The sequence below is a fragment of the Fusarium phalaenopsidis genome (genome assembly GCF_050370095.1).
Source record: "Fusarium phalaenopsidis strain FUZ10S chromosome Unknown contig_32278, whole genome shotgun sequence".
NCBI classification, from domain to species: Eukaryota; Fungi; Ascomycota; class Sordariomycetes; order Hypocreales; family Nectriaceae; genus Fusarium; species Fusarium phalaenopsidis.
In genome coordinates, this window is record NW_028145417.1 from 1 (window position 1) to 418,724 (window position 418,724).

At 50.6% G+C, this 418,724-nt stretch overlaps 134 protein-coding genes and 2 non-coding genes across 136 annotated transcripts; 70 read left to right on the forward strand and 66 right to left on the reverse strand.

Moving 5' to 3' along the window:
- Positions 1-3,146: 3,146 nt before the first annotated feature.
- On the reverse strand, positions 3,147-5,033 carry LRP88_00604 (uncharacterized protein; the record flags this gene model as incomplete). The annotated part of the gene is made up of 3 exons (XM_083237311.1): positions 3,147-3,783; positions 4,137-4,305; positions 4,403-5,033. 3 exons carry the CDS (start codon positions 5,031-5,033, stop codon positions 3,147-3,149), a joined length of 1,437 nt encoding a protein of 478 aa, XP_083105816.1.
- A 4,749-nt stretch (positions 5,034-9,782) lies between these two features.
- On the reverse strand, positions 9,783-10,979 carry LRP88_00605 (uncharacterized protein; the record flags this gene model as incomplete). Its single annotated transcript, XM_083237312.1, has 1 exon — positions 9,783-10,979. The coding sequence occupies one exon, from the start codon at positions 10,977-10,979 to the stop codon at positions 9,783-9,785; it is 1,197 nt and encodes a 398-aa protein (XP_083105817.1).
- Positions 10,980-13,994: 3,015 nt separating this feature from the next.
- On the reverse strand, positions 13,995-19,488 carry LRP88_00606 (uncharacterized protein; the record flags this gene model as incomplete). Its single annotated transcript, XM_083237313.1, has 5 exons — positions 13,995-14,447; positions 14,920-16,789; positions 16,858-18,531; positions 18,583-19,351; positions 19,413-19,488. The coding sequence occupies 5 exons, from the start codon at positions 19,486-19,488 to the stop codon at positions 13,995-13,997; spliced, it is 4,842 nt and encodes a 1,613-aa protein (XP_083105818.1).
- Positions 19,489-20,135: 647 nt separating this feature from the next.
- LRP88_00607 (S8 family peptidase) lies at positions 20,136-22,882 on the forward strand (the record flags this gene model as incomplete). The annotated part of the gene is made up of 4 exons (XM_083237314.1): positions 20,136-20,638; positions 20,972-21,856; positions 21,914-22,250; positions 22,310-22,882. The coding sequence occupies 4 exons, from the start codon at positions 20,136-20,138 to the stop codon at positions 22,880-22,882; spliced, it is 2,298 nt and encodes a 765-aa protein (XP_083105819.1).
- A 204-nt stretch (positions 22,883-23,086) lies between these two features.
- LRP88_00608 (uncharacterized protein) lies at positions 23,087-23,941 on the reverse strand (the record flags this gene model as incomplete). Its single annotated transcript, XM_083237315.1, has 1 exon — positions 23,087-23,941. One exon carries the CDS (start codon positions 23,939-23,941, stop codon positions 23,087-23,089), a length of 855 nt encoding a protein of 284 aa, XP_083105820.1.
- A 14,697-nt stretch (positions 23,942-38,638) lies between these two features.
- On the reverse strand, positions 38,639-40,588 carry LRP88_00609 (choline dehydrogenase; the record flags this gene model as incomplete). Its single annotated transcript, XM_083237316.1, has 1 exon — positions 38,639-40,588. The coding sequence occupies one exon, from the start codon at positions 40,586-40,588 to the stop codon at positions 38,639-38,641; it is 1,950 nt and encodes a 649-aa protein (XP_083105821.1).
- A 2,134-nt stretch (positions 40,589-42,722) lies between these two features.
- LRP88_00610 (alpha/beta hydrolase family protein) lies at positions 42,723-44,075 on the forward strand (the record flags this gene model as incomplete). The annotated part of the gene is made up of 2 exons (XM_083237317.1): positions 42,723-43,813; positions 44,003-44,075. The coding sequence occupies 2 exons, from the start codon at positions 42,723-42,725 to the stop codon at positions 44,073-44,075; spliced, it is 1,164 nt and encodes a 387-aa protein (XP_083105822.1).
- A 7,647-nt stretch (positions 44,076-51,722) lies between these two features.
- LRP88_00611 (Alpha/Beta hydrolase protein) lies at positions 51,723-52,815 on the forward strand (the record flags this gene model as incomplete). Its single annotated transcript, XM_083237318.1, has 3 exons — positions 51,723-51,739; positions 51,796-52,186; positions 52,255-52,815. 3 exons carry the CDS (start codon positions 51,723-51,725, stop codon positions 52,813-52,815), a joined length of 969 nt encoding a protein of 322 aa, XP_083105823.1.
- A 293-nt stretch (positions 52,816-53,108) lies between these two features.
- LRP88_00612 (uncharacterized protein) lies at positions 53,109-55,283 on the reverse strand (the record flags this gene model as incomplete). Its single annotated transcript, XM_083237319.1, has 1 exon — positions 53,109-55,283. One exon carries the CDS (start codon positions 55,281-55,283, stop codon positions 53,109-53,111), a length of 2,175 nt encoding a protein of 724 aa, XP_083105824.1.
- A 1,521-nt stretch (positions 55,284-56,804) lies between these two features.
- Positions 56,805-58,337, forward strand: LRP88_00613 (uncharacterized protein; the record flags this gene model as incomplete). The annotated part of the gene is made up of 1 exon (XM_083237320.1): positions 56,805-58,337. One exon carries the CDS (start codon positions 56,805-56,807, stop codon positions 58,335-58,337), a length of 1,533 nt encoding a protein of 510 aa, XP_083105825.1.
- A 1,084-nt stretch (positions 58,338-59,421) lies between these two features.
- On the forward strand, positions 59,422-61,247 carry LRP88_00614 (flavin-containing monooxygenase; the record flags this gene model as incomplete). The annotated part of the gene is made up of 3 exons (XM_083237321.1): positions 59,422-59,709; positions 59,769-60,892; positions 60,953-61,247. 3 exons carry the CDS (start codon positions 59,422-59,424, stop codon positions 61,245-61,247), a joined length of 1,707 nt encoding a protein of 568 aa, XP_083105826.1.
- A 119-nt stretch (positions 61,248-61,366) lies between these two features.
- LRP88_00615 (Gfo/Idh/MocA family protein) lies at positions 61,367-62,665 on the reverse strand (the record flags this gene model as incomplete). Its single annotated transcript, XM_083237322.1, has 3 exons — positions 61,367-61,882; positions 61,934-62,555; positions 62,604-62,665. The coding sequence occupies 3 exons, from the start codon at positions 62,663-62,665 to the stop codon at positions 61,367-61,369; spliced, it is 1,200 nt and encodes a 399-aa protein (XP_083105827.1).
- A 543-nt stretch (positions 62,666-63,208) lies between these two features.
- On the reverse strand, positions 63,209-64,945 carry LRP88_00616 (Six-hairpin glycosidase-like protein; the record flags this gene model as incomplete). Its single annotated transcript, XM_083237323.1, has 1 exon — positions 63,209-64,945. One exon carries the CDS (start codon positions 64,943-64,945, stop codon positions 63,209-63,211), a length of 1,737 nt encoding a protein of 578 aa, XP_083105828.1.
- Positions 64,946-65,647: 702 nt separating this feature from the next.
- On the forward strand, positions 65,648-67,657 carry LRP88_00617 (major facilitator superfamily domain-containing protein; the record flags this gene model as incomplete). Its single annotated transcript, XM_083237324.1, has 7 exons — positions 65,648-65,928; positions 65,990-66,000; positions 66,050-66,509; positions 66,570-66,809; positions 66,865-67,011; positions 67,078-67,291; positions 67,370-67,657. The coding sequence occupies 7 exons, from the start codon at positions 65,648-65,650 to the stop codon at positions 67,655-67,657; spliced, it is 1,641 nt and encodes a 546-aa protein (XP_083105829.1).
- Positions 67,658-68,592: 935 nt separating this feature from the next.
- On the reverse strand, positions 68,593-70,098 carry LRP88_00618 (flavin monoamine oxidase family protein; the record flags this gene model as incomplete). The annotated part of the gene is made up of 3 exons (XM_083237325.1): positions 68,593-69,341; positions 69,524-69,713; positions 69,793-70,098. The coding sequence occupies 3 exons, from the start codon at positions 70,096-70,098 to the stop codon at positions 68,593-68,595; spliced, it is 1,245 nt and encodes a 414-aa protein (XP_083105830.1).
- A 531-nt stretch (positions 70,099-70,629) lies between these two features.
- Positions 70,630-72,193, forward strand: LRP88_00619 (Zn(II)2Cys6 transcription factor; the record flags this gene model as incomplete). Its single annotated transcript, XM_083237326.1, has 2 exons — positions 70,630-71,274; positions 71,327-72,193. The coding sequence occupies 2 exons, from the start codon at positions 70,630-70,632 to the stop codon at positions 72,191-72,193; spliced, it is 1,512 nt and encodes a 503-aa protein (XP_083105831.1).
- A 220-nt stretch (positions 72,194-72,413) lies between these two features.
- Positions 72,414-72,932, reverse strand: LRP88_00620 (uncharacterized protein; the record flags this gene model as incomplete). The annotated part of the gene is made up of 2 exons (XM_083237327.1): positions 72,414-72,575; positions 72,705-72,932. The coding sequence occupies 2 exons, from the start codon at positions 72,930-72,932 to the stop codon at positions 72,414-72,416; spliced, it is 390 nt and encodes a 129-aa protein (XP_083105832.1).
- A 4,019-nt stretch (positions 72,933-76,951) lies between these two features.
- Positions 76,952-78,025, reverse strand: LRP88_00621 (uncharacterized protein; the record flags this gene model as incomplete). The annotated part of the gene is made up of 5 exons (XM_083237328.1): positions 76,952-76,967; positions 77,036-77,226; positions 77,292-77,402; positions 77,661-77,701; positions 77,752-78,025. The coding sequence occupies 5 exons, from the start codon at positions 78,023-78,025 to the stop codon at positions 76,952-76,954; spliced, it is 633 nt and encodes a 210-aa protein (XP_083105833.1).
- Positions 78,026-78,544: 519 nt separating this feature from the next.
- On the forward strand, positions 78,545-79,819 carry LRP88_00622 (uncharacterized protein; the record flags this gene model as incomplete). The annotated part of the gene is made up of 6 exons (XM_083237329.1): positions 78,545-78,605; positions 78,680-78,764; positions 78,827-78,992; positions 79,058-79,087; positions 79,149-79,446; positions 79,530-79,819. 6 exons carry the CDS (start codon positions 78,545-78,547, stop codon positions 79,817-79,819), a joined length of 930 nt encoding a protein of 309 aa, XP_083105834.1.
- A 588-nt stretch (positions 79,820-80,407) lies between these two features.
- Positions 80,408-82,441, reverse strand: LRP88_00623 (flavin-containing monooxygenase; the record flags this gene model as incomplete). The annotated part of the gene is made up of 3 exons (XM_083237330.1): positions 80,408-81,629; positions 81,681-82,089; positions 82,141-82,441. The coding sequence occupies 3 exons, from the start codon at positions 82,439-82,441 to the stop codon at positions 80,408-80,410; spliced, it is 1,932 nt and encodes a 643-aa protein (XP_083105835.1).
- Positions 82,442-82,796: 355 nt separating this feature from the next.
- LRP88_00624 (fungal specific transcription factor domain-containing protein) lies at positions 82,797-86,108 on the forward strand (the record flags this gene model as incomplete). The annotated part of the gene is made up of 12 exons (XM_083237331.1): positions 82,797-82,828; positions 83,195-83,668; positions 84,041-84,244; positions 84,424-84,496; positions 84,550-84,671; positions 84,735-84,848; positions 84,905-84,973; positions 85,027-85,168; positions 85,220-85,357; positions 85,410-85,481; positions 85,534-85,942; positions 86,101-86,108. 12 exons carry the CDS (start codon positions 82,797-82,799, stop codon positions 86,106-86,108), a joined length of 1,857 nt encoding a protein of 618 aa, XP_083105836.1.
- A 308-nt stretch (positions 86,109-86,416) lies between these two features.
- On the reverse strand, positions 86,417-87,762 carry LRP88_00625 (uncharacterized protein; the record flags this gene model as incomplete). Its single annotated transcript, XM_083237332.1, has 5 exons — positions 86,417-86,959; positions 87,026-87,087; positions 87,150-87,251; positions 87,313-87,424; positions 87,478-87,762. 5 exons carry the CDS (start codon positions 87,760-87,762, stop codon positions 86,417-86,419), a joined length of 1,104 nt encoding a protein of 367 aa, XP_083105837.1.
- Positions 87,763-89,148: 1,386 nt separating this feature from the next.
- Positions 89,149-89,997, reverse strand: LRP88_00626 (SDR family NAD(P)-dependent oxidoreductase; the record flags this gene model as incomplete). Its single annotated transcript, XM_083237333.1, has 1 exon — positions 89,149-89,997. The coding sequence occupies one exon, from the start codon at positions 89,995-89,997 to the stop codon at positions 89,149-89,151; it is 849 nt and encodes a 282-aa protein (XP_083105838.1).
- A 1,737-nt stretch (positions 89,998-91,734) lies between these two features.
- LRP88_00627 (BCS1 N terminal-domain-containing protein) lies at positions 91,735-93,315 on the forward strand (the record flags this gene model as incomplete). Its single annotated transcript, XM_083237334.1, has 1 exon — positions 91,735-93,315. The coding sequence occupies one exon, from the start codon at positions 91,735-91,737 to the stop codon at positions 93,313-93,315; it is 1,581 nt and encodes a 526-aa protein (XP_083105839.1).
- A 1,173-nt stretch (positions 93,316-94,488) lies between these two features.
- On the reverse strand, positions 94,489-95,255 carry LRP88_00628 (acyl-CoA N-acyltransferase; the record flags this gene model as incomplete). Its single annotated transcript, XM_083237335.1, has 2 exons — positions 94,489-94,892; positions 94,949-95,255. 2 exons carry the CDS (start codon positions 95,253-95,255, stop codon positions 94,489-94,491), a joined length of 711 nt encoding a protein of 236 aa, XP_083105840.1.
- Positions 95,256-95,817: 562 nt separating this feature from the next.
- Positions 95,818-97,193, reverse strand: LRP88_00629 (uncharacterized protein; the record flags this gene model as incomplete). The annotated part of the gene is made up of 4 exons (XM_083237336.1): positions 95,818-96,477; positions 96,544-96,777; positions 96,833-96,937; positions 97,002-97,193. The coding sequence occupies 4 exons, from the start codon at positions 97,191-97,193 to the stop codon at positions 95,818-95,820; spliced, it is 1,191 nt and encodes a 396-aa protein (XP_083105841.1).
- Positions 97,194-98,237: 1,044 nt separating this feature from the next.
- Positions 98,238-100,006, forward strand: LRP88_00630 (uncharacterized protein; the record flags this gene model as incomplete). The annotated part of the gene is made up of 4 exons (XM_083237337.1): positions 98,238-98,375; positions 98,439-98,509; positions 98,573-98,686; positions 98,761-100,006. 4 exons carry the CDS (start codon positions 98,238-98,240, stop codon positions 100,004-100,006), a joined length of 1,569 nt encoding a protein of 522 aa, XP_083105842.1.
- Positions 100,007-101,116: 1,110 nt separating this feature from the next.
- On the reverse strand, positions 101,117-101,731 carry LRP88_00631 (Dabb family protein; the record flags this gene model as incomplete). Its single annotated transcript, XM_083237338.1, has 3 exons — positions 101,117-101,189; positions 101,245-101,548; positions 101,620-101,731. 3 exons carry the CDS (start codon positions 101,729-101,731, stop codon positions 101,117-101,119), a joined length of 489 nt encoding a protein of 162 aa, XP_083105843.1.
- A 343-nt stretch (positions 101,732-102,074) lies between these two features.
- LRP88_00632 (glycoside hydrolase family 31 protein) lies at positions 102,075-104,543 on the reverse strand (the record flags this gene model as incomplete). Its single annotated transcript, XM_083237339.1, has 1 exon — positions 102,075-104,543. The coding sequence occupies one exon, from the start codon at positions 104,541-104,543 to the stop codon at positions 102,075-102,077; it is 2,469 nt and encodes an 822-aa protein (XP_083105844.1).
- Positions 104,544-105,927: 1,384 nt separating this feature from the next.
- On the forward strand, positions 105,928-106,586 carry LRP88_00633 (uncharacterized protein; the record flags this gene model as incomplete). The annotated part of the gene is made up of 2 exons (XM_083237340.1): positions 105,928-106,357; positions 106,423-106,586. The coding sequence occupies 2 exons, from the start codon at positions 105,928-105,930 to the stop codon at positions 106,584-106,586; spliced, it is 594 nt and encodes a 197-aa protein (XP_083105845.1).
- Positions 106,587-107,447: 861 nt separating this feature from the next.
- LRP88_00634 (uncharacterized protein) lies at positions 107,448-108,170 on the reverse strand (the record flags this gene model as incomplete). The annotated part of the gene is made up of 1 exon (XM_083237341.1): positions 107,448-108,170. One exon carries the CDS (start codon positions 108,168-108,170, stop codon positions 107,448-107,450), a length of 723 nt encoding a protein of 240 aa, XP_083105846.1.
- A 6,115-nt stretch (positions 108,171-114,285) lies between these two features.
- LRP88_00635 (uncharacterized protein) lies at positions 114,286-114,648 on the forward strand (the record flags this gene model as incomplete). The annotated part of the gene is made up of 1 exon (XM_083237342.1): positions 114,286-114,648. The coding sequence occupies one exon, from the start codon at positions 114,286-114,288 to the stop codon at positions 114,646-114,648; it is 363 nt and encodes a 120-aa protein (XP_083105847.1).
- Positions 114,649-116,092: 1,444 nt separating this feature from the next.
- On the reverse strand, positions 116,093-116,986 carry LRP88_00636 (uncharacterized protein; the record flags this gene model as incomplete). Its single annotated transcript, XM_083237343.1, has 3 exons — positions 116,093-116,106; positions 116,177-116,562; positions 116,619-116,986. 3 exons carry the CDS (start codon positions 116,984-116,986, stop codon positions 116,093-116,095), a joined length of 768 nt encoding a protein of 255 aa, XP_083105848.1.
- A 754-nt stretch (positions 116,987-117,740) lies between these two features.
- Positions 117,741-119,543, forward strand: LRP88_00637 (major facilitator superfamily domain-containing protein; the record flags this gene model as incomplete). Its single annotated transcript, XM_083237344.1, has 5 exons — positions 117,741-118,107; positions 118,158-118,763; positions 118,820-118,882; positions 118,940-119,144; positions 119,195-119,543. 5 exons carry the CDS (start codon positions 117,741-117,743, stop codon positions 119,541-119,543), a joined length of 1,590 nt encoding a protein of 529 aa, XP_083105849.1.
- Positions 119,544-124,611: 5,068 nt separating this feature from the next.
- Positions 124,612-126,378, forward strand: LRP88_00638 (uncharacterized protein; the record flags this gene model as incomplete). The annotated part of the gene is made up of 1 exon (XM_083237345.1): positions 124,612-126,378. One exon carries the CDS (start codon positions 124,612-124,614, stop codon positions 126,376-126,378), a length of 1,767 nt encoding a protein of 588 aa, XP_083105850.1.
- A 9,646-nt stretch (positions 126,379-136,024) lies between these two features.
- LRP88_00639 (uncharacterized protein) lies at positions 136,025-136,821 on the forward strand (the record flags this gene model as incomplete). The annotated part of the gene is made up of 2 exons (XM_083237346.1): positions 136,025-136,279; positions 136,378-136,821. 2 exons carry the CDS (start codon positions 136,025-136,027, stop codon positions 136,819-136,821), a joined length of 699 nt encoding a protein of 232 aa, XP_083105851.1.
- A 469-nt stretch (positions 136,822-137,290) lies between these two features.
- On the reverse strand, positions 137,291-141,289 carry LRP88_00640 (uncharacterized protein; the record flags this gene model as incomplete). The annotated part of the gene is made up of 7 exons (XM_083237347.1): positions 137,291-137,523; positions 137,579-137,664; positions 137,728-138,478; positions 138,552-139,652; positions 139,711-139,884; positions 139,939-140,773; positions 140,843-141,289. 7 exons carry the CDS (start codon positions 141,287-141,289, stop codon positions 137,291-137,293), a joined length of 3,627 nt encoding a protein of 1,208 aa, XP_083105852.1.
- Positions 141,290-142,550: 1,261 nt separating this feature from the next.
- LRP88_00641 (uncharacterized protein) lies at positions 142,551-146,834 on the forward strand (the record flags this gene model as incomplete). The annotated part of the gene is made up of 6 exons (XM_083237348.1): positions 142,551-143,202; positions 143,280-143,592; positions 143,648-144,159; positions 144,222-144,273; positions 145,242-146,658; positions 146,721-146,834. 6 exons carry the CDS (start codon positions 142,551-142,553, stop codon positions 146,832-146,834), a joined length of 3,060 nt encoding a protein of 1,019 aa, XP_083105853.1.
- A 2,402-nt stretch (positions 146,835-149,236) lies between these two features.
- On the forward strand, positions 149,237-150,355 carry LRP88_00642 (uncharacterized protein; the record flags this gene model as incomplete). Its single annotated transcript, XM_083237349.1, has 1 exon — positions 149,237-150,355. One exon carries the CDS (start codon positions 149,237-149,239, stop codon positions 150,353-150,355), a length of 1,119 nt encoding a protein of 372 aa, XP_083105854.1.
- A 101-nt stretch (positions 150,356-150,456) lies between these two features.
- Positions 150,457-151,677, reverse strand: LRP88_00643 (beta-lactamase/transpeptidase-like protein; the record flags this gene model as incomplete). The annotated part of the gene is made up of 1 exon (XM_083237350.1): positions 150,457-151,677. One exon carries the CDS (start codon positions 151,675-151,677, stop codon positions 150,457-150,459), a length of 1,221 nt encoding a protein of 406 aa, XP_083105855.1.
- Positions 151,678-156,655: 4,978 nt separating this feature from the next.
- LRP88_00644 (uncharacterized protein) lies at positions 156,656-157,312 on the forward strand (the record flags this gene model as incomplete). The annotated part of the gene is made up of 1 exon (XM_083237351.1): positions 156,656-157,312. The coding sequence occupies one exon, from the start codon at positions 156,656-156,658 to the stop codon at positions 157,310-157,312; it is 657 nt and encodes a 218-aa protein (XP_083105856.1).
- Positions 157,313-158,270: 958 nt separating this feature from the next.
- Positions 158,271-160,496, forward strand: LRP88_00645 (uncharacterized protein; the record flags this gene model as incomplete). The annotated part of the gene is made up of 2 exons (XM_083237352.1): positions 158,271-159,870; positions 160,003-160,496. 2 exons carry the CDS (start codon positions 158,271-158,273, stop codon positions 160,494-160,496), a joined length of 2,094 nt encoding a protein of 697 aa, XP_083105857.1.
- Positions 160,497-161,151: 655 nt separating this feature from the next.
- On the reverse strand, positions 161,152-162,117 carry LRP88_00646 (arginase family protein; the record flags this gene model as incomplete). Its single annotated transcript, XM_083237353.1, has 1 exon — positions 161,152-162,117. One exon carries the CDS (start codon positions 162,115-162,117, stop codon positions 161,152-161,154), a length of 966 nt encoding a protein of 321 aa, XP_083105858.1.
- Positions 162,118-162,396: 279 nt separating this feature from the next.
- Positions 162,397-167,059, forward strand: LRP88_00647 (uncharacterized protein; the record flags this gene model as incomplete). The annotated part of the gene is made up of 5 exons (XM_083237354.1): positions 162,397-162,435; positions 162,843-165,107; positions 165,159-165,810; positions 165,861-166,376; positions 166,428-167,059. The coding sequence occupies 5 exons, from the start codon at positions 162,397-162,399 to the stop codon at positions 167,057-167,059; spliced, it is 4,104 nt and encodes a 1,367-aa protein (XP_083105859.1).
- Positions 167,060-167,954: 895 nt separating this feature from the next.
- LRP88_00648 (uncharacterized protein) lies at positions 167,955-169,341 on the forward strand (the record flags this gene model as incomplete). The annotated part of the gene is made up of 3 exons (XM_083237355.1): positions 167,955-168,254; positions 168,317-168,793; positions 168,847-169,341. 3 exons carry the CDS (start codon positions 167,955-167,957, stop codon positions 169,339-169,341), a joined length of 1,272 nt encoding a protein of 423 aa, XP_083105860.1.
- Positions 169,342-169,723: 382 nt separating this feature from the next.
- On the reverse strand, positions 169,724-171,931 carry LRP88_00649 (uncharacterized protein; the record flags this gene model as incomplete). The annotated part of the gene is made up of 1 exon (XM_083237356.1): positions 169,724-171,931. The coding sequence occupies one exon, from the start codon at positions 171,929-171,931 to the stop codon at positions 169,724-169,726; it is 2,208 nt and encodes a 735-aa protein (XP_083105861.1).
- Positions 171,932-172,565: 634 nt separating this feature from the next.
- LRP88_00650 (ergosterol biosynthesis ERG4/ERG24) lies at positions 172,566-174,115 on the reverse strand (the record flags this gene model as incomplete). Its single annotated transcript, XM_083237357.1, has 3 exons — positions 172,566-173,662; positions 173,725-174,032; positions 174,090-174,115. 3 exons carry the CDS (start codon positions 174,113-174,115, stop codon positions 172,566-172,568), a joined length of 1,431 nt encoding a protein of 476 aa, XP_083105862.1.
- Positions 174,116-174,600: 485 nt separating this feature from the next.
- LRP88_00651 (RmlC-like cupin domain-containing protein) lies at positions 174,601-176,240 on the reverse strand (the record flags this gene model as incomplete). Its single annotated transcript, XM_083237358.1, has 5 exons — positions 174,601-174,816; positions 174,869-175,031; positions 175,089-175,747; positions 175,796-175,882; positions 175,944-176,240. 5 exons carry the CDS (start codon positions 176,238-176,240, stop codon positions 174,601-174,603), a joined length of 1,422 nt encoding a protein of 473 aa, XP_083105863.1.
- A 2,779-nt stretch (positions 176,241-179,019) lies between these two features.
- LRP88_00652 (carotenoid oxygenase) lies at positions 179,020-180,746 on the forward strand (the record flags this gene model as incomplete). The annotated part of the gene is made up of 2 exons (XM_083237359.1): positions 179,020-179,944; positions 179,995-180,746. 2 exons carry the CDS (start codon positions 179,020-179,022, stop codon positions 180,744-180,746), a joined length of 1,677 nt encoding a protein of 558 aa, XP_083105864.1.
- Positions 180,747-181,115: 369 nt separating this feature from the next.
- LRP88_00653 (SnoaL-like domain-containing protein) lies at positions 181,116-182,000 on the forward strand (the record flags this gene model as incomplete). The annotated part of the gene is made up of 3 exons (XM_083237360.1): positions 181,116-181,185; positions 181,239-181,310; positions 181,360-182,000. The coding sequence occupies 3 exons, from the start codon at positions 181,116-181,118 to the stop codon at positions 181,998-182,000; spliced, it is 783 nt and encodes a 260-aa protein (XP_083105865.1).
- A 170-nt stretch (positions 182,001-182,170) lies between these two features.
- On the forward strand, positions 182,171-182,283 carry LRP88_00654. Its single transcript, XR_014475135.1, has one exon. It is a non-coding gene; the product is annotated as a 5S ribosomal RNA (ribosomal RNA).
- Positions 182,284-182,448: 165 nt separating this feature from the next.
- Positions 182,449-182,819, reverse strand: LRP88_00655 (uncharacterized protein; the record flags this gene model as incomplete). The annotated part of the gene is made up of 2 exons (XM_083237361.1): positions 182,449-182,636; positions 182,705-182,819. The coding sequence occupies 2 exons, from the start codon at positions 182,817-182,819 to the stop codon at positions 182,449-182,451; spliced, it is 303 nt and encodes a 100-aa protein (XP_083105866.1).
- Positions 182,820-183,371: 552 nt separating this feature from the next.
- Positions 183,372-185,091, reverse strand: LRP88_00656 (uncharacterized protein; the record flags this gene model as incomplete). The annotated part of the gene is made up of 2 exons (XM_083237362.1): positions 183,372-184,241; positions 184,294-185,091. The coding sequence occupies 2 exons, from the start codon at positions 185,089-185,091 to the stop codon at positions 183,372-183,374; spliced, it is 1,668 nt and encodes a 555-aa protein (XP_083105867.1).
- A 521-nt stretch (positions 185,092-185,612) lies between these two features.
- LRP88_00657 (uncharacterized protein) lies at positions 185,613-186,737 on the reverse strand (the record flags this gene model as incomplete). Its single annotated transcript, XM_083237363.1, has 2 exons — positions 185,613-185,740; positions 185,789-186,737. 2 exons carry the CDS (start codon positions 186,735-186,737, stop codon positions 185,613-185,615), a joined length of 1,077 nt encoding a protein of 358 aa, XP_083105868.1.
- Positions 186,738-187,179: 442 nt separating this feature from the next.
- LRP88_00658 (uncharacterized protein) lies at positions 187,180-189,147 on the reverse strand (the record flags this gene model as incomplete). The annotated part of the gene is made up of 5 exons (XM_083237364.1): positions 187,180-187,273; positions 187,327-188,036; positions 188,085-188,336; positions 188,387-188,883; positions 188,937-189,147. 5 exons carry the CDS (start codon positions 189,145-189,147, stop codon positions 187,180-187,182), a joined length of 1,764 nt encoding a protein of 587 aa, XP_083105869.1.
- Positions 189,148-189,899: 752 nt separating this feature from the next.
- Positions 189,900-191,491, forward strand: LRP88_00659 (aldehyde dehydrogenase domain-containing protein; the record flags this gene model as incomplete). The annotated part of the gene is made up of 3 exons (XM_083237365.1): positions 189,900-189,950; positions 190,009-190,078; positions 190,143-191,491. The coding sequence occupies 3 exons, from the start codon at positions 189,900-189,902 to the stop codon at positions 191,489-191,491; spliced, it is 1,470 nt and encodes a 489-aa protein (XP_083105870.1).
- Positions 191,492-191,820: 329 nt separating this feature from the next.
- LRP88_00660 (uncharacterized protein) lies at positions 191,821-193,313 on the reverse strand (the record flags this gene model as incomplete). Its single annotated transcript, XM_083237366.1, has 4 exons — positions 191,821-192,076; positions 192,137-192,619; positions 192,671-192,783; positions 192,843-193,313. 4 exons carry the CDS (start codon positions 193,311-193,313, stop codon positions 191,821-191,823), a joined length of 1,323 nt encoding a protein of 440 aa, XP_083105871.1.
- Positions 193,314-193,660: 347 nt separating this feature from the next.
- LRP88_00661 (uncharacterized protein) lies at positions 193,661-194,775 on the forward strand (the record flags this gene model as incomplete). The annotated part of the gene is made up of 2 exons (XM_083237367.1): positions 193,661-193,745; positions 193,805-194,775. The coding sequence occupies 2 exons, from the start codon at positions 193,661-193,663 to the stop codon at positions 194,773-194,775; spliced, it is 1,056 nt and encodes a 351-aa protein (XP_083105872.1).
- A 717-nt stretch (positions 194,776-195,492) lies between these two features.
- LRP88_00662 (general substrate transporter) lies at positions 195,493-197,318 on the forward strand (the record flags this gene model as incomplete). Its single annotated transcript, XM_083237368.1, has 6 exons — positions 195,493-195,633; positions 195,707-196,060; positions 196,112-196,493; positions 196,550-196,818; positions 196,869-197,138; positions 197,199-197,318. The coding sequence occupies 6 exons, from the start codon at positions 195,493-195,495 to the stop codon at positions 197,316-197,318; spliced, it is 1,536 nt and encodes a 511-aa protein (XP_083105873.1).
- A 149-nt stretch (positions 197,319-197,467) lies between these two features.
- Positions 197,468-198,774, reverse strand: LRP88_00663 (uncharacterized protein; the record flags this gene model as incomplete). The annotated part of the gene is made up of 4 exons (XM_083237369.1): positions 197,468-197,873; positions 197,923-197,963; positions 198,020-198,384; positions 198,564-198,774. The coding sequence occupies 4 exons, from the start codon at positions 198,772-198,774 to the stop codon at positions 197,468-197,470; spliced, it is 1,023 nt and encodes a 340-aa protein (XP_083105874.1).
- Positions 198,775-203,387: 4,613 nt separating this feature from the next.
- Positions 203,388-208,012, forward strand: LRP88_00664 (uncharacterized protein; the record flags this gene model as incomplete). The annotated part of the gene is made up of 11 exons (XM_083237370.1): positions 203,388-203,528; positions 203,577-203,693; positions 203,745-204,721; positions 204,773-205,242; positions 205,290-205,365; positions 205,421-205,691; positions 205,742-206,337; positions 206,388-206,829; positions 206,883-207,164; positions 207,220-207,631; positions 207,687-208,012. The coding sequence occupies 11 exons, from the start codon at positions 203,388-203,390 to the stop codon at positions 208,010-208,012; spliced, it is 4,110 nt and encodes a 1,369-aa protein (XP_083105875.1).
- A 358-nt stretch (positions 208,013-208,370) lies between these two features.
- LRP88_00665 (phytanoyl-CoA dioxygenase family protein) lies at positions 208,371-209,492 on the forward strand (the record flags this gene model as incomplete). Its single annotated transcript, XM_083237371.1, has 3 exons — positions 208,371-209,261; positions 209,312-209,404; positions 209,454-209,492. The coding sequence occupies 3 exons, from the start codon at positions 208,371-208,373 to the stop codon at positions 209,490-209,492; spliced, it is 1,023 nt and encodes a 340-aa protein (XP_083105876.1).
- A 296-nt stretch (positions 209,493-209,788) lies between these two features.
- LRP88_00666 (uncharacterized protein) lies at positions 209,789-210,932 on the reverse strand (the record flags this gene model as incomplete). Its single annotated transcript, XM_083237372.1, has 4 exons — positions 209,789-209,932; positions 209,984-210,096; positions 210,147-210,867; positions 210,921-210,932. 4 exons carry the CDS (start codon positions 210,930-210,932, stop codon positions 209,789-209,791), a joined length of 990 nt encoding a protein of 329 aa, XP_083105877.1.
- A 1,507-nt stretch (positions 210,933-212,439) lies between these two features.
- On the forward strand, positions 212,440-214,019 carry LRP88_00667 (MFS transporter; the record flags this gene model as incomplete). The annotated part of the gene is made up of 5 exons (XM_083237373.1): positions 212,440-212,688; positions 212,754-212,768; positions 212,822-213,223; positions 213,278-213,461; positions 213,520-214,019. The coding sequence occupies 5 exons, from the start codon at positions 212,440-212,442 to the stop codon at positions 214,017-214,019; spliced, it is 1,350 nt and encodes a 449-aa protein (XP_083105878.1).
- An 872-nt stretch (positions 214,020-214,891) lies between these two features.
- LRP88_00668 (D-isomer specific 2-hydroxyacid dehydrogenase) lies at positions 214,892-215,979 on the forward strand (the record flags this gene model as incomplete). Its single annotated transcript, XM_083237374.1, has 2 exons — positions 214,892-215,198; positions 215,249-215,979. The coding sequence occupies 2 exons, from the start codon at positions 214,892-214,894 to the stop codon at positions 215,977-215,979; spliced, it is 1,038 nt and encodes a 345-aa protein (XP_083105879.1).
- An 845-nt stretch (positions 215,980-216,824) lies between these two features.
- Positions 216,825-218,340, forward strand: LRP88_00669 (glycoside hydrolase family 64 protein; the record flags this gene model as incomplete). Its single annotated transcript, XM_083237375.1, has 2 exons — positions 216,825-216,860; positions 216,973-218,340. 2 exons carry the CDS (start codon positions 216,825-216,827, stop codon positions 218,338-218,340), a joined length of 1,404 nt encoding a protein of 467 aa, XP_083105880.1.
- Positions 218,341-219,104: 764 nt separating this feature from the next.
- Positions 219,105-219,857, forward strand: LRP88_00670 (uncharacterized protein; the record flags this gene model as incomplete). The annotated part of the gene is made up of 1 exon (XM_083237376.1): positions 219,105-219,857. The coding sequence occupies one exon, from the start codon at positions 219,105-219,107 to the stop codon at positions 219,855-219,857; it is 753 nt and encodes a 250-aa protein (XP_083105881.1).
- Positions 219,858-220,991: 1,134 nt separating this feature from the next.
- On the forward strand, positions 220,992-221,900 carry LRP88_00671 (uncharacterized protein; the record flags this gene model as incomplete). The annotated part of the gene is made up of 1 exon (XM_083237377.1): positions 220,992-221,900. The coding sequence occupies one exon, from the start codon at positions 220,992-220,994 to the stop codon at positions 221,898-221,900; it is 909 nt and encodes a 302-aa protein (XP_083105882.1).
- A 452-nt stretch (positions 221,901-222,352) lies between these two features.
- LRP88_00672 (Dak1 domain-containing protein) lies at positions 222,353-224,128 on the reverse strand (the record flags this gene model as incomplete). The annotated part of the gene is made up of 1 exon (XM_083237378.1): positions 222,353-224,128. One exon carries the CDS (start codon positions 224,126-224,128, stop codon positions 222,353-222,355), a length of 1,776 nt encoding a protein of 591 aa, XP_083105883.1.
- A 678-nt stretch (positions 224,129-224,806) lies between these two features.
- LRP88_00673 (RpiB/LacA/LacB family sugar-phosphate isomerase) lies at positions 224,807-225,328 on the forward strand (the record flags this gene model as incomplete). Its single annotated transcript, XM_083237379.1, has 2 exons — positions 224,807-224,842; positions 224,894-225,328. The coding sequence occupies 2 exons, from the start codon at positions 224,807-224,809 to the stop codon at positions 225,326-225,328; spliced, it is 471 nt and encodes a 156-aa protein (XP_083105884.1).
- An 874-nt stretch (positions 225,329-226,202) lies between these two features.
- On the reverse strand, positions 226,203-232,154 carry LRP88_00674 (uncharacterized protein; the record flags this gene model as incomplete). Its single annotated transcript, XM_083237380.1, has 5 exons — positions 226,203-228,079; positions 228,737-231,418; positions 231,495-231,675; positions 231,725-231,906; positions 231,962-232,154. The coding sequence occupies 5 exons, from the start codon at positions 232,152-232,154 to the stop codon at positions 226,203-226,205; spliced, it is 5,115 nt and encodes a 1,704-aa protein (XP_083105885.1).
- An 835-nt stretch (positions 232,155-232,989) lies between these two features.
- LRP88_00675 (uncharacterized protein) lies at positions 232,990-235,672 on the forward strand (the record flags this gene model as incomplete). Its single annotated transcript, XM_083237381.1, has 9 exons — positions 232,990-233,225; positions 233,274-233,403; positions 233,451-233,809; positions 233,863-234,331; positions 234,380-234,553; positions 234,606-234,845; positions 234,904-235,134; positions 235,182-235,412; positions 235,466-235,672. 9 exons carry the CDS (start codon positions 232,990-232,992, stop codon positions 235,670-235,672), a joined length of 2,277 nt encoding a protein of 758 aa, XP_083105886.1.
- A 198-nt stretch (positions 235,673-235,870) lies between these two features.
- On the reverse strand, positions 235,871-238,413 carry LRP88_00676 (HET domain-containing protein; the record flags this gene model as incomplete). Its single annotated transcript, XM_083237382.1, has 2 exons — positions 235,871-238,211; positions 238,268-238,413. The coding sequence occupies 2 exons, from the start codon at positions 238,411-238,413 to the stop codon at positions 235,871-235,873; spliced, it is 2,487 nt and encodes an 828-aa protein (XP_083105887.1).
- A 1,109-nt stretch (positions 238,414-239,522) lies between these two features.
- Positions 239,523-240,614, forward strand: LRP88_00677 (uncharacterized protein; the record flags this gene model as incomplete). Its single annotated transcript, XM_083237383.1, has 2 exons — positions 239,523-239,950; positions 240,182-240,614. 2 exons carry the CDS (start codon positions 239,523-239,525, stop codon positions 240,612-240,614), a joined length of 861 nt encoding a protein of 286 aa, XP_083105888.1.
- Positions 240,615-241,004: 390 nt separating this feature from the next.
- Positions 241,005-241,382, reverse strand: LRP88_00678 (thioredoxin-like protein; the record flags this gene model as incomplete). The annotated part of the gene is made up of 1 exon (XM_083237384.1): positions 241,005-241,382. The coding sequence occupies one exon, from the start codon at positions 241,380-241,382 to the stop codon at positions 241,005-241,007; it is 378 nt and encodes a 125-aa protein (XP_083105889.1).
- Positions 241,383-244,082: 2,700 nt separating this feature from the next.
- LRP88_00679 (uncharacterized protein) lies at positions 244,083-245,541 on the forward strand (the record flags this gene model as incomplete). Its single annotated transcript, XM_083237385.1, has 6 exons — positions 244,083-244,150; positions 244,209-244,281; positions 244,349-244,557; positions 244,613-244,749; positions 244,804-244,967; positions 245,020-245,541. The coding sequence occupies 6 exons, from the start codon at positions 244,083-244,085 to the stop codon at positions 245,539-245,541; spliced, it is 1,173 nt and encodes a 390-aa protein (XP_083105890.1).
- A 344-nt stretch (positions 245,542-245,885) lies between these two features.
- On the reverse strand, positions 245,886-247,877 carry LRP88_00680 (major facilitator superfamily domain-containing protein; the record flags this gene model as incomplete). Its single annotated transcript, XM_083237386.1, has 6 exons — positions 245,886-246,332; positions 246,392-246,521; positions 246,569-246,887; positions 246,942-247,047; positions 247,101-247,490; positions 247,569-247,877. 6 exons carry the CDS (start codon positions 247,875-247,877, stop codon positions 245,886-245,888), a joined length of 1,701 nt encoding a protein of 566 aa, XP_083105891.1.
- A 1,594-nt stretch (positions 247,878-249,471) lies between these two features.
- LRP88_00681 (glycerate kinase) lies at positions 249,472-250,677 on the forward strand (the record flags this gene model as incomplete). Its single annotated transcript, XM_083237387.1, has 2 exons — positions 249,472-250,313; positions 250,365-250,677. The coding sequence occupies 2 exons, from the start codon at positions 249,472-249,474 to the stop codon at positions 250,675-250,677; spliced, it is 1,155 nt and encodes a 384-aa protein (XP_083105892.1).
- Positions 250,678-251,888: 1,211 nt separating this feature from the next.
- On the forward strand, positions 251,889-253,681 carry LRP88_00682 (major facilitator superfamily domain-containing protein; the record flags this gene model as incomplete). Its single annotated transcript, XM_083237388.1, has 6 exons — positions 251,889-252,071; positions 252,121-252,223; positions 252,286-252,383; positions 252,443-252,925; positions 253,054-253,089; positions 253,145-253,681. The coding sequence occupies 6 exons, from the start codon at positions 251,889-251,891 to the stop codon at positions 253,679-253,681; spliced, it is 1,440 nt and encodes a 479-aa protein (XP_083105893.1).
- A 3,380-nt stretch (positions 253,682-257,061) lies between these two features.
- On the forward strand, positions 257,062-259,201 carry LRP88_00683 (uncharacterized protein; the record flags this gene model as incomplete). Its single annotated transcript, XM_083237389.1, has 8 exons — positions 257,062-257,397; positions 257,590-257,873; positions 257,925-257,972; positions 258,022-258,172; positions 258,238-258,509; positions 258,564-258,928; positions 258,998-259,106; positions 259,159-259,201. The coding sequence occupies 8 exons, from the start codon at positions 257,062-257,064 to the stop codon at positions 259,199-259,201; spliced, it is 1,608 nt and encodes a 535-aa protein (XP_083105894.1).
- Positions 259,202-260,110: 909 nt separating this feature from the next.
- Positions 260,111-260,193, forward strand: LRP88_00684. The gene has a single exon. It is a non-coding gene; the product is annotated as a tRNA-Lys (tRNA).
- Positions 260,194-261,437: 1,244 nt separating this feature from the next.
- LRP88_00685 (uncharacterized protein) lies at positions 261,438-263,776 on the reverse strand (the record flags this gene model as incomplete). The annotated part of the gene is made up of 5 exons (XM_083237390.1): positions 261,438-261,668; positions 261,995-262,158; positions 262,535-262,670; positions 262,732-263,065; positions 263,274-263,776. 5 exons carry the CDS (start codon positions 263,774-263,776, stop codon positions 261,438-261,440), a joined length of 1,368 nt encoding a protein of 455 aa, XP_083105895.1.
- Positions 263,777-266,564: 2,788 nt separating this feature from the next.
- LRP88_00686 (FAD-binding oxidoreductase) lies at positions 266,565-268,178 on the reverse strand (the record flags this gene model as incomplete). Its single annotated transcript, XM_083237391.1, has 3 exons — positions 266,565-267,553; positions 267,613-268,033; positions 268,089-268,178. 3 exons carry the CDS (start codon positions 268,176-268,178, stop codon positions 266,565-266,567), a joined length of 1,500 nt encoding a protein of 499 aa, XP_083105896.1.
- Positions 268,179-272,031: 3,853 nt separating this feature from the next.
- On the forward strand, positions 272,032-272,713 carry LRP88_00687 (uncharacterized protein; the record flags this gene model as incomplete). The annotated part of the gene is made up of 2 exons (XM_083237392.1): positions 272,032-272,097; positions 272,195-272,713. 2 exons carry the CDS (start codon positions 272,032-272,034, stop codon positions 272,711-272,713), a joined length of 585 nt encoding a protein of 194 aa, XP_083105897.1.
- A 2,481-nt stretch (positions 272,714-275,194) lies between these two features.
- LRP88_00688 (uncharacterized protein) lies at positions 275,195-276,762 on the forward strand (the record flags this gene model as incomplete). The annotated part of the gene is made up of 2 exons (XM_083237393.1): positions 275,195-275,596; positions 275,644-276,762. The coding sequence occupies 2 exons, from the start codon at positions 275,195-275,197 to the stop codon at positions 276,760-276,762; spliced, it is 1,521 nt and encodes a 506-aa protein (XP_083105898.1).
- A 1,504-nt stretch (positions 276,763-278,266) lies between these two features.
- On the forward strand, positions 278,267-279,295 carry LRP88_00689 (uncharacterized protein; the record flags this gene model as incomplete). Its single annotated transcript, XM_083237394.1, has 3 exons — positions 278,267-278,478; positions 278,536-278,716; positions 278,771-279,295. The coding sequence occupies 3 exons, from the start codon at positions 278,267-278,269 to the stop codon at positions 279,293-279,295; spliced, it is 918 nt and encodes a 305-aa protein (XP_083105899.1).
- Positions 279,296-279,921: 626 nt separating this feature from the next.
- LRP88_00690 (putative ABC transporter) lies at positions 279,922-284,568 on the reverse strand (the record flags this gene model as incomplete). Its single annotated transcript, XM_083237395.1, has 4 exons — positions 279,922-281,742; positions 281,792-282,721; positions 282,771-283,810; positions 283,863-284,568. The coding sequence occupies 4 exons, from the start codon at positions 284,566-284,568 to the stop codon at positions 279,922-279,924; spliced, it is 4,497 nt and encodes a 1,498-aa protein (XP_083105900.1).
- An 862-nt stretch (positions 284,569-285,430) lies between these two features.
- On the forward strand, positions 285,431-285,845 carry LRP88_00691 (Zn(II)2Cys6 transcription factor domain-containing protein; the record flags this gene model as incomplete). The annotated part of the gene is made up of 2 exons (XM_083237396.1): positions 285,431-285,553; positions 285,606-285,845. 2 exons carry the CDS (start codon positions 285,431-285,433, stop codon positions 285,843-285,845), a joined length of 363 nt encoding a protein of 120 aa, XP_083105901.1.
- A 5,842-nt stretch (positions 285,846-291,687) lies between these two features.
- LRP88_00692 (HET domain-containing protein) lies at positions 291,688-293,613 on the forward strand (the record flags this gene model as incomplete). The annotated part of the gene is made up of 1 exon (XM_083237397.1): positions 291,688-293,613. One exon carries the CDS (start codon positions 291,688-291,690, stop codon positions 293,611-293,613), a length of 1,926 nt encoding a protein of 641 aa, XP_083105902.1.
- Positions 293,614-294,171: 558 nt separating this feature from the next.
- LRP88_00693 (uncharacterized protein) lies at positions 294,172-294,519 on the reverse strand (the record flags this gene model as incomplete). The annotated part of the gene is made up of 1 exon (XM_083237398.1): positions 294,172-294,519. One exon carries the CDS (start codon positions 294,517-294,519, stop codon positions 294,172-294,174), a length of 348 nt encoding a protein of 115 aa, XP_083105903.1.
- A 72-nt stretch (positions 294,520-294,591) lies between these two features.
- LRP88_00694 (uncharacterized protein) lies at positions 294,592-295,429 on the reverse strand (the record flags this gene model as incomplete). The annotated part of the gene is made up of 2 exons (XM_083237399.1): positions 294,592-294,890; positions 294,943-295,429. 2 exons carry the CDS (start codon positions 295,427-295,429, stop codon positions 294,592-294,594), a joined length of 786 nt encoding a protein of 261 aa, XP_083105904.1.
- A 1,579-nt stretch (positions 295,430-297,008) lies between these two features.
- LRP88_00695 (uncharacterized protein) lies at positions 297,009-297,417 on the forward strand (the record flags this gene model as incomplete). The annotated part of the gene is made up of 2 exons (XM_083237400.1): positions 297,009-297,067; positions 297,237-297,417. 2 exons carry the CDS (start codon positions 297,009-297,011, stop codon positions 297,415-297,417), a joined length of 240 nt encoding a protein of 79 aa, XP_083105905.1.
- Positions 297,418-301,654: 4,237 nt separating this feature from the next.
- Positions 301,655-305,537, reverse strand: LRP88_00696 (uncharacterized protein; the record flags this gene model as incomplete). The annotated part of the gene is made up of 4 exons (XM_083237401.1): positions 301,655-302,037; positions 302,088-303,444; positions 303,502-303,823; positions 304,717-305,537. 4 exons carry the CDS (start codon positions 305,535-305,537, stop codon positions 301,655-301,657), a joined length of 2,883 nt encoding a protein of 960 aa, XP_083105906.1.
- A 532-nt stretch (positions 305,538-306,069) lies between these two features.
- Positions 306,070-310,039, reverse strand: LRP88_00697 (cation-translocating P-type ATPase; the record flags this gene model as incomplete). Its single annotated transcript, XM_083237402.1, has 4 exons — positions 306,070-308,627; positions 308,678-308,750; positions 308,804-309,867; positions 309,946-310,039. The coding sequence occupies 4 exons, from the start codon at positions 310,037-310,039 to the stop codon at positions 306,070-306,072; spliced, it is 3,789 nt and encodes a 1,262-aa protein (XP_083105907.1).
- A 1,140-nt stretch (positions 310,040-311,179) lies between these two features.
- LRP88_00698 (acyl-CoA N-acyltransferase) lies at positions 311,180-311,762 on the forward strand (the record flags this gene model as incomplete). Its single annotated transcript, XM_083237403.1, has 2 exons — positions 311,180-311,219; positions 311,272-311,762. 2 exons carry the CDS (start codon positions 311,180-311,182, stop codon positions 311,760-311,762), a joined length of 531 nt encoding a protein of 176 aa, XP_083105908.1.
- Positions 311,763-312,567: 805 nt separating this feature from the next.
- Positions 312,568-314,062, reverse strand: LRP88_00699 (uncharacterized protein; the record flags this gene model as incomplete). The annotated part of the gene is made up of 5 exons (XM_083237404.1): positions 312,568-312,583; positions 312,760-312,771; positions 312,845-313,500; positions 313,551-313,566; positions 313,638-314,062. 5 exons carry the CDS (start codon positions 314,060-314,062, stop codon positions 312,568-312,570), a joined length of 1,125 nt encoding a protein of 374 aa, XP_083105909.1.
- A 425-nt stretch (positions 314,063-314,487) lies between these two features.
- LRP88_00700 (S-adenosyl-L-methionine-dependent methyltransferase) lies at positions 314,488-316,054 on the reverse strand (the record flags this gene model as incomplete). Its single annotated transcript, XM_083237405.1, has 10 exons — positions 314,488-314,524; positions 314,572-315,129; positions 315,183-315,220; positions 315,274-315,296; positions 315,415-315,474; positions 315,523-315,541; positions 315,612-315,637; positions 315,691-315,784; positions 315,859-315,897; positions 315,953-316,054. The coding sequence occupies 10 exons, from the start codon at positions 316,052-316,054 to the stop codon at positions 314,488-314,490; spliced, it is 996 nt and encodes a 331-aa protein (XP_083105910.1).
- A 956-nt stretch (positions 316,055-317,010) lies between these two features.
- LRP88_00701 (cytochrome P450) lies at positions 317,011-318,800 on the forward strand (the record flags this gene model as incomplete). The annotated part of the gene is made up of 6 exons (XM_083237406.1): positions 317,011-317,248; positions 317,312-317,508; positions 317,556-317,902; positions 317,953-318,078; positions 318,134-318,617; positions 318,678-318,800. 6 exons carry the CDS (start codon positions 317,011-317,013, stop codon positions 318,798-318,800), a joined length of 1,515 nt encoding a protein of 504 aa, XP_083105911.1.
- A 1,538-nt stretch (positions 318,801-320,338) lies between these two features.
- On the reverse strand, positions 320,339-322,044 carry LRP88_00702 (uncharacterized protein; the record flags this gene model as incomplete). The annotated part of the gene is made up of 4 exons (XM_083237407.1): positions 320,339-320,695; positions 320,747-321,340; positions 321,399-321,749; positions 321,799-322,044. The coding sequence occupies 4 exons, from the start codon at positions 322,042-322,044 to the stop codon at positions 320,339-320,341; spliced, it is 1,548 nt and encodes a 515-aa protein (XP_083105912.1).
- A 967-nt stretch (positions 322,045-323,011) lies between these two features.
- Positions 323,012-324,346, forward strand: LRP88_00703 (metal-dependent hydrolase family protein; the record flags this gene model as incomplete). The annotated part of the gene is made up of 1 exon (XM_083237408.1): positions 323,012-324,346. One exon carries the CDS (start codon positions 323,012-323,014, stop codon positions 324,344-324,346), a length of 1,335 nt encoding a protein of 444 aa, XP_083105913.1.
- Positions 324,347-324,715: 369 nt separating this feature from the next.
- LRP88_00704 (uncharacterized protein) lies at positions 324,716-325,417 on the forward strand (the record flags this gene model as incomplete). Its single annotated transcript, XM_083237409.1, has 3 exons — positions 324,716-324,939; positions 325,031-325,355; positions 325,409-325,417. The coding sequence occupies 3 exons, from the start codon at positions 324,716-324,718 to the stop codon at positions 325,415-325,417; spliced, it is 558 nt and encodes a 185-aa protein (XP_083105914.1).
- Positions 325,418-326,281: 864 nt separating this feature from the next.
- On the forward strand, positions 326,282-327,170 carry LRP88_00705 (YoaK family protein; the record flags this gene model as incomplete). The annotated part of the gene is made up of 2 exons (XM_083237410.1): positions 326,282-326,474; positions 326,524-327,170. 2 exons carry the CDS (start codon positions 326,282-326,284, stop codon positions 327,168-327,170), a joined length of 840 nt encoding a protein of 279 aa, XP_083105915.1.
- A 603-nt stretch (positions 327,171-327,773) lies between these two features.
- Positions 327,774-328,718, reverse strand: LRP88_00706 (D-isomer specific 2-hydroxyacid dehydrogenase; the record flags this gene model as incomplete). Its single annotated transcript, XM_083237411.1, has 1 exon — positions 327,774-328,718. One exon carries the CDS (start codon positions 328,716-328,718, stop codon positions 327,774-327,776), a length of 945 nt encoding a protein of 314 aa, XP_083105916.1.
- Positions 328,719-329,321: 603 nt separating this feature from the next.
- LRP88_00707 (PhzF family phenazine biosynthesis protein) lies at positions 329,322-330,341 on the reverse strand (the record flags this gene model as incomplete). Its single annotated transcript, XM_083237412.1, has 1 exon — positions 329,322-330,341. One exon carries the CDS (start codon positions 330,339-330,341, stop codon positions 329,322-329,324), a length of 1,020 nt encoding a protein of 339 aa, XP_083105917.1.
- Positions 330,342-334,510: 4,169 nt separating this feature from the next.
- LRP88_00708 (phosphate transporter) lies at positions 334,511-336,457 on the forward strand (the record flags this gene model as incomplete). Its single annotated transcript, XM_083237413.1, has 4 exons — positions 334,511-334,583; positions 334,664-335,966; positions 336,022-336,176; positions 336,228-336,457. 4 exons carry the CDS (start codon positions 334,511-334,513, stop codon positions 336,455-336,457), a joined length of 1,761 nt encoding a protein of 586 aa, XP_083105918.1.
- Positions 336,458-338,653: 2,196 nt separating this feature from the next.
- LRP88_00709 (uncharacterized protein) lies at positions 338,654-339,901 on the forward strand (the record flags this gene model as incomplete). The annotated part of the gene is made up of 1 exon (XM_083237414.1): positions 338,654-339,901. One exon carries the CDS (start codon positions 338,654-338,656, stop codon positions 339,899-339,901), a length of 1,248 nt encoding a protein of 415 aa, XP_083105919.1.
- Positions 339,902-340,274: 373 nt separating this feature from the next.
- On the reverse strand, positions 340,275-340,868 carry LRP88_00710 (uncharacterized protein; the record flags this gene model as incomplete). The annotated part of the gene is made up of 1 exon (XM_083237415.1): positions 340,275-340,868. The coding sequence occupies one exon, from the start codon at positions 340,866-340,868 to the stop codon at positions 340,275-340,277; it is 594 nt and encodes a 197-aa protein (XP_083105920.1).
- Positions 340,869-341,671: 803 nt separating this feature from the next.
- LRP88_00711 (Zn(II)2Cys6 transcription factor domain-containing protein) lies at positions 341,672-343,333 on the forward strand (the record flags this gene model as incomplete). Its single annotated transcript, XM_083237416.1, has 4 exons — positions 341,672-341,728; positions 341,795-342,328; positions 342,376-342,510; positions 342,560-343,333. The coding sequence occupies 4 exons, from the start codon at positions 341,672-341,674 to the stop codon at positions 343,331-343,333; spliced, it is 1,500 nt and encodes a 499-aa protein (XP_083105921.1).
- A 227-nt stretch (positions 343,334-343,560) lies between these two features.
- Positions 343,561-344,994, reverse strand: LRP88_00712 (acyl-CoA dehydrogenase/oxidase; the record flags this gene model as incomplete). The annotated part of the gene is made up of 4 exons (XM_083237417.1): positions 343,561-343,965; positions 344,015-344,123; positions 344,175-344,648; positions 344,699-344,994. The coding sequence occupies 4 exons, from the start codon at positions 344,992-344,994 to the stop codon at positions 343,561-343,563; spliced, it is 1,284 nt and encodes a 427-aa protein (XP_083105922.1).
- Positions 344,995-345,955: 961 nt separating this feature from the next.
- LRP88_00713 (luciferase-like domain-containing protein) lies at positions 345,956-347,483 on the forward strand (the record flags this gene model as incomplete). Its single annotated transcript, XM_083237418.1, has 3 exons — positions 345,956-346,168; positions 346,218-346,541; positions 346,650-347,483. 3 exons carry the CDS (start codon positions 345,956-345,958, stop codon positions 347,481-347,483), a joined length of 1,371 nt encoding a protein of 456 aa, XP_083105923.1.
- Positions 347,484-349,950: 2,467 nt separating this feature from the next.
- LRP88_00714 (Alpha/Beta hydrolase protein) lies at positions 349,951-350,932 on the reverse strand (the record flags this gene model as incomplete). The annotated part of the gene is made up of 2 exons (XM_083237419.1): positions 349,951-350,724; positions 350,777-350,932. The coding sequence occupies 2 exons, from the start codon at positions 350,930-350,932 to the stop codon at positions 349,951-349,953; spliced, it is 930 nt and encodes a 309-aa protein (XP_083105924.1).
- Positions 350,933-351,508: 576 nt separating this feature from the next.
- LRP88_00715 (uncharacterized protein) lies at positions 351,509-352,528 on the reverse strand (the record flags this gene model as incomplete). The annotated part of the gene is made up of 1 exon (XM_083237420.1): positions 351,509-352,528. One exon carries the CDS (start codon positions 352,526-352,528, stop codon positions 351,509-351,511), a length of 1,020 nt encoding a protein of 339 aa, XP_083105925.1.
- Positions 352,529-352,992: 464 nt separating this feature from the next.
- LRP88_00716 (uncharacterized protein) lies at positions 352,993-354,388 on the reverse strand (the record flags this gene model as incomplete). Its single annotated transcript, XM_083237421.1, has 2 exons — positions 352,993-353,978; positions 354,280-354,388. 2 exons carry the CDS (start codon positions 354,386-354,388, stop codon positions 352,993-352,995), a joined length of 1,095 nt encoding a protein of 364 aa, XP_083105926.1.
- A 2,700-nt stretch (positions 354,389-357,088) lies between these two features.
- LRP88_00717 (uncharacterized protein) lies at positions 357,089-357,580 on the forward strand (the record flags this gene model as incomplete). Its single annotated transcript, XM_083237422.1, has 2 exons — positions 357,089-357,216; positions 357,265-357,580. The coding sequence occupies 2 exons, from the start codon at positions 357,089-357,091 to the stop codon at positions 357,578-357,580; spliced, it is 444 nt and encodes a 147-aa protein (XP_083105927.1).
- A 2,502-nt stretch (positions 357,581-360,082) lies between these two features.
- On the forward strand, positions 360,083-361,681 carry LRP88_00718 (F-box protein; the record flags this gene model as incomplete). Its single annotated transcript, XM_083237423.1, has 1 exon — positions 360,083-361,681. One exon carries the CDS (start codon positions 360,083-360,085, stop codon positions 361,679-361,681), a length of 1,599 nt encoding a protein of 532 aa, XP_083105928.1.
- Positions 361,682-362,106: 425 nt separating this feature from the next.
- LRP88_00719 (M20 family metallopeptidase) lies at positions 362,107-363,021 on the forward strand (the record flags this gene model as incomplete). Its single annotated transcript, XM_083237424.1, has 1 exon — positions 362,107-363,021. The coding sequence occupies one exon, from the start codon at positions 362,107-362,109 to the stop codon at positions 363,019-363,021; it is 915 nt and encodes a 304-aa protein (XP_083105929.1).
- Positions 363,022-363,129: 108 nt separating this feature from the next.
- LRP88_00720 (uncharacterized protein) lies at positions 363,130-363,387 on the forward strand (the record flags this gene model as incomplete). The annotated part of the gene is made up of 1 exon (XM_083237425.1): positions 363,130-363,387. The coding sequence occupies one exon, from the start codon at positions 363,130-363,132 to the stop codon at positions 363,385-363,387; it is 258 nt and encodes an 85-aa protein (XP_083105930.1).
- A 174-nt stretch (positions 363,388-363,561) lies between these two features.
- On the reverse strand, positions 363,562-365,311 carry LRP88_00721 (transcription factor domain-containing protein; the record flags this gene model as incomplete). The annotated part of the gene is made up of 4 exons (XM_083237426.1): positions 363,562-363,670; positions 363,728-364,015; positions 364,071-364,669; positions 364,718-365,311. 4 exons carry the CDS (start codon positions 365,309-365,311, stop codon positions 363,562-363,564), a joined length of 1,590 nt encoding a protein of 529 aa, XP_083105931.1.
- An 813-nt stretch (positions 365,312-366,124) lies between these two features.
- On the reverse strand, positions 366,125-367,589 carry LRP88_00722 (uncharacterized protein; the record flags this gene model as incomplete). The annotated part of the gene is made up of 3 exons (XM_083237427.1): positions 366,125-367,032; positions 367,084-367,343; positions 367,393-367,589. The coding sequence occupies 3 exons, from the start codon at positions 367,587-367,589 to the stop codon at positions 366,125-366,127; spliced, it is 1,365 nt and encodes a 454-aa protein (XP_083105932.1).
- Positions 367,590-368,228: 639 nt separating this feature from the next.
- Positions 368,229-370,381, forward strand: LRP88_00723 (uncharacterized protein; the record flags this gene model as incomplete). The annotated part of the gene is made up of 3 exons (XM_083237428.1): positions 368,229-368,289; positions 368,340-368,983; positions 369,053-370,381. The coding sequence occupies 3 exons, from the start codon at positions 368,229-368,231 to the stop codon at positions 370,379-370,381; spliced, it is 2,034 nt and encodes a 677-aa protein (XP_083105933.1).
- Positions 370,382-370,682: 301 nt separating this feature from the next.
- LRP88_00724 (uncharacterized protein) lies at positions 370,683-372,985 on the reverse strand (the record flags this gene model as incomplete). Its single annotated transcript, XM_083237429.1, has 2 exons — positions 370,683-372,641; positions 372,827-372,985. The coding sequence occupies 2 exons, from the start codon at positions 372,983-372,985 to the stop codon at positions 370,683-370,685; spliced, it is 2,118 nt and encodes a 705-aa protein (XP_083105934.1).
- Positions 372,986-374,267: 1,282 nt separating this feature from the next.
- On the reverse strand, positions 374,268-377,829 carry LRP88_00725 (uncharacterized protein; the record flags this gene model as incomplete). Its single annotated transcript, XM_083237430.1, has 4 exons — positions 374,268-375,559; positions 375,666-375,767; positions 376,172-377,560; positions 377,610-377,829. 4 exons carry the CDS (start codon positions 377,827-377,829, stop codon positions 374,268-374,270), a joined length of 3,003 nt encoding a protein of 1,000 aa, XP_083105935.1.
- A 748-nt stretch (positions 377,830-378,577) lies between these two features.
- On the reverse strand, positions 378,578-380,718 carry LRP88_00726 (uncharacterized protein; the record flags this gene model as incomplete). Its single annotated transcript, XM_083237431.1, has 3 exons — positions 378,578-379,538; positions 379,592-380,597; positions 380,688-380,718. The coding sequence occupies 3 exons, from the start codon at positions 380,716-380,718 to the stop codon at positions 378,578-378,580; spliced, it is 1,998 nt and encodes a 665-aa protein (XP_083105936.1).
- A 434-nt stretch (positions 380,719-381,152) lies between these two features.
- LRP88_00727 (uncharacterized protein) lies at positions 381,153-382,841 on the forward strand (the record flags this gene model as incomplete). The annotated part of the gene is made up of 5 exons (XM_083237432.1): positions 381,153-381,275; positions 381,337-382,117; positions 382,177-382,224; positions 382,285-382,423; positions 382,472-382,841. The coding sequence occupies 5 exons, from the start codon at positions 381,153-381,155 to the stop codon at positions 382,839-382,841; spliced, it is 1,461 nt and encodes a 486-aa protein (XP_083105937.1).
- Positions 382,842-383,469: 628 nt separating this feature from the next.
- LRP88_00728 (Nitroreductase-like protein) lies at positions 383,470-384,177 on the forward strand (the record flags this gene model as incomplete). The annotated part of the gene is made up of 1 exon (XM_083237433.1): positions 383,470-384,177. The coding sequence occupies one exon, from the start codon at positions 383,470-383,472 to the stop codon at positions 384,175-384,177; it is 708 nt and encodes a 235-aa protein (XP_083105938.1).
- A 2,245-nt stretch (positions 384,178-386,422) lies between these two features.
- LRP88_00729 (uncharacterized protein) lies at positions 386,423-388,114 on the reverse strand (the record flags this gene model as incomplete). Its single annotated transcript, XM_083237434.1, has 1 exon — positions 386,423-388,114. The coding sequence occupies one exon, from the start codon at positions 388,112-388,114 to the stop codon at positions 386,423-386,425; it is 1,692 nt and encodes a 563-aa protein (XP_083105939.1).
- Positions 388,115-388,380: 266 nt separating this feature from the next.
- Positions 388,381-389,097, forward strand: LRP88_00730 (uncharacterized protein; the record flags this gene model as incomplete). The annotated part of the gene is made up of 2 exons (XM_083237435.1): positions 388,381-388,653; positions 388,795-389,097. The coding sequence occupies 2 exons, from the start codon at positions 388,381-388,383 to the stop codon at positions 389,095-389,097; spliced, it is 576 nt and encodes a 191-aa protein (XP_083105940.1).
- Positions 389,098-391,553: 2,456 nt separating this feature from the next.
- LRP88_00731 (uncharacterized protein) lies at positions 391,554-392,519 on the reverse strand (the record flags this gene model as incomplete). Its single annotated transcript, XM_083237436.1, has 1 exon — positions 391,554-392,519. One exon carries the CDS (start codon positions 392,517-392,519, stop codon positions 391,554-391,556), a length of 966 nt encoding a protein of 321 aa, XP_083105941.1.
- A 3,660-nt stretch (positions 392,520-396,179) lies between these two features.
- Positions 396,180-396,647, forward strand: LRP88_00732 (uncharacterized protein; the record flags this gene model as incomplete). The annotated part of the gene is made up of 1 exon (XM_083237437.1): positions 396,180-396,647. The coding sequence occupies one exon, from the start codon at positions 396,180-396,182 to the stop codon at positions 396,645-396,647; it is 468 nt and encodes a 155-aa protein (XP_083105942.1).
- A 4,028-nt stretch (positions 396,648-400,675) lies between these two features.
- LRP88_00733 (cytochrome P450) lies at positions 400,676-402,098 on the reverse strand (the record flags this gene model as incomplete). The annotated part of the gene is made up of 6 exons (XM_083237438.1): positions 400,676-400,877; positions 400,929-401,107; positions 401,159-401,563; positions 401,624-401,734; positions 401,792-401,898; positions 401,951-402,098. 6 exons carry the CDS (start codon positions 402,096-402,098, stop codon positions 400,676-400,678), a joined length of 1,152 nt encoding a protein of 383 aa, XP_083105943.1.
- Positions 402,099-403,272: 1,174 nt separating this feature from the next.
- Positions 403,273-405,398, forward strand: LRP88_00734 (uncharacterized protein; the record flags this gene model as incomplete). Its single annotated transcript, XM_083237439.1, has 10 exons — positions 403,273-403,374; positions 403,445-403,465; positions 403,525-403,573; positions 403,621-403,696; positions 403,748-403,938; positions 403,994-404,028; positions 404,087-404,207; positions 404,259-404,602; positions 404,651-404,785; positions 404,841-405,398. 10 exons carry the CDS (start codon positions 403,273-403,275, stop codon positions 405,396-405,398), a joined length of 1,632 nt encoding a protein of 543 aa, XP_083105944.1.
- Positions 405,399-405,918: 520 nt separating this feature from the next.
- LRP88_00735 (F-box protein) lies at positions 405,919-406,966 on the forward strand (the record flags this gene model as incomplete). Its single annotated transcript, XM_083237440.1, has 2 exons — positions 405,919-406,873; positions 406,926-406,966. 2 exons carry the CDS (start codon positions 405,919-405,921, stop codon positions 406,964-406,966), a joined length of 996 nt encoding a protein of 331 aa, XP_083105945.1.
- Positions 406,967-407,735: 769 nt separating this feature from the next.
- LRP88_00736 (MCM DNA helicase complex subunit MCM2) lies at positions 407,736-410,269 on the reverse strand (the record flags this gene model as incomplete). The annotated part of the gene is made up of 2 exons (XM_083237441.1): positions 407,736-407,987; positions 408,041-410,269. 2 exons carry the CDS (start codon positions 410,267-410,269, stop codon positions 407,736-407,738), a joined length of 2,481 nt encoding a protein of 826 aa, XP_083105946.1.
- Positions 410,270-410,993: 724 nt separating this feature from the next.
- LRP88_00737 (putative zinc finger in N-recognin-domain-containing protein) lies at positions 410,994-412,783 on the forward strand (the record flags this gene model as incomplete). The annotated part of the gene is made up of 3 exons (XM_083237442.1): positions 410,994-411,109; positions 411,179-411,233; positions 411,290-412,783. The coding sequence occupies 3 exons, from the start codon at positions 410,994-410,996 to the stop codon at positions 412,781-412,783; spliced, it is 1,665 nt and encodes a 554-aa protein (XP_083105947.1).
- Positions 412,784-413,405: 622 nt separating this feature from the next.
- Positions 413,406-414,403, reverse strand: LRP88_00738 (uncharacterized protein; the record flags this gene model as incomplete). Its single annotated transcript, XM_083237443.1, has 2 exons — positions 413,406-414,097; positions 414,166-414,403. 2 exons carry the CDS (start codon positions 414,401-414,403, stop codon positions 413,406-413,408), a joined length of 930 nt encoding a protein of 309 aa, XP_083105948.1.
- An 803-nt stretch (positions 414,404-415,206) lies between these two features.
- Positions 415,207-417,853, reverse strand: LRP88_00739 (uncharacterized protein; the record flags this gene model as incomplete). The annotated part of the gene is made up of 3 exons (XM_083237444.1): positions 415,207-417,244; positions 417,304-417,698; positions 417,761-417,853. The coding sequence occupies 3 exons, from the start codon at positions 417,851-417,853 to the stop codon at positions 415,207-415,209; spliced, it is 2,526 nt and encodes an 841-aa protein (XP_083105949.1).
- Between the last annotated feature and the right edge of the window lie 871 nt (positions 417,854-418,724).

Here is a 418,724-nt window from a genome sequence, read left to right on the forward strand (position 1 = left end):
GCGGGCTGATGATCGGTCCAGAAAGGGTCGTCTTCTACGGAGAACCTTTCGAGGAACTCCGTCCAGCCATCCATGAATAGTGTCTGGAATATGACCCACTTGTCAAAGGCAATCATCTGCGTCTCCTTGCCTCCGAGGGCCCACCTCGGCTCAACACCTTCACCAAGGAGCTCACCTTGAAGGAAGATGTCCTTGATGTACGATGCGAGTAACAGAGCACGGCCCTGTACGAGGGCAGTCCTCGTATGTGTTGTATCGTGTCGTCGGCGGGGGTGGTTGGTCCCAGCAGCTCTCTGGCTTGGATGCATGACGATGAACCAAGCTTCTCGAGTGGCGCCGGTGGCAATGCGGAAGGTACGGCCGCTCAGGTCGAAATCGACGCCCTGCACATGCTTTGCGACATATGGGGCACTCCAGTGGCGAAAGGATATTGTGATATTGTCAAAGAAGTGGCTAGACCGGCAGATCGGCCGACGCGGTAGACCGACGATGCTAACGAAATCGAGCCGAAATACGGGGTAATAATCGTCGTCCTCGCTCGCCGCCTTTGACCCTGTCTTCTTGCTCCCATAGTCCAATACAACTCGGCGCTGGAGGAGGTCAAGAGCACGTGTCCCGTCGAAGGCTTCGTCGTTCGTCTCGTCGATGAGCTCGTCAGCTAACACGACATGTCAGTCAGGACACCCCAGACAATTTGAAAAAACTAGCAGCGCGTTCTGGCTCAGGTTCTAGGTGGGGAAGAGCGTAGGAAGGGAAGGGAAAGGACTGAAATAAGTCACTGCTCCTACACGCTCTTCGAACAATGCTGTGCCATACCATACATCCAGGAATCACCGGCGCGACGGTCTACCCTCCAGCCTCTTTGAAACTGGTCTGTAGCGTCTTCTGTGCTGACTGCACTCCCTTGGATGCTCGCGGGCTCCTCGAGATAATGTTCATCGGCCGAGAACGGCGATATAAGCTCTCGCGCCTCTTCTTGGTCCTCGCCGTCATCAATGTCAGGACCATCAGAGCGAACATCGAATTCGATTTCTTCTGGAAGCCCTAAGCACGACATGGTAGGCTTCTCAGCGTCCGTCACAACGGTTATGTTGACCAACGAGAGGTGACCCTGATGCTCAGAGGATGCTGACTGGTGACGAAAAGGATATGAATTAACATGAAGGGTACGGGGGGGAATGACAATACTGAGGAATACACACTACTTGTTTCTGTCAGGAATATTCCATCATCGTCACCTGCGAAACTGCTCGCTGATTTATAGGATTCGGCTACTGTGCAAACTGGTACGGCTAGACGCGAGACGCGTCGCTCTGCCTCGTGCTGTCGTGGTCGCAACTGAAGCTCTTTACCAAAGGGACCGCGTCTTCAGTAAGGTTCGAAAGGAGAGCAGCTACCGTACCTACCGCCAGCTTTACCCCGAACACATCCATAAACAACCCGGGCCGGCATACCCAGGGTTAGGTGTCCGAGCGCGCGTGTGGCTGATGTCAAAACCTGAAATATACAGCGCTATCTCATGCATCTTCTTCGAATTATCACACGGAATGACATCAAATCCCTCGTGATGCCCTTATGCAAAGGGTTAGGGCGAAACCCGCGGGAAATGAGGTGGCTTGCTCGTCACAGGCACTATGAAACTCTGCAAGCTTATCACAGTTTAAAACAACAAGGGTACTCTACCCCAGTCCAGTTCTTTCCGGCCTATCCGCATCTTTTTCCCTGTGTTTTCAACCTTTACCAGTGTCTGACTAGCCATCAGTTCCAGCAGGAGCGTACAAGTGGTCGCGATAGGAACGATTTTGGCCTAGCCTAGCTGTATCAATAACTTCTCACGGGTTAAAAACAATACATTTGGTCAAAAATTATGGCTTTTATTATCATTACTATTATTTTAATTACTGCTGCTTATTGTTTATTTATTGCTGTGCGACTGCCGATGGTTCGCCGGATTGAATCGTATATCTTTTGGTATAGGGTATGGCTCGCTCGTCGTTCCCAGCTGCCGCCCCGCCTGCCCTGCGGAAGGATCAACGCTTACTTCCGGACGTCGCTACAGGCCCATCCATCCAGGATGATCTCTTTTGTGGCTGCGAGCTAAGGGCTTGTTCCTGGTGACGCTGGCGTTGTCGTCTCGCCCTAGTCATCTGGGATTGGCTGGGGCTTGGCCGCCCGTTCGGTAACGTTGTCCTGGTTGCTGGTGATTGGTGGATCCAGCCGTTCCCAACATCTCCCTTTGGTAGTTTCTGCAACGGACGGCCGACTTCAGCTGCAATGTAAGACTTCTGAGGAGGTGGCTGATAACCGTGATCCGCGGCATTCCTTGCATGTGTTCCGTCTTGGTGGCGGGGGGCTTCTCAGTGCCGTCTCCTGGGCTGGAGGCAATCCAGCGAACGGCGGCAACGAAGGTGGCTGCTGTTGAGGATGTCTTGATGGCTGGCGCTGTTGCCGCCGCTGCTGCCGCTGCTGCATTCGGAGTAATAGGTCTTCTTCCATGGCCATTGTGCGCCCGCTGTCACGCTGTGCCCTGTCTGCCGTGTTGATCGGAACAAACCTTTGCGAAGATGGGGGGCTCGATGATACGGCACCCTGTTGTTGACGGAGCACTTCATTCGGGACGTGGCTGATACGCTCGTCTGGCAAGTGCCGCTGCTGTTGCTGCTGATCATCGTGTTCGGAAATTGCAGTGGCGGACGTCATTCCTGCCAGGATCCTCTCGTACCCCTGGTATGCCGCCTGGATCGCTTGGAGTGCTTCGCCTGACCAAGGATTTCCTTCGTCAGACTCGTTGCTTTCCACTGCTTTGCGGCATCGATCGGAAGCCCATGCGAGGACAGCATGATCGATATAGGCACCAAGTTCGCTCGAGGCGTACACGCCTCTCAATGCAGGATTCTCCTTCACCTCGGGAATATTTCCCAGCTGACTACAGATAGCTCGTGTGATGGCCGAAGCCGGTGGTCTGTGGCGCATCTCAGTCTGCGGCTGGTGAATCGCGTCATCCGCGCCGATGCGTTCAGGGATCGAATCCTCCCACACCGGACGAAATGCAGGACCAACAGCGTGTTGGACGATGTGAAATAAGCCCATCCAGAGATCGCCGGTGCTGAAGCGTTCTGCATATTGCTCATAATGTTCTTCTGGCATCAAGTCGAGATAGTGTTTCGTCGAGGATCCCTGAACTCGGTCATATGGCTGCGGACGTAGTCGAGGACCTGCCTTTCCAGGGTCCGTGAACGCAGGTCGAGCCAGGACGCGACATCGTCGGCGCCATCGACATCGTCGTCTTCTCTGAGCCGAGTCCACCAATCGTCTCCATAAGCAGTCGCCTTGAGACTTTTGATCGCAGGCACCAGGTCTTCTCGTCGTAAAGGCTTGTTGTTCTCGTGAAGACCGATGATATCAGCGGGTTGGGTGTTGACCCAGCGCACTACATGGTCCATGACCTGTGCCATGACCTCGCCTTCCTCCTTTTTGATCCGCAATAAAGGCTGCACATCCGGAAAACGAAGAGTAAGGTTCTGTTGAAGATGGCGGCAAAGACTGTCATAGGCTTCCTTGTCAAGCGAGGTCAGAAATCCGGTTCGCCGTGTTGCCTTTGTGCTCGGTTTGCCAGTGGAAGGAACCGATGGAGTGGAGTTGCTATCGCCGCTGCTACTGTCCTCCTTGGGATAAAAGACTTGGTATACATCTGCAGCATCATAGGTGTCGTTTTTGAGACTGCAGGCGAGCATGGTCCAGTCTGAAATCTGAATGGACTCAGAGGCGGAGGCAGGAAGTGCCCTTAAAGTTTCGAGTATCTGATAGAACGTATCGAACCAATACTGCTCGTGCAGGACGATGGTACACCCAAGTTAGCCACATATTATTCTAGGCAAGGCTTGATCCGAGACTGTCTGGGGTGGGAGAGGTGAATGAATAAATGGTAGGTCCATCACGGATGTCAAGGGTGAGTTACTCACATCGTCCAATCTGTACCCTGCGATCTGATACCATTTTGAAATGTTGAATGTGGTTCTCCCAGAGAGGTTCGACACCAGCGGGTAATGCGAGGTCTCCACCGCTCGCTTCTCCACAGCGTGACGAGACGGCTGATGGGAAAGCGAGCTTCACTTGTCAGGCACAGGATATCCAACATCCTTTTCTCGATACCCTTCTTGTTGACATTTTTCTCGGCAGAAAATAGAGTGGGGTCCCGGTCAAAGGCGGAGGCGAGCTGTAACCAGATCTGACCATGTGTATCGGGCAGGGTGAGATCGCGACGGTTGACACGAAGCTTGATGTCAAGTTCGACTGGTAGAGTGTCTGTGTATAAGGATGAGTATTGTTTGTTATGTATGTATAAGTAGTATATCAGGTAGAGAAGATCTGCGGATTGGGGGTGATTGAAGAGGGGTCACACCTTTGTCGTAAAATTCGCAAATCCACCACAAATCGCTCGAATCAGAATCCGTCTGTTTCACGTAGTCTTTCAGAGCCTCGATGCGATGCTGGCCGGCCATGAGCTCAGGTTTCTCGTCGCCGTTGAAGTCGGCCCAGTTTTTGAAGGATAGCACATGCTGACGTCGGTCTTGGGCAGTGCTCTGATCAGCGTCTGGGATGGCGTCGATCATTTTTTGAACGGCGGCAGCACTGCAGGAGACCTGGACGTAGTGCTGCTCGGCTCGACGTGCGAGGCCGCCATTCTGGAAAGAGCGACAAAGATGGGCGACGTGATTGCGGTCGAGGGGCCTGTTGTTGCCACGAGACCAGGCGGAATGGAGGAGATGGATGGGCAGCTCAGCGACGGCGAGGCGGTAGGGCTCCGCCTGTTTCCTCAGGGAATCGACCTCGGTGAAGGAAGGTGGAGGAGGCTTTGGTGACTTGGCGGGCTTAGGTGGTGATGATGGGGTATCGTCGGGGACGGGAAGTAGGGAGGGAGAGGTGGATAGACGGGGTTCACGGGAAGGGTGGGTAGGGGTAGTTTTCAGCCGTTTGGAGGGCCGGGGATCGGGGTTGGATTTGGGAGGTAGAGGGCGACCAATTTTGATCATTGTTTGTGATGATTGATTGATGATTATTATTATTGGGATTTATTGTTTGTGATTTATTTTATTTGATGTGGGATGTGGAATTGTAAAAGGGTAAGAAGCAACAGGTGGGAAGAGATGAGGGTTCGGGTTATTATATTGAATGGGAGTGTTAAGGTACAGGGGGTGGGGAAGGTGACTAATTAAAAGAAAGGAAGACGGGAGACGGGAGACGGGAGACGGGAGACTTCTGGGCTGCTAGTCAAGAATTAGATGTCGTCAAGAAGTGGCCAAAGGAGCATAGATGGTAGTCAGGGAGAACGAATGAGAAAGGTGGAGGAGAGATGGAGGCTTAGAGGTTTGAGGAGGGGAGGGTGCGCACGGACACCTAAACCCAGGTTTAGGTGGGGAGGGCGTCCAAAAATGGCAAGTTTACTGGTAGGCTTCTAAAATATTAGGGGCTCGTGGTATGGATAGCCCAAAGACGCATAACTTTTAACCCTAACCGGGACCGGTTCGGGGTGATCTTTGACTGCAATTATATTTTAGCTCTTAAAATGCTTTATTACCTTATAGCTATTATTAATTTATAATAATTATTATAATTACTAATTTAAAGATATATTTTATTAATTATATTTTATTATAATTACTTTTTATAATACTTTATAATATTTTATTATTTTATAATAATAACTACTTTATAGAGGTTATTATAATTATAATATTAAAATAATATTTTATTTATATAATTTTTATTAAAATTATATTTTATAATATTTTATTAACTTATAATAATTTTTATTTTATATTTATTTTAATCTTATAATAATTATTAATATTATAATTTTTATATAATATTTTAATAAATAAAAATTATTTTTATTATTATTTTTATAATATTTTATTATTTTATAATAATTTTAATTTTATAATAAATAATATAATTTTTATTTTAAAAGTATTTTTATTAATTTTATTTTATTATAATTATATTTAATATTATATTATTATTTTATAAGACTTATTATTTTATTATAAATATATATTTTTAATAATAATTAATTTAAAATATTTTTATAATTATTATTTTAATATTATATATAATATAATATTAATAATATTTATTAATAATATTAATATTTTTAAAAAAACCTTTATTTATAAGTTTTTTATTAATTTTAATATAATTTTTAATAAATCTTAAATATTATAAAAATTATTATTATATAATAATTATAATTTTATTATAATAAATATAAAAATAAAAAGAAATAAAAAACTTATATAATAAACTTAAACTCTTAGCCTTAATAAAAATATAAAAATTTATTATAAAAATATAAGTAATATAATTATAATAATACCTTTTAGCCTTATAATTATTATATTACTTTTACCTTATAATAAATTTCTTTATAAAATAAGCTATTTTTTATTATATATATAGCCCTCTTAATATAACTACTTACCCTATAGTATTTACTACCTTGCTATACCTACTTACCCTATAGTAGCTACTGCCCTGCTATATTTACCTACTTTATCATAGCTGCTGCCCTATTGCAGCTGCCTACCGTATCGCAGCTGCCTACCCTATACTAATTACACCTGTAACCTTTATCTATCACTTCCTAGAATCCATATAGCAACCACAGCCGGTCTTGAAGAGCGGCCTGATAGCTCAACGGTTAAGCTTAGCAACCTTTTCCCGAGGGCCTAGGGTTCAATTCAGGCTAGAAGCAGTTTGCGCTGCTTCACCTTAGGAAGAGTACGGTACGCTCCCCGTGAACATATATGGGCTTCCTAAGTAAAAAACCGCGCAGTTATCTGGGAATAGGCCTTGTGGCATTGAACCTTATAATCGTAAGACAGGTTCTAATAAGTGCTAGCCGCACTAATTAGTTTTACTATTTTATTTTATTATAATATTATAATAATAATAATAATAATAATAATTATTATTATTATTATTATTATTTTATTATTATTATTATTATTATTTTATTTTTTTTTATTATTATTATTATTATTATTATTATTATTATTATTATTATTATTATTATTATTATTTTATTTTTATTTTTATATTTTTTTTTTTTTTCTTATTTTATATTTTTTATTTTTATATTTTTTATTATTATTTATTATTATTCTTATTTTTAATTATATTTATATTATATTTTATTATATATATATTTAATAAAGCTAACTTATAATTCTTAATTACTTTATAATAAATAAGAGATTAAGCTACCTTATAATAAGTAAAAAATAAAGCTACCCTATAGCTAAAATAAGGTAAAAAAATAACTTATAATCCACCTAGGCTATGTGGTTAAACTAGCCCCACTATACCTTATCTTATTAGATTACCTTTATATATCCCTCATATATATGCTTATAGGCTTCGTGCCTCGCGGCCGGGGGGAATATAGCTGTAATCAGCCCCTACGAACCTGGCTCCTCCGGGTGCATAGCTACTAGGGATGCCTAGCTATAGCTAGCTAAAGGACCTTCTTTTCTAGCTGCTAGATGGGCCTATTAACTTTATATGCTATTTATAGCTATAGGGGGGCAACAGGGGAGTCACATAGCGACTGGGGCGCGCCGCAATGGTTTAAACCAGTTTCTATGCCCCTATATATAATAGATAACTTAAGGCTTAAGCTTCTATTATAATAGGCTCAGGGGAAACTATATTTAACTTTTAGGGGGCTATTTAGGCTATAGGGGGCTATTTGGGCTACAGGGGCTATTTGGGCTACAGGGGGCTATTTGGGCTACAGGGGGCTATTTGGGCTATAGGGGGCGGTTATAAGGGTTAGGGGAGGTACTTGGGCTATAGTGGGCTTATACGGAGTTCTAAGGGTCTTTTTAGGTACTAGGGGCAGTTATAAGGGGTATAGAGGGTAAGGTAGGTATTCTTCTTTCTATATTATTTATTATAGGCTACTAAGGAAAATAGCTAAGAGGGCTAAGAGGATAGTGCTATTTTATTAGGTGCAAAGGGTATTATTATTATAATATTACTTAAAAAGAAAGACCTAGTAACTATCCTAGAGTATCTTTTAAGCTATGCTAGGGCATATTTAAGGCCTCTGCTAGCTCTTTATAGATACGGCAGATCCGGATAGCATCATAGCTAGCCCAAGAGATCCTCTCCCCTAGCCAGGACCATAAGACCCGATGGTGCTTAGGAGCATAGCTAGGGGGGTTAACTTCCCCCTCAAAGCCAAGCTTCTTATATAGCTGGCTAGCTAGTTGTGGCTGCTGTAATACAGCAGAGCTCCAGAGGGTAGCAATAAGCCCAGGAAACTGGCAATTTCCCCCCTGGATTAGCTGCCAGCCGCCATTATGAGGATCTTCCTCCCAGCGGCTGCAAAGCTCCTGGGGCACAAGGCAATAGGCACAGGCTCCAAAGCTTCCTAGTCTATCCCGCTGCCTTAGGTAGCGGGTAATAGACTTAGTTAGCTCAAAGCCAAGGCGTATATCCTTGCGGCTAGAAGAAGTGGCCCGGGTGCAGCTTAATGGCAGATGGTCTCGCCTATCTAGCCCATCAAGCTTGCAGAAAAGGCAGCCCTGAAGAAGCTGCTGAGAAAGCAGCCTCTGAAAGGTCTCAAAGTCTGCCCTTTCCCTCTCGGCCCGGGTAGCTGCTGTAGTACGCATCTGCTGTACCTGCATAGCTCTAAGCCTAAGATCCCTCTCTTCAGGGCTCTCCAAGGCATAGCCTTCTTCTGCGGTTAGAGGTAGGTTCTCCAGGCAAAAGTCACACTTTTCCTCCCCTGCCTCGCACGCTTGCCGGCTAGCTCGGCCATCTAGAGCCCTATCTAAGGCTATCCTGCGGCATTGGCTAGTAGAGAGGAATTCTCTGCTGCCTATGCTGAGGAGCCTAGAAGATTGGGCTTCTTGGGTCGAGCTTTGCAAGGGCCTGAGGGTGATAGCCTCGCTAGGAAGCCCATCTCGACCGGCACGGCCGCTCTGCTGCCCATAGTCTGCAAGCCTCTTTGGCATCTCAAGGTGTATAATAACCCTGATATTAGGGATATCAATACCGAGGCCAAGAGCATTGGTTGCAACTATAACCCTGCCGTTGCCATAGAGGGTCTCCCGGGAGCCTTCCATCCAGGCCTGCAGGCGTTCTGCCTTGCCATCGCGAGTATCAACCTCGTTATAGTAGGCATCACACCCCAGGGCCTGGGCTAGGGCTTCGGTTATAGCTATAGTCTTGCAATAGACTATAGCTTTGGCTGAGCGAGGGTAAAGGCAAGCTTACTATCAAGCAGCTGCCTCAGGGCATTCTCAGCAGACTGCAGATAGCCCGCTTTGGGAAGCAGAGGGAACTCAACTACCTTATAGCTGATATTAGGCCGGGTTGTGGGAGCCCGGAAGATAGTGGCATCCTTGGCCTTGGTATAAACCAGACCTAGGAATTCACGCTCTTCAGCTATAGGCAACGTTGCAGTCAGGTATACTATCTGCACGCCTCGCAAGGCCAATAGGCCTAGCTGCCTTAGCTTAGGCCTGAACCGGGGGCTGCCTTCTAGAATCGTGTGACACTCATCTATAACTATGCGGTCAAGGCGGGCTAGGGCTTGAAGGCCATCTAGATAGGCCTGGAACCGCTTTGTCATGGCTGACTCGGGCGTCACAAAGATAATGGAAGCCCCCTCGGTGCCCTATCAGCCTGCCACTGAGCAGCGGGGATATCCATAGCTTGGCAGCGGTCTAGGAGGTTGCCTAGCAGCGAGACCAGCGGCACAACTACTATAGTTATGCCATCTGGGCAGCTAGCAGCCGGCAACTGAAATAAAGGCTCTTGCCGCCGCTAGTGGGCATGATGGCTAGGATTGGATTCCTATTACCCATAATGGCCTCTAGAATCGGCTTCTGGCCCTGCCGGAAGGTGGCGTTGGAGCCGAGTAGCCTCTGCAGCTCGAGGTCAAGGTCAACCTTGCGCAGCTGCTTCCAGCGGGCTGCTTGAAGCTGCTGGAAATGCTCAAGGTCAACGGCAGCTAGGCCTCTCTTTGAGCCCGAGGGGATAGTTGCCCTTGAGAAGCCAGGGGCAGAGGGGAAACCAAGCAAGAAGTGCCACTCTTCACTAAGAAGCCGGAAGCTTTGCCTGCGCTGATAGGTCTCAAAGTGGGCTTCTGTAAGCTGCCGGCCGTAGACGAGGTTGGAAGTCATGCTGCCATGGCCGGTCTGCCTATGGAGAATTGTATCTCTTTCTCCAGGGCCCTCTTCATCAGAGCTGCTTTCGCTATCTCCGTGGTCGACTTCGCTATATAGCCCCTGGCTAGTAATAGCTGCATCGCGGATATAGCGGCGGCCTAGGGCGATAGCTATATGCCGCCAGCTACTGATAGTAAGAGACTCGATGCCGGCTAGCTTGCCCCAGCGCTTAAGGACCCGGCTAAGCCTAGCCGAATTCCAAGAGCCTGCTGCAAGCCCTATATGCAGCCTAGGGCTATCAGCCTGGCTGCCTCTCAGGGCCCCAAAGGGAGAGTTTCTAGGGCTATAGAACCCTAGCTCGGCCTGCAGCTGCTGCAGCTGGGGGTTATCCCCTAGGGCCTCTACCTTCTTGCTAGAACCCTCATCGCCATCTAGGCCAGAGGTCTTCCAGAGAAAGGGGGAAAAGGAGCCCTGAGAGCTACGGTCAAAGTTGGCCTGCATAGCTTCCCAGAAGGGCAAGATAAGCCAGAGATAATAGACTAAAAGGGTGCTAACCTCCTGAGGAAGAAAGCGGTGAATAACCTTGAGTCTCTCTGACCTAGAAAAGCCCTTGTGAATACCAGTAACTAGCATAACTAGCCCTTGGTCTAGGAAGATATTGCAGATGCCCCCTGCGGCGGTATTGCGGTGCCGAAGAGTCAAGAGCTCATTTGACCTAGCCGGAAGACCGCTGCTCAAGTGGATCAAGAAGGCTAGCAGCTCAAGCAGCTTCTCAATGCTTTGGCTATAAGAAGACATAGCCCTAGCTTCTGGGGTTATAGAAGAGCTACTAGAGCTTCCAAACCAGCGGGCCTTAAGAATAGGGTCTTCCCAGAGAAAGGAAAAAAGCCAGCTCTTAGTGCCTCCCCTAGCTACCTCATAGAGGCTATCTAAAAAGGAATAGCCTACTAAATTATCAGTAGGGTTATCCTGGATAGAATCCCAGGGATAGAAGGCACTAGGGCTGGCTGGCTATCCTCCAAGGTATAGCTCTCTTGCATAAGAAGCCCCTGGAAGAGAAGAAGCCGGGCTTCGTCTAGGGCAGCTTGCAGTATATGCTGCAGGCTAGGGAGGCTAAGCCGGTTGCCTCTATAGAGGATAGTCTCCCCTTCCCAGCTGATATAGCCGGGCTGGGCCGTATTGGCCTTGGCAGCTATGCCATAGCTACGCAGCCGAAGGATAAACTGCATAGGGGTCGTGTCAGCCCCAGCCGGGCTATTTAGCATGCACCTAGTTACGAGCTGTTGCACTAGCTCAAAATAACCAGGGCTTGCCTCTCGAGCTTCTAGAAGAGAGCTTCCAAGCTCGGTATGCTGCTGGATAGCCTTATCTCTTTTTCTAGCTACTTCCCGCAGGATAAGTAGCCTAGAAATAGATACTAAGGCAGAGAGAAAAGGGGTAAAGGTCTCAAAGCCTAGCCAAGAGCCATCAGGGGATATACTAAGCACAGTAAGAAAGGAGACCATAACGCTATCAAATTCACTATCCTTAGTCTGATGATCTAGGATCGAGATGAAAAGCGCCAAGGTCCTTTCTTTTACCCCCTTATAAAGCCCTATAACCTTATGGCTAGAGAAGTTGCCTTTAGCTAAGAGCCAGGCCTCTTCTAGGTCATCAAGGTTATCAGATAGAGCCTTATAGCTAGCTAGCTGCTGCTGGCTTGCTTTGAAAGGTGGCCTCTCTGCGGGCTCAAGGTTAAGGCAGCGGAAGGTATAGACTAGAAGCTGCTTTGCTACTATGGCATAGCGGTCTTGCGTAGCCTTCTTATACCTATAGCTAAAGGGCTTCTTTGCTGGCTGCGAGGCATCTTGCCGGTTAACCTCAAAGAGAGCATTCAGAGGAATCTCATTAGAAGCTATAAGGCCTATAGCTTCTTGAATAAGCTCCTCAAAAGCCTGCAAGATAAAAAAGCAATCTAGCTCAGAGGTCTCTTTTAGAGATTCTTTAGTTAGGGTAAGGTCAAGAGAAAGCAGCTCTCTTAGGAAATCCTTTTCCCCACTAAAGTCAGCTAAGTGCCTTGCTGATCCTAGCCTTCGAAGCCAAGGGTTAGGAGCAGTAAAGTCATTTAGCTGCTCTATAGCCTCGGCCTCCTTGCTTCTGATAGCTAGGGCTTGGGCCTCAAAGGCAGCCTTGGCTTCTAGAAGAGAGAGAGCTTCAGAGCTATTACCTTCTAGCAAGACCTCAAAGTATTCACTGCGAGGCCCTTGCTTGAAGAGTTGCTGATAGGCTACGCCGGCTCGCCAATAGCTTTCAGTAGCTATAGAAGGCTGCGAGGCTGCTGCCTTGGAAGGCCGGCCGTCTTGACCCTTCTGCTGGACCTTGTGAAAGACCCGTAAGTGCTCTCTAATTCGGCGTAGCTGGGAGCCAACATAGAAGCAGCTAGGCTCAAAGGTGCAGCGGAAGCCCTGTTGCATAGGCTCTCCAAGTTGTGAGATAGGAGGGCCTAGAGGAATAGGCTTAGGTAGCCTTATAAGGTCCTTCTGGCCCTGAAGAAGATCAAGCTTAGTAGCTTGCTCTAGGGTAGGCTTGATCTCTTGGAGGGAAAGCTGATGAGGCTATTGGCGGAGGTGTTGTTGAATTTGGTTAAAAAGAACTGCGGTTTTATAAGTCTTGCAAATTAGAAGGGAAAAAGCCGGGATATAAGTAAAATAATCCATAATTATAAGACTTATAGATAACTAAGATATAAATAAATAATACTTTTAGATAACTAAGATATAAATAGAGATAGAAATTAGAAGTAAATAGCTAGGAAGAGTTAAAGTCTTTATAAAGAGGTAAAAGAAAGAATAAATATAGAGGTTAAAGCTTATTGGCTAAGGAATTATCTTAATTGTGGCTGGCGAGGTGGTTAGTGTGGCTAGATAGCTAAGTTGTGGCGGTGGTTGGGAAATTTTAGCGTAGCGCTAGTTGCACTGACCACCCCATTAAAATTTCTCTTTTTTATCTTTAAATAATTCTAAAAAAATTAAGAAATAAGATATAAGAAAAAGGACTTTATTTCTAAAATCCTTATAGCTTAAAGTTATATATATCTCTTTTGCGGAGCCTTAGCCCTATAGGAACCCTCTTTTCTAGAAAACGTCGGCTGGTCGAGAAAAAAACTGTCGGCTGCCCCATGGTCTGCTAGCGTAAAAAAAATCTCCCATACAAAAAAACTGTCGGTAGCTCAACCGACGGTTTTAATAGATGATAGGGGCAGAGGATACGAACTCGCCTTCGGTGTCGTCATCGCAAGCAACGGACGACCCTGAGTTTATGTCTCGCGCGGCCCCCGCCGATCGACAGGTCGTGTTGCGGTCAAGGTCGTCCTGCGGGGCCGCGATGGGCTTTCGTAAGGATGACAAAGACGACAACGGGCCGGACGGTGATCTGTCCCGATCTCAAGCAGAGACGGACGCCAAGAAACGGAAAGACCGCCCATAGAGCAGCAGCTCCGAAAATTGGGGGGGAGACGAAGCAGAAGAGGAAGCCGAGATGTCCGAGTCGGCACCTACGAGACAATACTGCACGCAGGCCTGCCTGCTGGGCCTCAAAAGAGGTCAAAATCTCGATGACAATTGCCCCAACGTGCTCTCCCATCGTACCACCGAAGGTGGCAGCCGGCACGCCATCGATGCCAGTGAATTTGCCCGCCTAGTGAGCAACCAGCTCCGCCAGAATCCGTATCGGAATTGCGAGGCGTTGGACGGCTGGGGCAAGATAGGGGCAACGGGCGTGCTCTTTAAGCTGGAGCTGGTGCCGTACGGGTACACCTTTGTCGGCAAGGGAAGTCTACCTGGCCATCTTGGCCTCTTGCAGCACGAGAGCCGTATCTACGCATGGCTCGACAAGCTCCAAGGCGAGGTAGTACCAGTGCACTTGGGACTCGTGCGGCTCGACTGGGGTTATATTCTCCCTGGCGGGTCTAGGATCCTTCATATGATGCTGATGTCGTGGGGTGGGGAGACGGTTGACACGGTGACCGCGGGCGCTGTCGCTATAGACCTGCCGGCGGAAGTGCGGCGTTCCTCGCAGGACGTCTGGGCCGAGGGTATCAACCACGGCGACGAGCGCGACGCCAACCGACTCTGGAACGACGAGCGCCACCGTGTTATGCTCGTTGACTTCGACCACGCTACCCTTCCACGCCTCGAGCATAAGCAGCTTTCCAGGGTATCCAGGAAGAGGAGACGGCAGGAAGTCCTTGGGAGTTACAGCCGGAAACGTAGTTTCCCCCGGGGTCGCCTACAGTCAGTATAGCAACAGCAATTAATCCAATGCATGTGTAACTTGTTCACTAATTGAATGTATTTCGTCTATCCCTACTTCAATCCAGCTCGCCAGTCGGGAACGCAGACATCGGCGAGGATTTCCTTCGACGCCTCGTACACCGTTTGCTCAGACCGATCCCAATCGCCATCAAGGAGGGTTGGGCTTACCCGTACATTGCTTCGTAGGCGTCCCCCCATGTTGTCAACTCAAAATTATTCCTCTCCAGCCGTTCATGCCACTCAGTGAGAAATGCCACCGATCACGCTGTATGCGGATGGTCTGTACCAAGCACTCGCTCTCGTAGGACAACGCAGCTTCTCATCAGGGCTAAAGCATCCGTGGTACGGCCTTGCTCTTTCCAGGTAATGGCTAGGTTGTCCATGCTCGCTAGCGTCGAGGGATGCTCCTCTCCTAGCACTCTCTTCCTCCTCTCCATCACTCCCACCTGTAGCTCTTCCGCCTCCTTCCATCGACCTTGGTGACTGAATGTCAACGCCAGGTTGTCCATGCTCGTCAGCGTATCGGGATGCTCCTCTCCAAGCACTCTCTTCATCGTCTCTATCACTCCCACCAATAGCTCTTCCGCCTCCTTCCATCGACCTTGGTACATGAATGTCGATGCTAGGTTGTCCATGCTCGCTAGCGTCGAGGGATGCTCCTCTCCTAGCACTCTCTTCCTCCTCTCCATCACTCCCACCTGTAGCTCTTCCGCCTCCTTCCATCGACCTTGGTGACTGAATGTCCACGCCAGGTTGCCCATGCTCGTCAGCGTATCGGGATGCTCCTCTCCTAGCACTCTCTTCGTCGTCTCCATCACTCCCACCAATAGCTCTTCCGCCTCCTTCCATCGACCTTGGTTCCCGAATGTCGACGCTAGGTTACCCATGCTCGTCAACGTCAAGGGATGCTCCTCTCCAAGCACTCTCTTCGTCGTCTCTATCACTCTCACCTCTAGCTCTTCCGCCTCCTTCCATCGACCTTGGTGACTGAATGTCGACGCTAGGTTGCCCATGCTCGTCAGCGTATCGGGATGCTCCTCTCCTAGCACCTTGGTTCTTATTTTGACTGCTTTGCCGCCTAATTTTTCGGCCGCCGTGTACTTGCCGATAGTCAACATATACCGTCCACAATTTGTCAGCAAATAGGCCCAGTTCGGTAACTCCTCATCTGGAGGCCTCTCCTCTAATACAGACTTGATATGAGGAAGTAATAACTGGCAAGTTGGCCATGTCTCGAAGGCACCACTTGGGAAATGTCTCGACATGGACCGCAAGAATACCCGTTTCCATCGTTCCACATCGTCCACCATGGAAATCCAAGCTCGTATACAAAACTGTACTAGGGAATGCACCTCGAATACATCTTGTGCTGCTGCCATAGATACGAGCGAGTAGCCACGGAGGACATCAAGATCATCTTCAAAGTCGTCACTCTTTGCCTCTGCATCTCTGTCCACATTGTCCGTCACATCGGTATTATAGTCATGAAGCACAAACTCAGGAATGCCCTGCGGATTGAATAAGCTCATGAAGGAAAGCAGTTTCGCCGCAGATGGTCTCTCGCGCCGTATCTGTTCAAACGTGACCTGCCATGTCGTAGCCACCGAGTTGGATATGGTCTCGTCTCGTCGAAGATCCCCCGCGTCTCTATTGAGGAGAATGCCCTTCTTCTTGTCGCTCTCCCGGAAGGCATTGAGATATGTTTGTACTGATGCGTGGGGGGCGCGACGGTTGATGTACGCCGCCGCTTGAGTGATAGCCAGCGGGATACAGTCTAGGACACGAAGAAGATCGGCAGCGGCATCCTTGTCAAAGTCTCCGTTGAGCTTGTTCTGGAGAAGTTGAAGGCCTTGAATTTCATCCATGGCCGAAACCCGGTAGATAGCCTTATGGCTACCTATCAGCTTTTCAGCAGCGTCTATGCTGCGTGATGTGATGAGGATGGTTCCACTGCGGCAATTTGGCAGATATGCCGCGAGCAGCCGCTGATCGCTACTTGCAACAGCGTTCTCGTCCGTTGGTTGGTTTGCTGCCTTATTCCCGCTGGCATTAGCGCTGGGATGGAAGAGGTTGACATCATCAACATTGTCTAAGACCATCAACCACGAGCCAGCTTCCTCCGTCTGCAGCCAGTCACGAACGAGCCCGAGCACGTCGATATCAGGGTCATTTCGCCTCGGCAACTCTAGCCTTTGTGCAATAGACCAGTAGGCCTCTTCAAATCTCGGTTTCGAACTCGCGTGAACCCAGAAGACGCTGGTCTGCGGTGATTCGTCGTGGATGTGATGCGCGAATTCGATGGCAACCTGCGATTTACTTTGGTCGGTCAGCGCAAAGGCGGTCCTCGAAGTGTCCTCGAAGGGTGTTCATGCGGTGGTCCGTACCCAAACCCGCCCATGCCCACGAGGGCCATGCGACCGGCGGAGCCTATGTATTGCTTCTTTAGCCATGTAAGAATATCCGGCCGATCGACGAAGTCAGGGTCTCGGTTGAACGGGACGCAGAAGCAGGGCTTGCGAGCAATTGATTCAGCTCTGCGCCCGAAATACACAGGCCCGTTGAAGGTAAACCCAGTGAAGTGGTTGCGGGTCACCGTAGCTTCAAAAATGGAAGCGGCAGTCTGTTCAGCCCTCTCTAGCTCTGCTTTTACGTCATGGATATTGAGTCCAAGAGAGTTGCTGATGAGATGTATTTCCAGGCTCTCGACGGCAGATAGTAGCTCACCCCAGTCGCCAGATTTCGCAAGCTGGCCACCGGAAGCTATAACTCTGAGTTGAAGCTCAAGCATGTATTGACATAGCCGTAAAGCATCCCTCTCGAGTTGGATCAAGTCCTTCTTGGGGGTCTCTGATGAAGTCCAGTCCGTTTTCTGGAATATCAACTCCAGAGTTGAGTACCAGCGCAGTTTCGAAGTAACACTGGCAAAGCTCGTCAAGCTGGCGTCTTCTCTGATTCCGACGTCTTGTAGAGCGACGAGGACAAGACAAAAGCCAATCCATGGTAGAGAAGCTTTGGGGAAATCTCTGGTAGAGTCCTTGATCCAGTCCAGGATCAGCTTGCTGACACGATACCTGTAACGCATCCGCTTCCGCAATTTGTCCATGATCGTGTTCAGTAATGCTCGGCGCTTGTGGATGCTAGCACCGCGGAACTGATTGAAAATCTCTTTCGAGTCTCCTTCGGGGTCTTTCATCAGCTCCTTGGAGAGCAGGATCTCGTGTTTCTCTACCAGAAGCGGCTCCATCTTTTTGAGGTTGTCGAATGCTCGGTCCCAAAGCGAGTACGCCATCATGTTGTGCAGAATTGGGTCCTCTTCGACAGGTCTCGTCTGTGGAACACCTTCCCAGTCCTCCTCAAATTCGGGTAGGAGAGACACGATCTGGGGTAAGGTGTTCTCACCAAGGGTAACATCTCCTTCTTGACGTGTCTTGAGCTCATCAAAGGTCGATACAGATCTGGGGTTATCGTGGTCTGAAAAGCCAGAAGAAACATCGTCAAGATCCTTCAGTCCACTCGGGGGACGAGATCTACTCCGGGCCTTGTGGCTTGTGATTTCCGTGCCTGGCTCGGACACGCTCTCTTGGTCACTATCTAGATGATCTAGCGCGTGAAATGCCAGAGACCGGAGATGTCCGGCGACGTGTTTGGCCAGCTTGGCAAGTTGGTCCATGTCGCTCTTCTGTATCGTGCTGGAAGCAGCTTCTGACCAGCTATCTTGTTCGGCAGCAGAGTCATAACCGCAGAGAGGGCAGGTGTGTTTGGCTCTAGTCACACTCGTTGCACTCAGCGTGGCAACGGCTTTGCGTTCGGCCTCGCTCAAATCGGAGTGCTTGTTACACAGATGCTCCTGGAAGATCTCATGGTCTTGAAACTCCTCATCGTCGTGATCAACGTCACAAATCCATATAGTTGGCTTGTGAACCGACTGCGTCCACTCTGGGGAATGCCGACTGCGCATGTGATTCTCCCATAGGCTCAAGTCGGAAAAGAACTGCGGTGGCTGCTTGCAATCTTCCGAGATGCAGACGTAGGGCTCGCAGTCTGTGTTGACATGGCGTCTTCAGCTATGAATTAGCTGTGTGCACTTATGATAGGTAGTATATATTTACCGCCATTTCCTGCCTTTCAGCTCTGCCTCCATGAGTTGTCTCCAGCAGGTTGAGCATTTGGGGTCTTGACTCCATTGGTCATGGGTGGGCGGCTCAGGATAGTCGTTCAAATCTCCAACCATGCGCGTAGTGCTGGCCTTTGAAGAGGAAATGACTGATTTGCTCCCATCACGTCTCACGCGTTCCATGGCAGAACTAGTTGGCCGGACGGTCCAAGCAGTAGTACTCGGGGTTGTCTCGGTGTCTTTAGAAGGTGTGTTCCCCCTAGGCCGAGAGACTGCCTGGTTGCGGAGGACGGCTGCTCGGTCCTTTGGCGTAGATCGAGTGAGTTCGGTTGACTTGGGATGGGAAAGGCTCTTCTCATGGTGTTTCCGCGTCTTCGAGTCTTGCCCGTCCTTGGGAGTAGTCTTCTGCTGGTGTTGTCTGATATATCTCAGTCTCTGACGACGATACGCCATGGATCCAGCGAGCTGGACGTGAAGCGATGATGGAGCCGTAGGATACTTGAAGACTACAATGTTCTTGGCGAGAAGCCTGTATTCTTCATCCTTGTCTTGTTCAGCAAAAGCCTCGACTCTGCTGCTGAGACTTGAGGCCGAGTATTTCCGAATGGTTGCGCCCAACCGATCAAGTCTTTGAAGCACAGCCGAGATGGCTCTTAGTGCTTCCTCGATTGAACCCTGAAGCTTCTCCACGGTGTCGTGATTTGTCTCGTTTGGCCGTGGTGTTGTCGACATCGGTGAATCCTCTGGGAAATCGTAAATCTTGACTAGACATAGTCTCCATCAGTGAACTGAGCAAAACTAGCTGTTAGGTGCCGGCTCACGTACTAAACTCCAAGTTTCTGCGAAGTACCAACAAGAGCTGCGTCACGAAGCCTCGAATTTCATCGCTATATCGCAGCATTTGATCAAGAGAGGCGGTTGGGGCAGCGAAAACGCCGAGATTGAAGCACCATGCCTCAAAATCCTTGGACAACAAAGCGGCATCTTTTTGGGCCTTCGGCGGAGCCTTCGACGGTTTCTGATCTGCATGGGCGCATTTCTGGAAGAGCACACTACACTCCGACGCGAGGGTGAATATTTCCCTGGCGTTCGCCGGGCTCGCCATCAGGGATACGTGATATCGAAGGTGGAAGCAAGTTGCTTGAACAGAAAGTGCCAACGAGACTGGGGTCAGGAAACTCCCTGTGCCACGACGACTTCTTGGCATGTGTGGGTCGTGAGCCCGCGTGGACACAGCCATCTGTACGACTGACCAACGGCAGCAAGCCAGTGCGAATAATAACTCAGACACGCCTTACAAAGTACCCCCAATATGCACCACCAAGCAGGCAGACGTGAAGGTCCAATCCAAGACATCCTTCACCCGCTGTGGCGTCGACAGGGGCTCAGCACGCTTGGCGTGTGGGGAGCAAACAAGGCCTGGGGAGAGAAGAGAAAAGAGGGGAATGGGAGGGAAATCTGCCCGGAGCCTGTCACAGCTATTCGTTTATTCCTAGCATTTTCATCTTCTTCTCGTCAAGGGTTTCCAATCCCTCTACCTATTATGCCATGCCCTCTCTCGAGGCCGATGGGCCAGAGTTGCAAGCCCTCGATGCCATCCGACGCTTGGTTGTGCCTCTAGTTGAGAAGAACATTGTCGAGGGTACCGAAAATGCCAAAAGCCTCGCCGTTCGAAACTCCTTGGACCTATTGCGTTTCGAGATGAGCTCACTTCTCTTTTGGATCACTAAGGGACACGAACTCAACGACCAAGAGCACGACACTTTTCTTCAGGACCTCCAACCTGTGCTCCAGCTACTGGAGGGATTCATCGACCCACAGGTCGTTGGCCGAGGGAAGGGTGAGATCCCAGAGGCATCCAATTCGAATGAGAAGGGACGATTTCCAAACTTGCATGCTGTCATCCAGGAGGCCTCGCAAAACGACACTCGGTTCGACTTGAACACGGTAATAAGCCTTCCAGATGCTGAAGACCCAGCCAGAGTGGCATGCGAAACAGTAACCAAGTTCAATGCCAACAACCAAAGACGATACGATGGCGACCACACCGGGTCCCCTCGTACCCAGGCGGATCAAAAGTCGACAGAGTTTCATGCAGACCATCCTTATATACGACAATCTCAATTGTGTTCATCCATGTTCAAGGCCTGGGCTCACCACTTCGGTACCTCCGGTTGCCACTCTCATCATGTGGGAAAGCTCCAGGCCTGTGCATTTGAACTGGACGGCTCTGGATTCCAAGATGTTGTTCAACAAAAGATGTTTATCTCGCCCTGTCACCCTGAAGACAGGTGGCAAGAGGTAACTTGCACGGTAGTCTGCAATTTGTGAGTCTTAATAACTCTGCATCCCCAAGGTTTACGCTGTGCTAACACAACACCAAGACCTGGTTCTACGTCGAGTCTCTGCGAAATCGACAACATCTGCCAAACTATAGGCGATAGCTTGTCTGATGAGGATATGCTGAGCCTTTGGATATGCTCCGAGAGGATCTGGCACGATTCAAAGGCCATTCCAGACCCTGTCAACAATCTCCACATTTCGCCAACCTTGTCGTTAGAACAGATTCTTCAGCAGCAAATGTACAAGTTCGGACCAAACGGAAGAGTAACTCTAGCGTACAACCTAGCCTGTACTCTTCTCCGAATATACAGTGTCGACATGCAACAACAGGAATGGGGCCCTGGAGACATTTACTTCCTCTACGATCCAAAAGAGAGCATTATTTGCGAGAAGTATTACCCATACGTTACATCCACCTTCTTGTCAGATCGACGACCTGTCGAAATCAAGAATAGGTTTCCAGTGCTCATTCACTTCGCCAAGCTCCTGCTCGAGATTGGGCTGGGCCAGCTCTTTATACCCAAGCGTCTCCGCTTCGATATCGAGCTGATGGAATGGGCGCAGAGCGATGATGCAAAGGAGTCTCTGATGCAGGGCCATTTCGACGCCGTCATGGAATGCCTTCAGGCCAAAAAGCCAAGACGCATTGACGATCCTATGAATGAGGAAACCCAGTGCCGAAAGGTTCTCTTCAACCTGGTTTCCCATCTCAACAAAGCCCGCAATAGCTATCGGGCTTTGGACCCCAAGCGGACGCAAAAGATTTCGATGCTGGATTCAACATCGACAGAGCCGACTGTTGACCACGTACCGCCTCAACAACATCGACTTTCCCCTAGAGATCTCACAGCCTTGTTACCCACGAAAAGATCGTCGGGCAGGATGTTTGACGAACAAAAGCTCCAGCTTTGCGACGCTGACCAGAGGTGGGTGTTCGGAGGTCGATGAAGGCGTATCAAAACTAACGCATCACGTCATATCAGCAAGATTAACAGTGCCAAAGAGTTTTTGGAACTGGCCAAGAAGTTTTATGAATGCTCCATGAGCGGCATAACTTCCAGTCCCGACATACGAATCGCCATCCTTGATACTGGCATACAAACACGCAATAGTTTCCTCAAGGGTGCAAAGTACAGCCGTAGCGACCAAGACTTCCCGATCAAAGCATCAAAATCCTTCGTGTCCAAGCACCCAGACGACGAGTGTGGACATGGGACGAATGTAGCTTCTCTGATACTGAGGATATTTCCCCAAGCAAACCTCTACATTGCCAAGATTGCTCGTAATCTTGAACAAGACGGCGTCGATCAGATCGTCGAGGTATGAGCAACTCAAACGTATGAATATCTCACTGAGCCTGATATTGACTAGTCTGGCAGGCCATCAAATGGGCAATGACCTTCAATGTACACATTATCAACATGTCCTTCAGCATCCCAAAAACTTCTGCCGTCAAGAAGATCATCAAGGAAGCGGAAAATGACGGTGTCATAATGTTCGTGGCAGCATCAAACAATGGCATACATACTGGGCGATCCTTTCCGGCGACTCTGGACACCGTCATATGTATTCATGCAACCGACGGCAAGGGCAACAAAGGCGACATGAACCCCGACCCGGAGCCTCATCGAGACAATTTCAGCACACTGGGAGTGGCGGTTCCGTCCATCTGGGAGAATGGCGTTTATCTCTCTGGAACATCGTATGCCACCCCTGTGGCTGCTGCCATGGCCGCTGTGATCCTCGCCTTTATTGAGGCAGCTGTTGCGGCCGGCCAAATGCCAATAGAGAATAGGGACGAAGCTTTTGATCGTCAGGGGATGAAGAGTATGTTATTGAAAATGACCATGTTGAGGGAAGGGTACAACTGCATCGTCCCCTGGCGGGAATTCTGGCCATCAAATGTTGGACAAGATGGGCTCATCTCGAGCATTCAGAACGCGTTGAAATGAGATGCTTAGATGTTGGTCGAGAGGAATTTGGCATGGTTACACAGTCCAGGCCGTCCAAGTACATAGACAGGCGCCTGGCACTCTTCTTGACGCTATGGGAAGGGGGATGGAATCATCATCAATAATAAAGTATATAGACAGTGTCGTAAAGACAGCTAATTCCGCTACATAGCATTCTTAAAATTAGCATTCTCAACCCAAGCCCTAAGCCTTGGTAATCTCGTGGCCTGGAATAACCCAGTGCACCTCTTCGGGCCCCTCTCCGTCCTCTCCATCCTCCATATCCTCCTCCTTCGTCAAGGCGGCCTGGGTTGTAATCTCAGTCATGGCGATGTCGTCAGTTATGTCCAAACTCATGATAGGGCCTTGCTGGGTCGCGTTATCATCCTGCATCACCGCTTTTGCCGTGTTGGTCTTGGCCTCAATGCTCCCTTGGCGATACTGGACCCTCTTCACTCGAAAAGCCACGATGAAGTCCGTCGAGCCCTCCCAGCTTTCTCCCTCGGCCGTGGTCAGATTAACAGCAGCTTTCGGGCCTACTTCCACGGGTGCTCCTGGAGGGTTAATACCCACATCCAGTTTTCCCCCTTTGGATACTGAGCTGGCACTCTGGAAAGAACTGCCACGTCCGATCTTCAGGCCTGTTACCAGGTACACGTGCGCCTTGTACTTAGCACCCTGCATGAAGTTCTCGACATCAGGTAGCTTCATACACTCCTCGATGTAGGCCTTGTTAGGACTGAAGGTCTGGGTCTCCAGGGACTTGCAGGATAGAATGCTGTCCTTGTCCTTGCCGTAGTAGATGCCAGCGCCGGCCCCAACTCCTATCAATCCCAGGATCTTGGCAAACACACCAAGCTCGCCAGAGATGAGCCTTCGGCGCGATGACGTGAAGCCTGTCTTGGTGTCGGTTCTCGTCCTGTCTATTGGGACAATGCCGTCGGGGTTGAGGGGCTCGAACTCCCTGATATCGGTGATATCATCGAGGATGTGGCCGAGCTTGATGAGGTCGTCCGGCGCGGTTGTCTGGTTCGGAGCAAGGATGTAGGTCTTTACCATTGTGATAGGCGAGAGTTTCAAGATCTGTTCCGATGGTAGAGATGGGGATCTGGATCTGGATCTTGAATCTCCATGTGACTCTAACATATATAGCCAAGGACCAGTAGCTCAAGCCCCCTCTCCCCGTCTCTTCTGTAGGCTTCACTAATTACGTTGCGTTGCATGCTGATCACTCAGCTCATGCGCGGGAGCCTAGAGCCTCGTTTGGTACCCGGCCTCACAGTGCATGTTCTGAAGGCTGTCATCCGACCAATGCCAGTGCGACCGCGGACCACAAACAGTACGACACATCCTGCTCGAGTCCAGGAACTGGATAGAAGAACGACAAGAGATGTGGGCAGGCAAGCAACCATGCGTGGACATCAAAAGCATTCTCTGTAAATCGCCAATGGCAGTACAAGCAGCAAAGATGATCCTCAGGACGGGACTCCTAGAGCGATTCTGGGCCGTCCCGCCCACAGTACTCAAATAGACATAGCGTCGACGAGCGAGGTGTCAGATTGGGGTTCTTGGTCCAGACGAGCCACTTGAGGGGGCAGGAGCCCCTATCTCTTTGCTTGCGCGAAGACATCCAACGCGTACTTTGCAATGATCTAAACCAATTACGGTTAGCGGATCACCTAGCTCACTTTGGCTGACATATGATAATAACAGCCCCTACTGAGTTTCTGAGACACTTAGATAGTGTGTTAGCAGTGGGGCGAGTACGCGCCGGATGTCTTCACGCAAACAAAAGAGATAATCCTTGTTGAACCCGATCTTGAGTGAATTGCTTGATTGATTGTCTCTGACTGACTCTTGCCCCTCTTTTGGGCTGATGCTATGCGCTATTCCTATTTGAGATGTGTCTTGTCACGTGACTTTGCTTCAACTGGTTCCGAGGCTCGTCTGGTCAAAAACCATTGCGGGATCCCCTGCACATTCTCGTATGAATAGGACCGCTTCGGTTCAACAATCCTCTTGGAGCCACGGCAGACACATCAACTGGCCCAGCGGCTGGGTGGCGTCCGTTTAGGGGTGGCCAACCTGAAGCCAAAATCACGCTTGGCGAATCATCAAAGGCCAGTAGACGGTATTTTCGTAAGTGGCCTAAAAATTGTTGAGGCGCCAAGCCATGACGCACACAAACCCAGCAAATAAAATTATCGAGCGCTCAGAGAGCCCTGTAAAGCTGCCGGGTTCTCCGGCCAAGCGCTGAATCGCATCTTCGTCCCACCAACTAATCAGAGAACGCAGCAAGCCTTCTAGCAACCTCTCTCAAAATGCGTTTAACCTTTCCTCCGGTCTCTATGCGCGGACTCTTCAGGGCACCCTGGTCGTTGCCCATTTCCTAGACCTCTTGCGGTGACATGGCCTGCATACCATTCTGGTATTCCAACATCTAGCCAGGACGGATAGTATGGCAATCTTAAAACATTTTCTTGATGGAAGAGCCAGGTGGTATTTAGCTATGCTGGTTGCGTTAGTATAGGGAGAAGTCATAGTTCGCCTCGCCACGATGCCGTCCTAGGTCTCGTGGCAAACTGCGCCCGACAGCAGCTCGTGGAATAAACGATAACTGCGGCGCCCATGGTGTTTGGGATGGTGCTGCTATGGCTTTGGTGGCCAGTTTAGCTTCGCTAGGCGATTGACCACCCCTTTGGATCACCACTTGTGTGGAGTTCGGGCCGTGCCTAGTGCGGACCGGTGTCAAAGACCAGGAGTATCACCTCCACCGGTAGATCGAGGAGTGGGGGCGATCGGGTACGGAGCATCCGCCTCCTTGCCTTGTGTTTGCGGCGTGGTGTTCCTTTGTAGGAACGGGGAGGCATGGTAACTTAAGAGTAGAGTTCAAAAGTAATCTCGGGTTAATGATAAGGGAGCCTGGCTGGTTAGTGAAGCACCAGGAGGGCTATTATTGTCTCTATTTATGGCTAAATTCTCACCCTGAGCAGCTAATCCTAAACACCACGAGCAGGTAGGTCCTATTCAATATAGCCGCCTATCCTCCCATAATAGATCTCCCTCGGCGCATAAGCAGATGCAAAAGTCCCCTGAAAGCCCGAGACCCATACCCACCTCTGGACCTCCGGGGCCGGCGAGTATGGACGTTATGGGCCCCGTCTATCGCCGAGTAAGCGCTTAGCCGAGCATTATGACTAGCTATTATAACTTCACGATCCCGAGATAGTCTACCATATTCGGACTATATATAGATCCACCCAGTAGCTAATTTTAGAATAAATAGTATATATATAAGCTCTTAGAAATTCTTATTGCTATAGCTATATTCTTTCTCTTACTATTATTTTTTATACTCTATATGGTCAAGAGTATAAACATCTCCCTCTTTCATAATGGTTTGGGATTTAAATAGTATTAACATAGCTAAAGCACGCCATCAAACTCGCCATATCTTAGTAAAAGTCACTAATTTTCATATTACTAGACACGGAGTAAAGACCACTTATATTAATAGTAAACCTCTTAACCATCTAGCAAGCAGCTTATTTAAAATTTGCCGCGTATATTAGAAAGCTCTATAAACTACTAAATCAGAGCCTCTATTAAGCTAAGCTAAAAAGCCTTCCCTAAAGATTAATATAGACCGTGTAGCTAAGTTTCCTCCTAGAATAGGTCTCTACGTGTAAATATAGAAGATGCTATATATCTAGATGCTTTGAATCTAGAGATGTATCTTGCATGGGGTTCCTATAATTATCACGAAAGAACTACCTAGTCAGCATAATAACTACTATTATATCATCGCTCGGAGTAGAGCATAGTTAGCGCTAGATATTCTAAACACAATATACCTTTGAGAACGACCTAAATGACTTCCGGAGCAATATTATACTTAGGAGGGTAGCTTAGGTTTTATATAGGGGCAAGACTTGAACTTTACGGCTATTAAGGAGCAGATAAATTATTAAGCGCAATTAGAGGATAGAATACTATCTTTGCATCTAAAACAGAGGTCCAATCAAAAGATCATTCTATGTTTTTATCTGCCACTCTTATACTATAGCATTAGGATATAATGCTCCTAGCCTAATAAAGTGGCTTCAGTTGTCATCAACCACAACAGGTCAAAGTTATTAGTAGGTACAGTATGACTTTTCCTTTATATACTTAACTACCCATAGCAAAAGATATTACCATAGAGAGCATAGGCATCTTCCTCTTTGCACACAGAGGCTCGTCGAGACTTTTGGGTACTTAAATCTACTTAGTCATTAGGTCATAGCGGACCGAATGGTCAGCTCCGATAAGTATGCAGTCTATTACTAGCTATATAATAAAGTACTCTCTGGTCCTGATAAGTAGCTTATAGTCAGCGTCCTGTCAAGCCAGTGTGAGTGATCAACTTCGATATCTCGCTCCGGTCGCTCCAATACATCATCACTCAATCAGGCCACGGATCCTCATTAACAGTCCCTGAGAGCACTTTGATGTCCATGCAGCTAGTGTAAATCTCCTCTGATACGCTGGGGCCGAGGTTGGGCCAAACCCAGATCCAGTAAAGGGTATACCAGTTGGAGATATCAGAGGGGCGCCGAACGTCAATCTGGCACCACAGGTCGGCTCCTGAAGGGGATAACTACGAGCTTGAGTACTCTCTCGGGCTAGAGGATCTACACTAGAAAACTGCTAAGACGCTTGGGTTGGCTTCGGAAGGGAACATAAAGGGATAATCAGTAAGCTAGAATTCGACCCTCTATATAAGAAACTAAAATAATCTATTAAAACCTAAAAGACTATTCCCATATTAAGCCTTCTACCTATTCTCTTGCGATATAATGTATCTGCCGCTTATTTGCGATAATAGATATAGAGCGCTGCCCTCTTAAAGTGGTATTTCGTTCTAGTCGCCGCATAGTAATATAAGCCAATGAACGAGGGCATATTCTAGAGGCTTAATAGAGCCTTCTTCTAACTTCGTGCCTTTTTATCGCATCCCTTGCTATTCCCCCTCCCTATGTTTTATATAATAGTCTAATATTATTTTACCGCCTCTACTAAGCGCTTGAGTTTCTCGGCAATAATATGGTTAGATAGTAAGCCGTGATTGCTCTAGGCGAGTTTAAGTCGACTAAGAAGTGCCTCATTAGATGCTATCCACTTGCAGCGTTAAGTACTTTTAAGCTCTATGCTATCGTCCTCGCCGTCGCTGTCGCCATTAGTGTTATCGCTATCGCTGTCGCTGTCGTCGTTATCGACGCTAGGCCGCTCGCCAACTTGCGAGTTAGAGCTCGCCTTGCACTTGAGAGACTCCACCTCGGCGGTCAGAAGGTTGATCTGCCTGCTCTGGCTATCAATTCGCCTGGCGAAGCTTTCGAGTAGCTGCTCGGATCGCCTTTCGAGTAGCTGCTCGGACTGCCTTTCGAACAGCTGCTTGGTCTGATCCTCAAGGAGCTGCCTGATAGCGGCGAGGGAAATGCCGCTGCCTAGAGGGGCTAGGGATGGGATGGCTCGGGAGGCAGGAATCTATGGGAGCTATAGGCTGGCTTCCTCTGGGACTTAGCCCGGCGGGCTGGCACTCCTGTAGGTAAGAGTAGAGTAGGTGTCATCGGATATAAGTCGTGGATAATACCGTGTATTAAAGCTGGATCGCTTTATACGTTTTGGTGATAGATTATGCTCTGAATCGCGCTCCTTGGACCCGCCGGAGGCGTCTCTTTTAGGAAGTGGCCGCTTTGGCCGAAAGGTTCCCGTGTTTGGCACCTGAGCATTCTCGGCCGAGTTGGTCCCCCCTATGCCCTCTAGCTCGGCGGTTATAGTAGATGCTAGGAAGCGTAGGTCTCCGGTGCTCTGAGCGAGGGGTGTAGGGTTTAACTTAGAGGCTGAGGCCCCCTGAGCACGAGCATTATTAGATAGCAAGTCCGATGGCGAGCAACTCTGGCTGGGGCTACCTTGCGGTATACGGTCTTTAATGGCCAGGGCGGAGTCTATGAGTAATTTTTAGCTCCTGCTTAGGATATAGAGCACGGAAGTGTTCTTACCTTAACTATTCTATCTCTGAGTGGTAGGGTTCGCCTGAAAACCGAGCGAATCGGTAGAGGCTAGCGTAGAAGCGTTTGACCTATCTGCGGCAGGGAAGGAGTGGCTTAAGTATTCCTCTTGAGAAGGCAAACCAGCATAAGGGTCTTTACTTAGATCCTCGATAGGACTGCAATGGTGGTTACTAATGGGATGCTGAGGCACGGAGGGGTCGAGATGCTTGCTATTAGGAGGACCGGGCAGAAAGTGCTTCCCTGTCAACCCCTGGATTTTGACGTGCCGTCTCTGTTTGGGCTGTTGTTTCGGCCGGGAAGGATCATATTCCTTGAAGATCAGATCCATCTTGTTAGATAATGAGAAAAGGGGCTCGGAAACACGGAAAGGCTCTGGGGGCCATATGCGATAAAGAAAAGTGCAATATTGAAGGTTTTGACCCATGAGTGTGTCGGGCAGAGGCCTTATTTATGTTCTCTAGCTCGGCCACGTTTCGCCTGGGGGGGGCCAATAAGCTGATCGGTATGCCTCGAGACACACCATGACGCCGTCTCGGAACAGAGTGCGACCTCTGTCGGATATCATGAGCTGTTTGATTGGCGTCCCCGCCCTGCCCGCCGCTGGCGGATTGCTTTGGAGGTCATCCTAAGCAAGGATTCTGCAACTCTGTGGCCCCTCTCGTCGTAAGCGTGCATGAAATGAGGTCAGGCGCGATTCAAAGGAGCCTCATGAACCGATCCTCATTGGCGATGCTCACCGGAAGTGAGTCCATCCGAGCGCCTATGCACCGTGACGACCAGAAAGCAGGTCGTAACTCGCCCGTGATCTCTTCCCAAGCTGGAAAAGATAACGCTAGCACAGACACGAGTTACTAACTCGAGAAGGGCATCGTCCGATTATCAATATACCTCGGGCGCGCTAACGTGTCCAGCACACCCTCACGTCCCCTTTGCGGAAATTCCAACAGGTCTCGGCCTCCATTTACCCGCCGCCTAGCCGAGACACATATTATCGGTATCCTGTCCAAGGCAGACTCGGGGGTATCTTGAGATTGAGTTAGGCGGCCCGTCGAGAGCCAACAATCCGCGGAAAGGGCCGGGTCGCTGTTTCTATAATCGGCAAGTCGAGTATCACCGACACGTACACTTCCGTCTCGGTTAGGCGGGTTAGGAGGCCATCGACGGCGCCATAGAGACGAGCTGAGACGGCAGCGCCTCTACCACGCCTATCGAAATGACTACTTAATTAATGCAAGTCGTCGACCGCCCCATGACTCTCAGAGTCTATCGCAACCATTTATCCTTCTGGGTTCGGCTGCTCCTTAGGCCGTTTACCTGCGCCTCCTGTCGTCTGTCCCGCAGCATGGCCTAATATAGTGATCCTATTAGGCGAGAATAGCACGCTAAGTAATAATCTGCTAATATGATTTATATAGGGCTCTTTTAAATTACTCTAATAGGTAATTTAAGAGTTCTCTAATAGGCGCAAATAAGGCGAAGTTAATAAAGGGGCATTAGTGTGGTTAAGAAGAGGTAACTAACTTGCGATATCGCTAGAAAAGTATAAAAAAATATTTATGCGCTAAAATTAATAATAAAGGAGAAAATAAAAAAGTAAAAGAAATATAATATAAGATAGCTATAATTATAAATAAATAAAGTAGAGCGAAGACTAGGAGAAATAAGGAGAGATATTATTATGGGGAATAATATATAATATAGGTAAAAAAGAGAGGTAAGAGAGAATTAAAGGAACTTTAAAGGTATATAGCATAGACTAGTGGGCGGCTAGCCGCTTTATAGTATTAGTAAAAGCGGCGGGAGGTAATAGCGCGTGAAATTTCCTAGGTTAGCAATAGCCGAGAATAGGGGGGAGATTAATAATTTCCTAATCAAGGTAAGCCATAGTATAAAATACTTATTATAATATATATCTTATATCTATAAGATTATAAGTATAAGAGGTTAAGCTAAGTAGAAAAAAAGCACTTATTAAGATAAAAATATAAATAAAATAACTTATAATATATATAATAAGTAAGCGGCGCAGATAAGTAAGCAACGCACTTTTTTTAACCTTTAATATAAAAACTTAAATAATAATATAATATAGCATTTAATTAATTAAAGTAAATTACTATACTATTACCTAGATATATTAATAACTATCTAATATATTCTTATATTATAACTAGTCTTTCTATATATTTTATAATGCCTTTTTTTCACTCGCGCTGACTCTACTTAACCACTACTTCTCGACGATTTAGCCACTCCCTGCGTATTAATATCTATTTAATTAATTACTTCTCTTCTCTTATCTATAATTATCTTCTCTTTATTCTATAGGTAGGTTCTTTTTGCTCTACGCCGCTTACTAAGGGTCTTATTTACCTATTAAAGGATCTAATTCTTAGACTTTAATAGTACTATTTAATATATTATTGCCTTTATTCCCTTAGAAAATAACTTAATAGCCTCTAAAATAGATACTAGAGAGCTACTTTAATATCTCTTAACTCGTCTTTTAAGGTATTTAGACTAAGAACTAGTCTTAAGGATAGTCTTTGGGGTCTTTGAGACCTAAGGGTCGGGAAGGCTAGCCTCCTCTTTAACGGGTGTTAGAGTCCGTAGCTGCATATTAAGCTTTGATATGACATTTTCTAGGTCTAAAGGAACAAGCCTAGCCCCTCTAAAACCCCCCTTGATATTGCTCTTTGTTATTACGGCCTAGTGGGCGGCGTAAAAGGCTAGAAAGAACTTGGTCTTAGAAACGTGGGTTATAGAGCATCTAATTAGATGCTCTATTTGCTAACTATAGGCCTTCTTAAGCGGTCTAAAGTATCTGACATTAAGAGGCTAGAGCAAATAAGACGAATGAGCTGGTATATAAAGCGTAATGATATAATTATCTTTGTAATATTTTTTAAATTTAACTAAGTAGTAACTTTCGTGCCCATCGAGGATTAAAAGATAATAGCGACCGGTTAATCAGGCCTTTATATGCCGGTCAAAGTGCTTTAGCCATTCGAGATCTATATTATTATCAGTCTAGCTATTTTAAGTCATCGCAATAGCCTAATCGCCCGGGAGGTTACTTTCTTAGTACTAGCTGGCGAGGTGATATTGGCCTATAACTATGATAAATGGCGGGATCGCCTAGCCTTCTATATTAATTGCCTAAATAGCTATAACCTATTCCCGGTTTCTAGGCTAGATTAATTTCGGGTTTCTATGCCTTTCTGCGCCCATGACGACTATTCCGCTTGCAATGACGCCTATTAGAAAGCTAACCTTATTAAAGTTATAGATATTAGTAAGGTTAATATTATATTTCGCGATTATATTCTCTATAAGCTTAAACTACTTTTAAATCTTAGCTAGATTTTTGTATTTAGCCCTCTAGTAATTATATCTATAAAAAAACCGCGTCTTAAGCTCATCGTATCGCTTAATGAAGTTAGAAGCCCAGCGCTTGCCGATGGGTGACGCGTCGCAGTCAGCGAGTAATCAGTTGGCTATTTCTTTAACACCATATAGCCGCGGGGGAAATCCTCGCGAATCTAGGTCGAGAATAAACTGAATAATGACCTATTCTTCTAGGTCGGATAGTTTCCGCGAGTTAGGAATGGTATCGCGTCGAGATTAAATGCCATTCTGCCGGCGACGTAGCCTCTGCTCCTTGACCCCATAGATACTAGAAGCCCGCCGGAGACTTAATTTTGGATTATTTTGGAGGGCTTGAAGGGCAAGAAGGGTATTTACCTCAGTATTTGATTGTGATATACTTAGTGGTAAAAATTTGATTGATGAAGTGGAAAGTTAGGTGTAGGAGGGAAAAGTGCGCTGCTCGCTTGTCTGCGCCGCTCGCTTATTATATATATTATAATAACTTCTACCCCCTAGAGGTAATAAATATTTAATTATAAAGATATATTATATAAATTATTATTTTAGGCTATAAGGCTTTTAGAAAGTTAGCTTTAATTCTTATATATTAAGCTTTAATCTTAATAACTCTTATTAATATATATAATAAGTAAGTAAAATAAATAAATAAGTAAAATACTTTTCTTAACCTTTAAAATAAAAATTATTATAAAAATATAATAAATTATCTAATTAATTAAAACTTATTACTATACTTTTCCCTAGATGTTTTAATCACTACCTGATAGGTCCTTGTATTATGGCCGGGCTTATGTTGAATAAGAGGAGCAATTGCGATCGTGCCAAAAACTATATGGCACGCCTTGTTTTTGGCACAGTTGAATTGTTCAACAATTACCCGTTGGCTCATGTGGGGCTATCGCCCCAGGCGAGCCAACCTAGCAAGCTAGGTTGGCCCGAAAACTGCGGGACAGGCTGAAAACCCCGGGACATCGGAGAAGCCCGATTTTAGCCGTGATTTGCGCCCTTTCCGATCTTTTGATGTTCACAAGGCGTCCAAAGTGATATTTGAAGCCCCAAGAGAAGCAGAAGTGATGCCTTTTGCGATGCTGAAGGGAATGACGTTCCTGAAGACTAAGATTGAGCTATAGAGGCCGCTGTTGCGGCACCCAGGCCCTGCCGCCTTGAGGGACGGCTCTTCACGTATTTTAAGGTGTATCAACGTCAATTGAACGCGGCAGACTGGCTGATTGAACCTCTCTTTCCCTCCTGATGATCTCAAGGATCTGATCCAATGCTGAAGTGTGTGGTTGAGGTCGTGAAGGGCACGGTGTTGAAGCCTCTTCCGGCGGGGGCGATGACTCGTATGAGGGGGTCATCGGCGGCGAAGATCACTGCCAACGGGGGGTTGCTCGCTCTTCGTGAAGAGTAGTGATCTCGATCAAGGGAAGGTCTTCTTCTTCTTCTTCATCGTCTTCATCATCTTCTTCGGCCTGCCGTGGCGGCTCGAGGTTGAAGGTGACTGTATCGTCGCTGCCGGGGAGGGCGGTCTAGTCCATCGCGCTAAGGGGCTTCGCGGCGTGCGTTGCTTCACGGATCGAGTCTCTGACTTCTTGCGGCAACTCTATATCTATTATAAACCCGTTAGTCTTTTCATTAAAAAGTTAAGTTATCTAAGAATATTATATATCTATAGATAGATAGTTCTTATCCTTCCCTATGTATTTAAGCCACTTCTTAAACTATAGCTTTTTCTTTATGCTATTAATAATAACTTCTTTATTATCTCGCTATTCTTCCTTAAGCCTCTTAATCTCCCTGAGGAGTATAGAGCGCATAGAGCGAATCTACCGCTAATTCTCCCTCTTATAGTCTATGGCAATGACTTCTGCTTACTAGTTACGGAGATCTTATAGACTAATACTATGAGTAAAGTCACCGACGGGCTTAGCTCTCTTTCCCCTCTTTATCTAGTTATATCTCTTCTCGATATAACTTCGCCGGTCATCCATATATATAGTTATTATCTCCTTAAGAAAAATAGCTTCTATAATGACCTTGTGGACTTCTTATAGCCCTGCATATATTAAGGAGGAAAAAATATTAAGATACTTCTCTATAACGCGTTTTATAGTATTAGAGGCGCATTAGAAATATATATCTAATAAAAGAAGGGAAATAAAGGCAGGGTTAATTGCTTTCTTTGCTTTTATTTATTGCCTAAGGAGGAAGGCTATTATAGGGTTAGGGTTAAGGGGAAAGATATTAGATTTCTTAAATCTTAATATAATATTCTTTTTAATAAATTCTTTATTAATTATTTCTTAAAGTTAACATATATAATAAGCAAGTGCACCAGACAAGCAAGTATACTAAAAATCCCTTATCTAATATTATCACCATTTAATTAATTAATTCCTCACAACTAGAGATATCTTAATTAAATAAAGAAGCTAGATTACTTCTTATACTTTAGGCCCTTTAAAATAACCTAGATTTAAAATTATAATAAACTATAAGGCTCTACCAGGTTGACTACTATGCCTTATATCGTCGGCACAATAGCATACAATCTTAACGCGATACTATCCCGAAATCACATAAACTATTAGATCTAGAGGAATAAATCATTATTTAGTTTATTCTTAACCTAGATTCGCGAGGATTTCCCCCCCGGCTATATAGTATAAAAGAAATAGCTAATTAATTACTTACTGACTACGATATATTACTAGTTAGCGTGCGCTAGGCTTTAAACTTTGTTAAGCGATACCTAGACCTTAAGATATGTTTTTTTCGCAAATATGACTACTAGAGAGCTAAGTGCGAAGATCTAACTATTATCCGCGATTAGTTTCAGCTTATAGCAAATATAATCGCGAAGTATAGCATCTAATCAGATAATATCTATAATATTGATAAGACTAGCTTTCTTATAGGCATAATTACAAGCGGAATAGTCATCATAGGCATAGAAAGGCATAAAAAGCCAAAAGCAGTATAGCCTAGAAACCGAGAATGGATTACGGTTATTTAGGCGATTAATGCGGAAGGCTAGCCGATCCCGCCGTTTATCATCAGTGCGGGCCAATATCATCTCGCTAACTAATACTAAGAAAGCAACCTCCCGGGCGATTAGGCTATTACGACGACCCAAAATGGCTAGACCGATAATAAGACCGGTCTCAAGTGGCTTAAGCACTTTAATCAGTGCATAACTAATTAATTAATTAGTATCTATCGTCTCTTAATCCTTAATAGCCACAAAAGTTACCACTCTATTAAATTTAAGAGATATTATAAGGAGAATAAGATTATTAGGCTTTATATACCACCTTATTCCTCTTATCTACTTTAGCCCCTTAATATTAGGTGCTTTAGCGTGCTTAAGAGTGCTTATAGTTAAGAAATAAAGCATCTAATTAGATGCTTTATAACCCACGTTTTAAAGACTAAGTTCTTTCTAGCCTTCTATGCCGCATTTTAAGCTATTATAATAAAACGAAATATTAAGGGGGCTTTTAGAGGAGCTAGGCTTATTCCTCTTAATGCGGAAAATATAATCTTAAAGCTTAATATGCAGCTATATACGCTAATGCTAGTTAAGGAGGTAGCTAAACCGTTAACCCCTTGGGCCTCAAGGACCCCAAAGACCATGCTTAAGGCTAGATCTCAGTCTAAATACCTCGAAAGATAAATTAAAAGGCATTAAAGTAGCTCCCCAGAGTCAATTTTAGAAGCTCTATAGTCTCTTGCAAAGGGGACAAAGGCAGTTATACATCGGGTAGCCTTATTGACCGCTAAAAATAAAGACCTTCGAGAGGCAAATAAGATACTAAGCCAGCGCCAGAGGGCAAAAAGAACCCGACTACAGAAAAGAGGGGTAATAACAGTAGAGGAAGGAAGGCAAGCAATTAATCAGATGGATATTAATACGCAGGTAATAGCCAAATCATCGAGAAGTAATGGTCAAGGGAGGTCAGCGCGACCGGGTATTCGGCGTTATAGTATCTGCGGCAAGCCCGGCTATAATGCAAGGACCTATCAGGTAGTAATTAAGATATTAGGGGAAGAGTATAGCGAGTAGTTTTAATTAATTAAATAGTTTATAGTATTTTTATAGCGATTTCTATCTTTAAGGTAGAGATTTTTAATGCACTTACTTATTTAGTGTACTTACTTATTATATATATTATACCTTAATTAATAAGTCTTTTTATTAGATATTAATTAACTTACTTATAGTCCTTTTATAAAATTAAGATATAAAAAAGTAATATTATTTTTATATAAAGCTTAATAAAAAATCTTTTAATATATATTTTTTATTAATTAAAAAACTCTTATATTTATTAACTAAAGAAAATATATAAAATAAGGAGGTAAAGAAATTATAAGAATTTAAAATTTAAGGTAATACTCGCGGAAGAGAAAAAGGCTATATTTTATAAATCTATTAAAAATAAGAAGTTATTAAATCTCTTTACCTAGATTATAAGAAGTAAGAGGAATATTATATTAAATATACTACCTTATATAATTATAAAGGAATTTATCGCAATTAAACCACTCTATAAAAGGCTTCTCATAGCTCTATACCCTCATAGACTTCTCCTAGCTATATTAATTAAACGCCTACGCCTACTTAAAGGTAATCTCGCTATTAGAAAAGGCAGTCTCTGACTTAGTAAAGCATATCTACAGATCAGCATCGACATAGGCATAATCTAGTATAGGGAATATCTTAAAGATAGCCCATAGTGGCACCGTATTGCCCACTGCGTTTCCCGTATCGATAAGAGAGCAGGTCTCGCGGTTTAATGGGTTAAGCACCTAGGTATATGTCTTCTTCCTTATGCGGACGACAAGGCACTATATCCGCTCACGTAAGCAACCAACTCAGATCCCGGCCTAGTCGGCATTCCAGCATTCAAAGGCATAGATATTAAATCTCCTAATAGCCTTAGTAAGTTATTTAAATTATTCCTTTAGGTCGGTGATGCCGCCTGCTTCCTAAGACTCACGAGACTTATTAATAGCCTTTAGAAAAGTCTTTTAGAGCTCTGGATGATCCTCACGGAAGGTTGCGTACCATGACTTACCCATAGGCTTCGCTTCTAGGTCCCTACGGCGGCGAAGGGTATTAGCGGCGTCCTCAATCTCAGCCTTGGAGGCAAGAAAGCCGGCTTTTTCCATCTAGGTGACAAAGGCGATGATGGCATCTTCTTCCTCGCTCGTCAGGAGGCGCGGGCGGCCCAGTGGCCTCATAGAATTAGGGTTCTCGAGCTTCTTAATGAGGCGATTAACTGCAGAAGAAGAAGAAGCCTTATGCTTAGCCGTGGCGGCCCTGATAGAGATTGGCTTAGTGACGCCGGCAGCAACGCGATATAGCCGGTTAGTGAATCTAGCACGTGATGCGATTACTTCCCTCGCAGCCTTGAGGTTATTTGCGGTACTTATAATAAAGATGGATATGAATGCACTAGATTATACTATCTTGTGTCGCTCTTTTTGGTGTTTTTAGGTATAAAGTTCATATAAATTCGGATGCGTCACGGTGAGGGGCTGTCCCGGGGTTTTCGGCCTGTCCCGCAGTTTTCGGGCCAACCTAGCTTGCTAGGTTGGCTCGCCTGGGGCGATAGCCCCACATGAGCCAACGGGTAAGAGTCTCAGAGGTAACCGCACTCTGTGTTGAAGCCTGAAACTGCCGAAAATGGCTAGCCTCGCGCCGCTAAGACCCAGCGTTCGATCCCCAGTGTGAGCAGAAAGTATCGCGTAAGTGCTACGGCCAGCGTAACTCCCTGGAAGGTAGCTACGCTGAAGGGGCGTGTTGAATAAGAGGAGCAATTGCGATCGTGCCAAAAACTATGTGGCGCGCCTTGTTTTTGGCACAGTTGAATTGTTCAACAATATTATGTTATTATTCTCTGTGTGTTTCTCGGCGAAGCCTCGCAAAGGGGAAGGCGCATTTCTGCGACTTCCCAATTGAGCCTAGTGTCATCACAGGACACCCTTCAAGGCATGTTGCAGGTTGTCACATTTGACAATCTGCGACGATATAGCCTTAGCTTAGAGACCTTATAGATCTTTGCAGCGCATCGGATGCTTAGCTTTAGGTTATTTTGAAGGGCCTAAAGGGCAATAAGGGTTCTAGCCTCTATATTTAGGTCTGATATGGTTGGTGGTTATGGAATCAATTGACTAAGTGGAAGGTTAGGCATAGGAGGGAAAAGTGCGTCGCATACTTGGATGCGTCGCATGCTTATCATGTACGTTATATTGTTATTAGATTAATGTTTTATGTGGGTTCCCTGGACCGATAACTGTGTGCAACCTAGTATGAGTATGAGAGCTCGTTGAGAATATCATCTGCTGCCTTTTCAGCGACAATAAAGGTCGAAACGGCAGTGAAGGTTCCCGGGATTCTCGGGTAGACGGAAGCATCAACCACACGGAGTCCCTTGACACCACGGACTCGGAACTTGGAGTCCAAGACAGCCATTTGGTCATCATCTGCGCCAATGGGGCAGGTAGAGCTAGCATGGTGTCCCCAAGCAGTGTTCTTGATGTAGTTGTCGATCTCCTCCTTGGTCTTGACCGAAGATCCCGGCAGAACTTCCTTAGTTGGCACAAGTTGACGGTCAAACGCGTCTCGGGTGAGGTCGACCGCCTCAGCCAGGGCCTGCAAGTCCTTCTCGTAGTCTCCGCTGCCTGTGTCGAAATAGTTGTATGTAATGTCTGGGACATCCAACGGGTCGTCGGAGTGCAGGGTGACGGTTCCAGCCTGGTTGCGGGGCTGGCCCTTCAAGATAGCCCACGAGAAGGTGTCGTGTCTGGCTGTAGCGTTGACGCTGTAGCCGGGGAAGTAACCGCGGAAGTTGACGGGGCCACCAAAGGCAAAGACGTCCCAGTCTCCTCTGTCGGCCGCAGAACTCTTGTAGAGCATGGCGACGGGAAGGCCGGAAGAGGTATATGTGCCCTTGTTGAGGGTCAATCCGAGGAGGGGCTTCTCCCACTGGTCCAAGCACTTGTCGTCGGGTCCGCCGCCAAAGGTGCAGCCGTGCAGGGCACTGAAGTTCTTGGGGATCTGCGATTGGACCACAATCTCGTAGTGGTCCTGCAGGTTGGTGCCAACTCCGGGAAGGTCTGCCACGACCGGAATGTCGAACTTCTTCAGCTCATCAGCTGGCCCAACGCCGCTCAGTTTCAGGATCTGAGGAGTGTTGTATGTTCCACCGGCCACAATCACTTCCTTTGACGCTGTGACAGAGCCAGGCTTGCCGGTACCGGCGGATCGGGAGAGAGGGCTGGCCTTGTAGATGCCCCTTCCATCAAGGAACTCGACACCGGTAGCACGGGGGGTATCCTCAGACTTGTCGAAAACAACCTTTGTGACGTGGCAGTTCATGCGCACATCCAAAGGATACTTCTTCTTGCCGTTAGAATCCTTTGCATCTCGCACCGCGAGGATGAACTCTCGCGGGCCAATGCGGATGCCATTCTTTGAGTGAATGGGAGCTTGGAAGTAGCCGCCCTTAGCATCTCTGCTGTCGGAATCGGAGTTGGCGTCTCCAGCAAGGAGAGTTGCCACGTTGATGATGTTGTCGGTCAAATTCCCGAGCGCAAACGCTCCACCGGTGATGAGACTCAACAACTGGGGGTCCTCCAGAGCAATTGTGAGGGGAGCAGTTTCGGTGCTGAGCCAGCCGTCGTAACCGTGGCCGGGCTTTCCAGGGAGGAGGTAGTTGTTGTCTTCCATGCGAACAAAGTACTTGCGCATGTTGTCGGCAGACCAGGAAGAGTCGCCTGTCAAGCTTGCAATGTACTCAAAGTCGCTCTTCCACGGATAGAGGGCAATGAGGGCGTTGTGGGCGGTGCAGCCACCCAATGTGGCGGTTCGAGGATATAGAGTGCCTTTGATCTTGGAACCCTTGGGAGGGTCAAGACCGGTGTATTCGCCACCATCCGGTGTCTCATAGGTGGTCTTATAATCCCGAACCTGTCTGTCGTCGTCGGCATAGTGGCGAACAAAGAAGTTCCAGGCAATGTCCTCATCTTCGGATGCCCTCGCTGAGTAGGCTGGGACTGTGTAGTTGAGGCTCTCGCCTTGGTCGTCTCCGGCGTCAATGAGCAGTGTCTTGTGTCCCGCTAGGGCAAGTCGGGCGGCAAGGGGACCGCCACCGGCCCCTGAACCAACAACGACATACTCGTAACCCGTGAGCTCTACCGCTAGAGCGGCGGAGGCAAAGGTGCCAGCGGCGGCCAAGAGATTGGTGAGTCTCATTGTAAGTGCTCAGGCGAGATGCAGACTTGACAATGAGGTAACAATCAAAACTTCTTGTCAAAATCCGGGACTGCGGCCCTGAAATACCTGAGTATTGCAGCCATAGTGAGATCGACTCCTATTGCGTGTCTTGTGGATTACCCTCGGCAGTTGTTTGATGGCAGACTTTGAGCTGGCCCCGAAACATTCCAAGATCGGCGGCGATCTACATATCCTCCCCGGATCTGGCGGTCCGCACCGGAGTTGTACCCCAAAACCGCAACGCTTGTTAGACTTGTCAAATATCCGTCATCACGGCAATCCCAACAAGGTTGCTTTCGTCGGAAGCACCAATTTCCGGTCTTTGCCCCGCCAGGATCACCCAACGTCGGCAAACACCACCTTCACAGACACCCACCTTTTCCACATGTTAGACGCACTGTGCTACATGTGCCAGATGGCTTTGCACTCCACTGTTGTCCCTCTGTTTTCTGGCTCATCGCTCGATCTAGGGGCAAGGCCCGAGGAAGTGCGAAACAGTGCAAGGAGGGTTCTCACCTACGCACAACGATTCGCGACATTGCTCGACTCCTATCTCCGAGCTCCACTTGATGTTTCCTACATCAGCCCTCTCGTTGGCTATGGTGCATTTATTACAGGAGGGGTCATCATCGCTCACGAGATGGCAATTCGGAACAGCTGTTCTAGCGGAGATTCATTCCGGTGCTCTGCAAGTTCAGGGGGGGCTGGTCTATCGACTGTGCGAGCCATTCTTGACCTTTTGGGCGCTCTCTCTGTGTATTGGAGAGTTTTGCAAAGTCCTGTAAGTCTATCAACTTGTCTAATGTCTGTCCTCGCTCGACCTTTATGCTAATTCTGATTTCTACGTTGCATCTAGAGGGAAAGGCTTCGTGCAGCTCTGGCACAAATCCCAACTGAAGCCGCATGTCAAAGCGCGCCGATGGCTGGGGCATCATATATAGCAGAAAATATTGTCACGGATCATGTCAGGAATCAAGCCCTGGTCGGATCCGATCTTTCCGTACTTCACCAAGGTGGAATGCCGCTGCAGCCTTTGGCAACGATTGATAGGCCTGGAGTCGGGGCCCAAGAAGGCCTTGCAGGCTTTACTCCGATCTCAACCGACCTCAGGGGGCAGGATATCGATCAACCCAAAGATTCAATGGAGGACCTGAATCTGGACCAACAGGGACTGGAGTGGTGGAACTTGACTTTCGCAGAGGCTGGATTTGCGCATTTCGAAGGGCTGGAGCCCTTGAGTGGTTTTTGGGGGGGTGAAGGCACAGTTCCAGAGCAGACCCAGCTTTGACCCAAATACCGACTGTACCGCAGCGGGAGTCTGCAGTGGGTGGCATGCGATGTTGGCGTTGATATTCGGTGCAAACGACGTCTTGCATGCCCCTGCAACATGCCTTGCCATTTCAACATGCAGTGCCATTTTGTACCCACTTTAGTAGCTAATCGTTGCACTGGTTGGTCAGGATTTACAGTACAATACAATGCTAGTAGTACTGTGTATACACAAGGCCTGTGAAAAGAGGATGGCCCTGAAGGGCCCCTGAAGCTCCCGAAGTTCAGCGCCGCCTATTACTTGAGGCCAATTGCTAGGCTTAGAAGGCGAGGGCGGCGGAGAAAATCATTGCGCAGTCACGAATCGAACAGGGCACGCGCGAAAGAAGAGTCATTTGTACTAACTACTTGGCTATCTTCATTTGGGAGTCTAACTGCTTGTTCTTTCCTCCGGCTTGTTGATATCTTGGGAAACGACGAAGTTGTCGCGAAGGGGTGGAGCGTTGGCTTGTAAGGCCCAACAAGAGGTACCATGTCCGATATTTTCCCGCCATGGTAATTAACCCCGTCTCCAACCCAAAATCCCGAGCTCTAACCCCGACCGAATGGCGCTCGGCCCGAAATAGAGAGCGTTTGCTAGTACATCGCTGTTCCGAACTGGTCTCGACTCGACACGCAAAAGTTGGATATAAATGGGTTGTTCGCGTGAGCTCTCCTCCACATTCACGTCACCTCCACACTTGGTCTTGACTCGCGATCCTGACTCGACACGCACGTCTCCTCTTCACTTATCTCACTCACCCCTTTCATCACCATACTCGACACTTGGCAGTCTTTGCCCGCCATGGCCTTCCTGATGAAACATTTCTTTCCGCGTGATAGCGCCTTTGGCTACGAAGCCCTGAGAGCAGCCGCCTACAGCAACTACGGAGGCGCCGACGTGGCAGAGGTCATCGCCATATGCTCTCTCATCTCTCCCGGCGACGAAGAGAGCTGGATGCGCGAATGGAGAGTGGCAGCCGACCGCGCCGTTCGCGGTGCCAAGGCGAGTCTGTCCGCGGGCAACAACCTGAGCGCGCAGGAGGCCTTCCTACGCGCCTCTAACTACTACCGGACGGCCGAGTTCTACCGACGACGAGATCCGAAGAACGACGAGGTGGCCGAAGAGCTGACCCGGCTGTCCACTGAGAGTTTCACCTCAGCCATGAAGTTGACAGCGCACAACTTTGACGAGATCCGGATACCATACGAGAAGACGACACTGCCTGGCTTTTTCGTCAGTCCGCCTGGACCTCCGGTCCCGCGCCCCACCATCATCTTCAACGGCGGGTTCGACTCGGTCAAGGAGGAAGCATGGTTCGCCATTGCAGCGCCGGCATTGGAGCGCGGGTTCAACGTCCTTGCCTTTGACGGTCCAGGGCAAGGCGAAGCCTTGAGACGTCAGGGCTTGGTTTTCCTGCCGGATTGGGAATGCGTACTGTCCCCCGTCGTGGACTACGCTCTCAGCCGGTCCGAGACGGCACCGGACAAGATCGTCATCTTCGGCTGGAGCATGGGCGGCTACCTTGTTGCGCGAGCCGCTGCCGCTGAGCACCGCGCGGCCGCCATCGTTCTCGACGACGGCGTTTTCGATTTCGGAAGCGCCTTCCACCAAGAACTGCCGGGCCCGGCCCGCTGGATGCTCAACCGGCACTGGGACATCCCGATCGAGCTTGTGGCAAAAATCATGATGAGCCTCTCGACAGGCTTGAGATGGGGGATCCTGAATGCAAAATGGACCCTGGGGGTGGACTCGGCTGCCGAGGTGTTCCGTGAGGTCACCAAGTACACCGTGAAGGGCCTGGTCGAGAACATCACGACTCCGATGCTGATTTTGGATGCCCCAGATGACCATTTTCTAAAGGGGCAACCACAGATCCTGTTCGACAAGTTGAGGTGTGAAAAAACCCTGGCCCAAATCACAAGAGTCGAGGGTGGAAGCACGCACTGCCACCAGGGAACCTCGTCAAGGCTGCACCAAGTCATATTTGACTACCTTGTGCCAAGAATGTTTAAAGCTTAGGTATTGGAATTGTTGGGCTGGTCCAACTATTGCAAGTTGTGTGTAATATACTATAATCTTAGCTTTCAAGGTGCGCGGCGAATCTGCCGGTTCTACGAGAAGCATCACGTCGTCAACCTGGCTCGCAACGTGTGACGATCGTGGGGTTCCTAGGGGATAAACCGGTCTTGCTGGGTTTATGTCTTGTCGGACCTCCTCCTGATAGGTCCGTTGCTTCCTTTGGTTGTGAGGCGACGTGACGTAACCGCGAGGGTCGTAGCAGGACTAGCGAATATGAGGAGTGCCTTCATAAATTCCTCGCTCACGAGAATGTCATCCTTGGGCAAGTCTACAGTCCCGTCAGATCTGTAGGTATGAAGGCCGTTCTGTAATTCGACTGAGAATAGGGTACCAAAGTATTGGTGCGGGATGATTCGGATGTCGATTGTATCCATGCTGGGTCTGATAACAACGAGATCTAGGTCTACCGGCCGGATGGCCACTATCTATCTATCTTCTGGCGCAGTTATCCCATAAAGACCTGGGCTTCAACTAACGTACATGTATAGCGAGCCGGACAGCAAGCGAACCGGACACTTTTACTCTACAGTGTAAATCTCACCTAATTATAAAAATCCTTAAAAAAATACTTAAAAATCCCATTTTAGGCTTTATAAGCTAAAAGGCTTAAATAAAATTAAAAGAAAAACCTAAAACTTATAACTAATTTTTTTAGATTTTTAAAAAAGTTAATAAGTAAGTTATTTAGGAATTTCTTATTTATACTATTTTTATTAGTTTTTTATTTTTTTAAAATTAAAGAAATTTTTTAAAAATATAAAAAAACTATAAACTTATAGCTCTTTTTATTAGATTTAAGAAAATACTCTTTTTAAGCTCTTAGCTATTTTATAATAGTTTTTAGAAATTTAAGATTAGCTATTTTTAAGTGCATAGTATTGGTGTCCGGTTCGCTTGCTGTCCGGCTCGCTATACATGTACGTTATATAAAAAAACACTATCAACACATCATAGCATCATAGGCAGCTGCAGACATTCTGGCAAAGAACCGAGTTTGACTCAGAGGTAACGCGTCTCACCGTAAGCCAGGTGTACTCAGAAGTAATCTGGGATCCAGGACAGGGAATACGGGATAGAGACGGATGAGAAACACTCTCGCCCAGTGAGCAAATGACGATAGGGGATATCGGATGCCATCTTGCCCTGGAATTTGCAAGCCAGGGGCGGGCTGGCTCACAGCGTACACGATATCATTGGAGTCAACGTAGTTTCTGCTGAATGTGTTCTTTATTATAGTTGAAGCTCGGCCCTTGATGGAATAACTGAGCCAGAAGACAGAAGACAGGTCAAGGGCTCGAACAAGCGGTGGGGGGTGGGCTTCCGAGCAACCCAACAGAAATAACACAGGCGAAACTCCAGGAGGGCACTTCTTCTTAGCACTGGTATTACTATCTCAATTCAGGAGAGGCAAAAAGTGGATATTGAGTGAGGTGATTTAGCCGAGGACAAAGAATACGGAACGTCCGTCTAAGTTTGGGATCGTCGTCATAATGGTGTGCCAAGCCAGAGCTGAGCCGTCTTGCATGTGCTTGGCAACCTTGTGGTCGGAGCTACCGGCTCAGTGACGTTGCAATGCCTAGGGAGACAAAAAACACGAAACTGGCCCATCAGCTTCAGGATAGCCACAACACCTTTAACAATGTCTCAATTCATATGAAGATTGACCAGATGATGCTTTAAGATCTGCTATTGATAAATATTTAGATTTTAAATAATTTTCTTTGTGGAAAAGTGGTTAAATCAGTGACCAATGTCAACACAATAGCGGTGATTTGGTAGCGTCCGTCTCCTGTTTTTTGTTACCCAGAGGAATGCGTGATGCGCTGAGCCTCGGCGCTGAGACAAAGTTTCCATCTAACGCCAGCCACAACTCAATTTCTATCCAGCCAAAGCTGAGCCTAGAGAATTCGGTTGAGGGGCATCGGCGTTGCGCGATTGTGTGGCGTCATTATCGAACGCTTACCGAAGCTGGTTCATTCTGCTTTGGCGTCATTCGTCCTGCTTGTTATGGGCAAAGCAAGATATCTGGAAAACTATATATGATCTACAATCCCCCCCTCTTCATTCTTTCATAATCATCACAACCGCCAATCACCCCTGAAATACAACCTGAAACAACTCATTACAATCAGACCTCTTCAAAAGGATATTCTGCCAGAACAACCACAAAGATCCACTTCTACCCAATCCCGACAAGCAACTCTCAATCAACCACACAAAACAAACACCGAAAACCACTTCAATATTCACAATGTGCCTCCCCGTTCCACGAAGACAGCCCCGCGGCGTCATGGTGGGCCCTCGTCCAGTCACTGTGGTTCACCACCATCATCACGGAGGGCATATGGGCGGAGGACGTATGGGTATGGGAGGTCCACGGATGGGCGGCCCTCGCATGGGTGGAGGAATGATGGGAGGAGGGCGACGTATGGGTGGACGTCGCTGCTGAGCGCCTTGCTTCTAGCCTGAGTATCAGCGGCGATCAAGAGCTTGAGATACATGTTCTTTTTGTGTATTATTATAGAGCTTTCAGGATGGGAATCGGATGTAACGCGTTTTATTTGAGTAAATATCGTTCCTGAATATCGTGTTCCTTGTCATGGACCGTTAGTTGCGGAAACATAAATAGAGGAGATTCTCGATTGATATGGATGTGCATTAGATAGTGACAAAAATTGATGTAAAAGTGAAAAACACAAGATTTCGGAAACCATAAGTACGCTCTGAACATTCAATACTATTTATAACGTAACGTATATGATAAGCATGTGCACCAAACAAGTATATGCACCAGCATACTGTGTAACTAAAAATACGGAAATCTTATATTTCTAAAACTAGCGATTTAATTATTAAAATTATTAAAAAAATATTTCTAGCTATTTAACTATATATAATGCTTAGAAATAATTTTTATAGATTTTTAAAAATTTTCTTTTATATAGAAATAGCGAATTACACAGTGTAAATAGGTTATTATTGTACTAGCTTAGTAAGAATTTTTATAAAAATCTAAAAAAATTACCATAGGTTATATATTATGCAATAAGCCTGACTTTTTAAACCTAGCTATTTTAAGCCTAGTTTGAATTTTTAAGAATTTATTTAAAATTGCCTTTTAAGGTAGAAATTCAAGTGGTGCACTTACTTGTCTGGTGCACATACTTATCAAGTACGTTACTTGATAAGTGAGTGGATCAAACAAGTGAGTGGATCAAAAATCCTCACCCTTCTCAATTAAAAATTCTATAAAAACATAATAAATCATCTAATCAATTAAAACTAGTCGCTATACTCTTCTTCAGACATTGCAACAACTATTTGACATATTCTTGCATTATGCCCCGTCTTGCCGCATCCTCCACAGCGCCTTTTCCTCAGTCGCCCTGACCCTCCTTGACCACCACGTCTCGATGATTCCCCCTCTACCTGCCCATCCATATTCATCTAATCAATTGCTTCCCTTGCTTCCCCCACTATTATTACTCCTCCTTTCTATAGTCGCCTCCGTTTTGCCCTCCGCCGCCGGCTTAGTATCTCATTTGCCTGCTGAAGATCGCGGACCTCGGCCCTCAATAAGGCAAGCTCATACATAGTTGCCTTTGTTCCTTTAGAAAGTGACTTTAATGCTTCTAGTATTAACTCTGGCGAGCTACTATGATGCCTTTTGATTCATCTATCAAGGTATTTAGATTAAGATTTAGCTTTAAGGACCGTCTTTGGCGTCTTTAAAACCCAAGTAGTAGAGAGCCTGGCCTCCTCCTTAGCCGGCATTGGCGTCTATAGCTATATATTAAGCTTTAAAATTATATTTTTTAGATTAAGAGGAATAATATTAGCCCCTTTAAAAGCTACCTTAATATTTTTCTTTATTATAATAGCCTAAAATACTATATAAAATACTAGAAAGAACTTAGTCTTAGAAATATAAGTTATAAAGCATTATATTAAATACTTAATTTCTTAACTATATGCCCTTTTAAGTAGGCTAAAATACCTAATATTAAGGGGCTAAAATAAATAAGATAAATAAAGCGGTATAAAGAGTAATATATATAATAAGCGAGTAAAATAGATAAGCGAGTAGAATAAAAATCCCTTAACCTATATTATCTCTATTTAATTAATTAATTCCTAACCACCTAGTATATCATAGTTAAATAAAGAAGCTAATATCCTTCTTACTCTTTAAGCCCTTTAAAATAACCTAAAATTATCTCTCTAATACGCCGCAAAGATCTATAAAGTTAGTCCTATAATGCTATGGCGCTGGCAGCAAGGTATTCTTTCTCTACGCGATATTATACTAAAGTCATAGAAACTATCTGATCTAGAGGAATAGATTATTATTTAGTTCATTCTCGACCTAGATTCGCGAGGATTTCCCCCGCGACTATATAGTATTAAAGAAATAGCTAATTAATTGCTCGCCGACCGCGACGCGCTACCTATCGGTAAGCACTAGGCTTTTAACTTCATTAAGCGATACTAAGAGCTTAAGATGCATTTTTTTTATAAATATAACTATTAGAGAGCTAAATGCGAAGATCTAGCTATTATTCGCGATTAGTTTAAGCTTATAGAGAATATAATCGCGAAATATAATATTACCCTAGGTAATATCTATAACTTTAATGAGACTGGCTTTATGATAGGCCTGATTTAGAGCGGAATGGTCGTCATAGGCGCAGAAAGGCGTGGAAGACCGAAATTAGTATAGCCTGGAGACCGGGAATGGGTTACAGTCATTCAGGCGATCAATGCGGAAGGCCAGGCTATCCAGCCGTTCATCGTGGTTACGGGCCAATATCACCTCGCCAATTAGTACCAAGAAAGCAACCTCCCGGGCGATTGGGCTATTGCGACATCTCAAAATGGCTAGACCGATAACGAGATAGGTCTCGAGTGGCTAAAGCACTTCAATCAACACACAACCAACCGATCAACTAGTCCCTATCGTCTTTTAATCCTCGATGGGCATGAAAGCCACCACTCGGCCGACTTTGAGATATATTGCGAGGAGAATAACATCATCACGCTTTATATACCGCCTTATTTATCTCATCTACTTTAGCCTCTTAACGTCGGGTGCTTTAGGCCACTTAAAAAGGCTTATAGTCGAGAAATAGAGCATCTAATCAGATGCTCTATAACCTACATTTCGAAGACTAAGTTCTTTCTAGCCTTTTATGCTATATATTAAGCTACTATAATAAAAAGAAATATTAAGGGAGGTTTTAAAGGAGCTGGGCTTATTCCTCTTAACCCGGAAAGTATGCTCTTAAAGCTTAATATATAGCTATAGACTCTAACGCCGATTAAGGAGGGGGCTAAACCCTCTACCTATTAGGTCTTAAGGACCCCAAAGACTATGCTTAAGGCTAGATCTTAGTCTAAATATCTTAAAAGACGAATTAGAAGGCATCAAAGTAGCTCCCCAGAGTCAATCCTTAAAGCCCTAAGGTCTCTTAAGAAAGGGATAAAGGCAGTTATGCATCGGGTTGCCTTACTAGCTGCTAAGAATAAAGACCTTCGGGAGGCAAATAAGATACTTAGTCGGCGCTAGAGGGCAAAAAGAACCTAGCTATAGAAAAGAGGGGTTATAACGGTAGAAGAAGGAAGGCAGGTAATTAATCAAATGGATATTAATGCGCAGGTAGTAGCCGAATTATCGCGGAGTAGTAGTCAAGGGAGGTCAGCGCGACTAGGGGTTCGGCATTATGGTATCTACGGCAAGCCCGGCCATAATATAAGGACCTATTAGGTAGTGATTAAGATATCTAGGGAAGAGTATAGCAATAAGTTTTAATTAATTAGATAATTTATTATATTTTTATAGTAATTTTTATTTTAAAGGTTAAGGAAAGTATTCCACTCGCTTATTTATTTTACTCGCTTATTATATATATTATAATAATCTTATTTACCTAGTAATATTTCTTAAACTTAAGAGAATAGTAACTTTTATAGCTATTAAGGATTAAAAGATAATAGCGGCTAACCAATCGCGCCTTAGTATACTAGTTAAAGTGCTTTAGCTACTCTAGACCTAGCTTATTATTAGTCTAGCTATTAGGAGACATTATAATAGCTTAATCATCTAGGGGGTTATTATCTCAGTACTAGTTAGCGAGGTAATACTAGCCCGCACCTATGATAAATAGTGGGATCGCCTAGCCATCCGCATTAATAGCCTGGATAATAGTAATCCATTCCCGGCTTCTAAGCTATACTAATTTTAGTCTTTTATATCTTTCTATGCCTATAATAACTATTCTATTTATAATAATACCTATTATAAAGCTAACCTTATTAGGGTTATAGGCATTAGCTAGGTTAATACTATATTTAGTAGTTATATTTTTTATAAGCTTAAGCTGCTTTTAAATCTTAGCTAGATCTTTATATTTAGCCCTCTAGTAGTTATATCTATAAAAAAACCGCGTCTTGAGCTCATTATGTCACTTAACAAAGTTAAAAGCCTAGCGCTTGCCGACGGGTAGTGCGTTCCGGTCAGCGAGTAGTCGGTTAGCTATTTCTTCTATACTATGCAGTCATGGGAGAAACCCTCGCGAGTCCAGGTCTAGGATAAACTGAACTATGATCTATTCCTCTAGATCAGATAATTTGCGTGATTTAGGGGTAGTATCGCGCTGAGACTGAATGCTATTATATCAGCGCCATAGTATACCATAACTAATTTTATAGGTCTTTGCAGCGCATTTAAGACCTTGATTAGGGTTATTTTGATAGGCATGAAGTGCCAGAAGGATTCATGCCTTATAATTTATCTGTGATATGCTTAGTGGTAAAGAATCAATTGATCAAGAAGAGAGGGTGGAGGATAAGGGATTTTTGATCCACTCACTTATCAAGTACGTTATTCATTATAATGGGATATTCCAGCGTGATGGGCGTTGCATGATGCTGAAGTGGCGCTCTATGATTCCGAAGTGGCTGTGTCTCGGATCGGAAGCCGGGGGGGGCAAAGCCGATCCGATCCGGCTTGATTTATGGAACGAGTCCGAAGCCAACGCCGGTTTCGATCCGGCCTCCCGGATTGAAGTTTCAAGTCTAGTGGCTCGGGTGCGCAGTTCATCAGTCACGGAGGCATCTTTCCAAAGTTTTACCATGGCCGTTCATCCCTTACGGTACCTGGAATACTTTGACTGAAATCTCTTTGGTTATTGACTCCCTGAAGCTATTTGGAGATTTCCTGCAGCACAGAAACATGGAGCGAAGCCTCGCAGATCTCTTTAGATACCATGGGCTTCAAAAGGCAATAAACTAGTATTAATATGCCGATATATCGTAGTTCTCTTTGTATCTCTTGTTACTGGTTAATCTTTTACTATACAATATCAGCGAGGATACAACTTCTAACGGTGACATTTGCATACTGGGTGGAGTTGGCGATCCTCTTGAAGCAGCGCGGCCCGTTGCTACCCTTGTACCACACCATGGCTGCATGATACCCGAAGACATAAAGAGTTTCAACTTCGGCTAAGGGCTTCCCGAAAAGCTCCAATTAAGAGGTCTCTTGGTGCTGTCCTAGCGTTAGAAGGGATAGTCTTGGTCCTTCCTCGTGCCATACATATTCAACTTTCTATTCCTTCTCAAGAGCAGCCAAAGTCCCATATTAGTCTACTCGAAATTACAGCCTACTCATTCTAAAACTGCGCCTTTAATATTCCATCTCAATTACCATTACCTTACGTCAACATGAACTTCTCTCCTTCGTGGCTCAAGGCAAGTTTTTTCGCCCCGGATAAAATAGCCAGCATGGGTCTAACAGTTTGAAGGTGGAGGAAGGGTTAGGCGGTATCCGTCCCGTGCTTAGAGGAGACGCGGAGGAGATGACTTCTCAGTTCGCTGGTCTCCAGGCTCTCCTGGCCCCAACCGATCCCCAGCCGTACAACACAGTATCGACTCAAGACAACACTTACGAAGGCACCAATTATCGCATCTATACTCCACAGCGCGAAACCAACGCCCAAGACCGGCTTCCCATTGGCGTTTTCTTCCATGGTGGTGGCTTCGTCTTGGGAGATCTTGAGACTGAGGATGCGCTTTGCCGAGCAATTGCTCAGAATGCAAACACTTTGATCATCAGCGTGAACTACAGAAAAGCGCCAGCCCACAAATCACCAGCACAGCTGCAGGACGCTCTCAAAATGTTCCAATGGGTGTGTTGCTCTGATCTTATCCCATGAGTGGCCGAAATGTAAACGCTAACAACACCAACACTAAAAAGGCATACCACAATGCGACGGCTTTGGGTGGTGAACCAAACAAACTCTATACCATTGGTACCTCGGCTGGTGGCGCCCTTGCCTTTGCAGTGGCACGCAAAGTCGCACTTGGCTCTGCGGAACTGCCCAAGGACGCCGTGAAAGGCATCGCTGCCTTCAGCCCGGTCATGTTCCACCCGGATAATGTGCCAGAGAGATATCACTTACAGCATACAGCATTCAAGGACAACGAGAAAGACACCCCGATCATCGACGTGGCATCCCTGATGTCCTTCTTCAATGCATGCAATGCGAAAGCAGACGACGCCGACTACTTTGTTGGCCTCGATCAAGCCAGCCACGGCCTTTTACCCACGACGTATATAGTGACGTGTGGTTTGGACCCTTTGAGAGACGATGGGAAGATCGTGGCCGGTTCGATGAAGAGCCAAGGCGTCCATGCCAGAACTGACCATTATGACGGTCTGCCGCATTGTTTTTGGATGTTCCCTATCCTACCTGAGACTAGAGAGTTCCTGCGAAATGCCTTCTCGGGTGTTAAGTGGGTTATTGAGAACATGTAAGAGACTGATGTGATCATAAGAATAGCGGACAAGAGCGAGACTGGAGCAAACATCGTTTTCATCTTGCATTTCAAGATCTCTTTGAAAATGTGTGATGTCTCTGCTACTGACCATCCGTCTCGCATAACGTGATTCTGAGAAATTTCAACCTTGAGATACGATGTCTCAGGGTCTCAAACACCCAAACCTCGCCACTTCCGATAATCAAGGTACATGGCTCTAACTCTCGCTCCAGGGCAGGGAATCGTCTTGGGACCGGATGTCGAGTAGATAATTGAAGTTGACCTCTTAGATTAAATAAGAAGTTCTTCATTTTCCTGCCCTAAATCCCATGCAGGGTGTCTCGCATCTACGGTGGGGAAGAGAGGAATATCTTTATCGAATGTCTCAAACATCAGTGTCCTCGGGTACATGGGCAGTATCAGATCATCCATGCCTTGGAGATCGGTGCTCAAGCCAATCATCGGCTCGGATCCGGAGCCGATGGACGATAGAGAGTTGCCGTTACTGCAACTAGGCAACCCTACCGGGTTTATGAAGGGCGCATGGTCAAGTCCGGGTAGCCTGGTACAGTCCTGCTGCTCCTCGTGGGCCTCCTCCCTTTCTACCGCGACGGGGCAGTCCGTCGTTGTATCACCATGGACAACACCGAAAAGCCCTCCAACGAGGATGCTCTGCCGTTCCATCCTGCGAGATTCCATCTTCTCAAGATACAGGCTGCATGCTGTCTGGAGATTATCGACGATGGCCAAGTTCCTGCTCGCCACAGCATCATGGCGGCCGAAAATGGCGAGCAATGCCCTTGCACACGATAGGCTCTTCTCAAGGGGGAACAGGCGGCTCATGTCGCCGAGCTGCGCTAACCCAATAACCAAGGCTGCCATGAACAGCGAGTTGACCACAACTGGCAACCGTTTTGGAACTTCCTCACTCGTCTGGAGCACTCGAAGAAGGTCTACGGTGCGGATGGCGGAGTCAACGCAGGCGCGGGTCACAACCAAGTCGGAGGAAGAGTCGGCTACTCCATTCTCAGCTTCGAGTGGATCGTCTGCAGCCACCTTTGACAGGTGTCTAGATACGTTCTCAATCAAGAAAGGTCGTGCGAGGAGCATTATCGTCCAGTAGTAAGCCTCTTTTAGGTGAAAGAGGCCAATGTTGGGAATCGTCTTCCCTCCGTCCACCTCGATAAATTGAGTCGGTTGGATATCATCAACCGCCAAGCCTGTAAGAAATTTGTTGGTCCATTGCCGGTGGTGTTCGGTTATTCTCTCTAGGATATCCGTCGAGACCATGCGCTTCGAGTATACATCGGTGAGAATCTCCTCGAAGATGGCGCATAGGTCATTGCTGGCAGAGTAGTTGGCCTTGGCAGACGTATCTCGTGTCTCGTGCGTCGAGGGCGGGCGACCAAGAGACGCACTCATGAACAAGTCAAGTGTGCGTAAGGCTTTCCAAAGCCTTTCGCGTGCCGTATAATCGGCCAGGTCGAAAAGGGCGTTGATGTCACGCCGATGGATACCCAGTGCGTAAGCAGCACGCACCGCAGTCCCCAAGTACATAAAAGCTGCGTTCCTCCGCGAGGCCGCGAGAAGGTACATGGTTATGAGGATATTGGCCCGAACAGTCGAGAGACCTGGTTCTTCCATGATGCCCGAGATAGTCAAGAATCGCCCGTAGTTGAAGTATCGCTCGGCATCGTCGTCTCGATCGTCTGGGCAGGCCTGGGCTCCGATGGCGAATATGAGGAATAAGATGGCGCTCACTGCCTTTGGCTCCCGTCCATCATCTATGGCTTGTATCCATCGAGACCAAACTTGGTACAGTTCCCGTTCGTCATATAGATTGAGCAAACAGTTGGTGGCGCGTAGATACCAGGTGATGAGATACTGGGCGTCGGCTGCCTCAGGTCTGGCTGGTGGCCGGCTCACCATCTCTAGGATCCAGTCCGACTGGTTGGGGGGTGTCGTCTCAATCAAGAGGTGACCCAATGGATCCTCCGCAAATTGGCAGGGCCCTAGGGACTCGCGGACCAAGCGACGGATGATTTGTAGGAAGGCAAGATTGGCGGAATCGCCGATGAACATGACTTTTCCATGGCCATCTTGGATCAGCCTTGATACCTGTGGGATGTGGGTGATGTCGAGGCCGTTGAAGCCGTGCAAAAGAGGACTGCTACTTGAGTGGGCTGCGGCGGAAGGCTCCTCGTGGCTGGCTGTCCACCCCAAACCAGACAAATTGTCCTCAGCGGGGATGTCGTGGCCTTCGGGAAGAGCCCCCGGTCTGCTGATGATCGGGTTGATGCTTGAAAGCCGCGGCGAAGAAGTGAAGGTGCAGTCATCGGAGACATGGCGACTGCGACAACGTCCGCACGGGTGGCAGCCATCACAGCGTTCCTTGCGGCGTTTGCAGTTGTCACAGGCCTTTGCGCACCGACGACGCTCGCTTCTTTTGACTTTCCGCGTGGGCATGGCAGTGCTCATAGTTCGGATATTGACGTTTACGATGGGAAACAGCGTAACAACAGGGGCGGTCTGCTCATCGTAGGTAGTGTTGATGCTGGGGACGTGGCAAACGCGGGTCCAGCACGGCGTTTATGGGACGCCCGAGTACCGGGTGCCCGTTAACCGACATGGGTGCTCACTTGCTGTATTCCTCGGCATGGATCTAAGCCAATTACTGTTAGTCTCGATCAGCCCGTTGTGGTAGCATTAGTGCACAAACAGATCGCCATTATAGTATTCTGACGCTCTGATAGCACTCTAGCAGTGGGATGGAAGTCCCCGCGCAAGTAACTCGGCAGGGATTCGGCCCCACAAGCTCCGAGTACTGGTGACACTCTACGCTGCACTCTCTTGCTTGGCATTACCAGGCATCGTGGAAGCTGCATTTTACGATGAGATCTGACTGATTTTCCGCGATCAAGTAGGATACATGCGTCTGGACGACAGAATGCCACGAAATGTTATGGCTTACTCGGGGGATTAGGTAATCGATTTACGCAACCCCTCTGTTCATCACAGAGGGGGCATCACAACCTGTAACTGCGTCACTGCTGTAACCACCTTGAGCAACTTGATTGCCTCATTTCTCCACCAATTGAGGTCCGAATAGCTTCAAATTAAAGCTAGACTTTATACTCAATTGAAACCAACTATGCCTCGATTTTCAAGCAAAGAGAGCGCCGCTGCGGCGCGTGCGGCGCATGCGTATCTGTCGGGGGCATCAACCCCGCCGACAACTCGGGCGAACCCCTCACCAGGCAAACACAGCATCAAGGAGACAGCCGCGCTCCACCACGCAAATGTTGCCCTAACTAAGAAATATATATATCTATTGAAAGCTGGAAAGCCGCTGCCTTCTGACTCCAAAGGAGGGACTCCGACGGCGCTGACTGGGCCGGAAGAACGGGCTATAGTGACCTTTATCCGTTCAGTTGAAAGGAGTGCTTTTGCGGTATCAGAAGCCTCTATCCGTAACTACGCCAGTTTCCTTCGAGGACACCGATTTAATAACCCACAGCCTCCTGTATCAGTATCGTGGGTACGGAGGTTTAAAAAGCGTCATCCAGAGCTTCAGTATAAGTCCCCAAAAGTCCAAGAAGTCACCCGTGCCGCCGCCGAGACTGACATACACCACATCGACAATTGGTTCAAGGAATTCGACGCCCTGATGCGCACCCTTGGTATCCAAAAGTGCGATCTTTGGAACTTTGACGAGACCCCTTACAAATTGGGTGGGTAAATGGTAGTATCAAGCTCTTTTCTACGCGGATGAAACGGAACACACGGACGACTGTCTTTCAGCCCGGGAATAAGGAGTCTTTGACCTCTGTTGATGCAGTCAGTGCAGCTGGGAAGTCAATTCCTTCGTTCCTGATACTCACGGCGAAGGTATTATTAGAGGAATATACCCGGGCTGATATTGACGGCCGGGTTGTCCTCACATTCACTGATACGGGTTTTAATAACTCTCATCGAGCTGTCCAATGGCTGCAACACTTTAACCGCTATTCCTTTGCCGCCAGCGAGACCTTCGCCGGATCCTCTATTGAGGAGTGGTTTGGCTACCCAACGACTATCACAAAGTCCCAATTTGACGAGGAATATGCGTTCAAACCTCGCTACCAAGTCAAGAAGGCTCCGACCTCGTACCGGCTCCTCCTGATGGACTCCTTTTCCGCTCATGAGGATCCTGAATTCCTATGGTATTGTGGGATGTTTGATATCATCCCGTACCGGCTCCCAAGTCACATGAGCCACCGTCTGCAACCTCTTGACGTAGGGGTCTATCAATACCTTAAGAATGAGCAAAAGTGCGCACTCAGGGACTTCATGATGGCCGGCGGTCTCCAGATCTCTCGATTCGACTTCCTGAACCAGTGGAATCGGATGTATGCAGCCGCCTTTAAGGCCTGTCACATATATGTCGGGTTCGAGAAGTCAGGGTTATCCCCTTTCAACCCAGAAGTCATCCTAGGTCCGCTCCGCCGGCACGCTGAAGAGCGAGATAAGCCCCTATTCCCAGTCAAATTAAATAGGGATAAGGTGACCCCGAGGAGGGTCAAGAAGCAGCTCTCTGATCAGTCTATTCAAAGGTCTATATCCCTCCTTGATACACCAACGAGGAAGGTTATCCGGCACGCTGAAGCGTGCGTTGACTTCGCCATTGTGACTCAAAAGTCACATGAGAATAGCCTCGCTTTACACAAGGAACATATACGACTTGAGGGACGCCGCACACGAAGTCGACGGCAAATTAAGGGCGTCAAAGATGGTGCCTTTAGTGTAGATGAGTTAAAGCGTATGGTTGAAGCACGAGAGCAAGAGGATAAGAGACTAGAAGAGAAGAGACTGACCCGGCAGCAGAATAACCTCCTTCAGAGCCTTCGTGACGATGGCCGGCCTCGTCTCCGTGGCGGCGCGGCCGCGAAAGCAAAGCGGGAAAAGGCAGCGGCAGAAGCGGCCGCGATGGCTTCACAAGAGGCCAACCGCCAGAGATTAATAGATAAGTCAGAAAGGGATGTCCTAGAGTATCGCCGGCGCCTTTGGACCGAAGCTGACGAGAAAACCCGGCACTTCTACTATCGAATTTGGAGCCGGCACGTTCTTGAAGCTATTCCCGAGGCCGCCGACTATTTGGCCGACCTTGACAAGGCTGCAGCCTTGCGAGAGGTGGCAGCCTCGCGAGGTCAGCTAGATAATATACCTGAAGATGTTCTCTCGGTATCATCGGGAGACTTGACGCCGCTGTTGCCCGGCAACGAGGAGGAGGATCGTGACGATATTGAGATCATCATGAACACACAGATCGAGGGATTCACACAAGCCGCTTTGGCGGCCGGAAGAGGGGATTATTCGCCTGAAAATAGCGATCAAGAAGAGGATCTATCACGCCGAGAAGATTGGGGCGGATTCGGCTATGATCGCGTGCCTAATAACTACTCGGATGACGAGAGGGTCGAGGCGTGCATTGTGGTGGCCGGGATGACAATTCCCGTGCCGCAGTCGCGGGCCCGAGACTAGGCATCACATTCACTTATACACAACAATGTGGGAATAGCCTCCAGAAGGTTCAAATTGTCAGAATCAATTGATCAGATGAAGCGCTTTTTAATGATTATATTTTTATTAAAATTGGCCTTCAATTGGTGGAGAAATGAGGCAATCAAGTTGCTCAAGGTGGTTACAGCAGTGACGCAGTTACAGGTTGTGATGCCCCCTCTGTGATGAACAGAGGGGTACGTAACTTGCTTACCTAACCCCCTGGGTACTCTGCGGGCTACTGTAGGAGCCACGGGTGATGTACTTGACTGAGCCACATAAGAGATGAGGGGGCGGGTACTGGAGTGAACTTGAAGAAATCAAGAAATCAATCACCTTTATCGCCACTGGCTGGACCACTCAACTTTCAGGTACGCTACCCCGGAAACGGCTAGGATCCTCGCCACTCTGGGGTCTGGGGTCTGGGGGACCGCCCTCTGAGGGCGGGGTTCTTGGCCAGCATGCCCAAGCCGGTAAAGTCGACCTAGGGAGGCCGTTGGTCTCGCAGATGAGAAGCTGAGGGGTATCCCGATCCCGGATTCATCAAAGAAGGGGTCCCGACGAGACCCGGCTTCCGATCCGGAGTTCTGGCAAGTGCATCGCTCCGAAAGGCCAGCGCCCCCATGACCAGTGGGATTGTGTGTTGCCCTGCGTTCATTTTTGACTAGCTAGTCCTTTCCCTGCTTTGGATCTGTCTCTTTTGTGGGTTTACATTTCCGAAAAGTGCATCGGGAAGAATGTCCACGTACTTTGCGGGCTGGCCCGAACAAGTAAACACCCCTAAAAAGCGTTTCGGATCCAATTCAGCGAGGCCATAACTGCAGTGAAATCTAGACTCGGCGTGTTAGTCTCGACCTTCTCCGGTGATGTAGCTGAGACTGCTGAGCCGCTGAATCGGCGTGCTAGAATCATGGTCTCGGACACACGTCTACATGACAGTTTACAAGTATATATGTAATGTGATTTCTTCGAATTGCTCTTCTTCCCAACTTCCAACCAAGCCTTCATTCAATCGTCACTTCACTGCTGCGCTTGAAATCCTCAATTCAGAACCCCATTCTCAAAGATGACTCCGAGCCTCGAAGCGACCTACGAAGCCACTGCCGCTGGCACGCAACGGGAATCAGGTCTTGATAATCCCTCCAACTGGGTTCCCGTCTTGGAAAAGCCGGTTTACAAACCTCGCAAGCTCCGAGTTGTTTGTGTCGGAGCTGGCTACTCTGGCTTGATGATGGCGTACAAGTACAAGCACCAACTGGAAATGAAAGAGCACATGGATCTGGTTATTTACGAAAAGAACTCCGACATAGGCGGAACATGGCTGGAAAACAGATACCCAGGTGTGGCGTGCGACGTAGGTGCTACCAAGGAAAGCAAAACTGGATCATGCCAATTAACATCCATCCCATCCAGGTTCCAGCACATATTTACACCTTCCCCTTCGAACCAAATCCCGATTGGACTAGCTTTTATGCCGCGGGCCCAGAAATTTGGGAGTACATCAAGAGGACCACGGATAAATATCAACTCGATGAGCGTGTTCAGCTGAACAGCAAGGTTACTTCATCCATCTGGGATGAGGCTTCGGGGAAGTGGAGGATTGAGGTCAACCAGAACGGAACCATCATCAAGGAGGAGGCGGATGTGTTGGTCAATGGGTCCGGCATCCTCCATAAATGGCGTTGGCCAGAAATCAAAGGGCTGGACTCTTTCAAGGGCAGACGGCTACACAGTGCTGCCTGGGACACATCCCTTGATTGGACCGGCAAGCGTGTCGCCATTATCGGCAATGGTTCTTCGGCAATCCAGATCTTGCCCAAGATGCAACCAGCGGCGGCCAAGATTGTCACCTATATCAGATCGCCCACTTGGATTTCGTCCAACTTCGCGGCAGAGCTCACTCCTGAAGGAAAGAACTTTCAGTACACTGAAGAGCAGAAGAAGGAATTCCGAGAGAATCCCGAAAAGCTGCGCGAGATGCGCAAGCTCATCGAGCATCACTTCAACCAGTTTTTCTATGCCCTTGTCGTCGATACTCCTCAGCAGAAAGCCGCGGCCAAGGTGTTTCAGGACGAAATGGAAAGAAGACTCAATCACGACCCCGACCTCTGCGCCAAGCTGATCCCTGACTGGAAGGTGGGCTGCCGCCGGCTTACTCCTGGCGAAGGCTATCTTGAAGCACTTCAGGAGCCAAATGTGGCCATAGAGTTCTCGGGCATCAAGAAGGTCACCGAGACGGGAATTGTGGCGGCAAATGGTTCCGAGGAGGAGTTTGATATCATTGTTTGCGCTACCGGCTTCGATGTCAGCTTCACCCCATTCTGGGAAGTCGTTGGCAAGAATGGTGTTAAGCTTGCAGACCAGTGGCGGGACGATCCAGCAGCTTACTTTGGTATCTGCGCTCCCAACATGCCAAACTACTTCATTTTCAACGGGCCCAATTGCCCGATCGGCCATGGGAGCCTGTTGTCAGTTATGGATTGGACAGCCGACTACATTATGAGGTGGATCAAGAAGATCTCAACAGGCGATATCAAGTATGTACCCTCACTCTTACCTCTGCTCATACGGGGATACTCATACTAAATGTCAAATAGGTCTGTCACAGTCGATACTGATGCAACGGCTGACTACAATACCTACACCCACGAGTTCTTGAAGCGAACTGTCTGGACAAGTGGCTGCCGATCCTGGTACAAGAACAACGTGGTGGATGGCAAGGTAACCGCCATGTATGCAGGGAGCATCATTCACTACAAAGAAATTTTGGAGAGTTTCAGGACTGAGGACTTTAAATTTGAGTACAACAGCCGGAACAGATTCAGGTTCATGGGCAATGGACTCACAGTCCTTGAAGAGAAGGGGGAGCATCTCGGGTTCTATGTTAAGTAGAATAGAAGGTTACCTGTAGTGAAACTTGGGAGTTATGCTCTTGATGCATTAGCACTTCTTAGCATCCTCCTACGGAGGCAGTTCTATAGCCAGAGCCCCAGTAACTCTACGCCTGACTCTCATCGACCGATAGACACAGGGTAGTCTGTCGTCTCAATCTTCTCCGGGTACACCAAACCACCCTGACGACGCACCTCATCCATGACATCCATCACAGCAATAGTTTCACTCAAATCCATCTGCCTTCCCTCCTTCCTCCCTTCAACAATGGCAAACGCCGCCTCATCAGCCTCCCAGAACATACCCTGGCCCTCACCCTCCGGGTTCATGAAAGTCAAGAATCCATTGAACCAACCACTGCCCTTTCCGGGACCGGGCTGCGTCCACTTCTTTTCTTCGACACTCCCGTCGTTGAGTACGATCCTTGTAGTGTTGGGGCACTGTGGGACGTCGAAGAGCTGCAGCTCGCCTAGCTCTCCTTGGATCCGCACGCAGGGTTGGGGCTTGGGATCACTACGAACACTTCCAATCCGGATGGACGTTGTAGCGATGGCGTGGGCGTCGCCACCAGAGGCAACGTCTCGGGGAAAAGTCAGAAGAATGGTGGTGCTCTCGTCCGCAGACGTTTGCTCATACTATTGCTATTAGTACGCGAGGCCTTGAAAGTATATGGCTCAAGAACTTACCTTGGTAATAGCAGCAGCGACCTTTGGGGGAGCCTTTTTAGCCTGGGTCTGCCAGAATACCAGGAACGGCCAAGTAAGACTGTAAACTCCAAGATCCAACAACGCACCGCCAGCAAGATCCGCGTTCACCATTCTGTGCTTTCCATCGCTAAAGTTGGCCTCGGGGGATAGCCTGGCACTGGCATCTGAAAACACCCTGTAGATCGTTCCCAGCTTGCCCGAGCTGATAGTCTCTCTGACATAGTTCGTCAAGGGAAAGTATCTCGTCCAGAACGCTTCCATCAGCAATAAACCCTTCTCCTTTGCTATCTCCACCAGAATACGCGCCTGCTTGGCATTCACCGTGAAAGCCTTTTCGCACAGCACATGCTTGCCGGCTTCTAAGCAAAGCCTGACATTCTGGTAGTGGTGTGAGTGGGGAGTAGCAACGTAGATGATTTCAACGTTGGGGTCCTTGACGAGTTCATCGTACGAGCCGTAGGCCTTCGCAGTCGAAGGGGCTCCAACATCTTTGAGGAAGGATTCGGCGCGTGCGGCTGAGCTGGATGAAGCTGCTGCGACCACGGTGTGCTTGATGTTGCTGACGTCTCGAGTCTTGGGATCAACTAGGAGATCTTTGGTGCTAGGGCTTGTCAGTCAATGGCTTCATTTTTAGCGGAGATGAGCATACAATGTAATTGAGATTGCACCAGTAGCAAGGATTCCCCAGCGGATTTCACGTGGAGCTGCCATTTTGTCTAAGTTTTCAGATAGATGGGAGGACAGAGGAGTAGTAACTAAACAATGTCAGGGGACATTCTGTTGTCAAAAGCGTCTTTCTCCTGAAAAGGCGCGTCGTCACCCTTTTTAAAAGACGAAGCCCCTCACTCCCAGGGTTGCTTGGAAGCCCCCCCGCTGCTTCTTCGAGCCCTTTGACCAGCCTCTCACTCCCGAGATTGAACCGATTTTGCCGTTGTCAAATCAGCTTGCATAGACTTGTGGGGATAGAGTAGCCGGCCGAGAGTCCGCGAGAGCTAATGCCATATCTCCGACACTCCGCGAAAAATGATGCGAGGGAACCTCAGTTCCTGATGACGTCGACAGATCATTGTAGCCGGCCGGCTAAATTCAACCACAGACAAAGCCTGGGCGAATTTAAGGAAAGATAAGAGTTCGGTGTGACTCATGGTTGATAAATCATCAAAATCTCTTCTCTTCCAGGATCTAAATCTAAACTCTAGTCTTGAACGCCATTTACCTACATATTTCTAGCTACTAACTAAAGCCATTCCTTTGTCACACAAGACCCATTTGCAGCAGCCGGTTCCCAAACGCAACTAGATAATAGTCCCCGTATACCAATCCATGGTTGGCATACCTCCTTTTAGAGTACTGATTGTTATTAGCCGTACCATATTTTAAGATGCCATCAAACGTCCGGAGAGTCTCGTCTTCCACCTCGATAGCATTGACGGACCCCTTGACCAAACGCGCCTTCTCGGGTGCCTGTGCAAAGCCCAGCAACTCCCTGACGATGTCAATAGCCGCTTGGCGGTACCGCCCGGCGAGGTCGTCCTGGCCCAGTGCCGCCATTGCCTGAGAGAGCACTAACAATCCGTTGGCAGCGATGGAACCGGCCGAAGAGTCGCGGAGGGGACTCTCGCTGTCGTCAATGGGTGCGTCAAAGTCCCAAAGTGGCACGTAGCGACTATCCATAGGTAGGTATTGGGGGGCTGTCTCTAACCGGTATAGGAAGTACTCGGCGAGACCGCATGCTGCTCGTACGAATATCCTATCCTTGGTTGACATGAACGTCTGTGAATAGCCTAGGATGGCCCAAGCCTGACCTCGCGCCCACGTAGATTCGTTGTCGTAGCCCTGGTGAGTCAGACGAGCCTTTAGTTCGCCGGTTCGAGGGTCGATGTTGGCGACGTGACAGGTAGAGTACCATGGCCCTGTGTAGCATCTCTTGGACAAAGGAATAGGCTTCTCTTCGCGGAGATGCGACCGGAGGAGAACGTTTGCATGCGAAGTGGCTATATCGAAGAGCTCCTGCCCGTTAGAACAGTGTTCAGCAGCGTAGTAGAGCAGGTCCAGGTTGCACAGGCTGTCAATGATGATGATCATATTCTCTGTCTGGTCGCGGATCTCAAGGTTTTTCTTGAGCAGTAAGTCCCAACTACGGATCGCCCCCGCGGTAGTGACGTATCTCGTGGCTAGGCTCCGTGCAGCGCGGATAATGGAGCTGAGGCTCTGGACATTCCCATTGAGCTCCCAGTCCAGCCTCAAAGACGGCATGACGATGAACCCGATGTCATGGGTATCGGTACGGCTAGCCATGCAGTGGAGTGGCCTGTTCCAGGTGTCACAAAGGGTTTGGAGGTGCAGCCGGATTGTTTCGATACTGATGTTACCCGCCTTTGATGCGTCCTCGTTGGAGATGCAGATCTTGCGAGGAAACCTGATGGTGCGCTCGAGCAGTAGGGATAGTGTGCCTGGGAAGAAGCCGCAGGTCCAAAAATCGGCCTCGCGTAGCGTGTAGTTGCCGGAATCTTCTCCCTCCTGCGGCACGTACTCGGGGAAGTAGTCCGGGAAGCGCTTCTCCCCGATCAGAGATTTCGTCGCCGTCCGGTAGACCTTGGCGAGGATATTCTCGTCATAGAGACCGGCAAGCTCATCGCCGATACTTGCGCCTCCGGTCAACGCAGGACCGTCCTGGATTGGTTCATCTGGCTCCGTTGGAGAGCTGATCGGAGTAGAATTTCCTACCAAGGAGTCCTCGTCGCTGGCTAGTTGCGTTTGCGGGGACTGGATCAAAGGAGATTGCTCTGCAGGAGGCGGCTCATGTGGAAGCTGGGGAAGCTGTGGCGTCTCAGGCTGTAATATTGGGGGCGCTTGAGATGAGAAGGGAATAGGATCCTTGAGTGATCCTTGATGATGGACAACAGCGACTGGTTGAGGTGGCTTTTGTTGCAGCGCAACCTCTGGCAACGGAGGCTCCTGGGCAATACCGTTACTCTCCCCTTCGGACATCTTGCTGTCCTTTACGTCTTGCGCAGGGATTGAGCTTGTAAGAAAATAATGCAGCTAGGAAAGCAGATGGCTATAATAGCTTTGGGGGAAGATATTTGGGGCTTGCCAAGTCAACGAAGCCGGCGAAATCAAGGAGCACGCGGAAGCTGGGAGGCCGGCTACTTGATGCTTCCTGTCCAGTGGCTCTTATTCAAAACGAGAGCAGTTCGGCTTACCTATCGAATATCCCTGCTCCGTATGCCCCCACTCCTCCGGAGTCGATATGCTCCGGGGTCCGGCACCATTGTTCCGCCATCCATTGTCCAACCGCCGACGCCAAGCATCCAACGACGATTTCTCCGCGACAATTCCTCCGTGGCTATTACCCCGAGAAGCACCCACCCGCAGTTCAGGGTGGTATTCGCATCTCTGGGATGGTGGCCCAGCACTGCACCGGGCAAGGCAAGGCTTGGACTCTGCGGGGAAGCCGGGGAAGTCGCCGTGTGACCGTCGTCGCTGCCCCATAACCCCGGACGACAACAGCGGGGCCCGCAGGTGTGAGTAGAGGGGTCTTGGTGATGGGATATTAAAACTCCATCTCGTCCCGCCACTGCCACAGATTCTTGGACGATCACCAGCATCCCACAGCCAAAACCCTGGGCCTCGTTTCTATCCATTTCCCCTGTTCACCTCAGAACAAGAAAGCAACACGGCTCGTCAAAGATGGCGGCTCAACCGCACAAGGCCAACGATGACATCGCCATCCAGCCTGCCCCGGCGGCAGAGCAGGAGAACAACCACCAGCCGCCTCCTCCGGCGGACGATGCGAATGTCGGCCCAAAGCAGGTGATCAAGAACGGCGTTGTGGTGAGCTCCGCCACAAAGCCTCCAAAGAGGGATCTCCGACTTGCCTGGCTCTACATCTTTGACTGGTACCCTAGCCACTACAGTAAGGAGGAGATTGCTCTTGTCAAGAAGCAGGACCGCATCATTCTTCCTCTCATGTAAGTCTACATTGTGCACGCCAGCCCGCTCCACTTGGACCCAGCATGCTAACCGTAGTAGTTGCTTGCTATGTAGGCTTTCCCGACAATATTCTCAACCTCACAATCTAACCAGTTCTAGTCTTCATCAAGTGGCTTGACCAATCCAACATCACTAATGCTTACAATTCGGGAATGAAGGAGGACCTCAACATCCAGGGAATCCAGTACAACCTGTTCAGCACCTTCTACAACATCGGCTACCTTGTCCTCGAAATCCCCTCCATGATGATCATCTCCCGTCCTAAGCTAGCACGGTGGTATCTCCCTATCTGTGAGACACTCTGGTCTATCGTCACCTTCATCCAATCCCGAAATAACAGCGTCGAGATGATTTACGGCATGCGGTTCCTCATGGGTCTTTTCGAGACGCCTGCCGCCACTGGTTCCCTCTACCTTCTCGCGTCGTGGTATCGCTCAGACGAGGTATTTAAGCGCGCAGGCGTCTGGTATGTGTCTAGCAACATTGGCGCCGCCTTTGCTGGATATATGCAAGCTGCTGCGCATGCTGGACTTGACGGAAAGCTTGGAATGCAAGGATGGTCGGTACCCGTTCCCCTTCTGCTCATGCGTATCAATCTAATGTTTCCCCCTTCTCATAGGCGCTGGGTCTTCATCGTGGATGGAGTCATCAGTCTCCCCATTGCGATCGCTGGCTTCTTCCTCTTCCCTGGTCTGCCTACTAGCCCTCGCATCTGGTGGCTCAAGGAGGAGGAGCAGAAGCTTGCCCAAGCACGCATGCAGGACGACGGTGTCAGGAAGAGCTCCAAGATTGGCAAGCGCATGCTCAAGCGTGTCTTCACTCATTGGCACTTCTACTTCGCTGTGGTTACCTACGTCTGGTAAGTTGTCACCCACGCGTCATGGAGATGCACTGCTAATCACATTGACTGGCAGCTACCAGCTCACGACCTGGGTTGCTGGTCAGATGGGTATTTGGGTCAAGTCTACTGGTCAATACTCGATCGAGTTGATTAACATCCTGCCCACCGGCACTCAACTGATGGCCATTGTTGTTGGAATTCTTGTTCCCCAGTTCGTCATGTGAGTCCCAGTTCAACTTCCCTGTGCTGGGTTCTGGGAGACAGGGCTAACCCCCGACTCCTGTAGGGTGTACCCCATTTGGATGCCGGTCCTCTTCACCGGCACCGTGCTTATCTTTTCAAATATCTGCCTCCGGATCTGGTATATCCCCGTTGGTATGAAGTTCGCTGCCTGGTTTCTCATGGGTTTCAATTCTTGCGTCACCCCAATGCTCTTCCCTTTCGTCCATCTTATCATGAAGGACGATAATGAAGCCAAGAGTTTTACGACTGGCGCCATGGTGAGTCGACCTCTTTGCTTTACATCTCGGGGGGACACGGGAATCCTTAAGCTAACCATGTTACCTTCTTTTCGATAGATGACTGTCGGCTGGTCCTTCTTCACCTGGTACAACGTCGTCGTGTTCCCTGTCACTGAGGGACCCCAGTGGACGAGGGGTTTTACTGCTAGCATCTGTCTCTGCGTCATCTGGGTCTCCTTGTTTCTGACTGGCTACGTGCTGTGGCAGCGCGATATCAAGAGGGGCCTGTACAAGCATGCCATCGAAGAGGAGGAGAATGAGGAGATTCTCAATGAGAAGGTCGAGCAGGTTCAGGTAGAATCCACCCACCTTGAAGAGAAGGAGAAGGACAAGGAGCTAGGATAAGAGGTTTAATCGCTGGTCTCTGGAATATTGCCTTGATTCTGGCTTGCATTAAGTTGGTCACTGATCTGTGGTGCCTTTCAGATCTGGGTTGGCACGCATATATAGCTATAACCGTGGGCCTTAGTAAAACTTTTCTTATTTTTAACAATTCGCTTTAAGCGGTACTGGCACGATGATGAAGGCAAGGCAGTCCTTATGGCATGATTCCAATGTGGGGGCGACGACGGGGCGTCTCCCAGAAGACGGGAACATGAATCTTGAATTGCTGGGCCTAGAATGCTTCAAGCTCTCTCCTTTCCCGTTATGAGAACCGACTGGTCGACTCCAAGCTGCCATTCGACTCCCTCCTTGACAAAATCTTGCCCAGTGCAACTCCCAGCCCTTGTTTTCTGCCAATTGGGAGGCTTATGCGCAAGCCGCCAGGCCCTAGCCAATCACAAACGGCAATTTAGTTCGCGCTGACACGCGACATATCGGAGAGATATCGGAAGCCCTTTGTTAGATGTTATCGGTAAGAGATTATCCCGCCGGGTGATTGAAATGCACCGCACTGATATGGAAAGTTTCCGGTCTCTCATTAATATAGACTACGAAATCTATCTTTCTCTCTTGCTATGTGCATTCTCCAAGACGTGGTTTCTCTCTCGTCCACGAGTGGTGCTTCTTGAAGATGAAACACGGGTTGCCAATAAGTCGACATAATAGTCTTAGTAGGACAGTGGCCTGGCATCTTAATCAGACATAAGTTCAATAATAGAACATAAAATCAACTTTCAATCAAGGTGGCGTAGAAATAGCTACATGCAATCGGCTAGGGGTGAGAGGCGTGAGGGCACAGAAGTAAAGCCAATCTTATATCTTCCTTTTTTGATAAGAAAAACAAATAAATCTTACCTTTCTCCTTCATCCAACTCGAACCAAGGCTCAAGAACATCTTACTTCGCCTGCTTACCCAAAGCCGCAATAACCTCCTTGCCTCCTCGAACCCCCGACCTCACAGCACCATCCATATAGCCCCTCCATATCGGCGACGTCTCAGTCCCAACGAAGTGAATGTTTCCAAACGGCTCAGAGATAGACTTGCCCGCTTCACCGGCCAAAACCCCAGGCCGCATGACCGGACCGGGAGCTCCTCGCGCCCACTCATCCTTGGTCCACTCCTTCTCGATGACGCTGATCGGATCAGGGACATTGCCGACGACTTTGCCGAAGGCGGCACGGAAGTCGCGGAGGACAGCCTGTTTCCTCTCGTCCGCTGACAGCTTTGACCATTTGCGACCTGTGTCTCCGGCGTGGAAGCAGGTGATACTGTACTGGTCGTCTCCGGGAGAGCAGGTATCACGGGTGAACGCGATAGGGCCGTCGGCGGAGCTGTACTCGCCGGAAAGGTTGGGCGCATGCCACCAGGGTTCGTCAAATACCAGGACTGTCTTTGAGTAGTAGCCCCCCTCGGTGGACTCGCTGAGGGCTTTCTTGGAAGATGGAAGGCCAGGGTCGAAGCGAATCAGCGGATAGAGCGGCGTGGGCACTGAGACGATGACCTTTTCTGCCCTATAGGAGGTGCCGTCGCTTGTTTCGACGACACAGCCACCATCTTTCTGAGTGATGCTCCACACAGCTGCGGAGACCTTGACGCTGCCGGGGTTGAGTCCTTCCACAAGTCGATGGCAGAAGGCTTGGTTGCCTATTAGCCAGAGTTAGCATGAGATAAGGTGGCCAGAGCAAGGTATCACTTGCCTTGTCGGTTCCGCAGATACTGTCCTCCTTCTTTGTGGTCAGACAAGACATTCTGCAATCCGGTACCGCGCTTCAAGATATCCAAGAAAAAGAGCGCGCTGAGCTCGTGACTCTCCACTCCTAGGAGACTTCGAGTGATGGCGTTGATGAGCATGGACGCTCCTGCGTCGTTGAACTGATCGGCAAAATCCCTGACCGTGATTGAATCGAGATGTTTGGCGTCAGGCCCCTCAGAAGGATTCTCGAGGTCGCACTTCTCAGCGTACTCTCCAATCATAGCTAGAAGCTGTTCGGCTTGTTCAAGTTGATCCGGTTCCATCTAGATGGTGTTAGTTGGTGCCTAGCACAAGGGGCGAGGAACTTGCCTTTGCTGGCATGCCAAACGGAATGGTATGAACTTCTCCCTCGTGGTCCTGATACAGGCTGACTCCTCCTACGCGCTGCTCAACGAGGTCGAATCCAAACTCCTTGGCCAGGCCGTAGATCGCGGACTGGCTCGTATCGTTGAGCCAGGCTGCGCCCATATCAACAACGCCCTTGCCATTGGAAGATGCTTTCACGGACAGCGTCTTGCCGCCGACGTGGTCCATGGCTTCGAGGACGATGTATGATAGGCCAGCATTGTGGACTTCTCTTGCAGCTCGAAGGCCGCTCAGTCCAGCACCGACGATGATGACTTGGAAGGGTTGAGAATTCGATGCCATGATGCCACTGAGTTCTGTGAAAGATGATTGTTGAATTTCTTAATGGATTTAGCCTGATTGACAGAGATGATTTGGCCCTTATATACTCCTTCGCCAGCAACCGAGTTCAACTTGGTAAGTTGCAGCAACTGTCATCGATCTCCCCGAAGCTATTCTTATCGAGCCGCTATCTTGCCGATGGACGATCAACAGTCACGATTCGCCCCAAGCCGTCCGCGGAATCCGCAATTCGAAAAGCCAAGAAACCTAGCCCAGTCCCACAACGTTAAATATTGTGACGAATGATGATACGTTGGCGTCATATTCCCCCCACCATCGCGGCTAGATAAGATAAGAGATTTACCTCAGAGATGGTTGCAAGTGAACAACGGCCGGAGAAACCGTCGACCTCGGATGGGACCCTCCTCAACAAGCCCAGTCGGGGGTCTTTTTTTATCTCAGTTGCCACAAATCAGGCGATTTCTTTGACGATATCCAAGCAGTATCTTGCCGAACTCGACCTTGAACGCCCGCTATCTTGGCGCCGTCACCATGGCTGCGAGCTCTGTCGCTTCCACCGGGGGACCACTCCCACCCCTACGCCCAACTGCCCGGTACCCGACCGCATTCAGGCTCCGGCATGCCCGCACAAAGACCGGATGCCTTACATGCCGCACCAGAAAGAAGAAGTGCAACGAGGCCAAGCCGTGCTGTGCGGACTGTCTGCGCGGTGGCCTGAACTGTATCTGGCCGCGAGAGGTTGGCTCGGACTTTAGCCTCGAGGCGCCTAGTCGAGAACTGACACGAGATTCTCCCGATGGGATTTTACGACAGCTCTCCGCCGTCAAAGCGAATGCCGCATACACCCTGACTACAGAATCTAGTCTGTTTTTGCAACACTATCTCTCCGAGACAGCGGTGCTCCTTCCAGCAGGGACCCCCGCACAGAACCCCTTCATTGTTTATGTTCTTCCTCTAGCACAGAATGATACCCTTCTCATGCATTCGGTGCTGGCTGTGAGCGGCGCACACCTAGCGTATAAACTGCAAAACGCGGCTAGTGTGGAAACTGCAACGAGCCGACACTATCTACACACGATAAGGGGAGTTCAAGAGATGATTGCCAGCGGCCAAGTCGACGAAAGGCGTTCCATTCAACGGTTAACGCTGATTCTGGCTTTCTTGTGCCAGTACGAGGTAGGTCAATTCGCAGATGCGAAGCGACCAGAAGCTGAACGGTTGATCTTAGGTTCTGACGAACGCCCCCACGGCTACACTGTTACTACATCTCCGCGCCATCCGACAACTATTCCTCCGCCTGCTTGAGAGAGGATACAACCCTTCAATACCGCTAGACGAATTGGACGATTTCTTGAGCTTTGTGTATGAAGGGTACACATTTCTTGTCTGCTGCAACAGCATCACGCCAACTTCCGGAGAGAATGATTTGCTGCCTTACGAGGAGTCACTGCAAGCTCTGAGACAGTCCTCTTGCTTTGGGTCCATCTTTGGTGGCGCTCATGGACTCTTCGAGCTCATTCCCCACGTGCAAAACCTGTACCTCCGTCGCCTGATCGAAGAAGCCTTGGAGATGACGAGCCCCTCTCCCGAGTTCCAGGTCTTATACAATGAGTTGAGTCGCCTTATTGAATCTTGGAGTATGGAATCATTACCTGGGTCAACCTCAACAACCCTTGAAGATGCCCATGGCACCCTGGACTCAAATCAGCGGAGCATGGCTGCCGAAGTTATCCGCAACGGCCTCCGCATCTACCTATCCACATCAATATGCGGCTCAGCACCGCCTACTCCCGAGACCCTAGACTTCATCGAAGAAATCGCAAAGACCGTCGTCGATACAGCTGCGGTCCTGGAGGACTCGCCATATGCCTCTCACACGGTCTGGGCTCTGGTCATCGCAGGGTCTTGTTTGATGGATGAGGAGTATCGCCGCAGACTTGCCGAGTCTCTGACCCGGTCACGATACAAAATGCGACATCTATCGGCTGTACGCAGGGTCTTGGAGTTGATGTGGGCTGATGATACGGAGACATACGGACCTTATGGGTTGCAGCTGATTATGCAGAAGCACGATGTGTCTCTGTCGATTATGTAGGGAATGAAAGCAGAAGGTGATCTGTTCAGACGCACCTTCAACATGCCTAGCTCAGTGAACGCCCTGAGGGAGGCTTAGCGCCGGCCCGTGACGCAAGAAACTCCCAATGTGCTGCGTGCAAGATGCCCAGCTGCTGCTCCCCCTTAGCCGTGTTGCCACCGTAGCGCTTAGTCTCGATGCTTACGGCCAGCGGGTACTGCTGCAGCAGCCGGTCCACCGTCTAGTTGAAGCACGGCGCCATATCCGGGGCCAGCGCCTCATGTGATCTGTTGGTTGTCGGATCGCGCTCGGGCAGCAGCTGGAGGACGTAGTCAACACGGCTAGCGGCGCCGGGAAAGCGCTGATACGCTGGGTCGATGTTGGTCGTCGTGCTGTAAGACGTCTAGGTCAGGGTCAGCTGCTACGATACAGGAGGCACAACTGCGACCTACCAAGACAGAAACTCCAAAATATCCTAGCCCAGGCCATCCCGCATATCATACACAAGCATGTCGAGTAGCGAGGAGTGCACAAGGTTGTTCCAGGCCGACTCGTCGCTGAGCATGCGGGAGCAGTCGCTGGACCGGGCGGCGATGCACAAAGCGCGGCGAACCAGCTCCTCACCACTGGCGCTATCATTCCGTGTCTGCTCGCTTCCAGTACTTGCTGTATCGTCAAAGAACATGTATTCGTGCAAGCAGTCGAACTGACCCGTGGCCTCGAGGTGTTCCTCTAGGGCCGCCTTGATCCTTCGCGGCATGATGCAGTGTCTGCCCGCTGGTGGTACGTCTCACATTACCCAGTCACCGAGAAGCTCAGTGCTTTTGAGACTCTCCAACCTTCACCCACATACACACAAGGAGAATTTGACTGAGTGTCTCTAGCTACCGCATTTGACGTCGACTACTGCCTCAACAAACACATACCGCTTGCCCGAGACGCATGGTCCAAGTACGGCTTGACAAAATGGTCGGTCGTCAAGCTCAGCCCCGACACCGGCTATGCACTACAGACCATCATGACTTGGGATAACCCGCAAAGTCTCGGCAAGGCAATGCAGGAGGCGGGCGCCGAGATCATGGGCGATCTCAAAAACTTTAGCACCGAGAAGCCAGTGGTCATCCAGGGAGTAATTGCTGCTGGAAATATGGACTGAAGAATTGAGTTCCACGGAACAGGAGTATGGCATGTCAAGGAGAGGTTAAAAGGTCAAAGGCGAACAAGGCATTCATTCAATACTCTCTGATGACCTAGTAGCTCAGTGATAGGCATAATACCACAATTGTTTCCTAGAGTCGAGTCTATGGGGGCGCCAATAATTGACTCATTAAGCAGTCCCTTTGTCCAACTATGTAACAAGCGATATGCCAACCAAGCTGTGATGAAGGGATTCCGTAATTCTGAATCGGATGGGCTGGAGCGAGATGTGAATGTCATCAGAGCCATCCAAAACACTCAGATGGTTAATAGAATGTCGATGGTTTCCGGACAGCTCTCCAAGAACACCTATTACATAGTCTGAGGCTGAGATCATCGATCATCTCATGATTCATGGCACACTGCTGGCCTAGATCTTAATCAAGGCCCTTTGTGTCAAGGGAATTACCAATGATCCCAGAAGACATGTGGCGGTGCGGGCTCCCAAGGTGGTCCTTTGTTAGACCGACTAACAGACCATGTCCAACCCGCAGACCGGCCGACCGGCAACTCTAGGGCATCAGACCGATGGACCAGAGCCGCTTGTCGGATTGAGTGACCCGGACCGGTCTGAGTTGGGGTGCTGTCTCGGTCTGCCATTGGCCCATTGATCAGCTCGAGCAAGCGAGAGCGAACGGTCTCTGGTCCATGGTTCGAAAATGGTTCTCCGCCAATGCAGGCGCACGTCACATGAGGGCTAACCAGTTCGTCAGGGAGTACCTACATTATGTCCGACGCTCTGACTCGTCATAAAGCCGATCTGTTAGCGGATCCGCTTGTTTATATCCGATCTGTCGCCTCTGTACGACGTACTCCAATTTCCCCAGCCTTGCCGAACAACCCCATGGGGGACTAATTAGTCAAACAACAAGATTCGACAGCATTCCCCGTGGGGGGGCCATGCTCACGCGATTTATCAATCTGAGTGCGTAGATAAGTCTGGCTCAAACCCCCTATTATCTACTTGCTTTTCTTGCCATCATTCTCATTGACCTCCATCAAGGCCTCTTCTTCGAACGCACTTCTGTTGCCGTCCTCATATATTTCTAGTCTGTTTGACAGTGGTCACCATGTCGGATGACAAGAGTCTCAACCAAGCTGGCATTGATGACAGCAATGGCAAAACAACTACGTCCGATACTCCCGAACACGTCGAAGATGGCTTCTCCAACGCCCAAATCAGCTATGACAACAACGGAATAGCTGGGATCATTCGATCTCCCTACGTTTTTGGCGCTGCCCTTCTCGCCTCCTTTGGTGGCTTCTCCTTTGGGTACGATCAGGGGGTCATCTCCATTATCCTCACGATGCCTCAATTCCAACAAACCTTCCCCGAAATCGCCCCAGGCCACTCTCGATACGGATTCAACACTGGTTTTATGACGGGGATGTTGGAATTTGGGGCATTCGTTGGCTGTCTGTTCTTCCCTATTCTTGCCGATCGATACTCCCGCAAACTGGGTCTTGCTGTAGCTACGGCATTCTTCTGTGTCGGTGCTATCATCCAGACGGCTGCACACAACTATGGCACCCTTGTGGCCGGACGTACTATTGGGGGCGTTGGCGTTGGCACACTCGCCATGGGAGCACCTTTGTATATCTCTGAGATTGCACCTCCCAACCTGAGAGGCTCTCTCCTTGTACTCGAAGCCATCTCGATCGTCATTGGGGCTATCATTGCCTATTGGATTACATACGGCAGCCGTGATATTTCGGGTGACTGGGCTTTCAGGTTGCCTTTCCTTCTGCAGATGGCCCCAGCCCTCGCGGTTGGCATTGGCATTCAGTTCTTCCCCTTTTCCCCGAGATGGCTGGCCATGCGTCACCGCAACCAGGACGCCTTGGATTCCCTTTCCAAGCTTCGTCGTCTCCCTGGAACCGATGCTCGTATTCAACAAGAATGGAAGGGTATTATCCGCGAGGTTGAAATACAGGAACTCCTGCTGGAGCGTGAGCATGGTGCCGGGACTAACCCTGTCTTGCTGGAGTTCCAGCAGTGGGGTGATCTCTTCAAACCCAAGTACATTCGACGCACGACTGTTGCGCTTGCGATTCCGTTCTTCCAACAGTTTTCTGGTAATTATGAACCGCTCTGGAGTCTCTCTTTTGTCCTTTGGCTAACTTGTGCATAGGTATCAACGCTTTTGTATACTACGCACCCATCTTCTTCGCTGCGCTCGGGCAGGATTACGAAATGTCTCTCATCCTGAGCGGTATGGTCAATATTTGCCAGTTTGTGGCGGGTATTCCAACTTTTCTGTTCCTTGACAAGGTTGGCCGACGCAAGCTTGCCATTTTTGGAGGCATCGCGATGGGTATCCCGCACATCATCATGGCCGGCATCGTCAACAAGTACAACAACAAGTGGGTCGACCACCCGGGCATGGGCTGGTTTGGCGTAGCTCTCATCTGTAAGTACATCTCACACATCGTTTTTACTCTTTACTGATCATCTAGATATCTACGTTCTCGCTTACGCTTCGTCTTATGGACCTCTGGCGTGGACTCTGCCTGCAGAAGTTTTCCCTAGCTCCAAGCGAGCAAAGGGTGTCGGAGCTGCCACTGCTATGGTGTGGCTTGCAAATTTTATCATTGGCGTGGTCGTCCCCGAGATGCAGATCAAGCTTGGTTGGGGTACTTACCTTTTCTTTGGCTGCTTTTGTTTTGCGGCTTCTGTCTTTTCTTTCTTCCTCGTTCCCGAGACTGCGGGCAAGAGTCTGGAGCAGATTGCTGGTGCTTTTGGCGATAGACTCGAGGATGAGGAAGGCGAGTTGGAATCACGGGCTCACTAGAGTTGTTGATGTACGGAGGACCTTTTCGGGGTGTGCTCATTACAACGTGCAAATAAGACAAGTGCCTCAGCTGGCCAAGTGAGAAGGATACCAAACCCTTTTGTACGAGTAGTGTAGCTAGCTTGAATATTCCAACCCTAGATGTGTTTTCTGTCGAGAAAGTAGTCTCTAGGTGGTCACATGGAAGATGTGGCGTGAGTAACCAAGAGCCGCTGGGCATGGTTCGAATGGCAGGGGGTTGAATCCTGTTGGCCATTCTTCGGTCATGCGGCCATTCAACATCCTTATTCCCTTCTACCTACGTAAGAAACATTTTGCGTCCTTTTGCGCTCACAACACCAACATCAAAGCCAATACAACCAGGCGTCGAAAGAGTTCGGCAGGCTTTTCGGAGCTAGTCAAGTCCAGCAGGCATTTTGTCACTTGGCGCAATCCTACAAAGTAGAGGGCAAAGGGGGGTTGACTCAAAACCATGATAATCAGTCAAAATGAGGTAGGCGTAGATCATGTATGTTCCAGTGATGGATTAATGAATCTTAATTAAATCCACACTACGTGCTTGATACCGCTGTCTAGCCCCTCCCTCAGACTGGCTGTAAGAGTCCATTCGTCGCCTTGTAAGCCTCCGATACGGTACATCTCAATCCCACCTCCCTCTTGTCCCGCTACTACAACGTAATTCCCATCATCACTAAGCCGGAACCCGCGGATCGTATCGAGATTGGTCCGTACGTGTTTGGTCTCTTGGACTCTTTTGCCATCGTCCGAGAGAAGAATGATGACAATCGTATCACCTTGCGGCAGTTCTGTGGGGACGTTTTTCAGATGCGGTTCGCGGTTTGCGATATGTCTTTCCCATCTGTTGCTGGCATACAAGACGTTTGGGATCTTGGGGTGGGGAGAGAGTTCGGCCGAGTCCATCATGAATTGGTGATCGCGGTGAACAGTCGGTGGGATGATGTTAACCGAAAAGCCGTCGATAGGCTGGACGTCATTGGCAGGGCAGTTCGACAAATCAAAGGCAACAACGTTATGTGAGAGTTCGCCAAGGACATACATGATTTTCTCTGTCAGACGTTAGTTGGCTGTATCCTGTGGTAAGTCAAATAGAAGAGAATCTGTTGACGTACCATCAGGTGTGAAAACAGCGTGTCGAGCACCCGTTCCAGGGGGGCATTGGAGCCAGCCGCATACTTCCAGTTCCAGGTTGTTCCGAGCCAAAATCCATACGCGATCAGCACCTAAATCAGGTGCATACAGCAGTCCTCTCTTGTCTTCAAGCACTTGATGTAAATGACATTGCTGTTGGCGACCTTTGTTAGGGCCGTGCCCAGCCGCTCTATAGGGAAAGTCTAGGAGGAGCTCCGTTCGAGATACATCCTTAAGCCTAAGTCCGTCGCTTTCGGTGATGGATATGGGATAGAGAGCAGCAGATCCTCCAAGATACTATAGAGTATAAGCGTGAAATGCAAAAGAAATGAACTCCAGTCATTACTCACAGTGCCTATCGCCAGGGCGGACTTGTCCTGCAGCGTGATAACTAAAGAATGAGCATGGCTGGTCAAACGCAGCAGACTCGAGTTCGCTTACTGTGTGCAGGTGCACCTAGGGTCGGCTGTTGACTCGTAATGCGGCAAGTTTCTTGTGCATGGTCGACTTCGAAAGTGAACAAGAGGCCAGATTCTTCGCCTTCTGACAGCCCGACCAAACGATTAATGTTTCCGTGTGAGGATACGGGTTCTGCCCAGGAAACATTGTACGGTGCTGGATAATTGGCGAGAACCTTCAGCTCGCCCTTCTCAAAGTCAACGGCAACCGTGGTAAAGTTGGCCCTGTCGCCCGAGAGCAGAAGCATGGGCTTCATGGTGAACAAAGCGGTTCGCTGACGGAGAACGGAGCTAAGTGATGTTGGTCGGAGTCTAGGGTAAGGAGTGGTGCGTGTCAAAGCTGAACTGACCGAAGCAGCAGCAAAAGAGATGTGAAAGTGGCCCGGAGTCAATCATATTCATGCTTCTTGTTGGCAAACTGAATGTCATGAATATCACACACCGTCCCCTACCGGACTTCACCAGTGTCTAAACCCACTCACCAAATGACAATTCTGTCACTGAGGCAATGCGGGCCCCAATACCCACATCGGACATAATTCTTGGGTCCCAGAAATCGGCCGACAAGAGAGCAGATGTCCGATCCGGTCCACCTGTTCACCCGACGCATGCCCGATGACATGTGTCCGACATTTGGGATCACCCTTGTCGTTTTTACCTAAAACGACAACCTCTTTGACGAAACAATCAAGGTCGAGACTTCCACATCTTTCATATTGGCTCTTTTTCCAGCTTCGGTTGACCACGGCAGAGAAACAACAACCACACCCAGTATAATGGCCCCTTCCACTCATTTCACGCTCAACACGGGCGCCAAGATCCCCGCTGTTGGTCTCGGTATGTGAGAGTTCACGCGTGTCTCAACAATTATGTACTTCATTCAGTGCCTAACATTACGCGCGCGTTGATAGGAACATGGCAATCGAAGCCTGGTGAGGTTCGTAAAGCTGTGGCTTACGCCCTCAAGGATGGGTACCGTCATATCGACGCAGCACTGTACGTTCAAATTTACTTTAACGGCCAGCCCAATCGAGTTCACTCAAGTTGACATGATACAGTATCTACGGCAACGAGAACGAAGTCGGCCAGGGCATCAAGGATAGTGGAGTGCCACGTGAGGAGATCTTCCTTACCAGCAAGCTTTGGAACACCCACCAGCCCAACGTTGCTGAGGGACTACAAAAATCCCTTGATGCTCTGGGTGTGGACTACCTCGATCTCTACGTAAGTCTGATTGTTCCTGGAGACCGACAGATTGCTCCAAACCAGGCTAACAACTTGCTCACCAGCTCATCCACTGGCCTGTTCGACTGGTTCCTGTAAGCACATTATCTTCCGGCTTTTAAGCTATAGAGGCTCTAATCGCATCGATATCTATAGAACGAGACAAGCGGCCTCCTCCCCGTGAACCCCGATGGCACTCGATCAGTTGATCGATCCTGGGACCAGAGCGAGACCTGGCGCCAAATGGAAGAAGTCTACAAGTCCGGCAAGGTCAAGGCCATCGGTGTTGCCAACTGGTCCATTCCTTATCTTGAGGAGCTTCGCAAGACGTGGAAGGTCGTCCCAGCCGTAAACCAGGTTGAGCTACACCCCTTTCTCCCTCAGCACGAACTCCGAGAGTATTGCGAGAAGCTGAGCATCCTTCTTGAGGCTTACTCTCCTCTTGGCTCCACTGGTGAGTCCCCTAATTTTGTGGCGCAATTGATGACACGAGTGATGGAACATTGTTGATCGAGACTAATGGATTGAACCTTGTAGGTGCACCTATCATGTCGGATGACGAAATCCAAAAGATTGCAGACAAGAACGGTGTATCAGCTGCCACAATTCTCATCAGCTACCATGTCAATAAGGGTGTTGTGGTTCTTCCCAAGTCGGTAACGGAGAAGCGCATCTCCTCTAACAAGGAGGTCATCTCACTGTCGGAGGAGGACTTGGCTGCACTTGACAGCTTGGCCAGTAAAGGCAAGGCCAAGCGTATTAACACTCCTCTCTGGGGTTTCGACCTGGGCTTCGCTGACTGGTATGGCCCTGCGAAGCCAGAATGAACTGGGCGTGGAGACGTAGCAATAGGAACATAAAAGGAGAATTGACTACCTATGCTTCAACTCATTTACCGTGCTTTTGTGAAATGCGATATCATCTGTAACTATAATTTAATATTTGATTGAACTTTGTGATGTATGTGGCTTTCATTCACCCATCTTGAGACAAGATATGCTGTTCTCACGTGAAGGTGGTCACGGTAAGTGTAATTATTAAGTAAGATTGAAACATCTTTTGGAACGGGTATCAGGAAATCTCATTAATTCCAGCTATCATAAAGTTATAAATAACTGCATAGAACACTTCCGCAATGCTATGCCTGATGATCACTCAAGAGGAGTTATGATGTGTTGACATTGTGTTCTTTATTATAGTTGAAGCCCGGCCCCTTGATGGGTTAACTGAGCCAGAAGATCGCTCAAGAGCAGTCATCAGCGGTTAGGAGTATCTGAGGGTAGGGAACCAAACAAAGTCCACTTGAGACAAGGCAAGATATATGCAAGTTCGTAATCACAATATGTTAGATAGCTAGCGTCTTCTCATCATTATCGCTTTTGACTAGATACTCAGAACCATGGAGCCAAGCATATCTATGCAGTATAAGGAGCTTGAGGAATGCCTTCCTTCAGAGCCTTCAACCGCATCGCAAGCAACTTGGAATGGAATCGAGTGTAGGGAAGGTAGCCAACAAAGATCCAGAGATTAGGCACGCCTGTCTCCCTGTACGCGGTCTTGAACTCGCCCTCATCGTCAATACCCCAGATAGGGGTGACTTGATCAGCAATCTTATCGCCCAGCGTGGAACGGACGGAGTCAATTGTGTTGGTGAAGCCAGTTGCAAAGACGACCAGGTCAAAGTCGCGCTCACGTCCGCCGCTCAGGACAACCTTGTTCTCAGTGAAGCGCTCGATGTATCCAGGCTCAACCTTGATGTTGCCGTTGATGATATGCTCGCATGCGCCAGCATCGAAGTAGAAACCACCGTTTCGAGTCTGGCCCAGGGTGGAATTGCCAGTATTGCGTTGGCCACGCCATGTGCGCAAGCCACGAGCATGCAAAGCATCGAGCAGGGGACGGTCAAGGTCTTCAAGAATCTTTGCGTTGCGCCTAGAAAACTCCTCTCCTGGACCAGTGGGTGTGGCAAAGAACAGACGATCCTGTTCCTCTAGATCAGGGCGGTTTTGCTCAGCGTCAGGGCCATAGTTGCCAATGATACGTGGGACAGAATGAGTCAACGACATGATGTAAGTGGGGGACCGCTGAAGGAGAGTGACGTCGATACCCCGTCGAGCGCAATCATAGGCGGTGTCAAAGCCCGAAGAGGAGGTTCCAACGACGCAGACCTTCTTGCCGACGAAATCGCGAGAGCTGTCGTGGGCAGTCGAGTGTCGGATAGTGCCATTGAAGTCAGACATACCAGGGACAGCAGGAAGCATGGGAGTTCCACAGAGCGAGGTGGCCATGACGACCTGTTTGGGATGCAGTGTGCGAGCCTCTTTGCCCTCCTTGTCGATCACAACAGTCCAGTTGCCCTGTTCATCCTGCTCTGCCTTGGCGACCGATGACTTGGTCCAGACGTTGAGTTCCAGAGCCGAAGCATACCACTGCATATAGATGCCCTGCTTCTGAGAAGGGGTGTAGGTGGGCCAGTGCTTGGGATAGGGGAAGTAGGGCAAGTCGTCAGCCCAGTGAGGAAAGTGAAGAGACAGGTATTCGTAGCGCTTCTTCCAGACATCGCCAATCTCTTCGGCGTGGTCAATAATGAGGTTCTTCATCCCCAAGGCGTTGAGTCGAGCAGCCAAAGCCAGTCCACTGAGCAAGCGTTAGTGATGTAGAATGGGCTTGCGTAATGGGGGTACATACTTCTGACCACCTCCAATGATCAACACTTCAGGCTCGACGGAGTCGACATCCTGAGCCCTCTGATTCTCCCAGCTGGTGGCTCCAGTCATGTGTCCATCAGCGGGAGGAATCTCGGGGAATTGCTTGAGCTTCTCCGCAACGGTGTGCAAGGTGTAGAGCTTCCAGCCATCCTTTGTCAGAACGGCGTTGGCAACAGCCGAAGCATTGACAACCTCGGTCTCGAAGGAGACGATAAACTGCAACTGTGCGTAATCGGGGTACGGTCGGTCGATCTTGGGGGCAGGCGCAAGGAACTTGAAGTTGGTTGCTTTAGTTGTAGGGAAAAGGTCGGTGGCGGCCTTGAGGATGGCGGGCTTAAAGTTGAAGGTGCGGTAATCCCAAGTGAAGGAAAGCTTGTCTCGCCAAACACCTACAAAACCAAGTTAGTCAGTGATCATGTTATCGTGGTCTCACGACATACCATAGTCCAAGAACAAGTCGGCAAAGCCTTGAGCATCACCCTTGGCCAAGACATTGGAAAGGGTGTTAACAATGCCTTGGGCTTCCTTCTGCGGATCGGCATCGGCGGGGATGTCGATGCCGAGGACATCGGTAGTGGGGAGCGCATGGTTGTACTTAAAGTCGTACATGTAATCATCGGCGACAGGGGGCTTTTCATTGACCTCAAGCTTGACCCCGGCAATGCCAACCTTGTCCTTGAGGTTGGTGATGTCGGTCTTGGTGTCAATGCCAGACTGGGGGGTGTTGATGTAGGGTGCCATGGCTGCTGGTTTGCGAAAGAAGATGATGGTTCAGACAATTCAAACTGGAATGAGCATGTCTATAATAAATCCCAATCTTCTCTTGATGTTCAAATCCATTGGATTGCTTGATGGCCACTTGGCATGTCCAAGTCTGGTCAAATCCGATGGCGTAGGGTACCACCGGACATAATCGAATTTGGAAAAGCGCCCACAACTGGTGGCCATGGCGTTGATTTGCCCCAGACTCGTGACCCAATTTGTCTACCCCCCGCCCATCATCTCCGGTCCGTCCATTTTAGCAACTCATCATCTCAACACGGCCGACACCGACGACCGGAGAAACTGCGAATCAGCCCATTGCATCGGACACAACATGCGACGCCTCCGCGACGACGATGACGATAGGTCCGAGGAGGGATTCAGAGCCCGGAAGCAACGCAAACATCGCCCGTGTTTCAGTTGCGCAGGTGAGACGAGCTTTGGTGGTGTCCGAGCCGCGCATGGGGGCTGGCTAATCTGGGGAACCTAGAATGTCGGAGACTCAAGATGAAGTGTGATCGACAAGGTGAGGGCCATTGCCTATCACTGTACCGCGCATTGCGAGATTATCCAGAGGCTAGAATAGTGCTACAGTGCCGTGCTCGAATTGCCTTCGCCGACACCGAGTTGAATTTTGCGTTCCCGCTACGAATAACTCAGGAACCTCCAAGTCAGCTTTCCATTCCATCCTCTTGTGTAAATCAGATATCATTGAGCTAAATGAAAGTGTAGTAGCCAAGATTCCGCCGCGCAGTCTGAGCACCAGAAGGATTCTCAGAATAATCAATTCCAGGAGGCCCAACAACCCGAACCTCAAGGTCGCGCTGGTCTCCAAGATCAGCAGCAAGGCTACCAAGGGCCTCTCGAGACGAACACAACTCGCCACGAGAATGCTCAGCCGTTTGACCCGAACTTGAATCAACATACCATAAGCCGTTCGCATCACATCCCTTCGCACTCCAACGCCGGCGATCCCAACCAAGTCAACCCTCTTACTCTTCTTGCCCACGCGCTCGAACCATACGCTACTCAGGCTCCCTCTCCTCACACTCCGGCTTCGGCGCCTTCTGGTAGGCTGGAGGAATCTGCACATAGCATCAATACTGGAACCAGTGCTTCCAGCAACCCCGCCCGCTATGCTGTCGAGGATGAACGGGAAAACGGCTCTTACGGCACTTTGATGCTGGGAAAGAGAGGTCGATCAAAGTATCTTGGCCCAACAGCAGGGAGTGAATGGTTGAAAGAGGTAATATTCCCTTCTGTTTGATCAGTTCAGGTTAGCTTACTCGTCGTAGTCGGAAACACAAGATGTACCAGACACACCATGTATGACGCGTGCCCCTTCTCCAACGCTCCCTCAAGACTTGCTTGCCACCCAGCCCAGTGTCTTAAGTATTGGCACTACCATCGTCGGGTTTCCCTTCAATGCGTCGCCGGCTCATATCAGTACTCGGGAGTTGTTATCTTGCCTGCCGTCGAGAGACGAGGCATGGACCCTGGTAGAGTCGTACTATCGCTATTGCGCCTGGCAGTAAGTGTTGCGGAATCGAAGACCTAGTTCGTGGCTAACAAACACAGTCATAATGTAGCTCCCAAACCATCGTTCGAGAAGACATTCGATCGAGTCTTTAGGCGTGCAGAAAGCGGTTCCTCTTCTCCACCCATTAATGCCCAGGAGATCGCGCTGGTCTTCATCATCATGGCCCAAGGAACCATGTTCAACATCGAGATGCCCAATTGTGACTCGTCTGCTGAAGAATGGCTACACCTTTCGGAAAGAGCGTTAGTGAAAGGAGAGTTTCTGTCAAATAATACCGTCGCTGGACTGCAAACTCTGGTAAGCTTGTATTTAACCCCATGGCTGGCTTTTGATCCACGGCTAATGCTGTAGCATCTAATGGCGCACCTACGATTGTGCGTAGAATCCTCTCATCACTCTTCCAGTGCTGACTTGTGAGCAGGCAACTTGATGAAGGCCGACGTGGTGATAGTGCTTGGCCGCTATGGGGTTTGGTCATGCGTTTGATCCAAGCGGTATGCATTGCTTTTCACTTCAGGCACTGGCTAAAGCTGACAAGTCTGAACAGATGGGTATGCATAGGGACGGTGATCGTTGGAATCTGCCTCAAGATGTTGTCGAGGAAAGACGCAAAGTATTCTGGGAGTGTAATTCCGCCGATATCTTTCAGGCGCACTGCTTCTCACGACCGTATGTCTATAATATCTGTATGCTTATACCTCAATCCTGTTCCAAGGCTAAGACTAGATACAGATCCGCCATTAATCCCGAGCATTGCGATACCGCTTTTCCATCGGAGCCAGTCAGACCCAACGGAGAAAAGAGCTACTCGATCCTCCGGTTTGAACTGTCTCAAATTTCCTCAGAGTGAGTCTGCATTTTGCATCGTCTTTGGGTTACAATGGAAGTTAACTGGACCTCAGGATTCTCAATATGGCCATGAAGGTGCGGAGGCCAGCATATTCCGAAGTCACCGATCTAGACCTCAGACTGTATGTACTAGGTACTCTGAAATGACATGTGTCCTGAAACTGAATAACCACAGTTCCGAGTTTGAGCAAAACATCCCCTATTCTCTCCGCTGTAGAGCAGCGCTCTTGGCTACTCCGTCCCGTTACCCTCAACTTGAAACCGCGATCAGTGCCTCTCCAGAACCATCTCGCATGTCTCTTACCATTTCTTTTCAGGTCAGTAGCTTTTTTCCCATAGAAGATACCGCGCTCACTTGGCATTAATAGCAAACAAACCTCGCCTTGAATGTCTCCGAGACCATTATCAATCTTCACCGACCCTATTATGCGAGAGTTCTTCACGACGCTGACCACGGCGAGTCAGTATACAAACCGTCGTTCTACATTGTAATAGAGCGCTGTGCCGTAAGAAAATGTGTCAAGCACCGTCTACCGATAACGAGCTAATAATGAGCAGATAATTATCAGTATTGTCACCGACATCCACACTCGCTTCCCGGCGGTCACCACCAGGCAGTGGAACTTCTGGGTGAGAAAGTTTGTCTTTTGCCAGGTGCTAATAGTGCTTACATTTACACCAGTATCACGTCTTTGGTTCAGCCTTATGTCTTGGTACGTTGGTCCTGCGCGACCCAGCCAACGTCATGGCCAATTTCGCCCTTACGCAAATCGATGCCGCCATTAGCCTATTCACCTCACTCCTCCAGCATGGCGCCCACCCTCTACGCTACAAGCGTAATTTGCAGTGGCTTTTGAACTTGCGCACTCGTGCTTTATCAAAAATCTCCTCGGTATCCGCTTCGCAGAGGGGCAATTCGCGGCGAGACACCGATGCGGCTGGACAGAATGATGGCGAGGACGATGAGGATGTCGAGTTGCTCGGTTGGCGTACCAGGCTCATTGAGCGTATGGGTCAAGGACACCAAAAGACGATCAGGACCATTCGCCTTTCTGAGACCCCATCCGTGTCACCAAACATGAACGTCACGAGTACGTCTGTGAATAGTTTCCATCCTCAAGGTCAGATGGGACTCTCTGACATGGCCAACTCGAACCCATCTCTGCCTGCGGTGAATCTTGATTCGACAAACGAACTAGTAAGGTGTAGCCTTGGGGACTTCAACGTTCTGAACTGACATACTTCACAGCTACATGACTTTTGGGATCCCGTGCTTTTGCAAGATGTCTTTGGCCCTTCTCAAGATCACCAAACCGTAAGTCAACCCTTTTCCGCTTATGACACTTGTCATTTGTTTCAGGCCGCTTACACACTTTACAGTCCTTGATGAATACATGGTGGGACAATATGCCCAATCCATCTCAATCACGGGGATGATCAGAGACCCATGATGATATCGACATGAAAGGGTGCAAAAAGAATATTCATTTGCCTTATATCTCTGCTTTTGTCGATAAAGAAACCCAGAATTCAACTTGGCCATTGATTCAACCTTATTCCTTGTCTTATGCTGCCCCATTCACCTTGGGTGTCTCCAAGATGGGTCGGCCTTCGTCGTCAAAGTAAACGGGAACACCATTTCGGAAAGAATACTGCAGAGCAGTTGCGATCTTAGCAGCCTCGTATGCATCTTCCGGTGTGCAAGTGAGAGGCTTATCGTCGAGGACAGCAGTTGCGAACTCGGCAAGATCATTCAAGAAGGACTTGTCGTAGAGGACAAACGCATCGGGAGTAGTGGCTGTTCGTACACCGTGGGCATCACGAACCTCGACGCGGTTAATGGTCGAGTTTCCGTTGATGACGGAGTGTGCCTTTGTACCACACACGCGAGTGGTGCTTTCGAAACCGTTGGTGAGGGTGCGCCCCAAGTGGGAGGTGAGAACTTTACCGTTGGCGAATTCAACCAACGCCCATCCGTTATCACAGTCACCGTACTCGGCGAGCTTTCCATATACAGCCTGTTGTCCCATCGCAACGACGCGGTTGACTTGTTTCTTGGGGTTTGAGAGTCCTGACTTGACGTCGAGGTAGTATCGGCCGATATCGATCTAATCAGTCATGTCACCGTTAGCAATGCTGCCCTGATTGAACGCTGTAGAGGTGAGATGACCTACATCATGAACGCCCATGTCGACAAAGATACCTCCGGATTGAGCAGAGAAGGTAACAAAGAATCCTGAAAAGCACAGTCAGTCTGTACGTGGCGTAAAAAGAAGGCAAATGCGAAGCAGAGCCTACCAGTTGGATCCTGCTGGTCGAGACAGTTTGTTTCGACGGCATGAATCTCGCCTAGTGAGCCACTTTCGACCAACTCTTTGGCGGCACGGTATGAGTCGTCATCTCGGTGCAAGTTAGCAACAGGACTTGGCACCCGATCATGGTAAATATCGGCACAACTCACATCGTCGGCAGAAAGGAACAAGGAACTTGAGCTCAGGCTTGGACTTTGCCTTGGCAAGGACCTCTTCGGTGGTGATGACATCGACGGAGATGGGCTTCTCGCACATCACATGCTAGGAGGCGATTAGGTGTCTATTGCACTCAATCATTCAAAGAAAAGACTGACCAGACCGAGATCAAGGCCCAAAATGATCAAGGGAGCGTGTGTAGCGGTTGCTGTAGAGATGAGGACAGCCTGAGCACCGCTGTTCTTCATACAATCCTCGGGATCGGCATAGTACTTGACAGTGGGAGGCAGGTTCTCAGCCACCCACTTGTCGCTACCCGGCTTTGTGTCACAGGCCGCAACGAGCTCAATTCGAGGTTGCTGGAAGGCCAGGATACGAGCGCGAATGGCACCAAGACGGCCGAGACCAATCAAGGCAATCTTGAGACGAGGTTGCGAGGCCATCTTGCGTATGTGTGTGTGTGTGTGTGTGTGTGTACGTAAGTGTGGGAAGGACGAGAAAAAGGATAGAGGGAGGGTGCGTATGATGTGATGCAGGCAAATTCTCGAACGATTCAAATACCCCAGAAACTCTTTTATTATCGTCGGTCGATGTTCTTTGTCAACAAAGTCATCGGGCAGATCGGACAGAATCCGGGGTTCCGCTCTGTTTCCCCCGATCTGTCCCCTAATCCCGGCCAAAGGCGAGCGGCATCTCCGCTTGTTTGTGGGCAGTATCCAACCATCTTGGGCCTCTGGAGGTCAGCCGGAGCATCTAGAACATCTTTACCCCTCATATTCCCCTCAATCATGGATGTCCGACTCCTTTCTATTAGGTTTCATCCGACGGTTGAAGTTGGAGTCTGCTATGTCCGATCTTGGCACCCACACTAAATCCACTTGCACTAACCTTGTTGAACGCATGACAGCCACCTCAAATCCACCTGAAAATTGTTATGTCCGATCTACTATGCCGAGGACTTGCATCGTCCAGAAGCTGGCTTTCGAGACTACTTGAATGGCCAAGAGTGGGAGCTTGGTTGCAAGAGTATGTTGGCTTGTATAGTGTCCAGACTTTCATGATACGCGCGACTATGGCACACTGTTTTCCTACCCCTCTGTCACTCTCTGAGCCAAATTCCGTGAATTGCAACAGCATTCTACAACAAGCCATGACAGTGCGAACGATCCCAAACAAAACGATATTCGTCGTCAGCGGCCCAGCCGGCTCTGGCAAGTCGACAGTCGCAACCTACATCTCTCAACAATCCGTAATTCCGTATCTTGAGGGAGATGATGTACGCCCTCCCTTCTCTATCGGCTGGATATCCATTTCTCAGGGCTTGTACTGACGTGCCTTATGCAGTTCCACCCCCCAGCCAACATCGCCAAGATGGGCAATGGCATACCGTTGACTGATGGCGACCGATGGGACTGGCTGGTCACATTACGCAACGCGGCTACTGAACAGCTAAAAAGTTCAAACGCCGTGATTGTTACCTGCTCTTCATTACGACGCAAATATCGTGATGTCTTCAGAGTGGTACCTTATCATGACCCAACCGTGCAACTATGTTTCATCTACCTCAAGGTTGGCGAGGAACAACTACAAGCAAGGGTCAGAGCACGTGGAGGCCACTACATGAAGGAGACTATGGTACGCAGCCAGTTGGAGGATCTCGAAGAGCCTGCCGGCGACGAAGTTGATGCAATCACGTTTGATGTGCAAAGAGACTCGGCGACGGTCTGCAAAGATGTTTTGAATCGGGTTCGGACAATACTGCATTAGCACAAAAAGACATGAGGTGGTAGTAATTCAAGTCTAATAGACGTCTGATGGACCAAACTATGTTAGATGACCGCGATACTTCCTCCATTCGCGCTAATCTTACTTCCGGTGACCCATCTACCTTCTCTACTGCATAGAAATCCCACCACATCAGCCACATCTTCGGGCTTTCCCAGGCGTGGTATGACTTGCTTTCCCACCCAAAACTCTTGCAATTCTTGCCACACCTCTTGTCCATACTGCTGGACTCCTCCCGTCTCTGTCAAACCCGTGAGCACGCTGTTGGCCGTGGTGCCGTCCATGAAGTCGAAGGCGGCGTTTTTTCCTCCAAAGGCATTGGCATATGTGCGAGCCATAGCCTCGTTGGCTGCTTTGGTTGAGGCGTAGATGGCAACGTCAGGCTCGCAGTTGACGCTCTCGGCGCTACTGAGGAAGATGATTCTGCTCTCTTTTCTGAAGTACCGCCTCTTGACCAACTCATCTACCACCAGTGCCGGCGTCCGAATGTTGCAGGTCAACAGTTTGTCCAGTGTTGTAGCCTCGAGCTCGCCAGGGAAGGTGCGGTCTGTTATCGCAGCATTGTTGATAAAGATGTCCAAGTTGCCGTTGAATTCCCTCTTGATGGCGTCCGCTACCTTGACGTGTGCTTCCGGATCTTCCAAGGAAACGATTTGATGAGCGATCTTTGGAGGCTGGGTGTTCAAGTGGGCATAGCCAGACTCGATCTTGGCACGCAATTCATCGATATGCTTGCTGGCACGTGTAGATGTGGCCAGGATCCCTGCACCGCGTTTGGCAAGATGCAACGCAATTGCATAGCCGATGCCTCTGCTCGCTCCCGTGACAATGGCCACTTTCCCTGCGAGATCTTGCCGGTGGTCAAGAGATGGTGGGCTCTGATGATCTGTCATCTTGCTTTCGAAGGCTGTTGGTATGACACGCGCTGAGTCTCTCGTGATGGTGGCTTGTCGAACGGTGCTAAGAAGACAACATCCACGTTTAATGAACGAGGTTCGAAACACACTTTTATGAACCCATCCCCTCCTGTTCGAGCCGGACTAGTACGACTACTCGGCCGAAGAAAGGTGCTGGCGGGGGTGGTTTTAAGTCCGATCCAGAAGACCGGTGACGTCGGAGGAATCTGAGCGGGGTAGTGAGGCCTTGTTTCGTTTCTAGCTTCCACCTCAAACTCTCCTCGCTTCAACCTGCACTGTCTCACAAGACGGTCAACTAAATACGATTAAGCGTTATCTAATAAAGAACATTTCTGATTAGGCATCGCCAATGATAGGTACGGAAAAGGGCATCGGCCACAATAACAAAGGGCTCTACTATTAGTACATGACTGCATCAAACGTAACCTGGATATCCCGACTCCGTATGCCTATTACTATAAGAGTTCAAGAACAAAGAAGATGAGTTTTGCTGCGCAAGATACCACTTTCGCTAGATCCACCTTTCCTTGGGCAGGTATATTAAGACTAGATCAGACCACACTGCCGAACTTGCCAGTTATCTCAACCTCCACCCCACTAGCCAAGCAGCCATCCAGGTGTCACTTACTACACTGTAATCGTCAGATTCTTCTCAGGCTGTGGTCGAAGTTGGATTACTTCCACAGGACATCGAAAGTTTTGTTGCAGGTCAGAGCCTAAGTAACGGAAACTCGCCGCTTTGTCGATGCCTATTTTCGGAATGTCAATAGGATATGCCGCTTTGAGAACCAGGACAAGATACTTGATAGCCTAGAGATCTTGGGTGGCCTTCCCAGTCCAAATCATAATGATTGTGGCAGCCGACGCACCACCGTCAGTCTACTCTATTGTTGGAATAGCTGCACGGCAGGCCAGCCGATGAGAATGCCTATCCACCAGCTGGAGCAGAGCTACGCCACCGTTGTCAGTGGGGTATCTTCGATTGATCTCGGCCTCAAGATGTCCGGCTGTGACACTGAAGATGAACTGTTTAAGGAACAGCCTTGCTACCCTTGCCTCCTCACGAAGGAAGTAGGGTGTGCCGGAGGCTTGTGGGATAGATGGTTGGTATAACTATATAAGCGGATGAAAACTCAGGTAGGCTTCCTGTAGTTGATGATCAAACTTCAATTATTATTTGGTCTTGCCAATTCACAAATCCGTTTTTTTTTTTTTTTTTGCGAACTCGTGAACTCGTGAACTTTGTGAGGCTTCCAACAGAAGCCATCAACCACAACGATAAAGGGCGGGGCTTATCGATACATGCCGGCATTTATTAAGCCCAATACTGAAAACCACCATAGCCTAGAAACAAAACCACCGAAGCCAATCCATGGAACCCCTTTCAATCTTGAAGCTCTACTCCGCGGCTCTGAAGACGCCATGTGATTGGCTTTTTCGTATTCGCCGCCCCGGCCTGACTCATGTGTCCTGCGCCCCATTGGCCGAGGGCATACGAGGATTTCCTAATCGGGCTTTTGACAAGATCGTCGGTTATGCAATCCTGCTTCATGTCATCCGTGCAACCAGGCAGCGACGGCTGGGGTGGTCTACGTGGAAGGTATAAAGGGAGCTCTCGGGCTCATATTCCTCTCTTCTCTTTTTCATCTCCTTTAACGTACTGAGTTTGACATGATGGACTCTCATTCCTCGCCCAGCATGGAAGACGGCGTCATGGGCCAGGGCCTCTTCATCGGGCTGTTGGAGATGCTCTTCCCAGGCCTGACATACCTTCCCTACCTTGCCGCCTTCAGCTTCCTTGTCAAGTACATCCTCGAGTCCTGGTCCGAATCCATTACCGCCCGTTTCATCTCAACCATTGAGATCCGTGCCCAAGACGAGACCTACAACTTCCTCATGAACTGGGTTTCCCGAAACAGCCTCTCGCAAAACAACTACCGCCTGCATGCCTCCACCACCCTCACCAACGAATGTTTCAATTGGGGTGATGAGGGGCAAGAGAAGCGTGATGTCGACAACGACGATGAGGGGGACCCTGTGGCGAGACAAGTCAGTGACCTGCGACCCAAGGTATCGATGTATAATGCCAAGCCACTGCATTGGACGCCGGCTTTTGGGACGCACTTCTTCCGCTATGAGAACCGCATCCTGGCTTTCACGAGGTCGCTCGAGAGTGGAAACTATACGTCGATGCCACGACAGCCTGAAAAGCTTGCCATATCATGTCTTGGACGAGACGCCACGGTGCTCAAGCGACTGCTCTATAATGCCCGCATTGACTTTCTGGAGAAGCAAAAGGGGAGAACGAGTATTTTCAGAGCGACTAAGTTCAGCGACGACGATGAGATGTCATGGACACGATGCATGTCGAAAGCGACAAGGCCGATGTCTACCATCGCACTTGAGGAATCTCTCAAACAGGGCCTAGTTAAGGACCTTCGCCGATACCTCGACCCCCAGACTAAACATTGGTATGCTAATAGGGGCATCCCTTATCGCCGCGGCTATCTCTTCTCTGGCCCTCCAGGCACCGGCAAGACAAGTCTCACTCTTGCTGCGGCTGGCCTAATGGGCTTGGACATTTACATGGTTAATTTGAACTCTCCCCGCCTGGATGAAGACAATCTCGCCTCGCTCTTTCAGTCCCTACCCTACTCATGTGTCGTGTTACTGGAGGATATCGACGCCACAGGATTGACTCAGAAACGCGGCATAGAGACGACGAACACGAGGTTTCAAAGGCGGAAGAAGCAGGATCGAGAACGCATCTCACTTTCGGGTCTGCTCAACACCATTGATGGTGTCGCGGCTCAAGAGGGCCGCATATTGGTCATGACTTCGAACCACACCGAGAACATCGATCCGGCGCTTCTCCGTCCGGGGAGAATTGACTTTACTATCAAGTTTGGGCTAGCGACGTCGGAGACGGCTATCACTCTCTTCACTCAGATGTACGATGCCCCGGGCTTGGAAGGTGAAGATCCCGAAGCGGACAGGAAGGCTATCAGGAGAGACGAAGTGGCTGCGAGCACGTCGTTGAGATCACAGGCACTGGATTTTGGAAAGAAGATTCCCAATCTGGCCCTTAGTCCTGCTGCCATTCAAGGCTTCCTCTTGACACATCAGGAAGATCCCGATGGGGCTATTGCCGCTGTAGATGAGTGGGTACAACAAACCCTTACTGAGAAGGAAACCAAAGTGTCTACGCCCGAAGAGGTTTCTGAGTCTGGCGAAGAGTCAGACTCTGAAGGGGATGATGTCGGTGATGAGGGCTCTGATGGTCAGCCTTTTTGATGACTATTGGATGTAGTTAAGAGTGGTTCTGATAATAGAACAATGTCAAACGTTGTGAAGTTGCATCTATTGGGTTCTTTGTTATTGTTGAAGCGCGGCGCTCAATGGATAATTGCGCCAGTTGATAACGAAGTCGCAGCAGAGTTACTAGTCTAATTCGTATAGCGTCACAGCAGGACATCACGGCCTCCGAATATACCAATGCTTCATTACTTTGCAGGTCTATCTCAACACACATGTCCCTGCTTTTTTCTTAGTTATATACCCCCTACAGTCCATCGAGTCGCATCCAATGCCTAATTATCATATTTACGAATTCAGGGATCCAGATAAGGGTATGGATAAGGATATGATGTATGACCTTGTGGCAATATCCCGTCGGGTAACCTGGACGGCACAGTCAGCGTTTTGCTTCTGAGCCAGTGACGAGATAGCAGTTGCACTGTCATTCATAGAAGCGTCCCCACAGCAGTGTTGCCTCGCGTACCAAGCGACAGAAGTGGTGCGTCAGCTTGGGGGTATCAACTCGAACGGAATCACAGGCTTCTCGGATGACATAGTGTCCTTATCAGGGGCTACGCTAGGTGCCGCTACCACTTTAACGGGAACAACGCCGGAAGAGACGTTTCCGGTGGCGAAGAGAGAATCCCTGCTTTGATAAAGTCTCGCGCTAGGGGATCGAAATCTCTCATGCGGGAGTTGATTGGGAAGTCAATGTGCTTCCAGTTCGTAGGGTAGCACAGCGGATGACGATGTCATCAGCTATGGTGGAGGCACTTGAGCTTTGGAGTTTTGCTAAACGAGCCAGAAGTTACAGTAGATTATTTCAAAATACATACCATCTATGCTATATCTAACTTGTGGCTGGCTGAAACCCAGGGGTTGCAAGTATGAAGGCCTAGGCGACATTGCCAAGAGGTTAGCTGGTGTGAGATGAATCCTGAAGCGACAACCAGGGCCAATCATGAAGCTGGTTATCATATAATTAATAGATCCTTCAAAACCTGCCATTAGTGTCTACCTAAGACGAGTTAAAACCGAAATGGAAGGTCGGTTAAAACGGGTTGCCCATTGCGTAAGCTGGGCCTCGCCTCCAGACCCCATATGTTTTATTCCAAACCTGAGGTTCGTGAGGCTCCGTTCATGGTTTTGGTGCCTCTTCTCGTAAACTTCCTATTTAGACTTGGGCCATTTCCAGAACATATTAGCACCTTCGGTGTCTGCTAGAGGATTTCCCTCGCCCTGTCTAGCGCAGCCATATTGCTCGTTAAACCCACACTTGGTGTAGAATTCGTCCTTGCCCAAGGCGCTAACCACGGAAGCGCAGATCCCCTCGGCCTCGGCCTGTTCGAGTCCCCACTGCACAAGCTTCTGTCCTACTTTCTTCCCCTGCAAGTCTGGGCGCACTGCTAATCCTTCGAGGTACCACGTTTCAGCGCGCTTGCCGCTCCATATGTCTTCGAAGTAAGGGTACGCCCGCTCTATGACGTCCTCTTCCTTGGGGTCGCTTGCGCGGTTAGGCCAGATCCAAGCATGAAGCTTCATGGCAACAGAAGACAGAGGCTTGAGCAAGTTTCCTAGACAATGGCTTAGCTTAGATCAACTAAATGCACCATAGGAAACAAGAACTCACGAGGATCCAGGGTCCAACACTCCAGCTTCCGGCCACCGTCTCCCAATCTTGCCCATTGCGCAATCCCAGCAATAACGTCCCGACCAGTATCATCTTTTTTCACGGCGACGAGCCATTTCCATCGGTAGTCCCAAAAGTTGACGCGTGCCCGCCGCAGCCAGTACAGGTCTACATCGTCAGGATGCTCGTTGCGATGAGGGTGTATAAGCTCGCCAAACAGGTTATCCTCCCAAAATGCCTGTGCCATCACGTGGGCAATCTCCGGGAGTTCCGAGTAACGTGCATCGCGTAAAACAATCTCAGACATGTCTTGCACGAGTATCCGTACCAGGTGAATGTTGTTGTAGGATCGATGGTGAAATGGTGCGGCTGGGGAGCGTGTCGTTCTCTTGATGATGACTTTTTATTTTCACATGCATCTTCTACATCCACCGCAATGCAAGTTTTAGGGGACTTATACCCTCTTCAAGAATTGGCCAGTCACTCGGCAAAATTCCACTCCCCTAACCTGAAGTGGTGGCAGTGCGCGATTTCAGGGATCACCCATCATGTAACTGCATCCGACTGGACCGGGGCGTTTATGCCCTGGTCACCCGGCCGCTGCTGACCCTGGTGATAGATCCTGCAACCGAAGCTGCCAACGTCGGAGGTGTTTCCGCGAGTCTGGCCACGCCCATGGCCAGGCTCTTTTCTCCCATGCTAATTAGCGGAGCCCTTCGACATGGCTGTTGGCGCTAGAAGACGCTGCAGCTGGTGACATGGAAGGTCATGAAATGGAAATCTATTCTATGAACACATGCTTTTCCTGTCCCTGTAAACCTTCGTCCCATTCAGTGCGTTCGTTACCTGTTGACCAGCAATTCTACGATTTATGTGTGACCCTCGTACGTGACCTGCCACGCAACCTCCTTGTTGATAATCATCTCCTGACTACCAGTCCTGGAGATTTCCTCTTCTTCTGATATGTTGTCTCGAATAGTATTCCCGTAGTTATTCGTCGCCGTCGTTTGCGTCGAGACTTGGTCTGGCCTCCAGTTGTGCGGTCGACCACGGGGCTCGCCATCGGAGTGGTGGACCCTAACGGAGGTTGATGTAACCCCAGCTGCCGCTGCAGACGTGGTAGCCTGGGAATGATCGTTTCCTAGTAACTGGAGTGCGTACACGTTGCTTGATCCGTATATACTGAGGTCGAAGGCAAGCGGAAAGCCCATGCCTATGGAGAATGATTTCAAAAAGTTCTTCAAGTTCGGCACAGTCGCAGAAATCAGGGACCAAGAGATCATCGTTTGCTGGAAGAGTAGACTGTTCGTGACGGCGAATTGAGGCTCGGTCGCATCTGGATACTTGCTGAAATATGCCAAATGAATGGCTGAGAGGGCGATAAGCGGTATGCGGAATGAGAAGGCCATGGCGACCTGAAATTTGCGGGCAAACGACATGCTGACAGACCAAGACAGTTGCACAACGAGGAGCCAGGTAAAGATCTCGGTCAAGATATCGATCGTAGTGACCACGGCCCAACGCGTAACCTAAAGTTGATCCTGTGGTTAGGTGTCTGATATCGGGGTCCTAGGGGTTACATGTCTCTTGCATACCTGGTTGGGGCATTGCTTGACGTTGTCAGGAGTCAACAAAGTATCGGCGCGGCAGTTGAAGAGAAATGCGACGGAGGACCCTATACCCCATACTACACTGATCACCATGAGGCCAATACAAAATATTCTGTTTTTTCCAGTCTTGGTGCCGATAATGCGAAGGACGAGGGCGAGGACAGAGCATTTGGCGAGGCTCAGGGATAAAACGCAGAGAATAACGGATGCGAGAGTGGACTGGTGGTGGATGTGTTAGCTGGTGAGAGTAGTAGCAGGCCACGGAGAGGCTCACTTTGGAAGATGTCGTCCATTGTTCCGGCGAGGTGATGGAGTTGTACTTGGCAAGGCCATGACTCAAGCCAACGAATATGGCAATCGATTGAGCTAATTGTAAGACCTAGGTGACCACCACTTGGTTAGCATCGACATAAAATGCGCCTCAGATGAAGTCAGTCCCTTACCGTGGCTAAAGCAATCAAAATGTCATCGAACCCGAACATCTGGTACTTGATGTATGCCCTTGCAGTCGCCACAAGCGCGCTGTAGATCAGCGACAAGATCGTCACGATCCACAGCTGTCCAGCATGGTCGTTGAATGTAACAGGCGAGAACCGATGTGAGCCGTCCTCCGGTATTCCTATTTCTGGATTCATGGCTGGGGGAGAGCTGTTGGTCGGGTTGGAGAGAGGCGACGAATTGACGGCATTTCACAATCGAGAAAAACGTGGAGCAGACATTCTCAAGCGACAACGCAAGAGTCTTAATTTGTTTTTTTGCTTTCATCATTGCGGCGTGGCTCATCCAGTCAGGTCGGTACAATCAACTTCGGCTTGACAGGTGATGAAAACTCCGACGCCCGTTAACGAATGTTCAAAGGTTCGAACTAATGCTGCAGGACGACGCCACTGGTATCCGGGCCCCTGGAATCAGGTCAGACAGCGGCATATCCTCGTCCCAGTTAAATGCAGAGTTTGCCTTTTTCATACGAGTCCAGGGTGTGAAGGATTTTCTAGTTCGTGATGGAAACGGGGGTGCGTGGGTGCGTTGCACCATGGTGCGCCAAACAAAAGCAACAAGATCCATCGTGTCGGCTGTCCTGCTGCATGGATTCGCTCAAGTCCTTACGCAACTTTAATAAGACATGAACCAACTCCTCCGAGAGTTCCTTCGCTTAGATATCCCGTACCGGACACCCGAAAGTCGTGGGGAATAACCGTGCTAATCACTGAGGGCATGGCGATCCCCCATCTGGTCATAGCTCCGGGCCGTCCAGGGCGACCCAACCACCGGCATCTGGAACTCTCCCGACAGCTTTGACTTGCTTTTTTACCCTAAAGGATGCCCCCTTACCACCTGCATGATGCTACACCATGGTCCCACAACTCCCTGTGGCACAGCACAGGGACCAGGATGAACACGCCGTGCACCAGGCAATATGGGAGGACTCGAGCTGATGGGTCAGATTTGCGTCCGGGTGAAGATGCCGTGATCCCTACCTGATCATTGCAGTTCCTCTCGTTGTGGCTGTCTGGTCATGCATGACTACCGTGCGATCCCCCGTTCTTGCATGACTTTCCCGCGCAAAGCCGGTCGCAGCTTCATATTCACCTCGTTCGTTCTCTTCCTTTTCTTTCTTTTCTTCAGTTATTTCTGGTAAAACTCGGTGCTGTCACAAGTCACCGGGAAGCCTCTCCAAGATGTCAATTGGCGACAAAGAATCCCCTGGCGCCGACGATGCTGCCATTGGCCTCAACGACGACCATGTTGACGAGAAAAGAGGAAACGCGGCCGACCGCGCCGACATGTACCGTATGGGCAAGGTCCAAGAAATGAGGGTTCGTACACGCAGCTCTTGGTGTTTCTTTCCATTGGAATTGAGTTGACGCGACATGGCATAGAGAAACTTTCGATTCTTATCCATCTTTGGCTTTTCCATGATTCTGATGGCGTCGTGGGAGTTTTCTCTGAGGTAAGTCGTGCTCCCAAAGGCGCCATGGGCCGTTTGTCAACTCACCAAGCCTGCTACTCACAGTGTTTCTACCATCGGACTTGTCAATGGTGGTACCGCTGGATTGATCTGGATGTTCTTCGTCTGTTGGGTGGGCTTCCTGCTAGTGAATACGTCCATGGCCGAGATGGCTTCAATGTGAGTCGTGCCCAATCTCCAAGACACCCCGCGACACACCCATGTCGGCATTACTGACGCGGACCTTCATACAGGGCCCCGACGACCGGAGGACAGTATCATTGGATCTCAGAATTCGCGCCGCCCCAACACCAAAAGTTCATTAGCTATCTCATGGGATGGATGTGTGTACTCGGCTGGCAGACTTCGTGTGCCTCTTCATCCTTCATTGCTGGCACCCAGATCCAAGGCCTTGTCGTCCTGAACTACCCGGACTACGTCCCCAAACCCTGGCACGGCACACTCCTTACCATTGCTGTTGCTGCTTTCTCGGTCCTCTTCAATACTTTCCTGGCCCGGAAGCTGCCCTTGATCGAGGCCCTAGTCCTCATCATTCACATCTTCGCCTTCTTTGGTATCCTCGTCACTCTCTGGGTTCTTTCCCCGACAGCCGATGCCAAAGCTGTGTTCACTGAGTTCACTGATGGTGGGGGCTGGGGCAGCCTGGGAGGATCGACCCTCGTTGGTATTCTTGCGGGCATTCTGCCACTGCTGGGTGCAGATGCTGCCGTCCACATGTCCGAAGAGCTGCGCGATGCCAGTCGCACACTACCGCGTTCCATGATCATGACCACAGTCTTCAATGGCGCTTTCGGATGGATCATGGTCATCACCTATTGCTTCTGCATTGGCAATCTCGAGGAGGTCATCATGTCACCAACTGGCTATCCCTTCATGCAGGTCTTCTACAACTCGACCAAGTCGGCGAGCAGTGCTACCGCCATGTCATCCTTCATCGTTGCCATGACCGGCTTCTCTAACCTGACCATGGTAGCCACGTCGTCACGTCAGCTCTTCGCATTCGCACGAGACCATGCTGTTCCATTCAGCCCTTGGTTCTCCAAGGTCCAACCGGGATGGGACGTGCCTCTCAATGCCATCTTAACGACCTTCCTCATCTCGAGTCTCCTTTCCCTCATCAATATTGGCTCGGCTGTTGCATTGAACTCGATCACATCCTTGGCGACAACATCACTTCTCTCCAGCTACATCGTCTCCATTGGCTGCATGATCTGGCGACGATGGACCAACAACCCGCTTCTCCGCGGAAAGTTCTCTCTCGGCCAGTGGGGTCTGGCCATTAACATCGCCTCCGAAGCCTTCCTTATCGTCATTTTTGTCTTGGCCTTCATGCCTGGCAACCCTAACCCAACACCCGCGGAAATGAACTGGAACATCCTAATTTACGGCGCTGTTGTTGTTTTCTCCTTGATCTACTACTTCTTCCGTGGAACTAAACGTTATGAAGGTCCAGTGGCTTACGTGAGAAAACTTCAGTAGTCAGGACCGAGAAAACCATAACTGTCAGAGATAGTCTGAGTTTAATAAAGGTTGTGAGAAGTTGGTGGTCTCCTTCATTGGATAGCTAGTGAAAAGGCGTCGAGGCGCCAGTCACCTCCGTCACTTACAAGATATAATAACATGCTTCTCGCAAGGCTGACCCATGGTAGGCTCAGGCCAACTTCCCATTTTAATAGACAAAACCGTTATTGTTCTCACGTTCTCTCCAGTCATCGCAAGAAGAAGGATATGGACGAAGGTGTCATAGTCCAATGTCCTAGCATCATAACGGAACCTGGGGTTGGCAGAAGACTGATTTTGCAAAAACTAATCATCACTTGAAGCCGTTTTTTTTTTTTTTTTTTTTTTTTTTTTTCCGGAAAGTAGGCTTATATGCAGCCTCAACACAAGAAACAATCGGTAAATTCGACAAATACAGCTTATTTGGGCCTCCGAATGAAGAGACATCCGACTGCTGAAAAGATGACTGAACAGTGATCGCTGGTCATTGGCTACGGGAAGATAGTCAGGAACCAAACCTCTCTGGATTAAAAGTGGTTGCAGAACTCAAGCACACCACTTTGCATAAGCTCAAAGATCGTGGTGTGTGAATCGGTCTGGAGCTATACAACCTGGTGATTTCGTGGGGATCCCATTCAACGGGAAAGCTCTTTATATAATTAGGCAATTAGGACTAAAGAGGAACATTGCCTGTTTATTGGAGAAGCTCATATCATTAGCAGTATACCTACTGGACTAGGGTCCCAGTGTCCAGGGTGGGATGGGTGATATCTACAGCTTACCTAAATGGCATGCATGGGCAACAGGTACCTAGTCAACATGCCATTAGAGCTGCACAAATAGAAACCTTGTCAGACGTCCAATTACTCTTTCCTAGGGATGCAATCCTCACACCGTCCCTATGTGAAATCTAACATTACGGGGCATAGTTAGTTTCCCCGAGCACTCGCATTATGGACGGAAGGAGCCAGCATTAGGATGCAATGTTTTAGTTCCTATAGACTCGAGACTACGTGGACACGTTTTACTCTCTGTTCGTTGAGCTACTCGCATTTTTGGACCTTCAATAGGTGCCATCCGCCTACCGACCTAAGCCACGTCAGGCACCTCCAAGTCATAGGCCAATGTCTCTGCAGCGACAGCTTCCCGAATTTTGTTGACCCTATACCCGATATCAGTGCTTAATCAATGATTGTAAGAGGATAACGAGAACTTACACCTGATGAGCTGGGTGCGGGCCGTAAGCGAGGACATCCGCTTCGGTATCCAACACAGCGATCAAGCCGAGATCGAAGCCTTGAGCACGGTGCGCAGTGCTGGCAAGGGGAGGCCCAAACTCGAAGGACCTCAAGCCTGGCACAACTCCAAGCATGGCCTTACCAGCAGCGCGCATCTCGTCGATGCTTTGCTGAGGCACATTGGGCTTCAGCTTGAAGAGGACTGCGAGGGTTAGTACTAGACTTTGGGGTCGTAGGTGGCCGTGAGGGAGGGTACCAACCGACGTGGTAAATGGCCATATTTCTGAACAACAATTGTGATCTCGGTAGTATTAGAGAAGTCTCGTGCGCATTGACGGTTTGATAGGGAGGTACCTAGGTAGACAATGTGAGGATGGTTTGTGATGGGTAGAGGAAAAATGACGCATCTGTCATTGGCCAGAGGGAAGCCGAGTGAGGGGTCCACGTCCCCGACTGATTCCGCCATCTTCTCGAAATTCTATTGGGGAGATTGATGATTCATTGGGTCATCTCGAGGTTCGAGTATCACAATCGGGGGGTCCCATACTTACAGGCGAGTTGAACCTCTACCGATGTCCCGACACCAATCTATCCAAATGTGGGAGACATTATGTCCTGTTGCCACCATGTGTTGGCAGCTGTGTTCTTTGGGTTTGTGGCTGATAAGCTCGTTCTAGAGATGCTATTGATACCAAAGAGAATGGAACATCACTTCTGAGGTCTAGTGCTACATGGTGTGAGAGTGAAGTAACAGAACGAACCCCAAGACATGAAAAGCAAAGATAATGATTGTCTTTGGAATTTAGCCCTTATGCTAGTCTAGTGTCGGCAGACAGAAGCTCGAACAAGGGCCCAGCCAGACTCTTGTCCAAAGCCATGCTTTGCAAGTGTGCTAGCTTGGAGGTGTTGCTCTGCTTGGACGTAACAACCTTCCACACCGCATCCTTGACAGCGAACTCGACTTGCGAGTCCAGAAGAAGCGCTTCGATCTCGTCTTGAGGCGAGACCACGCTAATTTGGGGATCAGATCCCAGCTCGATCCTAATATCATCATCATATAGGGATGTGTCAGTGAGCTGAACCAGTAGGCCACTCTTGAATGAGCCATCCTGAGATGAGGCGGCAGCGCCACTGTTTCTTTCAACCCGAACTGAGGCACTCTCGTAGGGAGCATTGTTGACAAGGACGCGAACGTCCTCCGGTCGGATATCGTATACACCAGGAAAGCGAAATGCCCAGAGCTTGCCCCAGCCCTTGGTGGTAACTCGCCCAGCGGCTTGCTCGTACTGAACATGCATTCGACGATGTCCAGGAACAAGACTGTCAGAATCTTCCACTTTCTTCATAATACCAGTAGCATCATCTCGAGGATCCTCCCAAATGTCGAACTTCCCATCAGCACCCACCACAACAAGGACTTCAAGGCTCTCCGGGTTCTTGCAGCCGTTCTCGGGTACCCGAGCGTGGTCGAATGGGATGATAGCTCCTTCTTCAGCTAGGACAGGGTAAGTGGTGAGGGCTCGGTGCAGATCAATGACACGCCCTGAGCTGTAAACTCTGCCAGAAAAGATGTCGACGAAACGGCCGCGTTTCTCAGGCAACCAAGCTGTGACCTTGGCAAGATTCGTTTTAGGGTCAACGGGATCGACGATAGGGCATACAATCAGCTCAGAGCCGAACTTGTACTGGTTCAAATGCTGATAAGCCTCATCTTCCATCGGGTGGTCCCAGTACATGGGCTGAACGAGGGGCTGTGGGCCGAGGAGTGAATTGGCCACATTGTGAGAATAAATATAGGGAACAAGCCTATGACGCAGCTGCATTGCTGAGCGCATAGCCTCACGAGCTTCTCCACGATACTTCCAAGGCTCCTTGCCAGACCACCTACTGTCGGAAGAGTGAAGGCGGAGCAATGGGGACCAGGCTCCCAACTGAACCCATCTCGCAGACAGCTCGTCATCGCGATAGCCGAACATATGACCACCGATATCATGACTCCACCATCCGTAGCCAATGTTGGAGGCTGTTGCTGTAAATTCGGGCTGGAAGCGGAGGGAGTCCCAGGTGATGATAGTGTCGCCGGAGAAGCCCACAGGATATCTGTGACTACCCGGGCCAGCGTATCGTGAGAAAATCAACGGCTGAGTTTCCTTGGTGGTCTTCTGGTGATCAACATAGTTGAAGTGGTTAAGCAGCCACAGAGGGTCGAGACCTGGCACCTTGGAATGCGGACCTTGTTGCCAATCAATCCACCAGAAGTCGCAACCCATGTCCTCAAGGTTACGGTGAAGCACTTGGAGGAATGCGCGCATGAAGTCAGGGTCTGAGGGGTCGAAGAGGATGGGGGCGTTCTCAGAGGTATCGTGGCCCAAAACAGCGGCCATCTGACAGTAGATTTCCTCGTGATGATGAATGCCTTCGTGGGGATGGTCGTTGAGGGTCATGCGCAGTCCTCTCTTGCGCAGCTCGGCAGCGAAGCCAACAGGGTCAGGAAATAGCTTCTTGTCCCATGTGTAGCCGGTCCAGCCGGCATGAGGGACCTCGTCGCCATGGACCAAGTGCCAATCCATGTCGATGACGGCGACTGACAGCGGGATCTCTTCCTGCTGGAACCGGTCCATGAGCTCGAGATATTCCGATGCGGTGTATGCATAGTATCGACTAAACCAGCAGCCCAGGGAGTATCGAGGCACGAGCGGTTGACGGCCAGAAATGGCGTAGAAGGAAGCCATCGCACCGCGGTAGTCTGGGCCGTAGCAGAACAGGTAGCCGTCGATGCGGTCTCCTTCACGACGAGGGCTCACAAAGCCATCATTCTCAAAGAGCATGGAGTCGCTGTCATCAAGGGCCGAGTAACCCTGACGCGACAAAATGCCATGGCCCATGTCACATCGTCCGTCAACGAGATCCAAGGTTCTGGACGTACCACCGAGGTTACCTCCCTGCTCTTGTCCATAGCGCCAGTAAGAACCCCATAGGGTCACTTTGCCCACAATGCTGGCGCTGAGACCATTTGTGCTGAATCGTTTCTTGTCGTAGGAGAGATGGAAGGCGGAGGAGATGATGTCGAGCTTATTGTCGGACTCGACGACGCGGAACTTGGGGGTGGGCAGGTTACGGTTGACAGCAAACGTCGAAGCGCGGTCTTCGAAGAAGCCGTCTGCCGCCCACTCGTATCGCAGAACACCCTCACTGATGACCGTGAATCTCCATTGCGACCCTTGGACAATCGACTCGGGGCGCGCGACTGGGTTGTAGTCTGCCTGACTTGGGCTCATGATGAAGTGAAGGCTATTTGCAAGACCAAGATCTTGCGACTTTGCGAGAGGCCTAGGGGACGATAGCCGCCATTCTATTATATCTTGCCATCATGACTGAAAACGTCTGGTCGACCCGAGTGACGTGATCATCTCGCTTTACATTTTGGCATAATCCGCAGAGCCGTAGATGAGCGTTCTTACTTGGGACCAAAGAGGCAATGAACTAGCGATGCGCGATTTCTCCAACCGGACCCGCTCGTGTAGGGCGCTCGTCTGTAAGAAGCTTCATTGGACTGTTGTCGGATCGTCTGTGTACATGGTGGTGCCAGCAGACACTTCATTGGCTCGTTGTCGGATCGGAAACTCAGACATTGCGGATGCGCATTTATTTAAGTGCCTGGTCTCGTCTCTTCCTGCGCGTGGGGCAACCTACATCTGACGCTCGTAATTGTCAATCTCGAACTTCCCTACCATTTCTTAGGACGTTTCAATTTCGGATCGACTAAAGCCCAGTGAGCCTTCGACAGCTCACCATCAACTTCTCTCTCTCTTCGGTACATACCCGTTTCAGCAACGGTACCCCTCAACAACGGGCCGAACACAAATGCCCCGCATAAGCCCCATGCAACCCAAGATTCCGATCCGAGTTCCCCAGGCCTGCGATGCTTGCCGAGCTCGCAAGGTCAAGTGCAACGGTCAGCGGCCTTGTCCACCGTGTGAACATTTAAACTTGCATTGCAAGTTCTCGGGGCAACGAGACAGCGGTGGCGGCAGCAAGGCCCGACCGGCGCCGAGGCGAAATCGGGTTCTCGCGCAGCTGAGGAGCACACAAGCAGGTGGCCGATCAAGGCTTCGCGATCTGCGTGCCTCTATCGTGGTTCCATCCTTGGCTGGCTCTAAGGTGGGGGCATCTAATCCGTCACTCGTAACAGTGATTGAGGATAGGGCTAGAGAGAGAACATGGCTTCTGTCGCTACTGCCCTTGTACGAACAATTGGTATATGTTATGAACCCAGTCATAACATGTGCCGAGTTGCGCGAGTCCATTGGCCGAATACATGCTGAGCCTGAAGAACATGGAGCTTTCGTGTACGCTGCCGCGGCTGTTGCCATACATTCCACACCGCTTACATCGGATCAAGACTCCCCGCAAACACCGCTTGGTCTTGGTAGTGGTGTCTTTGAGTGCCGTACGGAGGCTAGCAGGTATAACCAGCTAAGGGACATGGTTAATAAGAGTTTTGCTGCACGCTTTCAAGGCCAGAGCAAGGATGCTATGGATAATCTTGCGCAGCAAGATGTGACAGTACGCAAAATTATGGCCTGCGTCTTCTTGGCTGTGTGCCTGATGGGTCTTCGACGCAAAGAAAGGGCCTTTACATCCCTTCGAGAGGCAATCAACATGATGCAGCTCTTGCCCTATGAAGAAGGAGACAAAGATCTCCCACGAAAGCAGCGACTGTACTGGCAACTGTTCATCCACGAGCGTTTTGCTGCTATTGCCCTTGGTTTACCTCCTGTACTCATGGCATGTGGATATCCACAGCCTGACGTGACCCTTCCGACATATATTCAGACGGGATTTGGATCGCTTTGTCGGCTGTTCAGCATCCTGGATAACGACTTCATGCACTACTGGACAAAGTACCAAGGCAGCTCCGAGAAGATGGGCATCATGTTCTGGAACCCTGAGCCTCGCCATGGCGAGATAACGGCGTCATGGATTGAGCGGAAACACCAAGAGCTTGACGCACATGAGCGCAGCCAGCATCCAAATGATATCGATATCTTGCATAGTGTCGAGGATGACCGGGACAGTTATAGCGGCGCAAGTCCCGAAGACACCGGGCCCAGTTGGTCTACAAACGTTTCTGAGTTGCAAAACATTGATCTGCAGGTAACAAGACTATGGATCCGCACACTCTTATGGCAATTGGCTGCTTCACGCATGCTCCTGAGCAGCAGCCTGCTCTCAACAGCCCACCAGGCCATGTCTTTGACTTTTCCTGCACGAGACGTGGTCATCCGGCTGCGGGATCATGTTGGTCGATTGGGGAGTAAGACTAGCTTCAGTCCCCATGGTTCCGGCATCCTGGACAAATTATTTGAGATTACCAACTCCATAGCTGACGTCCTGCTTCTAGTGCCTAGAGACCAGTTGGATTGGTTTTACCACGGAAACGAGACTGGACCAAGCAGTGGAGATGTGGAATTCGGACACAAACAAGTCGGGGGTCAGTTACGTCAAGACTTTGAGTTCTTGGTTCATTTTCTATTCTCATTTGGTCGGATCGATCATATCCAAAGGAAGATCATTACGCAGAAGTATAAATCTCTGGGGATGCAGAGTTCGGACTTAGAGCTATCGGTATAATGTTAACAGCTATTGGAATTCTCATAGAATAGATGCAAAATAGTTGCTTACTGGCAAACTCCCCATACATGTTGGTTACACAGCAGGCGCGTGTCCAATGGGGCACCTCTGTAACTGCTCGAGAGCTGGCCAGATTGTCTTGCGCGCGAAGAATGGTTTCAGATCCATCCTACTTCGTTATAGGAGTGGCTTAGAACTGCGCGTAAGTTTTCAATTAAACGTCCAGGGGTGTTCAGGCATTTGGTTGGTGAACGTGCATCCCAGTGACATTATTCCTTTGTTTGCATCTAGCTTTCTTACAGCATCACAGCCCACGCAGCAAGTGCCCAAACAATTGCCAACATACTAACAAGGCTTTTTGGCGCAGCAACACTGGACTCGGGAGTCCAAGTACTTTCGATCTGAATACAGCTCATTCGTCCAACAGTTTTGTTGACTACATTTTTGCTGTTGGATTTCGCCATGAAGAGGGTAAGTACCGGGGTAATCTTGTGCACTTCATCGTACGCGGATTGAGGAAACGGACCCCCCTATTGCAAGATCAAGAGTTAGTAGGTGCACTTCGAGCCAAGGCAGATATTTCTCACATCCCAAGATCTGAATGAATAGAAAAGTGGTGCCAGGTTGGCAGATTTGGGCAGTATAGGCCAGCAGTCGCTCGTGGCGTTTTCCTGGCCCTCAATGTTGGTGAGGTTGGAGAGGCTTATGGCAAAGACGCTTCTTCTGATGCCTTCGCCCGTGCCAGTGTAGTTGTTGCATGCGCTGATATTGCTGCCCTCAAGCTCCCTCTGTAAATCTCGACAGATACCATCAACGTATTTGTAAGTGAGTGCGGACGCCGCGACCTCTTGGATGCCGTCAATGCATTCCGGATCGATAATATCAGAGCAGGTGCCTGTGGTGTTCTCTGGAAATGTTTTCCCAGGAGGGTCGAAGAAGACAGCGCAACCGTGGACTTCATCCAGCGAGACGTTCTCGGGGGTCCCGAGATAGTAGACGCTAGTGAACAACTCTTCGTCCTTCTTGGTGAGGGAAATATTGACTCCTTTGACGATGGAGAAATCCTCTAGGGCATCTGGGACATCCGGAATGCGGGTCAGCCCGATGTCGAGGAATGTGTCGTTCCCAACCTGGCACTGATGCTCATCATTGACTACAGGACATTGAACCGCGTCGCAGCCGACAATGATATCGTCTAGTTTCTGGGCAAGCGCCTGAGAGGCTAGCATGAAGACGAGCAGTGGGGCGACGAGGCCTGTCGGTGAGGGCATGTTGACAGAGCCCTATATCTAGTCATGAGGTGGGCGACAAAGTATAGTCGATGGGTCGCGCAGAAAAGTAAATGATGCCTCAGCCAGAAAATCGCGAAATATCAGCCCCTTTTCATGCGCGTTAAGTGGGAAATTGGATGGTGAGCTGGCAGGGGTATGCCACGTCTGTGAGACACTTCAGTCTTGGCCTGCCAAGATGGGCTAACCTCTTGTAGGAACAGGAGCACGGGAACAAAAGTTGGCTCTGGCCCCTTGGTCATTATAACCGTCAGGAAATAATAAGGATGGAAGAACTAGACGTACATCTTGAAGAGGAAGTATCAACCTGTCAAAAATTGTAGATTTTTCCGGCTTGGGCTTTATGATGCTTTTACAACCGGCTGAGCAAAGGGGGAAACACCCCCGATCGGAAGCGAGCTTAGCGCTCTGCATGGACCTCACATAATTTTTTCTTAGCCTAGGATGCAATTCCGAGAATCGGCCCATGAGCTTTATTCCAACATCACCTTTAACCATGTGTCTCTGTAATACGGTCCGCCAACTGGCAAAAGAATATGATGAGACCAAAGCCGAAAGCATAGCTTCTGAACTTAATCACCATTTATCAGCCATTCGATCGATCTTATCCAAGTCGAAATTACTTGCTCGCACCACTCACTATCACGTCACACCCACAAATCAACGAACAGCCAAGATTCTGTCGATACAATCGTTCAACTCAGATCGCGTCAATGACGTCTATAAAAGATTTAGGTTCGACTTGGAAGGCTTCTGGACGCCCTCCGATACCTTGGCCCATGTCGAACTACATCGTCGGCTGGCTTGCATCGTCATATTCCTAAGATCCGAGTTGAACGCTCCAGTCTTGGTGCCACCGCGCATCGCTCGCTTCTTCGAGGGCCAGAAAGATTCGGAACTCCGGCATGCCGGGAGGAAGTACATCAAGATGGCCCGTCGACTTGGCAATATCGGATCAGTTTTGTGGTTGCCCTTGGATGTCCCTTTTTCCACGTGAGTGAATGACCACCTCCTAAAATCGGGAGTCGAGTTAACAAACAAACTCAGATACGAGAGATATGTCAATATCAACGATGAAGATATATTTTCTCACCTCAAGTCTATTTGCTCAGGGGCTCCAAACCGTGATGAGTTTGTGCGAAACCTGATCCTCGGCCAACTCAAGGGTATGCTCGCCGCTCCCCTTCACTCGTCCTCTAGCTCATATCCAAAATAGATCCCTCTCTACCGTTATCATATCATAATCTCTTTGTCAACTACGCCGACTTTCTGGCGGATACGGATATACTGCTCCTTCTTCTAGAAGCCCTTGGTGGCCACAACATCCCCGATACTCTTCTGCGGAGCGTGAGTTCTCCTCAAAGGCGGTGGAATGCAGCCGGCGAGATACAAACTACTGATGCCATTCAATTTGGTCTACCATCTGAGTTGGTAGATGTGTTGTCGGATAATGCCCGGCTTGCGCAGTCTCTCACTTCTGTATACATCAAGAAGCACACACTCGATGATGGGACTGTAACATGGTCCATTGACCCTGTGTCTAACCCCCAGCTCTTTTCCACTCTTCTACCCGAGGTAGCGGAAGCTGTGAGGAGTGTTGCCCTTAAACTCTTGTGCTTTGCTTGTCCACCTTGCTACGAAGGCAATACCGCTTGGTAAGAGGCCCTTATCAACAACAACATCAACCCTCAGTTACTAATACTTGCTGCGTAGGTCCCCACAAACCAAGAGTCTGGTATGGGACTTGATGCATAAATTAATCCAAGAAAACAACAAGATCGCCATCTCACTCAAAGATCAATTTGTCGATGCCCTACTCTACTTCTCCGAGCGGGACTCTTTCTCGATCCGTTGCCTAGCTACCCATGTTGCCAAGGCCTTTTTGCGGCCCTCGATGCCGTATTACTTGCATGCTTCGGTGACATTGTTCCAGAGTATCTTGTACCGCCTTGAAGGGGATTTTATAGAGTCAGATGCTCACATACGCCATTTTCTCTGCCAAACTCGCCGTCCTACAACCCGCAGGGACCACGCATTAAAAGGCAGACTTCACCTCGTCGTGATCGAGAATAAGATCCAACGCCACGACAGCGATACAGCTTTACGCATCTACGAATGGAAGGCGGAGCACCCGCCTTCGAACCTTGAGCTTGAAGTCACACGTCGCCTCCAGGGTGTCGCGGCGAGTTTCTTTCAGTCCATGGGCGATTTTGACAATGCAAGAGAATCACTGGAGCAGTATTTAAATCTTGGCACTGTCCAGCCCATCCGAACGACGACACGGCGTCTCATCGTCGCCAGACTAGCAGACATTTATTGTGAGATCGGCTGGTACGACAAAGCAAATGAACTTCTCGGAGCAGAGTTGGAGAATATGCGAGAATCTGACAAGAAGAGCCGGCCTTGCCGAAGACTGCTGTTGGCATCAGTGGAAGCCAACATTGGACAAGGCAGAACAGACATTGCTGAGTCGATTATCCAAGACCTAGCTGCCATCGAACCAGCGGGGCTAGAAGAAATGAACGACCAGTTGCTGCGTATGCGAAGACTCATGGCCACATCTCGCGTGGCTCACCAAAAAGGTCATTTCCAAGACGCTTTTCATCTATGGAAGTCCACGCTGCAAGAAATGGAACAGTTCACGGCATTCTATGCCAAGTACGGCTTCATCGCGGTGGTAATCCATCTTTCTATCGCCCATGCCCAAATCGAGTTGGGTGAGGTGCAAGATGGCAAGAGGTCATGGGATATCGCGGCAGACATGCTCAAAAGCCAGCGGTGCGAATACGGGATTCCCATAGTGGCTACGAGTTGGTTGAAGAACGTTGCTGGAGCAATCCACCAATTAAAGGGATGGCCGTTGAGGGTGATGCTGCCTGGCAACAAACCTGATCTCACATGGGTGTAGGGTAGTGAGGGAGCACACCAGACTGCTCCGTTACGAGAAGCAATGAACTACCTAGGAACTATCTTATTGCGATAGACCTATAGTGACTATTTAATCCAAAGTACTGATGCAATTTTGACAAGGTAAAAGAAATTCTGCAGAGTGTATCTCGTGCGAAGCATTCACTCAAGAGCAAGGTGTCTTAAAAGGCCACAACTTGAAGTCTGATTTTCCAGTCATGCCGATCTGTGATATGATATTCTAGAATTCCCAAACTTAACCTCATGTGATTCACACTAGTCATTATCGATCTTCAAGAGTGTAAATATGACATGATTCTCTTCCCGTCGGTGTGGATTACCCGTTGGCTCATGTGGGGCTAGGGCCCAGGCGATCCAATCTAGCAAGCTAGGTTGGTCACAAAATGGCGGGATAGCCATAAAACCCCGGGATAGCCCCTCACTATGACACGTCTGAATTTACCTGCATTTCCTAACTAAAAACGTCAAAAAAGAGATATAAGGCGGTGTAATCTAGTGCATCTGTATCTATCTTTATTATGAGTGCCATAAATAACGTTAAGGCCGCGAGGGCTGTGATCGCATTACGTGCTAGATTCGCTAACCGGCCGCATCGCGCTGCTTCCTCTGGCATCACAAAGCCACTCTCTGTCAGGGCTGCAACGACTAAATACGAGGCTTCTTCTTTTTCTGTAGTTGATCGTCTTATTAAGTAGCTTGAGAACCCTGATTCTGTGATGCCTCTGGGCCGCCCGCGCCTCCTCATGGATGAAGAAGAGGATGCCATCGTCGCCTTCGTCACCTGGATGGAAAGGGCCGGCTTTCCTGCCTCGAAGGGCGAGATTGAAGACGCCGCTAACACCCTTCGCCGCCGTAGGGACCCAGAAGCGAAGCCTGTTAGTAAGATGTGGTACCCACGCTTCCGTGAGGATTATCCGGAACTCCAGAAGACCTTCCTGAAGGCCGTTGATAAGTCTCGTGAGTCTTGGGAAGCAGGCGGCGTTACCGACTTAAAGGAGTGGTTTAAATGACTTACTGAGGCTATTAGGAACTTTAATATCGGCGCCTCTGAATGCTGGAATGCAGACCAGGCCGGGATCTGAGTCGGCTGCTTGCGTGAGCGGATATAGTGCCTCGTCGTCCGCATGAAGAAGAAGACTCGCGCCCAAGTGCTCGACCCGTCGAACCGCGAGACTTATACCCTTATTGGTATAGGCAATGCTGTGGGCGATATGGTCCCCCCATGGGTTATCTTTAAGGCATTCCTTATACTAGAATACGCCTATGTAGAGGCTGATCCGCAGATGCGCTTTGCGAGGTTAGAGAGTGCCTTCTCGAACGGCGAGATTACTTTTAAGTGGGCGTAGGCCTTTAACTAGCATAGCTAGGAGAAGTCTACTATGGTATAGAGTTATGAGCTGCCTTTTAAAGAGTAGTTTAGCTATGATGAATTCCTTTATGATCTCATAAGGTATAATATTCCTCTTCTTTCTTATACTCTAGGTGAAGAGATCTAGTGACTTTTTATCCTTGATAGATTTACTAGATATGGCCTCTTTGCCTTCCGCGAGTATTGCCTTAAGTTTTAGATTATTATAATTCCTTTGCTTTTATACTTAATGTATTTCCTTTAGCTGATAGATATAGGAGTCTTCTAGCCGATAAAGAATATATATTAGAAGATTTTCCGCTAAGCATTACATAAAGGTAATATTACTTTCTCGCGCCTTAACTTCATTAAAGGACTATAGGTAAGTTAGTGAATATCTCATAAGATGTAAAATACCTTATTTATAAGAAGGTCTTTTATAAATAAAATTCTAGAAAAATAAGCTTATAGGATATAAGCCTAGGATTTTATTACCCTTTTAGGAAGGTCATGTAATCTCGGACTTAGGGCTTTATTATAAGCCCGATAACGCCGTTAAACCCGTCTCCTTCTATAGGGTATTTCCTATCCGGTTTTAAATATCCTAGTTTAAAACCCGATAGGTTTTAACTTCTATTATGCTATAACTCGGCTTCTAGTCATCCGTTACTAGCAAAACTAATAGGGTTTTAAAGCCCGGAATTAGGGCTATCCGACGGTATAACTTCTATCCGAATCGGGCTAATAGATTCCGAGCCATTTACTATATAAGCTATAAACCCTCTCTTAGAAATAGCTCCTAAGATCTTCAATCAATTCAGACAATAAGAACACTAATTAGAAGCTGGTCTTCTCTATTTTAACCCTATCTTCTATTTGCCCCACTCTTATTACTCTATGATTCCTTACCTAGCCAATCAGCTTTATATAAGGACTGATTCCACTGCCTATTCACCTCCTATCTCTATTACCTACCCTATAGTCTTTGAAGACTATATTTCCTCTATTTTTCAGTCTTTTACATAAGAAGACCTAATAATTGATGCGTGACTTTAGGAGATCATCGATAAGGGATTCACTAGAAAGAATATTATATTAGGCTTCGAGAAATCCGGCATTTTCCCCCCTAACGCCGAGCCTGTAATGACCTTCCTCCTTAAGCAGCAGATAAAGGCAAAGAAAGCAATCAACCCTGCCTTTGCTTCCCTTTTGCCATTAGAAACACGCTTCCAACGCGCCTCTGATACCGTAAAACGCGTCATAGAGGAGTATCGCGATATCTTCTCCTCGCCGACGCGTGCAGGGCTGCGAGAAGTCCGCAAGGTCGTCATAGAGGCCATTCTTCTCGAGGAGATAGTAATTATATATATGGATGACCGGCGAAGCCGTATTGAGAAGAGATATAATGAGATGAAGAGGGGGAAAAGGGTAAAGCCCGTTGGTGACTTTAGTTATAGCGTTAGTCTTTAGGACCTTCGTGACTAGCAAGCAGAAGTTATTACCGTAGACCGAGAGAAGGAGCAATGGCGGTAGATTCGCTCTATCTGGTCTATACTCCTTAGGGAGATCGAGAAGCTTAAGGAAGAGTGGCGAGAGAATAAGGAAGTCGTCGTCGATGGCGTGAAGAAGAAGCTATAGTTTAAGAAGTGGCTTGAGCATATAGGAAAGAATAAAGACTATCTATCTATGGATATATAATGCTCTGAGATGACTCAACTCCTTAATGAAAAGACTGATGGGTTTATGATAGATATATAGTTGCCGCAGGAAGTCAGAGACTCGATCCTTGAAGTAAGTCACGCCGTGAAGCCCCTCAGCGCGATGGACTGGACCGCCCTCCCCGGCAGCGACGAGACGGTCACCTTCAACCTCGAGCCGCCGCGGCACGCCGATGACGAAGAAGAGGAAGAAGAAGAGGAAGAAGAAGAGGAAGAAGAAGACCTTCCCTTGATCGAGGTTGCTCCTCTTCACGAAGGGCGAGCAACCCCGCGCTGGCAGCGATCTTCGCCGCCGATGACCCCCTCGTACGAGTCATCACCCCCGCCGGAAGAGGCTTCAACGCCGTGCCCTTCACGACTTCAACCGCACATATCAACGATAGATCAGATGCTTCAGATCATCAGGAAGGAAAGAGAGGTTCAAGCAGCTAGTCTGCCACATTCAATGGACGTTGATACGCCTTAAATAGGTGTTGAAACAAAAATGGGTTACCCCTAGAAGACTGTTGAGACTTATACTTTAATAATAGGCGAGGAACTATCCCTCGAGGCGGCGAGGCCTAGGTGCTAAAACAACGGCTTTTATAGCTCAAGCTTGGTCTTTAGAAATGTCATTCTCCTAGGCATCGCGAAAGGCATAACTTTCTCTTCCGATCTTGCCTCACAAATCATCTTGGACGCCTTGTGAACATCAAAATATCAGAAAGGGGGCAAATCACGGCTAAAATCGGGCATCGTCGATGTCCCAAGGTTTTGTGGCTGTCCCACCATTTTGTGACCAACCTGGCTTGCTAGGTTGGATCGCCTGGGGCCCTAGCCCCACATGAGCCAACGGGTACGCGGCAATGAAGTCCAGAGTTCCTCATCTTCCCACCTGACCCCCAATGCCCCCATCCTAAAAAGCACCATGACTGGTGGGATGAGCAAGCGAAGAGTGGGCCGGAGGAACTAGCTTCTCACCGTGAGAAGACAAATGTACCTCAGATCCCTGTCAGTGGGGACTGCTTCCGGCTAGCTGGATTTGATGGCTGGGCATGAAATTCGCGCCGGTGCTTTTCCTCTCCACGCACGTGGACTTGCAAGCCAGGTGTTACGAGTCATCGAATAATGAGCTTTGATCGGACCATGTCAAGAACAAGCTTCGGCGATGTCGGAGTTTAGAGTGGATAGTGATTCGGCGTGATAGAACTGAAATCAAATACAGGTAGGTAGAGCTTGGACGATACCTTAGAGCTAGAGAGCTTCATAGGATGTATTTAGTGTTGACCAGAATACTTAACAACCAACTCATGAGGCATCCGAATCCTTCACCAACAACAGAAGCCCAAAGTTTATCGAAGCAATGAAAGCCATTCCCCAGAACGGAATTCCAACGAGATTGTTTGCCAAACCCCATCCCAAAACAGTGCCCCCGACCGTTGGGCCCAGGATGCGCGCAGCACTTGATGTGCTTGAAGCAAAACCATGGATTGTGCCCAGTAAAGATGGGTCGGGGCATGACCCGTCAACCAGCATCATTGTTGCTGGTGTAACAAAGACTCGAGATACTACATGCAACGATAGTACAGCCGTCATGCAAGCCCAGACAATGACATAGTCGTCCGGTAGTAGAGTCAGGTAGGGTAATATGCAGTAAACCACAATGCTGAGTGGCAGGAAGATCCGGTACGACCTCAAAAGGCCAAGTCGGACACTCAGTTTTGGAAATAAGAATAGCTGCAAGGGAATACCGATAGTTCCGATTGTGCTCGTCGCCATGGCTACTTTCTTGGTAGATAACCCAAGGCCTCCAGCGAATTGAAAGGGTAAGTGGATTTTGGAAGGATCTCCCCTAGGAGTTGGCAGGAGAACAATCAAGGCCGAGTTGAAAGTCGCGACGTGAAGAGCTTGAAGGAAATGTTGCAACAGCGTCAAGCAAACGTTCCTGGATAAAATCGAGGTAAATCGGGCTGGCTTTGCACTGGTTGATTCCGAATCCACATCCGTCGCCTCACGCATCTGTTCAGGCTCATCATCTGTAGCAATAGATTGGTAGGAGGGCTTGGAGTTGCGCTTCTTGAGAATGCCCCCAAGGAGACCCTCTCCAAGCCGTCGTCGCTGGCCTGGCTTGTCGTGCCGAAGCAGAGGATGAGTCTCGCCCAAAGCAAAGATAACACCAAATGCTGATGTGATCAAGAGAAGAGCGCAAACGACGTTGGGGAGTGCATAGGGGAATCTTCTCATCCACTGAACGCCGTCACGGCCGCCGAAAAAGGAACCTGGCCCGAATAAGCCTGGCAGCGAGTCGATAGGGTTGGCTAAGACGCCGCTCATCAGTGGTCCTACAATGTTGCCAACATTAAAACACATTGGTAGAAGAAGGAATGCACGAGAACGGTATCTGCGGAGTTAGAAAATGTGAGTCTCAAGGAATGGATCTCGTGGGAACCAGCTTACCTGTTGTCGACAACAACCTCTGACACCATTGTCCTGAGAACGGCAACGTTGCCATTCAGTGCACCGGCTAGCATCCTAAACAACATGGCAGACCGATATGTAGTTGAGAACCCCATGCCAAGTGCTGAAACCGCTGAACCTAGGAGGCCAATGACGAGAACGCCCTTCCTACTGAGCACCGGGCTATCGGCTGCCCGTCCCCACCACATCGATGTTACGCATTGAGAAGCGGCAAAGGCTGCAGTCAGATGCCCGGCCTGCTTCGCGATCGACGATGCATCCAGGGACTTGTCGAACCATTGTAGCTGGTAGAAGAGATATGCTGTGAGAGACCGTTCGCTGATTGGCTCTGCGAGGCGGACAAGCATTATGACAGCCAGCTGGCCTTTGTTAGGCATGGATGCCCAGGAACCAGATGATGACACTTTTGCCTCATTGCACTGTGTCGTCGGCTGCTGGGTAATTCCATGCTTGGAATCTGATCGCCCTTGTTCATTGAGAATGAGTGGTGTCTGTTCGTCAGGCACAGATCTGGATGGCTGATTGCCATGCATTGTGATGTAAGGTAGCAACAATAGGCTCTGGTGATGTTAGGGAGAGAAGCAGCGATGAAGGTGCAAGAAGGACTAAGCGACAACCACCACTCATCTCTCAAGAACCAAACTTTTCGCAAAGCTCGAGCTGACAGGGTCGCCCTGGGCCCCATCGAGCCGGCAACCACTAGCGACATCGGACATGCAGGGGAGGCAGGCTTCTCACAGTGAGAGAATGACCCCTAGTCAGAATCCCTGTCTTTGTAAACTTATCAGATCTTTCTTGTGGGTTTCAGGTGGAGGCTTGGGTTCGCGGCGTGCCTCGTATAGGGCTAGTGTCGGTGGTATTGCCCCGTTGGCTCTTATCAATCTCATCTGATTAGGCTTATCCACCTCTGACTTAGTGGATCAAAACTTGTTAGTTAGGATTTCTTCGTTTGGTTCAAAAGCAGTGTTTTTTCCTCGACATGATCGACATCCTGCCTCTGAACAACACCGCTCCCGACACTGGGCACTCTCTCGCCATCTTGTTTCTCTTCGTTATTCATCCCTACTCCTGTTTTTTTCTTGTCCTCCCACCCTGGCCACGATGGCTCAACCTTCATCTCCGAGCTCTTCCAGGTCAAATATAGAGCCTGAGAATGGCCTGGCTCAGCCCTACGGAGGCAAAGCCATAGGAGCAGTAGTTGAGGCATCTGCAGAGTCAGATGACTCCAGCTCTGATGGCCGTCAACCGGTCCCGCTGTCTTGGAAGATCGCATCCGTTGTTCTCGTGACGGCGATCGGCTTCGGGTCTCAATGGAGCTCGGGCATCACTGCCGCCATGAAAAGCACTATCAAGAAAGAAATGAGGATCACTAATACACAGTTCTCACTCTTGGAGGCTAGTGAGGACTTCATGGTCACGGCCCTCATGTTGGTGAGCGGTATTGTTACCGACCGGATCGGAGGCGCTGGTAAGAGGTCTATTGGCATTATGGTAATATTCTCTGATAACATCTCTTAGGTGCCATGCTATACGGGAACTTGATCTATTCTGTCGGCTCAATTTTGGTTGCAGGCGCAGCTCAAACTCGTTCCTACAAGTTTATGATAGCTGGTCGAGTTGTTCGAGCTTTGGGAGACATCGCAACCCAGATCGCCCAGTACAAGGTCTTCTCGTCCTGGTTTGCCCCTGGAAACGGCTTCGGGTCGACCCTGGGCTTCGAGCTGGGCGTCGGAAAGATGGGTGCGTTTGCCGGCAAGTCATCCGCGAATATCATCGCCAAGAAGACTGGGAACTTTGCCTGGGTATTCTGGGTCGCCGTCTTCATGAACATCTTTACCAATGTCATGACCGTCGTTTTCTATTGGTTCACCAAGGTGGCCAACCGCAAGTTCCATGGCATCAACGATCCAGCAACTGGCGAGAAGCTGAGTGAAAAGAGCAAAAAAATTGAGATCCGCAAGGTTCTCGAGTTGCCGTGGTCCTTTTGGGCCGTCATGGCCTTTTCTCTCTTCGAAACAAGCACTGCCATCGTTTTCCTCCAGAATGCTACTGAACTTGCTGAACAGAGATTTGGAACTGACTCTATTGCGGCTGGCTGGTATAGCTCGGTCTTGCAGTATGCTGGTAAGAAGGGAAAATGGTCCCACCAGGTCACATTGGATGCTAATCTCTCCCTGCAGGCTTCTTTGTTGTTCCTTTGCTGGGTATCTTCATTGATCTTTACGGGCACCGAATTTCAATTTGTGAGTACTCTGCGGAGATCTTTTCAAGCACGGTTCCATGCTAACCAAATGCTCCAGTGGTTTTCTGCGGCCTCGGAGTCTTCACCTCCATGCTCCTTGTCAATTTTTCTGGCGCCGTCAAAGGAACTGCTGCATCTTTTGGTGTCTTTGCCTTTGCGTATTGCTTTGGACCTACCACTATCATCGATAGTACTCGCACATCCATGTGGGATAGCACAGTATTTGGCTCAGCCTACTCTATTAAGATCACACTAAACAATGCGTAAGAGAAGCGACGGCTATGACATCCGAACACGCTAACTTGTATTCTAGGATGAACATCATCGTGCGAGTTATCACTGGAAGAATTCAAGATGCCGACAACAACTCGTACGATAGAGTCACCATCGTCTATGTCATTCTTGCTGGATGCTCAGTCGCTGTTTCTTTGATCCTGGGTATCGTAGCCTGGCGATCTGTAGATCTTGGACACTTGCAGTGGACAAGGAAGATGCGCATTGCCCGAGGACACATTCTCAACTCCCGGAAGCAGAGGTTCTATGAGGAGAATGGAGGCAGGAACAAGAAGATCTCTCTCTTTTGTTTTGCTTCCCTTATTCTCTTGATCCTGGGAAGTTGGTGCGGTTACTTCTGGGGCATTGCCACTGGAAACAATGGCTAAAGGGGGATACGGATGGCGTTCTGGAGACACTCTGTTTAGCTTGGATCTAGAGAGTATGACTACATGTCTCTTGTTGCATAGTTTCATCAAACGAGGGAGCAGAACCCAACCTTTGGTTTCAAAAGCAATTTACCAAAGCATCATTGGCTACTATACTTGACCCTCCTGCTAGTCCATTCGCCTGTTTTGTGATGCCACTTGAGCTTGCATCCTGGGCAATCATAAGTAGCGCTGTCTTTGGATCTGAGTTACATTAATACGATTAGTATTGGCCTGAAACTCACCTCGAAACCTTAGAACTATGTTTCTTTAACCCTAAATTATACAATCGTCCTCGTCAAGCTCGACAACGTCACTCTCACACCCTAGTGCGGTCATGGTGATGCAACCTAATCAACTGTCAGACCAAACATTACCCAGCTCGATACTCACTCCCTTAATGAGGCAAGATCTCTATCTCCTGAGTGCGTGCGGACCTCCGCAAAGTCACTTGCCCCACTTATCTCGGTCACCTCGGAAGTACGTAAGGGGTACAAAAAGTTTAATGCAATAAGAAATTAATACCATTTCATACCCTAAATACTATTAAATTATTTTGATCTCATTAATGAGCTCCCCTCTAATTCTAGACGAGATATAAGTTATCACCCCCTATGATGATATGAGCTTTCTCAATGAACGGCATAGCCATCGCATTTGGCCTAATAATTTAACCTAGGCCGCGGTTTTTCCGGCCGAAGAGGACCAAGGCACGAGCTTTAAGCCCTTCCAAGTAGAAACACATAAATTTCATATCAACACCCTGCCTCCAACGCCTCTAAAGCTATTCTAACTTTTCCTCCCTATATCCCTCGTTGAAAAATGGGTCGTCTATATGAGAAGCTAGGTCTCATGGCTGAAATTAAATGGCTAGATTGATAGCTAGAAAACCGAAATAAAGCGAACTTTAAAACTCCATAAATAAGAAGGTCTAACAGCTTTAAAGGTAATAACGATAATTATAATGCTTATTTATATAGGAGTATATAAGGAAAAGAAAATATAAAGCTATTAGGAGAGCCCTAAGCCCGGTATTTAACGCGCTAAGCACTCATTTATTAAGTTCATCTCATACGATAACTTTCAGCTTATCCACAGGCACCTTCGCCCCTTTGACCATGTAAGGATGCGAAGTGCCTGAGGGCCTCCTTATATACTGATGTGGCAGGCAGTGCCAGCACGTTGTGCTGACACTGGCGGATCTTTTTGGTCTATTGGATTAGTTTTGCACCTGCCCGATACTCTTACAGACCACACCTAAGTTAACGAGACTATACCACTTCCGAAAGTATTCCAAGGCGTTAAAAAGTGGTCTAAGCATATATAAGCCATATCCATGCAGCTATTCCGGCCTAGGTCCCACCTAGCTATCAATAAGTACATAATCCGCTATACAGGCAGAAGCAACGCTATCACGACTATCAAAAGCAAGCCCGACCCTGTGGGCTTCAAGATTTAGGTCATAGCCCAGCTAGGCTTCTTTATTCACTGGCTATGGCATATCAAAGATGCAGAACATGGCGCCGTTGGCGTTGAAATTTCAACGCAGATATTATCATCACAACCCTCACAACCCTCACAACCCTCACAAGCCCGGTCTAGGAAAAGAAGGAAGGTCTCAGCCAAGGCCGCAGAGGAAGCCCCTGATATAGAAGACGATGGTGAAGCAGTGAATTCGACCCAAGCCGTCGTTATTAGCCTTATAAAAACACTGCCAAAATCGATATATCACGTCTTCGTCGATAACCTCTTCTCGTCCCCGCCTCTCTTCCGCAACCTCCGCAAGCAAGGCTACGGGGCCACTAGCACAGCTCGTGCGAATAGTAGCATCCACGAGGAATTAATCAGGGATAAGAACGATAACGGCAAGGTCAAAAAAATATACGAATTTAATGCCATTAAGGCAATACTAACCCCTAATAACCAGGTATTAACTTTAAATACTTTTAGCTAAGAATCCCCTACTAATTCGCCTTCGTGCTATAACCACAGGTTAACCAAATCGCTTAGAAAGACACTAAGCTTATATTATTCTTATCTACCGTGTTTACCAGCGCCGATAATAAGCGTATTATCCGACAGAGGAAGAAGCCATCATCTAAGAAGTCAGAGGCCAAGCCAATACGCCGTTTTTTTAGGAACAAAGCTATCAAAATAATCAACATACCGATAATAGCTACTACTTACAACGACGAGATAAACCATATTAACCGTGGTGATCAGCTAAGGTCATATTATAAGTATAATCATACCCTCCGCCGGGGCCCATAGCAGGCACTAACCTAGACCTTCCTCCTTAATATAGCCCTTATTAATAGCTATATTGCTCAACTTCACGGGCAGCCAAAGTGGAAGAGATATATGAATCACAGGCAGTAGCGAGAGTGCATTTATAACGAATTATTCAACGCCTACGGCCATAATAGTCAGGCAAGGCAGCTTTACCGAGCAGGAGATAAGCGTAATCTATAGGATACCAAATTATAGCGTAAACACGTGGACCAGGAGATCAATTTTATCAACCATCATACCAAATCAGACTACCTAGCCTATCAAGGGTATCGGCAGGGGCAGCTAAGAATAAACGCCTCGGAATAGAGCCCTCTTACAGAGGTCAGCGGCAATCAGGAAAAAACAAAGAGGAAGCGGCCTAAGGTACATAGTCAGACCACCTTCAGATGCCATATCTATAATATTGCGATATATCAAAGCAAATATTACTAGGACTTCTATCACCACCTAATTTAGCATGGGAATTTTATACCTTTTATTTCGCACATTTTAATTGGCCATACCCCCTCATCGTTACCACAGTGGAGGTCCGCACGCACTCAGGAGATAGGCCGTCAAGCTGTTCTTTGCACACTCTTGAAAGTCAGGGGTCAGATCTTCTGTGGCAAGTGCCTGCGTTGGCGTAGAGTTAGTTTCCAACCATGGCAAAAAGGGTGTCTGTCCTTGCTGTCTCTCAGCTTCCCCACGCAGAGGGGACCCGACGATTGAAACTCAATCGACGGCATGGGCTGTGAAGAAAAATGCTTGAATGCTAGGTGTCTCTTAGGAAATGCAGGCTTTTCTTGTTATTTGGCTGCACCTGTTACGCGTCGCTAATAATGCTCTACCATTCTACCGCTTAGAATGCGAGGCTCCACGGCCCCCCTACATTTAGCTACGATATTATGTAAACAGACTCGAACTAAGCCTTCTGCTAAACTAGATAGTACTCTAGCAGCGGGGCCAGCATGTGATGACTCACTCGCGCAGCCGGAAAGGTGCGCGCTGAGCTACCGAGGGTGCAGTACGATGAATGGGGCATCGCCATGAAAGCTAGGTGATTTCATGAACACTAACAAAGAGAGAGAAAAAAGCGACAACTCTCCATCACCTTAATAGGTATGCACTGCCAGCTTTCGCTACCAAATTTGTAGCCTTCTCAGCCTGGTTATGCCTACTTTTCAAGCTGTTAGGTTTTCCCTGGAGGCAGACACAACTTCTCGGGAAGCCTGAACATGTCAGCGGCTTTGGGAACTGGCGGCGCCCCTCCTTCCCGGGGAACGAAGACAGCGCCGCCGTTAGCCCACCACCAGATAACTTAAATTTCACGACACTCCGTGACCAGCTGGAAACGGGTGGTTTTTTTTTTCTTTTTAGCAGCGAAAAGGCCGAGAATGATGAAGTCAAGACACCTAGGTCCCTGAGTGCGAAGCCAGGATCTGCTTTACGGCTCAGAACTTGACAGAGCATGAGATTGACGGCGTCAGCAACAATGACGTCAGACAGAGGCCTTTGCACAGGCGTTCGAGGTGATAATGTACGTACCATAGTTTCCAGTTGCTTCTTCGCTCTGGGGCTGTGCAGTACTGTAGTTCCAGTAGTCGCAGCGGCCTCCATTTGCTGCCTCGCTTCGGGGCTGCAGGCTGTTGGCACAATGGTAACCAAACAATCCAGCCGCATCACAGACCAGACCGTATCGACTCAATAGATTGGGTGGTGCTGGTGGATATGTTTAAAGCCCTGTCACTGAATGCAAGCAAATGAAGGCGAATCATGTTCTGTAGAAGAGAGGCTAGCAAGGGTTCTGGACCCATTGACACCACCGAATGTGTTGAGTCGATACGGCATGCCCCACGCCAGTCGTGATGGCCGGGGGGTTGAATCACACTGCGCTGCCGCCGCTGTGTGTAGCGGCTGTGGCCTGCCGGTTGGGAAAGATCTGGAATAGCTCTCAGCTGAAGCTACAGCAAAGCTAGTGGGCTTTGCTCGTATTCTGGGCTATTTTCATCCCCTCTAGCCTGGGTATCGTCTTTCCGGGCGGTTTTATCATTTAAACCCAACGGCGTGCCACATTGAAACAGACAAGCAACACGCTTCTATCGCATCTGTATCAACTGAATCTATTCATGAACTCGCTCATTGTACCTCATCGCAACAATACGTCATTCCTTCGCCCTCGCTGCCGTCACCAACGAAGCCCCCATGTCGGACAGTCGTCGCCATTCAAATCGACAACGGTATGAGTGGGGCACAGGGCACATCACAAGCGAAAGGAGGGAACCGAGGAGGATTACGAAAGATGAAGGTATCGTGTTTTTTTCATATAGTTGAAGCCCGGTCCTTGATGGGAAAACTGACTCAGAATACAGAAGCACCTAAAGGAAAGTTGAGGAGGAAAGTCGAGAAATTCGCATTCAACTTTCTCCTAAAAGCAGCTCTCCAAGAGCCGCTCTGGGCATCACGATCGCGATCTTCTTTGCGCGATCGCAAAGACCGTCTTGAACCCGCTAGACGCCGGGCCCGTCGCGAAACGAACACGCCGCCGAAGGGACGTCATAAGAGCCCCCATAAATCTCGACGAGAGCGTAGCGATCCACGGACACATGCACACCCCTTCGGCACCTTAAAGCCCACGAGGCCCGGGTCGTCACGCTCCCGGGCAAGCTCCCACACGGCCATCGAGAGCGATGAGGACCTCTGCGATAATCGAGTTGATGTATATCACGTCCGGCACATAGGCTCCGACCATATCGACACCCTGGGCGACTCGGAAGACGATTACCATGGCCGCTGCGGAGACGTCAAATATGACCCATCTGGTTCGGGTGCTAGCCACGAGAGAGATGTCAGTGAAGCCCTCTCGGGTTTAGACATCAACCAACAAAAGGACATCGGTATTGCCACCCCATTTAACTCAGGTGGTGGTCACAATAGCGATGTCAACAAACCCCTCTCTCGTCCAGAACTAGATGACAATAAGGACCTCAACGTCGGCACCCCATCTGATTTGGATGGAGAGTTGACCTCGGGTCTCCGCAACACTCCACCCCATTCGCAAGAGCTTCCGACTACGGCCATCAACGTCGATACTCTGCATGACGGGGATGACGACTACGATGGCATCCCCGCCGATGCCTCTTTTAGTCCATCTGACTCAGGCGGAAGCCATGGTAGCGATCTCAGCAAAGCCCTCTCCGGTCTAGAAACAGATCGCGATGAGGACCTTGACGTTGCTACCCTGTCTGATCCGGACGAAGAGATGACCCCGAGTCTTCATGAACCTCGACCCCGTTCGCCAGGGCTTCTGACTACAGCCCTGAGGGATAAGTCCATCGTTCCAAACAAAGACAGCGCCAAGGATCGCTGTGATGCTTCACACTCCTTGCATGCCATATTGGACCCGGACCATACGGATACCAGGGCCGACTCAGACGAAGACTACGCTGGGGATCAAGATGATACCCCTTCCTCTTTGGATAAGACATCGGATCAAGACCAAGACGAAAGCAGTGATGCCGAGTCCTGGTCATCCGACTCGGCTGGGGACCAGGAAGAGGGTAGCTGCCAAGTCTCACCCAGTCTGTCGCAAGTTGCAAAGACAGACCTCGGCGATGCGATCCCATCGGACGAGAACTGGGATGCTCCTCTCAGCGCTAGCCCGCTAGACCCAGGTGAAGACCACCAGGTGGAGGACACCCCCAGTGCCGTCATCCGCCCACAACAAAGTGCAGACGCGGATATTGGCGACACCTCTTCCAGCTCCGAAGATGAGGATCTGGCGACAGGCGGCAGTCATGGTTCAACTGACATTTCCTCTGAGAATGAGGCAGACGTCGACGACGAAGGCCTTGGCCATGATGAGGGATATTCCAGCGAAGTTCTTGAGATGAGCTCGGAGAAGCCAGAGACAGCCTCCGTCATCGCCCCCGCTGTTGTCCCTTCATCACAAGAGGATACGACTGGCTCAGGAGACTCCAAGGCCGAGTGTTCAGCAAGCCACAACGCTTCTGAAACTGAGAGTCCCGAGACGCAGTCACAGCCTTCTTCTTCGGCTAAACTGCCATCCTATATCTTTCCGGGGTCGATTCTCCAAGGAGAACCAAACATCGATAAGAATGAGCATCCTTATCTCATTACCGAGACCGAACCATTCATTATGGCACGTCTCGGCACCAGTCGTCCCAAGCTCCGGAAATTTAGAGAGCAATACGGGAAACCAAACCAAGGGGAGAGGAAGATACATTTCTCTTACGTTTGGGGGAAAAGGATGAAACGGTTCGTCACCGGCAGCATTCGAAGGCCGAGAAAGCCCGACCTTGTTTACCAAGGCCCCCCAATGCCCTATCAGACTTACTTCGAACTTGAGGAACGCGGGCCTTTTGACCCTGGCGATTTTAAGTTATTGCGAGGTCAGCTGCGCCAGCTAGATCCTGCAAGTTCGAAGAAGCTCAACCTGTCTAAACATGGTTGCAAAAAGAGTCCTCCTGGGAGCGTCCCCGCCGCGCAACCGGAAATACTCACGTAAGAATCTTCATGGAAGAATCTTCGATCTGTCACACATGTGTTCACCTTACTATCTCCAAGCATCACTGCCAACAGAGATAGGAAGAGAGCCCATGTTGTGTTGTCAGCACATAGACCCCGAATATCCAGCGAGATGTTCGTTGAGGTCTTGACCAAAAGACTCGGATACTCTTTTCTTCATTCGATTCGACATGAGTAGCCAATCTCAGAGGTTATGGTTTTGCCAATGGTCAACATAGGCATCTCCATTAGTATGATTGATACGCTACCATGGTGTTCCTGACCCGTCACTATGACTCCAGGACATCATCCCTCTTTCGACGAACTAAAAAAAAAGTACTGTGTTTCAAAAAACAGGATACCCGAGACTATCCGCACTGGCTCGGCCAATTTACCAGCCAGAAACGATGGAAACGAAATGGTGTTGCTTTGTTTGGAGGCTACAGTATTGCACACTCATTAACCCGCACGGAGGCGGGACTTGGATTTCACATGTACACTTTCGTTAATGCATTGACTTTAAACATCTATCTTCTTCGTAAATGGTTCGAGAGCTATCTTGTTGTTAAGAAGCCGGCTCGTAGATGAGTCTCCGCGCTTCCCGTGGCGCTTCAAGTTGTTCAGTGAAGTCAATTAGAAATGGGCATTTGGAGAGAGAGAGCTCGTAATGAACCATCCGTTCAGTAATTGAAGCTGCCAACACACTAGTGCAAGGGCGGCTTCAGCCCCCCCTGCTACCATCAGCAAGCACCAGACCACGGCCCGCTGCGACGCCACGGGTGAAGGGCCCTAACGGCCGCTGTTTTCGTCCTCTTCATTGGTTTCTTCATCGTCGGCGTAGTCTTCCCAATCCTCCGAATCACTCGTAGGGGCATCAGACTCATGATCTTGACCCTCGACAGGAATTCCACTATTTTCCTCCTCCCCATATCCATACTCTTTACCGTTACCAATAACATCCCTAAATAATGCTGGTTCCATAGTGTCTTTAAGGGAAGTGTCTTGACTGAAGTGTTCTTCAGCACTCGTCTGCTGAGAAGACATCTCAGCCTGAATGGTGCTGACAGCGTCTTCGAATGAATCCAGGGACATTGTTTGGAGAGCCCTTTTTGTCGTCTTGAACTGGGCTTGAGTGATCCTGCAGCGGTCCTTCATGTCCTTTACGATTTTGATGACTGCTGATTCCGTAATTGCATCTAGTTCCTTGATACGTTTTGCTAGTTCCTCGTCAGGCCTCAGCCTCTCATTCGGACGGAGTTCTGGAGAGTCCCTTGCGTCGCCTGGATGACGGCGACGGTTATGAGACTCCTTGGAATCAGCGCCAGTGTCAACCCCCCTTCGAGGTGCCGGTACCTAGCCCAGTGCGGTCGACTAAGGAGCTGACGGTATAGGTGGAGCTGCTGGTGTTCTGGAGTGCCGGTGGCTGCCATCACCAGGCGAGGTCCTATGGATGGTCCCAGTACTATTGTCCACGGGATATGGCCTTCCTGAGGCATCTGCTTTGAATACCCATTCAGCTGGTAGTGGTGGTCTCAGCCCTGGAAGGTTGATCGGCTCGTGGCGAGGCGGTATTGGCGCCTTGAGCACTCCCGGAGGTGGCGACTTGTCTATGGGCCACATGTTCATCGTAATCATCATCCCTGGCCTTACGACCTTATCCCAGAGGCTTGGCAGGATTATCTCACCATCTGGGCCCATCAAGTCATAATGTCCCTGTACCACATGCGGCCCAAGTACGTCCACCTGGATAAAGGCCTGTTTGATGAGCTCCTCCATAGCCTGGGGACCAAGATTAGTAAAGCTCTCCCGCGAGAATGAATGAAGTATTGTATATATGCCAGGGAAATAAAAACTTCCTTCCGACTGCATCTTTGAACCTGATTGGACCCTCCTGCTCTAGCGTTAGAGACGATGAAACTGTATTTTGATCGCCGCCTTGATATTGGGCCACAGTGGCTGGGAGAGGTGTACAGATGGATACGGCAGCGAAATCTTGCTCAGTAGCCTGGCCTTGGTTGTGTGGCATCTTACTAAGAAGCTGCTGACAGGATGACTTCAAAAAACTTAATTTTTTTATAATAACGTATATGATAAGCATGCGACGCATCCAAGTATGTGTAACGGTCCAGCTGAGTATATTGACAACTAGCTGAACGACTCTAACGAGTATCCTAAAGCTAAGGGAGAAAGGAAAAGAAAGTAAAAAAGGAGAAGCGAAAAGAGCCCCTTTTAGCTGTTAAGCTTATGTGGGTCTTGGTCGAGAGTGCAAGCCGAGACCCCCACGGGCTCAGCCCGTTACAGTATGCGACGCACCTATACTGTGCACTAAATCTTAAAATTTTTAAGCTTAATAAAAGCTATAATAAAATAGCTATAGGCTTAAAAAAGTATTTTAATAAACTTAACTCTTAAATAAACTATAAATTTTTTTTTAGAATTTTTAAAAAAGTCTCTTAATAAAAAAAAAGCTACTTATATAATGCAAATAATTCTTTTTCTAAACTACCTTATCTCCTAAGTGCATGCAGACCTCTACTATAGTAACAATAAGGGGGTATAGCTAATTAAAATATATAAAATATAAAATATAAAATTCCTATATTAAATTAAATAGTAATAAAAGTCCCAGTAATATTTACTTTAATATATCACAGCATCATAGATACGGCATCTAAAGGTAGTCTAACTACGCACCTTAGGCCACTTCCTCTCCTTTTTTTCCTAATTGCTACTAACCTCCGTAAAAGGGCTCTATTCCGAAGCGTTTATTCTTAGCTGCCCCTGCCGACACCCTTAACAGGCTAGGCAGTCTAATTTAGCATAATAGTTAATAAAATTAATCTCCTAGTCCACGTATTTACGCTATAATTTGGCATCCTATAGATCACGCTCGTCTCCTGCTTAGTAAAGCTACCTTGCCTAACTATTATGACTATAGGCATTAAATAATTTATTATAAATATACTCTTGCCACTGCCTATGATTTATATATCTCTTCTACTTTAGCTGCCCGTGAAGTTAAGTAATATAGCTATTAATAAGGGCTATATTAAGGAGGAAGGTCTAGGCTAGTGCCTACTACGGGCCCTGGCGGAGGGTATAATTATATTTATAATATAACCTTAGCTAATCACTACGGTTAATATAGTTTATCTCATCGTTATAAGTAATAGCTACTATTAGTATATTAATTATTTTAATAGCTTTATTCTTAAAAAAACAGTATATTAACTTAGCCTCTAACTTCTTAGATAATAGCTTTTTCCTTTATTAAATAATACGCTTATTATTAATACTAATAAATATAATAGATAAAAATAATATAAGCTTAGTATTCTTTTAAGTAATTTAATTAATTTATTATTATAGTATAAAGGTAAATTAATAGGGGATTCTTAGTTAAAAGTATTTAAAGTTAATACCTAGTTATTAGGGGTTAGTATTACCTTAATAGCATTAAATTTATATATTTTTTTTTAACCCTATTATTATTATTTTTATTTCTAATTAATTCCTTATAGATACTATTATTTATATAAGCTATACTAGTAGCCCCATAGCCCTACTTATAGAGGTTATAGAAGAGAGGCAGGGATAAAAAGAGGTTATCTATAAAGATATAATATATTAATTTTAGTAGTATTTTTATAAGACTAATAACAATAGCTTAGGTTAAATTCACTGCTTTATTATTATCTTTTAGATTAAGGGCTTTCTTTATAGCCTTAGCTAAGACCTTCCTTCTTTTTTTAGGCCAGGCTTATAAGGGTTATAAGGGTTATAATAATAATATCTATATTAAAATTTTAATACTAATAGCGCTATATTTTATATCTTTAATATATTATAGCTAGTAAATAAAAAAGCCTAGCTAGGCTATGACTTAAATCTTAAAGCTAATAGGGTTAGGCTTGCTTTTAATAGTTATAATAGCATTGCTTTTGCCTATATAGCAGATTATATACTTATTAATAGCTAGGTAGGACCCAGGCCGGAATAGCTGCATAGATATAGCTTATATATACTTAGACTACTTTTTAACGCCTTGGAATACCTTTGGAAATGGTATAGTCTTATTGACTTAGGTATAGTTAAAGGGGCGAAGGTGCTTATAAATAAGCTAAAAGTTATTATATGAGATAAACTTAATAAATAAGTGCTTAGCGCATTAAATACTAGGCTTAGAGCTCTCTTAATAGCTTTATATCTTCTTTTCCTTATATACTCTTATATAAATAAGCACTATAATTATTATTATTACCTCTAAAGCTATTAGACCTTTCTATTTATAGAGTTTTAAGGTTTACTTTATTTTAGTTTTCTAGCTATTAATCTAGCTATTTAATTTAAGCCATAAGACCTAGCTTCTCATATAAATAACCTATTTTTCAATAAGGAATATAGAGAGGAAAAGTTAGAATAGCTTTAGAGGCATTAGAGGCAAGGTATTAATATGAAATTTATATATTTCTACTTAGAAGGGCTCGAAGCTCATGCCTTAGTCCTCTTCGGCTAGAAAAACCGCGGCCCGGGTTGAATCATTGGGCCAAATGCGATGGCTATACTATTCATCAAGAAAGCTCATATTGTTACGGGTGAACCCGTGAGGAAGGTTGTTTCCCCCTGGAAAAACCAAGACCGGAGAAATCCTTCTCCATAGCCCCGCTGCGAGCCCTGCAAAAAATCCGCAGCGAGGCCACAGCTAGTTCTTTTCCTTTTTCTCTCCCTTTCTTAGTCTTAGATATTGTTAGATTGACCCCTCGTGTGGCGGCATATGCCCCGAATTTGCATAAACCCCTGGTACACAGATATCCTAGCCTTAGTCAGGTGACTAGGAAACCCCCTCTTCTCTCGAGAGGGGCCGAGAGGAAGATCAAGCAATAACATCATCACTTTTAGCTCCACATCGTGTTGTTTCATATCGTTCTGATCGAATATGCCGTACGCTATCCAACAGATATTTAATCAACCAGTTCACCTTAGCTGCATAAGCTCCGGTCCGACCCTAGCACATATCATCATAGGGGGTGATAACTTATATCTCGTCTAGAATTAGAAGGGAGCTTATTAATAAGATTAAAATAATTTAATAGTATTTAGGGTATAAAATAGCATTAATTTCTTATTGCATTAAGCTTTTTATACCCCTTATATACTTCTGAGGTGACTGAGATAAGTGGGGCGAGTGACTTTGCGGAGGTCCGCACGCACTCAGGAGATAGGGTAAAATGCGTCGCATACTTAGATGCATCGCATGCTTATTATATATGTTATATTTATATAAAGCTTGCTAATATTTATAATTATATTTTATATAATATATATAATAAGCGAGTTAGCTAGGCAAGTAAGTTAGCTACTTTTCTTAACCTTCTAGTTAGAAATCGCAATAAAAATATAATAAATTATTTAATTAATTAAAACTACTCGCTATACTCTTCCCCAGATATCTTAATTACTACTTAACATATTCTTATATTATAACCGGGCTTACCGCAGACACTATAATGCCAAACCCCTAGTCACGCTGACCTTCCTTAACCACCACTTCTCAATAATTCCGCCACTACCTATGCATTAATATCTATTTAATCAATTACCTGCCTTCTTTCCTCTACTATCATAACCCCTCTTTTCTATAGCTAGGTTCTTTTTACCCTCCGGCGCTGACTTAATATCTCATTTGCCTATTTAAGATCTTTAACCCTAGCCTTTAATAAGGTAACCTTATATATAATTATTTTTATTCCCTTAGAAGAAGACTATATAGCTTCTAGAATTAACTCTAGGGAGCTACTTTTATGCCTTATAACTTATCTCTTAAGGTATTTAGACTAAGATTAAGCCTTAAGTATAGTCTTTAGGGTCTTTAAAACCTAAGGGGTTAATAGTTTAATTACCTCCTTAGCTAGTATTAGAGTCTATAGCTATATATTAAGCTTTAAGACTATACTTTCCGGGTCAAGAGGAATAAGGCCAGCCCCTCTAAAGGCTAACTTAATATTTTTTTCTATTATAATAACGTACTTAATAAGCATACTAATTAGACAAGCATACCAATTAAATATCTTAACCTCTAAGATATAAATCGCAATAAAAATATAATAAACTATTTAATTAATTAAAACTACTCACTATACTCTTCCCTAGATATCTTAATAACTACCTGACATATTCTTATATTATATCTAGGCTTTTTATATATTCCATAGCGCCTTTCCCTCGGTAATGCTAACCTTCCTTAACCACCACTTCTCGACGATTCGGCTACTACCTACGCACTAATATCTATCTAATTAATTACTTGCCTTCCTTTATCTATAGTTATCTTCCCTCTTTTTTATAGGCGGGTCCTTTTTGCCCTCTGGCGCCGGCTTAGTATCTTATTCGCCTATTAAAGGTCTTAGATCTTAGACCTTATTAATGTTATCTCATATATGACCGCCTTTGTTCCCTTAGAAAGAGACTTTAATGCTTTAAGAATTAACTCTAGGGAGCTACTTTAATGCCTTCTTATTTATCTTTTAAGGTATTTAAATTAAGATTCAGCCTTAATAATAGTCTTTGGGGTCTTTGAGACCCAAGGGGTAAGGGGGCTAGCTTCCTCCTCGGTAGGCGTTAGAGTCCGTAGCTATATATTAAGCTTTAAGAGCACATTTTCTAGGTCAAGAGGAACAATTCTAGCTCCTCTAAAACCTCCCTAGATATTTACTTTTATTATAGTTACTTAATATATAGCATAAAAGGCTAGAAAGAACTCGGTCTTTAAAACATATATTATAGAGCATCTAATCAGATGCTTTATTTCTCGACTATAAGCCTTCTTAAGTAGCCCAAAGCACCTGACGTCAAGGGGCTAGAGTAGATAAGACGAATGAGGCGGCATGCAGAGCGTGATAATATTATTCTCCTCGCAATATATCTCAAAGTCAGCCGAGTGGTGACTTTCGTGGCCATCGAGGATCAAAAGATGATAGGCACCATTTGATCGCTTGATTGTATGCTAATCAAAGTGCTTTAGCCACTCGAGACCCATCTCGTTATTAGTCTAGCCATTTTGAGTCGTGGCGATAGCCCAATCGCCCGGGAGGTTGCTTTCTCGGTACCAGTTGGCGAGGTGATATTGACCCGCAGCCACGATAAATAGCTGGATCGCCCAGCCTTCCGCATTGATCGCTTAAATAACTATAGCCCATTCCCGGTTTCTAGGCTAAATTGATTTCGGTTGTCCACGCTTTTCTGCACCTATAACCACCATTCCGCTTATAATCATGCCCATCATAAAGCTAGTCTCATTAAAATTATAGATATTATTTAATTAGATGCCATACTTTGCGATTATATTCTCGAGGAGCCGAAACTAATTGCGAATAACTATTAGATCTTCGCATTTAGCTCTTTGATAGTTATATTTATGAAAAAACCACGTCTTAAGCTCTTTATATCGCTTAATAAAGTTTCTAGCCCAGCGCTTGCCGACTAGTGATGCGTCGCGGTCAGCAAGCAATCGGTTGGCCATTTCTTTAATACCACGCAGTCGCGGAGGAAATCCTCGCGAATCTAGGTCGAGAATGAACTGAATAATGATCTATTCCTCTAGATCTGATAGTTTGCGTGATTTAGGGATCCAATCGCAACGCGCAGATATGCCATTGTGTCGGGCGTGGAGGGTATTATAGTTGACCTGGTAGACCTTTGCGGCGCGTCGGAGACTTAATTTTGGGTCATTTCGATAGGCTTGAAGTGCAAGAAGGATATTAGCCTCTCTATTTGACCGTGGCATCTTACGTGGTTAAGAATCAATTGATCAAATAGAATAGTTGTAGGTTGAGGGATTTTTGATCGGCATGCTTGTCTGATCGGCATGCTTATCAAGTACGTTAGCTTAAAATATAGCGTAAAAGGCTAAGAAGAACTTAGTCTTTAAAATATAGGTTATAGAGCATCTAATTAGAAGCTCTATTTCTCGGCTATAAGCGTTCTTAAGCACGCTAAAGCATCTAATATTAAGGGGCTAAAGTAGATAAGATAAATAAGGTGGTATATAAAGCCTAATAATCTTCTTTTCCTTATAATATCTCTTAAATTTAATTAAGTAGTGACTTTTATAGCTATTAAGGATTAGAAGATAATAGCGACTATTTAATCGCTTAGCTATGCACCGATTAAAGTGCTTAAGCCACTTAAGGCCGGTCTCGTTATCGGTCTAGCTATTTTAGGTCATTATAATAGCCCAATCGCCCGGGAGGTTACTATCCCAGTACTAGTTGGCGAGGTAATATTAGCCCGCATCGATGATAAACAGCGGGATCGCTTAGCCATCCGCGTTAATCGCCTAAATAACTATAATCTATTCTTAATTTCTAGGCTATACTGATTTTAGCTTTCTATGCCTTTCTATGCCTATAATAACTATTCCGCTTTAAATTATACCTATTATAAAGCTAGTCTTATTAATATTATAGATATTATTTAATTAGATATTATACTTTATAATTATATTCGCTATAAGTATAAACTAATTATAAATAATAACTAGATCTTCGCATTTAGCTCTCTAGTAGTTATATTTATAAAAAAAATATATCTTAATCTCTAGGTATTACTTAATAAAGTTTAAAGCCTAATATATATTAATTAGCGGCGCATTGCGGTCAATAAGTAATTAATTAGCTATTTCTTTAATACTATAAAGCTAAGGGGGAAATCCTTATAAATCTAGGTTAAGAATAAATTAAATAATAATCTATTCCTCTAGATTAAATAGTCGATGTGATTTATTAATAGTATCGCGTCGAGATTAGATCCCTTTATGGCGATTAATAAGAGTATTGCGATTAACCTTATAGATCTTTATAGCCTATCAGAAGCTAAGTTTTAGTTGATTTTGATAAGCCTGAAGGGCAAGAAGCATTCTAGCCTCATAATTCGTAGATGATATGCTAGGTGGTTGAGAATCAATTGATCAAATTGAGAAGATGTTAGGTGAGGGATTTTTGGCCAACTCGCTTGCTTGGCTAACTCGCTTATCATGTATGTTATTATTTAGCTTATAATTAATTTTTAATGCTTTTTCTATTTAGCTAATACAAAGGGAAAAGGTCAGCGGACTTCAGAGGTAGGCAGACTTTTAGTAAATTTTATTAGTACCTAGGCGCACATGGCGAATTGCCTTATTTGGGCATCAACACGCGGTCGGAAACTTCATCGTGGAGATTGCCGTATTTGGTTAGCCAAAGCTTGTTGGAGTGTGCAGGTTAATCAAGGCGACCATATTCCAAAGGGGACAATTACACGACAGACGTGCAAGTCGGCGTAGCGGAAGCTGGCAAAGGAACGAGCTACCAAGTTCATCTCTTTAAGTACTCCTTGTCTTGATAAGCCCACTCTTCCCTCAGTGTGTGCCCGGTCAACAAGTGGCAACTGTTCACCTCCTGTTACTTTTCCGTACACCCCAACCAATCCTCACCATGTCAAAAGCATCCCCAAAATGGGCCTCCAAATCCATTGGAATCCATTGCGATATGGGTGAAGCGTTTGGAAACTGGGCAATGGCATGTCTCCCTCATACCATACTTGACACACCATGATTGGGGCTTTGTCAGCTAACATTTTCTCGCATCCGACAGGGAGATGACGAGGCAATCATGCCGTACATCTCGGCCTGCTCTATTGCCTGTGGTTTCCACGCTGGCGACCCTCTGGTTATGTACAAGACGGTGAAAGCGGCCAAGAAACACAACATCAAAGTTGGCGCGCACCCGTCGTTCCCCGACCTGCAAGGCTTCGGCCGCCGAGAGATGAAGATGGATGCCATTGAGTGCGAGAAAATGGTCATCTACCAAATTGGCGCCTTAAAAGCATTCCTCGATATCGAAGGTCTCCCATTGTCGCACGTTAGTGTACGTATCATGGTTGATCCAGGCCTTGCTCCTTGTCTCTTTAGATGATACAGATGGTATGGATTCTCTGAACATCAGCTAACCCTCACACTCTGCAGCCCCATGGCTCTCTCTATGGTGTCATGTGCAAGGATAAGTCAATCTGCGAAGCTGTTTGTCGGGCCAGCATTCAGTTTACTGACTCGGCTGGGCTGCCAGTTCCTATGATTGGGGCACCCAACACCATGATGGAGAGCACATGCGCCGAGATGGGCATTCCCTTTGTGCAGGAGATCATCGGGGACCTGGAGTACAACAAGCACGGTGACTGCATTATTTCACGCTCCCACGAGCGTCCGGATCTTGCCGCACTACGGTCGCGGTTGGGTTATGCTTTGCGCACCGGGGCTATCGAGTGCAAGGAAACGGACGGCTTGGTTGATCTAAAACTGAGCGCCGCGCCGCTGAGTCTGTGCATTCATAGCGATACGCCGGGGGCGTCTGAAGTTGCTGCTGCAACGAGAGAGGTTGTGAATGCCTTCAATGAGGAATGCTGCGTTTAGGTGATGGTTACAGGATAGTTTCTCAAATTCGCTAAATGAATTACTGAGATTTACGCATTTCGAATATACCGTTGATCGAGAGACTTATCACTCGCCAACACCAGTGGCCATCTTTATCTTACTCGCGATATAATGCTATGATGTGTTGATATTGTGTTCTTTGTTATAGCTGAAGCCCGCTCCCTAGCGGGATAACCAAGCTAGATGATAGTTTATGTTACTCGCGGCCGATCTGCACCTGTTGCTCTGAGAGGTAAATGCTCTCCGATGAAGGGATTATTGAGAGTCATGTGAGGAATCAAGGCGAGAGAATTAATGGAAAACATTTTCAAGCTAGAATTTTTCTATCGGGTGAACGAATCTCACGTGTGGCGTTCATTCGTTCACAACAAGAGTACCTCCCTTCCCAGTTGATGGACATTAGAAGCGCGACCAATGTGTGGACTAAACTGCTCGCCGTGGCTTAACCCTAATAGGCAAGGACTAGACAATCTCCAGGCGTAACAATATCACCAGGCAGAACGGTGGCTGCTTTGACCTTGAGACCCTCATAGCCTGGCGGAGTGCAAACCTTGACCTCCATCTTCATCGCCTCCAGAATGAGCAATGTCTCACCCTCAACAAGAATCTGATCTTTCTCAACGAGGACCTTGTACACGCTTGCATGCATCGGAGACTCCACCTGTTGCGCTGCTGAGGCGCCTAGAAAGAATGTCTTAGAAACGTTGTCAAAGATCGGAATAGTTTTGTCACTTACCCTGCTCTTCCTCGTCCTGCGAGGCTAACTGATTCTGACGTCTTGCCAGCTGTTCTTCTTCCCATTGTCTGACCAGTTCCTTTTCTCTAGTGCACATTGTTAGTCACCGACATGTCCTCGCATCATGGGAAGGACTAGTATATGAATACCTGTTCGACTCGCGTTCACTGGCCTCATGCTGCTTAGACTTGAAAGCTGCAACCTCGTCCTTGATATCCAGGCAGAACTGCTGGTATTGCTCGATATCGAAGGTGGCTTCTTGGATGTCGAAAATGAACTGTCCAGCCTGAAACTTGGCGTACATGTCATCGAACTCGTCTTCGGTGACTTGGTAGAAGGACAGCTGGTCGAAGTTGCGGAAGATCCAAGGTTGGTCGCCGAAGCTGGCCCTGTTCCGGCAGAACTGGTCCCAGCCCGGAATGGTTCTGGCAAAGTTGACATAACCGCCGGGCGCGTCAACTGGGTCGCAGCACAAGTACGAGCCGCCAAATCCCAGGCCGCCAGCCGGTGATGAGGTACGCGAGGGGTTGAACTTCGGTACTGTAAGCTGCGAGCGAGGGTCCAGCGGGACTGCCAAGGGTGTGCCGCTGAAGAAGCCGACACCAACTACCAGGAATCGGGTCTCCAGGACGATGCGCAAGACATCATCTCGGGACTCGAGGCCGTTGGCCTTGGCAATGAACTCGATGGGGTCTGGGAGATACGAAGCATACGGCCGCTGTAGTTTGATGTACTTTTCAATCGCTTCCCGATTGGCCCGGTCATCAAAGACCATGGGCAGCCGAATAACGCGGCTGGGTAGCAGTCGCTTGCCGCTGTCGTTGAGCTGCAGGAACCGTAGAAGTCGCTGGACCAGATCCGCTTGTGGAATGACGAGGCTGTCGTACTGCACCAGCCAGGCTGATAAGAGACAGAGGTGTCAGTATGGGCACTTCTGCTAGGGCTAGCCACGACAAGGGCCAGGTTGACTCACCACATCCCATGGGTTGTACCAAAACAATGCCCGGCACCTGGGCGGCGCTCACCACTTCGACTAGTGCCTGGACCTTGCATCGTACACCGAGATCGAGGGTCTGGGGGTAGTCCACCAAGAGGAACTGGTCACCTCCCTGGCGAATAGTGGCATCTTGAAAACGTGCCAGAATCCCTGTCGTGGAGGCACTGCTGGTACTTTCCGTCAGAGAAAGATCGGTCACTGGCCTCCCCTGTACCGATTCTGAGCGAGAAAATTTAGCGACGTGCTGTAATAGGGCCCCTTGACACTTGTCGAGCTCAACGGCCTGTTGATAGTCAACCTCGACAAAGCAAAACTTGCTCCCTGGCTTGAGCTGTCCAAGCTTGAATATCTCTCCCTTTGGTACAACGTGAGAAGTTACAAAGCCGCCAAGGGAAGGGCAATCGGCGGGGAGAATGGCGGCCTCGTCTCCGGTCCAAATGACGCCGCCAACGGGGTAAGGGTAGTCGACCGTATTGGACGGATGAGAGCCACCTTGACCACCAGACGTCCTGGACCACTCCAGCTTCGGGCCAATGAGGCGGATGCCGACACGGGAAGATTGATGCGACACAGTCCATTCGCTTGACGTGATAGTCCTCCAGTCGTTCTCGGTGATTATGTCTGCGGACCCGTGGGGACCTCGGAGGCAATAAAGAACAGACATGTCGTATTGCGGTACAAGGTAGCGAGGAAGTTGGAATGGAACGAAGCGTGGCAGCTTGGTTGAGGCCACAATGTCGATAAAGTCACCAATCGCCAGCGGCCGGCCGTTCTGCCCACCCATCCCGATGACAGGGCTCGTTGATTTGGAACCCAGTTGTGGAGCAATTCCGGGAAATCCGCCCTTGATGGCGAGATATGAACATGCTCCAGAGGTGATGCCACCAAGCTTCAAGACTGAACCTGATGGGACCTGTAGCCTAGTCCACATAGGTTGTGTCTTCTGATCGAGTGAAATCTCAATGTCAGCACCGGCTATAGCGACCACGGCCGCATCGTGGAATTTGATAGTGGGCCCATTGAACACAAGCTCTAGTATTTCAGTGCCTTCCTCATTGCCGACAATCAGGTTCGCCACTATGGAGAGTCAGTACAGTTCCGCAGCCTTGGGCACGATTTTGAGGTGGCAGCTCACGTCTGGCGTGGAGAGAATCGGCGGGGCCCGAGGGCGGAATACCGAATCCAACACCCTTTCTCGCTGGGTAATCCTGAATAGTGGTGTAAGAGCCCGGCGAGAGGATTTCAATTGCCGGATGGGTAAATGGGAACGAGTTGAGAAATGACGTGGTGGTATTGCCCATTCGAAAGTCTTGATGCCGTGGCCCTGTCAGCGCCTGATCCTACCACGGGAAAGCAAACTTACCGTCCGAGTCTAAGATGGCCTTGCAATAGAGAAGATTGCTGGCGACTCCCTGCAATTGGGTCTTCTCAAGGGCTTTAGTAAGGACATCGGCTGCCGAGGACCTTTCGGCACCGTAGGACATGACCTTGGCGAGGAGCGGATCATATAGCGGCGATACCTTTGTCCCAGACATGACCCATGTATCGACTCTGATGTTATCCCCATCGGGAAATCTCACTTGTTGAAGTAACCCTGGAGAGGGAGTAAAATTCTTGATGGGGTTCTCGGAATACAATCTGGCCTCAATAGCGGCGCCATGAGGTCTGATATCGCGGTACAGAGACAGGTCGAGTGGAGCTTCGGCCTGCCTGAGCATCATCTCGACCAGGTCAATGTCGAACCGAAGCTCGGTGACGCCATGCTCGACCTGAAGCCTGGTGTTCATCTCGAGGAAAAAGAAATCTCCAGTGGCGTCGTCTACCAGGTACTCGACTGTACCGGCCGAACGGTACTTGACATTGCACGCCAACGAGTGGGCAGTCTTGAGCAACCTCTCCCTCAGGCCTGGCTTGCCATCGACAAAAGGGCTCGGCGACTCCTCGATGACCTTCTGGTGTCTTCTCTGAATCGAGCACTCTCGTTCACCAAAGACAACGCAGTCACCTCTGCCGTCGCCAAACACCTGGGCTTCGATGTGTCTGGAGACTGGGAAGTATCTCTCGAGAAATACCCCGGCGTTGGAAAACAGGGTCTGCCCTCTGCTGACCACTGCGTCATAGGCGGACTGTAGCTGCAAGCGGTCGTGGCAAATTTGCAAACCCATGCCTCCGCCTCCAGCCGTTGCTTTCATCATAATCTAGCCGCGGGAGGTAGAGTTAGCTAAGGTCTCGTCGAGTATTTAGCCTCAAAGGTACAATTAACCTACCGGGTACCCAATTCTGTCGGCCTCGGCCTCGGCCTCTTCGATCGACTCGACAAGATCCGATCCTGGCACAATGGGCACCCCAGCTTTTGCGGCCAGAATCCTTGCCTGGTCCTTGAGGCCGAATGCACAGATATGCTCATCGGAAGGCCCCACGAAGCGGGCGCCGTGCTCTTCGACATGGGAGGCAAACTCTGCGTTCTCCGATAGGAAGCCGTACCCTGGAATGACGTATTGTATCTTGAAGGATTCGATGACAGCCGTGATTTCCTTGATGGAGATGTATGATGAGATCAGGGCCGCCGCATCCGCTTCAGACACGTGAGGGCTCGCGGAATCTTCGCTGGTGTAAATGGCAACGATGAAGTATCCAAGCTTTCGTGCCGTGCGCAAGATGCGACATGCAATCTCGCCACGGTTGGCGATGAGGAGGCGCTTTGCGGCAGTCATGGTGGGTAAACCAGGATAATTTTGCGGGGAACGAGACTGGCAATCTGTGCTGGTGTCTCTCCGAAGCCAAGGAGCAGGAGAAGTAGGGGATAAAAGGGGGTAAGGGATGTTGTTGGGGCTGGGAAGCAGAGGGTGAGACTTGGATATGAAGTCTCGGTGACGCCGCCAGCGTCTAGCAGACTCCTCTCCACTGACAATGGGGTAGCCTGAACATGGGGAAGAGAAACGTTCTACTTGGATTAAACCGAGTACGGCAATCTCCACGAGCGAGTCCACTTTTAGACCCATTTGATGAATTCCACGAGGCAAGGTTAAGATTTCACAGAGATCTCAGCAGAGCCGAGCACATTTTAGAGGGTAGCGCCAAAGGCTTTACTGCTTGAAGACCGAGGGCTTGGTCTCTCCATCGACCTTCCAGGCCCACTGAGTGGGAAAAGGGCGTTGGAGACATTCATAGCGAGGTGTATGCCACAACTTCCCTCTCTTTGAAGCTTGGAGTGCATCAGTTTGCCACCTTCCAGCTAATTTTCCAATTCTGGTCGCGACCTCGTCAGCCGCTGTCTACTTGCCGCAGAAATGCAAGGGGCTTTCTCGCAGTCTTCGCATTCGTCTACGGTCCAACCTGTGCCCACCCATGCTTTTTTGGCGTCTGTCTCCAGGACATGGCGCACCCTCCTCTTTCCCGATTACTTCCCTGTGACGGGACTGGTGAAGGTTCTAGATAATCGTGGACTGTCGCAACCAACCGAACTTGGGTTGAACAAGGCTATCCGAAATAGGAAATCTCCACGACCTCATCGTTAGCTCACTGGTCTTATCCACCCCTGACCCGGGCTAGCCCTCTTGCCGATCAGGCCCTTAACCGAGCTAGTCTTATCAGGAAGGTTTATTATTGACTCGGGTTTTTTTTCGTTATCGGTGCGAGGGACGTGAATGATACGACGATTCAAGCAAGCTAGGCTCTATTGAGACATCTAGACGATTGGAGGCGATTCATGATGTTCCTCAATCCTATCGGCCACTGTTGTAGGCAGTCTCTTTGCAACCTGCCACAATATAACATTCTGATTGCCCGCATAACACAACAGTAGCATCACATTCTGCATGCCTTTTCTTAGGTTTGACTATAACTTGCCGCCCTCATAACGTCCCTCTCGTCGAAACTGGCCCAGGACGAAAACCTTAACCGCCGTCTCAAAAACTCAGCCTTTCTTCACAACAAGCGACCGAGGAACAGCTTCACAGGCCCACCTGCCTGACCATGGATCAGCGTAAGACGACATCCAAGACTCCAGCCAGCATTACTAACATAGTCCTGCCCATTCTAGAGCCGACTGAACTCGATCTCGCCAAATTGGCCCAAGTCGACGACGTACCTCCCAAAGACTTGGCGACCGGTCAGGTACAGCTCGTTCAACTCGGCCACCAAGCTGCTTGCCGCGACATTGGATTTCTGGGCATCATTGCCATTGGCTTCAATGTCCCAAACAGTTGGGTGGCCATTCTTGCGAGCTTCTCCATCGCCATCGCTGCTGGGGGCCCGGTCAGCCTCATCTACGGCACTTTTGTCTCTTGCGCCTTCTACGCCTGCGCCGCCGTCACCCTCGCCGAACTGGCTAGTGTCTACCCGACTGCGGGAGGGCAATACCATTTTACGAGTATCTTGGCCCCGGAGAAAGCGAACCGTTCACTTGCATACGTCTGCGGCATCCTGTCCAATCTGTCATGGACAATAAACGCAGCAGGTATTACCCTGATCGGCAGCCAGCTCATCACGGCCTTCCCGCAATTCTACAACGGCTATATCGCGAAACAGTGGCATTTATTCCTTCTAAGCCAGGCCCTTAACCTATTCGCCCTGTTGTACAACTTGTTTCTGCTCAAGCGCACCAACCGGATTCATGATGCTGCGTGTAAGTATCTGCATTTCTACGTTAGACCCTGCAGCCCCCTGCTAACTCATCAACCCTCGTAGTCATATTAACTTTAGTGACGTTCGTCGTCTCATGCATTACGTGCCTGGCCCGGAGCGAGAAGCAACCGTCTTCCTGGGTCTGGACCAAGTTTGAGGCCAACACAGGCTGGTCCGCCGGGGTATCATTCTTGACCGGGCTTACAACGCCGTGCTACATGTATGGCGGCCTGGACGCTGCCCTGCACCTTGCCGAGGAGACCCTGAACGCATCGTATGCGGTGCCCAGGGCTCTCATGGCTACCATCGGCATCGGCTTCCTCACTGGCTTCGTCTTCTCAGTGGTCATGGCATACTGCATCGTTGACTTGGACAGCCTCCTCAGTGAGACGTAAGTTTCAGCCTCAACCCTGACCCAAAAAGGCGTTTTCTAACGTGGCTAAAAGCGTGCCCATCTATCCGCTCTGGCGCGTTGCCATGAAGTCTGATACCGCCGGCACGGTGTTTCTCGTTGCAGTGACAGTTATCATAGTCTTTATCCTCATCGCTGTCCAGCAAACGTCATCCAGACTGCTCTGGTCGTTTGCCTGTGACCGTGGCGTCTTCATGTCTGAGCAGCTGTCGTCACTATCGCCGTCTCTTGGCAGCATCCCGGCAAATGCCCTGATGTTCAACTCGATTCTTGTTTTCATCTGTGGCTGCCTCTACCTGGGCTCAACCACCGCCTTCAATGCCCTGGTCAACTCGCTTCTTCTCATGCAGATGATATCGTTCGCTCTCCCAGCCGCTCTACTTATATACCAGAAGCGCGATTCCCGGCTGCTCCCTCGGAATCGACCATTTAGGGTGCCTGAAGCCGTGGGGTGGTTTTGCAACATTGGCACCGTGGTGGCAGCGACCATCGAGACTGTTTTCTTCTCCTTCCCCACCGCTTTACCTGTTTCAGCGGGAACAATGAGTAAGACAGGCCCGGACGAGAGACCTAACATGCAAAAACTATGGGCTGACCAATTACTGTAGACTACGCTGTGGCTGTCCTCGCTGTGATTGCCATCTTGGCTGCAATTAACTGGTTTGCGCACGCAAGAAAACATTACCAAGGACCAAGAGTGGAGCTTTCTCTTTGAGCGGTACAAAGTAGGGATGACTGAATGGTGGCAACGCATTTTTTCGCTGTATTATACTATTTACTCTTATGTGTGGCTTTTTTCCCTTCCTACGTGTATTTATCATTTTTACGGTTATGTACACGGGAAAGAGGATACTTTGATAAAGAGCCCTTCTCTGAATGAATGCTAAATATTACCTGATATACCAGCGTCAACTCCCCAGGCAGTCGCCCAGAGATATCGGGCTTGAGAATGATTCCGAATAAAATAGAAGATCCACAGCAAATAATAATAACAAGCGCATCGTCACGCACAGCTAAGCCAATCTCAACAATTACCAAATGCCTCGGCTCCAGAGGAGTCCGTCCAAGAGGTGATGAGATGACTAACTAGCGGCGTCCGCGACGAGGAATCGAGATAAGGCCCTTGAAAAGGACCAATGATGGTGAATGCGGGGAAGCCGTCCAACCATCATCCATCCCTTATCCTTCCAGGCCTCCCGCCCAACTCTTCCTCCAACCACAATCAGGGGCTGTGACCACGAACAATCAACCATACTCGGTAGAATGGGTGACGACCCTTCCTCTACAGCTATGTTGTCGGTTGAAAGACCACCGGAAGCACCACCAGATGCGGCATCGTCGCTTGTAAAAGCACCACAGACAGGGACGCGGAAACGGCAAAGGAAGTGGCACTCCCGCGTTTTCACGGGGTGTTTGAATTGCCGTAGGCGGCATGTCAGATGTGACGAGTAGACCCCTTCCTGCGCCAGCTGCAGCCGCCTGTCCCTGTCCTGTGCCTACGACAGCGACAATCGCTTTGGCAAATTCGTGTTTAGGGTTGTTAGGCCGCCAAGGGACTGCGGGCAACCCGTGGCTCGGCCTTCTTTGCCATCCACTGAAGAATTTCAGTATGCGCGAACCCCTCGCAGGGCCTCGTCCGACAATAATCTTGATCAAGGCGCCTCAAGATTCGGCGACGAGGCTTCGTCCGGCCCAGCTACTCCCGTCAGCACATCTCCGCAACACGACAATCCCCCAAATACCGAAGGAGAAGTTGACTCTGGTTTGGTCGTCGGATCTGACCACCTGGCCTGGTTGGATGACATTCTCCATCTCTGGGAGCCTCAGTGGCCTTCTTCGTTCAGCGACATGTTTTCTATGCCTTCCCCTACAGCAACAAGCCTCATACCGCAGCAAGCTGTATACTATAACCACTTTCTAACTGACGTCGCCACCATTCTCATTGTCTTCGATACAGAATCCAACGCCAATCCTTATCGCATATTTCCCCAGCTCGCAGGGGCCTCCAATCTCCTTCAAGATACCATGGTGGCCCTCGGTGCCATGCACCTGGCAAATCTACCTGGGACTCGGGACAAGGCCGTGCATTACCGAGCAGCCATGGAAGTCTACGGCTCCGTCATGACGCGCCTCGGTGATGTCCTGCATGGGCAGCCTTGTTTTGAGCTGGAGCCTCTGGCCACGAGTCTCCTACTCTGCATGTTCGAAACGATGTACTCCACAGACTGCACCTGGAAAGTCCACCTTGCAGGCGCTGGTCGGATCCTTGAAGCCATATACAGCCCCGCCCTGCTCGGTATGACGGGACGAGGACAGCACGGATGTAGCGCTGACGGCTCCGGCCCTGACTTGGTACGCCCCATGCGTCGGTTTCTAGCGTCACTCCTGGCTTATCTCGACGTTGCTGGCGCTTGTGCCACAGGAGAGGGCACTGTCATTCAAGGCGACTACTGGGAAACCTTAGGCGGCGGGTGGGAATACAACCTCGGTGCCCCGAGTTTTCATCCTTGTCGCACTCCTGCAGACAGAACCCTCGCCCAGATCCGCCATTCTTGGTCCCGCCTCATGTCGGTGCAGGCGGCCATCAGTGCCTTTGCCAAGATGCAGTCCAGTGGAAGTCTCGATGTCTCCCAGGAGGATATGATGCGCGATGACCTTGCCTATCGAATCTCGAACTGGCACAATAGTACACCGGATATCTTCCTCTACTTATCCAAAGATGGCGGAAGGCAAAGTACTCCTATGGATCACAGTGAAAGCCATAATGAGCTCCTAGCAGCGGCAGCATGTGTCGAGTGCTACGCAATGGCTTGCAGAGTGTATCTAGATCGCGTCGCCACCCAAAAGCTTAGCCGTGCAGCTCAAGATCCCACCATTGCTGCTGTCACCAGTCGTATCCTTACTCTGACCTCGACCTTTTCAAGTGGCCTCACCCGGCTTGGGTATCTTTGGTCCGTCTTCACGGCGGGCACCGCTACAATCGAAGAGGGGGAGAGAGCCAGCGTCAGGGAGTTCTTGACCGACATGAAGAATTTCGGGTTCAAGGTAAGTACCAAGACCGCCGCTCTGGCATGGATCGCTGCTTTGCTAATAACAAAGGATTGTAGCATGTCACGCGAGCCTTGGATATGCTGGAGTATGTCTGGCTACAGTATAGACTCTTCGGCGAGGCTGATTATAATGCCTTCCAGAAGCTGGCTGCTACTGTATTGCTTCCTTGATTTTGCTTATAATAGTGGGGGGCATGGCGTTGTACTTAGAAGTAAGGGAATTAAGCAAGGTAAGAATAAGGCTATATACTGATTTTATATTACTTAAAGCGCTTAGCAATTTGTTTGTAGTCTCGCTACAGCCTTTGCGCACGTCAATGTATCCTGCATAGGAAGCTCATCTCGCAGTATATGTAACCGTCCCTGTCCGCCACTCCGGCAAGCCTTCTGCATTGTTTGTAGCTTACATAACAGCTCAATTTCTAGGAGTTTTATGCAAAACAGAAGCCAGAGCACATTTTAATGGATTCTACCTATTCAGAGTTTAGAACGAAGGTGAGCGTTCTCGTAGCCCTGGCAGTGGAATCCCAAGTTGTTTATTGATCCGAAGCACTTCTTCAGCAAGCTCAGGGTAATCAAGATCTGATTTTGGCAGTCTTTCCATAGTCAGCTCCTCCTCCATTGTGGGAGGCTCGCGTTCCCAGATGTATCGGTAGATGTTGTGATGGGTGATGGCAACTTCCGAGTCAATACGGACTCGATTTTGCGCGTTACTCAAGACGGGCAATGAGTTTGGCGTTGGAGGAGGAGAATCCGTCTCGGCAAGTAAGAAATTGAAGAGGGCCTCTTGTTGATCGTCGCGAAGTTGATAAACGCGATGCGTCTGACGACGGCGGCAGGAGTGAAAGTAGATGTTGGGTGTGGCTGCTACATCTTCGGTGCCGCGATCAAATATTGCCACGCCCCCAAGGATACGATCTTCAACCCAGTATCCAACGATATTAGCGACACCTTCGGGGTAGATGCCTGCGTCGAGATATGCGTGATGGTTGAAAAGGGTTGGTCGTGGAGGCACATCCACGAGCCCCTCTATAGGCGGCATCCTCCAATTGACGATGCTGTCTATATCTCCTTGATGCATTCGCATATCAAGTTGAAATAGCAAAGCTCCGAGTTGATGAAGTGTCAATGCCACAAGCTCAACTAAACGCACGTTGAAGGCCTTGGAGCCAAACTCGGCAAGCTGGTAACCCGCAATCACCTAAGCCGTGTTAACACTGAAAAATTAGACAGTACCTGTTACAAAGTATACCTTCGGATCAAACATCAGAATCTCGGGATTTAATTGTTCGTAATACTCATGGGCTCTCTCCATGGCACCAGGGCATAGCTCCTCATGATCTGAGTCTATGGGATGCTCGCCAAACACGCCGGGGTATCTACGGTCAAAACAAGCGTCGCTTGTGGGAAGCCCATCCATGATTTGGGCATACGTGAACTGCGCGAGCTCGGTAGATAAGACATTCTTGATGGCGCGATCCAGGGCGTTACGATGGCGTTCTGAGCGAATATGTCCAAATGGAACTCGATGCTCATGCGCAACGCGAGCTACGCGTCGTAACTTCTCGGTGTGGGCTTTGAGTTCTTGGAGGTCCATGATCCAGAGTCGAAAGCCTGAATATGAGGTTGTCGAGGGTGGGAGCGAAAATGCGACCTCAGCAGCGATAGGCCCGTGGAGGCTGGGGCCGCTTTATCGTGTCGGGGCCGTGGTGTGTTGGCGGGGGCTACACGAAGTCCGGGTATTCGGAGCACTTTAACTGCGTGTCAGTAGGATCACCCATGCTTTGTTACTACAGTATCTAATGCCTCAGTTATCCCATAGAGGGCCGGGCTTCAAATATCACAAAGAACACGATATTAACACATCATACACAACACAGCATCATATCCCAATGCTAAAACAGTGACCTCTGTGCTTTGTACAATATCTAGTCTCTCGATTAACCGCAAGTGTCTTACTTTCACATCGACGGGGGAACGGAACAGCACAAGAGTGACTTGAGGGTGGCTCCGCTTCATTGCGTGGTCATCATCCTGCTTGTTGTGGATATCCCGGCCTCTTGCGGCTTAACCAAGGAGGTCATAATAAGTCTTGGGAAAGAAGAGGCAAGGGGTAGCGTTGCCACGTGGGCCATATACCGACGATTGGGCAGCATGGTCCCTAGACTTTCCCCTGCGTGTGCGGTGATGGCGATGCGGGGAGCCCGCCGACATGGCGCTTAGACTAACCCCCTTTTTACACGGGTGACCACTATGGGACAAGGCGCATCAAGATGTGGCAAGAACAATTGACCATCCCGAACCGGGATTTGAAGCGGTTAAGCTAACTCTTGACCTTTTATCCATGAAGAATATGCTACATGCCTATGTGCTATGCTGTCCGTTATCGGCCCATTAACATCTAGCTCCATGCCAATATAAGAGTAATCACTCTTCTCCTGCTCTAGATGAGGATGTCTGTGTTTCTATCCTGATTCTGCTCGCGGTCCCTGCCTGTTACAAGACGTGCAGGCGTGTATATCTTCTCCTCTAGACCATTATTAACACCCTCTCGCGCCCTTCAAACACACAAGATGGAAAACGTTCAGGTCCTCGGCAAGGATGTCATTTACGACATGCTCATCAACCTCACCAAAGATGAGGTGAGTACTTTTCAAAACATCATCAAGCAAACCTTTGAAGACTTCTCTGTCGGTGACGAACGCCAGTATCAGCCCAGTCTCAGCGTCACATATCGTCCAAATGGCCAACGAACTCTCTTCCGACCCTTCACTTCGGACTCTAGCGTCGGCCTCAAGTTCGTTGTCGAGCCTGCTCCTAGGCCAGATGGTACCAAGGATCCCCTCCATGGTATCATTGTCATAGCAGATGGACAAGGCAACGTGACTGGCGTTCTCGGTGCTGAGGAGATCACCGGCTATCGAACGTCGATGAATGTCATGGTGCCCTTCTCTTGGAGGAAACACGTCGACAACATCATCATCTTTGGTGGTGGCATGCAGGCTCTATGGCACACCCGTCTTATCCTGACCCTGAGGGGATCCGAGGTCAAGACTATCACCTACGTCAATCCAGTTAGGCATCAGGTCGATGATCTCATCGCCAAAATTTCCAAGGAGAACGAGGCTCGTTGGAAGTCCAGCTGCTCCTTCCATTTCATCGACACCACTTCCCCAGACTTTCAGCACCAGATCGAGGCTCGCCTGTCCGACATTGACTGTGTCTTCTGCACCACCCCCTCTAGGAAGCCTGTATTCCCTGCTCGTTACCTAACTCAGCAGAGGGGTGACGGCCGCCTGCCACTCATCTCCGCCATAGGTTCTTGGCAGTCTGACATGATTGAGTTAGATCCCGGCCTGCTGCACCACGCTATCTCCACCAACAGCGGGTACAACCCTATGAGCGGAGAAGCCAAGGGAGTTGTTCTTGTCGATGACCGCGACTATGCCCTAGAGAACTCGGGAGAGGTCGTCCAAAGCAAGATTGATGCCGAGGACATGATCGAGCTCGGCCACATCGTTGCTCTTAGGAAGGGAAAGGTTCAGCCTCTGAACGACACACATGTTGAGGATACAACCCGCTTCATCTCGGAGGGTTTTGTAGTGTACAAGAGCATTGGTGTGAGCCTTACAGATCTGACGGCTGGCAATGCTATTCTGGCTCTCGCTCAAAAGAAGCAGCACCGTCTGTAGGAGTCAAGGTTAGTTGCTCAAGTTAAATAACTTCATGTCATCTTAGGGTTAAAATGTCTACAACTCAACGCTGTTCATTATGGCATGCTCGTGTTTCCCATCTACTGCTTTCTCTTCCATGTGGCACGCTTGCGATAAATATCCTTGCGGAACACTTGCTTAAGATCAGACACCAACTTCCCATCCACTCCTCCAGCCAAGGCAGCCTGAATAGCACCAACGCCACATAGATCATTCTTTCGATCGATGAACCAAGTAACGGTAAGACCTCCTCCCCAGGTAAGTGTATGAGCACCGTACCATCCATCAGCATCCTCCAGAGTCAAGAGACCTCCCAGTCCGTAGCCCATTTTTGTCTCTGGGTCAACACCACAACGGAAGAAGATACCTGCAGGGCTCGCCAGTGCAGCCTGGTGGCCAGCGGTTGATTCGGGAGAAAGATGATGTTGGAACATGTCGTCAACGGTGGCCGGTTTAAGAATCTTTCCGTCGTTGGCGAGCAAGGATTGAAGAATTTTGATGTAGTAGTTTCCAGGGATGAACATGCCATGGCCTCCAAAATCCCCCTTACCACGAAGATTCATCTCTCCGCCACCACCAAGAACAGCACGGCCAAGACCCTCCGGATCGTCAGGGTTCAGATCGACAAGACGATCGCGCAAGTCTTCTCTGGTAGCGGGAAAAAACTGAGCGTCTTTCTTCAATCCAAGGGGAGCCAGGATGCGTTCGTTGACGTGCTCAGAAAGAGTGCGCTTCGTCACTCGTTCCACAATGCGGCCTGCCCAGTCCAGCCCAGGCCCGTACATCCAGCCTCCTCCTGGTTGATGTGCAAGGGGGTAGACGAACAGCTCTTCGACTGTTTTCTTTCGGCCGGGCTCAGGAGGTGAGAATTTCTCACGCCACTTTCCGATAATAGGATGCAGGAAATCGTAGGCAGTACCAGCGCTATGTGTGAGCAGCATTTCGAGAGTAACGGGGCCAGCGGCTGGTTCCAAGATGGGTTCTCCCTCCTCGGAGAAGCCTGTGAGAACTTGCTTCTCAGCCAGCTCAGGTGCGATGGGTGACAGATCTCCCGTGAGAGACAGGAGACCATCCTCGACGCACTGGAGGGCAGCGATCGTAGCAATCAACTTGGTTGCCGAGGCTAGAAACAAGACATCGTCGAGTTTCTGGGGGGTTTTCTCTCCGGATAATAGAGTGCGCTGGCCCATGGCGTTGTTATACACAAAGTCGCCATCGGCGTCGGTGGCATAGAGAACAGCGCCATTGATCTTGCCGGAATCAATGGCGGCTTGAAAGCTGGTTTCGATGTCTTCGGACATGACGGATATGGAGTGTTCGCTTTGAACTTGAGAATGAAGTTGAAAAGATAAAATTGGATTGAGGGGAATGTTTTTGAGGGGAGGTTGATGAGCTGAGGAATTGAAGACCTTGACACGGCGGACCGCGATAGATATACTTCCCGCTCCGCACGAGATCACCGGGGCATGGTTACTCACTCGGTGCGAAGTTGGCCAATCAGAGCGAAGAGCTTCCGAACAAGCCAATCACAAGCTTGGATTCTTAGCTTCCGTGCCGGGCCTCCCTTAGCCTCCGGACTCCGTATCCGGATACCGGCAGATATTGTTGTCTGACCGCCGAAGGCTTCATCCCGGCAAGGGTCAGCCTTGCAATTACAAGAACGGAAGAACTTGAGATAAATTAAGTGTGAAAGTATAGTAGTATCTCCTTATCGGTAAATAACCTCTGCTCACCCCCTAAGCCAGCCAACTACGGCTCTCCGCGACGTTGGAGATCAACGAGCCCACCCAACAGTGTTTAGCACAGGGCCATGTGATTATCCATCTAGGATTTAGTAAAGTGACTCTTCCCATCCAGAAGGAGGTTACCGCAGTTCACCGGGCCGCTAGTGACTATCAGTTACATACCTGTCGCTGTGCTAAATAAAGTTAAGAGAATTTATCAAAGGCTTGATCTCACATGCATCAAAGTCCATTACACACTTCAGTCCCATCGTCTGGGATCCGAAGTGAAACCTGAACAGGTTGTGGTCACACCAGGGTCAAAGCCACTTCTTTTTGCACTATTTGATGTCCTCGGTGGAGACGTCCTACTTCCTCGGCCTTCGTGGCCGCCAGTCATGCACGCTGGGAGGCAGCTCTTCTGGATGGAGGTGGATGGAGGGGACCGCCACACACTTACAGGTTCGAATGCGATGTTGCGGCGGGCCTGTGACGGTATGTGCCATAGGATAACCATGATTAAAGTCCTCACTCGAATCAGCTTTTGACACAGCTGTTGCCCAATGTGGCAACCCTCGCGTCATGCTTATCAACAGTCCATCCATCTGAATGCTGGTCCGCAGCATCGGCTCCAGCTCAAGAAGCAGCAGCAACTGCGTTTGATACGAGCCCCGAGATGGGTTTGTACCGAAAACAAGCGACTATTCTGCAAGAGAAATGTGCCCTGTTCCGGAGCCGTGGGGTGCTTTCTATGTCTACCCATCGTTTCACCCTTACACCAAGCAACTGGAAGCGCTCGGCATCAAGACCAGCCTCCAGTTATCTCGATGGTCAATTGAAGAGTCTGGTGTAGCGGCTCTTCCGGGATCTGCTTTTGACGAGGACGATGCTGGCTTGCCAGGCGTACTTACCGTCTACAGATGGCAATATGCGACCTATAATTCAAGAACCAGCAGGAACGATACGAAAGAGAGTATGAGCTTCTTGTTTCAACCGCTGTAGAGAGCTCAGATATGGACTTTCAGCTACTCGACAATGCCATCAAGTCAATTCAGGATGCGCTGGCCAAACTCAAGGCTGTGGCGTAGAGTCTATCGTATTAGACATGCCCAATCTTTTCATTGCTATATACAGTCAAGTTCTCTTGCTATATACTAAAGTCAGATCATTACTAGTTACTCAACATGATAGCCTTTTCTCTCACTGTTTCAAAGATTATGCAGGCTGTGAACCGTCGTGCGGCTCAGCGGGAAACATGTTCCAAAAAGTCTGGACCGTGTCGATCCCGAGCGCCCCTCTAAACATGTAAAAGTGCTCCCAGTCGCCGACCATGCTAAACCCTGATTCTACGGTCTGATTCACAGACCTGTTAGACTCAAACTGCGTATTGCTCGACAAGGCATCAGCAAGCTGAATCTGATGAGAGGTTGGTAGTCCTGAAGACCTAGCGGCTGAGACGGGAGGCCCGATGAAATAACATGAGGGGTATCATTTACGAGAGCTTTGAGCCTAGCCTGTAGTTTTAACAGCAGGTCTTCCTTCCAATGCTCTACCCAGGCAGCTACAGCATTTTCTGGTCCAAGCTGGAAAGTCGACAAGCAAGAATGGCCAACCAGCGTGAGAAGCCAACTGCTGGAGCCCCTTCCTTGTCGTGACCAGTATGGTCAGGCCTGCAAACATAACACCTTAAACCAGCATCCACGAGAAAGGTACATTGCTGTTTCGCAGAACCTTGACCATGTCGTCCAAGCAGGCACCAGCTGATCGAACTCATCTGGCAAGCAGTGTTGTTACCACCGTAGATCTACGAGATGATGTTGCTCTCAATCTGACTGTGCTCCACAGAATGAACAGCAAGCAATGCTTCACTCGTTACGGGTCGTAAGTTGAAATGAGTAGAGTTATCTGTATGGTTGCAACGCTTGGTTTTAGATGTTGAGTGCTACACTCAAAGTGATGGAGTGCTCTGAAGTAGAGGTACACAGGTGATTGTTTCTTTGCAGGAAGACTGTGGATGTTTCTTGGCAGGGTGCAGCCGCATCTTCTTGACGGTGCGAGCCTCATTTATAGCGCCAAGAGCCATGGCAAGGTAGAAATGGCCATCTCGTTATTTTTTTCCAGGTGTCTGGTCGCGGTCGATGTTACTGGCCCCCCGAAATCTGCTGCAGAGCAGGAGGGCCAGAGGCCTTAATGGGATGTTCGACATTATCTTCCCTCCGGGGAAGAGAAAACTACGTCGATCTAATGGAAACCCTTGTTGGAGCCTTGTGAACGGGCTTGTTTGACCGGCTACAGCCACAACAGCCCCGTCACAGTGATTCAGTCTCGCAAGCAGGCAGGCAGCCAAACAAAGTCGTGGCGGGCACACATAGCTATCAGACCCTCGAGTGTGCTTGATGGGCGGGCGGGTGTAGGTGTGGACGACCCCGGAGGCGGAGGCATTTGTTCAGCTTGGCGGGTTGATAGCTAGTGTGGGAGGGGTAAGGCGCAATCATCTGAAAGATGTACGCTATGGAGTATGCTTGCAGAACACTGCGTCGCCCTTACTGGGCGTCTTTCACTTCTCAATCCATCCAATCATGGCCGTAGTGAAGATAAAATTATCTCATCATCTGCGGGGCCAGCCCGCCTGCCAATAAATAATGCAAGCTGAACCTTTAGAGTCCATTCATGGTGGGGGCTTTCAACCACCACAAGGGTGTGCCCGCGTCATGGTTGGGGGCCGTCGTGTTCATTGGTTCGATTGTTCAGCTGAACATGTCTCTGTTGGTGTGTTGGTGATACGGGCGCTTACGGTGGGTTTGGGTGATGAATTTCGTCGGACTTACCCGTACTCCTCCTTCTACCTAAGAGAAGTAGATGTCGATTGTCAATGGCGTTGCCCTCTTCTTGGTTGTCATCTCGCACTTCGACACCAAGTACAGACTGCGGATATCCTGTTTGTTTATTGCGTTCGAACCCACGATAGCCATGAGAGACAGCAATAGTCCGCCTAGGCACTCGTTCCTCCGTCGAGGGCTCCTGCGCTCGAAAGCCCACACCAGGTCCCCAAGTCCTAAGATGGTCGACAATTTCCTCCGACGGCGCGTCGATAGTTTTCGTGCCGCACCTCCAGGGCCAAGCCAGTACGACGACAGGGAATAGAGGTACAAAGCTCAAGATTCCATTGCAGTAGAGTACGTGATATGTGCCCCTCCCTTGATGTTCAAAAGCCTGAGTTCCTTAGGGATCTAAAGCAGATTCTCGATGCCCACGACAAGGACCCTGCAACGGAGCTGAAAGTCTCTGGCAGCTCATGGGACACAGTCTTCGACTAGATGGGTGACGCTAAGCGACGCCATGAAGACAAGACGGACTATAGCTCCAAGGCGGAAGTCGGCATCAATCTAATGTCGTCATATATCAATATCATACCAGATGAGTTCGGGCTTGGGGTCCTTAGGGGGGGCTGGCACTCATTTTCAATGTACAATGGCCTGCATTCAAGTGCCAGTGGTTTAGGAGATGACTGACTGGGGAATACTAGGCCACAAAGACGCATCGAGAAAACCGAGGAAGAATCCTCGACACGTTCGAAACCCTCCCCGACGCCATCGTCACCATCAACACGGCTCATGCTCTTTTGCAGCCAGAACCTAAAGATACAGAGCTTCAGGGAGCGTTCCTCAGTATGCTGGTCAAAGACATCCCGGCCTTGGTCAAAATACTGCTAGGAGAAGAGACCTGTAAGAATGAGCCTAGTTTTTCACTTGACATGTCCGGTTAAGCCTTGTACACTCCGACTAATGATTTCTGCCAACAGGGTGCCGCAAAGTTGTTGACTTTCTGCTTCTGGAAATTCCAAAGACATCGACAATTGATGACATACTGCTACGTTGGGGCCAACACGTAGTGCGGCTCAAGGCACACGTGGAAAAGCTGAAGATAAGACTGCAGGCCAAGTTTTCGGCTAAGCTGGACGGCATTGAAGACATGATAGAGGCCTCTGAAACGGGGATTACGGGCATCCGTGATATGTTGGCCGAAAATAACGCAATGCAGCAGTCCTTGATGAACGTGTTGATGGAGCTTACAGCTCGGATTCCGAAACATGTGGCCGACTATTACACACATGCCACGGACGTGTTTGCGGATGTGGCCACCAGCTTCCGGGAGAAGATGAAAAGCCGGCGCCGGGACAAAGAGTTGGAGGATGAGCTGAGACGGGAACGGGACATGCGGGACCGCGAGCGGGAGACCTTCTCACGGGAGCGGGAGCAATGAACCCAGCAGCAGGAACAGTTCCTTCGGACATTTGAGAATGCCCAGGCGAGACAGGAACAGCTGCAACAGGGTAAGTGAAGTCCCAGGGTGTGCCAAGTTGGCTCAGAGTACTGACGGCCAAGCAGAATACCTTCATCCAACAAGCAAGTCGAAACACTCGCTAGACAGGCTTCAGACACACGTCCTGAGCCTCGAATAATCGTCGAGTCAATCCAGCTCCTGGGAGTTCTCGGCCTCTCCATGTATGATCCCTGGGACGACCTCGACGTCGTCTTGCAGCACGCAGAACACTACGATGCGAACTTACGGGGGCAAGCGCAATGGCTGGTCCAGACAGCTGAGTTCCAAGGCTGGCTCCACGAAGACAGCTCGTCGGTTCTTCTTGCTGATGGCTGTATGGACGCCGAGTTCATATCTCCCATGTTGGGCTTCTGTTGCGGCCTCATTGGACGACCCCAACTCAGCAGTGACCTTCATCTTCGCTGGGCTGCACACTAGCAAGGCGCTCAGCGGGCCAACGGCCCTCATGCGAAGCCTGATCACGCAGCTGCTGCTCGACTCGAACTTGCCAAAGCCCGACTTAGGATTCGTCTCCGAGGCAATGTTGGAGGGCTGCGCCCGGAGGGATTGCCGCACCCTCTGTGACGTTTTCGTCAACCTCATTAAGCAGGTGCCACCGCAAATGCACGTCTTTTGCATTGTTGACGGTATCACATGGTACGAGCAAGTCCCCTGGGTGGCTGACATGCATTGCGTCGCCACCATGTTCGAGTACTTGGCGAAGAGGACCAATCCCGACCATTCAGGACTTATCAAGGTGTTGCTGACGAGCCCGACCCGTAGTATCAGCATCGTGGACTTGACCACCAGGAAACAAAGCGTTTGGTGGCATGTGGCCTTGGCCAACGGCGGCGTTCATCCTGGCATGGCACCTCAATTGGTGGAGTATTAGATGTGTTAGGCTAGGTATGCATCCTCCCCGGGAATTTCTATACCCCATTCAAAGAAGGCTCCCTTCGACAATGATTAATTAATTAATTGAGTGATTTAATTATGCCGTACCTCAATGTCGTTGCCTTAAAGTTTTAATCGCGGACACGCTACCAGCCCACTCAGGTTGAACGGAACAACCTAATCCTATTGTCTTAGCTATACCCGACAAGCAGCATCAAGTTTTGCGACTCCTCCTGTCACGTTCCATCATCATGGCTGAGGAGGTACCTCCAGTCACAGCCACTGCCATGGCGACTGAAACCTCTAGCAGTGGTTCATCGTCCGCAGCCCCAACGTCCCCTCAAGAGATCTCATCGGATTCCACGGCGCCCACTCATCTAGGAAACCAAGAGAACTCAGGGGACAGTCTAGGCGAAGACCTCAGAGGAACGAACGGTGTCTCGGAACGAGACGCCGAATCAGTTCAGGAGGAATCTCCCCACGAGAAACATGACCAAGAAAGTGAAAAGAAAGATAAGATGGGGACACGCCGGAAGAAGAAGTTCTTTCAGAGAAGGACGGCCTCTCACGACAGAGGTGCGCTACTACAACTATCAAGGATTCATTAACCGTATGGATGGGGACGATGGAGACCATGTCATTGAAGTCCTCGTCGCCAGGGCCGACTGGCATGAGGACGTCAAAGCCGAGAGGAAGAAAAGACATCAACGCAGCCACCCTGAAAACAACGACAAGACCAAAGGCATCTCTGCAGCACAGCTGAAGCTACCCAGAGGTTCCAAATCACCTCAGGAGGGGCGCATCCAGCGGATCCGGATTCGGTCAGAGACGATCCTTCGTGCTCTGGGATCTCTAGCTGAGTGTGAGGAGATAGAGACCGAACCAACGTTGGAGTTTGCCGCCCCTTTCGGATTCTCGAAGAGTTCCATGGCGTCATGAAAAGGAAGTTGGTCGAGATGGAGGATGCACAGAAGCCCGAAGGTGATTCGCCTAGCACGGGTCTGGGTAGCCTTTTGCAAGGGACGGCTGGGATCCGTTCAGATGAGTCTGTCGAGGTGGAGCGGCCCAAGATCTCTGGCGAAGATACAAACGACGTTCCTGAAACCGACGAGGCTGACAGAAAGTCGGACAGATCAACCGAGACTGCTTTGGAACACATGCGGTGCTACGTCGACTTCGTGGAGCAAGTGGTGCTACCTATCCGCAGCAGGTTCCAAGACCGTGACAAAAAAACACGTCCTCGTGTCAGGTACGAAGAAATCCCATATCTCTTCCGCCCTGGATCGCTGGCCTTCCTACCTCTCGCCCAGTCGGGCCAAACTCTCCACCGATCTGCTGCGCAACAGGTGTGGAGGATGGCCTCACCCATTGTATCCGACCACTCTATCCAGTTCGACCAAGAGGACGAATATCTCGAAAGCTTCACCCAGACATCTTGGAACATGTATTGTCTCGACTATGACGGCGAGAAGCTGTTTCCAGCTTGGATTAATGTCGAGTTCGATTTCTTCAATGGGGAGCGAGATATTACGTCCCTAAAGTGCTACCCTCTGGAATTCCACCCAAATTATGCTGCACTCCTCGAGGAACAAAGGAAATTGGGACAAACCTTCAAGTCGTGCATTGCGGAGAGTGTGAGGCATCTCTACTACTCGGGGTGGACGTTCATCACGGGCATTCGGGAGGAACCCCTGGTGGACGACAAGGGAGATACCATCAACTATCCTGAGTATATCGAAAGTGAAGTTGTTATTGATTTTAAGGAGACTCTTCGGAACTACCCAAAATGGGAGACCGACGTCGGGGAATGTGTGACAAGGGATACATCGTGGCAAACTATGCCGTGGGCTGAACTGAAACTGTCCGTCTGGGAAGAGTATCTCAATGATTTGGGTGGTTCCAGGCGCTCCAGATGCGAGGCCTTCCCCATTCTTTCCCGAGAGGACGCGTTATACTACCGAGAAGCAAACGAATGGGCTGATAATGATAGGTTCATTGTCGGGGACGGCGCTATCGCTATCAAAGACAATGAGTGGACAGATGAAGAGCTGGCTATCCTACCGAAGAGGCTATTCGGCTATGTCTTGAGGGAGAGAAGGTTCGCCCGCCTCGAAGTCCAAGGCATCAACATGAACTCACAACAGAGCCGTGTCACAATGGATGATATTCAGATGCCCGCGCCCCGCAGAAAGATGATCAGGTCGGCGGTCTCAGCTCATTTCAGGGCACGGCAGAAAGAGAAACAGGGACAGTCGACCATCCAGCTCGACGTTGCCCAGGGAAAGGGGAAGGGGCTCGTGACTCTTCTACACGGAGCTCCCGGCGTTGGGAAAACGGCCACGGCCGAGGCGGTCGCGATTGAGAACAGCAAGCCGCTTTTCCCCATCACCTGTGGCGACTTGGGGTTCTCGCCCAGCGCAGTCGACAAGTCGCTCCGAGACACGTTTCGCTATGCCCACTTGTGGGACTGTATCCTGCTCCTTGACGAGGCTGATGTCTTCCTCACGCAGCGAGATCGGAGCAGTGGCAACTTGGAGCGTAACGCCCTCGTAGGAGGTAGGTCATTCCCTCAACCAACAGCCCCCCTTCGAACGACGCATTAGATGCTAACAATCCCGTGCTCAAGTGTTTCTCAGAGTCTTGGAGTATCATAGTGGAATCCTCTTCCTCACAACAAACCGAGTGGAGCCCTTGACGAAGCCTTCCGCTCGCGCGTGCACTTGAGCCTCTGCTATCCGCACCTAAGCCTGAATGACACCATTGCGATTCTCCAATCCAACTTGAATCGTCTACCCAGGATTGAGCACGCAGAAGACAAGTCCTCCAATGACGGGTACATCAAGGTCCTAGACGGCGCCATCAAGAAGTTCGTCGAAGACGAATATAGAGAATACTCGAGGGCCAACAAAAAGAAGAAGGGACCCTGGAACGTGCGCCAGATCCGCAACGCGGTGCAGATTGCCGCAGGCCTTGCCCTTTACGACAAAGAGGTGTCAGGCGAAAATGACGGTCTGCCGGCCATCCTGACCGCCGACCACTTCCGGTCCGTAGCGGAAACGACATCGGAATTCAAGGCCTACCTGAAGTCCACCAAGAAGGGCGACGAGACATTCCAGGCCATAGTTCGTCAAGATCGGGACGATGACTTCCAGGAGGAGGAGGCTGAGGAGTACGCCCGCTAGTCGGGCCATTCTGATGCTGAACCGTTTGGAGGGCCACACAGGCCAAAATTGAAGAGCTCCGTATCAGGGCCGCCGAGGACTAGACAAAGGGGGGCATCGAGGGTACCTAGCACGCCCGACCGGAGCTGGACCCCAGCTTCACTACATGCCGACGGAGCAAGTGGTAATTATTTCCGCTCATCGAAACCGTCTCCCGGGCCGGCTCACTCAGGCCAACGACCCCGACACGCTCCTCACGAACCGGAGCGTAGCGACGTGACTGAAAATATGCAGTGTGATTTCTCTGAAGAAGAGGAGCTTGAGGAGCGGGGCTATGGTTATAGTCCTCAGTCCGTCTCGCGGGGCAGTAGACCGTTGCAGTTTGGGAAGAAGGCAGATCGGTATGTCCGGGATTAATGGTGTCACAAACCATCCGATTGTATGCGATAGCACGGGATAGAGAGGATTTCCCTTCATATGGAGATCATGGGGTTAAGGAATGGCGGGTTGTTTACAGAACTAAATTGTTTTTAATGGAAAGTTACCACGGAGCCACACGATGGCGCGCTACTTGAGTTCGTGGTGCTCTCTCTTATCATAACCCAGAACTAATTTAACACGCCCCTTTAGCATTAGCTATCTAGGAGCTATTTTAACTCTCCAGGCCCTACTAATCTTATACATTTCTCGCTGCTAACATGCCAACCACCTCTTCGGTAAGTCTTTCTACCATCTTCAACCCCGGATCATGATCCGGATTAACTTCAGCAATCGTCAGTCCACCAACCTTTTCGCTCGCCAAGAACACTCTCAATGCGCGCATCATCTCTTCAAACTTCACGCCGGTGAAATTTGGGACGTTGGCCAGTGGAAATATCTGCGGATCAATGGCATCCACATCCAAATGTACCATGATGATGTCAACATTGTCGTTGAGGTATTCCAGTGCCTCTTTGGCCCGTTTCTCTGGCTCGTGGGACACCGAGGCTGAGCTAACAACTTTGTAGTTGTTGTCGAAGAGGTATGCAAAATGCTCAGGTTTGTTTCCTGAAAAGGACATGTTGGTGCCGAATAGAACCATGTTGGAGGCGTTGCAGACTGGCTCGCCAGAGGGTTGAGAGAATTGCTTCATGCTCTGCAGCGCCCCCGGAGTTTGTATGAGGTGGGTCATGTTCATTCCTGCGAAGGCGCCGGTAGAACTTGAATCGATCGGAGACGTCAGGTCAGTATCAGCGTCGATATAGATGAGGCCGACCCGCTTAGATGGAGACTGCGAGTCTGCATGCTGCCAGAAGGCAGAAAGGATGGCCGGTAGCATGCAACACTCGCCACCAAGAATAAGCTGGAAGGGGCCCTTGCTTGTAGAAGGGCTAAGATTCTGCGAGATGGCGCGGTAGACTTGTTGGCAGACTGAGATATTGAGTTGCTCATTACGTACACCTCCAGCTGAAAGGTTTGTAATTGAGTATCTTGCAGGCGATTCCAATGCGTCATGCTCCGACACAGACTGGAGTCCCGCATCTCGAAGCTTAGAGGCAATGCCCACGTCTTGAAAAGCTTGAGGAGCCTTGGACTTGCCAGGGATGATAGAGCCACAGTCTGCCGGAACGTAGGTGATAGAGACTGAGCGAGAGGCCGCCATGATGACTGAACAAAGAAGGTACTGGTTGAAGTTTGAGCTCTGAATTTGCCAGTACTTTGGGCTCACTCTGACTTTATAGTCGTCATGCGATCCACTGTCCAAGGTCAATGGAAGGGCGTGGTTGAGTAATTGTGGTTTTGTAACCCACGTTAGAGCGAGCATCAATTGTCAGCATTACGCCCTACAATAGACCTGTGTCTTGATTTTGGTCTTCGCGTCGTTTTAGCTTAGCACTGACTTGGAATACCATTGCTTTAACCCGTCAATGCCCGCCTCATTATGTTCAGGGCACTCTTCCGAACTCAAAGGGAGGATGAGGTATGAAACGACAATGAATCCAACAACACTGTAGGGTACGGCCGATGACAAAATGTGGAGCACTGAGAGAAGAGAGAAGAAGCACGTACCTTTTTCTACCGGTTAAGCCTCGGCTCGGAGGATGATCAGCGAAACTGCCGGCCCCACCCGACAATTCACAAGCGGGGCTGGTAAGAGAAATCATGACGACATGAAACGGGCAAGCGCGTCGGGAACACGACAACGACGCGATTGCATCTAGGGCCCGACTTGAATAAGTAGTTCGGACCGAATCGGGGACAGTGACCAAAGATCCAGACTGTTCGCTTGTAGGCAAACTGCAGCCAATATGGCCTTAGATCAAGGGCAATGCCAGGCAAGATCTTAACATTCTGAGATGTGGAGATGCGGGGACTGACAACCAACAGGCTCTGCAGCTATCTGATGACCAGAGATGCCAGAAAGAGGCAACTCACGCCAATGGTCTTTTTTGCGGATTTCATTCTAAGCAAGTCTTTGCCCTATACAAGGGTTACAAACGGCGCAATGCCCTCCTGGATACTCTGGACAACGAGGCCCCCGAGTACATCAAGAACGCTCGGGAACCCCTTGCCAACGATAACTTTGAGGCGATCGGCGATGAAAAGACTCTTCGAGAAGTTCATTCTCATCTCTTCGACAAATATGTCTTGCTCGGCAACGTAATCGACGCACGCAAGCTTCACCACAAGCATTTCTACTCCCTCAACGTCGACTATGGTCACCAGGCATACATTGACAAGCTCATCAGCCAGCGTCACATTATTCTCAAGGCCATGCAGAGAGTCGAAAAGCGAACCACTCAAGTCTTGTACCAGAAAGAGAAATGGTTCGTTTGGGTTCGTGAGGTTCAGGAGGAGGAGGAAGCCAATAATGAGAAGGAGCAGAAGAAGATCAAGCAGGAAGCTGCACTGTTCAAACGCCACGTTAAGAAGCTGGAGGGTAGACTCGCCAAGGTGCGACAGAAGGAGGAGCAGAAGCGTCAAGATGCGTACCTCGAAGATGCATACAGAGAACGCATGGCCATGACGGCTGAGGAAGACGACGAAGCCTGGGATCCTATCGAAGACATGGGTCATCTCAAGCGGAGCCGTTATATCGATTTGATCAAGCATTTTCTCTGGCTGAATACGGTGGAAGAGGGAGAGGAGGAGCTTCCTCCTCTGGAAGAGATCCCTCCTCTCGAGCCCTCACCCCCTCCCGAGCCTGAGACGCCCTCCAAGAAGACGAAAAAGAAGGCAAAAGCCAAGGCCGCCAAAGCTGGCGCCCGTAGCTCTGCGCAGTCATCCAGCGAGACCCACACAGGCCAGGGAAGACTCATCGCAGCATTGCGGGAGGGCAAATATCCCATGCCCGGCGCTGAGCTACCAGAGCCCGACAGGAACAACATCGAGACTGAAGAGGAGATGCGAAACCGGCTGAGCCATGGAGTCAAGAAGAACTATGACAATGTCTGGGGCTTCCAGATCGTCGGGACACTGGAGAACCCCTACGAGACCCACGAGAAGACGGCACCAATGACCAACGACGAGATTGAGTCAACCGTCAGCGACATCAGACAGATCAAACACCTGCTGTTTTGTCGTCTGCTGCTTGGACAGGCCTCCATGCTGCCTGCTGCCCTGCGTGCCAACAGCGTTGAGGAGTTTCTCAATGACCCCCAGGTCGCCGAATCGGATCTGCGAGATCTCTGCCTCAAGGTCGAGGAACCTACTCTGCAGGATATTCGAGATGCGTGTGCAGACTTTGCCCGCGGCGATGAAGCAGACGATGGAGAAGATGCCGATGAGGCTGAAGAAGAAGATGAGGACGATGAAACCTTTGAAGAACTGCTCAACGGCGATAGCCGCTATAAGAATCTCCATACTGAGGACTGGCTCCTCAAAAAGTTTCTTGGCCAGCTGGAAAAGAAGAAGCCATCCAAGAAGAAGAAGAAGCAAAAGTCAAAGAAAAAGACAAAGGTCACCGTCTGTGGCAAGAGCATCTGGAACCACGCCAGCGAGAAGGCCATGTCTCGAGACGGCTGGCTTCAGTTCTCGGTCATGGCTAAGGATTGCGATCTGAAGCACGCCATCCAGCTCTGTCGAAACTGGAACGAGTTCTCTGATCTGAACCTCCTCACCTTGTGGCAGTACTTCCCGGCTTCGAACTGGGTCGCCTGGGGTAACAACCGGCTCATCCAACAGCTTCAAGGGCTGGGCTTCTTCCCTTACTTTGTCGATCTTGAGGCCCAGCAGCACAGCCGGTATAACCAAGTTGGTGGCCGAAGCTCAAACCGACGCCAACACGACATTGTCGAGACGCGAAACATCATCGTCGGGCACATGAAGCGCAACGACCCCATCACTCGCCGCTTCCTGCAGTACCTGTTGATGCGGACGGGAGAGCTGCTCATCATGGTGCGAGATGGAAAGACAGGGCGTGTTATCACCGCGCCTCCTGAAGAACAGCTCTGGACGTATCGCATGAAGCAGGGTCTTGGAAGGGCCTCCAAGAACGAGTGGCGCAACGTCTTGGAGGTGGGACCTCTGTACTTTGATATGACTGACATGCTGCGAGAATGGCGGTTCGGCTTCGATGACTACTATGACGTCTTTATCTGGGATTTTGTCCCTTGTCAGTCATCCCTGGACATGTACAACGTTGTAATCACAGTACGTTTCCTACTCAACCCTAGTATTTGCACAGCTGACAGATCACCATAGGAACTGCGAAATGCATGGCGCATCAAGCATCCCCGCGATGTGTATCAGCACATGAAACCGCTCTTGACCACCATGACAAGAGAGAAGGATACGATGCGCACTCGTCTGATCAAGCCTGACGAAAAGGTGGAAAGCCTTTGGGACACCATCACGGACGAGAGGAGTGAATTCAGGCCCTTTGACATTAAGGGACACAGTGTCAAGTGCCGCACCGGCACCGAGCTGGACAGTTCACCCTACATGTTCTACAACGACGTCAATGTCCTCGAGGATGAGATCCTGTTCCCAGATGAGCTCGTCTCGAACAAGAACGTGCCCTTCCGGGAGATCAGGAACGGTGTTAGTCGCATCGAAGATGGTGTTCTGCCCAGCGCTATCCGCCACCTCGAAAAAGGCATGGAGGCGTTCACTATGGGCAAAGATCCCATGAAGGCCCTTAAAGCTGTCAAGGATCGTGACAATAACAGTATCTGGTCCATACCCAAGGTGTGGGAGACTGGCCTCAAACAAGCTCGCAAGGAGACGCCCTCGGACGCACGGCGTAGCCTCCTCAAGCGTACTGGCTTGTCTACCACTCAGAAGAGCATGAGCCTTGACCAGCGACTGAACATATCGGATCCCATGGAGACGATGGAACGCGATAGATCTTTCGGTGAGTCAGCTACTGAACCTTTTGACAGTGACACTAATAAGGCATACCAGGTTTCAAGGATTCATTCCACGCTGGAGACCTTGAACCGGGAAGTAACGAGAACTGGGACCAGGTTCAAGAGAGGATCAACGCCATGCTCGCTACTCCCCATGCCGGTCCAACTGACTGGGTCTGGTTCCTCGCCGAGATCCTCGACTGGCTTGACCTACAAGCAGACTACAAAGACTACACCCACGACCCCGCTTTCCCCTGGCCACACGGCTTCATCATCCAAGATCTAGTCAAGGCCTTTGCATTAGTGGCCATGTTCTTCCCAGAAGTAGAGGATGCCACACTCGTCACCCAATTCATCAAGTCCAAGCAATGCGACGACTTCAGAAACACTCTTCTGTTTGACCCCAAGGAACGAAGCAAGACGTTGCCTGATCGCAGATCTCGGACGAGTTACAAGTTCCGAGATCCCGCTTTCTGGACCGAGTGGAATGAGTTCCTCAAGACCAAGTCTTTCTACGCCGATGTGTACCCCTTCGACTGGAGCCTTGCAATCCGACCCATTGTTGCTCGCTGTAAGTCAAAGCCCTTACCCCCATTCGTGTGCGATTACTGACAGGTTAAAGTGTATGTTGCAGGAGTCATTGCACCGGCATACTTGCAAAACGACTCACAAGTCGTCTTGGGCATGGCTACAGCTAAGGCAGAGCCTCACCGTCCCGGCAAGCTGGATTTCTTCATCAACTACGAAGACCGCTACGATAACTTCCCCATGGTTTTTCCTCCCTCTTTCGTGCACCCGTCCAAGTGGCCACATGTTTTGCCCACAGCAGAGAGCTTCGCCGAGAAGAACGAAGGCGCCCGGTTTGCGCTCATCCGCCTCTGGTCGGCCCCGCACTTTTACCCTCTGATGGTCGGCTTGGGGAACCGACAGAACACCAGCTTCCTCGACAGCGCGGGTCGATCATGGGAGTGGAAGTTTGTACCCAAGGACATGCCTGGCAGCGAGTACAGCGCGCACCACACAACGGAGAGAAGGTTGCAGTTGCTCCAGAAGCAGTTCGAGGGCCATGTGATGAGCCGTGCCGACTTGATCCTTGTCATGGGAAAGGATGCTGATGAGCTGCTCAAGTACTGCACGGCTGTCACGTTTGCCATCCAGACGAAGCCGTGGTTGAGAGAGATTGACCTGTGGAAGAGTTTCATCAATGTCGATCTGGAGTTTCTGCAGGGGCTAGACCCGTATTGGCTGGACTGAGAGGGTGAAGAGCAGAATGGATGGTGGCCTGAGTGGTGCGAAACAAAATCGGGTGCCGAGTGTTCACGGTCGGAGGGAGGCAGAAGTCGTGACCGTGTCTCGATAGCACAAAGCGTAGGCACCGTGAACGACTTGATGATCTCACGTGAATCTTGCTACCAAGTGCTGATGGCTCAGACTCGAAAGTTGACGACGCCCTGCGCAACTATAACCCTGTTAGTTCAAATACAGTTCTGTGGTCATGCCTCGCGAGATCATTCGAGATACGACCTTTAGTAGTCCGAGTCTCACCAGTTGCCTGTGAGTCTTGGAGGCTTGGAGTCCAGTAGTTCAGTATTCTAGCACGCGCTAGTTGGTAGGGCTGGTGCAAGGTGTATTCTGTTGCTGATACAGACATCCATTGAAAGATGATACCCAAATGATACCTAGCCGCGCAAGGCTGAAACACGATTGACTGGGCAAGGGCGCAAGGCACAATCTCAGGCGCCATTTTGTATCCTTCTAGCCAGAACCTTGTCTAGGCAACAGAGGCAACAACAGCCTCGAGCTAAGAAAGGGCGTGACACCGCACCCTAGGCGAGGAGTCACTTTCAGGGGCGAGATAGTACGCTTATGCTATACTTTTGCGGAGATAATTGTAAAAACCGACAGTTTATGGATCACGGCTTCTTATAGCTGAAGGTTATTAAGCGCAAGGCACAGTAGAGTTGGTTATAAGGGTAGGCAGCAAGCACTTAATAAGCCACTGTGACTGGGCTGTGCATTGCTCAGCCCCGCACGTGGTGGATGTCACAACTCCCCCACCTTGTCCCTGTCAGATAGATAAAGCATCTCAACTCTTTCAACCCCGTCCCCAGCGCCCATCGCAAAGAAAAAACAAGACGCTGTAGTAGCCATGGGGGAACGTATCATCATTCTCTACAATGACTCGATCGACTCTGATAACTGGGCTGCCCAGAGAGCTGTCATCAGAGCCACGTCCAGGGAGTCCAATACGCGCATCATCTGGATTTTTGAGCCTCGTCAGGTATCCCTGGGCTTGAACAAGTCAGCTGAGCAGCAGAGCCGTTGTTTAAAGCTCATCATCAAGCATTTCCCAGATCATGGAAAGCCCTTCAAGGTGCTTCTCGGTGGTCTTTTGACTGAAAAGGATGTACAAAGCGTCCCAGAACTGAGCGAAGAGGACAAAGAAACTGTGAGTGAGGAGTTTGTTGGATGGCGCAAATATTGAGGCTGACATGAATTTTTCTACCACAGCTTCGCTTAGCCATCAAGCCTGATTACGGGCCCAAAGAAGATGCATTCTTACACAGAGAACTTGTCGCTTGGGATCACGCAGCGGCGCTAAATGAATGGCTTCACGCTCCTGTCGAAGTTTTCATTGATCTCGACAGCTTTGAAGAAGTCCACAACCCAGTGAATCTCTTCTTCCACCGACAAGAAGAGCTGGTCGCTCGCAGCGAAAAGGAACTTCTTCGCTATGGAAACATCATGGATGAGCCACTACCGCAGCGACTGGACAGCCTCAGAGAGTGGTATAAGACCTGCACAAAGGCAGCGGAGAAGGAAATTGGAGGCGTCGGAAACTCAGTTAAGCAACTCGAGATTGATTCACTCTGTGAAACCATCAAATCTGCAGAGAGCGTGCTATTCCTCGGTGGCGCGTCTCTTGGAATTCTCCAGCGGTTCATCGACAAAGGCGTCGCTGATAAGGTCAAATGCCATCTGCAAATTGTTAGTACCCCGAGAGTCGTTTCTGCCAAGCACCTTCTAATTATTGTATACAGGGAACATGCGACCTTGCTCTCAACCTATTTCCCAACCAGTTCAACATTGCCCTGAACCCCAAAGCGGCTGAATTCGTCTTCGAGCACTTTCGCGACTTTGCCGACTTTGTGGTAGTCCCATCGCATAGCGCACAAAATGCACAGTACTCTCTCGTCGGACTCAAGAAAGAAGGCGGCCCAACGATGGAAAGGAGATGTCTCGGCTTCAACTGCGGCGAAGAGCCCCTCAAGATGGCGAGAAACCAAGTATCACTGGATAAGAACTACGCAGACAGAAAAGCCCCCATGTCAGACCTGACAGCATTTCTATATGCCCTTAAGCCCGGATTCGGCGACGCAAAACAGGGCTACGTCCAAGTTGAAAACCAAAAGGGCACACTCATCTTCAGGAGGAGTGACTCGGGCATCAAGATGTACGACCTAGAGGCGCCGATCAAGTTTGAAGCGGACGAGGTTGTCGCTCTGCTGGACTCGCTGGAAAAGGAGAACGCCTAGGATAACATTGGCTGGGAAATGAAATTTTTGGTACCCGTCTTGTAATGATTCGATGAATTATCGCGTAAGTTAGACAAATGGGGTAGTGCGTAACTTCTTCTTTCCTTGTATCTACTTGACTTTTATTGTCCTGGGCCATTTCTGTCTTGCTCGGTCTGCTAAGCTTTCTGCTGCGGAATGGGAAATGCTTTATACCCATATAGCTAATTTCAGCTTGTTTCACGTTACTGCCGCTAGAACGGTTGTTATTTCCGGGCGTGACAGCATGATGACCTCGATGGGTAGCCTCAAACGGACATTCAGTCATGTGCTCATGTGCTCATGTGCTCATATGCTATGAAACGACATGGCGAGTAATCTACGGTTCTACCCCCATCTACCTTCATTCCGCCAAAGAACTATCCCTCTTCACAGCAAGGAAACTCAAACTCCACAGTTGTCGGATATTGCTCTCCGTCCCCGAGGTCAGGGCACCCAAGGGCGAGAACTTGTAGCCTCCGTTGCTGTACGTCCAGCTCCACACTTCAGACTGTAACTGGTCTGAGTTGCCTTCGATGAGATCCCAAAGGTAATTGTATGCACTCCTCAAAGCATTGTAAACTCCTTCGTCCCGGCAGAATGAGGGAACGTGACGGATGGGACAAGGGGCACGCTTCGCATGGCATGCGAGGCACCTTTGTAGCTGTCTTTCTAAACCCTTTGCCATCAGTGCTAGTTGCCAACCCCAGATGACTGTTCCATGGTACGCCGAGTTGGTGAAAATGCCAATCAAGTCGTCATCGCCGGAAAGAGCTGGGTTCGCAACAACTGCTCCCACTGGAGTGCTCAGGCCAGCAGGGAAGGGTCGAAGTATCGCATTGGCAGTTGCGTTGATAAAGGTTGTCAGCTGCTCATCATCTTTAGAGTCGAGTAGGATGAGCCGGAATGCTGTGTCTGTATGGGTGACAATAATCTTATCCGGGGAGTCGACAGTTTTAATGGCGAGGGCATAATCAACGACCTTTCCAGCGGATGAGTATTTATGAAGGGAATCAGCGTGAGTCGGACCATCATAGAAATTATTCTTGCTCGTGTATTCTTCGAGAAGAGACACAGCCTTATCAGTGGTAATGTTGTACTGGAAAAACGGCAGAGTCTTGTCCTCCCACCCCTTGGCTCGCTTGGCAGCAGCATCTTTCCATGTCCTGGTGTCGGCGTTATCAGGATACACGCCTGGCATGCCTGCCAACTCAGAGATGGCGTATAGTGCTGCTGGCACCAGTGCGCAGTTAACATCAAAGGGGATTCGAGCATTCCCCAGACCGGACGGGGAATCTCTCCACTGTCCAGTACCCTCATTGTCTTTGAGCTGGATTAGGTTCTTGATAGATGGGTCCTTCTCGAAAGCTTCGGTTGCCTTCATTATCTTTTGTGCGCCGATGTAGCTGAGGTCTCTCCAGGTCAAGTCCCGATTCTGGGCGTTCACTTTGCCTGCTTTGGTGTCTAGCAACGGTTTGACTCTATCGTATGAGGTGTTAAAGTACCTCGCCATCAGAATAGGCAGGAAATAATCTGTATCGACCATGTGATAGTCAAAAACAGCATCGGTCGAAACAATGTTTTTCTGCAGGTTCTGAAACGTCGCATAGTCGCCGATGCTCTCCTCATGGCATACTGAGCCATCCTCGCGGTTGATACGTTCCAACACGGCTCCAATGACGGCCTCCATGGCGGAACTATTGCCGGTGCTAAGCACAGGTTCCAGAAGAATGGCTGCAATCATGCTGTCCCGACCAAAGTAGGTCAGGAACCTCCAACCACCGGCGAGAAGCTTCTCAGTGTACGAGAAGAAGGATAGAGACTGGACCTGTGATGGGTCTTCCTCAATCAGAGATTGAGACTCCTTGTTCAAAACCTTCTGGGGGCTCAGCTGCTCCATCTGAGGGTAGTTGAAGGAGGCAGAGAATCGGTAAAGCCCTGGTTCAAAACGCGCCGTCTTGTCGTGTACCTCAACGTTGCCCTTCGAGCCCTCCCAAGGCTCGAGCGACAGGGCTGTGGTCGTCGTGTTGTCCAGCCAGAGCCGAGAGAACTGAACACCATTCTCCTTCACCTTGGTGACTTTGATGGCATCTTGGAAGAGCGGGTTGAGGTTGCCCCCTTCGGTGTAATCTCGAATGGTCCTGACGCTCCCGAGAATAGCCAGTGTGAGGTTTGCCGAGGAGTTGAGTGAAAGGACACCTTCAACACCCACAAAGGGGTACTCAGGCTTCTCATTCACCTGATGCACGGAAGCCAAGGGCGTCCCAAGGGTAGAGTTGACGAGCTCCATAGCTAGATTGCCCTTCTCACCGTTTTGGGGCTCGAAGAAGGTGCACATTCCACTATTTCCAGCAGGCCATGCCACAATAAGCCGTGGGGTGGTGATGGAGAGGTCGCTGCCTGACACTGGACTGGTGACAACGACCTGCGCATCAACATTGCAGTCTGAGAAGAAGAAGTTTTCGTATGGAGGGTCGCTAAGGTGCTGGCTTGTGACTGGGCACGAGTCCTTGTCGCCGGCAACGAGTGCGGAGAAGAGTGTGAGCCACGACGCTCTGTAGAAGAGTCGCATAGTGAACCGCTGTCACGCGAAGTCGCTCAAGCTGCACGATTCAAATGTCCCCTTTGAGTTGCTTGCTGAAATGGAGATTATAAATACCGAATTTGTTGGTCCCTGAGTCAGCGTCATCATGCATACGGTTGTGATCCTTTGACCGTTTAGGCTGGATATCGCGACCTTGATCAATCTGCTGTCCAATCAGCCGTCTTCCTGCTCCACAGCCCATTTTCGATCTGCACGGATATGACACTGGCTGTGGCTGGGGTCTGTTCACGATTGGATAGAGGGGTCTACGCTTTCAATAGCAAGGTTTCGTTGCCTTCATCTTAAGCTGGGTCATGCGGCATAAAACGTAGATCCAGTTTCTCCATCATAGTGATTTTGACCATCTTATGGTCTTTTTTTAGTATTGAAAGTCAGCCGGGAAGGGCTATCCTAGACACCGTACATTTGCAATAGCAGGTTTTAATGTACTCTTGATTGAAAGTCCCTCGCGAGTCATCACAGTCGCTCAGTCACTGCCTAGCGCAGCTTCTAAGGGAAACGGAAATCTAATCCGTCACAGCGTCTGAACCCGCTTCATCTCGCCCTTCTTTTTACTCCATGACAATAACAAAGCTCATGACCAACTAAGTAGTTGACAAGTCTAGTACACTCCAGGCAGAATCCTCCACTTGACAGTCTTCTTGTACTGGACCCAGTCGTCCCCATACTTCTCGGCGCAGGCAGCATCATCTCTGCCCTCGCGATGGATGAGCATGAAGGCGAACCATGCCGAGTAAAAGTAAGTGAAGAGCATTCCCCATCCCGCCACGCCTTCCTGGGTCACGACTCTGCCATCAAGCATCTTGGTGATGCCAACGCCTGTGACAGCGCTGCCAGCTGGGAGAATAACGTACCCAGCGATTCCGGTGGGCAAGGAGAAGGGCAGAGACTGCAACCAGTCACCAAAGTAGTTGATGTGGCGGGCCATGCCCCACCAACCGCCAGTGAGCAACCTGGTACCTCTCTTGGTCTGGATGTAGGTCATGTTGGCAAAGGCTGGGTGATCAGGGTTGGTGCGGAAGAGGTTCTTCTGGGAATTGGAAGCTCGGAATATGTACAAGCCCACGGAGAAAACGGTAGCGATGGCGGCAAAGTTGAGCCATCCCAGGTGAACCGGGTAGACGGAGAGGTAACGACATTGAGTGGAGTAGAGAAAGGGGACCCAGACGATATCGCCAAAGCTGAGCATGAAGCCCAGTCCATCGGTGGTGATATCCATCATGCCCAAGAGTCCAGACTCGGCGTATTGGCCCTCAAGCACGTAGTAAGACTGAACCAGGGCGATGACGATGATGCTGTCGGAGATGTATCCGTAGGTGCGGTACTGCTTGGCAATGTATGCAAGATCAAGCAAAGCCCACCCGGTAAGGCCAGGGCGCATCTCGAGCCATGCCTTCAGGTCGACCTCTCCAAAGAAAGGGAAGGTGATGCGGGGGTTGAGCTCGCGACCGATAAAGAAGTCGTAGATGAGGTTACCGGTATGTCCGCCCTTGGCAAGCTCACGCATCTCAGGATTGCCCTTCTTGACGTTGAAACTGTCGACGTAGACATAGATGGAGATGATAAAGGACAAGATGATGTTCGCATTGAGGAGTTGCAGGTAGTTGTCGGTGATGAAGGTCCAGACGGGAAACTCGGCGCCGTAGATGATGGTACCGACGGCACAAGCGGCCAGTTGAACGACAGTAGAGGAGAAGGCTGTGAGTGATGGTATGTGAGCTGTGACTTGCAACGATGTTATTCAGACGAATCAGACATACCATTGAACCGATACTCAAGAGGACGACCAGACTCGCGCAACTTGGTACCATAGACTTGCTTGGCTGGCAGCACCCGGTAAAGGAACAGACTCAAGAGGTAGTAGGCGGCCAGCCAGCCCGAAGCCTTCCAGCTGCAAAAGCCCCAGATGCCATCCTCTGGCCAGGGGATTTGGTCCCTCAGCTTCTCCCAGGTCAGAGTGCGAGGGTCCAGGAGGGCAGGCGCCGGACATCCCGAGACGTCGTTGCAGCCCAGGAAGAGGACGCTCATCAACACGGGGAGACCAAAGACGATGCCGGTGGCGCCCAAGCTGTTGAGAACAAGTTAAGATCAAATAAGCGAGAGATCGGGATGAAGATGTACTCACGGGCCGCCGAACTCGTAGGTGGTCATGTTAGGCAGTCAGACCGTGATCACGAGAGTTATCGACGCCAAAGGGAGGGGTTTCGAAGAGTGCTGGATCGATTTCCAACAAGCGAGGGACTGACGATGTGATATTGAGGGACTTAATCAACATGGGATCAAAGAAACAAGTGTCAAGGGAATTTATGCTTGATCCTTCTCTTCTTTGTTCGGCCGGGACCTAAAGCCAAGCCAAAATCGGCCCATGGAGTTGGCATCGGAACGACATCTCCCGGCCCACAATTAATCTGCCTCGTATTCGTTCCCCGCGATGTCACCGCTAAAGGCATTGCTCTGATTGGCGGTGACCCGCGTCCCCTGTAGCATCCACTACGGCTCGCTAACGTTCCAGTGCCTATTGGCGCGGAGACGAGCATGAAAGGTGTCGGGTAGGAGAAGATGACAGGATTTGGCGAGCTTGTACGTGGCTTCAACGTTATTTCCTTACAATTAGAATACAGAGCTATCAGATACGACTATTTACCGCCTAGTATCCCGTCAATTTCCTCCTTGTGTGACGAAAAGTTGTCGACCAAGTTGTCCCACATCTTGGGCTCGTGCTCATGCTTCTTGTCGCTGTTCCACGCCCATTCAGTGATTGTAAACTGCCGGCAACTCTCAAACATGAAGGCGATAGCACCCTTGGAAATCTGCATCTCAGGTGGTGGTTGAGCTGAAGCAGCCTTAAACTCCTGTAGAAGGTTAGAAATTCAGTTGGAACTTGATTTGATAGTCAAGACTCACCTCGTAGGCCACACCGTGAGGCACAAAGCCCGTCTCGAGCGATACACCGCCAGGCTGGAACTCGTCAGAACGTCCCGCATACTCGCCATAAATCAGACCCATCAGCTCCGAAGCTGCGTTTCGATGGTAGTAGGGAGGTCTGTAGGTATGTGAGGCGACGTCCCTAAGTGACTCCATGTTAGCATCAGCTATTAAACAGACGGGTCAGAAGTAAACTTACCATCGAGGGCTGAAGATCAAGAAATCCAGAAGAGGTGCTTGAGGATCCCGCGACTTGGCAGTCAGAACGCAAAAGATGGAAGGATCAATATGGTCGACAGAGATGGATCCAACGTTGATGAACTTTGTCAGATCATACTTGTACGGCACGTAGTTTCCATGCCAAGCAATGACATCAAAGGGGCAGTGGTTCTGCGTGCTCTTGAAGAACTGTCCGCCTAGCTTGTAAACGATCTCCCAAGGGTCGTTCTGGGTCACGTTGTACTTGGCCTTGGGATGCAAAAAGTCTCGAGCGTTGGCCATGCCGTTGGATCCAAGGGGTCCGAGTTCAGGAAGCTCAAAGTTTGACCCCCAGATTTCGAGTATGTAGCCCCTGGTTGGACCCTCAACTGAGACCTTGAATCGTTGTCCGCGCTGGATGACGCAGATCTCACCGGGCTGAACATACAGGGGTCCGAATTCGGTCTGAATGTCCAAGGCACCTTGTTGGGGGACGATCAAGAAGTCTCCATCAGAGTTGACAAAAGCACGGTTCTCCATGCTCTTGGTTGCGGTGAAGGTGTGTGTCGCCAGACCTTCCCTGAGAGTGGGATCACCAGAGCCAGCGATTGTGCGAATTCCAGACACGAAATCAGCACCATCGACAATGTCAAAGGGGAGCTTTGAAAGTTAGCTTTGGACCTCCAACAGAACTGGACAGCTACTTACCCAGGCAAGCTGTGTTGGTGACACCTTGACCTTGGGGTTCAAAGGCAAGAAGCAGCTCTCCGTTCCCTCAACCTGTGGCAGATCTGTCTATACCAGGCGCAAGGAAGTGGTCAGCACGAGGATACTTCGTATGACGATTTCAACTTACGAATCCCTGGTGAGCCACCGCTGGTCGCGCTCGGTAGAGCCATGAGTTCTTGTTTGCATGTCGAGCAGCGCCAAAGGAAGTTGTGAGTTGTTCGGCGTAGAGACCGAATCTCACCACACGAGGGCTGTTCTGGCCTTGCGGGATGGTTCCGGGAATAGCTTCAGATTCAAAATGGTTGTTGAATCCAGCCTGGTACTCATAAGGATCATTCTTCCTCGTCGCAAAGGAAGGGATAGAACCATCCTTCTGAGTCTCAGCCCAGTGAAAAATGTTTTGATAGTCGTACTTCTCGGCCATTGTGAAAGCTATTTAGCCGGTCTTCTGGGATAGATCGGTGTATGTCGTCTGAGTAGAAGCAACCGGAATATGACATCGTCACGCTACCCTCCTCATATACCAACATCCTGCTAACCCAAGCCGTGCTTACCATTCAATCAGTCAGATTGGATTATCCACCAGGGGCGGGGTATAATGCGGGGTGCATCGTTCGGAAGATTCGTCGGTAGATTGCATCCGACCGCGCATTCTTGGAGTTTTGCTCATTGCCATACGGAAGATGGGATCGGGTCTTGCCTGATTCAGCAGAAATGATGCATTTTCATTCTACTCATTCTTTGGAGCTTTGATAACGACCAAGACTTGGGAAAATTGCTTCAAATGCCTGGGTACTTTGGTCTGACGAGACGGTGAGAGACCAAGATCTGCAAGTCCCGTAAGCGGCCCTCTGTGACACCACGTAATACCGCATGGGGCCTCGGCAATTGACTCGACTCCATTATTGCGACCCAAGAGAAACTTTAACGAGAGCGAAACACGATTTCATTGCTCGCCTTGAGCGTTTTCCTTTCTGGCACAGCCACCATGACAGACTCTCTTGTTACACTCCAGACGTCATCTAGCACCATTCAAGGGGTCCAAGACGAGCGGTTTGGGCGACCCGTCTGGCATTTTCGGGGCATTCCATATGGCTGCATTCCGAAGAGATTCCACAAACCGGAATATGATGCGCTCCCAAGGGAACTAGATGCGACGAGATTTGGGTAATTGATGAATTTCGGCCAGTTTGTTTCTCAGTTCAGCTAATTCCCGCACCTGTGATTTAGTCCGCAATGCCCTCAGCCAAAGGTCGACGTTGGCCACCTACTTCGTCTGCCTCGAAATTTGGAGAGTCCAACCATTGAAGAAGACGAATTCAACTGTTTAAACTTGAACATCTCTCGCCCAAAAGGCGCAGACATAAAAGGCAAAGGGCTTCTACCAGTGCTCGTATGGATTCATGGTATTGCTTCTGGCCCCAAGACATGGATTCAGGGCTGATACAGTTCCAGGCGGCTCTCAATGTGTGACATTTGCATCAGCTGCGAGTCCAGTTTGCGGTGGGCAGATCTCTTCTAGCAGTCTTGTTTAAGCATTAAACTGATTTGTGCACTGAGATCCCACAAGGTTTGTGGCCGAATCAGTCAACAGCGATAAGCCCATCATCGTTGTCACCTTCAACTACCGCCTCAACATATTTGCCTTTGGCGATGGCGTAGGAGAAAGAAACCTCGCCCTCCAAGACCAAAGGCTGGCTCTTCAATGGGTATCGGATAACATCCGAGACTTTGGCGGCGATCCGGTCAGTAAACAGGCCCCTTGCTCGTAACAGTGCTCTCCGAGGCTAAAGCTGTTCCCAGGAGAAAATTACACTTGCTGGTGAAAGCGCAGGTGCTGTGTATGTGCACGCTCATATCTTATCCAAGACGGCCCCGAAATGCGTCCGCCAGGCCATATTGGCATCGGGGTCTCTTCATTTGTCGCCTCCCCAACCGCTGGAAGTTGGCCAGGGTCTTCTGAAGCGGATAAAAACTGAACTACAGGCCAGGGGGGACACAATACAAAATGGTAGTGCAGATTCGTTAGTTCAGGCATTGATCAACTGCGGAGTAGCCTCCATGTGGCTTCAGGAAGAGCCCGACCTCAATGGTTGGGAGAACAGAACGGAAAACGTCGATGGAATTATGATATCCGATGTGGAATACGAGGTTGGTTCGCCGCTACGAGATCGAGAAGTTGTTGCTGACTTGATGAACACAGTCTGCTATATGGAGGAGCGGCGTTGATCTCTTAAAGCCAGGCGAGATTCTTGAAATCATACGTGCTTGTCACCAAGGCTCCTCTAAACTTGAGGAACTTTACCACATATACCCAGAGCGACCGACCGCCTCTAGACTAGGGGTCCTCGATCTTATCAACGACACAAGATTCGCCCTCCCCGCATTAGAGATTAGCAACACATGGCGCAAAAACAACAAGAGGGTTTACCAGTACATAATAGATGAAGCCAACCCGTGGCAAGCATCTAGTCGCGCTCATCACGCCGTGGATCTCATCTTTTTATTTGGTGGAATCGATCTTTCTTTCAATCCTGGAGCTGACAGAGTTGGGAAAGAGATGCGCCAAGGGTGGTTGACGTTCATGTACGGCGGCAGTCCATGGTCAGAATCATCTATCCAGGCATTTGGACCTTACGGAGCTGTGGAAGAGCTTGACATGGCGAGGTACAGGGCAAGGCGCAGAGTTCATTGCTTCGACTACTTGCGGACAATGGGGGCTGCGCAGTGTCGGTTGTTGAGTGGTAGACTTGGTGCTGGCAGAGTCAGTTTGTTGAATTGATTTATAGTCTGGTACTATCTCCACGCAAGTTTCGAATGACAGTCCAGATTCCCCTGGCGTCGTTGTTCTGCGGAATATGAAGAATGGATGGTAGCTCAATGTGACGCAAATCATGATCAACGACTTTCAAGAACACCTCTGTCAACTCAAAGATTACTGTGAATTACAACCCCTCTTTCAACAACTGACTATGGTCCTGGAAAGTAGGATTGAGTCCTGGCCCCTTGTGATGACACGTCGCCAGCATACCTCCGATGGTGCCGAGAAGAGCCGGGTAAGAATATCTCTTGATAAAGTCGCGTACTCTTCGGCCAGGATATCTATGGACGAATCACAACCTCTCTAAAAGCAACAATCGCTTTGCAAACACATCCAATTCTGTATCACGACTCCACTGGGATAGTCATTCCTATTCGCCATCATGGCTGCACCCATTTCAAGCCCTCAATGTGTACCTTCATCTGATACTGATGTTGGGTACGCTGATGGAAAGAGAGTGGGCGATACTATCAAGTATCCAGATACGCCCTTCTTCCGAGGACCTCTTCAGCCATCCAGACTTGAATGCGATGTGGTGGAACTCGAGATCTCCGGCAACCTCCCCAAGGACATCAACGGCACCTTCTTTCGCGTTCAGCCTGATCCCAGGTTTCCTCCTGTGTACGAGGAAGATGTCAACTTCAGCGGTGACGGAATGGTCAGCGCAATTCAGTTCCGCAATGGCCATGTCGACTTTAAGCAACGCTACGTGAGAACCGACAGATTCAACGCCGAAGACAAACATCGAAAGGCCATGTTTGGAAGGTACCGCAATCCGTACACCGACAACGAGATGGTCAAAGGGATCATTCGAACTGTTTCCAACACCAATGTGTACTTCTGGCGCGGTACGCTCCTGGCCTCGAAAGAAGACGGACCTCCCTTTGCAATGGACCCAGCTACCCTTGAAACTCTTGGCCGATACGACTTTGAAGGCCAGATGAAAGCCCCTTGCTTTACGGCGCATCCAAAGATTGACCCGGACACTGGGGAAATGGTTGCTTTTGCATACGAAGCTGGAGGCAACGGTCACGACGCCTCTTGCGACATTGCAGTGTGGACTTTCGAGCCCGAACATGGGAAACTGACGCATGAGCGCTGGTACAAAGCTCCATTTTGCGGCATGATCCACGACGCTGCTTTGACCAAGAATTACTTGATCTTGCCCATGACTCCTCTAAAGTGCGAGTTAGATCGCCTGAAGAAGGGTGGCAATCATTGGGCATGGGACCCGAACGAGGACCAATACTATGGAATTGTGCCTCGAAAAGGTGACGAGGATATCATCTGGTTGCGAGCAGACAACGGTAAGTGTCCCTTTTCTCAGTATCCTGCCTCACTTATTGACAGGAGCTAGGCTTTCATGGGCATGTTGTTGGAGCATACGAAGATGAAAACGGTCACATCGTCTGCGACCTGACCGTGGCCGACGGCAATGTCTTCTTTTGGTGGCCCCCAGATGAAGCAGCGGCTGGGCCTCATTCTATGCAAGCCAAGGCACGACAGAAGCTGATTTCGGACACTTTTCGCTGGGTATTTGACCCAAAGAGCAAGACAAACACAAGAGTGACACCGTTCAAGAAGTATGGAACCAACGGAGAGTTTTCAAAGCAAGACGAACGCTTTCTTACAAAGCCCTACAATCACTTCTGGCAGCTACAGATGGATCCAACACGTCCCTACGATATTCAACGCTGTGGACCACCAGCTGGTGGACTATGGAACGTCCTTGGCCACTACAACTGGGAGACAGAGATCAAGGACGTTTACTTTGCAGGTCCAACTTGTACCTTTCAAGAACCCGTCTTTATCCCCAGAGAAGGATCCAAGGGTGAAGGAGATGGGTACCTGGTCGCAATTCTCAACCACCTGGATGTTCAAAGAAACGACATTCTGGTGTTTGACGCATTGAACCTGTCGCAGGGCCCCCTCGCGGTGGTGCATCTGCCACTTCGGCTTCGGATGGGACTTCATGGAAATTTTGTGGATCAGCGGGAGATTGAAGAATGGGAGAAACGGAGGAGTCAGATGGGAGATGTTGGGCCGGCAAAGATTGCGACTGAGCCGCTGCCTTGGCAAGTTGCAGAGACGAGAGCCGAGAAACAGTGAGGGGCATGAGAGTGGGCATGGATAGCCAAGACACCTGGGTCTCGAACCACCAAATTATTGTCACGTTCGCTATTATCTAAATCAATTTACCGGGTCTTGAAACCGAATTAGGCATCCAAGGCGTGGCGTAGCTATCACATGGGAACTCCAATACTCCCGATTATCCCCTCCATCGCATCGGCTCCATCGACCCGATAACGACGGAAATAGCCTCGTCAGCCGCCGCATTCACGAATGACACCGAAGCGCGGGGTAGCGCCTTGGCAAGCGGGAAACCATCTTCCAAGAACCTGTATGAATAGCCGCTCCTCCACCGGACGAATTAGAGCAGACCTCAAACCCGTGACAAACACTTTACCAATCAATACAATGGCCGACGAAATCAGCGAGCTCAAGCGTACCGTGGAACTCCTTCGGAACGAGGTTACTCGGTTAAGTGGTAGGTTATAGTTACAGTGTGATGATGCGTACTGGCTGACAAGGTATTGCAAGACCAGGAAGAGATTCGAAAGCTGCAGTACAAATATGGATACTACTTGGACAAGTGTCTGTATGAGGAGGCAAGTGACCAATCGTCAGTGTTATAAACTCCTACTAATTGTGTAGGTGGTAGAGCTTTTCTCCACCAGCCCAGATGCCTACGTGCAGTTTCTAGGTGGACGGTACTTGACCAAAGAAGGAGTCAAGAGACTCTACGTTGATCGATTCGCCAAGGGCTTTGTTCAGAGAAATGGTCCTGTACACGGCTTCTTGCTTGATCATCCCCAGATGCAAGGAATCGTTGACGTTGAGTATGGCACAAGCTCAGACGGCATAGTTGCTCGAGCCAAGGGTCGTTTTCGCTCTCTGATGCAAGCTGGTGTCCACATTAGCCAGGCAGAGAAACATCCGCGAGGATTCTGTCAGTGGTTTGAAGGAGGCATCTACGAGAACGAGTATGTCAAGGAAGCCGATGGGAAGTGGCGCATTCTGCGTCTTCGATACTTTCCCTTCTGGCATGGAGATGTTGAAGACGGATGGTCAAAGAAGACATCTGGTTTCGTCCCATTCCCCAAGAAGACGTTTCCAGAGGATCCTACGGGACCGAACGAGGTTGTATCAGCTGATCAGCAGATGCTGTGGCCAGATACGAGGGTCGTGCCCTTCCATTATCAACATCCCATTACTGGACAGCAGGTCAAGGATGAGGATATGCAGGCTCCTGCTTTTGGAGAGGCGGCTAAGGATGCACTTCCTGCTTTGAAGCTAGAGTAGATATTTTATAGATATATTGTCTCAGATGAGCGCCGTATTGTTATCTATCTGATGTTCATACTGCCAACGCCCCGTTCTGTGATCATACAGTACCTATCGCCTATGCCACTATACCCCCATAGGCCATTCCGCCTAGGCATATGAACCACTTGACAAGCCTCCACTGCCACATACGACCATACCCACTGGAAAACTCAGGATCCCGTCTGATCTCCCATGTATAAGCCGGTGAGGGGTGGATTAGTAGTTGGATCGGTGACGACCAACGAATCCCCACTGTTGTGTGTTTTTTTTTTGTTGATCTTATGAGGTCTCATTCCTTTTATTTATCGTATTCTTCAAAAAAATAATCATGTATTATCTTGAACACGCCCTAGCGAAACGATTCAACCGTGACATGAACGCCGAACACTCTCCCTCAACTGTGACCCATCCAGTTCCGTCTCATCTAGCAGTAGTCATCTTTACCCGCGCCGCCATCGTTGCAGAACCTGTCACAATGGCTGATATATCGAATCCACCCATGGCCACCTTCGCCGCACTTGAAAAGACCATGGTAGATGTCGTACTCTTCACTAGGGTCGCTAGGGTCTCCAACTCTCGCAAGTTCCGCGATGATCTCAGCCTTGTAGTTACCTACGTCTCAAAAGTCAGAATTAGAGCTGACTTTGGTGAAGTTCCAAGGCAGCTGGGGCCAATCTTACCTCGCCTCAACAGGTTGTAACCGCAGTAGACCAGGCCGTCGGTACAGGCTGCGGCGGCTGCAAGAATTGGGAAGGAAATTGCAAAAGCAATGGTGAGGGCAATGAGCTTGACCATTTTGAGAACGTATAATCGAGAACAAATTAGAATACGGAGTTTTTAAGCTCGATATGATAGAGAAGTGTTGACTTGTTGAGAAATCCCACTTATCCAGGCCGTTGCATTTTTATATGCTGCCCTGAAAGCACGGTTCTGCCAGCAACACACCTAGTTAGCCTATGTGCCTTGGCTCTCTCTCAGTGCCGGCATTGGCGTATATCTTGCATATCATCGGGGTTCGCCGTCGGCGATATCCTGTTCGCCGATTACCTTCCCGCTGACTGGCGTTCAAGACCTGCGCACACAAGCAGTCAGCCCCAGTCGGAGGTCAGATTGGACCCATGATAGGTCAATGAAACACTAAATCACTATCTCACCGATGAAATATTCTCACTTGAGCAGAAATACATTAGGTAATTCACCGCAGGGTTAGTATTAGGCTATTGGTGCAACGCAATGAAGGTGCTTTTGGGGTGCCTAGCTGCGCTTTGAAACCGCTTGTCGATATTACCGAGTCGGGTATCAAAGATGGGGGTATGTGAATAGGAAATTATTGTAACACAAAACGTCTTATCTATCCTTAGGAAAGGTTCCCTGTCGCTCGACTGGATCTCTCCAAACTGCACCTGATACGCGTGCCTGAAGTGTTAACCTATCCTGTTCAGCCACTGTGTTTGGATCCTTCCGCACAAGTCCCATTGCTATAAGAAAGAAACACGTCGCCTGTAAAGCAAGAATGATCCCAAGGGCGATAGTTATGAAAACCAGAGCTATAGGAAGGCGGGCGACCTGAACGGCTCTGCGAGTGCTCTCCTCCTCATTCTGCAGAGGCTCGAATATGCCGGCAAGATAAGCCACGGCCATCTCACTGACAGACACGGACACAGTGGACGCTAGTTCGGACGCGTTGCGAGAGGTGACGGCGGCCAGACGAAGACTCTCGTAGAGTTGGTTCTGTGCAAAGTTAAGCGCGAGGGGATCAGCTACGACATATGCGAGAGCGTCGTCAGCCATGGTCGCTATGAGTGTCTCGGGGAGGACAGTTCCATTTTTGACAGAATACGTGACGTTGTAGACGTTGACACTGCAGTCAAGAAGGATCGAGATGGCACCGTTAACCATCTTGACCACCTCGGAATCGCTCGACAGGTGCGTCTCAGTCTTATCGACGACACTCCAGATCCAGTAGTTGAAAGGGTTGGGAGTTCTGCCGGGTCCTAGAATCACATTCCCAGCCCACGCTTTAGCGACGGAAAGAGAGTCGTCGCCGGAGCTCTCGTCAGGGGGGCAGGAATGCACGACCCCAGTGTCGCTATTCCTGCTGAGTCGTAGCCTACACTCTTTCCCTTTTGAGCTGCATCGTGTGCTGACACCAAGGGTCTTGGCTGAGTAGTCGAGTGCTCCGTTGATGTCCTTGGGCGCTAGCAATGCGACTTGGTTCTGTACAAAGCGTTAGAAGTTGCACTATTCGCACTGCATCATGGAAACCCACCTGACTGTCGTAAAGAACTTGATTCAAGCTGGACGCATTGTTGACAGTCCGGATATTCTCAGTCGAGTTGGTGAGAACGAATCCACCAGTAACAGGTTCTACTCCACAGGAGTAAGACACACCGTTTGACATGCCCTTCGTATCCAGACAACCGTCTGGTAGGACCCTTCCGAAGTGCTGCATGGGGGCTTGAACCGGAGTGATGATGTCATGCGTCTCCATAGAGGCGAGGGCAGCTAAAAGGGTAACAAGCCCTGCAAACAAGAGGTGCGAAAATGCAACCACTGAGAGAATTGAATTCGTCAAGGTGAGGTATTCCCCGAGCTCGCTTCGCGGTCCACCTGGAAAGTGTCGTAATAACCCTGGACCTCTGATTGAAGACTCAGTCGGCTTGCAAGCATGCCAGAGAGCCATCAAGGCAGTCATAGGACTAGCGAAGAAAAGATGCGAAGTAATGATGCCTTGCTCATCTGAAACCATCGACACCCCGTGGTTCTGAAAGCGGGCCACGCTCGCACGGTAGCCAACCCAGTAAGCGCAGAGCTTCATGATGTGACCAATGTTCCATGGCGCGACGAGAGCAGCTACCTGAAGCGGTACCAAGAGACGCGTCGCTTCGTATAGCACTAGGATGTACTGGCTGTTTGTATCCACAGAGTTTGATCCGAGTAGGGCGATGAACGTCACAACAGTAACGACTAGCGGCACAATAGAGAAGAGCCATAGCCGTCTAATGCCCGAGTAGGCTCGCTGTAGGTCATCGCCAGATGAGTCTTGTTGATGGCCCAAATTGTTCATCATCGTCGTTTTATCGTGTCGTGCGGCCGAGGCTATGGGTGGCCAACGTAAATTCGACGTCGCTGTCGAGGAGAAATACTCGCCCCTTAAATTGAAGGACTGGATCACCCACAATATCTCACCATTCTCAGATCAGCCATTTTGCCGCATTCGAGGTGTGATTAAGAATCAATAGTTAAAGCCATGTTTTGTCTGATTCGTGACATGTCCTCAGCCTGCTTCGCCAAGATGCTTGTACTGGTCTAGAACGGCTGGGCAAATAGCCGACCTCAGCTGAAAGTGAACTTTGCCCCAATCAAAAGATTTGTCTCGCAGAGCCAAACTCAATCAATAGTCAACAGTGTGGCAAATACCAAATGAGGATGGCGTCCAGTTGCAGCCTCACAGCCTGATCTGAACGTCAGGTTTGAGACCAGCTCACTATTTCACAAGGAGAAATGGTGCAAGTAATAATAGATCAGGAGCAGATATGAGATTCACAAACGGGAAATCGAGGTTACATCTATTCGTTGCTCTGGGTACTATGGTTCAAGTGGGAGCTTAAACAGCTTGATTGCATTGGACCTGCCCACAGCCTGCTTTTGGTCCTCGGGGAGTTCTGCACCCTTCCACCAGTCTTGGGCTTCTTCGATTGTGTCATATGGGTAATCTGCCACTATTATTAGAAGGCTGCTCTTCATAGAGCTCAGGGACGTACCGATTGAAAACATGCATCTGTCAACTCCTAGCTGCTCAACACAGAACTTCATCACGTCGGTGGAAAAGTTGCCCGAGGTGGTGATGGAGACGTTGTGCTTCAGATAGTAGCTGTAGTCATGCTTCGATGGCCTCGTGGCCTTCTTGACGGGCTTATTGTACCAATGATCAGCTCGCCAGAGGTTGAATGGGATCCTGGTATAAGCGTAAGCAGAGTAGATGTCTCCAGAGTAAGTAAGAACATACCCTTCTCCCATGTGCCCAATCACCACTTGTACTCGAGGAAACTGATCAAAGATTCCGCTCGAACACAATGCGTAGATGTGGAAGCTAAGGTCCAGGTGAAACTGAACAGCTGCTCCAAGAATCTGCTTTCTGGGTCCAAATTTCCCGTCTGGCTGTAGTTCCGCATCGATTGGATATCGGGGGTGCAGATAAACCGGCACGCCCAGCTCCTCAACAGCTTTCCAAAAAGGAAGATACTCTGGAGTATCGTAGTACTTCTTCACACTTGAATCAGGCCCTGCGCTCTGGAAGTCGTTGATCAAGGCGCCAAACATTCCCAACTCTTTGACGGCTCGCTTGAGTTCGGCCGCTGCTTCAGAGGCATCATGCATAGAAAGCGCAGCCAATGCTCCAAATCGCTTGGGGTTTTCTGCGACTTGTCTTGCCAACCAGTCGTTGGACCTCACAGCAAGATTCGATGCTTTCACGGGGTCTGACTCTCCCTGGCAGCCTGGAGACGTGAGCGAAAGCAACATGTAGTCGACGCCGTTGGCATCCATCGCCTTCAGACGTTCATCATGAATATCTGCCAGCTTTCTGGTGAGAGCATGGTGCTGAGTTTGTCCTTTTTGGTTGGGGGCGTAAATGTTGGCGGTTTGTGAGAGCCATTCCAGGTCTTCGGGATTAACAACTGCCTCTTCGATGGCTACTGTTCCTTTTGCCATTGTTTCGGTGAATAGAGTGAGTAAATTGGGAGGTTTGTGATGGAATTGGATGGAAGGATAGACAGGCAGACGGACTAGAAGTGCTCGGATGTCGCTGAGTTGCTCATTTCTCTATAAGCTTACAAACGTAAATGTCAACCATCGGTAGATGTGACCTCCTGTCTGGGAATAGTGCCCATAATGCCAAGGGTATCGGATCGATGATTCCGATGGATTCTGCCGATACCGAGAGGGGGGAACCAATATTGAAACGGGAGACTGGCCTTGGGTCAAGCCTCGGCTCTGAAGAGCATGGCACTAGGATATCATGAACTGGCTAGGCAGGGCTTCGACAACAAAGTTCCGATTAAGGATACATTGGCTTGTTCTACAACTCTAATTTACATGTTGTGACTATCGGCTGCATCACATAGAGAAATCCACCTCGGGTAATCAACCTCTCTTATGTCCCTGGTACAAAGCTACAATCAACCGTGCTATCAACTACAGAAAGCATCTCGTCCAAATTCGGAATGTGAAAGTCTGGGAAGAATGTCCTATCAATGTGTTAGTTTATGTCAGCACTGTGTAATGTTACCAGTGCACTTACGGCTCGCCCTGTTGAGCAAAATCCAAGAATATGAGGCCAGCAGGTTGATCGTCGACCAAATTCAGCCCCGGTTCACTGCTCAGAACGCCAAATTCCCGTAGCTGAGCTATCACCTCTGGAAGCAACATTTTTGTCCAAAAGACCTGTTCCATACTCTGTAGAGTGTGAAGACACGTCTCGACATTTCTCATGTGTATAGAAGGGTCTGATAGCTTCAGTCCAAGCAGAAAGACCTGCATGTCCTCGAGAATTGACCCACAATCGAGAAGGACTAAGCTGGATAGCAAGCCTCGCTCTCCGAGGAAGAGAATCATCTCTAGTGATTTTTGCGCTGCATCCAGGCATCTGGCACTGAAATCTTGAAACGACTTCTGCTTTGGGCTCTGCCCTATGTTGTCCTCTTTCAGAGCGCTGTAGAGAAGGAACGGCCGGGTGGCATAGATCATGGCACTCCAATATCGGAGGTGCAAAACTGCAACTGAGCGCACATGGAACCTAGCAACTTGGTTGGGGTGGCGGAGGTGGAACGGGATCTCAGAGTACCAGTTCTCGAGGTCTGAAACCGCCTTGGAGACGGCGCTTATTGAGATGGGCGCCGATTTTGCTGTTGGTTTTTGATAGAGAAGCCTTGTGAGACCTCGCCGAAGATGAGCTAGTTGACACGAAGTTTCGAGATAGTCGTGTGGCATACTAGATCCCGGGCCCAGAAGCTACCTCAGTTAGAATGGCACATGAAGAGAAAGGACGAAAGAGTATACCTGTTCACATGGAGACTTGGGCAGGTTCGGAACGATGCTTTGATCAATGGCCGGTGGGTTCCCGTAACAAAGCGAGGTGTCTAGATCGAGGATGTACAGAGTAGAGAAGAGTCTCAAGTCGATTTGTTCTTGCAAGTCAACGCGAGAGCTCTCATCTCTAACATGCCATCCAAGTGTGAAGGCTACCCTGGCAGCGGCACCGATGTACACATATGCCGTGCTTCCAAACATGGAGCACGAAAGTGCAAGGCCCTAGTTTCGTCAGTCGATGCCAATGAGGGCAAGCCTCGGATGAATCTTACGAGGAGACAGAGTGCCCGAACGCTATCCGAGTCGGCATCATCGAACAATGCAGGAACCACAGCCTTGGCCAAGGTGAGATACGTGACCGAAGGCCTCATAGCCGTATCCGACCACTCCTTCTGCATCTCACTTTCGCACGTAATAGCAAGTATCGAGTACAAGCTGCATAGCGCAGCGGGAGTCGCAGCCGTAGCATCGCCAGCATATATCCGATCGAGGGTGGCGTGCAGCTGCTCAGCCGAGAAGAGCCAGTACACGGCATGCACCTCACGGAAGAACCGAGCTATGCAGTTGTTGCAGAGCTCTCTGTGGGGTAGGTTGACCTGACGAGGAGTACGCTTCACTCCTAGCGACGACTCCGGTAGTGGGGGAGGGATGGAGGGTGAGGCTGTGAGGGGGGCAATGATGTCACTATTTGGAGTATTCGGCTGACGAGGCTGTTTGATGGATCGGACTGCAGAGTGAAAGAGGTATGACGAGCTTGGTCCAACATGTCCTGGCTAGTTGTCAGCATCGTCAACCGATATGCAGCAGGGATCGTGTACTTACTCTGAACACCTTTCGAGTCGACTCTTACCCGTCCAACTTCTTGATAAAGCTCAGAGATCTCGTTTGTAATGTCCGAGCTCTCATTCACACTCTCTGGTGCGGTTGATTGAGGACTGACGATGGGATAACTGGGGGTGATGCCATCGCTTGCTGAGGGTGTAATTGGATTATCCAAGGCGCTGTTTTCCAACGACTGCACAAATGCTTTCAAATTGGGAAGATTGAGTTCAGTGTTGGGCAAGAAATGCTCAAGAATCTGTGTCATATAGCGAAATTCTTCTTCAGAAACGCGGTAGTATGGACGCTGTCGTCGCCGCGATGGGTCCAAATGACAGGGAGCCGAGATGCTGGCACAAAATTGACAGGGTCCAGGAACTGCATGACATGTTAGGATCCTCGCTCAGATCAAATCGTGAAGCAATTGTGAGACAAACCTGGATCAACGCACTTCACGTGTCATTGTTGGTCAGCCTGTCGTCCTCTCACATGTTAACACATATTTGGCCTCACCTTTGTTTTCCTCGCCTTGCACCTGTCGCAGCTCATGGCCGCCCGGCGTTTAGTCCTGCGCTCACTGGTCTCTTGAGGTGTCGACATGTTCGAATAAGCTGCACCAAACCGACGTCCATGGATGGGAAGAGCGTCCTCCATCAACCCTCATGAATCTGAAGCCTTACCCGTCTCCTCCCCAGATTCCCTCGGCCCGTATCCAACTGCCGCGCTCTTGGTTTCACTGCATTCCCCCGCAAATTGAAGCGGGGGTGGCGGCATCATGGATCTTAGATCCGTTGCCGTCTTTGGCTTAAGCCATGTCACATGAATTGCCGAACACCTCAACATACATAACTAACGAGTAATAATGGCGCTGGAAATCCGGGGTGGCTCCTCCATTATCTCATTAGCCAGCGTTTTCTCTGCCTCTCATCGCTTCGTTTCCCCAGGATCATATCATCAACCGACACAATGCCAGCGCCACTAACGGTCAACACCCCCAAGATGCTCATCGATGGCAAAGTACGTGCATGAGTCGTTCCAGCCAGTGAGACACACGTTATTGACACCTCTTGACCAGTTGGTTGGGGCCTCAGACGGAGCCACTTTTCCCCTCTTCAACCCGGCTACCGGTACCCAGACTGCGGAGGGTAAGACACCACCATCTTGGCATTGCCCACTGGACTCGCTGCTAACGCTAGCCTGCGTCGATAGTTCCTGAAGCAACCGAGCAAGATGTCAACACGGCTGTCGCTGCCGCGAACCGCGCATTCCCCGCCTGGTCGGCTCTCGATCCGTCCAAACGTGGCGCATGCCTGAAGAAGTTGGCCGCTTTGATCAGGGAGCACAATGATGAGCTCGCTCTTCTCGAGGCCCAGTCTATGGGTCGCCCTGTCGACGACTACTTTGAAGGCTTTGCCGCAGCTGGCAATTTTGACCACTATGCTGAGGCCTGGTCTCAAGTTCAGGGCACCGCCTCGCTGAACACGCCGGGATATGTCACGATGACGCTACGTCAGCCGTATGGAGTTGTCGCTGCTATTATTCCCTGGAATGTGCCTGTGCTGTTCTTCTCCAGCAAGACTGCACCCGCTCTCATTACCGGCAATACGGTCGTGCTCAAGACGAGCGAGAAGGCTCCTCTTGCTGCGGCCAAGGTCGCCGAGCTAGTCCATAAGGCCGGTTTTCCTCCGGGTGTCTTCAACATTATCCATGGCCACGGCCTGCCTTCTGGCGCTGCACTTGCTGCGCATATGGATGTTAGAGCTCTGAGCTTCACTGGCTCAGGCCGCACTGGACGCCTCATCCAGGAAACAGCTGCTAAGACGAACTTGAAGAAGGTCATTCTTGAGCTTGGCGGCAAGTCTCCCGTCATTGTTTTCGAAGACGCAGACCTTGAGTTGGCCGTCAAAGACACAATGCGCAGTGTTCAGTTCAACAGCGGACAGGTTTGCATGGCCAACTCACGGGTCTATGTTCAAGATAGCATTGCGGACAAGTTCATCGCGGCTTGCAAACAAAACCTTGCAGCTGTCAAGGCAGGCGACCCAACAAAGCGTGGTACTGTCCACGGTCCTCAGGCCGACAAGATTCAGTATAACAACGTTCTCAAGTTCATTGAGGAGGGCAAGAAGTCTGGTACCCTTGCCCTTGGAGGAAATGGCAACCTTGATAGCACTGGAGGTTTCTTCATTGAGCCAACCATCTTCATCAACACGCCCGAGAACGCAAAGATCATGAAGGAGGAGGTCTTTGGTCCTGTCGTCAACATCAACGTTATCAAGACAGAAGAAGAGGCAATTCGCAAGGCCAATGATACAGAGTTCGGCCTGTACGCTGCAGTCTACACCAAGGACATTGACCGCGCCATGAGAGTGTCCAAGGAACTCAACTCTGGTTATGTTGGAATCAACTGTACCAGTCCCAGCACTGCGAGGGATCTGCCTTTTGGAGGATACAAGGCGTCGGGTCAGGGGAGAGAGGGTTGGCAGCATAGCCTTGATAACTTCTTGGAGACCAAGAGTATCATGATGAAGGTCGGGGCGAGCGATTCCAAGTTGTGAGAGGAGGTTCAGACAGAACAAGTTTCTAATGAAGCCATGCACAAGACATTCTGCCCATCATTGATCCAGTGACTTCCATTCTCCAGACGACAACCAGCCATACAAAATGTATAGACACGGTTTCAATTGCTCAACCAGTCCCTTCTCTTCTCACGTAAACAGAGAGTTCTAGGTATAGCGGCAAGGGGCATGGGTTTTAAGTCAATACTTTGTCTCATGACTTCCTTCTTTCGCAAACAGGGCGCTGGATATAGAAAGAAAGACGTTCATTTATTGATGCAATGCTAAATCTGATGCTGAATGAAACTACAAAATGCTCTCTGCCCATCTCAGTTTACTACCGTAGCCTTGGCTACCCCTTGATCCAAGAAAGTCTCGGCTTTGTCTGCAACTGGACGTGTCTGCTCCTCAAGAACGCTATCAAAATTCTCCTCTGCATACTTCTCAGCGTCAAACCCATGGATCCAATCTTCTCTGGGAAAGCCAATGCTGGAAGGGTTTTCCTTGACCTTGGCCCAGTCTGTCTTGTGCCACAGATCGCGCGTTGACTCGCCAGTCTTTTGAACGGCTCTCACACGATCGTATCTACAAGTACTTGTTAGCTCTGTCTTGGGAGTTTCTTTCAACAGGTTGGGCTCGTCTTACCTCAAGCCTTGGTGCGTTCGCAGAGCACCGGGGACATTTCCCTTGCCGGCACGTTTCAAGCAGACTGCAATTGTCACTCCATCCTCCATCGCCTGAGTTGCACCTTGAGCACTCGTTGGCAAAAATGGGTGAGCTGCATCGCCGAGAAGAGCAATGCGGCCCTTCTTGCTGATCCAAGTTGGTAAGGGATCGCGATAGACCAGCTTCCAGTCGACAACAGACGGCGTCTTCTCGACAATGGCTCGACAGGTCGGGTCCCAGTCCTTCAGCACCTCCAAAACCTCTTCAACCTTGCCAGGGAATGACCATGACTCGTCAATGTCGTGATCGTCCTTGTGTGTCAAGACCCAACAGCAGTCCTTGCCGCCCTTAAGCGTGGAGAAGAGGAAGTGGCAATCCTTTCCGACCCAACCGTTGAAGGTATCACCATTCTCACAGAACTCCTTTGTCCTTGGGTCCTTGATCATGTCCTTGTTTGAGAACCTGTAGTTCACCGATCAGCATGAATTCTTTCATGGGACATCAAGGTCTTACCATGCTCTCCATACTGCGTAGCCGCTGCTCTTGGGCTTGTCGAAATACCCCAGAACAAGCTCCCTGGCCTTTGAGCGGACACCATCGGCTCCAATCACGACGTCGCCAAGAATCTGAATCATCTGTGAGTAAGCCGCCTTCAGGGGTCAGATCCACAGGCTATCCAGCTCACCTTCTTGCCACCCTTGAGCACAATTCCAGCGCCCGCCTCGGTCTCAAAGTATTCGCTCACCCGCTGACCAAGGTGAATAGGAATACCGAGTTCGTCGCGGGCGTAGTTGAAGATGACCTCATGCAGTTCACCTCTGTGACCGTTCAACACGGGCGCATCAGGGCTGGGAGGCGCTCTCTTCTGGTGATAGACAACCTCCCCGGTGTCGTACTTGTGAATTCTGAAGCCGTACTCCTGAATGTCGATGCAAAGGGGACGGAGTTTTTCCACAATTTGTCCGTCGGACCATCGGTAAAAGATCCTTCCGGCATTGGCGCCAAAAGAGATGATATCCCCAAGAACCTTGAGTTCAGGGAAAGATTCATAGATCTCAACATCATGACCTTGTCGATGGCATTCAATGGCAGCTGTCAAACCGCCAAATCCAGCACCGACAATGATGACCTTGATCCCCGACTTTGTTGAGGACATTGTTGTGATGAGTTGATCGAGTATGGTTGGATAAGACCCTGGCTGGTACAGAACCTTGCTTGCTGAGAACTGATATTAAAGCCAATAAATGCAATCTACATAATCTCGATTGCTCAAGGATTCGGGTATCAATTTCCTCTATTGCCGAGGGGGCGTTTTCGGCGTCTGTCAAATTCCCCTCACTTCGGAACCATCGCGCCGATGGAGGCTGGCTTCTTGGCAACTCCACGACATTGCCGAGGATCATAGTGCGAAGGGAGGGGACTTGGCATGATTTATTGGTCAATTAATAGATAGGGGTCTTGCTTTGAGGTGCATTATCTCGTACAGCGCAGACACGTCACATCATGACCTCCAACTCTCAGTTTGACAACAAGACCACTGGCACGGAAGTAGCCGCAGCCTTTGGCGATGAGATTCGCGGAAAGAATGGTGAGTCCGTCTGGCTTCAGCAAGAGTTCATTCTTCTCACAGCTTTCGATGATTTGTAGTCGTCATCACTGGTGTCAGTCCTTCCAGTATTGGTGCTTCTACCGCCCTGGCAATAGCATCACAGGCTCCAACCACGCTAGTCTTGGCCTCTCGCACCCAGTCCAAATTGGAAGCTGTGGCTGCTGAGATCAAGGAAAAGCATCCAGCAGTTCCAGTCAAAATCATTCTTCTAGATCTCTCGTCAATTGAGTCAATCAAGACAGCGGCTGCTGAGATTGGCGGTGCCTTGGATCACATCGACCTCTTGATCAACAACGCTGGACTCAACCTCCAAACACGAAATGCGGTCACAACTCCTGGCGGTATCAAGGTCGATCAGCAACTCTTCACAAATCACGTTGGTCCATTCCTGCTCACAGAACTCCTCCTCCCAAAGATCATCAGCGCCGCATCAAAGGGTCCAAAGGGAAGTGTTCGCATTGTCAACGTCAGCAGCCACGGTCATCGCTTGTCTCCAATCCGCTTCAGCGACTACGCATTTGAGAAAGACCTCTACAATGGGGTTCCGGAAGAGGAGAGACCCCCAACTGCCGTTATCCCAGGGTTTCTCCAAGCCAAGGACGGTTACCCCGGGTTCATTGGTTATCGACAGAGCAAGGCAGCCAACGTGCTTCACTCTGTGGAGCTAACAAGGCGGCTCCAAAAGGCTGGAGCCAACGTGTCGGCACTATCGGTGCATCCTGGAACCATTGACACGGGTCTGACCCGCAGTCTAGACACCGAGGGGCGAGGGACCATGGGGGGAACAGCGCCAGGGGGTGTCTGGAAGACGATGGATCAGGGAGCCGCAACAACTCTTGTCGCTGCTTTTGATCCGAAGCTCACAGAGGGATGGACAAAGCCGTACTGGTACTTGGCTGACTGCCAGCCAGCTGATGAGAAGTTGGCCGCCCATGCCCATGATTCTAAGGCGGCAGAGAAGCTATGGAGCGAGACGGAGAAGATGCTAGATATCAAGTCTATAGTTTGAGGTTACCCTAAATTCTTATGAAGCTTCAATAGATGTTCTATTTCTTTGGGATCCAATGTTTTCCTATTATCTCATCAAGTTTTATGACATACGTATCGTAGATTCTACCGCTCATACAGGGACGTGAATCAGGCCACTTCACAGATCTATACAGGATGTTCTCGAGATCCGAAGTAACATTTTTTGCTTTTGCGAAACCCTGAGGGTCACGAATGCCTGTAGACTCATAATTGCGGTGAACCGTCAACCAACAAATCCGCCAAGCGAAGCGAGACCCCCCTTGCCCCAGATCCAAGATCCGTCTCCATCCCCCCGGTGGCGTTCCAAGATAAACACGCGCGTATAATCCATGCCCTCTCGGTAAAAAATTGCTTAGAAATGTCAAGAACCCCATATGGCTGAGACCTCGTGACGTGCCAAGTTCCTTGTCTCTGACTCCGTTGCCATCGGATCAATGGTCCCTAGCGTGGCCAGCCTCCTCCTGCACCCCGCACGTCGGGTAACACTCGAAATCTGCCTTTTTTCATCTCTGAGCGAGATGAGTTGGTCTTTTCTCCACTTCCCCACGGGGTATTGCATGCCCCGGGAATGCTTGCGTTGGACACGGTCCCCTCGTCTTGAGATGGAGTATGTAAGGAACGTGCTCCGCAGATCCTTGACCCTTCAGTCCTCAGCATCATCAACTTCATCAAAGAACAATACATTGAACTCGTTGCAATGTCGGATCCCTCTAAGGATACCATCCGGGCGCACTGGAAGTGCTTCGTCGCTTGCGGCATCATCGTCCTGTCCCCCTTCCAGTATGGGCTTGACTTTGGCTTGATCGGTGGCCTGCAGGCCATGCCTGGGTTCCTCAAGGTCAGTGATATCAAATCTATCATGCCTATTACCTTAGAGAAGATCCCATGATACTGACAGACCATATTTGCAGATCTATGGCTACCGAGCACCAGAAACCGCGATCGGATGGAACATCTCAACTACTCGACAACAACTCATCTCATCCTTGATGACCCTTGGTGCTTTCATCAGCTCCAGTCTTGCTGGCTTCGCCGCTGCCAAGCTTGGTAGAAGGATGTGCCTCTGGATCGCATGTCTCCTCTGTGCAGTTGCCAACATCATCATGATGACTACAACCCACATTGTCCCCCTCTATATCGGCCGTCTTCTCATCGGTCTGGCCAACGGTTACTTCATGACCTTCTCTCAGCTCTACATTCAAGAGACTAGCCCAGCCAAGTACCGAGGTCTCTTCCTCAGTATCTTCCAGTTCTGCACCTCGTTTGTCAGTACTCTCTGCTTTAGAGTCATGATATCGATACTAACTACTTCATAGGGCACCCTCATTGGTACCATCATCGACTGGGCAACTGCGAAGCGACCCGATAGATCCGCCTACCTCATCCCTCTTGCAATCATCTACGTCGTGCCCGCGTTCCTTTTCGTCGCCATGATCTTCATCCCCGAGTCCCCTCGATGGCTCATCCTTCAAGGCCGCTACGACGATGGTCTCAAGTCACTCAAGTGGCTCAGGCCCAAGAATGCCGATGTCGACAAGGAGCTTAACGAGATTCGAGACGCTATCAATAAGGAACAAGAGACCGCTAGCGGTGTTGGTATCTTGGACATGTTCAACAACCCCGTCGACAGACGACGAACTCTGCTGTCCATTGGAGCTGTGCTCTTGCAAGCCGCCTCTGGGTCAATGTTCATCATTGGTAGGTATTCGAAGCCGATATCCAACACTCAGGGGCAGAATTGACCATCTTGGCAGCTTACAAGGCCTACTTCTTCGCCATGGCCAAGGTCGACGATCCTTTCGCCATGAGCAACGTCCTCAGCATGGCCGGTCTCATTGCCATTATTGCAAACTCCTTCATCGTCGTTCGATACGGACGTCGTCGTGTTCTCCTCATCAACGGACTCGTCATCTCGGGTTGCTTCCAGCTTATCATCGCCGTCACATATGACAAGAACCCTGGCAGCCACGTTACAGGCCGTGTTTTGGTCGCCCTTTCGTGCTTGTACATGATGGCTTACAATGTAAGACCTCTTCCAGTGATAGATTGCACGCCTCTAACTAGTGTTTTTAGGGAATGATTGCCTCTTACTCTTGGCTTGTTGCGGGAGAGATGCCCTCTCAGCGCCTCCGCAGCTATACATTTGGCGTTGCTGCCGCTATCGGCTTCCTTGGTGCATGGCTCATCACCTTCACTGCCCCCTACTTTATCAACCCAAGCTCCTTGAACTGGGGTCCACGATATGGCTACATCTGGTTCCCCTCATGCATTGTTTCCGCCATCTGGGTCTTCTTTTTCCTGCCCGAGGTCAAGGGCCGCACCCTGGAGGAGATCGACGCCATGGTAAGCGCTTGTCCCATCCGCATTCGACGATCAGCTCAGTAAGCTAACACAATTCTCCAGTTCAACAAGAAGCTTCCTGCGAGGCACTTCCGAACCCACAAGCTCGAGGGCGAAGCCGGAGGTGAGGCCCAGGGCAAGTCAAGCGTCGAAGTCGAGGTCCACGAGGCCGAAAAGGTTTGAGGTCACATCTCACAGGTTGGGGACCAACTTGGGGAAATTTGACATCAATTAATGTTTATTGGAGCCACCTGCATGGCAATTTGGGATTCTATTAGTTCTATGAGTAGTAGTTATCCTTCTTTCGAGCACTTTATCCTTAAAACCAGTGATTAGTAGTGCAGTTTTCTTGTGGAACTTGTCCTGCTATGTGAATCGTCATCCTCCCTGATGTCGACAGGAGAGCTAGCAACTGTAGTGTGCGTGGTTTTGATAATGCCACCGTCGGTTGCTCTACCTCGGATCTCCATCTCAATGTCGCTGTCCTGGTCACCAGCCTCGATTTGTGTTGTGTTGCCTTGCCTAAATGTCCCTTGGGCCCCTGATAGGCCATTTGAGAACTTGACCTTGGTCGTTCCTCCAGCGGTTTTGGACTTGTCCCCTGTTGAGGAGTGTCGGTAGTAGATATCGTCGGAGCCGTGTCGTCCGGTAGACCGCACAATCTTTGTGATCAGCTCGGCCATCTTCATCTCGATCTGAAGTTTAAGAAGGTAACAGACGGGGTGGAATGATAAGTACCTAGTGTCTATTAGATCTAACTCCAGCGAAATAATAAGCGTCAACTTACACCAAGCTACTCTTCATGGACATGAGGCCAACCAAGACAACCTGGAGGGCGATGTCAGAGTCAACCATTGAGGAGGAGTACATCGATAATGACTTACATCCAATGACAGAGATACAAAGATAAGAACCAAGTTCATGCGGTACAGAGGCGTGTACTTAGTCAGGCCATTCTCAATTAGTCGTGACCGAACAAGGTATATAAAGTAGCCGTTCAACGCCCCATCGACCAGGGCAAAGATGACCTTCTCGCAGCGGTCCCAAATCTCGTTGAGGTGTACCCACGTGTCGTTGATCTGGAGTCGCGCCGGCATCCAAATGATAAAGACGCTGATGTTGATTGTCAATATGATACCAAAGACAAACCACTTGAGCTTCGTGGCTTGCCCAGGTACCACCATGAGTAGGCCAAGACGGTTGAGGATGATTTGGAGAAGGAATTGGACTTGCAATGCCCAGAACAAGGCTAAGAAGGTTAGATGGGCACCAAAAACACAGGTCAAGAGACATACCGACGCAGAAGTAGAAGCCGAAGCTATGGCTGATGTCAGTGGAAGAAAGGAGGAAAGATCAATACAGCATCAACTTGCCTTGGGTCTATGTATTGTCGTTGAAACCCCCAAGCCAGAGCGCCAAGCACCATACTGCTTAACCACACGGCCCACACCATGGCCACATATGCCGTAGGCCGTCGAGCACGCTTCCATGACCGCCAGCTCTGCTTGCCAGCCTTACCCGCCGAAAAGACTGCAACGCCAAGAGAGAAGCCCCAGAAGATGCTGGCAGTATTCATGTCGACCTCGCCGGGAACCTCCCGGACATAAGAGTCCGGGATCAGATATCCGTACTTGCCCATCGTTCGTTGGTGGATAAACGAAAAGTGGACGAGAACGGGAATGCGAGAGGGTCAAGCTTCAGCAAGAAAGAACCGGAGGGGAGAAAAGCAAAGTTAAGTTATTGTCTCGGCCCCCTTCAAAGCACGGGACTCTCTGGCATCCAGAGTCAAAAGCTTGGCACGGTGAGTTTGAGCAGGGGAATGAGATCAATGTCATGCTCGACGGCTGGCGCATCATCCAGCCGGCAGATGCTGGCGATGCAACACAACTCGCATGGGATGGCGTCGTCGCGTGGCATATCCTGCAAGGGTCGGGTACAAAGCCGAGCTATTCACGACCAGCGAATTCAGGGCGGAATCGCCTCGCCGTTACGCTTCGGGTAAGATCGAGGGACGTCTCAGCTCGATGCCAACGACAAGTCGTCACCCCGCTGAAGCAGTAGATCATCCCGTTTGGGCCATGATCGCCCAATACGACACGCTACACCATGGGCACCCTAGGTCTAGTCTACGGGGAAAATTCCTGGGGTCTCGGCAAGGATTCTAATCAAAAGGAAAACTGGACCGTGGCGCTGGGCCAGTGACAAACCAGGCTAGGGGACTCGCTGCTAAAGAATTCTGATCTGCGGGCCATTACGAAAGAGTCAAGGCGTAACCTATCAGGCCCCCAAGCCTTTCACTCCAGGTGAGATGAGCTGTCCGAGCGCAGAGGCACGACTGACTCAGTGACAACCTCCAACGAGATCTGGGGCGTTGTACCATGTCGACCCGAGTGCATGATCTGAGCTAGACAGCGCCAACAGACATGCGCCATTGAAAGGATCTGCGCTATCCCGAGTCGTGGTTGGTTGATTCAATGAGCTACCGCAAGGTCCCTTCGCTTTCAGCCTAGCTCACAACGTCCGCTAGACGCGCTGCCCAGGGACGTTTTAACGCAGGGGCAGAGCCAAGCAAAACACACCGAAGTGCTTGGACTTTGCGGGAGCTATTAAGAAGCGCTGACACCGAGATCTCGCCGTTTCGGCCGCTCCTGATTCCCGTTTGTAATGATTACGCGAGGAAAATAGTAGATGCCAGGTCTCTTGACACAGAGACCGTCAATGCTAGTCTTAAACTGCCACGCGGTTTGGCAGGCTATTGAAGCTAAGGATCCAGGGCAAATGTAGACAGAGGAAAACTTGAGGCTGCTCCTTCCGTCTCCTGCTTAGTTATACTCCAGAAGGAGGATTGAAAACGTAGATCCTGTGTGTTTCTTCATACGCTCATACTCTTGGGGTCAGGTGGTCTACTCAGCTACTGACAGCTTGACGGGGGGTTCCTTGCCATGCAACCCTACCAAGACTCCTCCTTCCATCATCAGTGCCCATCATTTCAGAGTTTTGTTGCTTGTTACATGTTGTGTTTAAAATAAACCAAGCACACTCACTCAGCATTGACGGAAGAGGGGATGTGACTACGGGTGGTAAGCTGGCCATTTTGTAGCAGAAGCACCACGCTTCTCAAGGTAGAAGCCTAACGGCGCCAAAATCTTGCTTGAAACACTGACCTAGCATGGCAGATTTGCTAGTTTGAGCTGACAATAAGAGCCGCCGCCACGTGGTTCACTAGAGCCTCCTCATACAGTCATGCACATGCCAACCTCGGTCCACACAAGCTCGTACCCCCCAACGTTGATATTCCTCCCACATCAAAGATAAAGTTCAGGCATATGTCAATCACAATCAATAGCAAAGCCTCCTTTCCCTATTCGATTATCATCATGACTCGACAAGCAGATACAATGCCACCTCAGTGTGCTCCGTTCAGGGTCTTCGGGATTCGGGAAGTCACATGTATGCCGGAGAAGAGGGAAGTAACAGCAACCCCTCCTGTTAAAATCGTTGCAGATAGCGCGATTTCCATTCATTCAATACTCGAATAAGTAGTAAAGTAGGAAGCTCCCCTGTGTGACAGTGTCAACATCACATCGCTATCCAACGCTGTCTAGGGTTCAACCCCCTGTGGAGGGAACCCCGCAAAATCGTCATTCCCCAGACTGGAATCGTTTGTCTACCATGCAAGAAAGGGACCCATGCTATCAGCAGAAGGTTAGACATGATAGTAGTGCGGAGGTCGCTCCGATCGTTGGTTGATGCGGAGGTATTCCCGCATTGTTCATTGTGCCTCTAAATATTTTCCTAGACCAGCCCAACTTGAGCCTCTCGGGCTGGAGTTGCGATGCTATCGTTGGCAAATGTAGATGAAACAAAGGACGACCGAGAGTGTAAACCGCTACAGATATTCGCAACAGTCCCTTCGAGCCTTTGATGACTCTGCGCGTTAAAAGTAGGCATTTGACAACCCGAAGGGAAACTCCATTCAGCTAGTCAAAATAGAAGGTGACAGCCTGGGCCAGAAGCGCATATTACTCACACTGGTAAAGTCGATCATTTCGTATATGAAAATGGTATGTCTAAACTCATAGTCATTTACCCCAGACATCAAGTCATTGTCTTCCGCATTCAGAGTTCAGCGAGGCAGTCTAGACATTCCATCTCAGGTCCCTGATCGACAGGCTCAAGATTTCAATGCATTTATCCTGGGGTGTTCAACATTTCACCTTTTAGGTTCGGGCTTTCGGTTTGTGCAGGAGTGCCATTTGATACTTGATCCGTCTTCGTACTTGCCGTTACCGGGGGCGGTAGGAGCTATCACGTCGAGTCTACCCTCCACTATTTTCTTCTTCCTCGAATAATATGCTAGGTCGGTCAGAATTTAGAGCGATACACATTTCTCTAGCTTCATAAGCCTTAACATGCAAGAGGACACGCGATTCTCTCTCAATTCAGTACCTTAGGACTATGTACCGGCCGCTTTACGTTGTTTCATAGCAGTAAGGTTTGGTTCCGTTCTGTACTAACAACTGAATTCGTTCGTACTCTACCCGATGCCTTGCTTCGGTGACGTGTCACAATGATCAACAACAATGTCTCGGCTTGTTTTCGAATTCTCCCAAATGAAATGTAAGCGAGCTTCGAGTCCCCACCTCAGCAGCAATACGCTTCACTGATCTTCGGACTTCTCTTCTTTTACGGAGTAGAGATAAAATAGCCATGGTTGTGTTGGTCTCGGAGTCCATATCGGCATCAAAACATGGAACTTGTTGCCTTGATAGGGATTCTCTTCCTTGACGGATAAACACGACCCGGTCTTCCGTATCATGTCAATCAATACCGTGTTGAGAATCATTTTTGTTACTGATTTGAGTCTTCTTGCCTTACCGCTCTTTTCGCATCAGCACGGCTGACTTCCTGGCCTCGCTTAAGCAACGGACAGATCCGAATGAAACATCCAGAATATACTCATCAAAAAGTCGCTTGCCTTGGACCATGAATCCGGTTTCAAGTGGATGAACAAACAGAAAATAATTGAGCGCCTTTATACTTCTTACAGGCAGGTATTGAGGCTGGTTTAAGTGTATCTTAGTGTATACACATAACTATGCAAGTAATAAATATTCCGTGTTGGTATGGTGATGACGGAACAATTAGCGAGGTGGATTTTATTACTAGGTTACTTTTCTATGAGTGATGTTAAACCTCGTCAGTGAATCATGACAACTATGGTGGATAGACCCATGTTTTCAGCTCTCTAAAAACTCGATCATTTTCATGATATGATGTGCCTTGGTGGGTGTCAACTGCTCTCAATGTCTCGGAGCTCGAAATTGCTTAGTCTCGGGTAGGCTGACTGTTTAGGTGGAGATGCCTGCACAATTTGCACTATGCATTTATGAAATCACATCTTATCTTGATTGCCCTCCGGCCCTTATCTCCAACACCCATACCCGAGGCAACGCGCGTTGAGGCAGCCAAGAGTGTGCCATCTGCTGATTTCTCCAATGCAAAGCAAAGACGCAAAATCTAGACTATTGAACCTAGCAGCCCAGATCGCCAGCAATAGCGCTCCCTCCCGCATTACCGAGCGGAAGCTCCCGCTAACTGTCAATTGTGGGAGTTTCGATAGCTCCCTGGAAGCTGCATGAGGCGCGTCCCATTGCAGCTCAGCTGAGTCCCAGCGTCAACGTCCCGCCCAGTAATATGGCCTACAACCTGCAGCTCTAGCCCTACATGCTTGCTTTCTTCCCCGCTGCGGAAACGCCGGCTGATAGCTGAAATGCCCGCTACTGGGGAAAAAGTCTGCCAATGCGAGGCCGAGGTCGAAAAGGTCTGTCTGGGGTGAGCCCTCAACGACGGCCTGGCCCAATCGTTTTCGAGACATTGAAAATGGGGACTCGTCCACAACTGGGTTTGGGCTGAGCTGAATTGCCCAGTAGGGAACACCATGCTGACAATCCCGTCCAGATAGGCATGGCTCTCCCTGCATGACGACGCAGAGCATACGGTGTTGCGGGTCGAGTAAGATGGCTTCTCCGCTGAAAGTCTCGATACGGCAGTGACTGAAGCTTGACGCGCAGTAGCCAAGAGCTGAAGAGGCCGCTAGTAAATTGGCGAATGACAGTTGAGGCATATCAAGATTTTGACTTGGAGCCAGCGGAAGTTGAATTCTATTTAACCACCCATTTCGCGCCCTCGAGGTTGTCTCGTCTGTTTTCTGCATCATAGAGTGTTACCGGCTCTTCTAAGTTGCCCAAAATGTCTATGGATTCTCAGCGCCCTCTGCAGAATGGCCATGCCAGGTCAGAGTCTGACAGGGCAGACGAGATTGCCAAGTTAAATGAGCAACTCACCAGTGCCATGTACCTGTCTGGTTTTCATGGCGATGCCCTCATTGGAGTAAGTCATGTTGGAACAATCTTGAGCTAGGATGCTAATCCATCACAGGATAAGCAAAAGCTGAGCGTCGGCATCCTGAATGACCTCAAGCGCATCTTTACATTCGACAATGCACCAGACATTATCGACATCATCGTCAAGCTCTTGACAGGGCGGCGCGTAGACGTGAGTACCTCTCTTTCACTCGTAACTAGTACCTGTGCTAATTAGAGATAGATGAAAACCGGAGCCAAGCTCGTTGCATCCATGTCAAATGACAGCAAGCTACGAGGAAAGCTCATCGAGGGTTCAGTCAAGACCAAATACGAGCGAATGCTGCACCCACCTTTGACCTATCTTGGCTCCGCATTCAAGTACAGAACAGCCGATGGCAAGTTCAACAGCGCTCTGAACCCTCAGCTTGGTCAAGCTGGTGCCCCCTACGCCAAGACGGTTCCCTCCAAGACACATCCCTTGGGAGCTTTGCCGGATCCCGCAGATCTCTTTGATCGCCTGATGGCTAGAGATGAGGGAGGCCGCAACAGTGGCTCTGGTCTGTCTAGTATGCTCATCTACCACGCCACTATCATCATCCACGACATCTTCCGCACAAATGATAGCGACAAGAACATCTCAGATACGTCCTCGTACCTGGATCTCTCACCCTTGTACGGCTTCACCGATGAGATGCAGCGCAAGGTTCGTGACGATAAGTACAAGCTTGGTCTTCTCAAGCCCGATACTTTTGCCGAGGACAGACTTCTTCGACAGCCTCCTGGAGTGTGTATCTACCTGGTCATGTACAACCGGTACCACAACTACGTCGCTACTCAGCTTCGCCGCATCAACGAGAATGGGCGGTTCTCGGTGCCACACAAGTTTGAGGCGGCCCCTCTCGCGGGCTGTGCCAAGGAGTACGCCAAGGGTGAGCATGCGCCGACCAATGCGGATCTGACCAAGTATACGGAAGCTTGGAAGAAGCAAAAGTCTTCTGAAGAGAAGAAAAAGTCTCCCGAGGACAAGGACAAGTCTTCTGAGCCTGAAGAGAAGACTAAAGACGCTATTGAGTTTGAGAGGCTGACCAAGGTGCTTCGCAACAAGCTCGACGCTGCTCTCGGCGTCGCCCAGGCGGAGCAGACTCTTGATGCCTGGACCAAGGCTCATACAGATGCTTGGAACAAGCTTGACGATGACCTATTCCACACTGCCCGATTGTAAGTTCACATCCCGCCCTTCTGCTCACTCTGATTGCTGACACTAGATAGAATCACTTGCGGCATGTACATCCAGATCTCGATCCATGACTACCTCCGCGCACTCATGGGTTTCCACAACTACAACACCAACTTCACTCTGGACCCTCGCCTGGACATGAAGGACCACAAGAACGTGTCTCGCGGCCTGGGCAACCAAGTCACAGTCGAGTTCAACCTGCTCTATCGATTCCACTGCGCCATCTCTCTCAAGGACGAGAAGTACGCCGAGGATTTCATGCAGCAGTACTTTGGCAAGGACGGGTCATGGAACGCAAAGGATCTCTCCCTCAAAGAGTTCATGGAGGAGATGGGCAAGGCTCGAGCCAGGGATGCGGGGATCCCACCTAAGGAGCCATGGGAGGAGACCTTTGGTCTTCCTCTGACCGAGGAGTTGTGCTTCAAGCGAAACAAGGTTACTGGACTGTTCAACGACCAACAGATGATTGACGAGCTGACAAAGGCGATGGATGATCCTATCTGTGAGTATGCAGCTTTACATCACTGAGTCTTAGCTAACCCATTATAGCCAACTTTGGTCCCAGGAACGTCCCCAAGTGCCTGAAGGCTGTCGAGATCCTCGGCATCTTGCAAGCTCGCAAATGGTAAGCCTCGAGCACCAAGCGACTGGTATATCTATTACTGACTTGTCAACTATAGGGAAATCGGCACACTCAACGACTTCCGTGACTTCTTTGGCATGGAACGCCACAAGACCTTTGAGTCTATCACTCGCCACAAGGACGTTCAGGACGCTCTGAGGGATTTGTATGACCACCCCGACAAGGTGGAACTCTATCCAGGTGTCTTCTGCGAGTCTGACGGCAATATGGGCGCCGACCCTGGGCCGAGCGATGTCGACTCGGCCTTGTGGGCGGCCATCTTCTCGGATGCCATCACTCTGGTTCGATCTGACCGCTTCTACACTGTCGTAAGTCTAGTCCCTAGCTCATACTTTTGTCACTCTACTCACCAAACCAGGACTGGAATACCAACTCGTTGACCAACTGGGGCATGAAGGAGGTCACTCCCGACAACGACGTGCTCAAGAGCTCCATGTTCCACCGCCTGCTCCAGCGCGCATTCCCCGAGTGGTACCCTTACAACTCGATCCGCTTCTTCCACCCCTTCTACACGGCTCAGAAGAATGCCGAGCTCGCCAAGCAGCAGGGCTTTGCCGACGAGTTTGACATGCAGGTCAAGACTAAGGCGACCAACTGGTTGGGAAAGCCCACTGCGTTCGAGTACGATACCTCCGACTCAAACCCCAGGCGCCCTTCGAAGCCTGTTTATCTGTACAAGAAGTCAGAGATCAAGCAGATTCTGGAAGACCGTTCGGATAACATTGTTCACCCAGCCCGTCTTAGGCTGAAGGACTTCCCGGACGAGATCGCTGCTGTGCTGAAGCCTGGTCAAGGAGCCAGCGATAAGGATACAGTCTCAACGAACAATGCCACACCTTCTGATCATGAGGCGATTGTCGGGTACCTGGTTGATCTAATGAGAGACATCATCAAGCGCGAGTTCATCATCATGGACAAGAGCAAGGGAGTGTATCAGCTTGATGTCGTCCGAGAGTGAGTTCCACCCAACCGCATCAACATTAGACCATGCTAACTGCATCCAGTTTCGCCATCCCCGTCGTCACCCGTTATGTCTCCGACTTCCTCGGCTTTGGCCATCTCGTCCGGAGCGACAAGAACGACAAAGCCCCGTACTCTGAAAACGAGGTCTACCAACACATCACCAACTGCCAAGTCTTCCTGTCCTACAACAGCGACGAGACCAAGCTTCTCAAGAGACGCAAGGCCTTCAAGGACTCCATGACCTTCCTCCTCAACCTGACCAAGCAAGGCAACATTTGCAGCGCGGCTCGCTGGCCCCCTACGCGCTGGATCCGCAATGGACTGGGATTCATTGCATCCTGTGGTAAATCCGGGCCAAACCCCATGGAGGCTCTCGGGTTCAAGGTCGCTCAAGAGGTTCTCAAGAATGAGAAGAACGCTGGCAGAGCTGCTGCTATCCTTCTCCTGACCGGTCTTGACAGCGCCTACAACACTGTTCTTGCAGTAAGTAACCCTCCGTGATCATTCTTCAACAAGGGACTAACACCGAGTGACAGTTTACCTCCGTGATGGACACATTCCTCCGAGAACTCTATGACGGCAAGCCAAGGCCCGGCTCTGAGGCGAAGCATCCGCGATGCGACTGGCTGGACATCCAGGATGTGGCTTTTGACGACAGCAAAGATGCTCATGACTTGGTCAAGAAGATCGTGCTCAAGGCGCAGAAGGCCAGCGTCAAGTTGCCAATCATCCGCAAGGCGACCGAGCCCTTCACATACAAGCGCGCGGATGGTAAATTGGAGACCATCGCCACCGACTCGACTGTTGTCTGCGACATTGTAAGACAGCCAACCCGAATTTCTTGTTCCTTTACTAACATGAGTTAAAAAATAGAACAGGGCAGAGAAGGCCGACAAATCTGGCGGCGATGACGAAACGAACTACCTTTCTTACTGCTCAAGCTTCTCCGAGGCATTCTACATCAAGTATCACCCCAAGCACGTTGCTGCTCTCAGTCTCGTCACCATGGTCAAGGTTCTCGCACAGCTCAAGAACTTGCGACGCGGCCATGATACACAGGGCATGAACAAGAAGATCAACGTCGACGCATCTTCAGAGGGCTACTCTAACTACATGGCTCCCATGCGCATGTCGGAGATCCAGATGAAGGTCGAAAAGATGGAGGATGGTGCTTCCGAGGAGGAAAAGAAGGAGCTTTCTAGGCTTTTCAATGAACGGCCTATGAGGCCTGCCATGTCCACTTACCTAACGGCTGAGTGGGATGAGATGCTCCCCTTCCCGACCAGTAAGCCCCCTTGAATGCAAGCAGAAGCAACGAAAAGACACTAATATCTCGACAGCATGGAAACTCCGCTTCAACGGCTACGGAGTCTCAGACTACAGCAACGACGACTGGGCCGTGCTGAGAGTCTACAAGCTCCGAGATGATATCCAGCCCATGTACCAGCCCAAGGGCCCCAGCGACGTAGGCGGCTCCTTCGCCACTCCCGTGTGCGTCTGCGAAATCGCAGGAAAGCAATGCCACTGCAACGACAAGGACAAGAAGGAGAAGAAGGATGCAGAGGACCACGAGGACGGAGACTGCAAGAAGGTTGATCCGTCGGCTCCCCCTTGTGACCACCTCAACATCCACAAGCCGGCAACCTCGGGATGCAAGCTGGCTTGAAGAAGTTTCTTTTGAGGCGTCACGAGCCTCCACTGATGACGAGGAACCCTCTCCATGTGAAATCGACGGCAAGTCATAGGCTCGGTCCACGAGTTCAGCCTCCACGTTTTCTCCACTGGAGATCTCGCCCCCTCCAAGTTGCGGGGTGATTGAGTTGTGGCTTTTGTGTGGAGACTACTGTATCGGGCAAAGGTCGCCGCGGAGTTGTTTGCTGTTCTGCGATGAAGCCATGGTTGATAAATGTATAAATGATATCTCAGTTCTGCTGTAATGTAGCCATCAATCAAGTTTCTCACAACACACTCGACTTCATCTTTGAGCGACTGTATTTTTCCCTTTTTCGCTGTACAATTTCATCATGCCTCACGCACAAACCACTACCAAGACACCCACCATTGACAATGTCGAGTTGTACGTCAATGATGGGCTACTAGCTCCCAATGAAGCCACCAAGCTTCGCGTTTCCTATCCCAATGAGCCTCTCGAGGAGCTCTACCAACGCTACATCACAGAAGGCTATGTCTTTGTGAAAGGTCTCCTACCACGAGAGGACGTCCTTGCCGCCCGTGAAGCCTACTTCACATCCATGGCACCCAGTGGAGTTCTTAAGCCCGGCACAAAGACCGTTGATGGTATCTTTGACGACTCTGCCGACCCAGCCGATTATCCCGGAATCGGAGCTGGCAGCTTCAAGAACTCACGCCCAGGCGAGACAAACAAGGCTGAGATTTTTGTTGATGCAGCACTCAAGGCGCACACTGAGCCTTGGTACTCTGGATCCGAGGATGGAAGCGTGCGAGGATTTTGCAACCATCCTGCCTTGAAAGACTTTGTCGCCCGCCTCACCGGTTGGGGAGATGCAACTCTGGCAGTTCGCCGCACGTTGTTGCGCAACAACACGCCTGGTAACAAGGCAATTGGTGTACATTATGATCAGTCCTTCATGCGCTACGGCGAGCCTACAGCTATGACGGCCTGGGTTCCTATGGGCGATGTCAAGGTCGACGGCGGCGGCCTGATCTACCTTGAAGGGGGCGACAAGCTGGGTGCAGACATCGAGGAGGACTTTGCCCGCAAGGCAAAAGCTGCTGGAATGAACGACGAAGAGATGCGAAACGCCTTCAACTCCAACATGATGAGCACTGGCTTCTTGTCCGAGGGACCTGCCGACTTTGGCAGGACCTATGGGAAGAAGTGGCTGGTCAGCGAGTACGAGGCCGGAGATGTCGTTTTCCACACTCCTCACATGGTGAGTTGATCAACACACGTGGAACGGACAAGCGCTCATAAAATGACTAGATTCATGCCTCTACTATCAACCACGACCCCAGCGGCCGCATCAGACTTGGTACAGATCTGCGATTCGTCAACTCGAAACGCCCTTGGGACACAGTAAGTCAAATCAGGCAATGATTAGGGGACCAAGCTAACATGTTGAAAGCGATGGAACAAGGACTATGAGTTTGGTGACGGGCTGTAAGCTCTTTGATGAAAACTTAAACATCTCCGGAATATCCTGGAGAGTTCAGCAGGTGCAGTCGTGCGCCACGGTTATGCATAGCGTCAAGATCGAATAGAAGAGTACACTTTTGGTATTTGTTATCTTACAAGGGCTTCATCTCTTCTCAAAATTGTCCATTTCTTCCCACTCTTTCTCCAATGTGGCGATCAATCTCCTTGTCTTCCATTTTATAACATCATCCACCTTCTGTAGATATTGAACCGTGTGTGCTCTCTCGCAAGGTTGGCGAATGCAATAGCCGCCTGTCAGCCCTGTTAGCAAAGACTGTATGATGCAGTTGCCATAAAATGAACCATACAGAGAGAAAGCATGTGTGCGGGCAAGTAGAAGGCGTTGAGGACATGCTCATTGGATAAGGCCAGCCCCATGAGAGTACACAGGTAGGACGCAATCCGTTGCTAGCAAAGATCAGTAACTTGTAGATGCAGTCAGTGGGGTACGAAACCTACCTCCCAGTCGTGTCTAAGCCTGGCAGCATGGTACCCGATGCTGGGATTGACGGTGTTGCATTTGTGCAAGCATATAATGGCTTTCGCAGCATAGTAGTATTGCATGGCAACAACTGTTACATCATGTCAGTCAAGGAAAACACTGGAAAAGATTGAGACCTACCAGGAACAGAAGCAGCGATGCAAACGACGGGAAATGCTCTGTCCTCCATCAAGTCCGCTGGCTTGTAGTATATGGGCTTGAATGAGACAGGCTTCATTTCGTACCACTGGTTAACCTCCATTTCAACAAGTTCCCATGGTCCAGGCGAGGCGCTAACCACTTGTTTCTCTGAATCATTCAGCGGAAACAATAGCTTCATCATCTTGGCAAACAGGTAAACGGCGCGGTTCGCATATGCAGAATCGTCCGTCCTCCTGAATACGGTGGACCGCTTAAAGTTCTCCAGGCATATCTCAACAGGTTCTCTGCGAACCAGGTACACATAGATGGTCTGCCTTAGGTGCACCCAGCTTGCAGCCTCAGCTAGGCCGCCTTGAGTAACAAATCGCGCAACAGCCTCGTGATTTAGGAGGTTTCGAGTTCCGCTGAGGTGGTGGTAATCCGAGTCAGACTCGTTGTCGTACTCCTCATACAGCCGCGCGATGACGACAGCAGTCAGAAGTTTCGAGTCCCATGTTTCAGGCGGTCGCGCAAAGGCTTCGATGAGCAACTCGATGCATCGGTTGTGATAGTATGTTCCTTCAAGATCTGACTCTGAGTTTGAACATCGAGCGTCGTAGCGGCTTGCAAGAGCAAGTAGGCCATTCATGATCATTGGTTCTTGAAAAGCCAGACGTGGTACTTCGAGTGTAAAGTGCCTAGCATCGTCACAAGCATCTGACTGTCCAGTGTCAGTATTGGCCAGATCCCTGGGCCTGAGTATGGAGTACTTACTGAAGGAGCCAGCTTGTGTATATAAGTAATGAACAAGAATGCTTGCCTCTCAGTGAATCCATACGTATCTTCTGGGTTGATACTTTGGATTCCTGAGCTATGAGCTGAAGAGGGTGTTTCTGGGGGAGGCAGTTGCGATGGAGGCGAGTCGCCTAGTATATAAGGGATCGAGGAAACGGGGTGGTTCAGGGGCTGTTGTAGGGGCAAGAGGCGGATGCTGCCTGATGACGGGGCCTCGTAGGGTGAGGCAATGACTTCACCATGGCCTGTCAATGGAGCCCCAAAGTCGGAGTTCTCGGCGTAGCTTTGGGGAGAAGCAATATGTCTTGGGTTATCCGATCCCTGGCCTTGCTCTAATCCCCCTTGCCTTGAGCTGGATTCGTTATCTTGGTGTCCCAGAGCTGCTTCTGGGACAGAAGTCCCCGAACCCAGTGGTGAAAGGAGAGAATTGCCGCTTGTTGGGGAATTGGACCGAACTGGATCGGCGGAAGTGTTGGGTGACTCGGACAGCTCGCCGTCGATGCCTTGAGGGGTCACAAAGGAGACTAGAAAAGATCAATGAAACTCTACAAGTACTTCAACCATCTCAACCTACTCGTAGATGGCACTCTGGTCCATGTCCTCGACTGTTCGGCCACCTCCCGATGTTTTCGAGTATAGCTGTGCTTGAACTGAATGTCATTCTCAAAGCGGCACTCCCGCCCAGATTCAGCACAGGCGCCACACTGAGACGCTCCGGGCTGAACAACGCATTTCCTATGTCGCCTTCGACAGGCATTGCAGCATCCTCCTCGCTTCATCCAGCCGTCTTGTTGATAGGAAAAATTGGGTATGAAGGTATCACGAGGTGGGGAGGAGGGGGTGGATGAGAGAGGTAAAAGACCCCGCGGGGAACATGTCCTTGTTGGGTATAGTTCCTCGGAAGAGGGAAAACCCGCTGATCCAATTACGTGGGGATAGATGGTCATGCTGGACTGGCCCCTGTCACGCAGATGAAGGGTTCGTCCCGTCTCCAGATTTTATGAACGAAGCTGTGCATGCTGAGTTTGCATTCCTTAAGCTGAATGGATCCTACTTGTCGCCAAATAGACCTGAGAGACAATATGCAGTGATGCTGATCTCAATGGTGGATTGTGCTGGTTTGGCTAACCAGGATTAAAGAACCCACGGGCCACACTATCTTCCAAGGTCGGTTATTGCTTACCTTTCCATGGCTGGTTTCTGTATCGGCCGAGTTCAAGGCGATAGATCTGATAGCAGCTGAGACACTCCCTATCAAGCTCTCCCCTTGGCCTGCCTGATACCAGAGCGCGCCCTCGGATTATTTCTCGGGAAACACGACCCGGGTCATCGCCGGCTAAACGGTTAAAATGCTCACCCATGACGAAAGTGTTATCATTTCCTATTTAGACGAAAATATTACCCATGTTTGACTCGGCCCAACGCGTGTCAACTTCAACGTTGCCCGCGGATTCACCGCTAAACTTAACTCTGCAACCTGAAGATACTCGACTTGACCATGTCGACAACGGTAACAGAGACTCAAAATGAGTCCATTGAGCTCACTAACCTTGAGCATCGCACGGATAGCGACAGGAAGGGAGGCGTTGAGGAGCTCGCACAACGCTCCACAGCCTCAGATGATGATCCGCCTCCCAACGCCCAGGCAGAGATAGAGAGATGGAATCATCCAAGGAGCAACATTGCAAGGCTGGCCTTTGCATTTGTTTCCTTTATCATTGCTGGGATGAACGACGCGGCCGTCGGTGTACGTATTCCCCCCACACAATTGCTCACTGGACTTGGGAAAGCTGACATGAATTCTTCGAACAGGCCTTGATTCCATATGTGAGTTTTTACCACTCTCAAGTTAATGTCTGTCGCATCATAACGCAATACAGCTGGAAGAATACTATGACCTCACGTACACCGTCGTCTCGTTAATCTTCCTGACGCCATTCGCCGGCTACTCAGTCGCCGCCTTCACCAATGCCCGGATTCACGTCAAGTTTGGCCAGCGAGGCGTGGCAATCATGGCCCCCATCTGTCATATCATCACCTTTATTGCTCTGGCAGTGCACCCGCCATACCCTGTCCTAGTTGTTTGCAACATGGTCAGCGGTTTTGGCAATGGCCTGACTGATGCATGCTTCTGTGCATGGATTGGGAAGATGGACAAGGCAAACTCAGTCCAAGGCTTTTTACACTCTTGTTACTCTCTGGGTGCTCTGTTTGCACCTTTGATTGCTACTTCAATGGTTGATACGGCTAAGCTGCCGTGGTATACCTACTACTACGTCATGGTGAGAATTTATGTTGCCATCCTTATATGAACAGGCTAACGATGCGGCATGTAGATTGGCATCTCAGTCGTCGAACTGGTCGGTCTGGCTGTCACTTTCTGGCACAAGACTGGTGAGGTATACCGAGCTGAGCATGTTCGTGAGAACGATTCGGGTGGCGCCGGCACTCGGGAGGCTCTCAAGTCCAAGGTGACATGGCTTTGCTCGCTCTTCTTCTTTGCGTACATGGGCGTTGAGGGTATGTAACCTTAAATTCTCTATAACTCTCTTGCACAGCTCTCTAACAAATTTTCCAGTTGGTCTCGGTGGCTGGGTCGTCACCTTTATGCTGCGCGTGCGCAAGGCCTCCGCCCTCGCATCGGGCGCCTCCAGTTCCGGCTTCTGGGCCGGCATGGCTTGCGGCCGTGCCTTCCTAGGTTTTGTCACGGAAAGATATGGCGAGCGTCTCTGTCTTTCAATCTATCTTGCAATCTCCGTTGGCCTTCAACTAGTATTCTGGCTCGTCCCTCAGTTCATCGTCTCAGCAGTTGCAGTCGCTTTCCTCGGCTTCTTCCTGGGTCCCATGTTTCCCGGAGCCGTCATGATGACAGCAAAGCTACTCCCAGCAAAAATTCATGTCTCTGCTATAGGATTCGCCATGGCTATTGGTGGAACGGGTGGTACAGTTTTCCCCTTTGCTATTGGTGCGATTGCCCAGAGCAAAGGTGTTCAGGTGTTGCAGCCGATTATCCTGGCTCTCATTGTTGTGGTAACGGGAGTCTGGCTAAGTTTCCCGCGGATTCCGAAGAAAGATTGAGAAGGAAGGCTTTAAGAAGGCAGCATCGTGAAAGGGGCTTCGTACGGTTCAGGGTAGACATCCAAATGGGTCTACTCGCCATATAGTTTCACTTTCGGGGACGGTTGGCAATTTGAGACAGAGGTTTAAACGGAAGGAGGCTTTTTGGCTCATGGATAACTATTCATAAAATGTCAGAGTGGAATAGAACAAAATGACGAGGTTGTTTCCAGATGAGTAGTACTTATGTTTTGAACTAGGCGTTTCTCATCTCCTCAACACTTTCCCTCTACCGACTACTAAGCGTACATCAGATTAATAACTAGTTATATCTTAGCACTCACATGGCTTCAAGAATCCATGTTACGTAGCACTATCCTTTTGTTGTTTCTTACTTCCTATACATGGACAGCTCTCCGATCTCCTTCTCCAACACTCCGACGCAGAATCATACTTATTCAACCCGTTTGACTCGAGTTTCTAACCTGGAGCAATGTGATTTACTCAATTACTTGTAGATGATCACATTTTAAAAACTTCAAAGATCACCAACCTTCTACAATTCGCTGCATCCCCCGGATTTACCATTCCCTTTATATCGGGTAGAACCCCGATCCCAATGCCACCCCCACAATCTGGGGGTGGATCATGCCAGGCACAAAGACCAATCACCGACGAACCAAGTCCCGAGATTTTCGGCCAAACTTGCCATGTCCAGCCTTCGGAATTCTCAACTGCGAGTTCCATCGGCGGAATCTCCGTATTCCTCGACTCTCATTGGACTCTGCGGTTACTTATTATCACAGCTGACCGACTCCCATTGCTTCTTCCTCATTCATCCATTCCCTTTACCGTCCCTCTTCAGCTCTCCCAATTTTTCGCAGCCCTTCACAATGTCCAAGCCAATCGTTCTTCAGCTCGGCGATGATATCCGCTGGAACCATGACCTCTACGATGAGTTTAAGTCTCAGTTCGAGATCCGCCGGTCTTACAGCATGCCCCGAGCCGAGTTCATCCAGGCGCTCAAGACAAAGGCTTTTGGTGACTTTTTCGCCATCTACCGTCCCTTCTGGAACACGGGAGGTGAGATGGGTAACTGGGATGACGAATTGATCTCATTATTGCCTTCATCCTGCAAGATCTACGCCAGCGCTGGTGCTGGCTTTGACTGGGTTGACACGGCCCGCCTGGCCAAGCAAGGTATGTTTATGTCTCAAGACAAGCAATAGCAGTTACTAATATTGTCTCAGGCGTCACATACTGCAACGCTGCTGCTGCCTGCACAGAGTCAGTAGCCGATGCGGCAATCTGGCTCATCATCTCCGTCTTTCGACAACTGAGCTGGTCCAGCATCGCAGCTCGCTCAGGCGACAAGGATCAGTTTATCGACGCAAACCGGAACCTGGCCCCCATCTCTCGAAACCCCAGCGGTTTCGGCCTCGGCATCATTGGCTTCGGTCGCATTGGCCGACGCATCGCCGAGAAGGCCTACAAGGCTCTCGACATGAAGATCCTGTACAACGACGTTGTTCAGATGCCTAAGGAGGTTGAGGAACCTCTTGGTGCTGTCTTTCACAAGTCTGCCGACACTCTTCTTGCCGAGGCAGACTGTGTGCTGGTCGCCACACCATTCGCTGGAGAAGCCCTGCTTAACAAGGAGGGTCTGGCCAAGATGAAGAAGGGCGCCAAGCTTGTCAACATTGCCCGAGGCAAGCTCATCAACGAGGCCGATCTCGTCGCCGCACTTGAGAGTGGTCATCTATCCGCTGCTGGCCTGGATGTGTTTGAGAATGAGCCTCACATCAGCCCCCAGCTGGTCAAAATGAAGAATGTCGAGCTTCTGTCACACAACGCAGGTGCTTCACTGGATTCACACATTGGTTTTGAGAAGCTGGGAATGGAGAACATTATTTCTTTCAACAAGACTGGAAAGGCGATTTCACCGGTCAACGCTCATCTGATTAAGCAAAGCAAGCTGTAGATTAGTTATTTGATGTACCAACAAAAGGGATAGGCATGAAAACATGGATCAATAAAGTAACATCTTTTTTCGCAATATTGGACATTTGAAACTGCCCACCAATCATTTTTCTGTTCATCAGCATTTAATGCTTAAACTCAAACAAATATACAGCCTACGAAGTCATCTAGAGAACCACAGCTAACAGTGAAACACCATGCTGACGGAGCCACTTTACTCAGCCTCAGTCTTTTCTTCACAACACTGAGTGTCACAACTGACTCTCAGGTGAGAATCCTTCAAAGATAATCTGATGAATCCTTCAACAAGGTAGCCGCCCAGTGGCTCCAGGCTGAAACGACTCGAGTCGCCCTACAGCCCAAGAAATGAGCGATGCTGCTTACTTGGGTGATCTTATCCACTGTTTCAGGCACCCATAATATCAAGTGACATTATGCGCAGCATCAGAACCAAGCTGGTCAATGCATCCACTTACGAGCCGTCTCAAAACGGAAGGTCATCCATAAGGCTGCGTCGCGGATCCATCAGATAAATTCGGCCCGGCTCAAACAGGCCACGGGTTGAGATGAAAGGAGCAGGGGCTGGCGTTTAAAGGTTGACTGCGAACAGTTGGTTTCGCAAGGGAACCCTTGTATGAGAAATGTGTCAGCTTCAGAAACTGTAGCGAATCGATTCTTGTCGTGGCCTCTGCTGGAATGTGTCGATCGAGCTTGGGCCAATCCTTGTTTCATCCTTCTCCTCAGCTAGATTATCAGAGGTTTCCAAGATCCCGGTTACATGCCCACTCTCGAACGTTTCCGGTTATAATCCCTGGGAATATCATCGGGGCCAAAACGTAGCATGGAATGCGTATGGCCCGTTTGAAACAGTTCTGCTTTCAGGTTTGGGTATATAGTCCTTGACAGTATCATGGTTAATTGAGCTCAGTAGTTTCTTCGTTTCTTTTGCTTTGTACCTTTCTTTTACCTTTTCTTCATTCATTCATTTCTTCAGTCGTTCTCTACGAGAATGCGTCCATTCTTTGTTTTGGCAGCCCTCGTTGGCACTGCCCTTGCCGCTCCTTTCCAGACCTCGCCCGTCTTTCGACGCCATGAACTCACTCCCAAGGGCTTCATCAAAGTCAACCCCGGAGGTGCAAATGATGTATCCATGACTGATGAGAATATGCTCAATGGAACCTATCCCAAGAATAAAACTCATGCCTTGACACACCGCGCCGCTGAACCCGCCACCTTGCCTCTTAAGCTTGTCAACAACTTTTCTGGTGGAAACGTCAGGGCCTACATCTCGGGCTTGGATTCTGATGGGACGGTTGTTTTTATCGGTGCTGACGGAGGCCTTGTCTATCCTCGCTCTGGAGGCTCCAAGATTCCTGCGGAGATCACAGATAACATTGCGATCCCCCTGCCGCCTCAGGGTGAGACGCTTGACTTTACCATTCCCATCTCGATGAGCTCCGGTCGCATATACTTTGCAGATGATGATCTGCACTTTTTCATGGTTGACATTGGTAATGGAGATGGCTTGGTTCAACCCTCCACAAACAACCTCCAAGATCCTAGTGCGGGCGTCAACTGGGGCTTTGTAGAGCTCACCTACACCAACGGCGTGCTCTATGCCAATATCAGCTACGTCGATTTTGTCGGTATTGTCCTTGGTATGATGCTCTCTTTGACAGACGGAAGCACTCAGACCACTGCGGGACTTGTTGCCGACGCTGCTAGCAAGATCTGCGACGACATGGTCAAGCAGAAGGACGCCGATGGCCGAGCCTGGACTTTTCTGTGCATCGCCAATGCTCTAGGAGATCCGATTCGCGTCATATCACCTGGAAACCAATACGATCTTGAACCCATCACATTCGAAGATTACTGGACTTCCTACGTCGATGAGGTCTGGAATAAGTACTCGACCCAACCCCTAACGATCAACACTCAGACCGAAGCTGGAAGTGTCAGCTGCCGAGTCACAGGCGAAGAACTTGTCTGCGATGGCGATAACCGTGGATACGCCAAGCCCAACACCAAAGATATCTGGGGTTGCAACAGCGGCCCCTTTGCGATTATCGAGGGCGATAATGCCATTCACACTGCCGTTGTTCCTCGACTCTGCGCCGCCTTTGTTCGTTCCACCCTCTTGGTTGACGGTGGCGATGTGCAGCCGAGTCTGGGAGCCGACTCTTACTACAAGAACGATCCTACAAACCACTACAGCCGTATCGTTCACTCCTACGAGGTCGACGGCAGAGGCTATGCCTTCCCTTACGATGACGTTAACCCAGATGGCAACGAGAATGCCTCCGGTGTTGTCTCGGGTGCACCTAACACTTTGACCATCTATGTTGGTGCTCCGCCATCTTAAGTTGGTTGAACAAAGAAACGCATTTTTCATGACTTTTGGGGATTCTCGCCCTCTTCTTGACTCGTTCAATCTTGGATTGCTGGATCTATCCGAAGTATTAAGAGCGAAATGTACGCCAGATTAGCTAGGATCAGCTTATTAGGTCCATGTATATACACGTTGCTTCAATTATGAGGTTTCCATGCAACAGGCTCCCCAAGGATGCTTCTTCCAACACCAATGTCTTAGCTCAGTCGTCTTAAGCACAATGCCAACGTTATCACCGCTTACTCTTGCCAAATGGGTTCCAAAAACGTGACATCTTCGTTGAGTTTCTTGTTCTCACGGCCCAACCCTACGGTGCGCTCCCACACCAGCATCTGAAAAGGATATGTGCAAATGTACTGATGTGAACCCATGGTCTTACGAAGGTCTGATAAACGTCTCGAGGATTAGACAGTCAAACACTACGAAAGGATCCTCTCACAAGAGGATAACGCATGTTATACATTGGATCATACTAATTGATCAGCTCCGGCCGCCGCTTCAAGCGATGGTCAATGACAGGAGAACTGCAAGTTCTGCATGTGGACAAGAGACCAGTCGTTTTCTGGATATCTCATAATTGGGTATTTAAGGAACCTCTCCTCCTCACTTCATCAGCTCTCATCAGACACATCCATCAACAGCAAAGAGCCCTTTGGAAACAAACCAAAGGACCTTTCAGTTACACCCCCAACACGACACCAACAGTCCACAACCACTACGCCACATCAACCGAAAAGATGCCTTTTTGGCCATTTTCGATCTCCACTCCCAAGAACAAGGAGGACGAGCTGCCCTGGCATGCAGAGATTCTCTCGTACTTGCAGGTTAGGGAGGTGTTCCTTACTGTATATGCGATCCCTGATCCTGGATTCGAAAGGTATCAAGACCCCGCAGGGACTAACTTCATGGCCCAATTCACCCGTCTTAAGCTTTTCTTGGATGCCAAACTGATCGACGAGAATTGTCGAGCCTGGAAGATGTTGCAGGAAACTGATCCTGGCTTCAGAAAGATTCAAATTCTTCACGAAACGTCGGATGCCTATAGAAAGGAGGCGGCGGACATTCCGAATGAGGAGGGGCCAGTTACCTTTCCCGAGGAGTGGAAAGACGAGGACTTCTTTCTCAACTGGCTGTACGTCAACGTCTTGCTCTACCTCAAGCTTCTTAACCTGGACACGTTGGAGATGGCCGTTCGCGTCATCATGGACACAGATTGCTTTACGAAATGGGACCGCTGTGGGAAAGAGCATAAGGCACGGTTAATGAAGGAGCAGCTCAGGGCCAAAATGGATGCCCAATATGAGAAGGACAAGGCCCAGATGAAAGCCGACTGGGAAGAGTTGAAGCAGGCAGCCAAAAACGAGTGGAACACATTCTTTCTTGAGCGGAAACAGGAAAAGATGGCCAAGGGGCTCGAGAAAGAGAGGAAGAGGCAGGAGGAGAACCTCCTCAAGGAGGTTAGGAGTCAAAGAATGCTCGACAAAGAGTAGGACTACGAATAGATATCCAATATCTTGATTAGCAAGACGGGGTAGCTATGATATGGCGAGTTCATCAGGTGTAGTGGCGAGCACACAAGGCCGCGATGGCTAAAGTGTAGAGGCTTAGCTGGGGGATAGGTCCCAGCAGCCTTGGCTCAGGTCATGAAGCCTTTACTAGGAAAGACCTGAGTGGCATTTCCTTGATATTCTTCCCTGGAGCTTTCTGGAGTTTGCTGTTGACTTTTTTCCATAGAGAAGCCTATGATCGCAGTTCAACACAGCGACGAGGCTGTTAATTTACTTTCCTTATAACAGTTGATCCGTTTCCTCTAAAATTGATTATGTGCTTATAGCTGAATGGAAGTCTTGACTTTCTCGGTGCAGCCATCCTGACTATTGATAATACATCTCCAAAAAGTACTAATGATGTAGCTCTTACATAGCCCCACCCTTGAACCCCGACATGGGGACTTACGGGTACTTAATAAATGAAGCCATAGGTGGCGATGAGAAATGGTGTAGCTGCGTAAATACATCTGTTGTTACTTCTAGCTTGCATATGCTAATAATAAGTTGTTTGATCATATCTGTGAAGCAGTATATAAGACGCTATCGCCTCGGTATCTGTTAAAAGATATCTTTTACTTTTGTCGTTGGCATAGTGGTCTATCGTGCTCTACAATATCATATGGGAAATGTTCAGATGTGAAGCAAAGGCCTCATGAAGGTCTATTAAGCGCCTTGACTTGAACAACAGAACAAGATGAAATGGTCTTTCTACGATACAAGTACACCTACTGTACGCTTCAAAATACCAATCAAGAAACCACGTCCACCGCTCCACAGGATGACAATCAGTTCACAGGCTCTCACACAACTGACCAGCTTATGACCACTGCTGTGCATTTGCTTGTAACTCTCGATCAATGACAGCACAATTGCAAAATCTATGCACTCTCAAGAAACATGTCAATTTCAGTCATTCTCAAATCTTGGTATATAAGAAATCTCTCGTCCTAACTTCATGCGCTACTCGCCAAAGGCACCTTAACACGAACACATAAGCTTTGGACATAGACCAAAGCATCTTGCCAGTCCCACCTCCGACACACCCAAGTCAGCAACACCCAACCAACCGCCACAATGCCTCGCTGGCCATTTTCATTCACCTCCCTCACGAACAAGGACGAGAGAGCGCCTTGGAATACGGCAATCATTCCATATCTCGAACTTAAGCAAGTGTTCGATTTAGTGCCACCTATCTCCAAGAGCAAGGCAAAGTATGACGACCCTCCAGAAGTCGACTATTTTACTCAATTCGTCCGGCTAAAGCTCTACCTAGATGCCAAGCTTCTTGATGAGAATAGCCGAGTGTGGAAGGAGTTGCAAGAAGCAGACCCGGGCTTCAGAAAGATCCGGCACATCCACCACTTTGCAGTTTACGACTCGGACGTAAAAGAGGATGGCTTTCCCGAGGAGTGGAAAGATAGGAAATGGTTCGCAAACTGGGTCAATGTGAACATCATGACCCAGCTTAGAATTCTCGACGAGGAAACATTGAAGAGAGGAACTGACGTTATCCTGCATACGGATTACGTGAAGAAGTGGGAGGCCGAAAAGAAAAAGTATAAGGACAACCTCGAGAAACAGAGGCTGGCGGGTCTCTCGAAGGGGGAGCTCGCCCTTGAGAAGAAGCGGAAAAAGTGGGAGGAAAAGCTATCCAAGGACGTGAAGAATCTAATATACGATACATCAAGAAGCCTGATTGAAAACTCAAAAGAAATTAGGGAGAGCCTTGATAAGGAGAAGCACGCCAAAGATCAGAAAAAAAATTGGGAGACTCGCTGGGCCGCCCATATGAAGCACCTGGAACCCGAGGGTACAATAAGATCGAGGGAGATCTCCGAGAGGGCAGAGTACGCTTACGGCCAGTCACTTAAATGGGAGGCGAAGAGAAATGAGGAGTGTGAGAAACTGCACAAGCTCTTCAGAGAGCAGGATGAGCTTTTCAGAGAGCTGAAGCACTACGAGAGTTTCCACATGGACCCTTGAATGGGCACACCTTGAGCGGTGTTTACTTGATTTTCCTTGGATTTTGCTAGAGTTTAGTGTTGAGTTTTTATTCATAGACAAACTTTTGATCGCTGTTCGATATAACAGCAAGCCTTTGAATTTACCTTGACTTAAACCTATGTGATTCCCTCCCTTTGCAATTGGCCAAGTGCGCGTTGATAAACTTTCAAATTCTCTTGTTGGCGTTATTGTTATGACTGCCCATAATGCACTTCTTCAAGACATTGCGTTGCCACGGTTGAACGCTGACAGGAGGCGTGGGGTGACCAGTAAGTGAAGGAAGACACAACAACTAATAGGGATGGCCGAACAGATCACGCAAAATAAATAAAATAATTGTCACTTCCAGATTGCACATGTGAAATTCAGCGCGTTAATCATATCATACAGGCTAAAAATTCGCTCTTTAAAACAATCACCAGACTCTGCACTCAATTCATCACCTCCAACCCGCTCTGAAGCCCTCTAATAGCCACCATAGCACCCCACGCACCAGGATCAGGCGGCAACTCCGTACTGTCCCCAACACCAACATACGTCGCTCTTCCAAGCCGGGGCTTCATCGTCTTTGTCGCCTCAGCTCCCTGGACAGCAGCCTCAACGCCACCGACGAAACCAGCTTTAGCAATAATCTCGGCAAAGGGGATCAGTGTGTCCATGACGGTGCGGTCGCCTACCTTGGCGGGGGTGTACCTGCTCAGGTTCTCCAATGCCAAGGAAAGGGCTTCGCTCCAGAGAGCGATGGGGCCATTTGATCGAGCCATGTGGCTGTTCTTCTCAACGGCTGTTCTGAGCGAAACAAAGAAAATGCCGAGAATGCCACCAAGAGTTCCACCCATTTTGCTCTCAACAATGTCCTCGAGCTCTTGCAGAACAGCAACAACAGATCCCGATCTCGCTAAACCCTTGTCAAGGGCTTGAATCAGCGACGTCGCTCCAGTTTTGAGCGTTTCTCCGCAGTCACCATCGCCCATGACGGTATCCCACTTGGTGAGATGAGGTTCCGCCTGGATAATTGCATCGCAGGCACTCCGCAGCATCTTTTCTAGGAGATTGGCGTCAATCTTCAGGTCCGTCTCATCATTGATGATCTTTTCCGCCTCCTTGGGTGGATGCACGAGTTGTTCTTTGCGACTGCACCGTCTGGTCTGTGACCCAGCCATGGACTCCCAGAATGTGTTCGTCTTTGTGTCAAAGAAGTCCAGGATCCGATCAACCGAGTACCGACAGTTTCTCGCCGCGGCTGAAACATTGATGACGGATACGGAAAATGCGGGTGCATTGAGAGATGTCTCCAAGAATCCAGCACAAGTGCGCGAGGGTTCGATGCCCCATTCGTCGGCCAGTTGTTCAAGCACTTCATCGAGAAGGGCTCCCAGTTCCAGATGAGAGATACCGCCAAAATTGCTGATGAGAAGAATTGTCTTGTCATTGGGGGCAAACTTGACATATCCTCGTGTCGGGTCGTTCTCATCCAGGCAATGCTTGAGGATCTGTCGCACAAGCTCTGGCGTAGTGGGGGCTGGAGATAGCTTCATGTATCCCGGCTCATTATGAGGACCAGTACCAAGCTCAATCTCATTGACAGCCAATGCACCATGCTCACTCCTCCCAGGCACATGACAGTGGTCGAGGGTAGCAGCAATGGACACAATCTGCTCCGAGAATGCAACCCCAAGGTTGTAAACGTCATCCAGCGAGTGTCCAGCACCTGCAGCTCCCCCCATCACCTTGAGGACGCCGATCTGTCCTGCAAGGCCTCTCCGGCCCACTATTCCTCCCCTGCGGCCGACCGAGACGTCGTCCCCGCAGATGATCATGCGACACCTGTGTCCCCTGGCAATGGCCTTTTCATTGGCGAGTCCAAAGTGGAGGCAGTCACCGGTGTAGTTTGTGATGACGAGAATAGTTCCTTCGTCGCTGGGAACGGCTTCTATGGCGGCCAGGATCTGCTTGGTGCTGGGACTGGCAAAGATGTCGCCTTGGACGGAGGCGGCGAGCATGTTCTTGCCAACATAGCCAGTCCATGCGGGCTCATGGCCGGAGCCACCACCGCTGACTATACTGACATTGGACCGTCTGTGTTCTGTATCGTAGACAACACGGTTCGTTTCATCGAGTCTGAGGGAAGTGTTGTAGGAAATGATGCCTCGCAACGCCTTGTTGACGAGACCTTCAGGAGAGTCAAAGAGATGCCGTGTAGACATGGTTGTGTGTATTACTGCGATGGTGCTTAAAGACGAAAAATACACGCTCAGACAAAGAAGGCGAGATAATCAGCCCATTTGTGTGCTTTAATAGAACCATCATCGGTGTTACTCTCCTTGATGAGGGCGGAGCCGACTCTACAAGTCAACTATTACCACCGGAACTGCACGCGATAGAGAATTCCAATCTCCCCAAGCTCTCGACTGTTAACAAGATACCTCTTCCTCTCGCTTGTGTCACTTTACCCTCTAAAGCCATCCTGGTATCCCGACTCCCAAGTCTTGGTCTGCCCAGATGACCTCCCCCGGTTATCCCAAATAGGAAATCCGCACCCCACACCAGCCCGGGCCCCGTCGATCGGGCCCGGTTCGGCTTACTCCGAAAACTTATCTCGGCACGACATTACCACGACAGCAGACAAGTTCGGTCGGCAGAGAAGAATGCTACCCCGGAATTCCCTTTTCGAAGATGGCCTAGATCATCCCTGGGCGGGGTTGCTCGGTCACATGGCTCCTCTGTGCCAGCGTCTCCCTCTGAGTCGACGGCTTGCCCAATTCTGCGACATGGCTCGGCCACCACGAGTATTAAAATTGCACAGGAAGCCTGCCCTTTTCTTCACCCTGAGACGAGAGGCAACAAAAACAAGTCGCTTATCCTTTCCCGAATCTGAAGCAATCATGGCGCCAAAGTGGAGAATTGCAATGGGCTGCGATGTGAGTTGTCCCACTACCTTGTCTTTCTGATCAGAGCTCACTGTCTCTCAGGAAGCAGGAATCTCATATAAAAACGCCATCAAGCAAGACTTTGAGTCCGACGGCCGCGTAGAAGAGGTCCTCGATGTCGGCTCCAACCACCACGCAGATAAAACTCCCTACCCACTCCGCGCAGCAGAAGCAGCCCGTCTAGTCGCAGAGGGCAAGGCGGACCGGGCGCTCCTCATCTGTGGCACAGGTTTGGGCGTGGCCATCTCTGCAAACAAGGTGAAAGGCATCCGGGCGGTGACGGCCCACGATAGCTTCAGCATCGAGCGGAGCGTCAAGAGCAACAACGCGCAGGTGCTGTGTTTCGGCGAGCGCGTGATCGGGCTGGAGCTCGCCAGGAGATTAGCGACCGAGTGGCTAGACTACGAGTTTGATCCTTCGAGCAACAGCGCCAAGAAGGTGGATGAGATTGTGCAGCTGGAGGCGGTGGCGGCATAGTAGTGATAAAGTATTGTACGATTACCGGTAGTTAGACACGGCTTCATTCACCAAAGGCAGCATTGACTTGGCTTGGCTTGAGATAAGATGGAATCTGTGTGAATTAAACTTTTGTGGGGTGCCTGAGATGTCATTTTCGGACTTGATCAGCAGGTTTGGCGTTGCTGACCAGCCAACCAGACGACTTTCCGCGTCTTAGATCCCGGCATGCCAAAAGTGGAATTCGGGTCGTAGTGACACACCTTCGGTTCGGTCTCGGGTCGGACGTGATACGACCCTGTCATGCATCTCGCTCGAAGAAGTCTGTTCAGAGGAGAGGTGTACAGAACAAGAAACCTCGTCTTTTATTACGTGGGTGTTGGCTAGAGGGTGGGCACTCTTATAGGGAATCCATTGCTAGCCGACGCTCTCCGAGCTACCATGCCTTTTTAAAATAGAAGATGCACTCATATTCAGGGGGCCGAGTTTGTGGCGAAAAGGCACATATAGTATCTCGTAAAGCTATCTGATTCAAATGCTTGATATTGACAACTCCTCCTCCTTAACTTTTTGCCGAGGTTTACTTAGCTCTTACGGACATGAAGTTTGCACGACGTGCCCAAGCTATATTTGTGTGCAGGTGGTGTCTTCCTGTCTAGTGACTACTCAGAACCCCCGTTTTCAGACAGATAACACTCCCAATATTACCAAGCTTATTGGCAAGGCCTTGCTTTTCTAGTTCGTTACAGCAAGCAACCTATTATATATTTATAAATCATATTGTTTTTAGAACTACCTATTTGCAACTTATTTTTACAAAAAGAACCCAAAACCTTCACCTAAGTCCCTCTGCTACCTCTAGGGCCCTCTGATATAAACGAACTGTTCCATCTACTTACCCAAGCCTTAATTTTCTCCGTTCCAACATCTCGTCCTTGAGTGTCGGCTGGGCAATAGTTAGCAGACCGAGGCGCTCCCAATGCGTAGTCGCGCCGATTGTCGACGGCGGCATCTCTTGTAAGACGAGCACATAAAGCATGGAGCCGCCGTGACCCAGCACAATACCTAGCCACGACTCCTCGAGCAGCCTTCGTCGTAGACTCGGAACGAACCCGATCTCGTTATCCCCTGACGAGGGAGGGCTGTCACTTTGAGTAAGCGCGAGATGACCCCCACACACATCGTCGCCAGCACACGCAATGCCACACCAATTCATACCGTTACTACAGAACACTTGTCGCCTGTAGAACTGAGCTATGATTATGTTCGCCGTGATATCAAGCATATGGTGCTGAGAGAAGACAGGATTGAAACGGATCCCTTTGACAGCTGCATTCCTCAGTCGACCATAGTAGTCACTCCAGGGCATAGGAGTAACGCCGTCCGCAAGCACGATGGACACTTCCACGTCAAATCCGTCAGCAAAGGCGGTGATCCTGCGATACTCTCCAGGTGGAAAGTCTACTACATTGTGCCACCCCGTCCACGACCAGCTAGGGAACCCGGGGCGTCGAACGCCCGGAGACTGAAGGGTCCAGCAAAGAGCACCAATGAAGCCGGCAAGGGCGAATTCGGCGTTGTCGCTGCCACCATCGTTACTAGCGCCGAAATGGCGCCGTTCAAAAAAGCGGTTCCCTGAACCGCGAAGGATGGGCACGCCGCAGACGTGATAGACTGGGCTCCGCTTGCGGGTGGCGTATGCCTGGAGGATGCCCAGCATCGCGTTCAGCGCATCCGACTGATAGGCCAGCTTCCGCCTCGTGTACTCAGCCAGCAGATCGAACAGATCGATGCCGCCCTTGTGCGAAGACGCCATCTCTAACGACCCGTAGATCCATGAGGGCTCCATCAGACGCCTGCCCAGATGGCCCATCTGCCGCTGGACGTCGGGGGGGAGGCGGATGGCCTCACGGGTGAGGAGATCGCGACATTCGAAAGACATCTCGCTCTCTGAGAAGAAGAGGCGACGGCGAGTGAGCAGTCCCTCCTGGCAGGTCCACCCCCGTGTCATCCAGGTCGAAGACTTGATTTGAAGGGCCGGATCTGGAGGGATCAAGGTGATAACGTGGCCCTTGATCCGCACGGAGGGCTGTGGCACTCGGGGACATCGGCTGCTTACGCCAGGGAGGCCAGAGGACGATGCTTGTCCCGCTGTGGCCACCAACGTCACCTCGGCATTTGCGTACACCAGGTCCATGTTCTGAAGCTGTTCTTCCTTTACCTTGCCGTCGCTTTTCTGGAGGATGCAGTACCTATCCACCCATAGGAAACCATATCCGAGCCCCAGTGTCACAAGGATGGCATCTTCGACGACAGCCTCGACACTCTCTCCTATGTCAAAGCCATCCCGTGGGAGGTCGCTGACGTCAGGTTTCAACTTGCTCTCCTCTCCTAAGCTGGCAGCAGGAGGAAGGCCCCATACGTAGCTCAGAGCCACATAAGAGGGAACCTGGTCACCCGGCCGGACCACCCTTCTTGTCGTGCAATCAATGAGACGAAAATGCGGCACGCGGGCCAGCGTTCGAGGGTTGCACCGCCGCGAATGCTCCTCGCGACAACACGCAATCCAGGCCTTGGCAACGGCAAAGTCGACACCGTCTTCGATTCGAGTAACGGTAATAGCACGTGTCCTGTGTTCGCAGTTAGAACCGAGCCGGCCGATAAAGCCCGACTTGAAAACGAAAGAGGCGAGGTCATCCTTCCAATCATATTTCGTTATATCCCGCATTGAATAAGGAACAACACCGAGAAACATAGTGTCGATCCAGCGACCTGTGAAGTGTTGCCATGAGACGAGGAGGTTGTGGCAAAGCCACGTCCCTGTGCTGGAGAAGGCGACCAGTGCAAACCCACAGCCACCTCCCCCCCCGACATCCCCCCCAGAAGCAACTTGCCAACGAGGACTGATGGCTGCAATTAGCTGGCACATGGGGCATTCCCTCTCCTCCCACGTTCTGTCTATTCTCCCCAGCTCCGCAATGACACGCCCACTACAGTCGGCATCTCGGAGAGAAAACGCCTCGTCAAGGTCGATGGTGTTGCAGTTTGCGCACAGGTCTGCATCGTTGCACTCTACCAAATCGAGATGTTCTTGTTGCACGCCCAGTGGCAGGATAACCTTTCTGTACAATTTATCTCTCAACCGAGATTTTGTTGTTCTGTCAACGTCTCTCTCGTGCATGGAGGACAGCGAGCTCGCGGAGCTGCTAGACGAACGTCGTCGTTGTAGGCCAGTTTGTGAATAAACCGATTCCTCTCCTTTGCGTGGAAGCCTGAGACCCCCCATGTTAGAATCGTTATCTGAAGAGCTGTATTCAGAATGCCCAACGGCTGCAGGCGGCTCTTTGCCTTCGTCTAAAGCCCCTCTCTTGCGCAGTAGAGACACGACCGCCGCATCGCCCATCTTCCTCGCGAATGCCATGGGCGTACGACCGTCCCGGCTTCGTTGATGCACATCGAGATCTTCCCGCTCGAGCAGAATTCGCACAAACTCGCTCCCATGAATACTTTGGATGGCCCGAATGAGCGGTGTCAGCCCCTCTGCGTCTTCGGCGTTGGGGTCTACCGCTCGGATCTGGAGAAGCCGCCGGATAACCTCCACCTGCCGGTCAATTTCGGTAAAGGACCTCTCAACAGCCCACGAGAGAGGGTTTCGCCCAGCGGTATCCCTTGAGTCTGGATCGACGCTACCAAAGGCGAGGAGGAGGTCGAATAACTCCAAGTTGGCATGTTCGCATACCACTGATAGTGGCGTCCTCCCCTCAACATCTGCGGGGTCTGGGTCGATACGTTCTAGCCGGAGCAAAGCTTCAACAGTGTCGATGGACCTGTACGCTCTTGTGACGGCCATACGCAGCGGTGTCCAGCCTCTTATATCCCGAGAGTTTGGGTCGGCTCCTTCGACCGCCAAAAGCCTCTCAACGATGGCCGTGCGACCTCCCCAGGCCGCCATAGCCAACGGGGTCCGGCCTTCAGTATCCCTTTTGTGTGCCTCTATCCCAGGCTGGGAAAGCAACAAGTCAACCACTCCCATGTGTCCGCCCTCTGCGCCCAGTGACAGCAGCGTCCTTCCCAAACACTCGTCCGGATATGCCATGAGGGCGTTCACGTCGAAACGCCCCATCTTGAGAAAAGCTCCCACTACTTCGACACGGCCCTTGCTAGCAGCTGCAGCCAGTGCCTCCCTCTTGTTCCCAAATCCTAGGTCTGTCCTGGGATGCTCTAGGATTGCCTCGACCAGACTCACGTCTCCATTCTTGGCCGCATAGTAGAGCGGAGTGTTACCCTCCTTATCTCTAGAGTTGGGGTCGACCCGAGCGTCAGCAAGCAGCCTCCTAACCACGCCTTTGTATCTCCGCAGCAGGTTATTGGGACAATCGCAGGCCGTGCCTGTCGCTCGAGAGAGCGGTGTTCTCCCCTCATCGTCACGGCAGTCTGGGTCGACTGTTTCATTCATGAGCAGGGCTTCCACCACGTCTTCGTGAGCACCCTCTGCTGCCAGTGACAGGGGAGTGCGTCCTTTGGCATCTTGATGGTCTGCCTCTACCCTTCCGTCCGCCACCAGCATGTCGACAATGTCTCGAAATCCGTTTTGTGCCGCCAAGGAGAGCGCGCTTGCGTCCGGCCGAATGGCCTCAGTGCTAAGCAATAATTTGACTACGACACCGTGTCCTTTCTTCGCTGCTGCCATAAGCGGCGTAAGTCCTCCGAATTCCTCCTGTCTGTTGTACGGATATGTCGCATTTGGGTCAACACCGTGCATTACAAGCAAACTCTCGACGAGCTTGGTTCTCCCGATGCTGGCTGCGACAACCAGCAGCTCACCACCAAGGTTGGTGTTTCTTGAGCTTCGGCCAATTCCATACTTAGTGAGGAGTCTGAGGGCGATGCCTTCATACCTGTTTCGTATGGCCAGTCCAAGTATGGTGGAGCCATGCTCCCAAAGGTCGGCGTGAGCATCAATACCATTCGCTCGTGCCAACAGCTCTGAAATTTCACTGAACCCATTCTTCAACGCATACGAAAGAGGTGTAAGGCGTGACTTGGGGGCCCAGAGGTGTCTCGGGTTCAAGTCGGATAGCTGCCCGCACTCCAGGAGCATTCTCACCACAGCCACATGGCCGTGTTGCACTGCGTACCACAACGGAGAGACTGCGTCCTGGTCCTTCCAGTTCGGGTTCGCACTACGCTCGAGGAGTCGCGACACGACAGATGCGTGGCCGTTGTCTGCGGTGTGGGATATGGGGGTTCCACCTTGGTAGTCCCTCGCGTCGACGTCCAAAAGCGAGTTCGCTAGAAGCATCTCCAGGGTATCATCGTTGCCTGCCTGTGCAGCATACGAGAGCGCTGTACGACCATCGTGATCCCTAGCGTTGATAATAGTAGACCCATAATTTTGTGCGAGCAGTGCCGTGATAAGGTTGGTCGCGCCAGCGCGCGCCGCAAGATGAATCATCTCTGTCCTCTTAGGGTAATATTGACTGACATCCTCGCAAGGCTGCTTGAGTCCTCTAAGCCGCATCTGGGCTGCGGTGTGTTCGGCCTGTAGGGCTCCCTCCCACCTTGTCCGGTCGCTAAGGAAGTCTCGAATAACTGTGTGAGGCAGCAGCGGCGTGCTGATGCTTTGGATGTGCTGTCCCCAGTAACTCGCAGCGTAGTCGTACAGTGGGCTCAATCGCAGCCGCTTCACGAGGTCTTCGTCTGTCTTGCAAGCGCCGCCGTCGGATCTGCTCAAGAGATAGGCGATGCACCCTCTTCCCACATCGCCCTCGGCACGCGAGAGACGCCGGCGGAGATAGTCTCGGGCCGTTCGGTCATACAACCGGATACATGAAGTGCCGTTGATGCAGTCTAGGTGTGCGAGCCCGCTGCAGGAGGAGAAAACAGATGCAACTCCGGCGGGACTGTCCTCGAAGCTCAGTCCAGCATTTCCGTCGATGGATATTGCCATCGCCTCTTGTAGTTCCAGTACAGACAAGGGTCGCTTGGCAAATGTAAGCCACGGGAGACAGCGCTCAGACAGATGTGCGCAGTGAGGAGCCTGCGAGGCGATCTTATCCATGATGCTACTGTACACATCGTCGTAACCGTCAGGACCGGTTGGCGCCAGGGCTATGAGACCAAGTGTCTCAGATGATGGCATCCATACGAAGAGCTCAAGGTAGAGTTTAACCAGCAAAAACCTTACCTGTGTGCTCTCTCTCGTCCTGGGCTTGTTGTAGGGCATCTGCAGCCTCTTGTTGCTGTCGAGCCCATACTTCAACGTCGTGCTGATTCTGCTCGGCCTGTTGGCGGATTGCGTCCATCTCCAGTTTGGTCTGGTCTAGCGCTCGCTGGATATCCCGCTCCAGCTGCTGCATTTCATCCTTCTGGAAGGAGGCGACCTGAAGTTATCAGTACTGAGCATTAACCGCGGACTTTGATGTCACCGGCCTGCATGTGAGTACTGCTCAGCTGCTCCAGGCCGGTCTGGGATGCTGCCTGACAGTCACCAAAAGCCTGTGAGCACTGGTTAAAGATGGCCATCTTCTGTACATCATCGTCTTCCCGCGCATCATAGTCTCCGCGAATGAACACGGCAAGCTTGTAGAGCTGAAGAACTGCTATCTCTAGCCGGTTGATGGCTGTGCTGAGATTTTCTTTTGACAGTGGAACGGAGCGTTCCATCTTGAGCGGCCAGCTTCTGCTTGTAGATCTCCAGTCTCCTGGTCAGTTCCTGGTAAGGACCTGGCGCGGCCGCGAGCATTGCGGCTGCTTGAGAGACATCAGGCAATGCAGGCGTGAACTGATGGAACTGGGGGAACCCAAAGGTAGGTTGTGCCACAGCCCAGGGCGATGCAAATGCCATGATTGCTAGAGTTTAAGTGCTTTCGAGGGATAACAAAGTGGTGCGTTGGGAGAAGTTGGTTCGGGAAAGGTGATCGAGCAAGGCTCAAGCACCCAAATATATCTGTCGCCAACACGGTCGCACTGAAAAGCCCAGATCATTCTATAATGTGCCTGCAAATGAAATAGTATATCATCGTCTCTGCCTTTGGAATACTCGCCATGTTCACTTTGTGACTTTCACAAGAGACTCCAGATCCAGATGTGCGGGGATGCTCTAATGCAGCTGAGGGGATAGTCTCTTCCAATATAGGTTTGGGTTCCGCTAGTCGCATTATCAGCCAGCCAAATTTGGATAGTTCAGTATCGTATCCATCAGCTGATGGAACTATAGTTGTTTTGTCTCAGCTCTCAGACAATATAGCTAAGGTGGGGTCGCTTGCATAAGACTATTGGATATGCGCACAAGCTGGTATCGGCGCTTAACCAAGTTGTACGGATAGAACGGTCTCGATGCTAGACCATTAGCGAGTGACGGAGGTAGCCACAGAGATAGGAATAACCTCGACGCTAGGTTTTCAGCCAGCCAGAGTAATTAATTGGACAGATGAAGGCGAAAGCCTAGATTGCTCATGCAAGCTGACGAAAAACACAGCCCAGAACCACCAACTGGGCATAGGAGAGGCGTCCGTAAAGAATGCAGGATGTTACCCTCGTGTGGGTCAGTCTTCTCAAGAGAAGTCGATATTAGCTGTATAAATGCTTTGCCTTCGCCTGTCCGAGCACAGAGGCCTACTCTGCAATCATAAATCTCCCTTTGGCCATTCCGAAAGATCAACGTTCTCGAAGCAACCATCATGGCTCTCTCTCCGCAGCAAATTGACCTCCTAGCGAGGAAGGAGGACGCTGGCGCTACAGCTGAATGCATGATGCGCGAGACGAAGAACTCCCTTTTGTTCCAGTTCCGATGGGAGGATCTTCTCATCTCAAGTCCAGTGGCTCTGAACTGCATCAGTGCTTGCATAGTCGCTGCAGGCTCTCCAGATGCCAATGTCACCTTTACGCCTCCCAGGGACGGGTTCAAGTACTTGGTGTATGTTGTGCTTCCAGATTGCTAAAACAGTGACTGAACTTTACGCAGTGACTTTGGTGGCAAGTACGGACTCCAGGCCAATTTGGTGAGGTGTACCGACTTGGGTCGATTCGCCTTCATCGAGACAGAGTCAAACATGGGCAGGATCAACATGTTGGCGCAGAGGTTCCACCAAACGGTGAGTGCGATGAAAAATGAACAGTTCAAGATGCTAATTAGGTTTAGTTTGATGATATAATGCAAATCCTTTGGAGCCCAGACGACGCAAGGAAGATGCTTCGAGTACAGTTGGAAACATTGTGCCGTTCGTCTCTGGAATGCTTCGAAGCTGCCAAGAGAATGGACGAGAAGTTTGAAGAGTGGCTCTATCATGCATGCGAGCTTCACCTGGCCTGTATTGCAACACAGGCTTCCAATCAAGACCAGCTGTCTGTGAACGAGATTGAAGTGGCTGTCACCAATGCATCGATTGATTATCGAAAGCAGACCGCCGATGAGGCCAAGGCTGCAACTAGGAACCTGGAACAGTCTCTGAACGCAGCAACTGAGGCATATAAGAAGGCCTCGGATGATTTCCCCACTGGGTGAGTATTGTCATAAGCTTCAACCATGGCTGGACTTGGGCTAACATCTTCAGTTGGGATATCCTTGGTGAGCGCATTGTCGAACAGCTGGCCGATAGCTTGACCACGGCCTTGAACCAAGCCATTCCCGCCCTGGTATCCAACTTGAGCCCTGCTGCAAAGGCTACAGTGTACACCGGTATGGCGAAAGGCATAATCGGGAGGGATGGCAACCAGAATGCGGCGTCCAACAATGGCGTGGCGCCCACAGCTCCGAACGCTCCGAGTGCGGCTAGGCCGAAGGATGCAACTGACCCTGCCTACAACCAGGTTGGGCGTGACCTGATTTATTGGGATCTTGTTAACGCTGTCTTCATTGGCACGGACGGCGGTGTCGACTGGGACAAGGCGAAGGGAGAAGCAGGCCAATCCACCGCATTTGCGGCCAAGATGCTGGGCAATTCGCAACGACTGTTTGCCTCTTTGGCCACTTCTGCAGAGCCCAGTCAGCACTACAAGGTAGCTTTGGAAACAGTCTGCAAGGTTAGTCATGTATCACTTACTGCAAGTATCCAAGCTCATGCTCATTAGATCGCAACTGGTATTGTCGACGAGCTGGACAAGGCCAAGGACATCACGTATACTGTGCCAGCAAAGGATTCGGCTCTTGTCAAAGGTTGGCAAAAGGACTTCCTGAACGCGTATGCAAAGGCAGTCGAGCTGAACACAACCGCGAAGTCTCTCCCGGGATCGACTGCTAATGGAGTAAGTTTTCCCCCTAGCACCGCATATGACGCATGCTAACAAGGCGAAACAGAGCGTCGTGCCAGCCAGAGGCGTTGACCAAGATACTCAAACAGCTCAGATCCATGCCAAGACGACACAGGCCCAGGCAGTTCTCGAATCATCCAAGAATCGGCTCAACACTGCATCGGCAGCCTTGGCTGCCACTCAGGAGACCTACCAGAAGTCCACTGCACTTCTTGGTGAGCAGCAGAACAAGTTGGGTGAGCTCAATGCCTCGCTGGACCGCCTCAAGGGTTCGAACCTGAAGATGGTAAATATCCCCATTAGCTATTGCAGTCCGTAAAACGTTGGCTCACCATTACTTTCAGGATGCAATCAAGTCGATCCTCGCTCATTGCATTACGTTGGTTGTGAAGCTCAAGAACGAGGTTACAAATCTCGTGCGGTTCTTCAAGGCCATCACGACAATCATCCAGTTCGTTGCTGAGAAACATGCCAACCCATACATCGAGACTATCAAGGTGATCACCAGCGGTGGTGACGATCCAGGCGAGTCGTACAAGCTCGGAGCGTATACGTTGACGGACCTGCAACAAAGTGTAAGTCGATCCCCCTATACTAGAAACTTGGCTGACAACTCTCTCAGTCGTGCTTCAATAGCATCATCACCATTCGGTCTTACTACTCGGTCTTTGGTGACATTGCTTCCATGTGGAATCAGGTCTCGCGATCGTCCGTCTTCCCGGGACTGCATATTATCGACCAAATTTCCTCTTTCGACCCAAGCGAAGACTCTAGCATGATCCGCAGGAGAGCAAGTGAGCTTCAAGAATGGTCAAAAAGGGCAATCGACGATATTTCAAGGAAGGTGAAGGACGTAAGAAGCGACTTAAAAATCCTTGTTCTATCACTAGGCTAACGCATTTACAGAGACAAGCCAAGCTCACGGGATCGATGGAGTCGCGAGTGGCCGAGATCAGCGAGAAGGCCAAGAGGCTTCCATCTGCTGCACCCAAGATCTCCAGGGCCATCACTTCTGGGGCAGAGACAGCTCAGAGAGCTGCTCAGCAAGGGATTCAAGCAGAAGCAGACCAGAGCCTTCTGATGAAGCTGCTCGCCAGGGGAGAGGCACTCTGAGAGGCGTTCAAACACTGTTCAGCGTGCCGTGGGTTTGATTTTGCCATGCAATGAGTCCTAGATGGGCGATGCTAAACATTGAGCAAGGGGGGTTCTATTCAACCAAGTCTGTCGTTCAAGTTTGGCAATTTGATCTTTGTTTTTACCCAATATAGATCGGGGCATTTCGAACACTGAGCTCTCGTAAATACACTCATCTCATACAAGACACACAATCTCCCATCTCCTGTTTGTCATCTGATCCCATTCGTGCTCCCAGAACCATAAATGGCCGATCCTCGATACTCCACCATGTGAGTGCCTCTCAACCAAAAGCACACTGAGTCGACCCTCTTCTCGACCTCTGTCAAAGCTGTCTCGCCCAATGACGATGCATTCGACCCGCCTCCTCAAGCGATCTTCTGCCTTCTTTCCCTTCCAGTCGTTGATAAACTCCGGATACTGGTCCCAGATCACGTCCATTTTTGTGTCCTCATCGACCCACAACCCATAGATGTCCTCCCAGTCGCTATCCTCGGGCACGCTCGTGTCCTTCTCAAACGAGAGCTCCGCCACACTCGTCCACAGAACCAACAGAGAGAACAGCGTCTCTGACACTAGCAACGCGGCGGGTATGTCTTTGAGGCTAACCTTCGCACCTGTATCTTCTCTCCACACAGGATTCTTCCACCGCGATGGCTCATACGCAGCTTGCGAAGGCTTTTCTTTGTGGGGAATGTTCTTCAGAACAAGATCGTCCTCCCCCATCTCACCGCTCACGATGTGATAGAACTCCAGACCGGCAGTGGGACCCACGAAATCGCTAGGCTCAGCCCAGATTTCCCCTACCCAGCCGACCCATGACCAGCTCGGAAAGCATGCCTGAACTGTCTTCTGGGCGACCTCTCCACCCCCATAACCGCCTCTGACCTCGATACGGCACCGTCCAGCCCGTCTATGTGGTCGTTGTAGACAGCACGGCCAGGCAATAGTGACAGCAAAGAACTCTTTTGGCAAACCCCAGAGGAACTCAAACCCAGTTACCTCTGTCACAGCCCTCAAGACTCCCCCTATCGCGTCGAGCCCGTCACTCTCGTTGGTAAGGTCTCGCTTCAGGTAGTTACCTACAAGTGTTTGGTAGGTCATGTCAAAACTCTTGGCTAATGCTAATGACGGATTCCACAGATCCTGGAGAAGATGGCTATCGAAGGCCGGGTCGTAGATGACGGTTTGTTTCTTCTCACGCCATTGGGGAAGTTCCCAGCATGCATCTTCTCGCCAAGTTGCTTGTCGGCATTCCCAATACACTTGTTCGGGAGTAAAGATAAGCCAACGCTGTGAGAGCATAGCCTCTTGATAGGTCCATCCGCGCGTGAACCAGCAAGAGTCTCCGACGAGTTCGCGACTTGCTCGTACCGGTTCATGCGTTTGAACAACCCATGTGAGTTCGTCGTCATTGTCTTGGTCGCCTCCGATCGAGAATGGCTCCCCTTGTTGAAACCGCGTCCCGGCTCGGACACCCGGTAAACCGCTGAATGCATTGTCTCCCGCCGCATTGAAAATAGTAAGAGTTGCACGTCCGTAGATAATGTCCATGTGTGGCACGAAGTGCATCTTGTCAGTATCTGAATCTTGGATGATGCACAGACTATCAGTCCAAAGATACTTCTCTCCGACCCCTCTCGTAACCACGATGGCATCTGCAATGGTCTCTGGAATCCACGATGCCTTCAAAGAGCCCTCCTGTTTGAGTTCCTCAAGCGTAGCTTCTGTCAGTGTGCGAAATTGCTTTTTGCCCCAGACGTAGCTTATCGCTACCCATGAGACTTTCTCGATGTCTTCAACCTCGACTATAGAGTATGTCTCAACGTCAATAAGACGGATGAACTGTAGAGATCTTGATCCAAGCAGAATCCGTCCGGGCTGACAATTTCCATCGTGAGTCGCATCGCAGAAACTCTTCCACTTTCGAAACAGACGCAAGTCAGCCACAAGAGGTCGCCTCCTCCCAATGTACGGTTCTGTATCTGGCCACGATAGCGGATCATTCGCACCAACATGACTATCAGTGGTATCGAAAATGTCGGCCACCGTCGAAATGTGCTCCTCGCATTTTTGAAACTTGACTTCAGGCTCAAGCCATTCCTCTGAGTCATCAGGATCTTGCACTCGGATCCTTACCCTAAGAATCGACAGAGTTCCTCCCGTATATGTTCCGTAGGATGCGTCTTCTTCGTAAAGTCTCCATTTTTCCGAGAGCTCCGTCGGCCAGATGGCGACAACTGATGTCGATAGATCTATGCGGTTAAGAGAACCATACTTCTCTGTGACCCATTTCTCGAAGGCGGGCCAAATCTTCTCACAGAGGAGACAGGTTTCCATAGATCCTTTGACATTGGACAACGTTTGCGGCTGCCTTCTCGCTGAGACGCGATTTTCCCCGCCTTGGTCGCTTTCTTCTTCGGTGGTTTCTTCAGCATCGCTTTCCGTTATGTCATCTTTGTTTCCATCTTCCATGTCCAACTGAAGAGATCTCCCTACAGCCGGATCCTCATCAGACCTGTAGAATGCAGTCAGTATAAAGCTTGTCATGCAAAAGGTTTGAAGCAGGCATACTCTTCATCGTCAAGTTGGATAGATCCAGATGATGACTCTACGTATCCAATCTCGTGCATCCCGGCGCGGGTACAGAAAGTGCAGAATTTCGACATTGCAAGTGTGGTCTTGAGTCTCTTGGCCTTGGGAGATGCCATGTGAGCCATTTCCGACTAGCATGGAGGTGCAGACTCAGCACGGGCGAAGATACAGAGCACTTGATTCAGAAACAATTTTCGAACTCGAACCGAGATTTTGTCAAGAGTCATCAGTCTAGCCTCGGGTATCGAGTAAGAAGATAAAGATTAACGTTGGGCGATGCCTCAGGTCAAGAAGATGCAGGTCGGGGGAGTTGATGCGGGCACGAATATGATCCTATGATATCTTGACAGGTGGGTCAGGCTCACTGTTGTGTGATAAGGCTGTCTGGCTCAAGCACCGCCAGTTGAGTTATCTCAATTGGCAGCCGGGGTTTGGATTGATCTGTTCGCCATCCACTCTTTGCTGGCCTACAGCATCACACAGCGAGCCAAATGAGAGCTGAGGAGTCAGTGCTCTTGAATAGACGATTATGGCCATTGTCTGACTGCTTTATTTGCCGTTTTGGGAAGCGCGCGTCAAACATACGGGAAGCTCTTTTATCAGTTTTATCAGTGCACGATGAGTTGACAGTGAATCACGGCCTCGACATTTTTCCATTTTCGCCTCAAACTTGGAGTTTCGCTCAAAACGGCAATTTAATAATGTCTTCCCATGGTTTGCCAGATATTGCCATTGTAGGAAGAATTCAACAGTATGATAAGGTATAATCTCTACCTCGTCTTCACCTTTCCCTCTTTTTATCTCAACTTTGCATCTCAGCTCGTGATTGCACTTCAAAATTCCATCTCGACAGTTCATCCTTTTCGCACAAGTCATTGTACATCCGCTTCACTCAATCATCCTCCCTTCCCAAGCGCTACCGTCTCGTGGGCATCTCTCGAAGCCCCAGAACTCTCCATCCTATTCCCCGACTTGCTCGTCGACTCAATCAGCTTGTACGTTCAAATGGTCAAGTGTATGACTTTGCTAATTTGATGAACAGCCCAGCCAACATCCGTCACCCAGATCCAGGCTGCAAGTCTTGACAACCGGCGTCATGCATGTTCAGAGCAAGGTAAGCTGCAGAACCCCATCACTTGATCACCACTAACAACACCAGTACGAAATGCATTTCCCCTTCTTGCGTCTCCCCAGGGGGATACATGGTGAGATCATCAAGTATCTCCTACCGGCCATGATCCTCCCAACGACCGAAGAACCTCGATGGACCAAAGACAGATGGGGCTTCCCGGGGACCTTGGAGCCTGTTGAGCACAACAACTGCGCCTATCTTCGTGGTTCCTGCAGACCAATCAGGGACATTGTCGACAGAATCCGGCCCATCAAGTCAACCCGCGGCTTCCACTTCGACCCGAAGCGCGATACTCTCAAAGTTTGGCATATGCAGCTCCCTGCCCCAGATCCCTATGGCGAAGGGCACTGGGGCCGGTCGATACCAGTTCGCAAGCTCCTCACAGTCTTCCCGTACGCACTAAACCCGTATAGCGACGTGTCAACCGGAGTGTCCGACCCAGCATGGAACGATGAGCACTTCGACACGGACCTCGACTTGTCGTTTTTGCCCATGATTGAGGAGATTACCTTGGCCATCCAATCTGCCGGGTGAGAATGGCACATTGAGGGGTTCCAGAGGTATGGACCAGATGTTGTCGAGTCCAGAGGGCCTAATGACAACTGAGGCCGCGGGGGATATGGACGCCTCCGTCTGCTTGCCGAAACCCATTTCTTCGCTCGAAGAATCCGAGACAGCACGGGGTACCGCTGGAAAGGATGTGATGACGAATTTTTCGATCCACTCGACATACTCAGAATGAAGTCCACCAGTCTTGCCAGGAACGCACCCTACATCGGATTCTACGGATACAGCCGGGGCACATATTCCCTGAGAGGCAACTGGCCAGGCTTCCGCTACTTCACCGACACAGGGGAGGTCGAGTTCAGCCCTCTATCCTTTTCCGAGATCAGCTTCGCAACCGACCGACAAGACACTTCCGAGCGCGAACCTGTGGGTGGACGCGATGCGCAACTGGTTTCGCGAGTGTGGATAATCCGTCCCGGAAGACCAGCTCCTCCTGTTGAGCTGCACCATTGCTGGATCAAGGTGAAGAAGTGGGAAATGGGTGATCCAGACTGGGTTTGGCAAGTGGAAACCACTTGGAAGATGGTCAGAGGGATGCTCTCCTGCTACACCAAAATTGACCGAGGTCACGGTCTTCATGTCAAATACTATGAGAGCATTGTCAACTCTAAGAACTGGAAGTTGTAATGGTCTTGCAGGGGGGCAATCGGGAAGCTGGGACTGTTGCGAGTAGATAGCTTTCAAGTTCATTCAGTCATTCATATTGCCTTGCTCATGATCTGTCAAACGTCATATTTTTCTGATCAGTGTGTAAGATGGGCATATCGGTGAGTTCTGTTCTAACCAGGCACATAATCATAGGGCGATGGAGTCTACGCAAGATGAACAAATATTGATTCTTTTGTCTCTCCTCAACTACTCTAAAAAAGACTTTTCAAAGACCTAGCACGCCAGTTCCGTGGCAAACCATTCGGCACGACGGCCATTCCTTACAGAACGCTAACAACAATTCCCAAGCGACAAAGTTTCATAAAGTCCGTAGCTCCCATCGCGGAGCAGATCATCCACAAGATCGGTCTACAGAGAGCTCTTGGCAGCCTCAACCCGCTTCTGGGCTAGACCGCCCAGCTTCTCAGCAGCGGCGCCGAGGCTCCGAGGATCAGCGCCCCGGATCATGGCCTGGCCGTTGACGGCGACCTGGTTTCCCTCCTTGAAGAAGAGAAAGGTAGGCATGGCGGTGACGCCGTAGGTGCGGGCGACGTCCTGGACGTGGTCGACGTTGACCTTTGCGAAGGCGAGCACGTCGGGGACGCTGTGCTTGGTGGCGAGGGTCTCAAAGACGGGGGCGATGGCCTTGCAGGGGGGGCACCAGTCGGCAAAGAAGTCGACGGCGACGTAGGTTGTCGAGTTGAGCAGGGATTGGAGCTCCTCGGATGAGTTGATGTGGTGGATCATTTTGGCTGTTGACGGTGGCGTGTGAAGAGGTCTAAGCGGTATCTTTTGTTTGGGAGATGAAGAACTCGAGGCTGCTTTTCGAAGAGGATTTTCTTGCGATTTCTTGGCTTGTTTCTTGGATTGTTGAGGTCTTCAACTTGTTTATATTTTCCCCTCGGCAAATGCATGGATCACGGCAGAATCCCGCAGACCAGCTTTGAAATCCCGAGTCCACGTGACGTTGCGCCATTTGCGCAGATGATTCCTCATTTTGGCTGTGTAAGCCACATGTATCAGCCACAGTGATCATTATGTAAGGATGTCACAACCGTGGCACATTGCCGAATGATTTGTGATCTTAGTCAGCTGTCGCCGAATGATTCCAGAACCACCAGCAATTGATATCGGAGCAATCTCTCAGCCATGGGGAAGATAGGGCAACTAAATAAATGCAGCTAGCCTTATCGCATTTATTGACTACTCACGTCAAATCACGCCACCTTTCTTTCAATTAGTATGATCTGATGGCGCAACTATCTCTTGCCGTATGTCACTCTTATTTCTACTAAATTACCCTAGACCATTCTGCCACTTTTTGTCCGCGACTCAATCAGGTCCCAACTTGTCTACCCTCCTGAAACCCTCGCTTCTGGCAGACTTGACAAATGACAGATCCGGGGAGCGCTTCCGTGTGCATCCCCCTCACTCTTATCACATCGTGACAAACGGTAACAGTAAACCCACCTGAGGAGTAACAGGGAGGCCACTTTATAACCTTGCCGTGCGGGAAACCCACGATGCCCCTCAAAGAAGGCTCAATGCCCCCTCAAAAAAAGCCACGAGACCCGTCGCGACAGGCACGACAGACGAATTGATGTGTCGTCAATGACATGTCTGCTCCAGACCCCAAGATGGCCCGGATCAACGCTCCGCCGAAAAGAGATTGGGTTTTGCTAGCCTCGGATCAAAGTTGCCAGACACCTGGCGCTAGTTGACCCCATCACGGACATGATTTCCGCTAAGAAATAGCCGATTTGCACAGAATACAATAGATCGATCAGGTACGAGACGGAGACGGGAACGCATGATGGCGATTTGAGTTTTTTGTCGCAAGAAGAAATAGGGGGCAGGAATTATAAGGGGATCTGACACAACCAGTTACAAATTGCCCGCCAAGGTGTTTCCATTTGTCCACTAAAAGTCAGCATTATCACTGAGAGATATAGTGGGAATGGTCCATCGACTTGCGGCGCAGAATGACGTGCCCCCTCTGGTAGGACAAGGGAACTCGGCTGTCCCTAATCGGCAGGTGGGGAGCCGCAAAGGGGAAATGCTTGCGTCGGTCGGGCTGAGAGAGAGGCAAGGCAAGGTTGTCCGCGGATCGCATCCCAGACGTTACCCTCCGTCGGTACCGTCGCAGACAAGAACGGTGGCTTCGGCGGATGACTCGGACCTTTAGGGGACATTCTTCCGCGACCAAGACAAGTCTGCAGCGTGTAGAACGGCCGCCGTAAGCCACTAGAAGGCTATACAGCGCATGATAAAGATTTCCGTTCAGGGCCACCGTCGTCTTGTCGCTACCCCTGTGGCCTGCAGGCTTTGTCTCCGAGAGGCCAAAGAGCCCAGACCCTTCTTGGTAGGTCGAATCGAAATCTCGCGCGCCGAGGCACGCCACATGGGCGTTGGCCAGGGCTTTGTAGCGTCCCCACGTGGTGGAGAAGTTTATGTGGAGCGATTTACTCGAGTCAGCAGTCGCCCGGCCAGAGTTCCCGAGTCAGTCAGTCCACAAGAGAGTTAGGAGGTTCGAGAGAAGGTCAAAGCAAAGCGAAGCCACAAGGGTGTGTGTGTGTGCTTGTGCTTGTGCAGCGGAATTTATGCCGTACCTACGTGAAGATACTCGAGTGCTTTGACATTCACATCGCGGAAAGGGGGCAGACAGATAGATATGACAAGATAACAAAGATGGTCACATCTCAACATGCAACAAATGCTTCCATTTTTCTTCTCTGCCTTTGCCACCCCGTAAGCCATGTCGCCACCCTGGCCCTCGACATGCTGCAGCCGAGCAAATCTGTTGGTTCGTCGGCCGTCAAGGGAACTCGCGGGACGCCTCTGCCCATTGGCCAACCCGAGGTCCGTGGCGCCCACGGCTTGATTCGGTTGACGGAGCAGAGAACGTGGCACCATGTCTCGCTCAGCCGCGATAGCGTTCTTTTTCTTCTTTCTTCCTTGTCTTTTACCCCTGGGCCTTGGCCTGTACCGTTCCTGTGGGACGGGCAGGACGTCCGCGCAGCCCCGGCCCATTCACAGCTCGCGATTATCGGCCGAGGACTGGTGATGTGCCCAGTCAAAATGCGAGTCTGGAAGCTCCAGAAGCCCAGCTCTGGCGTCCAAGCTAAGCGGACTAGTGAAGAGCTGGACTGGCCGGATCAAGGAAAGCCCCTGAAGGTCCTACACCCCATCCCAAATAAAAAGTAATGAGGCCATCCCTCTCCCTCACCCACCCCCGCGTTGCTTGCTTTGCGCATTTCCTTTTTCTCCTCAAAAGAAACAGTGTCTTTGCGGAGAAAGGACGAGGCCATGCGTCGTGGTAGCATCGTCAACCCTCACTGACGCGACACACCCGCCGATCCCCCTCATTTTCCGAGTCGATACCCGTTGATGATCACAATATTGTCGAGTCAAGAGTTTTGATCGTTCGTTCCTTCGTAACTACCAACCATGTCGGCCTTTGTGTCAGAGATATGGACGTGGTATGCATTGACGTGGGTGATTGTCATCTGTAGGATGTACGTGAGACATTGGGCCTCTTCCACTGTATTACCTAGCTAACCATGGCTTGCGCAGGATATCACGACGCATGCTGCTCGGATCCATCAAGAAGCTCCAAGTTGAAGACTACCTGATGCTATTTGCCATGGTCCGTCCGCCCCTCCGATCGAATGCGCGAAAGCGAATCCTCCCCTCGTTCTAACACGCCGAAATAGATCACCGACACGGTCCTCATGGTCGGAATGTCGATTGTCTCTCGGACGAGCAGCAACCTCATCGATCCCAACGATAAGCATGTCATGTCCCAGGCAGAGATCGATGAGCGAGTCCGTGGATCCAAATGGGTTCTCGTGGTTGAGCAGATGCAGATCATCACCATCTGGACGATGAAGTACTGCTTGCTGCTCATGTACAACCGACTTACGTACGTGATCTGTGCGACGTTTCCTTTGAGGAATTGCGACCCTAACGTTCTGTAGGATGAGTTTGCGACAAAACATTGCTGTCAAGTTTGTCGCCGGCTATGTCACACTCGGACTTGTTCTTATGGAGATTCTCTACCTTGGAGTTTGGTGCCGACCCTTTAACCAGTTCTGGGCTGTGCCTCCCAAGAACAGTACGTGCCAAACATGGCCCTCTACGTGGGAGATCAATTGCTAACTGTCATCAGCCCAATGCGCCACCCAGACAAACCATCTCATCGTCAACACCGTCCTCAACATCTCGTCCGATGTCATGATCATCCTGATCCCCATGCCCATCTTCCTCAAGTCCCAATTGCCCCTGAAGCGCAAGCTCGTCCTTATTGGTGTCTTTGCCCTGGGTGCCTTCACAGTACGCCGTCCTGCCCCCTGACGTCTCGGATTGCTCACTCACACTGTTTCAGATCCTTTCCGCCATCCTTAGCAAGTTCTACAGCTTCAACGAACCCTTCGGCTCCAACTGGACCTTCTGGTACGTCCGAGAGTCGTCGACGGCCCTCCTCACGTCCAACCTTCCATACATCTGGACCCTCCTCCGCCGTCTCTTCAACCTCGGTTCCTTCAACGGCTCGTCCTATGGCAAGCGCTCGACGAACCCGTCGACCGCCTTCCGATCCAACTTCACCAACCACCGCTCCGGCGTGCGCTCCCAGGTCAGGGCCGAAGGAGGCACCCTGCACCGCCTCGACAGCGAGGAGCAGATCAACGCCACCTACTCGATGCCTCTCAAGATCTACCAGAAGCACGAGGTCGAGATCAGCAGCGAAGAAGCTGGTCCCGAAGATCGACGAAGTCCTCCGGGTGTTGTCCCTCGCGACTTGGAGGGTCACAAAGACCTGAGCACACGTAGTTCATCACGCGACGACATGGAGACTGGCTCAGAGAGGTCAGCCGTGGGCGTCGTCAAGGTGTTCCACGGAGTATGAAACAAAGGGGAAATGAGGAACATTTCCGCCTACGGGATAACTTGCGATTGTTTTGTTTTGTATAAGTGATTGAAACGTGAGGGTATCATAATGACTGGAATGGATACCCAATAATGTACAAATATGTTTAATACATAGACCCCTGTGCCCATTGAATGGCACTGATAGAATAACAACAGCAATGTCGCTACCCCTGTTTCTCTGAGTTGCGGTAGGGACCGTTCGAGGTGAAACGTGAGCAAGGTCCGTCTATTTCGTCTATATGGACCCTGATTGGACAAGATTAAAGGAAAAACATTACGTCGTATCGTTCGTATAGTCAAAGGTTGTGTAGTCGAAGGTGGTCAGCCAGCACAGTAAGGGCTCTTCTTCCTGATCCATTCACCCCATCGCCAGAGTACACATGGGACAAGCAAGCAGAGAAACATGGCCGTACCAGCAAGTAGACCGTTTCCCCAAGCAATACCCAGCTTTTCGTACATGGCAGGGGCAAAGAGGGGGAAGCTGAAGCCAGCCATGGTCCTGACGAATGCTGCCGCTCCAGTAGCACTGGCGGCGTATCGTTCGTAGGAGTCGACGATATATGTTTGAGCGCATTGGAAGGACTGAATCAAGCCTGCTGCGAAGATGGCTGCACCGATGTTGGGTATAATCCAGTGAAGTTGGAGATGGGCCGAGACACCGTATAAGACCAGGCCAGCTGGTGTTACAAGTGCCGTGGGAAACATTAGGGGTACGCGGAATTCGGGTCGGCCGGGGTGGTTGTAGTGGTTCTTGAGGGTAGCGTAGACCTGTAGATCAACTGTTAGTAACTTATAGTAGGTAGGTATGAGTAGCATTGGAGAGCTACCTTGTCGATCAAGGGCCCAGAGATCTGGAGACCTATCACAAATCCGATACCGAGGGATAGATAGTTTAAACTGGCTCGGCCGGGCTCTTGATCGTATTGTTCTTCCCACACCATGGGGAACGAAGCAAGTCTGGAAGGGTGTCAGATGAGACGACATAACCCGAGGAGGATACTTACACCAAGTACATGAGTCCATAGAGATATGCTCTGTATAACGCCGTGATCTGAATAGCCGGCTGCGTAAACAACATGATGAACGGTCTCATCAGATTCTTCCGCAGCGACTGCAAGAATGTTCGATCGGGATTCTCAAACTCGGTGTGCAAGGCCATGTTGCCAGTCTCCTTGCGGAGCTTGTCGGCCTTTTTCTTGAGAATCTTGGGAGGATACGTCTCGTTCAGGAAGAGGAATGCGAGGACTTGGACGAGGGCGTCCGCCATGGAAACTACCCAGAAGACCCAACGCCAGTTCATGTACTGGGTCAGGTAACCTCCGGCTGTCTTGGTGTTAGCAGACGTTGGGTATCGAAGTGATGTTATGGAACACTAACCGATAGGTCCTACAGCAGGTCCAAGGAATGGAGCAAGACTGTAGATGGCCGTTGCTGTTCCTCGTTCTTCAGCTCTCCAACAATCACTAAGGACACCTCCACCAAGCTATCATGCCAAGTATTAGCAGAGTCAACATCAAAACGACAAGTCAAACTTACAGCTTGTGGAGCACTCCCACCAAGACCACTCAAGAAGCGAAACACGAGGATCTGGTTCTTGGTCTGGGAGAAGCCACACACAGTGTTGAAGATGAGATAGATCATATTGGCAGACTGGAGAACAACCACCCTCCCGTACATCTCAGACAAGGGTGCCAACAGAAAAGGACCAATGGCGTAGGCGAGGAGGAAGATGGACATGATGAGATAAGTCTCAAAGTCCGACTCAATGTCAAACTCATCTGCCAAGTCGGGCAAAGCCGGGGCGAGCATGGTGGACGAGACGGGGGAGATGAAGGTGAAGCAAGAAACAAGTATAGTAGAAAGCCACTTCTTGTGCTTGGTCCAGTTGTGAGGGTTGGAAGGATCCTTGTTGCCATCCCAGGTTACCTTTGCGTCAACGAGTCAGCACATTGCATGGAAGGCGTGCTAGAAGCTCAAGACAGAGGGGGTTGGCTAGGCGCTTACTAAGTTGGGGTCTTCTTCTGGTGTTTCTAGAAGAGTTTCCGGATCCGACTGTTCCTCTAAATCGCGCACCGGACCGTACTGTTGTTGACCGGCTTGATGTGCGGCATCCGGAACTTCGAGAAGAGAGGGCATTGGCTGTGGACGACGTAGAGGAGTAATGTCGGGTGGATCATGTCCCTCTCCCTCGTCCATCAGCCACGGGTAGTTGTGGCGTGATTTCTCATAGTTGGTGAAGACGTCGAACCTAGGACTCCAGGACCTCCAGATGGAAGACCGGGAGTTGGCCCGGGACAGAGTATGGATGCTCATGGTGGGTAGTCTAGTAAGAATAGCGAAGGTGTTATTCTAGACTGAGCTGCAGTGCAGGGCACAGAAGAGAAAAAGGGCGTTTGGAAAAAGCGAGAGAATGGTGTTAACGAATGAATCTGTGTGATTGATGCTTGACCTGTCTCTCCCTTGAAAGGATGATCATCACAGCGGCATTTTATCTATTCATGCCAGAGCATCAATCCGTCACATACAAGCTGGCAATCACCTCCAGCCCCCCCCCCAATCGCATCAAGATCCAAGATTACGATCAAGGCACAGCCCTTCGCTAAAGGAATAGAAAAGAAGAAAAAGGGTCCACACGCGCCATCATTCCGCATCAGCTCTCGTGGCGGGTCTAGTTGCACCGCCTAAATGCCATGCCATCACCAACGCCGATGCTGTCATCAAACCCAATGAGATGCACTGTTCTCGCATAAATGTTTCAAGAGCACGAGACTGACAGGCTTGTGCGGGCCTTTGAAACAGCTGTCACTGGTCGTATCTTTGTTACGCGGCCCCGCAACGAAGCTCCATGATCCCTGTCGGTCATCATGGCAGATTGTTCGTCATGGTGGTGGCTGATGGCTCTTATCACAGCCTCTCTCATGCTCTCGACATCCTATTCGTCGAGAAAGAGATGCCAAGAGGGACAGATCAGTTAAGGTTTGCCAGAGTCGATCTTGGCCCCGTTTCAGCTGTTCTAAATATGAATGCCCTCCTCAGCTGCCGCTGCCGTGGAGGCATCTGATTGGGAGCGGTATTCCAGTCTTAAACGCGGGTCACGTTAGGCTCGAGGGCCAAGCATTTCTTGACCAAGAAGCTAAATTCGACCCCGTCTGCCACTTTACAAGACACTCGGGATGAGCCAAGTCCCCGAGTCTGTCATCCTGCCCCGGTACAGAAATAAGCTTGTCTGCATGCTCTACCGAGGACGTGAATACCAAGACTCGATGATCGACCTCAGCCTTCTGCCACAGCATTGGCAATGACGCGTCCACAGTCCTACAACTTTGCCCGACTCACCTTATCCAAACCGTCCTGGTCCTTTCGCTCTATCTGTACCCAGTGGCTGGGGCTGCTCGCGTGACGTGAGTGGATGTCCTTGTGCCCGCGACACTTTCTCGACGATTCCTGTGTGAGAAGGAAGACATACGACATGTTGCTATTCCGGGTAATGCCCTCGATTCCTCTCCCAGCGCCTTCTTCTTGGCGGGTAGGACCCTACGCGAGAGAGGCTGAGCGAGAGAGGCGAAACGTGCTGGCCTCGAGAGTCTGTGAATGAGGATGAACACCATGACCTAGATGAGCGGAATTAGAATGGTTGGATTGTCAAGAATATCTCGTCGTACAAGGAATCTGTTCCATCTATAAAACGATGCATCTGCACTCGTGAATCCATCTGGGAATATCATCATCAGTCCAAACCAACACTTCACATCTCAACATTCGCTTCACCCTCAGCCCTACAACTTGGCAACTTACATTCGCTCTGAATAATCACACTCCTACACTCGCTACCTACACTCTACTTCTCAAACGCTCTTATCACACGCTCTTATCTCACACACTCCTCTTGAATCTTCCTGACTCAGCAATGGGCTCCATCCCAATGCCAAGCGCCATGAGAATCCTCGTCTGCCCTTCCGGCTTCAAAGGAAGTCTCGAGCCCGGCACGGCGGCCGACTGCATCGAGGCCGGCATCCTTGCCGTTGAGCCTCACGCCTCGGTCCGTAAAGTCCCGCTTGTTGACGGGGGAGAGGGCTTCACCCGCGCCATCGTCTCGGCGACCGGAGGCACGCTCCGTCATGTCCCCGTGACTGGGCCCGTGGGAGAGCCCATCTCGTCCTTCTTTGGCATCTTGGGCCGCTCCGGTGGGGAAGCGGAGGAAGCCTGCACTGTTGTGCTGGAAATGGCTGCTGCCGCCGGTCTCAGCTTAGTGCCCCCCAGCCGCCGCGACCCCGGCAGCACCACCACATTTGGCGTTGGGGAGCTCATTCTCGCTGCCCTAGACGCTGGGGCCACCCGTATTCTCGTCGGATGCGGGGACTCTGGAACCTGTGATGGTGGTGCGGGGATGCTCCAGGCTCTTGGCGCGACTCTACTGGATACCAACGGGCGCTCTCTGCCAACCGCTCGAGGCGGTGAATCCCTCCTTGCCCTCGACTCCATCGATCTGTCTGGGGTCGATCCTCGCATCTGGAAGACCAAGATTGACGTTGCTGTCAACTGGCATAATGTCCTCTGTGGACCTGACGGCGTAGCCAACGTCTTTGGTCCACAGAAGGGATCTACCCCAGAGCAGACTCAACGTCTCAGCCTCGCCATGGAGACTCTAGCGGGCGTAGCCAGCCGCATCCTCTGCGACAAGACACTCCGACTAGCCCCAGGCGGTGGCGCATCGGGAGGTCTCGGAACAGGTCTTCGCCTGGTAGGGGCGCACCTTCGACCCAGGTATGAGATTGTGATGCAATACATCAACCTCCACAGCATCTTTGACGAGTGCGACCTGGTCCTGACGGCCGAGGGTGGCATCGACGACCAAACCCCACGGGGCAAGATCCCCGCAGAGGTTGCCCGCCTAGCCAAGAAGCACGGCCTCCCCGTCATCGCCATCGCGGGGACGATTGGACCTGGCGCCAGGGTCAACTACGACATCGGGATCGATGCTTTTACTTGCATCATCCAGCGGCCCATGACATTGGACGATGCCGTTAGCGAGGCCGAGAAGCTGACCAAAGAGAGCGCAGAGTCGGTCATGAGGATTGTGGAGGTTGGAAGGATGCTTGGAAAGACGTATTAACGATTAATGATTACTGTATGTTCATGACTAGCGCAAATGCCTCAAATATTGACCCCATAATGAAACACTGCCTCCCACCGTTGGTAACACCTTGCAGGGGAAGAGCCCAAGGGGGGGACTCGGGGGGAGAGAAGAACGCGGGGAAGATCCCCTCTTCTGTGACTCCTATTCGCCAAGAGGCCCTCGGTAGTCAAAACTAGCTCCATGTTCACTCCGCAAACTTAATGTTTAAGCTTAACCTCCTTCCGCAATAGGAAGGGTTCTCTCTGCGGGCGTACGGGAAATGCCGCATATATTTGGCGTCTGTATGGGCACTCGTTGGCTCCAAATCATCCCCAGATCAAGCGTAGGCGACCAGATTGCTCCCTCTTATCGAACCACGTGCTATCGACCTTGGCTGGCCCTCATTCGACAGTGGCCTCTTTCCAGAAGAAAAGAACCACCCCGGGAAGGTTTGGTGGCTAGATAGAGTTCAAGCCCGCGCCAAACACCCTGGCTTTTATTGTTTGATATGATGCCCTGACTGGTAGACGAGGATACATGGCTGTCTCACTGCCTTGGCGACTACTCCTACTAGGCTGATCTTCGCTCCTTGGCGCATCATTTACAGCTTGGCTGTTGGTTCCTTCTCGTCTAGTCGTATGAGAGCCAAGGACGGCACTTGGCTCGGAGAGAGCTAAATGACTGATGTACAAGGTTTCTGAGGGGGGAAGTACAAGGGGGGTCATCTCAGGGTGTCCCCCCTTGTACCCCAAGTGCAATCTAGATAAGCGCTACGACCAAAAACACGCACCAGAGCAAGGGGGGACCGCCTGGGGTAGCAGGATTCTAGACCGTCTGGAACCTCGCAAGCTTCGAGATGTTCGCCCGCACGACATGCTTGGACTCCATTACCCCATTACTCCGCACCCCACATCCCGGGACGGGTCGGCGAGATTTCCGGGGAGAAAGACCAAGAGGGTTAACGAGAGTCACTGGGTTTTAGTAGGAAGTGATTGACACTGGAGGGGAAAGACGTTGGAGCCGGACGGGAGAGTACATAATGGCTTCGTCTTCCCCTCGAAAAAAACGGTTTCTCTTCTCCTCAAGGCACTCAACCGTCTTGACTGCCCTCCTCTCCTCCTCAGAGTCAGCTAGACACTGCTGCCCCTTTTCTACAAAGTCTTTGCATCATCAACATCATCTTGACACATCTCTGATTGTTCATGACCATGGCTACCACTGCATACGACGACAAGACCGACGTCCGTCGTGACGTCGAGCCTCAGATCTTTCAAGATGAGAACCCAGAGAAGCCTATCCCCAAGGTCGAAAAGGTTGATTACTCTGGTGCTCACGAGAAGACGGATCCCAAGGAGATTGCCCTCGTGAGAAAGCTTGACCGATGGATGATGGTGAGTGGCTTTGCGAGATACGCCTTGACTCTGTTGCTTACATGTCTAGCCCATGCTTTGGAGCATGTACTGGCTCAACTATCTGGACCGAAACGCCATTGCTCTGGCTCGTCTCAATGATCTCGAGAAGGATCTCAACCTCAAGGGCACAGGTACGCGATTCCCTTGCACAACTCCTCATCAGTGTTGTACTCACATGCATTCCCCTGTCTAGAATACCAAACCTGTGTTTCCATCCTGTTCGTCGGCTACATCCTCGCCCAGATTCCATCCAACATGTTCCTCACCCGAACACGCCCCAGTCGCTACATGGTCAGTAAACGACAAATCTCCTTGATAAAAACCCCTCAGAAAACTAACCCAGCTCAAAGGGCGTCATGATGATGCTCTGGGCCGTCGTCAGCGCTCTCACCGCCGTGGCCAAGGACTTCAAGGGCCTCCTCCTCACCCGCTTCTTCCTCGGTCTCACTGAAGCCCCGTACTACCCCGGCGCCGTCTACCTCCTCTCCATCTTCTACACCCGCAAGGAGGTCGCCACCCGCATCGCCATTCTCTACACAGGCAACATCCTAGCCACCGCCTTCGCTGGCCTCATCGCCGCGGGCATCTTCTACGGCATGGACGATCTGGCAGGAATCGCTGGCTGGAAGTGGCTGTTTATCCTGCAGGGCGCCGTCACATTCGTCATTGCCGTCGTCGGTTACTTTGTGCTGCCTGACTTCCCGCAGACCACCTGGTGGCTGACGCAGGAGGAGCGTGACCTTGCGTACAACCGCATGGAGCTCGACACCGTCGCTAACAAGGGTGAGACCTCTACCTGGAAGGGTCTGCAGCAGGCCGCCAAGGATCCTATGGTCTGGATTTTCTGCTTCATGGGTTAGTGCTACCTTGTCCCCCCCACTCCACCAAAACTTGCTAACATGATATCTCAGCTGTAAGTTGACCGTTTCGCCTCAAACCTGGCTCATTTTAACGCATTTAGCACTTTCACTTGGCCGCGAACGGATTCAAGAACTTCGTACGTTAATTTAAAGCCGAAAAAACCAGGTTTCGTTGCGTGCTGACGAAATTAGTTCCCCACCGTCGTCAAGACCCTCGGCTTCAACACCACCATCACCCTGGTCCTCACCTGCCCACCCTACCTCATTGCTGGCGCCAGCACCATTATCGTCTCGTATTCTTCCGGAAAATTCAATGAGAGGACGTGGCACATCACTGCATCCAAGGCCGTGGCCGTGATTGGCTTCGCCGCTGCCGCCGCCACCCTCAACACCGCCGGACGATACGTGTGCATGGTTATCTTTACTATTGGCACCTACGCCGTGAACAGTCTGATTCTCGGTTGGTGCGGCTCCGTCTGTGGCCAGACCAAGGAGAAGAAGGCCGTGGCTATCAGCATGGTGACCATGATCATGAACATCAGCTTCATCTGGACGCCCTACCTCTGGCCCTCTAGCGATGAGCCCCGCTACGCTATTGCCATGTCCAGCAGTGCTGCTTTCAGTGTCGCTACCGCTGCGCTCGCTTGGGTGGCCAAGATTATCATGATGAGGCGAAACCGCAAGCTCCGCAGCCAAGAGAGTGAGGCTACCGTCTTTTACGTGTACTAATCACGAAATCACGAATCTACGAAGATGGAATCAAGCGATGAGGATGGTGGAGTGTGGGGACTCCGCAAGGGATATGGGGAGCTGGAAGATAGGACACTCCTTGACGTTATGTTGATATGAACCACTGGCAAGACGCCATCGACTGAGCTGTCGCCAACCAACAGTTTGTACAGTTGTACATAGCAAATCAAATCATTGGACTCAACAGCACATACCAACCTCCTAAAGACCGTGCCCCCATCTGTGCATCGTCGTGCAGCCAACACACATCCCTGGGTATCACACCCTTACGGGGAATCCACCATGGTGGTTTGTTCACCATGCAGGTTGCAACCACAGTGGACCCGAATCTGTATGAAGGATCGTTCGAGACCCTGCTGTTCTAGAAGTGATCTTCCATTATACGCCGAGCCCATTGCGGGGAAGGTAACATCAGAAGTCGGCGACCCCGAGACACCCCGGCATCTCAAGTCTTGGCTGTTGGGGAAGACCACCTCGCGCACCGCACGAAGAGATGCTATCCCCTGCTTTCCACGGAGAAAGTGTTGCCAACACCAACCCCCCCTTCTTGCGACATGACGTAGTGAAACCTCAACCAAACCCACCATTCCCCTTGAACCATGTTGGACAAAACTCCCCGTCTGCGGAGTCGGTAAGGGGTTCACCTTGCCCGGTTGCTCCCGATGCAACCTCGCACTACGAGGCGCCGATCCCATTCGCTGCTCCCTTCCTATACCAGGCATCAATTAGTCAAGGGAACCTCTCAGCTGCCTCACTTAATCTCGCAAACATGCAACTCTATCTCCATCCTTAACCCGTCTACCCATGTACTGTACGCATGTCTCACGGTCAGGCCGAAGTTACCCCAGAGAGTGAATCCCTGGGTCTGACAGCTTGCAGGTGTTACGTCACACCGAGATGGTTTTGAGTCTCAGGGATGTAGATCCAACTTGTGCCGTTGTTGTTGTTGTGTCGCCAGATAAGGCAGGTCTGATTGCCATGAGGGTTGCTCGCTTCAGGTGTTCTTTCTACACGAGAGCAAATTCGCTGATGTTCACGCCTTCTCACGATCGTTAGCAAGTGTCAACACCAGGCCAAGTGACCTTTCGAAAGTGGGAGATGAGCTATCAGCAGTGCGGTTTCTTGTCATATTCGTACGAACAGGGAAAATGGGATCCTGTGGTACATGCTGATCGTCAAGGTCTGTACCCTAATGCACGTTCCAAAGCATCAACCTGATTGAATTCCCCAGGTTCTCCCCGCCTTAACTATGTGGACCAAAACAAAGCCCGGACCATCTCTGGAGTGACTCCAGGGGCGGCACGACGGGTATGGCTTGCTTCAAGTTGGCATCGGGGATACACGGAAGGCGCAAGTGTTAGTGCTCTTCGACCCGAATACACCCTTGACGCGAGCCTTATCGTGTCCTATGTGTCGCGTATCCCGTTAGATTACGCGAAGATACTCTTGGGTATGAAAAAACTCGGGTTGGCCAATCCACGACTGGCAGAGGCTCTTGGCAATACCGGACCTGCAACTTCCGGGCTCTGGCACCGGAGGAGGACGGAAAGCGGACGCCGTCGACAATGATATGGTTGGCCATAGCGTCGCCGGCGCTTGGGGGTCTCTGAGACGAGTCAGTCTACACGACGTCCAGGCACCCTGTAGAACCCTGCTCCGCGGACATGATATCTGCCGCATCTTTATCTGTTGGTGTGAGATTGCTCCTCCTGCAATCCCTTGTCTGGAACAAGATCTAGATGTTGAGTGAGACCTATTCCAAGGGGTAGCATTGGTTAGCGCCGACCTCCCACACGAAACTTTCAATAGTACCTCTGGCAAAGGCAATAGTTTAGGAAAGCATAAACAGTGGCGTGGACGAGGCGCCTTCCACGGTGCATGAACCCACCTTCCTTGTCTGTTACATGAGGCTGATACACGTAAACCACAGACTTCGATCTGGACCGTGGCGGGAGGATTCCTACGGGGACTCTTCCGATAAAAATACGCGGGGGAATGTAAATCTCTGAAGACGTTTTATGTCATCGGGCTTATCATCTGGATCAAGATCGACAGCGGGGTCTGAGTCGGGGATTCCCATGCCACGAGCGCCCCCGTTTCCGTCGCTTGTGGAGTCTGGAGATGTAAGCAAGCCTGGGGAACATCTCTGGTACATCTGTGCGGGCGCAAGGACGCTGACTAGTGGTGTGTCAAGCCCACACGGTGGAGATAGTGCCCCAGGTTGATGCGTAGACCCAATGGTGATCTGAGGACTGACAAGTTGAGGGGGTTCAATCAAGCAGTTGGGGGATAACCATCACGAGCGGGCGTTATGATGGGGGGCGAGAAACTGTACTTCCTCTTTCTAGCAGTGATCACGTCAGGTAGTTAGTTGGAGGACGGAATCCATCGGAGGCGGTGGCTTGAGCCATGTTGATGGTTGTTGTCCGTGGTCACTATCGTTGAAAGAGTCTCAGATTCAGGGGCAAGGGAGATGCCTTTCGTCAGGGAGCCACGCAGCGAGGCCCTGCGTGGCATGGTTGGTGTCTATTGTGCCCTTGAGCCGTTGGATCTGAGCTGAGAGCCCTACGTGTGTCTGGCAGACTTGTGGGCCCGTATTTGATATAAATCTGGCGGTAGTCACAGGGTTTGAGACCAGCTTGCTGATCCATCAGTCCAGCCAGGGAGAGTCTTCAGTGAATAAGAGAAGCAATAGAGCCTGTGTTTCTGGGCTAGGCGGTCTCATTTAGATAAAAAGCTCACTATACCACCGTGCCAAACTGCCTCCCAGGGAAGAGTTTAAGCCGTGCGATTCCTGTAAGCTGTCAAGAGAAGGACTCTGACTTTAAGGAGCTTGGCGCACCATACCTACTCACGGCTGAGGCACCCTGATATTTTACCAATGAAGAGATCAGGTGAAAAGTCCCTGATGCCCACTATATCTATTAATACCACCTAGAGGTACTCAGACGTAGATCACGGCGTCCCATATGCCATTCGGGTCTCATGTAAAAATATCCGCTAACAGAGAAAACTATCTGGCCTTCTTTGCATGCATCAGACCGCTTTTTCTTTCTATAAAGATTCTAGAACAGCCTAATAAGCAATGCGAATATCGACTCCCACCTTTTCCTTTATCGCTGACGATCCCGAATAGCTGGTGGTTTTGTCTGAGCCAGTAGTAAACTTGTGAGCCAACATGAAATGTGAGTTACCAGTTCAGGTTTCGGCCCTCGATTACTAGTTTTATTTTTAAAATTTGTCAAGGTATTTAATAAGACGATTCATGCATGTTGCACCTATTGAAGGATATATTGGCCGGGTTGAAAATGAGGCTCTCGCATACTCACGCGCGTTCAAATTTCCAACTGTCGACCGCCATGTCGTTCGGGTACGCCATAGGCGACGTTGTAGCCGTCTTGGGCCTGATAGAACGTGTCGCCATCGAGCTACGCAACTACAAGGATGCCCCCTCGCATTTCCAGCAGCTCCGTGTCGAGTTGGACCTTGTCCACAGCACGCTGCAGCATGTCTTGCGCCTGGAACCAGAGAGCGACGAGGAGCGCCAGACCTTGGATAAGATTCGAGCCATTGTAGTGCATTGTTCGCAGCCTCTACAAGCCATGGCGGACAAGATGCGGACCAAAGAAGGCAGCCTCGGCCATTTCCGAACTACGAGGAGCCTATCCAGCATCGGAACAAGACTCCACTGGTCTGTGGTGGCCCAGAGCGATGTAGACGCATTTAGAAAGACTTTAATGTCTGAGATGGCAGCTATCAACATACTCTTGAGCATGCAGCAATTGTCTGAACACCCCTTGACTGGCGGGTAGACACAAGAGCTAAACAATGATAGGACTCGAGCCAATCAACTCGCATCACAATCCAGATGTATCGGTACCTCCCAGGCGCTGGCAGTAGAGAGACACGCAAATGCCATCGCTGGCCATGCTACGTCCATCTTGAGCATAGCATCAAGAACGCAAAGCACCGTCGAGATCCTGGCAGACAACACAGCCAGTCAGGCGGAGACGTCTTCAAGACAAGCAAAAGCCTTGGACCGAAACTTGAAGGCTATCGAGACTAACATAGATGACTTATCATGGAAAACTGGAAAGACTTCAGCAATGATCCACCGTCATGCCAAGCGTCTCTTTCGCCTGATGCAAGACATTAAGGAAATGTTTACTCTGTAAGATCCCTCATACAGGTCTGGCACCTCGGCAACTAATTTGCTCATTAGATTTGCAAAATGCTCAAAGGAAATGCTGGAGGCAATCGGTCGAAACACGTAGGTCTCCCTGGCAATGCTGAAGCAGGTCATTAACCATTGGATGTAGCCGCATGCTTCTCGGCATCACTAATCAGTTGAAACGTATCATGCGCGCTATCGAAGCTATCCCGCTGCATCTCACTCTTGATATCGTGAGGCTCGATGACGCTCATGGAGAGAGCTGGGCCCTACCGCTGCAGGCATGTCGAACTTATTATGTGAGTGTTGGCTGCAAGAGACCACTCACCAGAAAAAAAAACCCAATGAGGACTAATTGCACCAGTCATTCTGCGAAATGCTTCAGCTCGTCGTATATGCCAATACGAGACCCGGCGCAGATCTCATCATGAGGAACCGCTTCTCCATTATGATGACAAAAACTGGTATGGAACTTGATCCCAGAGTCTGGGAGCGTTTTGTAAAGCCCGGACTTCACATCGAGCAGGCCATGGTTGTACCGCAAGCCTCTCCACCGGAAGGGAATTGCGTCGATCCTAGATGCGGCGGTAAAGTTGTAAAGCAAGCCGTCCAGTTAGATCAGCACCGCAAACTATGGTAAGTGTCGAACTAGACACATCTTCTGCAAGATGGACTGACCAAAGACTTTAGCACTTCCTGTGGTCGATGGGCAACGACAAAGGTGACCACAGCACCGCTTGTGGAACTATATGTCTCAGAAACCCTGGAGTCTTTCGGCGGCCGGACACGAGCAACCAGAGAACCACACATTGGCCCCCAGTTGCCCCCCATGCAACACCAAGAGGAACCTGAAGCTTTCCGCAGAGTTAAACTCTATCAGGCCTCACCGCCTATTGAAAACATGGAAGACGCCGTTGTCCGATTGGAAAAAGACGCCAGGGATCCAGCTGCGAATGCCTTCTTTGGACTCATGTTCCTCCTGGAAGGGGAAGAGCTCAACAATGATGACTTGATCCGAAGATCAAAGCAGCATTTAGAAATCACTCTCAAATCAGGTAAAAGAGCACTGCGTACACAGTTTACCTTCATAATGAAGCCAGAACTAACACTAAAATACTATCTAGACACTCTGAATTTTGAAAACTGGTACCTTCTTGGTAGAGCATGCATCTCGTTGCAAGAGCCTAGCAAGGCCTATGAGGCTCTTCAGCAGGCTGTCCGACTTGAAGACCGGTGTGCCTCAGTCTGGCTTATGATCGGGATATTATGCTTCCTATGTAATCAGTATTTTGACTCATTGGAGGGCATCCAAAGAGCTATTCGGTTAGATCTATGGCTGTATGAGCTTTGGTTCAACCTGGGCGTTTTGGTAGGCTCTTCTCGTGCTGTTTTCATCAAAACTCTGACACATCTACAGTACGACCACTGCAGTCAGCCAACTGATGCAAAAAAAGCTTTCCAACGGTGCATTGAACTTAATCCGCAATTACCAGAGGTGCACGCACGACTCGGAGTTCTTGGGAGCGAAATATCAGCTTCCAACACTCAAGTATCGAAAGATCGCCTCATTTCTGCAATGGTTGGACGAGAATATTGGAAGAGGATGATCACAGCGACGACGAGGATAATGAGTACGAAGGCAGTGAGTGCGAGGACAGTGACGACGACGGTGACGATTCCCAGGCCTATTTACTAACTAACGAAGGGCGTGATAGCCCCCACGGAAAATCAGCGTCATCGGTTGCCAGCTGATAACGGCAGGGTCTCGGATGCGGTCTTGTCTTGATCATGACTATAGTAGCTGAGCCTTCTGTGTCGAAGCCGATGGCCTGGCATATGGTTGACTGTTGAAAGGAGGAACTGTTGCTGGATGACACCCAGGTAGTAGACAGATCGAAGACTTGGGCTATCTATCGGCTCAGTTATCCCATCAAGGGCAGGGCTTCAACTATATCAAAAAACACAATAGACGACTTGGACAAGAGTGGTAGGGATGTGATGAGCGAGGTTGAGATCAGCATGGGGTTTAATAGGAGCTAATGAACTAAGGGTTCAATGAAATCAAAAAGAGGGGAACGGAAAGAGGAGATAACAAACGGAAATTTGAGGCAGTCGAGGTTGATCGGACACAAGAAGCTGTGAGGATCTGTGGTTGCCTGAGGGAGGCATAAGTCAAGCCCTCGCAGCTGCTAACCCCTCCCAAGCAGCGCACTTCTCTAATAACGCGATCCGGTGCTGCCCGGTTAGCTCAATCGGTAGAGCGTGAGACTCTTACGAGTGCACAATCTCAAGGCTGCGGGTTCGACCCCCGCATCGGGCTGTTCCTATAAAATGATTGAGGACTTATTCTTTTTTTTTTTTTTTTTTTTTTTTTGGTTAATTTGTTCTTTTTGGCTGGCCTTCATGTAAACTGCTTGTGTCTGTGTTTCGTCGTGGGTGGTGGATTGGACATCATGGCCGTAGGTGTGAACAGTTGACTGGTGATAAGGGACAACAGCGAAAGAATCGTCAGGGCTGACATTTTTCCTCCTACCCTTGCATTATATCCCTCTTTCTGCGATCTATTCGTTGGTGAAGGAACTTTGTTAGCCTTGCTGTTTTTGTGACACGCTTTAGGGTTTAGTAAGGAGCCCGCAACTCAACGTTTACCTCCCAAAGACCGTCCATTCCCGCAGTCTTCAAAATGAAAAGCCCCCGTAGCCGCCTGCAAAGTGTGTGGTTGGCTGCAGAGGCCCTGTCGTTCGGTTAGAATAGAAGCACAAAAGAGTACTCATACTTCAGGTTAATATTTGATATAATATTCCATAAGTTTATCCTAGTTCTATGTATTTATCATCACACTTTGAGTAAATGTTTTTACATCATTAGCTAAAATCCTCATAAGACAAACGCCGTCCTATCAATGGGCCAAGGATGCAGAGTTTCCAATCCTTGATTCTATCTCCAAGGCCATCATTACGCCGAACCTCCCCCCTCTGTAACAATCCAACAAAACCCGCCTCGGCTTGCCTCACGAGTTCCGTGGACATTACCTCCCCCAACCGACTAAAGCCTGCTGATAACCTACTGAAGCGTGGACATACTGGGTGGCTGCTCCACGATGGTGGTTGAACAAGCACCGTGGAAGTTGGTACCGAAAGCTCTGAGCTGCAGCGATGTGATCAAGGTACCGCATTCTCCATTCTTGTTGTTGAATCGGCAGATGGCTACCTCGCGGTCCGGAACAGTGTGCTCCTTCGAGATAAGTAGCGAGGATATTCGAGACCACCATAATGACGTTGAGCATGCTTCAACTAGATTCGCGTTCTCCCTGTTTCCACTATCCACGCGCGGTGAGTTGGGAAAGAAACGCCACTGTTTGGCTGCGTGTGATAGAAGTACCACTAAAGTCCGCCAGTTCTGTCGATTTGTATGACGGAATTGCATTCCGCAACGCCCCAAACAGGCCAACTCTGGCTTGCTGGTTTGCCCTTGCCTGCATCCTCAGTTCGTCAGAGGTCATATTCCTTCGTAACCCCGTCGATTCCAAGCCCTGCCGACGAGTTCAAGGACCTCCAAGTCATCTTAGGTGTCGTCCATCTGGCTGAAGTGCGCCAGCTTCTGCTCCGCCAGGATCTTCACTGCCTCTGTGTCACCAAGCAGTTTGACGTTTCGTCTGTTGGGTTCTGTCAACAGATAGAAGCCAAGGTTTGTGGTGAGAAGCGAAAGAACCCTTAACACTGAACCATTTAGTACTTGCGAAGTGGCGTCTTGGAAGATGTTGTGGCCAATGTGTTCGGAACCCTGTTCTCCGGACTGGGAAAGGAGACCTCCAAAGTGTTGTTGGCACAGACTCGCGATTTGCCTTGCGTCGGGCGGTGAAGGTTCACCTATACACCTCGAGTAAAGAAGCCAGGAGTCACCCGGCGAAACAACGCTCTTGTCGGGTAGCTCCAACGTTGTGAGCATGCCACGACGAAGGCAGAGAAGGTGCATAAGCGGCCTGATGGCGGCTTGGGCAAAATCAGTCCCGTAATTGATCCTTTCGGTGTAGGCTTGGAGCAGCAGTGGGTTGAGCAGAAACAACAGTTCACACCCATTCTAGATAAAGGATATGTATTCCTGGCGAAGTTTCTGCCTACGGGGAGAGAGTGGCTCGCTGCCTCTTCCCTCCCCAGAGAGTCAAGACCGGGACCGAGGAGTCGCTCCATGCTGATCTTGCCGAGCTCGCCATTGAATTCGCCGCCAGCCTTGATGGCATCCGAGGCGTCTTCGTTGTAGAATATCTCAGGATCAGCGGGTTCCGCTGCACCATTGTATGTGAAAGGCCACTCGTGCCGACAAAAAGTTTACAGACCCCAAGAAGACCCGGATATGATTCAAAAGTGACGTGGCTGAGATAATGTGTAACGCTTTAGGGTCGAGTTTCAGGGCGAGGTTGTTGGTCGTGGAGCAAGGGCTTTTCGCGGCGTAGCCCTTGCCATATTATATATATCATCCAGTTGAACTGTGCATTACGAACGAGACAAAGACGATTCTTCTCTTCAAAAGTTCTAGGCAGACCGGAGGGCATGGCGACTGTCGATGTCCGTGTGTTGTTGGTGGTCGTTGGTGGCATCCTCGTTGTCGGTGGGGAGGCTCTTTTGGTCGGCGATGTCAACTTCGTGGTTGAGAGCGCACACCTTCCTTGTCGATCTTGTCGATCTTGTCCAAGACATCATAGTCGAGCATGTTCGCGTTCTTGCGTCGGGCCATGCGGCAAATGGCGGTCGTGTACGGCATGACGAGGGTCTTTCGAAGGATCTGTCGTCCTGCGTCCTTCGTGCGACATAGCCTGTTCGTCGATCCACGCCTGAAGTTCCTTCGTGTCATCCAGTACGTAGTACTTCAGAACTGGTTCAATGGGGTGCAATTTTGTGCCGTAGCACATCGCGACCTTGAAGTAGGAGTCGAACCATTTGATGAGCTCCTTGAGGATCTGATAACACACGGAGCCAGGGCAAAGAATGATGCTTGGTTTGATGTGTCTCTCGTGTTGGATGAACGCCAGATTCCCCGCAGGCAAAAGTGTGTAGTCAATCCCGATCTTCTTGTAGAAGGCCTCAAGGTCCGTACCGTTGGGAAGGAAGGTGCCCCTTAAATGACGTGTCATCCGCATGATCTCGAACGCGACATCATTGGGGTTCTTGTCGGACTCCTGCCCAGAGTCCTTCCTGGAGTCTTGTCGGAGCTTCTTTCGGGGCCCTCGCTGGAGTCTTCCTTAGCGCGTATGCCCAAGTTTCCTTGCCGGTGACTGCGTAGAGCACCTCTCGCAGGATTTGATGTTCCTCTCCCCTGGCGATTTGGTCCAATCCGACGGCCTTTGCATCAACCGAAGAAGGCGTTGCCGCCTCCAGGAATTTTGGGTCAGTCTCCAGTTACTTGTCATGTTCCGCGTTGGAGATCTTCTTCAGCCGGCCCCTGAGCGGGTTCAATTGGACTGGGCCAAGTGGCGTGTATAAGATGTTCGAATGCTGCTTGAGCTCGGCGGCAAGGCTGGCGGTCTGGTTCATTTGGGACATGACCTCCACAATGGAGTCATTCACGTGGTCGCCAAGAGTCAAGTCATCGTCCTTGATGCACTTGCCGTTGGCAGGAAGTTCCCCTCGATACAATTGTGGGAAGACCTTGAAGAAGTCGGAGGCCGTCACCATCTCGTCGAGCTGATCTTGTCGGGAGTCAAATCCTGCGCTTTGCAAGGTTGCCTCGAAGGTAGTGTCGTCGAGACTGAATCTGACTGATGCCGACAGATCAATGTTTGCCTTCACAGCAATCACTTCTCCGTCAGTGATGAGGCCGAACCACTCGGCAAGCTTTGGTTTCGGGCTGGCCGGGTGGGTCTGCTGCAGTGATCGTCGATTCTTGAATGCTTGAAACACAACCATAGCAGCTTGCCAGGTGTTATGGCTGTGCCCCCACAAGTCGTTAGGCCCCTCTGCCACTGGATTGTTTGAGAACCTCTCCGGAAAGGAGGCCAAGAGTCGGTAGATGGTTGCAATGTGGGATCAGGTGGCACCCAATACCCTCGAGGGTGGTAGAAGGTGCGCGGAGAATAGGAACGAGTCCAGTGGTCATCTTGTCGAGCGTCGTCTTGTCTATCGCCTTCCTGTCCACCGTCCTCTTGTTTAGCAATGCTCCTGGCGTAGAGTCTAGCAGTGCCTGCAACCTATGGAAGATATCGTTGACTTTGAGGGTGGCATGGATCATACCAGCGGCGGTTAGGTGACCCCTTCTGTTGTCCGTGTAGATGCTGTAGAGGGGACTGGCCACTCTCGCCACTTCAGAGATGTTTAGCTCTTATTCGTTCGCAGTGAAACAAGGTGGACGTACCATCGCGATCCAGCCATGTGTACAGCTGGTCTTGAGTCCCACCAGACCAGCAACCCAGGGTCCAGAATCATAGGCGCCGTGGTTGAGAAATGTGACACTAAGCAGCCAATTGTCCACCCTTTCGTGTTCGGCGATTAGTTTGTAAAGATGCTTGGTGAGAGAACGGACAGGTGGGCGAACGAATCTGACAGTTCGCTAAAGGAAGGCAGCAGAGAATCGCAGTGCTGTGGCAGCCCCAACTGCCATTCCTCTTCCGCCAGCCTCTTTCCGCTGTCCTTCTAAGGGATTGGCCGAATGCTCAGTGGGCGTAGACCTCGGCCGGCGGGCGACAACGCAGGGAGGTACGTCAACAAACTGTCGTCATCCCCAGGTTGATCCCGCCCCCCGCAATCTGATTCAGGTAGCAAGCTTTCGCTAGGCGAAGGGGAAGCTTCTGTCCTTTTGACGAGAATACGTGGTAGAACTAAGAGCCGCTAGCCAAAGAAGAGTAGGGCATGGTCAAGAAGGTGAACGAGGGACGGAAGACTAACTGAGGCGTGAGGAGGAGCCAGGCCTGGTGTGGATGAGTTGAAAACGAGAGATGCAAGGTTGTCAAGGTGCTACGTTGAAAAACGTCTCCATAAGTACGAGGCGCCTCTCCTCGGAGCGGGGGAGCCTATCTACTGACATGAACCAACTGCCGAGACAGATGAATGCTGCCCGCAGGAGCTCATCGAAAAAAACTGGCTCTCATGGATGCTGGGCAGGTGGGTTTCGGCCTTCTCGGAACGCGCGATGGCCATGTCAAGAAGACAGTTGCAAAAGAGGAGGGAAGAAATGGCGATGCGCATCAAGAGGGAGGGGGAGAAGAGAGCTTGAGGTGAATGAGGGGGAAATGGAGAGAAGAGGGAAACCGGAGTGAAGAGTGGACGGTGCTGCATGGAGAAATCGTTTGTTGAACAGTACTGCAAACGCCTGCTGGTTGCCTGAAGCACAAGCAAACTTGGCATCCACTGTTCAAACTCGCACCTGACTGTTCTCAAAGGCCAAACGGAACGACGTTGTTTGCGGTGCCCGACTCCGGACTTATGATGACCTTGGGCAAGTTTATGATGGTTTTAACACATATAACTGAATGATATTAGTTGATTTTATAAGAAATTTGCGTAATTTTAGGGAAAGGTAACTCTAAGAATAATCTAGGTACTAGCGTCGTCGAACGACAGAAGTCTGCATCTGGTGTGAGCTCCGGGGTGGCACGTGACCTTCACACACAACGCACGGCGCCCCACTCCCAGAAACGAACTGACCCCCTACGCGTCCGTTCAATACCAACAACGGTGCCCTGCTCATCTCTGCTGGCAGATAAGTTGCGGCTCTGGTTTGCACCAATCTAACAAACATCACAGTCACCGCGATCACCTAGTATTTCCTGGAACAGTTTGCCGCCGCCCTATTTCAAGAACAAGCGAACAACCCTTCCTCCGACCCCAACCACTCTCACCAATGCTCACCACACATCGCACGCTTTGGCCGACCATTTCGGCATCCAAGTCCACGATTTTCCTGCAAAGTCCGACGACAAGGGTACTCGACAGCCCAAAGGAGATACAACCTTAGAAAGACATCGAGGAGAACCCGAGTGTGATGCGCATCATGTTCCAGATCATGCGAAGCTTCCCAAGCCATTTTTGCACCTTCTACCTCGACTCAGAGCAGCCCCATGAATACACCTGGGGCTCCCATTACGAAGACTGAACTCATGCATCTGTGGTTTATTCGCAACAAAAGCGACGTCGGTTCGCGAAGATGTCAGATGAGCTCAACGCCACCCGACAGAACGGCAACACGCCATCCTGGCTTTGTCCCATACGGAAAACTCGGACGCAACGATGCTGCGAAGCAAGATTTGGTCAACTTTGTCGTCCGCCAGGACATGAAGAATAAGGTGCGGATCAGTTTCCAACATATGCCAGCCTACGAGGGCGACGAAGGTCTTGACCTTTCATCTTGCAAGCAACCTGTCGACCTGCTCAACGATTGACCGATCCCTCCTCCTGCTTTTTCATCATCGGTAAAGGGGCAATAGGGACTGTATTGGCCGCTCTGAACCAAAGCGTGTGCACCAGGTATGGCAAATGAACAGGCGATAGAAGCAGGAAACAGGTAACGATGATGGGAAAATGTTAAACCAGCAAGCCATAGATTAGATAGAAGCCCAAGCATGGTAAATAGTTCCTTAATTAATACATAAGAGAGTTTGGCGTAGGGCCGTGGCGGTAGGGGAAAAACCTCAATCGGATACAAAACCCCTACAAAATAGTTGAACAAGATCAAAACGTCTTGAGCCGCGAGGGAGGAGTCCTAGTAGTTTTGCCGACGTGGCCCGTCTAGCTTGAAACCCCCAGGCTGCAGCTTTTGGAAGATCGAGTCAGGGTCAAACTTGGCTGCGACTTGCTTCAAAAACCTCTTGTTTTTCTCCCCGTAGGAAGCAATCACGTCTTGTTCCAAGTGAGCGTAGTTCATGTACTTGAACCGATGGTATCTGTCGGTTGCAAGCTTCCGGATGCCCTCATCGAGCCTCCGATTTGTGTTCAATACCTCGCGGTCGAGGGACTCATCATCCCATGCCATGGCGAGCATAATGTTGATGAGCGGCTCATCGGGTCCTTCAAGGCCCATCGCATTCGTCGTGCCGTTGCGAGCAGCCCAGTTCCGCATTCCGGGGGTGATGATGTTGAAGTCGAGTCCAGCATCAACTCTCTTGGAGATATCTTCAGTCGTCTTGATCCAGAAGTCAACCACGGACTTAATCAGCTCAATATCGAATTCAACAGCTTGAGTCCAGCCAGAATTTCTGCGACCTCTGGAGTCGATTGCCTTGGCCTGTTCGTCAGAGAGATCAGAGTAATTTGCTAGCCGCAAGGTATCGACAACACTCGGGATCGACCGAAAACTGTCAAAGACTGGCGGGTCTTGGACTGGCTCTGGATAGGCCATGAAAGTAACACCAACGACGGAACCGTTTTGGCGGGCAAAGTCCACATACAAGTGTGCCTTTCCGTCTGCGGGCAGTCTTCGTATATAGGTATCATAAGCGTCCCAAAGGTCATCGAATGTGTCTTGGGAATGAATCCGAAGACCACCCCACATGCCGTTGTAGTCATAAAGCTTGATGGTAAGGTTGACGACAATGCCAAAGTTGTGGCCTCCACCGCCTCGAACCGCTCTAAAGAGATCCGGGTTGGATTTTGCGTTTGCAGTGACAAGTTCGCCGCTGGCGAGAACAATATCGAACGACTCGAGGTTATCCGCAGCCCAACCTCGGACACTGGCCAAATTTGACAGACCGCCTTCGTCCACTGTTAGAATATTGTGCTCACTCGTCGACTCGTTCGCCCTTCGCACTCACCACCAAAGGTAAAACCTGGAACGCCGACGCCAACGTCCCGACCACCTACGGCGATCAACCCTTGACCTTCGAGAAGCTTGAAGAGTGGGCCCCATCGGACACCCGGACCAACTGTCAGGCTCTGGCGATCCTCATGAATATTGATTTGGTTCAAGTTCACCAGATCAAATTGGAATCCTCCATCAATGCTTGATCCTCGAGAGTTGTAGGAATGACCGCCTCCCTTGATGGAGAATAGGCAGCCAGCTCGTTTGACGTGAACAATTGCAGCCTGGACCTGTTCGGCCGATGTGGGCTGGAAGAAGCATGCTGGGTCTCTTGACCGCTGTTGTTCGCTCCAGTATGATTCCTGCGCCTTTGCATAGGCAGAGGAAGATGGACTAATCAGTTGTTCTGGGTACAGCTTGGCGACAGAAGAGCACTAAGGCTGTTATTGGTACTGAACTGAAATAATGAAGACACAAACTGAGACTTACTGCAGCCTTACATTTCCCTCTCGTGGACGCTTCTGGAGAAGAGGCAAAGACGGCCGAAATGGCGAGTGCCGCTAAACACAATGGCTTCATCTTCGGGGGGTTGATGGATATCGGGGCGTATCTTAAGTTCGAGGGGGGCTCATTTGTATAGAGACGTGCATTTATTTACTCTGATCCGGCTGAGGCCTCATGTCTTTATACACATACCACCGTTCTTCGTAGAGCCATCTGCGGACCCGAACAACCCGTTGTATTACGGTGCCCACTCAGCAATGACTTGTCCGCGGCCTCCGTACATGGGCCTAATGTATCTGGGGAGCCTCAACTGAACTGCCGATCGGGCAACGCACAAATGCAAATCTTTCCGGGACAGCCGGAACTTAATTTCGACGTGTTGACAAACACGTCGCATTATTGACTACGAATCTCTCGAACGGTTCAGCATCAGCATCACGGGCTCCGCGGGCACGCCAAGACGCAGTCGGGTTGTGACGAAACGTCGTCAAGACAGACGTTGAGCTCCACAGAGGACCTTGGACAGCTACCTACTCAACCGTCTGCCCGAGGGACCGAGTTCCACTGTTTGTACCACTACCCTTCTAACGACAAATCGACTTAATAACCGCAACATAGGTGGCGCGCACGGTGATTATTGTCTCTGAAGACACAGCAGTTGCCAGACTTTGGCAGAACTGTGCTACAGCCTAAGCCCGTGGTGAGCAGAGCCTCTCCATCACCAATGATGACTTCTTGTATCTTGTTCTGGACGAGCGACATTACTCAAAGAATTCCATGTACGAAAGGCACAAATTCATCCGAATGATCAAGCGGGAGAATCTTGTTCTTGTTTTAGCCGCGCCGATTGCCGACAGCACACGCGATATGGTCAGATACACCAAGCTCATCTGGGATCCCCTATATCTCTTTGAGAAGGGCGATTAGATATCTCCTGGGGCCTGGTGCGGCGGCCGGTGCTGGGACGCCCTGGTCCGCGGTAGGTCGAACGGCAAAAACTCAGCATATCGCATCTTCTTCCGAAGGTTGAAAGATGTTTGACCCGAATCCACATCCTTTAAGCCTCGAAATTCTTCAGAGCAAGAGTACCTTGATGCAGTGAGGGCCGGATGTCCCATTTTCCTGCTAAACCGTGACCTCTTGGAGGCTTTCGCGAAACAAGCAAAGCAAAGCACTCGGTACATTTTTGGCAGCAGGCAATCCGCACCATCCATCAGATGGCCATGATTAGACATGGGATGGATGGTTCCATCACTCTACCACACAACACCAGCACATCACTTGGGCAACGGTTGCCAGGCTTCAAGGTCTAGGAGGCGATATTGAGAACCGAACAGGGGGTCAAGCAGATCATAATGCAGCTCACTGCATCGCTCCCTGACCGAAGTGCTGGCCCCGACGGGTCAAGGAGGCCACCACCAGATGTCCGACGACGCCTCTCTCTACTCTCCACTCAAATCAACAACCACAAGCTGACTTCCTCAAGCGTGCGTGGGATAGCGTGGATTCGGGAAAGTGGTACTGGAACAATTGAGAGGCACAAGAAAGGTCCGCTAGCTAAAGAGAAAGCCTAAACTCACCAATGAAAGCGGCCCCTCTACTCCAACGACTTCTGGTATCACAAAAATATCCAGTGTTAACAAAGACGACCAAACCAGCGGCCCAGATCGGCATTTTTGCCTGATCTGGAATGGTCCATAAATTGGATTCCCATCGGACAACTTGAACCGGCTGCGTTTCATCATCTGGCGGTCACCAATGTACGCCCGGGTGCTGGCAAAGGTAATCGAAAAGTACCACCACGGAGAACGCGTGCTTGTCTAAACAACAGCCCGCCCACTTCTTGGCCAGTTGCCCCCCTTGCCTGTGGAACGATTGAAATAAAATACCTTTACCGAAGCATGCCCAACGCCATTATGATTGCGTCAAATATCCCCGCCATCTGTTGCTACTCTCTAGAACCTTCTATCTATTTGTGATGTAGTTTGCTAGGCTGTTTGCCTATGTAGCTTGCCTATGATGCTTGCCCGTGAATGCAAGCTAGGCTGCCTAGCTAGGGATCAGGTATAAATACCTGACCCAGCTACGGCTGAGACCCTGATCTCTCTCCTACACACACCATAGTATATAAATCAAGTCCATCCTTGTGCCGCAGAAGAACAATGATTCACTATCTGCCGTTTTAATGATGAGAATATATAATACGGCGCCCTGATCACATCGCTTTAGCTCAGCGCTTTCGGTGCCAACTTCCACCACGCTTGCTCAACTGCCATCATCGTTGAGCCGCCACCAACTGTTCTTATATATACAAGCCATGGGCAGGCTCTTGCGAGTTGGACAGAGCGAGCACGTCTATATAATCGATCTCCACCTGTAATTCTCCTACGACTATTTACTGGAGGTATCGAATCTGGAGAAATACGCCCACACTCTGGCAACACAGGCCGATATTATGTCCGGATCAAGGGTGACTACGACTTGTATGTGCATACGAGATCATGCGGAAGCTCTTTGGTCACCATACCAACAAGTATACCCGACTCCGAGTGACATGGGACAAAATGTACCACCCTCTTATTGCTCGTGAGGGGCTGTTCTACTCTGCACTGGCCCAATTTTCCATGGAGAACCCAGATCACGTTCAACATCTAGAAACGAAGGGCAAAATCGCCCACATTGCAGCATCTTGGAGCCCTGGGTCCGAGTTGACGAAGGAGCACGTTGATGGGCTTCTCCCGAACCTGGGCGAGGCGGGCGTGAAGCTTTACAGCTTTGTACTGGATGTCTTGGAGTGGAGCAAGCTTGAGGGAGAGGTGGTAGAGGAAGAAGAGACACAAAACCAAGCGGAACATGAAGATGAGGACATAAGCTCGAAGGCTACGAACACGGTCCAGTCGACCCCGAAAAAATCAGGCGACGGTCGTGAAAGGAAGAGGAGAGGCATTGGCAAGAGGAAGATATGAATTGGTTCGGTCGTAGGAGGATCTTAGGCTCTTTAGACCTAGAAGTGGTATTAGAAGCGTAAGCTATTGCTAAGACTCTTCTAATTCCTTTACCACTCTACAAAATATTTATATCTATTTCACTAAACTTTGAAGTGGTACTAAGGAGTCATGGACGTCCCGGCCTTCAGCAAGGTCCGGTCCAACTTGCAAAGACGCTTTCCCTCCAAGTCTCTGTTTGCCTGAAAGAGGGCTACAATACGGTCGTAGGAGGCCTCTGGTCATTGATTTATTTAATGAGAGGTTATGGCTCGTCAGCAAATGCGCTGTAACTGCTGCGCATGAGTGAAGACGGCGGCACATCTTTCATCACGTGTGTACCACGTGAGTTCTTCACGTCCCCAAGATTCGAAGGCTAGCTGGAAAGCTTTCCCCACAACCTCCTTTCTAGCCATTTCTCAAGATTCGAGATGAAGATTCGGCTCATCGTTTCATCAACCTCCCGCTTTCCGCACTACTTCAAGCTGGCCACTCGAGGCAGGTCGCGTGCAGATGTGAACCACCCACGACGTGCCGTGAACGGCAGGCAACAGCCGATCAAGACCCCCGCTATTTCCAACACCCTCTTGTTTGATGCCATCAGCTTCGAGGTCAACTCTGCGTTGATTCATAGGCGGCATCGATACTTTCTCGACTCACCACTCACATCGTCGTCTGTTCCCCCCCACACCGCGTTTCCATTGCGCTTTGCATGGGTCAGTTCCAACAGATTGGCACTGGTGTGACTCCAACGGCAAATCACACGCTCCAACCTCAGCCCCAGTTCATCAGCCCATCAAAAGAGCCCTCCTCGGTGGCAGACCACCTTCGTCAATACCGGTTCCGAGCCTCCGACTTCAGTAGCTGATCGCGAAAGCGTCCCTCAGCGTATTTCAACTTTTTGCCTCGAGTTTTCGTCTCGTCTCACTTCAGGCGCCCTCAACATGTCCGACTCTACACCTCTCCTGTCATCAGCCCTCTCGCTGAACCAAACATCGCCTTCGTCAGATGTGCGCCAGTCTGGCCTGACCGTTCGACCCTGCCGCTAAGAGACTGTCTGCCACAAGGGATTCACTGATTGGCGCCGGGCTTTGCTCTCTTGGTCAGTGGGAGCGACAGAACTTCCAGCATGCACACCGTCTGAGTCATGAAGTGGGCATTATTCTCCAGCACCTGTCGAAGGATAGGAGGACGTTGAATCGGTGGAGGCCCAGTTTTGTCGACATATGGCAGGGAAACGCCCCATCGCACCTTCCGATCCTAACCATTCATCCCAAAGCACACGAAGCGCACAAGGCCTTCACGCTTACCCAGAAGAGACGGGCACGAGACAAGATGGCAAAGTGCTACAACAAGTTTGTTGATGCGGAAGAGAATGTGTGGCCAAGAAACACGGGCTCTATCCCTGCTCTTGTACGTCGAACGCGGGCCCGGACTGGCATCATCGGCAACCTTGCCCCTCGCTTTGTGGTACCTGCCAAAACAAAGTATCAAAAGCGGGCACGCAAGTCTGCCAAACGCATGCAGAGCTTTGAGAAAGAGCTGTTGCGAAAGGTCAACGATCCAGCTGATGCCATGGACATGGAGCATGCTATCCAGGAGCTGTGTGACACCAGTCTCCCGTGAAGCAGCAGACGTCACCCGCGTGCGATGTTCCACCTATCACGAACACCGATGCTCCGCCCTCACATACCCGACCTGTCGATGCGTCCTCTCCCCTGCGTGGTGCAATTTCTCGTCGAGGGGAAAGACTCAATGTCACACAACCCCCCAAGTCACCCGCAATCACCCTCGCAATGCTGGTAGGCTTAGCTTGTGAGCCGAAAGCCCCTCGGATCAGTAGTGGCCAAGTCACCAATGGCTCTCCGCGCCCGACCGGGGTACTATTTCTACATCCTAGCTCTGGCACACTACTCGGCAGCATACAACCAAATGCACTGACGAAGTCGCCTGTAGGTGCGTCGAGCGGGTCGCCTGTTGCCTTGGAGATCCCCACTCGGACCCAGCTGGGGAAACTGACTAGGACCTGGAGTCTGCTGCAGATATCAATCCCAGCGACGTTGCCGCCAACAACGAGGTTGATTTCGACTATGAGAGACGTTTTGAGGAATGGTTTGCCCCGATTCACTGTTCTCCGGGAAAATTGACCCGAGAACCATCCGCTGGCCACGCCGCAGAGCAAGACGCCGTACGCAGTCTCGACCACAGTACTGGCTTGTTGCATCTGACGACTCTGATTTGCAGATGCTGCCCAACGTCCATGTGGAGGAACACGGGGACGATGAATGGGCTCTCCCCTCATCGTACGTCTCTTGATGACGAAAACGATCTTTCCATCCACGCAACAGAGAGCTCAGCCAACGAAGATGACCCGCTCGCAGTGGAGCAAGAAGCAGTTAACGCTATGAACACTGACAAAAGTGTTGCAAGCGTCCGAAGGGTGTGAGCGTGGCTCACCTAAGGAACACGCCAGCGCCAGCGCTGGAGATGACAACGTCGTTGTCAATGACGGTCGTTTTTTTTGACGGTCGTTTTTTTTTTTCGCGTGGGCGTGGAGATTGAACTTACTCTGCCGCAGTGGATAGGTTCATATTTATGCCTACTTATCGGCTGAGATAAGTATCATAACTCCTTACAAGAGGTTAATATAAGAAGCCGCTAAGTAGGAGATAAGTTTATAGCTTGCGTGATGGCCCTTTGTATTAAGGTAGATAGGATATGTATCAATGCCGTTAAATTTCTTGAGGTAATAAGAGAGACCCTTTATATGTGCAATATTGATGTCTGCCTACCGACCATGCCTTGAGAGTAGTCTCGGTTCGTGAACAAGGAAACTGTGTGGTTCGTCAAGGCTGAGCAGAAATGACATGTGACTTCTTCCTTTGAGATATTCCACCAAGGCTCGGCCTGTATTCTGCCCTCCGTCCAAGCGAAAACTATTCTACATGGTCGCGCTCTCATAGACGCTATTGATGTCCTCAGAGTCAGCTTATACAGGTGCTACAGCCCGAGAAGGTCCCATGACAGCTACTTCAAGGTGGCAAAGCAGTTAAGTGTGAATGCGCGCATTAATGAGTCTGTTCCTTTTGGTACGCTGGCACTACATGGCTGAATCTCCCTGTGCAGAAACGCAAGCCCTTGTCATTTTACCTTTGCCGATACGGGCGCGGAGATCACACCACATCTGGGCATATCGCCGCACCCTTCTCCACATCACATACAACGGCAACCTTGCTAGTCGCCAGCTGAAACGGATGTTATGCAGTTGGTTGTAAGATGCATCGATCAACCAACATACATCAAGCTGGGCAGTCAAGACCAAAAGAGGGGGCAAGGACTGCGTCAGTTGCCCTTCACTCTTTCCCAATTTTCCTTTCCTCGTCCTCTCCATCATCTTTTCAAGATGTCTTGGGACCGGTATGAGCTCGGCCAGAAGAACATCTTCTACGATGAAAAGATACACTTGTTCGGCACAGTGCTACCTCCGCACGTAGGGCGCGTGCGAAGATGCATGCTGGACTTTTCCTGCCCAATCCGTGGTCACAAAGACTTGTTCGATGCTGTTTCCAGTGACGGACAAATCAAGCGCCCAAGCGACGGCTCAGACATAGATCCTGCTTTGAAGGCCGCCAGCAATGCTTTCAACAAAGCTACCAGTATAGTTAATGGCGGCTACTTGGAAAAGAAATGGGAGAACTTTTTCGAGACACATTTCTTTGAGCCTCTAAGCGATGGTCTTTCCGTGTCCAAAGACGATTCTCGACGGTAACTACACGAACCATCCCTCTACAGTTAAACACTTGGGGCTGACGACAATACCAAGGGTCTCTCGATGTAACTACTACTACGACGGCGTGAAAAGGTGTGTCCGGTTACCGATTCTCCTCCTATACTGTAACTGACTCGAATACAAGAGAAACCAATGAGTTGTGGGACTTATTTAAGACGAATAGCACCCCTGGCATTGGGTCCTTTGAGAGCCTCAAATGCCCAAAACCAGATCAGGCATTCTACCTGCCCATGTACCACTCTGAGCTTCAGATCGGGATTCCGACGGTAGTAGATCGCGAGGCTCGGCAATGGAACCGTCATCAAGAAACATCCATCATGGAGCCCTTTTCATGGTCAACTTTGAAGAAGTTGCATGAGTTTGGCCTGCAGCCAACCCCTTTTCGAATTTTCCAGAAACCACCCATGGAGGCAAATCTCAAATGCTATCCTTGGCTTATTGTCGAGCACAAAAAGGAGGAAGAGAAAGAGGGAAGATCTGGACGCGTTGTGTGTTGCCAGGCCGCCAATGCCGCAGCGTGCGCCATCAGACTGGTCCAAGATTCGGCGCAGTACGCCGTCGAGCTGCCGGATCACGGGCACATCCCACCGATTCCAGCAGTGACGACCATCGGGCCCCGTGTTACCGTCTGGCTCATGTACTTTGCCAAGAACTTTGATGCGCCTTGTAGCCGTAGGGACACGCAAGAGGTGGCCACTAAAAGGCGTGACAAGGGCTACGTGAGTGTAACCATCAGTCTTTCTACTTGTGCTAATAGAGTGTTTAGATCATGAGAACCATTTGGAATGGCGACATGACCAAAATTGCCGACGTTGTGAGGTTTCAGATCATCTTGGAGAACACGCACACTTGGGCTGTGCGAGCCTTCAAACCTTTGATATCCTCATACATTGAGCAATGGGGTCATGTACACTGCCGGGCAAGTTTCGACCGTGAAGCTACTCAAAACCCTTGGAGCGAGGTAATACTTCGTCGTCACAGGATCACCGAGCGACGCCGAAAAGTTCTGCCTATAGTTCAGGGCCTACTGGAGGACCAAGCCACCATGGAGCTTGACAACACGGCTCATCAAAAGGTAACACCATTGCTTTTGGGTTTGCTTATGCACCAAATTTGCTCGTCGGAGAGGGAGTTTCTATCTGATGAAGTCGATCGGGTTGTCAGGGAGAAGTTGGTGGCTCTCAATCTGACCCAAGAGCCGCCTGCCACCCGTCACCCGCAAACCAAGGCAACCCAGGCATCCATCGAGACCGAACTTGAACAGACAAGCCCCGTAACTCAGAAGCCGCCGATTGATAACGATGACCCCAACGATTCCGACTACAGGGAGTCATGGGCTACGTCATCCCTTGGAATTCCTGATAAAGACGCTACGGTCGCCGAGGCTTCTGATGCTGAAGCTTCAATTGCCCAGTCTTCGGACCATGAATTCTCTGAAGAAACGACAATCCTGTGGCGCCATGAGAGATTTATCGCAACACCACGGCCAAGATCTTCGAGAGGTGGCCGTCCTAGCTTGAAAAGTCGCGACTCGGCACCGCTCTCTGGAAGCACAATCACTGCGTCAGCCGAGACCACACCCACGCCAAACACCTTGAGGGGTCGAGCCAGCACCAGCTCGCCTTGTCAAAGTTCGGGCTCACCGCAACGGTCGCAGGATTTTGAAAAGCCAAGTAACGAGGCACCCTCTGGTTCACCTGTGTTTGCTGGCAAACCACCACTGGAGCGGCGGGTATGGTCACCTGGGAGACAGTTTGGCCAAGGACATGATCCAGAATCTTCTGGTATTCGGGAAAATCCCAAGGAGAAAGGTGTATTCAATTTCAATACCGGGCTGAGCCACTCAGTCATTGCGGACAGTCAGGAGTCGTCTGATGCATTTTGATATATATGCATGAAGACTTGAGACCATTGTAGTTTATGTACTTGTTTTCAGAATTAAATCCATATCCATTAGGTTGGTGCGTGAATTTCGAATGGCCTCATGTTCACAGGACCTGACCCAGATGCTCCCACAAGGTGGATGAAGGTCCGTGTCCTGTCTCGTGTTTTCCCCGGTGTCTCGTGCTGTTTTATGGCTATGTATCTCTTTTGGTGACACTCGCCAGAGGCCTAGGCATTATTCTCGAGGCATGGTCAATCAGTTGAACGGGGACAAGCCTGAGATCGAAAGGGAAGGCAAGTTTTATTCGGCCATTGAGGCTGTGTAGAACCACACCGTTCGTAGATTGCGAGAGACGTCTGTCAATATGATCTGCGATTAACTCTTGTCCTTGCTGGTAGCAGAGGGCGATCGACTGGATCGTTCGTGTAGGGACTTTGTGCACGTGGTGGGCGTTCTCCATCAGAAGCGGTTTATGGAACAGAGAAGAATATGTTGGACGCTCTGATCGTGCTTGCTGGTTGCGTCAAAACCACGATACGCTCAGAGGCCAATGGGGAGATGGGGAAACATTTGATTAAGGTAAGTAGGCTCACTTCAAAATACACGTCAGGCCCTGGAGGCAACCTGTAGCATGGTCTGCCAATGAGCGAACAACAGGCGGGTTTGAAGTTCTACCACCCACATCATCTTGAAGGTGGCACATCCCCACAAGATATCAGGAGAGGTCAACCGGAACCAAGATGTCTTCGGATCCAGGCGACATCTAGCCCACTGGCCATGACCCCCAACCCCCTCCTCAGTCGCCCACGTCCTTAGGCGAGTCTGGCGCTGTCAACGACACCACTGAATCCTCAGAAGAGGAAGAAGCTCCGACCAACCCAGGTTCTGGGAGAAGACGCTCTTGGTTGGGCTTCCGGGCCCTTGAGACCAAGATTGTTGTATGGCGTTCTGTTTTATTGTCTTTCACATTCTAGGGAGCTGAATTCGCTGTTTAGTACTCTGGTGATACAGAATTGCGTTGGCTTATCGATAGCCAGGAGTGCAAACAGCTAACACTGGGGCGTAAATACCCAATTTGAACAAGGACAATCAGAATCTTTTCCATTGATATCAGCTGTTTGCCAGGCTCAATGACCATTGCTGGTCTCGCTTACTGATCCGTTCGAGTGTGAATCAATGTCAAACGCCCTCTCTCGGGTATATAATGCCTTCCTCTCACCTCCTCGGACTCTTCTTCTTTCTCTTCCTTTCATCATCCTTTTCAAGTGGTACTCTGAGAGCCACTCGTCTTTCTCTGGGCACTGCAACAACAACTGCTCCCCTACTTACCTACTCTATACCCGGGGTGAATTTTCAGGTTGTGCCTCAAAAGCCCTTCGACTTTGCCTTCAGTATCACGGAAAAGCGCTTTTGTTCCGTAAGTACACTCTCAGAATCGCACAAATTGCCTTTGGCCTACCTTGGAGTTAGTGTTGACATTCCCTGAGGCCGTTCTCCGCCCACGATGCCTCCCAACCCTCCATGGACGACCATCACTCACCCATGGGGTGAAGAGATGGTCTGGACTTCCGGGCCAGAATCAGATGCCTATTTCACCAAGGTACTTCAAGATGAAGCCCTGGAAAAGAAGATTCCCCATGTCATCCAAACCATTTCCCAGTTCAAGGCCAAAGACAAACGTGTCTTGGTCTACGTCCGAGATGCTGAAGCAGCGAAGTGAGTTTTTGACTACATTTTGCCCTTTTTGACTCCCAATAGCTCACAACTTGACAGGTTGACCAATGCAGAGATGAGAAAGGCCGGCCTCAAGTCCGTTAACTTTTGCCACATGAGCTCTACTGAGAGAGCCACGGCCATTCGGAAGTTCAACGACGAAAAGCATTCGGACATTGATGTCTTCATCACTTCCTTTGGACGAGGCGCAGATGGAGGCAACTTCCATGGCGCTTGCCATGTTGGAATCTTGCTTCAGTACCCTGACGACATTTGAACCATGATGACCGTCCAGCGCTCATTCCATCACATTGGGATGAAGCACAATCCTGTGTGGGTCGCTTCCCACATCGACGACACCTTCGATTCCCATGAGCAGTGTCAACTGGCCTGCCAAGAGGCGAAGATCATTACAGAATCTTCACCCCAGGAGTATGAATCCATCTCGGGCCAGAAGGTCCCCGAGATTCACCAGAGCATTACAGGTCAGCATCGTCTGATTTGTGCCTTCGAAATCGTCCGGAGTCTGCGAATGGGAATGATCAGCTGCTATCCCAGAATCCGCATGCACTGGCCCAACATGGTCGCTCCAGAGGCCATGACTGAGGGACACTTCTACGCCGCGGTCGGTCGATTCCTCATGGCAAACCCGGCTGCCACCCGACTGTTCACCAGGGCGACCATGGAGAGAATTGCGTCGACTTGGGAGCTGGGCACTGAGATTTCCATGGCCCGTATCGTGGGAAATTGCCCTGCGCTTCCCAACCCGGTCACAATCTACAACTACGTGGAGGATGGCAAGGGTGAGGACATGCTTTGAATGGCATGCATGGCTGGGTGGTGGCTGAGGGGGATGGTTGAGGGGGGCGACTAAGTGAGCAGCGCCATCCATTAGATGGAGGAATCCTATCATCGCGCTGATGAGAAATCACACATACAACAAAAGGGGCGGCCGGTTTGGTGGAAGAGTGGCGGCGGAGGTTGCTTTACTGTTTATTATAGGCATTGACATTTGGTGACCTTGAGCTACCTCCCTGTTACTCCCTACCTGCATGTGACTATGAAGGCCGAAGAGAGAGCACCTCATCGATAGCAACATCTGAATCACGCGTGATTCTAGGCACTATCCACTGTAACATAGAGGAGCCTTATCATCGCGATGATAAGATTATCTTTTCCCTCGCCAGAGAGTACCTCGTAAATAGCAACATGTGAATCACGCCTGATTCTGTCAAGACCTGGATCGTCACAAGATAGCAAGATCTAAATCACGCCCAATTCTAAGAGCAAAGAGAACTCGTTGACGCATGGGAAACTAGCCATATTTTGGTTATTCTATTAGGAAATACACTTGCTGAAAGTAACAGTTATGGTAACTAAACAAAACAAAACAATGAATCCGTCTATGTTTCCGCGATCTTGCGCGCTTCACGCATCTTGCCACTCCTATTCCTTCTTCTGCTTCTTTCCCTTCTTGTTCTTGGGAACCCTGACAAGCCAATACAATGCCAATGCGCCACAGATATTAAAGATGATATACACCCACATCAGTCCAAAGTTCCTCCACCTGTCTGCATAGTCGGACTGCACACCTGCAAGGAACAGGTTGGTGTCGCCGATAGTGCAGTAGGTACACTCGCTGGTGTTGTTGGGGTCCGTCAGATAGCCACCAGCCTTGCTCATATAAGGATCCATGTACTCTTGACAGGTTTGTCCCGATGGCGGCGGGAACTGGATGTACTCGTTGGGTGCGCATTCGGCTTTTGTATTCGCCACGGCTGTTGATAAGATGGCAGACACTAAGTATGTGAACGGACTGACGCGGTACATGAAGATCCAGAAGCGAGGGAGAGAACTTGGGGGCGCGAGAACACCACAGAAGATGAGACACATCATGAAGAGCAAGTTCGCAATGTTGCCGCCCGTCTCTGCTGATCCACAGCCTGCAATGACAAAATCGGTAAAAGTGCAGGTAAAGATCATGAAGGCGAGAAGCAGCAGGAACATGAGGGCGCCTCGTTCAGCGACGGCATCAGACGGCTCAGCGTTGCGATACAGTCCGATGGGATAGTACCAACAGAAGTACATAAGAGCCGCCATGAGCGTGTTCCAGGGGATCTCAACTATGATTTGACTCAGGATAAAGACCTGCCAGCCATACGTCTTTGATGGACGCTCCCTCACTTCGTAGAGGTCTCTCTGGACGACGAAATGCGGCATGGTCTGTTGCACCATCTGTCCAAACACAGTTAGGATCTGGAAGATGGCAAACATCTGATTCTGCAAGCCAAGTGTCGTATTTGGCGCGTTGTAAAAGACAAAGCCGACGAATAAGGCCACGAGGACACAAAGGGCTGCCTTGGAGTAGATATATGAGGGCGTTCGCCAATATTGCTCAAAGACACGGCGGGTAACCTGGACAAGCTGAGTCTTGAAGTCCGCTGCGAACTCGTCGTATGAGGATGTATCTGTGTCCTTTTCGATGTGATGGTGAGATAGTTCCTTGAGGTGCTCCTGGACTGCAGCGTGTTCAGGCGAATCTCTCCAAACCTGTGGCCAGTCGAGTTCCGTTTCTGAGCCTGGCGCTGCGCCAATGACTTCGAGCATCCATTCAGCTGGGTTGGCGTCTGGTGAACAAGGATCCGCGCCGTTCTTTTCGAAATAGTCAATCATGGACCTAGAATGGTCACCAATGTCGCCAAAGTAAACCGTCTTTCCGCCGCTGGCCAGGAACAACAGTCGATCGAACCGCTGGAAGAGGATAGCCGAAGGTTGATGAATGGTACATAGAATAGCCTGACCGCTTCGAGCAAGCTTTTCCAACAGGTCGAGAATAGCCCATGATGTCTGAGAGTCGAGACCTGACGTTGGTTCGTCGACAAAGAGCAAAACTGGAGGCTTTGCAGCTAGCTCGACGCCGATTGTGAGACGTTTTCGTTGTTCGACGTTGAGTCCTTCGCCGAGAATTCCAACCACAGCTTCTGAATAGTCTTGCATGTCGAGCATTTTGATGACTTCGTCGACATAGGCTAGCTTCTCCTTCGTCGGGATGTGCTTCGGTTGCCGCATGAGGGCTGAAAAGTTGAGGGCCTCGCGGACGGTTGTAGTTGACAGATGAAGGTCCTGCTGTTGAACGTAGCCAGTCTTTCGTTGGAAGGATGCGTCGCGAAGTTCGTCGTCGACTAAGATGTCTCCTGAGATGACTCCCATGCTCGTTCGGTCTGCGAGACAGTCGAGAAGTGTAGTCTTGCCAGCTCCAGAAACGCCCTATAACATGTAAGCATCAGATCTGACACATTCAGAAAGGAAGACGTACCATCAGAGCCGTCATTGTACCAGGCTTGACCCAACCAGCAACGTTATCCAGAATCCTTCTGTTCTCACTCTTGATATTGACATCATAGCACACATTGTTCCAATGGAAAACACTCGTCGACTGAAAGTTGGAAGGCTGCCCTTCGCCGTAGCCCTCCTTCTCGGTGATGGCCCCGCGACCTGCTGGGCTTGACTCGGCATCGTTCCCCCTTCCTCCCACGAGCTTGTGGCCTTTTCGAAACACGAGGACCTCGCCCTTGGACTTCTTGGCGCTGACGAATTCGGCAAAGGCCATGTAGGTGATGAGGAAGAAGATTGTGAAGCCGATGACGATGCCTACGTTGCGCCACTTGTGCGCGTGGTAGTATTTGAAAGACAGGTTGATGTAGGCGTCTCCGTCGACCATTGGTTCACCCTGGACGGAGCCGACGGTTGAGCAGACGCGGTTGATTGGGTCTGCGTCGGGGTATGCGGGAACAAAGACGTTGCATTCGAATTTCCGGTCGTGGAATTCGTTGACCATGAGGGACTCAAAAGCGTACGCGAGGGGGTTGACGTAGTTGATCCATCGACACCAATCCAGCATGTAGTCGATCTGAATGATGAAGCCAGTGAACGTAACCAAAGCGAGAATGAGGATAGACGAGGGAACCATAGCCTGTGATAAAGTCCTCGAAGCTGAACCGATGGTGCGGAAAATCATCGACATGCAGAGCGTTACCAGGAACGTCATAAACAGGAAGTAGAAGAAGGCTCCTGGTTCTCGGCGCAGGTTGGTCATGAAGTACAGCGTGAGGTTGTAAACGATAGCGTTGAGGACCTTGTACGGTAAATCACAGAGCATTGAGGCGACTGCTTCGGCTGATGGGTGGTACAAGGCGTAACGGTTGTGTTTCTCAACGATCGGACGTTGAGAGTAGAGAGTGAGAATCTAATATCACCATTAGTATCGAGATCTTCGAAAAGGGGGGTTGCCGTACTTCCAGGGCACTCGCAAAAGCATTAGATAGACAAGCCATAAAGACCAAAGCACCTCTCTGGTAGAAGCTACCCGTCGACTGATCAAGATTGTAGAAAACACTTCCAACGATCAATGCCATGAAGAAATTCCCAAAAAGCATCGATAGAGTCAAAGCCGGATCGCAGACCAACCTCCTAAAGCCTCGCCACACGCAAAGAGACGTCTGTTGTCCGTAGCTCAGAGTGTATGGACTCTTGAGACGCTGGTTCTTGGCTTGTACTGCACGCTTGATTTGTCTGAACTGCTCTGCCTCAGGTCCGTTGATGGGGAACTCTTGCTTGTACTCTTCGATTTCTTGTTGAAGCTTGGTGTATGCTGCGGAATTCTTCCAGGCTGCTGCAAACTCGTCTGGGGTTCTTGGGGCGCGAGCTTCAAAGCCCTTTCGAATAACTCGCTCCTGGGGACTTGTCATGGACGTCAAAAAGTCGGGCGTTGTTTGACGGGCTGGACAGTCAAAGCCGAGATCCATAAAGTACTGCTTCGCCTCGTTGGTAGGACCAAAGTAAATCTGTCGACCCTCGTACAAAACCAACGCCTTGTCAAAAACATCATACGCAGCTTGAGGAGCTTGATAGATCGAGACGAAAGCCGCAGTGTCGAATAATTCCGTCTGAAGACGCAAGGTCTTGCAAAACTCCACCGCGTTGGCAGAGTCGAGACCTCGGGTGCTGTTGTCCCAGCATTGTAGAGGAGCGCCGCTGAGTGAAGCTTCTGCGATGGTGACACGCTTGCGTTCTCCGCCGGACACGCCGCGGACGTATTCGTTGCCCACGCGTGTGTTAACTGTGTGGGTGATGCCGTACATGGCCATGACGACGTCACGTAGATGTCCGACGAAGGTCTCCTTGTCGATACCTGCTGGGACGTCTCTTGGGGCTCTGGCATGGGCTGCAAAATCCAGAGTGTCGCCGACGCTTAGTTGGGGGAAGTGCACATCGACTTCAGCTGTGTAAATGGCTTCACCACGATGCTGGGTGTGCATTTCCTCTGCCGTGATTCCTGTCGTGGTGCTTAGCTTACAGTCAAGACACGCACACTTGCCACGCCTTACCTCGATAGTTAAAGTACGCATCGTCGTTCACGTAAATACCGCTCGTCTCTCCACTGATGGTCTTGAGAAACGTTGAGCATCCAGCGCCAGGGGGTCCAAGAACCACCAACATCTCTCCATTCCGCACAATACCATCAAAGTCTCGAACGATATCAATGCGCGTCTTTCCATACCCCATCAACTGCCGTGGCCAGTTAGCTGCCTCGAACCAGATATTCGCAACATCTTTTTGGTAGTCGGTAGGCTGTCCGTAGCCAAAGACGTTGAGGTTCTGGTAGCAGACGCCGGCTTTTCGAGATGAGAGGCCGTTGTCATGGAGGAGCTTGACCACTGACTTTGCCCAAGTAAGGGCCCTGAACTTTTCGCTTCTGGGATTCAGGGGGCTTTCTTCGTCTTCCATCAAAAAGGGGTTTCCGCTGACAGAGGACATCTGGCTCTGGTGGGTGTACTGTCGTGCCAGGTCGCGAACGATGCTGTGCCTGCGTTCCAGCTCCGAGTCCTCATCTTCTGTGCTGGTCTGTACCGGGGTGTCGGTCTCCTTGCGTGCTTCACTGCCGGCAGAAGTATCCTTCAATGCTGAGTCATTGGCAGTCGAGTCGGTCCCCATGTTGGAATGTGTCTCAGGGTTGGGAGGTTGTATGGCGGCTGGGTCAAGGCTGATGTCTCCCGGCGGGGAGGTGGTGCCCTCCGGGGAATTGGATGCCATTGTGGAATGATTAGACAGCTATCTTGAGTAAAGGTAGGTGTAGAGTCCAAGAATACTAGTAGGTGGACTCGTGTTGAGGTTAGAGTGAGGACTATAGATGCTTACACGTCCATATAAGTGGTGGACGACAGTGAAGGCCTCACTGGTGCATCAGTAGACTCATCCGAAAACTCGGTTTCTGGGTCGTAAAGAACCCTTGTACCCCAAAGAATAAGAATATGACGGGATCCGCTATTGGGTGCTTAAGCTGGACTGGGAACCATGTCACTCATGAGCTTAAAGTCGCAGAGGAGCTTCGTCTTATGAAGTTCAGGGAGAGGCGGGCTTAAGCAAACCGCAGCATCCGAAATGCGAAAGCGACGAGAGTCAGCGGTCCAGCGGCGTTTTCTAACGACCCGTCAGGAAAAGTGTTTCCCTGGCACTGTTCAACTCCGAGCTGACACCCTTGCTCGACAACAAATGTCACGATACAGTGGAGATTTCCCTCGGGGCGTATCTAGAACCCGATGCCCGGGTGTGGCAGAGCCCACCCCTCCTCGAGGACTGCGAACCTCCAATAACATCTCTCCACCCCTGTACCTAGCCGTGCACTGGATTGTTGCATGATCTGTTACCTGATGGGGCATCAAGGTCTGGCCTGGTGGACCCTCGTGATATCCTGGGGTCTCATCCAAGGGCTCAGACGGTAGTTGGATATTCCCAAAGTTTAAGCTGATGTTGCTTAAACTTTTAAAGCCGACATCTTCTGTAAAACTAGCATCTCGCAAATCCCGTAGATGCGAATTCTCGGAAAGAGCGTATACGAAAAATGTCCGACACAGTCTCGAATTCGGTGGACCGGTACGGTCGAGCATCCACCAAGATGTCGTCAAATAACCCAGATCAACCAAAGAAGGCGGCAGGCAAGAGGATTCTTGCTTGTGTTTTATGCCAGCAAAGGAAGAAGAAGTGCGATAGAAAGAGCCCATGCTCCAATTGCATCAAGGTAACGACACCTCGACAGTCAATGGCAATCTCTAGAAGACTCACCATCAAAGCTCAAAGCAGTTTGTACGCCCAGCACGCCCGCTCCTCCAAGGAAGCGCAGACGTCCAAATCAAGATCTCCTGGAGAGGCTTGCAAGATGCGAGGCCTTGCTCAGACACTGCACTTGTATCCGACTCCCAACGCCCGAGAGCAGCCCCCGAGAGCAGTGCGAGCAGTCTCCTGTTAGTTCTCACGACGATGAGATCAAGAGAGGATCAAGCCCAGAGCCATACACGACGGCGACCAAGTGAATGGGCCATTGATCCTCTGACAGGAACAGCGTCCGGCCTTTCCTTTGCAACCCACATTTTCCAACGGCCCTTTTGACGTCTCTTGATGTCGCTACTCGACACTCTGATCTGGAATCAGACCACCCATCCCAATCACACGCCTGCCAAGTGCCATCTTTTTCTCTCAAGAAACCTGAATTGTCCGCCGGAGCGGAATTCTAGGACGGCATTGGATGAGCCGACTTGTATATACCAACGATACCCCCCGCGAACCCCAGGTTTGCAACCATTCTACTTGGAGATGGCAGCTGTCGAGGAGAGGAGGCTTGGATGATAGTATACGATCGATAATGACAGTCCTTCCTACCAGTTCTATATACAAAGGGAATTGCATGGTTTAATACCTCTTCAAATACCCACACCCCTTGCTTGGCCTTGCTTGAGGGGAATATCGCGATGTCCGCTTACACACTGTGCGCAAGTCGGACAAAGAAGAACCGAAATCCGCAGACGCCAAAATTCGGGGGACTTGGAGGTCCTCGGACAGATCTGGCCCCCCTTCAGTCGTGTCCACAAGGCGCTAAAAGCCAGGGTTGACGAGCAGGGCTGAGGAGCGGCCAATGGGCTTCGGTGTGCCTGGGGCCCCTTGGCCGGGTGACCAGAAAGATCACCACATAGCGTCACCCTGGAGGGTCGGGTGGCACCACTGTTCATGGCATGCCATGAGCTTAATCGCCATGTGTCTCCCCATAACCCACCGTTCTTTAATTGATGTTGTCGACGTCGGGCTCTTCGAGAGACCCGTTTCCCGAACCCGCGGGCCAATACGCGTGTTTTCTCTTGAATCATGAAGATGTTCTTCTATTTAGAGATTCTTGTGTATAGAGTAGATTACCCGCTTTTAGCCTGTCGGTTTGACTTCCCGCATCGCTTAGGAATGCGGTAAACGATTGGCGATGATCAAATAGCGCAACTCGGTGTCTTCATTATGGGAATTCGCAACCGCTCGCGAATCTTGAACGGTATCCGGGCTTGATAATTGCTCCGTTGAACATCAGCATCGCGTGAGATGTCCCAATACGCAAAACCTCCGCCCCATTCTTAATCTCGTAGTTGGTCGATATCCCTGCATCGACACACACACGACGATGCGGACTTGGCTTCGTAAATCCTCCCGTTTCTGACTTTCACGACGCGGAGCGGAAATCAACTACAACGCATTCTCGGACATAGCATCCGCCGACTTTGAACACACCACCACGGAGCTTCGACGGACGGACTGTTGTCAACCCCGTGTTCCCGGCCGAGAACCCCTCATTTTTCTTGAAGGAATGCAGCAAGGAACTTGGCGAGGGAGGGCGACTGAAGGAGCGTCTATTGGGCTGGCCAGGGGTTGCCACGTCGATCTTGGTCGGTAACATGTCGGAAATGGTTGCGGATGGCTTCCTCCCCTGTCACGCTACCCCAGGTTCTGCTCGAGGACTCTGAGTGGTCAGATGGGAATACGCAGGAGGGTTAGGGTAGGTCAGAGTGGCGGCAAAGAGCACTACTTTGGGAATCCGAGGCTTTGCTTCGGAAATCACAGCCCTGGAGAGGAACAACCAAGGCTGTGTCGATGCAAGAGGTCTGATGCTTTATTCGGGGCAAACGTAATACACCAGGTCGTGCTCATGTTGCCGATAACAATATGGGAAGATCTGAGAACAAAGAAGAAAAGAAGAAGAAAGAAACCGTATATACCCTTTCCCCCAAGAAAGCCTAGACTCATTTGCATCAACAACCCTCGGGGTTAGATCTAAGGGATATCACTGAAGTTTTCCCTTCCTTTTGCTAATTCTATGAGTCTCTGTTATATAGAAACTCAGCCGCGTCGACGAATTTCTCGTCGTCAGAGCCATGCTGGCCCTCCGAAATATCCTCATTCGATTGATTCCGACTGACAGCCTCGAGGAAAGAATGGAAAGCTGATCGAAGACTTCTTGAAATCTTGGAGCGCCGTTCAAACTCCTCAGACGGCGTCCGTCCCCATCGGTTGATGGCGCTGGTATCAATACCTCCAAGTTCAAAGCTTGACAATATTCTCAAAGTCTTCAAATCCCCAAATTTGACTGCATTGTAAAGGAAAAATGTGCCACGGTCTTGACAGAGGTAGTCAGCTCCCGACACAACGAGAGCAGCCACCGTGCGGTGAGAGTTAATCCGTATCGCGATATTTAGAGGTGAAAATCCATCATCGTCCTTCGCGTCAATATCTCCGCCGCGTCTAGACAGCAGTCGAGCTGCGTCGGGGCTGTCAAATCGCGCAGCGATGTGGAGAGGTGTTGACCTCGAAGAAAAAGCCCGAACATCGACCCTGGCACCCGCGGACAGTAGCTTTTTGATTATTTCTGTCTGATTGTTTCCGGCTGCCGTGTGAAGGGCAGTGACACCATCTTCGTTTGCTGCATGAACGTCCGCGCCGGCCCTTATAAGCAGATCCGCAATCTTCGTGTTTGCTGTGCAACTCAAGGCTGAGCCCCCATTCTTCCTTTTGATGTTGACAGCGGCGCCAGCATCGATTAGAGCCTTGACTTGGTCCACATGGCCTATCCGGGCGGCGTATATCAGCGGAGTCTCCCCGACGATATCTGGCGCATCAATCTGAGCTAGAATATCTGAACTTCGGCTTTGCAACGTCATAGCAAGGTCGACGTGGCATTGGCCTACAATTATCTTGTGAAGAAATGTCAGCTTGAGCATTTCAACACTCTCGGATAACGGGGAAAAGAGCTCCTGCAGATGATCATATCGGCCTGGCCATCTCATGACCCGTTTGACCACGAGGAGGCGCATCGAGTTTCCGTAATCGTCCTCCTGGTCAGGGTCTGCACCGGCTTGGAGGAGCAGTTTAATGATCTGGAATTTCTTCGCCCGAGAATACCTTCCCCGTAGAGCCGCCGTCAAGACCGTGTGGCCATCCATACCAGCATCGAGTACGGCGGCTCGATTGGTCTGAAGAATTTTTCGCACCGTAGAGAGACTTCCCCTGTTGGCCTGGAAAAGAATGTTTTTATCTGAAAACGTAGGTTCAATCCGACGGTATGACACGAGGGCAAGAGTGAAGGGTCTTGCTGTCGACGCCTTCACGAGCATGTGGACGGTGTGGTTGAGGAACCAAAGTGGAAAGGTGTATACAAGCCTGAGTCTGATGGATCGGGCCTTGGAGCACTCCTTTAGGTTGCACTTTGAGGAAACTACAGGATTACTTGCATAACCGATGAAAAGGGACCCGATGACTGCATCAAGTACCCTAGGGAGCCTCCAAGAATGGCTTGACCTTGGGAAGTGGCATCTGCATGGGCAATTGGACTGGCAGCCAGATTTCGTCATCCCCAAGGTGATAAAGAAGGAGGAATTCATGAACCCTGGAGGGAATACCGACTCGCTTTGACCTGCGTATGAGTGGGCTTTCGTTTCTGCCGGATTGTTTTGTTCGACAAATGGGCCTTGCGTTGCTGTCGGCGTTCGATTGGCCTTGGTTTCTTCACGGATGGCAGAGAGCTGGTCAAGAACAGCCTGATGCCATCCTGGTGGCAGGTCTGGTTTCTTTGCTTGAAGGGTCTGAAGTGCTGCAACTATATATGCGTGATTCTGGTTGATGGTTTGTTGAGTCGAAATCAGCTGGTTGCTTGTCGCCTGCAAACTCGCGTCTAGCCTCTGGGTGACGGTGCTTTGATGCCTCTGCGTCTCAAGACGAAAATCACAAACTTCCAGATGAATCTGATTCGAAATGCAGCCACGTCGTGAGTTAGTCATGGAGTATACGGCCGCTCGGAATTGGACTAGTTGCCTGTTGTGCGCCACGAGAAGCTCGTTGATTTTAGTCCTGACTTCCTTAAGTTCGCTTTTCAATTCCGAAGCCTGAAACTGCTTCAAACACCACTTGATTCTCTCCTGCGTTGACTTTTCTGCGGCGAGTTTCTTAGCCAAGGTGTCCAGATCAGCCAAGATGGCTTTTGCCTTCAGCAGTTGCGTTTTAAGATCGATTATGGTGGCTGCGATGTTTGGGATATGTTAGCCGCTGGCCTTTGAAGCCTTTGCTGTGTCTTCAACACGAGTCAAAACTGCCTTGAGATCTTCAACTTCATTGGACAGCGCCCGAATCAAGTTGGGTGCGTTCTTCAGCTGGGACTGCAAGCTATGCAAGGCTTTGGAGGAGCGGAGGGAAACATCGAGTAGGCCGGCCACAGAGGCGATCAAAGAGATGGGTTCGGCCATTATTTCCGCGGCGATTACGTCGAAAGAGAAGAATGTTGATAATGAGAGAAAGCCCCTCCTTCGGTTGATGACTTCTCAGCCTGATGTCGCTCAGCCACCAAGGCACACTTGCAGTCCTCGCCTCACTTTCTTAACCAATCACTCTCAGTGTTTCAGCTGCAGCGATTGACAAAGCCATTGGATGAGCTGTTCAAAGTAGGCTGTACCATTTCCAGTTTTCATACTGCACAAGCTTGGCGGTTCAATGGGATTTGCAATTGCTCCTCTGGTTTGCTATCGAAAATTTGGACTAGTGTCGGTGGTGGAGAGCATCCGTCATGCTTTCACATTAATAGCCGTGGTGAACATGGCCATTGTTAACTGGGTGACGCCTCGAGGTTCATATCGGAAAGAAGGCTTACATCCTGTGCAATAATGCTGAAGACAGTGGTGAATATGGTCATTTAGGTGGTACTTCACGGGCGGTCTGGCAACAGCGCGAATCGTGTGTATCAAGTGTTGCATTTCATGGGCCTACCGCAGTGGCCAAAAGTATATGAAAGCAAATCCCAAATCGGAAATCCCTTGTTACGCCCGTAAGCCCTTGGTCCATTCCCCAACGCCATCCATTCGTTTCTGCGAGTCATCTGATGCTCTACTGCCGAAAATGCTGGTGTAGTCCATTAAGGCAAAGTCCACAATCACATATTCATCGTCACATCCGATGAAACCTCGTCTCCTGGTACCTGACCCCAATCCATCCCTACCCATGAGCAGTCTGATGCTCAACTGCCCCGTTTGCCTCCAAAAGTCTTGCCCAAGTTGAGTCGTGAAGGTCAATTCTCGCGAGTGCCAGTGCCCCTAGACATGCCTCTCTCGGCAGCAGTATTGATGTGTTCCATCGCCAAAGGTCGAGTCGGAGTAGACGTTATCTTGTTGGCAAAGCCACGCGTGCTGTGGCAGCTGTTGGTGGTTAGACTGAGAGCATCCACCCAACGCCCAGGAATGCAACCAAGCGGAAGATTGTGCCGTGAACTGCGCCGTAGGGATCGATCGACGAATCGACACAGCATAACCTCCTCTTGGCTGGGCAACAACTCCTTCCAGTGCATGTCGCGGCTGTCGACCTTCTTGTAGCCGCCAGCTCTAAAAGCGGCAGCAGCATCCTTCAGCTGGTCCACAGTCTTGCGGATCAATGATGCCTCCGTCCCAGTCCACCCTCCTGCTTCGTAGTCCGTGTCATCGGTCGGGGCGTCTTGGACAATCCCTGCCCCGACCTCGTCGTAGATGTCGTCGTAATGGGCAAGGATGAGGGCCTGGAGCCGCGTGTACAAGGTCTACTTAGGTCAGCAGCATTAACAGTGGCATTTAGGTGTTAAACGGCGTCTCGGTGGGGTCTCTTTCGGTGTGAGGCTTTAAATAATGTATTGCAAAATACAATATTATTTAGAGAATATTAATTGACTTGGTTTTTTTTATTTCTCTTTAAGTTATACCAAGTTTAAATTCCTGTAGGGGGTTATTTATCGCTTTAAGGGTTAGGTAACGCATTTAGCAGATTACATTTATAAATACCGCTCACTGCCCCTTGGAACCAGGCTGAGCTGCTCAGCCTGCAGCCGTCAAGATGGTGCCTAAACAGCCACTCTACCGCCCTCTCGATAACACCCGGAGGGAGATTCGCCTTCTTGAAATACTCTCGCAGACTCAGGAACAGGCCGTAATTTGCAAATTGCATACCGTCTCACTCGACTCAAAACCCTATTTCGTGTGTCTATCCTACGTCTGGGGTGACCCTTCAGTCACTGAGGAGATCGTGGTTGATGGCACGCCAAGAAAAGTTACAGCCAATCTCGCTGCCGCCCTTAAGCACGTCAAGAAGCACTGGATTGAGATCCAAAACGAGTCAGGCGATGCATCTAACTTCCGGCTGTGGGCTGATGCGCTATGCATCAACCAAAGCGACTTGGAGGAGAGGTCGGCCCAAGTCCAGCTCATGAGAAGCATCTATTCCTCAGCCGACTCGGTCCTTTCCTGGCTCTCATCCGACGATGGGCAAGTTCTCGGAGCCTTCAAGTTCATGGAGGAAACCGTGCAGGCTATGAGGGCTTATTTGGAAGCGCGCCACGAGCGCTTCCCAGACCTGGACGACCCGGCGGCCGGAGTGGTTGACCAGTTGAAACGCTCCAATTGGGAAGATTTCCAACTACCCTGGCTTGATCCGAACTCCAATACATTGTTTGACGGAGGTCAGAAGTCTCATGGTGGAGATCCTTGGCACTCCCTTAAAAACCTGTGTGGAACTCCCTTCTGGAGTCGCGTCTGGATCCAGCAGGAGATCGTGCTTGCAAAGCAGCTTCACTTCCTCTGCCCTTCGAAGCAACTTTCTTTTGGGGAATTATACTCTGCTATATTCTGCATCCTCAACTTCCTCGACAGTCTAACCAATGTGCAGGAGCAGTTGCAAGGCGAAGCGAACTATGAGTCTCGCAAGGTGGTTGAACGCATGTACACTCTCCTACCGGTACTCGGCCTAAGGGAGCAGAGCCACGACCAGAGTAGCCAGAAACTCCTCATTCTGCAGGCCCCCTTTGGGCTGCGGGCCACTAACCCGTTGGACCATGTCTACGGACTGCTGGGCCTGAGCGGTCTCAATATTGTCCCAGACTATGAGAGGCCTGTCCGACAAGTCAATGTGGAATTCGCACGGCAGTTCCTGGAAAGATGGCAATCTCTGAGCCGGAAGGACGCTTATGGCCGCAGAATTGGATGCTTGCTCTGGCTGCAGGGGCGTGTTGCAGGCATTGGAAACCGCCATAATCTTCCCACCTGGGCTCCTGACTTTTCCGAGCATGCACGACTCGATATGCAGCCGGAATGGCCCCAGCAACCTAACGACATGAATCTAATCTACCGTGACGCGCCGGAGCTGTGGGACTGTGCCGATGTGTGTGTCATCGGTGAGAGTCTATGGGTAACGGGGGTCGAGATCGAAACCGTCACTTCATGCTACCAGGAGGTTGTATCTGCCGACTTTGTGGGCAGCAGACTTGCTTCCTGCTTCATGAGCTTTCTGACCTCGCATGGATCGACGTATTTCAATGGAAAGTCTCTATTGACTGTTCTTTGCTGCACACTGATGCTCAAAGAGGACGCTCAGTATGACATCCGAAGACTGCATCACCTCCTTTCTTACGGCGAACTGTTCACCAGCCGAGTACTGAAGCAGATCAAAGACGAAGACCTCCCATTCTCCGGAGAGACTCACAGCCTGGACCCAATACTCTTGGAGTGGATGTCGGTGATCGAGAAGCAAAGTGGCAAGAGGCTTATCAGTACCAAAGGCGGCTACATTGGGTTAACTATGCCAGATGTGCAAGAGGGAGATGTCGTGTGGATCTTAACAGGGTGCAACGTCCCTGTGGTTCTCCGGCCTGTGGATAACCACTACTTGTTTGTAGGATGTTGCTTCATGCTGGGACTTTTGCATGGAGAAGTGGCTGGCCTCTTGAGATCAGGACGTGCTAAGGCTGCAGTAATCGAGATCAGATAGGTACGGGGGTATCCTCCCTTCCACCTCCTCCCATGGAATACAAACAACAATGGAAGTTGAATTGTAACTTTGAATCTGCCTCATAGCCTGATTTGGACAGAAAGACTTGCCCTTGTGCTCCCATCGCCCACCGCCAAGTTTTTGCCACACCGTTGACGCCACCCAACAACATTGTGCACGTTATCAGGATTCCACCAACTGCTTCTCAACACCCTGGCCTTGAGTTCAAGGGCTTCAGCTTCGAGATGGTGAACCTGGGCGATTCGAGAATGCGGATAGCCCAGCGCCGGCTTCGTCACCTTTACAGTCACTTTGTCCTTCTGACATCGATTAGGGGGCACGGTGCAGCTAAACGATCAGTTGGCTGTTCACTCCACCGAAGTCAAGTCATGGAAGAAGTTAACGCAATTTATTTTTCTCCTTGTACTTGTGTAAAAGGACCTCCGCCGCCACCTTCCGCTAAACTGGTCTCCCCTTTGTTGTTCATGTATCTCCTCATCGCGGATCCAACATCTCACACCCTCTCACTGCATCCACCACCTTGTCCAGCCTGCATATCTAGTTGCCTCTGAACCATGAAAAGAAGCCTCTGCCTGAGCCCTGTACAGCAGACGACGCAGCTGTGGCTTCCTGCGGATCAATCACGACGCTTCCGACCATTGCAATCTTGAAGTTTCTAGAAACACCATTGAAACCTTCATCTTCATCCTCAACCTTGACCCCATTGACGCCGCCGTGCTCATTTCCTCGGTTGGAGTGGGCAATGATGGTGTCCCTCATCGTATTCCCTGCCTTTGCTGTCGGACTTCTCGTGCCTGCGGGTCCAAGTGAGCGTTGTTCGGCGATGGTGCCATACCAGATGGCGTCCAAACTGCCCCTTTCGCCGGGACTGTTGTCCGACTTCATGTTAGTGACGTGCCTCTTCTTGAAAGCTCTGAAGACGAAGAGAGCAGCCTGCCAGTTATTGTGCGTGAAACCTCAGATCTTGGGCGATTGGTCATCTTCTTGGGGAAAGCGCTGGGGAAACGACGTGAGAATACGGTACAAAACGGCGATGTAGGACAGCATGGGATCCACTCCGTGGTGGGTGATGGTACCCAATTGTTCGACGGGGACGACGCGGCGGTCGCGGATCACAACTCCTGGGTTTGCGTCGAGTTCAGCACGGAGGTCGCGGTGGAATGTGCGGGCGCGGAAGATTTGCTTGACCATGGCGGGAAGACATGGTAGCTTCTGACCATTCAAGAGCCGGAGGAAGTCATACGCAACCCGTGCAACTGCAACAATGCTCAGTACCAAACCACGAAATTTGTGCAGGAGATCACTTACCATCTCGGTCGAGCCAGGTGTGGAGCTGATGCGTGTTGTCAAAGCCGACGAGGCCAGCAATCCAAGTTGGTTCCAAATCCCCAGGGTTCAAAAAGGTGGCACCGGCGAGGCGACCGTGCATCCTCGCCTCGTGTTGCTGCAGGTGATGATCCAGATTGGTGAGCTGGCTCACCTCTGGACGTCGGAAGCGTACAGACACCTGAAAAAAGCCGCGCTTGCTGCCCTCAGGCCATGGAGTGCCTGCCTTCCACTGGTCCTTTGTGAGGGTAATCATGTTGTTGATGACAGAAATTGGGCGTACCTGGACAGGGCGAATGTTGCTGCCGTTGAAAATGGGCGGAGGCAGATGTCTCAGGGGAGCGTGAGAATCCTGAGCGGCGATGGCTATAACCAGGGGAAGTTCGGGGTCGACATCTTCGACTTTGATTTGACGACTTTGATTCGCGGGACCAGCTACAAAGGATAGTCCAGGTACGTTGGGAGGCATGGTACCGGCGATGTTTGGTCGGAAGGGGCAAGATGATAGCAACTGGGTTGAAGATGAAAGTGAGGATGAACGCCGATTGGTTGTGTCTACAACAATTTGTGAGAGTTGGCCATCGGCTGAAAACATGTGAGCTTCCCTCAGTATGTGAAAAACAGTACTCACCTTGTCCAAACGGAACGTCTGAGGTTGACCGACGAGGAAGAAAGACGGTAGGTTGATGCAAGGCTCTTGTGAAGTGAACTGAAAAGGGGTAAGGGCAAGGTCGAGGCGGTGCCACGTTGACACAGGCAAAGTGAAAGACGAAAATTCAAACCGAAAGCGAAAAGCCTTTACCGACGAAAGATTGTTAAGTCGAAGTAAAAAACCTGAGGGCAAGAGCGTCGACGTGCCACCTTCAAGGGTGGATAAAGCGGGACTACCTCGAAGGGAGGAAGTGGTGGGGATGAGGGAGAAAAAAAGGGACGGCTTGGGTCAAGCTTGGCGGCTTCTTATACTTAAAAATCAACGGAATGGCAGTGATTCATTGTCACAAAGACTCAGCCAAGAACTGGGACTTGATCAACGCATCTTTCATCGCCCGATTTACTCAAAAGCGCTTAGTGAAAAGATTCCAGAGAAAGAAGAATTTACTTGCCATGGTTAGTTCTATGTCTCTTTACAAGGAAGCCTCCAGATGTTCAAATATGATATTAGATAAACACCAGAAGTGAATGCTGGCTTTGGTAGATCAATGACACAGGCCCCAAGGAACACCGTACCGTCAGCTGATGAAAGAGGCACCAGTGAAGCCAGCTATTCCCAGGGGCCTCTTTCATCAGATGATAGAAGCGACGCACTCTGACTACTGTTATGCTCTCACTTCCTCGACGTAGCACGTTGAGAATCTCGCACACACCATTTCTCGAATCTCGACTTCGCTTTACGCGTGAGTTGAAGTCATATCGCACTTCTTTTTAATGCGCAATCTCTTATTGTTCGCTTATCTGCAACATCTACACCACTCCTCGGCAGCTGCGCGCGCTTCTCTCTGTTACTCGAGGTGGCACGTTGAAGACTTCGCCTCGCTCGTTTCTTGTTAACCTCTGCACTTCCCTACGACCCCCTCTTCTCTCCCCAATATCTACCTACTCACATCTCTTTAACATTTTCCTGCTCCCCAACGTGGCACCTCGAGAACTTCGCTCTACGCGTTTTACTTTGATTTCGACGCCTCTCTTCAACTTCGCCATCCCTCTTCAACCTCGACACTTCTCTTCGGTATCTGCTTATACACACCTCCACCCTCTCCTCAACGCAGCACGTTGATAACATCACCTCGCGCGCTTCTATTCAACCTCAGTGCTTTCCTACGGCCTCCTCTCTCCTCAATATCCACACACATCTCTTCAGCCTCTTCACTTTTCTCTCCGGTATCAGCACACACCTTTTCCTACCCTTTGGGTAGCATCTGCAAAACTGTACCCTATGCGCTTCTTTCGGCTACTCAAACTAGCACGATCCGGCCCCGATACGTCACACACCGCCACCATCAGACCTGAGTACTCGCCCTTCCTCCAACACTCACCACACCACAGCCGCGATGGAAAACACCCATACCAACGTCAAGAAGGTCGTTTCCGTCCAAGATCATGCCGGCAGGTCCGAGATGATTGTTAAAAGCGACAACCGGATGGTCCTTCCCAACATCTTGGCCGGATGGGGATGGACCGTTCGATGAAGACGCAAGGCACGGAATTGCCAAATACTAAAGTCTTCAAGACGCGCTTAAAGCTCTGCGCTTTAAGTTCTAGCTTCATGGTCCTGATAGACACTCTGATAATATGCCTGACTACCACAACGTCAAGATCCTGGCCGCAAAGAACCCAATGGTGCAAGGCAAAAAAGATAACATCCGCTCGGCCGCCAAGTCGCTCCTTGCCAACGATGGTCCCCTGGCCGAGGCACAGGCTAGGAAACTGCAGGCGCTTGAGAGCAGGAGAACCAGTTAGTCGTAGGTATCAAACATGCCAATCGCTTGATCCACCGCGGCATCAACGGTGGACTGACATATCTATACCACGTCGGCCGCCTGGACACAACTACCCTCGCACCCGCAGATCGGGCGAGCATGATATACTGGGTGTGTGCAGAGTTACCCATCACGATCTACGCACTTGATCTTCTGATTCTATACGTCCAGGTCCCTCAACGGGGGTCTCACTTAGGTTAGAGTTATGGTACCTTTGAATAAGTATCAGAAGAGAATTTGAGTACTTTAGTGACATAATAATAAAGAATTAGATTATTGTCACTTACTCCTATTAAGATTTCTCCCTTTCTTTCTGTTAACCTCTTCGTCCTGTGTGATTATACCATCCAAAGAGATCAACAATGTTGCCCAATACGTATCAAGATCTACGCTACGGCAAACTGAGCCTCAATCAGCGTATCGGCGCTCGGTGGCTTGCAGGCAGGCTATACTACATTGTGTCCATTAAACGCTTCCATGCTTTCGAACTCGAGTCATGTGTACAGATCAAACCTGCGGCAGAAGTTCCCAAGCTTGGGCGTACCTCGGGGTCATTATTTGTCACAGCTCCCTCCTCAAAGTCAAAGAAAGTGTCGGAGAGAACAAAGCTCTCAACGTCGAAGCTTCGGGATAAAACTTGATGTAACATAAAACTGTAAACCAGTTGTTGAAAGCCTCATCAAGGCAGCCATGTGAGGTTAAACGATGTAAAGACAAACCTTACATGCAACATGCGCACTGTTCTGTTCCCAAGAGAAGATAAATACCCTCTAGTTCCGCCCATTGGCAAGATTTTCTTTACATCACTTCGCAAGCTGCGTCATTGAATCACTGGCGTCAACAAGTTCTTGACGACGATAAACCGACTCCTCAGACAAACACCCCTCCCTGCCTTTCGCCAGGTTGCCTACAACCCACAGAGCGATTTCAGTGAATCCTCAACGTTCGCAGGAACCGGGTGACCCATCTCTGTTACTTCCAGAACACCAAGCTTCATGCGCAGAACAACCGACCAGTGACAATTCTTGGATCAGGTGTACATAATCCGGCTGTTACACTTTGAGAGAAAATGGAAGGCTCTTACGGGTTTACACAAAACACGGTGATCATGAGTACCAATTTATCTTCCCAGGGGTCTACTGGAGCATCAAAGACCCCCAAGCAAGCAATGATGGACGAGATGACAAAACTCATCCGTCAGAACCGTGTTCCTGAAATGGCATGGCTACTTCTTTCTACAGGCCTGCCCTGGAGATTGGGACTGTGGTTGGGGTCCATTGGTGCGTGGCATGCTTACCCGTGCAGTAAAAAAGGAACTGCCAGCAGAGGAGCTCGACGAGGCTGCTGCCACCATTCGCTTCCGGTGGGAACTGGCGCAATGCGCTGACCATCTCGTCAAGATTTTTGGTCTCCCAGTCCCAGACGGAGAAATTTGCATCCTTTGGGATTTTGGGAAATGGCGTTCGGAATTGGCAAGAGGACAACACAGGCACCACAGCTCTATTTGGGACATGATGGTGCAAGGAGGGATAAAACCAGATCTGTTGGATCACGATGGATACCCATTTGACAGGTTCCTCCACTATATCGTGGCTGCGGTTACCTTGACGAACTTTCCGGAGGACTTGACCAGAGCATTGGCTACCAGTTTGGTCGAATACACGGCCGGGGAGCAGGGATTCCTACAACAACGAGCCCTGGCGAGATCTGCGACATCCCACCATCCAAGTTTAGGATAGTTCAGACAATAGCTACGAGGGACTATGGGCTAAAATTCACATAAACAACAACATCCACTCTTCTAACATGAGAGAGATGTTGTATAGATTCACCTCATCTTCTGCCTGCAAGATTCTAGACTCGTCTCCCGATTAGGTACCATACGTGATGACAAGAGCTCTCCCCAGCTCCTTCAGATACAGGTTCCTGGATCTCGGACAGTGTGTGGAACGCGTCCAGAGTGCCTCTCATGTGCATGAAATCCCAATTGACAGAATGGGTAGATCCCATGGGACAAAGAGCGTTCTTGGCATCGATGATGTCGATGAACAGGTCGGGATATGCCAGCATAATGGCATGGCTGCAAACATCTTCAAGGTCCGTCCAATAGGCCTATATCGAACGAAGTGATCAATACGTCCAGACGATTGTGGGAGTCCTTGAAGCGTAGAATACCATAATACAAACGAAGGCTTTAATGGTTTCGCAAAGATTGACGACGTTGACGTTGAAAACGGCTCCGACAATGCTTTTCAAGGTCCTGAAAGCTGCCAGTCATGCCAAACTGTTGATTTGGAGTAGCCTACGTCGCGGTCAAATCGCTCCGACCAAATACCACGACACTCTGGTCCGCATCCCTGAACCGGCGCGGCTTTGCCACGGCGAACCCAAGCCCGTAGGGAATCACTTCCGCCATGCAATCCAGTGTAGCCGTAGATAGTTCGCGCAGGACAAAGTTAGTACGGGCAGCCATCTTTCCATCAGTACAGCGGAGAGTGGCTGGTTTAGATAGGTGCTTCTGTGTGGCCTTTTGTGTACCAGGAGGCGAGGTCGGATCTCGGCCGTTGAAGGGGCCGCAGCATGTTGTAACGGCTCGGAACGTAGAAGGCATTGAGCTGTGTTGCCAAGAAGGCGAAAGTGGTCCGTGTGTTGGGGGGGGGCAAGGGAGAGCAGGTTTCTCATCGCACACAGGCGCCGTCCGAACGTGTTTCCATGATGGGATCACGTTTCTTAGAGTTGCCGACCCATGCTGGGCCCTCGCGGGCAGCGGTGCGGCGGACGCACTTGAGGCGAGATGAAGCCGAGATTGCCTAGTTCGAAGTCGGAGCCTAGGTGACAAGAGCCAGCGTTGGCGTGCTGGGAGTAGGAAGGGCACAAGAGTTGACTTGCTCCTTGTTGGCCCTGGGCGCCATCTGACGAGCCTCGTTGGCAATAGTGGGGACTGTCGCGTTTGGAGACGAGTCTCTCGATCTGTTGTCACCGAGCCTCCATGTTGCGCTGCGAAGCATGTACTTTAATGGCCTGTTGTTGTGCTTGACTGTCGCCCGTTCCTGTTTGCAACGTTAGCCAACACTGGCCTCATTCATCTGGTGTTCGGATTGACCCTCAAAGTCTTACTTCCATCGTTCCACGATAGCCAACGCCTTTCCCATGTCGCCCAAGGTCCTGTCCATCTCCGCTACCTTCGTGACGGTCGGGTCATGATGTGATGCGAGGCTGAAGGCCATGGCTGTAACCTCTTTGGCAGTGAAAGCCGTTCGCGTGGCTACTCTTGACGGCGATGCTTTCGGGGTGGCTGTTTCCCTGTTCTCGACTGTCGGTTGAGATCATGCAGCCATGCCTGATGTATGCCGGTATGTCGGCGACGATGCCGTGATTGCTCCGTGGGAATTAGCAGGGTGAAAGACCATCACACCGGGCTTGTCAGGTAGGGTTTCTGTCCCTTGCTCCTCGCAGCTATCGATGTTTCCATATCCGCCAGCCTAGAGAACAGAAGCAGCATTCTTCAACGGGCTCTTTGTCTACGAATCAGGCCTGTGTCCCCGCGCTTTTCTTTGTTGAGTTGGGTGGCGTATTTACCTTCGCGACTGGCGGCGAATTCTTTGTAACCGGGGTTGACAAAGGCGGCGCCTTCCTGAGTGTTCTCAACTTCGATTTCGTCGTGATGGCTTCTGAAGCTGAATGTATAAAGCCGTAGAGTAATGGGGTGGTCGGCTTTGAAGGTGCGATGCTGCAGGGTATTCGTCAGGCGAGTTGCCAGGTTGTCTGGGCCATGCGGACAGCTCCCGAATGGCGACTACTGAGTTCAAGACTATGAATGAGGAGCGAGATCAAAGTTCAAGCTCCTGTTTGGTGGTAAATGCGACAATGACCTTGAGGGCAGCGACCGTCACCTTGGCACGTGAATGATCACGTGCTACCCGAAATGCCCTTCCATCATTCGGGTCTCAGCAACCCCAGGCTTTGGCGCCTGCACGACAAGTAGAAGACCTCATATTCCCCAGAATGCCAAATTATGGTCAATCGCGAACACATAAGAGGGGGACAAAACGTCAAAACCAGGCGTTGACAAGGCGGAAACGGTCGCACGGCGAGCAGGGTTCGTCAAGTGCTGCTTCAAAACAAAGAACTAACAGATGCAGAATAATCAAGCAGTCTCTATTGCTATTCATCAATGCCATTGTATATATACACTAAATCCACATTCAAATCCACGCTTACAGCCTAGCAGAAGCACTTCCACCCGAGCAGCAGCTCTTACCACCAAAAGCCAGCTGGCTAACCTTGTCAGTCTGATCCAGCGCGCCCTTCTTCTCGGCCACCTGGGTGGGGGTGATGGAGTAGCTGGGTGGCACGTCCATGCAGGGGTTGTTGGTGAAGAAGTTGCGCGGCCGCAGGAGAAGCGTCATGGGCTCGACAGGCATGATGGGGAAGTCCTCGGGGGCGGGGATGTGCGTCACGCCGAATGTGTGCCAGAGGACGATGTCGGTGTTTTCGGTAGACTCGTTGTTGTTGGCCATCCATTGGGGGAGACCCATTGAGGGCTCGCCAGAGGTCTGGGGGACGTGGCGACCAGCAGGCCAGAGCTCATCATCACGGTCTAGAAGGATTAGCATGCGTATAGACCATTGTGGGTAAAGGGCAACTTACAAGGAGTGACGTGCACGGCGTGGCGGGCAAAGCCAGCACGCTTCCACACCAAGCTACCGGGCTTGGGCAACAGACCAGGAACCTCTCTGCTCACAAGCTTGTAAGAGACAGGCTTCTTACTGTAAGGGTGGAGCTTGGACTCGTTGACCATCTCCCATGTACGGCTTGTAGCGCCGTTGTAGTCGGTCTTGGCCTCGCCGCTGGTGCGAAGCTTGGTCTTCTTGGCGTAGAAGGCGTTGCCGTAGAAGTTCTCGGGGCTGCCAACAGGAGCATCGCTGGGGACTGTGTCGACCATGTTGACGGTGTTGTTTGTTCCGTCAATCATGGGGTTGATGCGGAGACAGAAGAGATGCTGATGGTTGTGCGCGTTGACCTGGGGGTACACCTCAGTACCCCAAGGACCAGCATCCTCACCAGGGTTGAGAGAGTAGGTGTTGAGGATACCAGTGAGCTTGATCTCAGGCTGGATGGTACCATCCTGGTGGAAGACCCATTGGCAGGCATACTCGTAGTTAGCGGCAGTGAAGATCTGCTGCACGATGAGCTTGCGGGCACGAGTGACGGTGACGGAGTCATCTCTGAAGTCGGTGTGCTTGAAGAGAATACCGTTGTCCTCCTCGTGAATGCAGATGGCGTTCTTGATGGTGCGGATAGAACCATCGCGGGTAGCAAAGTCGGCATCGAGATAGTGAATGACACCCTTGCAGTCGCAGCCGAGAGCCAGAGAGTTGGTTAGGTAACCAGCACCGTATTCACCAAGATCAAAGGCGTGCTTGCGCTGATGAGGGTGCTCGGGGTTGCCATAAGGCACAACCATCTCAGAGAGCGAAAGACGGTAGAAGACGGGACGCTCAATGCCCTTGTCGTTGAAGGTGATGTGGTTGAGCACGATACCCTCCTTGTAGTTGAAGCCAATGTGGAACTTCCAGTTCTGCCACGAAATCACACGGCCGTTCATGGTGAAAGAAACACCCTCAGGCTGAGTGATGTTGATGGGCTTGATGTCCTTTCGGTATCCGCCAGCAGCCTCGATAGCACGGGGGATATAGTCAATGGGCTTCTGCTTGCTAAGAGGACGTCGGACCTTGGGGATATCGATGTGGATGATGGCCTTCTTGGCGCCGTCGAAAATGGGGCAGAAGTCGAGGGGATACTGGTACTGGAAGGTATCCGGGTCGGGGCGGTAGTACATGAGGGCCTGCTGGAGGCGAACAGAGTTGCCGAAGCGCTCATCGTAGCCAATGGTCCAAGGATCGCAGTAGACCTTGTGCATATCGGACGCGGGGATGCCAGAGATCTCGCATTGCTTGATGACCTCGGGATCCTTTCGCATGATGGTCTCGACCTGGTTGAGCTCCTCGGGGGTGATCTAGCTATGTTAAACAAGGCTGTTGAAGAGTGCGATAGAACTTACAATAGGCTGAAGACCATCCAGCTTCTCCCACTTGGTCACCTTCTTGACCTTGAGGTCAACAAGACCATCATAGACCTTGCCGTCAGGAAGAATGACGACAACATCAGCAATTCGGGCAGGACGGTTGCTGTCGGAAGGATGCTCGAGCCATCGAAGCATCTCAACCTTGCGAGGCTCGTGCAGAGAGACGACGTTGAAGTAGCATGGTCCAGAGTGGTACTTCTTGACAATGTCGACGGAAGCCGAGATCTCATCGGCAGAGAGAGGATCGAAAGGGTGAGGGAGTACCATGGCTGCTGTTGTCTGAGCTGTGATGATGTGTCTGGGCAAGATCAACAAAGAAGCAGACACATGGCTCCTTGATATACTTTTCAGCCATGCCTCCTCACGAGCGGCTCAAGCCTCAAGTGATGCCTCGTCTGGGAAGCCATAACGTCGATACCGACTCTTTTTTCCTTATCGGGCTTATCTGGTCAGGAACTTGGGAAGCAAACATTACGGCAACAGGACAAGGTCAGAGAAACAGACGGCACTTGTCGTGTGGCTACCTGATGGGGACTAGCCTGCGGGGGATACTGCTTGATCGCGGGGTATGAGCCGCACGGATAGATAAACCGAATTGGTCTCTAGCGGGTTGATAAGGGTTGGAGGCTGAGGAAGTGTTGGTGATGGCTGGATAGTGGCGGTTGAGCCCCCGCTGTCATGCATCTCGTGACGAACAAGATAGCCGCTTCCCATTGATCAATTGATTCGTGTCTGACCCTCCAAGGGGCCAATCGAGGGTCATGTGGTGGCGGGGCCGAGCATCTGGGACTCTCATGAATTTGTTCAAAAGAGGCATCGATACCCTTTAGCTCACCAGGTCGCGTAACACGAGTCGATTGACTGTATCAGTGAAAGTGTCAATTGATGACTGACTCTGCTCATCTTGTAATTATCTGCGATGGCCCCGGTTCTGTTATCCATACCACGTCTCCCTCCTCTGACGGAGGTCGCCTTCTCGTCCCGTCGCTGTTGAACGGACTGTCCTTCTCTGCTTCTTCGACCACAGAATTCCCCGGCTGCAAGGAAGAGCTCGGCTTCGCCAGCAGCTCGGTCGGAAATGACTTCCGAAACCCCCAGCGCAGCCAGAGCTTGACTCTGGTCCCGAGCCTGAACCTCTTCCATCGGATCCGGAGCTCAGATTGATCGGTATCTCGTCTTGCGGGCGCATACCTCACAAACAAGAGCAGAAGCGGCAAAATGAGGATCCAGCAGATTGTGCCCACCCTCAGAGCTCCCCTCCCCACCATCATCCTCCGAAACCAGAACCACGACTCGACGAAGCCGAGAAGAAACAGACTCGGGAAGACGACGGCGAGAGCAATAACCCACGGTTTTACTGAAGACTTCTCGTTCAGCCAGTCGTTGACGGGGTCATCACGACTCGTCCCGGGCTCCAGATTGCCCCAGTACGAGTCATCCGTGGCCGTCGGGTTACGGCAGTCGGCCAGGTAGTACGTGGCGAGCCAATCAGACGACGCGTCTGCGGTATTTATCCGCACGGCGCCGTCAGAGAGGTACGCCGTGACCTGAGTGTAGACGGCTCCGTTGTCGTGCGTGCCTGTTCTGCTGGCGAGGCTGGTCGGAGAGAACTGAGAGCGGACTTCAGAGGGAATATTGATTCTCGTTCTGGTCGAGACTGTGAATGGCGTCGGGCAGGATGCAGGCGCGGTGTAGACGATGCCTTGGTAGTAGTACGTGAAGGGGCCGTCGAGGTTGATTCGGCTCGTCGTGAGCTGGATGTCTGTGGAAGCGAATTCCCCAGGTTCAAAGTATCGCTTGACAATCTCGAGGCCATTGTAGCTTCTCGTGGATGTCGTCTCTGAGATGGCTTCACCGGTAGGCGCAACAACAGGTCTGAGCGGCAAAGTCGAGGTCCTGGTAAAGGCCTCACCTGTTGTCTTTGAGATGACATAGTTGGACGTGACGGTGAATTGAGCGGCTGCAGTTGTCGCCAGCCACAGAGCGACACATGCTCTAATTGAAAAGTCCATTCTCATTAACGATGTTTATTGAGAAATGAGGGCGTCTCATGTATGAGTGCCATCTTAAGGGACGATATTCCGCATTTAATTCCGCGATCGGCAATAGAGAGGATCCGCCAAGACCAAGGCATTCAGCTATTTGTTTGCGTTTCATGACAATTCCGCCTTGCGAATTTAAAGATGTACGTCCATGTTTGTCGGGCGAAAAGTGAAAACATAGCCACCCTTGGCATGCGCTGTTGAGTGAATGTGTTGGTGTAGGGTAAGGCTGGGGATGTGAAGTGATCGAGAATGTTTCACCAAGCGGAGGGACAGTCATGATGCCTTCATACTTTATTCTGCTCAGTAAATCGTACATACTAATGGTTATTTCCTTTTTTACGCCTATTACCTTGACGTGTTGTTTGTAGCTTGCACAAGACGATCTAATTCCACTCCCTCTAACAACTCCAAGCCTTCCCGCACCAAGGAAAATGCCACATATGCTAACAAAAAGAAAACACAAACTGATCAAAATCGAACATCGCACTCTATTATCGTACTAAGGATTCTCGCTCCTTTCATTTACACTCTGGCCAGAAGGTCCAAGACCACCAACGCTAGCCGCCACGATACCAGGCATGCCCACGACAGACATCATAGGCGAGATAGGTGGTCTGTTGGAAGATCGCGAAGATCCTCTCCTGCTCCTGACCTTGCTTCTGGAGCGAGACTCGGAGCGATGACGGTGGAGAAGCATCAGCTCACGAGACTTGGCCATGGCATCGCTGAACGCAGCCATGCGTCCGCCGCGGACCTTCTTCAAGAACTCGAGATCATCGCGGATACCAAACAGGGCGTCACCCAGGTCGTAGTCTTCTGGGTTTGTAGGGGTCTCGTCGCCATCCTCAGGCGACTTCTTCTTCCTCCGCAGACGAAGCCACTTGGGCCACAGCTTGACCAAAACATCCACGATAGCTTGGAACCAACGATCGGGGAAGAGACGGATGAGCACACCAATAGGAATCGAAAAGAAGCCCAGGACGACAGAGATGGCCCACTGGATACCATTGAGGCGGACCACCACAAAGGCGTCGCCTCCAACGTATATGATGATGAGCTGGCCGCCAACCATGATGGACATCATGAGCATGAAGAGGTGGTTGCGGTGCAGGCCCTCAAAGATGTTAAGACGGTTGTCGATGCGTCTGCTGTTGACGAGCTTGAAGATTTGCATAAACACAAAGACGTTGAAGATGAGGGTTCGCAGTTCCTTCTCGGGGTAGTCGAGGAACTTGGGGCCTGCGAACCAGAGGACGAAGCACACGATGAGCTGGTAGATGGACTGGCCAATGATCATCTTCCACATGGTGATGGTGATGAGAGGCGCAGTACGGGGTTCAGGCTCACGGTGGAGGAGACTTCCTGTAGGGGGATCTGTAGCGAGGGCGAGAGCGGCAAAGGTGTCCATGATGAGGTTGACCCAGAGAAGCTGCACGGCGTTGAGAACCGATGTCTCCTCGTCGTCTGAGACGGCGGAAATAAAGGTGATGAAGACGGCAGTGATGTTGACCGTGAGCTGGAACTGGAGGAACTTCTTAACCGAATCGTTGATGGCGCGTCCCCAGGCGAGGGCCTTGACGATGGAGGAGAAGTTGTCGTCCATGAGGATAATATCCGAAGCTTCCTTTGCGACTTCGGTTCCGGTGATACCCATCGAGAAACCAACGTCAGCAGCCTTGAGAGCTGGCGCATCGTTTGTGCCGTCACCAGTAACAGCAACAATCTGACCCTGAGCTCTAAGAGCCTTGACGAGAATACGCTTATCCTCAGGACTGGAACGAGCCAGGATGTGGAGGCCCTTGACGACCTCTGCGCGTTCTCGCTCATCGAGCTTACGGAACTCGGAACCTTCCATGACGGCATTCTTCTCCTTGACGTTTTCCTCGGTAAGGATACCACATTCGCGTCCGATAGCTCTGGCAGTCTCGACATTGTCACCAGTGACCATCTTGACAGAGACCGAGGCGGTAGCACAATCTTGAACAGCTTCGGGGACACCCTTTCGAACGGGATCCTGAATACCGACAACACCCATCCATGTCAGGTTGTTGATAAGATCCGTGAGGTCAATCTCCTTGGGACCCTCATCCTCGTTACCCAAGCTAGGACTCAAGCTCAGAACCGGTGGCCAAGACTCAAAGTCGCGGTACGCAAGAGCTAGAGTTCGCAGAGAGTTGGTAGCATACGCAAAGATCATGTCTCGAATCTCCTCCTTGTGCGAGTCCGAGAGTGTTTCCGTGCTAGGAGCCTTGGTCGGATCACCAAGAATAGTCGTGCACTGCGCGAGAACAATCTCGGAAGCACCCTTGATGAAGAGGCGGTACTTGGGCTTGTCCTTGGTTTGGCCGGGGACTTCAACAACGGCTCCCATGCACTTGCGCTGCGAGTTAAAAGGGAAGAGGCGCGTAACAGGATGGTTGGATCGTTCGACGGCTAGAGGACCAAGACCAAGACATCGACGAGCCCAGTCGAGCAGGGCAGTCTCGGTCTTTGTTCCCACAAAGCCCTGCTTACCGTTCTCCTCGGCCTCGAAAGCTGTAGTGTTGACGGTGATGGCCGTCTTGAGAAAGGTCTGATACTCGGGGTCGAGCTTGGATGAGAGCTGGTTGAGAGAGATCAATTCCGTGCCTTGAGCCTCGTCCTTCTTTGCGCCCGAGCCGTTGTCTTGCTCAAAATTGGATTCGCCGAATACCAGTTGACCTTTCTTGCCCAGAGAACCAGCAACAACCGTCATGACATTCTCAGTAAGGGTACCAGTCTTATCGGAGCAAATAACAGTGGCATTTCCCATAGTCTCGCAAGACTGAAGATGTCGTACAAGGTTGTTTTCCTTGGTCATCTTCTTGGTGGCGAAAGCAAGAGATAGCGTTACAGCGAGAGGAAGTCCTTCGGGAACCGCGACGACGATGATGGTGATGGAGGTGATTAGGATTCGGAGAAAGCTCTGGCCCTTTTCCTCGCCTGGATCGTCGTTCTTGGGAAGTCGGACCAGAAACTCGATGAGAAGGACAAAGAAGAGGAGCAGACCAGCTGCACTTCCCAGCTTTGCGATGTAACCTGGAACAATTAGCGATGCACTCAATACTCAGTCAAGTAGACTTACCAGCCAGAAGATTCAGCTTGGCCTGCAATGGGGTCAATCCTGGGTCGTCGCGCAGAGACATCATAGTCTTTCCATGGCTAGACTGCTGCCCAACCGCCGTTACCAGAAACGTTCCAACTCCGTCAAGAACCTTGGCGCCCGAGATGATGAAGGGATCAAGCTTCTTAAGCTTGGGCGAATCCTCATGCAAGAGCGCATGGAGAACAGCATCTGCAGGAACCTTTTTGATGAGATCCGATTCACCAGTGGCTGAAGACTCGTCGCAGCTGAGATTGTGCCCACCGATGAATACACCGTCCACGGGAATAACATCACCAGGCTCAAGAAGCATGACGTCTCCTACCAGGACATCGTGGATCGAGATGGACATGGGCTTGCCCGATCGCGTCACTTTGACGAGACGGTCCTCCTTCTTCTGGTTCAGCTTACGAAACTGTCGTTCCTTTTGCCAATCGTTAAGAGCACCAACGACAACGACAATCGTGATGGCGACAATGATGGCGACACCTTCCACCCATTCGATCTTGGCGCCTTCATGATGAGTAACTCCAAATGTCTGGTACAGACCCAGGGCGAGCGATACGACGGCAGCGACGCTCAGAAGAATAAGCACACGATCCTGCAGCGCGATCCAAGCAAGTTCAAGCAGCGACTTGGACTTTGGCTCCGGTAATCGGTTAGGTCCGTAGACTCTTGTTCTGTCGACAAAATTATCCTTCTTCCCATGCGAGTCTGGCTGACTAGGCTGCGTGTCGCTATGTTTAGGCGCCTTGGGGGAGTAATCTGACGGGCTGGTCGCTGCAGTCGCGTCCTCAAAGGACACCGAGTCCGAGAGCTTCCCCTCGTCAAGACTCAGGCCCGCGCGACTATCTGTTCGCAGGCCCTTTTCGAGGCCGGGGAGTCCGCCGAGCGCCGCAAAGGCCGACAGGTTCTTTGGGTTGATGAGCTTGGAGAGGTGGCCAGGAGAAAAGGCAAAAGGGTTGTTTTCGACATTGTAGAGGTGCTCCTCGCCCGGGTCGGCCTTGAGGATCTCGTTGATGTCGCCCTTTTGAGCCTGTCGAAAGACGTGGATGTCGCGGTAATGGTCAGACCCGACTTTCGTGGTTGGCGAAGAGGACCACGATTCGGACCTCGACTTGGACGGGGGCACGGCCAGGGTGTTTGCGTCGTCGAGGGGAGAAGAGATTACAGAGGCTGGATTGCCTATTCGTGAGGAGAGCTTGTCAGTATTGATTGACGAGAGTCCCGCGGGAGATCGCACTGGAGCATTACCGGCATCATCGTTTCCAGCGTCAATTGCAGCAGTGTCTACCGTGATGGTGGGCGCGCGAGGGCGCCCTGCCGGCTGGGGAGCGCTGGAGTCCATGTGAGCATCTGGCGGGTGAATGAACCTTTCAGGTCATGGAGTATGGCAGTGTCTGTCTGTGAAAGATGAGATGGGAGAAAAGAGGAGAGAAGAGTAGATCAGAGAGACAGAGAGAGCCTGGGGGCGTATGAGAGAACAGGCAGACCAGCACCTTGTAAATTGCACATTCACACGTCACAGTCTCTGATGATCAAATCACACCACGAGCCTGGTCTGATGGGAAAACAAGAGAAACGAGAAAAAAGTGCAGAAAACACAGCCACAGCCACGTCCTACTCAAGCGCAATGCCAAGTTCTCGGCGCTCGACGTGATTGGCGTCTCACGGGGACTCAATCAATTCTTGGTTTCTGGGAGAGCAGATCACGGCGTGGACCGTGAGGGGTGGTCCAATATCTTGGCAAAAGGTCTCTCTTACCTACTCTACCGGGCGAGTTGTGCAAAAGTGCTGATTACCTTGGACTTATGGATACTCGCGGTGATGGCTAGAGCCTAACTGAGGCATATAACGCGATGTCCCCACGGGTAAGCACCACATCTGTAAGGTTCTCTTAACTGTCAATGACATGTACAACAATCACTCGATATCAAATGGCACGTTCTAGTGGCAACAAACAGAATATCCTTGGTCATTCGCCCTGATGTGGCCATTCGCCGATGTGGCCATACCGCCAAGACCAATCACTCCAGCGACCTTGGCCAAGACCCAGCAGAGACGATGTCAAGCCCGTGGGTCCCGCCACTTCTTTTAAGCTTATTATGTCTCCTCAGGCGCTAGATGGAAGTACCTAACAGGTTGACATCTAATTCATCTTGTCTCTGAGTCGCACAAGACGGCCTGATACGCGACATGAGACGGGGTGGAGCTTTGGGCAATCACAATCTCTTTTCTCTGTTTCTCTTTGCCATTTGGACGACCTGCTGAGACACGACACTCGTGCTTCTCGTCTCCTCACGCTAATTCAGCACAGCCTCCCTTGGTATGTCGGTGACGCGGCGTGATTAGCTCCAGGTCCCACAATGTGCGGCTTTCTGCCCAAGTGTCAGTTGCAGGGCGCCAGTGACATTCAACGTTTCGTATTGGTAGAACGGAACCACCCATTTTACTGTACCGTTATTCATCATCTGTAATTTCACACATCATGTCGAGCAACCTGGTTATCCGACCCGCAACGCGCCAAGGTATTGTCACTGTCAAAACTTCCCGACACCAATAACTCATGTAATCCCCAAGATGTCCCGATTATCCTCGGCATGATGCGTGCAACTGCCGCTGAGCAGTGTGCCTCCTCCAACGTGAAAGCAACCGAGCAGGACCTCCTCGACAACATCGACTTTGGAGACTCAGACACCTCCAATCCCCGTGGCCGCTTCACCAAGATCATCCTTGCCGTGGCACCAGAGGGCATCGCCGGCATGGCAACCTACTTCCTCACGTTTGCAGCCTGGCTTGGCCGATCGGGAGTCTGCCTGGAAGATCTCTACGTGGCCCCAGAGTACCGCCGCAGGGGCTACGCGCGGGATCTCATCCAGGCCATCGCAAAGGAGGCCAATGAGCTGGGGTGTTCTCGGATGGAGTGGCAGTGCTACAAGGATAACCACCGGGCTCTGCAATTCTATCAGAGCCTCGGGGCAAAGGTCATGGATCCGATAGCCTACCTCCGTCTCGACAAGGAGGACATGGAGAAGCTGGCAGAGGAAAAGACAGCATCCTTCCTGAACTAGCTCTAGTGGCTGTTGTCCCCTGCCATTTATTAATTAAGCTTATTTCCCACATCTTGATGCTGCACATCACGGCCCATGTCTATGGCGTGACGTCATTGGCCATGTTCAAACAGCGTGTTTACCACCATTGCAAGGACCACCACGGACAATGCAAAACGCCGAAGGCGGAAGACAAAGTCCATAAAACAAGCTTCGATCTGACGTGTTTATGAGGCGGAGCAGAGGCTGTGTTTTTTCAAGGGGCAAAATTACTGGATGAGGAAACCCGTGCGACGGATGGACAAGTCCGGGAGTTGCGGAAAGGGGCAGGTCAGCGACTCGACTCAAGTGCGACAGAACATGAGATTCAAAAGGCTGTTATGTTAGTGTGAGGCAGTGCTCGATGTCTTATGTGAATATTGGGTTTTGATTCCATCACAGGACCTTCAAATCCCTCATGGTAGAGTTTATAAGCCTGTGCCGGATGTCCGCGATGGCCGCCATCATCTTGTGATCGTAATAAAACTCTTCATTTCACGAGGCAGCATAGCCACTCGGCAAACTCATAGAAAGTATCCATCAGCTTATCAGTCTCACTTTCTAGCTGGTGTCTGATACCCTAGAGGCTGCCCAAGTGTGACATGAAGTCGAGCAAATTCAAGTAAATCTGGTGAGCCTTCAACTATGGATACTCGTTCAAATGAAACATTAGATTGGAATTTTATATGATCAGTATTTGGCTCGGATATTTCATAGGATATATGCTTTTTTCTAGATGAGTGCAAATGGCAGTCCTTACTGTTGAGCCATCAGTCTATACGGCCGCCTAAGGTGAATGTGTTCTTTACTTACGACGATTGTCGATCTTCATTTCTGATAGACCCGATGAGAGCTAGTTAGGGTACCTACCTGGAACAGCATTTAAGATATAATGACAATATTCAACGTCAGCACGCTATGAAATAGTGCACCACTCCCTATCCACTTTCAATGAGAAGCTTCACTTAAGCAGACTAACAGAGAATACTCACTTCCGACAGTATTATTCGTCTATAATGCATCTAGGTACGGTTTTATCTATACATATGTCACAAAACCCCTACTCCTTGGCCGCATCGTCAGCATCCACCTTGACCTCAGGAGCAGGTCCCCTCCTCAACCAAGGCACCCTCCCCGTAGCTGGATCCATAATACAAGCAAAATGCGTAAACCCATTCGAAATCCTCATATCCATCATCCACTCCCGCAGCGTCTCCTGCTTGACAGAGCTCTTGTTGTCATCCACGACAACAGCCTCGTCATCGCTTGAGGCCTCGGTGCTGCAGTGGTCACTCCACTTGTCACTGATGACATCCATGCGGTCGTTGGAATCTCGGAGCCAGAGTTCAGGATGGGGGGTTACTGGTTCGGAGCGTAGTTCTGTGCCACATCTTGTGGCATCGCACGAGTCGTGGTTTGTCTGTACGATGAAGCGGTCGTTCTCTCGGAGACGACCAGTCAAGAGGTCCTTTTCGATCACGACTGCATGGTTTCCGTCGCATAGGGCAAGATAGCATGGTGCACTCCGGACACCGGCTAGTTGCTTGGCACTTTCGACGAGAGAAGACGCCGTCTCTGTCTTTTGCTGGTTGAAGAGTGTGTGCCGTAGAATAGAAGACACAGAAGGTCGGAAGCCAAGAATAACGAGAAGTTGATGCTTCTTAAGATGAGAGTTGTCGCAGAGATGCAACGGGCGATAGTTAAGAGAGAGTGACAAATTCTCCCTTCAAGTACGTTAGCACTGAACACTTCGAGGCACAGAGTACATACTTTACTCCCGTCAACACTCCCATGAAGCCAGCATATGTAATCGACGTGGCAATGACATGATCTGGATCCTTGGATGAGTCTACATACTCGAGTACAACCACCAAATCCCTCAACGGATCCAACCCCCAGTCAAGAGTGCGAAAGTGCATCAGACGCTCATCCTGCACTTGCTTCCCCTTGACCTTGACGCAGCCAGCTGTGCAGCCCATCATGACATCCAGAAACACGTTGAGCGCCACCACGAGAAAGAGATCACACCGAGCGACCTTGGCAAATCCTCTTATCTCACGCGTTTCCTCCTCATCGTGCACGCGTCGTAGAAACACCCTGGCGAGAAACTTGGCGATCCGAGCAAGCCACTTGGAACCCAGCATCGACTCGAGAAGCTCGTCAAAAACATGACCAAGAGTACGAATTCGAGGTCCAAAGGTAGCAGCGACGTCTACATATCGATCCTCAGGTGATCGGGCGAGGTCGATCCTAAAAGTTGGAATGTCGCTGTCTGGCGCCATGGTTGGTGATGGAGTCATGTAGATTATCAGATTGATAAGAAAAAAAAGATGTGCGAGGGGTGGGCGTACCTGAGAGATTTAAAGTGACAGCTGGGGCTTTTTCAGCTTGACACATCCTGGTCTGATTCCAATCTCGGGACAGCTCGGCCGTGACCGGAGATAAAATAGTGGCCTTGGCTCTGTTGAAAGAGACCAAAGAGGACAGCTAGACGAAGCAGCTAGACGGGATCAAGTAAAGGGCAAGATGCGTTTCAAGCATGGGGGTACGGAGGCACGGAGGATCTAGGCCATCCGACTGCGGTGGGAGAGAAAGGACAGTTGTGATTTAACAAAGAATACAATATGGCTAGCCCGGATCAGCCGGGAATAATAAACCCTCCAATCTGTTATAAATCATTGCAGTTCGTGACATCTTGAATTCAGTCTCAAGCTTCTTCTGGCTTCTGGCCATATACAACGTGTCTATACAAGTTAGCAGTCTCCAAAAACACTTGACCAAAGTCACTTACATGGGCCACCAAGCGTGGATACGTCTGTCCTTCATATCCGTCCTCACCTTCGTCAAAAACACCTCTACCTGCTCAGAACTCCATCCCAAAGCACGCGTAAACAGCGCCATGGACAGACCCGACAACTCGCCAGCGATATTGTGACAACACCAAAAACCCAGCTCCTTGTAATACGGATCCGCAGGCCATCGGTTCGTAGGCCACCTGTAAATCACCTCGGTGACATTGACGAACCCAGCATCAATCATCTGCTGCTTGTACTTCTTCGCGCTCTGCGCACCACGACCAAAGATGTTTGTCGACTCAATCATGAGACTGGACCACTGGTCAATGTAGGAACCCTTCTTGAGAGTGCCGTCGTCGCACTCGGCGGGAAAGGTAATGTCCTGACACTCGATCCATCCTCCGGGGTTGAGGTTGTCGAAGCTCTGCTTGAAGAACTTGGGCCAGTCACCGATGGAGCCGACGAGCATGCGGCCGTAGATAAAGTCGAACTTGTAGCTGTAGGTCCATTCGTCTTCGAGGTCGTCGACTTGGAATGAGAGGTTGGCGGGGAGGCTGGGTTGGTGAGTGAGGGAATCTCATTGTGATGTCAACGCAGGGAGACGTACAAGGTTGGTTGGATAGGACTGAGATCAATGCCAATGACCTAGTAAGTGTCAATATTGACTTCATCATGAATAGTAGAGTGCCGAGCTATACCTCTGTTTCAGGATGCTCATCGGCTGTTCGAGGTCAGCAGAATACTACTCCAATGAACAAGATACCTACCAAAGTCGATAGCCCAAACACCAGTTCCAGTGCCAGCATCCAAACATCGCCGAATAGGCTTGTCGTCCTTACCAATCGGACTCAGGTACAGCTTCCCTCCGAGGGTAAGCGTGAACAAATGATGTTGAAGATCTGAAGCAGTTAGCAAGATCTCAAATGCAACATCACCATGACACTAACCTAGACGTTCTTGCTCCGACTGGACGAATGCCAAGCTATTAGCACCATGAACCAACACAGGCATCGAGATTGATCCTTGTCGCTCTTACCGAGTCGTTGGGGAGCACGTAATTGACTTGAGAGAAAAAGTCAGCTCAACGCTCTCTCATGAGTATCTGGCGAACTCACTCGACTCCCTGAAGGAATGATATGTCCGTCCATTCTCGGTACGATACTGAAGAATGCTGGATCGCATCGATGCCGTAGAGCTGGCAGCATCGTCCTGCACGTGAAGATCAGCGACAAGCGCCAACGGAAAAAGGTGACCCTGGTCAGTCGCTCAAAGACCTCACTTACGCCCAGTGCCGAATCGTTATCACCAATTTCTTCATGCTCCTGGGATTGCTTGCTCAGTGTCCACTCTTATCAATACGGCGCGTTTCACTCTCACCTCGGCCTCGATAGGCTCATCCTCGGTGGTGGGAGCTGCTCGTTGCTCAGGCTTGGGACTACCCTCTTGACTCCCCTTCTCCGACTTAGGAGTGCCCGCCATGGCGAAATCGCGCGGTAAAATGAGCGAAGAAAAGATCAAAGTTGACAGTCAATCAATCTACTCGGGTCGCGCGTTCGTCTATCGACGTGTCAATGTCAGATTGCAACAAAGAGCAAAAGAGGTCGAGATTTCCTCCCCTCACGCGATCGATCCAATGTGCAAGGACTGTAATGCTAATAAACGAACCGTTTGCGTGCTAGACCCGGCTTGTCCTTCACTACTGGAATAACTGTGGCCCTAGGGTTCCTAGCAGCTTTTCACTAGATGGGATGTTTAATTATCCGCGCCTCTCAAAGACGTACGACGAACACGGTCGGGGGGAGGGGCTTCAGTGACGCGTTCGATGCAAGCCGAGGCTGCTCTTCTTATCCGGGGGAATGCCTCTACAGGGAAGGAGATTCGTTCGTGACAGAGGACTGTGAGCTGCTTGATGCGTCCCCTACCCATCGAGCTCCCCGTCTCCCCCCTGTCTCCTCGGGGAAGCCTTGCCACATCTAGACCACGCTAACGAGAGGCTTGAGCGGCACGCACCGCCGGCGCCTGGACCTCCTTAGCGGGGGACAAAATGCACGAGACTGAATTGGCTGTGCCCTCACCTCCCCGAGTCTCGTGTTTTATGTCCCCCGCTGGCTCCTCCCGATCCAGGGCGTTCCAGAGGCCTTTAGCGGGCTGATCTAGTGAAGCTCTTCCGTCCTATCGGGACGCTCGAGTTTGCGATGGCGGCTCACTCGGCGAGGGGATCCTCATCAAGTGATGGGTAAGTCCCACGCTAAGACATTCCAGCTGCGCGAATGTAACGAGGGGATTAGTATTCATTAATCCGTCATGGGAGGAGAGCAATCCTCCTCTTTCTTGGCTTTCTCTGCGGCCCAGCTTTCTCCAGCCCGTGACCTGGGGATAGAACCATCAGCGGCTCTGCATCTCCACTGTGAGACATCGCCGAAACGGTTCCCAGGATGAGCTCGGTCGACGGATTGCGGGGTCTTGTCGATGGCGTGCGCCCGTCAATTGCCATCGCTGGGTTGCTGGTCGGAGTCTTGATCTTCTGGTCGGGCATCTCGACATGGAGGCAGTACAATCGTCTTCGCGACTTCAAAGGGCCTCGTCTTGCTGGATTCTCGAAATGGTGGCTCATCAGGACTGTCGGCAGTGGTAGGGCATACCTGGACTTCTGGGAGGTTACCAAGAAGTATGGTAAGTTGCGTCGCATTGCTGACAGTCAATTGCGCTTCAACGAATGCTAACAATGCGCCGCAGGTTCAATCGCTCGCGTCAGTCCCAACGATCTCCTCACCGACGACCCCGACCTCATGAAGCACATCCTCAACGTTAGAACCGAGTACCGCCGCTCTCCTTGGTACGATGGCATGCGCTTCGACCCAGCCAACAACAACATTCTCTCGTGGAGGGACGAGGATGAGCACTTTAAGCTGCGATCCAAGATGTCCGCCGGGGTATGCTTCTCCCACAAATATCCTCGCGCACGAACTGACGGTTACAGTATGGCGGTCGCGAAGTCGAGAACCTGGAACCCAAGATCGACAAGAACATCCTCGCACTCATCAAGCTCCTGCACAAGTACGCCGACGAGAATAAGCCGGTCGATCTAGGCCGCCGAGCCCAATTCTTCACTCTGGACGTCCTCTCCGACTTGGCTTTCGGCGAACCGTTTGGCTTCTTGGAGACAGACTCGGATGTGTACGAGTACATCAAGACTACCGAGGAGACACTGCCCATGGTCATGGTAACCACTGTTGTTCCCTGGTTGGTCAAGGTCCTGAGCTCCCCGATCTTCAAGAGCCTTTTGCCGTCTGAAAAAGATCGGCTTGGGTTTGGGAGAGTGATGGGGTGAGTTATCGCCACGCCCCATGTATAACAGCAGACTGACCATCTCCAAGTATCGCCAAAGCAATCACCGCCGAAAGGTTTGGACCTGATAAGAAGGTCCAGAAGGATATGCTCGGGTCTTTCGTCGCCCATGGACTCACCCAAAAAGAGGCCGAGTCGGAGATCTTGCTTCAAATGTAAGTCACTGCGTCCACATTCACTTCGAGCAATCCCCTCACAATGCCGCTTCAGTATCGCCGGTTCTGATACCACCGCCACGGCCATCCGTTCAACTATGCTTCACATCATCACAAGCCCCTGCGTGTACAGCAAACTACGCGCCGAGATCTCCAAGACCTCATACTCGGAGCCAATCATCCCAGACTCCATCGGTCGTGACCTGCCCTACCTCCAAGCCGTCATCAAAGAAGGCCTCCGCATCTTCCCCCCCGTGGCCGGTCTCATGTCAAAAGAGGTTCCACCCCAAGGAGATACCTGGAAAGGTCAATTCATCCCTGGTGGAACAAGTGTTGGATACTGCGCCTGGGGCATCTTTCGACGAGAGGACATCTGGGGACCTGACGCCGGCGAGTTTCGCCCCGAGCGCTGGATCGACAGCCCGCCTGAAAAGATTAAAGAGATGGAGAGCGCGCTTGATCTCATCTTTAGCTATGGACGATGGCAGTGTCTGGGACGGCCGGTTGCTCTCATGGAGCTGAACAAGATCTACGTCGAGGTGAGTACACTCTAATTTCGCCCTCTATAACCCAACACCTACTAACCTTTGACATTGAAGTTGCTCCGACAGTTTGAATTTTCCATCTGTGATCCTACAAAGCCTTGGAAAGTCTTTAACTGTGGCATCTTTTCGCAGTCTGAGCTCTGGGTGCGGGTAGAGCCTAGGGTTACTGAATCGTAATGCATAATGGGCTCATGATCGGAGTGGTAATGTTATTGCTAATGTCAGGTCGCTTCTGACTGTCTATAGTAGAAGCTAGGTGTTTATATCTGGTTAATGGACCGTTCATTCGTCGCTATTTTATACTTTCACCTGCCCTTGTCAATTGATCAGGTAACATCACATTGTGAACCTAAGTTCGTCCCATATCTGGAAAGATATCTTCTCAAGCAATGCCCAAATGATGCTTCTGATGTTCGAATTAGAAACTAGGCCGACTTTTCATCACTGTGACAGCCTGTAACCGCCAGGATGTTGGCTGCATGTCCCACCAACGGCCCAACTTCAGGCCAACACGTCACCTGATACAGAGAGGCAACCAGTCTTTGTTTCATCAACCGCCCAAATTTTGGAAGCATCGCAAACACAACACTATCGCAAAGAGTTATTCAGCCATGTCGAAAAGGTCCCGGAACACCCGCATCAGACCAAAATGGAACCCTTGAGTGCAAGATCTGCCAGGCTTTCCTTGAGGCAGCCGAGGAAGTGAGAACCCTCAACGAGAAGAAACTCACTTCCCCCTCAAAGCACACTCGAGAGCATCGATCTTGGAAGTTTAGAGCCGCCGAGGTATACAACGGGTGTGAAGTTCACCTCGGCTTCCCCGAGGCCCTTCTAAAACTAAACGTCGAGGTGAATGCCATGGACTACTCGATAAAGAAGCATACCGGGATTCAGTTATCTGTAGGAAGTGAGGTGATGCTGCTTCACAACTTTTATGATGGAAATTGGATTTTGCGAGCGCCACAACTTCTGCTCATCAACGACCACTCTCAAAAGCCCGGCATTCCTCTAGGACGGCCGTTGGACCGTCTCATCGACCCAGCTTTGATACTCAAGTGGAAGCGAGACTGCGACCAGTTTCACGGAGGCAAATGTCGGAACAGAAGCACGCGTCTCCGCCGTCCGCTCTCGTTCCTGATTGATACGACATGCCTTGAACTGTGGTCTACGTCGCCGCAAGGGATTGCGTCAAGATACTGCTTGCCCACCAAGCTGGACGTGGGCTGGGTGGAAGGGAAAGCTGGCCGGAGGAGTCAGGAGGAGACTCAATCAACCCAATGCCATATCTCGAGTAATCCCAACACTCACAGTGCTCAAGGATAATCAGGGGGGTCGAGTCGGGATTCTCTCCATAGACTCGGATGATGACTATGACCACATTTGGTCAACTGACTCACCGGGTGTTCCCATAGACGTTGTGGAAATATCTCGAGAAGATTACGATGGCGAAACTGGAACATGGTCTTTCAGTAATGTTCTCTGGGTAGAGTGGGAGGACGGGGTTGCATATCGGAAGGCGATGGGAAGAGTTGAGAGGGACGCCTGGGAGGGATTAGAGAAGGAAGAGACTGCTCTAGTATTAGGGTGATTGTCCCTATGAGGAGTAAATCCCCGAGCATATCATTGAGTCTAGCGAAAAACACAACACAGTCACATTTCTACCTCAAACCCAATTCCGGCCATTGCCTCAAACCTGTCCACTTCATGCAAAGCCCTTAGTACGAGTACCGGAATGCAATCTTTTCCTTATCCGTCATATCCGACAAGGCAAGCGCCTCATTCTCCTCCTCCGTGATGGCCGAAATATGCACGACGCCATGCAGCCTATCCCTACGAGCATTCTCCCGTCTGCACAAAAGTCCGTATACGGAGATGGACACTGACGAAGCAACCAAACAGATGAGAAGCCCAGTGTATCCTTTGGTATAGTTGGGCGCGTCACTCTTCTGAAAAACCTGAGGTCCAATAATATTGCCCAGACAATAGGAAAAGAAATAGACAGCGTTCATAGTGACCTTTTTTGTATGGCCAGAAACGTTGGCCATAGGTACTGATGTGGACATGACGTACGACTAAGAAGAGACTCGTCAGTTCTGTCTACTGCGGAATGGGCAAATACTTACGCCCCAGTAAGTGTAGAAGACATAGTACGCAGCCAGAAGACCTGTCTGATTATCTCGTGGTAACTGCCACATGAGGAGAGCACAGACCATGGGGACAATATTAGCCACGGCAATAATGGTGCACCGCATGTTTTTGAGCTTGGCACAAAAGATGGCAAGAATGATTTGCCAAGTCGTCGCAACAACCCCAGTTGGCATACCAAGCAATGTCGTAATGGGAACCGAGTACCCAAGGCCAGACACAATGATGGAAGAAAAGGTAACGAGTCCACCGTTGGGGATATTCTGTGCACAGGCAAACAGTGCAAGCAGGTATGTCTTGGGGTCGACCAAGAGCTCCTTGATCTGGTACCACTTGACTCTCTTATCTTCGATACCGGTGTTGTTCTTCTGAACTCGGCGGATGGCGATGTATCGTTCTCGGGGAGACAGCCACCAGGCGGACACGGGTGAGTCGGGTAGGAAAGCGAGGACGGTAGCGGACCAGAGAACGGTTATGCCTCCGAGGACGATGAAGAGGAGGCGCCATTGGGCCAAGTGTGTATGGGTCTGCGAGATTGCGTACGAGATGATGCCAGAGAAAACCGACGAGAACTGGTTACCCGTAGTCAGAAGCTGGAGTTTTGGTAACAGAACACTGAGGTTATCGTACCTGATTGTACCAAATTGCCACACGAACTGGTTGTTCCCGATTTGTGTACCACATGACAGTGAGGATCGACGCAGTAGGGAAAGCCCCTGCTTCAGCGCAACCGAAGATGAAACGAACCGTGGCAAGTCCAGCAAAGTTGTGTGTTGCAGCACTGCAGAAGAGGAGGACCGCCCAGGAGAGAATACAAGCAGCCAACAGTTTTGCCACCGGAAGTCTCTGGATCAAGATGGCTTGCGGGTACTCAAAGATTAGAAAGCCAAAGTAAAAGATGCTTCCGACCCAAGAATATTCGTTACCGATGAGCTTGAGGTCATGTTTCATGCCCATGATGGCTGCATTGGAGATGACAACCTCGGGGAACAAGTCAGCTTTGGTAAAGGCTTCTTACACAATGACTAACCTTATCCACGGCACTCAAAATGACAGTTCCTGCAATGATGGGTAGCACGATCAGATCAATCTTCCAGAGAACTTTGCGTGTTTCTTTAGCAGAAATCGGGACGTCTTTGATGGCAGGGTCGAGGTTCGCCAGAAACCTGACGGCCACATCCTCACTCAGATGGACGTTCTCGACATCGCCGGCTTCACGGTCCTGTTGAGACACGGTTTTCGACGTAGTCATTTCGAGAGCATCCTTGTTCGACATGGTGAAAGATTTTGACCTTTGTTTAATAAAATGGCAAGTAAAGAAACCACCGAGGAAGTTGTGTTCAAGCTCAAGCCCGCAATATTTCATGAATTATATACACAAGGCCGTGCCGGTCACAGACATGATCCCCCTCTCCATCAGCGAGTAAGTTGTTGTCGGCACCGAGGATCCGGGACAGGTAGTTGACGCCTCCATGTCACATAGAGCCCCGAACGACCTTATCATTTGCGGGGGTAAGGATGGCTGGTTCCCCACGCGCAATCCAGGACCCAAAGAGGAAAATGCGGAGAGAAGATCGGCCGTTCTCAAACTTTAGCGATAGCCATAGTTGGTGTGTTACCGGCACGCCATAGCTAATACGTCGCTGAGGTTGCCGGTGATTAGGGCAGAGAGATAGTAGATTACTCTTATACCTTAGGTATAGCCATTTGGTGTGCTGCCAGCAAGGCACAGATAATGTGACGCTGATGGTAATCATGGCAGAGATAAGACAGAGGATTCTTAAACTTCAGCTTTGGCCGTTCCTAGGTAGTTCGTAACCTACCGGCCCGGCACAAACAGTGCGACGATGAGGTTGCCGGTAATTAGGGCGGAGATAAGACAGATGATTCTTAAACCTCAGCGATAACCATGGTTGGCGTGTTACCGGCACCACAGAGATAATGTGACGCTGAGGTTGCCGGTAGTTAGGCCGGCGATGACGTTCCTCGTTCCTTGGTGCCGGCACATCAGAAAATATAACAATCGCCCTTTGTCCCCCCTGCGTGCCCTGTCCAACACCGGTCGCCGTGCCGGTCAACGTCATCACGGCATCAGTGGAGGAGAAGTGTCTCAGAAATCCTTATCGACAGCCATCATGACGTTCCCTTCGGTTAATCTCTAGCGATCGCCGCAGCAAAGCCTATAAAATGATTTGGTTGACTCCGACGTTGACGGGAAACTCATCTGTATCGCAACCGCCACCATGAAATCGCTGTCTCCCCAATTCATCAAGCCCTGGCTTCCCAAGTCATCCCCTCCATTATACCTCCTTAAGAACGCCACCATTATTGACCCTGTCACCGGCACCTCTACTCCATCCCAACACATCTTCATTCAAAATGGCACAATTGCTGCCATTGCTTCAGACGACAAGACACTCCCGGCAGAAGCCTCGGAGGCTACCATCATCGATGTTGCTGGCAAATATATCTGTCCTGGCCTCATCGACGCCCACGTCCACATCGCTGCTGCGCCAGGTGACTCGGATTTCTCCAAGGTCATGTCTACACCGGAGCACGTCTCTATGCTCCGCATGACCTATGTCTGTCGCGACATTCTCGCCCGCGGCTTCACTACTGTCCGCGACTGTGGCGGCGCCCCGTATGCCCTCAAGCAGGCAACAGAGGAATGGCTGGTCCCTGGACCCAGGCTTTACATCAGTGGCCATGCATTGAGTCAGACAGGTGGTCATGGTGATTTCAGAAGCTGCCATGACCATACACACTGTGTATCCGGGTTTGTCTCCGGACTTGGGAGGGTCTGTGACGGTGTACCGGCCTGTCTGGCTACAGCGAGAGACGAGATACGCCGCGGAGCAGACTTTATAAAGATCATGGGCAGTGGCGGAGTCGTCAGCCCGACGGACAGACTCGAGGGCAAGCAGTTCAGTGCAGAAGAGATCCGAGCTGTGGTTCTAGCTGCATCGAATCATGGGACGTACGTGACATGTCATGCTTATTCGCCTGATTCCATTCGCATCGCCATCGAAAACGGCGTCAAGGGCATTGAGCACGGTAATCTCATTGATGAGCCAACAGCCAAGCTCATGGCGGAGAAAGGATGCTTTCTCACCCCAACGCTCGTCACATATCAAACTCTAGCGGATCCAGCGTTGCCTCAATTCTTGAATGAGGATTCGCAGGCAAAGAACAAGAAAGTCCTCGCCATGGGGATCGATGCCCTAAAGATCGCCAAGAAGGCAGGTCTTACACTTTGCTACGGAAGTGATCTTCTTGGACCACTTGGAATATACCAAACCCGGGAGTTCAGCATCCGTTCAGAAGCTCTGAGCAATCTTGATATTCTTCAAAGCGCAACTGTCAACCCCGCAAGGATGCTTGGTGAAACGAACACCTTGGGCCAGGTCAAGGCGGGGTTCAAGGCAGACTTGCTGATTCTAAACAGCAACCCACTAGATGACATTACAGTTTTTGAACGCCAGCAGCAGGAGCTCGTGGCGGTGATCAAGGATGGACGGGTATGCTTGAGTCGCACTCCTCAACTGTCAGGGCTTCTTGATGCCTGGAAGACATTCTAGATAGTAATCTACAGAAGTTGATATTCTCACTTTACCTACTGTACTAATTACCCTCCGGATCAGCCCTGGATGTATAACTTAATAGTTTATGCCCTTGGATTACTAAGATTAAAATATTATATAACTTTATCTTTGCCATATGTATATTAATTAACTAATTTAAAGCTTTTATAAACTTATCTAATCTTGCTCACTTTCAATATACAGATCATGACATCCCTTGATATCGAAAGCAAACAGTGCATGGCCCAGCGGAGACAAACCCCAATCTGTGCCTCAGGCATCCCCACCAGCCCAATAGCATCACCGCAAACCTCATCACAATCTGCACCGCCATCACCAACGGCAGCAACAAACACTCAAGCCATCATGTCCGACTTCAAAGATGGCTCAGCGCCCGACTCGCTTATATCGATGGAGTATGGCAAAAAGTACTGGGAGGGCATCGAGGCCGACGTCAACGGCATGCTGGGAGGTATCCCCTCGGTGACCAGGATCGACCTGCAGGGCTCGAGGACGTTTCTTGCGAGGTTGGGGATCGGCATCAAGACTGGGAGGAAGATGGTTTCTAGAGCGCTTGAGGGCGGAGCAGGGTGGGTGCATTCTTAGACGCGGGCCATCGGTTTCTGCAAAGAGCGGTCGAGATTTTAAGTTGGAGTTGCTAATCATTCTGCAAACCAACAGTATCGGCAGAGTCACTGAAGGACTTCTCACCCAAGTGGCTGAAAAGGTGGACATTATCGAACCTATCACAAAGTTCACGGATGTTCTGAAGGGCAAGCCTGGTGTGGGAAATATCTTCAACGTCGGCCTCGAAGGTTGGAAGCCCGAGGATGGGGTCAAGTATGACCTGATCTGGACGCAGTGGTGTGTCGGCCATCTACCAGACGATCTTCTAGTGGAATACTTTGAGCGATGCAAGTCTGCTCTGGCGCCAGATGGAGTCATGGTCATCAAGGAGAACCTGAGCACTAATGGTGTTGATGTTTTTGACGACCTGGATAGCAGTGTTACTCGGTAAGTGCATGGCCTAGTGATGGATGAAATTCTGACAAGAATCAGAGAGGATGAAAAGTTTCTGGCTTTGTTTAAGCAGGCTGGTCTGCAGGTTGTACGATCTGATCTCCAACGAGGATTCCCCATGGTCGGCAACACGGCTCTGATGCCCGTCAAGATGTATGCGCTGAAGCCGGCGGAGGGTTGACTATAGAATAAAATGCTCGAGCTGATGATACCACGATGACCTCGTCCCTCCCATTCTTTGCATTTTCCTTTTTACTAACAATTTTGACCGCCCGGCTGACGCGTGACACCGCCGAAAGCCCAGCTCGGCCGTGACGGCAAACAACCGACTTGGCAAAAAAGCACCCTCGATCAAGGTCTGAGGCGGTGCACTTGGCATTTGATATTGCAAAAGCAGGGGACAGTTTGATGAATCCCCAGGGCCCAATAGCGCATTGACCTAACACTTTTCGTAAAAAAGGGCTGATAAAACTCAACCAGTGTAAACAAAGCCAGGTGAGGCCATCTGCCCTAGTCCAGAAAAGAATCTTGGCCGCTGACGTGCTCAGCACAAATTTTTCACCCCAACTCTTTCATTCACCATCTTCCCAGAAGGCCTCGACTGACGTCCAAGACCCTTAGGGACCGTGCGTCCAATGGCGGGATCCTTGGCGATGCCATATTCACGGCCAAACCGCTCTCTTTTCGAGATGACGTCTGGATAAGCCGGCATTCCGTACAAGGATGACCCCCACCGACGGGCCCACCGCTGCCGAGCACGCCATCCGCTTCAGGAGAACGACCATCGGCTGGTCGGCCTTTAAATAGAGGACTTTTCTTCTGCCACCTTTGAGTCACCTTTATCTCTACGGGACGTCGGCGAGTCACGCGAGAAGAAGCTCAAGAGGTTTATCAATCTCGAATACGCCCAACATGCCAGATTCAAGCGATAACCCCGAGGCCGGGTCAAAGGAATCACTTCCTACATCTTCTATCTCTCGACGATTCACAGCAGAGGTTGATGTACGATGGGGCGACATCTTGCTTCTGCTCTGCTTCTTTGTCGCCGGTCTGGTTGACAGCGCTGCTTTCAACTTGTACGGCTGTTTCGTCAGTATGCAGACAGGTGTGTATCCCTTCACAGCATCTTGAATGGTAGATACTGACATCCCCAGGAAACACCATCTTCGTCGGCCTAGGCGTCAGCGGCCAACCCGAAAACCTTCCCGGAAAGGCCTGGTCCCGCTGTTTCCTCGCCATAATCTTCTTCGCCATCGGCGCCCTCTTCTTCTCCAACTTCCACCGCTACTTTGGCCCCCAGAAGCGCTGGGTCCTTGTCGCGTCCTTTCTCATCCAGTCCGTCCTCACCGGTCTTGTGGCCCTCCTCGCCACGACTGGTGCGGTCCGAAACAGCCCCAATGACAGGACTACGACGCACAAGGATGGATGGATCATTGAGAGGGTGCGCAACGACTTTCCCTACTCCGACTATGCGCCCATCATTCTGCTTGCTTTCCAGAGTGCGGGACAGATCGTTGCCAGCCGTGTTCTCAAGTACAACAGCATGCCGACGGTTGTGCTGACAAGTCTGTACTGCGACATGATGAGCGACGCCAAGCTGTTTACCGCACCCATCACCGACAATGCGGATCGAAACCGAAGGGCTACTGGAGCATTGCTATTGTTTGCGGGAGCTGTTTCGGGTGGTTTCCTGTCCAAGTCTTGGGTTGGATTCGCTGGTGCTCTCTGGATTGCTGCGTTCCTCAAGCTGTGCATCAGCTTTTCGTGGGCTTTGTGGAAGCCAAAGGCGGTAAACAAGTAGAGGGGTAGAGTTGAGAGTTGTGTGATACCCCGGGAGTTATATGGACAGTAGGAGTTGGGAGCGATAGACAAATGATAGATAATTGTTAGACAAGAAGATGATAGACACATAATTACTAGATCTTTCGACAGCTTGAGTAACCTGCTGTTGGGCCTCGGATTTCTATTCCATCCGTTGATCCATCGATGTCAGCATGGGCCGCCATTTACTCATCGCAGTGTTCCATCATGTTGGAGAAGTGGCATGCGAAGGCCTGCTCTGCTTGGGCTTGCCTCCAATCCTCTATCATGGTCTTCTGCAGCAAGATGTGCGACCGAATTGAACCAACTGGCTCTTGCATCAGGCACCCAAATCACTTTAAACTAACTATGAAGTTGTAATAAAGTAAAAGGTCATGGGACAGGCTCATTTTGTCGTTGGTGTGTGGTTGGAGGAGCAGTCCACATCGGGTGGAGGCTCTCGGTCTTGCAGCATGCAGGCCGCGGCGATCAATGCAACCCACCGAAGCATCACAGTGTCAATAATGCGGCAAGATGCGCTCGAACAGGTCGCATTGGATGGATCTATTCATTTCTTCATTTTTGTCGCTCTAAATTATGCATTCTAAATAATGTTCTTCAAGTCTTGTCCAGCCCGGAACCGTCTCAAATTTTCGGCAATCAAGCCCTCGGAGCCCTGTGGTCGCCCACCGGCAGCGTGCGGCGACACGATGACGTTAGGCGCCTTCCAGAGTCTGCTGGGCTCGGGGAGAGGCTCCGTCTCAAACACATCAAGAGCAGCTCCTCCAATATCTCCCTTCTCAAGGGCATCCACCAGAGCATCCTCATCAATCGAGGTGCCTCGTCCGACGTTGACGACCCACGCGTGCTTGGGCAGAAGCTTGAGGCGCTCGGCGTTGAGCGCGTGGCGGGTGGAGTCGGACCCGGGGAGGATCATGACCAGGGCGTCCGTCTCGGGGAGGAGCTCCGCCAGGCTGTCCTCGCCGTACACCTCGATGCCGTCACGGACACCCCTTCGGCGCGCGATGCCCCGAACCTCGGCCCCGAGTCCGAGGAGGTGCGGGGTGAGCGTCTTTGCAATGTTGCCAAATCCCCAGATGAGCACGCGAGCGTCGCGCAGTGTGGTAAAGGCTCCTGCAGGTCGGTCGGGCTGTGGGCCGCCGAGGTGGCCTGGCCACTTGCCCTGGAGCTGATAATCGCGCATTTCGTAGAACCGGCGCGCCGCGTTAAGGAGGAGGCCGAGGGCGTGCTCGGCGACGGTGCGGTCGTGCAGGCCCGAGCCGGTGGTGACGGTGATCTTGGACGTGTCGAAGCCGGCGCTGAGGACATCGTTGGGACCCGCCGCGAGAGATTGGATCCAGCGGAGGTTCTTCATCCGCGCGGCCGCATCCTTGAGGTTCTCGGCGCTGTTTGTCCAGGTGACGAGGGCCTCTGCATCGATGAGGTCCTCGGGGATGGTCTTCTTGACGTCGTAGGGCTTAAGCTCGACCGAGAAGCCCTCGATGCTCGAGATGTCGAGCTTGAGCGAAGTAGGGTACAGCAGCTTCATGGCGGGCAATCGAATGTAGAGTTTAGAGGTGGTCGCAAAGGATCTTGTGTTTCTCGAGGCCCAGGACAACCGGGTGCAGGCAGTATATGTACCGATTCGCAACAACGGGCGCATCATGGGGGGATTCAATGGGATCGGAAAGAAAGCCGTGAGCCAAAAAGACCAATGGGCTTGTAGATTTTGTCAGGTCCCGACGCCGGAGGAGCAGCTACCCCGCCGTGGGGGCAATTGGGGGGTTGATTTTGGTGATGCTTAGCGTTGGAGTTGAGGGTCGCGATTCGTGTCGGCTTGGGATCCCGCGGGAGGACAAGCTAAAGACCCCAAACCCCGCGGGGGAGTTATGATTAATAATGGCAATTCCATTCAATCACGGCCTATAAGTAGCATAATCCTGCAGCTCATTAGCTTGAATAGGTACGGTGATACGTGAAACCGAGAGCTCATCTGCGTCCGACCGAGCCCGGAGGGAGGAGCTCCCCAATGACGTCACAGTCGATGCCAATTATGCCGAGAGCCGCGCAACGGGTTTGTCAAGTTGCTCAGTCAATACGGTATCTTTATGAAAATCTGACTTGCTAAACTGTCAAGTGACAAAATTTCCAGTTATAAGCCAACTTGGCTTCCCTGACTAACCAATCTGCCCTCAGAGAACAATACACCACTACCAGAAACATCCACAACCGGCGTATTTCCATCAACAGCCAGATTCACCTTGATGAGACACTCCCTCCCAACCTGGAGACCCTGCCACACCTCAATGCTTGCCTTGTTATCAGCCAACTCAAGAAGACCTTCATCACGCAGAAACTCGGACAAAGGTCCCGCAGCACTTCCAGTGGCTGGATCCTCAGTTGACATGCCGGGGCTGAAGAATCTCGCTTGATAAGTGTTTGCAGATGCACCCTCGCGGTCATCCTTCGCAAACAGATATAGCCCGTAAGCTTTTTCATCCGCGAGTTGGAGCTGCTCGAGGAGCTTTTCTCGCTGCACTGACGCCCGCTCAAGCGCTGCAATGGACGCAATAGGGACGAGGAGATGATGAGTTGTCGATGTAGACATCACCCGCGGGATGATATCCTGTTTTCTGGATACACCATTTTCAGAGGCCAGCCCGATATCTTCGGCTCTCAGGCCGATAGTTTCAGCAAGCTGAGACGGGCTTGGGTGTCGTCCATGGGCCTTTGGCGTCGCCTGCGTAATGGAGACAGAGAACTCAACCGGCTCAGCTGAAGAAACCTGACTCTTGAGAATCTTGACCGGCGTTACAGATCCTCCTAGCTCCTGATAAAAGGTAAACTCCTCGACACCTTCTCCCTTGCTGATCCCAGACTTCGAAAAGTCCAACAGTCCAGCATGTGCAAGATACCACCAAGCTCCCAGGATATTATGGCCAACCCCAAAGACCTCTCTCCCGTCTGACAGAAATGAACGTAGCTTGTAGTGGGCTCCTGGGAGAGATGGGCGGAGAAAAAAGGTGGTTTCCGAGAGGTTGAACTGGCGCGTGATCAACTTCATCTCAGTATCGCTGAGCTCTCCCTTCAAGTCATTGACGACTGCTAGAGGATTACCCTTGTAGGGTGTCTTTGAGAAGACGTCTACCACTGCAAACTGGGCCTGCGCCATTGTAGGTCTCGAGTTTGATCTTCTTGAGGTTGGTAATAGAAAATGATGCTTGCTCGGAGTCTGATAGATTAGTGGTTGTCTAATTCCAGGAAACGGGGGATATTCTATTTATACTAAATCCAAGCACTGAGGATGTCGTGATACTGCCTTGATTCTACGAATTATTAAGTGTCGTGATTTATCAGCAGGTAATCAGTCGGGCATGCTGACCCGAGGTACGAGAATTACTCAGCCAAGATGGGGCCAAGCTTCATGTCAAACCAAGACACTCAAGTCTTAATTTACTACTGAATGGATAAAAACAATTTACTTCGTTCGGAATGAATTTTCTAGATTGTGGAAAAGTGATCATTCCAGGCATCTTTCTGGGTGCCGGCCTAGGGTAGAGGTGCCGCTGACTTGGCCGGGTACCTATTTGCCAAACATTTCTTGGATGCCCAGGATACGGGTTAGAGAAGAGTCCGTGAAGATTCATTTTGGTTTAATAGGTGATTCTCTTATTTTGAGCGTGCCATTCAATAGAATTTGTGTCAAATAACCATGAGAATTTGCTCAGGGTGGTTAGTCGCACGTCGAACATCCCCTAAAGACCACGACAATGCTCAAGGGCGGAGCATTTCAGGGCTCATAATAAGGGCGCAAAATGATCTGAAAAGCTTTTCTACTTTAATTTGCCCCAGACTGATCAGGTAATCCTTGGACATGCGGCTACTGTCAAAGACTCAGCTGTTTTTGAGGTCTGGTTGCTGTGCTATCTGTGCGAGGTTGCTCTGAAGCATTGACCGCGCTTTTCTTATCTAAATGCGCTACTGTTAATGAAGCTATTTTATTCCATTGACAGGTTTTTTTTATCGAGGCTGATACGTCCGGAACTTCCGACAGTAACTCAGTTCCTGGGAGTCGAGGTCGAGTGTTGGGATGTTGATATTCACCAACGGTGGGTTGCATGATATCAGGCTCAGAAGAGGGACCTAGAATCAGGACCCGCGAGGGAAGTCCCGAGAATTGTGTTGTTGTGAGATGAGTGGCAATCCATATCTGGGATAAATGGGTGTTGGTGTTTGAGCCTGAAGAGGCGCGTCACCTTCACCTAGTTAAAGGTTGTGAATTTCGCGATTCCACCTCGATTCTTGTTACATATAGTTGTTACCTTATAAATCACATTATCTCTACTTCATTGTGATCTGTAGCAATGAAAAGATTGAGGAAAGTAAAAGTTGGACAAGAATCAACTGCTTGGAGACGATGGAGGCAAACGAGCTGACACAACCCCCACAAGCACTCGAAAATTTCACAACAGCCAAGCCAACTAGACCACCCATACACCGGGATCTCCCAAATGAGCGACGGCCCAATAAGCTGGTCAATCGGCTCATCGCCGATGACAAGGTCCTGTTCCAAAACGGAAGGCGAGTAAACAGCGCTCTTCACATGGGTGCCTCGAATGGACCACATCCTCCCGGAGAGGCCGATCTGTCAGTATTGACTTGCAGAAGCCAAGAGGTGATGATCCCAGTCGAAATGGATCTGACTTGGTGAGACCAAGAAGTGATTATCCTGGTGAGGCAAATCCGAGAGCTATTCACCAGGTTAGCAGGCTGGCAGGTCAAGTGGATGACGGTAACGGATACACGACCTAACGCACGAAAAGTTAAATCCAATTAAGCTTAAACGATAAGAGAACAAGATTGTCGCTAGGACGCCGTAGCGTCCCGAGTGTCTCTGGCCACAGCATACGACTGCGTTGGACGACATATGCCGCATGACAACGGGAACAAAGCTGTCAAGGCGAGCAAAATCAGCTCCCGCTCGATTGGCAGGATTCCTCTCATTCACAGAAATGGTTCGTGGGCTGAGCTACCTATGCAAAAACTAGGATGCCCCAGACGCCCCCTCGTAAGCCACGCCCCATGCCCGTCGAGATCTTGGTATCCTAGCCAAGGTGAAGCCAGCAGCTTGGCAGAGGACGCGTTCATCCCACCATTGGCCCTTTCTTACCTGAGGGACCTGAAGTGTGCGCATCGCCAAGAGGAGCCTCGGTCACAAACTTGGCGTGGGCTACAGCGTAGGTTATCTGAGGCTGTCTTGGCTCGGACGGGCTTCAAGATAAACATATCACGTTGTCGTTGTAAAACGCCACTGAGGCGTGGGATCGACGGTGGTATGAGGGACTATCTTGATGATCCAGACATCCGGGAGGAGATGTGTGCTAATGTCTAGGTTGGAAGGTTCTTCTAGCTTGGGATATTGGGTCTTGTTGATCCTCACGCGGATGAGAGCCATTTCGAGCAATCTCCATCTCGGCGATGACGACCGTGGCTCAGCCCAGGATCCATAACCCAAGACGGGTCTTCTTTCTAGAATCATCAAGGCCAAGAAGATAGTTGAACTCTACCATCGACAGACGAGGAAGCTTGGTGCGCGGCACATGCAAGATGGGCCGACAGGTAATCACCCTTCGGTGTCCCCACACGCAGTGGGCGCACCTTGGCGCGGGATTCTTGGCGCGGCAAGATGGCGAACCAGAGTGTCAACGTGCCGCCTGGAAGAGCTTGTGGGTGGTCGAGTGTCGAAGGGGTTGCAAGCGTGTCGGGACGTTGCGACGAGGGGCGGGCTTCTTGGCGCGCTGGAGAAGGGAGGGGAGGGGAGGAAGAGTGGAATTTCCCTCGGAGGAACGTGGTAAGCGATTTGGATATCGGACTGTGTAAGCTCGAGTCGTGGAGCGGACGCCGGGCTAAAAGAGAAAGGACCGTTGACTCTTCTCTCTCTAGCATGATCCCTTTCATCTTCCAGAAGCCAATTACACCCGCACATTCCCGTAGGTACCAACAGAGTGGTAGTACATGAAAGCAAAAGTACACCTGCAGTCCTAACAGAGTAGAAAACCCCTGCTCGATCTCCAGGCTTGGCAAATCTGGAGTTGTGGGCTCAGAGCGAACCGCCCCGTACACGTGGAGTGATTCCAGATCTCATTGGCCCGCACCGCAGAGCCTCTCCCGATCTCTTCATTCAACGACGATAACTGATGCACGTGGGTTGTTTCTGGCACCTAAAGGGCTCGGGGAAGATGACGACCCCTGTGAAATAGCAGTATCCCCTGAAGGATCGATTTGCTCTGGCTCGCTTCAACCTTGGGGTGCCCTGTGCGAAAACGTCCCATCCGCCTTGACCCTTCTCCTCTGCTCAGACACTCGTCTCCCACGTCTTCAGGTCAGACCCGATGAGTCCCCAATTTTTACGGTTGAACGTCTCCATGTCTGATGCCATCCGTCAGTGCGTCGTTCGTTTCGTAGACGCTATCGCAACGCGGGCAATTAAGCTAGGATAAGGGACCCTGCGTCTGTTCATCCACTATCGCGAAAAGACTCGGGTTCCGTTTTCTTGGTCAAAGGGCTCCTTTGTTCAGTCAGTCTTGGCTTTCTGCGTGTCGAGTCACATCCGAGAAAAACGCCATATCCGCACCTCCCTTGTCGCCTCACCCGTCTTGGGCGCATCCCGCGAATGCAGCAGGGCGCAGGACAGTCGTGTGCTTCAAGGCAACTCTGTGGGCTGTCGTCGATCCTACGTCCTTTTTCCAACACCCGTTGGTGCTTTGCGGGGGTGTATTCGTCAATGGCAAAGTTCTATGTATCTGTGAGGAGGCAGAATCTGATCCTCAGGATTGACTGCCCCGAGTGGACTCCGTCTCAGCCCATCCAACGGGCATCCAGGACACGAGCACGAGAATACCACCCCGTCGCGTGCCAAGTCCCCCCATTCTCACACCCTGTCGCGTGCCAAGGCTGAGAATCCGTTACTCTCTTCTCACAAGATCCGCCAAGGCTGGAGATGCATCCTCAGCCTGGCAATGTCGTCCGAATGGGTTCACCGAGCTCGACGGCTAGGCTCACACACCTCGACCAACGGGAGCGTGCCACCTGCGTGTGGCCCCAGAAGCATAATAATAAGCTTGTTTGCCAAGACTGTGCGCTTCACACCCCATGAGGTGCTCTCCTGTCGTCCCCCGTCGATATAAGGACCTGCTGTCATCATGTCGGAAGCCTTTCTGCAAGCAACCATCAACCACTCTTCTCTTCACTGCCTCTTCTTCTAGAAGCCTTTTACATCAAAGGCTCTTCAATATTTTAATTGTTGGCACGAAAAAGCCCGAGTGATCGGCCACCGTCGCAATGGTGCTTCACCAGTTCGACTACATCTTTGCCATAGGCACCATCTTTTCATTCCTCGACGCGTGGAACATTGGTACGTGCAGCTTATTATTCCCGGCTTGCTTCCTTGAAGCTTCCATCAGCCTTCTAGTCTTGTCAACTAACACACTCCAGGTGCCAACGATGTCGCCAACTCGTGGGCCACATCGGTCTCGTCCCGATCCATCACCTACCTCCAGGCCATGACCCTGGGATCCATCCTCGAATTCGCAGGGTCCGTCGGTGTCGGTGCCCGAGTCGCTGATACCATCCGAACAAAGGTCGTCGATATTGACCAGTTCGAGGACGATCCCGCCCTCCTCATGCTCGGCATGATGTGCGCTATTGTTGCTTCGTCCATCTACCTCACCTTCTGCACTCGTATCGGTCTTCCCGTCTCGACTACCCACTCTATCATGGGCGGTGTTATTGGCATGGGTATCGCTCTGGTTGGCGCCGACGGCATTCACTGGGCCGAGTTCGACAAGGGCATCAGCTCTGGTGTCGTGTCTGTCTTCCTCGCTTGGATCATCGCGCCCGGTCTGGCTGGTGCCTTTGGTGCCATCATCTTCCTCATCACCAAGTATGGAGTCATGCTTCGAAGCAAACCCGTCTGGAAGGGTCTCTTCCTCACTCCCGTCTACTTTGGTATCACTGCCTCCCTTCTTACTATGCTTATCGTGTGGAAGGGTGGTTCCATCTCCATTTCCTTCACTGATGGCGAGACTGCTGGTCTGATCATTGGTGTCGGTGCCGCCTGGGCTCTGATCGTCGCCATCTTCCTCCTGCCCTGGCTCTACCGTATCGTCATCGTCGACGACTGGCAGCTCCGCTGGTGGCACATCCCCATGGGTCCTCTCCTGCTCAAGCGCCCCGACCCCCCTGCTCAGCCCGAGGGTGCCGAGGGAGGTATCAAGGATTTCTACGAGGGTCACCTTACCCGCGAGGAGCTCGAGGATCTTCGACGTGCTGGCCGTGAGGGCAGCGACGAGTTTGTGCGTGCCCAGGAGCAGACCAGCAATGAGGGTAAGAAGGTCTCTGAGGATGCCCCCGAGGCCGCCGCCGAGCCCGTCGAGGTCAAGGAGAAGCGCAGCATCATTGGTCCAAAGCCCGAGGGTCCCTGGTACTCTGGCGCCATGATCTTCTGGTACCTCAAGTTTGTCTTCCTCCAGGGTGTTGACCAGGACATTATAAACATGCAGAAGAAGAAGAGCATCCTGACCGGAGACCTCGACGAGATCCACGCTAACGTCCCCCACTACGACAACCGCGCCGAATATCTGTACACCTTTATGCAAGTCATGACCGCCTGTACCGCCTCCTTCACTCACGGTGCCAACGATGTCGCCAACGCCATCGGTCCTTATGCCACTATCTACCAAGTCTGGCAGAGTGGTGCCATCACGAGCAGCAAGTCTGACGTCCCCGTCTGGATTCTGTAAGTTGACTGCGTGACTCAAATTCGCTTGGCTCGAGGCTAACCTGATGAATAGCTGCTTTGGTGGTGCTGGTATTGCCCTTGGTATCTGGACCTACGGTTACAACATCATGCGCAACCTGGGTAACCGTCTGACTCTTCACTCTCCCGCTCGTGGTTTCTCCATGGAGCTGGGTGCCGCTGTCACCATTATCCTGGCCACTCGTCTTAGTAAGTATCAGACACGCAGTCAATCGGTGCATAGCTAACCTCTCTTCAGAGCTTCCCGTTTCCACCACCCAGTGTATCACCGGTGCTACCGTTGGTGTCGGTCTTTGCTCTGGCACTTGGCGCTCTATCAACTGGCGCATGGTCGCCTGGATCTACATGGGCTGGATCATCACTCTCCCCACCGCCGGTATCATCTCTGGCTGCATCTGCGGTATCATCGTCAACGCTCCTCGCTGGGGCTACCAAGGCTAAGCCATTCACCTACTCACTTCACTCATTGATTAACGTATACCCCCGAGAGCGCTGCATGGAAATACCCTTGGAGGGGACGGACCGAGGATAGCTGGACTGGTAGCTCTGGAGGTGACCTTTTCTTAAACTTACTTATCTATACATACATGTACGGTACAGAGAACAGGGCACATAGGCTCAATCTCATGTCGTTTACCCTGCCCAACGCGGCATCTTAATGAAAAGTCGGTGTATTGCAACGACCTCGTTTGACAATTGGTGTGAGGGCGTGGTGAATGTCATCTGAGGAGGCATGTTTGGGGACAATGGGCGTTTACACACTGCAAGTCGCCCTCGATGTCCTGTCGAACCGCGCAGTCCAGTCGCGACTCACAGAATTTAGAGTCGATGCGTCTCTGGAAACGATATCGGATGTTCAGCAGCCGGGACTGTCAATGCGATTATTCGACTTCGTGAGCCCTCCGTTTACCTTGAGACTGGCCACCGGTTTTTCCGCAACCCACCTTACGAGGTTTGACCTGGTCCTCTCCAACGGTCGTAACGGTAGCGCTGGGCAAGCGATATTAGAACAGGGTCAAGTGGGCAGCGTTCTGGCTGCTATGCCAGGACTGACCGATCTTTCAATTGAAGGTCACAACCTTGCGGTCATCGGCGCTATCCCAGAGGACGTAGTCTTTCGACGCCTGAAGCGCGCTTCCTTCTTTTGTGGCTTTGTCTCCCGAACCGAGATCCGACAATTCGCTCACCAACACGGAAACACCCTGCAAGGCCTCATGATTGCATATTGCAGTCTTGACGACTTCGATCCGAGCTGGGAAGAGGCGATAGAAGACCTCAAGCGGATGCAAGACACTGGAAGAATCAACCTCCACAACGTATCGATTATCTCGGCCTACTCCTCCACCCCCTTCACGGGATGCGGGCGGAACAAGACAAAGTCACGCCCGGCGCCGAATGAAGAGGTATATTCTTGGTGTCTAGGTGTTGATGAGACCATTGTCCCCTGCCTGACCAAGGACTTGGGGCATCGAGCACTCTGAGAAGCACGTTCATTTTGAACAAGTCGAAACGACAGCCGGACAGATCGATCACCAGCCTCGGGAAACTTGGCATGTTGCCCATGAACGATTCAGCATGTTCGTCGCACTTCAATCCTTCATCGTCTCCCCCACACTCGGCCGTCTCGTCTCGCTGAACGGTGTTGTTCCATCCTGCGCGTCCTTCATCTCATTGTCGCTGATGGCATGGATCCATACGGGCTCAATGACTTGCATGCACATGGAGAAGCCTAAGCCTGATTGATCTCGAGATCGCTTCTGTTATGACCAGAGAGCCGGTCAGCTTATTGTACCTTCGATCGCCCAGCTGGTCTAGTCTGTTGATCACATTTCGACCCGCTCTACTTTCGCCCTTCGGCTCGATCCAGTCGTCTCTTCGCACTTCGCTGTTCCGTCCATTCCACGTCGCGATCGTATTTCCGCGCCAGTCTTCTTTATATTCTGTTTTCTTGTCGTCTCTCTTAAAATCTTTTCTGGCTTTCTTTTCTCTATTTCATTCTTCTCTATCATCGTGTTTTAATCTCGTTTTCCTTTCTCCTGTCGTCGTCATTTGCTGCGTTGGCACTTTTGCTTTCTCTTTCTTAATCGTTTCCTGTTATCGCGTCTTGCACAATAATGTATCACTAAGGGATTAGAGGTTTAGCGAATGACGAATGAGCTGCGTTTTTGTTTTGCCGTGCGACATTTGCCTAATTATTTTGCTGCCAACAGTGAACGCTCTTCCCATGCAATGACCACACACGACCCTATCGCCTTTGTTCCACCACGGTCGCATCATGAACTGCAAACGAGTGCACCGAACACTGCCAGACCCAAACGACTGCCTGTTCGCTTTCACCTTTTTGGAGGCAAGTGAATGAATAATGAATGACTACCCAAACAGGAAGTGTGAATAGAACATGAATGGTGAATGCGCTATTCTTTGAGCACCCGCAGCAAGGCATCAGTGCAACAATGCTATTGTTCACAAGAGTGACCGAACGAGAAGTATAACCATCAACGAACATGTAAACACAACTTCACTTATCTTGAATAGAAGAATTCACAGAGGGTATTAATTTGATCGCCTTCCTCTCTTCAAGAGCCTTCTTCATCCATCATCAACACCACGAGCCATCGAGAACACAAAACACCACATACTCATCATCACCCCAAAACGCAGCAACAATGCGATCCCTCATCACACTCTCGGCCCTCGCTGTCTCCAGCGTCTGGGCCCACGTCATCATGATTGAGCCTCACCCCTTCAACCTCGACACCGCGCCCTTTGTTCAGGTCGATCCTCTCGGCCCCGAAGCCCCCTTCCCTTGTCAAGGCCGCACCCAACACGCCGAGGAGGTCACAAAGGTGACTGCAGGAACCACCCAAAAGGTCAAGTTCTGGGGCAGTGCCGTTCACGCCGGTGGATCGTGCCAGTTCAGCATCTCGCACGGCAAGGATCCCTCCAAGGACGTTAAAGGCTGGCGAACCATCTACTCCATCATCGGCGGATGTCCAGCCGAAGCCCAGGGCAACATCCCCAGCATCGCCAAGGACCCCCAAGGTCGTGAGCACGGTCCTGAGTGTGGCAACGATAGCGGCAAGGAGTGTATTCGCGAGTTCGACATCCCGATCCCCAAGGACATGCAGAACGGCCCTGCCGTCTTCGCCTGGACCTGGTTCAACAAGCTTGGAAACCGAGAGATGTACATGGTCTGCGCTCCGATTGAGGTTGTGGGAGGAAAAGACGACAGTTCATTCGTCGACACTCTGCCTCATCCCTTTGTCGCCAATATTCCGGGACAGTGCACCACAGGCCAGGGCGTCCTCGGGTTCCCTGAGCCTGGTCACTTTGGCAAGGTTCTTGAGCCTGCCAGCCACGACGAATCTAGCAAGTGTCCTGCCGCCGCCGAGCCCAACTTCAAGGAGCCCGCTGGCGGAGTCGCTGCCCCCAAGCCTGGGACTTCGAAGCCTGCATCATCAGTAGCGGCTCAGCCCAGTGCTCCCGCACCCCAGCAGCCTAGTCAAGCACCCGCTCAACCCAGTGTCCCTGCTCCCGAGAAGCCCAGTGAGGGCGGTGATGTCGTCTTTATCACTGCTCCCACCGGTGCGACCAGCGCACCCGGTGCTCCTACTCAGCAACCTGTTGCACCCTTTGCCGGTGAATCAGCTCCCGTCGCTTCTTCTGTCAACAAGCCAGCTCCTTCCAGCCAGCCTGCTGCTAGTGTCCCAGCTCCAGCCCCATCCACCGACGACTCTTCCTCCGGCAGCAACCGTCCCTGGTGGGCCGTCGGTATGGAGCCCTGCCCCGTGCCTGGACAGCTCGTATGCATGTCGCCGACCTTCTTTGGTCTCTGCAACCGCGGCTGGGCTCTGCCTCAAGCTGTTCCTCAGGGAACAAAGTGCCTTGATGGCCAGATTGTCGTGGACGTATGAGTGAGAGGTAGATCTCTGTCTGAGACCTTGTTTCGGGTCTTGAGAAGGCGTTCGGAGTTTTAGGGGAAAGTTAAGCATTAGTTAGGTGTTTTAGGTGATAAACAAACATCGGATGATCAATTAATACACGTGCCCGCCTTCTATATTCGTGATGTGCTATCTTTTGCTTGTCGCTGACTGTGACATCTGCCTTGAAGGTTACATAGCTTCTGAATCATTACCCCAACAACTTGACCGCAATTCCTCGGCACAACTGTAGATCGCCATTCACTGTGCATATTTAAAACTCAAAGTGCATTCTAATCTGACGTGAGCATTCTAAAAACTCAAACGCTTCAACTCCTTGCGCCGACGCTCCCAATGAACTTCATCCTCACATCCCCACAAGCCCGTTGATCAGCTTCCCTGCCACCTTTTCGTTAATCTTATCCAACTCCTTGCACGCCATTATCGATAGGATAATTGTGGCGGTGAAAAAGTCGTCGCACGGTACAAATACCGAGACCTGTTTCTCCATTGGTCTTGTAATGCCCGCGCTTCCGTACTTGGCAAGCTTACGTTCCGCCCGGTCATAGAGCTCATACGAACTACCCGTCATCTGGTTCACCTTCCACTTGAACTTGCCCATGTGGGGTGTCTCAAAGGACCAATTCCCCGATAGGCTATTCTTGACCACCATGTGCTGGTTAAACACAGACAGGTCAATGGTTGTAGTTGAAAAGTGGATAGTTGCAGTGCCGATAATGTTTTCGGGGATCGGGGGACCTCGGTAGGCAACGAAGTTGGGCTTGTCGTCGCGCTTGGCGATTGTGTATAGCGGAGGTGCTTCTTTGGGCGCTCCCTCTGGGATGACCAAGAATAGATTGTGGTCCTCAGGGGAAGGTCGAATTGACAGTGTACGGGATCCATCATTGGCAGCTTCCGAGAGTGAAGAGCCGTACAGGAACTTATTGAGGAGATCTCTCATGGTTGCGATGAGTGTGAGTGAATGGTTGGCTGTCGTTGAAGTTGTTTCTTTAACGCAATGTCTACCAAAAGAAATGAGAGCAAGGCCGAGACCTTCAGATAATTATATACTCTTCATAAACCCCCATCTACAAGATGCTATTCGTGGCATCACCAAAACGATAAGGCTGACCCCGACCGGCGATCCTCCTCAATTCACACCAAACGATGCGCCAGCACTGCCCCCCTGGTTAGTGGCGACCCGACCCGTCGCACAAGGCTGAGCGAGTGGCGATTACGTGGGCCTCGTCGATCAACAGAACAATTTATGGTGTGCTGTGCCAAACTCGATCAGGCAGCTCGACCTTTATACGGAGTACGAGAGGTCGCTGATTCGCTACGGCACATGTCAGCATGCTTTAAACCCATGGAGCAATGCCCACGAAACAGAATGGGCATTCGGGGTCAGTCAGCGGCATTCAAAAGTGCGTCCATTTCCCACTCTCTCTGCTCATCTTGCGACCACAGCAGCACTATTCCAAACTTGGAGCAACCAGGCGCTGTCCAATCACATTCCCACTCTGTCAGATCCATCGCTCGTCTGCCAAGGCACACCTGAGAAGCTTGGTTGGGACAAATCCTTGTCGCGGATAGCCTCTCACGACGTGGAGGGAGCGGGGCTTCAAAAGTCACCCCAAAAAAGCGGCATATCCTTCAACACTCCGCTCTCCCCTTCCCTCCAAGAGAGAAGTCATTACTGTATTCTTTTACGCCTCCACAGAAGATCACTCGCTTCTTCTTTGGGTAATACCGAGCGCCCAGACAATGCCGGGTGTTCCGTCTGGCAAGGGCTGCGATGCCTGCAGGAAACAGAAGAAAAAGGTTCGTCAGCCAAGCAGAGTAAAACTTCATGACGACTTTGATTCTTTCTAACCCGTCGATCTATAGTGCGACCAGGCAAAGCCCGCATGCTCGAGATGCGCGAGGCTCAACATCCCCTGCATCGGCTCGGGAAAGCAGCGATACAAGTTCAAGGTCCAGACGCTCGAGATCGGCTCAGACAGCGGAAGTCCACAGATCGTCGACACAGATGAGGACACGTCCAGTAGCAGCTCCCAGAGTTCTTCGTCCCCTTTGAGCTTCCAGGCTCTGGTCCGGACGCCCAGCAGCCCGACAAACACTATTACCAACACTCTGATATCACGCCTGGAGATCACCGACCTGCGGTACGACATTACCTGCTACGGAGACTTTCTACGTCACATCCCCGCTCGCCTTGGTCGTAACGAGGCCCTGGATACGTCTGCAGATGCCTTGGCCACCACGTTTTCCACCCTCCACAGACCACAGGGCCACCAGTCGGTAGACGCCCTTACAAAGTATGTGCGCGCACTCAAGTCCCTGCGAGTGGTCCTTAGCGATCCCCGCAAGGCCCGAACCCCAGAGACCATGTGCGCCGTCTACCTCATCATGATCTGCCAGGTGGGTGTCCCCTTCAGCCCTACGGTTCCTTGGCTAACGCGTCTCAGGGCTGGCTCGGCAGGGAAGATGATCAGCACACGAGCCATGGAGAAGGCTTGGCATATCTCCTTCGGGCTGCGGCTCAAGAGAATTGGAAGGCCGGTTTCGAGACGGAGATGGTCTTGACATTTTGTGTGCCAGTGGTATGTTTCAGTCCCCCCTATTCGATCATTTAACTAACGGGTCCCACAGATTATAGAAAGCATCACAAACCCCAAAGTAAGACTAGACAAATGGTTCTGGGACATGCTCGACAACTTTCGAAGATCCAACCCCCCGACGAGTACCGCAGAAGGCGCCCAAGCACGAAACGTCAGAGAAAACTCGGGAGGGATACCAAGTCTCCGCATGCGCAACCTAGGCATGATCCCAGACTTTATAAACCAGCCGGAGCTGCACCGGATGGAGATAACATGCGCCTATCACCGACTGCGCCTGGACATGGAGAAGATGTCGCACATCGTTCAGGCTGTCAGCTTGCCTCCTGGGTCCTCGCCCACGGTTATGCAGCTACGGCTCTCGAGGTCTTATTACTCGGCATACTCGGTGTTGCTTTGCATCATTATTATAATCAACCACCTTATGCAGGCATTTGACCCATACAGCTTGTCGCTGGTTTCAGAGGGTGCTTTGTTCTGCAGCGAGGTCATCACCATGGCCCACAACATTAGCCAGTACCGACCACTTGGAGCAAGCCACGTGCCCTTGACTCTCGCAATCGCATGGGCGGCAACAGACGAGCCCATCATGAAGGGGCAGCTGGAAGCACTGCTCTCCGAGTACCAAGAAGACTGGACGGTGACCAAGTGGCTGACGATGGGATACTGGTGGAGGAGCAAGTTTGCGGAGCTCCGTGAGCGATTGGCACCAAGGATCCAATCTCAGGAGCAGGAGTTGGCGTTGATCAAGGAAGGTGAAGCGGCACATAATCCTGAGCAGGCTCCAGAGCAGTGCTGCGTTCAATAGAATGGGTGTCTGGATGATAGTCACTGCGGGGCGGTGACATACTGCCTGCGGGCGGTTGATGTCGATCATGTATCATGACTGGGATTGGTCTTGGGGAGCAATAAAGGAATATATCAGGAGTACATCGGGGTGAACAGGCAGGGGGTATATAGATTGGACCCTGGATAAAACACGGTTTCAATTCGCTACAGTAAGGGGTGTGAAGTGCATGTAAGCCAAGCGTCTGTCTAAGTATACCACGTAGGCTCAGGATACTCCCCAAGCAAGTGATACCTCCCCAACTCCCGATTCTTGTAAGCAACAGGATCATGCAGCGTATGCGTCCTAAGATCCCTCCAGAACCGATCCAGCCCAGCTTTAGAAGCCGTAGCCCTCGAACCCGTAACCTCAAACACGCCAGCAGTGACTTTGAGCCCTGTGTCGGTGGTGACCACCTTGAGGCTGGCGACCCATTCGGCAAACTCGCCGCGCTGCTCGGCTGTGACTTGGGATCGGTTGGTGGAGTACTTGGCGTAGATTTCGTCGGTTTTGGCGATTACCTTTTCGGCCAGGGCTTCGGCTGCGCGGATGTGGGCGAGGAAGTTGCCGTAGGTAGAGAGGATGTAGAACTCATCAGTGGCCTTTTCCTTGTTCTGGGACTTTGTTAGGCATGGGCGGTGGATTCGAAGTCGTAGCACTTACGTCGCCGCCGTAGGGCCAGGCTCGGGTGCTCTTGAGGGTGTACTGAGATGCGTACTCGAGAGCACCAGCAGCGATGCCCAGGTACAGGTTGGCAAAGTTGAGCTGCACACTATCATAAAGTTAGTAAGTGGGTCTTTTTCTAAGTTGGATATAGACTCACGTAGGGAGAAGCAAGCTGGCAAAAGGAATAGCCAAAATGTTAGGATCAGGCTTCTTAGCCTCAGCATCCCACCCCAGAGCATCACTCCAAGGAGCCGACACATTCTCGATGTTGACACTTCCAGACTCTGTCAACCGCACACCAATGTTATCCCAGTTATGCTTAAACTGGATACCGGCCTGCTGTGTAGGCACGACAGCAAAGATGTGCTCTTCCTTTTCTCCGTAGACGCCCTCCAGAACGGTCAGATCTGAGATGACGCCTCCGGTGCTGAAATTCTTGAAACCGTTAAAGACGATCTTGTCACCATCAGAAGTGATCTTGAGATCGCTATCACGGGGGTTGACGGCTCCTCCGACAAAGTAGTTGTTGGTGATGACGAGCTTTTGCGTTCTATCAGCTTGCTCAGGGCTGCCGACGACGTTGGCGGCAGTTGCCCAGACAAGATGATAGCCCAGGAGCATACCAATCGAACTGTGGTTATATCAGCATAAATATCAATTAAAAGGCAAAGGTATTCTCACCCATCCTTCTTGGCAACCTCCCGAACAGCCCTAAACCCAACACTCCAAGGTTGCTCGCCACCACCATACTTGGCCGGACCAAGAATCTTGAGCAGACCGGAATGCTTCAAAAGAGAAACCTCGGCCTTGGGAGACTTGTTGGCCTGCTCACGGACGACAACGTCCTTGGCTAGCACATCTGCAACATCTTGGGCACGCTTGATCCAGCCCTCAGCATCCTTGGGAAGATCCGACCACTGAGCCTCATACTCGGTGTAGACGGCAGGGTCTGTACTCTCAAAGGTAGGGGTAGCCATGGGTAGGGTTAGGTTGGGGGCAGTGTTTAGGTGAGGTTATTTCGGTGAGGGGAATGGGTAAAGCTATGCGGGTGGCAACCTTCGACTTGTAGAACTTTATAGATGTTGGGGGGAACCATCAGCCATTCAACTTCAACCTGTTCGTGCATTGCATTGCGTTTCTTGAGGTCTGCATCTCGTTATTCGTAAATGCAGGATCCACGCGGCTCCAATCGACCTCGGCACTTTCAAGGTGAGCAAGTATTCAGCTGGTTCATGACGAATCTTGATCTACAGATGGTGTCAGGTACGCGTGGGATGCAGACCTCAGCTCCAGCAAAACTCGTACGATCTACAATTCTCTCAGAGGAGTGAATTGATGTTATCATTTGAGGGATGTTGTGATTGGTGTTGTGAGAGTTGACGTCTTATGGAGCTAAAATGGTGAGTGGTAGATTCGGCAGTGTTCGGTAATGGTTGACTACCCCGGTATTCGTGAAAGATGGAAAGATCTTATCAGTAATTGCGGGACTTGATGTATCTCATAGCACTTCTGTTACTATGCCGGCGCCATGTTGTTGGGTTGACAGATGCAACTCCTCTTGCTTGCCTCGACCCACCCATCCTCTGTCAACACAACTGTCCTTCTTGATAGTTGTATCCATTTTAGATAATATCCAGCCCAAGGAATTCTTAGCTAAAAGCCCCGAGTTTATTTCGTCCAAGAATTCTCCCTCACCATCAGCCCATGATAACCAAGACGTACCTGACCCACCCCAGCAAGCACGCGATCAGGGTAGCACTATTGTGCAAGCCGGTGACCCGACAATCCGACGGCACTCGAGCTTCCCCTCAATTGCGTAATTCTAGATAATAGCTCTTATCATGCCTGTAAGAATCACCTCCATCTTGGCTTTATGAGGTTATTCCTGCAGCTTCTCTTCAACCTCTGCATCCACGTTGAGCTGAACCAACAAACACCATGTCAACCGAAACGTCTGCTGCGGCTGTAAAGCCCAAGAAGCAGCTCATCATCAATGCGTTTGTAGAGTCTTGCAGTGGCCATCAGTCTCCAGGTCTCTGGAGGCACCCGGATGATCGCTCCTGGGACTTTAACAACATCAGTCACTGGGTGAAGCTTGCGCAGTTGCTAGAAAAGGGAAAGTTTCATGGCATCTTTATTGCCGACGTTCTCGTGAGTTAAAGCAACCTTTTTTCATACTTGGCTTAACTGACAATGAAAGGGATCTTATGATGTCTACAAAGGACCTCGAAACCCAGATCCTGCCATCATTTCTGGCGCTCAATGGCCGGTCAATGAGCCATTGGCCACCGTGCCTGCTATGGCAGCTGCTACAAAGAACATTGGCTTTGGTGTAACTGTTGCGACTACTTACGAGCAGCCATATCATCTTGCGCGCCGTCTGAGCACTGTGGATCACCTCACAGGCGGACGACTTGGCTGGAACATTGTCACTGGCTACCTTGACTCTGCTGCCAGGAACTTGGGACACACAGAGCAGCCTAGCCACGACGAGAGATATGCCATCGCTGAGGAATACGTCGATGTCACATACAAGCTCTGGTAAGTCGTCTTTTCAGTATCATTGAATTTTAACTGATCTCTCAGGCAATCCTCATGGCGTGACGATGCAGTCAAACTAGACCGCGAAAAGGGAGTCTACACTGATCCTTCTCTCGTCCGTCTCATCAACCACGAGGGAAAGTACTACAACGTCCCAGGCCCTCACATCTGCCAGCCATCCCCCCAGCGCACTCCTCTCATCCTGCAGGCCGGCACCTCTAAGGCAGGAAAGAACTTTGCCGCCAAGCACGCAGAGGCAATCTTTGTGGCCGGACACAGTCCTGCCGTGGTTGCCAAGAACGTGGCGGAGATCCGCGCCCTTGCAAAGGAGCAATTTAACCGTGATCCTGCATCCATCAAGTTCTTGGCCATGTTCTGTCCCATCATTGGGAAGTCGCAAGAAGAAGCAGATGCGAGATACAAAGAGCTTGTGAGCTACGGTTCTGAAGATGGAGCTCTGGCTTTGTTTGGTGGATGGACAGGTATCGACCTTGCTCAGTACGGCGACGACGAAGAGCTTCGATACGTCGAATCCAACGCGATCCGCTCAGCTGTCGAGTCTTGGTCCAAGTCTCTGCCTGGCGTGCCAAAGTGGACAAAGCACACTGTAGCAAACCACATCAAGGTGGGCGGACTGGGAGCCACGGTGGCCGGAACACCGGAACGTATCGCCGACGAGATGGAAAGGTGGATTGACGAGGCTGACATTGATGGCTTCAACCTGTCTTACGCCCTCCTTCCGGCCACTTTTGAAGAGGTCATATCTGATTTGCTGCCTGTGCTGAGGAAGCGAGGTCTCTTTTGGGATGACTACGCTGTGGACGGGGGAACCTATCGGGAGAACCTGTACGGGAAGAAGGGTCTTGCGAGGCCTCCAGCGGATCATCCGGCAGCACAGTATCACTGGACCAAGGATCAGGCGTAAAATATTCTATAATCAGATTTATGACAACACAAATAGGTTGCATTTGCCTTGCCAGCCTCAATACTCGGTGCCTGACCGGGGCCGACCCTAGTGCGACTCAACATGGTGCCCCTGAACACTAGTAAGCTCGTAATATATACGATTCAGCCTTGTGGGGTACGTCGCTGCGTAGAGTACGAAAACTGTCGGTTAATAGACGATCCTATGGAGGCTGAGTCAGGATGACAGTTGACCATTACTACACTGGGCATAACCAGCCGCCAGCCAACCGCGTGTCAATTAGGGATTCTCTCAACACGATACATCGACACGGAGAACTCTTGAGTGATCTAGTATATTTAATGCGCCAAGAGTAATTGAGTTGAAGAAACTACGTCCTATCCTCTCAGTGCTGCATCAACTTTGACCTCCTCTCATGATGCTCTCCCAAGCCAAGTTACCCTTTCTTATCCACGACATCATCTCAACTTTTGCCGGCCTCACCTTCATATTTCGACCAGCAGCTCAACTATCACCTCTCACACCATCCGCCTCTCTTATCCTACAATGCTACGGCGGCCTCATCCTTTTCACCAACCTCATCGCCTTTGTCTTTCTGACCAGGCCTTTTGACGAAACATCACGCCTCGTGGCCCTTGCATTCGCGTTTTGGCACTGTTGGCCTACACACAGAGCTATAGTTCGGCTAGTCTATGGGATCGAAACCAAGGGAGAGCTTGGAAAGACGCTTGGAGGACCAGCTGTTCACCTGGGTGTTCACAGTGTTCTCATTGCAATGTTTCTCTGGTCCGGATTGATGACATGACATAAAAACGGTTCCAAGTGTTTGAATAGATGGCAATAGGGCGTTTTGATGGCTAGTGTAAAGTATAGAAATTACAGTACAACTACAGGATTCAGGTGGTGGAAGATCGGTGGAAATAATCTACGAAATAGTGACTTCAGGTTGTCGAGCTGAGATACTCCCCTTTACAAAGTTTCAAGCAAAGTTCAATAAGCCAAACCAAATATAACTGGAAAGCCAAATTCTGTACTGGAGTCGTCACTTTTGCTACCTCAGCCAACAGGACATTCAAATTCGAGCATGCCATTATAGCCATAGAGGCAGCCAATGTTTCTATGCCCGCCTATTTCCACTTGGCCCATAGACATTTCTACTGCGATATGAGAATACGTCAATGTGGGCCGTGTAAGCAGGAGGCGAAGTAAGGTGCAGACAAGCGGCGCTCCGTTTTCCCAACATGGGCTGTCAAGGTCAGCTCTGCATTGTAGCATGACATCACAAGCTCGGATGTTTCATTGCTCAAATGGAGACCAAGAGCCCTCTTGTAAGCTATAAGACTCATGACACATCTCATCGATCAAGTTTGCTATTGATACTGCTTTACTATCCACAATGGCTCCTCTCATACCTCGCATGCACCTATTTGAAATTGATGACGAACCATGGTGAGTTTCAGGATCAACCGTCTTTAGAAATTGCAAGACTTCTCACATCATGCTAGGTTTCCATCCTCTCTGCGTGTGATAGTCCAAGCTATTCTCGCCCAGACATGGTCCATGGATCTCCCCATTCCTAGTCGATCGCCAGCCCAAATCGCAGCATCAAAGCTCATCCAGCACCTGGATTCGTCCCTCTCGTCACTGAGATTCGTCGACTTTTGCGCTGGAGCTGGTGGTCCGTCACCACTTATAGAGCGACAAGTCAACTCGTACCTACGCAGTAGCAACCGTGAAGGAGTCGACTTTGTTCTGACGGATATCCACCCAAATATCGACGCCTGGGCACGTATATCTAGCCAGAATCCACGGATAACTTATGACGGCCAGAGCGTGGATGCATCTCGGGTTCCCGACAGACTTGCCCAGTCCAAAGGTGGTCACGACGTCTTTCGTCTATTCAACCTGGCATTCCATCACTTCGACGATGATTTGGCTCACCGCATTCTGGAAGACACGGTTGAACGGAAGCAAGGCTTTGCTATATTTGAGCTCCAAGACCGCACTGCCTTGAGCTTTATAGCAGATCTCATTCTCCCAGTCGGGGTCATTCTGTCAGCACCCTACTACGCCTTGAAATGGAGAACTCCATCCGTCTTCATATTCACATGGCTGATTCCAATTATACCCTTGGTCTTGATCTGGGATGGAATTGTGTCTTCACTACGTACAAGAGAGCCGGGGGAGGTTGAGGCGCTCCTTCGTAGTTGCGGTGCGGATGCAAGTGGATGGGAGATGCGAAGTGGAAAGGAAACGTTCTTGTGGCCTTGTGGTCACCTCAACTGGATCATCTGCCAACCGGTAAAGCAGTGATAAAAAATTCAGCTTTTCCATCTTCATTCAAGTTATCTCTCATATTAGATAGACCTTCCTTGCAACTACAACAGACAGAACCATCAGTCAGTTAAACCTGGTAGTGTTCTGGAGCCTGGAGGCCGTCTCCCTCTCACTGGTATTCACACCAACTCTACAAATCCAACTTCTGATCCAACAAAAACCTCACAAGTCCTCTCTGCAACGCACAAGGCGCAGCACCCCCATGATCCTCCCCCTCAAACTCCCACCTCCAAACCCCCCGCACGTTGGGCGACTCCTCCATCCTCGCTGCCAGCTCCAGCGCGTTGTCCTTCATCCTCCTCGCCGCAGCCCACTTTTGCTTGCGGTTAAACGTCTCGTCAGAGTCGCCGGGCTGGCGGATCAGGGTCTGCTCGGCGCCGCCAAACATGACGAGCAGGCGCGGGGCTCTGCCCGTGGGGGGTTCGCGCTCGTGGAACCGGGCTTCTTGCTCTCGGACGATGCACTCGTGGTTGAACCAGATGGAGGGACTGGCAGCGATGAACGTGTCAAACGCCTCGGGCTTTGTGAAGAGCGCGTTTAGAGTGAATAGTCCGCCATAAGAATGCCCAAAGAGCGCCCTTGGTCCTGAGTTCACCGGCGCATCCGGGAACAAAGTCTCATCGACATAGGGCGCGATATCACTCCGGATAACATCTAGAAAATCATCTGCTCCTCCAAACGGACCCAGGTTAGGTTTTCCATCAGGTCCAGGGGGAATATCGTATGTTCCAGCCGAAGATGGAATGGTGAGATCTCCGGTTCTGCGTTTGTCAAAGACGCATGTATTGTTGGGATATCCAATAGCCACAATGATAGTCCTAGTATGGTTTGTAAACTCCAGACGACGGACAATATCCGTAGCTGTAAAGAAGTAAGCATTCCCATCAACGACGTAGCTAAATATCTGTTAGCGTATTCAACCGTAGAGTGAGGCCTTTTGCTCACATTGTGGAGACGCTTTTCCCAGCGTCATGCTCAGGTGGGATCCGCTCCTCGCTCCAACAAAGAGGCCAAGAAACCTGAACAAGGTAATCCCCTCTCCGCGTCGGAAAGAGAAACTGACACGAGTTGTGAGCGTTGGCGTGCTCAAAAGCCAAAGGAAGCTGCGTCATGATGCCGATGATTTTTTGATACAAAACAATGTTGAAAGGTTAAAGACAGCAGCTCCTGCAGGATGACATGTCGAGCACTGCCACGCTCCCCCATGAATTGCATAATAGTCGACCCATGCATCACGGTGTTGTATTGGCGGAGAGTAGCTCGTCCCTTGGCAACCCGCGACTCCCTACCCAAACAGGACAAGTCGTTCCGCTCGCTTGAGTAATTATAACGGGATGTTCGTTATTTGTGATAATCAGATAAGATTGCGCCCGGAACCGAGCCAACGGGAGCGTCTGGTGTGGATCAGACAGGGACTGGGGAGTACCCGATCTCGGTACGAACATGACAAAGATGAGGTAACGTTAAATGATAAAACGTGGGCATGGTTCGCCTCCGTGCTGTTGGTTGTGCGTGGGATTCAGAGCACGGTTTCTTCAACGCCCCATTCCTATCGAGAACCAACCTCTGAGGTGCAGACATGATTTTCTACCACATCAAGTTACCGTCGCCTAGCTGGAGCGAAATGACTTGGGTCTGTTCGATTTCTCACTCTAACTACCTAGTTGCTGTCCACATGATGCGCATAATCAAGCATCCTTCTCGAGGCCGACTAGCTTGATAGACTCTGTCCAAAGCTTGGATGCCTTATCTTGGTCGTAAATCCACTCAGCGTAGCCGTCGTCGACAGACATGTAATCCGAGTCTGGGCGTACTGGGCCAGCCTCAGCACAATCGTACAGGTACTTGCCACCCTTGCCCTCCCAGTCCTTGCTTACCGCAGCATAGACGGTGGTTGCGGCACCTTGGGCGACGCTCTTGAGCCGCTTCTGAAAGCCCGGATGGTTTCCCATAAAGTCCTTCATTTCTTGAGTCATGTACTTTGCGAGGTTCGTATTGATGACGCCGGGGTGCAGAGAAAGAGCATGCAGTCCTTGGGAACCGTAGCGCCGTTCGATCTCGTTGGCCAGGTAAATATTGGCCGTCTTAGCCTGGCCGTATGCGAGCATCGGGTCATAAGAGTCCGGCTCGTCAAAGTTCAAATCTTCAAAGCGAATTCCTCCGGCGCGATGACCCGTTGAAGAAAGGGATATAACGCGAGAGTTGAACTCGGGAGTGGATGCGGCCAAGAGGGCAGGCTTAAGGAGCTGGAATAGGAGAAAGTGGCCGAGATAATTAATGGCGAGCTGCGTCTCAAAGCCATCCACCGTCTTGCCCTTCGGGGAGAACATAACTCCCGCGTTAAGGATCAAGAGGTTTAGCTTGTCGTTCTGGGCAAGGAGGTCCTTGGCCGCCTTTCTGACCGAGTCAAATGAGTCGAGAGAAATCTCAACCACATGCAGCGGCGCATCGTTAGCATCCGACGCCTGGATGTCGTCGATGGCCTGCTGGCCCTTGGCACGGTCTCTAGCCCCGATGTACACGGTGGCTCCAGCCGAGTGGAGAGCGCGAGCTGTCTCGAGACCGAGGCCTTGATTCGCACCGGTGATGAAGACGCTCTTCCCGATGAGTTTGCCAGTGAGGTTCTCATCCTCGATGATTTGAAGGGCAGTAGGACGGGCGTCGTTGGGTCCCTGAGGGTTGGCGTGAGCTTGGGCGTATCGAGACATGATGAAAAGAATAGAGTTGATTGTGAGAAGATGTGATTTGGATGGATTGATGTGGTGATTGTTGGCTGGCACTTTGGCGGGCAGAAGGCTCGTACTTATACAAGCTCAGGCTATGGTCTCTTGTTGTCACCATGACGTCTCTGTCGGCCACAATATCAAACACGATAATAAACACATGGTAGCGTTAAAACCTAATGCCGAGAAAGGTTATGCTCTCGCAAGCCCACTCTCACAAGTCCGCTCAAGTCCGCTCTCCGCATCTGGTTTCACAGCATTCGCATCAACTAACGTTACGGTAAAGCCAGCCAAACCTTGTTTAGAGCTATTGTCTTAAACATGTAAGTCAGACCACCATCAGGGGCTTAGTTGGCCTCCTTTCCCCACTGCAATCAGCAGCAGCATCATATCGGCCCCCCTGCCAGCAGATCTTGCATCTAGATACCACAGTGCTCATTAAACGTCCTCTATTCATCTCCACTCATCACCTTCACCGACCACTCAGCCAAGTGCGCCAAATCCGACTCCTCAAGTATGCTCATGATACAATCCGCCAGTGGGCGTCCCCAGCCTCGGCAAAACCAATATCCTGACGAAGACCAGCGAATCAAGCAACAGTAGTGCGATAGGATGATGACGGCCAGAGGATGACGGGCCTTGACCAAGTCAAAGAACGCCTGCGAAACCTTGGACGGCCAGATAAAGAGGATCTTGATGTCCATAGAACATGACTCACTGGCAGGAGACTTATCAAGGTCGGTAATACAGCTGATGAGGCGCTCGAGAGCGGACGTCAGGGCCAGTTGGACAAACGGATCTGAGTCAAGGCCCATAGACTTGACTACTCCATCAAGGTCGGATACCCTTTGCAACAACTCCTGGAGATCACCTCTGGCGTATTGAAAGCCACGCCGCTGACTAAAGATGGCTTGCAACGGTCCGGTTCGGATAAGATCGAGGGATGAGCGCATAATTGCCATCATGCCGTTGATCACAGAGAATATATCGACCAGGTTCAACAGCGCAGAGCAGCAGTTATCCTGATGGTGCTCACAGTTGGGGGAGAATGCAAACTTGCTGATAACAAGGAATATGGATGAGACCCAGAGAGCGTGGCAGTTTTGCCGAGTGACGGCCTGCCCAAGGGTCCCGCGCAGGCCTCGAATGGCTAGGCTCTGCTGCTTGTTGGCGAGGGCGAGATAGTGCGGCCGCTTGTCCTTGTTCAGGTACGCCAAGTGGAACGAGGAAAGGGCCATGATCATGCGCATGAGGTAGGGGTGAGAAAGACCCTCCCGCGGAATAACGACCTGGTATGTCGTCACGGCATGTCCCGAGAGGATGGAGCGGCAGGTCACATTGGTGTAATGGAAGATGAGCTCGGCATTTGAAAGCCAGCACTCGGGTGCATCAGTTGGATCCGCCGATAAAAACGGGAATGGGACGAGAGGCGTCCCTGTGGGAGAGGCCAGCGGTCCACTATCCCCTAAGGGTGATTGTGAAGGCGGGCAGGTCTGTGACAATGTCAGTCAAGGAAACAAGCCGAGAGATACTCTTGGTGACTTGCCTTGGCGTCGTCATTGACGGAGGAGCAGCCATTGCCCGGCTGTTTGGGGCTCACATCGTCGAGGCTACAGGGGATCCGGTGTCGGACGCAGGATGTACAAGGGACCTTTTCGTCGCACTGACACTCTGTTAGGAGGCGAGGCTTCACCGATAGAGATGAGGACTACCTGCCTTGACCTTTCTCTTCTTACATCGTAGGCAGCCGTTCCGAGACTTTCGAAACCCGATACGCTTCCTAGGCCGGCCTGGGATGGTCTGCATCGGCGGGGGCTGTATTAGCGAGTTCTCGGATTCGGCCATGGCGCTACTGTGTAGAATTGCGACACCGAGGTGGGCTCTCGGATTTCTTTATATGTAGTTGTTAGGCTAAGTATATTGACCCTGTGCGGATCCTGCGGAGTTTGATTGCGGAGTCAGGATCCGATCCGAACCCGACGACGACACCGAGCTGTGAGCAGGGAGTAGGGCCGCTAGACAGCCCGGTTTTCCCTTGTAGACGTTCATCTCTGACGTGCGCAAGACAAAGAGGTGGAGGACACTGATCAAGATTCTTCTGGGTTTCTACTCTATGCCATGACTGTCTCGGTTTAATCCCGATCTCGGCTCCCATCTCGGTGTCTAGCCCAGCTCGATGCCGGGTTCCCCTCGGACTTGGTTTGCCATCATCTTGATAGCTGTAGAGGTGCTTCATCGATGACGGAAATTTTTGTTTAAACAAAACGAACCGCATCCACCATAAAAGTCGACTGATCCGGGCTCTGGTCATCTGCCCAACGTCAGAAAAGACATGTTTAACAAAGGAGTTTTAAACGCGTGCCTACAGCTAATCTCGAAACGATTTAAGCAAACGAAAGCGTTCTATACCCATCAATATACCCATCAAGCTCATCAATTCCAGCCAATGAAGGAAATCCTCGGTCAATAAATCATAGACCTCCTGACCGTCATCCAGTTTCATAGTCGACGACTGTTTGGTCATGTACCCAGTAAAGACAAGCGTACTGGAGCTCCTAACACGAGCATTTGTCTACTTTTTGCTGGTTGACAGTCAACAAAATTACAGTCAGCCGACATAATCAGCACGACCTTTGTGTGGAAAAAATAAACCTGTGGCTGAATATCCATGCATCATCAATATATACGAAGGATGGGATGATAGGGTCAAGAGGGTCGCTCAAGACTCCGTAGAGAGATCAGCATCCTAGCAAAAAAAACCCATGGCTACTTGTGCTACCAGATAAAATTGAACGATGGTTAACTACCTACTAATATTGAATTAGTGATACAAAATGAGGATAATCTCCTAAATACGACGGTTAAGCGCCTTCCTCATCCAGAACAATTATAAATCTGCTTAAATGGCATAAAGAAACTACTGTACACCAGTAACAAGCTAAGTATTCATGCATTGCATTGAAGTGCATAATTTAACTCAGTTGCCGCTTATTTCGTGGGGTAAACTGACTACCCTGCACTTTCACGTCAATCTATGGCCGGCAGCCGAACCGACACCGTCATGCCGAGGTCTCTTATCTACGGATCAAGAATTAAACTTGATAGCCAACTTAGGCCTTGTCTCCCTCCTTTTCATGGCGAAATGCATTCTGAAGTTTACATCCAGGCCACAAGGTATTTTTGGAGGCTCATTCTGCGGACTCAACCCCTGACGCAAATGCCGCTGAGCTAATGCCGCCGAACCGGATGTCGGTGGTAACAAGCTTCAACACCAACCAGACGCCGCTCGCGTGTTTATTTCAGGTTCGGCCCAAGCGGGGATGACAGTCAGTCTGCTGCCAAGCTCTGCTGCCGTCTTGGCTTCTGTACGGGGACGATCCAAGGCGCGCGCCTGATTACGCCGGCAGGGACCCCTACGGATGCAGGACCGAGTCGGGCTGAAGCCGAGTGAGGTCATTCTACAGAGATGTCGACACTGGGCGTCAATAATGCGCTCAAATACGATGGGATACGAAAAAAAAAAAAAAAAAAAAAAAGACAAAAAATGGGCACTATGATCAGCTCAACATCGAGTCAACTCAGGGACCAGGTAGCTGGGAATGTGCAGTGGCGCAAGCACCCGGAACTAATTGTACCACGCATCGCAAACGGTGAAAGGATCCAGATGACGGGATGGCAGATTTTGAAAAGAGTGATTGATTGGAATGTATACGACGTGCGCATATGTATGCGTGGGCACGGGTGATGTTTTAATTCAAGGGGTGTTGGTGGCTTACCCGTTGCGTATTGCTTAGCCTCGTTGGAATGGAATGACCTCTTTTTTGTTTTGATCTTGTGTCTTGTGACGAGCTTCCATATCGAGCCAGCAAAAGCATTCTTATCATCCGCATTCATTCTTATCAACTTGGACGGTAGCAATCTCTAGGGGTTATCGATCTGTGCTGGGGTGGTTGGAAAAAAAAAAACACTGGATACATGCATAGATATTCCTCTAGTGGATACAATTTCAGCCCGTCCAATCCTCGATCAGGCCTTTTGCATGTGGCCCACGGCTCTGATCAATCTCTCTAGCGGCTCTTCTTGGCGGTGGCCCTCAGCTTGCCGTCCAATGCACGTGGGAGTTGTCGCATCATTCTACGGGGCCCCGTGTGATTGCTTTATCCAAGATAGCGTTCTTGTTGCACTTTAAAATGCCCGTATCTGCTGTTTCTTCCCATCCCGTTCTGTTGGGTTTGAAGTGTCTGTCCAGTCCACAGCCTCCGCTGGACTCTTTCACCTCGACACAGCCACAAGCCCCTGCATGTTAACGAATTGGCGTTTTTTTCCTGCTCCAGCTGACAAGGTTATTACGTCCTTGTCTAGTCCGACGTCATGGCCAACTCGGCCGATAATATGACATGCATCCTGCCGCGGCGATGGCTGCTGCTGCTCCCCACCCCGATAAAAGCCCACACGCGGCCCTCGCCAGACAATGACCCTTTGACACCGCTGCTGCTCGAAAAAGGTTTACTTTTACCTCTTGCATCACACGAAAACGACGACGAGATGGGCTGCGCTACGCAATTCACAAAGAAGACACTGCCCATGGCTTTGGCACTGCCGTGGGTGGCCAGCATGCTCATGTCTTGGATCCCCTTTACCAAGATTGGCTTGTATGAAGCGCCCACGTTCCTGTAAGTTTGATCAACCGCAAACGTCTGGATCATTACTGACTCTCTCAGCACCCTCGCCGCTGTCGTCAGCACTCTGGAGGTTCTCAGCATCATCGCCGTCTTCATCTACACCTCCATCTCCCCAGCCGCCCTCAACGCCGAGCCCGTCGAAAACGGTCGCTCCAGCACCCTGCAGGAAAAGCTCCTCCGCGCATGGTTCTGGTTCCTCTTTGTCAGCCCGCTTGTCTCGAGCATCGTCGTGGTGTTGATGGCGAGCGACATTTCTTGCGACGAGGATGAGGACTTGGATGTGCACCAGCCCATCTGCAAGGTTGGAATTCGACTGATCAAGGCTACTGCCCTTTGCCGAGCTGCAATTATGTGAGTCTACACGAATTCTTGATGTTTCCTGTCTAACATTCACAGCGCCATCTTCCTGTTTGCCATGTCTTCGTGGCTGGATTCACGATCACCCAAACCTATTGAACTTAAGAGCCCAAGGAAATCGTCCAAAGATACCCCCGGAGAGAGCTGAGTTTATGGCATCAATGTCACTGTAAATCGATGCCCAAATGAATGATTAGATATGTCTAGATAACGAACAAAAAACATCATCATACCCAAAATGCCCCCTTCGGCCTCACCGCATCTCTCAAGAAACTCTATCCAGCCCTTGCAATCTCACGATGCCCCTTCTTAGAATCTAGCCCCGAAAACAAAGACACTAACGTCAATAACGCCCCTCATGTCCACGTCTTCGGCAGTTGTCGTCGTCATCCGGGGGTTTTCCACAACCCGAACCGTCCCCCACATCCCGCCTGTCGTCGTCACCACAAGGTCTGAGCGAGACATTGTCGCAAGCAGAAGGACGCATGCCACGGCAGAAACTTTACAGGGAGCCCAAGTTTGGTTCAGAATTCCCACATCTCGCGACAGGATCTCTCGCAAAACTCGGGACCAATCCCGAAGCTGAGGATTCCTTTGCCAAGAACCTGTTGGGCTCCACCGGTAAGCAGGAAGGGAAATCAAATCACTCAGGGCCAAAGCTTTTTTCAGTGTCAGCCCTGCTGGGCAGAATTTCATGTTGGTCGTAGACGATTCGTGCAGAAAGTGATGCGACTCGAGACGATCATGCGGTTTGGGGACTTGTAACTGGCTTAAATGTGCCAATGCCTCGATGACTGCCTAGGGGCTCAAGCATCAGCTGTATTCATCACCGCAGATCAGTATTCCTTTGCTTTCTTTTGACTGACTTTCATGGAGCTTGTTGTTGGCGCCTGTGCAGCCAACACACAGGTATCATACGATCACAGTCAGCAGCTGAGCGCCTCAGGGCAATATCCGAGCCGCCCACCAGCACGACCCGAACATTTTCGGGAATCCTTCGAGCAGCTAATCGATCATTGCTACACAACGACTTCAGGTGAAGCACCATGAGCTATTGGGGTTAACATGTTCATCTCTTACCTCCGCAAATCAGAGCTAGAGCTAGACTCTCCAAACACCAGGCCGCGTCACGACATATTCCCATTTCGACGCCCATTACGTTGACCCATGTCATTACTTTAACAGATTCGTCCTTCAAGCACAATCCCTTCGGTCTCTTTAGCTGGGCGTAACTTTGGCGCCTGAAGGATCTGATCCCGCCGCTGCCAAGCAAGGAAGGATTCAGGCAACCTGATGTGTATCCTTGTGAGGCCAAGGCTAAGGATGAGCGAGATCTTCCCGAGCCTGCGCCACCCGAAATAACCGGCTCGAAACGACATGTCTTTTTCTGGTAGCCCAAAACGGTGGTGGTGGTGTTCAATGCTTGACCAAGATTATGGACATCGTGCCTAAGACCCTGTCCTTTACTTGAGCAATAACTATGAACTCGGCGGATTGACTCGCAAATAGAAGTATAATGAGAGACTCTGAGACGACATAGGGGTACTAGGCTACGCTTTCTTACGCTCTTCATACCTACCTAGGGGTAGGTATACCCAAGACGGAACTACAGACAGGATGACCAAGCTGCATTCGAGTTCCACCAAGTTTCAATATGTACTTGGCCTAACGGGGCGTAGTTACGCCCCTGAGGCCCTCCACCCATGCATTCGACCATGAGATGAGGCCCTGACTTGATGCGCGGCCGGACTGCACCCCTTCCCCAGAGCATTTGATGACATGCCATCCTCTTACTCCGGCTAATAGAATTATCCAGTCGAGTCGTTTCTCGGGGAGGCACGCACGCGTCAGCTGAGTGCCCACGGCCGCTTACAAAGGTGACGCACTCAACCTGGAGAAACTCAAAATGTGATGTAACAGGGTACCCCAGCTTTGCGGTACCGTTTACGCACCGATCATGATGTGATCTAACGGCCAAATTCCTTAAATGTTTAGCCAGGGAAGAAGCTTCTAATCAATTAGTGTTTGGGTAGTTTGGCCTCCTTAGTTGCGGCGCTTATCTATCCCCCGAGCCAGAGCACGGGGTGATCGACGAACAAGCGGTGAAATGAGTGACACATTAGCCGCCGATGTAATTTTATTCTTGATTTGTGTTCCTTTTTGGGATAATCCACGCCTGATAAGCTTGCAAGTTCCGCCTTACAGCCAATATTAGCGGAGAGTCTTTTCTCGTGCTTGGTCGCTCGCTTAACTATCCCCAAGCACGCTTTTTGAACAACCCCATAAGACACGATGATAAAGGCAAATCGGATTAAGTGCTTATAGAAATAAGCAGAGAGGTAGGTCAGCTCATCTCACGACAGTATTGGGTTGTTCTACAGGCTTTGTAATCACGGGGTTTTAGCCTCAAGCCATTGTCTCTCCGAGTCATGTGCGACTCTACTCAATAAACACCTCATTTGACCACTATCACAAACTCAAAACCTCATCCAAGTTCAACATGCCTCACAACATGGCCTTGATGTCTCTTCCTGATGAAATATTACTAGAAATCTTTGCACTTTTCCCCAAGCATCTTCTTCTTCGTCTAAGATGCGTCAGTCGCGCCTTCTGTCTCCTCGCCACGCCGGGTGCGTTTCGAAGCCTCCGACTTCGGGCCTATCGCGATGAACCACAACGCTTCGTACAAATTGCCACGTGTGAAAGGCTTCGGAATAATGTTCGAGAAGTCACTTGCGATACTTGGAGTGGTCCAGATTTGGATAGACGAACCATCTACGATATAGAGGCTGTTCAAGCCTATTCGGATTTCCTAAACGCGCTACCTTATATCGCCTCGTTCAGGAATCTTGAGGCCTTTCACTTACGATTTGGTACCGTCCAAGAAGAGGCACGGATCATCCGAAGAACAGTTATCGAGCGTGTCTTTCAAGATCTGGCAGGGATCTCGCTTGACCACCCATTTGGCGAGAAATCTCACCCATCTCTTCCTATTGACCCTCCTACTCCTATTCAGCTCAAGATTCTTACAATATCCAACCTGGAGGACAGCATAAATAGTAAGCTTGTCAATTCAGAGGCATTCCAAGCTATCATCGGCTCACCATGTCTCGTTGACCTCCGCCTTTACCTCGCCACCGATACCAAGAGCCTCACACAGTCCTCCAGTAACAAGTGTTCAGATCAGTCCGACATGTTTGACTCACTCCCATATACCTGGCTCACACCCTCGATTTCTGGAAACCTTCGGGTCCTCTCCCTCTACTGCCACAAACCATGGGGTTGGTTCCCAAAGATGGATTTTCGACTTGTTGGCGCCGGTGACGGAATGCCCAACCTCAAAGTGCTCGCTCTCGGAAACTATACATTTAGCCACGAGTGGCAAGTTGAATTGGTTGGGTCTCTGGGTATAGAGAAGCTCTATCTCGATGGCTGCGCCATTCTTTTCCAAGCCAGCAAATGGAGGGGCATTCTGTTGGATCAGAGCGAGACTGTGCTCCAAGGCTCTGATGGGAGAGTGCATACCTTCTCCAATAGTGGCTACTATGTCAAGCCAGCGACACCGCGCTCAGGACATGTAGCTGAGGCCATCCATGGAACCATTCGTTGGCATCATCTACTCTCACATTGGGCAAAGTCCATGACCAACTTACGAGTCTTTAAGATGGGAAAGGGGCACTGGGATGATATCCCGAACGAGGCTATCGATCCGAGTTACTATGAGAGACTCCATATGGCGAGCAGTCAAGAAGCTGCAAGTCAACCTTTTACTCATCAGGGCTTTCGACGATTTGAGTATCCGTCTCCAGGAACAACTGGTAGTGGCATACAGAAATACGGCACAGGCGCTTCTGGGGATGGCGAAGACATGCTCAAGTATGTATACTGGGCGGAGGAGTACACCGACTATGATGAAATATGGAAGAGTCGAGAAGATGAGCGGAAATCTGTTACAGAGGAGCAGTGGCATAGGAAGTATGGGCAAGATGAGTGCAGAAAACTCACAGACGAGGATAGGGCGAGAGATGAGGCAGCATTGGAAGCGATGATTTCTGCGGTTGATGCTAGAAGAGCACGCATGGACACATTAGGAACTTGAAGGGGGGCACAGAAAGGGGATTTAGAAGCAGATTAAGGCCGAGTGTGTTCTCAGACTTGAGCCAATGGGCACGAAACCGTTGATAGAGCGGCAGTCGTTAGCAAGAGGACCTCGAGATGCTCCAGACACCTCAATTCGATGTAGACAAGACAAACTATAAGCCCTCCTTAAACTCGAAGAATGGCATCTGCAGACCTGGAAACAATAGTAATGCCAAGATGGTGAACGCTCCACTCGGACAAGGTTGTTGTTCAGCTGAACTCGCCGCCTCGGCTAGTGATTCATCAAGCTTCCCCACTCGAAGCGGAGGTGCGATATTTCATCTTTCAACATACTCAGTAGCCCTATTCATCTCTACCATCTTTCTAATAGCACCTGATTGCACCCTTCCTCTCTGGAGACTTGGAATTCGATCAACTATCACCATGTTGATACGACTGGATAGCCTCACTGAGCAAGCCCGGCTACTCATCAATAGCCGGCTGGACGACCTCGACTCGTCTCTACACCATCAGATCAATGAAGCCATCCACTCCCATCCCGAAACCGCATACGAAGAATTCTTTGCCCACGATACCATCACCAAATACCTACAAGACCTCGGCTTCCAAGTCACAAAGCACGCCTACGGTCTCAAGACCAGTTTCGAAGCTTCACTCGGCTCTGGCGGACGGCAAGTCGTCTTTTGCGCCGAATATGATGCTCTACCAGGTATTGGACATGGCTGTGGTCATAATCTCATCGCTACAGCAGCCGTCGGCGCGTTCCTTGGTGCAGCTCACGCTCTGGCAACATTAAAGATCCCTGGCCGTCTTCGTCTCTTGGGAACACCAGCCGAGGAAAACGGTTGCGGCAAGGGCAAGCTGATAGAAGCCGGTGCTTTTGATCCTCCCGAAGACGTCGCCGCCGCCATCATGGCACACGCGGTACCTGCATCACTGATCGACTCAGACACAGGGGTAGCAGGCCTGAGATTAATCTCAAGTCACCAATTCCGTGTTGAATTCAGAGGCCATGCGGCACATGCAGGCGGAGAACCTTGGAATGGTGTGAATGCCCTTGACGCAGCTGTGGCTGCGTACAGCAACGTGTCTCTTCTTCGACAGCAGATTCATCCTGATGAACGTATCCACGGTGTGATTGAAGATGGTGGCACAATCCCTGGCGTCATTCCTGACTACACTCGGATGCACTGGAACGTGCGAAGTCCAACCATGGAACGAGGGGAGAAGCTCCTCCAGAGAGTCAAGGCTTGCTTGGAAGCTGGTGCAGCTGCAACAGGTTGTCAGATCAACTACATCTTGCAAGTTCCCGGTCTCACGTTCAACCTTGTCCTATGACTAACATTCTTTAGTTCTCCAATGTACATGGACCTGAGAGTCAACCAAACACTCTGCAAAACCTACGTCCGAGACATGGCACGACTTGGACAAACTGTCGCCTTGAACATGGCCGAGCCAGCAACAGCCTCGACAGACATGGGCAATGTATCTTATCTAGTGCCCAGTTTCCACGGCGCTTTCGCCATCACTTCAGATCCTAATGTGGCCATCCATAGCCCCAAGTTTGCCGAGGCGGCCAGCACGGATGATGCTCATTCCGCGGCGATAAAGACGGCCAAGGGGATGGCTATGTTGGCGATTAGAGTATTGATCGAGGAGAATGTTGCAGCTGGGGCGAGGAGAGATTTTGAGACTGACAAATAGCCTGTTAGCGAGCGCATCGAGTCTTCGAGAAGCACAAGAACCATGATCATCTTTGGGAAACACCAGAAGCAACAGTCTTGATTTTGTTCATGGCCGGGCCCTATTTCTATGCCCCATCATTTCTATCCCGAACCCAAGTACTCCGTAATCATCAGAACGCCAGTCAAACCTCCCTCATCGCATGAAGCTAATCAAATCCGCCATGCCATTATCCAAAATCTCCATATTCCCAGCCCCCGTAGGATCGAAATTCAAAGCATCAAAATCAACCTCGGTATCCAAACTAGAAAAAGGTCCATCAAGCCCATCAAAAACAGTATTACTAGGCAAGAAATCCAACTCAGGCTGCGCATCACCTGAATTATCAACATTCAAAGTGTCAAAAATGTCCCGGCCGGAGCGGCTGAGCTCCTGTCTGTAGCTCTCGACGGCTGCTTCGGCTTTTTGGCTAAGCTCGCCGACGATGGCTCGAAGGCTGCGGAAGGAGGCGTCTTCGATTATGCCGAGGAGCTTGTCGAATAGGTCGAGGGCTTTGACTGATAGGTGTTGGTCGACGTGGATGAATTTGTGGCCTGGGTTAAGGGTCATGTTGGCGAGGATGATGATGAGGGCTGAGAAATGGGAGCAGCTACATTGCCTGGAAAATGTTAGCGAAGGATGAGGTGTGATAGGTGCAATCTTACCAGACAAGGCACTCGGTTGGTGTAGCCTCTTGGAATAGCTTCATACACCCCCGACTAATATCAACACACTTTGTCCAACCATCAGGCAAAGGCGGCTCCTGATCCTTCATGCCGCACTTTGGACTCCCATAGCCCGGATTCCAGTCCCCGATAGCAGCACGACTAAACGAACTGATCCGCTGAACCCAGTCTGCATTGTGGCTGTATATCCCATGCGTCATGACTTCTGCCAGCAGAAACGCGTGGTGCATCTTGGTCATCTGCACAAGCTGGCTCGGCCCAACAGCCGCAGCGACGTTGTCGATGTGAAAGACGGATGGAATGCGCTCGTACCACTGATCTAGCATGTTTTGGAGACGGAGGACTCTTCGCTTGCGCTCCGGGCCGCGGACTTTGCTTGCGCGGTTCGAGTAGAGAAGGTCATACACTTTACCCTCAATGTACGCCAGCTCGACTCTTCTTCTGTGGTAGTTGAAGTGAACTTGGCCGTTCTGCGTCCATATCAAACCAGCGCTGTCCTCAGGCGCAAGACTTGGCAGTGGAATATCCACATCGTCGTCAAACTGGCAAGACGGGGTGGTTGCCCTTAGACAAATGTCCTACCCATGTCAGCCAAGTCCTCATTCCAAAGGAAACTGTCAACCTACCTTGTCAAGAGTGTACGCAATCCAAAAGACCCTCGACCGCTGCTCTGCCTCAATAGCCGGAAACAACTCCCCCGCGTTGGAAGAATGCAACTGCAGTCGATGCGCAAGCCTAACAGCAGTGCCAATAATGACACTCGCAGGTTTCGGATCCCGACTATTCTGGAAAAGCATAACAATCCCAAGAAGAATCTGAACACCGAGCAAATCCTGATCGCGAGTGACAAGCTCCGAAACAACAGTTTGCGCATTCCTCAGACATACATCAGCTCTCTCGATATGCTTCATCTGCGCCTCTCCGAGTGCGAGCTGCGGCGTGCGATACCCAAGAGCCATGACAATCTGGATAGCCGCCCACGTCGCCCTGTCGCGGGACTGAGGCTGGTTATACCAGGTATGCAGCACCTTCATAAAAACAGGCTGATGAAATAGCGGAATAACCGTATTAAACGTGTAAAAATAATGGTCAACAATAGGCAGGACCTCGTCCAACGGCGGCAACATCAACGAGTCGGGCTCCGGTCCCTCGTAGATGCTTGGGTTGACAGGGTCAAACTTCCACGAGTGGTAGGCCGAGCGCGCGACTCCAGCGTGCATTTCATTTTCCGCCGAGATGGCCTCTGTGGCTTCACTTGAATGGCTCTCTGGAGACTGTTGAGCGACTGAAGTTTGCTGTGGCTGGGCATCTCGAGCGACATTGAGGACGAGCTGGAGTTGGGCTTCAATACGAGCCAACCTCGACTCCAAGGCCTCTGTCCGACTGGGGCTATACATCATGAGCATTCACTAAACAATCCCTTAAAAAGAATGAGACATACTCTTCCTGCTGCTGTTTCGTCCCTGCTCTCACCCTTGCCGGATTGGCCTTGCGCCGAATAATGCTCGTCCGACAGTCCGTGTTGTAAAGAATACAATTCGAACAGACAGGCTTGAGCATGTCACACTTGATCTTTTTCGTAAAGCACAAGTCACAGGCTATTTCCGGTCAGCTCAAGTACACCCGCGTGATTGAAGCACACACCTTTGCGACGGTTCGACCGCGTAGGATCCGTATCTTCCGGTGAGGTCGTCATAGCTGTCATTTCCGTACCAAACAATCTCTTCTCAAATGAATGAGTAAAGAAACAAAAGGCTTTATTTACGGTGTTTAATCCCGATCTTGGCGGTTAATGAATGGGTTAGATTGTCGGCACTGGAATGCGAGATCCCTCATGAGCCACGCTTACAAATCCACACACACCTCGCATCGCTAGCCCCTTTGATCGACGGCCCGAGCTTGCATTGAAGATCTGAGGTGATCTTTTTAGCTGAGGCTTAGCTATTCGGACTTGTGGCTTCTCGGATTTGAAGAAGTAGTAAAGCAAATGTAGTCTATATTCTATGATCTATCTCTGTCTATACTCGATACCGCTAAGCAGACTTGACAGTCCCGTAAGGAACCTGAGGTCCCGAATACTGCACAGCCCGCACAAACTCCATCTTGGGCCCATCCTGAACAAGCTTCTCAAACCAAGCTCCCATGTCAGCTGCAAAAGTCTGGAACGCCTCGGGGTCGCTGAGGTCGAAGGGCTCAAAGCCCCGTCCGACCTGCGACAGCTGAGCCTGCGCGGCGACCATGGCAATACCGGTATCTGTCTCGATGGCCTCGACGGGCTTGATTGCGCCTTGGACGCGGCCTTCGATGATGTCGGGGACAAGACGGGGTTCTGCGATGGAAGGTCGTGCGAGAGTGACACCATCCACAACCTTGAGCGCATCAACCATGGCCCCAACGGATCTCATCCCACCAGCAATATAAGTCCTCATCTTGTGTCCCGGGTCAAGCGCCTTGGTGATAGTCGCTGCCCACTCAAGAAAGAACCCCTCCCTCCTAGCAGTACTCTCCTTCTTCCACGCCATGTCCATATGCTCATAAGTACCACCACTCAACTCCACAAAGTCAAACTCCAACTGTTCAAGCGTCTCGCACAGCTCCCGCGCCTCATCAGGCGTGACGCCGCCGTCCTGGAACTCGACGCTGTTGAGCTTGGCACTGACAATAAACGTAGGAGACACGCGCGCCTTGACGGCCTTTGCAATGTCGGATACGATGCGGAGACGGGACTCAATTGTCTGCGGTCCGTATTCGTCGGTGCGCTTGTTGGTGGTTCGCGAGAGGAATTGAGAGATGAGGTAGCCGTGGGCGGCGTGGAGTTCGATACCGTCAAAGCCGGCCTTTTCGAGGTACTCTGCAGCATGAGCGAAGCCTTCCACTATTCTTGCGATTTCCTCCTTTGTCGCAGCATGAGGCTTGCCAAATGTCATTCCCATCTTGGGTTCTACACACCATTAGCGCTCCGATCGCAAGAATCTTCAAAGCCAACACTCACCAAGCTGAACATCAGACGCAGAAATAGCGACAGGGTTAACTCGTGCCTCGACCTGTCGTCCAGGATGATTGACCTGGCCGACAAGCAGACTTCCATCAGCCTTGACACCCTTTGCAAGCTCCTTGAACTTTTCAAAGCGCTCGCCTTCGTACTTCGCATCAATAGGAATGCCCATATCTCCAATATTGCCCACAGACTCAAGATCAATGTCAATGTTTCCAGTGACAATAACACCAAAGTTATTCTTGCCCTCGCCCCATCTACAGCACCGTCAGTCTCACAACCATACACTTTTGTGTGTTTACATACCGCTTGTAGAGCTCAATCGACTCCTTGGTAGGAATACCCCTCTCCTCAGGCGTCTTGGGGCTCCATGTAGCAAGCATCTCAGCCATGGGACCCTTCATGAACCTGTTCTTTGCGACTCTGCCAGAAGGGTGAAAGCGAAGCTCCTGGGCCAGAGGTTCAGGGCTCACATCTCCAGAACCATAACGAGGGGAAGCCATTGTAAGAGATTAAAAATGTTGTTTGTAGGTGATTGATGGATTGTGATGTTTGTGTGTCTTGTTCAATTGTCGCTTCTTCTCTCGACATTTATACAAGATCGCATCGTAGAGTTCTCATCACCGTGGACGTTTGGTCGTCTGCCATCGCCCTCCACGGCATTTATCCCTCCTGTGTCCTCCTCCATGGCGCTCCGACAGCCAGAAGCTAGCTCCATCCAAACTCTCCACGGGCTGTTTCGTCGGCGCTCCATCCCAGCCCAAATCCTTCTCGGAAGCGGAAATAACCCTCTTCTTGTCTGAATCCCCGCAAGACCCCATAATTCACCGCCGGGCCATCGCCACGGCGTTCCACGGAGGACCGGACCAACATTATTAATCCAACCCCAATATTCATCCGCTCGGCCTCCGGCACGGACGAATCCTCTCATTCTATTCGCCAGAGATCATCACCACGGCTGAATCCTTCGGCAACTCGTCCGTGATTCGGCCGTTTTCGTCAGCAACACCAGACTCCTTCTCAACACTTTACTCCCATCTTTCCCGTTCAATAGGCGGACGCTGTATCTCGCCCGTATTGCCGACCGTGTCTCTACATCCTCACTTACACTCAAGTCCATTGTTCGGCCGAATCAACAAACAATGGGCGAACCATCAACGAAGCGGCGCAAAGTCCGTAAAGGAACACGCAGCTGCTGGGAATGTGAGTTGTGCCAATTAATCCTTCAGTGGCAGCTCACTAATTCTCTACAGGCCGTAGACGCAAGATCAAGTGTCAATTCAACAGCGACGAAGATGCAGTCTGCGTGGGCTGTCTCCAACGCGAGACAACATGCATCTCGCAAGAGTACGTCCAGGAGCCTGCAGCTCCCACGCAGGACAAGCGTCTCGCGCAGCGCCTCGGACGACTCGAAATGTTGATGGAGAAGCTGGTCGACAATTCAGTCCCTGAACCTACACCTGCCCGAAGAGTGCACATCCCTTCGCCCTCCGACTCGGATGAGCCGTCTACCTTTCGCCGCTTCACGCAACAAGCGGCTGATGTGTTTGACTCTTCAGTCGTGGACAATGCACAGCACATGACATCTTCATTAAACCATTCCGATACACCTCTAACATCCCTCCCCGATTCAACCCCCATAGTCCCCCCAATCCGCTTCCCATCCCGCCTAGCAAAAGCAAATCACATCTCCCCCCAACTACACGCCCTCTTCCCACCCCAACGAACCCTGTACGCCATCTCCCAGCAGAGTCCCGGCGCACGCTTCGTCCTTGCAGCCTTTTACTCCCAAAAAGATCAAATCGACGGAAAACCAGAGCCTCTTTCATCTCTAGCCCAGATCCCAGATGTCACCAGCCATCCCGCCATCCTGGCCAAGCGGCTCCTCCAGCTGGCAGTCTGTCTCCAACAGATGCCCGCCTTCTTCGACGGGAGCACCCTCGGTCTCAAAAAGCCCATGGCAGAGACCATGGAGGAATGGGTCTCAGTAGCATCCAGGCTCGTCACGTCAGACGACGACTTTGTAGGATGCCTCGAAGGTCTAGAGTGCCTCATCATCCAGAGCTTCTATCAAAGCGACGCCGGCCAACTGCGCAAGGCATGGATGACATGTCGTCGCGCCCTCAACATGGCCCAGCTCATGGGGATAGATCGTCGATCTGCAAAGTCGATCCGTTCTTGCGATCCATCATTTGACCCCAGACGTCGTCCATCTCCAGCTGTAATGTGGTTCCGCATCAACTGCAACGACCGCTACCTCTCTCTCATCCTCGGTCTCCCCATTGGATCCCGCGACAACTGGTTCGCCTTAGATGATAATATTCAGTCCGACGCACCTAGCGACAAGCTCGGAAAGGTTTACGCCGACATTTCCGGTAGAATCGCCGACAGGAACGAAATGACGGGCAGCGAAGCATACGCCCTAACGCAGTCAATCGACCTGGAACTTGAGAAAGCCTTCAAGATGATGGACGTCCTATGGTGGAAACTCCCGGATATGGCCATATGCTGCAACTCATCAGACACATCCGGCGACAACATGTCAGTCGTCAAGCTCCAGATCCGTCACTACTCACTCCTCATCCTGCTCCACCTCCCCTACCTTCTCCGGGACCGTGGCCAGAGACGGTACGAGTACAACCGCGCCACGTGCATGCAGGCAAGTCGCGATGTATTGGCCCGCTTCCTCGAGTACCGGACTTGTTTCACAACAGCCATTGCTGGTCGACACGTCGATTACTCTGCCCTAGTAGCAGCCATGACGCTCCTCCTCGGCTATCTAGGCTGGCGGTGGCCTGGGTACGAAGCCCAACGAGCCCAAGATCGAGAATTGGCCGAAAAGGCGCAGGACAAGATGAACGAAATGGGAGCCATGAACAACGATAGACTCTGCATCGAAGCAGCCGAAACAATTCGCCAGCTCCTCCCCATCGTCCAAAGACCTACAAACGGAGAAGAGAGAAACGTCCATCTCAACATCCCCTTCCTAGGAACTGTCAACATCAACCCGGGCCCATCACCTCCACCATCCACAGCAGGCATGATACCGACACCCACGGGCAACACAGAAGGAGGATTACCCTCAGAAATTCCCTTCTCTTTCTCTCTCAACGAGCCTTCGTTCACACCACAGGCACCCGAGATCAACGACATTTCAACAACCTGTCCTCTCGAGAATGCAACCCCCGATTGTGTAACTGCCGAATGGCCATGCTTCACAGCTGACCCAGAGGATTGGGCTTTGCAAGGCGTAGACACAACATATTGGTCCATGTTGAATAGCAGCATAACATAAAGAGATGTAGAGTCAGGTGGCCAAGCATCGGCGTCGTGTTTATTAGATTATACTGTATACCCAATTTCATAAGAAAACCCGTCAATGCAAGACCCGAATGTCAGGGTCGAATGGTCGCAACAAAGGAACAGGCCTCGTGTGGCCAGGGGTATCTCCATGTCCAAGTATCCTTGGTATCCCTCCTGAATCAACAAACGCCACAAAAGAGATAGACACAACTCCAGTATCCAGTTAGTGATTAGGTATAACATGTGCCGGCTCGAGCATTCGCGCGTCTCGGCCGCATTAGGTAGAGAGCTCTTCACTCTCGTAGGCCTTCTTCCAGGGCTTCGTGATCAATAGTTTCACTCATCACCCTGGACGGCGCGCCCTTCCGCCGTTGTGCTGTCCAGTATCTCTGGAAGCCAGGAATTGCCCCGGGCTGGTTGATACCCGGAGCCCGGTTTATCTCCTTTTCTTTCTCAGGCTTCGCAGCCGTGGTACTTGGGCCTCCCCATGGCCTCCAACCAACCCACTTGCCCAGGCTCGTAGAAGGGCTACCCTGGGGCGTGATAGAGGGAGTAGGAGAAAGAGATCGGATGGTAGGATTAGAGACGGTTCGCGAGCTCGGAAAGGCATTGAAGGCGTTGAAGCTGTCTCGAAGCGCAACCGAACTCCGCTTGGCGGCTCCACGAGCAAGTGTGGGTTGCGCTATGACACCCGTCACAACAGCTTCGGCACCACCAAGGGGCCGAAGAGTAAGTTGACTAGGTCGTGCCTTCAGCGTGTGAATGTCAAGACCACCTGCCAGAGACATGATGGACTCGTGAGAGAGCGCTCGATGGATCCGAGGGCGAGGCATAAAGTCGTCCTTAGAATCCTCGGAGCTTTCGACGATCGAACTGTCGTCAGCTGAAGGCGTAGTTCCAAGATCTGGCGTCTCCATCCGAGGCATGAGCTCATCACACTCTCCTTCATCTTCTTCATGAATAGTATCATCATTATACTGATGCCGAGGCGGAGTGCCAGGATCAAGCTGAAGAGAAGGAGCCTGAAAGCTGAGAGCCGATATCTCAGACGGACCCTTGCGGTGAGCTCGCCAAGTGGGTGACATAGGATCGAAGCTCGTAGTGGGCGACGTGGGGATATCGCTGTCTGCAAAGGAGGTGTCGAACATGGAATTCCGCTGGTTCGACCGTGGGGAGCTTGGCACAGATGATGTAAAGTCGGATGTCTGCTCCGACATTAGCGACCACCTCTGCTTGGGCATCGAGATGACCGAGTTGGTCTCCTTGGTGGTGATAGAGGCAATGGCGGGCATTGCCGGCCCGGGGTTTAGACTCCAACGGCCCGATGATGATCTCGGGGTGGAGGTGCCTGAGCTTGGAGGGTTAAAGATGCTAGAGTTCAAGCTTGAACGCTTTCTCCTCGTCTTGCCCTTGTCAGGCTTGGCGGCCACATGGTAGTGATGATGGATATGCAGCTCTTGGGAAACTCGGGGAGTAGAGGGCATAAAGTTCTCGAGCTCAGCCTTGAGCGTCGAGGCGGAGCTGTCAGGGACAGGCTGATGGTCGAGAAGTTGCTCACGCAGAGACTGAATCTCGTCGTTGGAGTTGAGCAGCATCTCCCGTAGCTCAGCGATACCCAGCTGAAGGTTGGCATTGTCCTGGAGGAGGTCACGCACGAAGTGGTTGACAACAGGATTGCCAGGCTTCGGGTCCTGAAGCGTCTTGGACGCGGCAGCACCCTTTAGTCGAGCAGCTGCCGTACTGAGCTGCTTGTCAACCTCGCGCTGACGCTCCATCCTGCCAATAACCTCGGCATGACGCTCGCGTTCCTCACGGGCTTCCTCTTCCATCCTCTCGAGCTGGTCCTGCATATCCAAGATGCCACGCTGAGCCTCCTTGAAGCGCTGAGCGTGAGACCGAGCATCTTCCCTTGTAGACCTCAGCTCTTGGTAGAGCTCATCCTGCTCCAGCTCCATCAGCGACAAGTGTCGCTCCGCATCTTCGGCTCGGGCAGCAGCAGACTCGAGCCTCCGCACGGCCTGCTGGGACGAGAGGAGGCTGGCCTCGAGGGCCTTGATCTTTGTGTCGGATTCAGAAACGGTGTTGTTGAGAAACTCGAGCTGGTCAAGCAGGCTCCTGTTCTCCTCAATCTTCAAGGCATTTTCGGCCTCGAGTTCCTGCTTGTCCATTTCCAGACGCTCTATCCGCTCGGTCAGATTGAGGCGGTCCCTCTCGGCGTCAGCCATGTACGCTTCATGCCGGGCTAGTAGGGCCTATAAATGAAGAAGTGAAAAATTAGCAAGTTTTTCAATCAAGAATGTGCAGATGCGTAAGTGTGTGTTCGGCGACAAAGGGCGGCGGTGGAACGACTGGTATGCGGTCCAGATGGGAGCCAGGAAAGCAGAGCGTGATGTGATTCACACAAGGAATGCTTCGAAATTGGGGGTCGTGTGCGTACCTGACCAAGCTGAGCTGCGGTGTGGACATCCTTCTCGACGGTTTCGAGTATGTAGCAGTTCTTCTTGAGGAGAGGGCATTCAACGCGGCCGCAGCAGCATGTGAGCTCTGGAGTGTGCTCTGGAGTATGCTCCGGCCGGGGGGAATCCGGCCTCTCCATGATGGCGGGAGCGAGGATGGAGATGGAGAGGCCTCAGAGTGTTGCAGATTATCTATCGTAATCGAGAGCAAGGTTCGCGAAAGGAAGCGAAAACGGCGGAGAAGGCGGCGGACGTAGCGGTAGGAAACATGATAGACGGGTGATGAATGAGTCGAAGGCCAGGAGGTAGGGTTTCGAGGGGGTCAGAGCATGCTTGGCCCGCCGGTAAAGATACGCGGGGACGGAACCAGGCGAGGAAGAGGAGAGTCGAGGTTGTTGAACAACGACGAACTCGTCGAAGAAGCCGCTTCGCTTCGCTTCGTTTGAATGGAAGCGGTGGTTGAGGCCTGAACAAAGAGGGTCTTGTCCGGGCGGTTGTTGTGTGTGGCTTGGTATGTGTGGCTCGCGCGTACCTAGCTTCGGTGGATGTGGGGTCTTGTGCCTGTATTAGTGGGTTGCTCGGCGCTTTTGCATGTGCTTCATTTGCGGTGAATGTCAACAAAGAATGAACGAGTCGTGAATAACATTTCAACGACGAGAAGGATGGGATGAAAGAGTTTTTATGTATGCGGGAGAAAAAAGAAAAAGAAGGGATGAATCAGGAAGATGAGGCCGCAGAAGAGGCCAGCCAGCCCGCCCCCATGATCCTTGTGATCTTACTGATCCATGGCTGGCTTTGCGCCAGCTCTGCTGCACCACCTGGACAAAAAAGCCTGGCCGCAGACTGCAAGGTGGCGTTCACAGAGCGAGACAGGGGATCTAGCGTGTTTCTTTCTTGGTCATTGGGGTGCTCAGGGGTTCGTGGTGGGCTCGAGTGTGTTGACATTGCAGGGAACCTACGTGTTGGCGATGCGTTGGTGCCCGCGTTCATAATTTCATCTGCCCTCTTGATTGGAGGATGTTGTTTGGGCGCCACATTCTTATCTTCCCTTGCCCGTTTGGGGTAATGACGACACGCTTAGCGCCGACCTCGCGATTTTTGGCGGTTGGTGCGTGGCCACGTGACTACCCTCTTGGGCTCCAGGGTAACCGTTCACGATGTGTGGCTTTGTTGAGAAGCAGGGTATTATCAAGCACGAGAAACAATAAGACAATTTTCAATAGAGCATTATTCACTGGCTTTTCAGAAACCAGTGCCTGGCACATGCTCAGCGGATCTCACTGCCGAGGACGCGCATCTCAAAGTGGTTCCTCCCGCGTTACCGAACCTCCCTATATCCACTCCCAAGACACCGCTTGCCCAAACCCCACAACCACGTCCTTTACACATCATCAACCTCCACGCGAAGAAACTTCACCGCCCTTAGTAAGTTGTCAAATCCGGCGACACGACATCCTTGGGGAACGAGAACTTCGTCTCCACAAACACTTTTTGCATGCCGTCCTCCCTCGCCTCGAACTTGTAGTACACCTTGTCTAGGTCCTCCAGTCTGACGCGGTGCGAGATCATCTGCGTTGGGTCGAGATCACCACTCTGGATCATGGCGAGGAGTTCTTTCCAGTATTTATGGACAGGGGCTTGGCCGTTGCCGATGAGCCGGATGCCTCGCTCCATGAGGGATCCGATGTTGAAGTGGTTGGTCTGTGGGGTTAGGTGTGAATGAAGGAGGAGCATGGAGATGCTTACATATCCGACGTAGACGCCCGTGACTCCGCAGCGACCATAGTTGCGTACACCCTCAATCATCTCATTGATGATTTCACTCGTGTCCGTCTCAATACCGAGAGACATCTCCAGCCAATGCATCCAGCCCTTGGCATACTCACCAGCAGCACACTCAATCGCGACATCAGGACCACGTCCACCACAAAGGTCCTTGAGTCGGCTAACCACAGTCTCCTTGTTGGTAACGCCGTGGGACAAGTGCTTGTAGTCGACAAGATCTAGCCTATCCTTGTGCTTTGGGGGCCAGTTGTCCTTGATGAACGAGAGACGTGGTTCGGTGTCGATAAAGATGACCTTGCTTGCGCCTTCACGGATGGCAAAGATGCCAGCCATTTGACCGATTGGGCCGGCACCAAAGATGGCAACTTCGTCTTCAGGGTACACGGCTGTGTCTTTCACAGCGTTGTAGGATGTGGCTAAGACATCAGAAAGATACAGGGCTGGACATGTTAGTATAGTTGCATGGGCTCCAGAGATGAACTCACCCTTCTCATCAGGAACATCCGTCGGAATCTCGAGCAAATTCACATCCCCCAAAGGCACACGAACATACTCAGCCTGTCCACCGGCAAACCCACCCGTAAAGTGGGAATACCCAAACATACCCGCTGTCCTCCCCCCATACATGGCCCTTTCCATCGTGTTGGAGTTTGTCTTTTCGCACTGCGAAGACAGCTTCTGCTTGCAAAAGAAGCACTCGCCGCAGGCGATCTGGAATGATGCAACGTATCGCTTGCCTACTTCGATGCCTGTGACGCCTGGTCCGATCTCATCGGCAACACCGCAGAATTCGTGGCCGAGAATGTCGCCTTCGTTGAGTTGGATGACTGTCCCATGGAGGAGGTGTAGATCTGAGCCACAGACGGTGCTTCCTGTTACTTTAAGGATAACGTCGCGATCTTCAAGGATCTTGGGCCTGGGTACGTCGACTGGGATCGTTAGCAGCTGTGTGAGTGAGAGTGTTGTGAGTCGTACCCATCTTGACCTTGTTCTTGCCCATCCACGCCAATGCCTTCATCATCTCGCCAGGTTTACCCGTCTTATCATCGTATGTAGTTACATCTTGCTGTGTAACGGCATTGTCGCCGTGTCCGATGACCTTTTCGGCTTGGTACGCTGCTTGAGAAGCCATTGTTGCTGTCAATGTGAGTCAGTAACATGCGTCAAGTAATGCGCGACCTGCGCTCTCTTTATCTGTCGCGAAAGCATCCACATTGTATCCAGTCGCTCGAACCCTCATTAACATCATTATACTCGTCACAATGACAAGGGCTGTCCCTCTGTTGATGTATCAATGACGATCGAGTTCTCGACGTCATCGACTTGGAGGGTCCGGGGCTTTTGCACCGGCCCTATCAGTGACACTCAAATGGGACAGATTCGGCTTGGATCAATGTAATTAACTAACTTGAGGCTCGTCATGATTAAACAGTTTCCTATTCAGTATGTACTCCGTCGCAGTAAATGCCGTTCTGAGCAGTGTTCCCGATAGTCCCCTCGTCATCCAGACCCTCTGCCTCGGTGAGCAACTCACAGCACACTCATTCCCTCTTGAAGTTGAGTCTTTGTAAGCATCTTGTTGACTCTCATCAGCTCCGCGCTCTGAGCCATGGCCGGATCCCTTCCCATGCTTGCCATAGCCACCACCGTCTCTCCCTTGCAGTAGTAGGCGATGAACTTGTTCTCGGTCGGGTCACCCTCGAGAACAATGTCGTCGAAGCCGGGTATGGTGTTTCCGCAGTATCGCAACTGAGCTCCTAAAGCCGACCAGAAGATTGGGATAAAGTGCTCGGGCTTGCTTGATGGGTTGACGATGTGGTTTGCGACAATGCGACCGGACTGTTGCGCCACGTTCCAGTGCTCGATTCGAATGTGTGTTCCATCGCCGCCAGGTCCGTGATAAGGGAAGGTAGCAATGTCTCCAATCGCATAGACATCCTTCAAGCCTGCAACGGCGTAGTTGTCATCTGTCTTGAGAGAGCCATCCTTCTCTAGCTGAACGGCCTTGTTGTTTCGCAGGAATCCGGTCGCGGGAGAGACACCGACACCAAGAACCACGAGATCAGCATCCAGCTTGGTGCCATCCTTGAGATAGACAGCACCGACATTGGAAGGATTGGATGTGTCCGGCTCGGCCTTGTCAACGCTTGCGCCCATGTAGAACTTGACTCCTCTGCCCTCGAGCGCTTTCTGGAGGCCTGCGCCAACCTTTTCACCGAGAACTCGCTCGAGAGGGACCTTTTCCATGCCAACGACGGTGACTTGGTTGTCGTTGCTCGTCGCCACAGCCAGCTCAATTCCGATGAACGAGGAGCCAATGACCACAATCTTCTTGCCCTTCTCGCCGATCGCGTTCACAATCTTTCTAGTGTCGTGAACACTTCGCAGAGTGAAGATGTTGTCAAGGACCTTGAATCCTTGAAGAGGCAATCGTCTGGGCGTTCCGCCTGTAGCAAGGACTAGCTTGGTGTACTCAACTTTCTTGCCATCATCGGTCGTGACGTAACGATCAGAAAAGTTGACATCGGTGACTTCGCTCTCAATAAACTCGACAGACCCGCCCTCATACCAAGACTTGTCTCGCCAGGTGAGCTTGCTAAGGTCCGTCATGAGAGCCTTGCTCAGCTTGGTGCGATCAATGGGGTAGTAGCCCTCGTTGGAGATGACGGTCAATGGGCCCTTGTAGCCCTTCTCGCGAAGACCTTCGACCAAGCCCAAGGTACCCGAACCTCCTCCAACAACGACGACCTTTTCCTTTTGAGCGCCGCTTGCAGCTGCGCACTTGATGTTGGGCTTTCTTCGCGATCCTTTGACCGCAGCCTCTTCGCCTGTGAGGTATACGGCACCGTTTCGCTCAGCGACTTGGAATACGGGCAAATGGTCGAGGGCAGGAGCATCTTCGACGTCGCCGGTTTTGGCGTTGAAACAGGCTGCGATCATCAGTCAGGATAGAGCGATCAATAAGACATGGCGATGTACCTCCGTGCCATGGACAGGTCAATCGACCCTCACTCGTCAGCACGCCCTTGACGAGAGGAGCGCCATAATGAGTGCACTTGGCACCAACAGCTTGGATCTTTCCTTTGACATTCACGAGCAAGACCTTGCCATTCTCAATGCCCTCCACCTCGACCTCTTTCTTCGCGCCAGGCGAGAGGTCGAGGGACGAGAGGTCCTTGATCTTGTATTCCTGAGCCATTGGTCTGCAAGTGGAGAAGGGTCGCGATAAAGCAAGAGGTCGTCGTGTCTGCGTTTGAACTATCCGAAAGACTTGAAGTATTCTGGGGTATGGACGCATCAAGACGTATGCGAGGCGAAAGAACAGTTGAAGCTCAAGGTACGCCGGGAGAGAGCATGTGAAGAAGTGAGGAGAAGTGCAACATGGCGCAATCAAACGGGACACGGCAGATGTACCGTTTCCCCCTCACTCACACTGACTGAACAAGAGGGAAGCCCGGAATGATCCATGTTGTGATAATGTGGGGGATGACAATAAGACGAAGCTGACTGGTCGAAGCTATCAGAGCTGCATGTGTGTATGACGACGACGAGACGTGGTTCGGATCGTTCCCTTGGAGGGGACCATGTAGGCTCACGAATAAGGCTTAGTTCAATTGGAAGATTCCATATCGGAACAAACTTATCTTAGTTAGCCCATCATTTGTAACTGCCGTGATGTCGCGGGAGTGGGAGACCGAGAGTGGGAGCCGTCCTCGCTGCGCCTTGGCCAAAGCCCCTACCAATTCAGACCTAAAACATCATAAGTTCATGATGATAAACCCTTAGAATGAGGTAAAGTTACCTCATGAATATGTAAATGTTTGTTAAATTTATGAGTACTTTTCCTAAAGGTTCATAGTACAATTATCCTTAACGTAGATGAGATGGCCCGTCCTTGTAAGTGACTGAACGCGTTTGTACATACTTCATTTCCTTGTGTGACGACTCTAGCATTGTCGCTCTGACGAAGCGTCTCCTTGCCAACCGTCAGGGAAGAGATCCAACGTTAAAGCATCAAAGAGGAATAAGTCATCGGGAAGACTAACATCAGCTCCGTCAAAGCAGAAGCCTCCGTCTGGAGTCGCGCCGATTGCCCCGGCGGCCCCGTTTGTGATAGCATCGAGAAATGACTCTTCTACATCACATCGATCTTCATTTTCCCGCGAGGACGGCACGTCTTCTGGTCCCCCAAGAGACGCCGCGGCCTGCCCGTTCTCCCGCCCGTGGTCCTCATCAGGCCCGCCCGCCTGAACCGCCTTTGCAGCTCGTTGCTGCTTCAACTTCAACGCCCGCTGTTCAACAAAATGTAGCCACGCGCGCGCATAATGCCAATGTTTCGATAATCCCCGCAGAGCTGCCATTAGAATCTCGAGGATGTGCAGCGATCTGGCCGCGACAATAGGCTTACTCGACCCTGCCTCGTGGATGATATGGATAGTTGCCGTGATGAGGACGTTGGTGCTGTACAACCACAACGTCGATAACGCATCCTGAGGCAGGGTCTCAAAGATGGCGGCGATAGTCTTTGCGGAGTCTCCACACAGCGCAGGATCGTTGCACTGGTCCGGCCGCACGTCCTCGGTGCTCTGCTTTGGCAGAGGCCGATGGAGCAGGATGACAAAGTTGTTGTAGGTGAGGTGAAGGATCGACTGCCACGTGTCAAGCGTGAAGTACCTGAGCTGAACCTTTGAAGGAAGTTGGAGGATGAACTCTGCGAGAGACTCGTCGGCCTTTCTCGTCGCTCGAACGCGGTCTTCGGGGGAGGATCTAAGAGCCCAGCCCTCTCTCATCGCCCTTGATATTATGACGCAAAGCTTGGTTTGGTATATAACAAAGTCCTCCTGCGCGTTGGGAATCCCCTCGAAGTGGGAATACTCGAGATCAGGAACATCAGAGTCGTCTAGGTTGCTACTCAACATTAGCAAGTCAAGCCTCATCATCCTCGAGCAGCGGTACCTTACATTGCCTGCGGTCGACCCGATGACAGAGCCGAGATGGTGTCAAACTGGAAAAGAACCCACCATAGCCGCGTATAGACTCTCTTATGAGCCGGCAGCATTCTGGACCGAGTCGCATCGCGATGCATGCCAAATGCCATGGCTGTCCGGGCACCAATTCCAATCCAGTGCCACGCACTAATAGCAACCTCCTCGAACCCATCAGAATGCCACGTCATCAAGAGAGCTGCCTGAACATAAACAAGCCGATCTGTCTCGAACTGGTAGTCAATCAGAGTCTTGGCCCTGCGGAAAAACATGGGCTTTAGTGAGTGCATGCTCTCATCGTGGGACGACAAGACATGTGCCCCGACGAGGAAAATGGCATTCATCAGAGCGGAAGACAAGGGGTTCTCAGGGTCCTTGCCCTCGTACTGCACCATAAACTCTTCCTCATCGACGATAGGCCATCCACAGTTTACAGAGTCAAAGTATGCTCGAAGCAGTCTGTCGGCCAGTTCCTTGTCCGGACGTTCGAGGATCTCGGGGGGCACAAACCGATAGTAAGAGGCCCCCTTGACTCGCATCTGACTGTAACCCAAATGGACACTGCTCTCGTCGCCGGCCCGGGGGAAATTCTGACGGACGAGGTAGTGGCAGTTGGACATGCCAGTGCCGATGAAGCAAACCCGGGTCAAGCGGCCGTAATCGGCTTCCTTCATGTCGTGACGGCCGAGAAAGTCGGCCAAATTGCTGGCATCATGTTCGCCATCCTCATTGCCAACCAACCTCTGGATCGTGTCGACCTCCAAGGGTGAGCTCGAATCTGTCGCGAGCTCGACGGGCGTGGACTCGCGGGGACGAATTGGCACTGGCGCAAGCTGGGCAGCTACAGGTACCCTACGCTGTTTCTTTGGATAAATGTGGCAGCCAGGTCGGTTCCGAGAGCTGCAACCCGTGCAGGGAGGTCCCTTTTCAAGGATATCGCAGCGAATCTTGAGTCGGTGACAATGAGTGCAAGCCCGCCCATCTGGCGCAGTTAGCTTAGCCACAAGGACGACTGGGGGGGGCAGGGATCCGGTCTCGGCGGGTATAAGAAGACGATTGATGCTGCACTTACTTACTCTTCTTCGTCCGTTGACGGGGGACATTGAATCCCCGGTTTCAAATTCCGTCCCAACGGATTTGCGCTTCATGTCCGACAGACGTGGGCGCTGTTCTGTTGGATTGAACGGGAGTTGCTGTCGAGGACGGAAGTATCGAGGCGACAAGGCATCGAGACGACGGAGAGTGCAGCGGCCATATGAACGGCGGTATGAGGTTCGACGGAGGTTGAGCTTTGAGAGACGGAAAGTTGGACCAATGAGCCGTCGACTTTAGCTATCGCACGGAAGTTGAGTTGTGGGTATCGGCAACGGGACTTGGCTTTCGGTTATGGCCGATGTGGCGCCCTCATCGGGATAGTCTCCCGAGTCACTTACACGAGGGTGAGTTGTCGGTATAAGAGGTAGAACTGGCTTGATCACCCAACATACTGCCGTACGAAAGCACATACATCGCCCTTAAAAGAACTACCAACGAAACTATGACTGATATATCACTTACTAGTAGCGCCCCCGGACATGAACCTGCATCCAAACGACCAGGGGTCACCATAGACGCCGTCGATCCCTCCGACTCCAAGGTTCATGCGGTCAAGTTTTCAACGGTAAGTCGTGGATAGCGCACGGTCCGTGCCGAAAGTGCGGTGCTAATGACAACTATTATAGAAGCGAAAAATACATGTCGTCGTGGCAGGCCTGGCCTGCGCCTTCAACGGCAGTTTTGGAACCTCGATGCCCTCAGGTGCCCTCAATGCTATATCGAGCCACTTTGGAGTTTATGACCAGGTACAGCTGACTCTACTCAACTCACTCAATCTGGCCGGCTTCGTTGTTGGACCCCTCTTCTTCGGACCCTTGAGCGAATACATTGGGCGCCGGCCAGTCATGATATCTACATTCTTTGGCTACCTCGTTTTCATGCTCGCCTGTTCTGGAGCCCCCAACTATACAGCCCTCTTGATCTTCCGCCTTCTCTGCGGTCTAAACGCCGCCGCCCCAATGGCCGTCATAGGTGGACTCTACGCCGATGTGCTCGACGACCCTTCAGAACGTGGCACCGCCATGTCCCTATACCTAGCTATCAGCGGAATCGGCCCCCTTCTAGGACCCTTCGTCTCCGGTTTCGCCTCTCAAGCATCGTGGAAGTGGGCGTTCTGGGCCGCAGCCCTAATTGCCGTCCCGACACTCCCGCTGGTGTTGACCTTGCCCGAGACATTTGCGCCGGTTCTTCACAACAGGGAGATTCACAAGCGTCGAAAGAACGGGGAGGAGGGCGTTGAGGAGTACCAAATGACAGAATTGCACCCGTTTGACGCCCGAGAGATATTCTTGCGCCCTGTAGTCATGATGGCTACAGAGCCGATCCTTTCACTCTCATCTCTTTATTTGACATTGGCGAATTCACTATTTTACATCTCTTTCCAAGCATATCCTCTAGTGTTTGAAGGTACAAAATCCTTCTGACCACTGATGTTGGAGCTGCTGGCTGATACTTCATTCCAACAGGCATGTATCATCTTCGTACCGAAATTGCTGGCCTCACCTATCTACCCAGTAAGTCTAAAACCGCGCTCGCATAAAACCCGCTGATATCTGATTAATACTCTCTTAAAGTCGCCCTTGGTTCGGTGATAGCTTTCCTGGGATTCATGGCCTACACACCGTGGTACGATCGGTCCAAAGCAGCTGGCAAGTCGTGGGCCCAACGAGAAATAAACCGCCGGCTACCGATCGCCTGTCTCGCAGCTCCTCTGTACGTCAAACGCAAAGCCTCATAGAAACAAAGCCTAACATGTCCCAGACTCGTCATTGCACTCTTTTGGTTTGGTTGGACATCCAAACCCTCAATCTCACCATACGTCCCAGCAATTGGGGGATTCTTCTCTGGCGCTGGATTCCTCCTGATATTTATGAGCATCCTGAACTACATCACGGACGTGTTTCGCGAGGCATCGGCATCGGCCCACGCGGGAGCCGGATGCATGAGATCCCTTGGTGCCATCGTCATTCCGCTTGCGGCTGGTCCCATGTATGATCGACTTGGCGTTCACTGGGCACAGAGCCTCCTTGGGTTTCTCTCACTGGTCATGGGGGCTATACCGTTCTTCTTTATGAAGTATGGCGAGAGATTGATGCAGAAAAGCAAAGCTGCTCAAAGGGGAGCACGCTAGAGGGCGAAAGAGTGATGATCTGAATAGTAATGAATAAAAGTTGGCGGGCGTATATAGATGCTTTAAATGGAGTAATTAGGAGTAAGATAAAGAGTGACTTGGCTATTTATAAACCCCCCCATTAGATATGAATTTTGCATGCTTTGTCTCTGCGAGACACCGTCATTCCGTCAACGGTTCTGCTCCTAATTAGTAAACAAATCTCAAGTTGACTTCTTCCTTCTCAGACTCTTACGCCAAGCCGAACATCAATGATCTTGCTCAACAGATGCGGTCCAACAGCCCCACACGAAGGATCGCTTCTGGCGTTGTCGTGATCAGGGGCATTTCCAATTTGTCATCTTCGACATTGGCTGACAAAAAATGAGTAATGCTGCTTAGATCTTCCCAAGCGAGATGTTTAAGCGTCTGTGGAATTACGTAGGCATCCCAACGAAAATCCAACCATCGGCCGATGACCTTTGTTCGGCCGAATAATCCTATCCCCGTGTAATCAACATTATGTTTCAACAACTGGGCTCGAAACATTTGGATGGAGGTGAAATAATTGCCTGCATATAAACTAGCTGGAGATCTTCGTACCACTCCGTAATCAAGCGCCATTGTTTCTTCACACCCCAACATCAACATGGCCCAGGACCAAACCATCTATCGCACCGCAGAGCAATCTGCCCGAGACGCTGTTGCAAAGACAATTCTAGCTCGGCACAGCACTCGAGCCTTTTGCACAGGTCGAAAAGTACCTCTTTCCATCATCGAGGAATGCTTCAGCATAGCCCAGCATGCACCCTCATCGACAAACATCCAACCGTGGCGCCTCACGCTTGTATCTGGTCTGCCTCTAGAACGCCTGTCTGCATCTCTCGTCTCAGCCTTTGAGAACAAGACCGAATTGCAGATCCCCGAGATCCCCGAGTCGTACCAAAGCTACCGGTCTGAACTGGGTCACCACATCTATGGGCCTAACGGATACAACATTGCTCGCGAGGACGCGGAGTCGATGATGAGGACTTTGATCAGCAACTTCGAATTTTACAACGCCCCGATTGTTGCCGTGGTCTGCATCGACAAGGAGCTGAACAAGTCGGACACCCTATCCGTGGGGATATATCTCCAGACGCTGCTCCTGTTGTTGACCGAGAGAGGGCTGGGCACACAGGTGTCTGTTGCTCCAGCTGGCTATCCTGATATTATTAGAAGAGAGCTGGGGATTGAAGAGAACATGGATATTTTGTGCACTGTGGGCATGGGATATGAGAACGAGCAGGAGCACATCAATTCTTTAAAGATGCCGAGGGATGACTGGAAGAAGAGTGTCAGATTTGTGTTGGAATGAGGGCTTCTGTGTTGAGTCAGCCACGGATATCAATGAGATGGATGCCTACAGGCCCATCCATCTTGCTAGCTTGAGGTTTTGTAAAACCGTGATTGTGATATATTAACTTCCTCGAAAAACAAGTAGAGCCGCAACCGTCCAAAAAGATGATTTAGTCTATGCCCCTGATTTCTAAAATTTGCGAAGTATCTCGGGGACGTCGAACTGAACATAAATCACTCGGTTACAGTTGTCCAGGATGGCAATCCCCGATTCATTGCCATCCACCGCCTTTTTATCACACGGAATATTATCGAAATCGTACTTGAAGCGAGGTCGATACTGAGGAGGGACCCAAAGGACACGTTTGCCACGGACTGTGACCCACTCGTTGTCTTTGGTCATTTGAACTTGGTCTTTGTCCCCCTCGTCCTGGATTTGAACAGTCTCGATCGAACAGTTTCCCGTGGACCTTTGAACGCAAAATTTGCCACGGGAAGTGCGAAGCAAAGCCTCGTGAGCCGGATGCCATGAAACTTCGTCTGAGTCTTCGTTAAACAGCCGTATGCACTCCTTCGCAGCCCAATCCCATATCTCAATGCCTCTCCATGAGGCTAACGCCAACCACAGCCCATTTGGGGAAAACGACATATATTCAGCATTCGAGAACAGAGAGTTCGAAAGTGTTGATTTTAGTTTGCCAGTGTGTAGGTCCCAGATTTTGATGGTCTCACTCTTGTTGGATACCCGTGCCAAGCTGTTGCCTGGTAGTGACAAGCAGCGGCACCCCCCCACATATCCAATGCCTGGAGCTTGTGTTCGACTTGCATTTTCCACGTTGTTGTGTCCCAAATTTCGACACTATCATCAAACCAAAACTCTAACCACCGGCGGCATGGCGAGAATTGTAGTATGCCTGCCCGCCTCATGTCATAGTCAGGCGATTCTAGTGTCGTGGATTTGTCAAGATCGATTGCGTATTCACCCGTCACTGAGCTCCAAACTCTAACATGGCCGAGGCGCATGACAGAAGCAACCCACAAACCATCCGGTGATAGAAGCCAGTCTTGGGGCCCCTCACCTGGGCCTGTGTCAAAGTCCAGTGGCGCTCTGACAGCCGGGTCCCAGATCTTGATTGTCTTGTCGTCGCTCCCTGATGCCAATAGTCTGCCGTCTGGAGAGATGGCCACCGCCTGAATAGCAGCGCTATGACCGCTAAACACCTGGACCGTGCCTATTACTGTATCGCATAGGTTGACCGTGCCACTAAGCACATTTCCAAAAGCCACCATTGTTCCGTCCGGTGAAAAGGCAAGGCTCCGCAGGAAGGGGGAGTCTGCATCGAGAAGAATGGTGAAACAAAACCCTGCGGTCAAATCCCACATTTGGATGTGGGGATATCTAGTTTCGGAGACACATACTAGCGTTGTGCTGTCCGGGGAAATCACCACATAGTCCTTTTCTGGAATACAACCATCTAATGTGAGAGGATCTGTTTCCGGATTGCACCAATCCCAAACCTGGCAACCCCTCTCAGGTCTTGTACATGTGATAACGGTCTGGCCGTCTGGAGAAACTGCAATGGGCTCGGCAGGAAGCTCGATCGGGTCTAGGAATGCTTTGGTGTCAAGGTCAAACTTGATCAATGTGCCCGCCTCATCCAGCCACACCACTGTTTTGCTGCCTTCTGTAAATGCAATGGTATGTGACATGTTGTTGGGCATGGTGAATGTTCTTTGTGGCGGGCCTCGATTGAAAGGATCCCAAATCTTGATTGAATAGCCATCGGACTCTTTTCCTGCAGACGCGAGAATGGTGCTGGGCCCGTTAGATATAAAGGCCAACCCGAAAACCCTCGATGGATGACCTGAAATGGTGTTCAAACATGCTCCTGTGTATGTATCCCAAATTTTAATGGTTCCTGTCCAACCGCTGGACGCAATGATCCTGCTATCTGGAGAAAATGCCAAGGTGGCGACTTCGGAGTCGTGTCCCTCAAGAGTCAGCAAGCATGCATCCCATTCTGGTTGTATTGTTGGTTTCTTCTTGACCCATTCCGGAATTACTGTCTCGAAATTCTTCCGGACCCAGCTGGAAGTTGGACAGAAGATGAGTGCTGAAACGTAAACCTGCAATGGGGCTGTCTCTATTCCTTGTCTGTTGGAAAGGACAAATCGCCGAGCATCACGAACCAGGGTCGCCAGATGGTCCCATTGATTGTGTGCCTGAGAAAAGTTAGATTAAGCTTATCTAGTTATGGCTTATACTATGCACTTACCGCAAGAGCCTCAAGCTTTCTAATGGAGGCAATTCCTTCGATGACGTTTCCACAAAGACCAAGGGCCTCGAGCCAGTAGAGATATTTGTCTTGAAGGAAAGTGGCGACATGATTTGCATCATTTTGGTCTCGATCTTGTTTCGAAGAAATCCATTCGTAGAAATGGTCAAGCCAGCGAACACACGCGTATCGCATCGCAGCAAGAGGGTCTGGTACTGGGACCTCGATTTCGCTGGTCAAAACTCCTGGATTGCGCAGGCCATAGATGTTTTGCCGTAGGCTACTAGCCATGGTCTTGACTGAACGAGAAAACAGTCGGCGATGGCTGTCTGCTACGCCAGATGGAAACATCCCATCAAAGGCACACCGGTTGTCAGTGAGAAAGTCTTTGGCTGACTGATGAACAAAGTGAACTGTCTCTGTGCCCTGCTGGATAGTCAAGAAAGATCCACATCGCCTGACAAGCCTCACAAGTGTGTCATGCTCGGTAAAGTTTCCCTTGAACCCCGCCAGCAAGGCCAGTTCCTGGAGTTGGAGTGGTCGGTATGCGAGAAACATGGTTCCCAGAATAACCTTGCACGAACTCGAGTTCCTAGGACCCTGCGTACTGATCTGCCTCCACATCCTGTCGTAGAGGTTGGTCAATCCTTCGGGTACTTGGTTGAGAGTGTCCAACATCTCCGAGTTGTCCTCTAGCTCTTCATTCTCCTCGGCTTTCAACTCCTCAAAGGCGAGGGCTGCCCAGAGAAATGTACCATTGGCTTTATGTTGCATCATTTCTTTGACCTTCTTGCACAAGTCTAGTTCGGAACTGAGTTTCGCAAGGTTATCTATTTTGTAGTCGATGTAGTCAGCAACCGCTTTGGATACGAGATCAGCGTTTGCTTCGAGACTGATGTCAAGCCTCCCGCTCGTATTGGCGCCTCCTAATCCACGTTCGATATCGGGTAGGTCGCGGCTGGAGACAAGCCACTTGATGTGATGGAATTTAGACGCCGTGGAGACAATCAAGCCGAGAAGCGAAGACAGAGAACTGCCCTCGCACTCGTCAAGTGCATCAATGACAAGACACGTTGGCTTGGAATGGTCATGCAGTATGTCATCCAACATGTTACACAGGGCATGCCATCCATTTGGAGGGTCAAAAGTAGACTTGCCTCCATGATCCCACTTGCTCCGCACATGCCGAGTTAGAGATGTGTCCTGGACCACAAGGAGATAGAGGAGGCCTCGCAGGACTGATGTTGCGTTGTTGATCCTGGAGTCGGTCGCTTGGCAAAAGAAGTAGGATAGGGCGTGTTGAGACTTTGACAACTCGTCGATGAGACCACAAAGGAGCATGGTTTTGCCCTTTCCCGGGTCGCCCTTGACCCAAAGAAGACGATCATTTGTCCTCTGTCCCCATTGCTGGAAATTGGAGTCCTCAAGAACCCAGTGGTACGAGCCCTGCACCAGCCCCCCTTTGTCTTTTTCGATGCGCGTCTTATCGACGCGCGGGTCGGTCGTTCGTAGATCTCGAAGACATTCGTCGTCGGCTCGGTGTCCTTCGTAGTTGTGAACTTCCGTGTACGAGTTTCCAACCTGAACTCTGCTGCTCCCATCGGCACGTAGGGACTCGACGGTGTTGGCTGTACGCTCGTCGGATGCGCTATTCAAGCGTTTACGTTTGAGCGATGCCATATTTGGTTGCGAGATGTCGAAGGACGTGATTAAAGGACAGCGTCAACCAGAGGACGGTAACGAAGGAAGCCGTCGGAGGTCAGCTCAGCTCTCAGCCTGATCGAGCAATGGGTGCTTCTTCTTGGTTGCCATGGCGCTTAACGAACCAATCTAATTGGCCTTTTCTTGCCCTCCTCGCCTCGTTACGCGAGACCTTGAAACTCTTGGCTAACACATCCGATCAGGCTGTCATAATATCCCTCTTCTCCTCTCTTTCCAGGACCATCATGGCCGAAACCTTTGGCGCGGTGGCTGGCGCACAAAGCGATGCGGCGCTTTTCAACAACTGCGCTGACTGCTTTGGATATATCCAGCTAGGCTGTGACTTTGGCCGTGACTTTGAGCTATCTCAGCTAAAACTCGACATTACGAGGTCCCGCATCAGTAGATGGGGTGCAGCCGTCGCCGTCAACACGGACCCTAGTTTCGCAGCTAGCGGGTTGGAGGACGTTGATTCACAGCAAGCCTGGAGGATCCTCAACCAAATCAGGACCCTCTTCGTAGGCAGCAGAAAGGGTAAAAAAAAAATAATAATAAAAAGGCCACTGTGTTAGCATTGGGATATGATGCTATGATGTGTTGGCGATGTGTTCTTTATTATAGTTGAAGCCCGACCCTTGACGGGTTAACTGAGTCAGAAGATCGAGGGTGTCAACGACGAATCAAGCCTTTCGACTCTTCAAAACGCGGCTTTTGGCATCGACGATCTCCTTGCTGAAGCGGTTACGGGCAAGATGGAGGCGATTGCAAGAAACGAGGCCAAGGACGTTCTCATCGAAGAGACGGCGAAGGTGAAGGTTGGGAATCATTGGAGCGATAGTTTTCTGAGTCGAGGAGGCCCTGTTATAGACAAGACTGAGAACAAGGCAGGTGCTATCACGGCACGTGGTGCATCGATTGTCCACATAGGGACCAGCTTTTGCGGGCGCAGCATCTTTGACTGAAGTGCCCATTTACACCAGATCTGCAAGGAGAAGGAATAAATGGCCAATTTTAACATGTTAGTTATTCGGGTCGAGAATTGTCCATGCTTTGCTCGAGCACGAACTGCCGCTATACCCAGTTTGAATCCGAAACGAGAAGAACAACAAGCTGCTGGGATCTGAATCGTATCTCAACATACATATGGCGTACTGATTCCTGCTAAGGATAACCAAAATCATGATTCAAGTATAGACAGGCAATCATGTATGGAGCTAACTAAGTCCATAGTATCAAGTCCCCCTGCTTGCGGATCATAATACCACATCCTGCCATTAGGGTCAGGAAAGTACCAAACCTGGCTTGCATCGTACCATTTGAAGTTGTGCCTCTTAAAATCAGCGTCCAGATACTTCAACTCGTCCCCCTTGAACCCTCAGAAAACCTCGGCCGAGTCGTTCCAGGTCCAAGGATCTCCAAGAACCACCGGACAGATGACTTTTAGCCCCAACATCTCGGAGGAGCCAGTGGACGCTGAACACGGGAACCTCTATCCCGTTGATAGTGATTACAGTGCAATCGTTGTCTGCATCATCAAGGTTGTACTGTGGCCTGTTAGGCCAGGTGTGGTAGTCAAACATCTCAATCTCAACATGCTTGACAGATCCGTCGTGCCTCTTAAAGGCAATCGCCGGGGTGGTACACCGTGTTGCGTCTTTGCAACAAACTCGGCTGGGAAGTTCTATAAGAGCCATGTTGAGATGCTGTCGGCAGTGATGCTGCCGCTCGGCTGGATGACAAGGTCGATATCTTCGGTGGTGCGCTGTGGGAGGCCAAACTGCATACGGATGATGGTGCTTGCTGCACCGCCGCTGATGCTGAATCGAGCATTTGATCGAGAGATGAATTGGGCAAGCTTGGCTACAGCCTGCAGAAGCTCCTCTGGAGTAAGGAAAGAAGCATGTCTGGATGAGGACATTGAGGGGGTTAGGAGAGATAGGTATATTGGCACGTAAATAAGTATATATAAAAAAGATGAAGAGAATTGACACGAGGAGCTTCTTATCCATTATGCACATGATAGCCAGCATTTAACGTCCTGTTTTCCAGTCCATCATCCGTCAAGTGTTGGTCCTTGCAACAGAACGGCCCCCAACATTGACAAGCCCCGAACAAGGATGTCGGTCTTGTTATTAGGCATCAACAGATATGGACAAATAGGAGAGGCCCTTCCTTGGGCTATGGAGTCGGTGGCTGCAGGGGCGGCCAAATTTTGAGCCAGCAGGTTGCACAAGCGCACAGGAGAAGGGATGGGGGCTTCCACGAGAATTCATCAGAGACGGCAAAGCTCAACAAGGTAGGCCATCCTCATGCAGAGGAATGTTCGATGGCTACGTCTACAGAATCGCATGGCACTCAAAACCCTTGTCGTCTGGAGCCGGGTGCTTGAAGTGGATGAACCCGACTGGTATTGCCAGATCAGGCAGAAGTGCAAAAAGCATCTGTCACAGGGCACCACTGAAGAGAAAAGGATGGGAGCACGCATGCATTCTATGTAATACTGGCATTCATCTCTATGATGCAAGCAACTATGCCCGCCAGACAGAATTGGATTGCCTTAACGATGGAAATGGGAACGCGTTATCATCTCCATATCTTGTTTCTCTCTAAACTCCTTGAAATGATTTCTGAACTGCAGCATTTCATTGCTTCTTAGTGATGGCGGCCACACGTCTTTGTGAGTAGAGTTTCCGGCCCCGTCGTCATGATTCCGATTTCCCACCGACAAGCAGGCAAAGGCGAGGGTTGTCCTGTTACCGTCCTCATACGCCCACATCTCAACCACATCAACCCCAGAGGATAGATTCACCCACAAAGATAACATTTACTACCCGGACGCACCGCTGCTCCTCGAGAGTTTCGTTCGGACAATAGTCAAAGAGCCAGAGATGAGTCAGTGGACATCTAATCTAGAGATGTGGGCCATCACCTACCTCTACGGGGACCTGATGCTGGACGACGGTGTCTTGGATTCCTGCGATTATGAGGAGGTCAGGGATTGGTTCAATGAAAACATTCAGAGAGAGGAAGGTGGTATAGATAGGATTACCTGCACAAAGCGACTGGGGAAAGCTGGGTACGACGAAAGCCTGGCGAGGCAGAGATAGGTGGATTAGATCTGGTGCCATTGGGGACGTGAAGGAGCATACAGCAATCATCTGGTTATAATTTAGAGTTGTTTCATCTCATAGCAAATGCACAATAGAATAAACCTGAGCAAGTCCAGTATCTCGTGTCAAGTTGACCATGGCAATTCGTATCCAACTCTCTCACACACTAAGACAGAGTTTCTCAAACTGTGGCAGAGGACGTTGAAATTGGCACCGAGTCCCCGCTCTTGACAACTACAGTTTGTGTTGTGCTCCCCCTTGTAGGCTAAGAGTAGATACTGTTGAACAAATCCCCTCTCCACCTCCCTTCAAAGGTCGACTTGAACAAGTTGACCGCCTGTTACGCCTTCCACCCCCTTGCCAGTCGTGACGACAAAAAGGCTTTTACCATCTTTGCTGAAAGTGGTGCTAGTCGCCCCGGCAAGTGTCCCATTAATAAGAACAGTCTGTTTGCCGTCTGGAGTGATCTTGATCAACAAGTCGGGGAAGCAACCAACAAACGCGTTCCCATCCTGATCCAACGAAAAATCGTCCGGGGCGATTTTCGTGCCAGCCGGTGCTTGCCATATAACTTCGACGTCGCCAATCTTGTTGCCAAATTTATCGATTTTAAAACGCCCAAAAAGCTGACGGCCAGTGTTGGTAAAATAGAGATAGCCTCGCGAAATCTTGAGACCGTTGACACCGAGAGGATAAGGCCCTGTTGAGATAGCAGCCAGCATATCATCTCGCATAATGACTTCAGAAGTGCGAGTCTTTGTGTTGATTCGCCAAATCTCGCCCGTCCAAGAAGCTGCGCCGAGAACAATGTGCTGGTGGTGCGGTAGGGGAGTCATGCCGTTGATAACACCGGCATCTTTGCCCTCAAGAATGGGGCGAACCGATGGGCAACCATGGTGGGACTCTCCGCACTCTCGAAAGTCGACAAGCAAGATCTTCATAGATCCCTCCTCAAAGTAAGTTCCTCCGTCATAGATGCCCCCCGAAACGACAAAGAGGTCCCTCTCGACCTCTGCGATCCCAGTGAGGGCGTCAATGTCTTTGACTTTGGCTACGACACGGGCCTCTGGAATCGAGGGATCCACAGAGTAGATGTCACCATTTCCAAATGTGGTAAGAAGAATGTTGCCGTTGGAGCGCAAGACGACGTTTTCGATCCAGACGTTGGGGAGTTCGATGAGCTGTCGTGCGTTGATATTGGCAGCCTCGGGAGCAGAGGAAAGAGTGGTGGCATTGAGAAGGCCAAACACCCAGGTCCCAAATGTGACACGCATGATTGTTTAGTTAAGGTAAAGATCCTCAGAGTATGGAAGAATGGTCTGAAGGCTTCAGATGTTGGAGGTCATGCTTGGCACCGGTGCGCGGTGGCCTCTATATAGCAACAGCCTGGCCCTCCGGTGACTTTTGGTTCAATTTCTACTCATAATTCTTCTAAACATTTGTCAGCTCCAGTTACAGATTCTTTCTCAAAAGATTCCTCCTGCCCTGTGGAATTGGTGTAGAAATCATGCGTCTCAAGTATAAGCGATCTCGTGGTACGACCCCAGAGAGCGGGTCTCACGGAACGGCACCGTCGATTTCAAGCTGACGCCCCTGGCCATGCTCCAATCAAGGCCCATCAAACTTACACCGTCGGTAGAGGTTATTAATAAGCCGCTTGCTACTTAAGAACCTCAGGTGCCGTTCCATGACAACTCATCATCCCTATTTCCCATCATCGTCATGCCGCTGTCTCCTCAGAAACTGCTCGAGTATCACCCCGAGTACCGAGTTCTTGTATGCACACAGTGTCAATACGCCATCCAGCCCCGGGCCATCAATCGTCATCTTAAGGAAATACACAAGATCTACAGATCCGCCCGGCATCCGTATACGACTTACACCGCCAAGTACAACCTATGCGAGCCTGGAGATGTTGTGAAAGTTCGAATCATCGACTTTCCAGTTCCTTACTTGCCAGTCTTTGATGGCCTAAGATGTCTTGACACTGACTGCGGGTACTTGTGCATTTCTACTAAGCGTATGCAGAAGCATTGGCTCTCGGAACATGGACGTCATGGCTATGCAGATATCGATTGGACTCCAGCGTCGTTGCAAACATTCTTCCGTGGAAACCTGTTGCACTACTTTACGAGTATAGACAATCCTAAAACAAGAGTGAGTATTCCGGTAAATCACCACTTGCACCTGGCCTGACATGTAATTCATAGGGCAAACATGAATGCTCCCAGATAGTAAGACGTCCAACAGGAACGTTGGGAACTTCAGACCAAAACTTGCTTCAACACTTTCAGACGGTAACATGCAAGACACTTCCCAGTCAGCACGAGCAGATATGGCATCTTGCCGTCCCTAGCATCGCCGAGTACAACCCATTCCTGATGCACGCAGTACTGGCTTGCTCATCGCTCCACCTTGCAACAAAGTACCCATCGGATCAAGTTTACCTCACACTCGCACATGAACATCAGAACAAAGCCATGACTTTATTCCGAGAAGCTATTGAGAATGTGACTGAAACAAACTGCGAAGCCATCGCTGCATTCTCACATCTTCTCGTTGTCTACGCTTTCGGGGCTGAGAGGCAGGATAACACACTCCTCCTTACACGATCTTGCAGCTCGGACCCGGATGGCTTGTGTAGCTGGCTATACTTTATACGGAACGGATGCACTCTGGTGAATGGCTACCGACACATAATCGCGTCTGGTCCACTTGGAAAGCTCATTCAAATATGGGGAGAACCCAACACAGAGATCAACCAACAGAAGGTGTCTGAAATCACGGAAAGGTTGACGTCCGTCATCCAAAATGGGCATGGAATGTGGCCTCCTATAAAATGCGAGATCCTCCAAGACGCAGCATATAAGTTAGGGCATGCATTCGCGTCTGCAGAAGCCTTGGGTGATGGCTTCGACACTTGGACTGCTGTTCGCAACTGGCCGACGACAGTTTCGATCGAGTATACCCGACTCCTCGCAGAAGAGAACCCAGCTGCCTTGATCTTTCTCGGATACTATTGCCTTCTTCTGAAGAAATTGCAGTCAGCTTGGTACATTGCGATGTACCCGCTTCAACTACTGTATATCCTCAAGGGCAAACTGGATCATGGATGGCATCAGTACATCGACCCTCTGATCACGGAATGGGAACAGTCATGTACCGTCACTTGTTGATGATTAATGAAAGGTTTATTATGAAAGGAAGCACAACAACACGATAGTTCAACGTCATGTTCATGACTTATCCACCTCAAAACACAACGCATGCATCGTCAACATCAACCTCTTCCTCTCCTCATCCCAACACGACAGTAGACTGGAGCACGTCTCCTGCGACAACTCTGTCATGATAGAGTCTAGATGCGTCCTAACATCCTTTTCCCAGACAATGGGGACATCTCCACCATGAGTCTCATCTATGAAATCCGCCTTGATCATAAAGCAAGACATTTCAGTCTGCATAAACCTCCTAAGCTTTCGTGGGCCCGTCTCGGGGACAGACACGTCGTCAAACACATCTACAGTTCCAGTTGATTTGGGATAAACAACCGACAGTTCCTCTAAACCAGGCAGCCCGAACAAGGCGAGGGACAGGTTGAAACACATCACTGCAAGTGGGAGAGAAAGTGCGATGTGCCTGACAAGGCTCCAGTCATCAACCGTGGCCCTGGAACTGAAAGCAGAGAAGCTGTAGTGGTCGATGTATATAATGTCGATGAGAGGATTGTAGTCGCGTCTCACGGGGAGGGTCTCAAGAGCTGTTTTGCGCGCTTCTTGGCAGACGGCCTTGAGTGACGAGTGGTACTCCTTGACTGTGAGACTGCTTATACCCTCTAGAAATGCCATGCCTTCTGCGAGGATGCACACTCCTGGTTTCTCGGAGGTCAGTGGTAGTGCGAGCTTCCAGATTTCTTGGCGAAGTTCAAGTGGAAGTCTTGGGAATAGGTGGAAGGTTTGGGCGTGAATAGCTCCAACGGTATTGTCTTTCGGCATGGGGGTCGACATTGTGTTAACAGGTTACACAGCGATACTTTGGTTGAGTGACTAGAGCGGTTTTCTTGGTTTTTAGCATTTGGTATCTCAGTCGTATTCCTGTCTGCCTTGATTCCCTGATTGGTTAGAAACTTGCTGCGCCGTCTCACAGCCGCCACGGGATTTCTGCCTCATGCAGCTCAGACCTCGACACCCAGTCAACCCCAGTAAAGCGCGCCAATGGCCTCTATTGAGCGATCACACGATAATTACATAACCTCATCGTGCTCTTGTATGTGCCCTCTGGGCTCAAGTAGTAGCCACGACTGCCCTGTTGTCCTTGACCTTTAGTAAGATCATTGAAGGGTAGATACTCATGCAAACAGGGTATGATCACATGGGAAATAACACCCACCTTGTGTTCTGTCTTATTCATTCTTTACAAACTATGCGGATTCTGTAGCTTGCCTCTACCAAATTATTGGCCTGCTTGATATCATGCAGGCTAGGCTCCTTAACATGATGAAAAAGCTGGTCTTGACAACCCCAGGCAGAAGTGCAAAATGCATCGTGCCAATGCCACCAACATGGTAAATTTCCAGCAGGCTCTCGACACATCAGCAATTTCAGCCCAATCAGCCTCACTTTTTGCTACCCGAGCAGTACAGTTCCGCGAGCTCACGCCTGATTACCACGCACCTTATCGAATGTAGTGACCACCTTGGCGGTGGCTTGGACATACATAACTCCGTCTGCCAACCGGCACTGCAACTCGGCGACGAATTAGAGGCCAAATTACATAACAAGGCACAGCCCGAGGGTGATTGTGATTCCTCTCCTCTCGGCTTTCTTCCCCTCCATATTTCTTTCACTCTCCTCTGTTCTCAAACCCCGAACTTGGCTCTGCGGAAACTCCCTAGCCGCACAACCTATCCATCGTTGGATACTCCCACCGAAGCCATGGCCGAGGTGCTAGGGATCGTAGCGGGCGCTGCCCAGCTACTCGACCTCAGCACCCGAGTCTTGGTCGCGTCGTCCAGCCTGTACGGCAAACTCAAGAACATCCCCGACGAAATCGAGACCCTCAAGAAGAACACGGAACTATTCATCGATCTACTCTGGATGATCAGCAGCGACTTCGATGGGCCCATCAACTCGCAAGTCCACTCCCTCCATGTCACACATCGAATGACGTCGATTCTTCACGACGCGAGAAAGGAATCCGAGGAGCTCGCCCTACTCCTTGAGGGCCTTTCTGCCAATAGCTCTAGCTCAATGAGACGCAAGTGGTCCGCTGTCGTCAGCGCAACCAAGGAAAAGGACATTGCAGAGCGATGCCGCCGAATCGAGTCGTTCAAGTCGACCCTGCAGTTGTGGTATCAGCATCAAAGCAACGCAGGGTTGCGCAGGGTCGAGCAGCAACTGTGAGGACAAGTCCATGCATTAGATTCTTATACTAATGCCTTTAGCTCCCAAGTTACAATTTATCAAAAGGCGGCTCATGCAAACATGAATCTGCTGGTCCATCAGGCACGTTGAGATGACCTTGAAGAGGAGCATAACCGACTTCTCACATGAGCTTGTAGACATCTTCCGTTGTCGACTTGAACAGAGCTATCGCCAACCCGCTTGACTCTTGTGAGAACCATGCTTCCTCTCTCGATGGCCCTCTGGGGCACCGTCGACGCCAGCCCAGACGCAACGGCGCCCTTTGCACTTGTCGTCCATCCAACTCGAGCACTTCCTTATCCATCTACGGCCTCCAGCTTTTCTACTCCCAGGAGACCTCTCACTCGCCTAATTGCCCTCTTCGAGATGGCTCAATTTCGTGGTCATGCGGCGTGCGTGCACTCAGTCCAAAAATACAAATGATGGTTGGAATCCAGCTCGGCGGATGGACCTTATCCATGGTTGGAAGACTATCCCCTCACAATGTGGTCGACCCAGATAAGTCACCTGCTTTCATTGCTCTCAAAGAAGCACGCAGTGCCATGACGGTAATCATGTCACAGTCCCGTAAACGCCGAGTTCAGCTACATATATCGGGGCCATGGCATACTGAGGCCGTTTGGACCGGTCTAACCGTGCAGGAACAAGTCAAATCACTCTTCCACACTCTCTTGCAGAAGCTTCGTGAATCATTTGAATCTGGCACGGCTTCTCCAGGCGACCACACGCTCGGTAACTTCACTCTTCTTCACGTATGTCAAATCTTGTTTGTTTTTTTCTCTTTAATCCTGTGCTGAGACAGTGGCAGTATTTTGTTATTTTAGCGATGAGGTTTGTGGGTTTGCATGAGCTCCTCTTCCATGTCTTAGATGATATTGTGAAGCTCCTTGTGGCTGGTAATGTTGATCCGAATACACACACGTAGGTCAACCCCATTGTGCGACTCTTCTGTTCAATACCTAACGAAGCTAACAAGAGCTAGATTGAGCATTTTCTCCCTCATGTTGATCCATTTGCGTACCAGTCTGCATTATCAGCAAAATAGCCTGGATATAATTCTCATAAACCACGGATTTAACGCATTCCCTTTCATTCGGGGTGCGGAGAGCAGGCTAGGTCTTCCGACACTGTTAAGGAAAAATCCTAGCCTCCTAGAAGGTAAAATTTATCCGTCCTTTGGTTATCTAAAAAAGTGATGTCATACTAATAGGCAGAAGAACACGATCAATATCCCGCCCATGTCGCCACGATACAGAGATCTGAGGCAAGACTTAGTCTCCTTTTGATGCAGAACAAGATCGACCTGAAGACAAAAACGCCGTCTATTTTGGGCCTTGCTGTTGGTTGGACTGCCGGTCTGCAAATTCTGCTGGATGCAGGCGCAAATCCAGACGACGCCATCTTGACGGCCATCTGGGAGGATCATCTCCCAAGCATCGAATTACTGATCGACAATGGCTGCTCATTGTTTGATCTTGATCGCCACCTTGTTTTCTATCCTCGTGCTAGTGAGTTCGATGCATTATTTTTTGCTGCCTCGATTCCAGCCTCTTCGGATGTCGTCTGCCTGTTGATTCAAAAATTGGTTGAGAGAAGACTGGAACTGCAGCAGCTGGCATCGAATGAGCTGCCCGAGGCGTGTTTGAAGAGACTTGGACTTCATAAACACGATCATTTCCTACTATCACCCGACTACAACGCTCCCGAAGTATTCAGGCAACTCGAGGCTCATAAGGTGCAAGTTCCCAGGTCTCTATGGCCTGGGTCTTTGACCACTCTCTACCATCACCCTGGCATGACATGCACTTTGGCCGAGAGGCTATACGATGCCGGATTTTGCAACATCGATGAACTAGATGAGAAGGTCTATTCGCCTCTTATCAAAACAATATTGGATTTTGATCCTCGGAAATCCATCTTGTTAGCTCAATGGTATCTGAGAAAAGGGTGCCAGCTACCTCGATCGCTGGCATATGTCGACTTTCTTGACCAAGCTAGAACACTCACAGGCTGTATTCCGGCACGCGTCTGGATTACGAAAGACGCGAGACTTTTCGGGCCTTTGGGGATGTTCCAGGAACTTCACCCCGAAGGAGTTGAGCAACGTGATAGCTGCAGGTGTTGGTGTAGTACTTCGGGCTGTACTCCAGTTGGCATAGTTCTCGGGCAAAGTCGTTTCTTTGCTGATCGCCAGCTCTGGCTTTTCAACCTGGCCAGATACTCCTCCCTAGGGCTGTCCCTTGACAAAGGCACATTTGCAGATATTTGCAGGTTGGAGGTTTTCGATCGCCTGGGCATGGCCCATACTTGCTTTCACAACCAGTGTGATAGCTACGACAGTGGTGACGACTACTACAGCGGCAATGATTGTGGTGATGACAGCAGTGAACGGGGTGAAGTCCAAGAGGAAGACTACCACCTGAAACAAGCCTTGGATTCTTACCTCGAGTTATACCTCTGCCTCCTTCACACCCATGTAGGCTGTTTTGAAGCTTTCTGGATCGTGTGGTGGATTGCACTCGAGTACTTCTTACCTTTCGAGACGAAAAGCATATACTACGACCGTCGCCCTCTCGAATTGGATAATGTCTGCGACCCTCAAAGTTATGACGAGGCTCAAAGCCATGACAGCTATGAACCAAACGTTGAGGCCATCATGGCCTTCATTGCTGACTCTGTCCCGCAACTCAGTTCTGAAACAAGAGCGAGATTTTGGGATCAATATAAGCCAACTGAGGATGAGCTCAGGTACTGTGGCCTGCCGATTGACGACGACAGCTTGATTATTGATGGGGATCGGAATGATAGTGGTTGAGACAGCAATTGGTTCCTGAAAAGGGTATTCTTTGGAAATTCGTGAAATTTTTCAACAATACAAACTCGCTAGGAAATTTCAAGTCGTAAAACTATGCCATGATGGGCCGTTCCCCTGCTCAATTGGAACTGTACTTCCACCAAATTTCACGTACAACGCTCTAATCACACCTCTCAAGCTGTGAAACTCCTCAGAAATCTACTGTATCTTTCCGTATATCTTTGTTTTCGTATTTAAAGGGTGGCACACGTGCACCGAGGAGGTATACATTTCTTCCCGGAACACTACCGTGGGGGCACCATAGAAGCAGAGTTCAGACCCTTGAATATATCACGGAGCAGTCTCCAACTTTAAACGACATTTCTTTTTTCAGGGTCCAGAGAAGATCCATGGCTGAATGCCTAGGGAATATGGGGATTAAACTTGAGTCGTGAGACAAACTAGACAGCTCAACTAGGCAGAGGATAGGGGTAGCCCTTGCGTAGGTAAGTCGTACGATTTCTTCTTTCTGGCTGGAAAATTCAGGATTCTCAATGGCCTCCTTCTTGATCTTCAAACATTGATCCTGGAAGATGGCTTTCAGCTTCTTCTCGGGATCATCTGCCTTAAGAGCCATCACTTCTCAGCTTGGCCCATGGTGCGTACCCTCCACCCCTTTTGGATGGCAAAGGCGTCGGGCAGCCTTTACCAGATAGTTAACATTATCACTCCAGAATCTCTGTTCCTCACTAGAGGCCTCCAGCACAACTCGGGCGATAATTGAGAACAGATGGCCCATGATCTCAACATGGCTTGGGTGGTAGGCCAAGTCGTGTTTGCTCACTGCCCGCTCGGCCGGCCGTCATTACCGGTTAGACGGCGTGTGCCGCATGTGCTTGGTGGCCTCTTAGGTACGGATCTACAGGGGCTCAAAGTTGAGCCAAATCGGCAGGTTGATCGGAAGAGTGAAACCAGACTGAGAGGCCGAAATTTCATCAGTATATCATCATGTTTCTACATAATAATAGGACAAAAGGGTCTAAGGCGAAATAAAACCCTTGTATAGTCTTCTGTAAATTTACTTAATCTTTATGCCAAGACTCGCCAAGTCTCTTCAACTTAGATGAGCACCTAGCTCAGCATCAAGATGCCCCTCTCTATTTTCCAAACAGCCAAACTGGTGTGCCGACTATCTGCTCTTGTGATGGGTGATTCACAGCCTTGGACACATCTTTACCTCAAGCTTCTCCATCGGAACAGCAGCGACCCATTCCCGCCGCTTCGGTAAAGGGATTGGTGTCCAATTGGTTTCTTTATTCTTCTTCAGCGTTGAACGCTGGACAGAGTTGCTGATATCAAGATGAAAGTTGCGAATAACCTGAGATACAGAGATGTACAACTCGAGGTAGGCGAAACTAGTCACAGTCAATTGGGTGAAACATGTCTGATTTGGTGGGTTGACTCACTGAGCTCCCATGCAGATGTTGGCGCCTCTCGAGAACGGGATATAGAACCGATCACGAAGTTTATCCTGGCTCATCCCTCGGCAGTCATCTGTCAACCATCTATAGGGGTTATACACCTTTGGGTCAGGGAACGCCGTCTTGTCATGCTGGTACCAGATAGGCGATGAAGTGAGGACCGTCTACACACAAAAGTCAGTTTTGAAACCAATGGGCTTTGCTTGTTCACTGACCCCCTCAGGGATAAACTTCCCATGCAGTTCAATGCCCCCTGGCGGCACAATTCTCGGAAGCATTGCCGCAGCGGCACCAGCCCACCGGATACCCTCCTTCACGCAGGCCTGAAGACGAGGCACACTTTCTAAGGTCGTCATATCGGTCGAAAAGGAGACGGCCGCCAAGTCCTCATATAAAGCCTTCTGATAGTCTGAGTTTTGGGCGAGAGCCCACAGAATGTGAGCAAGCGTCGCGGATGTCGTGTCAGTCCCCGGTCCCAGGTTCTCTTTGGCTTCAGATAGGGCGGTTTCAGCGTGTAGACCAGAGTTGCAGAGGGACTTGATCAGGTTGGGAGAGCTAGAGGCAAGTTCCTCAAGTTCAGAGTCGTCTGAAAGAGCCAACTTCCATGAATCCCTGCACCACTGTTTGTGGACTCGGTTAGCATGACTTTATGCGTTTTGATCCTTTGTTGATCATCTCACCTGCTGGAATTCTGTTAGTCCTTTCGTGTACGCGCTTCTGACACCAGAAGCGCGGAAAATCACATCCTCAAGTTGCTCCAGGAGCTCGCACAGAAGGGGGAAATTGGTAAACTAGACAAAATGCCAAAATCAGTGCCTAGAATGTCGAACAGCGACAGCACAACTCACAACAGGCATCCAGGTGGCCTTGAGGTCGTTTTTAGCGACCATTTCTAGCTCTTTGCCACTTGCCCAAGAATCGACAGCCTCGATTGACTTGCCAAATGAAAAGGTAGCTAACTCAAGAGTAAGTTATTTGCTGAACTAGGAAGTCGGTATCCCACTCACACATGATGTCCGCCTCAAGTGCTCGGGATGCCACAGCCAAGTCAACATTCGGGCCATTATCTCGGATCAGCTGCACGAAGCGGTTGACGTGAGACGATATGAGCTTCTCCAGCTGCGGCACCTTGGTCCGACTGAATAGTTGCCCCATGATTCTTCTCCGCTTTGCATGTTGTTCCGGGTCTCTACCGAATGTAAGCTGGCGATGTCACGTATCAAAGTAGGTGAACTTGCGTTATAGAGAAGAGGGCAGGATGGCCCCCTTGCACAAACTCGCCATATACTCTTGGATCCTTTCTGAACTTGCTTCCAACTTTGTGCACAGTCTCGTAAGTTTCGCGAGAGTAGAACGACACTTCATTGGGTCCAATTCTAACAAGCGGTCCTTATTCTGTTAGTGCGGCCGCCAAAAAAGACTACCTATTTGTCGAGAGAGATTTACCTAGCTTCTCGTGGAGTTTGGGCAGGTCAATTGTCACCGTTCCTTTGTACTCCTGCGGAAAGGCCCGAGCAAGCCTAGAGTACGCCGCGCCAAAGCCCGCATTTGGGATCTTAGATAGAGGCGAAGTGTATACTCGAAGCAAATTCTACGCGCAATCAGCTTAGCTTGACTAGAGTTTTAGCATTGGGCCATACGTGAATAACCACGGCCGCAAGAAGGGCCCCCGCCAATATCGGGATACTAAGAAGAGCCATGTTGACCGAAATTGTTTTCAGTAACGACAAAAGCAGGAAGACAGGGGCCCTGGATCTGATCTTATGTCAAAGATGGAGTCACATTTCACGGTCCCACTGCGACAATGACAGGATCAGACCCTGAGGCGTTTTGACAGCTAGTCCAGCCACTTAAGTCTTGAATCTAATTCCATCTGGGATCTTCAGCCGTTATTCTGGACCTTTATGGATCTAAAAAACGAATAAACCCCCAATTTCTCGGTCAAGCAAGCCATTCTAGGCTCCTCAAATACATGGCACCATCACCTCGCCTATGACGTGCTTGGCACCTGCTTACCGCTCGACGAATCGGGGGCTGAGCACGGTGATCAAGACCCATATGTTTCACGTCCCAAAGAGTGCGGAACGGTGCCGAATGTGCCGGGAAAAGACGTGTTGTGTTACCAGGCGTCGATGGCGACTTCCCGGTTCGGCGAACTTCAGATCGGGCAATTTGTGGTATTTTTTATAAAGTGCTGATAGGGATTGATAGGGAGGTCCGGAATTTTGATGCTCCTGCTTTTCGCCCTTCCAAACTCAAAACGTTACATCCCAACTGCAACAACACATCATCATCTATCAAACACATTCTCCTCTCTTGGTGTCAAACAATGGCCAAGCCCTTGCAGGAAGATAATCCGGACATTTTGTCCGGCGAGGAAGTGGGGACGTCATCAGACCTCGATGCCAACGCCTCTGACAACGCCGTGCTGGTTCGTCTTTTTTTTTTCTTGATCGCCCCCTTGCCTGCATGAGGCCCCCCAAGCTGACGCAATACAAAAGAAAAACCTAGGATACAAGCCTGTAAGACATTGCTCATTCTCGTGCTGCATGAGGCTGGGTCGGGAAGCTGACCCTGATAGGTGCTACACAGAAGTTTCAACCAGTTCCACAACTTTGCGACTACCTTTGGTTAGATCTTACACTCCATCTCTAGACTATGTACTGACCATACATAGCTGCCTTGTACTTTATTGGCGGTGTTCGCGTGACCTTTTCAACGGGTATTGCAGCTGGTGGTAACCTAGCATACTGGTCAGTGACCCTCAACCTATGAGCCATTTAGCTTGACTGATGATCCGTTAGGACAAGCTACATTGTAACATGTGTCTTCACTTTCATCACTGCGGCTGTCATTGCAGAGATCTGCTCATCTCTTCCTCTGGCTGGATCCATCTACCTTTGGGCAGCTGAGGCTGGCGGTCCTCGATTTGGTCGACTCTTTGGCTTTGTTGTTGCATGGTGGAGTACCACTGCCTGGACTACGTTCTGTGCAAGTAAGTAAATATCATACGTGTCGATGATTCAAGCTCGAGCTGACTGGTCATCTAGGCAACACACAAGCTGCAGTTAACTACATGCTTTCGGTGAGCAGCAGCCTGTCGGATATTATCCTTCTGATCTGTTCACTAACAGGCGAGTCAGGAAATCGTGGTTTTCAACACAGGCTTCCCATCCGATTCTAGCAGTGTCAAGTTCCGCGCCGTGCAATGGATCTGCACTGAGGTGATGCTCGCTCTTGCAGCCATCTGGAATCTGCTTCCTCGTAAGCTTTGCACACTCACTGTAACCTAATCACCATTCTAACCCCTAGCAGCCCGATACTTCAAATGGATCTTTACACTCTCCAGCAGTGTAGTCATTCTCGACTTTGTTCTGAATCTTATCTGGCTGCCTATTGCCACAAGCAAGACGATTGGCTTCCGGTCTACTCATGATGCCTTCATGACCACTTACAACGGCACTGGAGCTCCTCCTGCATGGAATTGGTGTCTTTCTTATCTGGCCACCGCAGGAATCTTGATCGGCTTCGATGCCTCGGGCCACGTGGCTGAGGAGACCAAGAATGCTTCTGTTGCAGCAGCCAGGGGTATCTTCTGGAGTACTGTTGTCAGCGGTCTGGGAGGATTTGCCGTTGTCATTCTTTTCCTCTTCTGTGTTGTAAGTTGCCTTTCGGCATGAACGAAACCAGGAAGGATACTCATTAAGCGTTCTCAACAGCCCGACGCGGAAACTCTCTTCTCATTCGGTGGCGCCCAACCTTTCGTGTCTGTCTACGCCGCTATCCTTGGTGAGGGTGGACACATTGTGATGAACATTGTTTGCGTTATGGCACTGTGGTTTGTAAGTTCCTCTTCACCAAGCCCTATCCGAAAGCGAGAGCCTAACAAAAGTATAGAACACTGCAATTGCCGTTCTCGCCGCCTCTCGACTAGTCTTTGCCGTCGCCCGCGATGGAGTTCTCCCCTGGTCTAGCTGGGTCTCCCGAGTCGTCGCAGGCCAGCCCCGTAACGCCGTCCTCGTTGTCTGGGGTGTTGCGGCAGTCATCACTTGCACGATCCTCCCCTCAGCAGTTGCTTTCACCTCTCTTGTCTCCGCAGCAGCTGTCCCCTCAGCTGCTGCATATGGATTAATCTGCCTGTCGCGACTCTTCCTAACACCCAAGAACTTCCCCAAGCCGGCCTGGAGTCTGGGCCGACTAAGCAAGCCATTCCAAGTCATCGCAGTCTTTTGGAACGGCTGGGTAGTTGCAATTCTCTACTCCCCGTACATCTTCCCTGTTTCTGGAGAGACTCTCAACTACGCACCCGTCATCATGGCCGGAACAACAATCCTAGCTTTGTTGTCTTGGTGGTTTGTGCCTGCGGAACGGTGGCTGCCGAGCCAGAGGATCCAGGAGACATTGGACGCCGACAAACATGCCAAACAACAAACAGACAGACAGACTGAGTCATAGTCGGCTGCCAGCGGCCCCGACTGGCAAAAAAGTGCTTGGGTTAAAGAGTATTCCTGCTGGAAGAATGCGAATGGGGTGTTGAGGGCAACCTCTACCACAAGTATCTCGAATCAATAGTAGTTGTTCAAGTAAGAAATAACAGCATCAACACTCTCTCTTACCTACTAAGCCCTCATCTAAAACTTGCCTAAAAAACGACTAAAACTCATCAATTTGCCGCCTCTGAATGGTACTGCATTACATAGTTGCTCTAGCACGGGCGCTTGAGAGTAGGGTATGCGACTAGTCGTGTTCGGTTGACGCCTAGATATCCCAAGACCCTCATCACCCTATCCCCAGTGAAACGAAAGTGGACAGAGTCCTAACCTATCTCAAATTCCCCCGATAGAGAATCCTTTTTCGAGAACTCGCGTCGTTCGACGTGAATGTGACCTTGTCAGACGCAATCACGTGATGAGCCAATCCAACAATTCCGGCGACGCCTCAATTGATTCAACATCACTACATCACCAACCTCACAATGGATCAATCAAGACCGCCTCAATTACCGCCAGTACCCATGGGAGGCCCAATACGCGTGACCGAAGAAATCGTCAAAAAACTCACATGGCGTAATGAAGGGGAAGATGAATACAACAAGATCCTGGTCATCCGAGACCTCAAACTCAATAAGATGAAGCGCATCCCGCCAAAGTCTCCGATGCAACCACTCGGCCTGCTGGACACTCTACCCCCAGAGATCCTCCTCTGCGTCTTCGAATACCTCGACTTCCAATCTCTGCTCCGCTTCACAGGGGTCTGCCTGCGGGGAAAGCTAGCCGTCGAGTCGATGCCCGCATACGCAGAGATGCGCCGGCACGCAGGAGATGCCCTCATCGCCCTCGGAAAGACTCGTCTGCTGCGGTACCACTCGGCCGCCCTCCTCCGCCAGACGCTTCGCTCGATCCAGTGCGCCTCCTGCTTCGATTTCGGCGGGTTTCTTTTCCTGCCGACGTGCGAGAGGGTCTGCTTCGAGTGCATGCACAAGAACCGAGGTCTCCATATGATGACGCTTAACACGGCAAAGAAGTGCTTCGACCTGACGGACAAGCAGCTCAAGAGCATACCCACCCTATATAGCATCCCCAGCACCTACAATGTGAACCATTTCATCTCACGGAAGCGCATGATTCGCCTCGTGTGCGCCAAGCAGGTCAAGGTGCTTGCTCTCCAAATCCACGGTCCCCAAAACTTGGCCAAGCTCATCCCCAGGGCCCCGCCCCGGGGAATAGAGAGGAACTCGGCCGAGACGAAGGAGTACTGGATGCTCAGAGGATTCCACGAAGCCCCGCTGGCGCCGATAGGACGCAATCTATCCATGCTACCCATCAATCTAGACCTCCCGGAAGACGAGTATTGCGGGATGGCCTCCATACGCATGCCCTACCTGAACAAGAGGGGCCACCGGGAGCGTGGCCGCATCTGCCGGGGGTGCCGTCTAATAGTTGATCTCTATGACAAAGATCAGCTCCCACCCCACGTTATAAGAGGACGAGTTCCACCAGGTGTTCCTGAGTTTGTGCCGCTGATCGGGCACATGAACCGGATGCGCTCCGAAGGGGGCTTTCAACATCACATCTGTTGGTGCTTTGGCGTGAAGAAACTGCTAATACAGTGGGGATATTTTCCAAAACCGCAAGTTAAGGAGTCTTGAAGAATAGACAATCTTCAACACTGCCCTAGCTCGTTGAAGCAACCGAGAACCTCGTGTTCGGGCCGCGTACCCCAGGTCTCCTCCATGGTCACCCTTGAACATGGTGAGGTATAGGTGAATGTACATTCGCAGCACATATCTTGACGGTATCATGTTGCTGTGGGAGTGCACCAAGTGCCGTCATCACTGGCCTAGCAAGTCCACGTTGGAGGCCAAGCGACATGGGTTGGTGTCTCGTACGGAGACATGATGAGCCCTCATCAATGATCAATAGCATCGATCTATCCTGAAGGGACAGTACCGCTGGGCAACAAGCCATCCGTCAAATCTAGCGCTCTCATTGTGCTGTAATTATGGCGGAAAGTGGCCCCTGGATGCCCAACTGGCCATCTCGTCATGGTACTCAAGTATCACTTGCAGATGTGGTTGATGAGGTGCAACGGCCAGCTTGCAAACATTAAATCTACATCTAGTAACATATAATCAACTCATGATACAATTCCGTCATATCCATGCCATCATCACCATGCCCATTCCCATGTCATGCCCAGGCCTTCACTCCGCAAATACAGAACCACTCACCCCCAGCCATTACTGTCATCACAGCCTCCAGTATCTTGATAGTGGCATTCACAGCCTACGGCTTAACCCACAACTGCGGTCTGTCGTCGCGCTTGGCTGTTTGCTCCAGTCCTCTTCTGGCTACCAGGTCGTGCCAGTGTATACTTGGCAAATGCTCGTGCCAGAGCCTTCTTGCAGCTGAGCTTCTGGCTACCCACAAAGCTATCCACCGTGACCGCGATGGCACGGTCAATGTCCTGCGTCGAGCAGTATTCTGACAATCGCATGCGGCAGAAGGCTTCGCTGATTCGGATAATGGCTTCGAGATGACGCACCTAGTCTTGTTAGCATGCTGATGCGCATTGGGGTTAAGCATCTAGGGACATACCGTGATGGGATAGGCACCCGTAGCAAGAGACTCTCGTCGCATGTCGGCAAACAGTCGTGAGATTTTGTCCTCGTCCACATGGTACAGCTTCGGCGAGCAGTGCTCTCGGGCGTAAAGAATATACTTCCTCAGCAGCTCCTGGGGAATCTCGCCCTCCGTCTTACGGATACCGTTGGTCGCCTGGGTATCTGCTTGGGTATCATGCTCAACCTCCATCGAGTCTTGCTCCTGCTGGCTGAGAGGATGGCTTCGGCTGTGTGATCCCACAATGAAGCGAGCCAGACGTTCATCCTCGGCCGGCTCAACTGTGTCACGCACCACACACAAAATATCGAAACGCGACAAGATGGGTTCAGTCAACTCAACGTTGGAGGAAAAGGGGGCTGTAGAGTTGTATCGTCCACCGATAGGGTTGGCAGCTGCAATCACACCGCAGCGGGCCTGTAGAGTAGTCACGATACCAGCCTTCGAGATGGAAATCGTCTGCTGTTCCATGGCTTCGTGAATGGATGTTCGATCTTGGTCGTTCATCTTGTCGAACTCGTCAATGAGACATGTTCCGCGATCAGCCAGCACAAGAGCGCCACCTTCCAGAGTCCATTCGCTAGTGAGAGGATCACGGCGGACACTGGCGGTCAAACCGACGGCACTGGCACCCTGACCGGTGGCAAACACAGCTCGGTGAGCCGTCTTCTCAGCGTACTTGAGGACCTGGGACTTGGCTGTGCCAGGATCACCCAGGAGAAGAACATTGATATCACCTCGCAGATGATGAGCACCCTTTGTTGTCTTTGCAACACCGCCGAAAAGTGACAGCGCGACAGCGGTCTTGATGTCGGTGTGTCCGTAAATGCTAGGAGCGATCGAGTTGATAACCTTGTCCACGATGTTGGGATCTCGGGACAGCTTGCGGATCTGATGCTCGTCCTCCTCAGTCATTCGGAAACCAGCCAGCTGGTCATGCGACTTGACGACATTGTTGGCCTCGAGGATAGTGGCAAACACAGGGAAGCCGTTGCGGTTGTTGAGTTGAGCATCGTAATTATTGCGGTAGATTCCAGTAACTTCAATTTCCTCACCAGGCTTTGCCTTGTCGATGAGATCCCACAGCAGGATAACCTCACGCTGTCGCGGCAGTCGACCAGCAGGCACTGTACCGGGAGACTCCTGGAGGGTGAGCTTCTGGTAGTTTCGGTAGACAGTCTTTTCCGAATTGAGCGTAAAGGGACCCCTTGACTGGCAGCTCTGGCAGTAGGTGATCTTGACTTCGACGTTGGACTCTTGCTGGAAGGGTCCCAGAGTCACACCGCACTTTGTGCAGTCAAACTTGACATACTTGAGCTGAGGGAAGACGCCTGACCGTCGGGTAACCACACCACTCACTCGCACCAAACAGTTAAGGTGCGATTGACGAAGCTGTCGCAGGGTGTAGTGAACAGGCAGATCAAAGATTCGCACGTGAATCTCGGAATGAATACGCTCGTAGTCGGGGTAGTGGAGGAGAACGACATCCATGGCAACTTCGTCAAACAGCTTGAGCATCTCTGCGGGCGCATTGGCAAGGAAGTAGGCCAAGATGGCCTTACTCTCGGAGAGATGCTCATATGAAACCTCGAGAGACTCGGCGTTGATCTCACCGAGTGTTCGGATGCGGTTACCATAGACGGAGGAACCAGATGTGTCGGTGTAGGATGTGAGGAAGGCCTTGAACTCACGCTTGATGGTTCTCTGGACTGAAGGTTGTGACACCCACTCGGTCAAGCTGGCAGCCTTGACATCACCAAGGGCCTCTAGTGACAGTTCCTCAGCCATGATATCCGTGTCCATCATGTCGTCGGGATCTTCATCGTAGTGGTGACGGCGACGCCGAGGCTGGGCAGTCAGATCGATATCACCATCGTCCTCATCGCCGGGCAGGAAAGCAGCCGGAATCCTTTGTCTCCTTGCGACTTCACGATCTCGTCGGTTAAGTTGGGCCTCGAGTTGTCGTCGAGCAGCCAGGTCCATGTCGCCATATTCACCCTCGTCGTCCAGGCCAATGCCCTCATACATGTCGTCCTCCCTATCTCGGTAATCGGCTTCGAAGCCTTCGCGGAACAGATCGACGTCATCTTCAGCCATCTCGTCCAAGTCGTCAATGTCGTCCTGGATCTGGGCCTCCTCCTCGATATCGTCATCGTCCTCGACACCATGTGCCATGTTGAACTCGGCAGGGGGAGACGAGGGCATGGGGCTTGAGCCCAGGGTCATAGGAGAGGCAGTATCATCGCCTCCGGTTCGCGATCGCTTGCGACTCGAGCGCGGAGCGCTGGCAGAAGGGTGCAGCGGGGAACTAGAAGGTTGTTAGATATTGTCCCTTGACAGAAAGGGGGCATCTTCAAGAGAAAGTACTTGCCTCATATTTGCTAGCCCCAATCAAGAACGTTGCGCCAAATGAGTGTTGCGAAATGGTATACAGACACACAGTTGGACACGCAGAGAATTGGTGTTGAGAATGTCAAAGAGTGAGGGGCTGAATTTGCCAGGATGGATGCGTTGGAAGGGAAACGGGACGAGGGGACAACAGGACCAAGTGGAGGCCAGCGACAAGGAAGCAATTTCGCGTATCACGACGCGACTTGACGCGTTAATTGATTGTGGCTGCTAAGCGCATTGGGTGGTGTACGCGTAAAGTGGTTTTGGAGGGTGGGAATTACGGACAAAAATATGACATCAGCTTTGGTACTTTTCAGCTGAAAAAGTGTCGCCGTTATTTCTTCGCCTTCCCAAGCTCATCGCCTCCAACTCTACCTCCTCCTCCTCCTCCTCCTCCCTGTATCTCCATCACCCATCAACTCTGGGGAAATCCGCCATTCATTTTCATCGTTCCTTTCCATTTTTGTCATCTTCTTCATCGAATTTCCATCTCAATCTTCCTACAACACCCATCACCTTCCCTAGTACAACCGTCACCATGTCGACAGATCCTCCCTCAGCTTCCGCGCCCGCCCAAGACGCCCCTCAACAAGCTGCTCCAGCGCGCAAGGACAGCTTCTCTGCCAAGTCGGAAGACTCTCAAACTGCAGCCGAGTAAGCGCATGATGCCCTGTTTTGCGAGTCAATTACACTCGTGGCGAATTATACACTAACACTTCCCAGATTCATCCGTACCCAGGAAGCCCTTGAAGCTGATGCCCGCGAGGCTCTGCCATATGTATGCGCTTACCCGCGAATTCCCTCCCTCGATACCTCCCACTCACGCGACTTTAGAGCATCGAATCCTGCACCAAGATCCTCGGCCCTCTGCGACAAGCCGTATTCGCCTGCCTGACCTGCAATCCCGCTCCCGCAAAGGCCGGCGATGACTGGACGCCCGCCGGCGTCTGCTATGCATGCTCCATCCAGTGCCACGGCGAGCACACCCTCGTCGAGATCTTCCAGAAGCGAAACTTTACATGCGACTGTGGAACCAAGCGCATCCCGTCCACGAGCCCATGCACGCTCCGCCTAAACGAGACGACCAACACCCGCGGAGTTCATTCGGAAGAGCCTGATGTGAATAACAAGTACAATCACAACTTCCGTAATCGTTTCTGCGGATGCGAGTGCGACTATGATCCTTTCCAGCAGAAGGGCACCATGTTCCAGTGCCTGGGCCTGGGAACGCACGAGACTGGTGGTTGCGGCGAGGATTGGTATCATCCGGGCTGTCTAGTTGGTATGGGACCTAACTGGTTCGAGAGGATGGAGAAGCCTGAGAAGAAGCCAGTCAAGGAGGGTGAAGAGGGTGCCAAACTGACCACCATCTCGGAGGGCAATGAGGACCAGCCCGATGCTGCCCAGAATGGTGCTCAGGAGACCGCCGTCGAAGAGGAGGAAGACGACGAAGTCCCTATGCCGCCAGGTTTCCCCGATGAAGATGCCTTTGAAGCCTTCCTGTGCTACAAATGCGTTGATGCGCACCCCTGGATCAAGCACTACGCCGGAACTTCAGGCTTTCTTCCCGCCGTGTTCCTCAACCAGGCTGAGTCTGCTCCCAAGACCGAAGAGGCGGCAAGCAAAGACACGACGACCGCTGCGGCCGACACAACCGAGACAAGCGAAGCTCCTTCGCGCAAGCGCAAGGCAGATGACGATGCGGAGGATGACACAGAGGCCAAGCGCGTAAAGAGCGAGGCCCAAACCGAAGAGCAAGCTGAAAAGCCAGTTGAGCAGCCAGCGGAAAAGCCAGCTGCTTCCTCAGCAGAGACATCCTCTACCAATGGCACACTCCCCTGCAAGCTCAAGAACTTTCCCCCAGCCCCTGAAGGCCAATTCTCACTCTTCCTCAAGGAAGGCTTCCGCGACGCCTTCTGCCGCTGCTCTTCCTGCTTCCCCCTCCTCAACCCTCACCCCCAACTCCTTGAGGAGGAGGAAGTCTACGAGCCGCCCTTGTCCGATGACGGTTCCCAGAACGGTGGTAACGGAGGCGGCTCTCACGGCAGTGGTAGTCTCCTTGAACGCGGTGAGAGCGCCCTACGCAACGTGGACCGCGTGCGTGCCATCGAGGGCGTTATGGCGTACAATCACCTCAAGGAGAAGCTCAAGCCCTTCTTCCAGCAGTTTGCCGACAGCGGCGAGACCATCGGTGCCGAAGACATCAAGGCCTACTTTGCCAAGCTGAGAGGGGACGAGCAGGGTATCCAGGAGGCCGGAGAGAAGGCAGCCAGAGAGGGCGGTGGCGATGGAGAGGGAGATAATCGAAAGGAGCAGAGCGGATATTGAACGATGAGGTACTGACGGCGTTTGGATGATGAATTTGGTAAGAATATCAAGGCGAGCGAGGCAGAGTTGGTGATGGTTGAATGGTACATCTCTTGGCGAGATTCATGTATGATTAGTGTAAACTACAGAGGGCGTGTGATGTCTAGGCCGAACAGATCACGGCATATTTGATTCCTTTTTATCCCTCACCTTCACTTATCTGCCCTGTGACTAGGCGACCTACCTATACTCCCAAGCCCATAACTACGCATTCATAGACGACCCTATTATATCTACAACAAAGGCCAGTGAATATTACAGGGCCCTGTTCCAGTGTCGAGACGTCTCTGTGAAGGTTATGACGCCCTTGTTGTTTCACAGCTACTTAGTGAAGACAAGGTGAAAGACAGTGTTCGTTCAAGTAAAACTACTTCAACGGCAACCGTCGCATATGTCTCGACTATCACCCGCCAAACAAGTCTCAAACAGTTTCACGTTACAAAGTAGTCCGCAAGATGTTCCAGGGCACAGCCCGTGGTCTTCATATCAACATTGAATCCTATCCACCCACCCCTATTGTACATTTCCATCCAGTCCTGGGTATCGCTAAATCAAAACATTCCCATTTTCATCATGCCTCACTTCACTGTCCAGTAGACCCCGTACTCGAAGCCGCGCTTAGCGGCCTAGGAGGAAGCACCGGCACGCCGTGTCCAGCCGCCGAGTCCTCGCGCTGCATCGCAATGCCTCCCATCATGCTCATGCCGATTCCCATCCCCGGCAGTGGCAGCTGCGGTGGAGGGCCTTGACCATCGCTGTCCTCGGCTTGACTATCTAGCTGTTCCTGTGCCGCCTTAAGGTCCAGTTCGCGCAGACGGTCCTTCTCAGCCGGGTCGATGATATCGTCGTCGTCACTCCAGTACGGGTCGTCATCCTCCAGCTCTGGCATAGCCATGCGCTTCCAGAAGCGCAGTTCTTGCCTGACTGCCTTCTCATCCACAAGTCTGTTCCAGCGCGCCTCATCCTCGTCATATTTGCACCGGAACTCGCGCAGACTCTCATTGGCGCGCCCCGCATGGGCCTGCATCTGCCAGATCTGCTCGCGCAGGCGGGCGTTCTCCTCACGCGCATCGGAAAGTTGTTTGCGGTAGGAGCGGTGCCAGGAAGCGACGTCGCTTACGTGCTTTGTCTTGTACTCGTGGAATTGTCGCAGGAGGTTGGCCATGGCGCTGGCATACTGGGAGAGGAGCTTCGCGTTGGCGTCGCGGCTAAACTTGGCCTTTTCGAGGGACTCGGTCAAGAGAGAAATGAGGGCATCGATATTCTGTTCTTGGCCTACGCAATGTCATTAGCATAATGCCAGGTAAAAGAATCTCGCGTGAGGGGTTTGTGGCTACACGTACCATTGATGTCGTCCGAGGCGCCCTCAATGACCTGTTGGTTGTTCACACCGTGGGTCCTGGCCCTGTTCCTCACTCTTCCCAGCCCGCTAACAATGTCCTCTGTAACCCGGCGGTTCTCTGCCAGCTGGCGGCTAAGCTCCTCGACCATGCCGTAGATGTAGTTCAGCTCAGCCTGGTGGCCTGCGGGTGTCGGCACAGGCATTCCTGCCGCCATATTCGTGCCATTCATACCGTTCATCATGGCGATATGCTGCTGCTGCTGCTGCTGTTGCTGTTGCTGCTGGTGATGTCCAAAAATCTGATGCTGCTGGGGCTGCGGGGGGTACTGATTGACGGGAGCCTGCTGGTACTGCTGCTGGTACTGTTGCTGGTGTTGTTGCTGCGGCTGGTAATGACGCGCCGAGGGTGTAGAAGGCGACGGCGCAGGAGCGGGCGATGACGGCGAGGATAGAGATGGATCGTGGGGGTTTGGGCCTTGGGGTGTTGGAAAGCTCATATCTTGTCCACCCGGGAACCTGGGTCTTGAACGTTTATAGAATGGTCTTGGTGTGCTGGTTGCGAGATGGAGCTTCCGGTGTCTTTCTTTGGGTTAGCCTGGCGTTTCTAGCAGACTTTGGTACGTCCTCAAATGGACACAATCGATCGATCACTCTAACTCACGCATTATCATTGTGCCGGCTCCACGCGACACCAGCTCCGACCAACATCATTGATGGCCATCACCAATACACAGGCAATGATACTCAGTAACAGTCCAAAAAGATGCGTTTCTATGCTAATTTTACTTTTCCTCTTGACTTTTTCGTTTCTCGCATGCTATCTCTTGCTCCACACATTTTGAAAAATCCAACGCCTCATGATACTCCGTAACCGCATCTCACGAGAGACTCATCTTCGCTAAACGAGTGACCGAGCAAGGTAGCGACCGTCACAAAAACTGTATAGAAATGTCGTGTCATGTACTTCGTTTCGTCGTTGCCGTGCATCGCACACATGTCGTAACCGGGAAAGAATGCTCAACTCCTGTCCACCTCAATCCTTTTATTCGGGCGTGTCAACCTCCATCCTGTCCTCTGGAGGCTTCGTCTCCACGGCAATTGTGTCCTCGATCTGCGACGTCTCGTGTGTCGACATGGCCGCCGGGTCCTTCTGCTCCAAGGCTGGCGGAGGTGGTCCGCTGCTACTTGGAGGTCCTCCCATCCCATTGCTGGCAGATAAGCGATACTCGCCGTCAGCCTTGCGCTCAATGATGCCTTCGTCCAAGGCCCACTGAGCCAGAAGGCTGTCAACGCCAAGCCTGCCCCCCTCGCCCTTCTCCATGTGCCGTCCCACATGCTCCGTCCATTCGTCCCAAGATGAGGGCCCTTCAAAGACGCTTTGACAGCCTTGTTTTGGGCAAGCTGAACGCTGAGGCGGGTGCCGCCGCTGGACAAGACAACTCTGCTGCATATCTTTCACATGAGTATCCCATTCCGTCTGGATTTTGCTGTCGCCCTTTGCGATAGCCCGCTTGATTTGGAAGGGCGCGTGCATACGCCGCAAGTGCTGTGTGAACAAGTCTTTTCGGTTGAACTCGTTTCCTTTGCCGTCTGCGGTGCTCTGCGGACACGAAGAGCAGCGGTAGTATTGCAAGCATAGATGCTGCGAAGCAATGTGTCGCTTCCATTCGTTCTTTGACCCAAATGTGCTTGTGCAGCCTGCAAACGAGAATGCGCATGGGAATGGCCTGGTATGAGCCGCGGCAATGTGCTTTCTCAGCGAAGAAGAGTCCTTGAATGGCGCATGACTGCAATGGTTGCAACGTGTGTCTTGTTTAGGCAGTGAACGACGCGGCGCCTTTGCTGTCGGGTTCGTGCTTCGAAGTGACAGGGGATCATCACCAGCAGCTTCATCGCCATCGTTTTCAGCTCTGATTTCAGGCATTCCGTCGGGGAGAATTGTTCGTGGACGGGGCGCATGCTGAGGCGTCTCATCGCTCCGGTGTCGAACATGGCTCAAGGCCTTAAGCTGCTCTGCGGCCTCTTGCATCTCCGCCGAGTCTTCGACGTCGTCCTTAGCCTTGGGTCGAGGTCCTGATGAGTTGGCATAGGTCGCCGACGTGGGGCTTGCTTGCGATCTATAGTCCTTCCGTTCAACAGAGCTTGGCGGATCTCTCGTGGCTGATGAGTGATAGGCGTGCTCATGCCCGTCGTCACGGCGGATACGCGCGGGCGTGCCGACCGCATGATCCCTCGCTTCAAGAAGAATGCGACCATCCTCAACTTCCTTAGCAGACGGCTTGATGCCAGAAGAGCCAACCAGTCTATGGTAAAGATGAATCATGTTGTGGGAACTGATGTACCCCAAGAAACAGCACACCTTATCATGCTGCACCACGTTCCAGATAGAGTGCGGCATGGAAATGAGGAGCATGGTGGGCGGGCCCAAGAACATGCCTTCAACTGCAATCTTGTCGCCAAGAGGTGGTGTATTGTGCAGCCACTGGGAGAAGAACGACATGTCTGGGCTTGCATCGCCAACGAATGTGGTACAGACGAGAACACGGTGCTCCTCAAATCGAAGGTCGACGACAGACTCTGGGTCAATCAGTTGTTCCTCACGATCTCGATTACCCTGGCCATCCGTGTCAAGGCCGTTCTGTGAGCCAGTGCGTGGCCTGGAAGTCATCGGCGCGAGGCTGAGACTTTGGCCCTTCCCAGGAGTAAGCGGGATGAAGACGGGGTGTTGAGAAGATGGAGAATTGGCCGTGCTGCCGTTGGCTGTTCGTGGAGCTTGGCTTGATTGATGTTGTTTCAATGACAACACTTCCTCGTGTAGTCTCTGCGCCGTGAAAGGGCGGCCAGTGTTAAGCTTGTTCAGAGCCTCAACTAGGTTGGACGTGAAGGAACGCTCCGAGCCGTCAGAGGGACTACGATCTGAGGTGCATGCTGCAATGGCTTGTTTAACACCATGGCTACCAGCCATGCGAGGGTCTGGGACAGAGCAGGTATCAAGCAGCAAGAGGATATCCGACTGGGCATCCTCAAATAAGCAGCGGACGCCATCCCACTTGAGCTTTGCGGCATCTTCCCGAGCATTGCTATCGAGAGGCTGTCAGAGGCAGGAGGCAAAGCACATCTGAGAGAATTGCCAACTCACCAAGCCCAGTAGAGCTGGCCATCGGAGCCCACGTAGCCGTGGCCAGCATAGTAGATGATGAGAAGATGGTTGGCTCGGGCGTGCTCGAGGAAGCTCGCCATCTGAACCCCAAGCTTAATGCTGGGATTGGGCACGGTGGGAATATGCCATCGCTCAGTGCGAAACTTGTACTGCTTCTGGAAGACCTGCTCGAGGGCGGCCAAGTCCTCGTCAACTGACTCATCTTCTTCCCACCTTAGCAACAAGACGGAGACGTCGGTGTAAGGGTGACGCTCGGTCTGCCTCTGGATAAGCATGGCCGCATCTTGAAGATGACGGGCGAAGGATTCGAAGTCATGTCGCTCCGACAGAGGGGCAGGAGCAGGGGCCTCCTGGACTGGATAATGTTGTTGAGGCTGATATCCAGGTCCTATTAGCAAGAAGTAGATGCATAGAGCTAGGAGAATCAAGAGCTGACCGATTCGTGGGGGTACTGGGAAGGCTGAGGCTTGCTGGGAGGCGTGGCATTGACCTTGGGGGCCAGCTTTCGCTTTTTACTCGAGGGTTCCATCGACAGAGAGGGCAAGGCTGCGAATTGAATTGAGGTGGAGGCTATCGTCAGCAGGTGAGGTCGTCGGTGATCATTGATCCGAGGTCAAAGTCGGGAGCTGGGACCGAGTCGAAAGCAGGCCCAGCAACACGGAGATGGCGGGGGTTGAAAAGATTCGTCTCCTATCAAGTCGGTTGGTGAGAACGGAGGAAGCGGTGTAATTGGCAGACGTCGAAGCGAAAACAGAAGTCGATGCTACTTTACGACGCGGAGAATCGAATCGGACGATACGGTACGAAGAAGGGCAAGGGGACAGCAGGACAGAAGGAGAAGACCAGGAGAGAGGTCAATGGAGGAGGAACAGAAAAGGAGCTGGGCTAGGCCACAGAGAAGCAGAAAGTCGCCGTCTCAAGGGACAAACAGAGAGGAGAGAAGAAGAGAAGGAAGAAGAGGGAATAAGGCTGGCGCAGGCTGGAATTGGGGGGCCCAAGGCTCGGCGAGGCTGTCGCGGCCTAGGCCAAGTATGTAGACGTGTGGGGTATTTGGTGGTCTACCATTGGCGGATAGCCGAGGGGAAGATGGGCCCGGGCTTTCCTCTCAAGGTGGGGACAAAACGAACAGGAAGGCGAGAAGAGCAATCGGACCAGAGCCAACAGAGAAGGAGCGTGAGCGGAGCAGCAGCAACAGCAGCAGCACCTGCGAAAACAGACGCACAGTCGGAAGGAGGGGCGGCCTCCGCCTTCTCGTCAGCCTCTCTTTGGACCTTGTCACCTGTTGTGAGCAGAGCTGAGCTGTTCGCCTCGCACAAAAGGACCACCACAAAACCACAAGCAGCGCACAAAGCAAGGCCTCGATCAAGACTCACTTTTCTTATGTCTCTTGTCTCCTGCCT